This window comes from Schistocerca gregaria, chromosome 2 (assembly GCF_023897955.1).
Source record: "Schistocerca gregaria isolate iqSchGreg1 chromosome 2, iqSchGreg1.2, whole genome shotgun sequence".
In the NCBI taxonomy this organism is placed as follows: domain Eukaryota; kingdom Metazoa; phylum Arthropoda; class Insecta; order Orthoptera; family Acrididae; genus Schistocerca; species Schistocerca gregaria.
In genome coordinates, this window is record NC_064921.1 from 734,915,266 (window position 1) to 735,491,981 (window position 576,716).

Below are 576,716 nucleotides of genomic sequence, written 5' to 3' on the forward strand. Positions count from 1 at the left end.
ACAGAGGTCAGACGAATGCTAAGCATCACACAACCATCTCCTGCCTGAGAAGCTCCCTTTACACACTGCCAGTTAAATACCTTATTGGATCATCAGGCACTTGACGTCTCTCATTATCTGAAAATATGCAAAATCGCGACTCGTTGGGGCTTATTACGTGCCTTGAGACAGCTGCTATCCAGTTCCTGTGTCTTCTGGTCCACCGAATACGTGCAGCTTCAAGTTCCACTGTGAACAATGGAATTTTGAGTTTCACCAAACTCCAAATTTTAGCTTAGAATCTGGTTGAGATGGGACTTCATTCGCAGACAGTAACGACTCCATTCAGGATTACTACCGACTGTTACTGACAAGACGTGACACGGGTCTCCGGTCCCTGTAGGTTGTTATCTTGTTACAAACGCTGTTCTTATACCGTGTTACGTGTCTGCGATGTCACATGACCACCTCGTACCAGTTCTGCACCAACTGCAATGCCTCAAAGCGGCCAATGTGCTCATTTGAAGAGGTGAGTAATTTTTATTGCGTTTAGTTTATTAGTTTCTTTTTCGTAGGAAATCGTCAGTTCAATCACATGCTGGCATTGCCTTGAAGAATTTCAACAATCTCTGCTGTGTACTTCCCTCTGAGCCAATTTTTTTCATATTTTTGGTGGCAGGGGAAGGCAGTGGGAAGGGAATTTTTACAACTCAGTACGTAGAGATTCCTTTCGAGTTCATTGAACGCTTTACGTATAGCTATCCTTACGCTTTATTTGACTTCGTTTCAAATTTCACATTCAGTTACAGTTAAGTTTCGTCTGAGTCGCCAATGCAGTCCTCACTGCTTTTGTAGTAAATTGAAACTGGTGGAGCCTTCCAAAACTTCATAGCACCAATTTGTACAGCTCATGACGTCTGAACGTATTTTGCTATGGGTTTATTTATAGATTGTTGATTTCTATTTGTAGTTCACTGTTGATACTGGCGTTTACATAGTGTCATTTTGTCATCTGGAGATACTGGCTGGAGCTGTAGACGCTAGAAAGTTGAGTGCCAAGTGGAGAAATCTGAACATTTCTGACATTCTTCTGTTTGAGTTCAATGGATGGGTCACAGCATATGGGGCAGCCAGAACATTTGCGCCGTCTTGAGGCGATCATGCCACTGGACAGCGCACGGAAAGAAAATAGTTTTCTCGTTTTAAGGAGGATCGTTTTGAAATTAGCGTCTCTCCAGGTTCAAGAAGAACTTTAGGGTTTCAAATAGATCGTTCAACAAGAACTTTGGGGTTTCATAAATATCGTTCAGACGCATTACTCCACAGTATACTCCACAGTATACTCGATAACTGGTAAATGGGATGGACCGTAATCATTCCACCATCGCGCGACACTGGCATGCAATGGGGAGAATTTAGAAATTGGATATATGAGTACTGCATGCTCCAAGCCAAAATCACAAAAATCAGCGTGTTTTCATCTCTGCTTACTCTTCATCAATTGTCTCGTGAGCAACACCGACAGTCCCTATCATGTAGTGACGAGTAACGGTGTCTTTATGCTAACATAAGGAAGAGAAAGAATGGTTCAGCACAAACAAAGCACCAACTGTCCGCAAAATAAACTTGTGCGCATCCACAAATATAATGTCATACATCTAGTGTGGTATACTAACCATTGCTTGCTCGAGGTGTAACCAACCCTGGTGACGTATTCACCAGATCTTCTGAAGACAGATTAAAACCTTTCCTGCAGTGTATCGAACAACCTTCAAGGAACTTCCTTACCGGAAGAAAATATGCTTCGAACAAGGCTTGATGCGTTCTTCGCCTCTAAACCACGTGATTTCTACAGTCGCAAAACCTAAAACTTAGCAGATTGTTGTAAGTAGTGAAGGGGAATGTATTATGTACGATTAAAGTCTGTGTCATGTTGTGTTTATTAAACTTATAGAAAACGGTACAAACTTAATGCACCATCCCAATACACCTGAGATCTTCCATATCACCTCCCCTGAGCTGAGTGTTTGATGTTCACATCTCAGATGATTTGTAACCTTTTTCTTCTCAAACAGGTTTGACATAAATATCTTTTTATATCCTTAACCATACCCCCCCCCCCCCCCCACAATGAGCAATGGTCCTTGGTGTTGGTGGGGAGGCTTGCGTACCTCAGCGATAGCCGGCCAGGGTAGCCGACCGGTCTAGGCGCTACAGTCTGGAACCGCACGACCGCTACGGAGCAGATTCGAATCCTGCCGCGGGCATGGATGTGTGAGATGTCCTTAGGATAGTTAGTTTTAAGTGGTTCTAAGTTCTAGGGGACTGATGACCTCAGAAGTTAAGTCCCATAGTTCTCAAAGCCATTTGAACCATTTGAGCCTGAGTGATACAACCGCACCGGAGGGATACCTGTTGAGAGGCCAGACAACAGTCTGCACGGGCAACAGTCTGGACGATTGACTGATCAGTCCTTGTAACATCAACCAAAACGGCTGAAAGCAAGGGGAAACTACAGGTGAGTACAGGGCTATGAATACAAACTCAAATAGGGGTAATGCAGGAGAAGGTTTAATAATGAATAAAAATAGGAGAGCGGGTAAGCTACTACGAACAGCATAGTTAAAGTATTATTGTAGCCAACATAGACACGAAGCCCACGCCTACCAGAGTAATACAAGTTTACATGCCAACTAGCTCTGCAGGTGACGAAGAGATTGAAGAAATATATGATGTGATGAAAGAAATTATGCAGATAGTGAAAGGAGACGAAAATTTAACTGTCATGGGGGACTGTAATTCGACAGTAGGAAAAGGAACAGAAGGTAAAGTAGTAGGTGAATATCGAATGGAGGTAAGGAATGAAAGAGGAAGCCACATGGTAGAATTCTGCATAGAGCATAACTTAATTATAGCAAACACTTGGTTCATGAAAGAAGGTTGTATACATGGAAGAACCCTGGAGATACTAAAAGGTTTCACATAGATTATATAATGGTAAGACAGAGATTTAGGAACCAAGTTTTAAATTGTAAGACCCAGGGGCAGATGTGGCCTCTGATCACAATCTGTTGGTTATGAACTGTAGATTAAAACTGAAGAAACTGCAAAAAAGTGGGAATTTAAGGAGATAAAAGCTGGGTAAACTGAAAGAACCAGAGCTTGTAGAGAGTTTCATGGAGAGCATTAGGGAACCATTCACAAGACTGGGGGAAAGAAATACAGCAGAAGAAGAATGGGTAGCTTTGAGAGATGAAATAGTGAAGACAGCAGAGGATCAATTAGATAAAAAGACGAGGGCTTGTAGAAATAATTAGGTAACAGAAGAAATATTGAATCTAATTGCTGGAAGGAGAAAATATAAGAATGCAGTAAATGAAGCAGGCAAAAAGGAATACTAAGTCTCAAAAATGAGATCGACAGGAAGTGCAAAATGGCTAGGCAGCGATGTTTAGAAGACAAATGTAAAGATATAGAGACATATCTCAGTAGGGGTAAGGTAGATAGTGCCTACAAGAAAATTAAGAGACTTTTGGAGAAAAGAGAACTACTTGTATGAATATCAAGAGCTCAGGTGGAAAACCGGTTATAAGCCAAGAGAGGAAAGCAGGAAGGTGAAAGGAGTATGTAGAGAGTCTATAAAAGGGCGATGTATTTGAGGACAATATTATGGAAATGGAAGGGAATGTAGATGAAATGGGAGATACGGTACTGCGTGAAGAGTCTGACAGAGCACTGAAAGACCTGAGTCGAAAGAAGGCCCCGGGAGTAGACAACATTCCATTAGAACTACTGATAGCCTTGGGAGAACCAGCCCTGACAAAACTCTACCATCTGGTGAGCAAGATGTATGAGCAGGCGAAATACCCTCAGACTTCAAGAAGAATATAATAATTCCAATCCCAAAGAAAGCAGGTGCTGACAGATGTGAAAATTACCGAACTATCAGTTTAATAAGTCACAGCTGCAAAATACTAACGCGAATTCTTTACAGACGAATGGAAAAACTGGTAGATGCGGACCTCGGGGAGGATCAGTTTGGATTCCGTCGAAATGTTGGAACACGTGAGGCAATACTGACCTTACGACTTATCTTAGAAGAAAGATTAAGGAAAGGCAAACCTACGTTTCTAGTATTTGTAGACTTAGAGAAAGCTTTTGACAATGCTGACTGAAATATTCTCTTTCAAATTCTGAAGGTGGCAGGGGTCAAATGCAGGGAGTGAAAGGCTAGTTACAATTTGTACAGAAATTAGATGGCACTTATAAGAGTCGAGGTCGATGAAAGGGATGCAGTGGTTGGGCAGGAAGTGAGACAGGGTTGTAGGCTATCCCCGATGTTATTCAATCTGTATTTTGAGCAAGCAGTAAAGGAAACAAAATAAAAATTCGGAGTAAGTATTAAAACCTATGGAGAAGAAAAAAAAAACTTTAAGGTTCGCCGATGACATTGTAATTCTGTCAGAGACAGCAAAGGACCTGGAAGAGCAGTTGAACGAAATGGACAGTGTCTTGAAAGGAGGATATAAGATGAACATCAACAAAAACAAAACGAGGATAATGGAAAGAAGTCGAATTAAATCGGGTGATGCAGAGGGAATTAGATTAGGAAATGAGACACTTAAAGTAGTAGATGAGTTGTGCTATTTGGGTAACGAAATAACTGATGATGGTCGAGGTAGAGAGGATATAAAATGTAGACTGGCAGTGCCAAGGAAATCGTTTCTGAAGAAGAGAAATTTGTTAACATCGAGTATAGATTTAAGTGTCAGGAAGTCATTTCTGAAATTATTTGTATGGAGTATGGCCATGTATGTAAGTGAAACATGGACAATAAATAGTTTAGACAAGAAGAGAATAGAAGCTTTCGAAATGTGGTGCTACAGAAGAAGGGGTCGGTTGGTTGTACATGTTCCGAGGCATCAAGGGATCACCAACTTAGTATTGGAGGGCAGCGTGGCGGCTAAAAATCATAGAGGGAGACCAGGAGAAGAATACACTAAGCAGATTAAGAAGGATGTAGGTTGCAGTAGTTACTGGGAGATGAAGAAGCTCGCACAGGATAGAGTAGCATGGAGAGCTGCCACAAACCAGCCTCTGGACTGAAAACGACAACAACAACATCTTCAACTTTACGTTCTGCAGCTTTTATCATTAATACTATAACGGCGCTGTGGTCTCTGTCTCTTATCTCTACATTCACTGAATTGGAAGGTTGTCGAACTAGATGCAGTGTGTTTACCCCAGAAAGGTTGCCCCACCGACTATTCGAGATAAATTTCGGGGGATCCATTTAGTACAGTGTCACAAGATTCTTTGTTTCTGCCTCCCGATCAAAGTGCGGATGTCTCTAAGTCTGTAGACGGCAGATTGAAATCTCCCTCTAAGACATGAGTGAGGATTTCGCGTTGTGACTGACAGTGGAAGCTTAACGGATGGTTAAGACGAAAACCAGTGGCGGCAAATAACCTGGTCGTTTCGAAAGCCAGAAAGGCAGCTGAAAATTTTAGCCCCTGCTTATGACGGACGGATCATCATCAGTGGTGTGTAAAGTGGAAATCATCTTAGACTGAGTAGATAGTGGAATGCCCACCTCAGAAAATATAGCGCACTCAGAGTCGTAGGTAGGACTCAAGGAATGAATATAGGTGGTGGCAAATGTAATCGTCCAACATGTACATATTACGAAAGAGTAATTCAGATAATGTTTGAAGCTTCGCTCTGAAAACATATTTGTCGCACATTGACATTTTTCAGCAGAGGTTAAACAGCAGGCTTCGAACTTTTGAATATCAGATTCTATAACAATACCTGCCGTTTAAAGTTACAGTTCGACTCCTGTAGCCAGCGCTAGACACCAGAACAAGAACGGTTGTTGGGTGTACTCGTAAAAATTCTCGGATGCATATTCCGTTCCGTTTGGTTCGTGTTGCACCTCACTATGATAATTCGTACATTGGCTCACTTCTATACTGCTCTATAAAATAAAACACTGCATTGAAACGTACTTTCAAAGAAAGGAATGACAGTGGATGATATATAATTTATATCTGCATTAAAACCTTCATGAAATGATGCTGTGAATCATTCCGTTGATCTTCACAAATAAATATGAAAACATGAGAAAGTATCGTATTTTAAAAACAAGTTCTGATAGAAAAATTAAATTGCTTTGTCATCAGTGTAATGCTACAGTATGCTTCTCAAAGTTAAATTTTACTCTTTATGATAGCAGAAAAAATCATACAGTCATTTGCATTATTAATAAACTTGGATAAAATTGTGAATTTGCAATTCATACCTGCTGTTACGACAGAGTTCAGTATTTTCACTGAAGCAGATGTGCTGATAAAAATCGGAACTGGTGCTACACAGTCCAGTCACATTAACGTGGCCATCTGTCATAAAGCTGAATTACCAGCTTTTGCAGTGCGGACCGCAGCGAGACGAGCAGGTAGAGTTAGTGGGGTTCTGGAAGGTACCGGCAGGCATGGGGAGCCATGACGACACCAATGCCGTGGCCAGGTTTGTCAGTTGAGGATGCATGGAGCAGGCAGGCCGATTGAGGTGGTCCCAAAGATTCTCAACTGTGTTTAAACTCGTGGCCAGGGGAGTGCGGCAAACTCATTCTGATTTTCGGACCACACACGTTCACTGCGAGCTGTGTGGCTCATTGCAATCTCCTGCTTGTAAATGCGATCGAACTGTAGAAAAACAAACTGCAGATAGGGGTGGACATGGTCCCCAAGGATGGAGCCATATTTATGTTGAGCCATTGTACCTTCTAGAATGACGAGATCACCCAGGAATACCACATAAACATTCACCAGACGAAAACGCTTCCTTCTCCGGCCTGCACCTTTTCCACGCCAGCGGCCATCTGTCCAATGGAGCATAAAATGTGAAACAACTGAAAAGGCCACATGTCGCAACTGATTATGAGAGGACGTTCAGTTTTGGTACTGGTGTTCTAATTCCAACTTTCGTCGCCGATGAAAAGCAGTCACCATGGGTGCAGGAACCAGGCACAAGCTACAGGGTCCCATGTGTAGTAACGTTCGCTGAACGGCCGTTGAGGAGAAACTGCTGGTAGCCCCTTGGTTCATCTGGGCGGTCAGCTGCTCAATAGTTGCACGTTAATGTGCCAGTATACATCTCTGTAGCTGTCACTTCGTTCACCCCTGTCATCTATAGCCACTGGTGCAAGCGAATAGTTTGCAGACTTAGCTGTTTCGGAAATGCCTCAACCTTTGACCCGAAAGAAAATGACCATGATCTTTTACATGACAGGTAAGTGGATCCATTCCCACTGTAGAGGACAAGGGGTTATTGTTACGAAATATGCTGTGAAATTGTGATTTAGTGTGTTTTAGTGCGTGATGCGCCAGCCTCATGGCAGACGGCGGGCAAAGGCTGGCCAGCGTGTTATGCAGGTGACACAGTTTTGCAACCAGCTTCGGTATGTGAATATGTGCAAAGCAGCCATCAACAGTCAGAACGGAGCATTAGCAGAATTGCGCAGGTGCGGGCTGCATGTGGCGCGGTTGTGTTAGCCAACTCATCGAGAACCTTCAAATAAACACGGCGCAGTGTAACAAGCAGATTCAGCAGCGGTCTGCACTATTTAAGGGCATCAGAGGTGGGCGTCAGCATTCGGTTCGACCGATTGGACGTTTGGTCGCTGTTACGCCATCGTCATGAGTGACGCTGTCCCAAAGTACCATCCGGCAGTGGGCATTGGCCGCTGCTGCACCGGCGACTCCCGGCGTCGTGACGAGCCGCGGCGTGTGCAGGACACGCGCTAAGCCGGGCCTCGTGCTGCTAACTTCCTACCGCCTGCACAGCCGCTGACCGATCATGGCGTCGCATTCCCCGGGCTGCGTGCATCGGTACGTCTCCATCACGATACGAACGGTTGGGCTGAGCTACCGGAAAATGTATTGGAAGAACCAACAATAAAGAGGAAAATTGCTAAAAACAGTCACTCTCTTCTACCCAGCCATGCCCTACAACCCCGACCACGTCATCTGCTCCAGTCGTCCTGAAACGTCCCCTTAGAAAAATTGTATACACGACTGTGCTTAGACTGACACACAATATTTTTGGCGCAACGCAATCTGACTTCCGAAAATCCCTTCGAAAGAATGGCCCTGATTAACATTAACCTATACGTTTCACAAATCACTTACCTCACAAAAATCTTCGTTACTCAAGCTACTGCAATACAGCGAGCGCCACTACTGCCAGCTAAATAAAAGATTCAAACTACTGAAGGCACTAACTACTGATAGGTATAGTTAGCAAATGAAAGATTTTAATAGAGAACAAACAGTGTATTTACCTTAACAGTCAAAATATATATGATAGTTCATGACATCCAGTCTTACAAATTACAAAACTCCGCCATCTCTCTCCCCACGTCCACCACTGCTGGCCGCTCACCTCCAACTGCGCAACGATACGCGCTGTTAGCATCCAGCTGCCGCTGCTCAACACTACAATGGCGAGTATTACAACAATGCCAAGCAGCCACAGACTGCACACGGCACAGCCAGTGATTTTCAAACAGAGCGCTACGTGGCGGCGGCGTTACCAATAAGAAAACCTAAACAGCCTACTTACATAGCCCCCATGCTCCCCACAAAAAAATTTTTACAAATTGTTTTGGGCAGTGGCCAATAATGATTTGATAAAATTTTTCATAATTACTATAACAAAGATATCAAATGCACACACTTATTGATACAATGTTAGTCAAAAGCTAAAATTCTCTCACAGTCCATAAAGACAGTCCTGATCGTTCATCATAGTAAAATTGCAGTGTTTTTTTCAAAATCTGAGCAATAAAAGAAATTTCACTTGGAAGCAGTGGATTTCTAAGCAGTCTTGAAGAAGTAGTGTTGTCCTTCCAACGAAAGACAGTGCTGACTCTTGACATGCAGACAGGTAATAGGCCACAGCAGAGTCAGTCGACATTGAAGACTATCGGTAGGTAGGTCATCACAGAGCAGACCCACTGTAGTCCTGGTAGAGATTACTATTGGTGGGCCACCAGAGGTGCAGACTCACTGCAGTCCTTGTAGAAATAATGGTATTGGTGGGTCATCAAAGGTGTAGACCCACTGTAGTCCTTGTAGAGATGGCCAGCAGCCATCTGTTTGACTGTGCAGGCGCACAATCACCATTGAAGAGTCTTGCGAATAATATAGCAAGTCCATAACCACCACTTGTGCACTCACAAAAATTGTTTTTGAAATGTCCTTGCAACCAGCAATGCTGTTATCCAGTCCCTTACTGAATTATGAACACATGTGCAAACACTATCAGTCCCTACTTCTTACATATTGTCCATATACTATGACCAACAGAAACGTGTGCAGTGAAATGTAATTTACAAGTTACTTAATCTGATGAACTGGTGTCAGTTACAATTTTATAACATAAGAATGCAATAACAAAGGTACAAAATACATCTTTAAAGAACATAACAATACAGATAACATTTGCAATAGTACAGGCTTTATAATAGAATCGAAATAGCAAATACATCAGTGTTACAAAATTTACGACACAAGTACATACATAAAAGATCAGAATAACTTTCGAAACATCAACTTCACACATGAGTATTAGAACAAAACAGAATAAATAATGTGTAATCATCTTTACGAAGTAAATAACATGTTAATAACGCAAATTATATTTGAGGATGACAGTATTCCTCATCATAGTGAATGTAGCTTAGTATTAGAAGAGAAAAAATTCTATGAAACAGCACACAGAGACAGGAAGAAAACAAATACACAAGGGTACACAAACACATAGTGGGATAACGCAAGGAAAGGGCAGGGTTTGTTTTACTGCAGTATTTTGCAAACAAAACTTTCTTTATGTCTCAGAGATCTCCCTTCGTTCTTCATTATTTCCAAAAAGTCCTATATATACCTGCTTTCGGTACTTTTCTCATATAACCTCTCAGTGCATTTCTTCAAATCCATCGCAACTCATTCTCTTATATAGGCTACCCCCTCTTAAGCTAACTTAAATCTACTGAGCTCAGATGCTTAACTAAGGGACGAGGCAATGCAGCAGCACAAAACAATTTACACAAACAACAATGATAAAAAAATGGAAATTGGCAAAAAAGGCAGCAATATTACAACTAATATAAGGCAATGCGCAGCAAACAAGAAAAGTAAATCAGTAATAAGATTGGCTTAACCTAGTAATACAAAGTGACATTCAGTATCACTATGAATGGCAAACAGCCTCAGCAAATGCTATAACTTATACCTAAACATGACAAAGCTCCAGCAGAAAAAATATTACACTAAAGACAACAATGTAGATAAGGGAAATGTATATTCACATATTGTTGTTGTTGTTGTCTTCAGTCCTGAGACTGGTTTGATGCAGCTCTCCATGCTACTCTATCCTGTGCTAGCTTCTTCATCTCCCAGTACCTACTGCAACCTACATCCTTCTGAATCTGCTTAGTGTACTCATCTCTCGGTCTCCCTCTACGATTTTTACCCTCCACACTGCCCTCCAATGCTAAATTTGTGATCCCTTGATGCCTCAAAACATGTCCTACCAACCGATCCCTTCTTCTAGTCAAGTTGTGCCACAAACTTCTCTTCTCCCCAATCCTATTCAATACCTCCTCATTAGTTACGTGATCTATCCACCTTATCTCCAGTATTCTTCTGTAGCACCACATTTCGAAAGCTTCTATTCTCTTCTTGTCCAAACTAGTTATCGTCCATGTTTCACTTCCATACATGGCTACACTCCAAACAAATATTTTCAGAAATGACTTCCTGACACTTAAATCTATATTCGATGTTAACAAATTTCTCTTCTTCAGAAACGCTTTCCTTGCCATTGCCAGTCTACATTTTATATCCTCTCTACTTCGACCATCATCAGTTATTTTACTTCCTAAATAGCAAAACTCCTTTACTACTTTAAGTGTCTCATTTCCTAATCTAATTCCCTCAGCATCACCCGATTTAATTGGACTACATTCCATTATCCTCGTTTTGCTTTTGTTGATGTTCATCTTATATCCTCCTTTCAAGACACTGTCCATTCCGTTCAACTGCTCTTCCAAGTCCTTTGCCGTCTCTGACAGAATTACAATGTCATCGGCGAACCTCAAAGTTTTTACTTCGTCTCCATGAATTTTAATACCTACTCCGAATTTTTCTTTTGTTTCCTTTACTGCTTGCTCAATATACAGATTGAATAACATCAGGGAGAGGCTACAACCCTGTCTCACTCCTTTCCCAACCACTGCTTCCCTTTCATGCCCCTCGACTCTTATAACTGCCATCTGGTTTCTGTACAAATTGTAAATAGCCTTTCGCTCCCTGTATTTTACCCCTGCCACCTTTAGAATTTGAAAAAGAGTATTCCAGTCAACATTGTCAAAAGCTTTCTGTAAGTCTACAATTGCTAGAAACGTAGGTTTGCCTTTTCTTAATCTTTCTTCTAAGATAAGCCGTAAGGTCAGTATTGCCTCACGTGTTCCAACATTTCGACGGAATCCAAACTGATCCTCCCCAAGGTCCGCATCTACCAGTTTTTCTATTCGTCTGTAAAGAATTCGCGTTAGTATTTTGCAGCTGTGACTTATTAAACTGATAGTTCGGTAGTTTTCACATCAGTCAGCACCTGCTTTCTTTGGGATTGGAATTATTATATTCTTCTTGAAGTCTGAGGGTATTTCGCCTGTCTCATACATCTTGCTCACCAGCTGGTAGAGTTTTGTCATGACTGGCTCTCCCAAGGCCGTCAGTAGTTCTAATGGAATGTTGTCTACTCCGGGGGCCTTGTTTCGACTCAGGTCTTTCAGTGCTTTGTCAAACTCTTCACGCGGTATCGTATCTCCCATTTCGTCTTCATCTACATCCTCTTCCATTTCCATAATATTGTCCTCAAGTACATCACCCTTGTATAAACCTTCTATATACTCCTTCCACCTTTCTGCCTTCCCTTCTTTGCTTAGAACTGGGTTGCCATCTGAGCTCTTGATATTCATACACGTGGTTCTCTTCTCTCCAAAGGTCTCTTTAATTTTCCTGTAGGCAGTATCTATCTTACCCCTAGTGAGATAAGCTTCTACATCCTTACATTTGTCCTCTAGCCATCCCTGTTTAGCCATTTTGCACTTCCTGTCGATCTCATTTTTGAGACGTTTGTATTCCTTTTTGCCTGCTTCATTTACTGCATTTTTATATTTTCTCCTTTCATCAATTAAATTCAATATTTCTTCTGTTACCCAAGGATTTCTAGCAGCCCTCGTCTTTTTACCTACTTTATCCTCTGCTGCCTTCACTACTTCATCCCTCAGAGCTACCCATTCTTCTTCTACTGTATTTCTTTCCCCTATTCCTGTCAATTGTTCCCTTATGCTCTCCCTGAAACTCTGTACAACCTCTGGTTCTTTCAGTTTATCCAGGTCCCATCTCCTTAATTTCCCACATTTTTGCAGTTTCTTCAGTTTTAATCTACAGGTCATAACCAATAGATTGTGGTCAGAGTCCACATCTGCCCCTGGAAATGTCTTACAACTTAAAACCTGGTTCCTAAATCTCTGTCTTACCATTATATAATCTATCTGATACCTTTTAGTATCTCCAGGGTTCTTCCACGTATACAACCTTCTTTCATGATTCTTAAACCAAGTGTTACCTATGACTAAGTTGCGCTCTGTACAAAATTCTACTAGGCGGCTTCCTCTTTCATTTCTTAGCCCCAATCCATATTCACCTACTATGTTTCCTTCTCTCCCTTTTCCTACACTCGAATTCCAGTCACCCATTACTATTAAATTTTCGTCTCCCTTCACTATCTGAATAATTTCTTTTATTTCATCGTACATTTCTTCAATTTCTTCGTCATCTGCAGAGCTAGTTGGCATATAAACTTGTACTACTGTAGTAGGCGTGGGCTTTGTGTCTACCTTGGCCAAAATAATGCATTCACTATGCTGTTTGTAGTAGCTTACTCGCACTCCTATTTTTTATTCATTATTAAACCTACTCCTGCATTGCCCCTATCTGATTTTGTATTTATAACCCTATATTCACCTGACCAAAAGTCTTGTTCCTCCTGCCACCGAACTTCACTAATTCCCACTATATCTAACTTTAACATATCCATTTCCCTTTTTAAATTTTCTAACCTACCTGCCCGATTAAGGGATCTGACATTCCACGCTCCGATCCGTAGAACGCCAGTTTTCTTTCTCCTGATAACGACATCCTCTTGAGTAGTCCCCGCCCGGAGATCCGAATGGGGGACTATTTTACCTCCGGAATATTTTACCCAAGAGGATGCCATCATCATTTAATCATACAGTAAAGCTGCATGTCCTCGGGAAAAATTACGGCTGTAGTTACCCCTTGCTTTCAGCCGTTCGCAGTACCAGCACAGCAACGCCAGTTTGGTTAATGTTGCAAGGCCAGATCAGTCAATCATCCAGACTGTTGCCCCTGCAACTACTGAAAAGGCTGCTGCCCCTCTTCAGGAACCACACGTTTGTCTGGCCTCTCAACAGATACCCCTCCGTTGTGGTTGCACCTACGGTACGGCCATCTGTATCGCTGAGGCACGCAAGCCTCCCCACCAACAGCAAGGTCCATGGTTCATGGGGGCGGATTCACATATTAATGTCTATATAATTAAAGTGGTGCACCACAACTTATTCTATGAAATAAATTACCAAGTACTTGAAAAGAAAATTATGTATGCAGTTCCTGTTACTAGTTCCTTCTTATTGTTCTTTCCTTTCCAAGTGCTCCTTTTTTTTGAAGAATGTGGATCATAAAATTATTATTTAACAGATCTGTTGACAGAAAGTTTTCACATTAGCAAATGCATTTACTTTTATTTTATAAAACCAATGTTGTAACACAGCTGGAAAACAGATATCAACTGAAATAAGCAATTATGCAAAGTAAAGAATAAAAACATCATTCAATAGCTATGTGGCATTTCATAAGTCAGAAGAAGTTCTCTCAACTCTCGTAGAAAGACACTTGTTAATCAGGTGTGCAGATGTAAGAATGTTTCCAAGTAATGAGCATGTCGTATTTGCGACGCTTTCAACAAAGAAATGTCAATAGCGAGGATAATGGCTTCCCTTTTTTTATTTTTTTCCTGTGCCTCTGAAAGGCACACACTAATGACTTGTTTCCTGGTGGCTGTCGCCCAGCTGGGTGCCCACGACGCATTACGCGCAGCTGGTCTGTTAACTTTCTTACCGAAATATTTACGACACCAGTTTCCGCTACAGTGGCAGTCTCATATAAAAAATTTCACAGGTCAAGAACTTGCGTTACAAATCTGTAGAAACAAAATCCTGTAAATATAACAGTGTCCAAAAAATTTTCGGCGGCATTATGGTACATTCACGCATTTACAAACATATCATCTCTTAAAGTACGATTCTTGGTTTCCAACCACCTTTTTCACAAACCAGAGTCCCTAACCACTACTCATTATTCCTTACCTTATTACACATATACATATTCGTCCACACTTCTTCAATATTTCATCATAACAAATACGTAGCATAATCAAATTCCTCATATAGCATCAGCTTATTGATCATAAACATACCGCAACAGCATAATACACATAGTCATCGTAATAATAACATCATAACACCTCAGTCAAATTCTCAAAATCGTCGTAGCTTCCTTCAATAATTTCAAAACCTAAAAAAATTCTCTGCTCATGTCAAAAGTGTCATCTACCTCAAACGTACTTTAAAAATCATGATCCCATACCAAATATGTCATTCAAAGCTCTCATAGTATCACAATGGTTCTGAAAAAATGTGAACAGTTCACAAAGTACAGACAAAATACAATTTCGTAAGTGTGAAGTTATCCAACTGTGTAATTACGTAAACATCTGTCACTGATGTAGTAAAATGAATGTTTGTCTCTCTCAGTTAAATGATCAGATAGCTGTGTAATTAATGTGTTAGAGAAATATGGTACCGATGTGTAAAGTTGTATAAGCAAATACCATATTAGCTAGGGTTCCTCGTGCTTGCCATACACATGGTACACAAAGTAGGCGTGTACCCCCCTGAGGATTAATGTGATTATATCCTCAGGTGTTACAGATTACAGCAATGGAATGAAATGTATCACAGAAAACCTTTGTATCATTGTACTTCAAATACCTTTAAAAATAAATGTTTAAAGTACAAAATTAATCACTCAAATACGTGTACTGTAGCGATAAACTGTGCGTCTTGTTGCAAGATAATTATGTGGAAGTGTCGTAGTTATCGTCCTCTGTAAGCAAAGTTCTACTGAAGTCAATGTACTTACCTCGTAATAAAGGAAGTGAATTGCTTTGCGTGTAAATATCTTAGTTATTACGCTTATTGCCGTGATGAAGACAGTACTATGCTGTAACGTATTGCTGTGCTATGGAAAAGGCTGTCTAATTGTAGCTATACCACAAAAGTTACCACTAAAACATGTTTTACTTTCCAGAAAAATTCAGAAAAACTGTGCTGATATAAAACAGATAAACTGCAAAAGCAACATTGTAAATTGTCACTCATTAGTAGCGTCGTGATAAAATCGTGTAGCTGTCACATAAGCTAACCACTGTGTCATCTGGTATCTCACAGAAAGCACTTTAAATCCAGAATGTATTTTCAAGTAAACCAAAACGTTGCATTAAAATCTCATTAGCAATACTGGTAAATGTTCTAAGTATGTGAGCCTTATAGTCATTACGTAAACGTGCAACTAACAAGCAAGAATGTACACACGCAATAACACAGTGATGTCTGTTCACTATAACAATGCACTCGTAAATACTGTCTAAATATGTTCCGTAGGTTCTAGACTGGATAGTAAACTTCAAACATTTTTGCATGTTAACAGTTTCTCAGTGTGACAAAGCATACTAGAAATGTGAAGTGAAATGTTTTATGTCAAAGACAAAGTTAAAAAGCAGATTATCTTTCAATAAACGGTTTTACATGTGAAATGTGGTGTAAACCTTTACCCTTCCTAGTACGCAGAGTTTCAACTTCAACGCAATTATCATGTGGTATACGTCGGATTCTGTAAGGTCCATTGTAAACTAGAAAGAATTTGTGACTCAAGTGTTTCTTCTTATGTGACAATGGATGAGCCTTAATGAGAACTTTCTGACCAATATATAATTTCTTTGCATTTGCTTTACCATGTAATTTTTTTCTTTTGTCTGCAGCAGAATTTATATTTTTAATAGCCAAATCAATTATGTCTTTGTGTCGAAGTTTACGTGTATTCGGAAAAGGTACAAGCTCTCTGATTCTGTTTGGTGGTTCTTTATTCTTCAGTACAAGAACAGGTGGTAAAGCAGTGGAGTCATGAGGCATTTCATTCAGCACGTTTTGAAATAAGTGTAAATATCTGTCCCAAGGCTGATGCTTTCTGTGACAATAAAGTCTGCAAAGCTTATTGATTTCTTTCATAATCCGTTCAGACGGGTTACAATGTGGTGAGTACAATGAAATAAAAACAGATTTGATTTTATGGTTACGAAGCATGCGTGACCAAACAGCAGATCTGAATTGCGGTCCGTTATCTGAAATTACTTTACTAACGTGTCCAACTTCACGTAAGAAATTTCTAACAAAGGCGTTGGATACAGACCGTCCAGTGGCTTTACGTAACGGAGTGAAAGAAACAAATTTTGAAGTATGTTCAACAGCGACTAGAACGTACGAAAATCCATTAGATGTTCTGACAAGCGGTCCCAAGAGATCAACAGCAGCAAATTCTTTTAATTTAGAAGGAATGATAGGAAACAATGGAGCACGATGAGAGACAGTAGATGGTTTCGCCTTTTGACAAAGGTTACAAATAGACAAGACTCTTCGAATTCTCTTTTCCATATTGTTAAAATAACAAGTCGTTCGAAGAATATGATAACATTTTCGAGGACCAAAATGTGCATAGCTGAAATCAATGTACCAAATGAGCTTATTAACAAAATCGTCTGGAATGCAAAGTACCCATAGCTTGTCATCAACAGTGCATCGTTTGAACAGTATGTTGCTTCTAACCAGATAATAATGCCGAATCTGTGTGTGTGTCTTTTCATGCCATTTACTTTTGATGTCTTTCCAAATCGGATCTTTATCTTGTTCATGAGCAATGTCCTTTAAAGATGTGGTGATGAAGTTTTCAAAGGCGACTTTCTGAATGTAAAGAATACTGAAATTTCTCTCGAGGTTGCTTTCTGTGTTACTTTTCTTAAGCCCAGCCGGTGCGCGTGACAGTGCGTCCGCAACGATGTTCTCCTTGCCGGGAATGTAGACTATTGTGAAGTGGAATTCTTGCAGAAACAATGCCCAACGTTTTAACCTGTCATGATTTAATTTTGAAGACATACGAAATTGTAATGCACGATGGTCACTGTATACTTTAACGTGCTTACCATAAAGAAAGAAACGGAATTTGTTAAATGCCCAAACGATAGCTAAAGCTTCTAATTCAGTAATGGAATAATTTTTTGCAGATTTTGTTAGCACTCGGCTAGCAAAAGCAATGGTTTTCTGAACAGTAATGTCATTTTCTGTGGCTTCTTGAAATAAATGGGCACCAAGACCGACTTTAGAAGAATCCGTGCTAAGGCAAAAATCTTGTGAGAGATCTGGATGAGCTAGTATTGGCGCGTTAAGTAACGATTCTTTCAAAGAATTGAATTCCAACTGTGCTTGGTCGTCCCAGTTCCAAATAGTATTTTTTCCAGTGAGAGAACAAAGTTTTGGTGTAACTAGAATTTGCATATTCAGAAAACGACGGTAAAAATTTACGAGACCTAGAAAACTGCGGACTTGTTTTTTTGTGGATGGAACTGGAGTGGCTCTGATTGCTACTAACTTTTCAGGATCCGGCTGGATGCCTTCAGAAGAAATAATATGTCCCAAAAACTTCACTTTTGTCCTACCGAATTCAGACTTTTCCAAGTTAACTGTAATTCCAGATTCTGCAAAAATATGTAACACGCTGTTGAGGATGCGATTATGTTGTTCCCATGAGGCTTCTGCTATCAGAATATCGTCCACATATAAGGTGATGTGACGTTTTAAGAGCTCAGGTAATATGGAATTTAGCCCGCGAATGAATACTGCCGAGGAAATGTTCAAACCAAAAGGAAGTTTCCGAAACTGATAACAAACGCCGAAACAAAGGAAAGCTGTGTATTTTCTACATTCTGGATGAAGTTCGATCTGATAAAAGCTGGATCTGAGATCAATGGAAGACTACACTTTTACACCATTAAAATTTTGAAGAAGTTCTTCCAACGTTTGCGGCCTGTCTGTTTCAGGAATAATGATAGTATTGATTTGTCTCGAATCTAAGACAAGCCTGATCGATCCATTTTTCTTCTCAACAACATGTAATGGATTGTTGTATGAGCTTACTGCAGGATCAATAATGCCCTCGTCAAGCATAGATTGTATTTCTGTTCTAACACGGTCCCTATAATGTGCTGGAATTACGTATGGTCTAACACAAAATTTTGTATGCTCACGAACACGAAATTGGTATTGAAATCCCTTGATTGTTCCTGTTTTGTGATTAAAAACTGTGGAATGTGCTTGTAAAATCTGAAAAAGGTCCTGCCTATCAGTGTCATTACAATTCTCAATTGTTTGAATTTTATTCTGAATTAACTCATTAGTTTCAAATGTGCCGTCGATATCATCCCTGTCAGTACTTGCAGAGCGACTGTTAGTGTCTAGTTCTGTAGAAAATTCCGAACTGTTGTCTATAACAGAAGGTAAAGCCGATTAATTTCCTCGTCATGGTTTGAGAGCCAATCTTTAAATTTCAAAGCTATTGACTTACCTTCTTTCTCTAAACTTATTTCAGCATCGTGAAAGTTTAAGATTGCTTTGTTTTCATTCAAAAAGTCTACTCCCAGTATAATTTCCGTCGACAATAATGGAACAATAAGAAAATTCATAGAGAAGCTGTGGCTTTGACAAAAGAATTCTAAGTTGGTTTGTTGGCGTACATCTACACTTTTTCCAATGACTGCACCTTGTAATTTAATCTTGCGTAACGGAAGTGTGGGGCAATCTTTCGATTTGCTGCATTTACTAAAAGCTGTTTCACTAATTACTGAAATGGGACTGCCTGAGTCAAGTACTGCCGTAAATTTTACATCATTTACTGTAATGTGAATCACAGGATATGCAATGTTGTTATGTTTTACGTCCTGTTCCTGGAGTAAGATGTCCCTAATGTCTTCCATTTTTACGTAATTACTAGCTACGGCAGCTGCGTCGTCAGTTTCATGCGTACGTTTTGTTGCTGCCAGCGGTGTGAGTCATTGCCTATTGTGTCTTTGTTGGCGCGAGTCGTTAATGGGATTTGGAGACCTAACTTCTACAAATTCACCTTGTCGAGAGGGCCCTGCTCTGTTTGAATCCCGCCAGTTCTGTTGCAATTCAGGTCTGACGTTACGATCATATCGTGTGTCGTCATGTCGGTAGATTCCATAGTTTCTTTCTTGTCGGTCACGTGGTGGAGAATTACTCCCTGAATCGTAACTGCGCGCTGGACCGTTGCGTCTTAAGTTATTACGTCTCCCTTGATAGTAATTATTTTGGTTTCCATATTGTATGTTTCTCTGATTGTCTCTATGATAGTCATTACCGCGGAGAGGTGATCTTTCCCTGTAATAATTACTACTCTGCCAACGGTTGTCATACGGGTGGTGTCTGTTTTGGTCACGATTTACGTTGTACGAATAGCCTTGTCGTGTATTATTTCTGTCATCGCGGAATTGTGACAGGTGTGACCTGTAATTGTTGTGCTCCTGCTTTCGCGTTCTGCGATTGTCAGTGTCAATTTCCAGTTCTTGTAACAGTCCCTGAAAAGCTTCAATGTCGTCTTTGCATCGTCCTGCTAAAATAATCTGTCGTAAATGTTCAGGTAATTTGATTAAGCAAATGCGGATGAGTTCTGAGGGGCTGTATGGGTTTGAAAGATACTGATTCTTATGTAACATGTCTTCAAAATATTTGACAAGACTGGAAAATTCAGATTGTTCGAAATGTTTCATCATTATGATGCTATGTTTTACTCGGTCTTGTGTAGGTTGAGACCAATATGCTGAGAGGAAGGCATGATAAAATTCTCCTTCACTATGACAACCGTGAATGACCGATCGCATTCTTACAGCTGGTTCATTCTCCAAGTAGCCACACATAAATTCTAATCTGTGCTCTAATGACCAGTTGGGAGGAAAACAATGAGAGAATTGATGGAGCCACGCTTGTGGATTAATGTCGTTGCCAGAATTCTTAAATGTTTTGAATTTACGTGCAGTAATGAACAGCTTATAGTCAAAATCATCGTGTCGGCGGGTAGCATATCGTTCATTGTTACGTCGTGTCGGCAGTTCCATCGCAAAATTCGGTGCACCTTGCCAATTTCTTTCACAATTTCCCAAATGCCCTGTGTTATTATTTTGTGGCTTTTCCGTATTTATAAGTCCCTCTTCCCGTGTTGGAGCGCGACTGTCCTCTGAAATACGTAATTCTTGTATTACCTGTGTCAGCTGATCTTGCACTTCCCGGATTTCTCTTTGGTGTTGTGTATTAATTTGATTCTGATTTTGTTTGAATTTCATAATTTGTTCGCACCCTTCTGTATCATTCAGATCATCATCTACCTTTGTAGATAAGTTAGTGAACTGATCTGAAAGTTCGGCTACTTTCTCCGATAGTGAACAAATTTCCTCAGTGTGTTTTTCTGAACCAAGTTTCAGAGTGTCCATTTGTGATGAAATCGAATCTACTGTGACCTTTAAGTTTTCCTGAGTTCTTGCAAGTTGCGTAACCGAATCGGTGGATGCAACTGAGTCCATTTTAGCTTGCAAGGTGTCGTGATTTTCACGAACAATAGTTTGCAGTTCTTTTATGGCTGCTTCATGATTCTGTAATGCATTTTCATGCCGCGAAAAAATAGGTTGAAAATGCTCACAAATTTGTGTTTTAACGTCATTACAGATTTTTTGGCATTTCGATTCAATGTTATGTAACTCAGTAGTTAAATCTTCACGTGTTTGTTCAAGTGTGGTGTCTAACTTTCGAAGATTTTGTTCCATTGTGTCTAACTTTTGAAGCTTTTGCTGTGTTTGTCTCTGATTTTGTTCCATTGTGTCTAACTTTTGAAGCTTTTGCTGTGTTTGTCTCTGATTTTGTTCCATTGTGTCTAACTTTTGAAGCTTTTGTTGTGTTTGTCTCTGATTTTGTTCCATTGTGTCTAACTTTTGAAGCTTTTGCTGTGTTTGTCTCTGATTTTGTTCCAAGGTGTCTAACTTTTGAAGATTTTGTTCCATTGTGTCTAACTTTTGAAGATTTTGTCCCATTTGTTTCTGATTTTGTTCAAGGGTTGTGTCTAACTTTTGTAGCCTTTGTCCCATTTGTTGCATTAACTGTAATAACAGTGCACTGGTGTCTGAAACATGTTCCTCAGTGCTATTCGGCAATGCATTTGAACCGGCAATATTCGCAGTTTGAAAAACAGAAAATGTGTCTTGACTTATTTGAGAAAACGGTGAGGACGCAAAATCTGAATCTACAGTATTTGCAAGATTGTGTCCTGTCATTTCGGAATCCTGAGGCGAGCTGTTGCCGACCGATCGATCGATAATGCTTCCCTGTTCACTAATTGTTTCACTGCCTACACCATTATTTGCAACTCGCTCCATTTCCCTATGCGCTATTACCAAATTACTACTTTGAACATTAGTGAATTCATTACATGGTGACGTTAACACACTGCTTTCGTCTTCACTGTCATTTCTCAGTTTACTTTGGAGCCTAGTGTTACGTTTTTCACACGCCATTATTGTCACAATTTTTCATACGACGACACAGAAAAACACAATTTGAAGAACAAAAATAAAAGAACACATTAACATAGCACTGAAAATAATATCTAATTAATTGCAAGCGCAGCTGCGAAATACTTCGTGCAAAACTACATGCATGCCACAACTATTTTACTGTACAACAATGAAAGACTGCAACTACAGAGGAAATTCTCTCTACAATTACGCGCTAGCAATAAACAAAAGCTACACTAATTACACAAACTACAAGGAAAAATTCAGAAGATTCCAGTGAGGTATCCTCGACTAAGGGTCGACATATGAAACATCCCCTTAGAAAAATTGTATACACGACTGTGCTTAGACTGACACACAATATTTTTGGCGCAACGCAATCTGACTTCCAAAAATCCCTACGAAAGAATGGCTCTGATTAACATTAACCTATACGTTTCACAAATCACTTACCTCACAAAAATCTTCGTTACTCAAGCTACTGCAATACAGCGAGCGCCACTACTGCCAGCTAAATAAAAGATTCAAACTACTGAAGGCACTAACTACTGATAGGTATAGTTAGCAAATGAAAGATTTTAATAGAGAACAAACAGTGTATTTACCTTAACAGTCAAAATATATATGATAGTTCATGACATCCAGTCTTACAAATTACAAAACTCCGCCATCTCTCTCCCCACGTCCACCACTGCTGGCGGCTCACCTCCAACTGCGCAACGCTACGCGCTGTTAGCATCCAGCTGCCGCTGCTCAACACTACAATGGCGAGTATTACAACAATGCCAAGCAGCCACAGACTGCACACGGCACAGCCAGTGATTTTCAAACAGAGCGCTACGTGGCGGCGGCGTTACCAATAAGAAAACCTAAACAGCCTACTTACAATCCTATTACACTACATTACTTCAACCACTTAACTGTTTTCTGTGTCCCCTCGCTACCTCCCCACCCTCCCCCAAGCTTCATACACCCTCCATTGCTATTTCTGCCACTTTCCGTCTGTGAGTGTGTATTGCACATTGACGTCGAACATGGGGGGTGACCACATTGATGTGGCTGGACCATCTATTAAGACCAACTGCAGTTGCATTCGCTCAGAACGTGGAATAACGAGTTTCTTCATTTTCTAAATTAGCAGCATTTCAACATTGCTTTTAGTACCACAATGTCTGTACTGAGAGTGGTGTTCCACTGAATGTGAGGATAATTGCTGCCGTTTTAACTAGTTCCAATACATTGCATTTACGATGTCAGTCAGTCATTCTAGTCCCCTTTTATCATTTAATTGCTCTTCCATTGTACAAAAACAACCTTGCTATACTTGTGCAGCTCAGTTTCTGTGGCATATTTTCCATGAGATTTAGATACTTAAGAGTCCGGGAACTCAACGTTTTTACGAGTAAGTTTCCATTTCTTAAGCCTTTAATTGATTTTAAAGTACCATCTTTTGCGCCTAGATCCAACTGAAATTATAGATGAGATAATTTTACTCAAAACTGGCTTACTCACTTTCATAAAAATGAAAGCTACGTCATAACTAACAGTTTTTGTTCTGTTACTATTAATACTTGTTTTCCTCCAGATTTCTCAGGATATGCGATTGCCCAAACTCTCTTTTTAGTTCGGATGTTGGCACGCGCAGACAGCACACCTCTTCCGCTGGCAGTTGGAGAAGAAGAGTTGGAACACTCCATCTTCTTTTCCTCGGGGAAAATAAAATTCAACCCAGACAGGGCCACCCCTTCTTTGCACAAGTGTAATTGAACTGCAGAATCGAATTCTCAGGTTGGATGTTACCTAATATTTCACTCCAACAACCATCTACATCTACATCTACATCCATACTCCGCAAGCCACCTGACGGTGTGTGGCGGAGGGTACCCTGAGTACCTCTATCGGTTCTCCCTTCTATTCCAGTCTCGTATTGTACGTGGAAAGGATTGTCGGTATGCTTCTGTGTGGGCTCTAATCTCTCTGATTTTATCCTCATGGTCTCTTCGCGAGATATACGTAGGAGGGAGCAATATACTGCTTGACTCTTCGGTGAAGGTATGTTCTCGAAACTTTAACAAAAGCCCGTACCGAGCTACTGAGCGTCTCTCCTGCAGAGTCTTCCACTGGAGTTTATCTATCATCTCCGTAACGTTTTCGCAATTACTAAATGATCCTGTAACAAAGCGCGCTGCTCTCCGTTGGATCTTCTCTATCTCTTCTATCAACCCTACCTGGTGCGGATCCCACACTGCTGAGCAGTATTCAAGCATTGGGCGAACAAGCGTACTGTAACCTACTTCCTTTGTTGTCGGATTGCATTTCCTTAGGATTCTTCCAATGAATCTCAGTCTGGCATCTGCTTTACCAACGATCAACTTTATATGATCATTCCATTTTAAATCACTCCTAATGCGTATAGATAATTTATGGAATTAACTGCTTCCAGTTGCTGACCTGCTATTTTATAGCTAAATGACAAGGGACCTATCTTTCTATGTATTCGCATCACATTACACTTGTCTACATTGAGATTCAATTGCCATTCCGTGCATCATGCGTCAATTCGCTGCAGATCCTCCTGCATTTCAGTACAATTTTCCATTGTTGCAACCTCTCGATACACCACAGCATCATCTGCAAAAAGCCTCAGTGAACTTCGGATGTCATCCACCAGGTCATTCATGTATATTGTGAATAGCAACGGTCCTATGACACTCCCCTGCGGCACACCTGAATTCACTCTTACTTCGGAAGACTTCTCTCCATTGAGAATGACATGCTCCGTTCTGTTATCTAGGAACTCCTCAATCCAATCACACAATTGATCTGATAGTCCGTATGCTCTTACTTTGTTCATTAAACGACTGTGGGGAACTGTGTCAAACGCTTTGCGGAAGTCAAGAAACACGGCATCTACCTGTGAACCCGTGTCTAAGGCCCTCTGAGTCTCGTGGACGAATAGCGCGAGCTGGGTTTCACACGACCGTCTTTTTCGAAACCCATGCTGATTCCTACAGAGTAGATTTCTAGTCTCCAGAAAAGACATTATACTCGAACATAATACGTGTTCCAAAATTCTACAACTGATCGACGTTAGAGATATAGGTCTATAGTTCTGCACATCTGTTCGACGTCCCTTCTTGAAAACGGGGATGACCTGTGCCCTTTTCCAATCCTTTGGAACGCTTCGCTCTTCTAGAGACCTACGGTACACCGCTGCAAGAAGGGGGGCAAGTTCCTTCGCGTACTCTGTGTAAAATCGAACTGGTATCCCATCAGGACCAGCGGCCTTTCCTCTTTTGAGCGATTTTAATTGTTTCTCTATCCCTCTGTCGTCTACTTCGATATCTACCATTTTGTCAACTGTGCGACAATCTAGAGAAGGAAGCACAGTGCAGTCTACCTCTGTGAAACAGCTTTGGAAGAAGACATTTAGTATTTCGGCCTTTAGTCTGTCATCCTCTGTTTCAGTACCGTTTTGGTCACAGAGTGTCTGGACATTTTGTTTTGATCCACCTACCGCTTTGACATAGGACCAAAATTTCTTAGGATTTTCTGCCAAGTCAGTACATAGAACTTTACTTTCGAATTCATTGAAAGCCTCTCGCATAGCCCTCCTCACACTACATTTCGCTTCGCGTAATTTTTGTTTGTCTGCAAGGCTTTGGCTATGTTTATGTTTGCTGTGAAGTTCCCTTTGCTTCCGCAGCAGTTTTCTAACTCGGTTGTTGTACCACGGTGGCTCTTTCCGATCTCTTACGATCTTGCTTGGCACATACTCATCTAACGCATATTGTACCATGGTTTTGAACTTTGTCCACTGATCCTCAACACTATTTGCACTTGAGACAAAACTTTTGTGTTGAGCCATCAGGTACTCTGTAATCAGCTTTTTGTCACTTTTGCTAAACAGAAAAATCTTCCTACCTTTTTTAATATTTCTATTTACGGCTGAAATCATCGATGCAGTAACCGCTTTATGATCGCTGATTCCCTGTTCTGCATTAACTGATACAAATAGTTCGGGTCTGTTTGTCACCAGAAGGTCTAATATGTTATCGCCACGAGTCGGTTTTCTGTTTAACTGCTCAAGGTAGTTTTCAGATAAAGCACTTAAAAATATTTCACTGGATTCTTTGTCCCTGCCACCCATTATGAACCATCCAACTCATCCCTACGTAGCACACCTTCAGGTTGACTTTCTTCATTTTTTTTCATTTTTATTGGCTTTTCTCATTTTGAGAAATAAAACGGAGTGACATGTTTCACTTGGTCAAACACTTTATGTAGCCAAGATCGCATAAATACTTATTTATTTTCAGCTGCCGGTTTCGACAGATTTTGTTGTCTTCTTATGGTCTTCACAAATTTTCGTTATCTTCCCTGCAATGCAGCATAAAGAGGATAATTCTAGATCTGCAAAGCATAAAATAGTGTCTTGTCGGAGAAGTCTAGCAAGGTTTGGACATTTTTAGAAATGTTGATTAAGCCTACAAAAATCACAAATGTTGATTGCACAATCGGTTTCAGTTATAGCCGCAACCGTCCTTAGATCACATAACTGCTACACCATCATGATTCTCGCTGTGATAGTCGAAACTGAGAAACTGAAAGAGACTGTCGGAGCCGTGAGCTAGAGTCCTTCAAAGTCTTTAATAGAACAATAACAGAATTGGAAACATTCACCAAACCATTTCGTCTTACTTCATTTACCTGTAAGAGTACGTTTTAAATTTAAGCTCAGTGTTTTATCTAGTAAAATCTGCTGCTTATTTCGGTCTCAAACATAGCAGAGCTTTTGATACAATGGAGCTTCTTTCAAGTTCCAGCTGAAGTCGCAGATGTGGAGCACTGACACAGCTACTCATTTGGGTATTTTGTAAGTTGTTTTTTCAATGTGTGTTTTAAGATATGCTTACCTAGCTTAGAGGACGCTTAAGGCAATTCTTCTGACTGCAGCATAAGTCTGCTTAAAGTCGAGTTTGGGTGAGAGCAGAACGTCAAATTTTGCTCTCATTTTAATAGACTACGACCCAGCTACTAAGTTTTACTTTAGTTACGTAAATCTAGGCAACGGTGAAAACGTAACTCGGATGAAATAAATGTTTGTTAACTCTATCGACTACGCTGATAAAGAAAACAATGGAAAACTTGAATTAGCTCCTGCTTCAGAGTTGAAGGGGGTGCATTTAAATATAGTTATATTAGCATTCTTTTCCAATCCCTTACCATAAAGGCTCCGAAAAACCACTGGTAGTAGACAGGATGGTGAAGTTTTAGGCAACAGTAGCTGTGTGTGTTTTATCATTGTTTCTAACCCGGGCTCGTATTAACAAGGGGACAGGCAAGAGGAAGGAAGGAGCAGAACATGTTCGATTTAAGCATACTTTCAGCCCGTTACAGGTTGTGTTCTGTTCATGTGCTGGAAGAACGTCTTTACTGAAGAGCAGTTAGTGTGTGTGGTCATTGTATTTCCTCTGATTCAATATACTTCGCAAATGCGATAACAGTGCAGGCAGTTTTTGCTACAAGTGCGGACAGGCTTCACTGACATCACGAAGGAGGCAACTAATGCCACATACACTGAAGCGCCAAAGAAACTTGCATATACATGTCTGTTCAAATACAGAGGTACACTATTTGATCAAAAGCATGCGGACACCTGGCGTAAAATGACTTACAAGTTCTTGGTGACCTCCATCGGTAATGCTAGTTTTCAATATGGTGTTGGCCCACCCTTAGCCTTGATTACGGCTGCCACTCTCGCAGGCATACGTTCAATCAGGTGCTGTAAGTTTTCTTGGGGAACGGCAGTAAATTCTTCACGGAGTGCTGCACTGGGGAGAGGTGTCGATGTCGGTCGTTGAGGCCCGGCCGAAGTAAGCGTTCCAAAACGTCACAAAGGTGTTCTATAGGATTCAGATAAGGACTCTGTGCAGGCCAGTCCATTACAGGGCTGTTATTGTTGCTTCTACTGTGTGCCAGGCATAGTGCTACTGAATTTCACTTTGTATTACTCTGTTAAGCCAGTTTTACTACGGATTTATTTTTCTTTTTTGCTGTGCATTGCCTTATATTAGTTTTAATATTGCTGCTTCTTTGACAACTTCCATTTTATTTCATTGTTGTTTGTATAAATTGTTTTGTGCTGCTGCATTGCCTCGTCCCTTAGTTTAGCATGAGCTCAGTAGATTTAAGTTAGCTTAAGAGGGGGTAGACTATATAAGAAACTAACTATGATGAATTGGAAGAAAAGCATTGAGAAGCTTTAAGAAAATGGTTTGGCCAAAAAAGTAGTGTACAGTGGAGAAAAACTATTTTTGAAAGAGGATGTGAACAGAATACAGAAAGCAGGTTTAGATAGGACTTTTTGGAAATAATGAAGAACGAAGGGAGATCTCCGAGAAGTAAAGAAAGTTTTGTTTGCAAAATACTGTAGTAAAATAAACCCTGCCCTTTCCTTGTGTCATCCCACTATGTGTTTGTATACCCTTGTGTATTTATGTTCTACCGGTCTTTATATGTTTATCTAATAAGACTTATGTTGCAGAATTTTTCTAATACTAAGCTACATTCACTATAATGAGGAATACTGATATCCTCAAATATAATTTGCATTAATAACATGTTATTTACTTTGTAAAGATGTTTACACATTGAAGTGTGTGAAGTTGATGTTTCAAAAGTTATTCTGATCTTTTATGTATGTACTTATGTCGTAATGTTTGTAACACTGATGTATTTGCTATTTCGATTCTTTTGTAAAGCCTGTACTACTGCAAATGTTATCTGTACTGTTATGTTCTTTAAAGATGTATTTTGTACCTTTGTTATTGTATTCTTATGTTATAAAATTGTAATTGACAACTGTTCATCAAATTAAGTAACTTGTAAATTACATTTCACTGCACACATTTCTGTTGGTCATAGTATATGGACAATATGTGAGAAGTAGGGACTGATAGTGTTTGCACGTGTGTTAATAACTCAGTAAGGGATTGGATAACAGCATTGCTGGTTCTAAGGACATTTCAAAAACAATTTTTGTGAGTGCACAAGTGGTGGTTATGGACTTGCTATATTATCCGCAAGACTCTTCAGTGGTGATTGTGCGCCTGCACAGTCAAACAGATGGCTGCTGGCCATCTCTACAAGGACTACAGTGGGTCTACACCTTTGATGACCCACCAATACCATTATTTCTACAAGGACTGCAGTTGGTCTGCACCTCTGGTGGCCCACCAATACCGTAATCTCTACCAGGACTACAATGGGTCTACTCTGTGACGACCTACCTGCCAATATTCTTTAAAACTTCGACTGACTCAGCTGTGGGTTTGCTCTGTTGTGGCGCATTACCTGTCCACATGTCAAGAGTCAGCACTGTCTTTCCGTTGAAAGGACAACACTACTTCTTCAAGACTGCATGGAAATCCACTACTTCCGTGTGCATTTTCTTTTACTGCTCGGACTTTGAGAAAAACACTGCAATTTTACTTTGATGAATGATTAGGACTGTCTTTAAGGACTGTGAGAAAATTTTGGCTTCTGACCAACATTGTATCAATAAGTGTGAGCATTTCATTTCTTTGTCATTGTAATAATGAAAAAATTTTTCAAATCTGTGTTGGCCACTGCCCAAAGCAATTTGTAAATTTTTTTGTGGGGAGCATGAGGGCTATGTAAGTAGGCTGTTTAGGTTTTTTTATTGGTAACGCCGCCGACACGTAGCGCTCTGTATAAAAATCACTGGCTGTGCCGTGTGCAGTCTGTGGCTAGTTTGCATTGTTGTCTGCCATTGTAGTGTCGGGCAGTGGCAGCTGGATGCTAAGAGCGCGTAACGTTGCGCAGTTGGAGGAGAGCCGCCAGCAGTGGTGGACGTGGGTGAGAGATGGCGGAGTTTTGAAATTTGTAAGAATTGGTGTCATGAACTGATATATATATATATATATATATATATATATATATATATATATATATATATATATATATATATATTTGACTATAAAGGTAAATACATTGTTTGTTCCGTATTAAAATCTTTCATTTGCTAACTGTGCCTATCAGTAGTTAGTGACTTCCGTAGTTTGAATCTTTTAGTTAGCTGGCAGTAGTGGCGCTTGATGTATTGCAGTAGTTCGAGTAACGAAGATTTTTGTGAGGTAAGTGATTTGTGAAACATATAGATTAATGTTAGTCAGGGCCATTCTTTTGTAGGGATTTTTGGAAGTCAGATTGCGTTGCGCTAAAAATATTGTGTGTCAGTTTAAGCACATTCGTGTATAATTGTTCAAAGAGGACGTTTCACATAGACCAGTCTTGTATAATTTTTCTAAGGGGACGTTTCAACCACTCCGCTACAGGCCGTACATTATGAACAGGTATTCCATCTTGTTGAAAGATGCTATCGCCGTCCCCGAATTGATCTTCAACAGTGAGAAGCAAGAAGATGCTTAAAACATCAATATAGGCCTGTGCTGTGATAGAGGCACGCAAAACAAGGGGCGCAAGCCTCCTCCATGAGAAACACAGCCACACCATAGCACCACCGTCTCGGGATTTTACTGCTGGCACTACACGCTGGCAGAAGACGTTCACCGGGCATTCGCCATACACGCACACTGCCATCGGATCACCACATTGTGTGCCGTGATTCGTCACTCCACACAACGTTTTTCCACTGCTCTATCGTCCAGTGTTAACGCTCCTTACACCAATCGAGGAGTCGTTTGGTATTTACCATCGTGATGTATGGCTTATGAGCAGCCGCTCGACAATGAAATCCAAATTTTCACACCTCCCGGCTGACTGTCATAGTATTTGCAGTGGATCCTGATGCAGTTTGGAATTCCTGTGTGATGGTCTGAATAAATGTCTCCCTATTACACGTTATGAGCCTCTTCAACTGTCGGCGGTCTCTATCAGTCAACAGACGAGGTCGGCCTGTACGCTTTTGTGCTGTACGTGTCCCTTCACGTTTCCACTTCACTGTCACATTGGAAACAGCAGACCTAGGGATGTTTAGCAGTGTGGAAATCTCGCGTAAAGACGTATGACACAAGTGATACCCAATCACCTGACCACGTTCGAAGTCCTTGAGTTCCGCGGAGCGCCCCATTCTGCACTCTCACGATGTCTAATGGCTACTGAGGTCGCTGATGTGGAGTACCTGGCAGCAGGTGGCAGCAAATTGTACCCAATATGAAAAACGTATTTTTTTGGGGTGTCCGGACACTTTTGATCACATAGTGTGTGTAAACAAGCAGAATACTGCCCTGTCGTCGGCAACGCCTATATAGGACAACAAGTGTCTGGTACAGTTGTTAGATACAATGGCAAGTTATCAAGATTTAAGTGAGTTTGGACGTGGTGTTATAGTCGGCGCACGAGCGGTGGGACACAGCATCTCCGAGGTACGATGAAGTGGGGATTTTCCCGAACGACCATTTCACGAGTGTACCGCGAATATCAGGAATCCGGTAATACTTCAAATCCCCGACGTCGATGCGGCCGAAAAAAGTACGTGCAAGAACGGGACCAACGACGGCTGAAGAGAATCGTTCAACGCGACAGAAGTGCAACCCTTCCGCAAATTGCTACAGATTTCAATGATGGGCCATCAGCAAGTGTCAGCGTGCGAACCATTCAACGAAACATCATTTATATGGGTTTTCGGAGCCGAATGCCCAGTCTTGTACTTTTGATCACTGCACAACAGAAAGCTTTACGTCTCGCCTGGGCCCGTCAACAGAGACATTAGACTGTTGATGACTGGAAACATTTTGCCTGGTCGGACGACTCTCGTTTCAGATTGTATCGAGTGGATGGACGTGTACAGGTACCGAGACAACCTCATGAATCCATAGACCCTGCATGTCAGCAGGGGACTGTGCAAGCTGTCGGAGGCTCTGTAATGGCGTGGGACATGTGCAGTTGGAGCGATGTGGGCCCTGATACGTATAGATACAACTCTGACAGGTGACACGTACTTAAGCATCCTGTCTATCCATTCATGTTCATTGTGCATTCCGACAGACTTGGGAAACTCCAGCAGGACAATGCGACATCCCTCACGTCCAGAATTGCTACAGAGTGGCTCCAGAAACACTCCTCTGAGTTTAAACACTTCCATTGGCCACCATACTCCCCAGACATGAACATTCTTGAGCTTATCTTGGATGTCTTGCGACGTGTTGTTCAGGAGATGTATCCACCCCCTTGTATTCTTACAGATTTAAGGACAGCCCTGCAGGATCCACGGTGTCAGTTCTCTCCAGCATTACTTCAGACATCAGTCGATACCATGCCACGTCGTGTTTCGGCAAATCTGCGTGCTCGCGGCAGGCGTACCAGTTTCTTTAGTTCTTCAACGTATTAAGTAAATATCACATCACCCCCAGCAACATGTGCAACTTTGTTTCCTAAATAATTGAGCACTACCTACCTACGTGACTTATAGTGGCTTCGTACACACCAACGATTACACTCTAGCAATTACACTCTTGGGCTAAGGGTCAAACACTTGTTCCACGGTCTCATAATGTTGTGCACAAAGCACTTGTCGAATCCAAGTACATTATGCTCATTTCTCTTCATATAAAATTAGGGCTAATGAAAAACTCGTTAAGGCTATGGACAATGGGGCGAACCATTTCTCGATTTTCGCGAAGAATTTCCCCGTCTTAGGGAGACGAAAGTAAAAGAGTGGATTTTCGTGGGTCCCCAGATACGCAAGCTGTACAAAGATGAACATTTCAACACCATCGTGACAGGTGATAAAAAGTTAGCTTGGAATGCTTTGTTCGAGTGTCAACAAACTTTCTACGAAATAAGAAAGCAGAAGAAAATTATGATCTTGTGGGAAATCTTCTACACTGCTGCAATGGGGTGGGATGCAACATGTCCTTAAAGTTACATTGCCTTGATTTCCACCTGGACTTCCTTCTTGATAACTCTGGTGCTCAACTGACTGGCACGGAGAGTACTTCTAGCAGCGAATTTAGGACATGAAAATGAGATACCAGAGAAAGTAGAGTGCATCAGTGGTAGCATTACTGCTGGACACTGGTTATGAAATTACCAGCAGAAAACTGCAGACGCCAGGCGAAGCGGTTGTGCATTCAGCAACCTTCCTCCGAGCTATAATACCATGGTAAATACATGCATACTCTTATATAGGCAATAGCGTAATGTTAGCACAAGTTCAAAAGGAGAGCTAAAACTAAGCTAAACTCTGTCCGAACAGGCCTTGGAAGGCCCAACGGTATCGATCGACCGCCGTGTCATTCACAGCCCACAGGCGTCACTGGATGCGGATATGGAGGGGGATGTGATCAGAAAATCGCTCTCTAAGCCGCATGTCAGTTTACGAGACTGCAGGCGCTACTTCTCAGTCAATTAGCTCCTCAGTTTGCCTCACAAGGGCTGAGTGCACCCCGCTTGGCAACAGCGCTCGGCAGAGAGGATGGTCACCAAGTGCTAGCCCAGCCCAACAGTGCTTAACTTCGGTGTCTGTTGGGAACCAGTGTTACCACTGCGGCAAGGCCGTTGGCAAAAGGAGAGCTGATCGTGCATTTCCATTAACATTTTCTCTATCGGTACACCATAAAACATAATGATTCCAAGATGCTACTCCAGGTGGGTGTAAAATGAATGTGTGCAATGGAAATACTGAACGCGAAAATGGCCTCCTGAAGGATCTCTTAGGATCTCTTAATGATGATTATCTCCTTCTTGCTCTTTAACGTGTAAATTACTACATAAATATAAATGAATGATTAAGGGAAATAGTGCCACCAAATAATAAATGCTGTTTCCGCTTGTACATTTATTTATTGTATATTAAAACCCCTTTACATTAAAAATGTTTATATATCAATGTCCAAAGAACTACAAATCAATTTCCTAACTGATACCATTGATCAGTTGCCCAAATCTGCCCATTTTTATGGCTTCATGATGTAATATAAATAACACGAGACGACTGACGTCATCTACGTACCAAACACTAGAAGACACTACTTTCAAATATGATCTACAGTGGTGTGCAACCTCAGTGTAAATAAAATTTACATCACTTAGTAATGTCACCGTATGTACTGCATCCGGTGCGTCGAGTGATGGTTTACACGTCTGCGATGATGGAAGGACGCCAGCCACAGAATAAAACTCTTTCCAACACTAGGACGGCCGAAGGCGGTCCTCTGACTACTATAACCTAATACTGTCTTCTCCTCTCTGTGTTCTACAGACAAGAAACGCAAACTCCCAGCCACAAGGAGGGAATTCAGATAACGTCTCTACGTGAGTATAGACAGAAGAAGTGCTATCAATCCCTGAACGCTGCGTACTCCACGACGACTCCCTACCCAGAGGCGAAGAAAATCGTATAAGTTCGCAACAGTACAGTACCTAACCGTTTTAGCTATAAAATCTCCTGAGAGGAAAGACAGCCAGTCCGTCTGTACCAACAAAAGCTGATACTGAGCGACCGTCAAACCCGGGCACTCAAAATGGAAGACCTCTTCTCTCCACCGCTGGCTTCCGGGCAAAGCTCGGCTCCTATCCCTTGTAACTCAGAACGCGAATCATATTCTTTAAACCACGGAATATTCTCCATCTCTACAGATTCTTCCGAACGCCGACCAACCATATTTTAGCCTTCTGTCGTCCAGTGCTGAAAGTTTGCGAGGAAATACAATGGTACGCTTCTCAGAGTAAAAATCCTCGGAAATAACTCAGTCTGCGTGATTTCCGAGGTAATGCTTCTTCATTCCTCTCTGCTGCTTCCAAGATTTCCAGAGTTTCCGAAGTATTATCTGGTTATCCTTCCGGCCCCATTACAATACCGTCTGGCCGCCGCTATATTGTGCTTCAGCGCTCAGGTGCCCCAGACCGTCTGCCTTGGCACTTCCTGTGTGAAGCAGAACCAACACACCTGTGTGGGCTTATCCACCCATGGCTTGAGTTACGTCTGCTGTTTCATTTCCACTGGCGTTCCAACCTCTACAAGTAGAGGCAGTCATTCATTACGCCATTTTGATGACGAAGACACAGTCACCTTTCATGCAATAAGCGTTAACAACTATTTACAAGGTGTACGTGACGATATCAGTCGTCTTTAAATATTTATATATACGATGTAGAGCCTACAAAATGATACCTAATTCGGTTGCAAATCATGGCAAAGTAAGTAGATGAGTGCTTGTAAGGTGCAAAATTATAGCCACCGTTAACATTAGCTGTTTTCATTCCAGTTACAGAAAAAAGTAAAATTTTGTTCGTTTGTGTAATCAGTGAGTTTGCTTCCCTCAAAGCAAGGGAATTGAAGGTAAATTTATAGCCCGTTTTAACTATACAGTATTTATTATTCGTAATTTGTGCATTATTCAATGTTTATGAAGAAGAAACAAAATCTGTACTTTATTAGACACGATACCGAATCCAACATACAGTAGCTGCCATGAATAAAAGTATATGCATTCTGTTTACTTCTCGATTTTTTAAACAAAATTATATAACTTGTTATTTACTATATTAATTCATTTAATTCGTCGTGTGCGTTATTTTATATCAGTATAGTTCCTTTAAGCAGTATTCTTCTAGATTCTCAACTTTTCATAATACTATCGATAAAAATATAAAATTTGCTATAACTCCGCAAAAAAAAAAACACAGTAACGTAGTTTTACCAGGAGGAGAAGTAGAGGTGTGGGGAAGGGTGGTGACAGACTTGGCAGCTGTAGCAGGGGCGCAAGGGTCACTTCGGTAGTGGTCGGTAGTAGCGCACTAGGCACTCGATGGTATAACTACAGTAGCAGTCTGACTCCTATACTTTACTTCACTATTCAGAAACTTGTAGTGTTTCTTTCTTAGCTCCTAGTTACGTGCTGTTGTGTACCTTCTTTTCCCACTCTCCGTTATCCACCAACATTGACAGGACTAGCTGTTTTACTTCCTTTGTTCTTCACAATCAGATCGACATCGTGCAAAGAATGAGTAGGAGGATTCTAAAATCTGCTGTAAACTAAACACAGAAACAAAAATTACTTAGCCACTTTTAATGTAAATTCACTCTTAAAAACAGGAAAACTTAAAACTTTAATAAAGTTTCTAAAGGAATAAATATAATCAAAACAGTACAGCAGGAAACAAGATTTACTGATGAACATCCTTTCGATGCAGAAAGATTCTGGATATTTAAAATGGAACCCGGAAAAGCAGTTATGAAACGCCTACCCTACTATGGAACAGGTTTAACTTGTAAGTAGGCTGTTTAGGTTCTTTTATTGGTAACGTCACATAGCGCTCTGTATGAAAAATCACTGGCTGTGCTGTGTGCAGTCAGGGGCTGGTTGGCATTGTTGTAATACTCGCCATTGTAGTGTTGGGCGGCTGGATGTTAACAGCGCGTAGCGTTGCGCAGTTGGAGGTGAGCCGCCAGCAGTGGTGGATGTGGGGAGAGAGATGGCGAGTTTTGAAATTTGTAAGACTGGATGTTATGAACTGATACATATATTATGACTCTTAAGGTAAATACATTGTTTGTTCTGTATTAAAATCTTTCATTCGCTAACTATGCCTATCAGTAGTTTGAATCTTTTATTTAGCTGGCAGTAGTGGCGCTCCCTGTATTGCAGTAGTTCGAATAACGAAGATTTTTGTGAGGTAAGTGATTTGTGAAACGTATAGGTTAATTTAGTCAGGGCCATTCTCTTGTAGGGATTATTGAAAGTCAGATTGCGTTGCGCCAAAAATATTGTGTTTCAGTTTAAGCACAGTCGTGTATAATTGTTGTAAGGGGACGTTTCAGACTGTAAACAAAACCACATTAAACTCAATAACAGAATTTAGATCAATCAATGAAAGACTTTCCACACTAACATTTAAATCATCAAACGAAGTTTACACTATTTTACATACACATGCACAACAAACGAGAAAAACAGAACACAGAAACAGCAAACAGAAAAGTTTTGGGAAAATATGTCAAACACCCAACATCACATTCCATTAAAAAATACAATATTACTATTTGGAGGCTTTAATGCACAAATTGGCAAAAAAGTCAGCATAGATCAATAGCAGGAAAATTCCCTGTACATAGAAGAACCAGTACAAACGGATAAAGATTCTTAAGTCCACGCAGACAGCCTAAGATAGTATTAAACCTATGCTCTTCAAGAAGCTTCCTAGGAAACAAACTATATGGGCATCACCAAATCCGATTTGTGATGAAAAACATCTCTATCACGTTGCTGCAAGCACACACTCAGCAATGGACTTACTCAATGTAAAAGTTGCCAAGAGCGCCGGTTTAGATTCAGACTACTAGTTATCTATCAACAAATTCAAAAATATTTTGAAAAAAAGTACGAATACCAACCCAGAGCCTTTGGCGTTTGACATACAAAAGTCACCTTGGGAAAATGATTACAAAATGCAGCAGAAAACAACTTCAAAAAGAAATTATTGAGACTGCAGGAGAATACATCTTAAAAATAAATGGAAACATGCTTGGTGCAATGATGATTGTGATGAGTTAATTATAAAGAGACAAGGAGCTTGTTATATCTGGAACGCAAATAAAAATGATGAGAAAAATAAAAATTTATAGAAGCAAGGAAACATCAAATGGAGTCAAAAAGGTAGGAAAAAAAACGTTCGAATGTGCGTGAATTCCTAAGGGACCAAACTGCAGAGGTCATCGGTCCCTAGACTTACACACTACTTAAACTAACTTATGCTAAGAACAACACACACACCCATGCCCGAGGGAGGACCCGAACCGCGCAGTCCGTGACATGGCGCCTCAAACCACGCGGCCACGCCCTGTGGCCAAAAAGGTAGGAGTACAGCATATAATATATCAGATGACCCCCACTGAGTCACATTTTACGCAGAACAAGACAAGGAACTTTCATCAAACAGATTAAAGAAATACACACCACCAAGTTTACAGTTTGTAGATTCAAAAACACAAAAGACTGCATGTACTAACTCGGAGAAATGCAGAACAGCTGTGGACTACTTCAAAGAACTACAAAATTGCGATCCATCGCAACATGAATTTCATTTTGATAATTTAACCCAAATACAACCAATCTCAAAGCTATCAACGATAGAGGAAATCAGGAAAATCATAAAACAACTTGAAAGTAACAGAGCATCAGGGAAAGACAATATAGTTGCTGAATTGTGGAAACACTCTACAGGCAACATTATTAAACAGCTTATCATCAGGATGGCTATCGGCATTAATGCATGCATTACACAAAAAAGAAAAGAAAACTGATCCTAACAATGATAGACGAATCTTGCTCAGTAACATACAAGATCTTGTGCATTGCACTTTTAAAGAGAACTGAAGGAATATTCGACCAACAACTAGGAGAGTATCAGGCATGGTTCAGTATGGAAAGGTACTGTAAAGAGCAAGTGCCAAATCAAAATAACGTATTGGAAATGAAGAAAATCAGAAACTTGATAACATTCGGAGATTTTAAAAAGGCATACTATCCAATTATTAGAAACGCACTAACCAACATTTTAATAATATAACAGAAATAATTAAAGGAACAAACGCGCAATCAAAAGTAAAATTTATGAGGGAACAGGCAGAACCATTACGAAATAAAATCAAGAGCAAGACACGGAGATGGTTTATCACCCCTACTTTTTAGCTGCGTGGTAGGGAAGGCAGCGAGAGAATGGAGAACATCAATCAATCCGAACGGTGTCCCACTAGGAAGAAACCCATGTAAAATGACTATTGATTGTATAGCTTTTGAAGAAGGTATGACATTAATTAAGGGCTCTCGAGATAAAACAAAGAACAAATCACATAGCTGCAGAAACAAATAGACAGAGTAGGACTAAAAATTTCATTTGAAAAAACACATTTCATGTCAAGTATCGATCGTGCCCCTCCAAATCTTAAAATTCATAACACTACCTAAAACAAACTGTTTTCAACACCTATGAGAATGGAGAACAATAAACACAACAGAAAACTTCGTCATAGAAAACAGAGTACACCAAATGGAAAGGGTATTCCAAATAACAAAAAACTTACATACAAAATTGTCCTGGAACACACAAGTAAGACACTATCAAGCGGTGGTAGGGCCTGAAACATTGTATGCAGCAGAAACACTGAAAATGACAAGATTTGTGGAGCTTGAAAAACTGGAAAAAGTTGAAATAAGCACTCTAAGCCAAATACTGGGATATAGAAGTAATAATAATGGTGAATAACAAAGTAAGATCAAACAGAGAGCTCTATTTAAAAATGGGAAAGTTATCTGATGTAATGAGGAAAGGCAGGCCCAGGTTGGCTGAAGTGTCGGAAGTTCCATGCGGCTTTTCGCGGATGATGCTGTAGTATACAGAGAAGTTGCCGCATTAGAAAATTGTAGCGAAATGCAGGAAGATCTGCAGGCACTTGGTGCAGAGAGTGGCAACTGACCCTTAACATAGACAAATGTAATGTATTGCGAATACATAGAAAGAAGGATCCTTTATTGTATGATTATATGGCAGCGGAACAAACACTGGTAGCAGTTACTTCTGTAAAATATGTACGAGTATGCGTGCGGAACGATTTGAAGTGGAATGATCATATAAAATTAATTGTTGGTAAGACGGGTACCAGGTTGAGATTCATTGGGAGAGTACTTAGAAAATGTAATCCATCAGCAAAGGAGGTGGCTTACAAAACACTCGTTCGACCTATACTTGAGTATTGCTCATCAGTGTGGGATCCGTACCAGATCGAGTTGACGGAGGAGATAGAGGAGATCCAAAGAAGAGCGGCGCTTTTCGTCACAGGGTTATTTGGTAACGGAGATGTTTAGCAAACTCAAGTGGCAGACTCTGCAAGAGAGGCGCTCTGCATCGCAGTGTAGCTTGCTCGCCAGGTTTCGAGAGGGTGCGTTTGTGGATGACGTATCGAATATATTGCTTCCCCCTACTTATACCTCCCGAGGAGATCACGAATGTAAAATTAGAGAGATTCGAGCGCGCACGGAGGCTTTCAAACAGTCGATCTTCCTGCGAAGCATAAGCGACTGGAACAGAAAAGGGAGGTAATGACAGTGGCACGTAAAGTGCCCTCCGCCACACACCGTTGGGTGGCTTGCGGAGTATAAATGTAGATGTAGATGTAGAAGTTTCATCATTTCATCCAGTAGCGTCCTCCTCTTGCAGCTGTGGCTCGTGCTACGTCCGTGCTCGTCTTCAGATCAGTGTCGTTGCTCCGACAGGGCAGCTTCGCTGTCGCTACGAACGTCTAGTTGCTACATCTACTGCCTGGCGCAGCCGCTGTCGAGTCACTCTCCCGTGTTTATTCCTTCCTGTACGAGCCTCTCTCGCAAGGTGGTGCAGAGAGCCAGTGCCTCTGCCCGGTCGTCTGCTGCCGCCTTCTTCCCTGGGGCCATCCAGTAGCTTCGTGCATTCCTGCAGGGTTTGACGTCTGCTTGGTAACGCCTTCCTATCCTTCCGTGGCTCTTGGGGCAAAAGCAGGTCGCGAGCAAGTAACGCACGCAGTTACTGCAGTTGGCGGCAGTAAGAGTAGAAGCTAGTGCTGCAGTTGCTTCGCCAGTTGCATATCGAATTGTGGCGCCCATGTCATCCGACGTCTGCTGCTGAGTCTTCTCAGGACAGGCCAGTTTCCTCCGCTATCGTGCTTGCGGCTGGTCTCCTCCGCCGAACTTGTTCAAATATGTGTTAACTCCTAAGGGACCAAACTGCTGAGGTCATCGGTCCCTAAACTTACTACTTAAACTAACTTGTGCTAAGAACAACACACACACCCATGCCCGAGGGAGGACTCAAACCTCCGGCGGGAGGGGCCGCGCAGTCCGTGACAAGCCGCCTCAAACCACGAGGCCACTCCACGCGGCACCGTTCTTCGTACGTTCCGGCCGCCTGCGGGTAGCGGAAGCTGCCGGTGGATCTTCTTTCAGCTACGACGGCTTCCGTTTTCTCGCCATCTGCTTCGCCGGTGCCTCCCTGCTGTAGCCCTCGTTACTTCTCCTAGGGCCTGGCTAAACTTGTGAAGGCCCGGCAATATCGCCAGTTGGCTACGTGTGGCCCCACCACAGCGGGCACGAGCCGACGTTTCCTCTGTCTCTGCCACAGGTGTGACTGCCATGCTCGCCTGAGCATTTGATACACCTCCCGGCGTTGCGACAGTGCTTCGCTGGCCGCCTCTGGTCTCCTCCCCAGCTTGATATACACTACTGGCTGGCATTCTGCTGAAATGCACGGTTTCCCAGGATCGAATGAAGGGTAGAGCCACGGGTCGTAACACATCTAAAATGTAACGTCCACTGTTCAATGTGCCGTCAATGCGAACAAGAGGTGACCGAGACGTGTAACCATTGGCACTCCATAACATCACGTCGGCTAATACGCCAGTATGGCGATGACGAATACACGCTTCCAATGTGCGTTCACCGCGATGTTGGCAAACACGGATGCGACCATCATGATGCTGCAAACATAATCTGGATTCATCCGAAAAAATGACGTTTTGCCATTCGTGTACCCAGGTTCGTCGTTGAGTACAGGCATCTGTGTTGCAGCGTTAAGGGTAACCGCAGCGATGGTCCATGCTGCAGCAAACGTCGTCGAACTGTTCGTGCAAATGGTTGTTGTCTTGCAAACGTCCCCATCTCTTGACTCAGGGATCGAGACGTGACTGCAAGATCCGTTACAGCCATGCGGATAAGATGCCTGTCATCTCGACTGCTAGTGATACGAGGCCGTTGGGATCCAGCACGGCGTTCCGCATTACCCTCCTGAACCCACCGATTCCATATTCTGCTAAGAGTCATTGGATCACGACCAACGCGAGCAGCAATGTCGCGATACGATAAACCGCAATCGCGATAGGCTACAATCCAACCTATATCAAAGTCGAAAACGTGATGGTGCGCATTTCTGCTCCTTACACGATGCATCACAAAACGTTTCACCAGGCAACGCCGGTCAACTGCTGTTTGTGTATGAGAAATCGGTTGGAAACTTTCCTCAGGTCAGCACGTTGTAGGTGTCGCCACCGGCGCCAACCTTGTGTGAATGTTCTCAAATGCTAATCATTTGCATATCGCAGCATTTTCTTCCTGTCGGTTAAATTTCGCGTCTGTAGCACGTCATCTTCATCGTCAATTTTAATGGCCAGTAGTGTATACATATTGTGCCTTAAACTGAGCCTTCTTGTGGACAACGCCACTGGCAGTGATACGAGCACCATGGGGTCGGCTCTGCGGCTCACAGCTATGTGGTCAAAACAGTTGATCCCATCACCTGCTGACGGCAGCGACGCAGCTTATCGTCATCGACTTTATTCTCTATACACGTAAACAAACGCAAACACTCTTACACATACACTTGGCTCTTTTTTTTTGTCATGGACGTATTGCCCCGAATTTAATTAAAAATAGTTACCACTCTGAAGTTCTGACCAAAGTTTTCGGGAGGTTTCCCTTCGTTGTAAGGCAAATGGCACGACTGTATACCCTCTCCCAAATATTTTCCTCTGACCCGCTATCGGTTCTTCTGGAATCCTGACCCTGTAATGGGTCAGAGCTCAAAGAGCCAGCTCTCTCTTTAAGAGCAGAGAATGGAAAAAAAAAAGTTCGCAGCCTGATCTGCGGTTTTACTATCGCTTGGGCTCTATTTAATTGTTTACTTGTAGCTCTGGTCACGGAACGTATGCTATGACCTGGTCTTGCCTGTGGTGTTCCCACACCAGATACAACTTTAGCCTATAACGAATGTTCTTGTCTTGGCTTAACTTTGTTTCTGTATCCGTTTCAGCCGTGCTGTAGTAATAAAGGAAGTTAGCACAAACAAAAATTTTCTTCTAAAATGATGCATTCAGTCTCGTAACGCAAATGATCGGAAGAAAATAAAGTTTCTCATAATATCAGTATATTTTCATTTCTGCCCATAGCTCGTAAATATTTGTAAAACTCCATAAGTTACAACTAAGAGCTGATGATAGAGTTTCTTCACTGAACATCCACTTTCCGTCCACGGACGAACGTGAGATTCATGAAAATTTTAAATGTGCTTTTATGAGCCTGATAATGGTCCGTGGACCGAAACTGGTTGTTCAATGAAGTAATATTATCAGTAGCTCTTGGAGGTAAGTCTTGACGTTCTTCTTAAAAATCCTTTCCAGTGGGGTTCGTTTGACAGTAAGGAAGGAGCGTGAGAGAAATACACATCAACATGGGATTCATGATGTTGGGGATACGCTGGAATGTGTTATAGTCCTTTGCTGCAATTGGAATGTCTTTCTGCTTAACGGAAGTCGACCGTTAGAATGCGTTTATTTGATGAGTTTGAGAACGTGTTATTGTTACTTCTAGCTCAATTTAATTTCATCCTCCATTCTTCAGCATGAGTTTACACCTAAGATTTCACTGTTCATCTGGTTTGCTTCTTTGGGTCTAGTGAAGCAGGGGATACAACCAACACCGACTCAAAGGAAGCTGTCGGCGCTTGTTCATGACGTCACGTCATCTAGGCACGGCGAACGCCAGGCTGTTGCAAGCAGAAACGCCTGGGCGCGCTTATCACTATTAATCTCTTATTTTTGGACAAACTGTTTGGTATTGTTTTGGATTCTGCAGTTTTATTTAGATGAAAGATTTTCTTACTATAGTAAAGCTACAAATGAAGATCATAGTTCTGTATTTTGAATCCTGTCGAAACAAACGTAGATCAATATGAGAAGATGCTTTGCCCCATTGCAAGCTTCGGAAATTTTACATTCAAGGAACTATATTTACTTGATCCATTTTGCTATCGAAACTTACCCCAACCCCCCTACAATGAACTCGTTTCTTTTATTTATTTGTTTATTTATTTTCGTTTGACATCGTCACTGGAAATGTGAACTAATTTACATGTGCAAATGTCCAACTGTTGCCAGTCATTAGATTACAGTCGTTTTCAAAGAAAGTAATTCTAAACAGGAAACAAAATAGCTTCATACATCGGAAATACTGCTGTGCTTAAACTTTTTTAAACATGTGCATTAGAAAAGATAAATATTCCCCTCTTGCAACTGAAAGGAGAAACTTTATAAGATAAAATTTTATTTGATAAAACAAGTATCTCTCTTTTGCCTGTTCTTCTGTCCCCCACCCCCTCCCCCAACGTGTACATCGCAAGATATTTAATTAACATTCAGTGATCCTCACCTCATAGTAAACCAAGATACTTAAAGAAGAGCACCAATATGTTCACAGTTTCTTGTAAAAGCAACCCAGAACAAACGTAACTTCCTCAGATTTACAAATAAGGTGAAGAAGCACGAATTCTGTTGCTGCTGGACCATGAATTTGTTTTTGTATGTCAATCGTTAAAACAGGTGGAAATTTAAGTTCAGGAATACACTATCTGTTGAGATGTAATGAATTGCACAATTAATTGATTGCAGAAATCTCTCTGAACAATGTGTGTTGGCCAACTACCGCCAATAGTTTCACATTTTCTTGTGTCAGAGAGGAAGACACCACCATTATGAGTATGCCTGCAACAGACCGGGCGTTCACAGTGCCTAGCTGACGTCACGTCACGAACAAGCGCCGAGGCCTTCCTCTGAGTCGATGTTGATACATCCCGTCGGCTTTGACCAATGACGTAATACATTACTCACAGATAGTAATGTCTTCACTTCAGGCCACATGTAATAAAACAGCTCTGTGTTCCGGATGAGCGGTATCATTGTACATTAAAATAACTTAATGTGATTTTAAAAGAGATCGCTTCATATTGCTGAAAATATTCTTCGTGTGATTTTATTAAATTAAATGGTTTCTCCTAATTCATTCGGTACTTAATTTCATTCGTAGTGATATTGAGGTAATTTCTTATTTTAGAACAATTTTTAGCATATGATTTTCGTTTGTAGGTATGGATTTGTCTGTTGTAATAAACCTTGATGATTTACGACAGACTATGGGCGAAGACATGTTGGCCACGATTTGCTTTTTGCAAATGTGTGGTCTCATTGCTGAGTATGCTCGATGTCGTGAGTGCGGCGAACATATGCTCCTCACCAGTGTATCTCGTCGCCGTACTCACGATTTATTCGTTGGCGCTGCAGCACAGATAGATTGTGGCGATCCATTAGAAGAGGGAAGCGGTTCGAAAAATCTAAGCTCAACCTTGAGAGACATTACGAAAATCACTTACTGTTGGTGTTTGAGATAGCATGTGTGGCTGTGTGTGCATGAATGTTGTGTGAGTAGGCGCACAGTTATGGATTGCTATTCTTTTTGTAGGGAAGTGGGTGAGGAGTACATGAAATATAGGGGGCCGTTGGTGGAGGGGGGGATGTTATGGTCGAAATTGACGAGTCGCATTTTGGCAAAAGAAAGTACAACAGGGGGAACCTCCGGTAGGATTATGGGTTTGGGGGGCACTAGTTTCAGGTCAGCAGTTCAAAAATGGTTCAAATGGCTCTGAGCACTATGGGACTTAACATCTATGGTCATCAGTCCCCTAGAACTTAGTACTATTTAAACCTAACTAACCTAAGGACATCACACAACACCCAGTCATCACGAGGCACACGAAATCCCTGACCCCGCCGGGAATAGAACCCGGGAACCAGGGCGCGGGAAGCGAGAACGCTACCGCACGACCACGAGCTGCGGACGGGTTTTCTTCCTATAGGGATTTAGGGGATAGGGGTTATCAGCATCTAGTAGTGAATCACAACACTGAGTTTAGATCATTATCCACAGGGGCTTGCATAAATAGCATAGAGGGTTATTGGTCATCTGTGAAATGTCTTGTAGGGAAAGGGAAACGCCAGATTTCCACACTTCAAAGTCACCTAGACGAGTATTCGTAGAGACATAGTATTCCCCGAACATATTGCCCGTTTAAATGTTTTATTAAAAGTGTTGGGCAAATGTACCGTCCGAAATATGTTAGCTAATTTCACATTAGGATGGGGGTGGGATGGTGAATGTGTGTGTGTGTGTGTAGTTGTTTTCGTATGTTGTGTTTGTTGTGAATGTGGGTATGTGATTTTTGTTGATGACTTTCTGGGCGAGCTTCGGTTATTTTACCAAGTTCTCATCTGGTAAGTTCACTTTTCGATTTCCTTCTTTTATTGCATTTGACTATTAGACGTGTTTCATTCCTCTATTACACCAATACGTATATTTTGATGTAGTCCAGTAAGTAATAGAGATTGCGCAGCTGTCGTTCTTCGTTCATTTCGCAGCACTAGTATAAGTACGATTTTTTCGAATCTGTACTAGCAATATTAAAGGCGAAACGCCCGACACAACTGAAATTTGTATCCCGTCCTTCAGTTGACCTTTTCACTGACAGCACCTATTCGAAAAGAGCGACATATGTAACATTGATGAGATTTACCTATATATGTCAACTGGAGAGCAGCATACAAATGTTGTGTATGGCTATATAGGTCAAGTAAAGAATGCGATACTGTTCGCGTCGGAGGCGAAAATAAACTGTACCCCATAGTGAAGTATGGTATACAAATGTTACGTACGTAGCTCGTTGTGCTATCGGTAGTACTAATATCTACGTAAGAACAGACTGTTAGTGACAGCGGAGGCGAAATAAACAACACATGTAAAATTTGTATCCCGTGGTTCATTTAGGGTTTAGTGAAGAAATCGACGTACACCAAACTTGTATCCCGTATTGCACTTACGCAATACAGTTCGAATGAGGTTCGAGATACAACTAATATATATGTGACGTGATATAGTTTATGCTACCAATATTTTCCATCCATTTTTTCCGTTTCATATTCCAGAGAAATAATACGATACAAACTCGCGATATCCTTAACGTGAAAATACTACTGGCCTTTATATGTGTCAACTGTATTTTTCGTCTCTCGTATTCCTTTGTTTCTGAACATTCTTGTCAGATCTTTCATCTGTATAAATAATGGTCTTTGGCCAATTCTGACGTCATTGGTCAAAGCCGACGGGTTGTATCCCCTGCTTCACTAGACCCGCTTCTTTTATAGTGTGCTGTGTGCGGGCGCAGAAGAGGCACAATTGGGTCTCTCAATTACTCGTAAAGATTAATTGGCGTATTTACTTCCACTCGATGATTAGCCGCTTGTGAGTTGGAGCTCAGTTTTAATTGTGGATGGAAGCCATATTGTTTTCTCCGCACGTGCCAGCATGTAATTTTCATCTCTACAGTCCGTTGTATAGTCTGTTTGCATTTAGTTTCCGAGCGGTGGCCAGATTTCCTATCTGTCAGCATACAATTTCTCAATGAATTTACTGTGTATCACCTAATATTTTGTTATTATTACACAAAAAAGAAGAATAGTAAGAGGAAGTGCAAATAATGAGAGAGCTTACACAACTCTCGAACACGGTTATGGACGAATTTACGTTGTTAGAATGTTCTGTTTTGTAATTTTAGTGGAACGTTTAGCCATATCAGTACATTATTACTAAATCTACTTAGTTTATGTAGTACAACCTAGTGCCCTCCCATTTGGAAATGAAATTTAAACTGATTACAAACAGGCTTGAAAACCCATTATTGTCTTATTTCACTATTGACGAATTAATACTGCAAATAATTGCAAATGTTACATGTCTAAGAGCAAATGTCGAGAGCTATTAAAGCTGGTGAGAAGAGAGATGCCAGATTCATTGGATGAATCTAAGGAAATGGAATTCACACACAAAGGTGGTAGCTTAAATATCGCCTCTTGGACCAATTCTTAACCATTTAACATCATTTGTCTCGAAAAACTCTAAATTTTATGTAGGTTTAGTGACAGTCATTTTTCCCTGGCTCGATTCGCGAAAAAAATAAGAAAAGAGTGAAACGACAATTTTTCCTTTAGTACCCTCTGCGGCACACAGTAAGATTGCTTGCAGAGCACATACTCAAATGTGGAATTTGATGCGTACGGTATGATCTCATATACACTCCCAATAAACTGATTTTCATTTGGTAGGAAGCCAAACTTCACAGACGTACGTGTGCGTATAAACTATGTTTTTCCAAGTACACATCTTGGCTGACTTTAATGTTGTTTTGTTATTTGTACTGATGCGTGGAACGTTATTCAAGGAGCAATGATATCCGCCAAGTGGAGTGATTTATTTCCTTTTGTGTAACGGAAATGGAATCAACTCTCAGTTGTATAATACGTTTGTATGCTCTTTGTAAACAGTTTTCGTTGTGCTTTTAGACAGTTATATTGCTGGTAACTCGTCGGATCTTTTTCGTCAGTAAATTTCACATCAGCAAAGAACTAGTTACCTTTATCACGAAATTTACTCACAAATTCGTCTCTAGTGTTCCAGGAAGCACTGTTAAAATACGACGTTAACAAATTGTGCAAGAAGCAGAGGAAATAACTGATGGTGCCTTTGCAGGCCATGACAGCTGCTTTCCAACCATCTTGCCCAGCTGATAAGGGACCACCCCTGCTCGTTGTCACCAATTTCGGCCAAATTTGTGGTATATGCAGGGCTTGGCTGAAAATGACAGTGACAGAATTGTGAGCCCCAGACTGCCAAACACCTAGACAAAAATCGTTTCTGGGCCGGATCGGATCAGGCATGAGCCACTTATGTGATAGAAGTTTTAGAGCCAAGGTTGGCGCAGCGGAAAGAGTACAGAACGGCAATCTGACAGTTCTGAGGTCGAGTCCCTACCTTTGTTTCGTTTCTTTATTTTCAGTTTTTACAGCATTTACACTGCAAGTAATTTCATGAAAGGCATGAAAATGAACGGAAAGGGAAAATCCAGGTTTGGAAATAAATTTCCAGGAGGGTATTCTAATGCGTACAGGAGAACGTCGTATTTAAAATTAGATACTTTTACTACACGTGCTGGGATGATATTCATCGTAAAAGCAGGAAGCAATTATTTCCTCTGCTTCTTGAGCAATTTATTAAGGTCGTATTTTAACAGTTATACGGTTGTTTAAAAGCGTCTGTTAAAAATCATACTTGGGGTTTACATTCAAAAAAGGTTCTCTCTTATCGCACAGTCTGACAGCAAACCATGCCTAACACATCATTTTGCCAAGTACGTGATGTTCAGTGAAATATATTTTGATGCATTATTATCATGATGTGATATCTTTTCTCTCTCGATTGGCTACGAGCAGCTTTTAAACTTTTTGATCAAATTCTTTACCTGATGATAAAAACAGGCATCGCATAGTTAGACTAGCGTAGTGCATTTGGGCGGAATCACTTTAGCATCCCATGATGTCAATCCTTCCTCATCTTGAAAAACCGCACCATATAGTTGTGGATTTGCTTATTATGCTCATGAGTGAGTTAACAGTCAGAGGAATTTTTGTATAAGTCTGTTGTAAGTTTGCCATATTTTGATAAAGTAATGTTTTGTCGTGCTCATCCACGGCTTTTTGTATCTTCGGGCCAAAAGCCAGTACTCACTTGTAGGCATACGTACAGTGCTGGCGGGAATTTTCTAGAAACTATTATAGCATACTGCGCTGTATAGAGTGCGCTACTTTGTTCATAGTCTCTCTTTCACCGTAACTGTCTCTCAGTAATCCATGATTCTATTATAAGTCTATTGGTATTGGCAACCTGGAAAGAGAAATATGAATAAAATATTTTGTTAGACGTGACGTTAAAAATAATATTTCGCTTGACGTCGACGACTGAGAATTCTCGACTTACATGTTTGGTCAGACTTTTTAATTACAATCCCTTCTGGGAAAGTTATTTGAAGAGTGCTCGTGGACGCTGTAAGTACAATCCTTTCTTGGAAATTTATTTGCAATCCAGGATTTTCCTTTTCCTGTCCTTTTTATGCCTTCTACGAAAATATTAATAAATACAATATACTAAGAATTTATTTTTTACAATGTAAGTCATCCTGAAAATAAAAAGAAGGTTGTCCCAGAGGGATTCGACACCACAAACCTCAGATTACGTTCTGTACTCTTTTCCCTGCCCCAACGACTGCCTCGAACTTACACTACCATTACTGACTCACGCCTCATACGACCTGCAACAAAAACGTTATTATTTTTTTCTAAACGCTTTACCATCTGGAGCATCCACTTCTATCGCTCTCATTACTGGCCAAGCCCTGCACATGGCACAAAGATTGACGGAAGCGGTGATGGCGAGTTGGCGCGCTCCCCTTGTGAGTTCATCCTCTATCTGTTAGATGAGCCTCCGCGTTCTAGACAACTTCAATTTCTCTTGTAGTCGTTGTGCCTTAGGATTTCAGCTGAGTGAGTTAGTTCTGAACTGTACTTTTATAAATGTGACTGAATTACATAACTGGCAGTCAAGTGAAACATACACTTTTGAACGTGAACGTGTATTTTATTTCGTCGCTCATGCGCTTTGCCCTGCATTGAACTTCTCTGACTGCGAGAATGTAAACTATCGATAACTTTAAACCAAACCAGAACTGCATGAATGTATGTAGCACAAAAACAGAATCTGATGGAACACTATTTATTTGAAATTGGCCCTGGTAATGAAACAAAACTTGATTAATTTGAAAATTAATGATCCCTGTGCTTAATGAATGCCATCCAAGAAATAATAAAATTTCTTACCTTTATCTGCGCCATGGTAACTCTCTTCGCACTGCTCTCTGTTAGTACTTTAAATTGTATAGTTAGCACACAGCTATTGTGCAAGGCTGCTGCTTAGCACACATTTAAATTAAATCGAATACGACTGAAACAGTAACTTCTTGAGCAAAATAGTTAATCAAAAACGATATCGGTCTGGGAACTGGTATTGATTTGTGGTAAGTAACAATATGACACTAACTTTAAAATTTGTTTTTTGACTCTTTGAAAATTAATAATGCTCACAACTAACACACAATAAACTGATTATACGTCAACAATTAGTTTTACAAAATTATTGAATGTGAGTGCTATACGTCACTTATCACAATCATCACTTATGAACACGCGCATTGCATTAGTAACAAATTAACGTTCCTTACCTTGCTTGTTTCTAGTATGGTATCTTGCGAATAAAAGTTATTACTACCCGTAGCGAATCAGTATATATGCAGCACGTATGAGATACAACATGTCTTTACACTTGATTGTCCTCCATACATCTCTCTATCGAAAGTTACTCTATCACATCACCCATAACATGTTGAACAAACGATCGCTGTTGAGCAGCTACTACACAATCGATACCACATTTGATCATCTCTGGTTCAACTTAAATTAGTTTACTCTGTGTATACACAGTACCTTTCAGTTAGTTTCACATTCCAGTGGACCATTTGTACAATTAATCGTAATTATGTCATTTTATATTCGTATTGCACAGTCCCACGAAAATATGGCTACATGCTGACAATTTACAAGCATTTTTTTTAAATTGCTAATTAAAAATTCTTACCCACCTCCTTTTCCGTATTACAGAACTCGAAATTCTCCTACGAAACAGAAGGGATTGTCAAGAAGACACTTTTTGAGCTATTTTCCAAATTTAACCTTTCTGTCTGTTATGCATTTTACATCATTGGGTAACTGACCCAGTTTTTGGTGGCAGCACTGTGCAGTCCTTTCTGTGCTAATCAGCAGCTCATGCCCTACCGGTTAGTGTTGATGGGACTCGATCACGGAGCCCGGATTCGATTTCTGGATGGGTCGCGGATTTTCTCCACTTAAGACTGGGTGCTTTTGCTGTCCTCGTCATCACAGACACGCAGTTCGTCGAAGTGGCGTGGAAATAAAAAAAAAAATAGAAAGGCTTGCACCAGGCAACCAAACATCTCAAACTGGGCCTCGCAGCCAGTAATGTCATTTATTTATTTATTTTTTGTTCTAAGAGCAACCTTACTATGGAATAATGGTATCTTTGATATTCTGTTACAGACATTATTGATGGATTTGAATTTAAGGGGTTATTCACATCAAATGCAATGTGACATACGGCGGGACAGTAATGTAAATGCATAATTCATTAAACAGATATCAACAAGATGACCATGGGTGACCACATATTATTCGTACAGCACGTTTCAGACCAATTCAAACTTTCTGTCTTAAGGGGACATCCCCTGAACTACAGTAGCTGCACTTTTAGCCTTATCTTCACCATCATAGTGCAACTGATCTATAAATGAGAGATAGCTCAAAATTCTTACACACAATTAGGGTCATTAGTCAAAGCATTTCCCAAAAAATCATTGATAAATTTAATATATTTTGGTACTGACAACAATATTTATAATAGTATAAAAAACTGAACATTATTTCACTGGCTAAAACACATAAGTGTTTTATGCCTCCGATTTCCTTGCCCGATGCTGATATCTGAAAAAGATAAGTAATTTATTTTACTACAACAAAAATATTTAAAAATGTTGCTGAAATATCACCGGCGTCATCATCATCTTATACATTTTTCGGGAAATAGTAGGCAAGGGAGGTAGAGCGGGTCATTCTAAATATCTATACCAATTTTTGTGAGTTTAACTTCAGTCATTTAGGAGAAAAGTGTACCTGAATGAAGAAAATTCGAGTTTTCGGTAAATCTCAAAAGAATATTTACAGATTAAGAACTTATCACTTTGCTCGTTTAGGCAATTCCAGCTGTATACTCCAGTTGTCTTCCTGTTTCCTCATCCTCTATAATCTTGCTCTTCATTCGATTATTTATACTTGAGTCCTTGGTAGCAGCTTCTGCAGCTGCCTCTGCTTTGGTTATCCGCAGCTTATCAATAGCAGTTAGAGCTGAAGCCATATTGCTTCCCGTTTGGATGTTCAATTTCTTCTTAACATTGATCCTTGAAATTGCACCGTCATTGAATGTTATTATTGCATTCATTACGCTACTCTTCAACACTGTCAGTCCAACAAATACAGTTTTGGGTATTCTCCCCCATATATATCTGTTGAATCTCTCATTTGCATTCTGCGAGAGACCATGCATACATTTCCTAAGTTGATTTTTATTTTCCAGATCCCTATATATAGGCCTACTTGCCTCCATTATAGCAAGAAGTAAGGAAAGCTTGTGGGTATATTGTATGGCTGTAGCATTGCTCAACCAGTACTTGCACCACGGATCTTCTCCTTTTGGACACAAACCATGCAGTGGGATTTCATCTTTTGACACTCTGTGAAACCATATTGCCCAAACAGCTCGTCTCATGTTCTCCATATCTCCTACGTTTCTCCTTATTGCTAGTCCATAATATTGATTCAAAGAACCAGTTTCACTTCTTGTAAGACGACCTGGACCACCAACGTGTTTCCGTCCCACAGTTTCTTTCCACTGAAGTCTTTACATAATTTTCTCAGCCAAGCTCCCATTCTTTTTTGTAAATGCCCACAACATTCAAGCTTGTCTATCAGAGTGTCCCCATATGGTCTGACATTAACAACAGAAGTGGGTCCTTTACAGTCTCCATCCCCAAGGTAGCCTACATACCTCACATAAACAGTGACCTCTGATCTTCTAAAAATGTTTAGAACTCCTTTCATTTCCATATTTCCACTTGGGCCATCAAAGTTCTTTACACAAACGTGGGTGCCAATAAATTTGCTTGGACAGCCCTGGCAGTGCTTCGTTAGCCATTCATAATCTAGCATCGTACCAGTTTCAATGAATGTGGCAGTTACCACCCCATTCAGAGAAGTATGACCTCTCTTCTGTCAAGATCCTTCAAATGCTGCTACAGTGCCTGTATTCTCAAAGAAGGCTACTTCTTCTTCTGCTGCTCATTTCGTTGAATGTTCACTTACACCACATAAATCATTATGTATTAATTTATTGTATCTGTCACACCTCAGTGGAGGTGGAGGCAAATCCATCACTGCACAAAAAGACTGGGCAGCTCTCCTTCCCCTCCCAATCCATCGCACGGCATAAGCAAGTTGAATATTTACACTGTAACGTCACTACCAATTATTGGCGATGTCATAGTATCACTGTGTATCTTACACGCGTTACAGCCAATCACTAACCGACTTGAAAGGCCCTTCCTTGCTGAAATGTCCTCAGAAACGTCAACACTATCTTCACCATTGCAGTACGTACATCTCACAGCACTCTTCAAAAGTATTGACATAAATTTAGGTTCAAATAATATTTCTGTCATTATTGCTTCTCACAATACTACTAGGCTTGTTCTTATCACATTCAGAAAGCAAAAGTTTACGTGTAGAAGCACTGCCTATAGACACAGTTTCCGCGGGCGACTTTTGAAGTAACTGATGTATATTATTCAGTTGTGTTTGGAACTTACGTTTGCGGCTAAATTTCTTTACTCTCAGCAATTGTAGCACAGGAAAGAGGAAAGTATCCAAGAATGTTTGCCTATTGAAGCCGCGGGCTCCAAACGATAGATTTCCACCGTGCGCTTCTAAATCGATCACGCTACTGTAGTGGCGGGCGTTATGATAAATTATTTGTGAGACGCTAGGAGAACCCAAACGATTTATGACGGTAGTGATTGTGATGTTTGGTATTGTAGACATTTCCTCAGCCGATTGCCTCACTAGGAAGAAACTACTTCCATGCTTATGCAATGTAGAAAATTGTTTGAATATTTGTCGGAAATATGACACACTGCTCATATTTTGCGTGACATTGCCAGAGTCTACCCAGGTTACAGCAAAAAGGGAATGCTTCCCGTAGCATACACATCAAATGGACTTTCTCATAACGACAACATCGACGACGAGTGAGGTAAGTCGTTTCCTTTGTAATTACAAATATTTTAGTAACACTCTTCTTTTGTCGTTGCTGCAGTGGCCGCTAAATGTGCTCATTACGCCCGCCACCACAGTCGCGTGATAGATTTAGAATCGCTCGTTCGATATCTGTCATTTGGAGCCCGCGGTTCAGACGGCAAACATTCTTGGAAATTACCCAGTAAACATACACCCAGAAACAAAACGACACACAATAACTACAGAACCACACGCGTATGAAATTCCGAAATCATATATTCTCAGATATTTGTTTACATTCGAACCATAGCCTTCTAGACATGCTTGTACTTTGGTTCCAGGAGTCAGTGCCTTCTAGAATACACCTGTGTTAACAATCCGAAACCAATAACGGAAAAAAACGGAATGTCAAAATAGTGCAACACGTATTTTGACGCATTTCAAAATGACAGATGGGCGTGGCCCCTGTGCTAAATTACGTTCAATCTCAATTTTAGAACGAACGGAAAATGATAATGCCTGTAAACTACACATTTTCGAAATCAGCAAGAAATGAATGCTGTTTTCTACAGACCAAGAAATTTTTCTTCAAATTTTTGGTCATGTCCCCTTAAGAATGAATAACCCTAGAACATCATCCTGTATGTTATTATTGAATGAAGCTACGCAAACTATGTTAACCTGTTGATTTGTTTCGCCCCAACAGTCAAATGTGCGAATGTTGGTGGACTAAGTTGTGTTAGCAATTCAAAAATGTGTTTTTTTCCAGCTTAAGTTCTCTCCAATACGGACATTTAAAATTTTTCAAGTTTCCTCCCTAGTTATTATTTTTTCACCTTCTGTCTCACCATTGGTACAGTACCTTTCGGTGTACAGAATCGAATAAGTCGTGTCTTTTTGAAATTGGTAGTGCGACCATTTGCAGGAAATCGCTCAATAATACTTGTAAGAAAGTCATTTACCATTTTTACAGTAGCTGGATGTGTGTTTGAACTGATTGCAATACTAGTGCCATCTGCAAAAATAATTGATTCTGTTTGTTTCATATAAGAGAGAAGGCAGTTTGTGTATGGGAAACAACACTGGAACTAAGATTGAATGTTTTGGAACCCTGTAAGCGATTTCTCCCCAGTCATAAGAATACGCACTGTTTGAATTGGTTGAATAATTAATTAACACTTTTTGGATTCATTTGGTTAGATATGACATTACCCATTGGTTGGCTATAGCATTACTTCCTTAAAACTTCAGTTTATGTAGGAAAATTTTCTGATCACACAGCCAGATGCTGTAGATACGTGACAGAAAATACCAACCGGTACTGTTTTGTTATGAATGGTTGTACAATTTGTCTGAGTGAATGTGTGAATGGTACTGTCAGCTGAGCAAATCTCCATCGCTCCTATCACTTTTGTTACAAGGAGTTCGACAATGGTACATTTCAATCTTTCCAGGAAAATGACTGATACTACGTATTTCAGAAAAGACAGCACTTTTTATATAGAAGCAAGTCCTTAGCAATCTTTTGTGTCTGTATTTTTGAGAGAATATATATTTCTCTTACTTTCAGAAGGAGAAGTGGGTGAATAATGTATCTGTTCTTTTTTTTGAAAATATTGCCATTACTTTTCTCTTCAACTGCTTGTCCGCTATTTTCTACCAAATTTAAGAAGTTATTACTAAACATATCTCAATACTGTGACTGATCATTTATATCCCTTCACTTTAAATCAGTAGTACTGTTATCCTGTTTTGTGACTTGTTGACCTGTCTCTCGCTCACTATCTTCCATATAAACTTAAGCCCACCACGTTCTCTCCCTTAGTTATAAACTCAAGTCTGTTGTCAGCATTATTGTTTTCTGACCTAACTACATAGTCCTTTTTAATAATTTTTCTAAGCAGTTTCGAGTAGTTCATGTACTGTACATTTAGTATAGAATCTTTACTTGTTCTTGACAAGAGATACATTATTTTCTTTTTTCCTTTCACGAGATGCTTTATTCCCTCAGCTGATCCATGGCTTTTCACATGGCTGTTTAAAGTCCTTTCTGATTAGCTTATGCAGAAAACTATTTTCAAATAATGATATGAATTTATCATAGAATAATTTAAATTTTATGTTAGCGTTTTGTTCATTATAAATTTCATCCCAAGTGATATCTTGTAAACTATCCTTAAAAATGTTTATCTTGGAGTCATTAATTATCCTAATCGATTTCCATTGAGGAGTATCAACACCATAGTGCAGTTTCTTATTTATCCTAACAAACTTTGTGTAGAGGCACCACCATTTAAGATAGGAAAACTTAGTTTTGTGAGATATTCGGAGCACGAGTTACAGCCAGGTGCTGGCCGGACTCCAGTGAGTTACACATACCAGCAATTGCGAAGGCAAATAGAAGCCACAGGGGCGTAGAACTGCCGTAAAGGGTGCACATAAAGTTTTCCATTGCGCAAGTCACAGGCAGAGGAGGGCCACTGGCCAACGTAAGTGCTATGCATACGTGAGGCGAAGCGGCAATCTTGACAAAACAGAGGTGTACAACCGAGTATAAATAGGTGTTGTTTTGTAACGAGAGTCAATCAAGTGTGGTAGCTCTCCTGGACGGTGAGGCGTATTACACCACTGGGCTACATGCAGCAACAGATGGGGAGCCATCGTCCTAGTCCACGGCTGGTCTTTGGTTCGATCCTCTGAGGCCGGCGCGGGGTCCACAGCCAGCCAGCGGCGGGCCACTCTTTGGCTCGCTACCGCGTGCAGTTCTCTCGGCTCCCGACACACGCCGGAGACTTCCGAAGCGAGGGCCGCAGATTCGGACGCCGGATAGCGGGCGCTTGTGTGGTCCAGTGACTTGGGCCACTCTGGCGAGGACGTGCGGCTGCTGGCGCAGCCACTCTGACGTAATCGGAATTCTGCAGCTGGCCGGCCAAGGCTGGCATGACACAGCGTTGCGTCGCACAGGACGCTGGAGTGCTTCCCCAGCACTGCAGGGCCCTGTGACGCAGACCGAGGTGAAAGGAGCACTGTAGTGAAAACAAGTAAATCATTTGGAAAGTTGTCGCCGAGATTTAATACGGCACCACCTGGCTGCACCCATTACATTTGCTTCATAATCAGAAAGAGTGTTTGTCACTGGGTTTACAATTATTTTCTTGCTTTGAGTTATACCAAAGAAAATGTTATCAATTAAGAGTCCTACTCTCTTTATCCATCTGTGTTGGATAGTTACCTGAAAGCTTTGAATATCAACAAAAGTAAAGTTGTGGTAATGTACGCAGTCGCACAAAAGCAACCATTGTTGATGGAATTAGATTAGGAAATGAGACACTAATGAAGGTTAGTTTTGCGAATTGCACAGTAAAATAACTGACGACGGCCAAAGCAGATAGAATATAAAATGCAGGCTGGTATAAAAAAAATATGTGTTTCGGAGAAAGAGGAAGTTCTCAACATCGAATACAAGTTTAAATGTTAGTAAGTCGTTTCTGAAAGCATTTGGCCAGAGTGTAACTTCGTTTACAAGTGAAACGCTCAGTACAGATAAAAACAGATTTCTCTCCAAGGGGAACTACCTTAACACAGCGATATGCATGTGGGTGGGTGTGATATGATCAGTGAGCGTACTGGCCAGAAAATCGCTAACATCAGCATCAGCATTCCTGGACTTGATGACATCAACATCAGCATTGCCTAAATACCCCCCCCCCCCTTTTCTCCCCTTACGCTGTGGCCAATGGCGTCACGCGTTTTGCGAAAATGCCAAGGGGGCCTAGGGAAGCAATGGCGTGCAAGCTCAGTCCCCACCGTTCAAGCATATTTAATTTTTATAATTCGACTGTGTGTACGCTGCCATTTACCGTTTGCACTTAGTCCAGCACGAAGCGCCGCTGATAGCACGAACTATCAGACTGGGAGAAGAAGTGTAACAGTAACTATTTCCAATTGTATTTGTTTTAACCAGAAGGTTATTATTGCCAAAAGCTACCAGTTTGCACAGGCATCACAGAGCTCCAACATGACACAATGGCGGCAGCTAACGTTGTACTACTTACAAGCAAGACTTAGATAAGGACAGCATGCGCATTTTTACAGGTATGCTGACGCATCGTCATAAATTAATAACTTCTGAAATTCTCTCATTTGAGTTGTTTATACATTACAGCACCAGATGGCATGTTTGTACAGTCATAACAGTTTACTGATTTTGAGCCATTACCAGAGAGGTGAACAGTGGTACATATCCTACAAGATACTCACTTTGTAATCTAGATGACCATCATGCCCTCGAGAGCCATCAATATGCGCTGGGAGTGGTTCGCACTACATATAGGAGGCAAGGCCACCTGACAAGTGATTGCCATGTTGCCGGCTCTGTGAACACCAAAGAAGTAATAGCTGAAAGGAGTTGGCGATGTCTGTGTATATACATGGTGAGTCACCTAACGTTACCGCTGCATATATTTCGTAAACCACATCAAATACTGACGAACCAATTCCACAGACCGAACGCGAGGAGAGGGGCTAGTGTAATTTTTTAATACAAACCATACAAAAATGCACGGAAGTATGTTTTTTAACACAACCCTACGTTTTTTTAAATGGAACCACGTTAGTTTTGTTAGCACATCTGAACATATATATCAAATACGTAATCAGTGCCGTTTATTGCATGGTAAAATGTTAAATTCATTCGGAGATACTGTAACCTAAAGTTGACGCTTGAAACCTCCGACGTGCAGTTGCGTGTTGTAACAAACACGGGCCACGGACGTTTCATAGGACGTGGAGGACGCATAAATTGGCCAGCCCGTTCTCCTGATCTTACACCTCTGGACTTCTTTCTGTGGGGTACGTTGAAGCAGAATGTGTACCATGATGTGCCTACAACTCCAGAGGATATGAAACAACATATTGTGGCAGCCTGCGGCGACATTACACTAGATGTACTGCGGCGTGTACGACATTCATCACGCCAGAGATTGCAATTGTGTGCAGCAAATGATTGCCGCCACATTGAACATCTATTGGCCTGACATGTCGGGACACACTCTATTCCACTCCGTCATTGGAAACGGAAACCACGTGTGTACGTGTACCTGACCCCTCATGCTAATGTACACGTGCGTCAGTGATAAAGACCAATAAAAAGGTGTTAGCATGTGGACGTAATGTGCTGTTCCAGCATCTTTTGTACCTAAGGTCTATCACCGTTCCCTTTGGATCCCTACGTAATTCGGTGCTCTCCGATACACACGATCGAACAGCGGAGGAGTGGTACTCAAGCGTCAACTTTAGGTTACAATATCTCCGGATGTAGTTAAAATTTTACAATGCAACAAACGGCATTGGTTACGTATTTGTTTATATATTCAGATGTGCTAACAAAACTAACGGGATTCCATTAAAAAAAGGTTGGGTTGTGTTAAAAAACATACTTCCCTGCATTTTTTTATGGTTTGTATTAACCAATTACACTAGCCTCTCTCCTCGCGTTTGGTCTGTGGAATCGATTCGTCAGTATTTGATGTGGTTTACGAAATATATCCAGCGGTAATGTGAGGTGACTCACCCTGTATATAGGGTGTTCACTTTAACTGAAGCACTGAAATATCTCGAAAACTACACATCCAATCAAAAAGCTATAAATCCAATTTGTTTGTCTCGGAGGCGGACATCCAGTGATACCACACCCGAACCCCAAACGCACCCCTTGCATGGGTGGCAGGGGCAACTCTGAAATCTTCAATGGGAACCCCCGTTTTTTATTGGAGATTACGATTCTATGGCTAAATCTACATGCGATTTGTCTGAAACAGTTTCTTCGTTTCGCCGCAGTTGGCGCTGTAAACGGAGGAATAGCAATGGGTACACAGTCGTAGTTTACAACATGCTACTCAGTCGTCCTTGAATATCTAACGGCGCGTGGGACCCCACATCTGTGCTGCAAGGGTGGGACAGCCCACTGTTTCATAATTTCCAATTGGAAACCCCTTTCGCAGCGTAGTACTCCTCCGACATACCAAGGAAGAGGGCTACTCGACGCGCCGCCCTGGCCGTGTAGCGAACTGCGACGTATCACAACAAGCAGCACACTGAGACCAGAGCTCACGTAACGTGCAGACGTGGAACAGACAGCGGCTCTAAACATTAAAACATTCGCGCAGTGTTTATTGTCTGCACACCCGGTTATCATTTGGAGAGTAGACGTGCAAATGGGCGGTGAATGTTGCAATAACAGAAGAAAAAATAGGAAGGTTTCTGATTTTCTTCCTGTTGCCTTATATTTCGAGCGTTTTCCAGAGACAGCTCGCTCTCGTTCGTTCTCTTACAAGTTTGTGATCGCCTTTATGTCTGATGGCAGCGTACAGACCGGTAAAAGAAAACGAAGCAGACGTGTTACAGGAGACACTAATGAAATAGCTGTACTAACGGCAGTGCACTACAACCGACGGGTAAGATCCCGGCAATTACATCACGATTCCGGTATGTCTGTAGGTAGTACTGTCACAATACTGCATCATCGTAAGTACCATCCATACCGCGCGTCACTGCATAAATAACTTCATGGCGCAGATTTCAATAACCTGATTGTGTTCTGTGAAAGGGCACGTCAACAAATGCAAACGACCTCCACGTTCTTTGCTGAGGTACTGTTTTCCAATGAGTTTAGATTCACAAACCATGTTGTAGTTGGCCGGCCGCGGTGGTCTAGTGGTTCTAGGCGTGCAATCCGGAACCGCGTGACTCCCACGGTTGCAGGTTCGAAACCTGCCTCGGGCATGGATGTGTGTGATGTCCTTAGGTTAGTTAGGTTTAAGTATTTCTAAGTTCTAGGGGGACTGATGACCACAGCAGTTAAGTCCCATAGTGCTCAGAGCCATTATTTTGAACCATGTTGTTGTTGTTGTGGGCTTCAGTCCAAAGACTGGTTTGATGCAGCTCTCCATGCTACTCTATCCTGTGCAAGCTTCTTCATCTCCCAGTACCTACTGCAACCTACATCCTTCTGAATCTATTTAGTGTATACATCTCTTGGTCTCCCTCTACGATTTTTACCCTCCATGCTGCCCTCCAATACTAAATTGGCGAACCCTTGATGCCTCAGAACATGTTCTACCAACCGATCCCTTCTTCTAGTCAAGTATTGCCACAAACTTCTCTTCTCCCCAATTCTATTCAATAGCTCCTCGTTAGTTATGTGATTTACCCATCTAATCTTCAGCTTTCTTCTGTAGCACCTCATTTCAAAAGCTTCTATTCTCTTCTTGTCCAAACTATTTATCGTTCATACATGGCCATACTCCACACAAATACTTTCAGAAACGCTTCCTGACACTTAAATCTATACTCGATGTTAACAAATTTTTCTTCTTCAGAAACTCTTTGTTTGCCATTGTCAGTCTACATTTTATATCCTCTCTACTTCGACCATCATCAGTTATTTTGCTCCCCAAATGGCGAAACTCATTTACTACTTTAAGTGTCTCATTTCCTCATCTAATACCCTCAGCATCACCATATTTAATTAGACTACATTCCATTATCCTCGTTTTGCTTTTGTTGATTTTCATCTTACATCCTCCTTTCAACACACTGTCCATTCCGTTCAACTGCTCTTCCAGATCCTTTGCTGTCTCTGACTGAATTACAATGTCATCGGCGAACTTCAAAGTTTTTATTTCTTCTCCGTGGATTTTAATTCCTACTCTGAATTTTTCTTTTGTTTCCTTTACTGCTTGCTCAATATACAGATTGAATAACGTTGGCGATAGGCTACAACCCTGTCTCACTGCTTGCTATTCATGCCACTCGAGTCTTATAACTGCCATCTGGTTTCTGTACAAATTGTAAATAGACTTTCGCTCCCTGTACTTTACCCCTGGCGGCATAACGTGCGTTACTGGAGTCTAGACCATCCCCATTGGTTACGGGAAGTTGACCATCAGTATCATTGGTCGGTTAATATACGTATAACTTAGAATCACAGCATACAAACACATTGGTCCGTATTTTATCCACGGCACGTTGAATGGACGCAAATATACAAAGTTTTTGGAACAGAAATTACAGGTACTACTGCAAGATGTCCTGGTCGTTTGACAATGTATGTGGTTTCAGTGGGCGGTTGCCCAGCGCTTTACGCAAGTGAAGCATGGGAGGTACTGGACCATGTTTACACTGGTCGTTTGATTAGCAAAGGTGGCCCTATTAATTGGGCCGCTAGGTTGCCGGATTTGACGTCGCTGGATATCTTCCTGTGGGGATATTTAAAAAATTTGGTGTATCTACAAGTGCCAACAGGCCGTGAAGACACGGTCGAGTGCATCAAAAACTTCTGTGCTGTAATTCCCTTGGATATGCTTCTGTCTTGTGTACGGTCATTTGAAAAGCGTATTACTAAGTGTATTTTAGTTGGAGGTATTACGTTGGAACAGGTACTATATTTGGAAATGTAGAGCAGCGTTGCCTCGAGCCATGGCCACAGTGGTGCATTGAGTAGTTCCTGATACGTCGTCCTACCCTCACAGCATGGACGTGGTGTCCCACATGCCATTGGATACCCAAGGACCATTAAGTAGCATGTCGTAAATTAAGATTGTGTACCCATTTCAGTTCTTCCGATTACATCGCCATCTGTGCCGAAATGAAGGAACTGCTTCAGGCAGATACTGCAATAGGATCGTAATCTGCAACAAAAAAAAGGGGTTTCATCGGGAGATTTCAAAGTTGCCTCCTGCCAGTCACGCATTGGGGGTGGATCGAGTGTAGGTATCTTTGGATGTCCTCCTCCGAGACAAATCGGAACTATGGTTGTTTTTTTTAATCCTAAGTGTAGTTTTCGAGATATTTCAAGTCTTCGTTTAAAATCCCATTAAAGTTGTTTCTTCTTTTTAATTCTGTCAGTCTATGACAAGTCACACAATTGCAGTTTACAATGTGCTAGCAATTAAATTTTCAGCAGCAGCATTATCTTGTAACTGTCAGCTCCATGATACTTTTAAAACGCTAAGAAATTGGTAATATTGGTGGTACAGTTGGCAAATTGGTAGCACACCAAATGTGGAAATTGAGAGTTTGATAGGACAACAAGTCTGGAAATTTATATGAAGATGCTATCTGTTCTTTCAGATATGTCCGAAAGAACAGATACCATCTTCATATACATAAGGCTTACGGACGCACTCACATTGCTCAAACACTTACGTGAATCGGTAAACTGACTGCCGCGAGTAATGGGTATAGTGAACCGAGACGCTCCAAATGTAATATGTGGACAGTAAGCTGGAAATGTTGGTCTCACTGGCAGCGTGCCAGAGATACGTTCCTGCAGTCGCATTATCCACTGTGTCCTAGATGGCTCAGTCGGATAAAGCATCTGCCATACAAGCAGGAGATCCCGGTTTCGAGTCCCGGTCGGGACACACGTTTTCAACTGTCCCCCTTGATATTTATCAACGTCTGGGAGCGGATAAAGGGGCTGTATTTCATTGTAATTTCGATCTGGAAATTGCTAAACTGGCTGCAAAATTGATAAATTGGTAGTACGACAAATCTGGAAAGTGGTAAAATTGATAATATGCATCAAAACATTAACATTTAATGAGAATATATGTATGCCTACTGTCTAAATGCATCTGTCCTTGCAGAAACAGAAGCATGCAACATAAATAATGAGTTTCCTGACCTTAAGTGTCGGTTTTCAACGAACGACACTGGAGCAAAGGCTAATCACACTGCCACAGTGTAGCCTGTACGAAAAAGTCTCTGAATGATATGAATTATTTTTCGTTATACTTTATGTGATATGTGTATCATCACTAATTTATATCAAGAGCGCAGTGTGGCAAGACGTGTGCGAGCTAAGCATGATATCTGACACTCGTCTGCCTGTGTGTGTGTGTGTGTGTGTGTGTGTGTGTGTGTGTGTCTGTCTGTGTGCGTGCGTGTGTGGGCGTGGCTGGCGAATTGAGAGGCAGACGGAAGATGCAGAGCAATATGAAATGCATTCAGTATAGATTAACCTATCTGCATGACGTCCTGTTGCTGTACAGTCTCTCTCTATATGTTAATTTATAGGTGTACTTTAATACGAAGTGCTGAGACGTACATGAATGCAAGATGCACGTTATTCTAACATTCTGAAGAAAGAAAAAGACATTCCTGTTACCCATCTGGAGGGCCGTCTACAGTGGGTACCTGAGTTGGCAGTTTTTGCTGGTGAGAAGATAAAGACGTCGACAGCGTATGTTCCGTGCACTTGGTGGATGTCTCACTTGACAGGGTGCATCATGTCGCAGTTTCTTGAAACTTTGCTTTATGTTGTAGATATTACTTTACTGTGGGAGGATGTAAAGGACATGAGGTTGTCATGCCTTGTTGAGCTTGCAAGCAATGCATCGATACTGTGGCGGTTAGTAAAGTGTTTTAGTTCTTTATAGTGAAGGCAGTGCCTCTAATCATGTTAAAGGCACCTAACCAGTTACTCAAAAGGAGATGTGTCATCTTAATATCAAACAACTAACATTACCAATTTTTTACACTTCCATTTTATTGTCCTCTACCACATTTTGTGGCTGGTCACATTTGACAATGGACATGCTAACGTCATTTTTGATCCACTCACATTGCAGTAGTACAATATTTTCTTCCTCATATGTAAAGGGTAAATATTGTTGTCATAAATCAAGCCTAACACACAATAATGAGTCAACCGTATACTGCAGGAAGTGATACAACAGTGTCTCGACTTCCTTATTAAATAATTAAAACGACAGACAAGTAGGTCATACTTTGTGTTTAACACAATGTGGTTCTTTTTTCTTAAGACCTACGAAATACCATTGCTTGATCGTACTGTGGTAAAAAAAAAATTATGTTTCTCCTGCTGTGTTAATATAACATCTGCGTTGTGGCGTAGGTGCTGGTTCACACACACACACACACACACACACACACGCACACACACACAGCAGCAGCAGCAGAAAGAATGTTTGTCTTGACAAGCTAAGACTTATGAGAGTACCTAGCCAATACTTATTGTATTAAATCTAGGTGAAATGCATGGGTGTGTGTTGTTGAGGTCTTCAGTCCAAAGACTGATTTGATGCAGATCTCCATGCTACTCTATCCTGTGCAAGCCTCTTCATCTCTGAGTTACTACTGCTACCTACATCCTTCTGAATCTGCGTAATTTATTCATCTCTTGGTCTCCCTCTACATTTTTACTCTCCACTCTACTCTCCAATACTAAATTGGTGATCCCCTGATGCCTCAGAATGTCTCCTACCAACTGATCCCTTCTACTAGTCAAGTTGTGCGGCAAATTCTTCTTCTCCCCAATTCTATTCAGTATCTCCTCATTAGTAACACGATGTATCCCTCTAATCTTCAGCATTCTTCTGTAGCACCACATTTCAAAAGCTTCTGTTCCCTTCTTCTCTAAACTGTTTCTCGTCCATGTTTCACTTCCATACATGGATACACTCCATACAAAAGCTTTCAGAAAAGACTTCCAGACACTTAATGCTATAATCAATGTTAACAAATTTCTCTTCTTCAGAAACGCCTTCCCTTCCACTGCCAGTCTACATTTTATGCCCTCACTACGTTGACGATCATCAGCAGTTTTGCTGTCCACATAACAAAAATTATCTATTACTTTAACTGTCCCATTTCATAATCTAATTTCCCCAGCATCACCCGACTTAATTCGACTACATTCCATTATCCTCGTTTTGCTTTTGTTGACGTTCATCTTATATCCTCCTTTCAAGACACTGTCCATTCCGGTGAGCTGCTCTTCCAAGTTCTTTGCTGTCTCTGACAGGATTAGAATATCATCGGCAGACCACAAGGTTTTTATTTCTTCTTCTTGGTTTTTAATTCCTACTCCAAATTTTTTTCTTTCATCCTACAGATGAATAACATTGGGGATGGGCTACAATCCTGTCTCACTCCCTTCTCAGACACTATTTCCTTTTTGTGCCTCTCGACTCATAACTGATATCTGGTTTCTGTACAAAAGCATTTAGCTCTCTGTGTTTCACACCTACCGTCTTCAGAATTTGAAAGAAAGTGTTCCAGTCAACACTGTCAAAAGATTTTCCTTAGTCTACAAGTGCTATAAACGAAGGTTTGCCTTTTTTTAACGTACCTTCTAAGATAAATCGTAGGGTCAATATTGCCTACCATGTTCCTACATTTCTACAAAATTCTAACTAATCTTTCTCGAGGTAGGCTTCTACCAGTTTTTCCATTCGTGTGTAAAGAATTCGTGTTGGTATTTTGCAAATGCATCTTAGTGAACTGACAGTTCGTTAATTTTCACACCTGTCAGCACCTGCTTTATGTGGAATTGTAATTACTATATTCTTCTTGAAGTCTGACGGTATTTCGCCTGCCTCATACATCGTGCTCACCAGATAGAAGAGTTTTGTTATGGCTGGCCCTTCCAAGGCTATCAATAATTCTAACGGAATGATGTTTACTCCCGGGGCCTTGTTTTGAATTAGGACTTTCAGTGCTGTATCAGATTCTTCACGCAGTATCATATCTCCCGTCTCATCTTCATCTACGTCTTCTTCCATTTCCATGTTGCCTTCAAGTTCATCGCCCTTGTATAGACCTTCTATATACTCCTTCCAGCTTTCCCCTTCCCTTTCTTTGCTTAGGATTCATCTTCCATTTGAGCTCGATATACTCATACAGGTGGTTCTGCTTTCTCAAAAGGTCTCTCTAATTTTCCTGTAGGCGGCATTTATCTTATCTCAAGTGATATATACCTCTACATCCTTACATTTGTCGGCTAGCCATCCTATTTTGCCCTTTTGCACTTCCTGTCCATCTCATTTTTGAGACGTTTGTATTCCTTTTCGCATGCTTCATTTAATGCATTTTTGTATTATTCCCTTTCATCAGTTAAATTCAATATCTCTTGTGTGCCCAAGGATTTCTACTAGTCCTCGTCTTTTTACCTACTTGATCTGCCTTCATTACTTCATCTCTCAAAATTGCTCATTCTTGTTCTACTGTATTCCTTTCCTCCATTCTTGTCAATCGTTCCCTAATGCTCCTTTCTGAAGCTCCCTACAACCTTCGGTTCTTTCATCTTAACCAGGTCCCATCTCCTTAAATTAATTTTCAGTTATTTCAGTTTTAATCTACCGTTCATCAACGAATAATTGTGTTCAGAGTCCACATCTGCCCCTGGAAATGTCTTACTATTTAAAATCTTGTTCCTAAATCTCTGCCTTGCCATTATATAATCAATCTGTAACCTTTCAATGTCTTCGGGTCTGCTCTAGATATACAGCCTTCTTTCATGATTCTTAAACCAAGTGTCAGCTGTGCTTGTTACGCTTTGTGCAAAATTCTACCAGGCGGCTTCCTCTTGCATTCCTTACCCCCAGTCCATTTTCACCTAATACTTTTCTTTTCGTACCTTTTCTTAAAATAGAATTCCAGTCCCCAATGACTTTTACATTTTCATCTACCTAAACTATCTGAATAATTTCTTTTGTCACATCAATATTTCTTCAATCTATTCGTCATCTACGAAGGGAGTTGACATGTAAACTTGTCCTGCTGTGGTAGGCGTGGGCTTTGAGTCCATCTTGGCTACAATGATGCGTTCACTGAGCTGTTCGTAATAGCTTACCCAGCTTCCTATTTTTTCTTCATTATTAAACCTACTCCTGCATTACGCTGTTTGATTTTGTATTTATAACCCTGTATTCGCCTGCCCAGAAGTCGTGCCACCGAACTTCACTAATTCCCACTATATCTAACTTTAACCTATGCATTCCCCTTTTCATATTTTCTAACCCCTCGATTAAGGGATCTCACCATCCAAGCATCAATTCGTAGAACGCCAATTTTGTTCCTCCCGGTTATGACGTCCTCCTGAGAAGTCCCGATTAGGCAGCTCGCATTTTTGCAGGGTTTTACAGGAAAGAAATAATGCGAGCTGCCTAATCGACATGTTCGTCGAAAACGTACTTCAACGTATGCGATCGCTAATGCATAGTCACAATGCCCAAATATTTAATGTAAACGTGTTGCACAGTGTCAATATTTGTGGAGCGCTTACAGAAAAGGTCCATTATTTTGCTGCTAGATACAAAGGACATTAATTACGCTAATATTGGCTACCATTTATTAGTTTCAGTAACACTCACAATTCTCCCAGAGGACTAATATTTTTGTAGAATTCGCACACACATTGTAATGTCAAAGTACCTTACGTTAATACTTATCACGAATTGCAGAATATGCTATGGCATAAAACACACTGCAGTGTCAAAGTATCTCACCTTATCGTATTTTTTAACTCTACTTCTCACTAGAGTGAATGGCAAAAACTCATGTAATTGGGAAGGTAACAAAAAAATTCCCGGCCGGTGTGGCTGAGCGGTTCTAGGCCCTTCAGTCTGGAGCCACGAGACCGCTGAGATCGCAGGTTGGAATCCTGCCTCGGACATGGATGTGTGTGATGTCCTTAGGTTTAAGTAGTTCTAAGTTCTAGGGGACTAATGACCTCAGATGTTAAGTCCCATAGAGCTCAGTGCCATTTGAACCATTTAAAAAAAATTAATTTCTTGTAACAGATACTCACACCCTAATCCTCTCAGTACTGATCACAAACCTAGAATGGAGGGCAAATTCCCTAAGTGAATTGTACCCCTGCTCCTACTGGAAGAGAGCAACAGCGCATGGTTGATAAATAATTCAGATTGCTCGGTACAGCTGCAAAATACTAACACGAATTCTTTACAGACGAATGGAAAAACTAGTAGAAGCCGACCTCGGGCAAGATCAGTTTGGATTCCGTAGAAATACTGGAACACGTAAGGCAATAATGACCTTACGACTTATCTTAGAAGAAAGATTAAAGAAAGGCAAACCTACGTTCCTAGCATTTGTAGAGTTAGAGAAAGCTTTTGACAATGTTGACTGGAATACTCTCTTTCAAATTCTGAAGGTGGCAGGGGTAAAATACAGGGAGCGAAAGGCTATTTACAATTTGTACAGAAACCAGATGGCAGTTATTAGAGTCGAGGGTCATGAAAGGGAAGCAGTGGTTGGGAAAGGAGTGAGACAGGGTTGTAGCCTCTCCCCGATGTTATTCAATCTCTATATTGAGCAAGCAGTGAAGGAAACAAAAGAAAAATTTGGAGTAGGTATTAAAATCCATGGAGAAGAAATAAAAACTTTGAGGTTCGCCGATGACATAGTAATTCTGTCAGAGACAGCAAAGGACTTGGAAGAGCAGTTGAATGGAATGGACAGTGTCTTGAATGGAGGATATAACATGAACATCAACGAAAGCAAAACGAGGATAATGGAATGTAGTCGAATTAAGTCGAGTGATGCTGAGGGAATTAGATTAGAAAATGAGACACTTAAAGTAGTAAAGGAGTTTTGCTATTTGGGGAGCAAAATAACTGATGATGGTCGAAGTAGAGAGGATATAAAATGTAGACTGGCAATGGCAAGCGTTTCTGAAGAAGAGAAATTTGTTAACATCGAGTATAGATTTAAGTATCAGGAAGTCATTTCTGAAAGTATTTGTATGGAGTGTAGCCATGTATGGAAGTGAAACGTGGACGATAAATAGTTTGGACAAGAAGAGAATAGAAGCTTTCGAAATGTGGTGCTACAGAAGAATGCTGAAGATTAGATGGGTAGATCACACAACTAATGAGGAAGTGTTGAACAGGGTTGGGGAGAAGAGAAGTTTGTGGCACAACTTGACCAGAAGAAGGGATCGGTTGGTAGGACATGTTCTGAGGCATCAAGGGATCACCAATTTAGTAGTGGAGGGCAGTGTGGAGGGCAAAAATCGTAGAGGGAGACCAAGAGATGAATACACTAAGCAGATTCAGAAGGATGTAGGTTGCAGTAGGTAGTGGGAGATGAAGAAGCTTGCACAGGATAGAGTAGCATGGAGAGCTGCATCAAACCAGTCTCTGGACTGAAGACCCCAACAACAACAACAACAACAACAACAACGGTACTTTTGAATACAGGCTACATCGTGATTAGCTCTTGCTTGAGCGAGGTTAGTTGAAGATCTACACTTAACGCCAGACAGCTAAATATTTACACTGAATGCTTCTTTTTCTGTGAGGTGGATGCATTTACACAGCAGCCAGTTACAGATTTACATTAGGTGTTCTTTTTCTGGTGCATCCTACAAATTGTAGTAGTTTTCAGATTTACCGTCCTACCAGTTTATCAATTATACAGTCAGTTTTACCGATATTCAGATTTGGCATTGTTGATTTATCAATTTCCACATTTGGCATCACCCAGCTAGCATCTTTACGGACTAACCTCGACTTCTTTACTTCATAAGGTTGAAGTACAGACTTACCGCAGCGTATGTATGGTGTATATGCAATGTATGTATGACATAGGTATAGGGTGCAAGCGTGGCGTATTTGTGTCGTAGCTGAGGTGTATGTATGGCGTAATTGTGGCGTGATTATGGCGTACTTGTGTTGTATGTGGCGTTGTAGTGGAGTATGTATGCCATTTCGAAGCGAGTTTACCAATTAAATAGCCATTTTTACAATTTCTACATTTCCTGCCCTGCTAACTTGCTAATTTGTTAACAATTTCCAGATTTGGTGACCCACTGATTTGTCACTTGTCGAACCAGCACTATCATTTTTCTACGAACTTAAAAGCGTAATGCTGCTGACAGTTACAAGACTCTGCTATTACTGCAAGTTTAACTGCTAACACTTTGTAAGCTGTTGGTTTGTGTGTTGTTAGTGATTGAATGATTGATAGGGTTGAAAAGTAAAACCCGTTTCTTCGGATGTATTTATTTACCTGCACACACACAAACTATCATGAACTCTCTCCAGCTATTACTTCTTTTTTCTTCCCAGAGCCATCCACATAAATTCATAGCAATCACTCACCTAGTGGCCTTGCCATCTACATATCACAAAAACTGTCTCTCGTAGATATCGATGGTACTCCAGGCCACGGTGGCCATCCGTATTACATAGCGTTCATCTTATGCCGTACAGATCACTGTACAGCTCTCTTGTATCGCCTTTAAATTCAATAGACTGTTTTGATTGTAGCAACAATCAGATTGGAAGCTGTAATAATAACAACCAAACCTAAGCATTAATTTATCACAAAAGGTCAGCGCTCCCATAAAAATACACATGCAATAGTTCTCTAAGTCTTCCTTGGAAGCAGTACATCTTCAGCTGCAGCCATTGTGCCCGTAGAAGTGCTCTGACACTTGTGCAAACTGGCAGCTTTTGCTAATAATAACGACGTTGTTATGACAAAAAGAACTCAGTGTTGCGCTTCGTCTCCTAGGCTGATCACTGATGCTGCTGGTGGTTCCTCATACTGGACAAAGAACAGATGGTAATTCAGACTGCACACGGAATCGAATCATAAAAATTAAAATTCTTCGATGTGCGGGGGGCCGAGCCTGCACACGGCATTTTCGCAAAACGCGTAACGCCATTAGAGCCACAGTGGCCCGGGGAGGGAAGGAGGGGGGGGGGGGGGGGGGTGGAGGGTAAGAGAGAGGGAATTCTGGTTATGCTGATGTTGGTAACATTAGTACATTTGCCTGAATACTCCATGCTAATAGCGATACATATAGTGAATGCCCCTATTAAAGATGCGCCCTTGAAGATCAAAGATTTGCATCAGTTTACTTGGTGTAATCATACAGGAGGGCTGACATCAATTATTAATCACATAACATTGAGGCAAAGGTCTGCTTAAAAATTCAGGGTGCCAGGGTTAAAAAGTGCAGATTGTGGAAGTGAGCAACGTCTGGTGGCTTGTAAAATTTACATTGCCTATTTTCTCAGGGATAGCGCCGACCAGAAGAACATGCAGTGTGCTGGCCAGCCGGAGATCATAAAACATAACTCGGACAATCTAAGGAAAGATAGTACTAAACACTTGCATGAACAGCGATTACCGAAAATTTGGAGAGCGCAGAGAGAACAGCATATATAGAACGCCAAAGATGAAACAACAAAAGAAACACTTGGAGGAAGGAAGAAGAAACTAGTTTGGTGAGATGTAGAAATAGCAGAGATGGTTCAAAGGAAAAAAGAATATTATTTGACGTTTTTGAATGCGAATGACAGTCAAAGAAGAGATAAATAAACGACTCTAAGTAGAGAAGATGAAAGAAAAATGTTAAAAAGAAAAGACAAGGCATGGGAAGAAAGATGTGACTGTGTAGAGAGCATAACTGATGGGGCACTATTGCTGAGGGATGGAAAAAAAATCAAGCCAATGCAAGTGTCAACTGGTGACAAGTTGCATCATAATAATACCAGTCATTGTCAATGGACAAAGTATTTTAAGGATTTATTTTAGAAAAATCGGGCCGGAAATCTCAACTGAATTTGCAACTGGAAGAGTGAATAAATATATCAACAGCTAGTGAAGTTTGGGCCACCGACATTTTTTGAGATGTTAAGGAAGCTGTTTGAAACAGTACCAAATGGAGAAAATGTTTTGTCGGAATGGACAACGCATTACATAATAGCGGCGTATACGAAATGGTCAAATAACGTCCCAAACAATTATAAGGGAAGGGACTCACAGTGCTTCCTTTCGCTGGAAGAAAGTATCCGCAGGTACTTAGAGATTTGATGAAGAGAGAAACAAGACACCAGCAGCAAGAAGGGCAAACATGATTCCGAGCACGAAATCCGTTAGTGGACATCACCTTCACAGTGAACCTAATATGTGAGGAACACACAAAAATTGGATTGCAGATGCATGTTGAACTGAATGTCCGAAGAAAATCATATGATAATGTATTCACCAACATTCAGAAATAGATAAAAAGAGATAGAGTTTGATTAAAGATTCATAAGGGCATTTATGAAATTATATGAAAGTACACAGTGCTCATACGGCAAAGACTACCAAATCCACCGGTTAATCCTTCAGCCGTTAGGGGTAAAACTCAATGGGACTCGGGGCAAGTAAGGCTAGCAACCTGCTTCACTGGTACTTTAAATATGATGCTGGCAACAATCAGATCAAAATGCCTCTGACCTTTGGAGGTGACGGAGTCCCACCTCTAACTGACAAACCAGGGACTCCTAAGATATGACTTGGCAAACAAATGGTAATGAGATGGGAAGCTATTAATATCAATGGGGGCTACTCTGGGAAGAAGGTAGAGCTGGCAGAGGCTGCAAGTAAGATGGGGCTGGACGTTTTAGCTGTTAGGGACATTCGGGTAAGGGGTGAGAAAGAAGAGGAAGTGGGAGAATACAAGGTCTATCGGTCAGGAGTCAAAGCAGGAATAGCACAATGGGGTGTAGGGCTTTACATCAGGAAAGAAATGGAACCCAGCGTAGTTGCAATAAGGTACGTAAACGAACGACTGATGTGGATAGATTTGACAGTGCCTAGCAAGAAAATTAGGATGTGTCAGTATATTCGCATTGTGAAGGGACAGATCAAGATAAGATGGATAGTTTTTATGAGGCACTCAGTGATGTAGTTGTTAGAGTAAAGGACAAGGACAGTATTCTGCTCATGGGTGATTTTAACGCCAGGATTGGAAATCGCACAGAAGGATATCCTCTCCAAGGATATGGAGACCAACAGGAACGGGAAACATCTCTTGGATTTCTGTGCCAGTATGGGCTTACTAATCACAAACTCCTTTTTTAAACATAAGAACATTCACCGGTATACTTGGGAAAGAAGGGGAACCAGATCTGTCATTGACTATATAATAACAGATCAGGAATTCAGGAAGGCTGTGGGGGACACACGTCTATTCAGGGGATTCTTTGATGACACTGATCATTATTTAATCTGTAGTGAAATTGGGATTGTGAGGCCGAAAGTGCAGGAGGTCAGCTCCATACGTAGGAGGATAAGAGTGGAGGAACTTCAGGATAAGGAAATCAGGCACAAGTACATAACAGCGATCTCAGAAAGGTACCAGTTAGTTGAATGTAGTCAATTACAGTCATTGGAAAAGAAATGGACAAAGTACAGGGGCACAGTACAAGAAGTGGTTAAAGAATGTCTTGGAACAGTAGTGTGTAAAAGTAGTATGAAGCAAACAGCTTGGTGGAATGACACAGTGAAGGCAGCCTGTAAAAGGAAAAAGAAGGCGTATCAAAAATGGCTACATACTAGAACTCAGATAGACAGAGAAAGTTATGATGAAGCAAGAAACAAAGCCAAACAGATAAATGCAGCGTCCAAGAAGAAATCTTGGGAAGACTTTGGAAACAGGTTGGAGACTATGGGTCAAGCTGCTGGAAAACCATTCTGGAGTGTAATTAGCAGTCTTCGAAAGGGAGGTAAGAAGGAAATGACAAGTATTTTGGACAGGTCAGGAAAACTGCTGCTGAATCCTGTGGATGTCTTGGGCAGATGGAGGGAATATTTTGAAGAGTTGCTCAATGTAGCTGAAAATATGATCAGTAATGTTTCAGATTTCGAGGTAGAATGGGATAGGAATGATGATGGAAATAGGATCACATTTGAGGAAGTGGAGAAAATGGTCAATAGCTTGCAGTGCAATAAAGCAGCTGGGGTGGATAAAATTAAGTCGGAACTCATCAAATACAGTGGAATGTCAGGTCTTAAGTGCCTACACAGGATAACTGAAATGGCATGGGAGTCGGGACAGGTACCATCAGACTGGAAAAAAGCAGTAATCACACCAATCTTTAAACATGGAAACAGAAAAGATTGTAACAACTACAAGGGTATCTCTTTAATCAGTGTTGTGGGTAAAATCTTCTCAGGCATTGTTGAAAGGAAAATGCGAGTATTAGTTGAGGACCAATTGAATGAAAATCAGTGTGGGTTTAGGCCTCTTAGAGGTTGTCAGGACCAGATCTTTAACTTACGGCAAATAATGGAGAAGTGTTATGAGTGGAACAGGGAATTGTATCTACGCTTTATACACTCCTGGAAATGGAAAAAAGAACACATTGACACCGGTGTGTCAGACCCACCATACTTGCTCTGGACACTGCGAGAGGGCTGTACAAGCAATGATCACATGCACGGCACAGCGGACACACCAGGAACTGAGGTGTGTGCCGTCGAATGGCGTTAGCTGCGAAGCATTTGTGCACCGCCGCCGTCAGTGTCAGCCAGTTTGCCGTGGCATCGGAGCTCCATCGCAGTCTTTAACACTGGTAGCATGCCGCGACAGCGTGGACGTGAACCGTATGTGCAGTTGACGGACTGAGCGAGGGCGTATAGTGGGCATGCGGGAGGCCGGTTGAACATACCGCCGAATTGCTCAACACGTGGGGCGTGAGGTCTCCACAGTATATCGATGTTGTCGCCAGTGGTCGGCGGAAGGTACACGTGCCCGTCGACCTGCGAACGGATGCACGCCAAGACCGTAGGATCCTACGCAGTGCCGTAGGGGACCGCACAGCCACTTCCCAGCAAATTAGGGACACTGTTGCTCCTGGGGTATCGGCGAGGACCATTCGCAACCGTCTCCATGAAGCTGGGCTACGGTCCCGCACACCGTTAGGCCGTCTTCCGCTCATGCCCCAACATCGTGCAGCCCGCCTCCAGTGGTGTCGCGACAGGCGTGAATAGAGGGACGAATGGAGAATTGTGGTCTTCAGCGATGAGAGTCGCTTCTGCCTTGGTGCCAACGATGGTCGTATGCGTGTTTGGCGCCGTGCAGGTGAGCGCCACAATCAGGACTGCATACGACCGAGGCACACAGGGCCAACACCCGGCATCATGGTGTGGGGAGCGATCTCCTTCACTGGCCGTACACCTCTGGTGATCGTCGAGCGGACACTGAATAGTGCACGGTACATCCAAACCGTCATCGAACCCATCGTTCTACCATTCCTAGACCGGCAAGGGAACTTGCTGTTCCAACAGGACAATGCACATCCGCATGTATCCTGTGCCACCCAACGTGTTCTAGAAGGTGTAAGTCAATTACCCTGGCCCCCATTGAGCATGTTTGGGACTGGATGAAGCGTCGTCTCACGCGGTCTGCACGTCCAGCACGAACGCTGGTCCAACTGAGGGGCCAGGTGGAAATGGCATGGCAAGCCGTTCCACAGGACTACATCCAGCATCTCTACGATCGTCTCCATGGGAGAATGCAGCCTGCATTGCTGCGAAAGGTGGATATACACTGTACTAGTGCCGAAATTGTGCATGCTCTGTTGCCTGTGTCTATGTGCCTTTGGTTCTGTCAGTGTGATCATGTGATGTATCTGACCCCAGGAATGTATCAATAAAGTTTCCCCTTCCTGGGACAATGATTTCACGGTGTCCTTATTCCAATTTCCAGGAATGTATATCTATAAAAGGCATATGACCGGGTTCCTAGGAGGGAGTTATTGTCTGTTCTAGGAGATTATGGAATAGGAGGCAAACTTTTGCAAGCAATTAAAGGTATTTACATGGATAGTCAGGCAGCAGTTAGAGTTGACGGTAAATTGAGTTCATGGTTCAGAGAAGTTTCAGGGGTAAGAAAAGGCTGCTACCTGTCTCCACTATTGTTCATATTATTTATGGATCATATGTTGAAAACAATAGACTGGCTGCGTGAGATTAAGATATGTGAACACAAAATAAGCAGTCTTGCATATGCGGATGACTTAGTTATGATGGCAGATTCGATTGAAAGTTTACAAAGTAATATTTTAGAGGTTGATCAGAAATGTAAGGACTATGGTATGAAGATTAGGATCTCCAAAACAAAAGTAATGTCAATGGGAAGAAATATAAACGTATTGAGTGCCAAATAGGAGGAACAAAGTTAGAGCAGGTGGACGGTTTCAAGTACTTAGGATGTATAATCTCACAGGATGGCAACATAGTGAAAGAACTGGAAGCGAGGTGTAGCAAAGCTAATGCATTGAGCGCTCAGCTACGATGTATTCTCTTCTGCAAGAAGGAAGTCAGTACCAAGACTAAGTTATCTGTGCACCGTTCAATCTTTCGACCAACTTTGTTGTATGGGAGCGAAAGCTGGGTGGATTAAGGTTACCTTATCAACAAGGTTGAGGTTACGGATATGAAAGTAGCTAGGATGATTGCAGGTACTAGTAGATGGGAACAATGGCAGGAGGGTGTCCACAATGAAGAAATCAAAGAAAAACTGGGAATGAACTCTACAGATGTAGCGGTCAGGGCGAACAGGCTTAGATGGTGGGGTCATGTTACACGCATGGGAGAAGCAAGGTTACCTAAGAGACTCATGAGTTCAGCAGTAGAGGGTAGGAGGAGTCGGGGCAGACCAAGGAGAAGGTACCGGGATACGGTTAAGAATGATTTTGAAGAATAGGTTTAACATCAGATGAGGCACCAATGTTAGCACTGAATAGGGGATCATGGAGGAATTTTATAAGGGGGGCTATGCTCCAGACTGAACGCTGAAAGGCATAATCAGTCTTAAATGATGATGATGATGATGACACAATACGAGTAAGGATTCAGAATAGTTGGGCAGAAGAATTCCAGGTACCGGCAGGAATGTGGACGGTCACCGGCCTCTTTGACCTGCTTCTATCAGCAATTCTGCAGATTTGGCATGGAAAATACCAGATTATGGGAGCGACAGTATATGCCAAGATATTTACTCTGTCAACTTTTGTAGTCCCGTCTTCCTCAGTTGCGTGTAATATTACGGTACATTGATAAATTTTACTTTATGGGCCGTCTGACTACAACTGAATGAAACACAATTTTCCTGCCATACGCGTTTCGCTCTTTATTCTCTGCAAGGCGTCTTCAGTTGCCTGGAATATGTACATATTTGTACTACCTAGTTTACCACAGAACCCCCCGCCAAGCACATAATTATGAATTGCAGAGTATTCATTTAGATGTAGATGCAGATGTCAGGGAATGGGTTATAGGGTTATAGGGTAGGGGAGGTCAAAGAATACGGTTTCATAGGTGGTGAGAGGAATGATAGAGAGTAAAGACAGCAGCAATTAATAGAGAAAATGTTGCGTCAATGGAAACCGCTAGATTTTGTTTGAGAAATTTTGGGGGAATGGAGTAGAAGGGCATTTGCGGCGATAGTGTCAGAGAGAAATAGTGTGAGAGAGAAAAGAGGAGATATTAACAAGGAGTAAACATAATATGAAATCGTTTGCGTATCGTGTGGAGGACGGAGGGTGTATTCATGGATGGAGGGGAAGAGAGAGATGTATTTCAAATAACAAAAACTACTGTGACAGAGTCCATCTACGCTGATTAGTTTGTAAGTATCTCGACAGGGTATACATGAATCCAAAATAGAATATTTAACAAACTGTATATTCAGAAGAAACCCACTTGAATTAAAAAGGCAACTAAAAGGAAAACTAACCCATATTGTATCTTTCCTGCTGCCATGCGATCTTCCACTAGCTCCCAATGAGGAAAAATGAGGAAAAAGAATACATAACAACACATTTTAAGAACTCTAATATTTTATCCAGAATCCTTCATTATTTTGTACTTCTATCACGCGTCTTGATAGAATGTATAAGCCGTCGGAAGTAACAGCCTGAAGAAGTAACTTCCTCCCAGGCTTGCAGGACGCAGTCCCAAAGAGCGTCCGCAGTAGTTGGTTGGTTTCGTGGAGAGTTCTCTGTTAATGCTCTGGCGACCTCAGCCGACATGTTTTCCACGAGTTCATATCAGCCGCCCGTGGCGGCCAGTCCATGACGTTGACGCCAATCGTAGAGAGCCGCTGCTGAACAAATGCAGACTTGTGAATGGGAGAAAGGTCCTCTTGCAATGTGACGTCCCCTTCTGCGTACAGCATTCGCACTAACGGAAGCATCACATTTTCCAGTATGTAGGCATATTGCACGTTGTCCATAATTCCTTCTATCCTGTGAAGAATTCCCGCCCCTCTCGCAGAATTCCAACCCCAGCAGGTAATAGATAGCTGGCCACTTCTTCTCGTCGTGGTTACATATTCGCGTCGATGGCGAGTCCCTTGCGGCAGGTAAACGATTCGTGGACCGTCGTTACTGGTGGAAAACACCTTCTGATCAGTGAAAATGACGTTGTCCCACGACGCCCTCAGATGGAGCTCCGCAAATGCTAGCCGGTATAAAACGTAGTTTTCGCTGAGCTCTTGTTTCACGGCGGATCGTCGTGCATGCAGTCCAGCGTACCTCAGCCTTCGGCGAATCGTGTCACTGGAGCCGGGGAAGTTGGTCTCCCGCCACAACTGCTTCGCGTTCAGAAAGGGATTTTCTCTGCTCCTAGACACTAGGTCCCTGTCTTCCTGCTGTGAGCTCACTCTCTTCCCGCCTGAGCCAGCAGCCATGTTGGTGGTGCCTCTTTCAAGGCAGATCCTCCACCATCTCGTTGCAGTGGTATATGGTACGCCATACCGTCTGCCAGCTTCTCTGATGGAACATCCTCCTTCCTCAATGAGAGCGACGACTCTATCTCGAATAGACCTCTCCCAGTGAGCCATTACTTCAGACAGCCTGATGTGTATTTCTGCTTGCCGCTTTTATGCTGATGTCAGGAGAAGAGGTAAGCATATTTACGTCAGACGGAGCGGCAGAGGGAGCGGCATGCGGCGCAGCCGTGTTGGCTAGTCCCGGACTGTTGGCCCACCAACGCCACCGCCAGCTAGTACAGACCCGGGCCGCAAAGCCACGATCACCCCTTGAAGGATCAAATGTTACACCTAACCTACCCAAGTCTGTAGTATAAACGGACGCAGCTACAGCTATTATGCTGTTACATGTGCAGGCACACCTACAGTTGACGATTCATTCAAATATTTGACTTACAATACGTTCAAAAATACATTCATTTTAAACACAGCTACCACAAAATATTTCACCTAGCTAGCAGTAGCATGACGCAGGAAACTATTCTTTCTTGTAAGCGCTCTGCATTAGATGTTGCCTTAAGAAAACGTGAATTCAACCACGATAACTAAGCGGAACGTAAAAGTAAACACGTTTGGTGGCAGCTTCTCCAAACAATAGTATATAAGTAGTATATAATACACGTTTTGTGCACTTATAACATGTACTGAGTGTCTCTGAAACAATACGTGCTGCACGACGGAAATTACTTTCTGCTAAGGCACTTCATTTACATCTCAATGATACACGACTACTAGAGAACATAGCTCTTTACGGCAGTGAATCCACTTCTAAATAAACACCATGATATAGCAACACGTTACTAGGGATGAGAAAGGCCTTAAGATTTGCAACTAAACATGCTACTCCTAGCTACTAATAAATAAGAATTTGATTATTAAAGTGTCTTCATAACCGTGTGTGCAGCGTTCGTCTCTTGTCAGCACAGACGTTTTCGTCGCCTTATTTCTAGTTAAACGTGCGCACATCTCGCTAATGGTGGACCAACATTGTACATTTCTCGTCTGTTCCTGCTTAGACAACGGCGGCGGTAGGTGCCGGGCACGAATCACGGTCAGGCAATACAACTTCAGTCGTCATTTAAGGTTCTAACCTCACTACTGGTGACAAACTGTGATATCTACATTCTGATTTTACGTACTTATTCAACAATCCGATTAGGTGCTGGGTTCACATCCTTGTCATCAGCATTACATGATGGCATTTCATTTTTAAACATGTGCATCCTTTGTTCCTTGACAATGCAACAATATACAACGTCTTTCAGCCGCGAGGGATAAGCCGAGCAGTCTAGGGGGCTGCAGACATGGACTGTACGGCTGGTCCCGGCGGAGCTTCGAGTCCTCCCTCGGGCATGGGCGTGTGTGTTTGTCCTTCGGATAATTTAGGTTAAGTAGTGTGTAAGCTTACGGACTGATGACCTTAGCAGTTAAGTCCCGTAAGATTGCACACACATTTTTGAACAACGTCTTTAGAGGTTAATTCCCAAGAAGGTAATTGTCATGTTAGGGGTCCTAGCTTCGTACAGACATTACCGTCATTTACGTTCAAGTTCAGAAATGATAACTAATACTGGTGCAAACGTCAATATTTGACGTCTCTTTCTGCCTAGTGATCGAGTCTCGACAAGGCACAAAGCTTTGCTTGGTTAACAATGGCTTTACATTCTGCGTTTGCATCATATCCAACACGAAGACGTTGTTCATGTCATTTAAGCTACAACTTTGTGTACAAGTAACAGTTGATGAATAATGTGTACAATGATATTACTTGTGATTCGCTGTTAATGTTGAGATTTCCGTAAAGTGCTTGCCGCCGTTAATCACGTTTTCTTTTAACTGCTTAGTATTACATAAAGTTGATGTAAAACCACTCCCCCTTGAACGTTGAACGACGTTCAGCATATGAAGGGTAAATCTTTTAGACAGCAAATAACCTGTTTCCAATTGCCTTACAACTTTATAAATCCATATACTGTCTGAAATATTTAATTGTGCCTAAGGATTACTGAACGATTTATGTGACAAAATTAGTTGTCCCACAACGTCTGAAATGTCACTTATTGTAATTAAGTTTAGTTTATAAACGTTAAGGACTGTCTGATCTCTTCTGTACTATCGTGGTTTTACTTTACACTTGGACGGACTGTCATAAAGACCGGTGTTCTCTAGTAGTCTCTAGCGGTAACCATTGTGTATCTTACAGTGACTGTACTGTGAAAGGTTGCGACGATGTGCAGTACAGATATGCTATGTTGGTAGGATACATTCAGGTGCAGCCTACACGTTGGAATTCAGGCGTAACCCACTTTTTTTGCTGTCGAGTGTACATGTTTCAGGCCACTGAAGATTCCTTGCAGAGAATAAAGGCAAAACGTGTAAGGCACGAAAGTTGTGTTTCATTCAGTGGTAGTCAGACGGCCCAAAAAGTAAAAATTATCTGTATACTTCAATATTTACTCTGTATTTTGCAGATGACCAGATTGTGTTAGCAGAAGATGAAGGTGATCTGAGGTATTGGAAGAGAAAGCTTAAAGAGGAAAACAATAAGGCTGGCCTGAAGATCAACATAAAGAAGTGCGAATACTTGGCTATTGTAAAAAGAAAAGTAATTAATATGGAGATAGATGGAGATGTGTTTGTAGGTATGGACAAGGCAAAATTCCTTGGTGCATAAGTAATGATGAAATCACCATAGTGTAGGCAAATTAAGCTTTTGCTGGCCGATAAATAAGCACAAGCTGGAAATTATTTTAATCTATGTTTGGCGGCCCAAATACGAGATAAATGAGTTTGCTACTGTTTCTGATTGACACTAAACTTTTGAAGGAAGAAAAACCACGAAATTTTTAGATTTTTTTCTGTTTTATATTTAGAACTGGAAACCGACACTCCCTACAGAATATTTCCGAAGCACCAGAATGAAAGAGTATAAAATTTCACAAATAATGACATACTTAAAAGTTAAAATCGGTTCAGTCGTTTAGTCACAATCGATCATCAAAAATCTGAAACTTTTAACAAGTCGGAGGAAAAGTGAGTAATGTTCATATTCCAACGCCTATCCTAAATACGACTATGACAAATGAAAACTGTAGAGCGTCAAATTCCACGTAGAAAGAGTTCCTAAATTTTCAGATTCACTCACTCCTTTGCAAATATGCGGATAAAAAGGTGAACGTATTCATAGAGCTACAGTCATGCTAAGACATTCTCGTGAAGCCAAATCACCTGTGAAAGCCAAATCATCTACACTGGTCCTAAAATCAGATTTGAGTGCAATTTCGTTAGGTACTTTAGGTGAAATTTAGCGTTTCATATGCGATAAATAGTTTTCACAATGTAGCTTTAGCAAGAAGAACAGAAAAACTGCTGTGAGTATAGAACAATGAAACTGGAAATCTGAGGTGACTAATTGACACAGAATAATTAATGGGAAGACTCTGGAAGCGTTTACCTTTATTGCCACTCGGGCTGTCAGCTCTTGGCCAGTTCGAATCACTGCTTGGCGCTCGGACATGAACGAGACGTCTGGCTTACATATTGATCGGTGCTTTCCCTGAGTAGCTACCTGTGCCTCAGGAGTAAACAGCCTGGGAGATCAGCCTGCGCATTCTTCCCCCGTGGCTCTTACCTGCTGCCGCCTCCCTGACTGCGACTTCACAGCGTTTCGTCTCCGTCCAATAATATCTTAACACGCTTTCGTGTTAGATTATCGAATGGCGATAGTTTCAGTAAATGCAAATGTTTATATACATCGCTGATGTTATCCTAATTTTGATTTTGTTCACTGAAAGTGGGGAGCAGAAGGCCACTACTCCCCAGTGGTACAGTTTTTCTGGGATACATGAGGTTCAGAACAAACATTAAAGACTGAAAACATATAGATGATGCCTTTCAAAGACGCCTTTTTGTCGAGGCGACGATTTCCAAGATGAAAATTGTGGTCCTGATATTAAACTAAATGATGATGTTAATGCTTCTCTAAGGCGGCTGGAGGCTGTCGACCGAAGGCTTGATGACCGCTGAAAGTGGACAGTTGAATAGAGTGAGATCAAGAGGAGGAACCTGGAAGAGGGTCATACATGGGGAGCTGGTGTGGGGGGTTGGCAAAAGTAATTTATCAGGTTTTATTGAAAAGTGAAATGGATAGGTTAGAGTTAGATACAGTGGGAATTAGTGAAGTTCGGTGGCTGGAGGAACAAGACTTCTGGTCAGGTGAATACAGGGTTATAAATACAAAACCAAATAGGGGCAATGCAGGAGCAGGTTTAATAATGAATAAAAAATTAGGAATTCGGGTAAGCTACTACAAACAGCATAATGAACGCATTATTAAGGCCAAGATATATACGAAGCCCACGCTTACTACAGTAGTACAAGTTTATATGGCAATTAGAACAGCAGATGACGAAAACATTGATCAAATGTATGATGAGATAACAGAAATTATTCAGATAGTGAAGGGAGACGAAAATTTAATAGTCATGGGTAACTGGAATTCGATAGTAGGAAAAGGAAGAGAAGGAAACGTAGTAGATGAATATGGAATAAGAGTAAGGAATGAAAGAGGAAGCCGCCTGGTAGAATTTTGTACAGAGCATAACAATCATAGCTAACACTTGGTTCAATACTCACGAGATAAGGCTGTATACATAGAAGAGGCCTGGAGATACTGGAAGATTTCAGATAGATTAAATAATAGTAAGACAGAGATTTAGGAACCAGGTTTTAAATTGTAAGATATTTCCAGAGGCAGATGTGGACTCTGGCCACAATCTCTTGCTTATGAAATTTAGATTAAAACTGAAGAAGCTGCAAAAAGGTGGAAATTTAAGGAGATGAGACCAGGATAAATTGACAGAACCAGAGATTGTAGAGAGTTAAAGTGAGAGCATTAGCGAACGATTGACAATAATGAGGGAAATAAATACAGTAGAAGAAGAATGGGTAGCTTTGAGAGATGAAATAGTGAAGGCAGCAGAGGATCAAGTAGGTAAAAAGACGAGGGCTGCTAGAAATCCTTGGGTAACAGAAGAGATTTTGAATTTACTTGATGAAAGGAGAAAATACTAAAATGCACTAAATGAAGCAGGCAAAAAGGAATACAAACGTCTCAAAAATGAGATCGACAGGAAGTGCAAAATGGCTAAGCAGGGACGGCTAGAGGACATATGTAAGGATGTAGAGGCTTATCTCACTAGGGGCAAGATAGACACAGCCTACAGGAAAATTAAAGAGAGCTTTGGAGAAAGAGAACCACTTGCATGATTGTCAAGAGCTCGATGGGAATCCAGTTCAGAACAAATAAAGGGAAGCAGAAAAGTGGAAGGAGTATATAGAGGGTCTATACAAGGGCGATGTTCTTGAGTACAATATTATGGAAATTGAAGTGGATGCAGATGAAGATGAAATGGCCTGACGAGTTTGACACAGCACTGAAAGGCCTAAGCAAAAACAAGGCCCCGGGAGTAGACAACATTCCATTAGTACTACTGACAGCCTTGGGAGAGCCACACCTAACAAAACTCTACCTTATGGTGAGCAAGATGTATGAGACAGGCGAAATACCCTCAGACTTCAAGAAGAATATAATAATTCCCATCCCAAATAATGCAGGTGTTGACAGATGTGAAAATTATCGGACTATCAGTTTAATAAGCCACGGCTGCAAAATACTAACACGAATTCTATGCAGACGAATGGAAAAACTGGTAGAAGCCGACCTCGGGGAAGATCAGTTTGGATTCCGTAGAAATGTTGGAGCACGTGAGGCAATACTGTGCCTTCGACGTATCTTAGAAAATAGATTAAGGAAAGGCAAACGTACGTTTATATCATGCGTAGACGTAGAGAAAGCTTTTGACAATGTTGACTGGAATACTCTCTTTCAAATTCTGAAGGTGGAATGGGTAAAATACAGGGAGCGCAAGGCTATTTACAATTTTCACAGAAACCAGATGGCAGTTGTAAGAGGGAAGCAGTGGTTGGGAATAGGTGAGACAGGGTTGTAGCCTACCCCGATGTTATTCAATCTATACACTGAGCAAGCAGTATAGGAAACAAAGAAAAATTCGGAGTAGGAATTAAAATCCATGGAGAAGAAATAAAAACTTAGAGGTTCGCCGATGACATTGTAATTCTGTCAGAGACAGCAAAGGACCTGGAAGAGCAGCTGAACGGAATCGACAGTGTCTTGAAAAGAGCAAAAGCAAAACGAGGATGTTGTCGAATTAAATCGTGTGATGCTCAGGGAATTATATTAGGAAATAAGACGTTTAACGTAGTAAATGAGTTTTGCTATTTGGGGAGTAAAATAACCGACGACGGTCGAAGTAGGTAGGATATAAAATGTAGACTGGCAATGGCAAGGAAAGCGTTTCTGATGAAGAGAAATTTGTTAACATCGAGTATAGATTTAAGTATCGGGAAGTCGTTTTTGAAAGTATTTGTATGGAGTGTAGCCATGTAGCTTTTGAAGTGGGGTGCTACAGAACTACAGAAGAAGTCTGAAGATTAGATGGGTAGATTACATAACTAATGAAGAGGTATTGAATAGAATTGGGGAGAAGAGAAATTTGTGGCACAACTTGACTAGAAGAAGGAATCGGTTGGTAGGACATATTCTGAGGCGGCAAAGGATTACGAATTTAGTATTGGAGGGCAGCGTGGAGAGTAAGAATCGTAGAGGGAGATCAAGAGATGAATACACTAAACAGATTCAGAAGGATGTAGGTTGCAGTAGGTACTCGGAGATGATGAATCTTGCATAGCATAGAGCAGGATGGAGAGCTGCATCAAACCAGTCTCTGGACTGACGGCCACAACAACATCAACAACATATTCCGCTGGTTGCGGTAATGGAACAGCTTATGTGTATGTTTGCAATGTGGTTTTGGTTCACTAGAACTGGAAATACTGAGCAAGGTAGTGGATTCTGACAAGGTTATGTAGGTGGGAAAAATGAAGTACTAGGGGTTCTGGAAACGTGTAAGGAGGAGTACTTACATGAAATGCGGAACTGTCAACCATTGTGATTTGTTCGAGGATATTAAGTGGCTCAAAGGCGTAGATATCTTGGGGAACAGTTGTGGCAAAACGTATGTTTTCTGTGGTTGGGTAGGATGTAGGGAGTTGTAAGAATGGAGGAGTACTGTATCTGTAGGACATATGGATGCAGATTGTTCAGTTTCACCTGATTAATCCCAGATGGGCCAATGACTTGCGTTGTACCAGGGTAGATTTGTGGCAGTAAAATTATACAGTGAAATTAATCGTCAAATGAAACTACTTAGTTACTATGTGGCTATTCTTATTCCATCGTCTAATAACTCACCCCCCAAACCATCTGCTACCACTATTACAAGAGGGTTTGCATCAGGTAGATTGTGTAATGGCTCTTCATTAATTATTGGTTTGCTGTGAAACTCGGTCATAACCATCAAAATTTCCACCTTTGCACTTCATATAGGCAGAAGTTAAACTCTCTAAAGATCCTGTCGTGAAACGACAGTTACAAAGGCGCTAAGCTTCGCCACACTGGGCCTCAGAGTATTAATGCATTGCATGGTCATTATCGAATTTTAAGAGCAGTTAATAATCGAGATTTCCACTGAATACTCATTTATAGATAATGTCGCTTCTCTCTAGAGGCACTCTTGCACTTTCTATTGTGCTTGCTTTCCGAGTTCCCTCACTTGCTATTCGAAAGTATTTTTATCCTTACGTTATTTAATATACTGATTTGGAGCCCCAGGTTCCCGCACTTGCCAGCTCAATGAATTGTTGTTCCTTTCCCTTATGTTTCCTGTTCCTGTCGGTTCCCGTTCGTCAGCAGTAGCACAACTCCCAAAGTAAAAGCGGTGCAAATAAGTCAAGAATGGTTCCAATGGCTCTGAGCACTATGGGACTTAGCTTCTGAGCTCGTTAGTCCCCTAGAACTTAGAACTACTTGGACCTAACTAACCTAAGCACATCACACACATCCATGCGCCAGGCAGGATTCAAACCTGCGACCGTAGCGGTAGCGCGGTTCCAGACTGTAGTGTCTAGAACCGCTCTGCCACCCCGGCCGGCTAAGTCAAGAATGTCATGATAGTTTGAACTACTGCTGTGAAGGTCGCGCCGCTCTGCACCGGTACTCGTTGCTGCAGGCATGTCTCTTCCCCTACTCCTCAAGCCTACCGGTCTCCCACCCCTAACCGAGGACACCCGCAGCCACTGACTGGCTAAGCTAGTCGGTGGACCTAATTCTCCCACTGACTTCTCCTGCATGCCACCAACGCCAACCCTGAAGTCTACTTTCTGCATTCCGTTTATGTTCACTAAGTGGATCTCCCCTACCTGTTTGCAAAATTGGGATCACAGACCTTGCAGTCTCTGGCTGCCCTGCACCGAGACACTGCTTTGTTTAAAAGAGTCATGTGAAATATGATCACTGTCCTACCCCACACTGTTGCCACAATGGCTGCTACTCGATTGCCTGTTGCGTGCATTTAGTGCATGGTGGCGTCCGCGTATGAGATGCTTCGTCCTTCCCTCACACTGACAACACTGCTGCACATTCGGCTGCCGGCCATATTGGCCGTGTAAGTGTTAAACTCTTTTCAGGAATTGCGCTTAAATCTTGTAACTATCGTGCTGAGCTGCATCCAACTCCTCCGGAATACAGAATGGTAACCTACATTCTATACAGGCAGACAACAATACTATAGCCATGCTTGCATCAAGGTACCTAATTCGTTCCCACGAGTAATCGCAGCATCTATTCTTTATGCCGCTGCCTTGTTGATACCTATTGCTGCTCTAAAAGTCTAAGAGCAATTTTCTCTGAATTTCCGAAGACCAATTCTCTTCTAAAAAAATTGTCCTCGAACTCCTGTAAACCCTTACAGTCATTAGCTACATCATTTTTCCTCACCTCTAAGATGTCCCTCTACAAAAGAAATCTGTTCCTGTGAGGACCGGGATTCTGCTAACACATGCATAAAAGCCCTGTATGCATTTCGGAAGTACATTTACGTGCGGACCCTTATCAAACTTTCAACCACAAATAAATGCAACTTCATCTGAAGTACGGTAATACATTTCCTGACAACTTGAGATCTCCTAATCGGTTTTGATCACTTGGCCGTTTCTACTCCATCATGTGCCAGCTGCTCTGCTCATGTCTATTTGCTGAGCACACAGTATCCGACTCTTCTTGGTTACATATTCCTTAAAATTAGTGCTCTGATCACGCTTTATCTTATCACTTATCTTACTTAATTCTTGGAATACTGTCTTCTCATGTTTTGATGTTCTGGATACCTTAGCCCTATTTGGTCACTGAAAGTGCTATAGGCAGCTCTGTTAGCTTCCAACCTTTTACCGATCTTTCCTTCAGTTTCCATAGCTGGTGCATCACAATTTTTGCACGCATTGCTAAGATATGAATCTACTTTTGAAAACATTATTTTCCTCTTCGTAGAAATCTGCTGCTCTTATTATACTCAATAATGAGCAAAGTATTCTTCAGTGTAACACTTCACGTCAGATTTTAACTTGGTAATTTCGGTTGGCATATGGGCATTGATCTTGTCAACCTCTGGTTCTCAAAAAATGTGTGTGAAATCTTATGAGACTTAACTGCTAAGGTCGTCAGTCCCTAAGCGTACACACTACTTAACCTAAATTATCCTAAGGACAAACACACACACCCATGCCTGTGGGAGGACTCGAACCCCCAATGGGACCAGCCGCACAGTCCAGGACTGCAGCGCCTCGGACCGCTCGGCTAATCCCGCTCAGCAATCTCTGGTTTTACATTAGAATGGATGTTACTTTATCATTACCCTTCCTGATTTCATTCATCAAATCCATCTTGAGATTACTAATGTTGTAATTAATGACAGTAGTAAAACATTTTACTTATTTGTCTTTCCTTCGGAAGCTAACTGCTCTGCTAATTCATCTGTCATTTTTAGAGTGTCATCAGTACTTGCAGGCACTGTAGCGGTTTAACTTTTAGTCGTTCTAATGATACAGTACTTGTTGATGTTAGCCGCCCTTGTGGCCGAGCAGTTCTAGGCGCTTCAGCCCGAAACCGCGCTGCTGCTATGGTCGCACGTTCGAATCCTGCCTCAGGCGTGGATGTGTGTGATGTCCTTAGGTTAGTTACGTTTAAGTAGTTTTAATTCTAGTGGACTGATGACCTCAGATGTTAAGTCCCATAGTGCTTAGAGCCATTTTGTTCATGTTAACCCTATGTGCTCTTCATACACTACTCGTGTCAAGTATATAACAGCACTGAAAACTTCCATACTACTTTGCTCTCTTTTAATTTTATTCATGTCAATTATACCATCCATTTCACTTTGTGACGTGGAATCCACTGGGTCAGTGCTAGCCACGCTGTTACGTAATGTTACTAGTACACCCAACCGCTGATAAAGAATACGAAGAGCTTAGCTTTTGAAGAGTTCGGAGTCGCATTGTCTGCAATCACTACAGATGTGTCCATTGCTGAGTTAAAGAACGGCGTTTCTGTTCTGTGACCCGTGCAACTGGTACCAACGTGTCCTCTGTCCTCAGCTGGGACCACCCTTAGCCACGTGTTTATTTCCACCTCGGCGATGTTATCGCCCTCAGCTAAATTGCAGCAGATGGCAACCAGGGTGGTCCAGCTATGAAAATAAATCGCACAGCAAATCATCGCTCCTGGTTGTCGGGTCGTATGGCACCCAACGGTCAAGTTGGTATCCCACGGCTGTCCGGGATGTTTCCAGACACGTCTGTGGTTTAGAATATCATTGACTGGTGCAGAATAGTCCTCAGTGATGAGTTCGCTTCGAACTGACCCCGAGACCAGAGAAGATGTATCTCTGCTCGACAATCATTAGTGATGGTCTGGGGATGGTCTGGTTTACAATTTCTTTTCGTAGCTGAACTCTTTGGTTGTCACCCGCAGCACCCTTACAACGCAGCGATACGTCGACGATATTCGACGCCCCCTTTTGTTTCCCTCATGGCAAGCCATTCTGGGCTTACATTTCAGCCCGCCTGGACATAGCGAGAGTTTCAGCTGATTGTCCTTGTGCTTGCCAAACCCCACCCTCACCTGCAAGGTCGCCAGATATCTCCCCAATTGAGAAAATATGCCCAAAATGGCCAGGGCTCTCCAGTCAGCTCTGGATTATGACGATCAAACATGGCAATTGGACAGAATTTGGAATGATATCCCTCAGGAGGATGTCCAACTCTGTCGATCAATACCAAGACGAATAAGTGCTTGCATAAGGGCCAGTGTTGGACCAATACGTTGTTTAAATGCTCAGGTTGTAAAGGATTTTCTCTTGAATAAATCACTCATTTTTCTGAAATTGTAATCATCTGCCTATCTGTACATGTAAACCACATCTATCGATTTCCGTCCCATTCGGATAACTCGTTCATGAGGTGTATGTTTTTTGGTTTGGTGTCAAAATCCTCACCAGCAACGTGCCATAAGCGAAGTCCCTTTATCAGTCAGTGGAAATCTAACAAATGTGCATGGCTGTATTTGATAGCGAAAGGCCAGTTGAAACTGAGCCATAGAAATCCAACTACATATTTTCGACCTTTTAACCTTACCTGATCTTGCTTAGCACGCAATTGATAGTAAATTGCACTTCCGAATACGAACTCTGATAATGAATGATTCTAACATGAAACACTTTGTGTGAGATTGGTAGACTCTGAAATAAACAGCAGACAAATCTGATAAAATTTTAAGATATTGTTGGGGACCAGTATCTGCCAGTTCTGAAGATTTTCGAGAGTTACATCAGTTGCATATGATTAGCAGTTACTTTTATTAGAACTGAAGGGGCCCATCTGACAGTATCTCCTACTCGATACGGCAGTATTCATAGAAACGGAAAAGGTAGTCGTGGTTGAAGTTAAAATTTTAAGCTACGTGGAACTGCGGACTAAACTATAAAGACAGCTTAGGATATGTTGGAAATTAATAAAACAATCTTTTCCAAGATATGCAAATAAAATAACCCTAGCATCATAACAAGCTGGCAATTAGCAACGATAAAATCACTACACTGCGACAGAAAAAAATGAAATAGTCAATGGACCTTCTGGCTAGAGTTGGAGTGATGGCGTCCCGCCTGCAACAAACATTGCTCATTGTCTATCACCGTCTAATTCTTCACGTTTTCACAAATCAAAATATATTTTGTCAACACGAAACATATACACTCTTACGCGACTTTACTTGATTAGCCGTTATTGACACAATATCAGCGAAAGCAAAGCTTACAAGTATTGGGCCAAACCTGTGGAGCTGAAGTTCACTGTACGTCTGAGCTCCTCTGACACCAGACGCGTTCTCTGATAAAAATGGCATGTGACATCCACATGCTGCTTGTCCTGGGCATCAGTGACATAATGCCAGATACCGTTAAGAATTACTAATCCTTCTAATATTATACTAGCTTAAACTGATGGTTGCATTGAAGACACTTTCACATTAATACATGCCAGAATTTCTCCTACCTACTAACTATGCCAGTCCATAACCTTATCATATACTATTTTCCCTCTTCCCTTTTATCTCTTTCCTGGACTTTTCCACCCGTTCGTTGTGAATGGTTGTCCATCCTTGAACAATACGCAGTATTTTTTTGTAAGTCACAGTTAGCAATCCCCCACCAGCCTTCGAAACTCCTCAGCCCAAAATCTGTCTTTATATCCCGCTGTCTTTAGTATCTGTGGGCATGAGCGTCTCTTCACCCACTCCCCCACCCCCCGCCCACTATATGAAACAGGCTCCTGCTGTTGGTGGGGAGGCTTGCGTGCCTCAGAGACACAGATAGCAATACCGTAGGTGCAGCTGGAACGAAGCGGTATCTGTTGAGAGGCCAGACAAACATGTGGTTCCTGAAGAGGGTTAGAAGCCTTCTCAGTCTGGATGACTGACTGATATGTCCTTGTAACATTAACCAAAACGTCCTTGCTGTGCTCATATTGTGACCGGCTGGAAGTAAGGAGAAACTGCAGCCGTAATTTTTACCGAGGCCATACAGCTTTACTGTATGTGTAGCGATGATGTCTTCCGCGTGGGTAAAATATTCCAGAGGTAAAATAGTCCCCCATTCGGACCTCCAGACGGGAACTACTCAGGAGGCCGTTGTTATCAGCAGAAAGAACACGGGCTTTGTTCGGATTGGAGTTTGCAGTGACAGATCCCTTAATCAGTCAGGTAGACTCGAAAATTTAAAAAGGGAAATGAATAGTTCAAAGCTAGATATGGTGGGAATTAGTGAAGTTTGGTGGCTGGTCAGGTGGATACGGGGCTATAAATACAAAATCAAATACATCGAAGAGGCATGAAGAAGCTGGAAGGTTCCAGGTAGATTATGTAATGGAAAGGCAGAGATTTACTAACCATGTTTTGAATTTTAAGGAATTTCCAGAGGCAAATGTGGACTCTAATCACAATTTATTGGTCGTGAACTGTAGATTAAAACTAAAGAACCTCTAAGAAATTAGTAAAATTTAAGGACATGGGACCTGGATAAACTGAAAGAACTCTTGTAAAGAGTTTCAGAGAACGCATAAGGAAACGATTAACAAGAATAGGGGAAAGGAACACGATAGAAGAAGAGTGGATAGCTATGAGAGATGAAATAGTGAAGACAGCAGAGGATCACGTAGGTAAAAAGACGAGGGCTAGTAGAAACCCTTGCGTAACATAAAAGATATTGAATTTAATTGATGAAATGAGCAAACATAAAAATACATTAAATGAGGCAGGCGGAAAGGAATAAAAAGTTCCAAAAATGAGATCGACAGCAAACGCAAAATGGCTAAGCATGAACTGCTAGAGGTCAAATGTAAGGACGTAGAGGTATATATCACTAGCGACAAGATAGATATTGCCTACAGGAAAATTAAAGAGATCATCGGAGAAAAGAGAACCACATCTATGAATATCAAGAGCTCAAATGGAAAATCAGTCCTAAGCAAAGAAGGAAAAGCAAAAAGGTGTAACTATTATATAGAGGGTCTATACAAGGGTGATATAAGTGAGGGCAATATTATGAGGATGGAAGAGAACGTAGATGAAGATGAAATGGGAGATGTGATACTGCGTGAAGAACTTGTCAGAGCCCTTACAGACCTAGGTCGTGGAAAGGCCCCGAGCGTAGACAACATTCCATTAGAACTACTGATAGCCCTGGAAGAGCCAGCCACGGGAAACCTCTACCACCTTGTAAGCAAAATGTATGAGACAGGCGAAATACCGTCAGACTACGAGAAGAATATAATAAATCCAGTCTCTAAGAAAGCAGGTGTTGACAGGTGTGAAAATTACGTAACTATCAGTTTAATAAGTGACGGCTGCAAAACACTAACACAAATTCCTTACAGACGAATAGAAAAACTTGTAACAGCCGTCCTCAGGAAAGATCTGTGTGGATTCCATAGAAATGTTGGGACATGTGAGGTATTACTGACTCTACGACTTATGTTAGAAGATAGATTAAAGAAAGGCAAACATAGTCTCTACTATTTGTAAACATAGAGAAAGTTTTTGACAATGTTGACTGGAATACTGTCTTTCAAATTTTGAAGGTGTCAGGGATAAAATACTGGGAGCAAAAGGCTATTTTCAATTTGTACAGAAACCAGATGGCAGTTATAAAATTTACGGGGCACGAAAGGAAAGCAGTGGTTTGAGAAGAGAGTGAGACAGGATTGTAGCCTATCCCCTATGTTATTCAGTCTGTATATCGAGTATACAATAAAGAAAAGAAAAGAAATATTCTAGTAGGAATTAAAATCCATGGAGAAGAAATAAAAACTTTGAGGTTTGACAATGACATTGTAATTCTGTCAGAGACAGCAAAGAACCTGGAAGAGCAGTTGAACGGAATGGACAGTGTCTTGAAAGGAGGATATAAGGTGAACATAATCAAAAGCAAAACGAGGATAATGGAATGTACTCGAATTAAATCAGGCGATGATGAGGGAATTGGATTTGGAAATGAGACACTTGAAGTAGTAGGTGAATTTTGCTATTTGGGGATCAAAATAACTGATAATGATCGAAGTAGAGAGAATATAAAATGTAGACTGACTATGGCAAGAAAAGCGTTTCTGTCGAAGAGAAATTTGTTAACATTGAGTATACATTTAAGTTTCAGGAAGTCTCTTCTGAAGGTATTGGCGTGGAGTGTAGCCATTTATGGAAGTTAAATGTGTATGATAAATAGTTTAGACAAGAAGAGAATTAATTTAGTACTGTAGGGAAGCGTGAAAGGTAAAAATTTTAGAGGGAGTGCAAGAGATGAATACACTAGTCAAGGATGTAGGTTGCAATAGTTACTCAGAGATGAAGAAGCTTGCACAGGATTGAGTAACATGGAGAGCTGCTTCAAACCAGTCTGTGGATTTAAGACCACAACAACAACAGAGTTTCTTCTCCTCGACAATGGCTGGCTGTGCTCAGCACTAACTTACCTGAATTCGGATCATCAAGCAAAATTAAAATCTCAACATTCCACATCGAGCTCATTATGTGGTTTTCACCAAACTCAGTCTACAAAATTCTACATGTTATTCCTCTTGATTACTTCTCTCCTTCATTATTGTACTATAACAATTAACTGCCACTGGCATGACTCTGCGTAGTGGGGTGAGATATCATTGTTACGTATCAGGCTGCTGAGTGTGACTGAGGAGGTGATGTAATTCATCTTAGGTTGGTATTTTGACAGACGGCGTTTAACTTAGTAAGCAAATGAGTAGACTTCATTTTCAAAACTTCTGGGAATATTTCAAATGTTAAGTTAAGGTATAAACTAGCCACAGGCAATGTGCCCTTGTTTCTTAACATCTGTCACGAAGCAAAAAGCTGAAGTACTGAAGGTTGTGTACCTCTGTATGTTTCTTCTTGTGCACCCTCACTTACTACAGGGTGTTTCAAAAAGGACCAGTATATTTGAAACGGCAATAAAAACTAAACGAGCCGCGATAGAAATACACCGTTTGTTGCAATATGCTTGGGACAACAGTACATTTTCAGGGGGACAAACTTTCGAAATTACAGTAGTTACAATTTTCAACAACAGATGGCGCTGCAAGTGATGTGAAAGATATGAAAGACAACGCAGTCTGTGAGTGCGCCATTCTGTACGTCGTCTTTCTGCTGTAAGCGTGGGCTGTTCAGAACGTGCAAGTGTGCTGTGGACAACATGGTTTATTCCTTAGAACAGAGGATTTTTCTGGTGTTCGAATTCCACCGCCTAGAACACAGTGTTGTTGCAACAAGACGAAGTTTTCAACGGAGGTTTAATGTAACCAAAGGACCGAAAAGCGATACAATAAAGGATCTGTTTGAAAAATTTCAACAGACTGGGAACGTGACAGATGAACATGCTGGAAAGCTAGGGCGACCGCATACGGCAACTACAGAGGGCAACACGCAGCTACTGCAGCAGGTGATCCAACAGCGGCCTCGAGTTTCCGTTCGCCGTGTTGCAGCTGCCGTCCAAATGACGCCAACGTCCACGTATCGTCTCATGCGCCAGAGTTTACACCTCTATCCATAAAAAATTCAAACGCGGCAACCCCTCAGCGCCGCTACCATTGCTGCACGAGAGACATTTGCTAACGATATAGTGCACAGGATTGATGACGGCGATATGCATGTGGGCAGCATTTGGTTTACTGACGAAGCTTATTTTTACCTGGACGGCTTCGTCAATAAACAGAACTGGCGCATATGGGGAACCGAAAAGCCCCATGTTGCAGTCCCCTCGAAAAGTACTGGTCTGGGCCGCCATTTCTTCCAAAGGAATCATTGGCCCATTTTTCAGATCCGAAACGATTACTGCATCACGCTATCTGGACATTATTCGTGAATTTGTGGCGGTACAAACTGCCTGAGACGACACTGCGAACACCTCGTGGTTTATGCAAGATGGTGCCCAGCCACATTGCACGGCCGACGTCTTTAATTTCCTGAATGAATATTTCGATGATCGTGTGATTGCTTTGTGCTATCCGAAACATACAGGAGGTGGCGTGGATTGGCCTCCCTATTCGCCAGACATGAACCCCTGTGACTTCTTTCTGTGGGGACACTTGAAAGACCAGGTGTACCGCCATAATCCAGAAAAAATTGAACAGCTGAAACAGTACATCTCATCTGCATGTGAAGCCATTCCGCCAGACACGTTGTCAAAGGTTTTGGGTAATTTCATTCAGATACTACACCATATTATTGCTACGCATGGTGGATATGTGGAAAATATCGTACTATAGAGTTTCCCAGACCGCAGCGCCATCTGTTGTTGACAATTGTAACTACTGTAATTTCGAAAGTTTGTCGGCCTGAAAATGTACTATTGTCCCAAGCATATTGCAACAAACGGTGTATTTCTATCGCTGCTCGTTTAGTTTGTATTGCCGTTTCAAATATATCGGTCATTTTTGAAACACCCTGTATGAGTACATTTTCTGGACAGCCACCAAGTGAGAATCAGATTCAGCCTATAATGGTAAAGCCCTTACTTTTACTAGACAGAAAGGTAGTTTTCTGTGGAAATGTAGCTTATTGTTTCTGTACACAAACCCACTCTGTTTAAAAGTGAGCCTACACTTGAATTACTTTTTGTTAGCATTTAAATTGATACCAATTTTGATGATCATTCCTTTCGACCAATGTTTAAGCAGAACCTAAAATATGGTAATATCGCTGATTCCAGACACTATTTTCATTTTGGTTTTAAAAAATTTAATAAAAACGAAATTAAACATTAAAAACTTATTTTTCTTTAGGAACTAGATACCTTAGTGAACTATGTTTCTATGGTTAATTCTTTAATAATTAACCTAAACTTAAATAGTAAAAAGATGCTAAAATTTTGATAAACACTGATACAAATGCTACAATAAATAAAATCAACTACATAAAACTTAAAACAGTTATTTCATCGTCCTCTTCTGTGGATTAATTAAACCACTGAATCAGGTAGCAGGGTTATAGAATTTAAAATCAGAATGTTCAGGCTGGTATTAGATATAATGGGAATTAGGGTAGAGTGAAGGTGAAAGTGGAGAATGGCTGAAGTCTGTTTGATCTATTTCTTGATAGTGCTTAATGTGACTGATTTTCCATTCCAATTTGGTTAAATTGCGTCTCACTATAAAGCGGTGTGTCAGTAATTTATTTTTTTAGTCTTCTTTGATCAAGACTGCATCTTCATTTTTATAGAACTAACAATCGATTGTTTGATTTATGTAAATTCTTTAAATTTTACACATTTTACAATTGTGCACAACAATATCTTTGTCAGCATTGAGAGACACTAGGGTGATAACCCAAAACTTATTCCATAAAACGAAAAAATTGTTAAACATTGGGAAATAAAAGTGCTTTCTACTTAACAATGTTTTACATATTGTTTACAGTACAATCAAGGTAAATTAAGCTTTTTTTACTATTCAAGTACAACATATTTCATGAAGAGTTACAACAGTCAAAGCTATGAATATTATGCAGAAATACATTATGTGAATCAACAAGGGACACACAGAAAATTCAGTGTGTGATTAGAGATCAGTTATCTTCCCTGATAGAATGCAGACAGAGTTTAGCTGGACAACAGCAGGGATACTGAGAGTATTCTTCCTGTAGGCAGATTTACGTGGTGTCTGTCAAAGAGACAGAATGCTATGTATGGAAAAAATTATGTGTTACTGCAATAATACAGTTATTTGAGGAGAAGGTGTAGGACTGCAGATGGATTGAAGATCACATTCTCAGTTACTGTCAGACGAATATGGCGAAAATCGTAGATACATAGCACTGTGAAACAGTTAAGTATGAAGATTAACTACCGACAGTCTTGAGCTTTTGCAACAAAATATTTTTATGTATTGATTTGTTTAATATAACTACAACTGTGCTTTTAGTGCAGTCTGATGTTCATTCTGCACCTAAAGTAGTATCCCATATGTACATTTGACATTAACATCTACCTCCTCTACGTTCCAAACACTGCATTTAACCCTGTTCAAGTCAGCTCTTAGCAGAAGCATTCTTTTGCCCATTCTTAGCTATAGTGATTCTGACTCTTTGAACTTCTCACTGGTTTTATTTCCATGCTCCTTGCTTAGTCTGCACACTGTCATTTTTTATCTTTCGTTTTTTCACTGAAACTGTTCAGTATTTCATCAATTAATCTTTGGTTTAAATAACTCCCTTCCTTGTGTCCACAGCAGTTTTGGTCAGTTAATTATTTCCTTTTTCATTATCTCAGCTTTCACAAAGGTCAGCAGTAACTACCCCAAACAATTACTGAATTGCTTCGTAAGTCTTTAAAAAGTGCATCTGTGATCCCAGTTAGTGTTCCACTATTTTCATTGTTTTGAAGCAGAAATCATTTGTCCTAATAACTATGCTGGAGTCATGTAAGGCCATAGAGGATGCAAGAATTCTACTACCTAGGCAGCAAAATCATCAGTAATGGACAGAGAAAGGAGGTCATCAAAAGCATAATACCATTGACAAAATGGTCATTACTGCCCAAGAGAAATCTACTAGTATCAAACATAGGCCTTAACTTCAGGAAGAAATATTTGAGAATGTAGGTTTGGAGCGTGGTAGCGAAATATGGACTATGGGAAAACGGGCACAGAACAGAATCGAAGTATTTGAGATGTGGTGCCATAGACGAATGTTTAAAATTAGGTAGATTGATAAGGTAAGGAATAAGGAGGTCCTGTGCAGAATCGGAAAGGAATCTGTCGAAACCACTGACAGGGAGAAGGGACAGTATGATAGGACGTCTGTCAAGACATTAGGGAATGACATGGTAAGAGAGGGAGCTGTAGAGGGCAAAAACTGTAGAGTAAGACAGAGATTGGAATACATCCAGAAAATAACTAAGGATGTAGGTGGCTACTGTGAAATGAAGAGGGTGGCACAGAAGGGGATTTCATGGCGGGTCGCATCAAACCAGTCAGAAGACTGATGACTCAGAAAATGAATAACACTTTACTCCAGACATAAAATTTAACAAACCTCTTCCTCAGCTCCACCGGAATACTGCTTCACTCTTTTCCGTAGATATGTTTCTCCTTCTTTCATCTGTACTGTTTCCAATCCATGTCATTAAACTCCCCAGATACAGGAAGAATTTTACATGTACTACATCTTTTCTGTTTAGGAATACGTTAACTGGAGCTGCCTTCATGCTTATTTTCATCACTTTGGTCTTTCTAGTATTTGTCGTGGGTCATCGTGGAATACTCCCGCTTCAGCCTCTATAGTTTCAATAAGTTCTGTTAGGCGGCAGCGCTATACGCAGCCTTCAAATTGGAGTCTGCAACAAAGATGTGTTCCGCGCGAAGCTGTCATTGATTTTCTTTTGGCGGAAAACCGGAGCATCGAGCTTACAGAAGGAGACTTAGTGAACAAAACCACAGCCGATCGTTAGGCGTGACTTCTTTCATCACAGTGACAAGGTCATGCCCACCTGCCCCATCTCCCAACTACCAGCCAGCCGCACACGGATGTGCCTCCTGCAATGCTGGAATGTGTGAACACTCATTTGAGCTAATCGACGGATCGCCATCAAACACCTCGCTACACAACTGGGCGTCTCGGGTGGTTGTGCTGAAACACTCGTTCACCAGTTGGGGTACTCAAAGGTGTGTGCCCGGTGGATTACTCGCCGCCTAAACGAAGACCATAACGAAGAACCATCTGTGCGGAATTGCTTGTGTTTGCTTATTACAAGGCTCACCATAAAAGCTTTTTGTCTAGCATTGTGACCGGCGGTGAAACGTAGGTTCATCACATCGAACTGGAAACTAAACGACAATCCATGGAGTAAATTTTTTGTCGAACATCGTCACAGGCTGTCAGACGTTGGTTCATCACATAGGACCAGAAACAAAACAGCAATCCATGGAGTGGAGCTGCACCATCTCTCCTTCAAAGAAAATGTTCAAAGCCGCACCCTCAGCACGTGAATTCATGGTGATCGTCTTCTGGGACTCTGAAGGGGCTATTCTATGCGTGATGTCCTACCTTGTGGTGCAATGATCATCTCTGAGGTGTACTGTGATATCCTCAGGAAACTGAAGAAACGATTTCGGTGTGTTTGTCTCCACAAAAATTTAACGAACTTCTCCTTCTCCATGACAAGGCACAGCCTGACACATCTGCGCAACCGAGAGGAGCACCCCAAACTTCCTTGGACTGTTATTCATCATCTACCTGACAGTGGATCTTGCAGCTTCTTAGTTTCAATTGTTTGGCCCAATGAAGGATTCATTCCACAGGAAGCTGTACATGGGTGATGAGGAGCTTGTTGATGCAGAATCCTAATAAAACTAACCTGCTGCCAGAAGAAAGGTTTCTAATTGAAGGCGCCATGTAAGTAGGCTGAGTCCATCTATTCACTGCCAGAGCCTATCTGTTTATGTCCGCAGCTCGTGGTCGTGCGGTAGCGTTCTCTCTTCCCGCGCCCGGTTTCCCGGGTTCGATTCCCGGCGGGGTCAGGGATTTTCTCTGCCTCGTGATGACTGGGTGTTGTGTGATGTCCTTAGGTTAGTTAGGTTTAAGTAGTTCTCAGTTCTAGGGGACTGATGACCATAGATCTTAAGTCCCATAGTGCTCAGAGCCTATCTGTTTAAATTTCTTAACCTGACACTGGTCAGAATTTAGTTTCACTGCTGCCACCAGTTATTGTTACAGTACATCATAATGAAATAAGTACAGAAGTTGACAACTGCTCTATATCAAGTCACAAAATCTATGGCTATGACCTTACAGATGATCCCATTAATCTAACAACATTCAAATATATGAAAATTTTCCTTAGTTGGACCACTTCTGTCTTGTTGTATCTGTTTCATCATTGCACAGATTAACTCCATATGTTGGAGAACTTACAGAAGTTTCACATTGCTTAAATTTTTATTAATTAATGGTAACATAAGTTATTAATTAGAATATTTAAAAGTTGTTATTTATTCCAATATTAATATTTGTAAGATTAGTAGCTGTCCCAGCTGTCAGTAATAGTACTAGTGATTTGTGATGCCACGATATCAATTTTGTGTTAATTTTTACTTTTTAAAACTCTGTTTTGAACAGATTTAATATTGTGGCACTTAAGAAAAGAAGTTCAGTTTAGAAGTTTTTTAACACAGCTGATGAGAGTAAATCAAAAGGTATACCATGCCAAAAGTATATGCCATCTAACAGAAATACATATTGGGTATATTAGAAATGTTCATGATACTGTCAACAATGGAATTTTTCCAAAACAGGACAGTACATCGAAAACAGAGAAAAATTACGATTTCAGTCTCAGGGCCAACTCATTTAAGTCCAAGAAAGCCACCCAACATTGGTGAACTTCAGTCTGATTGCATCATGTCCATTACAGTATTATTCAAATTTTCTCCTAGTAGAAGATTAAAATTGTAAATGAGACTGTTGTCCTGATTCAGACATAGTCCTTGTAAAGCACCAACAAAGAATAATCTTGTTTTCAAGGTATCTCTGCATATTTAAAATCTGGGATAGACAAAGAAACCTAAAAATGGTACATAATATACGATTTCTAAAGACACCAGTTTTTTTCATTGTTGATAATGTCTTTTAAAACCTACAGAAGACAATTGCTCCTGCTTATGAGATCCCTAGTAGGACAGTTCTCATTCTGCATGGACAAAAGATATTAAGATATTTCATGAACTTTTGAAACAAAGCCATCCACTAAAGAAGCCTTCATAACAGATGATTTATCAGTACCCTAAATATGATAAGCTTTTTAGGTAGACTGTGTATTTCAGAACAGGCATTCGACTATTTTCTGTTACTTTTGGCATGTACGAATTAGACCAAAAACAAACATCACAATACATCACTAAAACGTTCTCAAGGAGCTGCCAAGAGCTGTGTACAGCCAATGAGAGTGTAGTGGCTGTTGCTGCCGATAATGCAATCAATATGGCTGAAGCAGTAGAATTAACATGTAGTCATGATTTTTGTTTTGTGTGATTCTGAATATATGTGAATAGTTATGAGCTTGTAGAAAATAAAATAGTTTGCTCATCATGAATTCATATTAAATACTGTTATTGATGAGAAGGAAACGTGTGTAGGAACATAAAAAGAAGTTACACTTTCAATTATAGTAACAAGTTTTATTAACTATTATATTACATAAACAAGTACAACAAAATAATTCCATCAATATTACACTTTACAATATTTCAGTATTAAATACATATTAACATTCTGAAACGTCTACTATAAATCCATCAACTGGAGCACAGTCATGTACAACAAGCAGATCTCACACACCTCAATTGAATTTGATGTACACTGCAAAAATGTCTTACTTTTTCATAATTCCAAAAGCTATTATATTGGCAGTAAACATTCTGTAGATTGTTAGTTGCACAACAATGACAATACACGTGCTTTAACTGCCATATTAACTCATAATATTCACTGAGAAAACTATGGAACTAATATCAGGAAATGATAACTTCAGAATTTTCATGATTACTTAGGGAATGTAAGGCTATCAGAGAATTTTTTAATATTTTTCTTTTGGTTGTAACATGAAAATAAAAAAACTGTATTACTGATTGACATCAGGTGCCACGTATTATGATGTGTGGAAAGAATTATTAAACCGAAGGCTGTTCACAGAAGATATAAACCTTTTTTTAAAAGTGAATGTCTAAAAAATGGGAGTCATCACTTTTGAATTACTTTTCATTGGAAATGTAAATAGTTTTTTGATACATCAATAAAAGCAAAAAATCTTCCTGCACCTATCAAGGAAATGCACATTTTGCTTCAGATAGATATGTTTCAAGATTTCTTTTACTGTTGCACTGTATGTGACCTGTCATTTACTGACTGTTTCACAAGCACCATACCAAAGGTAAAAGTGTACTATTAATCTGCATGGTTTTCCTGACTAGCATTTGGTGAATCCACATGACATAACTAATTAACTCCCTGTTTTCATACAACTTATATAACATATTTGTATGTGTCTTATGGTATCTAGAGATGACACTGATCTGTGATGATAGCTATTATATGAACTCAGGCAACATTTGGATCATGTGAAATTTCAAAGCATATGTTTCACTATTCTTAAATTCATTGTATGCTGCCAGCCAAAAGGAAAATGATAAGAGCTATTACACACACACACACATACACACACACACACACACACAATAAATGTAAAATAGGAAAAGCCGATATGTTTCAGGAACAATCATTGTACTCTGCTTTCTCACATACTAGAAAGAAACAATATTCTTTTAGATGTTTACTCTGGAAAAAATTGTATTTGGTTAAGCCTAATAAAACATGAAAAACATTAGAACTGAATCAAGGACTTTTAGGGAGCCAGTTAACTTCTGCAGCTACATTCTAATGTTTCCTTTAACGTAGATTCACTTCTTTATAATTTGATAATCTTAAACTGAACATGTAATTTTGAATCTGCCACACGATTATCTGAAACAATTAATTCCTATTAGATTTTGTGATATTTGTTCATGTACTTCATAGCAGTGGTACAGAATTACATAATTACTTCACAGAGCAATCTAAATTATTACTTGTAATGAGAATAGATTTTTAGTTGGTATGAAACCTCCAGTCAAGTTTTGAAGTTCACACAACTCAAAGAAGAATGATTAAGGTGAAAATATGAAGAAAGATGAAGGAAAGATGATATAATGTATTCCCATACCTGACACCTATTTTCAAGTTGGCCTACTGGTCTGTGGTATACTATTTCTGGTCACTTTAATCGTACTATTACAATGAGTTGGGAAATTAAATAAAATTTTGTTCACACATGGAAAAATATTGCCCTTGTAATGTCAATTTTTTCCAGACAATACACAAACACTTCCTAGGACTTTGCTTTAGCTATAGATTGCTGATACAAAAATAGCACTCATAATTATAATTTGCATTTACAGCTGAATTTCAGCTCACAATCAGAGACTCATGACAAGGAAAACAAAATCTAATTTTATTTCCAACACTCTGCTCTGCAGTATCTCCTCAACCATCTCTTTCATGCACAATTACAATAACTATTAAAAATCTAGACCATTTACTTCAGCAGTTCATTTTCTCAGGAAGAGTATTACAATGTGATACAAATATTACCATTAACATACACTCTGAAATTTACATTTACATGTATAAAAAACTAAGTTTTCTTTCAATTTCTCTATCTGTTAAATTAAGACACTAATTTTCTCCTTCTGTAACAGTGCATTACTTAAACATCCATATGAAGTTATAGATAAATTATCTTTTAATACTCATGTTTTTGCTACATGAAAACTACTTGCTTCACAGCTCTGTATTAAAAGGGTGAACAATCTCTGAAAAGCATATTCTCTCAGTAAATAACTATTTATTAAAACAGTTTCACAACTAATCCATTCATGTGCGCACAACAACATGTATTTATGATATAAGGACGGAAGGTAACATCAAAAATCGCTTGTTACCTCTGATTTTTTTAAATTGATATAAGATACATTCAAGTACAAATCTAAATGTTATATTTTTCACATACAAAAATTGTGCATTTAAGCATTTCCCTTTTAATTAGATAATAATGTAGAATAGTTACAATAATTTTGGAACAACACTCTTTTTCTTTGAGCAGGTAACAAACTAAAATAAAGATCTCCAATTTCAGTCTCAAGCGAACTTCCTTTCATTAATGATTTAACATTGCTATATATCATATGATAACTGGATCAAAATATGACAAATCTTTACTTTGGAATTTAGAACTATAAGGCTTTTGCACTTCTCACTTATTGAGTATTGAATTTTAACTGTGAAATCAAAACTAACAAAACCATCTTATGCACTATTAAATTCAAAATATAATAAATGTATGTTATGGTAATTAAAATGCTGGTTTCAGTGCATACTACTGGTACTTCATTACTTGCATGTTTCTATTAAAAATGTTTCCCAAACATTGATAATCAGGCATATATGAGTGCTCTTTCATCTTGTCCAAGTCAGTTGTAAATGATGTATTGGCTTGTTCAGTTATTGTATGGTACGGTGTCTATATGTTTGTTCTTAATTCTTTCTAAGTATGGACAAAAGTTCTTATTAGTAAACATACAGATGGTCTCCAAAAATAAAAATAAAATATGAGTAATTGTTAGAACAAAATTACACATAATGTTCCTATCTTTAATACTTTTCCATTAATAATAGTTTCTATAAACTGTTATGCAAAATAAGCGTTGCAACTTACAGATATATTTCCCACATGGATCTTTCTGATGACTGTCACAAATTACTAATAATGAAGAATTTAAAACATACACAATATCTAAAACCTTGATATACTAATTCAGTACTGCCAATAAAGTGAATGTGTTGTGAACTGTATATCATTACAGATGCAATGTTAGTATTTTTTCTTCATTCTGTGGTTGTAGTAGTTGCAGTTGCTTACCACTTGGCATATATTATCAGTACACAGCCTCTGCAGTAACTTAAATTCTCTATTAATGGAAGTGGTTTTTCAATTTGTTTATTCCATTTCATCATATATATAGCATTACCTCTGGCCAGGCACAGACTATAAATAAGGTGTTTTGTGTTTGGGAAAAGGTCAAAAGGTTAGCCCATATAATACCTACAATTGAATGAAGATATTCTGAAATCAGTGGCATAGAGGTATTTCACAAAGATGCTGTATTGGTAGCATACTCCACAATGAAGGTTCTGCTTAAAGATTTCCAGTAGTGATAATAACAATAAGAGCCTTGACAGCATTTATCTGTTATTACATTTTATAATCATTAAAATCGTACTTATCAGACAAAGATAACATGTTCAGAGTCTGCTTCACAGCCATACACCATCTACAGCTAATTTAATCAATTCTCTGGCAATTCTACAAAGTAACTACGAAAAAGCTGGATGAGTATTGTAGCAAAATCCATAATGTCTTCAAGACCACAAGATATTAAATATTAGAATATTGTTAACTGTAGTGAAAAGACCTGTCATCACACTGCAGAATACTAACTCATGTCTACAGAGCTACCTCCATCCTTGTCTCTGATAGTTTTGAAGTTTTGACAGCACAAACAAAGTAACGAATCATTATAGTAATGAGAGGTGCATTATGGAAGAAATGTAGCTGCTTATAAATTTAATAACTATGATTCAGCTTCCCTTTTTGGTATCTGTCTCTACAAAACAGAATTAACTGGCGTCAAAGTATAGAGCTAGAGTGATGATAACATCAGAATTATGACATTTCTTTGACAGTGTCAGTAGAGACCAATGATGGTGTGAGCTCAAAATTAATGAACTCGCTGCTCAGACTAAGGATGTGATTGCTATTGTGTGTCAAAATCTGAAGCAGATCAGTTCCTAAAATGTCGCATTCCCTTTATAGATAAATTGTGCATTTTTCTGGTGCCAGTTCTTAATTATTACTGGCAGATATTTTCCTTACAATTGAAATAATATACAAAAATTAATTATGCAGATTTTCTACTGAGAGAAGATAACAAAGAAAGGTAAATATTTTAATTTAAATGATGTTTCGTGGATACAAAGTGCCATTATTTTTGTGAAACAACAGACATATGATGAATAATATGACGCCAAAACATGGTGTCCTGAATGGTTTTCATTGACAGATGTGTAGCAATATAACTGGATCTTTACTTTGCAGATGCAGCCAGGCATTGATGAATGGTCATGTAATCTTGGTTTTTATGATTCCAGACACCCCTAAGTCGATGGCTTGCTCCAGAAAGCTAGAGGTGCCTATGTTGGTGTAACAATCTTCATTGACAGAGGCTGGAGATTGGAGGAATGGGTCATATCTGGAGAAACATAATATTGACATATATTGTTTACAGCACAGTGGCAGATAGATACCAGGAGTCTAAGTGCAAGTGGGCAATCCTCCTTGAAGTAACAACAATGCTACATAGGATACAGTTCAAGTTCTTACAAATTTATAATTCTCATTTACTTTTTGGCAGGCTGACTGCAGACCTGACTGGAAATGAGATCAGGGTCCATTGATGAAGAAGTATCTAGTGTGTCACGCTCCAGTGTGTTATATCAGTTTCATGTCTTTGGCCAAATACACATGCTATCAACAGAGACTATTGTTCAGAGGTTCATCTCCTACAGATTGCACCTTCGAGAAGCAGGTCTCAGTGTGCTGCTCCCAGAGGTGTGGTTACTTTAGTTTCAATTCTTTGGCCGAACACTGGACCTGCAAACAGAGATGATCATTCAGAAGTTTGTGTTGTGCAGGTCTCCCTCGGGTGGCGAGCATGAGGTGGACGGGCGGGTGGGCTCGCCTCTGGCGAACCATCACATGAGGCAGCAGCTCTTGGCGCGGCCCTTGAGCTCAGCACGGAGGTCCAGCTTGCTCTTGCAGGGGTGCCCCTTGGCACGCTGCTGCAGCATCAGTGCATGGTTCTTGTTCAGCTTGCCTAGGGCCGCCAGAGCTGCAACTTCAAAGGCATCTCGCACTGCCTTGATTGCGCCTTTTGCAGATGTCTCCACATAGGTCGTCGCACCGATTGTCCGGCTAACCGACACTGCCTGTTGGAGAAAATAGCTGACTTATCATCAGGTGGTTACAAACACATATACTCATTTAATATCTGTCTCTATCTCTCTCTATCTCTCTCATAGATGCCCACACACACACACACACACACACACACACACACACACACACACACACACACACACACACACACACACACATAGTGTGTAAAAAATACTACATATGCAAATTTGTAATTACCAGGGGAGAAAAGGATATAAACAGAAACACTTTTCCTATGTGACACAAATATCACAATGCACCATTTTCCCTCTAAGAGCCATTGAAGGTCTGATGCTGGACAACGTTCACAGTTGTTTTGACTGCTTCATGTTCAACAAGACATGGCAACAATGAAATCTAGTTTGCAGCACAGTTACATCTTACTGTTAGGTGGGTAAGTTCCCTTTACTGTTAGTAGTGTCCATATTCCTGGACAAACAATTACATTATTATTGATTATGATATGCTTGCACAGAATTTTCTACTGATGTCTAAAGCTTCATGAAGGCTGATTATACTCAAACCCAATTAGCTGTCATGCAGCTCATTGATGGGGAGGCTCGATGCAACTGTTGAAGAGCAAGGTGCCTGTAAGCAGAACAGTTTCCAGGGAACAGGTTATCAAATCATGTCACATTTCAAAGACTTGATGGCCATCTTAATGAAATAAGATCACTAGACCACGTAGTGTGTGAACCAGTTTGAGGAAGCTGTGTTTCAGTGAAGTGAGGACAAGCCCAACATCAGCAGAAGATCTTTGGCCAATGAACTAAATATATGGAGCTTCAATGTGTGAAAATTCCTGTAAAAGACGGGCTTGTATCCACCTAAGTATTAGCCTAATACTTCCAAAGATTTGTTAGGTTTAGTGATGAGGCTAAATTCACAAGGGAAGAAATATTCAACAGACCTTAGAGTCATTCCAGTGAGTTGGAAAATCCTTAGGCAACTCATGGGTTCCACCAACTATAGAGATTTACCATAAATGTGTGACTTATTATTCACAACCATGTGACTTGGCTGTATCTTCTGCCTCAAACACTCAGTGGAGAAAATTAATGTAACATCCTCCGTGAAGTAATACCAAAAATGTCAGAGCATATCTCACTAGCAGTCACACATTGATTATGTTGGGAGCATAGCAAGGCTTTATCGCATTTTGATGCTAATATCAGAGAACATAATTTCCCGGATTGCTGGTTGGTTCAAATGGGTCTAAGCACTATGGGACTTAACATCTGAGGTCATCAGTACCCTAGACTTAGAACTAAGTAAAAGCTAACTGTCCTAAGGACATCACATACATCCATGCCCTAGGCAGGATTCGAACCTGCAACCACAGCAGCATCTCGGTTCCGGACTGAAGCGCCTAGAACAGCTCGGCCACAGCGGCTGGCTCCTGAATTGCTGGATTGGGAAGAGTGCAGTCATACAAAGCCTTCAATGTATGAGAGACCACTAGACATTACAGGAGAGCTGCTTGCTTGTTGGCTGGAGATGCAGCCATTCTTCATGAAACAGCTGGCTGTGTTGTATGTGTTCAACAACTATTAGTGCTCGGATCCCACCAGCTCATTACTCTAAAAAAATGGCTTTCACAGCAACATCTCAAAACTATATCATGTGGCTGTATGAACATTGTCTCAGAACACACCATCCACACAGTCAGTAACTACAAGCTACTACTACAAGCTACAACTATGAGCCACTGATACCACTACCACTTTCAACATGCAATATTGTCCTACTTATTACACATGTACGTTCAAGGAAAGTGCAGATAATCTGCAGCCGAAAAAGTCCTTTAGTAATGAGTTCATTAGAGATGGAACACTAGCTTACGCCATCTGATCACAAATGTGCAGACACCCTCTGTAATGTAGAACTCATCACTACATGCCACAAGAGGTGGACATGCCAATATAAAAAGAGGTGGGAAGTATTGTGTTGTTAATAGGGAAGCAGTAACAATACAATGCGCTGGTTAGGCGTAGCTCAGTAACTCGGAATATGGACATGGCGGTGGATGTCACGTAACTGATAAATCCATCACGGGCATTTCAATCCTTCTGAACTTGCCCATATTGGTTATTGCTGATGTAACTGTTAAGAGGAAACATGAATCAACAATCAACACTGAATGAAGACCATCTAGACCTGATACACTGATGGGCAGAGGATAACTGTAAAAAATTGGATGAAAACAGTAGACTGAATAAGTCTTGAGTTCCACAGTTCTACGAGCAATCCAGTTAGCACAGTGATTGTACATAGGGAGTTAAAACGAATGGGGCATAATAGTTGAGCAGCTCCTCATAACTAAGAATTTATGTAGTCAATAGTTAGTGATGCTTGAATGGGTGTAAAGAGTGACGCCACTGGACAGTGATTTCGAGTGCTAAATCACGCTACACCCTGCGGCAATCTCATGGAAACGTTTGGGCTTTGTGAATGCATGGGGAACGTTACCTGCCACCACGTGTGGTCCCAACAGATAAGTACACAATTCGTGGTGTTTTGGACGGAATTTTTTTGTGGTTGGTGTGGTTGGAGTGTAGTCCCCCAACGATGGTTACGACAATGCTAGATGTGGGAGGACATGAACTCATTTTACAGCATTATGTAATATGTACAATAGAGAAACAGTTGAGAGACATTGATTGCTTGTATGAGCATATAATTAATCACCCTCCTCTAAGACTACCTTCTTTATAGAGATAAGCGATACCATGTATACTATCAGTTATTGCATTCATTAAAATTATCTCAGCTGTTTCATTAAAGGAATTCGTATGATTTTGTATATGATATATTATATTTCAGGCGAAAATGTATAAAAAAGAAATTAATGTGTTACAATCGATATGTACTAACAATTAAAATTACTCTTCTTTTAAAGTTAATTAAAATTACAAAATTTGTGGCATACATAAAATTCATATCATTAATTGCACAATGGCAGTTATTAAATTTATTTCTAGTTTGATTTATAAAATAATTATGTATTTTGGCGAAGATTCTTCTTTGGCAAAGAAAGTTTGTAAACTCTTTTGTTTTGTAAACTCTTTGGAATAATGTGAGTATTGCAGAATGTAAGGAGTGGTGGGTTGCCTCTAATGGAAGTAGATGTTTTCTAAGTTTGTCACCAACATTGTAATTATTGGTTTTTTGAATGTGGAAAATATAAAACCAGTGTGATGTATAAAGATGTGACAAAGAGTAAAATTCAAAAAAAAAAAAAATACAGGCAAATCTTCATCAGTTATTTAGTCATCAAGAACCTACAAAATCGAAATTTCAGCTGCAAGAGTGTACCCTTAGACAAGACTTTCAGCCATCAACAACAACAATGAGATAATGGAGATAAGTAAAAAGTTATTCTTTTGTATATCTTACGCCTCTCGAAGCTTTCAAAATTTGTGCAGACAGAGAATTTTAATAGTGACATGTGGTAGGGTAAGATTACCAGTATGACTATGTAACCTATTACAAAAGCATCTTCTGCAGTAAGACAATGGCCAAAGTTCATATGTGAACCCAACAGAATACCTTCAGGATAAGTTCAAAAGTCAACTTTGTTTCAGAATTCAACAACCAAAATCACTACATTTCCTGGAACAATGGTCTACCATTCCTCCAGAGACATTCTAACACTTCATAGAAGGTGTCTTGAGCAGAGTTCAAGGTATCACGACGACGAAGGGTGGAGATAACACAGGCACATACTTTTGACTGTGTGGTGTATTCTGAGAAGTATGAGACAGGGAAATAGTCACAGGCGCATTGCAGGAGCCAACCTAGTGTCATTCTTCATGAACTTAAAGACATCACACCATTGTAAATCAGGTTGGTTTTCCTCCCCTAGAATATGTGGCTAGTAGCTTAGCCGTGCACAATTTAAAAAAATTACATAGATTAAGCCTACATCCTAACTGGGCTTCAGTCAAAGTAGTAAGTTAGGGAATTTCTTTAAGCAATCTGCAGTATAATATATGCTTGCCTGGGAAAAATTCTTTAAGCAGGCATGTGAGGAGGACCTGTTTTGTCATGTATTTCCTGGTACTTTTTGGTGGGGACCACATGTGGCATGTTAAGATACCACTGGCTTGAAGAACGATGGGGATGCAAAACTGTTTCCTCCTTAGATCCATATACGACAAAAAAATTGTATGTCATAATAACCAGAATTACAACATTGCTTCAGGCAATTAGATAACTGTACAGCATTTAACCAGCCATGCCTGACATGCAACATATTGATTGGTACAGGCAACAGTGGTAAAGTACAAATAGGAATCAATAAGTATGTTTGTCAGCATCAGCTCTAATATAAAACCAAATCTGCAATGTCCAATACAGTATCGCCAGAGGGCGACAACTTGTGGTCCTCACCTGTTCAGAGGAGACAGGTGTGCGCCTCTGCTTGGCGAGGCTGGAGACGGTGGTAGGGTCTGTGCGGAGGTCACTCTGGCAGCCACACAGGATCACCGGTGTATTATCGCAGTGTTGCCGGATCTCAGGGTACCACTGCAAGAAAAATAAGGCAACACTGTTACTGGAAAACTAGCAGGGCCACAGCTGAGTTGGCACAATGCTGCCAGATTTATAGGTGTCATTACAAAATACACAATCTTGTTACTGATAGCTAAATACTTTCACCATTGCCAAGCTGGTCACCACTACGAGAGCACACACTACAGCTATTAGCCTTCACAAAGGAGTACAATGTGCTGATGTAGTGCTGTCACATCTACTGGTAACAGTACAGAGTCAACGCTGTTAGAAGAAGCTCACATAAACAGTCACACATCTTCACATGGCACCGCTAAACACACAAAGAACGCATTTTTTGACAGCCACACTAGCTTCTCATCGCAGTGCTGCCATTCTCTGCATCCAATTACAAGCATAAAACACTGTCACTGGCAGACAGTTGGGACCATCAGGGTACTTCCCCAGCACTTCCATCTCTGTCACGAACAGATACAAGAATCTCATTGTACTGTAAAAGTTCTGTTAACACTTGTTCAGATTACTGCTATTTGTTGTGATGTTCTGTTGACACTGTCCTATACAGGGTGGATAGGTATTTTACCGATCATATTACGCATTTTCTTTACAGTGAGTTCCTCAGAGCGAGTGTTTTGATGTACAGAACTCATTATTATGTTTCTGAATGTATCTGTGCAATGTATATGAAATACACTCCTGGAAATTGAAATAAGAACACCGTGAATTCATTGTCCCAGGAAGGGGAAACTTTATTGACACATTCCTGGGGTCAGATACATCACATGATCACACTGACAGAACCACAGGCACATAGACACAGGCAACAGAGCATGCACAATGTCGGCACTAGTACAGTGTATATCCACCTTTCGCAGCAATGCAGGCTGCTATTCTCCCATGGAGACGATCGTAGAGATGCTGGATGTAGTCCTGTGGAACGGCTTGCCATGCCATTTCCACCTGGCGCCTCAGTTGGACCAGCGTTCGTGCTGGACGTGCAGACCGCGTGAGACGACGCTTCATCCAGTCCCAAACATGCTCAATGGGGGACAGATCCGGAGATCTTGCTGGCCAGGGTAGTTGACTTACACCTTCTAGAGCACGTTGGGTGGCACGGGGTACATGCGGACGTGTATTGTCCTGTTGGAAGAGCAAGTTCCCTTGCCGGTCTAGGAATGGTAGAACGATGGGTTCGATGACGGTTTGGATGTACCGTGCACTATTCAGTGTCCCGTCGACGATCACCAGAGGTGTACGGCCAGTGTAGGAGATCGCTCCCCACAGCATGATGCCTGGAGTTGGCCCTGTGTGTCTCGGTCGTATGCAGTCCTGATTGTGGCGCTCACCTGCACGGCGCCAAACACGCATACGACCATCATTAGCACCAAGGCAGAAGCGACTCTCATCGCTGAAGACGACACGTCTCCATTCGTCCCTCCATTCACGCCTGCCGCGACACCACTGGAGGCGGGCTGCACGATGTTGGGGCGTGAGCGGAAGACGGCCTAACGGTGTGCGGGACCGTAGCCCAGCTTCATGGAGACGGTTGCGAATGGTCCTCGCCGATACCCCAGGAGCAACAGTGTCCCTAATTTGCTGGGAAGTGGCGGTGCGGTCCCCTACGGCAATGCGTAGGATCCTACGGTCTTGGCGTGCATCCGTGCGTCGCTGCGGTCCGGTCCCAGGTCGACGGGCACGTGCACCTTCCGCCGACCACTGGCGACAACATCGATGTACTGTGGAGACCTCACGCCCCACGTGTTGAGCAATTCGGCGGTACGTCCACCCGGCCTCCCGCATGCCCACTATACGCCCTCGTTCAAAGTCCGTTAACTGCACATACGGTTCACGTCCACGCTGTCGCGGCATGCTACCAGTGTTAAAGACTGCGATGGGGCTCCGTATGCCACGGCAAACTGGCTGACACTGACGGCGGCGGTGCACAAATGCTGCGCAGCTAGCGCCATTCGACGGCCAACACCGCGGTTCCTGGTGTGTCCGCTGTGCCGTGCGTGTGATCATTGCTTGTACAGCCCTCTCGCAGTGTCCGGAGCAAGTATGGTGGGTCTGACACACCGGTGTCAATGTGTTCTTTTTTCCATTTCCAGGAGTGTATTTACAGATGGGTTTTGACGCGAAAAGTAAACAAGTGACCTCCTGATTAATACCTTGTGTATAGGAACAAAGATGTAAAACTTATAAAACAAGATACATAAGGAATGCAGAGCCCTCGGGTAAAATATGTGCACCCTCACTATGAAATAAAATCACCGTATGGCATTACAGGCTGGGCGATCCCTTCTCAGGTTGTTCTGCCGCCTTGTGCAAGCCCTTCTATTTGCCATTACTTAGACAAGTTGCACATCGATGAAGATAAGGCAAAAAACCAAGACATTGTGGTGAACTGATTGCCTAATTGATTTCATTGCATTATTTAATCATGATGCATATTTCGCCTAATGCAATGCATCTTCAGATTGACCAGTATAGTGTTGGTAAGTGAGTTTTAGGTGGCATGATTAGGGCACCATGTATGGTAAAATAAATTGAAGCAAGTATGATCTCATGCCATATGTTAACAGCACTAACACCAGATACCCTTGCGGGTCTCTGTAGCATAGACCAGTGGAGACAAGGCAGGATCAAGCTTGTAAATAGCCGTGGTAAATACGTGGCAGCCGCCGTTGTTTTTTCTCCAGTTTGATACAATATACAGGAGGTTTCTCAATCCAAGTTACATATTTCCAGAGGTCATAGAAGGGACTTAGTCGAACAAGTTTTACATAGGAACACATATCCAGAAACGTATCCGACGATGCTAAAGAGCTTTAAAGTTGTAGGCGCCAGCGCCTGTAAGAATATATATATATATATATATATATATATATATATATATATATATATATATATATATATATAACTCTGATGATATTACAGGCTTTCAGGAATGTTGGAGGCGAATAAATGTATCAGTATGGGGTAAGGGTCTCTGGCCGAAAATTTACAAACAACAGTGGAATACATATACCGAAACTGCTGTTGCTAAGAATCTTGTGTGTGCAACTTTCAGACGTGAAAGAATTGTCCAAAAGAAGAAAAAGTGTTTACTAAACTTGGTCTCCAATATTCATACCTTAAGAGCTACGAGCACTTATTCAATAGAAGAGATGTGCTTCACACTAGTTAACATGAACAAGTGTTCACAGCTCCTTAGGTATGCATTTTTGAGCCCAAGTTTACTAGGCATTTCTCTTGTCTTGGTCCTTTCTACCGCATCTGAAGCTTTCATGCCCCACATTCTTAGCAACAACAGTACCACTGTCAGAGGTATCAAATGGGTTTTCGCTTACAACATTCGACTCGTTCGTTTCCGATACAGAGATCCTCACCTCAAATTGATACATCTATCCTTGTATGTCATCCTCGAAGGTTTGTCACATCATCACGGAATCACACTGCATATACCTACATTTACAGGCGCCGACGCCGATAATTTGAAGCTCTGTAGCGCCCTTGAAGGACATCTTCATCTACATCTACATGGCTACTCTGCAAATCACATTTGAGCAGGTGGCAGAGGTTTAATCGAACCACTATCACAATAATTCTGTTATTCCACTCTCTAACAGCGTGTGGAGAAACGAGCACCTACATCCTTCCGTGTGAGCTTTGATTTATTATGATGATCGTTTCTCCCTGTGAAGGTCGGCACCAACAAGATATTTTCACAATCGGAGGAGAAAGTGGGTGGTTGAAATTTGTGAGAAGATCCTGACTCTACGAAGAACGCCTTTGTTTCAGTGATGTCCACCCCATATTTACTATCATGTCCGTGACACTCGCTCCCCTATTTCTCTATAATACGAAACATGCTAACCTTCTCTGAACTTTCTCGATGTATTCCGTTAATCCTATATGGTAAGGATCCCACATCGCGCAGTAGCACACCAAAAGGTGACAGACAAGCGTATCGTAGGCAGTGTCTTTAGCGCATCTGTTCCATCTTCTAAGTGTTCTGCCAGTAAAACGCAGTCTTTGGTTCGCCGTCCCCACGATAATTTTTGTGTGTTCTTTTCAATTTAAGTTGTTCGTAACTGTATTTGCTAGGTATTTGGTCGAATTTACGAACATGGATTCCCAAGTAAAACTTGATCTATTAGGTCCCCTCTACAACCTCCAGAGGCGTGTAACATGAATTGTGAAACACTCTGTGAGTGAGTTTATGAAACCAGATGTTCTATGTAAAACAACGTATCTCCATGTGTGATCTTCAGTTTCCACAGAGCCACTTTGCAATGTACTTAATCTCGTTCTTCTCTTTGTGATAAGAAGCCAATAACTCGAAGAATTGCATCTGTACATGAGTAGGCCTGCCGTGTGACAACAATAAAACTTTTTTCTCTTTTTGCCGTTGATGTTCAGACCTGGATTACTGCCGAAATCTCCTACTGCGTTTACGAGCTATTGTAGATCATCTAATGTAACTACAATCAATACTGTACACTGAGGTGACGATATCGTGACAGACCTCTTCTTGCCCTACGTGATGCACCAATTCGACGTGGCATGGGCTCAACTTGTCGTTGGAAGTCTCCGGCAAACATATTGAGCCATGCTCGCTCTATAGCCGTGCATAATGGCAAAAGTGTTACCGGTGCAGGACTTTGTGCACGAATACCCTCTCGAGTATGCCTGATAAGTGTTCACGTCGGGCGATCTGGGTGGCCAAATCATTCGTTCCAACTGCCCAAAATATTCTTCAAACAAATTGCGAACAATTGTGGCCCAGTGAGAGGCCGCATTGTCATCCATAAAAATTCCACCGTTGTTTCGGAACATGAAGCCCACCAATGCCTGCAAATGATCTCAGAGTAGTCGAACATAACCATTTCCAGACAATGATCAGCTCAGTTGGGCTACAGGACCCAGACTGTTCGATGTAAACACAGCCCACACCATTATAGGGTCATCACCAGTTAGCGCAGCGCCTAGTTGACAACTTGAGTCGATGGCTTCGTGGGGCCTGCGCCACTATTTAATCCTAGTATCAGCCCTTACCAACTGAAATCAGAACTCATCTTACCGCGGTTTCCCAGTCGTCTAGGATCCAACAGACATGGCCACATGCCCAGGACAGGCGCTGCAGGCGATGTCGTGCTATTAGGAAAGGGACCCGCATCGGCTGTCTGCTTCCATAGCCCACTAACGCCAAATTTCGTCGCACTGTCCGAACGGATATGTCCGTCGTACGTCCCAGATTGATCTGTGTGGTTATTTCACGCATTGTTGCTTGTCTGTTGGCACTGACTACTGTAGGCATACGCCGCTGCTCTCTGTCGCTAAGAGAAGGCCCTCGGCCACTGCATTGTTCGTGGTGAGAGGTAATGCCTGAAATTTGGTATTTTGAACACACGCGTGATACTGTAAGATTGAATTCCCTAGCGGAACAACTTCCGAAATAGAATGTCCACGTTCAGTATGTGTCAAATCATAATCACATCGGAATCCATTCACACGAATCACTTATGTACAAATGACAGCTCCGACAATGCACTGCCCTCTTATACCTTGTATACACGGTGGTCCACTGATAGTGACCGGGCCAAATATCTCACGAAATAAGCATCAAACGAGAAAACTACAAAGAACGAAATTCGTCTAGCTTGAAGGGGGTAAACCAGATGGCGCTATGGTTGGTCCGCTAGGTGGCACTGGCATAGGTCTAACGAATATCAACTGTGTCTTTTTAAATAGGAACTCTCATTTTTATTACATATTCGTGTAGTACGTAAAGAAACATGAATGTTTTAGTTGGACCACTTTTTTCGCTTTGTCATAGATGGCGCTGTAATAGTCACAAACATATAAGTACGTGGTATCACGTAACATTACGCCAGTGCGGAAGGTATTTGCTTCGTGATACATTACCCGTGTTAAAATGGATCGTCTACCAATTGTGGAAAAGGTCGATACCGTGTTGATGTATGGCTGTTGTGATCAAAATGCCCAACGGGTGTGTGCTATGTATGTTGCTCGGTATCCTGGACGAAATCATCCAAGTGTCCGGACCGTTCGCCGGATAGTTACGTTATTTAAGGAAACAGGAAGTGTTCAGCCACATGTGAAACGTCAACCACGACCTGCAACAAATGATGATGCCCAAGTAGGTGTTTTAGCTGCTGTCGCGGCTAATCCGCACATCTGCAGCAGACAAATTGCGCGAGAATCGGGAATCTCAAAAATGTCGGTGTTGAGAATGCTACATCAACATCCATTGCACCCGTACCATATTTCTATGAACTAGAAATTGCATGGCGACGACTGTGAACGTCGTATACAGGTCTGCCACTGGGTAGAAGAGGAATTACGGGTCGATGACAGATTTTTTCACGCGTTCTATTTAGCAACGAATCGTCACTCACCAACAGCGGTACCGTAAACCGGCATAATATGCACTATTGGGCAACGGAAAACCCACGATGGTTGCGACAAGTGGAATATCAGCGACCTTGGCTGGTTAATGTATGATGCGGCATTATTGGAGGAAGGATAATTGGCCCCCATTTTATCGATGGCAATCTAAATGGTATACTGATTTCCTGCGTAATGTTCTACCGATGTTACCTCAATATGTTACACTGCATCACAGAATGGCGATGTACTTCCAACATGGTATACGTCTGGAACATAGCTCGCGTGCGGTTGAAGCGGTTTTGAATAGCAATTTTATGACCGGTGGATTGGTCGTCGAAGCACGTTCACCGGATCTGATAACTCCGGATTTCTTTCTGTGGGGAAAGTTGAAGGATGTTTGCTTTAGTAATCCACCGACAACGCCTGACAACATGCGTCAGCGCATTGTCAATGCATGTGCGAACATTACGGAAGGCGAACAACTCGCTGTTGAGAGAAATGTCGTTACACGTATTGCCAAATGCATTGAGGTTGACGGAGATCATTTTTAGCATTTATTGTATTAATGTGGTATTTACAGGTAATCACGCGTTCTCAGAAATGACAAGTTCACAAAGGTACATGTATCACAATGGAACAACCGAAATAAAATATTCAAACGTACCCACGTTCTGTATTTCAAGTTAAAAAACCTAATTGCTGCTAACTGTTCGTCTAAAATTGTGAGCCATATGTTTGTGACTATTGCAGCGCCATCTATCACAAGGCGAGAAAAGTGGTCCAACTAAAACATTCATATTCCTTTACGTACTACACGAATATGTAGTAAAAAATGGGGGTTTCTATTTTAAAAAAAACACAGTTGATATCCGTAGGACCTATGGCGGCGCCATCTAGCCGGCCACCCATAGCGCCATCTGGTTTCCCTCTTCAGGCTAGACAAGTTTCGATCTTTGTAGTTTTTTCGTTTGACGCTTATTTCGTGAGATATTTGGCCCTGTCAATATCAACGGACCAACCTGTATACATGCAAATCGCTATGCTATGACTTTTGCCACCTCAGTGTACCATGATCATAGCAAATGTTGTTGAAGAAGACTCCATTAACCTTTCCGCCATTTTATGTCTCTCCAGTGTTTCCCGAAAGACACTCTCCGAGCACAAATTGAATAACACGGGGTTCGCTCCATTACCACACTGATAATTCCTTGATTGTCCGCCCCGGGTAGCTGATTGGTGCCGGCACGGTAACTCAGCGTGTCCGGTCAGAGGGTTAGCTACCTTCTGTAATAAAAGAAAACTGAGTTAATGGATCAACGACGAGCTGAAACGGGTGTCTTGCGACGTCCGCCCCGAGCACATACAACGAACGGAAACGAACAAAATGAGAGTTAAAAAAAAAAAAATGTGGTCAGCGCGCAGAATGTCAATCCTAAGGACCCGGGTTCGATTACCGGCTGGGTCGGAGATTTTCTTCCGCTCAGGAAGTGGGTGTTGTGTTGTCCTAATCACCATCATTTCATCCCCATCGACGCGCAGGTCGCTGAAGTGGCCTCAACTTGAACGACCTGCACACGGTGAACGGTCTACTCGTCGGGAAGCCCTACTCACACGACATTTTTTTTAAACTTCCTTGATTACTTAAAATGTTTTCACCCAAGTGATCCCTTCCGTTACTCCAATTGTGACATAATTTTCTTATCATTTATACGATCGACCTATCTAAACTGTGTACCATTACATTTAAGAATATTCTGCCGTCTTGTTGTCTGTACTGTTTACCATCCACCTCAGTTAAATACTTTCAGAAAAGATTAACTAAGACCTAAATTTATGTTAGATATTATAACAGTTCTCTCCTTGAGAAACACTGCACTGTCCTCCGTCCGCTGCATGGCAACCGACAGATGAGGTGCCGCGCCACGGTGGCGCATGGGTACCAGAGCTGAGGATCTGACGACGCCGCGGCCCGGCCGTGCCCACTGGCTGCCTTGCTCGTTGTGGGTCAGAGAAGGGGACGCGCCCCAGTGAAAGTGGGCCCATAAAAGGAGCGACGAGCGCCTCCTGTCGGCGCCGCCTCAGCGGGCAATTTTCGCTGCGTGCGCGCCTTTCTTAATCAACCGCATGAGCTCCGTACATGCCACAGTACACAAACACCCACACACGTGTTAACATTTTGCGGAGTACACACGCCTTTACAACACTACTGAGCTATTTTAGAGCGCGTAGCACACGTCGGACCAAAATTTCACAAGTATGTAAAATTTTTGCCTTTATTAAAACACAATCACTGCCATTTGATAATGTTTATTTCAACAGGTGCGTTGTACGACTTTACTTCTGAGATACATACACTGAACCGCCAAAGAAGCTGGTATAGGCATGTGCATTCAAATACACAGATATCTAAACAGGAAGAATACGGCGCTCCGGTCGGCAAGGCCTACATAAGACAGGTGTCTGGCGCAGTTGTTAGACTGTTTACTGCTGCTGTTATGGTAGGTTATCTAGATACAAGTGAGTTACAACGTGGTGTTATAGTCGGCGCACGAGTGATGGGAATAGCATCTTCTAGGTAGCAGTGAAATGGGGATTTTCCTTGACGACCATTTCACGAGTGTACCGTGAACATCAGGAATCCGGTAAAACATCAAATCTCCGACATCGCTGCGGCCAGTAAAAGATCCTCCATGAACGGGACCAACGACGACTAAAGAGAATCGTTCAACGTGACAGAAGTGCAACACTTTCGCAAATTTCAATGCTGGGCCATCAACAAGTGTCAGCGTGCGAACCATTCAGCGAGACATCATCGATATGGGCTTTCGGAGCCGAAGGCCCACCCGTGTACCCTTAATGACTGCACGACACAAAGCTCTACTCCTCGCCTGGACCCGTCAGCACCGCCATTGTACTGTTGATGACAGGAAACAAGCTGCCTGATCGGACGAGTCTCGTTTCAAATTGTATTGAGTGGATGGTCGTGTATGGGTATGGAGACAACCTCATGAATCCATGGACCCCGCATATCAGCAGGGGACTGTTCAAGCTGATGGAGGTTCTGTAACGGTGAGGGGCGTGTGAAGTTGGAGTCATACATGACCCATGATCAGTGTAGATACGACTCTTGACAGGTGATAGGTGCGTAATCATCCTGTATGGTCACCTGAAACTACTAATGTCCATTGAGCATTCCGATGGACTTGGCCAACTCTATGAGGACAATGCGACACCCTATACGTCCAGAATTGCTAAAGAGTGGCTTCAGGAACACTCTTCTGAGTTTAAACACTTCCGCTGGCCACCGAACTCCCCAGACATGAACATTATTGGGCATATCTGGGATGCCTTGCAACGTTCTGTTCAGAAGAGATCTCCACCCCCTCGTACTCTTACGGATTTACGGACAGCCCTGCAGAATTCATGGTGACAGTTCCCTCCAGCAATACTTCAGACATTAGTCGAGTGCATGTCACGTCATGTTGCGGCACTTTTTCCGTGCTTGCGGGGCCCCTACACGATATTCGACAGGTGAACCTGTTTCTTTGGCTCCTCATTGTATGTTTACTCTGTCTTGATAAATTCCACACAAACACGACACATTATTTCCTGCCCCTCCAAAGAGCTTCATTTCATTCATCATCATCATATCCTCATCATCATCACGCTCACCCATTGGGCATGTAATGTTGGATAAAAGCCTCCTCCAGATTCTCCACGCAAACGGTCTTAAACAACAAGCATCCATTCATGCAGATCGCGATATTTATTTGTGTTAGTATGTGGGAGCTCTCGCTCTGCTATCGTTGATGTGTGAAATACAGTTCTTCATAACGATCGTCAGGACACAGTACCTAGATTCCACTCTTGCTGCTTGGGCAATTCTACACCTAGAACACACTATTTCATCAACAGCATCCGGAAACCCATTACTCGATATTTATATGGGGTATGTCCATCCTTCACTTTTATGAGAGCTTGATCTCTGCTGGGGACACATTCAGTGACGTAATTGAATATTTGTGGAGGAATGGCCGCCCTTTCCTCCTCTAAAGCCGGAACCAGGGAAGGTAGAAAACAAGGAAAATTTACTCACTATTCACTCTGTGCAACACATGTGTGCGTGATTTTATTAACCAACGTGGAACCATGTTCTCAATGTAAATAAAGAACGTGCTGAAAGCATGTGTTCAGTATTAGACTGAGAACGAAACGCTACTCCGAAGTCCACGTTGTACTAACAAACACATAGAATAAAAATGTGGTCTTTCCTGAATAACAATTTTGAATTTTAATTCGAATAAAACGCGATACGTATCTCCATTGCCCATTGAACATTTAAATAATTCCGAACAACCTGCAATTTTCGATAAAGTTTTTTCCGAGGAACAAGAATACTAATGATGGCGTCCCCTGGCAACTACTACTACCAGCAGTACTAAATTAGTTAATCTAATATGTAAATCTCCGACAAACAAAAGCTCAAAAATAAAATTTATTGATTAAAAATCGAATGTCCTAAGAAATGAATTCAGTTCGTGAGGCAAGACGATGGCTTATCTCTAATTCTTTTCAATTGCATTCTTGAGAACATGTAAGAATCTGAAATGAAAAATTGTAGGCACATAAGCTTTTTCGTCAATAATACTGGGGAAAAGGAACAGAATTAACAAGTAAATTAAGTAGTGCTGGAGAGAAAAAACAAAGATGTTGAAGCACATTGTCTGGCGTCTGCTGATCATTTTGCTAAACTTTCAGACAGTTTAAATATGCTGTGATACAACTAAGTCTACTGAAAACGGCAGCCAAAAAACAAGCTTAAGAATTTCTGAGGAAAAGCAAAGTATCTCATACATTTTTAAGAAATCTCCAAAGTTTTGAGGAACAGATATTGGTCAAATAGAAAAAGTAAGGAAATTCAAAAATATTTGGGAGAAATAATCCAAGTAAATGATTTGGAGATATCTGTGACGTAGGAAATGTTCCACAGGACGGAAAGAGCTAGAACATGTCCCGAAGAAGGTTTGCAACAAAAGAACGCTTATCTATAAACTTTAATATAAAGCACTACAATACAGCGCTGAAACAAGAATGCCTGTATACCAGTGAACGCCTGACACAGAATTATATGTTGTATAAACTGAATTGCAGGGAAAACTCTGAGACCACTAAAAAATGACAGACAACTAGAAGTATAGATGTCACGCTGAAATATATTAGAATGTATTAATTATAAGACTCAGTAAGAAAGAATATAACAGACTAAGTAAGAAAGAAGAGACTGATATTCTTTGGTCGTTCATACGGAATAAATGACAGGTTAGTTGAACAGATCCTCAAATAACTTTGTCAAAGGAAGTCAGTAATTATTTAAGAGGTGAAGAAAGATTTACAGAGAAATAAAACAAGAGGAGACGAAATAACTTGTACGATTAGTTTAGATTAATTTTGTTACAGATATAAGAATTCCAAGTCTGGATGTACAAGAAAATAAGTTAAAAATGGGACGAGGAGAGGAAAAAACACAGTGAACGTATGAAGGTATAGTGGAGGGAAAGGAAGAGAAAAGAACACAATATGGATAAATGCAGTTGGCATGTGGATCTCTGAAAGGTCGCATAAATGTAAAAACAAAAGAAAAAGTAAAATAAGGAAAATAAAACATATTTAACTGACCTTGTTGACGGCATTGTCGAGGGAGTCTGGGTCACTGACCCTGAAGCAGAGTAGGAACACCTTGGCATCTTGGTAGGCCAGCGGTCGCACCGTGTCGTAAGCCGGTGAGCCTGTGGACACATAGAGAGGGCGGTGTTAAAGCTGCTACCAAAGCAAAGGAAAAGCGACGCCGTTTCTGCGGCAGGCTTGCGAGTACCAGACAGAAAGGTAAAACTTTTAAGATGCCTGAATGGGTTACTGCGATTCAGCAACCCACTCTTACAAAATCTGTTGAAAAAATTACCCTACTGCTTTTTTTCTTTAGGCTACAACAAAGCCTCCTATCGATATGCCGTTGGCAGCACAATATCTACAGTAACCTTCTGAGTTATACTATTGTTGATATCGTTCCGTTCCATAGGTGTTTTTACATTGCCTGACAAAAAAATTAAGCACTCAGAAATGGAAGATGAAACGAAATGAAGCTTCATGGATTGAGAGACCATGAGTTGTAATTTCAGTGATTACAAAATAGATGCCGGCCGCGGTGGCCGTGCGGTTCTAGGCGCTCCAGCCCGGAAACGCGCTGCTGCTACGGTCGCAGGTTCTAATCCTGCCTCGGGCATGGGTGTGTGTGATGTCCTTAGGTTACTTAGGTTTAATTAGTTCTAAGTTCTAGGGGACTGATGACCACAGCAGTTGAGTCCCATAGTGCTCAGAGCCATTTGAACAAAATAGATCAAAATTTACAAATAACTTAGCTCTTTGACATGCTTATCGGTATGGCGTTGCAGCACATCTGACATGGCTGCAAGCACTGATTCGGTCGGGAAAGGTGTCATGAAGTCGTTTTATGCTCTCGTTTGGGAAGCTGACCAGCAGCTGTTGTAAATGGTCCTCGAAAACTTTGATATTGGCACTCGGGATGGAGGTGACGACCGAGCTGGTCTACCACATCTTCTATCAGGGATCTTGTGGACCAAGGGAGTACCTAATAATCATGCAAACATTTCATAGAGACGTGTGTCCTGAGTGAACGAGCATCGTCTTGTTGAGAAATGGCTGCACGATACTGCCACATGAAAGGTAACACCTGAAGATGCTGGATGTCCGTGACTTACCATTGTGGCTCTCGAAACCAATGGAAGTTTGGACCTCTCCCCATATCGCCGCCATATTCACCAGCAATGATCATCCGACCCTGTGCAGAACCACAAGACATCGTTGAACGCAGTGAGACGTCATTCGTCGCCAGGGCATTCTTCCCGGTAATGGCACCCCTCCAAACGCAATAGTTTGTGTTGTGGTGTTAACGGCAGGCTACACATGGGACCATAAATCCTAAGTCGGGCTGTTGCCATTCTCTGACCAACACTGCAGGATGACACAGAATGTCCTTTCATTTCTTGGATGGCAGGTGCAGATGTGAATGGGTTCTATATACTTTATGGACAATACGGTGATCCTCCCTTATCGTAGTCAGATGTGGTCGACCGGAACCTTGATGATGAGTGTAGCTGCCAACCCGTTTCCACGAAGTCCAACATGGGATCACTGTCACATTCGAATGCCCCACCAGTCTGGATATTTGACGATTCGACCAGTCAGCCAAACGGAAACACAATGACGCCCCTTTCAAATTCTGCCAGGTGCTGTACCGCAGTCTTACACGAGCAGACGCCATCTCCGTGTCCTTCACGGTAAGCACTCAACATCTGATGCTCTTCAAGCCCCTTGTATACCCTGCCAGGTCTCCTAATAACCCTAAACACGAACAGTGCTATCGCGCTTTGGTGACCGTTGTACCTGTAACCGTGAACTGCATCTCTGATCATTTATATATCGGCCGAAAGTGTGCACGTCTGCAAAAGTTACACTGATATCCGACTATGTATTCTCGGGGCCTTAGTCTTTTTTCACGCAGTGTATTTTGCAATGCCTGATTTACTGCATGGTTCTTCCAGCTCAAAAGTTGTCGTCAATCATATAAAGATGACACTGAACATGGAAAACCTTCGACCTGAGTTACTGGCGCACACATTCACAAAGTCAAGCATCTGGTGCGCGGTACCCGCCCTCTATCAGACGACTTGGAGAAAATATTGGAATGTGTAAGTTGAACTGTATCGTAAGCTTTCAATCGTGAAAGTAGACATGTTGCAGGGAAGTTTGTTCGTCGTTTGCTGACGGAGACTCAGATGAAACAAGGAAATTGCTTGAAATTCCTGTTAATAAGCTGTTGATGGCGAAACTCTCATGCAAAGCATCGTTACAGGAGAGAAGTGTTAGATGAAGTTCATCCATTACGGATACTGTACAACCCCGTTAGTGTATCTTAAATTAAATGTAACTGCAGTCTTAGGTGACAAAGTGAGTGTTCACTGAGTGCGAAAGACAGTGGCTGGAATTGGCCGACAATAAGCTGCAGGCAGTCGAACAGACTAGTCGACCACGGGTGGTTCCTTTCGATCACCGAGACGGGACAAAGAGGTCCTCACTCGCCTTCGCATCGGACACTGCATAATGACGCGTGCCTATCTCTTTCAGCATGAAGATCCACCAGAATGCAATGTTCGGCTACCGACTTGCGGTACACCACGTTTAAACGTCGTGTGTTTTGTGTGCTGATAGGAGGGATGCCACTCAATCTACCGGAGAATTTCCCTTCAGTTCTAGACGATGGCGAAATACAGCAAGTAAATCATTAAAGTTTTGCTTGACGTTAGGACTCATGACCAGTTTACCTGGACGAAAGTTTTAAAGTGCTTTACTTGTAGCATGATTTTGGGCATGCAGCAGTTAGGGTGGCATTGATGTGGACAATCAACAGGCAGATTCAGTTGCACAGCAAATGCTGCGTTCTGGCCAATTTATGGTGGCACTCAGAGATTACAAAATAACAGTAACAAAGTTTGAATGATAGTGATTAGTGTCTGCCTTCCCGGTTGATAGGCAATCAAAATGGAAGCTACGAGTTGGATATTAACACCGGTACCTCCCATACTGCCGGCCGGAGTGGCCAAGCGGTTCTAGGCGCTTCAGTCTGGAACCGCGCAACCGCTACGGTCGCAGGTTCGAATCCTGCCTCGGGCATGGATGTGTGTGATGTCCTTAGGTTAGTTAGGTTTAATTAGTTATAAGTTCTAGGCGACTAATGACCTCAGAAGTTAAGTCGCATAGTGTTCAGACCCATTTGAACCAACCTCCCACACTCCCGCATCTAGGAAGTTCCAGTACCCAGGACCACGGTACAAACACAAATATGTAAAATTCTGTTTGCCTCATCTGCGGATAAGCATGAAAAGGCACGAAACCAAGTTCACGAAAATCAAGAAATATTTAGTATGAGTCCAGTCTCAGCTAATTGTAGTTATATTTCCTACAATTTTTGGATTTGAGACTATGACGTACAGTCATGACGGCGGATTAGCAAATGGTCTCTGTGCCCTAATAAAGCATGGCAGTCTCAGTCCAGCATGAAAGTGATTCTCATAGTTTTCTTCGATGCCAGTGCAACTGTTTACGTAAAGGTCAGTCAATCGTCATTACGTAAAGAACCTGTTTCTTCCCGCCTGGTACCAGTAGTACCATCACCTTGAGTCTGGCCTCACGAAACAAGCAAATCATCCAACGATTATCTGGCTCTTTCCATGTCTCATACATTGTGAATATTTGCCTCAAAACCGCGTGAAATAAGCGACTGTCATCCTACTAAACTTACTAAACCTAATAAATTTTCTTCCCACAACCCCCGACTATTTCCAGATCGAAGACCTGCTGCTCATTCGTTGGATCGGAGAAAAAAGGGAACATCATAAACAAAATATTTCGGCAACAACAAAACATGCAAAACATTTATGGAAATCAAAATTATACAATAACTACAGAGCAGGAAACACATTAATGAAAAATGTATTTACTTTAACACCTTTGATCTGAGACCAGTTAGCAATGTCTGACGGCATTTTGAGATAAAGTCAGACTAGCGACCTACCATATAGAACGTATGGAAAGAACCACATAGGATGATTTGCTAGTTTAGTGGTATTGGAAATTGGAAATTTGTGCTAAGTTCCTATGGGACCAAACTGCTGAGATCATCGGTCCCTAGGTTTTCACATTACTTAATCCAACTTACGCTAAGGACAACATACATACACCCGTGCCCGAGGGAGGACTCTAACCTCCGACGGGGGAGCCACGCGAACCGTGACATGGCGTCTTAAACTGCGTGGCAACCCCGGGTGACGAGGTGGTATTGTTTAAAAATAATACGAGGCAGAAAAAAAGATGCCCCTTACAGTACATTAATATCCAAGCGTTTCGAAAAGGATAGATGAGAAAATTCGCAAAAGGAACTCACAACTCTGACATACATGTTCTGCTATATTCCTTCCACAGGCGTTCATATATTTAAATTTTTAATTAAAAGTATACTCGTGGAACATAAAATGCCTCTGTCTTAACGTAAAACCCTTAATTGTACTCGTTGAGCACAGTAAAAACTAATATTATACTTAACGGAGACGGTTAAAATTTCACATCTGTATCATTAACAGTATTTGTGATAACACGTCATAAATATCAGAAATTTAATGTTTTGACGATAGGTGACGAGAAGGTCATCAAACCACCCTCTACCGCTAACATTGTCAAATCTGAATAAGATGCCAACTCCGTGTACCACGGCCAGGAAGAAGAAAAATTCCGAACTAGCCAATACATCACTATGCCGGAAATGGCTCCGATCAATTCCTCACAGCTATGATTGACTCTGACGGTAACGAGGCAGTCTGCCTTTCATGATACAGTTCGAAATTTGTTTATAAATCTAAAATGACTTGTAATGTTTCTATTGCAGTTTATTGTTGCATTTCTCTTAATAATTATTAGCGGTTTATTTCGAATGTCTAACATCCTCAGTTCAGTTGTCGCTGCAGAGCAACCTGCCAATTCTATGTAGTAAGTGCACCTTCTCCAAGTCACTAAATAACATGGAAGCTTTGCTCAGCACGTAACACTGACGGGCTGCTCAGCAACTATAACTGATCTGAAGATGTTCGAAATTTTCACCAAACCGTTAATCGTTTTTAAGGCAAATATGACAACAGACTGCAGTAAAAATATCAGAATAATAACCAGTGATCGTGACAGACGATCACTGATGAAGTGTGTCCCCAAAAATAAGAGGACGACAGCTGGAAGAGTCTCTGCACAACTGAGTGTCGCGCTCGTGAATCTTGTCAGCACCAAAACAACACAAAGGGCGCTCCATAAGAAGCGAATTTCAGAAATATCTGGAATTCTAAACCAAAATTCGTAAGAACTCGCCTGTGATGCAAATGCTCATGACACGAAAGTATGGCGCCCACGCCATAAATCTTGAACTACTGAGGAATGAGAGAAAATCATTTGGTCGGATGAGTCTTGTTTCGCACTGTTTCCAGCTGCTGACTAACAAGGGGAGACCACGACGTTTGGAACGCGGATTTACTTCAAACTTCGTACACTCGTGGTACTCCATTAGGACAACAAAATGTGTAAGCAGTAGCGCGTACTTCTCAAGCACTATTGAGAAAATCGCAAGATAATTTCGGTCGTCAAATATACACCTGTGAGTGGCCGTTTTTGCCATGAAGCGGATGCAGCCGAGTGGGTAGCGTTCAATCCCCGTAATCGCTGGATCGAGTCCCGTTCGTCAGGTTTAAAGTTTCAAGTTTCGTAGCCTCCCCTTGTAAGTTTACGTCGCAAGGATGATGATTTCTGCAGTCATGTCGTGGTATTGTCTTTGTGGTGTCACCGCCAGACACCACACTTGCTAGGTGGAAGCCTTTAAATCGGCCGCGTTCCGTTAGTATACGTCGGACCCGCGTGTCGCCACCATCAGTGACTGCAGAGCGAGCGCCGCCACACGGCAGGTCAAGACTCCCTAGTAGAGATGGGCAAACTGAAACACGTAACTGTTTCGAAACAAATGAAACAGTACAATGTAATGTTTCGATACGCTGTTTCGAAACAGTGAAACAGTTAGTGTTTTGTAATCTAATAAACCTACACATTTTATCAAATGGCTCTGAGCACTATGGGACTTAACATCTGTGATCATCAGTCCCCTAGAACTTAGAACTACTTAAACCTAACTAACCTAAGGAAATGACACACATCCATGCCCGAGGCAGGATTCGAACCTGCGACCGTAGCAGTCACGCGGTTCCGGACTGAACGCCTTAACCGCGAGACCACCGCGACCGGCCACTTTATCATCTTGAATGTCTTTCAAGGTGTTTCGAACCGATACTATCAATTCACCATGCTTCCCAGCCCTTCCCGTTCACCATTACACTATCAGTGATATGTCAAACAGATTGCTTGCAATTATACCCACATCAAATATATGTACATGTCTAATAACTGTCACTCTACGCCTTTTTTTATTCGAAACGTTGTAGGTTTACTTGCGTTTCTTAATATGATTACTGTACATGAACAGGGAAGAATATGTTATAAAAAAAGTATAATTTAACTGAATGATTTTCTCATATTTATTATTTTAAATATGAATGGTATGCGTTGTTTTATTGTTTGATTAGTGTTTATAAAACAGATGTTACGCCATTTCGGAATAGGACAGTCAGCTAGAAACGAAGCTTTATTTTCGGATATCTTAAGCTTCATGCTATTGCTTGTCAAAGACTTTGACACTCTTGAAAGTGTTTCATGAAGTGGTATGTTGTGTTTCAGTACATGTACCGAGCCCGAATCTGCCCGACACAGAGCGGAATGAAACATCACTGTTTCGATACAATTAGTACGTTCCAAGTACAGGTGGACTGAAACAGTCTTATTTTGTAACAACGATACAGTTTGTTTGTCTGGCTCGAGATCGAATCTGGTCCGGTTATCCGAGACAACGGCGGAATGAAACACCACTGTTTCGAAACAGTGAATCACAGCCGTTCCGAAACACTCAAACAGTTCCACGTATCGATACACTGTATCGAAACATAGAAACAGTGGCCAAGTCTACTCCCTAGCACTCGCCCCAGTTGTACAGCCGACTTTGCTCGCGATGGTACACTGTCTACATACGCTCTCATTTGCAGAGACGACAGTTTAGCATAGTCTTCAGATACGTCAGTTGTTACGACCTAGAAAGGCGCCATATTCAGTTACTATAAGTAATAACATCAAGAATGTATACTGAACAGATAATATGGTGAATCATGTACCGTCAAGAGCGACGTTCATCATTCATGGATTAAAGTTAAGTATCAAGTAATTACGTCCGCTTTTGAATTCTAATTCTTTGTCATGTTCTAGACCTCACGTCAGTATAGTTCTTCCCATCTCACGCCAGCCTGCGTGAGCTAAAACGCGTGCATTTCGGCCTCCAATCGTAACACGGTATTGGCTCTTCTGCTAACAAAAGTCCTCACGATTGCTCTAGGCAGTCGTATTACTGCCAAGCATTAAGTGTCCGTTTTGGCTGATAAAGTCCATCCCATGCTACATTGTTTGTCGCCCATTGGTCGTGCTGTGTACCGAGACGAGAGATCCCGCATTCTCACAGCTCGATGGTTCAAATGGCTCTGAGCACTATGAGACTCAACGTCTGTGGTCATAAGTCCCCTAGAACTTAGAACTACTTAAACCTAACTAACCTAAGGACATCACACACATCCACGGCCCGAGGCAGGATTCGAACCTGCGATCGCAGCAGTCGCGTGGTTCTTGACTGCGCGCCTAGAACCGCTAGACCACCGCGGCCGGCCTCACAGCTCGCATCGTCCGGAACTAGTTTTGTGGACACTAGGATGAACTGTGGCATGTGCCCTGTCCACCACAGTCATCAGATCGCTATATTATTGAGCCTTTGTGGTCTATTTCGTAAATAGGGTGTATGATCGCTATTCAACTCCATCATCGTAACCTGAGCTTGCCACTGTTTTGCAGGAAGAATGGTAGCTTTACACAACCTGGATTTTCCCATTCGGAGACGTCTAAAAACTGTTTTGAACTCCAACGGATTTTGTGCAGCGTATTAAGCATGGTAATGTGTTGTGTTTTTCGTGTTTACTTATTCTTGTCTACCCCCTGAATATCTATCCGACAAAATGGCTCTGAGCACTATGAGACCAAACATCGGAGGTCATCAGTCCCCTAGAACTTAGAACTACTTAAACCTAACCAACCTAAGGACATCAAACACATCCATGCTCGAGGCAGGATTCTAACCGGCGACCATAGCGGTAGAGCAGTTTCAGACTGAAGCGCCTAGAACCACTCGTCCACACCGGCCGGCTCTCTATCCGACACAATATCAAGCTTTCGTTAACTGACTTGTCAGATACTGCTGGTTTTAGTCATGTTTTTTTTTGTTTATAAGCAATATTAATTGTGACGATAAAATGTAAAATATTCCTACTCCATTGCCAGAAATAGACACAGCGGAAGAAACGACTGAAAGATCTTTCCTCTGCTGCGTTGTGTTCATTGGCGGGAAAAGATATACAGAATCACTAGCGCATCGCAGCTGTGGGGCACGTTGGGTGACAGCTGCGGCAGTTTCATTAACAGGAATTGCCTGCATACAGCGCGTCCGCTTCTCTGACTGATTGGCTTTCCAAAAGCAAACAGAATTGGTAGCGTGGATGACAAAGTACCCCGCTTTTCAGCACAGAGTATAATCGTCCAAAAATAGCGGCCTGATAAATTCACTTCTGCCGTGACCCCGCCAGGATTTATATGCGTTGGCGTTGGCGGAGCGCTCTATTCCGCTTATCGCTACTGGCTCTGCATCCGAAAATATTTCCGCAGCAATACGCTTCCACGGAAATGTCAAATTCGTTGGGGTAATTAGGTGCGCACGCTTTCGTACGGCAAAATCAGCTATCAAGATTATGGTTAAGATTTTCCTGTGACTGACTGTTCTTTTCCGGAGATTAGTCTCTTACGTTTGAATTTTTCTCTGAATACACGATGTGAAGTATCAATTTTTCAATGCTTCGTATAAAATGACTTAACATAAAGGCAGCGTAAATTTGAAGTATGGAATTTACTCAATCAGAAAAATTTTTAAATTGATTTTACAATTATTCGTAGACTACAGAGAGTTTGCAAGTTCTATACGTTTATTACCCTCTCGATTACCGAAATTCTAGATGAATCTCAATTCTCAAGGACTGCAGTTTGAGTTATAGCAACAGCTCCACAGCTTTACTATGAAAATTTTAAAACAAGTCAGCATTTAATTGTACAAGAATAGCGCATCAGGAGGATACAGGGTGACGAAGACTGAAAATTTCTTCTATCTATAGATTATTTTCCGTCTGAATCTGTGAGCATTCAGCAACTGAGCTTAAGGCTTTTGTGACATCACATTATAAACAAGTACTGAAGAACTCAAACACATGCTCATCAGGTAACATGATAATAACATAACACCAATGAGGTACGGAATCATATCAGTACACACTGGTAAAGAGTGACCATCAGTTTACGTGATATCAACATAGCAGCAATGAACTATGGAATTACGAGGGTGAGTCAAATGAAAACCTTAATTTTTTTTAAAATATTATTTATTGTGCAGAATTGGTGCAAAGCTGTATCACTTTTCAACATAATCTGCCCCACGCTCAATGCAAGTCCTCCAGCGCTTACAAAGTGCATAAATTCCTTTAGAAAAAAATTCTTTTGGTAGTCCCCGCAACCACTTATGCACCGCGTGCCGTACCTCTTCATCAGAACGGAACTTCTTTCCTCCCGTTGCACCTTTGAGTGGTCCAAACATATGGAAATCCCTTGGGGCAAGGTCTGGTGAGTACAGTGTATGAGAAAGACACTCAAAATGCAGGTCTGTGGTTGTTGCAACTGTTGTAACGGGCAGTGTGGGGCCTTGCATTGTCATGTTGCAAAAGGACACCTGCTGACAGCAATCACGTCGCTTTGATTTGATTGCAGGCCGCAGATGATTTTTTAGGAGATCTGTGTACGATGCACTGGTGACAGGCATGTAATGCTCCAAAATGATGCCTTTTTCGTCCCAAAAGTGAGTCAGCATAACCTGCCCTGCTGATGGTTCTGTTCAACTGCTGCAATGTTTTGTGGAGTCAAAACTCGTTGTGCCTGACATGGAAGGAGCATCTTCCATTGAAGTCACACCATTTGTGAAGTTACTACTCCATTTGCAGACTTGCTGCTGTGACAAACATGCATCACCGTACTGAACCTTCATTCATCGATGAATTTCAGTAAGTTTCACAACTTCACTACGCAAAAACCGAATGTCAGAACGCTGTTCTTCCCTGGTGCAACTCTCAATTGGGGTGGCCATCTTTATACTGATACTGCGACGGTATGTGTGCATCTGCAGTATGCTGCCACCTACAGGCCATTCTGCACGCTGTTTGTAGCACGCTTACCAACTTACAGGATAACGGCACGAAATTTCGATTTGTTACTACAAATTTAAGATTTTCATTTTACTCACCCTGTTAGATCAATACAATCTGGCAGTAATGAGCAACAGAGACATTTAAGATCTCTTTCATTCGATGTGTTACCATTTATTTCAGTACACAAACTCATCATAAAAATTATTGTATGACAGTGTCTTGATTGTACTGCTCAGAGTCTCCTGTCGTTTACTTGTCAGCTATTTGATAGTACATACATGCATACGTATAATACATTAATACATCGGTGGGTCGAAACATTGCGACCACCTGCTCAGTACTGTCTTGACCCCCTATTGAAAAAAAAATACAGCGGCAATTCAGCATGGAATGGATTCAGCAAGACCTTGGTAAGTTTCTGGGGGTATGGGGCACCAGATGTTTATGTAGACAACAGCGGCGATTCTGCATGGAATGGATTCGGCCAGACCTTGATAGATAATTCTATAATCACGTCGGAAGTATTTTCAAAAGAATCGTCTGAGTACAAACGACAGCTCCGCCTATGCACTGATCTTCTATACTTTTGGTAAGCGAGACTACCGCCATCTACATATGTGCATACCGCGACTTTTGTCACCTCTGTGGATATTAGCGTGGCGAATGTCGCTGGAGAATGCCAACCTACACTACCCGACAAAAAAAAAAGTGAAGCACCCAGGATATATCAGTTTAGCTTCATAGACATTCACCCCATCGATGGGTATATAAATGATTAGTGTTCCATTTCTCTGTGACATGTAGACCACTACAGTACATTAGTACTGTTCGTGTTTAGTGTTGTTCCCAGGCGTTGCAGGGTATACAAGGAACGCGAACAGAGTGAGATGCCACGTACTTGGGTGAACAGCGTTATCAGCACTTGGCAGAGTTTGACACGGATTTCATTCTGGATCTCCATCTGGCCAGATGGTCGAATCGTGCAATATGCAGATTTGTTGGGCATTCATATGTGACATTGGCCCAATGTTGGAGATAAAGGGCATCGAACCGTGTTCACCGATAAACCATGGTTCTCCACAATCTCGGATGACCATCAGCGGGCTCGACAGCGATCTGGCGATAGCTCCCATTGTTTCAACGTTTTGGAGAGGCATAGCGCATTTAGTCCTGACATCTTACTGTGGGGAGCGGAGTTCACGACAGATGGATGAGCTAGCATGGGTAGAACAGCGGAGTAGTTCAGAAACTCGCCATGGGAAGCGCACCCGTCGCATCACATGGATAGACCCGCTGACGGAAGTGTTTATTTGCGAGCGGCAGCAAACGAAGCAGGCCAGTGCTCGTGCTGAGTTAAGCCGCCGCAGACCGAGCCTTGCACTTCGTCCTGAGAGTCGTCGTCTTCTCAGTCGTTAGCGACCTGCACCAGCCGCCTACCGAGTGTACTGCCGTGGGCGTATCTGAGTGGGGTCGGACTAGAGTTGCGCTCTACCAAAACTATCGTTCGGTATTTTTGATACATTACATAAATGACATAGTAAATGGTAGCATTACCGGCAATATTGGTAGCAGGAACATAAATGAATGTGTAAGAGAGAAACTGTGGCCGACTACATCTCTTTGTTTGTTTCTTTTTGTTTTTTTTTAAATCTTTTGCACACATAATTAAAACCGCACGTCATTCATTGTTAGAACACTGTGTGTTTTACATCCTTGTGGAACATAATTGCATTTTGTAAGTAATAAAAATTAGATGATCTCATAACTTCTGTGATTTACGTAATGAAAGCAGTTGCTTTTGATGCACGTAACAGCTTACACACACAGCCGTTGTACTGTAGATTTGTAGCACGAAACAGAGCGATGCTGTAGTAAAAATAAAGAAAACAGTACAGATTTGTCATATAGCGCTAAATAACGCAAATTCCTAAACAAAAAGGAATAATTTAAAAATGTGCTAAACAAAATATATCGATCATCGCTTCTGTACTTCGTTGAAATTATATAAATATGTTTCTGTTATTCATAAACAACTTTCACATTTGGCAGTAATAACAGATGTTGCCTTTGATTATGATGATATATATGAGTTGTTATTTTGTACTAGGTAAGGCAAACCTACGTTTATACCATTTGTAGCCTTAGAGAAAGTATTTGACAACGCTGAGTGGAAAAACTCTCTTTTAATTTCTGAAGATGGAAGGGGTAAAATACAGGCAGCGAAAGGCTAGTTATAATTTGTACAGAAACCAGATGGCAGTTATAAGAAGCGAAGGGCACGAAAGGAAATCAGTGGTTGGGAAGGGAGTGAGGCAGGGTTGTAGCCTGTCCTCCGATGTTATTCAATCTGTATATTGAGCAAGTAGTAGAGGAAAGAAAAGAAAAATATTATTGAGTACGAATTAAAATCCAGCGAGAAGAAATAAAAACCTTGAGGTTTGCCTATTACAATGTAATTCTGTAAACGACAGCAAAGGACATGGATGAGCACCTGAACGGAATGGACAGCGCCTTGAAAGGACAATATAAGATGAACATCTGCAAAAGCAAAATATGGATAATGGAATGCAATCGAATTAAATCAGGTGATGCTGAGGCAATTAAATTAGGAAGTTAGACAGTTGAAGTAGTAGATGAGTTTTGCTACTTGGGCAGCAAAGTAACTGATGACGGTGGAAGCAGACAGGGTATAAAATGTAGACTGGCTATGGCAGGGGAAGCATATCTGAAGAAGGGAAATTTGTTACCATCGAGTATAGATTTAAGTGTCAGGAAGTCTTTTCTGCATGGAGTGTAGCCATGTATGGTACTGAAGCATGGATGATAAACAGTTCAGACAAGAAGAGAATAGAGCTTTTGAAATGTGGTGCTACAGAAGAATGCTGTAGATTAGACGTGTAGGTCACGTAACTAATGAGGAGGTACTGAATAGAATTGGGGAGAAGAGAAATTTGTGGCATAACTTGACTTGAAGAAGGAATCGGTTGATCGGACACGTTCTGAGACATCAAGGGATCACCAATTTAGTATTTGAGGGAACAACAACAATTTCACACATAGCTTTCTATTACAGCAGGAGGATCCCCCGTTGTGTGATGCTTGTGGTGTGCACATCACTCTCCGCCTCATTTTAACAGACTGCATTTTATACTGTGATGCAAGGGCTGAAGCACAAGTTGATGGGGATCTGCCCTGTGTTTTAGCTAATGATGAGACTTGTGTGTCTAGGGTTTTAAAGTGTTGTTATGTGCCTGGACTCGGGTCTAAACTTTTAGGCTGGAGGTTTTAGTGTATTGCAAAGTGGCTGGCTCCTCCCTTTTTCCCTTACGGTCAGCCAGCAACTTCCATCTGCAATATTGTTTTAGCTCCCTCTACCACTTTCTTCCTGTGGCGACATGCTTCGTCCCACGCTTCGGTATAGGTAGGCACATATTTTTCCAAGCTTGTTACCTGTGTTTTACGTTCTGTTTTATCTTACTGTTCTGAGTCTTTTCTTGATACCCGCCTCAATCTGTTACTGAACGGGCGCTGAAGACCTTGCCGTCGTGCGCTCATACAGCCCTCTCTATCCATCCATCAACAACAAAAACAACAACAGTTATACGTAGCTTTTTCACTAGTTCATACATTTAGTAATATTTATGATTGTGCCAAAGACACATACGTCGATGATCACACTACAAGTGCTAACATTGCTGTCCAAGATGTTTTGTAAAATAAAGAAGTTTTAAAAAATAAAATTTATCTGGCAAGGACCATGTCTGTATTTCGTATGTTTTACAATTAGCCACATTATATTATAATGATATTTGTTACTACTGAGCATAAGGCCTTCTATTAACAAACATTTACATTTACTCAGTCGTCCAGAACTATATTACCCATGAGGACGAATTATTTGCAGAGGTCAGTTACAATAACGCTAATTATTTTAGGACTATACACTGAAAAAAGGAACGGAAAGGAAATATAGAATGTGAAAAGACTTGACGAACATCTCTGGACCATGAAGGCGCCACTCGCAAAACCGAAGAACGACGCATTCAGAATGCAAGAACTTTGCTTCGCAAACCTCAGCACTCTTAAGTACTCCGCCAAGGAGAACTTGGAGTACGTCCAGCGAACTAGGAAGAAGTCGTGTCCGCTCGCATAAAGAACACTTTAGCGAAGAGTCTGACGACGGCCGTGGCCGAGACCAATGAAATGGCTCTCATTCGGCAGTGGGTTCTGCCTTGAATACGGCCCTCAGTCACGAGTCGAAAATGTGTGCGGTACCAGAAATCGAAACGGGCTCTTACCGCAATATCCTTTCTCGCCAGAGGCCAGCAGCGCAACCTCTTAAGAGATTGAAGTCGGCGGGGAAAGGCGGCGCCGCAGATGGATGCTGTGCCCCGGGCTGCAGCGCGCCGTAGCTCACCGCTCACTGTGCCCCTAGCGGCCCACATCGCTACCAGACAGTTCATGGCGCGTGGCACACGCGTTTAATCCGACGAAACTTCCTCCAATGCCGCGATTCCGAAGAAGATTCAATCTGCTAAACTGAGGCGAGAGGCGACCACACGGCACCACTGTCAGCATAAATTTTGTACGTCTGTTAACTGCCGATTCATGAATAAGGCATGGGAATAATATATTGCCACATGCAAGCCCTGCGGCGTTTTTTGCGCGATAGGATCTCAGTCAACACAACCATAACTTTAGCGCAAAGAGACACGCTGGGCTTTCACCCGCAATTTATAGACAGATCAAAACATGAGTAACGGAACCGTCCTCTCTTCCGACAAAAAAAGGTTTTCCTCCTTTTCATAGTAGACACCGTGTTTTGTTCACTGCCTGATTCACTGCGAACTAAACGTATTATTAATGAAAACATTTTTTACTTAGATTAGGTTTGACAACACCGTGTCTACTACACAGTGTTACGGCGATTTCAAATTTAAATAACACATAATCTAATCGCCAAACGAAATTCAAAATTTTACACAAGATGCAACATTTATTAAATTTTGTTTACGAAATACTTCATCGGACTAATTACGGGCATTCGCGGCTACACAATACTCCAGACGTCTCACCGAGTTTTTGACAACATCTTTCGTAACTGCTGAAGGACTTCTGGAAATTTCCATGTGAAATCTACATTTTAACTGTCGCAACCTAGAGGCACGTATTCGTAACGAACGTCTAGGGCCTGCTTGCCTGTGTACGCCTGTGTATTCTCGGGAGTTCGTACTGTTTTCCAGAGTCAGTTGATTCGATGTACTGTCAGTTGCACGGAAATTTCTTATTCAGTTTAGTATTTTTTCACGAGCAGCAACCGGATATCGCGCCTAATCTCTAAATGCTTACGAGACACACGTTGCACGTGCTTTTGCTTCGACAAGTACGACATGATTACTGACTAGCATATGGAATGAAACCTAATATTCCGTACTACCAACAGATGGCGTCACCGTCGCTGTACCTGGTTTTTAGAGCGCGATATGCAAACTTGAAACCGTCAGAAGATTGTGAAATATCCTGTACATCACGATTTCTTTTTTCTTTTTTTTTTTTTTTTGTATTCCATATAAAATCTGCTTGTAACAATGAACTGAGTGCACCGCGCAACTGTTATGTGAGCTATAAACACAGCCCTCTCGAAGCGGTCAGAGTAAATAACTGTTGTGGAATATATTATCATGCTTACTGAGAAGCAGATATTGATGCTTGTAAAATTTTTCTGAAACTGGTACTATCTTTTTTATGTCGAATATTATTAGGAGAAGGCTTAGCGAAAATTGTTAAAACGAATTACTGCAAACATTTATGTATACATTTCCAAAGTGAGCTACCGGCTACGGCTGGCAACTACATCTACATCTACGTGATTAGTCAGCTAATCACAGTAAAGTGCATGGCAGAGGGTTCAATGAACCACCTTCAAGCTGTCTACCGTTCCACTCTCGAAAGGCACGCGGGAAAAACGAGCACTTAAAATTTTTATGTGCGAGCCCTGATTTATTTTATCGTGATAATCATTTCTCCCTATGTAGGTGGATGCCAACAGAATGTTTTCGCAATCGGAGGAGACAACTGGTGACTGAAATTTCGTGAGACGATCCCGCCGCAACGAAAAACGCCTTTGTTTTAAAGATTGCCACTCCAATTCACGTATAATGTCTGTGACACTATCTCCCCTATTTCGCGATAATACAAAACGAGCTGCCCTTCTTTGTATTTTTTCGATGTCATCCGTCAGTCCCACCTGATGCGGATCCCACACCGCACAGCAATACTTCAGAATAGGGCGGACAGTCGTTGTGTAAGCAGCCTCTTTGGTAGACGTGTTGCACCTTCCAAGTGTTCTACCAATGAATCGCAGTCTTTGGTTTGCTCTACCCACAATATTATCTATGTGATCGTTCCAATTTAGGTTATTTGTAATTGTAATCCCTAAGTATTTAGTTGAATTTACAGCCTTCAGATTTGTGTGACTTATCGTGTAATCGAAATCTAGCTGATTTCTTTTAGTACTCGTGTGAATAACTTCACACTTTTCCTTATTCAGGGTCAATAAAATGGTTCAAATGGCTCTGAACACTATGGGAGTTAACATCTATGGTCATCAGTCCCCTAGAACTTAGAACTACTTAAACCTAACTAACCTAAGGACAACACACAACACCCAGCCATCACGAGGCAGAGAAAATCCCTGACCCCGCCGGGAATCGAACCCGGGAACGCGAGCGCGGGAAGCGAGAACGCTACCGCACGATTCAGGGTCAATTGCCACTTTTCGCACAATACAGATATCTTATCTAAATCATTTTGCAAGTCGTTTTGATCATCTGATGACTTTACAAGACGGTAAATGACAGCATCATCTGCAAACAATCTAAGACGGCTACTCAGATTGTCTCCTATGTCGTTAATATAGATCAGGAGCAATAGAGGGACTATAACACTTCCTTGGGGAATGCCGTATATTACTTCTGTTTTACTCGATGACTTTCCGTCTATTACTACGAACTGTGACCTTTCTGACAGGAAGTCACGAATCCAGTCGCACAATTGAGGCGACAGTCCGTAGGCACGCAGTTTGGTTAGAAGACGCTTGTGAGGAACGGTGTCGAAAGCCTTCTGGAAATCTAAAAATATGGAATCAATTTGACATCCCCTGTCGATAGCACTTATTACTTCATGAGTATAGAGAGCTAGTTGGGTTTCACAAGAGCGATATTTTCTGAAACCGTGCTGACTATGTGTCAATAAATCGTTTTCTTCGAGATACTTCATTTCGAATACGGTGTATGTTCTAAAACCCTACTGCAAATCGACGTTAGTGATTTAAGCCTGTAACTCAGCGGATTACTCTTACTTCCCTTTTTGGGTATTGGTGTGACTTGAGCAATTTTCCAGTCTTTAGGTGCGGATCTTTCTGTGAGCGAGTGGTTGTACAGAACTGCTAAATATGGAGCTATTTTATCATCATACTCTGAGAGGAACCTGACTGGTATACAATCTGGACCGGAGGCCTTGCCTTTATTAAGTGATTTAAGCAGCTTCTTTACTCCGAGGATATCTACTTCTATGTTTCTCATCTTGGCACTTGTTCTTGATTGGAATTCAGGAATATTTACTTCGTCTTCTTTGGTAAAGGAGTTTCGGAAAACCGTGTTTAATAACTCTGCTTTAGTGGCTCTGTCATCAGTGACTTCACGGCTGTTATCACGCAGTGAAGGTACTGACTGCGTCTTGCCACTGGTGTGCTTTATGTATGACCAGAATCTTTTTGGGTTTTCTGCCAGATTTCGAGTCAAAATTTCGTTGTGGAAATTATTAAAAGTCCACAGCTCGTGGTCGTGCGGTAGCGTTCTCGCTTCCCACGCCCGGGTTCGATTCCCAGCAGGGTCAGGGATTTTCTCTGTCTCGTGATGACTGGGTGTTGTGTGATGTCCTTAGGTTAGTTAGGTTTACGTAGTTCTAAGTTCTAGGGGACTGATGACCATAGATGTTAAGTCTCATAGTGCTCATAGACATTTGAATTATTAAAAGCATCTTGCATTGAAGTCCGCGCTGTACTTCGAACTTCTGTAAAACTTTGCCAATCTTGGGGATTTTGCGTTCTTTTAAATTTGGCATGCTTTTTTGTTGCCTCTGTATCGCTAGGTGATGTTAAAACGACTGAATATAAATATCCACGGAGTGAGCCTAGCGTAATGTACATGTGGCCAACATAAGGCAGGTACTGCCACGTCATGCTAGTCTAGTGTGTACCATTTTATTATTATTATTATTATGATAATAATAATTATTATTATTATTATCATTACATTTCGCGCGAAGACAAACTTTTATGTTAATGATAAATGAAAACCACCTCAGCTATATTATAACATATTTGTTTTACTACCAGTTTCTTTCGTTGTACATCATCAGGTTGCCGATCTGTGTTCTCATGATACGAATGATCTAGCTGTCGAATGTAACGTAATATTAAGCTCAATATTTTTGGATTTACTTTTTATCATTACGTACGAGGAGAAGACCATTCGTGTCGTGACAAGCACATCTCGGGAACAAAACGATGTTCAAGGACTGAACCCGGCCGTAACACGATAAATGTGTTTATAATACGGCTGAGCTGGGGTTCATTAATCATTAACTTCAGTGACTACTGTGATATTTAACATGATGAAGGAAAGTTCTAATAGTCCACGTGTTTAATCGGTTTCCGAACGTTTATTTATTAGAAACAGTAATGATGCTGAATAACTGCCGCTACGGATGCAACTCGAAATTCACCAAAAGAAGAAAAAAATGCTTTCCATAGGTAAGTACTACAAAAGTCCAATAACTACTATAGTTATCATGGTAATCAGAAGCGCTATGTGTTGATTAATATCGAGACACTGTAATGAAGGCATAAAATCTTAGAGAGTAATTTATACACCTGTATAGCCATATATTTAAGGGGCAAACGCTAGATAAATTCTGTAGTTCGGGAATGTCCTACACCTTTCGAGCAATTTTTACCTGCATATGAAATGTATATCAGAAAGAGCTTGAGTCATTAATTCCAGTTTATACAGATCTCCGAACCATTGTGCTTGAATGAAGTAATCACTACACGCAACTATAGAAGCTGCAACGTCTACAGATGACATGGGGAATGAGTATGGTTGAATGATATTTCATTTTCCGTAAGAATGATGAAGGAAGGTTTTAAACATACAGAAAGTGAAACATACAGAAAGTAAAAACCGAACAATTTGTTGCACGTCGTAACTTCAAATTCAATAGATTTCGGGGCACCTTCACTTTTACGTACTAGGAAACCATTTCACAAAGCTGCCGCAGCATAAAAATAGCGTTTGCCATACCTTTGCTTCTTATAAGGAAAAATGGCGACATCTATGCTGTGACACTTACCAAAAACGATGGAAATGGCCTATATATTAATGGTTTTGAGCTAAGTCCATTCCAGATGCCGAATACAAATTATTACGATGCTTATTGAACGCTTGTACAAAGCACTCGATATTTCCACGGGATCTGCCAGGACTAGTCATGCAATTAAATTTGAAATCTGTAGAGCTCTTACAGACAAGCCATTATGTTGCAGAATACTCAGGTGACTGTTGCAGTAGTCGTATGTTAGCGACAAAAATTCCGTTCTGCACAGCTAAAAGCCGACTCCATAGATACTCCTACTCTACGGTTGAAACCAGAGATCATCTGACAATGAGGAGCAACGTCTGTGTGAGGAGCACATACAAGACCAAAGGCTTTATTTAAGAAAACTGTGTTGTTGACTGTGTCTGAGAAGCACAAGTTGTACAAGAGCGCTTTTGGAGAAGAATGGAAAGTGATGTTTTTGTGTTTAAGGTATGCAGAACGATTCTGCAAGTGATCTGTTACTGAAGAACGGTTTTATCCGATGTAGGCCGCCGAGTTTGGTTGCACGTTACTCCAGTGAGGTACGTAGCTATACAGTTTTAGAAATGTATTGCGAACTCTCTATTTCAATCCAGTCAATATTCTGAAGTTAAAATGTAGAGTGGAACTTATTAACCAAATCGTCTTATTTCACTTTACTGAAACGACTGTCTCTGAACCATATCCAACAATTACCATCCTTACAAATTACCATAAACACGCAACAGCTTGTTACTTACGGTGATTATTGAACTCAATGACCGTGTTTCCAAAGTACAGTGATTATTAAAATACACACTGGAGATTGAATATGGGGCAGAGAGGGTGCCACTTTTTTACCATAAATTGTGTTGTGATTCCTGTGTGCTGTATATAAAGGTAAAATATTATTTCTACGTAAAACAATGCACTTCAAGAAGTTAATCAATGATTAGTGCTTCACCTTTTGTTCAGTCTAGTTCAGTTGACAAAAATAAACAGTCTGGGCAAATCAGTATCCCAGATTTAGTCAGTAATCATTTTACTTGAATTAATCGATGAAACTGATAAATACAATGGAATGTTTCGTTGTCAGTGAATAACTACCTGTAATGTATGCCCCCATTAAGGTTTCCAGAATTCTGTTGCAATTGGTTCGAATGTTATAGTGTGTTATTATCTGTGTACGGTTTGTGCGTGTGGAACTGTTTGTGCAGCAGTGATTACTGCAGCGTCGTTGCGATGTAGAGCTGTTTGAACATTGTCAGAAATACAATACAATTCATTCGCTAACCGTATTATGTGTCAAGTATTCCACATAACTACATTAAAGTCTTCGTACTTAAATTTATTAATAGTTATCTGGTTCTCATGTGCAAATAGTGGCTTCAATTCACATGCTTGCCACCTAACCAAGATCACTGTAAACGTTTCGTGATAAGTCAGACTAGCATTATATGAATTATATTTCTAGTTACGTAAAATACTACGAGCGCGTTGCACTAGGAATAACTTTTATGTTATCTAATACACTAGAGGAAACACCTCAGTCCAATAAATTTTATAATTATAGGGCACGTTTCTGAGAATTACTTCTCCATGATCACGAGAATTACATTTATTTCAAGACGTAAGTCATTTTCATCTTATGATGTATTTTTGAAAATAATTTATTATACAGGGTGTTCCATTTACCTTGACCATCCTAAATAACTGTTTTTCCAGCTGCAAATTACAAAATGTTTCGAGCGAATGTTCTTTAGCCGCCAGGGGGACATCAGTCAGCATGACTGACTTCGTTGTAGCTTTGTTTTTCACAAAGATATGAACAGCGGTATGACTTTCTTAAATGGCACTCTGTATTTTTTATTCGCTAATTCATGTCCTCTCCTAAACACCTATTCAAAAATGTATCACAGAGTACCATTCTCAGAAACACAACGTTATTAATTACATACCACAACAATGACTTTGAGCCCAGGATCACAAACTCGTCCATTTGCTGGAGTTGTCAGAAAACAAATGAAAACCAAGTAAAAACATAACACAAAATTGACTTTGTCTCTCCTGTACCATTTCCCAGGAGTAGAACATTCAAAAGTGCTCAGGGTGGTGACCCTGGACACCGATACACTGGTGCACTCGTTCAATGAAAGAATTATTTACTGCTTCCAGTGCTTCCTGCTGAAGAAAATTACAAGCAAGTACAATACGTTCCTGCATTTCCTCTGGAGTTGTTGGAATGTCGCGATAGACAACATTTTTAACGCATCACCAAAGAAAAAAGTCCAGAGGATTTAAATCGGGAGACCTAGCAAGCCAAGTAACTATTCCTCCCCGACCAGTCCATCTGGCAGGATAGCTTCGGTTCAGAACACGACGTGCACGCAAGGCATTATGTGCTGGACATCCATCGTGTTGATACTACATAAGCATTTTGGTTCTTAGCGGCACTTCATCCAGAAAAGGAGGAAGAATTCGCCTGAGGAAGTTGGCATACGCTGTGCCGATTAGACTACCATTGATGAAATAAGGGCCAATAACTCTAGTGCCACGCATCCCACACCAGAAATTAACTCTCCATTGACGCTGATGTTCCACCTGTCTATGCCATCGTGGGTTGTGGCTGGCCCAATAATGCATGTTCCTTGTATTTACCTGTCATTTGTTTGAGAAGGAACATTCATCGGTAAATAGAATATTGGAGAAGAAATCCGGATTGGCGAGAATTTGCTGCTGTGCCCACTGACAGAGCTATACGCGATTCTGGAAATCATTCCCATGCAATTCTTGATGTAGGTGTACATCGTATGGATGGAATCGGTGACGTGTAAGAATACTGTGTACACTGGTTTTAGCAAATGCCAACCTCGTGTTCAAAAAATGGTTCAAATGGCTCTGAGCACTATGGGACTGAACATCTGTGGTCATCAGTCCCCTAGAACTTAGAACTACTTCAACCTAACTAACCTAAGGACAACATACACATCCATGCCTGAGGCAGGATTCGAACCTGCGACCTTGTGTTCAAGCTGTCGTGTGCTCACATGTGGATTCATAGCAACGGAAGCGATAACAGTAACTTCGGCAGCTTCGTCTGTGCGAGTGCTACGACGATTGCGTTGTCGTGGGTTAAACTTCCCGTATCCCGAAGCGTCGCAACAAGACGAGAAAACATCCGTCGGGAAGGTGAGTTCTTGACACGATATCGCTTTCCGTACAGTTCCGCTGCCTGAGTAATATTTCGCCTGCCTTCAGCAACAACAGTAAAAGAACAAAAGGACAACCTTTATTGTATGTCTACTCTACACAACAGTATTTAAAAGGACTAAACTACTGTACTAAATGCACCCGTACATAAGAAAACAGTATTGCAATTACTGTTCTGCTAACTTAACATTCCCCATAGACGAGTAGCATTTCTATCTTCTCTTCGTTGGTGTACATTCTACACACACAACTCTTCGACTGACGATGGTTGACGGAATTACGGGTGTGCAACGTCAACGTCAGCACGTGGATGGGTTCCATTACCCCGAGAACATGCACTAAGCGCTGGGAGCGTCAACGTGAGTGTTGTGTTATGTAATTAATAACGTTGTGTTTTAGTGAATGATATTTAAAAAAGTCATACCGCTGTTCATAGTTTTGTAAAAAACAAAGCTACAACGAAGGCAATCATGCTGACTGGTGTCTCTCTGACGGTTAAAGAACGTTTGTTTGAAACATTTTGTAATTTTCATCTGGACAAACAGTTATTTAGGGTAGTCAAGATAAATGATACACCTTGCATTCAGACAGCGTCACAATGATACAAAGTCTGATTCGACTAATTACATCAGAATGGTGGACGTAGGTCATCCAGAAAATACGATATGCAAGAAATAAGCGTCATAACAAGAAACAGCCATTCTCATGGCATCACATGCCTTTGTGAACTCACTACCAAACTGCCAAGTTCAGACCTTACCACAGCTTCGGGCTACACTACAAATCAGTCTATTACACAAACTAAGCGCCAAAAAACATTATAAAAGTTAAAGAAATACCATCGGTTCTCTGTTCTATCGCGGCCTGTGTACGTATGACCTCACTTTGCACATTATCGTTAAGTCAAAGCTACGTCTGATATCGGTAAGTTCAACTCACCCCATAGCTCAATGTTAGTGGTTCCAACAGCCATCTTCGGATCAACGTACAGTACTGATGACCATACACTGTGTTTAATGCGTTAGTGGTAATGCACAAGCTGCACATTGATCTGAAGATGAGCGTTTGTGACTGCTGGAACCGACGCTATAAAAATAACGCTGTGGCTATGCCTGCAAATAAAAACTTTGTTGAACTATTGTTAGTACATAGTTCAGAAATAAACTTGCGTCACTACAGAGTTACAGCGTAAGTTTGGATTTCTTCGTTTATTTGAAACCACGCATAGTTTCACGTGACTGTCGTGGCTTACGCGCCACTGATATGATTAAGGACGTAGTGAGTCATTTTCACGAGCGTTCGAAGAACGTATGGAAATACTGAGTGTTTCCGCTTCTTTCTTCAAAGAATAATGTCTACCGCACAGATTAATCTCGGGAATTCTTGTAGAAAGTAATATTGTGTTTATGTTTCTTTAATGATTCCTGTTACGAAAGGAAAGCAGATGGCATAACGACGTGCCAGAACATATTATGCATATCTCGAATAGCAGTATGATGGCTCTAGAGGTTACTATAGTCTCCATGAAGGAATCCACATAATGTCTGGCCTGCCGTCACATCAGGCACTGCTGAACTCCCGAGACTGACACAGGAGAATCGGCCACACAGTTGCCCTCACGAACAGGAAACTAACACCTCTACTTCTTCAGAGTACTTACTGCTACCACCAAGATTTAAGACTGAACCTATGGATGGAAGGTTAACAAATTACCCACGTTAGTGGCTTACGTTACAGTGCCAGACAAATGAGAATGATGAAAATTCTTTAGATGTCCATTGCACAAACCGAATAGTGTTTAGAGGTTAGGCTGTGCATGCAAGACTAATGTCTGGGTTATCACACTCACCAGACGTGTCCCACACGGCAAAGTGTATCCTATAGTCCGCCACGTTGTACGTCGAGCCATACTTCTCGAAGCCAGTCGGTGTGTACACCTGCAACAAAAGACAGGCAGATTATCTATGAGCATTGCTTACATGTTTATTAGACTTAACACCACCTTCATTTTGGCCACTCGATGAGTGCAAAATGTAGCGCGGGCTACTCCCAACATTTCACCGTTCTGCACCGCAGCGATGTAACAGTGGACCAGCTTTCATTAGTTAGGAATGTACACAGATTCACTGCTTAGTGACGTCTAGCGAAGAAATCTCCCTGGTGATCCAAATTCCGATTACAGTATTAATTTGTGAATATAAATTGATCAATTGCTACATTTGCCGTCCTAAGGGCCCGGATTCGATTCCCGGCTGGGTCAGGGATGTTCTCCGCTCAGGATTGGGTACTGTGCTGTCTCCATCATCATTTCATCCCCATCCGGCGCGCAGGTCGCCCGTCGAAAGTAATAAGACCTGCACCAAGGCGGCCGAACCTGCCCCGCAAGGGGCCTCCCGGCCAATGACGACAAACGCTCATTTCCATTATTGCTACATTTATACATGTTATGTACAATGTCAGTATTAGTGTCTTACTGTCTTATTACTTTGGTGCTAGAAGCTAGGCTAGAAGTAATGTCAGTGTGCTTCACTATACGGACTAGTCGCTGTACCTTACCATTCTGGTCCCCATACTATATCTAGACTACAATGCGGACAGCAGAATTACCTCACAATCTTTCTTTAATTCCGGTTCTCTAAATTTACCCAGAGAGATTTAAGGAGAATAGAGTTGCTATTTTTCCAGATTACCGTTCAAGTTTCTTGACAATATCCTTCACAATATCAGATGGCCTATACTGACATCTTACAGTCCTGTTTCTTCCTGCACACCTACTGGTTATGAGGTTGCATTTACGGACGCTCTTGGTTTTTCAAGAACTTTTGCAACAATCTCACTAATAATAAACGTGTCTTCCCTAACACTAATATTACATGTTCTTCCCGTTTCATACTTCAAGATATTTAAGCGGCGTAACAAGTAATCGGTCACTACGTTTTTTTTTTTTTTTTTTCATGGTGATTATCCAGCATTTCTCCACAATTAAAGAGAGCTGCCATTCACTACATCAAGCGGAAACACTAGGTAGATCAGCAGTTCGTTAGAATCATCCAGTGATGATGCCCTCCGAAAGAAATCAGTGTCGCCCACGAACAATTTGAGAGTGCTGCTGACCCTTTCGGTTAGACGGTTTATGTATAAGAGGCCATCAGAAAGTTTTCGTTTGAGGGCGTTGCTGCCGCGTATATGCAATGTAGCGCGACTCCGATGCAGCTGTATAACCATCCACATGTAGGCAAGGGATTAGTTAGTGTGACATTAGTGTATTTCCGACGTGCGTGCGGTAGATGTGGAAACGTAGACTGCCGCTACGTTATTGCCAAATGCGTCCATACAGGACCAACGTGCTGTTATTATTTTCTTGGGTGCCAAAGGGCAAACACCAGTACACATCAAATGTAGGAGACGAGGTATTGGAGGAAGTAAAGCTGAGAGAAGGGGGCGTGAGTCGTGCTTGGGTAGCTCAGTCGGTAGAACACTTGCCCGCGGAAGGCAAAGGTCCCGAGTTCGAGTATCGGTCCGGCATACAGTTTTAATCGGACAGGAAGTTTGGTACCAGCGCACCCTCCGCTGCAGAGTGAAAATTTCATTCCGGATACCAGTAGACATCCATCGGAGAATTAAGAATGTGCATGAGGCAACAAGTCTGTCGAAAATTACCGTTGTGGAATGGTGCGCCAAGTTTCATAAAATGCGCGTTCCCATACCGCAAATATCGTAACGCTGAAGTCAAGCCAACTCAAGTTGGAGAGCACCTGACCTATAGCCCTGATCTCTCCCCAGTGGATTATCGCGCCTTTGGTCCCTAACAAAAGGCCTTGAAGGATCGACGACTCCTGTCAGACGAGGGAGTACAACAAGCAGTCACAGACTTCTTCACGCAGCAGAACACGGTGTTTTACCAAACGAGCGTTTTCATCTACATCTACATAGATACTCTATAAATCACATTTAAGTGTCTGGCAGAGGGTTCATCGAACCACCTTCACAGTTCTCTATTTCTTTCCGTACGAGCTCTGATTTGCCTTATTTCATCGTGGTGATCGTTCCTCCCAATGTACGATGGTGTCAACAAAATATTTTCGTATTCGGAGAAGAAAGTCTGTAACTGGAATCCCGTGAGAAGATTCCGCTGCAGGGCAAAACGCCTTTCTTTTAATTATTTCCAGCCCAAATCCTGTATCATTTCTGTGACACTCCCTCCCATATTTCGCGATAATACAAAACGTGCTGCGTTTCTTTGAACTTTTTCGATGTATTCCGTCAGGCCCATCTGGTAAGGATCCTACACCGCACAGCAGTATTCTAAAAGAGTCCGGACAAGCGTAGTGTAGGCACTCTCCTTAGTAAGTCTGTTACATTTTCTAAGTGTCCTGCCAATGAAACGCAGTCTTTGGTTAGCCTTCCCCACACATTTTCTATGTGTTCTTTCCAATTTAAGTTGTTCGTAATTGTAATACCTAGGTATTTAGTTGAATTTACGGCATTTAGATTATGCTGATTTATCGTGTAACCGAAGTTTAACGAGTTCCTTTTAGTACTCATGTGGATGACCTCACACTTTTCGTTATTTAGGGTCAACTGCCACTTTTCGCACCATTCAGATATCTTTTCTAAATCGTTGTGCAGTTTGTTTTGATTTTCTGATGACTTTATTAGTCGATAAACGACAGCGTCATCTGCAAACAACCGAAGACGGCTGCTCAGATTGTCTCCCAAATCGTTTATATAGATAACGAACAGCAAAGGGCCTGTAACACTACCTTGGGGAACGCCAGAAATCACTTCTGTTTTAGTCGATGACTTTCCGTCAGTTACTACGAACTGTCACCTCTCTGACAGGAAATCACAAATTCAGTCACATAACTGAGACGACATTCCATGAGCACGCAATTCCAATACGAGCTACTTGTGTGGTACCGTGTCAAAAGACTTCCGGAAGTCCAGAAATACGGAATCGATCTGAAATCCCCTGTCAATAGCACTCAACACTTCATGTGAATAAAGAGCTAGTTGTGTTTCACAAGAACGATGTTTTCTAAACCCATGTTGACTGTGTGTCAATAGGCCGTTTTCTTCGAGGTAATTTGTAATATTCCATTATTATTACTACCTTACTTGAATATTGGTGTGCCTGGTTCAACTTTCCAGTGTCTGGGTACGGATCATTCGTCGAGCGAACGGTTGTACATGATTGTTAACTATGGAGCTATTGCATCAGCATACTTTGAAAGACTGTTATACAGTCTGGACCAGACGACTTGCTCTTATTAAGTGATTTATGTTGCTTCAACACTCCGATGATATCTACTTCTACGTCGGTGACCCCCTTAATGGATCAAATACGAACTTGAACAAGCGTTATTAGACGTCCAACCCGAACAAAATGAGATAAAAGAAAGTGGTCAGCGCTGCCGAATGCTGTGCCAAGGAGCCCGGGTCCGATTCCCGGCCGGGTTGGAGATTTTATCCGCTCAGGGACCGGGTGTTGTGTTGTTTTCATATCATCCCTATCGACACGCAAGACGCCGAAGTGGCGTCTACTCAAAAGACTTGCACCAGGCGAACGGTCTACCAGACGGAAGGCCCTAGTCACACGACATTTCATTTTTTCTACGTCGGTGGGATGACTGCTTCAGTGCACACGACGATTTTGTCTGATTGACATACCCCTTCTGGACTGTACGACCTCCGAACGGAAACATTTTTGGTAACCCCTTTTATATGGAAAGATCAGTCATCGTACAACAACCGCGCTAGGATAACTTTCCATGAGGCTGAAATATCATATGTTGTCCCAGCTAAAACACGGTACATCAGACATTCGGAACTCTTTCCATGTGTACAGATCCATCACGTAGCAGAAAAGAGGTACATCCTGTCACCCTGCGTTTAACACAAAGATAAAACAGTACGTTGTCCGAAATGGATACTAGAAGATAAGCTTTCCGTAAGAGACAACTAAGAGGGATGGCAGCGTTACCAGCATTATGTAGAGGAATGGGGAGGGGGCGGGAATTTGTAAGCAGCCTAAACGTGGATTAGCTAATTGAAGTCCACACATTTACTATGACAAAACTGTAACACGAGAAGGACGTACCGCCATCGTGGAAGTGGTGTGCCAGCTCCCTTGTGGGTAGGAACTGGATATCCAGATGCCGCTAACGTAATGAAGCCCCTGACAGAACAGCAGAGGTGGTGCCTGATACGGTGTGGCAGGTTGCCAACAGCGCCTGTTCTCCGAACAACGAACGCCTAAATACCCCCTCTGTTCCACACGCCGGAGAGACAAACCGAGGAACTAAATTGTCAGAGCCCTGCTCTGTGAATGGAATGAAAGGAAATGGCGTCAATGAGCATCTGTATTCTGCTTAGGAGTGCCACACCGCGGCGCTAGACCGCAGCACTGGTGCAAAACGGAAGTAGCGCTCTAGGACATGCGACATCAGCTGCACAACCCGTTCCGCGGCATCTGTCAAGCAGCCTTTGCTTGGAGACGGGAGGCTAAGTGCGTTTGCTATGTAGCTCAGAAACACGGAGGAAAGAATACAACAAACTCATAAATTATTCTTCCATTAACACACGCTTTTCAACCCCTATCTTTTAACGCCATTATCAAGGGATCACCAATTTAGTACTGGAGGCCAGCATGGAGGGTAAAAATCGTAGAGGGAGACCAAGAGGTGAATACACTAAGCAGATTCAGAAGGATGTAGGCTGCAGAAGGTACTGGGAGATGAAGAGGCTTGCACAGGATAGAGTAGCATGGAGAGCTGCATCAAACCAGTCTCAGGACTGAAGACCACAACAACAACAACATCATTAATTTCGTTTGCATTTGCACGACACAATGCTGGGCACGAAACTCAGAGTGATCCTTGAGAAAGGAAGTATGAAAAAAGTGGCTATCAATATGTTGAAGGAGCCATCCCGTCATGCACGTAAATGTACACAGAGAAAACTTTAGCATTTCGCCCGAACTGGTTTACGAAACTGACTACTACTCTCTGTGAAACCAATATTTTTTGGCCATTCCACTTGCTCAGTGTAGATCCGGTTTTAGATGCATGTGGTATTTTTTCTCTTTTTTTTCCACTTTTATAACTTAGTGACGTAGTGCAATGGTTGAGACATTGGACGCGCCTTTGGGAGAAGCGGTGTTCGTATTTCCATCCTGCCACTTTGATAGGGGTTTCTCCTACGATACGGTCTCGGCTAATTCTTTCTCTCATAGTATTCCAACTCAACTTGTGTTAATTATATTGATATCGACAGCGTGTAAGACATCCGTCCCTTAAAATGGTTCAAATGGCTATGAGCACTATCGAACATCCGAGGTCATCACTCCCCTAGAACTTAGAACTACTTAAACCTAACTAACCTAAGGACATCACACACATCCATGCCCGAGTCAGGATTCGAACCTGCGACCGTAGCAGTAGCATGGTTTCGGACTGAATTGTCTAGAACCGAGATCCGCTCGGCCACCACGGTCGGCTTTCGTCCCTTCCTTCCATGGCAGTTATTATATGTGTAACACGAAATAACGAACGCAGTATACTACCGAACTGTAGCTAACGGTAACTGGATACAACTAGCGTCATGCAGAAAAATAAACGAGTGACTGATGGCCGATATACATTTCAGTCAACTGTGGAAAGGAGTCATTAAACACTGTCTATTGGTGCTGACTATTTTGACATATATCAACGTATGTTAGAAAGGGGATTTTACTAATGGGAATATGTAAGTGTGTTTAACGTGAAACGGAGTTCCAGTGTGTAGGTCGATTACTTGCAATGCTGTTACTGAACCGTTGATTCCTGTGTGATGAGTAGTCTATTATGGGTACATCCACATGTGATGTGCTATACTGCGTACATATGGGAGACCCAAAACTTAAGGGTCCAAATTATACAATCGGTAGAGAATCGTAAACTGTGTACTTTGTAATAAGGAACTAATGGCTGAAATCAATATTCCGTTCACGCATATTGACATAAACAGCTTACCGCAAGTAGCAACAACATACACTCATAGCAACTGTTCCAAGTGACGACCGTCAGTCTCCATAAATGCGTTACAAATGTCATACTGCGGTGGATAATCACTTCACAAAATTGAAATTCTGATATTAAAACCATTCCACCTCATTAGCTTCACATGTTGCTTACGGTAGGGGAGTAACTGCTCCACCACCAGTCCTCTCAACAGTGCATATTTCGAAGTGATGGTTTCATGGGCAAGCTGACATACGTTTATTAGTGAATTTTCTCTCTCACGTTCATCCCCACCTCTTAATATTCTGCTGCGCAAACATTAACTGTACAGAACCTTCACTTCCTTCTGTTGGAAGAGCGACAGTTTCTCGTACTTTTCATCAGAGGCGACAAGCTTCGTCCAGTTATGGTGACACCTATTAGCTAGTTTGTTATTTGTTCCATAAATCATATACACAATAAATGTTACGATGTGTACGATGTGGAACATGTGAACAGCCCCACAGACACACACACACGAAAGAGTATTTAGGGGACATAAAAAGAAACTCTTATTTTATATGACAAAAAGCAACAGGTTACCGTTTCGCCGCTAGGGATTCATGAATTGTTTTGATGTTAGTGATGTTATTTACAGATATTTTTCTGTAAAAAATGATTAATTACACTATTTAAGCATTCCTCTATGGTATTTAAGCAGTTGGTAAGGAGAAACATCTGTAATCAACATTTGAAAACACTTCTGCTATTTGTCAGGCATTTCGTTTCTCTGGTCACTACCCGACCACGATATTATTGAACTTTGGCCTGTCCTGGCCGTTATAGGAAACACGCGGTGATGCTACAGCAAACAAGTACAGTGAGGGTAAGAGGGTAAGGAAAACAAATCGCACTGCGAATGCTTTCAGGACACTTGTGCGTATAATATTAAGTGGTTCAGCGTGTCCTCATAAAATACAACTATACTCACGATAAGCCGACAGAAGCGCCTCATTCTCCGAATGTCGATTAATACATTCTCAAATAGTTTTATAGCTGCCGAGTTTAGATTCATTGAAAGATAATGCACATCATTTTTGCTTTTAATACTGTATTTGCAAATATCTCTGTTGCTCTCGAACTCAGACGGACTGTTGATGACAATTTCATAAGGAGTAAATGCTCTATGGTACAGAGGTTAACATTCCCAGCTACTTAAATAGATGCCTGCAAGATGTACGTATGTGAGTCTAACCCATAATTATAATTATTTTTATGTGCAATGAATATTTTTTGTCGAGCGTAGTGAAGAAAAATATGCAAAATATATTACCTTACTGACTTTTGTATCTCCAAAGCTGGGAGCTATTCTTAATAGCAAAAGTAGCCGAACCTAAATGTTTTAGCAGGCCTATTACTTGAATTTCCTAGTTTAAGTTTCCTACTTAGAATTTTCTACCCTGTTTATTACTTCTTTTTGGTATATTAAGTTAGTAGAGGTAAGATACTTTTTAGTTATAATTAGTGCACAATATTTTCTATATGCCTTACCATAGTCCTGTTACTCTGCGATGAGCTGTTTGTTTAAACAGTAATCATTAATCATTGCATTTTAGGTGACTTAACGTTACTGAATGAGAGAAAGCAAATACATTATTTGAATTCCGCTGTAGTTGCACTGCACTTCAGCAGCTTGCTGTCAGCTGTTTGATCGTAATTAATGCTGTCTCACAATGCAATAGCGTCATTATTTCAAACGTTCTTGTTCCTACGATATCTGCCTATCGCTTGCTCATACACTCGTGTGCATAAATGAGCAATGTGTGTGCTGGTATGATTGCGTGAGTGAACGTGTAATTTCCATGGATATGTTGAGAGTTTTGTGTCTTTCATTAGCTGTGATTATAGGCTTGTGAGGCCTGTGCAATGTTACTTTGCTGCCTTTTTATTCCGTGAGTGGGCTATCTGAAGACCACGTTCAAATTTCAGCTCTTCATTCTTTGTTCTTTTCTTTTCTTCCAGTATGCTTTCATCTGTTCATACCAGTCTTTTTAGCTACACTGCCTTGGAATCTTTCCATTTTAAATACTTTTCCCGAAAGCTTTCTCTGCTGTCTACATCTTTTGTTTTTATATTGTTTCTTTATAAAACCTTTTTTACTTTTTTGACCCAGCATGTTGTGGACTTCTTACCCCACAAATATCTGAAAATCTTCCATTCGATATAAATGTCCAAAAAAACAAGGGTCTTCATTTTCTCATTACGTTTGAAATATTTTCTATATTTTGCTGTATTCTTGTAATTTGTAATCGTCTGCTGTGTTTTGTGATCCTAATATTTTGCATATAATTCGTATTTCTACTACTTCTGATTTATCTAAATTATAGTTTAATGCCAGGCATTCTCTTGCATATAGGCATTCTGGATTCGCTACTCTGTTGTAATATCCTATATCTGCATTTTTGGATAGGCACTTTTTACTGTAGAGCTCTCTGGTGATACCTTATGCTCTCCCCACTTTATGCAACCTTTCCTCTATTACAGATTTTTCCAGGTCATTTTCTTTGATTATCTCCCGTAGATTTTTGAATTTTTGTTACCTTCTCTATTTGACAAATATATGTTATCAGGAATTTTAGAGCATCTTTAACTTTTATTAGACTTTTTTTTTTTTTTTTTTTAGAAAGTCTTAAGCCAGTTATGCTGGCTATTTCTTCCTGGAGATTTATTTGTGTTGTAGCAGATGCCACACTTTCGGAAAGTGTAGCAAAAACATCTGCAAACGCAAGACAGTTGATTTCAATTTTTGGCTTCCTCTTCCTGACCTTATCGGCGAAATGTTGAGTTCAATAACTTTTTGTGTCAAATTCTCACTGTTTTTTAACACACTATGAAAAATTACAAGTGTAAACTTCCATGGACAATATATAGCAAACTTGGTTTGCTTTTACTGTGTTTAATCACTCTTGGTTCCACACGGAAAGTTTGCTTCCCAGTTGTTCTAATGTCGATCTCAGACCTACAGCGGTCAGGTTAAGCTATTAGGCACATTTAGCGGTGCAGCAGATGTACTTGGGTGTGTCTGTTCTGCTGCTCAGTTCAAAAGGTACACAAGTATCTGACACGGTTACGGTAAAATAAAATTATTGAGAAGAGTATTTGAGTTCAAAAGATCGCAACAGCAGTTGATTAAATTAGACGCCTGTGCTTCGTTGCAGAACGTAACTGTTGTGTTACAGCTTCACCTTCTGTCGCGTATTCAACGTGCTACGTAACAAATAACTAATTCACTGAGATAAGATTTTCAAGTAATTGTCTTTTCCACTATACGAGCCACACACAAGAATGCTTTAAATGTTTTTTGTAGTATCAGACTTAACATGAAATTTTCAGTTTTTGGCAAATGTTGAGTTGTGTAAGAAAATTAAAGCTTGCACTCGCGTGAACGATGACGAAAGACAAGTAAGGTCAAGCTTGCGTTTTTGTCGTAAAATTTTGTAACGCGGCGTCTCTGATAAACATCATTCAAACACGACGCTGTCAGTATGGCCCACTTACTTTCCTACGGCGGTCTCAAGGGACAAGTTTTATTCTTTAGCAATGTGGCATTTATTCAGTAGCGAAACGCTCTCGTCGCTAGTCGAGTAATGCGCCTTTGCAAAAAGTCGCAGCAGTCTGCAACCCAGACGGTAAGTATCTTAGCGGAAAGATCAGATTAGCACGACTCAACGAAAGAGAGCAATTCCACGGCTTACTTCGCTGCAGTGCACGCGAAAGTCCACCTGCAAAACTGCACGCTGAGCGAGAGACACTTGGACGACCGCTTTGCCTCAGTCTAAGAGCATGCTGATCGAAACGAATTAGACACGGTGCTGACTCAAAGAGAAACCTAGCTTACCTGGCAACGTGTAACAAATCAGAAATTTGATTCATTACGCAATCCACTGACATTCTGATGTGAACCCAGATGCTATTCGTGGGTAAAGATTCAGAAATATCTGTCACAGTACTGTAAGGCCAAAAAATTCCAACTAATTGAAATTTAGTACTTTATCCATCCTCGGTAACTCTGTGCGTAGTTGTTGGAAAAATCAGCAACAAGTTGTACAAAAAGAATTTTTTAACCAGTTTCAGGCACGTAGTGCCTAGTGCCCTTCTTCAGAAGATTAGAATTATTGCATTATTATCGAGAGTCAAAAACAAACAGGTGTGTGCAGCTTATTTTAATAGTTGTGACTATTGTAATGTGCTGCACATACCTGTTTATTTTTTATGCTCGCTAATAATGTGATAATTGTAATCTTTTGAAGAGGGGCACTAGCTGCTTGAAATCGGTTAAGGAGTAAAGTTTATTTTGGACAACTCGTTGCTGATTTTTACCAACAAAGACTTGTAATTTGCCAACTGTTCCAGCCTTCACTGTTCTCGTTTATACCACTACGTAATATTACCACACAAACAGAAAGGATTCCTTTCGCCCCTGCATAAGAGTACGCAGTCACTTAGGAGTAGTAATGGTATCAGGCGGTCACGTGACCCTCCACCGCTGACGTGAGTGAAGTGATACGTAACAGTCGATCACACGGCATCAGCGCAGTGAAGTGATCCGTCGATGCAGAGACGTGACAGCATGGCAGGAAGTAATCATCATGTTCCGACGTGCTCGGTACCACACCGTCCAAGAAGCTGCCAGAGTTTTAGGTGTACCCACACGTACTGCCCTACATGAATACAAGACGGTGGAGGGGGCGGCGTGGGGGGAGAGGGGGGGGGTGTGACGTCCAGTAAAATCTCACCGTATGTCATTTAACGAGAAGGGGGCGTGTTCAATGAAAATCTCGCGTTAACTTTTTGATTCAGAGAATGTACATTATTCTAACGGATAACATTTTGTTCTATAAAATTAATCCCGAACACCGAACACAGACAGTATTAAAGCGCCGACCAGTATTTATGGGCCCACTGAACTGAAGCGAATGGTTTACACGGGCGCATGCCCGGGATTATCCGATTTGGGGCAAGTGCCGCACAAGTGTCAGATTTCATACGGTGAGTTCCCTAGCGAAATCACTGCATGCCCGTTAGTCATTCAGTCGCGATATTCTGCAACGCCGTTATTTTGTTCAACGTGAATCTATATCACAACTTTTTCAATGCGTATATCAAGCAGCAAGACGACAAATCGAAACACACTTGAGAACGAGAAGTTAATCGTCTGTGGAAGGAAGCTAAGCTAAAGTTCGCCGACAAGAATTCTCTTAGTGATCATGTAAATGAAGAAACCGAAATGCTGCGTACTCATACGGCTCAGAGGAAGGCACAAAGAACGTCGTCTTTCATCTGCAAAGTGAGTAAAGGTTCAGTATATAATATATCTATAAAAAGTCAATTTTTTAGTGATCCGTCATAACGGTTAGTCAGAGGTAATCAACCTTATTTATCTACCGCGCATTTTTTCGACTGTTAGCAGTGTTGAGTGCCACCGGTTCGTCGGTAACAGTGCTTTATAAAGCAGGAAAGTAGCTATATAAATTTTGTACAGCTGAGTTACAGCTAGTTAAACCAAGTAATAATATTACTTACCAAATTCCTTATGTCAAAATAGTATGAAAACTGAATCGAAATGTTTTTGAAATCCCTACCTTCTAGCGCCCATTATGAAAGCTGAAGCGCCCGCTAGTCGGCGGTAGGGTTGGGTTGGGTTGTTTGGGGGAAGAGACCAAAGAGCGAGGTCATCGGTCTCTTCGGATTAGGGAAGGTCGGGGAAGGAAGTCGGCCGTGCCCTTTTAAAGGAACCATCCCGGCAATTTCCTGGAGCGATTTAGGGAAATCACGGAAAACCTAAATCAGGATGGTCGGACGCGGGATTGAACCGTCGTCCTCCCGGATGCGAGTCCAGTGGGCGCTGGGGACCAGGTTGACTACCAGTGGGTTAATACTATTTTCGCGGAGCCTTTTTGTCCATTTCTCTGTCTATCTCTATCTGTCTATGTTTTTGAATACTGCACGGCGGTGCCATGTTTAAAACAAAAGGTTTTTAACCCCATATTAAAAACACTGTTTAATACACTATCTGAATCTATGTATTACAGTTTTTTTCTGAGATTAGAGGTGAAAATGATAACTACTTCAAGATGCACTACAAAGAGATTAAGTTAATCGTCTTGAAAGTTGACAAGTGGCAGAGAATATCAGTTATTATAACGGATAACATTTTGTTTTCTAAAATCAATGCCGAACAACCTATTACGTATTTTTAGTGGTATGAAGCAAAAAACACGAAAATATCAAAAAATTCATTATTTAAAAATTATAGGGTAAAACTTACATTACGGGCAAGCGGGGGATCCTGCCACATGTCACCAAATCACAAATGGTGAAGGGGGGAGGGGGAGAAAGGAGATGAAAGTTTAACAAAGATCCTCGTGTAATTAATGGATGTCAGCTAATACTGCGTAAGAAAAGTGGTCACTAAAAGATCTTCACTGACAGAAACCGAAGAGCCAGCCGCTGTGACCGAGCGGTTCTAGGCGCTTCAGTCCGGAACCGCGCTACTGCTACGGTTGCAGGTTCGAATCCTGCCTCGGGCATGAACGTGTGTGATGTCCTTAGGTTAGTTAGCTTTAAGTAGTTTTAAGTCTAGGCGACTGATGACCTTAGATATTAATTCCCATAATGCTCAGATCGATTTGAACCATTTTTGAAGCTGAAAGAGTTTTCACATAAAAACTGGACAAGACAATAACATCTCCACTATACTACTGTCTTTACAGGGAAAAATACATACGCAAGAAAACATACCGCGTATTGAATAAATCCTTTGGCCAGTAAGCTCGTACCATTATGGAGATCAGAACACTTTTTTTTTAAGGCTACTTTGTAAAGAGATTGGTAATGGGGGACCAGTTGCATATAACTAGCAAAAGAATACGAGTCGATTACTGACTCACTTGACACTGCCGCGGAGCAAATCACAGAACTACAGAAACAAGTGGGTAAGATATGACTAAAACATCATTTGAAAGAAACACAGTTCATTACAAACATCAATGAGGACCTCCAAAATCTTAAAATTCAAAACAACACTATCTCTAAAAAAAGCTGTGTAGATACGTAGGGGAATGGATTACGAGGAATAAAAAAGTAGCTATAGAAAATAGAGTTCCGAAAATGGCGTTCGACATGACATAAAAACTACAACAAGAAATTTTTGTCTTGGGACACAAAACTAAAACACAAAACCTGAAACATTGTATGCACCAGAAAAAAACTTCAAATAACAAAAGTATCTTGGAAAACTGGGAAAAAGTTGAAAGAAGAATTCTGGGACAGAAAAACAATAATAGATACGAATATAAAATAACATCACACGAAGTGTTCTTTTCTAAGACGGAAGAACTAACTGATGTAATAAGGGAAAGACGGCTGCACTTTCAACGACACATATATCGAAAGGGTAGTAACAGACTAATCTAGCAGATCATTAACTTACTAAACAGCTACAAATACAAACTCACATGGTTCAGTGAAAAACGTTGGAATCCGGTTGGACATAATACATAACGGAATACATTTTAGAGAAATAACACAAAAGGTGGGATTTCAGGAAAGAAAGAAGTCTGCAGATGGAACGAAATGGACCCAGGAAGTAAAGGAACGTTCTCAAAGGATAAAGGAACATTAGATACAATGAAGCAAAACCTACGTTGGTTTCTTGTACCCTCCGAAAGGATTATTCGAATGTAAAGAAATTCGGGAGAAGAATTTACGCAAGAATACCCGCTTAACAAGAGATTAAAAGTAACTAAGAAATATCATAACTGTAAAAACAGTCGCCATTCGTATTATCATAGCATGTATAGGTGTATAGTGTGCTTCTAGAGGCATATCATAATTATCATTTACTGTATTAACGAGCCTGTAAGGTCTGCAGTCGAAAAACAAATTAACAACAACACTGCACAGCACCCTATAAAAGATTTATAAGCTAACACACTACAAAAAGCACAATAAAGAAGGTCAGTCAGTCACAACAGAAAGGATATCCACTGCAGATGGTGGTCCATCGGTTCCGGTCTCTAGCTTCATCCGTGTTCGCATGGCGCAGTGATTAACGCAACTGCTTAGTAAGCAGGAGGCCCCGGGTTCGTATCCCGATCTGGCACACATATTCAATCCCGCTGCCAATTCCGTTGTCGGCTGCACTTCTTTACGGACTTTTAATACTCGGTCCTTTCATCGCGCGCTTGGACGTTCCCTTGGGCATTTTCCAAAAAAATTGGTTCAAATGGCTCTGAGCACTATGGGACTTAACTTCTGAGATCATCAGTCCCCAATAACTTAGAACTAGTTAAACCTAATTATCCTAAGGACATCACACACATCCATGCCCGTGGCAGGTTTCGAACTTGCGAGCGTAGCAGCAGCGCGGTTCCGGACTGAAGCGCCTAGAACCGCTCGGCCGCAAAGGCCGGCGAAGAGCGAAAAGGTCAAAAGTTTATAGAAGATTATTGCAACAAGGAGAAGCTAAAATGTTGAGTTAGCAAGAGGAAAGTAAATCGTGACGGGAAACAAAACGAACTTCTTGTTCTTCGCTTGTGGTTTTTCCATGATTGCGGCCGGTATTGCAGAAAACAGGAGCGTGACTTATTTTGCTTACCACGTTTTCCTGTGTCCTGATGTTTAGTATTGTTGACTATAGCGAAAGTCCAGTGGTCAACAACTGAGAAACTGTTTGAATATGTATTTACCGGCAATGATACGTAAGTCGCCGACTCTATTTCGCTCGTGATTACGTTCCCTTGTTTCATACCATGGTACAGTATACGAAAATCACTTTTCATTTATGAAACGTGTTTCCTGCAGTATAAAAGGAAAATAGAATCAATTATTCAAAATGACAGTCACAATAGCATTATTTATTTTGCCGTATTTTGCCGCCAACCGGTTTCAACCCGCGATGGGTCATCAAATGGTTCAAATTGCTCTGAGCACTATGGGACTTAACTTCTGAGGACGTCAGTCACCTAGAACTTAGAACTACTTAAATCTAACTAACCTAAGGACATCACTTACATCCATGCCCGAGGCAGGATTCGAATCTGCGACCTTAGCGGTCGCGCGGTTGCAGATTGTAGCGCCTAGAACCGTTCGGCCACCCCGGCCGGTGATGGGGTCATCTTCAGGGCAATTTACACCATTTGGTCGCCCACTGGAGTCGTCACCCTGCCTGCGCACCGTTGGCATAGTTACCAACCGTACACAGCCAGGGTGACGACTCCAGTGGGCGACCAAATGGTGTAAATTGCCCTGAAGATGACCCCATCGCGGGTTGAAACCGGTTGGCGGCAAAATAAATAATGCGATTGTGAATGTCATTTTGAATAATTGATTATAAGTAAATTAATCGCTGTTTTACACAACTACGTTGTCTAAAAATTTAGGAAGACAGAAATCGCGTGGGAGCCCGATGATAACGTTGGGAAAGTTATGACGCTATTTCCGGTAACGGTCTTCCTAATACACTGATCATGCGTATGGTAATTTCGTCTGTGATTTGTACAGTTACTTTGTAAAAGATAATTCTCCCTCCATTTTTCATTTTTCCGGCCGGGGTGGAAGAGCGGTTCTAGGCGCTACAGTCTGGAACCACGCTACCGCTACGGTCGCAGGTTCGAATCCTGCCTCTGGTACGGATGTGTGTGATGTCCTTAGGTTAGTTAGGTTTAAGTTGTTCTAAGTTCTAGAGGACTGATCACCTCAGAAGTTAAGTCCCATAGTGCTCAGAGCCATTTTTTTCATTTTGTTATTGGTTAAACGATTCTTTACAGTTCTTATACCTTTTCCGTAGGGTCGGGTATCATAAATGGCTTGTGGCGGAACAGGCCGCAAGGCCCGGTTGTCGAACTTCCTGGTTCCCGCCGACGCTGGTCTTTAAATACAACAACGATCGGTTTGCATATTACGTTCCTGTAACTACAAGCTTGCATCTTAAGGACGTATTGAGTAAGAAATAACTAGGAAGCAATTATCCTCAAATTAAACAGTGTCTTATTTAAGTTGCTGGTGGAAGGGGGAGAAAGCAAAGGAACGGAAAGCGATGAACTGATGATATCAGCTGCGTTGGGTTTTATGCGGAATCGGCAGCGAGAAGTGAAAATGTGTGCCAGACCGGGACACGAACCTGGGACCTGCCGGTCACCAGGTAGTTGCGTTAACCACTGCACCATGCGGACACAGTGTTTACCGCAAATGTAACCCGGTCGACCCACCTGTCGGTGTCGTATCTAGACGTATCAGGGGTCATATCACTCCAACTGCACGCGCCGCACACAATTAAAGAGCCTCCACATGCTTGAACAGTCCCCTGCTGACATGCGGGGTCAATGGATGCATGAGGTTTGCCTCCATACCCGTACAGGTCCCTCTGCTCGATATAATATTTTAAACGAGATTCGTCTGACCAGGCAACATGTTTCCAGTCATCAACAGTCGACTGTCGGTGTTGATGGCCCCAGGCGATACGTAAAGCGTTCAGCCTCACTTAAATCTTGATAAAGTGGCATTGTAGCAGCAGTAACCGACGTTAAACAACTGCGCCAGACACTTGTTTTATATAGGCGTTGCCGACTGCGGCGCTGGGAAGCGTGCCGAGATAGTCCGTGCATATGCCATAAGCACTGTGTTCGCGTGGCATAGGAATTAACGCAACTGCCTAGGAAGCAGGAAGTCACGGTTTCGTGTCCTGGTCCGGCTCATATTTTCACTCATCGCCTACGATTCTGCATAAAATCCCAACGCAGCTGAACATCAGTTGCTTGCCTTTCCTTTCATTTCTCGCCTCTCCACCTTAGAGTTACGTATAAAGTATCACAGCTGTCCTACATCTACATCTATATTCATACTCCGCACGCCACCCAACGGTGTGTGGCGGAGGGCACTTTACGTGCCACTGTCATTACCTCCCTTTTCTGTTCCAGTCGCTTATGGTTCGCGGGAAGAACGACTGTCTGAAAGCCTCCGTGCGCGCTCGAATCTCTCTAATTTTACATTCGCGATCTCCTCGGGAGGTATAAGAAGGAGGAACCAGTATATTCGATACCTCATCCAGAAACGCACCCTCTCGAAACCTGGCGAGCAAGCTACCCCGCGATGCAGAGCGCCTCTCTTGCAGAGTCTGCCACTTGAGTTTGCTAAATATCTCCGTAACGCTATCACGGTTACCAAATAACCCTGTGACGAAACGCGCCGCTCTTCTTTGGATCTTCTCTATCTCCTCCGTCAACCCGATCTGGTACGGATCCCACACTGGTGAGCAATACTCAAGTATACGTCGAACGAGTGTTTTGTAAGCCACCTCCTTTGTTGATGGACTACATTTTCTAAGGACTCTCCCAATGAATCTCAACCTGGTACCCGCCTTACCAACAATTAATTTTATATGATCATTCCACTTCAAATCGTTCCGCACGCATATTCCCAGATATTTTACAGAAGTAACTGCTACCAGTTTTTGTTCCGCTATCATATAATCATACAATAAAGGATCCTTCTTTCTATGTATTCGCAATACATTACATTTGTCTATGTTAAGGGTCAGTTGCCACTCCCTACACCAAGTGCCTATCCGCTGCAGATCTTCCTGCATTTCGCTACAATTTTCTAATGCTGCAACTTCTCTGTATTCTACAGCATCATCCGCGAAAAGCCGCATGGAACTTTCGACACTATCTACTAGGTCATTTATATATATTGTGAAAAGCAATGGTCCCATAACACTCCCCTGTGGCACGCCAGACGTTACTTTAACGTCTGTAGACGTCTCTCCATTGATAACAACATGCTGTGTTCTGTTTGCTAAAAACTCTTCAATCCAGACACACAGCTGGTCTGATTTTCCGTAGGCTGTTACTTTGTTTATCAGGCGACAGTGCGGAACTGTATCGAACGCCTTCCGGAAGTCTAGGAAAATAGCATCTACCTGGGAGCCTGTATCTAATAATTTCTGGGTCTCATGAACAAATAAAGCGAGTTGGGTCTCACACGATCGCTGTTTCCGGAATCCATGTTGATTCCTGCAGAGTAGATTCTGGGTTTCCAAAAACGACATGATACTCGAGCAAAAAACATGGTCTAAAATTCTACAACAGATCGACGTCAGAGGTATAGGTCTATAGTTTTGCGCATCTGCTCGACGACCCTTTTTGAAGACTGGGACTACCTGTGCTCTTTTCCAATCATTTGGAACCTTCCATTCGTCTAGAGACTTGCGGTACACGGCTGTTAGAAGGGGAGCAAGTTCTTTCGCCTAAAGAATAGACACTACGTATTTTTACCAACAATATTTGTTGCATAGTTTCTGTCACTTTATTCTTTTTAATTTTTTGGCCTCATTACCACTCATCATTCCTATTATCTAAGTACTTATCGATATGTAGTGTACAGGGGGGCCGGCCGCGGTGGTCTCGCGGTTCTGGGCGCGCAGTCCGGAACCGTGCGACTGCTACGGTCGCAGGTTCGAATTCTGCCTCGGGCATGGATGTGTGTGATGTCCTTAGGTTAGTTAGGTTTAAGTAGTTCTAAGTTCTAGGGGACTAATGACCACAGCAGTTGAGTACCATAATGCTCAGAGCCATTTGAACCATTTTTTTGTAGAGGGGGGGGGGGGGGGGGGGGAGGAGGAGGTGAAGGAGGAGGAGCAGCTTATGGGCGGTCAATATCGCGGTCATGAGCGATGTAGGGTGTTCCGCAATTCATGTTACACACTTCCAGAGGTTGTAGAGAGAACTTAGTAGATCCAATTTTACACGTGTCCAAAAAACGTCATCCAACGACGCTACAGAGCGTCAAAGTTACGGGCGATGGCGCCTGTAAATGTGCGTACACACGGGATAACTCCGTGATGATGCTACAAACTCTCAAGGATGATGGAGAAGGGTAAATGTCTGAATTTGAGGTAAGGCTTCCCGGTTCGGAAACGAACGATTCGAAACTTGTGAGAGTGCAGTCCATGTACTGGTACTGTTGTTGCTAACATTCCAAGGCAGTCACCTTTCAGAGGAGGTAGTATGAACCAAAGCAAGAAAAAAATGTCCTGTAAACATTGTCTCTAAAATGCATACTGTAAGAGCTATGAGCACTTGATCAACAGACGCGATATGTTTCGTATCAGCGAGCATGCCGTGTCCTGTTATTGGAGTGTTTACGTTTGCAGTTTGAGGCAAATGGTGTCCACATTTGTTGCCTGTGAAAAAAGATGTCTTTACATTGGAATTTCCAAACAATATAGTAGTTTCTTGTGATGTGACACAATTTTTTCAGCAATTTCAAAAGTTTATGTAAGAAAAAAATGGCTCTGAGCACTATGGGACCTAACTGCTGAGGTCATCAGTACCCTAGAACTTAGAACTACTTAAACCTAACTAACCTAAGGACAGCACACACAACCATGCCCGAGGCAGGATTCGAACCTACGACCGTAGCGGTCGCGTGGCTCCAGACTGTAGCGCCTAGAACTGCTCGGCCACTCCGGCCGGCTGTTTATGTAAGAGTTTGTATAAGAGTTGCAACAGTTTCATAACAGAAGCACGCCTAATGTCTGCACGAATAATTTGTAAGTAGGCTGTTTAGGTTTTCATATTGGTAACGCCACGTAGCGCTCTATATGATTTTTATGTAAGTAGGCTGTTTAGGTTTTCATATTGGTAACGCCACGTAGCGGTCTATATGAAAATCACTTGCTGTGCTGTGTGCAGTCAGTGGCTGGTTGGCATTGTTGTAATACTCGCCATTGTAGTGTTGGGCAGCTGGATGTTAACAGCGCGTAGCGTTGCGCAGTTGGAGGTGAGCCGCCAGCATCGGTGGATGTGGGGAGAGAGATGGCGAAGTTTTCAAATTTGTAAGATTGGATATCATGGACTTATATATATAATGACTTATGAACACTTTTAAGGTAATTACATTGTTTGTTCTCTATTAAAATCTTTCATTCGCTAACTCTTTCATTCGCTAACTATGCCTATCAGAAGTTAGTGCCTTCCGTAGTTTGAATCTTTTATTTAGCTCGCAGTAGTGGCGCTCGCTGTATTGCAGTAGTTCGAGTAATCAAGATTTTTGTGAGGTAAGTGATTTGTGAAACGTATAGGTTAATGGCAGTCAGGGCCATTCTTTTGTAGGGATTTTTGAAAGTCAGATTGCGTTGCGCTATAAATATTGTGTGTCATTTTAAGCACAGTCATGATGCATAATTTTTCTAAGGGGACGTTTCAAATTATTTTGGAAATAATGTCTGCATATATCTGTCTATCAAACCCAACACTCGTCATAGTCATCCACACGAGACAGCTACACACTTTACACTTCATAACAGGTTGGAGAAAGGTAACGACAAATAATATCCCCTAGACCTCGGCATATCATGAGTATGGCACAAGGTATTATAACCGTGTGTATGAGGAAATGTAAAATCTTTATATAGGAATATTTTTTGAGTTGTCTGAGTTTTCTGTACAAATGTGCTGAGAGACGAAAGGTACAGTATGTATGAGTATATAAATATGTCTGCTCACACTGTGCTACCTTGTGATATTTCTACGTACTCTTAACAGGACCAGTAGTACCTAATCTTAACTTCAAAAAAGATATAAACTGACCCAACACCTGAAGATGCAGTCCCAGGTCTCGAAATACATCGTGTATTGAAATGTGTCAGGTAGTTATAAGTAGAGTGCACTTTCAAACATCCAGTGTGGTCTTGTAATTGTCGTATAGCTGCGAAACTTTGTATGTATTCCAATGCATTAAAAGGGAACCGATTTAAGCGTGAAAAAAATTAGCTCCAGTTTTGGCCACCAAGTGCATATCTGGTGCTGTGAATGCAAGAAAGATTTTTTTTTCATATGTAATGGGTTAGGAACGGGACGGGAACAGCAAGGGTGAAATATGTGAGAATGGCACAACGTTGATTTTATTGTTAGCCGCTGCTTACACAATTTGCTCAACACGAACACCGGAGACGTCGATGAGATGCGGTACAGTGCTAGATTTGCGCCTTGTAGCCAAAACTGGAACTAATTTTTTCCAATGTAATTCGCTTCCAGATTGATGTATTAGCATTTCAATCAAGTTTCGCTACCATACGATAATTACAGCCCACCCGGTATTTAACACCCCTACTTGGGAAGCGAGTGACAGGCGTACAGGTCGAGTCACGAAGTTTCCCCCGGTTGCTGGAGATTATTCCTTAGGCTCTTTCCTTTTCTACCGTCGTCCTTACTATTAGCACTAAAGGTAAAGATGTGTCATACGCCATGAATTCTATAAAAGCGGCGTCGGTATTCCGTCGTACGAACAGAGTTTACCGAATAAGAAAAACAACAGAAATGGTGCACAGTGAAATTCACAGGCACGACTGTTTTGCAGTTATAAGAACAAAAACAAATAAACCGTTACCTTCATCAGAAAGCCTTGTACATTAACTAGCATGGAAGCGAAGTTGATGAGGTTAAACCAACGTTGCATGGTTCATTGATTACCAGACATTCAGAATAGCCCAGAGAAGAGATGGTGATGTCGCTAGACACTAACGCGAACGAAACAGCTTTCAGTGTCTCCTTGCCCTTACTGTAGTCACGACCGCCACTGGTACTTCGCTGTACTACCAGAACGCATAGTCTGTAATCCAGCGAATGCTGCACCTGGTGGGCGTGTCCTCTCTCTCCCCCGCGTCACACACACACACACACACACACACAACTGCATGTACTACGTTGTCTGAGCACTAACAGCTATCAATCACAATGCAGTGGCGTCTGATACAGATGTAGAAGACATCGACACTAATAATGGTGGCAAAAAAAGGCAAGAATCAAAACACAAAGAACAACGGTTCGAATAGAGTCTGTAGTTTCTAAATGTGTTACTACTATTTGAATAGATGACAACGATTGTGTTTACCAGTAGATCATACGACGAAAGCGCCTTGAGCCTGCCACAATTCATTTGTACTCTCGCCGGCCGCGGTGGTCTAGCGGTTCAGGCGCTCAGTCCGGAACCGCGCGACTGCTACGGTCGCTGGTTCGAATCCTGCCTCGGGCATGGATGTGTGTGATGTCCTTAGGTTAGTTAGGTTTAAGTAGTTTTAAGTTCTAGGGGACTGATGACCACAGATGTTAAGTGCCATAGTGCTCAGAGCCATTTTTTTTGTACTCTCGGTTAATTCACTTGTCCCAATACTCCTGAACGCCTCTGCCAGAACAACTTACATCATGGGCAATGAAGCACCTCATTCGCGAGGTAGAGGACGTGCCCATCACACAACCCCGCCACACACAAGTCGCCGCTGAGTGCTTTCTATAAGCCACGGGTGGTAGCACATTTACGGCCTCTGGAAGCGAAACCATAGCGCTCTACATTGGACTGCACTTATCAGGTGAGTATCCGCCTGCCGTAATAATCTGTTCATCGATTGTGACAGATAACCAGTCCGTGATTTTCTTTGTCACAAAGTATGGCTCTAAGATAATGCTCAAAACAGTCGATAACGAAGCTCTTCTCCTGCCTGAAAAGAAGGAAGCCCTGATCCATGATAGTACTATCGAATCTTCTACAATTACTGATTGACTGGAGATTATTGCCTTTCCATTTCTCTGTCACACACGCTACACTTCATAGATACTCTGAAAAGCAATGCAAAGTGTACCAAACCTTTAGTGTCAAAATTATAGACTTGGTAAGGGGTCCCAAACTGATTATCTAATATGTAAGGAACTAACTGTCCAAAACGAATCCTTGGTTTTGATTGTCAGAAATAGCTTACACCTAAGCAGTTAAGGTGACAGCAACTGTTCAAAGTGCAGGCTACCAGTCTTGGCGCATGCATTGCAATTATGCGCAACTGTTCACTAGACACTCTCATACGTCCCTGTTGTCTGTTGTTCAAGCAGATCGACTGCTAAGACCCTACCAAGCAATTCCTCTTCAGTGCGGTTTCATACACAAATGACTTCATATGGAACCATGGGACAAATCTATCGTGGACACATCAAAGATGGGTGCATAGTTTTTTCAAGGCAGAACCAGTTACTTCCATGCAGAAAAAGCGAATAGTAGACAGACAATTGTTTCATATGCTCATCCGTGCTCTGCAAACCACTGTGAACTGCACAGCAGGAAGTACTTACTTTTTTTTTTTTTTTGGCAACCTCCGGTTGGTAGTTAAAATCCGGTGAGGCTCTATACAGATGTGTTCTACAAAGTCGATACTATTCCCGTCTATCGCGTCACGTCGCACTTTCCAGTTCTGAGTGCATAGTGAGCATGTAAAGATGTCTAGAAAATAGTATCACCCGCCAAGTACGACTGCCTACTGAGAGATTTCGCCTGATCTCATACAGCAAACATAAACAACTGTCATGCGTTTCCTTCTTCATGAGAATTCTTGGCCGCACACTGCAGCGGCAATGAAGACGCTCCTGCAGCTTTTTCGATAGGAAGTATTTTATCAACTAACCATACAGCCCGGACTTGGCTTCCTCTGATTTTCGTCTCTTCGCTCACATTAACCACTGATCATGAGGACAGCATTTCGTTACAGACAACGAGCTGCGGACCAGCGCAGGGAATTGACGGAATTCCCAGACGACTGCCTTCTATGAGGAGGGTACTCGAAAGCTAAAAACGTGTAACGACAAATGTCTAACTCGGCGTGGCGACAATTCGGAGAAGTAGTTGGAAAGTGTAGCTAAATGTTACAAGGTATAACATTTTTGATTGTCGCTGTGGTTTCCCTTTCGAAACCATTCGCAGACTGAAAAAAAAATTGTCCTCTTGCGTGTGTATTGGTATTTGTTCCAGTTCTAATCCCTTATGGAGCGTTGGAAGAATGACTGATTAAATACCATTCTGCGCGCTGTAATTAATTTACTCTTGTCCTTGCGTCCTTACGGGAGCGGTCCTTACGGGAGCGATACTTACAGGTTTCAGGTATATCCCGGCTTTGATAACTTAAAACTGATTCAGCAAACTTTTTAAATAGGTTTTAAGGGGGTAGTTGTCCTTTGTCTTCAAACGTCTTCCACTTCCGTTTTTCCAGCACCGATGACACATAAAGGTTTCAAAGTCCGTTGTCACTGTAATTTCATACGAGTCTCGCACAGTTGAGCAATAATCTAGGGATGGTCGCATAGATGATTTGTTGCCGCTCCCATTGCAGAGCGGTTCTATTTTGCCAATGTGCTTCCAGTGAACTGAAGTCTTCACCTGCTGTATCTACGACTGAGCTTACACGCATAACCATTTTTTATCACTACACATCGATACATATACATACTTGCTTATTCCTGCCGTGTATCGCTTGAGATATTCAATTACGATCAATGATTATATATCTCAAAATTCTGAGTATCTGGCCATCTACAGTCCGCAAAACTTGAATCTAAAGCGCTGGGACAATCTGCATATGGATTTTCAACTGAGAAACTGAGAGGGTAAGAATATGTTGACACTTGACTGTGTTAGCTTATGTCAACATGCAACGATATGACCAAAGTCATGAGATACCTTCCTTTTCCTGGCGTAGTGCAAAGTGTTGCCGGTGCAGGATTTTGTGCACGAACTGACCTCTCGATTATGTACCATAAACATTCGACAGGATTAATGTCGGGAAGTCTGGATGGCCAAGCCACTCGTTCGAACTGTCCAGAATGTTCTGAAACCAATCACCTGTGGCCCGATGACATGTTTGGATACATGAAGCCCATAAATGACTTCAAATGGTCACCAGGTAGCCGAACATAACCTTTTCCTATGAATGATAGGTTCAGTTGAACCAGAGAACCAACTCCATTCCATTTAAACACAGTCCACACCATTATGGAAACACCACCAGCTTGCACCGTGTCTTGTTGACAACTCGGGTCCATGGTTTCGTGGGGTCTGCGCCACACTCTAATCCTACCAACAGCTCTTACCAACTAAGTCGGGACTCAACTCACAAGGTCACGGTTTTCCAGTTCTCTAGGGTCCAATCGATATGATCACGAGCCCAGGAGAGGTGCTGTAGGCGTTGTCGAGCTCGTAACAAAGACACTAGTGTAGATCCTCTGCTGGATCAAATTTCGTCGCACTGTCCAAACGCATACGTTCGTAGCACGTCCCACACTGATTTCTGCTGTTGTTTCCCTCAGTACGCTTGTCTGTTAGCACTGACAACAATAAGAAAACGCCGCTGCTGTCGACCACTGCGTTGACCGTGGTGAGAAGTAATAAAATCAAATGGTTCAAATGGCTCTGAGCACTATGGGACTTAACTTCTGAGGTCATCTGTCCCCTAGAACGTAGAACTATTTAAACCTAACCAACCTAAGGACATCACACACATCCGTGCCCGACGCAGGATTCGAACCTGCGACAGTAGCGGCCGCGCGGCTCCAGACTGTAGCGCCTAGAACCGCTCGGCCACTCCGGCCGGCTGAGAAGTAATACCTAAAATATGGTATTGCCGACAAACTCTTGACACTATGGATCTCGGAATACAGAATTCCTTAACGGTTTTTGAAATACGCTGTCCTATGCGTCTAGCTCCAACTATCAATCCGCATTCAAAGTCTTTTGATTCCCGTCGTGTGGCCATAATCACACCGGAAATCTTTTCACGTGAATCACCGGGATACAGTGTGGTCCCGTTAGCTGAGTGATCAGCGCGGCGGAATGCCACGCCAAGGGGCCCTGGTTCGATTCCCGGGTGGGGCAGGAGATTTTCTCCGCTCAGGAACAGGGTGTTTTGTTGTCCCTCATCATCATTCCATCCCCATCTCCAACACGCAAGTCGCCCGATGTGGCGTCGAATGCAATAAATACTTGTCCTCGGTGGCCGATCTTCCCCGAATGCGGGACTCCCGGCCCACAATGTCGTACGCTCAGTTTCATTACCGGAATACAAATGACAGCTGTGCCAATGCACTCCACCTTTACACCTTATTTATGAGATATTACCACCATCTGTAAATGTGTACGTCGCTATCCCATGATTTCTGTCACTTCAGTGTATTCCTAACATACACAATTCTATTTTCACATATTTAAGAAAAAATAAGAGAAAGAATCAGGTGAGCATGCCACAACTGTGTGAAATTTGTTGTCCTGCCGACTGACGAGTCGAACGTCAGATAGCGACGTAAATACTGTGTAAAGTGGGCGTGGGCGAGTATACATGTGATCAATAGAAATAATCTTCGTCAGAGATAACCTATCGATTGTCGCCTGTCAAGGATAAAAACTTATCTATTGATAATGCCCAGCTACTGTCTTTGTATCATTGAGTTTCAAAAATGGTTCAAATGGCTCTGAGCACTATGGGGCTGGACATCTGTGGTCATCAGCCCCCTAGACTTAGAACTACTTAAACCTAACTAACCTAAGGACATCACACACATCCATGCCCGAGGCAGGATTCGAACCTGCGACCATTGCGACCGCGCGGTTCCAGACTGTAGCGCCTAGAACCGCTCGGCCACGCCTGCCGGCCTATCAATGAGTTTCATGGTCTCTTCTTTTCTGTTAAAATTATCACTATGCTTCTGTATTCCGATGACTTTTCTATACTGCTTGTATAACAATTTGTCATAGTAGATAAAATTTCTGTTTTGGAAAACTTCAGTTCATGATTTCCTGATTGAAGAGAATGCTATGCTGTAGCTAACGTTTCTGTTCTCTTAGTCTTGTATTAACGGTTCTCTCAGTAATTTCAGTTTCTACAATTGCAGGGAATCTTATATACTCCACTTGCTGAGAGAGGAGGGCGTTTGTCCTTTACAGACCGGAGTGCTTGACATTTTTTCTTAACTGGTATAAAAACCGGTCGGATGTCACTTTTCTGTAAAATTTTGCCGATCTGATCAGTTACTTTTTTGAGGGTTGCAAATTCTTTTGGGTGTGTCAATAAGACTTTTAATGGCACCTCTCTTTTGTTGCGGATGATGTTTGGAGTTCTTGTGCAAATCTTCGACCACGGCCATACAGGTCCAAAGATTGATCAGCAACTACGACATACGACCGCGAAAGCCTTCACTGTACGGCTGTGATTAATGTTCTCGTTTTAAGTGCTCTTTCGTCCGAAAGTGGATGGGTAAGACATCAACAATCAGAATATCGTGCACAGAAGCTCAGCGGGAGCGGCACGCATTCCACGCTCCGAACCGCGACGGCAGAATCGTGCCGCGGACGACTGCCTCCAGTTTGACGGATGTGGCGGAACAGGCGCAGAGCTGCATCCGCTGACACACAGGCCCACATTCACAACAGGCCGCGCCGCCGGCGTTTTTGCCTTCCGGATGGTCGGACAGAGCGGCCACTGTGCAGGGGGGCGCTGCGGGGGAACCCGCTACTGGCCGCACACGCTGTGCTCGCAGCCTCATCTCTCGGCACAAGTCTTCCTTCCGTGTCCCATCAGCTCTCAAAGGAAACAGGGAGGCAGGTTAAAGTGTAAACGCCTCTCGTCATCGGAAACTGTGCGGGGTCAGATACATCACATGATCACACTGACAGAACCACAGGCACATAGAGACAGACAACAGAGCATGCACAATGTCGGCACTAGTACAGTGTATATGCACCTTTCGCAGCAATGCAGGCTGCTATTCTCCCATGGAGACGATCGTACAGATGCTGGATGTAGTCCTGTGCAACGGCTTGCCATGCCATTTCCACCTGGCGCCTCAGTTGGACCAGCGTTCGTGCTGGACGTGCAGACCGCGTGAGACGACGCTTCATCCAGTCCCAAACATGCTCAATGGGGGACAGATCCGGAGATCTTGCTGGCCAGGGTAGTTGACTTACACCTTCTAGAGCACGTTGCGTGGCACGGGATACATGCGGACGTACATTGTCCTGTTGGAACAGCAAGTTCCCTTGCCGGTCTAGGAATGGTAGAACGATGGGTTCGATGACGGTTTGGATGTACCGTGCACTATTCAGTGTCCCCTCGACGATCAACAGAGGTGTACGGCCAGTGTAGGAGATCGCTCCCCACACCATGATGCCGGGTGTTGGCCCTGTGTGCCTCAGTCGTATGCAGTCCTGATTGTGGCGCTCACCTGCACTGCGCCAAACACGCATACGACCATCATTGGCACCAAGGCAGAAGCGACTCTCATCGCTGAAGACGATACGTCTCCATTCGTCCCTCCATTCACGCCTGTCGCGACACCACTGGAGGCGGGCTGCACGATGTTGGGGCGTGAGCGGAAGACGGCCTAACGGTGTGCGGGACCGTAGCCCAGCTTCATGGAGACGGTTGCGAATGGTCCTCGCCGATACCCCAGGAGCAACAGTGTCCCTAATTTGCGGTGTGGTAAACTACGGCACTGCGTAGGATCCTACGGTCTTGGCGTGCATCCGTTCGTCGCTGCGGTCCGGCCCCAGGTCGACGGGCACGTGCACCTTCCGCCGACCACTGGCGACAACATCGATGTACTGTGGAGACCTCACGCCCCACGTGTTGAGCAATTCGCATTCGACGGCCAACACCGTGGTTCCTGGTGTGTCCGCTGTGCCGTGCGTGTGATCATTGCTTGTACAGCCCTCTCGCAGTGTCCGGAGCAAATATGGTGGGTCTGACACACCGGTGTCAATGTGTTCTTTTTTCCATTTCCAGGAGTGTATTACTATACGACGAAAGGTGTGGAATCGGGGCAGCAACTTGAAAGGAAAATGGTCTACAAGTCACTCCCCCGTCTTGTCGTTATTAGGCGGGTCGTTACAGTCGATATCACTGTATTTTCTTTTGGTATGATTTTGAATATACAGGGTGCTCAGAAACAGTCTGGAAAGCTTGCAAGGATGTTGCAAGGTCGGTTGTGCTGAGAAATAATTGTCAAGAAAAAAATTCGATACGTTGGGCCATTTCCGAGTTGATTAGTATTTAATTTAACCAATAAGGCCTTTAAGGGCGTACATTAAAGCGGTGCGCCAGAGACGGTGTTGCCAAACGTGTTCTCCATTTGGTTTTCCAAAATCGAACAAGAAAGCGTTACAAAAATTTTACATGGGCGGTAGTAAAGATCAAAGCAGACCCAAAGGCGAAGCAGCTGACACAAACTGAAGCAGCTGACACAAACTGGGCCGTGCGGTTCTAGGCGCCACAGTCTGGAACAGAGCGACCGCTACGGTGGCAGGTTCGAATCCTGTCTCAGGCAAGGATGTGTGTGATGTCCTTAGGTTAGTTGGGTTTAATTAGTTCTAAGTTCTAGGAGACTGATGACCTCAGAAGTTAACTCGCATAGTGCTCATAGCCATTTGAACCATTTGACACAAATTGTTTCTGAGGGGCAGCTTGAATTTGCGAGCGCAATGGCCGGTTTGGCTAACTGCAATGCTAGTTGACCCGGAAACGGCACAACGTATCGATTTTTTTTTCGTAACAGTTATACCTTACAACATCCTTACAAGCTTTCCAGACTGATCTTGACCACCATGCACAGAGGACAGTGCCCAAAGCTTGTTTTTTTTTTTTTATTTTGTAAAAACTGCAAGTAGTAAAATATACGTTTTAAGAGCATGTAACATTTCACCACTTACATTTTACTTTTAGAAAATAACATTAAAAGTTATTGCACAAAATTATTTTCAGAAACCTTACACTTATTCAGTTTGAAATATAGTTGTCAAAATAGGACCCCTTCTAAAAATAAGCAAAACGGCACTAAAAATTGTAAAAAGGTATTAAAATAAAGAATATATTATAATACTTTATGTATTTTCTTTAATGTATGTAGCCCTCTAATTAAAGTTTTGTATACGACTTGTTGGTCTGAAGATGACCACAGTAGTAGTCGAAACCGGTCACCGTAATAAATAAATTGTGATCAAGTCCGTTTTTGATAGTAAATATTTGTAACACATTGATCACTGTCACTTCAATAATGTATTCAAAAGTAATATTAATTTAGTTTCAAAGTAGATACAACATAACATCTTCCATAAAGTTATGAATTTCTCTGTGGTTTCTTTCCTAGGCTATAGATCCCTGTTATAGGATATTCCTGTAGGCTTCTTTTCTGATCGTTTGGTTTCGCGACGTTTAAGAAAAAGACTGACCCACTTTTCACAAGCAGTTTCGTCTTTGAAAGGGTATTGTTCAATTTTATTTCTCTCTGTAAGTAGTACGGCGATTTTTCACAAGTCACTACGAGTAAGCCCAAAGAATGAAACTTCTGTACCAATAGACCCTTGCAACATTAAACTGTTTACTGGCCTTCTTCTAAGCCATCTCCTTTTTCTGAAGAGCATCAATAGCTTTATTCATTTTAGATGAATTCTAACTGTCTTTGATCAACCTTCCCCATCATACTCTTCGAGTCTGCGATAGAATTCCAAGAAAACGGGTGTGTACTAATAGAAGTAGACTTCAAACACGAAAAAGGCGTCTGATTTAAGAAATTTAAGAAGGTCCAGTTTATGCAACTACAGCTGTTGTTGTGGTCTGCAGTCCGAAGACTGGTTTATGCGTCTCCCCATGCTACTTCAGCCTGTGCAAGCCTCTTCATCTCTGAGTAACTACTGCAGCCTACATCGTTTAGAATCTGCTTAATGTATTCATCTCTTGATTTCCATCTAGAATTTTTACCCTCCAAAATTCCCACTATTACTAAACTGGCGATCCCTTATTGTCTCAGACATGTCCTATGAACCAATCCCTCCTTTTAGTCAAGTTGTACCATTAATTTCTTTCCTCCCCAATTCTGTTCGGTACCTCGTTATTACTTACATGACCTAGCCAACTAATCTTCTGCATTCTTCACTTCGAAAGCTTCTATTCTCTTCTTATCTGAACTGTTTATCGTCCACGTTTCACTTCCACTCCAGACAAATAGCTTCAGGAAAAACTTCCTAACACTTAAATTTATATTCTATGCCAACTACTTTCACGTCTCCAGAAACGCTTTTCTAGCCACTGCCAGTCTACAATCTATATCCTCTCTAATTCATCCATCATCAGTTTTTTATTACCCAAAGAGCGAAACTCATCTGCTAATTTTAGTGTCTCGTTTCCTAACCTCATTCCTTTAGTATCGCCTAACTTAATACGACTACAATCCCTTAACCTTATTTTTCTTTTTTTGATGATCGTCTTGTATCCTCCTTTCAAGACACTGTCCATTCCATTCAACTGCTTTTCCAAGTCTTTTGCTGTCTCTAACACACTGACAATACTATAGGCAACACATCAAAGTTATTATTTATTCTCCCAGAACTTTAATTCCTGCTTCAGTTTTATCTTTGAGTTCCTTTACTACTTGTTCAATACACGGATTGAATGGCATCGAGAATAGGCAACAACGCTATCCTGCTCCCTTCTCGGTTGCAGCTTCCCCTTCGTGTCCCTCTACTCTTACTACGTTCATCTGGTTTTTATACAAGTTGTAAATAGCCTTCTGCCCTACGTATTTTAACCCTGCCACATTCAGTATTTCAGAGAGTGTGTGCCATTCAGCATTGTCAAAAGCTTTCTCTAAGTTTCAAATGCAATAAATGTAAGTTTGCTTTTCCTTAACCTACCTTCTAAGACAAGTCGTAGCGTCAGTACAGCTTCACTCGTCCCTATATTTTTTTCGGAGGCCAAACTGAAGAACCCGGAAGTCGGATTCTACCTGTTTTGCCATTCTTCTATAAAGAATTCGTGTTATTATTCTGGAACCATGACTTATTAAACTAATATATCGGTAATTTTCACATCTATCAGCCCCACTTTCTTTGGAACTGGAATTATTACATTATTGTTGAGTTTGAGGGTATTTCGCCTGTCTCATAGATGTTGCACAACAGGTGGAATAGTTTTGGTTCTCCCACGGATATCAGAATGTCGCGCACTCCTAGGGCCCTGTTTCGACTCAGATCTTTCAGTGCTCTGTCTCACAGTATCACATCTCCTATCTCATCTTTTTAGTACTTGTTTTCCATCTGAGCTATATATATATAATCATACAGCTGTTTTTTCTTTTGTCCAAAGACCTCTTTAATTTTCCTGTTGATGTATTATTTTATATTCTTACATTTGTGTGTAGCCGTTCCTGCATAGCCATTTTGCACTTCCTGTCAACATCATTTTTTGGAAATTTGATTCCCTTAGCGCATTTCATTTGCTGCACTTTTATATTTTCTCCTTTCATCAGTTAAATTCTACAACTTCAGTGACATCCAACAACTTCTACTAGCCCTCGTCTGTTTACCTTTGATCGTCTGCTGTCTTCACTATTTCATCTTTGAAAGTTACTCTTCATCGCTTACTGCATTCTTTTACCCTGTCGAGTGAATCGTTGCCTAATGCTCCCTCTGAAACTTTTAACAATCTTTGGTTCTTTCAACTTATGCAGGTCCAACCTCCTTAATTTCTTACCTTTTTGCAATTTCTTGGGTTTTAAATTACAGTTAATAACCAATAAATTGTGGTCGGAGTTCACATCTGCCCCTGGAAATGCCTTACAATTTACAATCTGGTTCTGAAATCTAAGTTTTACGATTATACAGGGTGAACAATAATAAAACCGACAAATTGTGGTGACAGATTCCTGACTGGAAATGGAGGAAAAAAGGTCCGATAAACACGTGTCCGGAAATGCATCGCCACGGTAGATGGCGCTGATGGATGAAAGTTCCTCTGTGACCACGTGCCGTGTGTTCCTTGTGCATTGCAGGCTGTGTGATTGACGCAGCATATTGTAAGCAACAGAATTTTTCGGTATTCACGTCGGAGAGCAGCCGAGATGGTGTTTGTGTACGGCCAAGAAGATGAAACAGTCGAGAGGCAGCACGGCTATACCAAAACAAATACCCTCACAGACACTAACCACATCACACAACATTTAAAGCCCTTGTAAGCAAGCTGTTTAGGTTTTTATGTTGGTAACGCCACATAGCGCTCTGTATGAAAATCACTGGCTGTGCTGTGTGCAGTCTGTGGCTGATTGGCATTGTTGGAATATTCGCCATTGTAGTGTTGGGTAGTTGGATGTGAACAGCGCGTAGTGTTGCGCAGTTGTAGGTGAGCCGCCAGATGTGGTGGAAGTGGAGAGGGAGATGGCAGAGTTTTGAGAGCGGACGATCTGGACGTGTGTCCGCCAGAAAGAGTAAATTTGTACATGAACTGATTATATATATATATATATATATATATATATATATATATATATATATATATATATATATATATATATATATAAAAAAATTACTTTAGAACATTATTAAGGTAAATACATCGTTTGTTCTCTATCAAAATCTTTCATTTGCTGACTATGCTTATCAGTACATACTGCCTTCAGTAGTTAGAATCTTTTAATTAGCCGGCAGTATTGGCGCTCGCTGTATTGCAGTAGTTCGAGTAACGAAGATTTTTGTGAGGTAAGTGCTTCATGAAAGCTATAGGTTATTGTTAGTCAGGCCCATTCTTTTGTAGAGATTTTTGAAAGTCAGATTGCGTTGCGCTAAAAATATTGTGTGTTAGTTTACTGTTGATCAGAATAAATGAAGAGAGTAATGTCTGAGTACGTTCAATTTTGCTCATCTGTTTGAAAATCAAATAACGTAGAGGTTTATCAGCACAGTAAGTCATTAATTCTTCTAAGGGGGGGATTTCATATGTCGACCCCTAGCCGAGGATACCTCACTGGAATCTTCTGACTTTTCTTGTAGTTTGTGTAATTAGTGTAGCTATTGTTTATTGCTAGAGCGTAATTGTAGAGAGAATTTTCTTTGTAGTTGTAGTTATTTATTGTTGTACAGTAAAACAGTTGTGGCATGCATGTAGATTTGCACCAAGTATTTAGCAGCTGCGCTTGCAATTAACTAGATATTATTTTCAGTGCTATGTTAATGAGTTTTCTTATTTTTGCTCTTCAAATTGTGCTTTTCTTGTTATCGTGTGAAATACGTGATAATTATGGCGTGTGAAAAACGTAACACTAGGCTCCAAAGTAAATTGAGAAATGATAGTGACGACGAGCGTAGCTTATCAGCACCACCGTGTAAAGAATTAACAAACATTCAAAGCAGTAATTTGGTAATTGTGCATAGGGAAATAGAGCGGGCGGCAAATAATGGTGTAGACAGTGAAACAATTAGTGAACAGGGAAGCATTATCGATCGATCGGTCAGCAACAGCTCGCCTCAGGAATCCGAAATGACAGTACACAATCTTGCAAATATTGTAGATTCAGGTTTTGCGTCCTCGCCGTTTTCTCAAATAAGTCAAGTCACATTTTCTGCTTTTCAAAACGCGAATATTGCCAGTTCAAATGCACTGCCGAATAGCACTGAGGAACATGTTTCAGATGCCAGTGTATTGTTATTACAATTAATGCAACAAATGGGACAAAAGCTTCAAAAGTTAGACACAATGGAACAAAATCAGAGATAAACACAGCAAAAGTTAAACACAATGCAACAAAATCTTCAAACGTTAGACACAATGGAACAAAATGAGAGACAAACACAGCACACCCAGTGATTTTCATACAGAGCGCTAGGTGACGTTACCAACATAAAAACCTAAACAGCCTACTTACACCCTTTTTGGGCGTCTGTGTACTTGCTGCAACACACGGCACCTGGTCAGAGGGTCTTTCATTCGTCAGCGCCGTGTACCGTGGCAACGATACATCTACCTGTGACTTCCTCTGTTATTCCTTTTCCCCTACTATTTCTCCTCCTCTTTCTTTTCCTACTACCCCGAGTTCCAGTCCGCCATCACAATTAAATTTTCGTCTGCCTTAACTACCAGAATAATTTCTTTTATCTGATTATGTATTTCCTCACTCTCTTCATTATCCGTGGAGCTAGTTGGCTTATAAACTTACACTGCTGTGATGGGTGTGGGCTTCGTGTTTATCTTGGCTACGCTAATGCGTTCAATATACTGTTTATAACCAGGCCTTACCCTCATTCCTATTCTTTTATTCATTATTAGACCTCCTCCTGCATTACTAATCCTGTACTCACTTAACCAGAAATCATGTTCATCTTGCTACCGATCTACTTTGGTTCCCACTATATCTAACTTCAATCTATCCATTTTCCTCTTTAAATTTTGTAAGCGACCTACCAGATTAAGGAATCTGACATTCCACGCTCCGACCACTTGTAGAATGCCAGTTTTGTTTCTCCTGACGACGACATCATCCCGAGTAGTTCCCACAAGGAGACCTGATTGGGGGATTATTTCACCTCCGAAATATTTTGCCAGCCGTGGTGGTCTCGCGGTTCTGGCCACTCAGTCCGGAACAGCGCGACTGCTACGGTCGCAGGTTCGAATCCTGCCTCAGGCATGGATGAGTGTGGTGTCCTTAGGTTTAAGTAGTTCTAAGTTCTAGGGGACTGATGACCATAGATGTTAAGTCCCATAGTGCTCAGAGCCATTTTTGAAATATTTTAACAAAGAGGATGCAATCATCTTTTAACCATACAGTATAACTGCATGCCATCGGGAAAAATTACGGCTGCAGTTTTCCCTAGCTTTCAGCCATTCGCAGTACCAGCACAGCATGAGCATGTTAGCAGATGTTAAGAGGCCAGATCGATCAATCAAACGTCCATACTGCCGCCCCTGCAACACAAACCACACCTTTGTTTGGCCTCTCAAAATATACCCTTCCATTGCGCTTGCACCTACAGTACGGCTGTCTGTATCACTGTGACACGCAAGCCACCCCACCACAGCAAAGCCCCTGGTTTATGGGTTGGTTAATCAAATTTTTGAGCAAACATCTAAATGAATTGTTAACACTGATCTTAAACCTTAATACTCAATAACACATGCATGTCGAAAGTTCTTGAGAATACGTGGAAGAAACAACGAAAAAATTTAGCACAAAGTAATAATTTTTCCGTTGTCATAACGTGTAATGACGAAATAATAAGTAACATGTGAAGCGGACGACTTGTCCACGTAGCTACAGACTGGTGGAAGCCTAAACTGCTATTTATACCTGGTTTCACTGGAGTTCAGGAGAATGTAGAGCAAAGAACTAGGAGTTCCACTTTAGGAGGGGGGGGGGGGGGGGGCGAGTCCAGTGTTGGGCACTTTCCTTCAATATTAAACATTTACAGCTATATTAAAAGAAATTGAAAAAAGAAAGATGAGTAAAAGAGACGTAAACGTAAAAGTCATCAACGGAGACACTCTGTCCTCGTCCTGATGCGATGGAAGTCACCAACCTTGACTTTGCTCAAGACTTCTGGTTATGTACTTGTCTACATCTATGTTTATACCTAAACTAAACTACTGCCAAATAGTCCTGTGTGGCTTCACAGCACTCTACCCTATTCTCTGCGATTTAGTTCCTGAGTCCACACTTTTGTTGATGTACTACACATGTAACAGATGCATTCAAATACATCATTCCGTTCTCGAGTTAAAATGCAGTATCCTCAGAAAGCAATGTTGAATATTCTTCTTCAGACAACAAAAATTCTCAATCACTACTTTCACTTAACCACTGGTATCAACAAATTGAGTCACGAGTTCCAATAGGGACCATGTCCCAGAAAGTAAATTTTTCAGGAGACACAAGAAATTGTTTTGCTACACAGCGGGTTTAAGAATGATGTCGTGGACTTGCTATGTAGCAGTTGGCCCCAGAGTGAAACATTATACACCATTACAACATTCTTTACTCATCGAGTGTGGGCACTAATACAGTCTGAATGTACTGAAGACTACCCTTTTTCGAACCTGATGTTGACGAGGAAACTAGCGTTCTTTTTACAGCGAAAAGATTGTGTTACGCAAGTTTATATTATTCATATTCATTATGGCAAAAAGAGAGTGTTTTATAGTCACACAAGTTTATTCATAATGTAACCGAAATACAACCACAATCAAAATAGAGAAAAGCAGGCAAATGGTGGATATGTTTCACCTTTAACTGTTCCTGACCACTAGTAGATACCGTTAGAAAATGGTTTCTGTTCATCAAGTACGTATTGTAAAATTTTCTTCACATCGTCTAATCTCTTTTTTTATTTTTAACAGCTTCTGAAGGTTCAGTATATGGTTATTATTTTGTAGAAGGTATCTTCTTTACTTCAATCCCCATCTAACGAGCACTTCTGTTGATGGGACATGACCCCTTGTGATACCAAATTATGCATACAGATATAGACATCAGAAAGATCAGTTATCTCTGGTACGTCAGTTGAAAAAAAAGTAGAAATGATCACTTTTCCAACTCACCTACTCATTAGGCGTTACATAACTGTGTACTCACTTGTCCCATTTATTCCCTATCTTAAACATATTCTGGAATTCTCCAGATATTATATTGTTAGTACCGTTCATGCTTCGTTATCCTGATAAATCTGGTCGAGATTCAAGTTGTCCAGTCCAATCCCCGTTCTATTGGGCGTAAATTGCACTGAAGATCCATATGTTCGGGCTTCCCTATTTACAAGCAGTCAAAGAGAGTTGTTAGCTGCCTTCCTATTCTATGCAGATGGACGATACAGGAACTATGTCCAATAATTCAGTGCACCATTTCCTTAATAGGGTCATCCAAGACGGCTCGTAATCTGCTTTTAACACTTGGGGAAAAGTTACGTACACGTCACTCTTATCGCGCTCTCATTCGTCCGTTCCACAGAAACCGAGTTGGAAATTGGAAAGCACAGGAAACCAGAATCATAAAGGCTGAACGGGGATTTACAACAACTCTCTCTCCTAAAACAGGTCCTATGTCATAAACACAACGCCTATTCCCTCTGCCGTACAAGTCGCTCAGTGGCAACAAAATGTTATTTTCTATTTCATGAAATCTGCCCTGTATCCTGTTTAATTTTTCGATGTTGTAAATCTTTCATCCACGTCTTTCATCCATCATTGTACCACCATGGTACATAGTAATTTGACGTATACAATCTCACTTACACTTTACAGTTTCCTGACGGCCAGTATCCTACAAAAATACAAAATCTAACGTTACATATACTAATATTCGGTTGTTACAAGAAACCAAACTATGTAAGTGGATGTAGATTTTCATTTTTTCAATAGTGGAGGACTGTTATTTCGCTAGGGAGGCTTCTTTATACAAGCGCCGGTGCATCTAACAGCAGAATAAGAGCTAAACAGATTTGTAATGAGTCATGCTTCCTTTTCGTCGTGTCGTTTTGAACGAGTGTCATTGCAAAAAAGCAAAAGGTTTTCATACATACTGTCGTCTGTGCGTCAGAGCTGCAGTTTTCACCAGACAGTACCCACCTGAAACAAAAGAACGGTCCCACTGTTACATCTTATCTCATATAATTTTACTCCCTCAGCATCTTTCTTTGCTGAGGACTAAAAACAAAGGTTCACAAAACAAACTTTGAGGATAACAGAAAAAAGCTGGTCTTGAGAGTTACACTGCAGTAATCCGTAGACGTGAATCTCCAATGTCCAGGTGCTACTCCAATTTCTGGGTGCTAATGTGTCTGATATAACGGCGTCAAACCTATTTGATCGGAGAGGCATTTTTCAGAAGCATGGGAACCGTGTGTAATGTGCAATAGCTATAGCTGCTCATATTCATTCTCGGATATAACTTTTGATTATTGCTCTTAATAAGTATTAAAATCATTAAATCTAAAGAAATGCTGGAAAATGTAAAGAAAAGTTGAAAAGTGGAAGAACAAGCAGGGAAATATACATGAAAATAATGAAAAATTCATTTTTATTTAAAATTTACTGACATGTTGCTAAATGAGTTTTTGACGTCCCGTAGTTGACGTCCTTGAAGATATGCTCTGACGGGGGAAGCATCAGCCGCCTCCTTTTCAAAGCATAATTCCGGAACTTGGCTTAACTGATTTAGGAGAAGCATCGAAATACCAAATCTGGATGAATGGACAGAACTGGAACCATAGTTACATGTTCCAAAAACCGAGCACCCAATAAAGTAAAAGAAAGTTGATCCCAGCTGTTTATAAATGCAAGTTGTGTGTCTTTAAACGTTTCTCCATCTCGCTGGGTATAACTACAATAATGAGTATTGTTGTGCTGGAGGGGGCAAATTTTTGTAGATACCAGGGGGGAGGGGTGGGGGTGGCGGTTGGGAAATTGAACGAAATGTCAGGTGTGTGTGTGTGTGTGTGTGTGTGTGTGTGTGTGTGTTTGTGTTTGTGTCGAAGCTTGTGATAAATGCTTGTACAGTATTGTGTTGCTATGAAGGAAATGAATAGACATGCTGAATTTCGGTTTCGTCATATAGCCTGCTCCTATCTAAGAGAATTAAGAGGGTCGGTCCAATTAAGACTGAAGGTTCACTTCGAACAGTGCTACTGCGCGAAACACACAAAACCATTTATCCCAGTTAAATACCAATACGGAGTATTGCCAACAGAATATACTAAGAGCGATTCTGTGTAGAAGCTGTTTATCGTGTTATAACAGTTGAATGCGTAATATTTTCAGATATGTAACTGAGTTAGGAAACGCTTTGTTATATGAATGAGAGATGAAATAGAAACGGCATCCTTATTTTAAAACCCATCATAAGCTGGATTTGTTAGAATGGTTAGAATGCATGTTATGATGAAACAGCACCTGAATGATCTGAGATAAAACCAAAGTTCTTCCTTTGCATAAGCTATGGCCAATTTACTTTGTCATTATTGTTATGATTACTTGACACAGTCAGCTGTATTGGAGGCGGTCTCAGAATCTAAACACTGTTGCTCTTCTTATTACAGAAATTTATTCGCCCAGATCGCATAAAAATACAGCATGATTAGACAAGTTTCAGCGAAATTAAATTGCCATCTTCAGATAATATGTATAGAAAAAATTTTACAGGGCCAATCCATTTCGTCGGCTGTTCACATAAAATGCATACAAATTTAAAGGAAATGTACTTTACAGAGAAGACATTCCGAAGTACTGTCTCCCGTAATAGAATAAGAGAATAGCTGTGCGAACAACGCACAATTGTTACAAATAAAATACAAAAGACGTGTATAAAATGTTTTCATGTTGTGTCCTTGTTAACAGCTGACAGGAAACTTATGAAGCAATCAACGAAATACATCGTGTTTCGAGGCGCCACCAGATTACAACAGTCTTGTGAAGATCGTAAAGCTTTTCTTTATGTGTTGCATTGACTTATTTTGGGGACTGACGTCATCAGTACCCTAGACTTAGAACTACTTAAACCTAACGAACCTAAGGACATCACACACATTCATGCCCGAGGCAGGATTCGAACCTGCGACCGTAGCAGCAGCGCGGTTCCGAACTGAGGCGCCTAGAACCGCTCAGCCACAACGTCCGGCTGTGTAAAAGGGTGCATAGGTTTACAGTATACATTCAGTGATGGACTAGTTAATTTGGTAATGAAGGGACGTGTTGGAGTTAAGAATTGAACAAGGTGATGAAGATGTGAATAAAGTAAGTAAGTTCAAATAGTTGCAGGTTGCAATAGTTACAGTCAGATGAAGAGACTTGCACAGAATAGAGAAGCGTGCAGAGCTGCATGAAGACATTCATCGATCTGAAGACTCAAACAAGAACGAGACTGCATCAGGATGAGCAACTACAACAAAAACAAGACGTGCACCTAGCAGCTTGGGCATAAAAATACTCGAATTACGATCGGAGTGAAAAGTACAGACATTGAGAAGCGAGAAAAGAAATGTGCTTTGCAGACGGCTATCTTATATGACCAGTATTTTTCGCAAAACGCGTTAATAAAGAGCTTAAGCATTCATTAAGATGATGGATTCCTTCATCCTTGTTTGTGTGGTACGCACCAGTTGTTCCCTCTTACGTGCGCTGTAATAAGAAGAAAGCGTTATCGGTCGATACTTTGTAAGACCTCTGAGGCGTCTAATGACCTCGATGTCGGGCAAACAACAGAGCGACAAAAAGCAGCGGCCACTTCCTCTCGCCACGACGACAACAGTGTGTGTGTGTGTGTGTGTGTGTATGTGTGTGTGTGTGTGTGTGTGTGTGTGTGCGCCTGGCCTTGCCTCGGTCGCACTGGCCAGATCGCACGCTACTCGCGTCTCGTATCTTCCGCGCTGGGGCTGAGGTCATCCTGTGGCGGCCCGTTTATCGTTCGGCAAGCACGTACAGGGAAAAAAAGGAAATGAAACCGAGATTACGCTATCTTCAGATACCGAACAAAGGCGTTCAAACACCGCCTGCTCCGGATGTACACTCACCAACATCCACACGAAGTTTAATGAGCTAGCTGGAACAAGATTGATCCGAATACAGAGAGCATTGAATACACGCTATGTAAAGACGCAGTTCTTCCACGGCGCTGGCATGCGAGACCGTTTTACTGCTCTTTTTTTGACTGTGTGGCTCTTCATCCACGTCTACCCTGATATGACACGTTAAAACTAAATAAATACACGAATAAATAAACCTTATTAGTAACATGTTCCACGTATCTTTTCCAATGTTTCTTTCGAAATGATTTGGCACGAGGAAGTTTGCAGAATATGTGTACATAATTCACAAGGGCGAGTCCCGCCACAAGAATGCCTCGTTCGTGTCAAGTCCATAGATATCAGTATATTTTGAGTATTTAGTCCTGTGCTAGCAGATGCACCACTTAATACGACGATCTTACAACTTATTGCTACTTTGTTCCGGCAACTGCGGAACAGTTGCACAAGGCTGTTCTTCCTAAAACACACATCACGATAGAATTATGCGAAAGGGACAGATCAGAAAGTCAGTATAAATTTGAAAACTGAATAAATCACGGAACAATGTACATAGATAGGTACAAATTGACACACATGCTTGACATGACATGGGGTTTTATTAGAACCGAAAAAATACAATAGTTCAAAAAATGCCCGACAGATTGCGCTTCAGCTAATCAGAATAGTAATAATTAGCGTAACAAAGTAAGACAAAGCAAAGGTGATGTTCTTTACAGGAAATGCTCAATATGTCCAACATCATTCCTCAACAATAGCTGTAGTCGAGGTGTAATGTTGTGAACAGCACTGTAAAGCATGCCCGGAGTTATGGTGAGGCATTGGCGTCGGATGTTGTCTTTCAGCATCCCTAGAGATGTTGGTCGATTACGATACACTTGCGACTTAAGGTACCCCAAAGCCAATAATCGCACGGACTGAGGTCTGGGAACCTGGGAGGCCAAGCACGACAAAAGTGGCGGCTGAGCATAAGATCATCACCAACCGACGCGCGCAAGAGATCTTTCACGCGTCTAGCAATATGGGGTAGAGCGCCATCCTGCATAAACATCGTACGTTCCAGCAGGTGTTTATCAGCCAGGCTGGGGATGATGCGATTCTGTAACATATCGGCGTACCTCTCACCCGTCACGGTAGCAGTTAAAAAACCAGAATCACACATTTCCTTGAAGAAAAAAAGCTCTATAACGGTAGATGTGGTAAATCCAACCCATACCGTGACTTTCTCGTCGTGCAATGGAGTTTCCACGACAGTTCTAGGATTTTCGTTAGCCCAAATTCTGCAGTTGTGGGCGTTGACAGACCCTCGGAGCGTGAAATGAGCTTCGTCGGTCCACAACACGTTACTCACCCAATCGTAATCTTCCGCCATCTTTTGAAACGCCCACACCGCAAATGCCCTCCGCTTCGCTAAATCGTCAGGTAACAGTTCATGATGCCGATGGATTTTGTACGGATAGCATCGGAGGGTACGCCAAAGGGCCAACCAAACAGTAGTGTATGGAATGCCGGTGCGACGTGCGACTGCACGAGCGCTGACTTCCCCGTGCATAGACGAACCCACCACAGTCTCCATTTCTTCCTGAACTGTCTCAGCAGCGTTACGCCTTGTGCTTGGTCGGCCACAACGGTGTCTGTCGTCTAAACAACCCGTGACTTCGAACTTCGAAATCATTCTCGCCACAGCTGCATTTGTCAACGAACCTTTACCCGCTCGAATCTCCTTCCTATGGCGATAGGATCGTCACACTGAACTAGCACATTCCCCATTCCGATAATACAGCTTCGCTAAAAGCTGCGACTGCTGGCGCATCTGATTCTCTCTCTCATTGCAGCTCCTTTTATACACGATTGTCATGCGCAGTCACAGACGTTTTGCTGTCCAGCACCATGTGTCGGACATTTTGTGAGCGTTGTTTTTTGTTTTTTTTGTTCTAGTAAAACTCCATATCATTCCAAGCATGTGTGTCAATTTTTACCTCTCTATCTACATTATTCCGTGGTTTATTAAGTTTTCAATTTTATACTGACTTCTTGATCACCCGGCAAATATACAGACGAAGAAATGGACTACGATTTCAGAAACAGAAGAGGTTCACAAATTGAGCAAGTCAAAAACGATTTGTCCGCCTCTGGATCTTACGCAACTTGTTATCCGGCTTGTCATTGGTTGACCCAGTTGTTGGCTGTGCTCCCGAAGGATATAGTCTCAAATTCTGTGCGATGAGGGTGCTAGATCGTCAAAATCGCTAGCTGGTTGGAGGGCCCAGCCCATAATGTTCCAAACGTTCTCAATTAGGGAGATATCCGGCAACCTCACTCGTCAAGGTACGGTTTGGCGAGCACGAAGACATGCAGCACAAACTCTCGTCGTATGCGGGCGGACATTATCTTGCTGAAGTTTAAGCTCAGGATGGTTAGCCATAAAGGGCAACAACATGGGGTGTAGAATATCGTCGATGCATCGCTGTGCTGCAAGGGTGCAGCGGATGACAACCAAAGGGCTCCTGCTGTGAAATGAAATGCCACCTCGGACCATGACTCCTGTTTATCGGGCCGCTTGGCGGGCTATCATCAGTTGGCATCCCACGTTGTCCAAGGCGTCTGCAGCCCAGTTTGTCGCAAATAGAGAATATATGGAACTATCTGGCTGACCACAACCAACAACCTCGTTCTTTTCTCGATCAATGGTCTATCTCCAGCAAGTATAAATTGAGATACGTATAAACGGTCATTTCGGCACGTATCGTTTCCTTTGCACAACGTACATTCCTCCTAACATGGCACCAAAGCCGCACTCGACCAACTTTCAGAAAGGTAGCGGTATGGACCAAAACAAGAAAGAAGATCTATTAAACATTGCGTCTACAGTGCATACTTTAAGAACTAAGAGCACTTGTTCATCTTCTCTATTGTGAAGCACATATCTTCCACTAAAGAAGTGTTCATAGCTCTTATCTCTGTCAGTGGAGTTCAGGTCCACCCTACAAATGAATCGTCCATTTATTGCTATACTGTAATCATTTACTTATACTCGAAGTCCATGTAACATCCGTAAGTATTCAGTTAACACACCAAACTAGTCTTTCTCACTACTTACGTTAAAAATGAAGAACATGTGCAACATTTTAAACGTCTCTGTCTACAGGATAGCATTAGGCGGTATTGCCATTGGTGCAATGCCATTTGTACGAATCTATATCCAAGGTTCCTTGAAATATTTTAATATCAACTGCCCCGTCTTTTGTTTTGGATCCTTCAGTTGTTCAAATGCTTAGATATCGTAGTCCATTAATACGTATCTTCAGCTAATAATTTCATTGTACATACGTAGTGCACCCAAAATGTTGAATAGTTAATTTAGAATATTCTGATCTTGGCTTAACCTGCTAATGCATATCTGTGCAGCAGCATCCATCTCTGAGTTAGGTAGTTCAAAACGTGGTGGTGGAAGAAATACTTTTGCCAGACGTATTACCAGAAGAATATCCTGCCAGTGTTGATATCAATGACGGGCAAAAGATGTTGAGACTTACGATTCCTAGTATGAATGAACTATTCATAGCGGCCCGGTGGCCGAGCGGTTCTAGGCGCTTCAGTCCGGAGCCGCGCGACCGCTACGGTCGCAGGTTCGAATCCTACGTCGGGCATGGATGTGTGTGTGTCCTTAGATTAGTTAGGTTTAAGTAGTTCTAAGTTCTAGGAAACGGATGATCTCAGATGTTAAAGTCCCACAGTGCTCAGAACCATTTTGAATTATACATATTCACAATTTTGTTCGGAACCCTCAGTGCGTGAGTCCTACTCGCACTTCACCAATTTTTTTTTTTTTTTACATAATTTTGCAGTTCATGCATCTCATTCTTTGGCTGCTAAGCTGTCTGAGATGTTTCTTTTCCTTTTTTAGCTTCTCTATAATTCTACATTTAAGGAGGGTTCAGTAGGTAATGTGACGTCTTTGAAAAAAACGCTGAAAACGTAAACTGTGTTGTGCGCGTTTCTGTGGCAGAAAAACTGAAGAGGCAGGCGGCCAGGCGCCACTTCAGGGTAGACAGCGGTAGATAAACAAACTGCACAGAATTTCCAAGCACGCTGGTCTGAAAAAGTACAGTCCGCCGTCCCGTTCAAACCGAATTATGCTGGGCCTCGAAGACCGCAACACAATGCGCGTGGCAGCTACACAGGGTTGCTGTCCGAGTAGTTGGCAGAGGCAATTACGTAATTATCTAATAGCAGTCTGAACGAACAGTAACGAGCGGCAAAGTCTGGAAGTTCCCACACATACTTAGCGGAGAAAGATCTTAGTGCACGGCTACGTAGCACAGCACGTGGGGAGTTGAAAGTCCCGATGACGCGCAGAACGTTGCTGTTGGTCTGACGCTTTCAGCTGCTTGCCGCGTGGTTCGGCCGCGTTCCCTGCAGTGATGCTGCGTGTCTGGACCTGCCTGGGGATACTCGACGGAGGCAGCGGTCACAGCAGGCCTCTAGCCGCGCTGCAGTCACTCAGCACTCCACGTCACATATTCACTAACAGCTGCACGTCGGAACGCTTTCTTACATACTATACTGATCAAATATCTCGCTAACAGGTGCCTGTAAGATTCTGATGCAGCTTTTCTTACCTTATTTCTTTGAAACAGCCCACTCATGAAGAAGTGAACGTGATTGCAGTGTCTTCCATACAATACGCAGAGAACTTTACGGCGAACTCTGCTGCACGCAGTCGGTTAACCTGCGCAGCGACAACGTCCGTTACCTTTTCTTCGAAAATGGGAGAGAGGGAAATCCTCCCGCTGTTCTAGCCTCCTATTTCGAACCAACCCTACTTCAGTGACTCAAATGGCTCTTAGCACTGCGGGACTTAACAGATGTCATCAGTCCCCTAGGACTTAGAACTACTTAAACCTAACTAACCTAAGGACATCACACACATCCATGCCCGAGGCAGGATTCGAACCTGCGACCGTAGCAGTCGCGCGGTTCCAGACTGAAGCGCCTAGAGCCGCTCGGCCACCGTGGCCGGCCCCTACTTCAGTCCTGGCTGCTGTTCGCTAAGATAAACAGGAAGCAACATATGTTTCTATACGAGGATTACAAGCGACCCTTCATATAAGTTGTTAACTTTTTATTTTCCAAGAGTTTTTGTTAAATTTTAATGCTTAATAATAATAATTTAACGTACCATAGTTGGTGAAAAGTAGCCTAATAAAGAGGTTTTTTATAACTAATTACTTCCACCTGCCCGCAGAAGAGCAGTGTAATACAAAGGTTCTTTATGGTTATGTCCTTCCACGCTTTACAGTAGCTACACGATATCTTATCACGATCAGAGCCACAAAAGATAACAGCATGTCAAGTACACAAACTGGCCGAAACTAAGACTTTATCTCCCACTTCTCAATATAAGGCGTGCAAAAAAGAAATACCTCACACTATCTGCTTACTTCTTTTAAAACTCACGTAATATATACCGTATCTCACAGTGATCATAATTCCTCAGAGAGAAAACCACAGTATTCATCAATAAAAACATCAACTCATTTTCGGTTAAAAAAACTGCAAATGTGATAATCACGTTGAGTCGACAAGAGTTATCAGCCCCTTAACTCTAAGCACAAGATGAAAGTCAGAGTAAACAAATGTAATATATTAGAACTCATTACTGTATGACCATACAATTGCGGAACAGTCTATAAGCAGATCCTTCGATAAAATATCTAGGAGTAAGTGTATGGAGTGGCCGGCCGGTGTGACCGATCGTTTCTAGGCGCTTCAGTCTGGAACCGCGCGACCGCTACGGTCGCAGGTTCGAATCCAGTCTAGGGCATGAATGTGTGTGTTGTCTTTAGGTTAGTTAGGTTTAAGTAGTTCTAAGTTCTAGGGGACTGATGACCTCAGATGTTAAGTCCCATAGTGCTTGGAGCCATTTGAACCATTTTTTTAGCTAATGTGCAATGACTACATAAACTTAATCGCGATTTAGGCAAGTGCCAGACTGAGAGTCATTGGAAGAATCCTCAGGAAATGTAGTCCATCAACAAAGGAGTTAGCTTACGAGCCACTAATTCGACCAATACTTGCATACTACTCGTCAGTATGGGACCCGTACCAGAAAGAGCTGATATATAGAGAAGGTCCAAAGAAGAGCAGCACGTTTCATGACAGGTACGTTTCAGAAGCCCGAAAGTGTCACGGACCCGCCCAGCCGACACCAGTGGCAGACGCTGGAAGGGAGGCGTTCTGTATCACGATGTAGTTCACTATCAAAGTTTCGAAAGCGTGCATTCCTAGAAGAGTCAGCCGGCATACCGTTTCCTCCCACGTAGGCCCTGCAGACGTCAGTGAAGGTAGAGTTAGATTCGAGCTCACATAGTGACTTACTACCAATCGTTCTTCCTGCGGATAATTCTCGAACGAGAAAGAGGGAGGAAGGGGAGCACAGTTCTAAACAAAGTACCCTCCTCCACACACCATTAGGTGGCTTGTGAGGTTTATATGTAGAACTCCTTGTAGGTACCATGCTCACAACAAAGCAACTTCGCCCTCCGCTGCTGACGAAACGAAAGCCCACGGGCCAGAAACGTCGGGTCAGCTGTGCGTGCCAGCGACCAGTGGGGCACTCTTTTTGCGTCCCGCCAGTCATTTCCCGTCGCGCCCTGGCTTCCGGACGACGCTTTCTCGTCAAGACACCGCCTGCAATTTCCGCGGCTCACACCGCTTCGCCTGCAAAAACGCCCTCGCAGCTCGCTCGCTATGTCCAATGAGCACTTCCGTCCGCTGCATACGAAATGGCTCCTGCTTTCTCTCTATGTGTGTGTGCGACACATTACGTTAAATGCGTAACAGTTTTTTCCCAGTGTATCTTTATGCACAGCGTTCAAAGAGAGCCATTGTACTGCAAACTTGTAATAGTATTTCAAATTATCACACTGCTCTGACAAAGACACTCGCGTACTAGCCTTATCAGGCATATCTGAAATGTAGCAGTAGTGGGACTTCATGCCCATGCCTACCCAACTAACTAGTAGGCAAATATCTACCGTGACTGGACTGTCAAATAACATCCCAAATTATGGCCGCCAAATGTTATCTGACTGTCCATCTATGGAAGATGTTTGCCTACTAGCTGGATGGGCGGGGGCATGACGTCTTACTATGGTTGGACTTCAGCTACAGCTGAAGATGCGGTTGAGATGCCGAAACCGTTGTAGTGTATTACGACTTCTCTCGTGAAGGACTTCGTTCAACAAAAGCATTTTACAACAGTGGCGGATTTGTTCACAATCAAGTTGCAGAACGGTTGTGGAAGTCTCACAGATAAAAATTTATAAAAAAGAAATGCTCCCAGATCTTAAACATGAATCTATGCAAGAAAGGCGACGCAGTTATCGCGAAACATTGTTGGGCAAATTTAGAGAACTCGTATTCGACGAAGACTCGGCGACTGTTATGTTACCGCGATCGTAAATCTCGTGTAGGGACCATAAGAACAAGATGAGAGAGATTATACCACGTACAGAGGCATACGGACAGTCAGTTCTCCCTCACTCACTAAGCTAATGGAATAGGATAGACAATCGATAATATTGGTACGATATATCCTCCACCGCATAAGCCGGCCGCGGTGACAGAGCGGCTGTAGGTGCTTCAGCCCGGAACCATGCGACTGCTACGGTCACAGGTTCGAATCCAGCCTCGGGCATGGATGTGTGTGATGTCCTTAGGTTAGTTAGGTTAAAGTAATTCTAAGTTCTAGGGGACTGATGACCTCAGATTTTAAGTCCCATAGTGCTCAGAGCCATTTGAACCACTGTATAATGGCTTGCGGAGAACCTACAGAGTGATTTAACTGCCCCTATCGATGTCGTTTCATGCAACCCCCAGTTAGATACCTGCTCTGCAAAAACCACGCGTAAGATTTTCATGTTCTCTAGCTCACTACGCGATAACTAGGAGTCCTTCGGAAAAAACTAACAGGACCTTTTGTACGAAATTTCATACAGTTAAATTTTGTGCTGTGATATGTTTACGTTAGAGGCCGCAGTTTTCGAGTTATTCAAAAAAACATGCAAAGGTGAATTTCAGACGCACCCTCACTCCCACACCTAGCCCCCACCGGTCAAGATTCCTATAATGTTGTTCGGGGGCACTCCCGCCTCCAACTGTACAAAACTTTGCGACGGCACAAGTAATTTCCACACTCGATCTTTTTTGGTCTTCATTGGCTGGCCTTATTACGCCACCGGCTTAATCGAGCACTTAAAAATCGTAAAATTGACGTTTTTATAAATATTACCTAACAATTTTGTGAATTTTTCACAGTGTAAAATGAACAATTACATCTTTGTATTCGTCAGGTCTTCTGACTACGAAACTTGTGAAGGTTAAGTTAGGATCGAACTGTTAACGTAATTGGTTTTATCTTAACGTTTACAAAAGTTTTTCTTTCATTACCCTCACGGGTAAATTAATAATTTTAACGAAATAGCCGAGTATCCTAGTAGCGTAATAGCCCATTTGAACAGACACCAAAAAAGGTAGAAAAGCGGGAACAGTTGGTGTAGTAAGAAATTTTTGAACAGTGATAGGAGGAAGCGCCACGTACAACATACTAGAAACCCGGACTGGTGAGGGATAAGTACGGGAGTGGAGGTGTGTTTGGTCACTTGTTTAAGTTTTTCTTGAATAACTCGAAAACTGTGGCCTCCAGCGAAAACGTATTCCAGTACAAAATTTAACTACATTAAATTTCCTACAAAAAGACCCCAATAATTTTTTTCTGTAGAACTAATAGTTCTCACGCGTGGTTTATGAAGACTACATATAACATCGCAGGTTGTATAAAACGACATCGATAGGGGCAGTTCAAATGCCCTGTCTGTAGAAGTAGACGCAGATGAGGAAATTATTTTGGTTGTTCCGAGAGTAATGCAACAATGCTTTTATCTGTCTTATTAACTGACGGAAATCTTTCGGATCACTGATACTTCTAAACCTACTGCCTCATCAAATCCCCTAAGTTTCCTTATTTCACTAGACAGTTGGAGGTGGCAAATCTAGGCTCTACAGTGGTGGGAGGACTACGGACCAGTTAGTCGATCGCTTGATTTATAGCCAACCAGATGTGCAGTTGTACAGTCCAGGTGAATCTCGGATCATTTTTGGATACTTGTCTACATCTACATGACTACTCTGCAATTCACATTTAAGTGCTTGGCAGAGGGTTCATCGAACCACAATCATACTATCTCTCTACTCTTCCATTCCCGAACAGCGAGCGGGAAAAACGAACACCTAAACCTTTCTGTTCGAGCTCTGATTTCTCTTATTTTATTTTGATGATCATTCCTACCTATGTAGGTTGGGCTCAACAAAATATTTTCGCATTCGGAAGAGAAAGTTGGTGACTGAAATTTCGTAAAAAGGTCTCGCCGCGACGAAAAACGTCTATGCTGTAATGACTTCCATCCCAACTCGTGTATCATATCTGCCACACTCTCTCCCCTATTACGTGATAATACAAAACGAGCTGCCCTTTTTTGCACCCTTTCGATGTCCTCCGTCAATCCCAGCTGGTAAGGATCCCACACCGCGCAGCAATATTGTAACAGAGGACGAACGAGTGTAGTGTAAGCTGTCTCTTTAGTGGACTTGTTGCATCTTCTAAGTGTCCTGCCAATGAAACGCAACCTTTGGCTCGCCTTCCCGACAATATTATCTATGTGATCCTTCCAATTGAAGTTGTTCGTAATTTTAACACCCAGGTACTTAGTTGAATTGACAGCCTTGAGAATTGTACTATTTATCGAGTAATCGAATTCCAACGGATTTCTTTTCGAACTCATGTGGATCATCTCACACTTTTCGTTATTTAGCGTCAACTGCCACCTGACACACCATACAGCAATCTTTTCTAAATCGCTTTGCAACTGATACTGGTCTTCGGATGACCTTACTAGACGGTAAATTACAGCATCATCTGCGAACAGTCTAAGAGAACTGCTCAGATTGTCACCCAGGTCATTTATATAGATCAGGAACAGTAGAGGTCCCAGGACGCTTCCCTGGGGAACACCTGATATCACTTCAGTTTTACTCGATGATTTGCCGTCTATTACTACGAACTGCGACCTTCCTGACAGGAAATCACGAATCCAGTCGCACAACTGAGACGATACCCCATAGCTCCGCACCTTGATTAGAAGTCGCTTGTGTGGAACGGTGTCAAAAGCTTTCCGGAAATCTAGAAATACGGAATCAACTTGAGATCCCCTGTCGATAGCGGCCATTACTTCGTGCGAATAAAGAGCTAGCTGCGTTGCACAAGAGCGATGTTTTCTGAAGCCATGCTGATTACGTGTCAATAGATCGTTCCCTTCGAGGTGATTCATAATGTTTGAATACAGTATATGCTCCAAAACCCTACTGCAAACCGACGTCAATGATATAGGTCTGTAGTTAAATGGATTACTCCTACTACCCTTCTTGAACACTGGTGCGACCTGCGCAATTTTCCAATCTGTAGGTACAGATCTATCGGTGAGCGAGCGGTTGTATATGAGTGCTAAGTAGGGAGCTATAGTATCAGCGTAATCTGAAAGGAACCTAATCGGTATACAATATGGACCTGAAGACTTGCCCGTATCAAGCGATTTGAGTTGCTTCGCAACCCATAAGGTATCTACTTCTAAGAAACTCATGCTAGCAGATGTTCGTGTTTCAAATTCTGGAATATTCCATTCGTCTTCCCTGGTGAAGGAATTTCGGAAAACTGCGTTCAATAACTCCGCTTTAGCGGCACAGTCGTCGATAACAGTACCATCGGCACTGCGCAGCGAAGGTATTGACTGCGTCTTGCCGCTTGTGTACTTTACATACGACCAGAATTTCTTCGGATTTTCTACCAAATTTCGAGACAATGTTTCGTTGTGGAACCTATTAAAGGCATCTCGCATCGAAGTACGTGCCGTCATTCGCTGTGGCTTCTCATAAGATTTGAGAATGAGTCTATGTGCTACTCGCTGTTGATGTTTCGGACGTGTTACAAAGAAGAATATGCGTGCTAACTGCTTCTCTCGGACTTCTTTTTCCTTAGAAACTATATCGTGGACTGATTATTTTCATTTCCTTATTATAAAGATGAGCCTACATTGCATCTCCTATCACAAGAGCAGAAAGAATACATTGTCTTATTGTGATCAGAGTCGACTTCAGCCCTTAGGCCTGTCGAAATCTTTGACAAAATCACCCTGTTTCTAATTTGGCAAGGTCATGCCAAAAAATATTCCAGACGATGTGGACCACATTGTGATTTCCTTTTATTAGGTTGCAAACCAGCCTTCAATTAACTGATCGCGCTGTACATCTGTTTGCTTAAGTCTACAATCGAGAAATAAGTTAAGTAGGCCATGTTAGACGGAAAACAGACGCTACTGAAGTAAAAAAACATTATATTTGAAGCATAGAAGCTGTATCGAGAATTTGAAGAATCTGGGAATATGCACTTTGGCCTGATTTAAAGAGCGCAGCGTCCGGTTCAACAGATTTACGGGACTCATGAATAGCTTATTTCATAAAGTTATATTAACTCTGCTCCTCCCAAGTGGGAAGCGAGGGAATATGATAGAGCTTAACGCTTTGTCAACGTCGAGATTATTCAAGACGGAACGCCTCAGACGGACAAGGATAGGGGAGGCAAACGTCCTCGGCTTATCCCGTCAGATCGCCTGAAGAGGTTTGAGGGAAACACCGAGACTAAAAATGAATAATTGGACGTGAATCTGAAGTCTGTTGTGTTAAGAGTTCGGTGTCTCAACTTCGTGTCACTGATAGGGGTAACTAGGTGATTAAAGTCTGGAACTGATGAAGGGTAATACACTACTGGGCGTTACAATTGCTACACCGCGAAGATGACGTGCTACAGACGCGAAATTTAACCGACAGGAAGAAGATGCTGTGATATGCAAACGATTAGCTTTTCAGAGCATTCACACAAGGTTGGCGCCGGTGGAGGCACCTACAATGTCCTGACATGAAGAAAGTTTCCAACCGATTTCTCATACATAAACTGCAGTTGACCGGCGTTGCCTGGTGAAACGTTGTTGTGATGCCTCGTGTAAGGAGGAAATGCGTACCATCACGTTTCCGACTTTGATAAAGGACGGATTGTAGCCTATCGCGATTGCGATTTATCGTATCGCGACACTGCTGCTCGTGTTGGTCGAGATCCAATGATTGTTAGCAGAATATGGGATCGGTGGGTTCAGGAGGGTAATACGGAATGCCGTGCTGGATCCCAACGGTCTCGTATCACTAACAGTCGAGATGACAGGCATCTCATCCGCATGGCAGTAACGGATCGTGCAGCCACGTCTCGATCCCTCAGTCAACAGATGGGGACGTTTGCAAGACAACAACCATTTGCACGAACAGTTCGACGACGTTTGCAGCAGCATGGACTATCAGCTCGGAGACCATGGCTGCGGGGACCCTTGACGCTGGATCACAGACAGGAGCGACTGCGGTGGTGTACTCAACGACGAACCTGGGTGCACGAATGGCAAAACGTCATTTCTTGGATGAATCTAGGATCTGTTTACAGCATCATGATGGTCGCGTCCGTGTTTGGCGGCATCGCGGTGAACGCACATTGGAAGCGTGTATTCGTCAACGCCATACTGGCGTATCACCCGGTGTGATGGTATGGGGTGCCATTGGTTACACGTCTCGGTCACCTCTTGTTCTCGTTGACGGCACTTTGAACAGTGGACGTTACATTTCAGATGTGTTACGAACCGTAGGTCTACCCTTCATTCGATCCCTGTGAAACCCTTCATTTCAGCAAGATAATGCACGACCGCATGTTGCAGGTCGTATAAGGGGTTTTCTGGATACTGAAAATGTTCTATAGCTGCTCTGACCAGCATATTCTCCAGATCTCTCACCAACTGAAAACGTCTGGTCAATGGTGGCCGAGCAACTGGTTCTTCACAATACGCCAGTCGCTACTCTTGATGAACTGCGATATCGTGTTGAAGCTGCATGGGCAGCTGTACCTGTACACGTCATCCAAGCTCTGTTTGACTCAATGCCCAGGCGTATCACGGCCGTTATTACGGCCAGAGGTGGTTGTTCTGAGTACTGATTTCTCAGGATCTATGCATCCAAACTGCGTGAAAATGTACTCAGTTCTAGTGTAATATATGTGTCCAATGAGTACCTGTTTATCATTCTTCTTGGTGCAGCAATTTTAATGGCCAGTAGTGTATTATTGTATTTGTCACACGCATACCAAAATATCTAAAATGGATTTACGTCACGTTGGTAAGGCGTGATCCATTTGTATCTTGCTCACATGTGTATGAGGCAGCACTTCTTTAGAGTGAATGCTGAGTAAGTGACCTTATCTCGCACTATCTCGTAACTGCAACAAAGCTATGAGGGCGGCAGAGAGCCGCTTTTGGAATCTACGGACTTTCTTGGAATTCAGGCGCCAGCTTTCTGCGACATCAGTGAGTTTCGAAACGTTATGCAAACGGCTGACGCACCCAGCTGTGCGCAGGTGTTGAGCTCAGCGTCCTGCTATGTGGTTAACGTTCCCGCGGAGAGCAGCAAGCCCTGTTCACTCTCCTTGCATACCGATCGGTCCACACTATCCACTTACGTCTCCTGATTAAAAAACACTTCTCACAGCTTTAGCCGGAATTAAGTGTTGAGGCTGTGCGCCATAAAATCGTCGGTAATATTTGTCAGCCATCCAAAAGCGTAGGCGCTAACTGAGCTCGCTTTCTCCCCGGAAACCGGTCACTCTACGAGAAATGCTCTCATATAATTCAGAAGTGTTGTGTGGTTAAGAACGACCAATTTTCAAATTATTTACACCCTAGTAAACCTGGTTATGGTCTACTGAATCTGCCGCATTATGGACTGTTTTACGACGTCGGCGTTTCCCGTATAAAAAACAACGCTAGTATAGGCATGGAAATTACATCCCGTTCTTCCTTGCTGCCTTTTCTTACGCTAATGAGGATCACAGACGGTGTTACAGACGTCGTTTTAACGGCAAAATACGCATAAAACCACTGTCTCTGTGTCATAATATTGCGTTCGGAATTTCATGAAATGGAATAACATGGATTCCCGTTAACGTTTCATCCCTTCATAAAAAAGGACAAGAGAAAAAGTTGGTGCCTCATTCGTGTTGATTCATAGATGATGCTTCTTGTCCCTCATGGATGTCTTTACAGTAGATGCTAGGACGTGTGTAGCATATGCTTTACCATTTCATCACATGTATCGCCAATTTCTGGTTGCATCCGAATCCGACAACTACTACCGGACCCCGTAAAAAATACGATCAGAAATAACCTTTGCTGTGCTCTTTCTAGCGATTTTCCGGATCTTCGGAGGTTTTGTGTCCTATCGCTCCTCAAAGGTCGAAGATAAGGTCTTCAAAGATGTCCCTTTTGTTGTTGTTGCGAATATATTCTTATCAACCCATCTTTTATACATTATTTATACATGCGCTTGAAACGTTGGTAAAGTTCTGAGAACAAGTAACGAACATATACAAATAGACTTTTTTATAGTCTTGTTCAAATAAATTTACTACAGGTGTTGAAGCAGTCTGCCTTGAGCTTCACTACCTCCGCACTAATAAACTTATTACTGCAATCACCACGGTAGGACCCGCCATGAAACATATAACTGAATCCGGAAATAAGATCAGTTATGGAGGTAATTGCAAGAATAGACACTAGAAAGTCAATATGCCTCCAAAAAAAATAAATCATACGAACTCAGCAAAAGCTATGGACTTCGGGGAAGAATGAGTAGATCAATCTGAACGCTTTGCACGAACAGCGCAATTTTCTGACTTTCAGACCCTTTTATGTTTTCTTTTGGAAAAAATGAAAATTACGAAGAAAATTGCTTCAGCTGTCACTAGAATAATGAAGATTTCCCGAACCAGTTATGCGTTTTACAACGTGGGATTAGCTCTGACATGCGCTACAGAGTATTACGGTCGTTACGTCGTATGGTACCAAGCATGTAGGGAGGCTCAAGGTCATGCCGTCTGAGCACTCATTGTAGCTTCTGAGTGCGACGTCGAAGGCGTGAAACACTCTATGCATGTGGATATGGATGTAGATGTAGCGGTGGACTGGGAATAATATAAGGCGCCTTTCTACATATAGTCCAACCGACATTCATCGCTGGCTATGATAAAAAGAACCTAGTTCAAGCAAAAATAAATCAAGACTACCAGTTTAATTAAGTTAAACGGCCTACATCCACGATAACAACCTATAGGAAAAAAACCATAACATAGTGACTTAAAAACAGTTGACATAGATCATGCTACATTTAAAAAAAAGAACTATTTCGCTGATTACTTTCAATTAAAGCGACAGACACTCTCTGCAGATACTGCTGATGCAGTTTCTCAAGAATAAAATCGATTATTTTAACTTACTTACCTCCATTATTGCTGTGTAGACACTGCAGGGATCAATGTATTTACAAATAAATTATAATTGCTTTATTACTGTTTTCATCACGACTTTTATTTTGGCTTGCAAATCCTGACACGTCTGGTGAAAGAAACACAGCGATTGGTACCGTTTGTTAGAAATTTCAGTAGTCTTAATCGCAGTTCAACCCAATAACAATTAGATAACCAATTTCGGTTGATTCAGAAGCAATTTCGGATCATACTTCCACTGCAATCGTACCTGGAACATTAAACAGGGTTGACTCCCGCAAAATTTTATGTCTCATGCAACAATTACAGTTAAAGCATGATCTGATGTTGATTCTTCGTCAACCGAAATTGATTATGAAGTTTTTATTGGGCTGGACTGCGATGAAGGCAAAATTTTGAGTAATTCTGATATTGTCTATTTTGTTCAGCGCAATATCTTGGCCCGGCCGGTGTGGCCGAACGGTTCTAGGCGCTTCAGTCCGAAACCGCGCTGCTGCTACGATCGCAGGTTCGAATCCTGCCTTGGGCATGGATGTCTGTGATGACATCGCGCTGCTGCTACGGTTACAGGTGTGGTGACCTTCGGTCAACTTAGGTTTAAGTAGTTCTAAGTCTAGGGGACTGATGAGCTCAATGTTAAGTCCCATAGTGCTTAGAGCCATTTGAGCAACATCTTGCCATTTACAAAAGAATTTGCACTCAGGGAGAAAAATCGCAACTCCAGATAATGATTAATGTAGAGTAATGAAATTTTAGGAATACATTAAAACTGAAGAAACTGCAAAAAGGTGGGAATTTAAGGAGATGGGACTTGGATAAACTGAAAGAACTAGAGGTTGTACAGAGTTTCAGGGAGAGCATAAGGGAACAATTGACAGGAATGGGGGAAAGAAATACAGTAGAAGAAGAATGGGTAGCTTTGAGGGATGAAGTAGTGAAGGCAGCAGAGGGTCCAGTAGGTAAAAAGACGAGGGCTAGTAGAAATCCGTGGGTAACAGAAGAAATATTGAATTTAACTGATGAAAGGAGAAAATATAAAAATGCAGTAAATGAAGCAGGCAAAAAGGAATACAAACGTCTCAAAAATGAGATCGACAGGAAGTGCAAAATGGCTAAGCAGGGATGGCTAGAGGACAAATGTAAGGATGTAGAGGCTTATCTCACTAGGGGTAAGATAGATACTGCCTACAGGAAAATTAAAGAGACCTTTGGAGATAAGAGAACCACTTGTATGAACATCAAGATCTCAGGTGGAAACCCAGTTCTAAGCAAAGAAGGGAAAGCAGAAAGGTGGAAGGAGTATATAGAGGGTCTATACAAGGGCGATGTACTTGAGGACAATATTATGGAAATGGAAGAGGATGTAGGTGAAGATGAAATGGGAGATACGATATGCGTGAAGCGTTTGACAGAGCACTGAAAGACCTGAGTCGAAACAAGGCCCCGGGAGTAGACAACATTCCATTGGAACTACTGACAGCCTTGGGAGTGCCAGTCCTGACAAAACTCTACCATCTGGTGAGCAAGATGTATGAGACAGGCGAAATTCCCTCAGACTTCAAGAAGAATATAATAATTCCAATCCCAAAGAAAACAGGTGTTGACAGATGTGAAAATTACCGAACTATCAGTTTAATAAGTCACAGCTGCAAAATACTAACGCGAATTCTTTACAGACGAATGAAAAAACTAGTAGAAGCCGACCTCGGGGAAGATCAGTTTGGATTCCGTAGAAATGTTGCAACACGTGAGGCAACAGCCAAAATGTGGAACGTAACCATGTACTGTGTTGTTAAGATGCCGCTGTAACTTTGTGAGATGGAGTTCCATGCCTGCGGCAATTGATTGGGCAGTGCAGGGCCGCATTTGTCGCCCGTTGATGCCCCTGATGTGCTCGATTGGAAATGGATATGGTGACCGAACAGGCCAAGCCAACATGTCGAGGCTCCGTAGAGCACTTTGAATTACAACAGCGATATGGGGGCAAGCATCATCCCGTTGGAAAACACAGCCTGGAATGCTGTTGATGAATGGCAGCACAACAGTTCGAGTCACCAGGCTGTCGTACAGTTTCGCAGTCAGGGCGAGTGGGATAACCACGAGACTGCTACCGCTGTCATACGAAATCGCACCCCAGGCTTCAACTCCAGGTGTAGGTCCGATGCGTCTACAGGTTGGGTGCAAGTCGTCAACTGGTCTTCTGCTAACTAATACACGTCCGTCACTGGCACCTAGGCAGAACCACTTTTCATCGGAAAACACAGAAGATCTCCACCCTGCCCTCCAGTGAGCTCTCGCTTGACACCACTGAAGTCGCAAATGGTGGTGGTTAGTGGAAAGCACGTTACAGGGCATCTGGCTCGGGGCTTGCCTTGCAGTAACCGATTAGTAACAATTCTTTGTGTCACTGTGATGCCATCTGTTAGTCATTTTGCTGCTACAGATGCAGTACGAAGCGACAGAGTGAAACACCACCGTTTTGTCCTTTACTGGATTTAGTGTGATTTACCGAAGCCGCCAAACAGTTAAATTATGACCGTGTGCTTAATGGAGGAAAGGCTATCGGTTTTTCTGCTGTGGTTTCGGGGGTATTTCAGCCGAGTGCGGCTGTTCTCAGACGGAATAGTTAATGACTGAAACTTTGTCTATTATTAAAAACCAGAAAGGTTGCGATATACAGACTGATAAGTATTTTCTACTAACACACTAATTCTGAGGCAGTTGCTACCTTCGCCTTACACGTCTAGTTGCGGTTTTATCTCTTATTGGTTGCTCATTTTAGGTACTTCGTCACACACAATGATGATGGTAAACATTCTCAACAATCCTCACTGCAATCCATGGTTATTGCTGGCCGACGCGGTTGACTGTTGCTGGACGACGCAGTTGATGCGAAACACGTAATTTGGCACTTGTCCCTTTTGGTTTTATATCACTCGCGAATCGGTATCCAAGAGGGTCAACCCCACGACGATCAGCGGGACGCGCTCATTTGCCACACTACGGTGAATTTACCATCTTACTACTCAGTCGGCACATCCGCCATTCTTGCCCGTCTCTCTAGTACTACTGCTCACTCGACGCTCTCATCTCACTGCCTCCTGCAGCGCTCGACAATCGACTTCTGCCTGGTATCGACCTGGGTATCTGATTCTAGCATCTATGTTCGTGGGATCATGGATCCCTTACAAGAGTCATAAGCCGAAGACGACGGTCTTCCCTCTCGATAGTGCCACATGGGTGCCCTGAACTCGGTATTCTTCCGATGGTTGACCACTGTTGCCAGCAGTCATGAACAGTGGTTACAATTCTGCCAAGTATTTCTGCAATATCTACATCTACATCTACATCCATACTCCGCGAGCCACCTGACGGTGTGTGGTGGAGGGTACCCTGAGTACCTCTATCGGTTCTCCCTTCTATTCCAGTCACTTATTGTACGTGGAAAGAAGGATTGTCGGTATGCTTCTGTGTGGGCTCTAATCTCTCTGATTTTATCCTCATGGTCTCTTCGCGAGATATACGTAGGAGGGAGCAATATAGTGCTTGACTCTTCGGTGAAGGTATGTTCTCGGAGCTTTAACAAAAGCCCGTACCGAGCTACTGAGCGTCTCTCCTGCAGAGTCTTCCACTGGAGTTTATCTATCATCTCCGTAACGCTTTCGCGATTACTAAATGATCCTGTAACGAAGCACGCTGCTCTCCGTTGGATCTTTTCTATCTCTTCTATCAACCCTATCTGATGCGGATCCCACACTGCTGAGCAGTATTCAAGCAGTGGGCGAACAAGCGTACTGTAACCTACTTCCTTTGTTATCGGATTGCATTTCCTTAGGATTCTTCCAATGAATCTCAGTCTGGCATCTGCTTTACCGACAATCAACTTTATATGATCATTCCATATCGCAGAAGCAACATCCATCTTCTAGTAGCCGTATTACACGACCCCGTTGAAACTCAGTCAGATGTTGATAATGGCGTCTTTGTGGACTTGAAGACCAACATCAGCTCACCACGTCCCATTTGAAAGATAACAACGCTCACCACCGTTACAGCGTGTATTGAAATCAAACCTGGCTTGCATCCTCATAATGGCGCTACTAGCGCAACACTTGTGCAACTGGCGGGATGAGTGAATAGGCGTCATGTTTCAGATGTCGCAACATGCCTAACAACTTTCATTTATATCGCACAACTCCTTAGCGTTACGATTGTTTTACCGTCAGCGTAGTTTCATTTTATTTTTTTCAGTTTTTGACACAGTTCTTGTGGTTATGGCAATAACGGAAGTCAGTCACGACATCAGCTGACAGAATGTGTTATCTACAAGTAAGATGTTCGTGAAGTTATGTGAAACTTTTGGTCTCGAAAAAGTTCTGAAGAAGAAAAAAAAAGCGCATTTCGTACTTGGGTACTCGGTTTTGTTCTCCTAAAATGTGAGGTTCTAGTTAGAACTTAGGTTCCCATTAGCGCTGACCACCTCTCTCTCTCTCTCTCTCTCTCTCTCTCTCTCTCTCTATCTCTCTCTCTTTTCCTCTCCGCCAGAGACACGACGGTTTGATCAGTTGGCTTGTTCACTGCTGAGGGTCGGTCAGCGAGTAGCGTGTGTGCATACTGATCCGCCCACAGTATCCGCATTCGGCTGCGGCGGATACAGGCGCTCCATCACGGCAGCAGGTGCGAGACGGCGCGGGAGCGTGGGAGTGTGTGTGTGTGTGTGTGTGTGTGTGTGTGTGTGTGTGGGCGCCGGCGACTGGTCCTCGATAAGCGAGTCGGGCGTTCGTGCGCCGCCATGCAGCGCCTAGATAAGCGCAGAGTTCCTCGCTAAACCCCGCTGCCGGAGCTCTGCAGAGATTTAGTAGTCTCGCAGGCGTAAGCTTTCCCAGACAAGTGCACCCCAATAGCACTGCACCCTCTGTATAACCAGGATACGATCGACTTCAGAGCTGTGACTAATGGACTCAGATCGAGATATTTTTTATCAGTCGCAGTTCACATCTGATCACGGTGGAGTCTTTCTTCGGCATTCCTGATTCAGTTTTTGCACGGTTTCCTTAAATCGGTTAAGGCGAATATCGGGATGGTTTCTTCGGAAAGGACGCGATCGATTTCCTTCACAACACTTGTGCATTTCGAGCGTGTGCTCAGGCTGTAAAGACTTCAATGACGTGACATTAATTCTAATTTGCTTCCTTTTTTAATCGCAATAAATCCATATTATCGCGCAACAAAAACTTTTGGACAGATTCTAATATTTATTGCTTTATTTTATAGAGACACCAGTTATGCTACACACAGCTCAGGCAGGACCGGAAAAATAAAAAAAGAATTTTGAAATCCACAGAAATGAAAATTCTGCGAAGGTTTACAGGGAAGACACTGCGAGATGGAGACAGCAGTGAAACCATTAGAAAAGAGTGTGAACTGGACTCCATTAATGAGTGGCTACATAAGAGAAGGCATGAATGGAACGAACAAACAGACAAGACGGATGAACGGAAGATTGTGAAAATCGCAAGAAATAAATTACCATCTGATAGAAGAAACATTGGCCGTCTAAGGAAAAGATGGAGCGACAGCCTCAGGCTAAACTGACGGGTATTAACTGAAACAAGCTTCAGCATAGGAAGATAGGAATAAGAATAAGATGATTTGTTAAAATATTCTTTAGAGTTTCAGCCTATTATCTACATAGCTAAAACATACTGTATGTCCCACGTACACGTATGTAATAAAAGGTACATATAATATGCGGTCCAGTCACATTCATGTGACCACCTGTCAAAAGCCTAAATAACCACCTTTTGCAGCGCGGATGTAGAGGAAGAGTGTCAGTGAGGTTCTTGAAGGTGCCGAGAGAGATGTGGAGGCATACCGACTCCACTGCCTTGACTAGATGCGCTGGGTTTCTCGGTTGGGGACACATACATCGAAAAGTCCGACCGAGGTGGTCACGTAGATTCTTGATGGGGTTTAAATCTGAGGTGTGTGGTGGCCAGGAATGCACGGTAAAGTCATTCTGGTGCTCTTATAAGCACGCACGTACATTGCGCAGAGTGCGACACGTTGCATTGTCCTGTTCGTAAATGTCATCATGCTGCGGGTGATAGAAACGAATGGTTTTGAAACTTAGTCGTTTCGGAAATGGTTCGACCCTTGGCCTGAAAGTGAATGATCATGCTCGTTTGGACATCACGTAAATCGCTCCGTTTCTACATGACTACCACGAGTGCATTGTTTTCCGCGTCCCCCCCCCCCCACCCCCCCTCCGCGACATGCTTTATGTACCCTCCTCATCTAGTGCTGCGACCTGCCGCCAGTAAGTGTTTTCCGCACACTGACGTCGAGTATAGGCGGTGGTCATATTAATGTGACTGTACCACATAATTATTACTCCTTAATAATTCCACACAAACAGTTCTACTAAAATAACAGAAAAGGAAAGATAAATCTAATTTCCATCACGATACAGAAACGCCGCAACCAATTGCAGAGCTGCTAGTGCTATTCTTTGTACCGCTGCTTCTAGGACTACTATCGCTATTCCTGTCTCATTGTTCGTACGTTAGGTACATCTTTTACATGCGGAACTAGTACGTCTACACTATTTAAGGTTATTTCCGGTAATGGATCCGACCTAAAACAACTCTGATCAGCAGCCATTGTCAACTGGATTTCTTGGACATATGGCCGTATGTGAGCAGTGTTTCCGTTATGGAATCGATTACAATATACACTGTAACATCTTGGATCCTAATTTCTGTCATCACTACGACTGTCATACCGTAGTTCGATAAGAAACCTTTTTAAGGAACTCGGTTAACGTTGACCGAATAGCTTGTAACTGGGGGAAAAGCCACACCCAAACTTTACATGTGTTGTGAAAGGCTGTCTGTTTAAGTTAAAAGAGCAAACGTGAATTGCAGGACGCACACTTAAGCTTGTTTAGCTCGAACTGCTTTCTGGTCAAGATCGACTGCTCGTGATGGGTGCTCCTGAGGTGTCTCCCTACAAATAAGCAGTCACCCTAGGTCGTTCATGTCAGAAGTTAACTGACTGTACCGACTCCAGAGTTCTAAGGTCCTGAGCATTCGGCGGACCTCATACGCGTAAAAACAGGGGACTCTATTATCGTGTGCTAACGTCGGTAATTAACCTTTCCTCACTCAGGCCACTCGTGGTTTATTAATGTATTTTTTGAGTTTGAGACATAACATAATGGTGTGCATCCTGAATTTGTGTCTCAGAAGCCTAATCGAAGATGGACGTGGTTGACTAGCCCTGAGAGGTGACAGAAGAAGTGATGGACATGAGCGCGAGAGCCAGCACTGACAAGGTGTGCTCCGCGCCAGCGTGTATGGAGAGACGTCTACAGACGTTAGAGTAACCTCTGGCGTGCCACAGGGGAGTGTTATGCGACCATTGCTTTTCACAATATATAAAAATGACCTAGTAGATAGTGCCGGAAGTTCCATGCAGCTGTTCGCGGATGATTCTGTAGTATACAGAGAAGTTGCAGCATTAGAAAATTGCAGGGAAATGCAGGAAGGTCTGCAGTGGATAGGCACTTGGTGCAGGGAGTGGCAACTGTCCCTTAACATAGACAAATGTAATGTATTGCGAATACATAGAAAGAAGGATCCTTTATTGTATGGTTATATGATAGCGGAACAAACACTGGTAGCAATTACTTCTGTAAAATATCTGGGAGTATGCGTACGGAACGGTTTGAAATGGAATGATCATATGAAATTAATTGTTGGTAAGGCGGGTGGTAGGTTGAGATTCATTGGGAGAGTCCTTAGAAAATGTAGTCCGTTACCAAAGGAGGTGGCTTACAAAACGTTCGACTTATACTTGTGGGATCCGTACCAGGTCGGGTTGACAGAGCAGATAGAGAAGATCCAAAGAAGAGCGGCGCGTTTCGTCACAGGGTTATTTGGTAAGCGTGATAGCGTTATGGAGATGTTTAGCAAACTCAAGTGGCAGACTCTGCAACAGAGGCGCTCTGCATCGCGATGTAGCTTCCAGTCCAGGTTTCGAGAGGGTGCGTTTCTGGATGAGGTATCGAATGTATTGCTTCCCCCTACTTATACCTCCCGAGGAGATCACGAATGTAAAATAAGAGAGATTCGAGCGCGCACGGAGGATTTCCGGCAGTCGTTCTTCCCGCGAACCATGCGCGACTGTAACAGGAAAGGGAGGTAATGGCAGTGGTACGTAAAGTGCCCTCCGCCACAAACCGTTGGGTGGCTTGCGGAGTATAAATGTACATGTATATGTATGGTGGAATTACCGGAAGTTACCGTCCAAGAGCTTATCTGAGGGCTTTGACCGCTGTAGTTAGTACATAGCATACGGAAACACTGGTCGACTCAGAGAAATAAAAAATAAAAATAAAAATCTTATGGATCTTAACTGCTAAGGTCATCAGTCCCTAAGCTTACACACTACTTAACCTAAATTATCCTAAGGACAAACACGCACACCCATGCTCGAGGGAGGACTCGAACCACCGCCGAGACCACTTGCACAGTCAGAAAAATACACAAATTGTTTAAAACAGGAGCGCTTCCCGTTCATAATACGCGGTCGAGTCGTGATAAAAGTAAAGAGAGACGCAAAGGAATTAGAGTCATTAGCTGCCAGTGGGGATTGATTTACATCAATGAGGCAAGTTGAAGGTTTGTGCTGGACCAGGTTTCGAACCCAAGTTATTCCTTACTGGATAGATGCACTGACCATTACGCCATCCGGGCACAGTGGTCACACAAATTCTAAATTTATATCACACGCCACTGATGTTGTTCCTCTCCTCATAAGCTCGTGGCATCTAGCCGGTTCATAGTGGCTGCAGGATGAAAATGGTGTCTGTCCTTTTGGACGTGTCCGAAAGAAGAGACGCCACTATATACAGAGAATATTTTAACATTTAATTCCTAAATTAATAACTTTTAAAGAAAAAAAGGTACATCAGTAAACAAGGTGTCATTCGACGACTTCTTCACGCGCCAGGGAATGATATGTGAAAAGTCTGAGCAATATACAAAATTCAAGCGTTTATCTGACATAATTATAATTATAGTTAAATAATCCAAATTAGAGTAAATTAACAATAAATAAAAACAGAAAACTACAAAATACTGTAGTGAATACCGTAGTAATATTAAATTCGAGTATTTAACAAGGAACCGGGTGATTCCAAGTTTCTAAAATTAATAATATTTTGACTCATAGATACAATTAATTTGAACATTCGGTGTGAACTATTAAAGTTAGGGACAAATGGCCAGCATATATGTAAAAATCAGGAAAAATTCTATTGAAAATGAATGAGCTCATCCTTAGTTTTAATGATTTATTTCAAATTAAAGAGCAGTAACTTACTATAAGAAGAAATTTAATAAACGATTGCTGAGTTTTAATGATTTATTTCAAATTAAAGTGCAGTAACTTACTATAAGAAGAAATTTAATAAACGATTGCTGAAGCCAAAGAATAAATACAAACACAGCTGTTGGGTGTCGGTGGACGCAGCTTTGAAAGCGGCAGTGTGGCGACAATACTTTTACTGTGGATTAGAAGATGTAGTTTTTACTATAATTTTTCTGTAGTTGGGTAGTGAAAATAAAGGACTAGGAGAGCGTGTGGGGACGTGGATATACTGTATAGGCGCGCAAAGTGAGGGACACATTCTCCCAATAAACCGAAGCCGACCTGACGTGATTGTTCCGTTTCAAACAGCTTTGCAGCGCTACGCCTATATATTTAATCGATCTGACTGTGTCAATCAGGGTACCATTTATACTGCATTCGAACATTAAATTGTTTTCCTTCTCTTTTTCATTAATTTACTTTTTTCCATGTAGTGCGTTCATCACACTAAATAGTAGTGGGATTCGCAGTTATTTGAGCCGTAAAGTTTAGAAGAAGCTACAGAGACAGATGCTGGGCGGCTTGAAAGCCACAGTGTGGTACTTTGTACAAATCGGTGTAGAAGCGCAAGTTTCGAACGCAGCAGAATTTTAATACAGTGCCTTCTAACTTCAGCAATTTACAGTGAACAGATAGAACTGTCGGTTTTTACTATTTATTTGGTGATTGTCTTCAGTATTACAGTGCTGGAATCTGCGGAATTATTTGAAAAAAAAATTACTGCTTAAATCTGTAAAGTAACCTCACTTTCGCATAATCTTACGCTGTATTAGTTACTCGTGTACCCATACCGTGCAATATACTGCCGATATTTATTACCGAATTTTGTTAATTAAACGTAACATCAAACAAGTTCTCGTGTGCCGCCTAGAAGTATTCATTACTCATCTCCCAAATTTTAGTCATCACTGATGTTACAGGCAAGAGCCAGACAGTTTAGCGACAACACGTCGTTCTAGCAACCTTGGTGCAGAAAGGAAACATTTCTACTTTGTTTTGTTTTCGTGACAAATTTCAAAAGGTTGCGCAAGAAACTAATATTTTTTTTTTCTAATCGTGTTCTCACACAAAAAATTGCAAATACCGGAAAGTGAAACGTTGTTTAGCTTTTACAATACGTCCACAAAGAGGGAGCCTACATTTTGCATAAAAAAACGTAAACAGATGCAAAAGTTTTTTAATAAAAATTATTTCACTAGTGAAAAGTCAGTTCTATTGAAGATGAGAAATGGGTTTCGATGTCATTTAGCACATAGAAAGAAACCGATAATTACCGCTTCTAAATATAGTTTGACGTATTTGTATGTACACAGGCTGAACCAGAACGCCACCGATAAAATTGCAGAGCTGGTAGTAAGGATCAGAACAAAAAAAAAGCCTAATAAACATGGGCTGTAAAATGCAAATCTTAAGAGTTACAAGCACTTCATCATCTTTGATATGTAAAACACATCTGATTTACTGAAGTAGTCTTACTGAAGTCGTTCCTCATAACTCTCAAGGTAATGTATTTTAGAGCCCATGTTTACCGGAATTTTTTTCTTGTTCTGATCCACACTACCTTCTCCAAAAACATGTAAAGCAAAGAGCTTGTAGAAAAAGAGATGTCTTCCAAAGTATCGAAGTTGAACAAGTACTCATAGCTCTTAAGGTTTTCATTTTAGGACCCATGTTTACTACACGTTTCTTTTCTTGATTTGGTCCATACTAACACCTCTGAAACTTCGTCGGTGGAGTTCCGATTCACTCTGTACATTTTCTAGAGCAAATAAATGTTGATGTTGTGAAATGTTTGGATGATGTTAGTCGACCACAATATTACTGCACCTGTCGAACGTTAACGCTGAGCGCGCCAAGCTCAACGTGCTGCTGAACGCTCAGGAACGATGCGACTTGTGCATACGGTACGTGGGCCCCAACGTGGTATACGCGATCGCAGCGCACTCCAGCGGCAATTGAGGGATGTTTCTAGTTCGTAAATCACATTGTTTAATCAACGGACGCGCGTAAAATTCTCACGTTACCTCTATTAAAACGCACATTTCCTCCATCGTCCACGAAAAGGAAAGTACCATGTGCAATCAATAAGGACACAGGCTTATAAAACTTCCATTACAAACAGTGCGGTACAAATTTGGAATACTTCTCCGCATAACATAAACATTGTTTCATCATTCTCACATTTTAGTAAAACCCCAAGATCAGTCTTACTTGATCAGTGTTCCTACCCAGTAGCAGAATCTTTGAAACATGTGAATTACGAAGCGTAAATGAAAAATGAGCAAAATATGTTTATACAAGTCCTGTCCTGTAGATTAAGCTAATCGAACCAAGTCACCCCTCAAAAAAAAGGTGAACTTATATTTACGTAATATCAAATATTATAGTATATACATATGTAAAACTAATAATAAAGTATCAGAACCCAATAAAAACGCGAATGTTAGGAAAAAAGATTGGAAGTGGTAAAACGCGAACCACCGCCCCCAACAAAGACCTCTCCAGCGAGCAGTGACGCTAGTCTTTTTTTCCCCTTGAATCTCATTTTGTTCGCTTTTGTTCGTTGCATCTGCTCGGGGCGGACGTCGAAAGACATCCATTGAAGTTCGATGTTGATCGATTAACTCAGTTTCTTTTATTACAGAGGGCACGTAATCCTCCGACCGAAAACGCTGAGCTACTGTGCCGGCCTAGTCGTTACGCTACACCAATATCAGCCCACATTTGTCTAATCACAGTTTGTTACGTCCTGCATAAAACCTTAATCGTAGATATGTTACTTATTGAAATTTAATTATAACAAATTGTACCAAGAACAGTGCGTTTTGGGTGGACCTTCAGTGTGTCGCTGGCTTCAAATAACCTACTCTCGTAATACGCAAGTTACAATAATTCTTTTGCCACGAATATGATGTTTCTCATTATTTTATTGGAACGAATCACACAGTTAACAACGGGTTTAGTACTGATTCTCAATGTACTGGTGCTCAGAAACGGCATATACACATACAGACTTGAAATAAATGCCAGTATAGCGCATCACAACTCCTTACTGAAGGGAGACGGCGTGCGTGTGACGTAGGTGGCGTTGTGCCATCTCATGGGTCAACGCTCAGGCGCACGCTCAGATTATCGGACATGCCAGATATTTCTCTGCACGTTCGGAAAGACTCCACGCTATGACGTCAGAAACTCGGCACGCTCAACGCTGAACGTTCGGATGCACGGTCCGTGTGCCGACGGCTTTAAGCCGCACTCATCGAAGCGGAACAGACGAGAGCTTCCAACGTGGTGGGCAGGAGCGAGGCCGGAAGCACGGGCCGCCAGCCCTCGGAGGAATGCAGGGGCGGCTGCCGGTCCCGGCAGCCGTTACAGAAGCGCCCGCCACAGTCACACATCTGCTGCGGGCCTCGCGGGGACACCGCCGGAAGTGCTTCAAATTCCCACCAAAAGCCGCGTTTATATACTGAAGAATCAAAGAAACTTGTACAACTGCGTAATATTGTGTAGGGCCTCGCCAGCACGCAGAAGTGCCGCAACACGACGTGACATCATAACGACTAATGTCTGTAGTAACGCTGGAGGAAATTGACACCACGAATCCTGCAGGGCTGTCCATAAATTTGTGCGAGTGAAAGGGGGTGGAGAGCTCTTTTTGACCAGCACGTTGCAAGACATGCAAGATATGCTCAATAATGTTCATGTCTGAGGAGTATGGTCTGGCTTTTCCCTCAGTTACAAGCTATTCGGTCAATGTTAACTAAGTTCCTTAAGGGGGGTAGGACGTCAAACGGACCGACTTGGAGCAGGAGACGCACCACAGGACATTTTAATTTCCACTGTCTATACTTTTACAAGTAAGTTCATAAAACTTTGTCAGCATGACCAGGAAGGATTCAGGATTCACACTCGTAGCAGCGGAAGTTCAAAAACATAACAAAATAATTTTTTTTTACATGTGACATTTCAACATTTTGTTCACTTACTGTTGGCTGCATTTGTTGCTATAGGTACACTATTTTTCATAAGTAAGAGAGACTGTTCGATGAATTTTGCACAGCATACAAACCATATTTACAGGTGTCTGAAACTCTAGAATCTATTAAATTTATGAAAAACCTGTTACGTTTTAAACTTTATGGAAAGGAAAAAATCAAATTTTGTAGTTAATTATCTCAATTTTTACCACAGTTTTTAATAGATTTGGAAAATTCTAGAGTTTCATACACCTGTAAGTATGGTTTGTAAGCTGTGCAAAATTCATCAAAGAATCTCTCTTGCTTGTGAAGAAAAATGTACAGTCGTGGACAAAACGAGCGAGACCCCCCGCCTTTTCGTTATGCTGATCCGCACAGCTTTAAAGTCTGCTACACAGTATAATAGGCAAGGCGACGAAGTGCTACCAACATACCATGCACAGGCGTAGAATTGACGAACTATCCAAACTTTGTCAGACTGTTTTCAATCAAATGTAAGACTATACGAGGGTTGGAATTTACATAGTGGCAACTATTTATTCACAACCGACACAAAAGAGTTACATGTTTGCACTTGTTACTGTCCTTCAAAGCAGTCACCAGCGTTGTGTAGAACCCGTTGCCGTTACTCGCTAATAACAGTATGTTATTATTTCGATAAACATCCCGAATGATTGATAGTCACATAAGAGGTGACATGAAGGTAGAGTCCAGAAAGCTCTATGCAACAGAAACTGCAGATAATTTTGCCATTTTCATTGCGAAATTGCCGCCTTATTCATGTCTGGGGTAAATAATAGAGGGCTGTTTGCCTGGGTTGTCTGCTAGCATAGTGAAAGGTATTTGCTACTACAAGGGAGATCTGGTTTCTTTTCGGTTCTAATCTCGGTGGAGGCAGATAGACTATCAGTAGAGCAATTTTAAGAAATTCTCGAGCCCCCAATACGTTTTATTGCTACATTTATTCTGTACTGGCGCCCTGTGGATGTCAATATGAAAGTCTTGTAGAAATTCATACTTGTTACTGCCTTCCTTTTACCGCTTTTGTCAATAATTGAATTGACTTACGTGTGGCACTGAATGATTTTTTAACTGAATGTCGTTATGAATCTTCACACATTGCTAAATTTGCACACTTTCATGGTAGGTCAGCAACGGTAATCCACTATGACTGGTCTGAAAGTTCACACAAACCGTTTCGCGGCCGAATGCGCACAATATTTTGCTAATTCGTAACGATATGGGCTACTTTCTCTTACTAGAACAGTTGTGTTATCTCGATAAGCTGAAATCCATTTTTATTAGTACACTTCATACTAATTAGTGTTTCTTCTTTCATTTATATCTTATATTTACTTGTTGTGTTTAACACACTAATCAACATTAATATAGCCTTACACATGATTGAAAACAGTCTGACAAAGTTCGGATAGTTTGTGAATTTCACGTCTGTGCATGTTATGTTGGTAGCACTTCGTCGCCTTGCCTGTTATGCTGGGTAGCAGATTTCAGACAGCATAATGAAAAGGCGAGGTGTCTCGCTTCTTTTGTCCACGACTGTAACTATAGCGACAAATGCAGCCAACAGTAAATGAAAAAATGATGAAATTTCGTATCTAAAAAAAAGTTATTTTGTTATGTTTTTGCACTTCCACTGCTATGAGAGTGAATCCTGAATCCATCCTGGTCATTCTGACAAAGTTTTATGAATTTATTTGTAAAAGTATAGACAGTAGAAAATAAAATTACCTGTGGTGCCTCTCCTGCTCCAAGTCGGCCCGTTTGATGTCCTAACCCCCTTAAAAAGGTTTCTAAACGAACTAAGGTATGAGAGTCGTAGTGATTACACAAATTATGATCCAAGATGTTACACTGCGTTTGTGCGTAATACGAAATGGTTTAGCAGTGGAGCCACCAACTGTCGTTTCTAATAGGGCATGCAGTGTAGTGCATTCAACCACTCAGAGAAGTGACCCAGCTGCCACCAGCGTGTAGCTGCCTGCCTAGCTGCTGTGCCGCCTCCCCCGCCTTCACGCACAGACCTGCACCCAAGGTCACACGGAGCTGCCCCTCGCACTCCCATTGTATAAGAAATCACGAACAGGAGAGGGTGGCGGGAGATGGCCCTGTCAGGTTATTCTTCTCCTCTTGCCAAAGAAATACCGGTGACACTGCAAATACGTCCTTCAGAATACAGTACCGGTTTTATGTAACCACATGTCTCTGTGCCTTACCGGCCAGTTTCTCTGGCTGAGCGACAGGTGATCACGGTTCAGTCCCTTGCATCACCAACACCTTTTCCTTGCAGATCATTCCGTCAGTCTCGTTCAGGAGTTAACTTGAAGGAAATGTAGCGGCACCTTTTCGGAAGTCTGTATTAACGACCGGGATGATGGTTTCACGAACAGTTTTATTAATAACCACGCACTTACGCCTGATACCGATCAAATTCATTAGGCATTCCGACTGGAATTCGTCAGTAGGAAAAGGGAGAGAAGGAAACATAGTAAGTGAATATGGATTGGGGGGAAGAAATGAAACAGGAAGCCGTCTGGTGGAATTTTGCACAGAGCATAACTTAATCATAGCTAATAATTGGTTCAAGAATCATAAAAGAAGGTTGTATACATGGAAGAATCCTGGAGATACTAAAAGGTATCAGATTGATTATATAATGGTAAGACAGAGATTTAGGAATCAGGTTTTAAATTGTAAGAAATTTCCAGGGGCAGATGTGGACTCTGACCACAATCTATTGGTTATGAACTGTAGATTAAAACTGAAGAAATTACAAAAAGGTGCTAATTTAAGGAGATGGGACCTGGATAAACTGAAAGAACAAGATGTTGTAGAGAGTTTCAGGGAGAGCATAAGGGAACAATTGACAGGAATGGAGGAAAGAAATACAGTAGAAGAAGAATGGGTAACTCTGAGGGATGAAGTAGTGAAGGCAGCAGAAGATAAAGTAGGTAAAAAGACGAGGGCTAATAGAAATCCGGGGGTAACAGAAGAAATACTGAATTTAATTGATGAAAGGAGAAAATATAAAAATGCAGTAAATGAAGCAGGCAAAAAGGAATACAAACGTCTCAAAAATGAGATCGACAGAAGTGCAAAATGGCTAAGCAGGGATGGCTAGAGGACAAATGTCAGGATGTAGAGGCTTATCTCACTAGGGGTAAGATAGATACTGCCTACAGGAAAATTAAAGAGACCTTTGGAGATAAGAGAACCACTTGTATGAACATCAAGATCTCAGGTGGAAACCCAGTTCTAAGCAAAGAAGGGAAAGCAGAAAGGTGGAAGGAGTATATAGAGGGTCTATACAAGGGCGATGTACTTGAGGACAATATTATGGAAATGGAAGAGGATGTAGGTGAAGATGAAATGGGAGATACGATATGCGTGAAGCGTTTGACAGAGCACTGAAAGACCTGAGTCGAAACAAGGCCCCGGGAGTAGACAACATTCCATTGGAACTACTGACAGCCTTGGGAGTGCCAGTCCTGACAAAACTCTACCATCTGGTGAGCAAGATGTATGAGACAGGTGAAGTACCCTCAGACTTCAAGAAGAATATAATAATTCCAATACCAAAGAAAGCAGGTGTTGACAGATGTGAAAATTACCGAACTATCAGTTTAATAAGTCACAGCTGCAAAATACTAACGCGAATTCTTTACAGACGAATGGAAAAACTGGTAGAAGCGGACCTTGGGGAAGATCAGTTTGGATTCCGTAGAAATGTTGGAACACGTGAGGCAATCCTAACCTTACGACTTATCTTAGAAGAAAGATTAAGAAAAGGCAAATCTACGTTTCTAGCATTTGTAGAGTTGGAGAAAGCTTTTGACAATGTTGACTGGAATACTCTCTTTCAAGTTCTAAAGGTGCCAGGGGTAAAATACAGGGAGCGTAAGGCTATTTACAATTTGTACAGAAACCAGATGGCAATTATAAGAGTCGAGGGGCATGAAAGGGAAGCAGTGGTTGGGAAGGGAGTGACACAGGGTTGTAGCCTCTCCCCGATGTTATTCAATCTGTATATTGAGCAGGCAGTAAAGGAAACAAAAGAAAAATTTGGAGTAGGTATTAAAATTCATGGAGAAGAAATAAAAACTTTGAGGTACGCCAATGACATTGTAATTGTGTCAGAGACAGCAAAGGACTTGGAAGAGCAGTTGAACGGAATGGACAGTGTCTTGAGAGGAGTATATAAGATGAACATCAACAAAAGCAAAACGAGGATAATGGAATGTAGTCAAATTAAATCGGGTGATGCTGAGGGAATTAGATTAGGAAATGAGACACTTAAAGTAGTAAAGGAGTTTTGCTATTAGGGGAGCAAAATAACTGATGATGGTCGAAGTAGAGAGGATATAAAATGTAGACTGGCAATGGCAAGGAAAGCGTTTCTGAAGAAGAGAAATTTGTTAACATCGAGTATAGATTTAAATGTCAGGAAGTCGTTTCTGAAAGTATTTGTATGGAGTGCAGCCATGTATGGAAATGAAACTGGACGTTAACTAGTTTGGACAAGAAGAGAATAGAAGCTTTCGAAATGTGGTGCTACAGAAAAATGCTGAAGATTAGATGGGTAGATCACATAACTAATGAGGAGGTATTGAATAGAATTGGGAAGAAGAGGAGTTTGTGGCACAACTTGACAAAAAGAAGGGACCGGTTGGTAGGACATGTTTTGAGGCATCAAGGGATCACAAATTTAGCATTGGAGGGCAGCGTGGAGGGTAAAAATCGTAGAGGGAGACCAAGAGATGAATACACGAAGCAGATTCAGAAGGATGTAGGTTGCAGTAGGTACTGGGAGATGAAGAAGCTTGCACAGGATAGAGTAGCATGGAGAGCTGCATCAAACCAGTCTGAGGACTGAAGACCACAACAACAACAACAACAAGGTTAAGATTCAGTTGTTTTTGGCAAAGAAATACTAGGAGTTTCACTTCTTCTTCACGGTCATCACGATTTATTCGTACAGGTTACAGTCAATTGTTCTTACAAATCATTTTTTCGTGATATCACAAAGTTTCTCGGCGTGATGGAAATTAAAATAAAATTATAAAATATGCAACAACCAGTCGCAAAATCATGTTTTATTTATTCACTTTTGCAAATCAATAATTCTGTCTTAAGACAGCGTTACTACTCAGGACACATATTGGTTGAAAGCGCCGATGATGGCTGTTAATCAGTTAAAATCGATTTGCAAAAGTGAATAAATAAAACATGATTTTGCCACTGGTTGCTGCGTATTTGGTAATTCTATGGTTTACGGTTGCTGCACGACTTGGGAATCACATGGAGCCCACCATTCATCGGAATTCAAAATGACAATAGAAAAGTGTACATTGTAGGGATTCGGATTAGACTTGCTGTCCGTCAAATAACCGTAACCTGTTAAATCTGTCTGTGGTTGCTAGTACGTTAACGATAACATTTTACAATTTCCTGATTATTTTTATTTTATACGGAAAAAGGAAATGAAGACGTAGCAATTTCCAATTTGTTATGTAAATGTGGTAGAGTAGTGATAACAATCGGAACAGGTATCTGTTGATAGTGTCAGTGTGTCTGTTTCTGCAAATTACAGTTTCCCACGTTTCCTTCTGTGACTGTGAACCGTTACTGCCTGGATCTCGAAAACAAATTTGTGAAGTAATAAATGTTTACAGAGCTTGAATACGATTTAATTCATGCTTGCTGTTTAAAGATAAGAGAGGTCGGGGGGAGGTGGGGAGAAATTACAACCCGCTTATTTTGTAATATTTGTGATGGGATATTACCTTAAAATGTGTTGTGCTTTAACAAGGTCAAGAAAATATCTTGGAAAGTTACCTACTCGAATCAATGCGTTAAGCTACTGGTAAACGGAAGCACACGTAAAACGTGGAGTTAAAAATCGCAGGAATGTTATGTGTACTGGGTTTATATTGATTTAAATCTATTGATATATTCAATGAAGGAAGACCTTTTATTGAAACTGGTATCCACTGAAACAAGCGAATATCGGTTTGACGGTTAATACAGTCTTCCGACTTCTATCGAAACAGCTATTCCCGTCAGTCACAGGGCCGGGAGTCCTCTTAAAGTGAACGATGTAGACACTGTTGGCATCAAACAACTTGTAAATTAATCTTTTCTCTACACCAAATGAACTTTTGCGGAAACCCAAAGGTACCTTAGTACCAACTGCTGGTGAATATTGCGGGATGTATGGTTGTGGTCCAGGAAACGTTTTTTCATTCTTGACTCTTTGCTCCGAGGTGCACTGGATATCTTCAGACGTGCTTCTACGTTCGTTTAGTCTTGCTGATGAAATGAGACTACATCGGCCCCTAGACTGTCAAAAATATTGGGCGATAATATTGTACAATATACTGACCGTTGTCTCCTGACACCGAAATGATATTGCGCAAATTTCATGTCAAATGTCGGAGGTACAAACATGGCGAATATGGGCACCAGCTGTTATCTGACCGTTGGGCTAACTTTTCGGTCGCGGAAAGAAAATAAGAAGCGCAGATGCAAAAAGAAGTCGTAGTAGTATAAGAAAAGAGGAAGACTGACTCATGCAAATTTACTGAACGACTTGAGGGTAAGCGAGCCAAACGGTTAACTATCGAAACTTTCTGAGGACAGGCGCTCGTTTATTTGACGTATTTTTGGAAATGGCTACACCTAAAGTTATCTGAAAGAACACTCATTTTTGAGACACTGCTCCCTGCAGCTCGGTGCCTGTCAATTAACTTACGTTATTTGGCTACAGGCCATTCATTTAAAGGCCTAAAATTCGTAAGTGCAGTATCACCACAGTCAATAAACCTAATCGTGATGGAAACGTGCCCAGCTATTATAGATAGTTTGAAACATTACGTGAAGGTAAGGCTAGATACATTCAATAATTTCTAAAATGGAAGTGCATATTTCAAAGCCATATCTACATTTCTGTTTACATATCACAACAAATAAAATAAAATAAAACAAATACTTAGACATACGGGACTGAGTAACGAAAATATACGCACAATATTAGCCAGTGACTATACAGTGCAACTAGTTCGCACAAAAAAAAAATCGTTTCAGTAGATCCGTGAACATATTGTACAACATACAGCACGACCTTCACTCTTATTCATAGACGGTGGGTAATATTGTACAACACGAAATACTGTACAACACGGAAATTGCAATATACTATTGACAGAGCGGAAATTTCGTATAAACGGTATTTATGATACCATGCAGAGAAAATATGAAGATTTAGTCTACAATGAAACAGCAAAAAATTACAACAATCGACAGATAGGATTCAGTGTCCTGTACATCAAGAATCACTTCGTGCTAAATCTGCAGGCATGCGGCATGTGAAGAAATGGTGGATTGAATAGTAATAGTTCTGAAGTCTCACGTGTTGTTACACTGTCAGTGCAAATGTCTTCTATGCAAATGAACGAATAGTATGGTGACTTTACATATTAGTGTAAAGAACGTTGGTTAAGACAAGAGGCATGCCTGGAGCGATTTTTCTATTTAAAACTCGCTATCGTTTAATTTATGAAGGACCGACCAATCAGTGGAGGAACGAAAATTAGAACATCACGAATGGATTGCAGATCTCGCATTTTAAGTGGAGTTAAAGTGCATACTTCTCACAGTAAGACACTGCAAGGTGAGAAACAACTTCCTCCTGATTTGATTGGTTGGATTTAAAAAGAAAATCGCGTTATAGAGGGGACACATTCTTACCCTGAAAGAATTACAAGGATCGTTTCCTCAATGTTTTGAGGACTTTGCGAATCTTATATCTGTTTCCGAGCTGGTTTTGAAACCTTTTACCGTTATAGGTGAAAGCGCCCTTGTGGATTGCAGTTGTAGCTGATTAACTTGCATGGTAATTCACGTTTTAATGGCAGATCCGTTCACGTTGAAACTGTCCGGGGCGTCTACACAGTTTGCCTCAGGCACAGTTTCCTTGTCTTCATAATGTGGTTGCAAAAGTGCTACGATATTTCAATCGACATATTTGTGTGAAAGATCTTTCCTTCGATTGTGAAACTAAATAAGACACGATTACGCGGCAACCTAAGTGTAAATGTCTGCAACCGTCCGTAAGCGGACAGTTTGTAGCAGATAACACTTACGTGTACCAGCTAAAAATTATATTATGTCTTCAGTGCACCAAAAATAAGTAAATAATACTGAATATCTGTTTCGTTTGTGATCGATGTTGTTGAGAAATGTGAAATGTAAAACCAAGTCATATGCACTGCAATTGCACTGATGCAGTGCGTGCGCAGATTCTCCCTCTACCCTGCCCTTGCGTGGTGGGGGATGTGTGCACTGAGGCTAAGTGCTATGGCACTCCTGCCAGGGCACGGCTCGTAGAGCGAATTCTTGGCCACCCGTGTCCAATATGTTCAATACAGCTCTGGACGAAAAAGTTTCAAGACTTACATCGTAATAGCTGAAATTCCACCAGCATCTGAGACAACCGGTTATGAAACCTTTGATGGCACTTTTGTGCTGCTAATTTTATTTTTCCTTCCACTGAGAATTCACCCCTATAGTCAAGACAAGCGTCAAACAAGGAACTCTTGATAATACAAGTGAAACGTAATACAACGATTAAATACTGTAATATAAGAGCAGAGAAGTAAAGCGCCAGGTGTCCATGAATGGCCCAATAATTCACAGTGTTAATGAAACCGTCAACAGTAACAACAGCACGGAGACAGGAGGTGTGTGGGCAAATGAAACGAAAAGCAACGTCACTGTGGTTAGTGTGCGCCTTAATGGCAGGTGGATTTAACGGCGGTTTCCACCCCCTCTGTGGTGTAAATTCGAGATGAATGGAGCGGGAAGTTGAGGCCGGCGCCCGATAAGACCTCCCCTCGCCTTTACAATTCCCTGGCGGACAATGCGCCGCCGCCGGCCCTGCTTCTGAAAAGGAGAGCCTCCGGCATTGAAGACGGGCCGCTGAGCGCTGATGGCGGCGGCCACTCTTCCTCCAAAGACCAGAGAGTCTATTTACAAACCAGAGACAGATCACCGCGGCCGCAAAAGGACGAGGCCTGCGGGAGGCGTCCGCCTACGACGCCTCTATTCCGCGGATCTGTCAGTGCTGTCTCGCGGTAACCGACGGAGCAAAACAGTATCAATTCTAAAATTGTTCTTGCGACGACAAAGTCTGAATGAATGACTAGCGTCTCTTTTTTCTCTGCCGCATCAGATGTATTTGTATAGGAGGATAGTCATAAGGTTTTAACTACACTACTGGACATTAAAATTGCTACACCACGAAGATGACGTGCTACAGAAGCCAAATTTAACGGACAGGAACAAGAAGCTTTCATATGCAAATGATTAGCTTTTCAGAGCATTCATATAAGGTTGGCGCCGGTGGTGACACCTACAACGTGCTGACATGAGGAAAGTTTCCAACCGATTTCCCATACACAAACAGCAGTTGACCGGGGTTTCCTGGTGAAAGGTTGTTGTGATGCCTCGTGTAAGGAGGAGAAATGCGTACCATCACGTTTCCGACTTTGATAAAGATTGGATTGTAGCGTATCGCGATTGCGGTTTACCGTACCGCGACACTGCTGCTCGCGTTGGTCGAGATCTAATGACTGTTAGCAGAAGACAGAATCGGTGGGTTCAGGAGGTTAATAAGGAACGTCGTGCTGGATCCCAACGGCCTCGTATTACTAGCAGTCAAGATGACAGGCATCTCATTCGCATGGCTGTAACGGATCGTGCAGCCACGTCTCGATGCCTGAGTCCAGGTTCTGTTTACAGCATCATTATGGTCGCACCCGTGTTTGGCGGCATCGCGATGAACACACGTTGGAAGCGTGTATTCGTCATCGCCATACTGGCGTATCACCCGGCGTGATGGTATGGGGTGCCATTGGTTACACGTCTCGGTCACCTCTTGTTCGCATTGACGGCACTTTCAACAGTGGGCGTTACATTTCAGATGTGTTACGACCCGTGGCTCTACCTTTCATTCGATCCCTGCGAAACGCTACATTTCAGCATAATAATGCACGACCGCATGTTGCATGTCCTGTACGGGCCTTTCTGGATACAGAAAATGTTCGATTGCTGCCCTGACCAGCACATTCTCTCAGACTGAAAACGTCTGGTCAATGGTGGCCGAGCAACTTGCTCGTCACAACACGCCAGTCACTACTCTTGATGAACTGTGGTATCTTGCTGAAGCTGCATGGGCTGCTGTACCTGTACACGCCATCCAACCTCTGTTTGACGCAATGCCCAGGCGTATCAAGGCCGTTATTACTGCCAGAGGTGGTTGTTCTGGGTACTGATTTCTCAGGGTCTATGCACCCAAATTGCGTGAAAATGTAATCACACGTCAGTTCTCGTATAATATATTTGTCCAATGAATACCCGCTTATCATCTGCATTTCTTCTTGGTGTAGACATTTTAATGGCCAGTAGTATATTACCTAGTGTATTTTTCCCAAACTGTAAGTCTGTAGACCTGCTACACAATGAAATCCCTCATCCACAGTTCCGTAGCACGCCGGAAGAGGAGGTACTGCATACTGGTACAGCCCGTCGATATATCTGTGGAGGTATAACGAGGGGAGTTGTCATGACGTCACAAATTTGAAGCCGTCATTCGGCATGCTAGTACGGCCAAATATTGGCTTCCGGTGGAAGTATTTTGATAAAGAATGCTAGCTTGCACCATTTGCACTCGTACTAGTTTGTTTATGGTTTAATGTGTAAAGGAATCACATTTCATTACTAAGTGGATTCGTTCAATCGATGTTTTCTTATATGTACGTCAATTTTAGTTATCTGGTTACTTTTACTGTAGTGGTTTTATTTCTGTCATTTAACTTTAGATTTCCTGACAGTCCAACTCGAAACTCTCTTGTGAACGCTGTGTGAATGAAAGACTAGAAACCAACCGGAAATGGCAAAATCTGTTCTCAGTATTTTCGGGAGGAGGACATTGACCAGGTCGGCTGGGGTGGCCGAGCGGTTCTGGGCGCTTCAGTCCAGAACCGCGCGACCGCTACGGTGGCAGGTTCGAATCCTGTCTCGGGGATGGATGTGTGTGATGTCCTTAGGTTAGTTAGGTTTAAGTAGTTCTATGTTCTAGGGGACTGATGACCTCAGATGTTAAGTCCTATAGTGCTCCGAACCATTTGATTTGACACAGACCAAATATCAGTTTAGTCAGTCCCTATCAAGAAAAATGTTGGATTATGAAAGCACGATTTTCATATCACATACTTCTCTCCTTGGTTATTCGAGACGAAAGCAAAGTTAAATTAAAGAGGGGAAATGTATTTTGTTACTGGATCAAATAGGCACTTAAGATTAGAAAATCGTTTGAAAATGCCTCCTTAATGCTTTTTTTACTAACAAAAGCACTGTATCATTAGCTAGCTATTTAACACAACTGTTGCGTACACGAAAGAAATGAAGAAGAAGAAGCAATCGCCTGCTGATGTTTCGGGTTAATTAGCATGGCGGCGCTGGCTTCAAATCAACGAACAGGTTACAGCGGTGGCGCCATCTCTCCTCATTACACCTCCATGGATATATCGCTGCGCCATTTTGTTTTCACTCACCTACCGGCGTCGTACGGAATACTGGCTCGGGGATTTCATTGCGTACCAGGACAACAGACATGCACCTGCAAACTAAAATGAACTGCATATGTAATTATATTCTCTCGAGCTGATAGTTAAAACTTGATACTCCTTTCTCCTGGCGTCGTACTCAGTAGTTAACCGTACTACTACAAGGCCGTGTGGTACTTTCCTATGCACAAATATAGAATGGTTATAATTAAACTTTCACTACTTGAGCGAGTGTAGACGGAAGAATATTTCTAGTGATGTTGCTCTTCGCGAGTATCGATGCATTAAATGAACACGGAGACGTTGTCTTCCCGCACCAGGCTTGGCGAACATTGTTCAGAAGCTCGAATTAACTGGCGGTTTGCGAATTTTCCTGGGAGGGGACGACGGCCAGTTGCGCCACAAGATGATGAAGAGTTACCGTTGCTGTGTCTGAAAATACTGGACACAATATTCGATCTTCAAGCAGTGCACGAGCTGTGTCACAAACAGCTGAAAATTCTTTGATCCATCGTTGGAAAAGCTTTTCGAATAATTGTGAAATGATATCTCTAGTCTGGTTTCCGGCTGTCGTGGACGCAGGGTCGTCGCATTGAGCAATATTTGTAACCTGGAATGTAAACATAGTACGCAATTAATAAATGTTACTCTCTCAACTGGAAATTAAAATGGTTTATTCTTTATTTCTCTTACAAACGTTTCCACAAAGTTGCAGGCTATTACGATCACTCGATTTTCATGCGGGGCCTCTCAAGTAGCGAAAGATTTACAACTACCCTGTTGTTGGCCAAAGTCTGCCATGGAGAGGCCAAAAGTTCGTGAAACTTCCAGATGCTACTAGAGATTATGTCTATGTCTCTGATGGAGGAGCAATAGTAACGATGCTGATTCCGATACAAGGTTGGAACCACAGCTTATTTCTCTGTGCCGCCTACGCACGTATCACCCATTTCCGGTACAGCCACCATCTTGATGAAAGATGTGTTGCACGATCGGATTTCAAACACTTCTTTCACAACAGAATCCCAGAGTTAGATACACGGTAAAAGGTTTCCGTTTCATCGCACATAATCATATTTTTGTTTATGAGACTTCGTTCGGAAACGGCAGATTTGTCAAAAAAGTGATGCTTAATATGGTCCTCCGTGCAGTGCAGACTGACCAACGTAATGGTTATCACATTTACAATGAATTCTATAATTCCCGTAACACAGAGACCACCGTTGTCTTTAAATGGTCGCAGCATCTCTTTAATTTTCTTTGATGGTAGGAAAACGGACTGAGTACTTTTGTCTTAGAGCACTTTGCCTATATTATTTAATGTACGTCCGCATCTCGTTCACTACTGCCGGAACACCGGGTTGATATGTCTGATCTCGGAATGCAGGTGTTCCTTACCAGAAACTGTTTTAGCTATACAGGGTGCTACAAAAAGATACGGCCAAACTTTCAGGAAACATTCGTCACACAAAAAGAAAGAAAATGTGTTATGTGGACATGTGTCCGGAAAAGCTTACTTTCCATGTTAGAGCTCATTTTATTACTTCTCTTCAAATCACATTAATCATGGAATGGAAACACACAGCAACAGAACGTACCAGCGTGACTTCAAACACTTTGTTACAGGGAATGTTCAAAATGTCCTCCGTTAGCGAGGATACATGCATCCACCCTCCGTCGCATGGAATCCCTGATGCGCTGATGCAGCCTTGGAGAATGGCGTATTGTATCACAGCCGTCCACAATACGAGCACGAAGAGTCTCTACATTCGGTACCGGGGCTGCGTAGACAAGAGCTTTCAAATTCCCCCATAAATGAAAGTCAAGAGGGTTGAGGTCAGGAGAGCGTGGAGGCCATGGAATTGGTCCGCCTCTACCAATCCATCGGTCACCGCATCTGTTGATGAGAAGCACTCCATCGTGCATGAACCACATGTTGTGTCGTACTTGTAAAGACACATGTTCTAGCAGCACAGGTAGAGTATCGCGTATGATATCTTGATAACGTGCTCCGTTGAGCGTAGGTGGAAGAACGAAACTAAAATGAGCTCTAACTCGGAAATTAAGCATTTCCGGGCACATGTCCACATAACATATTTTCTTTATTTGTGTGTGAGGAATGTTTCCTGAAAGTTTGGCCGTACCTTTTTGTAAGACCCTGTATTTGACAAACATTGACTCACAACACAAGAAAACACAGCGAATAATATGACAGCAGTGAGTTAACAAAAACTTCCAGAACCAGTGCGTCGTTATGGGGCTCTAACCACAAAATAGAGCAACCAGTCCCGCGCAGGAACATCCGCAACTGAGCATTGTAGCAGAGGTTTAAAATACCGCTTCAGTTGTAAGGTTCTTTTTATTTTTCAGTTGTTCAAACACGAGCCGGAGACCGGGCTCTTACATGCCCATCATCAGGCCTTGTAACTTCGTGCTGTGGCCCTGAATGCCGAAGTGGACGTGTGCAGGACGCGAGCATAGAACATGGAGTCCGGTATTTTCAACCTCTGCCACAAAACAGAAGTCAATCAGTGACCAATGTACGCAAAAATTTCATTTCGAGGTCGCAACAGGCATTCGTAATGCCCGAGGAGCTCCCCACTGTGTAAGTCAATAAATCATTCGAGGATTTAAACTTTTAAGCGATCTTGGAATCCAAAATTCTGAGCACTAACTGAAAAAAATATGTTAGAGAAAAGAAGTTTTCAAAGTTAATTTCTGTTCGCTTTTTCGTTTGTGCCTTAATTATAAGTTACTGATCTAATTGTTAGAATAAAAGATTATATCATCTCTATGTACATTAGCATACATTTAACTACGTGGCCTTTAAATTTCGCGAACGAAAACGTTGCATCTTACAGCACTACGTGTCGGCTACCTTACGCGAGAAGTGGCGCAGCGGTAAGAAAGTAGACATGCAGATTTAGGTTTCCTTGCTCTCCGGAAGTAACTTAAATCAGAAGCCGGGATGGTTGCTTTCCGCACCATTTTGCAGTGGAGACTTCCGTTCCGTCAGTAATGACCTCGTCATCGATGCGACGTTAAACCCGATCTTTCTTTCACTATCTTACAGCAGCGCTGAGTCTGCTGTGCAGCTTAACAGTGGAGTTTGAAGTACTTCTAGCGTACACGACTTAATGGTCATACTTTATGCAGTGGAAAACACAGGAAAACCGCGACTAACGAAACCAGCCTTGGAAAGACAATTTAACGAACTTTAGCTTCCTGTGTTGAGCTTAAACAATTACTTCGTGTTCTCTTGAGAAGGAAAGGTATTAACTGGGGCAAGTTAGGTTAAATGCACGCACTGTCGCTTGCTCGTCACTGATTGGCTTCTGTCCTATCACCGTAACTTCAACGAAACTGTTTTGCACCTTGTGTAGAGCCAAAGTCCTAGCTGCAGTCTGGAGCCTCATAGTTCAGCATATTATTCAGACATCTGTACTCTTACTAGCTGTTACCCTCAGAGAGGGTAGGAGTCACTCCCTTTCCACGTGGTTGCAATACATCCTCGTGCTCGTGTACGGTGGGATCACAAGCCACACAGGCATTCAGGAAGGGTTTCGACTTTAAGGCAGGACACCGGGACACAGTTTGGCAATCAAAAATTCAGAAGCACACCTCCGCCACCGTTGGCAGTCGAAATGTGGTGATCTGTGCATTAGCGACTTCGGCTGTGGAGGGGAGTTAACACAGTCCCCGACGACTGAGGGCACCACACACAGCGTCAGCATCAGAGCTTCAGTACTACGACGCAGGATGCAAAAAACCCGCTGCTGACAGAGCCGACGCAGGTGGGGGTACTGTGTATAATACATGTGGCGCCGCTAGTCTCTCTCTCTCTCTCTCTCTCTCACACACACACACACACACACACACACACACACACACACACTACAAGATGGCAAGCACACGCCACAATGAATGACGCATCTCCTCGAAGAACCGTAATTCCTCTCCGCTGGACAGATACATCGTTCAGATAAAAGACAGACATCTGTTGGAATCGTTTTGGCAAAGCTTGCAGTACATATGTGAAAAAAAATGCACACAACACGCTAAAGTGACTGACTAAACGATAGCGTTTGAAGTCTTCCCCACCTCTCGCTTTCTGTCATTGGGATTCAATGGAATCGTGAAGTTCCATACATCAATTCCGTGTAAGTCTTCCTTGTTTTTCTTCCTAGAGGTAAACACTCCACTATCTTCTCGGGAAATATGTCCAAGTACATTAAAGACCCCAAACCCCCTGCACCGCTTCCTTTCAGTTGCTCCTGTAATATCTCTGCTAATACCAATTCTATCTCTTATTTTTGATTTCTTACTCGATTCCCTCTTGTTACTCTACGTCAGTGCGTCTTGTACTTAGTTTGCGTTCCTCTTAATTTCTTTTTATTCTTCTTCGTGATTTCCAACATTCGGCTCCATGTACACGTAAATTTTCAACTACTTTACGAGCTATACTGTGGACTGATTCCAGTTCAAGTGGCTTTCCATCGACAGATAGGCCAAAGTATTACATACTTGCAGTTGTAATGTGGAGTTAAAGTGCACCCCATAAATGAAGGAAAAAATAAAGCGTAAGTATTTATCGAACACCCCTTGTTCAAAATGGTTCAAATGGCTCTGAGCACTGTGGGACTCAACAGCTGAGGTCATCTCCTAGAACTTAGAACTACTTAAACCTAACTAATCTAAGGACATCACACACAGCCATGCCCGAGGCAGGATTCGAACCTGCGACCGTAGCGGTCGCGCTGTTCCAGACTGAAGAGCCTAGAACAGCTTTTTTTTTTTTTTTTTTTTTTTGAGGATCACTTTACAAAATATAATTTTTCTGGGGAAACGTAAATAACTGAACTTGTTTTTTTTTTTTTTTAAGACGCTCTATCCATCTTTTTACGCTCGGCCACCACGGCCGGCTCGACACCCTTTGTATTATAGTCTGTACACACAATAAAGAGAATTTTGTTATTTGGTGTCCTCCTTCGTGTTGCAAATTTAATGGCTAGCAGTGCAGTATGAAGCTAAGGACTCGGAAAATTTGGAAAAGCATGCAGATGTTCTGTTTGCATTCGTTACCAGAACTCAAACCTCAAGCACTACTAATTATGGAAATACGCAGGTTGTATCCACTGATGCTGTCAGCCGGCGTGAGCAAAGTGTGTGTTCCTCCGGTGAGGACACGTGCGGCGTCGCACGCACGGGACGTCCTTTTATAGAAGCGCCTCAGCTGGGGACGCGCCACGTGTGTCTGAGTGAGTTTGCAGTTCGTCGAGCAGCTCGCCTGGTGAGAGCTAAGTCGGGAGACAATGCTACCACAAACAATCTCTCCAAATAGACCTAGCAGCACCGGGCTATTTTAATTTCTCGAGAAGTCCTAGGTAGCGAAACAGAGGATAAAAGTGGAGGACACTGCAGCTGCACAATTACAGCCATAGAAATTAATTGCTTCTATGATATCAGGAATATTTGTCAAGATGACCACTTTCTTTTTTGAAATGATAATGAAATCAAGATCCTTAAACTTCCGACAGTCGTTGATATTGATCAACGGGGACAGTTGGAAATGTTTGCCCCAACAGGGACTCGAACCCGGGATCTCCTGCTTACAAGGCATACGTGCTATCCATCTGAGCCACCGAGGGCACAGAGGATAGTGTGACTGCAGGGATTTATCCCTTGCACGCTCCCCCTGAGACCCACATTCCGAAGATCTGTTCTTTCGGACATGCTGTCTAGAATGTAATGATAATAAAATCCAGACCCTTAAGCTGCCGACAGGCGTTGATATACAGGGTGTCCGAAAAGTCATTGCCTGATTACATAAACTGATAACTCAGGCTAGAAGTAAGATACAAATATTAAAATTGTGTCGAATTGTTTACAATTATCAAAGTTTTTTTTCTGTTTTAGGTTCACAGAACGTAAGTAGTGGATGAGGTGCAGTGCCCAAGAAGCCATGTTAACCAATCAGGAGAAGGCACAGTGCGTCCTGTGGTACCATGCGACACGATCACCAATCACAGTTCAGAGACACTTCTAGACAACATTTGGAAGGAATCCACCTGATGTCAAGAGCATTAAAGCCTGGTATGAGAAGTTCAAGAACACAGGATCGGTTGCTGACCTTCTGAGGTCTGGTCGACCAAGAACCTCAGCAGACAGGGTGGAAGCTGCAAGGCAGTCTTTTCTGCGAAGTCCGAAGAAATCGGTACGCAGGGCCTCACGTGAATTACAGGTGCCAAAAAGCTCTCTCCATGACATTTTACACAAACGTTTATTGTTTCGTGCATACAAAGTGCAAATCGTTCAGGCCTTGTTGCCCAGTGACAGTACACATCGATATGACTTTGCGGTCGAAATGCTATCACGTATTGAGGACGATGATGGTTATCTCAGACGAATTGCCTTTTCCGACGAAGCGACCTTTTCGTCAGTGGAGTAGTGAATCGCCATAATATGCGCATTTGGGATTCACAACCCCCTGGCGAGGTCATGGAGTGCACCAGAGGCAGTGAAAAGGTGAATGTTTGGTGCGCGCTATTGCACGATCGAATTATCGGGCCAGTCTTCTTCGCTGAGGCTAACATCACATCTGCAATGTATCTGGACATGTATCAACTGTTTGCTGTCCGCCCCCGGTAGCTGAGTGGTCAGCGCGACAGACTGTCAATCCAAAGGGCCCGGGTTCGATTCCCGGCTGGGTCGGAGATTTTCTCCGCTGAGGGACTGAGTGTTGTGTTGTCCTAATCATCATCATTTCATCCCCATCGACGCGCAAGTCGCCGTAGTGGCGTCAAATCTAAAGACTTGCACCAGGCGAACGGTCTACCCGACGGGAGGCCCTCGTCACACGACATTTCATTTCAACTGTTTGCTGTTCCTCAGCTGCTTCAGTATCACCCCGATGTCTTGTTTCAGCAAGATGGTGCACCGCCTCATTGGAGTTTGGACGTCCGTACCTATCTCGACCTTTCCTGGGCAATGGATTGGTCGTGATGGGCCAACGGTTTGGCCACCACGCCCTCATGACATAACCCCATTAGACTTCTTTATATGGGGTTATGTCAAGGACGAGGTCTACCGAACACGTGTACCAGATCTTGAAACCCTGCGGCAACGGATAACCACAGTCGTTGAATCGATCCCTCCAGTGATGTTGGCTAATGTGTTGCCTGAAATTAAATATCGCCTAGATGTGCTACGTGCTACCAAGGATGCTCATGTGGAAGACTACTCATGTGTGAAAAAAACTTTGATAGTTTGTAAACAATTAGACACCAGTTTCATATTTGTATCTTACTTCTAGCCTGAGAAATCAATTTATGTAGTCAGGGAAAGACTTTTCGGACACGCTGTACATCTTACGAGACTCGGTAGGCTTGTGTGCCGCGAGTAATGAGTGTAATGGGCAGGGGCACTACGAATGTAGTGCGTGGACATTAAGTTGGGAATGTGGGACTCACGGGGAGCGGCAATGGATAAATGGCTGCTGTCGCACTATCCTCTGTGCCCTCGGTGGCTCTGATGCATAGCGTGTCTGCCATGTAAGCAGGAGATAACGGATTCGAGTCCTGGTCGGGGCACACATTTTTAACATGTCCGAAAGAACAGATACCGTCTTCATATCATACTTTCTTTTATGTTGGAATATCTGTTATTCTATTTTATTTTCGTACAAATAATGCTATGAATGGCGTCACTACTAGAGCTGTAAACAAGTAAATGATTTCATAGGCAAGATTAAAGAAGGTTAAACAAGAAGCTCACAAGTGAATCGGTTACTGTGAACAATCGTGGACACATCTAAACAGGAAAAGCACTGGCATAATGTAATTCATCAAGAAAAGGAGTAGCGCACGAAATTCTTGTAAGATTGGTTCTTGAGCACTGTTTATCAGTTTGGTACCTTTGCTAGGTTGGATTATTAGCAGAGCTGGAGAGAGGAAACAAAGAACATTACATGGTTTAACGTCCCGTCGACATCGAGGTCATTGGAGATGAAGAAAAAGCTGCGACTCTTTCAAGGAGGGGAAGGAAATCGGCTATGCCCTTTTCAAAGCAACCATCCCGGAATTTGCCTGGAGCGATTTGGGAAAATCACTGAAAACCCAATCTGGGTGCCCGGACGGGGATTTGAACCGTCATTCTCCCTAATGCGGAATCTATCGTGCTAACCACTGTGCTTTCTCGCTCGGTGAGGTCGAGGAGATGTAACGAAGAGCGCCACGTTTCAACACGGGATCGTTTACTAAATGAGAGAGCGTTACGCAGATCCTCAACAAACTCCAGTGGCAGACTCTGCTCAAATGGTTCAAATGGCTCTGAGCACTATGGGACTCAACTGCTGTGGTCATTAGTCCCCTAGAACTTAGAACTACTTAAACCTAACTGACCTAAGGACATCACACACATCCATGCCCGAGGCAGGATTCGAACCTGCGACCGTAGCAGTCGCACGGTTCCGGACTGCGCGCCTAGAACCGCGAGACCACCGCGGCCGGCGCACACTCTGCAAGTCAGGTGTTGTTTATCACAGAGTGATTTACGATTGAAACAACGAAAGCTTACGTTCGCAGGAAAAGTCGCACAACATATTACTTCATCCCTCCTAAGTCTCACAGAATGAGCACGACCATAAGCTCCCAGGAATTGGAGTTCACACGGCGGTTTGCGATCAGTCGTTCTTTCCAAGCTCTGTTTGAGGGTTGCACATGTAAGGGCAGGGGAGCGGGCAGAGGACACCTTAAGTACCCTTCGTCACACATAGTAAAGTGGCTTGCAGAAAATGGACGCAGGTGATGACGTAGACGCCGATGATGTACGCCAAGTTTTCACCGTGTTGAGTATGGGAGAAGGTATAGAAACGAGTTTGTTTGTGTGGCCATCCTCCGTAGCAAGCATATAAATATTTGTTTTGTAAAAAAAAAAAAACTGTCTTTTCCTGCTGCTAGTTACTTTATTTATCCCATACGCATTTCGCCTTCTCCTGTTCTAAGGCATCATCATTGGGATGATTTGCTGATCTGCGTTTCCTCACATCTGGTCTGGAGGTCGCACTATCACTTTTATCGCTGCCGTATAATCACATCTTTGTGTGTGTGGAGCTGGCCGGTGTGGCCGTCCGGTTACACACACCTCAGTTTGGAACCGCGTGAGGTTTGAATCCTGCCAAGGGCATGGATGTGTGTAATGTCAGGTAAGTTAGGTTTACGTAGTTATAAGTTCTAGGGCATTGATGATCTCAGAAGTTAAGTCCCATAGTGCTCAGAACCATTTTGATTTGTGTATGTGAAAGGCGAAAACACAAAGCTGTGATGATATGGCAGTGATAAAAGTGGTAGTGCGACCTCCAGACCAGATGTGAGGAAACGCAGATCAGCAAATCATTCCACTGATGATGCTTTAGAACAGGAGAAGGCTAAACGCGTATGGGATAAATAAAGTGACTAGCAGCAGGAAAAGGCAGTTTTATTTACAAAACAAAGGTAGAGAAATTTCGACACTCGAGAAAACGAAAGGTAGCAATGTCATGGTACGAAGGGAAGAAGAAGCTGTGTTCCCTCACTGTGACATACTTCATTTCGAGCGTGACGATCTCGCCCTCCTGACATCGTCACGCAGTTGTCATGCTCTGGTAAATAAATATGGCGTCTCCTACACAGCCTAATGCTCTTTTTGTTGCCAGTTTTGCGACTTGGAATATCAGTTTCACCACTTATTTACTAAAGTTGGTCCACTTCTGACCTCATGAGTCTGAGTGAATCCCATGAGCTTCTCATCAAATTATCTGAGATGGTTGCTGGGAATCAGACTAGCGCCAGCCAATGACATAGACATTAAACCACAGAATCAGTGCTAGCACCGTTATTGTGTATTTAAGGTAGCAACACCAGTAGTTAGTTCTGTTCCTGATGGATAGCACGGCAGTGACAGGAAAGATAATGAGTAAATAAATATTCACGACCGATGCAGACAGAACAGCAAATGAATTTTACCCAATGAGGCCAGTGCGAACTGGGCATGTCAAGGTTTCTGTTATCCTGTAAATCATTTGAAGCGGCAAAGTACGAAATGAAAAAGGCACACAGCAAGAACGGTTACCGATTATGAAGAATTAAATGCGGAAACAGTACTGATATATCAACAGAACGCTCTGATATAATCTTGTACCCCACGTACCGTGGACGAGTCCGATGTTACATCAGTGCCTCATTTTGCTAAGTTCTAGCTCAGAGGTGACGGTACCGGCGCAGAGAGAGAGAGAGAGTGTAATATTTCTGGCTTATTCAGCCATCATATTAGGCTCCAGGAACCTATTCCCAGGGCAGTGGAGATGCAAGAAGCATAGAGATGACGCAATGTGGGATGAGGTACCGGTGACAGATGTTAGATTCGGTACCATTCCCGTGAGAAAGACCGCCTGCATGATGCTGCTGCTCTGTGATTGGCTGCTGTGTTCGGCGGTAGGGGCTCCAAAACTTTAGTTGCTATTATTAATTAAACCTGTCATCCAAATTACTTCATTTTTTAAAATAAACATTTCTCAACAGCGAGCTATTAATCAGTCATTTCAAAATTATTAAACTCAAAGTATTACTAAAACAAAAGACTGAAGATATTACTGTCGATGCACTTCGGTGGCGTTCGGGTAACGCCTTGCTGGTTTGGGGCGCGAAGTGTCTCGGTCAGTCCGACTCTCCAGTTCTGACCGTTCCAGTAGACAGACATGTTGTCTGTTATAGCGGTATTTGTTTCATGCAATTTTATTTGCTACAGTTCCGACCGTCGCTAGGTACAGACATGTTGTCTATAATAGTAGTAATTGATTCAAGTAATTTTACTGTCCAGTTCTGACGGTTCCAGTAGACAGACATGTTGTCTGTGACAGGATTCATTTCATATTATTTTCAAATGGTTCAAATGGCTCTGAGCACTACGGCACTCAACTGCTGTGGTCATTAGACCCCTAGAACTTAGAACTACTTAAACCTAACTAACCTAAGGACATCACACACATCCATGCCCGAGGCAGGATTCGAACCTGCGACCGTAGCAGTCGCACGGTTCCGGACTGCGCGCCTCATGTTATTTTAGCCAGATATAATGAATGTGGAAAGATATGTTCAATACGTTGTGATCAAGAATAGTTTCTCGTGTATATATCAATAAAAACGCGAGTGGCATCCCAAATGAGTTATAGTTTATTCGTAGCAGCAGTTCCTTGCGAAGTTAATTTCAACCTCAAGAAAAAGAATCCACGACCTGCGTGCTGTTTTCTGCCCTGGAGACATCATCATCATCATAATCATGAAGACAGCAGGTTAGTGAAGTGTACAAGAACTTATGTATTCCACACAGGGCAGTGGAAACAACTAGGCACCTCGCGTCTACTGCATGCACAGTACAAATGTGCTCAGTGACACGTCATCTGCAGTAATGCAGAGGAGGTAAGTATTAACACTACCTCACTTTTATTCCTTTTTTCTTGCCGTAAGAGAAAGAGGGAGAGAGAGTTACCTTACAATGGGCCGATGACAAGCTACCGGAGACCCAACGCCGCTCCGACTGTGAGCGGGCGTGTGACGTAACGTCAACAAGCCGCCTCAGGTGTCAGCTGACGACTATCCGGCGCGAAACACAACACTCTACTGCCCACCACGTCACTCCTTGGTTCGTGCGTGCACTGATGCTGACGTAAACAGGCATACTAGCGGCCCCTTTTTCCGTTTTTCTTTTTCCACTTCAGTTCGTGACCGTGTCACATGTCCGAAGAAGGCAACCCTTCCATGAAGCCTTGTACTCAAAAGACAAGGAAGGAGCTTGAAATCATTGTTTCCTCGAGAAATTATTACGGGTAATAGTTGAAGCTGGTCGTCCGGTTACAGTATTTTTTTACCACAATTTTTTCTTCCATTTACAGTATTTTTCCTACATTTGTTTTCTCCATATTCACTTCGTAGGATGCAATATAATGTTGATGGTCGCTACAATCCGAAATGGATAGTCACTAGAAGAAGAAGAAGAAGAATAACAATAAGAAAACATAGAGCAATGACACATGCTAAGATTATTTCAAACTTTGGATAGGACCTCATACAGTTGCTGATCACCAGCTTCGTGTCGCTATGCGCCAACGGCCATGACCGAAGGAAAAAAGGAAGATTACACTGAGGTGACAAAAAGCCTGGGATACCTTCTAATACCGTGTCGGACATCCTTTTGCCAGGCGTGATGCAGCAGTTCGACGTGCCATCCACTCAACAAGTCGTTGAAAGTCCCCAGCAAAAATACTGTGCCAAGCTGCCTCTATAACCGTCCATAATCACGTAAGTGCAGGATTATGTCCCATACATGTTCAAAGGGATTCATGTCGGGCGATATGGGTGATCAAATCGTTCGCCCGAATTGTCCAGATTGTTTTTCGAACCAATCGCGAACAATCGTGACCCGGTTACATGGCGCATTGTGATGGTCTATGGTTGTTTGGCAACATGAAGTCCATGAATAGCTGCCAATAGTTTGGTTGAGTTCATGTAAACATAGTCCACACTATTATGGGGCCACCATCAGCTTGCGCAGTGCCTTGTTGACAACTTGGGTCCATGGCTCATCTGACCAGGTCATGGTTTACCAATCGTCTAGGCTCCAACCGGTATGGTGAAGAGCTCAGGAGAGGTGCTGCAGGCGATGTGTCCCGTTAGCAAAGGCACTTGCATCTGTCGCCTGCTGCAGTAACCCATTAATGTCAACTTTCGCCGCACTGTCGTAAAGGATAAGTTCCTCGATCGTCCCACATTACTTTGTGCTGTTATTTCACGCAGTGTCACTTGTCTGTTAGCACTGACAACTCTATGCAAACGCCGTTGCTCTCGGTCGTTAAGTGAAGGCCGTCGGCCACTCCTTTGTCCGTGGTGAGAGGTAATGCCTGAAGTTTGATATTCTCGGCACACTCTTGACAGTGTGGGCCACAGAATACGGAATTCCTTAACGATTTCCAAATTGGACTCTCCCATGTGTCCAACTACAATTCCGCATTTAAAATTCGTTAATTACCACTGTCGGGTCACAACCACGTCAGTAACCTTTTCACATGAGTCGACTCAGTACAAATGATAGTTCCGCCAAAGCGTACGTTGTAATATCGCCACCCGTGTATGTACATATCGGTATCCCATGACTTTCATCACCTCAGTGTATAGTGTTTAACGTCCCGTCGTCGACGAAGTCATTAGATAGGGAGAACAGTCTCGGACTGGGAAAGAAGAAGGAAGGATATAGGCCTTGCCCTTTGAAAGGAATCATCCCAGCATTTGCTCTCGCAGGAGAGCTTCTGTAAAGTTTTGAAGGTAGGAGACGAGATACTGGCAGAGGTAAAGCTGTGTGTACCAGTAGTGTCGTGCTTCGGTAGCTCAGATGGTTTGCCGGCACGGTAGCTCAGCGTGTTCGGTCAGAGGGTTAGCTGCCCTCTGTAATAAAAAAAAACTGAGTCAATGGATCAATAACGAACTTCAACGGGCGTCGGGTGACGTCCGCCACGAACAATTGAAACGAACAATAACGAACAAAATGAGATTTAAAAAAAAAAAAAAAGATGGTAGAGCACTTGCCCGCGAAAGGCAACGGTCCCGAGTTCGGGTCTCGGTCGGGCACACAGTTTTAATCTGCCAGGAAGTTTCATATCAGCGCACACTCCGCTGCAGAGTGAAAATCTCTTACTGGAATCATCGAGCAGTTATCTGGCTAGCCAAACTGGCCTAAAATAGTTTAATTACCAAAGCAAAACACGTTGAGCATTTAGTTCCAGACACTGCCTTTGAATTTATATACGAAAAAGTGTGAAAGGCAGAATAAAGTAGACTGTATCGCGTGGTTAGTGAAAATTTCACCAATCCTCAAATAGTTCAGTTAGTAAAGATATGGACATCCAAGTGTTTTCAAATGTTAATGTATAGTCCGAAGTTTCTAACTATAAACAAACCAAACTACAGACTAGCGAAAGCATGTGACCGAAGATATAGTCACACTGCTAGCATTACTCACGTTGAGCATTTTTTGTTGCCTAATTTTTCTTGTACATGACCTTCACCTCTTTTTTAGTCCTTCGTCAAATATAAACTGAAGAGTAGATCACAGAAGACTCACCACTGGCACTATTATGCAAGATAACAGATTTACAAACAGAATGCGATACCTGTCAAGTTCCTGTCAAGCAGCTGGCATTGAATGTTGCAGTTCGGTAATCTGTCGTGCACTGTTGTAGCGCTGTGGCATATCAGTCTGTGTACATTCTTCCACAGCATTACAGTCGGTCGACTGCAGTGCAAGTATACAAATATAGGGTCATCAGAAACAGCCTGCAAAGTTTGTGAGGGTGTTGTAAGGCTGGACGTGCTGAGAAACAATTGTTAAGAAAAAAACTTCGTACGCTGCGCCATTTCCGAGTTAATTAGCACTGGAGTTAGCCAATCAGGCTGTTACGCGTTTTTTAGGTTAAGGTGGTATGGCGTCAGGTATCTGGTCACGTGAAGAACTGCCAAAGAATCATCTGACGCGGACCATGCAAAGTCGAATAACACAAGAACATAAAAAGAAATAATTTTCTGCTACTAGCTATATTTTAATGGCTAATTAACAGCATATGTAATAATTTCAGCATTTTCCCTTTGTCATTTGGTGAAACAATGCAAAACCTAATGGTCAAAACGTTCACAGCAATGTTGTATCTCCATCTCACGATGTTTTTTCTTACTCCCAGCAGTTGTAAAAAACTATGAAAAAGTGAATATAAAATTATTCGCCCGTATCTGAACGCTACCTTGCAGCACTAGTATACCTGCTAAGTAATAAGCAAAGTTTTTCAAGAATTCTTGTTCTTTTTTGTAAGAAACTGATCTTCGCTTCCTCTAACACTTCTTGTTCTATGAAACTAATATTAAGCGTTCCAGCATAATCTCTCCCCGCCCCTCCCTTTTTACCTCAAACCCAGGATACGTTGTTGAATCTAAACAACCACGGGTCATGAATAAAGGTAATTAAGTGCATACCCACGTATAACTTACAGAGATACTTCTAGGAGCGGTGACGAATTTGAATTATTTTGTCTGTGGTGTCACCGCCAGACACCACACTTGCTAGGTGGGTAGCCTTTAAATCGGCCGCGATCCTTTAGTATGCGTCGGACCCGTGTGTCGCCACTATCAGTGATTGCAGACCGAGCGCCGCCACACGGCAGGTCTGGTCTAGAGAGCCTCCCTAGCCCTCGCCCCAGTTATACAGCCGACTTTGCTAGCGATGATCCACTGTCTACAGACGCCCTCATTTGCAGAGACGACAGTTTAACATAGCCTTCAGCTACGTCATTTGCTACGACCTAGCAAGGTGCCATATTCAGTTACTATGTCTTCTGAACAGATAATATTGTGACTCATGTGCCGTCAAGAGCGACGTTCATCATTAATGGATTAAAGTTAAGTATCAAACTAATTACGTCCGCTTTCTGAATTCTAATTCCTTGTCGTGTTCCAGACCTCACGTCTGTATAGCCCTTCCCTTATCACGCCGGCCTGCGTGAGCTAAAACGCGTGCATTTCGGCCTCCATTAGTAACACGGTGTTGCCTCTTCTGCCAACACAACATTGTCCATCATTTTTTATGTATTCAGCTGTCAGTTGTTTGAGATACTCGTGTTATCGCGCTCGGACATGAACATTTCTTACTGAAAAAGAACCCACTTCTTTGTGCTGCCGCGTAGGACGGCGACAGGTGAGTACTCTTACGTCCAGCTTCGAAGCACGTGTGTAGGCGTTACGTGTGGGCCTGGATTGCGTCAATCTGGCGACCACTTAAGATGATGCGTCGCACCAGGGCCCCACACGTGGCCATCACAAACTTTCTCCCGCCCACGCTTCAACAACGAGTTTCCTCCGAGAGCATTATCGCCGATGTCAAACTCCAGCCAACGGCTGAATCGCGACGTCGTACGTCATCTCCACGGACACCTGGCGTCCGCTGGAAATTTGCCTCTGTGAGATGAAATTTCTGGCTCTTTACCAGAATATTGGCCACGTTGAACGAATGTGGCGAATTGAAAGTGTATACCACATTGCAATCCCTAACCAACATACCTGCCTTGATCTGAATTGGTGGAGTACTACCTGCGAAACATCACAGTCTAGGTCCAGCAGTTCCACCTACTGAAATACTTCAATGCTCTATTTTGCACAAGACCAGGTAAGGCGATTGGTTGTTGTCGATCAAATGGCTCTGAGCACTATGGGGCTTAACATCTTTGGTCATCAGTCCCCTAGAACTTAGAACTACTTAATCCTAACTAACCTAAGGACACGACACACATCCATGCCCGAGGCAGGATTCGAACCTGCGACCGTAGCAGTCGCGCGGTTCCGGACTGAGCGCCTTAACCGCGAGACCACCGCGGCCGGCTGTTGTCGATCCCTTTTATGCTTTTATTGCAGTCTGTTACTGTTACTTCACTTCCTCGCTTCTCTCTTTACTAAGATTTTAACAGATGTTACATTTTGCACAATTTTTTTTGTGACAAGCTTTCCTGCTATAGTACCTGCATGATTGTAATTATGAAGGTTTCTGTTTGGATGTTGTATAGTACAGTTCTTTTTACTTGATCTTATTATACGCCATCTTCTCGAACCTCTTTATTATATTACGTATCTCTGCTGCAATTCTTTCCATTGTTTCTAAAAGTTTTTTATTTAACTGTACCACTTTCGCATACTTGAATCTCCTGCCCCTATTCTTGGGCAACAGTGTGTGATAATATTCATCTAATTTATTTCCTGTTTTTACGTATATGAAGCTCGCTTTATGAGAATTTCTTTCTCTCTGTCATAATCATTTTTTACTGGCGGCTTAGTCTCTATGGTGTCTCTCAGTGCTCATTTTTCATTCCATCATTACACTATGAGCGCGGATCAGTATCTTGCACTTTTTTCTGGGTCATGTTTACAGTTTATAAGCATGGTCTAATTCTACGCTGCTATGGATGACCTATATCGCGCGAGGTAAATCGACGGTTATATTTTTTAAGTAATCTTCTGTAGGTTTATTCTCGGTGGTTTGACAGGTACGAACTATATGCAGAAATAGTGACTGACAGCTTTGGTGAAGAACTGAAAATACAAAACGGTAAGTCACTATTTCTGTTCAGTTCCGTGAATGCGGCCACTGTAACAGTTTTCGATCTGTGCTAGTTTGTCACTATGGCAACCACACACTTGGTTAATAAACTTAAGTTTTGAAACTGATTATTTAGGTAACTGTGATGCCATATGTAATTCACATTCAATTTCTGAACACATTCGATTACCGACTGTTTTAGGCGTATTTGATGAATACTTTTTTTGAGTAATTATAATATTTTACACGTGCTTTCCCATGCTTTTCGTCTTGTATATTTACGTTTTAATTTTCACTTTTGAGTGTAGTAGTTCAGTATAGGACCATGCCAGGTTATTTATTACTCTCGTTTTCCGTCGTACTTTCAGTTAACCTGCTGATGACCTACCCAAGTGAAACGCGCCGTTTTTGAAAGAATAAAGAACATTATGCAACTTGGAACTGGTTTTTTAAAAACATTAATCACGTTATAAGTATACTGTGCACAATAGATTGGAATAAATTTTACTTTGAATGGGTTAATTTTGGGTCTTATGCATTGTCATTTCGAAAGTAAAAACAACCATTAAAAAAACAGTACCAGGTGCCGGCCGGGGTGGCCGAGCGGTTCTAGGCGCTACAGTCTGGAACTGCGCGACCGCTACGGTCGGAGGTTCGAATCCTGCCTCGGGCATGGATGTGTGTGATATCTTTAGGTTGTTAGGTTTAAGTAGTTATAAGTTCTAGGCGACTGATGACCTCAGAAGTTAAGTCCCGTAGTGCTCAGAGCCATTTGAACCATTTGAAACCTCTAATATTGTTTTCACTTCTCTACCCCATAGTTGAGAACTGTCCTTTTCTCGGATTCAGTTCGTAATACGAACCCATTTTATAGTATTCCTTGAAATGCGGCTTATTTTAATATTTATTTAATAACAGTGAATAATTTCGTTTTCTGTTTTATGCACAAAGTTATTGCTCATGAATACACTTCTTTCTCTCGCGTGGTCCAAGGCGCCTTGAAACGGTCCGCGCTGGTCCCCCTGTCGAAGGTTCGAGTCCTCCCTCGGGCATGGGTGTGTGTTGTGCTTAGCGTAAGGTAGTTAAAGTTAGAGTAGTGTGTAAACCTAGGGACCGATGACATAAGCAGTTTGGTCTCATAGGAACTTACCATCACCACTACCACTTGTTTCTCTATTCTTTCAATTCCTTTAGTGCTGTCCTTGCTAGATGGTTGATTACGTTCGTGCTTGCTGCCTGGTGTCGTAAGAATACCTCTTTTCTAGATGATAATATGATTCTCACTTCTGGCAGCTCTTTGTGTACAAGCAGATTAGAAAATTGGCTAGTTTTGTGGAGGAGCGTATTTCAGATTCCTGTCTGATTATTTTGATTTAGGTGCTTCAAGGTTTCTTTGAACCTCTTCAAGAGACTGTCGAGGCCAGTTCCCTGCTCTATCCTTGTCCTATCTCTCTAACGACGGTCTCGACGGAACACTGAAGTCTACCATCCGCGCTTTCCTTGCTTCTATGTAGGGCCACATTTTGCCCTGCGCATTCTAACTGGCAAAACATGCCCTGTTATTTCAGCAACGTTAACGGAACACATAACAGGTGATAGTCCATTCACAGGTGTACAAAGAGGAGCTGAGAGGCATAGTGGTAAGGCTATTAGGGCAAGATACAAACACCTTGTTCCGCTTTCGCCACAGCACACACAATTTGGAACTGTTGTGAGCGCTAACAGCTTGACACACTTTCTGCTGCGTAAGGCGAAAGCAAACTGAGTCACGCAAGTTTGCGTAATGGAGTTATTGTGGGCGTCCAGAACGCGCTCATCTGAACGTTTTTGGTAAACGAGTCGCAAGCTGCGTGAATCACGTGGTCTCTCCGCCGCGGGATGCTGGTGGCTCGCTCTGTAAGTACAGTGACCACGTGTGTGTGTGTGTGTGTGTGTGTGTGTGTGTGTGTGTGTGTGTGTGCTGTCTGACTGTAAGCGACAACAACCCTCTTACTCACCGTCTTGCAAAGGGAAGCTGGGTGAGTGTGTCTCTGCTAATACATTTAGTATCCCTCTGTGTTTCCTGCTCGTAATGAACTGAAACATTGGGCAATCATAAAGCGTTCATCCCACTTCACTTCAGCGCTGATTAAATAGCACACTTACATACTCTGACTCATCAACCACGTCACCACCATAGGTATCAAACGTTCTTGTCTTCGCTATACAGGAAAGCGCTGCCTTACTGTGCTAGTCTTTTTACTCGAAAACAGGGCATCTGTGTTCGTCCAAATGAAAAAAGATTTTAGGTAAACCATTTACGGACAATCTAAATGACGGACTTCACACCGCCTGAAATCTAATGGAAACTGGAATAAACTGTCGTAAGATTTTCGAATTTGACGATGGTAGAAAAATACATTTCTGGAAACCCGCACATTTTTGTTTGGAAGTTTGTTGGCATGTTCTTCCGATTTGATAGAGATTTTTTTCTTCGTCGTAAGAGGTTGCCCAATTTTTTTCCAGGTTGATGAATTAGGAGAGGGTGGCGATGCAACTCCCCTTGTTTCTTTTTAGCACATAAAAAGACAATGTAAGATCGATTCGGAAAGCATGATTATCGGTGCCAGCTGCAAAGCCTCGGAAACACCTAAGTTCGCGAACAAGCAGAAAACTATATTCACTAGCTACAGAGTAAAAACCTTTTCCGTTTTCAATTATTGCAGAACTTCAAGGGTTCCTGTTTTAGCTCACTTAATAGATATTACAGAAAGCTAAGACAGGAACCCTTAAAGTTCTGCAAGGTCCTGTTTTAGTTTACTATAATAGATATTACAGTAAGCTGAAACAGGAACCTTTAAAGTTCTGCAACTTTTAAACAAGGAGATTTTTTTCTAGGTTTTAAAGAAAACATTTATTTAACTCTCGTGACAGACAAAATTTAGTTTATATTCAAAATGGAAGTTAAAAGTTTTGGAACACATTCACTATCACATAAATTCATCTATATTTCGTGAGTATTGCTCAACTCGTTACTGTAAAGAACATAGCAAGAAGCGTACTACATAATGTCCATTCGGGTGCTTCATTCAGTGGTACTAATTTTGACTGTCTACCCATTTCAAATACTGAAACAGAGTTCGTTTCATTAAATTTCCAGTAAGTTTCTAGAAATGTGGGGTTCACAGTTCTTGAAAATCTGTCTACCCTGTATTTCACCCAAAAAAAATCTTACGCGCCGTTTTCATATAGTCCCCCTTCTTGATTCCCTGTTCGGTATTTGTTTTTATGTAAAACACCAATCGTACTTGGTCGTGCCTTCCTTTGAACCAGTTTTTGTGTGTATAAAACACAACCAAAAATGCACGTCTTGTGATAAGAGTATAATTCCGATAGTACCAGGTAATAGGCTAGCATTTAGGTATTCCCCTTTTCCAGCTGCATATAATGCCCGTAAAAAACCAAAAACTTCACAGAAATTCACCTGCGCACTTTGCGAGACTGGCACTTCTCGAAAAAAAAAAAAAAATGGGACATTGCAGAGAAATGTTACGAATGTATTGCAGAGAAATGTTACGAATGTCATGTCAATTAAATAGATAGTTAACGGGAAAATAACAAAATATAGATTATTATTCTTACACCTCTACCTTAGATTTGTAGTGCACACTCTGACCAAGTTCTTCGACTTTCAGGTTGTCATACAATTCTTACTAAACATCAAGTAATGAGCGTGGGAGAATGTTCCTGCAATCAAAAAAGGCTGGGTCGTTTCAGAAAGAAATCGATACCAGATGCTCTGTATCTCACGCAGGAAACTTGAATAAGAAAACTCAGAGTACTCCAGGAGGCCGAAAGATATGTTACTGTTTGGTTACACGTATTGGCGTTAAATCACTGGAAATAGCAATGTCCATAAAACACCAAGGAATAAGCGTGCTGTATAACCTAAAGTGTAACGACCGCAGGAAATTGATTGGAAAAAGAACAGATGACGAAAGTCGCAATTCACAAAAAGATTGATTTAACCACTTCTTGTGAATTTCTCGTTTAACAGGTAAGATTAAAAGAGAAAATCCAAAGAAGAGCGGCAAGCTTTGCCACGGATTCGTTTTCTAAGTGCAAGAGTGTCCCGAAAATGTTCATCAAATTACAGTGGTAGACACAGCAAGAGGGACGTTGTGCCTCATCGTGTAGTTCACAGTTAAAATTCTGTCAGAGATAAGGGAGGCAATATATTACTTCCTCCCTCACACATCTCGCGAAATGGCCACGCCGGTATCAGGGTAAAACTTAGAGGTTATGTGGAGACACATCGACAGTCACACTTCCTAAGCAGCTTCTCCTTGGAACAGGAGAGAAAATGATCGTGGTACGAGAGGTGCCCTCCATCACACATCGTAAGGCGGTTTGCGGAACGTGAATGTAGCTGAGAAAGAAACATAAAATGTTCACATTGCCGCGTTAAGTGGATGCGACCATGGAACGAATACCGATACAGATGCTAACGTCACCGCCGAGGCTCGTACAAACACATTGCAGCCAAGTGTCAACGCAGGGTGGTGCCAGATATAAAAATAGGCTGTTTACAGACTTCATCTGATCTAGCCGAGCGAAGTACAACAGTACTGAGTCTCTAGTGTCGTATCTGGGATGGCCGGATTTCAAACCTTTGTCCGACCACCCATATTTCAGTTTCAAGTAAGACCCTTTGCTGTATGATTACAAAATTGCAGAACAGTCACTGTAAGGAGTTAATTCCATAAAATATCTAGGAGTATGTATACGGAGCCATCTAAAGTGGAACAAGCACATACAATGGCGAGTAAGGCAGATGCCACACAGATTCGTTGGAAGACTGGAGTCCATCAACAATGCAGGTAGCTTACAAAACACCCGTTCGAACAATACTTGAATAGTGCTCGTCAGTATGGCATACGTACCGCATAGCGCTGACAGAGGAACTAGAGAACATCCAGAGAAGAGCAGTACGTCTGCTCATTTAGTACGTGCTAAAGCGTCACGGATATGCTCAGCCAATTCCAGTTGCAGACGCTGTAATAGAGGTGTTGTGCATCACGTTATGGTCTACTGTTAAAGGTCCTAAAGCATAAATTCCTAGAACAGTCAACCAATTTACTGCTTCCTCCTACATACATATCGTGACAAAACCATAGAGATAAAATTAGTCAGATTCGAGCCCACACGAAGGTTTACCAACAATCGCGATGGAACAGGAAAACACAGTACCCTCCACCATCCAACATGCGACGGCTTGCGGAGTATAGATGTAGATGTAGACATGTTCCTGTGGTTTACCTACATCGATGAAGGTGAAAAGGCTCGCTGGATTTTCGCCCTTATTCTTGTTTCCGAGCTTGCGCTGTCTGCCGGCTGCTGTGGCCGAGCGGTTCCATGCGCTTCAGTCCGGAGCCGCGCTGCTGCTACGGTCGCAGGTTCGAATCCTGCCTCGGGCATGGATGTGTGTGATGTCCTTAGGTTAGTTAGGTTTAAGTAGTTCTAAGTCTAGGGGACTGATGACCTCAGAGGTTAAGCCCCATAGTGCTTGGAGCCATTTGAACCATTTTCTGCGCTGTCTTCAATGATCTCGCAGTCGAAGCGACGTTGAAGCCAAATCTTCCTTCCTCTGCTCTTCTCCTCGTATTTCATTACTTCATCAATAGATAAATGATACTTGTATTACTTTATAGCCATGACGCTACCTCATTCGTTCGTAGGCGATGTCTAGTCATCATATATATTCCTTTGCAAACTGTAAATAGTTCATCATGTCTAGTCCAGGCTGAGCTCGAGCTGAAATGTCAGCTGTGACTGGACACACAGTTACAACATTTATAATGAGTTTTGGCAAACGAGAAGTGTTATTTACAAAAGAAGGGCTGAAAAACAGGTGTAGTATTTGTTTATGGTTCTCAATGACTCATGGGAACGCAGATAAAAATGGATTTCCGAAAGCTAAACGTGCGGATGACAGGCTACCAGTACCTGATAATATACAGAGGGTCCTGCATAACCCAATAACGTAAAAATTTAGACTGTAGCACAAATGTGCTGAAATGTATTTCGGTTATATGAAAAAACAGTGATCAACATAACAAACGGATCTTATATCCAGTTACCAGTTACTGTATATGTTTACAATTCAACATAATTGCGTCTAGACGAAGGTTCAAAATATCCCGTGACTGCTTCGCCCTCGGAGAGTCAACTTATTTTTACAATATCTTTGCCAAACAACGTCACGGTTTTCAATGCAAAGACTACTTTTTAGTAGTCTCTCCAGTATTGACCTCACCGAGCTGAGTACAGGAATAAACGTCACCGCTAGTTGTCTAAGCAATGTAGGAAATCAACACCTGCGTTACGGAAAATTATGCGTAATTTACACCAAAAAGACTTCATATGTTGGCGCCCCAATTTTCTGATGACTCTAGAACCTACATTAAAATAAATAACTCGTAAAACAAATAGATAAATATTGTGTCCACGTAGCTGCATACGATCGACGAAGACATGTAAAAGAAGTTTGTTTGAGTAGGAACGAGGTCTCAAAGCTACGTGTCATAAGTCACGGTCATTTACAGATGCCAGAACGCACGTCGTCAAAGCCTTTATGACAGTTACGAAAGGCGTATAGGACGATAGGAGCTGTCCTATATGGTGCAACGACTTTCTAAGACGTCTTTCGAAGGCTGCTCGGAAGCTGTACCGCTTTTCGCCGTTAAAACTGTTGTGCCACCTGCCACAGTCCCAGCAACGGACCCGAGCCTATGCGATGACCGGAGCTTGCCTATTGTAGTGCAAGGTTAAAAAATTATTGAAGCGATTTCAAATTTTTGCTGTAGCTACATTATATGAAATATTGTCACAAGGCTTACCATACAAAGAGAAAAACTCAAAAAAAAAAATTATGACATATTAGACATGCGCCATATGTGACCCATTACTGATTCTGCACATATCAAGTCGATAATCAGGTTCTTCCCCGTTCGGCGCAGCATGTGTCTATCGACCTGTTCAAAAGCACTACTGATGCGAGCTTGCAGTACTGGAAAACACTGAATCCTTCCCATAACCCCACAAAAAAAAAAAAAATCTCATGGAGCTATGGTGGGAGAACGTGGAAGCCATGACATGAATTAGTGATCATCAACCTAACCGCGAGAAATCCATCGGTTTCCGAATTTCCTGATTCGTAATCCATGAACATCAAGACGGAAGTGGGGCGTAGCACAATCTTGTTGGTAGATGATGTTGACACTGTCAGTCTACAGCTGTGACATGGGCAATTTCTCCAGCATATCGAGATACACGTGTCCTGTAACAGTCTTTTCGCAGAAGAAAAAGGGACCACAAACTTTAAACAGTGAGACTGTACAGAACACATTAACTTTCGGTGAATTTCAAATGAACTGCTCGATAGCGTGGAGAGTGTCTGTTCCCCCAGATTCCCACACAGTGTCACTTCACTGTGCCATTCACTAAAAGATGTTGCGTCATCACTGAAGATGAAGGTCTCCTAATAGCTATCATCTGCCGTAAGTTGTTGAAACTGGGCCGAAAATCCAATGCGCCTGACGTTATCCTCTGGTCAAGGCTTGTCGCAATTGCTAGCGGTAGGGCTTCAGCTTCAGTCGTTTCATTAAGAGCTTCCAAATGGTCGGTTGTGGTATGTTGAGCTCTCTGCTTGTTCTGTTCGTCGACTTCAGAGAGCTACGTGCGAAACTCGCCCGCAAGCGGTCACTTATTGCAGGCCGACCAGTTGATTTCCTCTTGCAGAGAGATCCTATAGGTTTAAATTGAGCATCGTGCATTGAAGTTGGCAGTTGGTGGATCCCTGTTAAACTTCTTTCTGAAGTGTTGCATTATACGGCCTGCTGATCAGAATGTATTTCAGGCACAACACACACTTTCTTGGCACCTGTCGTCATCTTATAGAACACCTCAATGCTGCGCGCTCATGGCAGAAATCTGAAGTGTGGTTGCAACAATACGAAAATTCGACTTTTTTCTATATGTGTTTTGAGTTTTGTGGCAATATGTCAACTAATGCGGCTACAGTGAATTTATGAAATCGCTTCACTCATTTGCACTGAGGTGACGAAAGTCATGGTACTGCGAGATTCACATAAACAGATGGCGGAAGTCTCGCGTACACTGTGTATAAAAGGGCAGTGCACTGGCGAAGCTATCATTTGTACTCTCGTGATTCATGTGAAAATGTTTCCGACGTGATTATGGCTGCACGGCGGCAATTAACAGACTCTGAACGCAGAATTGTAATTGGGGACACTACATTTCAGAAATCATTAGGGAAATCATTATTCGGAGATCCACAGCGTCAAGAATGTGCCGATAACTGTGCTGGTTCAAATGGCTCCTAGCACAATGGGACTTGAAATCTGCGGTCATCAGCTCCTAGACTTAGAACTACTTAAACCTAACTAACCTAAGAACATCACACACATCCATGCCCGAGGCAGGTTTCGAACCTGCGACCGAAGCTGCAGCGCGGTTCCGGACTAAAGCGCCTAGAACCGCTCGGCCACAGCGGCCGGCCAGAGAACTGTGCCGAAAATACCACATTGCAGGCATTACCTCCCACCACGGACTAATGGAGTATGCAGTGGCCAACGACCTTCTCTTAACGACCGAGAGCAGCGGCGTTTGCGTGGAGCAACACTGCTTCAAATAACCGCAGAAATCAATGTGGAACGCACGGCGAACGCATCCGTTAGGCCAGTAAGGCGAAATCTGACGTTAATGGGATCTGGTAGCAGACGACCGGTGCGAATGCCTTTACTAACAGCACGACATCGCCAGCAGCTCCTCTCCTGGGCTCGTGACCGTAGCAGTTGGACCCTGGACGACTGGGAAACCGTGGCTTGGTCGGATAAATCCCGATTTAAATTGGTAAGAGTTGGTGGTAGGGTTCGAGTGAGGCGCAGATCCCACGAAGTTGTAGATCCACGTTGTCAACAAGGCACTGCGCTAGCTGGTGCTGGCCCTCTAGTGATCTGGGTCGGAGTGACGGGACATGGACTAGGTCCAACTAAACCGATTATTGACTGGAAATGCTTATGTTTGGCTGCTTGGAGACACTTGAGCCATTTATGGATTTCATGGTGGAATTTTTATGGATGACAACGCGCTAGGTCATCGGGCCACAGTTGTTCGCAGTTGCTTCTAGAAACATTTTGGACAGTTCGAGTGAAAGATTGCTAGAATCCATCCCATGGAACATTTATTGGACATAATCGAGAGGTCCCTTCGAGCACAAAATCCTGCATCGGAAACACTTTCGCAATTATGGACTGCTACACAGGCAACTTGGCGTAGGATTTGTGCAGGTGAGTTGCAACATTTGTGGAGTCAATGGCACGTATAGTTGCTGCACTACTCCACGCAAAAGGAGATGCGACGCGGTATTAGGAGATATCCCGTGACTTTTGTCACCTCAGTGTATGATAGCCTTGGACTAGTTTTATCACAAAGCGTGACGCAGTGCTTGCGTCGTATGTGAAACATGAGGTGTGTAAGTTTGCTAGTGAGCTGCATTTCCTAATTGGTATCTCCGGTACGCGTGAAGAGCCGCTTTCAAGAATTGCCTGCAAGGTAGAGTGTGTGCGGCGTCCTTTGTGGACCCTCAGCCAGTTCCGCAAGCGTACTCTGGCAGCGCGCGCGAATGGGGAAGAGTTGCCACTGAGGAAGCAGGGAGCGCAACAACCTCGTCAGGGAGGCGGTGTGCTGCACTTGACGTCGCGGGGCAAGGGCGGGGTGGCACGTGAGGAGCCGTGACTCAGCCGCGCGCACTCGGCCGTGTGATTGGATGATGCGCCTCTCAGCGCCCCGCAGCAGGCAGCAGGCAGCTGCTACCGTGCGGCGCGCCGCCTGACTCACGCCCTCGCGTTGCCTGGCAACCGTGCACATCTCCAGCAACAGTAACCTCGCCCTCCCCTTCGTCTCTTTCGTCGCTTTGTTACTGGCCAATCAGTGCAATGCTATGTCCGCCGCTCGTGGGCTTGCGGTAGCATTCTCGCTTCCCGCGCATGGGGTCCCGGGTTCCATTACCGGCGGGCTCAGGGATTTTCTCTGCCTCGAAATCACTGGGTGCTGTGTGTCTTTCATCATCATTTCATCCATATTCATTTGCAAGTCGCCGTTGTGGCGTTAAAGAACTTGTGGAGCGGCGGCCGAACCGCCCCGCGTGGGGTCTCCCGGCCACCAATGCCATACGCTCATTATTATTAGTGCAATGCTATAACGAAGAGCGTGCTGCATTCGCCTGAACGTGTAGAATTTTCTGATACATGCATTCATCTTCCATATTCATTAATGTATGGTTTCTTTGGTCGACAGAATGTTTTCCGTATGGAACAATGGTCTTTTCCGACTCTGTCTCGTCTTGCTTTGATCAAATCCATTTTACTTTACACTGATGTTACAAACATCATGGCATACAGCCTAATACCATGTCGGACCTCCTATAGCCCGGCGTACTGCATCAACTCTACGTCGGCAATATGGGTGGCCACATCATTTGCTCGAATTGTCCAGAATCTTCTTCAAACCAGGCACTAACAACTGTGGCCCAGTGACACGGTGCTATGTTGGCTCAAGTGGCTCTGAGCACTATGGGATAATATGCTGCACTCCTACAAGCCGTTAATTTTGTACCATTTGTGTTATGGCAAGCAGATGTGTTGAACTATGTATTTGTCATAATGCACTGTGAACCGACAATTAGGGCGGTTCACAAACAACAACTCAAGTACACATGTTATTCCAAAACGTTATCGTCGAAGTAGGGGCCAGGAGGTGCTGGTGAAATAACAAAAAAATGGTTCAAATGGCTCTGAGCACTATGGAACTCAACTGCTGTGGTCATCAGTCCCCTAGAACTTAGAACTACTAAAGCTAACTAACCTAAGGACATCACACACATCCATGTCCGAGGCATGATTCGAACCTGCGACCGTAGCGGTCGCGTGGTTCGAGACTGAAGCGCCTAGAACCGCTCGTCCACAGCGGCCGGTTCAAGTGTATTTGCTGAGTGTAGTTGACTAATGGATAAACCGCTCGGCCACACATGGCGCTATGTCATCCATAAAAATTCCATCGCAGTCCATGAATGGTTGAAAATGGTCTCCAAGTTCCGGGGCATAGCCATTTCCAGTGAATGATAGGTGCAGCTGGACCAGAGGGCTCAGTCCATTCCATGTAAACACCGCTCACACCATTATGCAGCCACCACCAATTTCCAGAATGCCTCATCAACAATCTGGGCCCACGGCTTCGTCGGGTCTGGGACCAAGGCTTCTTGTGGTCTGCGCCGCACTCGAACTTTGGCTTCAGATCTTACCAACTTAGATTGGGACTCATCTGACCAGGCCACGGTTTTTTTCAACAGCCTAGGGTACAACAGAAATGATCGTGAGACCAGGAGGGGCGTTGCAGGTGATATGCTGTCAGCATGGGCACTCGCGTCGGTCGTCTGCTGCCATAGCCAATTAACGCCAAATTTCGCCGAACTGTCCTCATTTCTGACGCTATTTCACGAAGTGTTGCTTGTCCATTAGCACTGACATCTCTACGCAAACGCCGTAGCGCTCTGTCGTTAAGTGAATGGCGTCGATCACTGCGTTGTGTGACCTGGTTACATGACGTCCATGAACGGCTGCAAACAGTTTGGTTGATTTCATGTAAACATTATCCACACTATTATGGAGCCGCCATTAGCTTCCACAGTGCCTTGTTGACAACTTGGGTCCATGGCTTCGAAGGGTCTGCGCCACATTCGGAGCCTACCACCAACTCTTTTCAACTGAAACCATGACTCATCTGACCGGGTCACGGTTTTCCAATTGTCTAGGGTCCAGCCGGTATGGTCAAGAGCTAAGGAGAGGTGCTGCAGGCGATGTGTGTTGTAAGCAAAGGCAATCGCGTCTGTCGCCTTCTGCAGTAACCTATTAATGTCAACTTTCGTTGCACTGTCCTAAAGGACACGTTCCTCGTACGTCCCACATTAATTTCTGCTCTTATTTCACGCAATGTCGCTTGTCTGTTAGCACTGACAACTCTATGCAAATGGCGCTGCTCTCGGTTGTTAAGTGAAGGGTGTCGGCTACTGCGTTAGCCGTGGTGCGCCGTTATGCCTGAAATTAGGTATTCTCAGCATATTCTTGACACTGTGGGTCTAGGAATACTGAAGTCCCTAACAATTTTGGAAATGGAATGTCTCATGCGTCCAGGTCCAACTACTCATCCACGTTCAAAGTCTCTTCATTCCCGTGCGCGGGATGAATCATTTGAGTACAAACGAGAACTCCGCCAGTGCGCTGCCCTTTCATACCTTGTGTACCTGGTACTACCGTCATCTGTATATGTGCATACCATGAATTCTGTTACCTCAGTTTTTTTAATGCATCTTCAGTGTATAAAAGTACGTACGGAAACATTGTAGCCGGCCGAAGTGGCCGTGCGGTTCTAGGCGCTGCAGTCTGGAACCGCGAGACCGCTATGGTCGCAGGTTCGAATCCTGCCTCGGGCATGCGTGTTTGTGATGTCCTTAGGTTAGTTAGGTTTAACTAGTTCTAAGTTCTAGGGGACTAATGACCTCAGAAGTTGAGTCCCATTGTGCTCAGAGCCATTTGAACCATTTTTGAAACAATGTAGGATCCAAACAATTGGCCGGCTTTGTAATTTATAATATTGCCCCTCTCGAGAACCGGTGACAACGGTTGTTATGGTAATCGTTATAAATATCTTACCACGCAGCCACTAATATTAGGAATGTAAACCACAGCAAAGCGTTTCCAGTGTCAGGCTCCCATCACCTGGATGTCTGCTTCAAAAGCACTCAATTTTAAAATATAATAACAAATAAAATTATTCTAGATGAAATCTTCGTCTTATTTTCGAACTGCAACACGATATTTCCTGCAACGCTTATCCATGTTACCGCACATCCTGCAAAGCGTTGCTTCCGACACCGGTCATATCAGCCGCCTCTCCGTGTGCAACTAGTTCGTCAACATAAGAAGGCCTACGGGTCTGACAGACTGAACTGAGCCATCAGCCGTTCCACAATATGCATTCCAAGGATGTTACAAAGAGCGTGGTAAAAGACCATATTAATGGTTATCTGTGCCAAGGCGTTCACATTGGTCGTACAAACGCCAGCCTTGAAAAAGATGTAAAAAACCATTGAAGAAGGCGTTAAGATTCTCGCCTGTTTGTATATGAAGTACAATAACAAACTTAATCCAACTGATTATTTTTTCAAGTTCCGCATGCAGGTTGAGGTTCTATCCTTTCTTATCCAAATGTATCGCCTCTAAGGCAGAGAAGAGGACCGGCTTGAGTGATCATGGTTTGGTTGGCTTGGCTTGGTTTGGCTAGACTGGGTCTATCCAAACCAAAATGTTAAACGTAACTGATGGATTAATAATATCTAGGTTCTATCCCAGCTAGGTCATTGGATTTCTTTCCTACAAGCCAGTGGCACACGCTAACGTTGCTTTGTGGGTGTAAAAAGTTCAAGTTCCACGTTGAACTGTTGATACCCTTGTGACTGGATGAGCAATTTCACATATATTTTGGAGACAAGGCCATACCATCATCAATACAGCCATTCCTAGTTGAGCTGTGTGTCTTTGACAGGAATTCTTAAGAATAATGAATAATTTATCGATGGAAATTGAAAAACAGTATCACCGGACAAGGGCTTATTTCACAGGGAAAGCTTAGTAACATTATTACAGTCACTGTCTGTAAGCGATCATACCATCTCAGATTCTCCCTCCCTACCGTATCTAAGTGGCTTACTGCGAAAATATCGTACGATGGTCCCTTTATTGTCTACTGTTAGCATTAATAAGCCAGAAGTCTAAGGCACACTACTGGCCATTAAAATTGCTACACCAAGAAGAAATGCAGACCATAAACGGGTATTCATTGGGCAAATATATTGTACTAGAACTGAGATGTGATTACATTTTCACGCAATTTGGGTGCATAGATCCTGAGAAATCAATACTCAGAACAACCACCTCTGGCCGTAACAACGGTCTTGATACGCCTGGGCAGAGCTTGGGTGGCGTGTACAGGTACAGTTGCCCATGCAGCTTCAACATGATGCCACAGTTCATCAAGAGTAGTGACTGGCGTATTGTGACAAGCAAGTTGCTCGGCCACCATTGACCAGACGTTCTCAATTGGTGAAAGATCTGGAAAATGTGCTGGCCAGGGCAGCAGTCGAACATTTTCTGCATCCAGAAAGGGCCCGTACAGGACCTGCAACATGCGGTCGCGATTTATCCTCCTGAAATGTGGGGATTCGCGGGGATCGAATAAAGGGTAGAGCCACGGGTCGTAACACATCTGAAATGTAACGTCCACTGTTGAAAGTGCCGTCAATGCGAACAAGAGGTGACCGAGACGTGTAACCAATGGCACCCCACACCATTACGCCAGATGATACGCCAGTATGGCGATGACGAATACACGCTTCCAATGTTCATTCACCGCGATGTCGCCAAACACGGATGCGACCTTCATGATTCTGTAAACAGAACCTGGATTCATCCGAAAAAAAATTACGTTTTGCCATTCGTGCACCGAGGTTCGTCGTTGAGTACACCATCGTAGGCGCTCCTGTCTGTGATGAAGCGTCAAGGGTAACCGCAGACATGTTCTCCGAGGTGATAGTCCATGCTGCTGCAAACGTCGTCGAACTATTCGTGCAGATGGTTGTTGTCTTGCAAACGTCCCCATCTGTTGACTCAGGGATCGAGACGTGGGTGCACGATCCGTTACGGCCATGCGGATAAGATGACTGTCATCTCGACTGCTAGCGATACGAGGCCGTTGGAAACCAGCACGGCGTTCCGTATTACCCTCCTGGACCCACTGATTCCATATTCTGCTAAGTCACTGGATTTCGACCAACGCGAGCAGCAGTGTTGCGATACGATAAACCGCAATCGCGATGAGCTACAACCCGACCTTTATCAAAGTCGGAAACGTGATGGTACGCATTTCTCCTCCTTACACGAGGCATCACAACAACGTTTCGCCAGGCAACGCCGGTCAACTGCTGTTTGTGTATGAGAATCGGTTGGAAACGTTCCTCATATCAGCACGTTGTTGGTGTCGCCAGCCTTGTGTGAATGTTCTGAAATGCTAATCATTTGCATATCACAGCATCTTCTTCCTGTCGGTTAAATTTCGCGTCTGTAGCACGTCATCTTCGTGGTGTAGCAATTTTGATGGCCAGTAGTGTATAAAAGCTGCAACTTTTCCTGCGTGAGCTAATTCCACTTGGCGGACTTTTATGGAAATAAAAGCTAGCCTTAGTGTGAGAACATTAAGCTAACGGCTGCTGCCCCGTGGTGCAACACGCCAGCTGCAGCAATGCGTGGGCGGTGGTCGCCACGCCCACTTTCTGGGTAGCTGACGCAAAACACGCGCCGCTCCGTGTACCGATAGCGCTCCGTCCTTTGTTCTGCAGTAGTTTTATCGCAGTAGTCACGCTGTTGCCGGCAAAGGAGCGATGCAGTACCTGGTTACCTTACTACAGCGAAATCCACTCGTTGCTCAGCTAATCAAAAGTTGAACCGTCTCCTTAACATAAGTTTCACTTTTGTCAACAGTCGCACGTCTCTCCGTTTAGCAGTTTCATACTGTTGAACTGTCACTGTGTGAGAACGATGGTGTATCGCAAAAGATATAGTAATCTTTTGTTTGAAAGGTAACTCATTCCAATCACTGTCAAATTAATACGGGTAGCATAGGTGATCAACTACTCGTCTCAAAAACAATGGGCCGGTATAAGATTACAGGTATTTTTCGCATCTTCACAAAGACGTTCCCTCACTCTGACCAACCGAGCGATTCAGGCACTTGACTAGCATTCTACAGGAGCTGAGATCGGTTCCAACTCTGGCCATCCACATTTAGATTTCCCCTGAGTTCACTAAAAAGATTATGGTGTAAGCCAGGATGGTTTCTTTGAAACGGACGCAGCCGACTTTCTTTCCAATGCTATCCACAGAGGAGTCTGTGCTTCGTTCGCGCCGAGCAGTACAGCAATTGCAGCGATTCTGGAAAGGCGCGAAAAAATAGTCCAATCAAACGCTAACGGTTTTCACTTAGAAGAGGAAGAACGTACGGATTGCTTCGGACTTGCAAGGTTTGAAAGTCAGTGTGCAGATATTAGTTTCTTAAAAGCAGCACGACGAAATTCTCGAAGAACTGATACAGTGACGGAATCGTAAAATCGTTGGTTGATTTATACCTGTACTTTAATTCCACATTTGTTATCAAATAGAAATGCTACTTAAGAAATAATGAATCATAATTCTTAGCAAAAACTTTTCATTTTTAATCCCTGTTCTGATTAAATTGTGGGCTTCATAATAACGTTTTATAAGGCAATAAGTGCGCTTCAAAATTTTAGGACAGCAAAAGCGACACATAGCTTTTTAATTTCTAAAGACTGAATTTCGTTATTAATGTATGTATTTGTCAAATTTTCATTTTCATATGACCGTTAGTAAAAAAAAGATCATTATGTATTAAAAAATAAGATTCAGTATTTGTTAATTAACATTTCCATTTTTTAATATAAAACTTAAATAGCAGTAAAAAAACGCGGCACTAGCTAGAATGGAATACTGACTTTACCATTAAAAGTCTGTTATGCAATACACACAGCTATCACCGAATTCGTTAATTACCTAGAAAGGTTATGTACTCGTAATTAAGCGCTTGGGTATCTTTCAATCTACAACGCAGTTCCTCAAGGTCTCTAACGAGTACAATATGTGGAAACCACTAATGGTCATGTAGAAGATATCGTTACCTTCTGCTGATTTTGTCACACTTTCGTTTCAGAAGGTTGAGTTAAGAAATAAATTAACACTGTCGATTGTACGTCTTAGTTATGAAAAGCAAGAGGCTTTCCACGACTTTTGTGTCCTTCAGTGCACTACGTCAAATCTCCTCTGTACGCTAAGAAAGCTTTTAGACGTACGCTTGAACTATCTTCTGCATTATACAACACATCGAGTGTTGCAGCTTAAGACGAGGAAGGAAACGGTATGAAATTTTTATAAGGCAATAAGTGCGCTTCAGAATTGTAGGATGGCAAACGTTGGATTCCCTCACAAAAGCAAATGAGGACGTCAGACGTACAGGCCACCGAAACGATGGCAAAATGTAAGGCCGCAATCTACTACGCAAATTCCACTAACGAGCAAATCTTTTGTAGATAAGAGACCGTCGTGAAAGACGTGGCACTCAACCGTGATGTCTACAGATCCTGTACTGGCAGCCTCAAAGGCAGTAACACACGAGATGAAATCTCACTTACCACAAGTGCAGGTGTAAGGCAGAATACCACCCCCGCAGTCATAAGGAACTTTGCCGCTCAGAGGCCATTTTTTCAATGCTCGAACATGCGTAACGTTAATTGGAATTGCACGATTGTCAACAGCGCTAAACCGAGCGAGGTGGCGCAGTGGTTAGCACACTGGGCTCGCATTCGGAAGGACGATGGTTCAGTCCCACGTCCGGCCATCCTGATTTAGGTTTTCCGTGATTTTCCTAAATCGCTCCAGGCAAATGCCGGGGTGGTTCCTTTGAAAGGGCACGGCCGACTTCCTCATCCTTCCCTAATCTGATGAGACCGATGACCTCGCAGTTTGGTCTCTTCCCCCGAAAACAACCCAACCAACCAAACAGCGACAAGTGAATGTAAAGCTACAGAGACAGGATTGAGCTAGTTCGAATAAAACGGCCACCCTGAACTAAGTACTTCATATATCGCTTTAGGTACTATACAATGCTAAGAGCAACATTTGTACTTCAGTTTGTGTTGGGCTCTTTGTGACAGTTCGAAAGTATACACACAACTGACAGACACGGGTAGATGTGCCTACTGCGCTATCCCGAACATCTCAGTCTGTGACTGCCTCCGTAAGGGATGGGCACCGCAATCACGCAGGTCTAAAGTAAATTTGATTTTCAGGAGGCATCAAATTTTGAATTTGAATTTCAGGAGACGCAAAAATTCGGAAATTTGTGGGGGAAGTCGCGTGAACCGTGACAAGGCGCCTAAGACCGCACGTCTATCCCGAGCAGCTCAGGAGACGACCTCAAATTTTGAACGTCTTTTGTAATTTATTTTGGTGACTCCGCCGTTTTGTCCAGAATACACCAAACCAAATGGACTTTCCCTCTAACTTCGCCTGATATTAACAGGGACAACTGTTTCAGTTTTAAATCGTTATTAATGATACAGAAATAAATTCCGATTAATAATTTTCACGTGCACCTTCTGACTACAGACCATCTGGAACTGTTCCTCTTTTAAAGTTTCTGATGTTTGCAGCATTTTATACTTTCTGTCCAGTTAATAGGGCGCCCAAATATCAAGTTCTTTACGTAGGGGTTTAACCCAACAGCGTACAGGTTTCAGCATCCAGTGTTCACAAGAGAGAGTAGTTCACTGGACATGCAAATTCAAGAATTTATGCACCACCTGTAATCCAACTGTCAGCCAAAATTCCCGATCACCAGTCTTTGCGCCAGTCGGTTAAATCTACACCTTTTGCAGTGTCTGATGGGGTGAGGCCATGCGACACTGCTGATGGTAAAAGTAAGAAACGTCACTCTTTCTGTAGATGTATGAATGTAAGTTATTTTATTATTATAGAATAAGTTAGAGCAACGAGCTATAATTTGTTTTAATAGACGATTATTTTTTCTGTTATGTAACTGATCACTTAAACCAACTATGTACAAATTAATTTAAACCGAAGTTCTGTCAATTTTCGTTAGGGAGCTAGAAACGTTAAAAGTTTTACATAAAGTTGATGGTGTCACGGTGTGACAAGTTTCCTTGATGCGGTGTTTGAAATCAGTTGGGGATGTGGGGCCAGTGACACGAACACGATTCTTTAGATATCCCCATAAAAAGAAATTTATTGGTGTTCAATTCGGACAACAGGTTGGGCCGTACGTGAGGACCACGGCGCTCTAGGAAATCTGTTGTCAAGTGCTTGCACAAGGTCACGCACAAAATTGGTTTGGTGTCCAATATGCTACATCTACATACCGCCTCTAAACGTCTACACCGACATTTTAGAGGATATCACCTAAAGCGTCTACTATAAAAGCTGAAACGTCCCGCCTATTGGATTACCTTTGAAGCAATGTGAGCCCATGTGTACATCTCCAAGGATTTCACATCAGATGTCAGTGGACCGCTTCCTCTGAAAATCGACATAACACGACAACTTAAGACTTTCTGTAGACCAGTATTGTATATTGTGACAGTTCTCTCCACCACAAAGGGAACGGCTTTGCCGCAGTGGATCCACCGGTTCCCGTGGGATCACCGAAGTTAAGCGCTGTCGGGCGTGACCTGCACTTTGATGGGTGACCATCCAGGCCGCCACGCGATGTTCGGGGTGCACTCAGTCTCGTGATGCCAACTGAGGAGCTACTTGACCGAATAGTAGCGTCTCCGGTCACAGAAAACCATCATAACGACCGGGAGAGCGGTGTGTGGTGTTAAACTTGTGACCGCGTCTATTCACCACACAAGTTACGCTGCATCTCCTATCCGCATCCTCAACTGAGGATGACACAGCGGTCGGATGGTCCCGATGGGCTACTTATGGCCTGACGACGGAGTGCTCTCCACCACAAACTGTAAAGATGCGTTCGCTAGGGAACACAACACATTGTAAGAAGGCCTAGAGTGAAATTACTGATGGCCCATGTTCCCATGCAACTTCTGTGTGAGTGACAAGTGATACGTGCTAAACTTGTGACCGTGTCTATTCACCACACAAATTACGATGCATTTCCTCAAACTACTTCTTCTCTAAGTCGGTGTTCAGCACGTGATGGTGCGTTTATGGTGCCGCCTCGATGCACCCTACTCGCCGCAGTGGTGAAACAAGCCCACGGAGTCATATCGGAGCATTAACCTGCGCCGTCGCTGCTCGCTACGAACCTCGGCAAGCGATGGTATCAAGCGACCGTCGTCGCGTGTCCTGGAACTTGCTCCGTGGTTGGCTGCTTCAAGGTCACTCTAGAAGTTAGATTGATCTTATCTTCGAGATCACTGAAAAATCGATACGTAAAGAGCTGTAGTATATTCCTTAATACTGCTACTTGAAGCGTTGTAAGTACTCTTTCGAGAGTTAGTGTGCGTCTACCTTCAAGTATCTTCCAGATCGGATTTTCATCCACTTCCTGACGCCCTCTGAATGATCAAACAAACACGTGACCACTGGTGCTGCCATTCTTCGTACACTTTTTGTCTCGGCTGTTAATCTTACTTGGTATGGATCCCACACAGTTAAGCTGTATTCTAGGATGGGTGGCGTGAGTGTTCTGTAAGTAATTTTCTTTATAGACTAATTGCATTTTCCCAGCATCCTACCAATGAAACCACCATACTCAGACAGTAATGTTGTCATAACTACAAATGAATATTTTACACAGGCAGTTTCTTCAGCCGTTTTTGGACGCAAAACTATCTGGAAACAGACGCATACAGATTATCGTAACCGTTTCGTGATGAATATCGCTAGGCGTAATAATTTTTTGAAATTAGTTCCTTTCTTTTTCTTTTTTGTTAGAATATCAGCATAAAAATCTACAAGTGGCAAATGTAGTATATGAAGTAGATGTGGATAAAAAGTGACGAAATATTCCCTCGGAGTGATTGTGCGAACGAATTACTTATCAACAATAATTACGTTAATAATTTCAGATCGAATCTTCATACCATAACTATTTTGATTCTATAACATTTAAAATAAAATGAATGATTTGTAATGACACAAGTAACTACTGGAAAAGTGCTGTGCACAATTTTTGGGCTGTTGCTAGAACTGGCGAAAATATCTGCAGTGTGGACGGTCTACATTCAAAGGATGCATCCATACCTCCTATTCTTTCTCGTTATCTATAACCTCTTTTTTGGAACGAACGGGCCAGTATTATTGTAGTCAGGTGAGGCGTAGGGACATAGTTTGTGCTTCGTACACTGCAAGTAATTCACTCAACTAGCTGTATGAACAGTGACGTCGTAAAGGTTTCCGGCGAGAAGTGAGACGCCTGCGCGAACAATGAGCAGCAAAGGTGCAGCGTAAACGTACCCTACGAACGTAACACGCGACAGAGCTCTTCGACCAGGATATCGCTTAAGCTGTGGCTGCATCATTGGCTTCATATCGGCATTCCCCGACCACCAGTGTCTACGTTCTCGTTAGACATGTGTTTATTACATGTCAACAAGCAGACCGAACCTCGTCTCTGGTTGCATTCCGACCTGCTTTGTATACGGCAGCGATGTAGAATGTAACTGAGCACGACTTTAAACAGAGCATCGAGGAAGCTTGTCATTCCATCACACGTCCGCAGCTCGTGGTCAAGTGGCTAGCGTTGCTGCCTTCTGATCACGGGCTCCCGGGTTCGATTCCCGGCCGAGTTGGGCATTTTCTCTGCCCGGGGACTGGGTGTCTGTGTGGTCCTTATCCTTTCACCATCGTCATTTGTGAGAGTGACTAGATTGAATTGTGAAAAGAAAATGGACTTTGTAAAAACTGGGACTTCGTACGGGCGCTGCTGACAGCGCAGTTGAGCACCCTCAAACCAAACATCATCAAACTCCGCAGCTCGTGGTCAAGTGGCTAGCGTTGCTGCCTTCTGATCACGGGCTCCCGGGTTCGATTCCCGGCCGAGTTGGGCATTTTCTCTGCCCGGGGACTGGGTGTCTGTGTGGTCCTCATTCTTTCGTCATCGTCATTTGTGAGAGTGACTAGATTGAATTGTGAAAAGAAAATGGACTTTGTAAAAACTGGGATTTCGTACGGGCGCTGCTGACAGCGCAGTTGAGCACCCTCAAACCAAACATCATCAAACTCCATGACACAGCTTGTCACACCTATCCTTTCATAAGTCCCTAACTAAAATTGATAAAAATTTTAAACTGATTACACAATTAGTTTAAGTAATCTGTTACTCGTGGTAAAAAATAATATTCTATTTAGAAAATTGTAACTCGTTGCTGTACCTCTCTGGAAAATAACTAAATAAATTGCGGGTGTTGGAGAGAAGTATGGAAACACCACGAGAAATGTATGCTTGTACATAAATGCAGGTGGTAGCCAAGGCTGCAGGTTGCACTATTCTACTTGACCACTAACTGGACCCGTGCAATGTCCTCAGTGCGTTGCAAGTGTCACTCGTGGTCGTAACAGTGTTCTACTTGGCTGTGTGTGAGTTTTGTTGGAGCCAAGTGACTCGGAACGTGACCAAATTCTTGGTGCTCATATGGTGGATGGTTCTGTAACCAAGGTAGTGGAAGTGTTTGGCGCTCCAAGAGGCGCCGTATCGAAGATAAACCGCATTAGAAGAAAGCGGAAAAACATCAACCACGAAGTCACAATGCGGAAGAAAATGTGTGTTGAGTGATCGTGACGATCAGTCAAAGAAGAAGATTGTGACGAAAAATAATAAGAGGACAGCAGTCAGCAAAATGTCGCACTCGCAACCCTGTCAGCAACAAAACAACACGAAGGGAGCTCCATAAGCTGGGAATTCGAACATTGTACACAAGTAATGCTAAAGCCGGTAACAGGGAAACTTGGCGCCGAAGCAATAAAATCTGGACAGTGAAGAAAGTCATTTGGTCGGATGAGTCTTGTTTCACACTGTTTCCAACTTCTGGTCGAGTTTGCATCCCAAAAGCGAAACATGGTGGGGTTTCGGCATTGATTTGGGCAGCCATATCGTAGTGTTCCGTGAGTCCCATAGATACTGTGCAAGGTCGTATTTCTGACTATTTTGGCTGATCAGGAGCATCCCATGGTCAAACGTTTCTTTTCCACACACGGTTTCGCACCGATCAGAACAGATTTTGGGAGCACTAGCTTGAACTGTCGCTTCTCCCCTCATCAACACAATCACCAGATGTCAATATTATTCAGCCTTTGTGGTCTCCTTTAGAGGGAAGAGTGCCTGATCCTTATCTACGTCAGTCACAATAGTTACCTGAACTTAGCCACAACTTTGGTGGAAGAATGGTATCAGATTTCTTTGAATGCACACAGAAACTGTATTTATGCATTCCGAGACTACTAGAAGATGTTTTGAATGCCAACGGTTTCAATTGGCTCAATTGGCTCTGAGCACTATGAGACTTAACATCTGCGGTCATCAGTCCCCTAGAACTTAGAACCACTTAAACCTAACTAACCTAAGGACATCACACACATCAATGCCCGAGGCAGGATTCGAACCTGCGACCAACGGTTTCCTACAAAAATTGTGCATGTTAATGTGTTGTGTTTGTAATGTTTCCTTATTTTTGTCCACCCCCTGCACGTTCACGGCTTCGCAGAAAGAGCAACGTTTCGGTTTACCTATGTAAAAAAAATATTCATTTCATTTATTATTTTGTAATTTACACAGAAAACCCCCTTATCTGAAACACCCTATACTACGCAAACACTGCACACGCATCCATTAGTCAACAACACTCAGGAAATACACTGACACATCGCGAGCAGAGGAACCACATTGTGTGCAGTGGAAGAATTCCGTTACCGATTAGACAGCTAACAGCACCGCAGCCAACAGTGACACACGACTCGTTTCTCTCTTCTGTGAAATATCGCTGACTGTTGCTATATGCTGTGTGAAGCTAGCTGTCAAACTCTAGGGGTGTCTTGTGCAGTTCATTCCTCGCTATGCCGTCGAGGTCATCAAGACGTAAGGGAGGGAGAAGCGGTAAAAATAGGGAAACAAGGAACGGCGGAGGGGTAGCATGGAACATATCAGAAGGCTGTCTAATTAAACAATTTATTGCCGGTAGACTCGCGTGTGCACGACGTTAAGTGATCATGTACGTTCTGAAATGAGCGACTTCGAGATAAGAGAACTAAAGGGAGGTCGCGCGAACAATTGCTGGAAGTGTGAGCGCTTTCCAAGTCTGGCCAGTAGAGACGTCGGTAACCAGTGCCGGTTTCCGTCCAGACCGTCTGGTTAGAATTTTAAAGGCGCAGTCCGCGGCCCGACTCCGCTTTGAAGTGCGTTGCAAGCTGTATATGTGGCTGAGGATTGCAGCCTCTTGCTGTTCCCCGGAATTATGTGGTATTTACACCTCAACAGACAGATCGTCCTCGCATTCCTTACCTCTCGCGTGCTCGCGTTACAGTTCCACACAGCAACGCCTGATTAACCTAAACACTGTCATTTTACCCACGTTAGATTAACGATTGTGGGTGTGTAAAGCAATCAGCCACAATACTTTTAAAATGCTTTAATCTAATGCCATCACCGGTTTCGAGCTATTGCATCTGCCTTCACATGGCTACCATTTCTGGGCACAATGATGTTTTCGTCAGCAGCAGTCATCTTCTCCTGAGATGTTCCAGTGGACGGCACTTTGTCACCCTATGGTCCTTATGTTTTTCCGCGGTATCCATATATTCTAAATAAACTACAGTGGCACATTAATACTTCATAATACTTTTTGTCTCTGTTTGAGCTTGACACACGTGCATTATATTTGATGATTTTTTTAGTGCATTGATTCACCAACGATCTACATACTGTTTAGATTTCCTTTATTCCTACATCAGAGAATTTCTGCACAGTCGAGATGTACTTCTCCTATGAAGAATCAAAATAACTGATATGTATAACGGGGAGTCAAATGAAAACGAATCAAATGGAAAAAAGTCAGTAAACAGGTTATTATTTTAAAAGTAATCACCGTCCAGGTGGTCCCAAGGTTTTTATACCACTGTGAAACAAGACGATCAGTGCCTTAATGGAAAAATGTTTGCGACTGACTACGGGACCATGATTGTATCCACTAACGTGCACTTGTTTGTTCGAAGCAAACCGACGGCAATGAATGTCTTTCTTCAGGGCTCCAAAAATATGGAAATCGCGTAGGGAGAGAAGTGCTTCCCTGCGAAACGTCTAAACCGTAGTGGAAATAACCTTGGCAACATGTGGGTGTGTATTATCCGGAAACAGCATGATGCTGTCCATCAACCTGCTGCTGACAGTCTTTCTGGAACACAGAGCCACAATTAATGCACAGTGGTACGTGGACACTTGTCAAAAATTGATGCTCACTTCAATCCAAAATGCCCAAGAACGTTCACATCATTCTGTTGCAGGATAATACCCGCCCACATTTTGCAAAGATCGTTTCGAGTACGCTGCAGAAGTTTCGCTGGGAAGCTCTTACACATCCTCCGTACAGTCCCTATCTCTCCCCGTGCGATTTCCATATTTTTGGAGTCCTTAAGAAAGACGTTCGTGGCCGTCGATTTGCTTCGGACCAAGGTGAGCACGTCTGGGTACAATCATGGTTCAGTAGGCGACGGTAAACATTTGTCCATGAGGGCACCGACCGTCTCGTCTCACAGTGGGATAAATGTATTGACAGTTATAGGAAGTATTTACGAAATAGTAAACATTTACTTACTTTCTTCCCTCCTGTCTTGTTTTCTTTTGACTTTCCTTTACACTATCGTCCATTGGTCAGTTTTGAAAATACCAAAAAGTGATTCCATTGGCAGGTTCAGTCGCCGCAAAGTTGCCTGTGGCTTTCTCAACACATCTATTATTGCCTTTTAATAGCCTGGACGCCATTTTAATCGACCAGTGCTCAAATTCCTCTTTCTTCACTCACAGTCATAAACTGCCGAAAACTAAGAACGCTCCCTCAGGAAGAGCATCCGGGCAACCTCAACCACTAACCAAATCCAGATTAACATGACGATCCCGTGAAAAAATCCGGGAAAAAATAACAAGAGATGTAGGCACCAACAAAAGTATTCTGACGACCGTATATTTCCTGCACGCGAGTTGAAGAGGAAAGGGACGAAGCATACTTTTTTACGCACCGTAGAATGCATTGTGGGGCTTAAATGTACATGTGGAATTGAAACGACAGTTTCATGTTTACAGATTTCCCTCTGTCAACATATTACACCAAAAGTAAGAAGAAAGTTTTCTTCAGTTGTATCTTCCTCTCTTGATATTTTTTTTTTTAATAACTGAGCGAGGTGGCACTTTGATAAGACAATGGACTCGTATTCGGAACTATAGCGGTTAAATGCCCATTCCGTCCTCCATAATGTGAAGAGAATACTGCGATGATTCCATCGACAAAGCACAGTCTGTTTCCTTCCTCACTCTTCCCCAAACCGAGCTTGTGCTGAGACTCTGCTGACCACATCGTCGACGGGACGTCACACTCTATTCTTCCTTCCATCGTTCCTTCTTTATCTCATTGACCAAAAAACACATCGCATTACAGCCGTCCGGAGTGGCAGAGCGGTTCTAGACGCTACAGTCTGGAACCGCGCGACCGCTACGGTCGCAGGTTCGAATCCTGCCTCGGGCATGGATGTGTGTGATGTCCTTAGGTTAGTTAGGTTTAAGTAGTTCTAAGTTCAAGGGGAATGATGACCTCAGATGTTAAGTCCCATAGTGCTCAGAGCCATTTGAACAATTTTGAATATCGCATAACAAATTAATGTGATCAGACGCCGTAAGTAAAATGGTTGATGCATGAGTACGGACCATGTTTGAACTTCAGAACTTATCTATATTTCGGAATTCAGAACATTTTCTGCCTCAGTTCTGTGTAAAGTAAGAAAACGTGTACGCTCATTATTTCCGAAAACCTAAGCTAACGAGATTAGCAAAGGTGTAAGACATAAACAAAAACAGCTAACTCCACGATTTCTGAAGAAACATTTGAACTTGTTTTGAATATCCACATCACGACCTTTATTGCACCACAAGCAATCTGCAATCTCTAATCAGGTAGGACATATATGACGACAGATAATTTCCGTCCCTCTCTGGCGAGATTCCACTGTGCCTTAATTTATGACGTTCGAGGACAAATCGAATGGCGCGATAGGCGTAATTAATGGCATGTCATCAACGGCTGCAATCGCGATTTCCTGATGAGCTTGTCACATCAGAAGGCTGGATGGCTGACAACGCTGGCAGCCATTCGGTGTTCATTGTTTCTGTGACTATACCACCAAGAATGTTGTTTCTGGATTCACGAGATGGCCCATAAAAAGTATGTGCTTGATAAACTTTCCTTGCATTTTGCTTTCGGAGGAACAACTAATCACATTCTGCATTACTTATATACACAAAGAGTGGAGTACACCATTATCTGCAACCCAAATACAGTTAATGGTTGAATATATCGTCATCTGCAGTCTAATTATTAGTGTTGGTCAAAAAAGTGTATCAATTATTGGCGTTTAGGACGGAGTGAAAGAACATCCACAGCTTGGTTAACTTAATAGTGATGTAACTTCAAAAACAGTTAAACTGAAAGATAATAGATGAAAACGAATAATTTAATTAGAACTTGAGTTTCTTCAGGCAGGTAAAATGCGTATTTCAAACTGAATGTGCATGTCTGCTGGTAATGTTCTGCTTTGTCTCATTCTGTTGTTCAGCGGCTCACTGTGTCGTCTGACGTCATAAGCACGCTATATCAACACTACACTGTTAGCTCGTCGGCCTTCGTTATCTCTAGAGGCTTTGTGTCGTGACAACATACTTCAGTCATATCATAGTATTCAACTCTCACCGTCTCCCTCTCTCCTCCCCCCTCCCCCCCTCTCTCTCTCTCTCTTTCTCTCTCTCTCTCTCTCTCTCTCTCTCTCTCTCTCTCTCTCTCTCTCTCTCTCTCTCGCGCGCGCGCGCTCCGTGCATCGGTCATGTTCTATAACACCTAGAGCATTTGCTCTCGGGCACGTCGTAAGTTCAATACGTGAAATATAACTAACGATAATGTCACATAATAGCCAAACCGATTTTGAGAGATACAAATAATAATAATGGTAACTTATAACCGAAGTACACCTGATTATATAAATATTATACGTTGTCATCTCACTACCACGTGCAATTGTAATATGCCATATAATAAAATTCGTGGCAGACACATTATTTAATGGACAGTACCTGAAATAGCGCGTGGCGCTAGAAGTTCTGTGACTGTTACAAATTCTATGCGATTATTCTTGTCTCTTGCTCTTGTTTGTTATGGGAAGAAGATAGACCTAAGGGAGACCTTACTTCATAAAAAGTAATAACTCTCCGTATTTCGACGGTATTTAACAAGAATAACAGTACGATGATGTACAACGAGATAACTGTGACTCATATCTGAAATAACAGAAGGTGAGAGAAACTTTAAACGATGATTTTTCCTTGTGATGAAATACATGTTCTAACGTGGACGATAGCTCAGGAGAATTGCTAACTGGTGACTGTGCAATTAGAATCTGCAATACGGACTTAAAACACAATCGACGGCTACTCATTACTCGTCAGTCAATAATAGCTCCTGACCTCACGAGCTATTTCATCCCAGCTATAGTTAGCAGGCTCTTTCTTTTTTGTGTGTGTGTGAACTCTTTCATTAAAAGTATCTTAAGTTTATTTCAGCACAAACGTTAAGTGGAGGAATAACAAACCAGAAAAGTCCGAAATTACATTAACAATGATTATGAAATTCACAATATAGAGAACAAAGATATTCTGTATTTGAGTTTTGATACTTGAAAGAATATTAAACTAGCATCAAATGTGCCAACTCCTGGATGCTCTAGACACTATGCAGAGTGATTCAAACAGAACGAACATATTTCAGTTGTTTATTACGGACCAACTATGAAAGACGCAAACACATAGCGCATGCTACTGGATAGAGGAAGGTTCAGAGTTTTAAGTTCGCACAGACACCATACCATATAGTCTACAAGAGCACAATGCACTGCTCGAGAAACATCGAAACGGTAGTCCGTTTCATACCACACATGAATCAACAGGTCCTTGTTTATTGAATCGACGGCTTCAACAATTTGATTTCGCAGCTGTTAAAGAGCAGCTGCCATGGGTGTAAAAAAAGGCTCTGCCTTTTATGTACCCCGATAGAAAAAAAAAATCCCAAGGTACGAGGTTGAGTGACCTGGGGAGCCAAAAGCAATGAACAAGATCTCGTTATCCACCTCTTCCAATGCAACGTTGTGAGGTGATAATGTAAAGATAACGCCGCACCTCTAGGTGAAAGTCTGCCGTCATGGACAAAAGTCACTGGAATCTTCGGGAAGTTGGGGAAACAAACCATTTTGCACATTCAGTTTCCGTGAGTCTCTTTAATGTTCGACAACAGCGCCCGGTTTTTCTGACCCACAAGTTCGTACATTATAGCGGTGTACTTTACCCAATGCGTGAAACCTCGAATCTTCCGAAAAGATGAGTCGTCCGGAAAAAGTGTCCTCTACTATATCCTGGAGAACTGAATGCAAAATTCGTACCTTCTGTAAGTGGCGCTGGGACGCAGTTGTTGCAGTAACTGCAAGTTGTAATGCTTGAAATGCAGGCGTCATTTCAGAACACGGTACAACGTTGTCTGAGCAAGTTTAAGTTCCTGACCTGCCCGTCTTGTGGACTTCCGAGGGTCCCGTGTGAACGCATCTCGGATACACTCCATATTTTCATCAGGCGTGCGTGGCAGACCACTGGTCTCTGTACATGCAAACAACTTCCAAGAAGTTTGTATGCCAGTCATAAGTCTATGCGCATAGGCGGTTTCTTACTGAATCGACGGCGGAATGCACGTTGCACTTCAACAATCGATTGACTTCGCGCAGATTCCAACACAGAAAATGATGATATCTCTAGTGGTATAATGGCCATGGTGCTGCAAACAAAGAACAACGCAGCTGTGATAAAACTTTGAACTTTCCCCTGTCCAGTGATACATTTAACGTGTTTCTGCCTTTTATACACTGAAGAGCCAAAAAACTTGTACAGCTTCCTATTATCGTGCAGCGCCCACGCAAGCACAGAGAAGTGCCCCAACACGACGTGACATGGACTCAAATAATGGCTAAAATAGTTCCGAAGAGAACTGACACAATGAATTTTGCAGGGCAGTCCATAAATCCGTATGAGTACGACGGGTTGGAGATCCCTTCTGAACAGCACGTTGCAAGGCATCCCAGATACGCTCAATAATGTTCATGTCTGGGGCGTTTGGTGGCCATCGGAAGTGTTTAAACTCAGAAGAGTATTCATGCGGACACTCTGTAGCAGTTATGGACTTCGGGCGTGTCGCATTGTCCTGCTAGAATAGCCCAAGTCCATCGGAGTACACGACGGATATGAATGGATGCATGAGATCAGACAGGATTCTTACGTAAGTGTCACCTATGAGAGTCGTATATAGGGTCCCATAATCACTCAAAGTGCACACGTCTTACACCATTACAGAGTCTCGTCCAGCTTGAACAGTCCCCTGCTGACATGTAGGGTTCATGGATTCATGAGGTTGTCTCCATACCCGTACACGTCCATCCACTCGATACGATTTGCAACGAGACTCGTCCGACCAGGCAACATGTTTCCGGTCACCATGTTTCCATCCACTGGAAACAATTTGAAACGAGACTCGTCCGATGAGGCAGCTTGTTTCCAGTCAGCAACAGTCCGGTGTTAGTGTTGACGAGCCCACGTGAGGCGGAAAGCTTTGTGTCGTGTAGTCATCAAGGGTACACAAGTGGGCCTTCGAATCCGAAAGCTCTTATCGATGATGTTTCGTTGAATGGTTCACACGCTGACCGTTGTTGATGGTCCAGCACTGAAATCTGCACCAATTTGCGGAAGGGTTGCACTTCTGTCTTGCGCTTCTGTCACGTTGAACGATTCTTCTAGTCATTGTTGGTCCGGTTCTTGCATGATATTTTCCAGCCGCACCAATGTCGGAGATTTGAGTTTTACCAGGCTCCTGATATTCACGCTGCACACTCGTCAAATGGTCGTACGGGGAAATCCCCACTTGTTCGCCACCTCGGAGATGCTGTGTCCCATCGCTCGTGCGCCGACTATAACACCACATTCAAACTCACTTAAATCTTGATAACCTGCCAATGTAGCAGCATTAACCGATCTACCAACTGCGCGAGACACTTGTCTTATATAGACGTTGCCGACCGCAGCGCCGTATTCTATTTACATATCTCTGTATTTGAATACGAATGCTACACCAGTTTCCTTCGCGCATCAGTGTAGTTTGTCTGCAATACACAACTGAAATCTGTTCTTTCTTTCTGAATCACCCGGTAGATATTAACCGAACAAATCATTTAAATTTCGTCGGGGACACGAACATAAATGAGTTGTTGGGTTGTTTTTGGGGAGGAGACCAGACAGCGAGGTCATCGGTCTCATCGGATTAGGGAAGGACGGGGAACTAAGTCGGCCGTGCCCTTTCAAAGGAACCATCCCGGCATCTGCCTGGAGCGATTTAGGGATTTCACGGAAAGCCGAAATCAGGATGGCCGTACACGGGATTGAACCGTCGTCCTCCCGAATGTGAGTCCAGTGTGCTAGCCACTGCGCGACCTCGCTCGGTACGAACATAAACGAAGCTTCGACACAGGACAGAGCACTCCTTTTGATCGCTTAACTTTACTGTCTGTGAGAGTGTTTCATTACTCTACAGTAAAATATTTACCCGTAACAGAGACGGGAGAATTTACATTATATCTCTTACAACCGGTGAAGAGAAGGAAAGAAGTTTCTTGAAATACACTGTGCTACGGCTATCGACGAGTACGTGGCCGGGGTATAACACGGGCTAACAGCTGTCCGCGCACAGACAGAAAAACGCCCGCTTATTGCGGCGCTTCGGCACGTGTCGACCGGAAAGACAGCGCAATTAGTGGCGATCGATGGCAGAGGTGAGCCACGTGTGTGCCGTCTGCCGGTCCAGACACACACACAGGCCGCGGTCTCGCAGGCTGCGACGTGTTGACACACTGGCAGCCCACCCCACACAAAACGTCACTCCGCGCTGCAGCGCAAGGGGCGTGGCCGTGGCAGTGCACAGGTGCCGACAGTCGCCAAGTTTTAACTGACACCTCGAAAACATAAAGTTGCGTTGTACATTTTTTTGGTTGGCAGTAGGCGCATGTTTGCAGTCGTGGTACATACTGAAATCCCCGATCTACAGAAACCCTATCACGCCGTCAGAGAAGGCAGCCTGTTGATAAAGTTTGTGAAATCACAGTTCCACACAACAGTCACGACACTGTGACAGCATCGCCCCAATCCACCAGCAAGCTACACTTCTGAATGCTATATCGGATGAGTGCGAGCAGTACGGTTTATATTGATCTGAAACATAGTTTTAGAATAGGGATAGCCATAAACATGGGCAAAAAATTAAAAAAAATGGCACCCTAAGGACCCTGCAACGTATGAAACGCTACATTGCAGGGCAGTTCTTTTACGATTCTCTTGTAGCCTACAGATTTTCACTGAAGAATGTCGTTTTGCTTTAAGAACAAAAAATAGCTACGAGATAGCAGAAGACTTGGCCTTTTCCAGAAAGACAACGTATACCTACCCAGTGTAACATTTTCTCCCTGTTAATACTGCTTAACAAATGTAAGGAGACATAAGAGACTAAGACGTTAGCACGCCATAGACGTGCGATATGTTATATGAATATATGTGAATGTAATTACGTGATGTAAGTATATGTGAATGTATTTATGTGTATGAATTTGTAATGGACAAGGAAACGAGCTTTGTAGATATACTTGTAGTAGCGTAAGGGCATTAAAACTCCATTGACGTGCACCAAGTGACTAAACTAAGAGCCCCAAGGTAAATAAGGCTACTGTATACTGTATCCCTAAATAAAGAGACTTATTTGCGACAGTATACAGTAGGAGGGCATTTGTGATAAACCTTTTGAATTTCTTTTATGTTTTCTTCTTCTTGAAAGGCAAAGAGAAAAGATGAAGCGGTAGCCCATCATAGAGCCTATGCCTACCGTCATGTATTTTTGACTTTCAGTTGTTAAAAAACAGAGTATTTGTTCTGGTACCAGTAGGAGGAAGGAAGGATTCGCGCTCAGCTAGTGAACGAGTGAGAAGCACGCCATTTTTAGCGAGTAATTGTAGACCGCCATTTTGGGGTCGCTATGAATAAGTGAGGAGTATGTATTTCATATGTGCACCGTTTAGAAAAATACAGTATTGTTTTATTAACAGAAAGGTCGTGTGAGTTATTATTTCAAATGGTACGATAATTACAAAAACTGAAGTCCACCTGTGTACTTTGGAAAATTACGAAGATCCGATAAGCATAATGGGAACACGGTCAAAACTTCAAAGGTGAACACGGCGACCAAACGTAGCATTATAAAGAATGGTAAGCACGAATCTACAGCAGAGAAACAAACTAGTTCGCCCTGCAAAATAATATGAACTAATACGAAATTATTTTCAGGCATAGCTTAGCTTATTGCGCTTGTCATTCATGCCGAAAAATTAATCTCATTAATTCAATACATTTTGAAAAGCCACGCATTTCAACATTTTATTATCATCTATTCCATCATCTATTATACTTGCAACGGGAAATTTGGTTCACTATACTTCTAGCCAAATCAGTGAATCTGCAACGTAGTAAACTTGTATGGAATGCAATTTAACATACTGGACAAGCCACCGAAACTGTATCTAAAGTGAAAACCTTACTGAAATGATAATAAATCGTCAAAAGTAGTGAAACTGTTTCCCAACACAAGAGAAACTAATTCCACAATTGTTTCCACATCTGAGCCACAAACGGCAAGAATCTACTGCCACATCTGAGCCGCAAACAACAGGAAAATACAACACATTTCCTTTTGAAGCAACAGTAATTACATTCACAAAAATATTAGGGTATCTGAAAGTCGAGTGAAGTGTAATACAGAGCGAATCATTAGGCGCCAAACAAAAAATTTGCGCGTCAAGTAAAGTACTTATCATAACAAGAACAGACAATGACAGAGATATATGGTTCTCATGGATGGAATATGTGTTTAGACAGGCCGTTGTGACCGAGCGGTTCTAGGGGCTACAGTCTGGAACCGCGCGACCGCTACGGTCGCAGGTTCGAATCCTGCCTCGGGCATGGATGTGTGTGATGTCCTTAGGTTAGTTAGGTTTAATTAGTTCTAACTTCAAGGGGAATGATGACCTCAGATTTTAAGTCCCATAGTGCTCAGAGCCATTTGAGTGTTTATGCTTTATTACTTTCAGCGGAGTAAGCTGCAATTATGCACTTGTTCGAAAGTACTTCTTCATGTTCAGGAAGGAGTAATTTCGATCGCTGCGGTATTCGGGCAATGAAAGAATTCATTGATCACAAGCGAAAATTTGTACCAAAGCCCGGTTCGAGCCCAGGTTTCCTACATACTAGGCAGATACGTTAACCGCCTACGCCACATTGATACAGTGGTCGAACAGCACTGCACGAACTACCCAAGCACACCTCTCCCCTTAATCTAAATTCCCACTTGCCGTACAGTACCTACGTAACGCCCCCTATCTCCTTTTCCTCTCCCTGCTCGCCGCATAACGCGAAGTCCCGCACGAGGTCGGGGAAAGAGTGCTATGCACTGAATATATATATATATATATATATATATATATATATATATATATATATATATATATATATATATGCACTGAATATATATATACAAGCGTCTGTTAGGGCATGTCCGAAAGAGCATACAGTACTTAAATACATATAAGCCTTCATAAATAAATTGTCGCTTATGTCACTCACCGAGATCCGGCTGTTCTTACGTATTTTATGATAATTCACGCCTCTTGATAAGAAGAAGCGACAGAAACGTTGCACTTGTGTCAGAACAATCTTCATGACTTTTTTTTAGTCGCCAAATCGTGGACGAGTGCTGGATGTAACACTGTCTCTTTCGGAAAAAGGTGCAAAACAAAATGGAATCTTGTAGATTCACCACCGCCGGCAAAAGCGAATATTCAACATCAACGGGATTGCCATAATGTGCAGCTAAGAGATGATGCTTGTAAGAGGACACACCGTCGCAGGCGCATACTACTAAAATCAACTGCGATGTTCAGAGGGCTGTCGAGACGAAGCGAAGCTGTTCAAAGCGGTGTCTGTGCTCCACGACAACACCCCAGCTCATTTGGCACAGAACAGTCACACATCTACGACTACATTTACAGCTACGTGATTACTCTGCATTTTACAGTTAAGTGCCTAGCAGAAGGTTCATCAAACCATCTTCAAGCTATTTCTCTACCGTTCCACTCTTGATTAGCTCGCGGGAAAACGACCGCGAGCTCTAATTTCTCTTCTTTCATTATGACGATCATTTCTCCCTGTGTAGGTAGGCGCCAACAAAATATTTTCACACTGTGAGGAGAAAGTGGATCACTGAAATTTCGTGGAAAGATCTCCTCGCAAAGATAAATGCCTTCGTTTATTATATCCGTGGCAGTCTCTTCCCTACCTCGCGATGACTGAAAACGAGCTGCCCTTCTTTGAGCTTGTTTATGTCCTCTGCCAATCCTATCCGATGTGGATCCCACACAGTACGGCACTACTTTAGAAGAGGGCGAACAAGAGTATCGTAAGCAGTCTCTTTGGTACACCTGTTCCGTTTTCTAAGTGTTCTGCGAATAAATCGCAGTATCTGCTTCGCTTTTCCCACATTATCTATGTCATCGTTCCAGTTTAAGTTATTTGTAACTGTAAGCCTTAAGTATTTAGTTGAGCTGATAGAATTTACATTTGTGTGATTTATCATGTACCCGAAATTTAGGTGTTCATTTTGGTAGACTACTGATGTGGATGTCTTCGCACTTTTCACTATTAATAGTCAATTAGCACTTTTCGCGCCATACAGATATCTTAGTTCTGAGCCTCTGATGACTTTACAGATGGCAAATGACAACATCGTTTGCAAACAATCTAAGACGGCTGTTCAGATTGTTTCCTAAATCATTAAAGTGAATTAAGAACAGCAAAGAGCATATAATACCTTCTTGGGAAGCGCCATATATTACTTCTGTTCCACTCGATGACATTTCGTCAGTTACTACGAATTGTGACCTGCCTGATCGGAAATCACGAATCCATTCATACAGCTTTGATGATACTTCATAGGTTCACAATTCGATAAGAAGTCGCTCGTTAAGAACAGTGTCAAATTCCATTTGGAAATCTAAAAATCATATGGAATCACGCACGCTGCTTCTTTGGGCAGATCGCCTACGAGTTTCTAATTCTGTCGTCGTGTAGTCCGCAGCTCGTGGTCGTGCGGTAGCGTTCTCGCTTCCCGCGCCCGGGTTGACGGGTTCGATTCCCGGCGGGGCAAGGGATTTTCTCTGCCTCGTGATGACTGGGTGTTGTGTGCTGTCCTTAGCTTAGTTAGTGTAAGTAGTTCTAAGTTCTAGGAGACTGATGACCACAGATGCCAAGTCCTATAGTGCTCAGGGCCATTTGTCGTCGTCTGATGTTATCTTCGCACACTCAGAAAATCAACGCATCTTTCGTCGCGTGAATTGGAGTTCCTCAGTCAACTGTTTCGAAAAGGATTGCACCTGCAGCCATACAGACTAACATTGTTGCATGACCTCACAGACGCAAATAAATATGCATGTAACACAAGTCCAACATTTGGGCAGAGTAAAGCCAAACCAGTACGCAGAACTACGTAGAACATACTCATAATAGCCAAAGAATGAAAGTTTTTTGTATCTGAAGCTAACCTAAGGTGTACAGACCCTTCCTTTTTCATAAGAAAACACTAAACAGTATTATGTATCTGGATATCCCCACGGTTACATGCCAGTAATCAAGTTGGAGGCATTCACTTCCAGCAAGGTGGAACTCACAACCTCAGGCAACTGCGAAATGCTCTCTATAATGACTTTAGAAGAAGTTGGATTGGTCGAGGGGAGGGGGCTACTGCATCGTTCTCCCGACTCAAGTAGCCTCAATTTTTATCTTTTAGGTTTCATTAAAGTCCGGGCGTGTGTTTCCCACCATTACCAGTAGATCTCCAAGAGGTAAGAGACAGAATTATCACCGCAGCTGAATGGTTCAAATGGCTCTGAGCACTAAGGGACACCCGCGCGTGGGAAGCGAGAACGCTACCACACGACCACGAGCTGCGGACACCGCAGCTGAAGAATGACGCCAGATATGCTAAATAAAGTGTGACAAGTAACTGACTTCGGATGGGACGTTTCCTGTGTGACTAATGGCAGGCACAGTCAGCCAAAGTCAAAATCAGAGTGGAAGTTAAAGTGAAAGGGAATGTGTGGGATGAAACTTGCACTATTTTGCTACAAGATGACACCTCTACAACCTGTATAAAACGTCTCAATAAAATTCTGTGTGTAAATAAAATTGAAAGTGATTTTAGAACCACTCATATGAATCACACTAAGAGCTAAACTATATTCAGTGGCGCTATCATTCTATAGGATGTTCGGAAGTCGGACGACCGTCGCATCAACCGCAGCCCACGGTGTCATCGGATGCTGGTAGGAGGGTGTTGTGAGCACACTATTCTCCCAGCAGATAATGTCAGCTACATTAAGTTAGTAGATCACAGATGCGAATAACAACACAACACTGCACAGGGCAAACACGCTGTCATCACGTACCTAGATGGGAACGGATCAGTCTACCACAATTAATATCGTCTCCCCATATCAGTACAGAAGTCTAACAAATATTTACAACTGCTCTTTTCTCTAAGTAATTTGTTTCTCAGTAACCTCCAAATATAAGCTATCTTCTTCCTACTGCTAAGTTTTCATGGGTAACTGTCATAACGTCGTTAGATCGCCAGTGCGTGTTTCTCGCATACTTATCATTTCAGATTAACACACGTAATGGATATTCCTTACAGATACAGCCAAAGATTTACCGTCGTCGCCAAACGACATATAGGTTCCCGTCTCTACGTCGTAATGAAGTCTAGTAACTTCCCAGCTGTACGGGAGAGCTTAGTCCCCAGCGACTGAATCCATTCAGCAGCGGGAATTTTCTTGTACCAACTTTTATGAAGACTCGTTCCGCTTACGGCGTCCCAGATAGTCCGCTAATAAAATTTCTTCCTTCCCTCTCTCTCTCTCTCTCTCTCTCTCTCTCTCTCTCTCTCTCTCTCTCTCTCTCTGTGGAATTGCCAGACTAAGTTCCCTCCGCTAATGGAGGTAATGAAATAAAAGAAATCCACAGTCTATCCTGGGCAATAAATCAAATTTCTTTTAGAAACTGCGAAAAGCCTTCGCAGCGATTTGTAGCAGAGGAAAGGCGGCCCTGTCGCTGTCGTTAACCAGTTTCATAAATTCTGGTCACTGCCGTCGAAGTTGTCAGATTCATATGGAGAACTTACTCGCAGTGTTGCACTGGGGTATCAGCCAAATTGACGTGCCCGGAACAGCAACTGCTGCCACATGTGCAACTTTAAAGTGGCTGCCATAATTCTGAAGCATCTTCCTCCAGTACCGTCCATCGACATGTACACTCCGTTTACCTCTCGCTTATATCCTAGTAGGAAGAATATAAATCACACGTGACAGTAGATACGGTAAAGGAGGAACACGAAAATGCAGGAATTTTCATATTTTCTGTCTCAAAATATTTCTTCCATCTTTCTGGAGTTTATGAAGAAAACAGAAAGCTATTTTTGCAAGTCGGAATGGAGACGAAATGTAAGAACCGCCCGCACAATTATTACGTTTAACTTACAGTTTGTCTTTCGCTGTGCTCTGATCCATTACGAATGCATCACATACAATGGACTGTCACGTGAGGCTGACTTTGCATTACACAGCTGTACTGAACCATATGGAGCCAAACTAAAGACGACGCAATACATCATTGTCTTTTTCAGAGCGATACGCTGAGCTGAACATTCGTATTAGTCTACGAATGGCTTCTTCACAGAACTGGAATATGAATTATACCGTCAGTGAATGACTGCGTTTGTCGTAGCGGGACGCGAAATTTTGAGTAGGTGCTGGTTTTCATTCGAAGCAAATGCTCGTAAGCCCATCAGTTTCTTCTTTTTTAATTTTTTTGCTGGGTATCTCGAAACATAAACTTCACGCGAGCACAATAAAGAATTGACAAGAAATTGTGTAAATAAATTAACTCATTTACGAGGTCTACTGGGGAAGCAAGGTCCGATAGGTCGCAAAATGGATACTACAGTGAAAATGTTTGCACAGATGTATTGTACAGTGTATCAAGTATGCCTGTCGATCGCGTCACGTCGCATTTCTGAGCACACCGTGAGCGCGTAAAGATGTCTAGAAGAATACTGCCTCCCGTCAAAGTACGGGTAGTCGATGTGAGGTTTGCCTGATTTCGCGAAACCCTACGTGACGTACATGTCGTGCATTTCCTTCTTAACGACAATTCTTTGTCGCACACGCAGGGGCGATAAGGACGACCCTGTAGCGCTTTGGATTGGAAGTATTTAATCACCCAACATACAGCCCGTACTTGGCTCCCTCTGTTGTTCATCTTTGCTCACGCGAACCGCTGCCTACATATACACATATAACGAACCACAGATCGGTGTAGAGAAGTAGCGGGAAAGCAAATGCGGCTAACTACTACGACGAGGGTATTGGAAAGTTTGTACAAAGCTACGACAAACGTCTAAGTCGGAGCGACCACTGTGTACAGAGGTAGCTGGAAGGTGTAGCAAACTGTTGCAAAAACATTTCTGACTTTCACTGCTTAATAAATACTTTACGTCGACCTATTTGTTAACTTACTAAGCAGAATGAACTGCTGTGATTCAGTTATAGTATTACTAGTGTATACCATTGGATTAAACGCCGGCCGCGGTGGTCTCGCGGTTCTAGGCGCGCAGTCCGGAACCGTGCGACTGGTACAAATGGCTCTGAGCACTATGGGACTCAACTGCTGTGGTCATCAGTCCCCTAGAACTTAGAACTACTTAAACCTAACTAACCTAAAGATATCACACACGTCCATGCCCGAGGCAGGATTCGAACCTGCGACCGTAGCAGTCGCACTTCTCTGGACTGCGCGCCTAGAACCGCGAGACCACCGCGGCCGGCCCGTGCGACTGCTACGGTCGCAGGTTCGAATCCTGCCTCGGGCATGAATGTGTGTTATGTCCTTAGGTTAGTTAGGTTTAAGTAGTTCTAAGTTCTAGGGGACTAATGACCACAGCAGTTGAGTCCCATAGTGCTCAGAGCCATTTTTTGGATTAAATGTATAGAAATGGGAAGGGAAGACCAGAATTCTCCGTCAAGATGATACCGAGGTGAGTGAAGATGGCTAAAAGTATAGTACTCATCAACAGGTATAACACAGCCCAACGCTAGAAACGCTCAGTTGCTTGTAATACATTGTTACTTTTCCGCGACGAAAGATTCTGGCTGGCTCTCAGCACTATGGGACTTATCATCTGAGGTCATCAGTCCCCTAGACGTAGAACTAGTTAAACCTAACTAACCTAAGGACATCACACACATCCATACCTGGGGCAGGATTCGAACCTGCGACCGTAGCAGCAGCGCGGTTCCGGACTGTAGCGCCTAGAACCGCTCGGTCACAGCGGCCGGCAAAAATTCTCGATCACCCAGCAAGTTATAGATAGATCTGCAGCTTAAAAGGAATCCCATTCGGGAGGCATTTTCCTTTTCTTCTTGCATGAATACAGAGCATTGCTTCGGGAGGAGCGGCAGTGGAAGCAGTAAACCTTTGTTTATCTAAACACATCAGTCTGCTAAAGTAATAGGAGCAACAATATATGCAAACAAATGTCGTCAACATTTTCTTTTATGGTAAATAGTAGAGCAATACGAATTTAGTGCACATATAGCATACGCCTTTCACTCTTATAGATGAATTATCAACAGTGACTTAGCTTCTGTCTATGCCTCTGAACAGGTGTATGTTAGGATTCATCGTGCATTTCCGTTGTCGACACTGGCTGTGGACAGGACTTGATCCACTATCGGGAGCCACTATCATTCCTTGTGTAGTGCTTTTTAAGGATGATGTTCGTAGCTACAAGCGTTGACTGGCTTGCCACCCTGGCCTTGTAGCACTTTGTAAACAGTCACTTAATTTTTGGCCTCCCATCACCTCCTTTCTCTCGATGTCAGGTGCTTCATCTGTCGTGCGACCGCGACGCTTTCGGACTGACACCGTACTGGTAGGACGTTTTTCGGTTTCAGTGCAAATGCCTGTCGACCTGCAAGAGGCTCTCTCTTTGCAAGTGTGCAGGGAAGCAATTAGAGATGACAGGTAGATAATGCTGCCACAATCTCAAATAAAAACGCTTGTTTGCCATTATATTGGAATGCGGTAAGAAATTGAATAAGGAAATCTATAGATCGTGTACTTATTTCCAGTGTTGATGAAAATACAGTTTAAAGAAATCATTCAATAATTCACAATCACTCCGCAAAGTAACGCTGGACACAAGAATTTAAAAATAATTCCGAAAATAAACACTAACCTGACGACAAAAACAGGTGCCATACGACTAACGGAAGCAAGAGTGAAGTTAGAAATGGTACAAGAAAACTGGGAAACTAAATAAATAAATAAATAAAATAAAAATAGGCTAGTAAGAATATTTTGAATATCAGATCATCTCTACAGTGAACGAATTCCACGGCTTCTTTTGTCGGCAGTGGGAAAATAGCTGGGTTGCAAGAGGCTGGACTTTAACGACTACACTATAGTGGAAATAACGATATGTAAGGCTCCGTTTTAGAGGCATTAACTTGTTCCGCTCCCGTAAGAGTCCACGGGGATGTGTGAGAGGGTTTATGAGCGGGCCTGCTCGGTATTCCTGTGTCACGGCGGTCTGAGAGCCATTTCATGTCGCCAGAGATTAGCCGACGGAAACGGCCATCTTCTTATAGCTGGGTCACCCACCGGGAAAGATGGGGCGCGATTTGAGATCCCACCTCACGATCCCTAGACAGTGTTTTTTGGTGGCGGTGGTGTTGCTCCGGTCATCAACCCAAAAGCTAGTTTAATGCAGTCCTCCCAATTCTGCCGCTTGGCAGCTTTCCTCTTGAACTCAGTGTAACTTCAGAATTACAAATCATCGACACTCTTCATTATAGGCTCATATATAGGCCGTCTCCTGATGTTCTCTCCTTACACCATCCTTCAACGACAGTTTTCAGCACTGACTCCGGTCGTAATATATGCCGAACCCAACTTTTCTCTTACTATCATCGTGTTACCTCTTTGGTACTTTTCTTCTAGTTACTTCTTGCAGGATGTCTTCATTCCTTATTTGATCAATCTGTCTGATCTCCAGCAAGGAAGTAGGTTACAGTACGCTTGTTCGCCCACTGCTTGAATACTGCTCAGCAGTGTGGGATCCGTACCAGATAAGGTTGATAGAAGAGATAGAGAAGATCCAACGGAGAGCAGCGCGCTTCGTTACATGATCATTTAGTAATCGCGTAAGCGTTACGGAGATGATAGATAAACTCCAATGGAAGACTCTGCAGGAGAGACGCTCAGTAGCTCGGTACGGGCTTTTGTTGAAGTTTCGAGAACATACCTTCACCGAAGAGTCAAGCAATATATTGCCCCCTCCTACGTATATCTCGCGAAGAGACCATGAGGATACTACCAGGTAGATTAGAGCCCACACAGAGGTATACCGACAATCCTTCTTTCCAGGAACAATACGAGACTTGAATAGAAGAGAGAACCGATAGAGGTACTCAAGGTACCCTCCGCCACACACCGTCAGGTGGCTTGCGGAGTATGGATGTAGATGTAGATGCGAAATTCATCCGATTTTTCAAGTCTATTGTCAAGTACGATAATTATCCATCCAGTATGCCCACCTGTTGTGCACAATATTATCTTAGTATCGTTTATCTTTATGTGCGTTTTGCAGCCATTATCCACCGATTCACATTACAGTTAATTAGGCCCTAAATAAATTTTTGGCCATTTTCGACGAACCCTACTATGTTATCAGCGTGCAGTGTCATGCTCATTTCGTGAGAAATGCAAAACAATTCCCACAGCGAGATAGTCCGTTGGTCCTCATCTCCTCTTCGATGTACTAATTAAATGTAAGTTGTGAGAATGAGAAACCCTGCAATTGTGCCTTACACCAATCTTATCATGATTTTTGTATTTTGCACCATTCCGTCTGTGTTGATTACCAGCGTACCGTTTGCATAAGGAGAATGCATTCTTTTTCTTCAAAAATTGTATAATTTTTGACTTTTTCTAAGCTTGTTCGTGAAAGTAGTCGGTTGTTCCGTTTTCGAAATGATTTATAGCTGAAGTGATAAAAATAATGCTATTTGCTTTCATATATTTTAAAATAACAGTTATGCTATATGAATGTGATGATGGCACTTGCTTTCCTCAGCTCTTAGTTACTATGTTAGGTTAATAATGTAATATACAATATCTTAATATATACGCTAATTAACTGATCGTATTCAGACAGGAAACTTTAATAAATTATATATCTAAATGTTTGTTGACCATGGGTTCATGATAGTGTAGATACACATATCAAAAGTTTTGCATCATCCCGGTTCCCAGAACTCCTGAAGGCAGACGTTGACTGTGGATATTGTATCACAGACACAGTCCCTTCGACTGTTCAGAGATGTCACTAAACCTGCCCAAAGATGTAAACAACCATGCATGAGCAGCGTCTATTACATGGAGGGTGTCCGACAGCTGATCAGTTCCAGTCATTCCACCAGGAAGAGGGTACACGGTCCGTATTGTCTGCAGATCAAACAATCCTAGTCGGTCGATACTGCGGTTCGACCACGTCTGCATTACTTTGTGCCAGGAAGGACTCTCAACAAGGGAAGTGTCGACGCGTCTCGGAGTGAATCAAAGCGATGTTGTTCGGACATGGAGGAGATACAAAGGGACAGGGTCGATGACATGCCTCGCTCAGGCCGCCCAAGGGCTACTACTGCAGTGTATGACCGCTACCTACGGATTATGGATCGGAGAAGCCCTGTCAGCAACGCCACCATGTAGAATAATGCTTTTCGTGGAGCCACAGGACGTCGTGTTAAGCCTCAAAGTGCGCGCAACAGGCTACATGATGCCCAATTTCACTCCCGACGTCCATGGCGAGGTCCATCTTTGCAACCACGACACCACACCATGCAGTGTGGTACAGATGGGCCCAACAACATGGACCGCTCAGGATTGGCATCACGTTCTCTTCACCGACGACAGTCGCATATGCCTTCAACCAGACAGTCGTCGGAGACGTATTTGGAAGCAACCAGGTCAGGCTGAACGCCTTTGACACACTGTCCAGCGAATGCAGCAACGTGGAGGTTCCCTGCTGTTTTGTGGTGGCATTATGTGGGACCGACGTACGCCGCTGGTGGTCATGGAAGGCGCAGTAACGGCTGTACGATACGTGAATGCCATCCTCCGACCGATGGTGCAGCCATATCGACAGCATATTGGCGAGGCATTCGTCTTCATGGAAGACGATTCGCACTCCCATCGTGCACATCTTGTGAATGACTTCCTTCAGGATGATGACATCTCTCGACTAGAGTGGTTAGCATGTTCTCCAGACATGAACTCTATCGAGCATGCCTGGGATAGATTGAAAAGGGCTGTCTTGAACGATGTGACCCACCAACCACTCTGAGGGATCTACGCCAAATCGCCATTGAGGAGTGGGACAATCTGGACCAACCGTGCCTTGATGAGCCTGGGGATAGTATGTCACGACGAATACAGGCATGCATCAATGCAAGAGGACGTGCTACTGGGTATTAGAGGTACCAGTGTGTACAGCAATCTGGACCACCACCTCTGAAAGTCTCGCTGTATGGTGGTACAACATGAAGTGTGTGGTTTTCATGAGCAGGAAAAAGGGCAGAAATGCTGTTTATGTTGATCTCTATTCCAATTTTCTGTACAGGTTCCGGAACTTTCGGAACCGAGGTGATGGAAAACTTTTTTGATGCATGTATATTTCAGGCTGCTTCTGTCTGTTAACTAAGCTGATTTGGTCTTCATGAAATGCCCTGTTTAATAAATTTAAGCCTCGGTATTGAGCGCTTTATGCGCGTTCGAGTTCGAGTGTTCTGTAAAGTTGGGAAGTGTCGAGATGTCAGCTTTAGCTTAATCTGATGCATGGAAGAAATGAGCCACTTACTGCCGCATGGATTACAGATAGGTGTCTAAAAATTTCAGAGGCGTTACGTCTGTCATATTCATCATCTGTCGTAAAACAGTCGTCAATATATTCTCGGTTAAGTGGAAGAGAATAGAAATAACGCGATTATTTTTAATATTACCTATCCTGCAACCACTGAATCTTTGTTTACTCCACTTCTCCGCAAACACGTGGGGCTACGTCGCGGAGTTATTCTCTGTTGAATACGGCCAGTAATTTTCGTATGTATGCTGATCTATTTCGTTGACTAGCGGGGATACATTAACTTCGTCGTCTAGGCAAATTAGTGAAGACCAGAACAGTGCGGTTACATGGCGACTGCTGGCAGATGCTTGAGTTGAAATTTACGTACATGGTCGGTTGATATGTCAGTGTGTGTGCAGGGCCATGCGGAGCTTCTAGCTTCTCTCTTCTGTCCCATGTTATTTCATGCGTGTGTTTCAGTTTCTTTTTTCAGGCACTTGAAGTTGCTGTAACACTATCAATCTCATGTGCCGTTCAGATCTTGTCTAAGCAATACGTGGCTAGTTATAGTGTGTGTTAAGAGTAATGACTCAGAATGGACCTTCCATTATGTATTATTTAATCAAAACTGTCACTGATAGAATTTCACAAGGCCAGTAAAGTATTTCCCCCTTTCCCTCAACCGCTCCTAAGATCGCAGTTACTTCTTTTTTCTGGCGCATTATGTTGAATCGATTTCATACCTTAATTTTCAGGTTCTAAGATGAGTTTTGCTGTTGGCAGAATCTACGACTTCCAGGGCGGGGCTACTAATCGTGTTTATTCATGTCGGGGTTTCACGCGTTAAGATTGACTCTCAAAGTGATTGTAACGGATTGGTAATTTTTGAATTTTTAGTTAATTTAACATTAATTTTTTAAATTTAAAGCCAGGTTTAGTGTGAGATGAAGTGGAATTCACCCACCGGTAAGGAAAGTGTCAAGTTTCAGTGGGATTACTATTGTCAGACTACAACAGTTATTCTTATCGTGTCGTGAATCGTAAATGACAAGAAACCCTTGAGGGTGACGTCGCAAAAAGCCAATGTTGTTCACGGCGCCGGCCGCTGTATCCGAACGGTTCTAGGCGCTTCAGTCTGGAACCGCGCTGCTGCTACGGTCGCAGGTTCGAATCCTGCCTCGGGCATCGATGTGTGTGATGTCCTTAGGTCAGTTAGGTTTAAGTAGTTCTAAGTCTTGGGAACTGATGACCTCAGATGTTAAGTCCCATAGTGCTTAGAGCCATTTGAAACATTTGGTCTGCTTAGTTGACGAGTAACTTACTACAGTCCTACGGTGCTAGTGGTGTTGATACAAAGCAGTGGAATGGCAACGAAAAAACAAAGCAAACATTTAAGTCCCATAGTGCTTAGAGCCATTTGAAACATTTGGTCTGTTTAGTTGACGAGTAACTCACTACAGTCCTACGGTGCTAGTGGTGTTGATACAAAGCAGAGGAATGGCAACGATAACCAAAGCAAACATTGCATTATTTTTACAACATTTGCCGAAGTTGACATCCGGTCATGAAGGAACCCAAGGATATCTCAGCAGAGTGAGAAAGAAGTCGCAGATGAAACATTAGCGTTTCTGCAAGATGAGTCAGTGGAATGTGTGGTGACGTATACGCTCGACGGCGTGGACAATGTGCGTGAGGAGTACAGTGATGGCGATGCGTGCTTAACTAGTGAACTATTGAAAAAGTTGTCGAGCCATGTAGTACATCATCCTTTTCGGACAGGGAGCCACAAAGGCCGCCTCGAGTGAAGCAGAGAATAGGACAATCTTTGTCCAAGAGTGGGTACTAAACATAATTACGTACAAGGAAGAGCATCCGCAGCATAGTAAAAAAAATTATGAACAGATTTGGAATAAGTCTGCAGCAATATAACCGGGTACTGCATAAGAAAAGCTACGGATATTCAACGGAAGACAAGCCTCACGTGTCACAAAATCTGGTGTTTGCGCGTTCAGGGATGCTCGATACAATTTACAAGATGTCTATCATAGTGACCTACTACGTTATGCACATCAAACTGCGCGTGGCAAAGATTACAGTGATCTCATGGGAAGCAATGGGTGGTTGTATAACTTCAGTCCTACAGAACTGGAAGACCTAAAGTAATGAATTTTCGAACAAAGACTCCACTTGACGATGCGCAGCATCTGCGGAATCGGCCCGAAAGTTTGTAATAGAGAGAAACAGACTTATCCCGTCGTTCAGTGAGGAATTTGTTTTCAACTCCGACCAGTCGGGATTTGAAGAGGAAATGCATAGAAAAGGAACCCTGGAAGTCAGAGGTACGAAGAGAGTCGTATGAAGATCAACCAACATCAACGTCTAAACGCATTCGTATACAATTACACCGACTGTTAATCTGGATGGTAAATTGGCTGGAAAGTTATTCACTGGCTGTGGAAGTTGGAGGTGCTCTGCCCGTTATGAGTCTTTCTCGTGTAGGTGATTTGCAAAGACAGTAGGGAATATTTACCTCACAGCAAGCAGGAGTGGGAAAATGGGCGCAAGAGAACTACAACTAAGGTATGAGCACTGCTTTTGGCCAATAGCTGGTCTAAGTAACTTGCTTTTGCTTGGTTCCTGACCTGCTATATACTTCTTTAGAGCAAACTTTTACTCCTGGAAAGTGCAATTCATACCACCTGGAGTGTAAAGCGTAATATCGCACTACCTCCCGCTACACCTTAAAGGACAGCCAGTTTCACGATAAGCTCCACGACAGACCGTTTCGTGTTCGGTTGCATGAAATCACATTCCATCAATTCTCATCACCCCGTTACAACAAAATGATTCCTTAAGAGTGGTTACCTAGCTGAACGTCCCGCATGGTTTGTAGCTCCCAAGTAGTTCGTCTTCGCTCCTGAAGATGGGAACCTTTCCGGCAACTTTGGTGCGCCATTCTTCACTCAGTATTCATGCTGCAAGTTAAGGGTTTGTTTTGAAGATTTTTTGAATGTCGACGATGTCCGTTTTGTGAGGTGTAATACATACATCCTGAGCCGTGCTAAAAATTGCTGCTTTGAAGAGCGCGCCGCAGCGCGTAGTGTGAAGCAGTCGCCCTCCGTTTCTGGAGGTGGCGCCGCTGTGGCAATCGCAGCTTTGGTGTCTCCCTCTGGTGGGAAAGGGTAAAGGTTGCCTGTTCACGTGCATTTAAGGGGCGCTATGAGCTCGCCAGTCGGTCAGTCTGGGTCAGTCTCTCGTCCGCAATTGTTAGGCAGTTAGTGTCTGTCTGTCGTTCGGAGTACTAGTATGTCAGTCGTTCGGATCAACCTTTAAAGCCGGGAAAATGACAGTCTTTCCACTCCGCCAGTAAGAGAACTCAGCGAGTGGTTGCCCGGTCGGGGCTTAGTTCCTGCATCTGAGTTTGCGCGTTAAGCCGGCAGTCTGTTCGAGTTTGCTCAGGCAATGGTCATTGGCGGTTGGATCGATCGGTTGGACGGTCGTGCCCTGAGACACAAGATGACTTGTCCGCCTTGAGCGTCGGCGCATGTGAGGTCGCCACGTGAGTCCAGTGGGCCGCGGCGTATAGCGAGAGGTAGTGACTTCGCGGTCGACACGAGAGCAACAGGAGTCAACCCACGACATCGGTCTGGCCGGTGCGAACTGCGACGCCGTGAGACGGGAGATCGGCGCGCCTTCCAGCGTCCGTTGAAGCGGCTGGCAGCGGACGGTTCGAGAGAGCGATTTGGGGGCGCTGCGCCAGGTCTTCTCGAAAAATCGCAGTTTATTAGAAGTTAAGTGATTGGTGAGATCTTGTTTAATTTACTCTTGTTAAGTTCTACTTGTTTTCTTGGTGAGGTCACCAGCCGTTTTGGTTTGGGGTCGTCCCATCATTCTTCTCCGTTTGCCCACCCGCGGGAAGGTGGTTGTTTATAAATTGGGTGGTCCGTTTTTCCATTGTGGAGTAAGGGCGGGTTAGAGCAACCTGCGGTTCTGGTTGTTCGGTAATCTCCCTATTAGTCTACCGTACCTTAGTAGCTGCCTCTGTCATGTTTGTCGGATCTCGTGTGTTAACGAATTTATTGCTTGGAGTGTACCTGAAATATGTTTTGATCTTTGGAAACTTTGATATTATTGCGTATGATCATGAAAGGCGGTATCTATGCACTGTAGAGCATCTTAACTACTGTTTGCCCAACCTTGTAGAATTTTATATAAGATTGCATTTCATGGGCTTTTATTTAAATGATCATTTTAGTATATAAAGTTGCCACTCTTTCACTGTAAGACTTTTCTTAGAAGTTAAAATCAAATTGCACCTTCGGTGGCAAGGTTAATATTTTAATTGTTAGTGTTTTGTACCATTTCCATCCCTCCTACGGGGGGGGGGGCATAGTTTGTGTGCTTGTGTAAATTGTTAAAACTCTTAGTTTAAAGTTATCTCGTGTGCTGCAGATTTGCACCAGTGTAGTCTTTCAGAGGCTGTTGTGTGCGGTCGTAACTACGGCCGTGTCAAAAGGAAGCGGCAAGGTTCTCTGCCCGAAAGCTCATGCAGTCAAAGCTTGTTTCTTTCTGCCTCTGAATAAATTGTAACTTGATATTTAGAGGGTGTTTCTTTTAAAGAAAGGCATTAAGCACAATTAAAGTGAATAAATCACCATTTGTTAAAAATGAAATTGATTATGATTTCATCAGTTACTCTCTGGCAACTACTTCCACGCTTACATAATGTGATTAAATGTGTTAACGTTCTTGATGAATCGCGAGTAAATAAAATAAATTCTTAAGAATATTCTTTGAAGATAAATCACGGTTCACATCCCATAGAAGGATGATCTCTGCACCTCCCGGACACTCATTTTCTGTCACCCTCCTGATGCACATGGTGAGCCACCACAAGCTAATATGTTTCCTGTCTTAACACAACACTTTCAAACAAATGAGCCTCACTAAAGGTTGAACTCGCGACCTCGCACTCGAGGGGTTCCTTGTGAGTGCGCACATCACACAGTCTCGTGCGTAGACGGAGTACTAGAGCGTTAGTTGCCAGCCTGGCCGTGCCGGCTCCCGCGGAGCGAGCCGGGCCGCGTCGCTGACCCCTGGCAGGGCAGCGCTATTTATCTCGCGGCCCCGGGAGGCGTGGCCAGCGACGTGTAGCAGAGGTGCCCGTAGCCTCCCCTGCTGGCGCCTCCCGCGGCAGAACAACAGAGCGCCGCCCTCGAAGCTGCCGTCCATTGATGGTTAGATTTTTTTTCACATTGCGGCATCAGTTTCATTCCCTGATTGGCGATCGATTGTGCCCTTTCCTTAAAACTGATAGAAGCCGACCACGGGGAAGATCAGTTTGGATTCCGTAGAAATGTTGGAACACGTGAGGCGATACTGACCCTACGACTTATCTTAGAGGAAAGATTAAGGAAAGGCAAACCTACGTTTCTACCATTTGTAGACTTAGAGAAAGCTTTTGACAATGTTGATTGGAATACCCTCTTTCAAATTCTGAAGGTGGCAGGGCTAAAATACAGAGAGCGAAAGGCTATTTACAATTTGTACAGAAACCATATGGCAGTTATAAGAGTCGAGGGGCATGAAACGGAAGCAGTGGTTGGGAAGGGAGTGAGACAGGGTTGTAGCCGATCCCCAATGCTATTCAATCTGTATATTGAGCAAGCAGTAAAGGAAACAAAAGAAAAATTCGGAGTAGGAATTAACATCCAAGGAGAAGAAGTAAAAACTTTGAGGTTCGCCGATGACATTGTAATTCTGTCAGAGACAGCAAAGGACTTGGAAGAGCAGCTGAACGGAATGGACAGTGTCTTGAACGGAGGATATAAGATGAACATCAACAAAAGCAAAACGAGGATAACGGAATGTAGTCAAATTAAATCAGATGATGATGAGGGAATTAGATTAGGAAATAAGAAACTTAAAGTAATAAAGGAGTTTTGCTATTTGGGGAGCAAAATAACTGATGATGGTCGAAGTAGAGAGTATATAAAATGAAGACTGACAATGGCAAGGAAAGAGTTTCTGAAGAAGAGAAATTTCTTAACGTCGACTATAGATTTAAGTGTCAGGAAGTCGTTTCTGAAAGTATTTGTATGGAGTGTAGCCATGTATGGAAGTGAAACATGGGCGATAAATAGTTTAGACAAGACAGACAGGACTTTGCACACATATGAAAACATTCCAAAGGTTTTATTTTTTTCAACGTCCGGCGCAACATGTCCCTGTCAATTTCAAAAGCACTGCTGATGCGAGCTCGCAGTTCTGGTAGGTTTGTAGGCAGAGGAGGGGTAATCGCACAAACCCAACTATCACATAAACCTGCAATAAAAAAAATTGCGTGTGGTTATGTCTGGAGAGTGTGGAGGACATGATACTACGAATTGAAGCTTCCTGGCAGATTAAAACAGTGTGCCGGACCGAGACTCGAACTCGGGATCTTTGCCTTTCGCGGGCAAGTGCTCTACCAAATGAGCTACCCAAGCACGACTCACGCCCCGTCCTCACAGCTTTACTTCTGCCAGTACCTCGTCTCCCTCCTTCCAAAGTTCACAGAAGCTCTCCTGCGAACCTTGCAGAACTAGCACTCCTGAAAGAAAGGATATTGCGGAGACATGGCTTAGCCACAGCCTGGGGGAGTGCTAGTTCTGCTAGGTTCGTAGGAGACCTTCTGTAAAATTTGGAAGGTAGGAGACGAGATACTGGCAGAAGTAAAGCTGTGAGGAAGGGGCGTGGGTCTTGCTTGGGTAGCTCAGTTAGTAGAGCACTTGCCCGCGAAAGGCAAAGTTCCCGAGTTCGAGTCTCGGTCTGGCACACAGTTTTAATCTGCAGGAAGTTTCATATCAGCGCACACTCCGCTGCAGAGTGAAAATCTCATTCTGGAAGCATGATACGAATTGCTGATCATCAACACCGCGACGACCTTTCTATCGGTTTCTCAGATTCGTGTTTAAGCATTCACACTAGTAAACAATGCCTACCGCACTGTCGGTCTCCATCTTCCTACTTCCCATGATGTCCAGATACACGTGTCCTGAAACGGTCTTTTCGCAGAAAAAAAGGACTGCAAACTTTAAACTGCGAGGCTGTACAGAAAACGTTAACTTTTGCTGAATCTCGAATGTGCTGCACGATAGCGTGGGGATTCTCCGTGCCCTTGGTTTAGCGCATAGCGCCTGTTCACTGTGCCATCAAAGGAAAAAAAAGTTGCTTCATCACTGAAGATGAGTTTCTCACTAAACTATAAGCTGTTCCAAGTGTACCGAAAATTCAAAGAGTCTGACTTTGTCACCGCAAGTCACGGCTAGTAGCAATTGCAAGCAGCAAGGCTTCGGTTTCAGTAGTTTCCTTAAGATCTTCCAAACAGTCGACTGTGATATGTTCATCTTTCTGCTTGCTCTGTTAGTCGATTTCCGTGGGCTACGTGCGAAACTCGCCCGCACGCGGTCAACTGTCTCTTCACCCACTGCAGGTAGACCCCTTTATTTCCCCTTGCAGAGGCATCCTGAAGCTTAAAAATGCGCATATCATCGCTGAATGCAGTTGGAAGTTGGTGGATCTTTGTTGAATTTTGTTCTGAAATGGCGTCTCAATGTTACAGCAGTCCCACGAGACTGCATTTGAAGCACAACGTAAGCTTTCTCGGTGCCTCCCGCCATCTTGCCTAACTGCTCACTGCTCCGCTCTCGCTCTCGTGGCATAAATCTATAGTCTGTCTGCAACAAAAATATGTCAATTACAGTAGATACGGTGAATTTATGAAACGGCTTCAATCATTTGTAATAACCGTGTATGATTTGTGCTGCCTCGGCATTCGACAGCCAGTTGCAGTCGTACCGGTATGTCTCCAACCTTGTCTGCCTTCAGCCTCCAATCCTGCATGTTACCTACTTGATAACGAACTCCTGCTTTGGATTACGATGTGGATTGGCAGGGGTCGGCCGGTGTGGCCGTACGTTTCTAGGCGCTTCAGTCTGGAACCGCGTGACCGCTGCGGTCGCAGGTTCGAATCCTGCCTCGGGCACGGGTGTGTGTGATGTCCTTAGGCTAGTTAGTTTTAAGTAGTTCTAAGTTCTAGGGGACTGATGACCTCAGATGTTAAGTCCCATAGTGCTCAGAGCCATTTGAACCATTTTTTGGATTGGCAGGAGCCACCATGGTGAGTGACAAAATGGCAATCAACGCCACCAGAGGGCATCCACAAGGAAGGATTTTGCCCCCACTATTGAGGAACCTAGTGGTGAAAAATTGTTCAAATGGCTCTGAGCACTATGGGACTCAACATCTGAGGTCATCAGTCCCCTAGACTTAGAACTACTGTAACCTAAGGACAGCATACACATCCATGCCTGAGGCAGGATTCGAACCTGCGACCGTAGCAGCAGTGCGGTTCCGTACTGCAGCGCCTAGAACCGCTCGGCCACCGCGGCCGGCCTTAGTGGTGAATGAACTAATGCACGAATAATATATTAGATGCGGCTTTTGCCAAGGATACGCAAATTTCGAAGTACCATTAGACCAATGGCAGGATATGCAGTAGACAATATGGAAAACTGAATCCGAAATCTCTTATCAGCCCCTGCAACGAGATCAAAGATCGTCGCAGAATGCCATGAAGTGCTAGGCCGACTAGTGGAAAGCGACAGGGCAAACCTGCTGTGAGTCCATCGTCACTCAAGAATTCGTGGCAATGAACAGGCTGATTAGACTGGCCAAGACAGGCACGACTAGTCCATTTACTGCAACAGAACCTCTTCTAACTGTTATCAAGGCGATAGTAAAATCGAAACTGCGTTGCTGGATATGTTACGAGAGAAGCTCTGTAATCCCAAACCTGAACAGGAAACAGATTAAACTCATGGTAGGATTCACGACTGGTCGTCGACCTTTAAGAAACATATACACACGAGGTGTAGAGAGGAAGAAGCAGCAAAGTGTAGATTATGTAGTAAGGAGTTGAAACCACATTACATCCAGACTTCCAATGCGAACCTTCGGTGGGCAAAAGACGCAGAATAGTCGTACCATTAGAGCCTGAAGATATCGCGTCAAATAAAGAACTAGCAAAAGGTCTCCCACTACTTCCTAAGGCTACTGGTTGGCTTTACTAGAATCACACGCAGCACGGGCAACAGTCGTCTAAGACCACTGTCATTTTTGCCTCCCTGCATTAATGAAATCAAATCATTTGATTTAGACTTATTTTGCTCGCCGTTGACGTCCTTGCTTATTATTGTGAGTTATTGACTGAAAAGGGTAATTTCGTTGACTTCCCTACTTAGTTTATATATATTCGGCTGGCGCCCGCACCACATCGCTTCGTCCAGTGTTACTATAGCTTGTAGAGCTATCATTTATTGCAGCTTGCACTTTGCTGTGGCTAAGTAGGGACAACTGAATCGCAACACCACAGTTCAGCTTTTTTTAGTATTAGTCTTACAACGGTAGCCATTGTGAGTTCAATGCAGGCTTGTAGAACGTACGGGAAACAAGAGTCCCCCAGGGCATCGATTCTGCGAACTTCCAGACTCCTATCGATTCTGCGAAATCCCAGGGGTCCATAAAAGCAACTCAGTGAAACTGCTTCTGCAAAACCAGAGTCTATGATGGCAAGGATACGAAAAAAACTACGTTGTGGGTAATTACTGACTACTAAAATCGCAGTTTTGATTTAAAATTTTAAAAAGGCACGAGCTATGTTGCAAAAGCGTTCAGTGGCTGGAAAGTCTGGAGACTGCTGACATAAATGGAGCTCCACAAGGCTCCTAGAAACGAACACGTTACGGACATCACGCAACAATTTAAATCAGCAAACTGAACTCACTGAAACATATGGAACAACCAATTACTGACTGATCTAGTACTCAAAAAATGGCCCAAATAGCTCTGAGGACTATGGGACTTAACATCTGAGGTCATCAGTCCCCTAGAACTTGGAACTACTTAAAACTAACTAACCTAGGGACATCACACACATCCATGCCCGAGGCAAACCTAGTACTGTCGAACTCGTTTTCAATAAGTTATAAAGAAACGCGTACATGAGACAATCTTATTTGCGTCAGTTAAAAACGCGAATAAAATTAACAATAACCATGAAATGAAAGACATCTACACAATACAGGATGTAGCATAATGAACAATAAAAACTGACATGGTTTAAAACATATGATAGCAAAGGTAAAATCGTTGCAGCAGGCATGGTGATAATTACGAGTCACCACAGACTTCAGAAGGATATATTGTCCTACTTAGTACAACTGCACACTCATGTTCAGATACAACAGAACATCTTGAGCAACTAGAGATAGAACGTTCATATTCACAGGACATGTACATTTTATGTTCTGCAGAAATGATTAGTATTTGAACAATGTTGGCCTGCAGGTTCACTGAGCAAGGTGGCGCAGTGGCTAGCACACTGGACTCGCATTCGGGAGGACGACGGTTCAATCCCGCGTCCAGCCATCCTGGTTTAGGTTTTCCGTGATTTCTCTGGATCGTTCTAGGCAAATGCCGGGATGGTTCCTTTGAAAGGGAACGGCCGACTTCCTTCCCCGTCCTTCCCTAATCCGATGAGACCGATGACCTCGCTGTCTGGCCTTCTCCCTGAAACAACCCCACCCCACCCCTGCAGATTCAAGGTCAACATCGATATTGCGGCACAACACCTACTAACAGTAAAATGTGCCTGTGGCTCTCATTGTCGCTAAAACTGAAGATAATGGATCAGTGTGAATTGAGCACACGTGCAGGATGCCTCGCAGACGTGTGCGTGAAACACACCGTAAAATCAGAAGGTTTGAAGGAGCGCGCGTTATTGGCATGAGAGAATGTGATGCAGCCATCCGGGAAATTACTCCTATCGCGGGACGAAGTGTTTGGGCAGTGCAACGGGTGTGTGGAGGACCGTTCACGGAAGGCCGTAGAACACGACAGGATAGGTCAGGTCGTACCACCCAGACCACCCTCCCCGAGAAAATCGACCCCTCATCCGAATGGCATTGCAAAACAGATCCACGTCCTTCTCGGCTCTGGCGCAACAGTGGAACAGTGTAGCACATCGTTCACGATCACGGGGGGCCATTCCGTCGCCGTTTTACGGCAAGGCTTACAAGCGCGTCGTCCACTTCTCCGCCTATCTTTGACGAATGTACAGAAACATTCTAGACGGCAATGGTGTACGGATCAACGTCACTGGGACAGGAATGGCACCAGATAGTGTTTTAGGACGAATCCAAGTTCTGTTTGTTTGAAAATGACTGCCACAGACAGGGGAGCGGCAGCTCTGTGACTGCTTTCGCACAATTCATACAGCGCCGTTTTAAGGCCTCCTGGTGTGGAGTGCTATTGGGTGCAACCACAAATAGCGGTTGGTGCGTGTCCAGGACACTGTGACCACTGTGACCTACGTGAATGACGTACTGCGACCCGTAGCCATACACTTTCAGCAGAACACCCCAGACGCCATTTTTCAGCAATACACTGCACGACCACACGTTGCTGCAAGAACACATGCCTTCTTGGTGCCACAGAATTTCAGCCTTTTGCCCTGGCCCGCCAGATCACCGGACCTGTTGCCAATCGAAAATGTGTGCAATATGGTGAAACGACAGATGCAGTACTGTGAGCTAATGCTCAACCATGACATACATGAACTTTGGAACCAGATGAATTCAAAATGGATAGCTGTACCACAGGACGCCATTGCCGCCTTATACGCGTGTATTCCATCACGCATGGAACAAGTTATCAGGAACCACTGCGGATCCTGTTCCTACTAATTATCTGGAAACATGTTGAACTGAGGTGACTGAAATGCTAATAACTTCTGTAGAACATACTAACGTAGATGTCCAGTGAATATGAGCGCCGTATCTCTATAAGTTCAAAGCGTTCTGTTTTTTTTTTCTGATCATGCGTGATTTCAAATGTAAACTTTACGATCCCTCCACTAACACGGACCAAATGTTGCAGTGCATTCATAATGGAGCATTGGCACATCTTGTTGGTGATGTAAAACGTCTAAAGCACCAATCTGGTCTAGTATGGATAGGTCGAACAAGGACTGTTTCTTGGCCTCTGACGTCATCTGATCCCAATCCTCTGGCTTTATCTGTATGGGGTCATCTCAAAAGTCAAGCGTGTAACACTTCCGTTGATAAGGTTAAATAACTGGAGCAGCGAATTTTATAATCTTGTCAAGATATACGACATGATCTGTGGGTTTTTGAAAGAATTCATAACTCACTGCAGAGACGAGGGTATTAATGTATCCAAATGCGACGACGATATGTGTTTCACGTCCGTTAACAGATATCAATTTACAGCAATTTAATACATGGAACGTGATGAAGTAGTTTCGTATTTCTTACCAACTTCGGTCATGGGTTAAATTGGAGCCCAATAAGATGGGGACTTAAAAGTTTAGATTTCAAATATTTCTTAGTTTTTCCATTACTTCTGTGACCATATTACTTTCTTTAAGAAAAAGAAAGCAAACCACCTTCATTGACCCATCATTATTTTTATTTCAATCCACAGTGCATTTCGTGCCCAGGGGGCTCATCTTCTGGTGCTTGATTATCCTATGTCACTTTTTTTTTTAATTTAGGTCACTACTGGTCCTGTTAAGAATACATACATCTGTTACAAGGTGGCACATCATGATTACAATATTTACAACAGACAAAACCGAACAATTACTGTTTCCAGCAGTGGTTACATAGTTTTTAAGCACGGTGTGAGTGTACGCACTTTTCGTCTCACAGCACATTGTAAAATAAAAAAAATTAAAAAAAACTGAAATAAATCAAAGAATATCAACTGCACAGTTGTTATATTTCCACATATGCACAGGTGTTGTTACTTCTATGATACAAAGATGTTACATTATTATTTACAGATAGATGTCACTAGTAAAATAATTCAAAAAAAATGGTTCAAATGGCTCTGAGCACTATGGGACTCAACTGCTGAGGTCATAAGTCCCCTAGAACTTAGAACTACTTAAACCTAACTAACCTGCCCGAGGCAGGATTCGAACCTGCGATCGTAGCGGTCGCGCGGTTCCAGACTGTAGCGCCAGTACCGCTCGGCCACCAACGGTCGGCAGTAAAATAATTATATGTGCAGATACAAGATGTGACCTTATGTTATGAATTAAATACTTATTTTTTAGGAAAAATAAATTTTTGAAATTGCTGAAAAACTGTGGCTTTTAAATTCTATTTTTTCATTGAATGTGTTTCCAGAAAATTGTTCTCTGCGTAACAATAGTTCTAGTTTATCTATTAACTCGATCAGCTACAGCTGAAGCCTTGTTTTTCGAAAACACTGTTTGACGATGTTACGTTTCAAATAAAGGTATTGTTGCTGTAGATTTCCCTATGTTGCCTAAGCCTCAGCTTCCACTGTAGTCCCTCTAGAAGGGATATTGATGATTGCCATGAAACTATGAAGGAGGGTGGGACTGAACAATTTTCAAGTGAAGGAATGAATGCACTGCTTCTGTGTTACCGGAAGTCTATACCTTCATTTTGGCGAAGCTCTTGTATGCAGAGTCCCGTACATTTTTGAAAGTGTATTTACTCATGACAGTACTGTGTGTGGCAAAAAGGTTAGCAGTGCCATTCATTCTACCAAGTAATATGTTGATGGATACTCTAAAAAAAATTATTTAAATAAACACTAATTTTTATACAACACTTTTAAATCGAACTGAAAAGTATAGAGTAATGTCACCTCTCTCCAGTTAGATTCCTAAAGCACACATAGGTAATCCTGAAAATTCGTGATTGTGAATTTTTAATAGCTATAAAAATATTTGTAGCATTTAAAACGAGAGACGTGGGGCTGATGCAACAGATGATAGTGACGAAATGGACGATTAACGCGTCAATCTTATGTACTGCATGCGCTCCATGTTTTTCGTTTTAATTCTTATAGCTATTTTCAAAGCCATTAAAAGTTCACGACTATTTGTATGGGATTACGAATTTTTATAGGCATAGGAAAACTTATTTTGTACTTTGTAGTCCGATACAAACATAAGATATATTAAAAACTGATTTTTAATTTAAAAAATCTTTTCTGCATTTTAGTCTTGTGCGTGTGGAATTTTTCAGTCGTTTTCAAACATTTTGATAAGGTTACAACAGAGAAAAGACGTAAATTTCAAATTTCTCTTCACCTCTCACGAGAGATAACTTTATTAATTCTGATAATACATTGTAAAATCAGCTACAATTTCTAATTTCACATAACAACTGTCATCTTTAAAACCAGACAAAAATAGACTCAGTCTCATTAGTCTTACGAAGATTGCGAGTCCTTAGAAGAAGAGGCATACTAGAAATGAAGTATGATTATCCGATGTCCCTAGTAAAAACTTCTGATATCTGAAGTGTGCGATTAGCTATAAGGTCACAACCGTTCAAAGATTCGAGAACCAGCTTATCCTTAACATTACTGCAACGTACAATTGCAGCTGTTATCCACCCACATCTATGTTGGGCAATATCATTCTTCGTAAACGTGAAGTTCAAAACTCTTCCAATAAACACAGACAGCTCGTGAAGAATAGGTTGATTGACCCAACGTAGAAATTGATATGTTGTCAGCAGACTTATAAACAGTACCATGCGACGAATAAATTTTTCCCTCCTATGTATGTCTCGCGAAAAGGTTTGAAGGTAAAAATGTGAGAAATTAGAGCTTACTTGTAGGCTTACCAGCAATTGTTCTTTTCGCGAACCATTCGAGAGTGGAGCAGGAAAGGGGGAAAAATGCAGTGGAACACAAAGTACCCTCCGCCACAAACCAAACAAGAACGGGAGTTAATACTGCACTGCCGTCCAGTTTGAAGTTTTGGTGAAAGTTTCAAGTCTCTAGCTCCAGGCGAAGTGACACTGGTACACCATCTGCCACACAACAGACAAGAAAACGAGTTAACATTACATTGCCATTCAGCTCTGAGCTTTGTTGAAAGCTTCTAGTCTGCAGCTAATCGAAAAATCAATTGCAAAATGCGTGCCGAACAGAGAGACAGACAAGAAAGCGGCCGAGTAAAAACGTATAACTTCCAGGCAGTTTAAAAAAGTGTGCCGGGCTGAGACTCGAACTCGGGACCTGGAAGTTTCATATCAGCGCACACTCCGCTGCAGAGTGAAAATTTCATTCTGGGTAAAAGCGTGTTTAAAATCGATTACCTCGGTATGACCGCGAATATCTTTAACTTTACTGTTGTATGTGGCTAAGGTTTTTGATAATACTTCTCAGTTCTCTGATTTCTTTTTTTGCAATGCTTAACGAACTTCCTTAATCTTCTCCCATTGATGTTTGTTGAGCATTTCATCAAGTCAGAAAAGTTGATTATACGAAACCATGACAAATCACGCAGCTCTTCTCCGAATCTTCTTCTCTGTGTTGTTCCTGTTTCGTTGGGACCGAGAAGAAACGGCAATAATCAGCTCGGATTAGGACAAGACTTTTCATCTGGGATCCTATAAATCTGTGTGGCGTTTGCTTATTAATCCGAATGCGATTTATGTGGACGTTTCATGTCGCAGAGACTCCTACATTTTAGAACAGTGTGAATACCTCTAGCAATTTATCACACACGATTTTCATAAACAACAGTGGACCGTTCTTCCTGTTTAGAAGCATTCCTTGATAGCAAGGACCATTCTTTAACGAGAATGAATGGAGTCTTCCCAAGAGGCACATTGTTGGTATACCTTAAAAACAGCTGAAATAGATCTGTGAAGGCAGACTTGGAGAAATAAGTCGCACATTTCCGCCTGGTCTTTGTGCGGGATGTTTCGCTACAAACCATTGCAACCGTCGTGTCAGTAAATTCTACTTTTCATCGGCTTTGAATTCTCGTACAAGAAGTACTATTTCATACAGTACTTTCGAGGCTTGTGTCAAATGTTCAAATGTGTGTGAGTTCTTAACGGACCAAACTGCAGAGATCATCGGTCCCTAGACTTACACACTACTTAAACTAACTTAAAGTAACCTACGCCAAGAACAACACATACCCATGCCCGAGGGAGGACTCGAAACTCCGGCGGGAGGGGAGACTTGTGTCCTGTTCCCCGGTAACATTCTTTTTTTTAGTTTAGGCCCTAATGTTGGGCATTTTTTCTAAGTAACGTTTCATTTCCTGTTTAGATCGACAGCGTCAGAGGATAAGTCGATAAGTATTTAAAATATCCCACGTTACATGCTTCGGAAAACGAGTGTTAGAACTGGTAGCGATAGAAAGAGCAGACTATCCGTTTCTTTGCAGCCGCCCTAGGGTCACTGCGCTGGATCGCCATCTGAACGCTGTGAGAAATCGCCAGGTATATCCAAGTGGCCAGAGGAGAACGCAGCGTCTGTGACCACAATAGCCTTCTTAGAGGCTAACAGTGCCAAGAGGTGAACACCATCATGCGTCCCGACCTCTCAGTGCCAAGATATGTTAACTGCGAGAAGAATCTCCAACTTGAAGAACATTTTGTGTGGCCACAGTCAGTCACAAATAATCCCACTTTTTGTATGCTACGATGACAGTGGAAAGAAATACTATAGCTTGTAGTGTTAACTCTTGCAATACTAAAAGAAGGATGTTCTTTATGCCCACCTTTCGAAAATAGTGTAATCTGGTCACATAGTTTGTAATTTCGATTTTTGAAAAAAAAATACTTATTGTTTTTAATCAATTCTTCTACTAGATTCCATATTTTCAGTTAAACTTAACCCACAGTTTAAGTCTCAGCAGTGGATGTCATTTCCCCAATGAACATCACATTCAATATTTCCACCGATTCATGGCTTTACTTACAAATCAAGAACTCTTTAAAAAGTATGTTGAGAGTAAATGTCAACAAAACTAAACGAAATCTGCTTATTTAATTTTTTAGCGGTGGTCAGAAAGTCGATACTACACGTTATTGAAAGTGTGTTGATATTCCTAAGAGTGTATTAAAAGGTGTTTTCGGGCTCTGGATACCATTTGAACATCAGTAACTCTTTAAAAATATGTTGTTACATAATTAAACAACAACTTTTTAATTTATTTTGGTGGGCATAAAGTACAACCCCCTCTTGGTAATGGAAAATGCCTTGGAACTGCCAGGGTTAAGGCAATGCATTTGCATTGTGAGAACATCTACATTTGGTGGGAAAAAATGTATTCGGATGGCAAATAAACGACACCCGGGTTCTGAGAGACATTTCAGGAAGACAAAGCCCAGGATTCAAAAGGCCAACACACGCAGGAGAGAGCGATTATGTCCTATTATAATTTGGCCACAATACCCTGTCGATTTTACCTAGATATACTGTTTATGAGACATCACTTGCCCTAAACCGACTGCAAATTTAAGGGGAAAAATTCTGTTTTCGCGGCACGGAATTCTGGCAGCATTTCCACGTCCACCATAGTCATTCTCTTGTCGCCAAAAAGTAACCCGTCAATCCTCGTACGACGAATTTCACTGAATTACAAGCAAAATCCTAAAACCACGTCCAACATATTTTTGTAAATTCCAGTCATCCTGTTCAAGAGCACCGCAAGTGATAGCTTATCACTTCTTTTGCCTATCTACTACAAAAACGCAAGCAATGCTTTGCAGATTACCTGAACTAGAAGGCCTAGCCAATTTCAGTCGCTCATAGAAGCTTTGGATTGAGTGTGTTGTTCATATACTGAAGCTTTCAGCAATATAAAAACGTTGATTACTAGGAGCAGAATATCCTGTCCTAAAACATCAAAAGCATAATTATCTACATATTTTATTTAAAATTTCAGATACCCAACGTGTAATACTTCTTCATACCAAAAGCTAAATGCTTCAGAAACTTGGTATATTAAAAATTACCGTTACTACGTAATACATAATACTTGCCCCTCTTTATACTATCGCTTATGAGAAATCATCTTTCGCAGTCTTTAATGCTTGCATAAATATTGGAGATTTCTAGCGTAGGTGACTTGCCCGTAATTGATCACCGCTAATGATACTGCTGCACCACCTGAAGGCACAATGGGATGATCTTGATGTAACCATGTGATTTTGCTCTTCATAACAGTACGGTGTCGACAAAGGATGCCCCTGTCGCGGTCCAGACGCTCCAGGTCTTTGTGACACGCGCTATGGCGCCCTACCACGTCGTTGCTCAACTGTCCACATCCGGCTATATTAATCGCTTGACGTGGGTTACCTCTATGCAGTGTTATTTTACTAAAATAGTTTTCCGGTAAGGATCGCCAGCCTTGCATTGACCGGCGAGACAAAGATAATAAGCCTCAACCATGAGACAAATCATAAAATGCCTTTTAGCGGTACGATTGCACGCAGCTAAATTTGATGATTCGACATCTGGGATGGAAACAAACAACGCTAACGACTTCTTTCTAACTTCCAGCTAGCTCCTCTAACTTCCAGCTAGCTCTTTGCAACGCTTTCGACAATTTCACCGAAGAAAAAGATGCAGGACAACAGTTCAAAAGTGTGAAGATTAGTAAGTCGCTCCAAAACCACATTTCAGTTTCCCTCTTTACGAAAAGCCGCCATGTCGGTCTCTTCCACCATCATCTTCTCCGGGCCGGCCGGTGTGGCCGAGCGGTTCTAGGCGCTTCAGTCTGGAACCGAGCGACTGCTACGGCCGCAGGTTCGAATCCTGCCTCGGGCATGGATGTGTGTGATGTCCTTAGGTCAGTTAGGTTTAAATAGTTCTAAGTTCTAGGGGACTGATGACCTCAGATGTTAAGTCCCATAGTGCTCAGAGGCATTTGAGCCATTTTATTCGGAGATAAACAGGCTCGCACAGGATATAGAAGCATAGAGAGCTGTATCAAACCAGTCTTCGGACTGAAGACCACACAACAACAAATTCGCAAGAACTCAAAAGGAATTCGAGCTCCATCTACCAGGACCACTTTTTGGTCAGAAGTCCAAGGAAACGCACGGGAAGCGACCATTTCGCCTAGAAAGTGTTGGTAGGCGGATTCCAGGATTTGTGATCTCTGGATGGGTATTTCCGGTACTGAAAAAGAAGGCTATGAAAGATCGAAGACAGCGAACGAACTTACATCGACAGATCGACACTGAGTGCCTTTCGCTGGCAATGTTCTTACAAACTGAGCAATCCAAGCAAGACTCAGGACTCGCTGCCACAGCTTCACCTCTGTCAGTATCTGTCTCCTACACGCCAAACTTTACGCAAAGCCTGTTGCATATGTTTCGGTAGCTTTTGCATGCCGCATAGGGAAACTTTTTCTCTGAGAATATTGTTGTGTTCCTAATCGAGAAGGAGATGAAATTACTGACAGTTTATTTGTTTGCCTTTTTTTTTACCAAAAGACCGAAGACCTTTTTTTTCTAAGCGGTAATTACAACTCTTTATGAGCCACTTAGATTGTACCGTAATTAAAATATGAAGAGTCCTTGTTAATTCCATTTTTATAATGGTAACAAAATCTTTGACAAATAACAGAGAACCTGAAGAAGATAGATTGATTTTTGAAATCAGGAATTTACACGTGCAATACATAGAATCATCGAGAACGTTACGCTCAAAATACACAGAATCATTGAAAACATCTGGTAGACAGGAAAGGCACCTGAAGGATGGAACAGGGCCCTAACAGACGTCCTCTACAAGAAGGGAAACAAAACAGGCCCTAATAACTATTGAGTAATTTCACTACTAACAGTCACATACAAAATTCTATCCCATGACCTGTTGATACATCCACAGATAGAATGCGGAGGACGGTTCTGGAAGACATCGAGAAACTAAACTCCTCCATAGAAGAAATGACAGACAGAAAGAAATAGGGAAAAAATATCAAAAAACAAACATTTTTGCAAACGTTCAAAAGAAAAAAAAGTAACAAGGAAAGAAGTGAATAAAAGAGGGGAAAAGCAAACACCCCGAATATATGAGAGGTTTTGGAGAAGAAACAAGAAACAGAAGAAAGGAGGAATTACCGATACTAACAATAACAATAATAATAATAACAATAAAGGTATTTAAAATTCGTCTCTGTAACTGCCAGAGACTCTGCGTTTATATCACGGTATCCGCTTAGTTTAATTTATCATAAAATCCCATCAGTGATGTTTTAATTCAGTAAATCGAAACACGTTAGTTGATGTAAATAAACACAGACGGATTTTAAATACCTTTAATGTTTGCTTTACCGTCTATCATTGAATTAAATTTTTCCCGTCCTCCACGTCGAAGCTAGGAATGTTGCTGGTAATTTAAATTCAATCGCGACTGAGAGACTTTTCCAAACGCTTATGGAACGATCAGCCTACGAGACGTCATACAAAACGTCAAATCAGTATTACGCAGAAGTCACTATTTTAACTTTGGACGCATTCAGAAACATAACAAAAGACTTCAGATATGTCTCCTCTGCCTTTCTCATCCCTTCGTAGCGCATATAAAAAGGAAACACTTCTACTGTTTTTAGGTTTCAGCACATCAGTCAATAAAAACGGATTCTTTCCAGATCACTTTGTTGTCTGTCTGTCTGTCTTTCTGTCTAGACCGGTTTTTCTCAGGAACAGGCAAACAAATGAATTTGAAATTGATGTCACATACTAAGGTCTATGGTCCGTTCGGGGCGTAAAATACTTAAGCTTCTAAGTCAAAGCAATAAAAAGAGACAGTCACTTATGTCACATGCAGTTCACAGTAGTTTGCAGAAAGTAGACGTAGATGTAGTTGTAGATGTTTTGATGCTCGCAAGCTTACTCAGCAAAACCATCAGGAAACCTATAGTCACGAAATTTGGCAAGAAGAACGAGTAAGTAAAACAATTAATAATTTTAATTGGTAATTACATTGCATAAAAATATTTCTTTGTCTTTTGTTATCCGACTGTCTGCCCGTGCGTCTGTTAAGATCCCTCTTTCCAGGGATAGAGTGGACGCATCAACTTGGAATTCATGTCACGTACTAATAAGGTCTATGGTTCCTTGCCACTGTAAAATATCTAAGTTTGTAAGTCAATACAGTCAAAAGATACGACCATTTATGGCAGATGTTTCGATATCTTACCAATATCGATATGATTAACAGGCAAACATCGTTTAAGTCTCGATTTCCGGCATGTGCACAATTATGTCTGTGTGGACCTCGGTGCACGAATCCCACTAGTACATACCCGGATTATCTTGTATTACGCATTTATCAAATTTTCTGACGGAAACCATAGTTTGGAGTTCCCTCAGTTCCTGTTCATTCGGATAGTTTCACAGACTTCAGTTGCAATAGTGCAAAATCTCCTATAGTCTGTTCAGTATTACTTCATGACTGATTCTCTTGGTCAGAAACACGCGGAGGTTGCCAGGTCCCGCATGGAACACAAGCGCAATCTTACATTTCAATCAACTGGATCAAATTCGAAATGTATTGGGCGCAAACGATGGAAATCACGCCAATCTCTTCTGAGACAGCTGCCAGTTTCTGAGACAATAATTAGAAAGTTTACGAAAACGCATTACCTGATGACGTTGCCGAATTTTCGACATCTGCGCCAATTTGTTTGCTGTTCAGTATTGGTTAAAAACAGCCTTGGTTGCAATTTTAGTTTTTTTTAGTTTTAAACGACGCGTTTCACCTTATTTAGACATCTTCAGGTTATCTACATAGAAAACAGAGAACAAATACATCTATTTCAGAATCGCGATAGCGTTGTGCAGACTTGGATAACCTATACGCCTGTATAACCAGATCAAATATTGAAAGAGCAAATACTTTAATTTGGTATTTCTTAGAAGAATCCTTTAGTCAGTGTAGCCAAAGGTCATAGTCGAATATATCGGGCCAACATCGCATTCGTTAAACTCAGGTCTGAAAAGGTAATGATTTTACTATTTTATATTTCTAGTTTTTGCTGAGTTTAACGTAGCCGATGTTGGCCTGATATATTCGACGATGCCCTTTGGCTACACTGACTAAAGGATTCTTCTAAGAAATACCAAATTAAGGTATTTGCTCTTTCAATATTTGAGCTGTTTATACATGCTTATCCAAGTCTGCACAAAGCGATCGCGATTCTTAAGTAGATGTATTTGTTCTCTGTTTTCTATGTAGATAACCTGAAGATGCCTAAATAAGGCGAAACGCGTCGTTGAAAAACAAAAAACTAAAATTGCAACCAAGGCTGTTTTTAACCAATACTGTTGAGCACTGGTTTGCTGTATGCCACCCACATACGGATTGGAAGAATTTCTGTTTGTTGTTCAGTTTGAGTGAACACATTAGGCAGAGGAAAGACATCACATTTCTATTTGCTCCAAAGCGGAAGGGTATCGGATATCTGATTTGAGTTAAATGTAATGTCTAACACTGCACTCACGCGAAACAACCTCAATGATCAGCTGTCTGGTTTCATTGCGAGACACACAGCGCCCGGTTTATAATTAAACCGTTATTACAATTTCTGATGAGACTTCGGTTTATTTGTAATATGACAAAAATTATTGCTGTTAATCGAAGCGAAGAAAGGTATACAGTTGGAAGGTATGCGAACGGTGATACAAACAATAGTAGAGCTCAGTATTGCAACACATATGATGGAATCAGTTACAGGAACTTCTTTAGTGCGGGTTTCTGAGATCAGTCGAATTCAGCTGCTGATAACAGCCTTCTTACTAGTTGCCAACACTTACGAAAAGCATTGGATAAAGGCCAGCCAAATGAAAAGGGGGCAACGGTCTTGCCGTAGTGGGTACACCGGTTACCGTCAGATCACCGAAGCGCTGTCGGGAATGGCCGGATCTTGGATGGGTGATCATCCGGGCCGCCATGCGCTGTTGCCATTTTTTCGGGGTGCACTCAACCTCGTGGTGCCAATTGAGGAGCTACTCGACCGAATAGTAGCGGCTCCGGTCAAAGAAAACCATCGTAACGACGGGGAGGGCGGTGTGCTGACCACACGCCCCTCCTATCCGCATCCTCAGCTGAGGATGACACGGTGGTCGTGTGGCCCCGATGGGCCACTTGTGGCCTGAAGACGGAGTGCAAATGAAAAGGGGACAGATAGAAAAAAATATTCGAGTGCGAGTAGGACTCGCGCTCCAAGAGGTCTCTAAAACCTTAATGAAGTATAAAGACAGTTCGTCCGTCCCGGGAATCGGCAGTCTCGACGATTTTTGCGAGTTATCGATATCGATACTGGCAAGATATCGGTCCTAGGAGACTGACAGTCGAATAAGAAATGACCGATTTTTTTTTTTTTTTTCATGTGGCGTGATTACAGATTATCAAGATTCGGCTTTTTCCCTTTACTTGTTGGGCGAAACCTTGCTGCCTGCCAAATTGAATGATTCTAGGTCAGAGGGAAGTACCCTATAAGTTTTGAGGAGTGAGTTTGTACCTGATACATCTAACTGTTCCTGAGAAAAAGGGATTTTAGGAGTCCGATAGACAAACGGAGGTGCAGGCAGACGGACAACAAAGCGATCCTAATAAGGGTTCCGTTTTCACGGGGCCAACGACATATACAGGCCCTGCAACGCACTTGTGACGTCACACTAGTAGGCTTGTCCGTCACACTACGCGAACGCTCGGCTCATTGCAGGGCCCATGAGAAAGCAGTATGTAATTGAAAACGTACTCACTAAAGATCTAAGTTCTGTCGTGTGCTGTCGAGAAGTTGCATGCACTTGAACACATAGTCAAGAATTATTAAACTCATCTGAAATAGTTACCTGTTCCGCGCCGGAGACGGCTGCTTTGCCGTGCGGAGTGGCCTCGCGGTTTGCGGGCTGCTGTGTAAGTGTACGGACCGTTGACCTCAGCAGTTCGGTCCCTTAGGAAATCACACACATTTGAACATTTTGAACGGCTGCTGGCACTCGTAAGACCTGCAGGGTCACGTGGTGTGACATACGTGCCATGGCTTGTCTTTCTCCTGGGCCTCGGTTTTTAGCTATTGAGACACGGAACCATACAAAATAAGTAAGTTGTTCTTTATTTCAAAATTAATCGTCGTAGTTGTTAACACATTCGTCGCACTGTGACACAAAGGCGGTCAATGCCATCATGGAAAAATGTTTGCGGTGGACAATTAACACACAGCTTGTACGTGGTGCGGTAGCGTTCTCGCTTCCCACGCCCGGGTTCCCGGGTTCGATTCCCGGTGGGGTTAGGGATTTTCTCTGCGTCGTGAGGGCTGGGTGTTGTGTGATGTCCTTAAGTTAGTTAGGTTTAAGTAGTTCTAAGTTCTAGGGGACTGATGACCATAGCTGTTAAGTCCCATAGTGCTGAGAGCCATTTGAACCTTTCAGAACTTGTACGTGGACACTTGCGAAGGACTGAAGTCCGCCTTCAAGTCCAAATGACGAAGAATGTTGTCGGACGGCATCAATTTGTTACAGGATAAAGCCCACCGACATATTGGCGAGGTTGTTTCGACTACGTTTGAGAAGTTTCGCTGGAAAACGCTTACATGTCCTCCATACAGTCCCGATCTCTTTTCAAGTGATTTCCATATTTTGGTGCCCTGGAGACGGACGTTGGTGGCCGCCGATTCGCTTTGGACGAAGAGGTGGAGGTGTGCGTACAATGGTGGTTGCATAGGCAACCGCAAACTTTTTATTTTTATTTTTTCAAGGCGTTTACCGTTTTAGCCACAATGAGATAAATATATTAACAGTTACGACCATAAGTTTTGAAATAATGAGCAGTGTAGTTATTTTTTTTTTACCATCTATCTTGTTCTCATTTGACTACTTCCTGCAATTTCTAGCGGGTAGTGCCCCACAGCTCTTATTGATTACAAAAATGTCATATTACCGCCTTGACCTGCTGATAAAATAGTTTACGTAAACAGTCAGTTTCGTTCGTCTGACCATCATCAGGTTCATAAAAGTATTCACAGCACTACGTTAGGCGATAAACCCACCAACAATACTCTGTCATCTTTTGTTATATACATCACGTCGTCAATTTATAAAAACTGTGCTATGGAGTGTACACATTCATGTTAAAACCGTAATCTGCTTTAAATGACCTTGTGGATAACATCGGAAGTTCACTGACGCTTTTTGCGGATGATGCTGTAGTATATCGAGAGGTTGTAGCAATGGAAAGCTGTACTGAAATGCAGGAGGATCTGCAACGAACTGACGCATGGTGCAGGAAATGGCAATTGAATCTCCATGTAGACACGTGTAGCGTGCTGCGAATACATAGAAAGAAAGATCCTTTATTATTTATCTACAATATAGTAGGTCAGCAACCGGAAGCAGTTAATTCCATAAATTATCTGGGAGTAGGCATTGGGAGCGATTTAAAATAGAATGACCATATAAAGCTGGTCGTCGGTGAAGCAGATACCAGACTGAGATTCATTGGAAGAATCCTAAGGATATGCAGTCCGAAAACGAAGGAAGTAGATTACAGTACACTAGTTCGCCCACTGCTTGAATATTGTTCAGCAGTGTGGGATCGGCACCAGATGGGGTTGATAGAAGAGATAGAGAAGATCCAACGGAGAGCAGCGCGCTTCGTTACAGGATCATTTAGTAATCGCGAAAGCGTTACGGAGATGATACATAAACTCCAGTGGAAGACTCTGCAGGAGAGACGCTCAGTAGCTCGGTACGGGCTTTTGTGGAAGTTTCGAGAACATACCTTCACCGAGGAGTCAAGCAGTATATTACTCCCTCCTACGAATATCTCGCGAGGAGACCATGAGGATAAAATCAGAGAGATTAGAGCCGACACAGAGGCATACCGACAATCTTTCTTTCCACGAACAATACGAGACTGGAATAGAAGGGAGAACCGATAGAGGCACTCAAGGAACCCTCCGCCACACACCGTCAGGTGGCTTACGGAGTATGGATGTAGATGTAGAACGTAGTGAACAGCTTCATATAGCGTAGAAGCGACCATACGTTTCGATAAAGATGATACTGTGAGTACGTTTGCGAACTGAAGATGGTGAGATGACTGAAACTGGCTGAATGAATAAAGCATTTTATCAGCAGTTTAAGGCGGTAATACTGCATTTATAATTTTGCAGAGCAGGTACTTTAAAACATGGTGGAAGCGCTGCTGCTTTCAGGGGGCCAGACGCCAGCAGCCAGACGGCGGCCGCCCACGGTGGCGGAGCAACGGCCGGGCGGCAGAGCGCGGTGTTTGCAGAGCGCTCGCCGCGCGGCTGGCTGGCCGGGCCCCGGTGGAAGCGCCGCATTCCTGGCCGCGGCTGCAGGTGACGCCGCGCATTCCTGCACCGCCGGCCAGCAGCCGCCAGCAGCAGCGGCCGCCGCCGCCGGCAGCCAAGGACGGCGCGGCACGGCCTGCTCCGGCGCTCCGCCTTTACTACACCTCACTGCCAAGGCCGCGCTCCCAGTCTGCGGGCGGACCACGTGGTCCGCGGGGCGCCGGCCGACCTGTCCCGACGCGGCACACCGCGTCACCTTCCCTCAGTGTCGTCAACGAATAGACACTGCAGGTAACGGTGCAACTGTTACTACAGTCACTCAAAGAGGACGACGCCAAACTAAAAAGGTTGCTGCTGTCTTTTTTAGTCGGAAGGTTGCTTTGATGTATTTCTCAATGCCCTCCATGCTGGTTTGATGTATTTCTCAATGCCCTCCATGCTGGTTTGATGTAGTTCTCAATGCTCTCCATGCTGGTTTGATGTAGTTCTCAATGCTCTCCATGCTAGTTTGATGTTCTCAATGCTCTCCATGCTAATTTGATGAAGCTCTCAATGCTCTCCATGCTAGTTTGATGTAGTTCTCAATGCTGGTTTGATGTAGTTCTCAATGCTCTCCATGCTAGTTTGATGTAGTTCTCAATGCTGGTTTGATGTAGTTGTCAATGCTCTCCATGCTAGTTTGATGAAGCTCTCAATGCTCTCCATGCTAGTTTGATGTAGTTCTCAATGCTGGTTTGATGTAGTTGTCAATGCTCTCCATGCTGGTTTGATGTAGTTCTCAATGCTGGTTTGATGTAGTTGTCAATGCTCTCCATGCTGGTTTGATGTAGTTCTCAATGCTCTCCATACTGATTCGATGTAGTTCTCAATGCTCTCCATGCTAGTATGTCCCGTGCAAGTATCATCTCTGCATAACGGCAGCAACTTATTGAACCTGGTCAGGGACCGTCCATTAACACTCGCAGTACCAAAGGGGGCGGGGGGGTGGGGGGGGGGGGAGGAGACGACGACTTTGTGCCCACTTTTTATTGCTCTTAATGATTTCTTCTACCAGATTCCGTAATTGATTTAAATTTTTCAATGGAACTACACGCAAAACTTATTTCTTACTATTGGAGGTGACTTTTGATAACAAATGCCATATTCATATTAGACATCATTCGTATTAAACATCATTCATATTAGACATCAACATGCCTTTCAAATTCAAATTCAAATGGCTCTGAGCACTGTGGGACTTAACAGCTGAGGTCATCAGTCCCCTAGAACGACTTACACATAACTAACCTAAAGACATCACACACATCCATGCCCGAGGCAGGATTCGAACCGCCTACAACGGTTCGACCACTGCTGCCGGCAAAATGCCTTTAAAATGTCTGTTGTTAATCAAAGTCTAGGACAGTTAAAGAAATTTATATTTTTTTTAAATACAAGCCTCTTAGTTACGGAAAATACTTTAGTATAGTTAAGATTGTTCCAAAATATATTTTCACATTGTGAATCCTACGTACGTATCGGTAGCTATTTTTTAAAAAAAGTCGTTGTTAACAAAACTGAACAAATAATAACGGCATTTATTTTTTTCTTAATTTCTCTGGTAGGCATTAATTACCGCCCCCTCTCCCGTATAGTAGACGTTACGTGTAGTACGTTGGTGTTGATGGGGTTAATCTCATGAAGACTACTTTTTAAAATTTGGATTCCCCTCCCACCATAAACAAGATTTGGTAAGATGTGGTCCGACTCTCCTAACCCTCAAGTGTGGTTTACTCCGTAGGCGAGTAAAAATACTTAAAAATGCAGATTTATTTGTTTTAAACGTGTTGAACAGAGCCGGCCTTTGTGGCCGAGCGGTTCTAGGCACTTAAGTCCGGAATCGCGCTTCTGCACGCTAGCACGCTAGCGCGCTACACTACACGGGTAGGTGATCGTTTCTTATAGGAGGACTAGGCCGGTATCCAACACAGCAGAACTTTTGTGAAGTTTGGAACACAGAGGAGAAGCGCAGGCGGAACTGAAGTCGTGAGTCGTGGCCGTGTCACTCCCTCGCTAAGAGCAGTGCCCGCCACAGGGAGAGCCCGGGTTCGAATCCCAGTCCTGCGCATAATTCTAAATGTGCCAGCAACTTTCGAAACAGGTGATAGTCCGCTGCGTAGTGAAAGAGTCATTCTGAACTAAAATAATGACATTTTACAAGCACTGCCAGCATAACTGTTCTCTAAACGAAATGAAAGTGATTGCTACAGTTGAGAAACATCGATACACCAAAAAGTTAACCTAGTTAGATACGTCTTTCCAAATAGAGTCTCAAAATAGTGGAAATAGCCCACTGTGATCCCCCTCCATCCACCCCTTTGTCCTTCTTTAAAGGGAGAATGAGTGTAATTCGGGTAAAGTCATTCGTCAGTATGAAAACACAAAAAAATCGTCGGCTATCAGTTGCAGATATAAAACGTTAAATGACAGATAAGACTTTTGTATGTAACGTTATGTCTAAAACGGAAGCTGGGGACATTGCAAAAATGATTACTTGTGGAGAGGTCGTAAAGTAAGAATACTTTAAATTAATCGAGACGTGTGGGCGATTAGACGAGGAAGTCACTTTGATGGCACAATCAAAATTTGTGCTCGTAACTCCGGTGCAATCGATGTCACAAGAAATTTAGGATAAATATTTTCAGTCTGGATAATGTATAGTCATAATTCTTGATTGCAATCCTTGGTAAGATGAAAACTAAAGTTACATCAAAAAACTACGAGTACATAAGACTACTTCAAGGAAAGAAAATTCAACGAGGCTGTTGGTCTTCATGACTGCTTCTTGCACCCTCAGTGAATATTATGAGAACGTGTACCCACAGAAGTATGGTTTGGTGATGATCAATTGCTTCTCTGGCTTATTAGCGGACATATTTATCAAAATGGAGAGACGGTGGCGTTTAAGAATAACCCACTGTTGCCATAGGAGACCGTTATATACAAACGCTATGTAGACGATACATTTATTGTAATAAAGGGAGGGAAGAAGGATCTTGCCGGCCGGTGTGGCAGAGCGGTTCTAGGCGCTACAGTTTGGAACCGCGCGACCGCTACGGTCGCAGGTTCCTCGGGCATGGATGTGTGTGATGTCCTTAGGTTAGTTAGATTTAAGTAGTTCTAAGTTCTAGGGGACTGATGACCTCAGAAGTTAAGTCCTGTAGTGCTCAGAGCCATTTTCTTGGAGAAGGATCTGCATGCCCTCCACATGACTTTTGACCGTAAACCGACACCCTGAGAGTCAATATCAAGCGATGACTCAACCACTTACCACAACATAAAAAGACGTATTTCTTTGTTACGGTAGCTCGCCTATATAAGCTTCCATTATATGAAACGGAATTATGTATCTCAAACAAGTCAATGGTTTTAAGAGAAGTTTAATTACACGAATTCTCATAAAATACAAAAGCGAGAAAACCACATACAAATAAGAATACAAGTTTGTTACTATGAAATATTGTGGCCGTATCACGGAAAAGTTAGCGCACGTTTTCTCTAAGCAATACAAAACAGCATCTCAACTTAAATTAAGACGTATTATGCTCAAAAATGAATCAAATGGCTCTGAGCACTATGCGATCTAACATCTGAGGTTATCAGTCCTCTGGAACTTAGCATTACTTAAACCTAACTAACCTAAGGACATCACACACATCCATGCCCGAGGCAGGATTCTGAACTGTAAAGCTGACCACTCAGCTACCGGGAGCAGACGGCGAACTGCTGTAATTTGTGCACACAAAATGTTTGAAAATGTTGTGTTTCGTGCTTTATTAATGACTGTACGTTCTACTATAGATAATGATTTGAAAATGAACTAAAATGTTCGAAAATAGTCACCAACAAAAATATTATTTGTAACTCTGGCAGAAACCTTAGTTAATAAATTACAGGTATACTGTGTTGCTGAATCCTGATCTTCGAATTACATAAAATAAACATCAACTGTGGCAACAACATAATAGCGCATACAAAAATTCCACATTCGATTACAGTACAGGCTTTGTGAACCAAAGAGATATAGTACAAGATTGCACTTCATAAATCTACAAGACGTACAGCCTTAGTCAAGTATGGTTAAATTTTGAAGAGAAAAAGGGAGCCAGTCGAAAGAATGTGACCCTACATGAATTAAAAGCAAAGATGATTATACACAGTTCTAAGGTTTCAGTGCATCTGTATTTACCGTCGGACCATTAATTTGAGAGGCACTGTCTTTAACTCCGTTGGGATGAAAGTGGTTGTGGGAGTACCCTGCTCTTACCACTAGAACAATAGCTTGCTTCTCATCAGCTTGTCGCTACGGTCGCGGGTTCGAATCCTGCCTCGGGCATGGATGTGTATGATGTCCTTAGGTTAGTTAAGTTTACGTAGTTCTAAGTTCTAGGGGACTGATGACCACAGAAGTTAAGCCCCATAGTGCTCAGAGCCATTTGACCCATTTGAATCATCAGCTTGTCAGTAAACATACGTGGTCTGGTTGCTAGCAGTGAGGATAGTACACCGCCTTTGTACAACGCAGGTCTCATACACCAGCAGTGGCTCTTTCTCCTTTGCAGCGTCACAAAGTATGTTTAATTGCACAGGGCTTCCCTGTCATTAAGCCCTCGTTTGGATTCCAAACCTCTTCGCAGTGCCCCGTGATGAGAGACCGTGCGGCACTGTTGATGGAGATCCCTCCGAGGCTCCTCTTGTTGTTACTCGATATAAGGAAGATACGCGCTGCGACAGAGTTACATGCATTGAGAAAAACTATATTACATTCTACAACCATTTGTTCTAGTCATTGACACTACACAGGCTCACTTCAAACATATCACGCGCTTGTCGCAAAGATATGCCAATGTTTGATGACGAATAGGACTCGACCGCTGAAACCGCAGACACTTCCAGTTCGTAATGTCCTAAGGTTTTCTTTGGCGAACTTAGTTAAGTAGCCTTGGTTGTACAGCAGATCTTGACGTATTTTCTTATAATTGCTAGCTACATCATGTGAGATGTACGTATGCTGCACTGCGCTAAACACGGCTGAGTCAAATGACATACTTGTTGCTATGATCAACCATTAAACATCGTATCTCTCTTTTATTGAGTTCCTCGCGACCTACGGAGTTACGATTTGGAGGGAAGGATAGAGAGAGGGAGAGAAAGACAGACAGACACACACACACACACACACACACACACACACACACACACACACACAGAGAGAGAGAGAGAGAGAGAGAGAGAGGTAGCAACAGAGAGACAGAGAGAGAGAGAGAGAGAGAGAGAGAGAGAGGGGGGGGGGAGTCAATTCTTAGGTGGCCACCATGTTTTTATCAGATTGCGAGCAGGACATATATTTACGTAGCGTCGCAACGTATTATGCAGTTACAAGACATATCCATAGCATCATTTCTATGGTTTGGTAACATTTTAAAGTGAACGCCATTCCTATATAACCATGTATTGAATCGGTAAGCTGGGAAACTGTATATATTGTCCGCGAACGGTAGAATTAATTAACGATAAGTTGCATAATTCGATGCTCCGCAAATAACGAGAACTGCCCAGAAAAATTATCATCTGCTTTAGTTCAGAAAGACGGAAGCGGTTCCCTTAAGTTAGTATCCCCAAAGCTTTGAAGGTCTCCACACAATCGTTTCTGACGAATTACTATGACTCATATATATTTTTGTTATATTGGTTGGCTACACGTAACGTTTTCCCAAACATTTCGAATCATTGAAACGTAAAAATCTTGATGTACTTAATATATTACATGGATGCACAGCCACAGGCGATAAAGAGCAATAGAAATACATACAAGTAAAAAAATTAAATAAATTTTGTTATTACGCTTATAGACTCGCCAAGATTGAACTTTGAAGAAATTTTTCTGCGACAAAGCATTGAGTAGCACGAGCTGCTATGTGTTATGAATTAAATAAGAAACGACAGTATGACACATGACATTATTACGACTGTGCTACGGTCGCAGGTTCGAATCCTGCCTCGGGCATGGATGTGTGTGATGTCCTTAGGTTAGTTCGGTTTAAGTATTGGGACTGCTGACCACAGATGTTAAGTCCCATAGTGCTCAGAGCCATTGAACCATTACGACTGTTTGGCAGTAAAAATATGGAACTTTTACTTCTGTTAACAACATACAGACAGTACACTGGAACCGTAACAAGGTCTTGAATAACAGATACTACGAAATATTATTGGTTGGAAATTACTAATCCCATATTAGGGGACAAAATATTTACTTCACGCCAGATTGGAATTTTTAGTATGCTCCCACAAGACAAGTTTAAGATTTCCGTCTTACCGATTAACTACCATTGTCCACTGTTATCTCCTAGAAATATTTGCATTATGGAGTCATCTTCATTCCTGATTTTACAGTGGACAGTGGAAGAACAATGCATGGCTTTAGACTGCCGCTCATAATTTTGGAGGCTGTATTAATTATTACCTGCAGTTAAAATTTAGCCTGCAAAAACTGCTCTGAAAAATCTAATTCGCTAACTAGCGTCATAAATTTGAATTACGACCTGAATGATGATCGATGTCACACAACATAAAATGAACCTACAGGAGACATTCAACAGTACGGTGAGATGTACCACACGTATATCGATATTACACGACGGTATTCCTACCGCGAGAGGTAAGACAGTATACAACAGCACCGCGCATTGCAGTAATCGAAGAAAATACAAAATGGGCAAAACATGCCATCCCGAGCTCTCAGCCAATTAAGGACGACATCATCACCATCATCACTGGCCACTCCGTCTATACAGACGTCTGTGTAGGAGGAATGGTCAGTATTCCGTGATGTAACAGGATCGCTCATTAGAAGCAAAAAACGTCAGATGGACATATGCCCTACACCGAGTCTTTCCCGAGACAGGATACATTTAAAGTAAATTTACTTTTTGGGCTAGTGATGCGCACGTATGTATCTTAACTACCAGAGTTCTCCCACCTATATCGCTGCTTTCAGCCTCTTTGCTCAGAATGTCTTTCTGCCATACGAACAGGAGCGGATCCAGAACTGAACCCTGTGGAACTTCCTTTGTGGTTTCCCCTCAGTCATTAAATTTTTTTACGTGTCCTACATTCTTTGAAATATTCAACACAACTTTTTGCAATCTTTTTGTTAACTATGATTCACACTAGATTTGTTGCAAAGCCATCATTTCCAGTAACAATATACATTAAATGTGTTTTAGTGCAGAAAGCTTTCGGAATAAGGCATACGTCCATATTAAGTTTTTTCTTTCAAATGAGACACCCTATATAATAAACTTTTTTCTGCATGCTGTCGTAAATTAACTGTATGTGTATCGTATTTTTTGAGGGGCAGGGTTGGGTCCCAGCCTAGTATTTGCCTAAACAACAGTGGGAAATCATTTAAAAACCACACAAAGGTTGGCCGGCGTAGGTGATCAACGGTCATTATACCGACGTGCAGATTCGGATCAGGAGAATGGATCACCACCCCGTGTCGCCGAATGGCACGTTGCGCGTCATAGAGACTTAATGAAGTGGAAGCGGGATTAAACGGTTTAAGCAAGACTGGTAGCTATCAAGTGTCTGGTGGATCACGTGCCTTTGGTCGCGGAGCTATGTAAATTTAGAGTGGAGTGGCCCAGTGCGTCCTTCGCCGTTCACCCGGCGAGGCCGATAACAGGACCCGCAGTGATCCGGTTCGTGCTGTCTGCTCCCTGGCCTGCCGGTCCCGTTATACGGCCGGGTCGGCTGCAGCGCCCACTAATACGTGTCATTACATATTCACTCGCTTGGCCGCTGTGCTACGCGTAGCTGCTTACAAATGTGGAACTAAACGTCGAAGCTCTGCGAAAGTGTGTGTCTGTCGCGAAGTTGTTGGAGCATAGGAGTGGTACGGTATGGCCTGGTGATATTCGGAGAAAGTCGCTCTGCAGCATTTCGCCAGAAATGAATGTATCGCCATGTTCGACAGCTTCACTGTCGGTTTTATGGGACTTATCGTTCATCAGTCAATGGGTAATGTCATACCTAAGCAAAAGAATGCAGAAACCTGTAGGCAGTAATGCACCCAACCAAGTCTGTTGACATTATTCTGACTAGGGAGAAGTTACGTATGGAGTTCCCAAGGTTCAATTGTTCCTCATTGTTGCTATTGTTCCACATACACGGGCTGACTTGGCTGCCCCTATGTATGGGTTTTATGTTACACCCTATAAACCATGTTGAAGATTTTCATATTCCCTCACTCGCTACATGGAAACATTAAGTCCTACAGGAAAAGCGAACAGGGCCTTTTTATAGGAAACGTAATGTAGTTAAATTTTGTACTGGGATATGTTTTCCTTAGAGGCTGTAGTTTTGGAATTAGTCAAGGAAAATCCACAAAAATGACCTTCAAACGCGTTTTTCTTGAATATCTCGAAAACTGTGGCCAGTAGTGTGAACATACTGCAGTACTGAAATTTAACTACATTAAAGGTGGTGTTCATTTTCTCTGTTGAACTAATAGTTTGCTTATAGCGAGCGAGATAATATGAAAATCTCGCACCTTGTTGCGGGTTCCTTAAAACGCATTGCTACAGGCAGTTGAGTTACCCTTTATAGAGAAGCCAGAAGTCTAAAAAGCTGTTACAAAACGCAGTAAGACCTGCAGGGTATCACCGCTTGGTGGAGGGTTTGCTAGTTGACTCTGAAAGTTAAAGAATGTAACGTATTGCCCATAAACAGGTGCAAATATCCGGTATTGTATGAGCACACTGTTTCCGAACAGTCACTGGGAGCAATGATACCCGTTAAATATCTGTCTGTGTGTGTGTGTGTGTGTGTGTGTGTGTGTGTGTGTGTGTGTGTGTGTGTGTGTGTGTGTGTGTGTGTGTGTGCAGAGTGCTTCAAAGTGCCATGAGCATGTAACAGGACAGGCAAATACAAGACAGATTCGTGGGAAGAATCCTCAGTAAGGGAAGTCCACCCATGAAGGAAGCAGTGACCAATATCCTAGTTCGACCGATACTTGCGTAATGCCTGTCAATCTGTGACGCATATCAGACAAGAGAACTTAGAGACGATCCAGAGAAGAGCGGAGCGTTTCTTCATAAGTTCGTTTAGTCACCGTGGATGTGTCACGTAGATGTTCATCCAACACCAGTGATACACACATCTTCGTGTAGCGAAAAGCTACGAAAGCGTTCGTCCCTAAAAGAGTCAGCCAGTATGTAGCTCCCTCCTGCGTACATTTTGCGGAAAGAATGCGAAGAGATTCGAGTTCACACAGATTCATATCAACAACCGCTTTTTCCACGCACCATTTGCTACTGGAACAGGAAAGGACCGAAAGTGAGATAAACTACTCTCCGCCACATATAATAAAGTGGCTTGTGAAGTATACCTATTCATAGCGAGGTTTATTTCTGATTTATTATTAATCACAAGTGGTTAAGATGTCAGACAGGGATGCGGCACAGTCGTACTGTCGAGCTACCGCAACGGAGGCTCAATCAGTGTGAATACACGTGATGATGTGACTAAAATTGAAAGGGAAAGGAGGGTTTGACGTACCATCAATGACGTCGTTAGGGTCAGAGCACAAGTTCGGGTGAGACAAGGATACGGAAATGACGGTGTTCGTTTTAACGGAAAGACCTCGGCAACCTCCACATCGATTCATTAAAAGCAAAGAACACCTAAACCAAGATTTCCAGCCGGGGATATGAGCCTCGGTCTTCGATTCACGGCTCAGCCTGTTAACCACAGCAGCGGCTACTCACATCTTGCCTTCTCTCAGCTTTCTCACCCAGTTCTGCTCTTCACTGAGGAAGAACTCATTCACACTTACTAAGCTCCGCTCTTTATGACAATCTCGCTAACTGCTAGCAGAATCCGTGGCGCGACGTAAGGCAGCTCTCTCTAGCGCAGCACGCTACTCTGCACTGGTAAACACAGGAGTCGCGGACATTTAATGTTATTAGGCTCGTACTGCAGATGGGTGGGCTCTCCATTCACTTCCTGCCAGCGGAACTTAAAAATTTTCATTGTCTTGGAAGTCACTTCAGGCAAAATGCCTTCAATAGTGCCAGTGGCGCTTTTTTTCTCCTGTTATACAAGTGACCTAGATATCATCGATGCAGTCTCTGTGTTCTTATTTCAACAATGAACTATTCTGGAACAAGACAATGAACTCTTCTGGAGCAAGACTGCATTACTTTCATCACCTTCTTATTGCAGATAATAAATGATAAAATTGGTCGAAGAAGTCAAAACGAACACTCTCGTGTTTTTTTTAGCTGGATTTGTCAAAACAGCTATATGTTACTTTATTAAATGTAGAGCATTCGATCAAACAACAGACCGTCCTCGTGTACAAAAAGAATTAAATATAATTACAGGTCATGAGCATTTGAATCTATTTCAAGCCTTGTGCTTAGCACTGGCAACATGTTGCCTAATGTATAAACAGGTACTTTCCTGCATTCTGCAGTTTCGAAGCAGTTAACATATAACCTTCATCGAGTTACAGATGATCATGATTGGACACATTTGCTGTTATTAAAGCCTTTAACACGTTTTTATTACCTCGCTTTCTTGTCTGTCTGTCTAGTACAGATTTTTCAGTTGGTTTTAGATTAACTCCCCGATGAGTTACTGGTTTGAAATTTTAAACATCGCTCCGAAATGGATACCAAAGCAATATAAACTCGCTTTCTTGTCGGTCTCTTCGGTAGGGATGTGGGTGAAAAATGTTAGTAATGCCTATCTCGGTGGCCTACGGGAGTGGCCTGTAGTGCACGTATATCGGTATTCCAGGCGGAATGCGAGCACAATGTATGGGCAGAGAAGGTTGAGAAGAAGTGATGGACAGAAAGAGGAGGAAGAGGAAATGTGTGCAATAATGTGACACAGGCGCACGCATCGACTAATAAGGTAAGGAATGAGGAGGTTCTATGCAGTATCGGAGAGGAAAGGAATTCACTATGTGATCAAAAGTATCCGGCACCTCCAAAAACATACGTTTTTCATATTAGAGGCATTGTGCTGCCACCTACTGCCAGGTACTCCACATCAGCGACCTCAGTAGTCATTAGACATCGTGAGAGAGCAGAATGGGGCGCTCCGCGGAACTCACGGACTTCGAACGTGGTCAGGTGATCGGGTGTCGCTTGTGTCATACGTCCGTACGCGAGATTTTCAAACTACTAAACATCCCTAGGTCCACTGTTTCGATGTGATAGTGAAATGGACACATAGAGCACAAAAGCGTACAGGCCGACCTCATCTCTTGACTGACAGAGACCGCCGACAGTTAAAGAGGGTCGTAATGTGTAATACGCAGACATCTATCCAGACCATCACACAGGAATTGCAAACTGCATAAGGATCCATTGCAAATATTATGACAGTTAGACGGAAGGTGAGAAAGCTTGGATTTCATGGCCGAGCGGCTGCTCATAAGCCACATATCTCGCCGGTAAATGCCAAACGACGCCTCGCTTGGTGTAAGGAGGGTAAACAATGGATGACTGAACAGTGGAAAAAGGTTCTGTGAAGCGACGAATCACGGTACACAATGTGGCGATCCGATGGCGAATGCCCGGTGAACGTCATCTGCCAGCGTGTGTAGTGCCAACAGTAGAATTCGGAGGCGATGGTGTTCTGGTGTGGTCGTGTTTTTCATGTAGGGGGCTTGCACTCCTTGTTTTCTTGCATGACACTATCACAGCACAGGGATCCATTGAGGTTTTAAGCACCTTCTTGGTTCCCACTGTTGAAGAACAATTCGGGGATGGGGACTGCATCTTTCAACACTATCGAGCACCTGTTCATAATGCACAGCCTATGGCGGAGCGGTTACACGGCAATAACATCCCTGTAATGGACTGGCCTGCACAGAGTCCTGACCTGAATCCTACAGAACACCTTTGGGATGTTTTGGAACGCCGACTTCGTGCCAGGCCTCACCGACCGACATCGATACCTCTCCTCAGTACAGCACTCCGGGAGAGAATGGGCTGTCATTCCCCAAGAAACCCTCCAGAACGTGAGTGAACGCATGCCTGCGAGAGTGGAAGCTGTCATCAGGGCTAAGGGTGGGCCAAAACCATACTGAATTTCAGCATTACCGATGGAGGGCACCACGAACTTGTAAGCCATTTTCAGCCAGGTGTCCGGATACTTTTGATCACATTGTGTATGTGGAAAACACTGACAAGGAGAAGGGACAGGATGATAGGACATCTGTTAAGACATCAGGGAATTACTTCCACGATACTAGAGGGAGTTGTAGAGGGCAAAAACGGTAGAGGAAGAGAGAAATTAGAATACAGCCAGCAAATAATTGAGGACGTAGGTAGCAAGTGCTACTCTGGGATGAAGAGGTTAGCACAGGAGAAGAATTCGTGGCGAGCCGCATCAAACCAGTCAGAAGGCTGATGGCCAAGTAAATAACTAGGCGTACGCAGGTGAAGAGCTAGTATTGTTGTTTATTGGCGCGGACCGTCACTGCAGGTAAGAGTTTCTACCTGGCCTTCCACACAATGGGACGGCCGGACCGCGGCAGAGTTAGGGCAGACTGGCCGTGACTGCCAGGTTGCTCGGGCGCGCCTGTAACTGTGTCTCACACTGTCGTGTTAGACACACTGTCCACTTTTACGAGCCATGTACTTTTACTTGCTGCCGACTTTCCTTTGCAACAAATGTAAGCATTCACCTGCATCTGGACTGTGAAGAAAGTGAGGCAGCCCAGAATTTTGCCGCTCAATCCACTGAGAAATTTCTCACTCAAGACTAATCGAAAAAAATTACTTAAATCAAAATAAACTTCTGATGCAGCACATTTTTAAATCAGATTAAAAAGTGTAAAGTAACTCCTCCTGACCCAACAAAGATTCCCAATCACATACAGATAGTAGTGAAAATGTGTGATTTTGAATTGTTAATAGTTTACATAGAAGATTTAAGAGGAAAAACTTGGGACGCATGGAATAGATAATAATTAGAATGTGAAATTTCCATGCATCAACTATGTATTGAAAGTGACCCATTTTTTTCGTTATTGGTTCCAAGTATTGACTTAGCTATTACAAATTCACAAGCACAGATTTTCAGGACTATTTCTGTGGAGCTAAGAATCTGATGCAGCTAGGAGAAATGAAATTACTTTATACTTTCGAGTTCGATATAAAAACGCGTGCCGGCCGTTGCGGCTGCTACGGTGTCACGTTCGAATCCTGCCTCTGGCAGGATGTGTCTGATGTCCTTAGGTTAGTTAGGTTTAAGTAGTTCTAAGTTCTAGGGGACTGATGACCACAGATGTTAAGTCCCATAGTGCTCAGAGCCATTTGAGCCATTAAAAATGCGTTGAAACTTCGTGGCAGAGACTCGAAATCGGGCAAGTGCGTTTCGCGGGCTAGTGCTCTACCAACTGAGCTACCCAAGCACGACTCACGCCCTGTCCTCACAGCTTTACTTCCGCCAGTACCTCGTCTCCTACTGGCGGAAGTACAGCTGTGAGGACGGGGCGTGAGTCGTGCGTGAGCAACTCAGTTGGTAGAGAACTTGCCCGCGGAAGGCAAAGGTCCCGAGTTCGAGTCTCGGTCCTGCACATAGCTTTAATCTGCCACGAAGTTTCATATCAGCCCACACTCCGCTGCAGAGTGAAAATCTTATTAAAAAAACGAGTTGTATTAAACGTTATTATTATTTAAGTAACTATTTACACGCAAGGTTAGTCTGTTTTATGACCAAAACTCTTAGTTTAACAAAGTTACATACAGCTATTTTGTTGAATCACGATTTTTCAGAGCTGTTTAAAAGGTGTAAACCATCGCCTCCTTAAAATGTCTCTCTTTTCTCAGTCTATGTGCATTTGTTTCAACAGTAGACGCCGTTGTAGTCTATGGTTCGCACTCAGTCAGCTGGGCGAGAAAATACTCATAAAATCGTTATTTGTTCAACACTCATCAAAAAAAGTTTTGTATCATCCCGGTTCCCAGAACTCTTGAAGATAGACAAAAAATGGCTCTAAGTACAGTGGGACTTAACATCTGAGGTCACCAGCCCCCTAGAACTTAGAACTACTTAAACCTAACTAACCTAAGGACAACACACACATCCCTGCCCGAGGCAGGATTCGAAGCTGCGACCGTAGCAGCCGCGTGGTTCTGCACTGAAGCGCCTACAACCGCTCGGCCACAGCGGCTGAGGAGTGGGACAACCTGGACCAACAGTGAGTGCCTTGTTGAACATCTGGGTCGCATGCCACGACGAATATAGGCGTGCATCAATGCAAGGGGACGTGCTACTGGGTATTAGAGGTACCGGTGTGTACAGCAGTCTGGACCTCTACCTATGAAGGTCGCAGGTTCGAATCCTGCCTCGGGCATTGGTGTTTGTGATGTCCTTAGGTTAGTTAGGTTTAAGTAGTTCTAAGTTCTAGGGGACTGATGACCTCAGATGTAATGTCCCATAGTGCTCAGAGCCATTTCAATCATTTCTTTTTTTTATATAATAAGTTGGGCTGAATGAGTGCGTGAGGATGAGCGAACGGGAGTGGATGGGAATGAGGGACTTACAGTGGTGGACTAATGAGTGTGTGCGAGCTACAGTTAGCGGAAGGTGAGATGCTAACAAAGAGCGCGAATAGGTTCTCATGCCGAAACTTTTGGGGAAATGTTTAAAGTGCTGATGAAGGCAGGATGTGGTTGCTGGTACCCCTCGTTTTCAGTCAAAGTCTTTTGAACAGGGACATAATCGTCCATTCCGTGCTCCGAAAGGTGCATTTCTCCGTTGGTGTCCACCTTACTTCATCCCGAAACTTGACGCTTCACCGGCAACTACTTGCTATGTACACTAGAGTCTCCTTGATTGCTGTGTACACTAGATTCTCTTTGACTGCTATGTACACTAGGTTCTCGTTGATTACATCGCCTCTTGGGTGCCTGCCGGCCTACACCCAGAGGGAGGAGGCGTGTACAAACAGGAGTAAACTAGCAACTCCCACCGAGGCACCTGTAGCTCTGGGACTGCAAGCAGAGCAGGTTCCCGTTGCACAAGAACGGAAGCGGGTCGCGCCAGAGTTATCAGTCGCGCGCGCTGCGGACTGCTAATCTGCTTAGCGTCTTATCTGCGGGGGCGGAGGGACAGCCGGCGCAGCGGTAACCAAGTAGCGGCCTCAGACGAGAGGAGCAGTCGCGGCCGGCTCTGGCAGCTCCACCGCACTTCAGTGGTAAATAGGCTATCGACCCGTTCGTGGCACGTAGAGAGATATCTTGCCAGGCGAGGAGTGCAACCAGACAAGGCTGGAATCCGCACGACCATTGACGACTTTTCGTCAAGGAGCAAGCCGAGACCTCGCAGAATGAATTTTTACACTCTGCAGCGAAGTATGCGCTGATACTAAACTTCCTGGCTGACTGAAACTGTGTGCCCGAGCGAGACTCTAACTCGGGATCTTTCCCTTTCATATCGTCGCACATTCCGCTGTGAAGTGAAAACATCAGTCCAGAAACATCTGCCGTGCTGTGACTAAGCCATGTCTCCACAATACCCTTTCTTCCAAGAGTGCTCGTCCTGCAAGTGACCTTCCGTGTAATTTGGAAGCTGGCGGATGAGGTACTGGCGGAAGTGCAGCTGCCGCGGTGGGTCCTGAGATGTGCCTGTGTCGCTCAGTCGATAGAGCACTTGCCCGCGAAAGGTAAAGGTCCCGAGTCGGAGTCTTGGGAAGACACACAGTTGCAATCTACCGGGAAGCTTTATACAGAGAGTTATTCCAAGGCTCTTTCTCACACTTTCTAACATTTCACGCGAACACTAAAACAAAATCCAGAAATGAAACGCGCATGCGGTATTCCTGGCAGGAAATCCCCTTCTGGGAAGTTCTGCCACCTGATGCAAGTCTTTTTATTTTACGCCAGTTGAGCGACTTGCGCGTCGATGAACATGAAATAACGACAAGGACAATGCACACTGAGTCCCCGAGCGAAGAAAATCACCAACCTGGCCAGGATTCGAACGCGGAGCCCCGTGATCGAGAGCCAACAATGCTACCCACAGGACCACGAACTGCTGACCCAAAATCCAGAATGAATATTTCGCTCTGAAGGGATATTTGTGCTGATTTGAAAACTCGTTGCAGATCAGAATTGTGGTTCCGACCGGCAAGCGTATCCCGAACTCTGCCTTTCGCTGGCAATGCTAAGCCGTTTTTTCCGTGCAATATTCTTTCTTTCAGGAGTGCTAGTCTTGTAAGATATTCAGACCTTTCGTGAAGTATGGAAGCGGGCTTGGAAGTAAGACTGTGAGCTTAGGTTGTGACTCACGGGTCGTGAGAGGTAAAGAAATAGCACAGTCGGTGCGCGCTGTACAGCAAAAGGCAAGGTTCCAGAATACAGTTTCACTCTGCCAGGCATTTCATTACAATAATTATTTAGTTCGAAACAGATATCATGATTTCTCACTAGGAAAGCATCTAATGTGCTATCAGTCATCATTTAGTACCAGACTTATGCATAATTGTCTCCAAGTACACATATCAAAAAAGTTTTGCGTCACCTCGGTTCCGAGAGTTTCGGAACCTGTACAGAAAATTGAAATAGAGATCAACATAAACACCATTTTCGCCCTTTTTATTGCTCATGAAAACCACACATTGCATGTTGTACCACCATACAGGGAGACCTTCAGAGATAGTTGCCAAGATTGCTGTAACACCGGTACCTAATACGCAGTAGCACGTCCTCTTGCACTGATACATACCTGTATTTGTCGTGGCATACTATCCCCAGGCTCAACAAGGCACTGTTGGTCCAGATTGTCCCACTCCTCAAAGGCGATTCGGCTTAGATCCATCAGAATTGTTGGTGGATCACGTCGTCCGTAACAGCCCTTTTCAGTTTGTCCCAGGCATGTTCGATAGGGTTCATGTCTGGAGAACATGCTGGCCATTCTAATGGAACGATGTCGTTACCATGAATGAAGTCATTCACAACATTGCACGATAGGCCGCGAATTGTCGTCCATCAAGACGAATGCCTCTCGAATGTGCTGCCTATATGGTTGCGCTATCGGTCGGAGGATGGCATTCACGAATTGTACAGCTGTTATGGCGCCTTCCATGACCGCCAGCGGCATACGTCGGCCCCACATAATGCCACCCCAAAGCAGCAGGGTACCTTCACCTCCCTGCACTCGCTGGACAGTGTGTCTAAGGCGTTCAGCCTCGTCGGGTTGCCTCCAAACACGACTTCGACGTCTGGTTGAAGGCATATGCGTCACTCATCGGTGAAAAGAACGTGATGCCGGTCCTGAGCGGTCCATTAGGCATGTTGTTGGGCTCATCTGTGCTGCGCTACATGGTGTCGTGGTTGCAAATATGGACCTCGCCATGGACGTTGGGAGAGAAGTCGCATCATGCAGCCTATTGCACACCTTAACTTCTCATGGTTGGGATTCACAATCATATAATATTTCTTAAAAGACATCGTGGTCGCCGTTGGCTGTATAAAATATTTATTATTATTTAATAATAAATATATTATTATTGCACACAGTTCGAGTCGTAACAGGACGTCCTGTGGCTGCACAAAAAGCATTATTCAATTTCATGGCGTTGCTGTCAGGGTTCCTCCGAGCCATAATCCGGAGGTAGCGGCCATACACTGCAGTAGTAGCCCTTGGGTGGCCTGAGCGAGGCATGTCATCGACAGTTCGTGTCTCTCCGTATCTCCTCCATGTCCGGACATCATCGCTTTGGTTCACTACGAGACGCCTGGACACTTCCCTTGTTGAGAGCCCTTCCTGGCACGAAGTAACAATGCGGACGCAGTCGAACAGCGATATTGACCGTCTAGGCATGGTTGAACTACAGACAACACGAGCCGTGTACCTCCTTCCTGGTGGAATGACTGGAACTGATCGGCTGTCGGACCCCCTCCGTCTAATAGGCGCTGCTCATGCATGGTTGTTTACATCTCTGGGCGGAATTAGTGACATCTCTACTAGTCAAAAGGACTGTGTCTGTGATACAGCCGGCCGTTGTGGCCGAGCGATTCTAGGCGCTTCAGTCTGAAACCGCGCCATCGCTACGGTCGCAGGTTCGAATCCTGCCTCGGGCATGGACGTGTGTGATGTCCTTAGTTTAGTTAGGTTTAAGTAGTTCTAAGTTGTAGGGGACTGAAGACCTCAGATGTTAAGTCCCATGCTGCTCATAGCCATTAGAACCATTTTTTTATGTGATACAGTATCTACAGTCAACGTCTATCTTCTGGAGTTCTGGGAACGGGGGTGATGCAAAACTTGTTTTGATGTGTGCATTAAGAAACTGATGTGGTGCCGAGCCGCCGTACACTTGCTGCGTTCACAGCCGGCTTTCACTCTCAACCTACAGGAAGCGCTTAAATAAAACCCGAACGCTCACCACCCGCCACAATGGGAACATGTGGTCTTCGAGGTCTTTCAAGACGGAGCACAAGCTTCGAATCTTTCAAGGATGGGGGAGGTAACCGGCAGTGCGCTTTCAAAGGACCCGTCCCGGCATTTTCCTGGAGCATTTTAAGGGAACCACCGAAAACCTAACTCTGGATGATTCGAAGCGGATTTGAACCGTCGTCTTCCCAAATGGAATTATAGCGTGATAACCACTGCACCTCCCCACTCTGTCCCATGCACCAACATATTTCATCTGCGTGGCAGAGGCCAGAGTCTGTAGTGAACGCTGCAATCGGACTCTGAAGGATGTTTTCTCTAGTTTTTACGCAATATCCTCTATTATTTCCAAATTTTACATGCGTTGGAATTCACTAATCTAAATGGAAACGCTGCCAAAGCTATAATCTTTAATAATGTTCTCAGTTAGTGTGCCTGTCCCCACGATACTCGCAGCACTTCAAACGTAAATGTGGTAAATTAACACTTCTGGGAACTTAAGTAAATAAAAGTATGGTACTTTACAAGGCATGGTCCCATTGGAGGTTCTATGTCGTCGTCTTCTCCGACGTCGGAAGTGACTTGCTCAACCAGTTCTATGGCGACTTACAGTTTTACGCGGACTTCGAGCCTTGGTACAATGTGGTTTTTTTTCCGCATTAACAAACATTGGCAGAAGTGAAAGGAGTGATAAGCGACCGATAAAACTCCTAGGACTGACCGGTGATCAAACCTTTGATTTAGTCGTCTGGCACGTAATCACTAGGTCATCAAGTCACACTATCTAACCAGAATGAGTTTAAACGGTACTCTCTGTGTTTGAGTAGCGTTGCTTATCATGTATTAGCTTTCGTAGTGTGTGGCGACTGGGGTGTGGGGAGGGGAGGGGGGGGGGGGGAGGGAGGAGGACAGCTCAGATTTCGGTTAATTATCTCCTAGGAAGTTGCTCAAGAGAACCACTCAACGTGAAAGGCGGAGAAAAAGCCCAGTCATTAACCCGCTACGTGTGCAGTTGCCCGGTTTATCTCGGAAGCGAGCACTCAACGTTACGCTAATCGTGCATATCCAGTGTATGAATTATGGTATATGTGCTTATTTATTGCAGGAAGCAACCAGCCGGCCTCATGACGATGTCAAAACCTGAACGATATTCTTGACGCGCACGAAACGTTTTCCTAGTAACAGAAACCAGATCCTCTGGAGACAGGATTACTGACACAAGATTGTTTGAATTAGAAACTCTCTCTTACGTAAATAAAACTGTCTCATAGCCGTTTGCTATTATTGATAATTATGAGTTATCTGTTTTGCATATTCATCAATAGTAAAGAGAAGAGAATATTCTGAAATTCGGCCGCATCTCCGGCTGAGTGATGTTAGCACAAGAGGATTTGAAATGAGTTCCTCATTAGTGTAACGGTATAAATTATGAGGTACTCAAGGTTGTTATTCGCTCGAACCAGATCAATTCTAATAACTATTAGTTGGAAATACTGAAATACTATATACAGGTTCCTCTTCAGCGTTCTGTATGTAACTTTACGTCCGCCGATGGATGGGCGCCGTTGTGTTACATACTATCACATCTCGAAACATTGCGAAGAGGTTAGCGGTTTCATCCAAAACGGTCTCGATACGTGTAGCTGTATAACCCAAGTCTCTTCATTTGTCGACACCACAGAAAGTGTAATTGTGCCTGGCCGTAGCAAAATTTGAAGCGCCGTTCTCCCGAGTACGAGTCAACTCGTTACTTTGTACATGTCACGGTCCATTTCCTTCCTCATCCTTCTCCAATTCCAGCTTCCCCTCCGTCCGTAAGCGACGTTCTCAAGAGACATTAGACTCTAGTCTTCTTTTCCACTCATTGCAAGCGACCCCATTGCTTTAAACTTAGCTTGTGTGATCATTCCAGTTCATATCCAGATACAATTTCACTGCCAAATATTTGTGTGATAGAAGTTATGAATCACAAATACTGGAGACCTCTTTACATTTTTTTTTTTCTTTTCACCTTCCGCGAAGTTCACAGCTTTACATTTCTCCACGTTACGAACTCTGCTTGTTACTCCCGCATCAGGTGTGTATGTGTGTTTTTTTCTTTTTCTTTTATCTTTTTTTTCACTGCTGCGTTATTTGCTGTCATTAGTTAACCCGCTGTAGTCAACGACCCTTGTCTTCTAACTTTCTTATCAGTGGCACGGTCTTGAGTCTGGTTGTAGTCAGCGGTACACAGTTCATGTTCTTTTGGAATCGATGAAAGCTTTGATACCATACGGCTTCTAATGTTCGTAAAAAGACAATGAAGTTACGTGTTCGTTACGATCGTGATAGTTACTTACTCTACACGGAATGGAACTACCACTGCTGGATCTCATTCCATGTGATAATTTTGTCGAGAAAACAACTGATCAGTCACACGTCTCAGGGAAATACGGAGTAGTTTCAGTCGTTGATGCCTTCTGTTCGTCATTCAGTTGCAGCGACAGCCTCCAAATTTGTAGTGACACTATATGTGTCTGTGCGCATTCCTTTTCTTATAATATGTGGCAAAAATTAATTTCTTAGCACTCATCATTACGTTCCGCTGAGCACAATAAAAAAATTATTTTCATCTTATCGTGCTCGATGTCTGCCAGCATTCTTATACATTCTTTTTTAGTATGCGTTACTATTTGGGGCCAAGACAACTTACAAAGCTATTGTATACGACTTGTATACGATTTTCAAATACACGAGACAACTTCTGGCTAGACATTACATGGACAATAGGCGAAAGAATTTGTTTCCTCATTAAAGATTTGTCATAGGTGGGAAAGAAGTACAAATACACTGACCGTCGGACACTAATAGTAATTTATGTCGACGGCGTAATGAAAAATTCCTCGCAGGTGTTGGCTACGTTGCGTCCGCGATGGAACTGCCAAGCATTCTATTTCATTAACTGAGCAATCAAAAACGGAATTCTGAGTAGCATCCAATTAAACGCCATGAAATCGGCCGTGAGTAGTGGACAGTTCGAAATGTTGGCTCATTCGTCAACGCATAGCCGTACGTAATCACAAATTTGCTCCTAAACTTCTGGTGATACTTTTGTTACGTCCAAAAACGGAAATCATAGTTATATTCTTTGTTTGGGTCATACAGTAACATAGACGCTTAACATAATTCTCCAGCTAGCAAAACTTTCAGGTGGGCTATGGCTAGTTGTAAGAGTATTGTAACTCATAACTCGCCTCTGTTATCGAAGTCACTGACCAGCGGTGCTCCTCAGGAACATCACACACATCCATACCCGAGGCAGGATTCGAACCTGCGACCGTAGCGGTCGCGCGGTTACAGACTGAAGCGCCTAGAAACGCTCGCCACACCGGCCGACCTAGCTTCGAGAATGGGGAAGGAAATTGGCCGCGCCCTTTCAAAGGTACCGTCCTGGCATTTGTCTGAATCTATTTAGGGAAATCAAGGAAAACCTGAATCTGGATGAGCCGATCCGGATCTAAAACATCGTCCTCCCAAATGCGAGGTTAGTGTGGCAACCCTGTGCCACTTCCATTAGTTATAACTATGCAATTTGTCTCTCGGAAAAACAAAAGTAATATGAAAAAAACCAGACAACTTGGAAGGAGTTAAAAAACTTTTAAAAAGCCGGTCTAACTTTTTTTTTGCAAATGATTTGTCTGAAATTAAGAAATAAACAGATTAGAAAAACATTTGACGCAACTTTGAATGATGTACAACAGCTGGAATGCTTATTGTTAGCCATGTGAAGAGACGACTTGGTAAAATTCCACCAGACAAATATGTTCCAGTATTCTATAAAATTGTAAGATAGTAAGTTAAGATTTGAGTTTTAAATTTTTAGTTGGCAATTCATTTATTGGGCAACGGCAGTGGATACACCGGTTCCCGTGAGATCACCGAAGTTAAGCGCTGTCGGAAGTGGTCGGCACTTGGATAGGTGACCATCCAGGCCGCCATGCGCTGTTGCCATTTTTCGGGGTGCACTCGGCCTCGTGATGCCATTTGAGGAGCTATTCGACTGAATAGTAGCGGCTTCGGTCAAGAATACCATCATAACTACCGGGAGAGCGCTGTGCTGACCCCACGCCCCTCCATCTGCTTCCTCCACTGAGAATGACACGGCGGTCGGATGGTCCCGACGGGCCGCTTGCGGCCTGTAGACGGCGTTAAACGCATTTATTGTATATGATTTTGAGGATAACTGAAAGGAGTGTCCAATCTTCCTTTAATCTGCTTAATTGCTTACTTTTAGGCGAATCATTTCACAAAGCGTTATTCTTTTTTTTCTTAAATTTTCTTGTTTATTCCCAAACTTTGTTTGGAAAGCACGAAATATAACAAATAATATCGATCGGCAGTCCATTGCTATTAAGACTACACAGGTGAAAGCAAGCAGAGAAACTTGAATTTATGCTCTTACTTGACACTTTTTGACACTTAGTTTACATAGCTGACAGCAGCTGTTCGTGATGTATTGTAGTTTTGATGTACATCTGCAGAATGAAGCGACAAATGAAAATTTGTAGCGTAATCGATCTAGGTCTCGAGCTCACTAAGCACGTGTGCAAACGACTATGTCAACATCACACGGTGGCACAGTGGCTCTGGAACCACGTCGTTTCGTTCGGTGCTGAGCTGCTACTCCAATACAGTTGGAGAACCTCTATAATACTGTTCGAGTTTAGGGGGCTGAGGTGTAAATGGGAATTAGGACCGAGGAAAAAGGTGTGCTACGCTAGTCCACACATTTGTGTGCAGCCACTGTGCCAGGCTGGTGCAGTGGTTACTACACCTGTCTACTGATCGGAAGAGCTGGATTCGAATCCTGCCGGTCAAAAATTTTTTATTCATCGCTTCTGACTGCATATACAGGGTGTTACAAAAAGACACGGCCAAACTTTCAGGAAACATTCCTCACACAAAAAGAAAGAAAATATGTTATGTGGACATGTGTCCGGAAACGCTTACTTTCCATGTTAGAGCTCATTTTATTACTTCTCTTCAAATCACATTAATCATGTAATGGAAACAAACAGCAACAGAACGTACCAGCGTGACTTCAAACACTTTGTTACAGGAAATGTTCAAAATGTCCTCCGTTAGCGAGGATACATGCATCCACCCTCCGTCGCATGGAATCCCTGATGCGCTGATGCAGCCCTGGAGAATGGCGTATCGTATCACAGCCGTCCACATTACGAGCACGAAGAGTCTCTACATTTGGTACCGGGGCTGCGTAGACAAGAGCTTTCAAATTCCCCCATAAATGAAAGTCAAGAGGGTTGAGGTCAGGAGAGCGTGGAGGCCATGGAATTGGTCCGCCTCTACCAGTCCATCGGTCACCGAATCTGTTGTTGAGAAGCGTATGAACACTTCGACTGAAATGTGCGGGAGCTTCATCGTGCTTGAACCACATGTTGTATCGTACTTGTAAAGGCATATGTTCTAGCAGCACAGGTAGAGTATCCCGTATGAAATCATGATAACGTGCTCCATTGAGCGTAGGTGGAAGAACAATGGGGCCCAATCAAGACATCACCAACAATGCCTGCCCAAACGTTCACAGAAAATCTGTGTTGATGACGTGATTGCACAATTGCGTGCGGAGTCTCGTCAGCCCGCACATGTTGATTGCGAAAATTTACAATTTGATCACGTTGGCACGAAGCCTCATCCGTAAAGAGAACATTTGCACTGAAATGAGGATTTACACACTGTTGGATGAACCATTCGCAAGAGTGTACCCGTGGAAGCCAATCAGCTGCTGATAGTGCCTGCACACGCTGTACGTGGTACGGAAGCAACTGGTTCTCCCGTAGCACTCTTCATACAGTGACGTGGTCAATGTTACCTTGTACAGCAGCAACTTCCTCTGACGCTTACATTAGGGTTATCGTCAACTGCACGAAGAATTGCCTCGTCCATTGCAAGTGTCCTCGTCGTTCTAGGTCTTCCCCAGTCGCGAGTCATTGGCTGGAATGTTCCGTGCTCCCTAAGACGCCGATCAATTATTTCGAACGATTTCCTGTAGGGAAACCTTCGTTCTGGAAATCTGTCTCGATACAAACGTACCGCGCCACGGCTATTGTCCCGTGTTAATCCATACATCAAATGGGTGTCTGTCAACTCCGCATTTGTGAACATTGCACTGACTGCAAAACCACGTTCGTGATGAACACTAACCTGTTGATGCTACGTGCTAATGTGCTTGATCCTAGTACTGTAGAGCAATGAGTCGCATGTCAACGCAAGCACCGAAGTCAACATTACCTTCCTTCAATTGGGCCAACTGGCGGAGAATCGAGGAAGTACATTACATACTGACGAAACAAAAATGAGCTCCAACATGGAAATTAAGCGTTTCCGGACACATGTCCACATAACATCTTTTCTTTCTTTGTGTGTGAGGAATGTTACCTGAAAGTTTGGCCGTACCTTTTTGTAACACCCTGTATACATGGTAGATGTTTGAGACTTGGAAATGTCTCTGAAACCTTGTAATATCATTTATTTTAGACTTCCGTTTACTCACTAATTAATTGTTTCTTTACCCTGATTACTTTCAGGCAACTAAATCTTGTCGGCAAAACTATATCTCACGCTGGTCAATGTTGTACCTAATCTGTCCATCTGTCACTGAGAATTCTGATAAAAACTGCGTTATGAAATTTTTTAGTCTTGTTTTCGCTTCGCTTAATCATTTGATCTACTATTTGAGCATTAGTTAGAAATTATGGTGAATGTTCCGCCGTAGGTTGGTCCATACATTCGAAATAAAACTCGTAGAAGTGTGTGGGTGATTATTAGAAAATTGCAGCGAAATGCAAAAAGATCTGCAGCGGATAGGCACTTGGAGCAGGGAGTGGCAACTGTCCCTTAACATAGACAAATGTAATGTATTGCGAATACATAAAAAGAAGGATCCTTCATTGTATGATTATATGATAGCAGAACAAACACTGGTAGCAGTTACTTCTGTAAAATATCTGGGAGCATGCGTACGGAACGATTTTAAGTGGAATAATCATATAAAATTATTTGTTGGTAAGGCGGGTGCCAGGTTGAGATTCATTGGGAGAGTCCTTAGAAAATGTAGTCCGTCAACAAAGGAGGTGGCTTAGGACACTCGTTCGACCTGTACTTGAATATTGCTCATCAGTGTGGGATCCGTACCAGTTCAAAATGGTTCATATGGCTCTGAGCACAATGGGACTTAACGTCTGAGGCCATCAGTCCCCTAGAACTTAAAACTACATAAAACTAACTAACCTAAGGAGATCACACACATCCATGCCCGAGGCAGGAATAGAACCTGCGACCGCAGCGCTCGCGCGGATCTAGACTGTAGTGCCTAGAACCGCTCGGCACCCCGACCGGCGATCCGTACCAGGTCGGGTTGACGGAGGAGATAGAGAAGATCCAAAGAAGAGCGGCGCGTTTCGTCACAGGGTTATTTGGTAAGCATGATGGAGTTACGGAGATGTTTAGCAAACTCAGGTGGCAGACTCTGCAAGAGAGGCGCTGTGCATCGCGGTGTAGCTTGCTCGCCAGGTTTCGAGAGGGTGCGTTTCTGGATGAGGTATCGAATATACTGCTTACCCCTCCTTATACCTCCGGAGGAGATCACGAATGTAAAATTAGAGAGATTCGAGCGCGCACGGAGGCTGTCCGGCAGTCGTTCTTCCCGCGAACCATACGCGACTGGATCAGGAAAGGGAGGTAATAATAGTGGCACGTAAAGTGCCCTCCGCCACACAGTGTTGGGTGGCTTGCGGAGTATAAATGTAGATGTAGATTCAGTTCAATCTTCCCGACTTGACTGATGAGGCTGTAACTTCCCTTCTCCCGTCTGCTCGAATAGTAGGAGACCGGTAGTGCATCGCGCTGTTTGCCAGACACCCGAAATTCGTCTCGGAGACGTTGAATGTAGGCCCGCAAGAGCCCAGGGATTGTCAGCAGAAGGAATAACGCAGCGGGAAACAAAGTGCCCCGCATTTGTTTGGCGCACGGCGGAGGCACGGAACAAACGTGGCGGCACAATGGAGGCTCGTGTGTGGCCGGCCCGGCCGCTGCCCGCCTGCCGCCCTTATCTCCATTAATTTCTCGCGCGCCGCGCTTTGCTCGCTGCCTCACGGCTCCCACCGCTCTGACAACACGTGTAAGACACCGGCGGGAGGGACTGCCAGGTACCCCACATACTGCATTCCTCACGAAAATGGCGAAATGCGGCAGGCACTGCACGCACGCATTCTCTCTGTGTAGTTTATCTATCTTATTTCTCTTTCTCTCTCTCTCTCTCTCTCTCTCTTTCACACACACACACACATACACACACACACACACACACACACACACACACACACACACAGACTTCTCGCACGCCCCTGCACCTCGCAACACTGTTTCATAAATTTTAGTTTCACAAACAACTGCAAAAAGCATGGCAGAGGGAACTAAGCAATGTAACAGATGTTAGGTATCCAACCCTACACAATGGGCTATACCTAGCGAGAGAAATGCTTCAAGACCGCTATGCTCCCTGCAATAATTACCATGATGAAGTATGAGTGGCATTTGAAATGTTCGTGCAAAACTAAAAACTACTAGCGTGTTTGGGGTAAACGTATTTTTTTTATTTTTAGAAATAGTCTCTTTTTAGACTTATACACTTCCTCCAACGCTGTTCTAATTTGTTGATCCCTTCCGAGTAATAGGAATTGTCCAAATGTGCAAAATAGCTATTAGTTTCCAGAATGAGATTTTCACTCTGCAGCGGAGTGTGCGCTGATATGAAACTTCCTGGCAGATTAAAACTGTGTGTCCGACCGAGACTCGAACTCGGGACCTTTGCTTTTCGGGGACAAGTGCTCTACCAACTCAGCTACCCAAGCACGACTCAGGCCCCGTCCTCACAGCTTCACTTCAGCCAGTACCTCGTCTCCTACCTTCCCGCGGTTCGCAGGAGAGCTTCTGTAAAGTTTGGAAGGTAGGAGACGAGATACTGCCAGAAGTAAAGCTGTGAGGACCGGGCGTGAGTCGTGCTTCCTTAGCTCAGATGGTAGAGACTTGCCCGCGAAAGGCAAAGGTCCCGAGTTCGAGTCTCAGTCGGGCACACAACTTTAATCTGCCAGGAATTTTCATAGCTATTAGTTGCTGCAATAACGCCCTCGTTTGAATAATATCTTTGTCCTGCCAGCCATTTCTTCAAATTGGGGAACAAATAGTATTCCGAAGGAGCCAAGTCTGGAGAATAGGGCGGATGTGAAACGAGTTGGAATCCTATTTCCATTAAATTTCGGATCACAACTGCTGAGGTGTGTGCTGGTACATTGTCGTGATGGAAAATGACTTTTTTTGCGGTCCAGTCGCCGGAGTTTTTCTTGCAGCTCGATTTTCAAACGGTCCAACAACGATGAATAATATGCACCTGTAATAGCTTTACCCTTTTCCAGATAGTCGATGAGGATTATCCCTTGCGAATCCCAAAAGACAGTCGCCATGACCTTTCCGGACGAAGGAATGGTCTTTGCCTTTTTTGGTGCAGATTCTCCCTTGGTAACCCATTGTTTAGATTGTTGTTTGGTCTCAGGAGTATACTACTGTACCCATGTTTCCTCCACAGTGACGAAACGACGCTTAAAGTCCAGCGAATTCTTCCTGAACAACTGCAAACTATTCTTGCAACATTTCTCATGATTCCGTTTTTGGCCAAGCGTGATCAGCAATAGGGGAATCCATCTTGCGGATAGCTTTCTCATGTCCAACTGTTTACGCAAAATATTACGTACCCGTTCATTCGAGATGCCTACAGCACTACCAATCTCAGGCACCTTAACTCTTCTGTCATCCATCACCATATCATGGATTTTATCAATGATTTCTGGAGTCGTAAGCTCCACAGGGTGTCCAGAACGTTCAACATTACTTGTGCCCATATGGCCACTCTGAAAATTTTGAAACCGCTTATAAACTGTTCTGATCGAAGGTGCAGAGTCACCGTAATGTTTATAAAGCTTGTCTTTAGTTTCTTGAGGCGTTTCGCCTTTCATAACGTAATGTTTAATCACCACACGAAATTCTTTTTCGTCCATATTTTGATAATCACTCGACTTCCTTGATTCACACGAATTCCAAGCACAAAGAAATAGACCAATGTGACTGAAACTTGGTGTGCGTTCTTTCCAAAGATACTACTAACTGAACATGACCTCGATACGCGCCGGTGTGCCATCTCTCGGACTTTGAACGGACTTTTCAAACGCCCTCGTACATGCACAAGAAAACAGCGCCCCACGAAGGAAATACAAATGGGACGGAGAGAGGTGGGTGTGATAAACGTGTACAGAAATTTCAGGAAAAAAGTAGATGATCTGTTCAAAAGAAAGAGTTTCACACATCAGTCTGGTCAGTAACGTGTTGATCCACGTCTGGTCCCTAAGCAAATAGTTATGGTAATGATTGACAGAGATATTGGATGTCCTCCTGAGGGATAGAGTGCCAAATTCTGCCCAACTGGTGCATTAGATCGTGAGAACCCCGAGATCGTTGGTGGTTCCTCCCCGTAATGCTCCAAACGTTTTCATTTGGGGAGAAACGCGGCAACCTTGCTGGCCCAGGTAGCGTTCGGCAAGCACAAAGACACGCAGTGCTGTGCGCAGGCGGCATTGTATTTCTGAAATATACCGTAAGGCCAGGATGGTTTGCCATGAAGGGCAACAAAACGGGGCGTAGAGTATCGAAGACGTACCGCCGTGCTGCAAGGGTGCCGCCGATGATAACCAAAGAGGTCCTCTTACGGAACGAATTGGCACCCCTGATGACGACTGGCGGGGCCGTATTGCGAGCGACAGTCAGGTTCGGATCCCACTGCTGTCCGAGGTGTCTCAGTGTTTATGACGTCGAACCTACTGAACTATGGGTGGTACAATGATACGATTTTGTTGGTGCATTTAGTGGCATATGAGGATACTGTACGAATGCATGCTTTCGCGGTGATATCCGTTAATAAAACATTCTCGGGTTTCAAGCCGCGTCAAGTGGTTTACTGCCCACGAGCATTCGGCAGAGATCTGCTCTGCCATTGTCAAGTGGATGACTATCGTGTGGTTGTCATAGCCGTGCTTATATAGCCGCGCCGTCGCTCGTGACGTCACTGGTGCTCGGTCCCCGTTTCAACTCCCTCAACACCGGATCCCACGCTGTACGCAGCTGCAATCCACCGTCTCTATTGAAGGTGTTGTCAGAAATTCTGATCTCTATGGCCTCGTTTATTCCTATCCCAGAAGCCAGCGTGATAAACGAGGCCATAGAGATTAGAATTTCTGACAACACCTTCAATAGAGACGGTGGTTTGCAGCTGAGTACAGCGTCGGATCCGGTGTTCAGGGAGTTGAAGAGGGTTCGGCGGTCTCGCGGCCAAAACATTACCATGTATGGTGTGGGACCGAGCACCAGTGACGTCACGAGCGACGGCGCGGCTATATAAGCACGGCTATGACAACCACACGATAGTCATCCACTAGACAATGGCAGAGCAGATCTCTGCCGAATGCTCGTGGGCAGTAAACCACTTGACGCGGCTTGAAACCCGAGAATGTTTTATTAATATTTGGATACTGCCTCCGAAATTTATTGCGAATAGAATTAGTAGCGCAGAAGTAATAAATTTAAACGCCATGCATGATGCTTCAGTTTTTCACGCATCTCGTTACTTATGACGTTATATTTTCTGAACTAAGTTAGGTAGATAATTCTTACCTGAACAGTGATTGTTGCTTCGCAGTGAGAGACATATATATCAAGTTTGGCTGATATTGACCCAGTGATTTATGAGGAGATGTGGAACATACACACATATATTTATGTAATATGTATAGACACTGAATGGTGTATTCCCGATACGCCTCCGTACTTGTGTTTTTGTTATCTGTAATTCAGAATATTTATCATCTCCTACTGCAAACATTACTGTTGTTCTGTGCATTTCACGAGAGCGTGATAATGGCGAAATTCTGATCACTATTTGCATATTTCACTCGAAGTACGGAAAGCCTGCATGGCGCTCGACAAAAACCGAACAGCAGGTGGATTGGCCCTACCACTCGATTCGCAGAAGCGTCAGTCAGATATTTTTGTTGTATTACGATGTGTGACAGAGAAGTTTGCAAAGATGTGCTTAAAGAAACGTGAGCTGGCTGTGAGCACATTCAGAAAGGTGGGAGAGGCGGAAGATGAGAAAAGAGAACGGAAGAGAAAGAGGAGTACTCATCGCAGCCGTACTGGAGCAGTAGGGTAGGCCAGCCTAGGTGGCGGAGAGCACAGGCAGGGGCTGCGGGGTCGAGTTGCCTGCAGCGGCGGCGGCTGGCGTGACCCGGCCAGCACACAGCTGCTTGTGCAAGCCACGCGGCGCAGCGCGGAGCGGAGCGCTTAGCCAACTGCTGCCTCGCTGACTGTGTCTGTCTGTCTGTCTGTGTGTGTGCCTACCGCTCTGAGCGCTGCGCAAACCACACCTGCGGCTCGCCTTACTGTTCACCTGTCAAATGGGCGGCCTCTTTACCTCTGCACTAGCTGGCGCTCGTTCCCGTACACCATCAAACAGTTTGTCAAACCGTACTACGGTCTGCAACATTTTGACCGTGTACGGTGCTGTTTCACGTGTTTTTTCAATCATATACTGCGTTTGCGCGAAATTTTGACTGACGAAAAGTTTGACGAAACGGCGGACGTTGTTTGTGTCAATGATTCGGCGAACAGTCTAGTAAAAAAAAAAAGTTTTATTACAATTTAACTTATTGTATCGTGAATCTCTACAACTATGGAAACTACGATTAAGGATGAAAAGAAAGTTGCCTTACAATCATCAAAATGGTAGAGGTACCATATCTTTAGCAATAGGCCTATGTTATGCAAGGAGAGGTTACGAATAAAATCAATATTTTACGCATAACATGCAAGCTGGGGTGCAACTCTTCCAAGAACGATGTGGGCTACATGTTCCCACGTTGTGGTAAACAACTGGCCATTAAAATTGCTACACCAAGCAGAAATGCAGATGATAAACGGATATTCATTGAACAAATATATTATACTAGAACAGATATTTGATTACCAAAAATGGTTCAAATGGCTCTGACCACTATGAGACTTAACTGCTGTGCCGGGATGGTTCCTCTGGAAGGCCACGGGCGATGTCCTTCCCCATCATTCCCTAATCCGATGAGACCGATGACGTCGCTGTCTGGTTTCCTTCCCAGAAAACAAACCCAACTGCTGAGGTCATCAGTCCCCTAGAATTTAGAACTACTTAAACCTAACTAACCTAAGAACATCACACACATCCATGCCCGAGGCAGGATTCGAACCTGCGACCGCAGCAGTCACGCGGTTCCAGACTGTAGCGCCTAGAACCACTCGGCCACTCCGGCCGACTGTGATTACATTTTCACGCAATTTGGATGCATAGATTCTGAGAAATCAGTATGCGGAACAACCACCTCTGGCCGTAATAACGGCCTTGATACGCCTGGGCATTGAGTCAAACAGAGCTTGGATGGCGTGTACAGGTACAGCTGCCCATGCAGCTTCAACACGATACCACAGTTCATCAAGAGTAGTGGCTGGCGTATTGTGACGAGCCAGTTGATCGGCCACCATAGACCAGATTTTTTCAATTGGTGAGAGATCTGGAGAATGTGCTAGCCAGGGCAGCAGTCGAACATTTTCTGTATCCAGAAAGGCCCGTACCGGACCTGCACATGCGGTCGTGCATTATCCTGCTGAAATGTAGGGTTTCGCAGGGATCGAATGAAGGGTAGAGCCACGGGTCGTAACACATCTGAAATGTAACGTCCACTGTTCAAAGTGCCGTCAATGCGAACAAGAGGTGACCGAGACATGTAACCACGCCGGCTGACAAATGCACGCTTCCAATGTGCGTTCACCGCGATGCCGCCAAACACGGATCCGACCATCATGATGCTGTAAACAAGAACCTGGATTCATCCGAAAAAATGACGTTTTGCCATTCGTGCACCCAGGTTCGTCGTTGGGTATACCATCGCAGGTGCTCCTGTTTGTGATGCAACGTCAAGGGTAACCTCAGCCATGGTCTCTGAGCTGATAGACCATTCTGCTGAAAACGTCGTCGAACTTTTCGTGCAGGTGGTTGTTGTCTTGGAAACGTCCCCATGTGTTGACTCAGGGATCGAGACGTGGCTCCACGATCCGTTACAGCCATGCGGATAAGATGCCTGTCATCTCGACTGCTAGTGATACGAGGCCGTTGGGATCCAACACGGCGTTCCGTATTACTCTCCTGAACCCACCGATTCCATATTCTGCTAACAGTCATTGGATCTCGACCAACGCGAGCAGCAATGCGCGATACGATAAACCGCAATCGCGATAAGCTACAATCCGAGCTTTATCAAAGTCGGAAACGTGATGGTATGCATTTCTCCTCCTTACACGAGGCATCACAACAACGTTTCACTAGGCAACGACGGTCAACTGCTGTTTGTGTATGAGAAATCGGTTGGAAACTTTCCTCATGTCAGTACGTTGTAGGTGTCAAAAGCTAATCATTTGCATATCACAGCTTCTTCTTCCTGTTGGTTAAATTTCGTGTCTGTTGTATGTCATCTTCGTGGTGTAGCAATTTTAATGGCCAGTAGTGTATTTTAATGAACTGTCATTAGAGGAGCCAGTAGTAGAGAATAAATTTCCGCATACTTGTGTCTTCTTTTTCAGTGTGAGAGCGAAATAAGTCTGCGCAGGTTATTATACGCTTCAGTGTCCACCAGCAGACAATTGATGAAATCATCAGTCTCTGAGTGTAACATTTCATTAACAGGTTTTCGTGTGTATATTTCTCCCTCATTTTAAGCAATCCTCTGGACCAGCGTCTGATTTTCGTGTGCTTCTTTAAACACAGTCCCAGAGTCAATGTTAGAAATGCTTTATTTGCATTTGTAGCCATTCCCGCTTGTGCCAAAGTAAAGCATGCACGAAAAGCTTCTGCTTCAAAAGCAAGATTAATTGACAGTATTTCTTGGTACGTGTGACGGCCTATTTGACACATCCTTTGCTAGATAAGAGCGAATTTGACAGAGAAGTTGTAAGAAAATGAAAGGCCTAAGCCGTCCTTATCGTTAGGATGGCTGAAGTGCTGACATCACTGTTACAGATAGCCTGCGTAAACCAGTTATGTTGGTCACTGATGCCGCGTGTATATGGATCGTGATAACCCCTTTAACATCAACTAAGAGCCTGAAGACGGCGCAGTGAAGTGCCGAAACTGGTAGCTACCCAGTAACCAAGATCATAAGGACCCCTGTAGGCGTTTCATTTTCTTACAACAGTAAACGGCTGTAGTCCGCAAGACCTCCAGTCAAAAGGATGGACATACAAAAAATTGACAGAGCGCCTTAAGGGGATTTTAAATGTTTCATTGTCCAGTTGAAGAAAGCTGATATAGTCATTGGGTTCTGAGAGTAATATTTCCTTCAGCAGATTTTCATGGACAAATCTCTCTCTCATTTTAAGCCACTTGCTGGAAGAGCGTCTTGTTTTCTTCTTATTTAAACGCAGTACCAAAGTCAGTGGCAGGACTGCTTTGTCTTCATTTGCTGGCATTCTCACGACCGCCAAAATACGAACACGAACAGCGTCTCCTTCGAAGCGAGGTGGAGCTGACTAACTTCGTTTGTACGTAAATATTTGACAAATCCGCGGCTGGACAAGAGCACCTTTGACAGACAAGTTTGTTCGTTTACGGGGCTCTTAAAGCTGATAGCCACACTGTTGCTCGTCAAACAAAAAGAAAACTCAATTTTACGAGGTGTACTCATAAATTTATAGCTATGACCTCGAAAATTACCCGGAACCACGAAACTTCTCTACATATTCACTTTTCAACGCGACACATTTCTGCAGACAATCGATACTTTTAAAGTATGAGGGTTCGAACTTAAATAGTGGCAACTATCTATTTAGAACTTATACAGAATAGACTTATGTTTCAAAGTTTACTGTTCTTCAGAGCAGTCACTAGCACTGTGTATAACCCATTCCAGCGTTGGGGAAGTCGTAGGACATCCTTGGCAGCGCTAGTTGTGTGGTCATCAGTTCCCTCGAGTTAGTAGTTAAACCTAACTAACCCAAGGCCATCACACATATATATCCATACCCGAGGCAGGATTCGAACCTGTGACCGTAGCAATGAGTGCTTCCTTCAATTTAAAAATCAAATTAAAGTCACAGGGGCTTAAGTCTGGGGAGTGTGGTGGGTGGTACAACACCTCCCAGATCCAGTTGATCAGTAGCAACTTGCATGGTGTGCGCCCGGGCATTGTCGTACAAAATGATGGGTGGGTCTTGCAGAAAGTGTCGCCGTTTTTTTCTGTGTGCTCTTCATTTATGGAAAACAGTCTGAGATCAGCTTAGGGAAAGAAGCGGCGACAATTTCCCTAAGACGAAGGAAGCACTTGATGGCATTCGCTTGAGATCTGTTACAGAGATTCGCCGGGCAACAGACTGTTCCACTGGAACTACCAACAAAACTGGCGCTGCTAAGGGTATCCTATGACTTCCAAAATCGCTGGCAACGAGTTGTACACAAGGTTGGTGACTAGCCTGAAGGACAGGAGAACTTTGGAATATATCTCTGTTTTGTATAAGTTGTAAATAAATAGTTGCCACTATTAAAGTTCCATTTCTTGTAATAGCGCTAGGTAGAGGCGTGAAGATACAAGTTGGGGATGAAATTAGGAAAGCAAACGGAGGACAGTCGTTGTATTAAAGTTATCGCAAAACTATTTCATGTGAGCAACGTGCCGGCGAGCAGTACTTCAACACCTCAGCAGTCGAAGAACCTGATCGGACACGGCGCTAGCGGTGACGGGCAACTTGACAACAGCTCGGATAGCAAAGAGAAACTACTGCTGATCAAAAATAAGACACGAAATATATTTTAATCCCTGCCGTAGTACTCTATTCTTTCGACACTAATGCAAATCACTTATTGCTCCGGGGTGGATTTATTAACATTGAAATTAACTTAATATTGTTCGATTTACATGGGAGTAAGTAATTTTTCATGAGGAGCAGGCAGTAATCGTAAATGGATTTTCCAGTATATTATGAAATTGTTTTATTCAAGTAACTCCTCGTTTTTATTCATACTCTGGCAAGGTACGTGAGCTTTCATTTCTACTTGAGCGTAGTGCAAGTCATCTTCTGATTTGATGAATATTACGGGAAATTAGTGAGAAATAATTGTTCCTTGCTTGAAGCGTTTTGCTCTTTGGACCTTATGCCATTGTAACAATTACGCGTGTATAGAAAGTCAGATGCGTGTTCAGGGACAGAAAAACACATGAAGTATTTACCCGTTACGCATTATAGGGGGTTATGTTTGTTAGGCTCTTTCCTTAATGTACAGTTCACCTGAGCCAATTATTATGAGGGCGGGCTGAAAAGTAATGGCTCAGAATTTATGTAAAAACTTCTAAGGCTTTTTAAATAAAACAAATGTTAGTAATATTCGATATCTTTGTTCTTCAAGTCTATGCACGCTCTAGGGGGAAAAAAAAGGAAGACACGCCAAGAATGAATTATCCGAAAGGGACGGAAATCGGTGGATGTGGCATACTTGTAGACAAGCTAATGATTGCAATTTCAGAAAAATTGGACGATTTATTCAAGAGAATTAGCTTCACAAATAGAGCAACTCAACGACGCGCTCGTCCATCTTTGGCCCCTTTGCAAGCAGGTATTCGGCTTTGCATTGATTGACAAGAGTTGTTGGACATCCTCCTGAGGTATATCGTGCCGAATTCTGTCGAGTTTGCGTCTTACATAGACAAAATCCCGAGCTAAATGGAGGGCCCTGGCCATAATGTTCCACACGTTCCCAACTGGGGAGAGATCCGGCGACCTTTCTGGCCAAGGTGGGGTCCGACAAGCTCGAGGACAAGCAGTAGAAACTCTCGCCGTCTGCGGGCGAGCATTATCTTGCTGTTATGTAAGCCGAGAATGGCATGCCATGAAAGGCAACAAACGGGGGCGTAAAATATCGTCAACGTACCGCTGTGTTGTAAGGATGCCTCACACAACTAAAGGGCTCCTAAGGGGTCCTACCCCAGATTATCACTCCTGATCATTGGGACGTATGGTAGGTGACAGTCAAACTGATATTCCATTGCTGTCTGGGGTGTCTCCAGATACGTCTTCGCCGGTCACTGGCGCTGTTTGAGGCGAGTCTTATGAATGAAGACAATTCTACTCCAGTCAATCAGTTTCCAGGACGAAGACGTGTGCGAAGACGCCCTGGTCAGTGGTGGCATACCATCTCGGAGTTTTGACAACCGCCGGCCGGAGTGGCAGAGCGGTTCTGGGCGGTACAGTCTGGAACCGCGCGACCGCTACGGTCGCAGGTTCGAATCCTGCCTCGGGCATGGATGTGTGTGATGTCCTTAGGTTAGATAGGTTTAAGTAGTTCTAAGTTCTAGGGGACCGATGACCTCAGCTGTTAAGTCCCATAGTGCTCACACCCTTTTTTTTTTTTTCTTGGGAAATTGTACGAGAGGGGGGCGTCTGGACTATGGAGCGCAGTGGAGCCAGGAGCCCTTGTCCTTTTGCCATCCAACTCTCTTACCGATCAGGCGTTCCTCTCCTATCCTCTTGGACAGTAGATCCACTTAGTCAGTCGGTGGCTTCCCTAGGCACTGATGTGTCCCCTAATTATTAGAAATAATGCTGGAAAAATGATCAGTTTTACAAATGGAATATTTCTCTTTTGTCCCAATCATCCTTACAAACCCGATGCTCAGTAGACCCTGTCCGCCTTTCCATCCAGCAACCTTCAAACAGAAAAACGAATTACTACTCGAGACTTTACTACATCGATGAGCAGGGCATTTTGCTTTGGCTCCCCTAGCGGCGTGCAACGGTACTGTGACACTGGGATTTCTGTGTTTACCGCGACTGTAGATATGTAACGGTGGAAAACAATAAATTAATTAAGTAACTTCTTATTTTCGCTGCGATTATTAAATCTTTGAGTCTCCCTCGTAAAAGCAAAATGAGTGCGAAAACGAGAATACGCTATTTGCGGAAGGGTCTACGACAGTGGCTCACTCCTCATGTCGTCGTACATGGAGAAGTATACTTCGTACAACATCGTCTCTTCTTATTTTCGTGTATGGGGCAACAAAAATGATACTACATATGGCTCGGGAAGCTCCATAATTTCTCTTATTCTCTTCTCGCTCTTCCTACTGAATATACGTTGCATGAAATATAATTGACGCCCAAATGCGACTTCCTCACACTTTCCTGCGTTATGACGTTCTGCGCTGTCTGCTATTATCATTATCTGACAGATTTGTTTTGTTGAACTCTGTGGTAAGATGCTCTTGCTGTCGCGACATCCGTCATTTATCTTGAGAAAGTCGTGTGCACCATCTGTCTGTGAATCCAGTAAACTTTGTTCTCTGTGTTATCGTATTTTAACAATTTATATGTCGTATTTTCTGCGATTGAGGTTGGGGATCAGACCAGCGTTAGCCTAACGTCCGACTGGCCGGTGTAACAGATGAACGGGCGTTAATCCGCAGTGTGGTTTCGATCCAGGTCTCACTCATCTGCCTGTCTTGAAAGCTAGCGCACTGAGCGGTAAGCTATACGAGTCAATAATAAATAGGAAACACTTCCCAATATTATTATGTCACGAAACTGCTTCTGGCTTGTTAAGCCACCGTCAGGCGACAATTTACTGTCTCAAACACGGATAAAGTGACGTGCAGTGTACGCATATAGTAAGTGTACAGACGAAACAAAACATACAGAGTACTATGAACACAGATTTCATACAGTTATCCACCAGGGGTTTGCGAGAACAACGCTTGTGTCATAACGATTGCCATTTTCAGTTACATGTGCTTCTCCGTTAAAAGGCGTCCATCCGGCTGCTCACCCTACTTGCGGGTTTACCATCCTGCAGCCACATATATATTTCTGAATAGATAGTTCCGGGACCTCGGCTGTTCAGGAAAACCTAAATCAGGGTGACCGAACGCGGGATTGAACCGTCGTCCTCCCGAATGCGAGTCCATTGTGCTAACCACTACACCACCTCGCAAGGTAAAAATAGGCAGCAACATCCATACTGTATGATTATACAATCTGAGACCAATTTAATGAAGCAGTCACAGCCACTAATTATCTAATAGTGCCCGTACCGAGCGATTTAAGATTGCATGACCACATAAAACCAATCGCAGGTAAGGCAGATACCAGACTGAGATTCACTGGAAAAGTCCTCAAGAAATGAAGTCCACCCACTAAGGAGGTAACTCAAAACACTGTCATCCTACCGGTACTTCGGTATTGCCCATCAGTTTGGGACCCTTAACAGTTACTATTGATAGAGGAAATAAAGAAGATCCAAAGAAGAGCCGCGCGTTTCGTTATACGGTGTTTCAGTAGGCGCGAAAGTATCACGGACATGCTCAGCCAACTCCAGTGGCATGTATTTCATGAGAGGCGTTCTGCTTCGTAGTGTGGGTTACTGTTTAAATTCCGAGAGCTTACGGTCCTACAATGTCTACCTAGTGCATTGCATCCTTCTATGTGTATCCCACGAAAATACCGTGGACATAAAATTTGAGAGATTCAATCTCCTACGGAAGATTACCACCAGTCATATTTTCTTCAAACTATTCGCCCTGGAAGGGGAGGGGTACGTAAAGTACCCTCCGCCAAACGCCCTAAGTACAGATACGGATGTAGAAATATTTTGACGGTCACTTTGATGAAGTAGGTTTCCCAATAAGCTAAAGCTTATGAACTATTAGTGAGGCATTAATCCACAAAAGAAAGAAAGAAAACATAAGAGCTCAGGAACCAAAATGCCAAAATGGGATTTCTCATTGCGGTCAGGATACAATTGACGAGACAACTAAAATGAATAGAATGTGTTTATGTTAGGAAACCAAATCCAAGAAAACAGGAAGAAACTGAGCGAATACCTAAGAGAGTGAATAGAAAAAAATCTCTCTCCTTAATATACACTCCTGAAGTAAATAGGATGTCATTAGAAACATGAGATGAAAGAATCATCTTTTGTACTGTTGATCTGAAATCAACGTGACAATGAGAAATGCTTGTGCTCAACAGTAAAAAAATAGTGTACACATATTAAAGTCCTGATCCCCTTGCCAGACTAAAAGTTTAGCACGCCGCCATTCAAACCCGAACCGAACTATATGGTATAATGGTTACAACACTGTCTTCTTAATAGAAAGGGCAGATCCCATAGCCGTGCTCCACCACTGTCCACCACACCTGGTCACTTAAAAGGGATGTTTTTACTAGTGGTCCCACGACAACTCTTCTACCTTTCTCCTTTTAAGCATTCCGCAGTAGTTTTAGGCCATATCGGCGCGAGGCTGGGCTCTAACCTTCCTTCGGGCACCTGTACAGCTCTGATGCTAATACCAGAAAACATTTTTCTGATGAGAGCAAATCCTGATTTACAAGTCATCGTTGCATAAATCTTACTCTCTTCACTACCTTAGTTCTGAGCTGGATTGTATTAGATACGAATAAAGGAATTGTGGGCACAGTCTGAGAACAGTTTTTAAATAAGAACCTCGCCGTTCCTAAACAATCACTTTTACAATTAATTCTTGAGTCTGAATCGCTGATTGTATGAGAGCAATGGGATCGGGCATGTACCAGCAGAAAAACACAACGAAATGTGTCTGCACATTGTGAACCCGAAGTTCGATTATAAAATCGATTTCACAGAGTCCATTATAGAGGATAAGTGTCACACCCATCAATATTCAGCTGATCCATTAATCTAAAAATCACACTCGACTACGCTCTACACCTCGGTCTGTGCATAGTACTATTTAACCTATACACCAATGATCAACCAACACCGGAACGTACTACCCATTTCTTGTATGCCGATGATCTGGCCATTACAGCGCAAGGAAACAGCTTCGAGGAAGTAGAAGAGAAATTAGAAAGCTCGATACACATAATGTCTGAATACTATAAAGAGAACTCCCTCAAACCAAATCCATCTAACACGCAGCTTAGCGCTTTCCACCTCCGCACGAAACAGGCAAACAGGAAAGCTGAACGTCACCTGAATGGCAACGAACTGGACCATACGGACAAACCAACATACCTTGGTGTCGTGCTGGATAGATCACTGACGTACAGATATCACTGTGAAGAAACCTGCCAAAAAGTTGCTGCCCGGGACAATATTTTAAGAAAACTGACAAATAGTAAATGGGGAGCTAGTCCGACTGTATTACGAACAACTGCTCAAGCACTTTACTTCTACGCGGCAGAGTCACTACAGTCCTTAATGAAACATGCAGGCTAACAACAGGATGCATGAAACCCACTCCACTTGGGAAAATATACAAAGCAGCTGGATTCTTATCTCCTGAATCCCGAAGAATTGCGCACGAACATAGAGAAAAATTTAAACAGATTTTTGACGAGCCCCTCCCGCTGCATGGTTCTTCATGTGGACGTGTTTGTTATTGTTGTTGTTGTCTTCAGTCCTGAGACTGGTTTGGTGCAGCTCTCCACGCTACTCCATCCTGTGCAAGCTGCTTCATCTCCCAGTACCTACTGCAATCTACATCCTTCTGAATGTGCTTAGTGTATTCATCTCTTGGTCTCCCTCTACGATTTTTACCCTCCACGCTGCCCTCCAATACTAAATTGGTGACCCCTTGATGCCACAGAACACGTCCTACAAACCGATCCCTTCTTCTAGTCAAGTATTGCCACAAACTTCTCTTCTCCACAATTCTATTCAATACCTCCTCATTAGTTATGTGATTTACCCATCTAATCTTAAGCTTTCTTCTGTAGCACCACATTTCAAAACCTTCTATTCTCTTCTTGTCCAAACTATATATCGTTCATACATGGCCATACTCCACACAAATACTTTCAGAAACGCTTCCTGACACTTAAATCTATACTCGATGTTAACAAATTTTTCTTCTCTACTTCGATCATCGTCAGTTATTTTGCTTCCCAAATAACAAAACTCATTTACTACTTTAAGCGTCTCATTCCCTAATCTAAATCCCGCAGCATCACCCGATTTAATTCGACTACATTCCATTATCCTCGTTTTGCTTTTGTTGATATTATCTTACATCCTCCTTTCAAGACCCTATCCATTCCGTTCAACTGCTCTTCCAAGTCCTATGCTGTCTCTGACAAAATTACAATGTCATCGGCGAACGTCGAAGCTTTTATTTCTTTTCCGTATATTTTAATTCCTACTCCGAATTTTTCTTTTGTTTCCTTTACTGATTGCTCAATATACAGATCGAATAACATCGGGGAGAGACTACAACCCTGTCTCACTGTAGCAGACTTAAATCCCGCAAGAGATTTCTCACTAGCGAATTGAACGAGCCTCCGAAGGGCTACCCTCCCTCACGAGAAATACCCAGCGGCAGTTCATCAAGCTGGAAGATTTGGAGAACACTGAACCGCATCAGAACAGGCGTAGCACCAGTTAAAGCAAACCTAGTCAAATGGGGCTTCAAGGACGAATGAGACAACAAATGCGACTGTGGTGAAGTTCAGGATATGGAACACCTTCTACAGTGTTCCATCTGCCCCACAAGGTGTACCCTTGACGAACTATGGCTTGAGAAGAGAGAAACATTGGACTTGGGCTGAAAGGCTATGAAACAAATCTCCGGACACGAAAAAGTAAAAGTAAGTACAAACGTCATCGGCGTTTACAGATACGCTAAACTTCGCGAGCAGAGGCGACTGTAAGGAATGTGAATGCTGCCAACGAGCAACGCCCAGGGGCACGTTCTTAGCAAGATTGTATCATGATGTAATTCACATTTCAGTTTCACGGTTAATAGCTAGCTCTACCTGTCAGGAAACTCAGCACAGCCTGTTCTCTGTTAAGCCCGAAATAGCTATTTGAGTCCCGTCTTGCATCAGCACTGGAGTTTACCGTTTGCGCACAAGAACTCGCATTCCACCGCACCTCGGAACGTCTGGCGCGAATGGAATCTGGACTGACGCTGTCTGGTGGCGCCAGTGACTCAAGAACTGAGCTGTCCAAACAGTCGCCGGCAGTTGCATCATCGCTTCAGCACTACACGAGGGTCTTCTTCTACTACAGTTTTGTCACACTGTCTGTCGACCTTTCGAGCTGGTGTGTATCCAGGATACCAAAACCATTCTAAAAAGGAATACCTGCTCGGATCGTATTTCTTGATTAAACAATCAGGGATGCAAACGTTACAAAATGCTCGTCAGTCGTCGAACTCACTGACACAGCACATCAACGACTAGAAAAGAATACCAAAAATCGAAAGCAGGGAGGACGCTCAATACTAGCGTGCCACAGTGCAGAATGGCAGTCTTTTTGAAAGTACAAATGGTTCGAATGGCTCTGAGCACTATGAGGTCATCAGTCCCCTAGAACTTAGAACTAAAACCTAACCAACCTAAGGACATCACAGACATCCATGCCCGAGGCAGGATTTGAACCTGCGACCGTAGCAACAGCGCGGTTCCGTAATGAAGCGCCTAGAACCGCTCGGTCACAGAAGCCGACTTGAAAGAACAGGTTGCCTTCAAGCTGCCAAGATCTGTCCTTACTTAGCAATTGGAACTACATTACTAAGAATCGGTGGTGACTAGTTGTTCCGATAGAGCATTGAAATGACACGTCAGAGTCAAAAATTCACAATTCAGTACGCCTTACTCCATGCAAATTGCTTAATTACGCTCCTCTGGACCAGTAAGTTAGTGCTGTTGTGAACATAGAAGATTTTCTTTCCATGGAAAATATCGATGGCTCCTGCCATATCTTCCGCAGATAGCCTTCAGTAAAAAGAAAAAAAAAGAATAAAAAATCGCAGACTGCGTACGTTTCTAATACAACACCTAAATTTTCTTAGGGTCATCAATTCTGTGTGATTGCGAGGTTAGGGGAGGGACTTTGTTCAGTGGGTACATGTGTGTACCCACAAATGGTACATTTGAGCGAATATCACCTTAGTCTCTGATGGTATTCATCGTACGACATTACTTAGTTCCTCTGTGTCTGATGATGTGTTTTGTTAAACTGTAGGAAGCAAACACACGCAACGTGAACTGCTCTCCAGAAAGTTTTAAGCGAAATAATATGGTAAACGATTCGCATTTTTTGGGAAGTTCTGCTTCAGAGTACGAAGCTGATCGTAACCATTGTCTAATAACTGGACCAATACACTTAAAAGGCCAACAATTACCTGCTGCAGCGTAGAAAGGTAAAAAAGATACAAGAAACGCGTACACTCCAACAGTAATGCCACACAGTCTATGAACTTCAGAGAAATCAGAAGTTTCTAAGATTTTCAGTGTACTTACTTCTCAGATAAAAAAGAGTGCTTAAAGCCGATTTACGCGCAGCTGTGTTCCAATAACTTTGATAGCAGGCTGGGCAAAACGGTTAGTACATAATCCAGTGGGCATCTCCACACAACAAACAGGCACCACCTCCTCTGGATATAGAGACAGGCTTGGTCAAGAAGTTTCAATGTCAACTCTATAGAAAGTGACGCTTGTGTCTCTTCTACGGTGAAAAGTTACTTAACCAAGCTGCGGTCTGTGTATTGGAATCAGGTGACTATAGGTGTCAGCAGGTGCTAGAATCTGGGACTGTCGTTGAGTGTGTTATGTCCGTGAACACACCACACGCTCAAACATCAGGTTTACTGCTCTTCACAGCATGAGCAGAAAAAAAATGTTCTTACAACTCACTTTTAAAATTGTTATTACCTCGCAAATAAACAAGCGTCTGTGTGCTGTTGAGAAACGAAACAAAAAAGACCTGCATCACTGTGTACTAAATGCATTTATGTTGATAAACCAACACTATATCGATGTTTTCCTTTGACAAAGCGTTAACGGCAGGACGCGGTAAAAATGTGACAGCTTCTACGGCTCTCGTGCAGTAGTTTCCACAGTTGCCAACAATAACAGATGGACGCACCTGGAATGCGCCCCACGTGTGCTAAAGAGGGCCTAGCGCCCGAAAACACACAGAACAGTGCTTCCACACCGTCGCGTCTTCGGAATTCCGTGCCGGCATGGACTCACCTCGACAAACTTGTCCGAGACGAATCTCTCGACGAGCGCCGTCTTGCCACACTTGGAGTCACCCACGAGCACGATCTTGCAGTCGATATCCTCGAGCGCGGCCCCGCCGCCGTTATCCATTGTCTGGTAGAGCGCACCACACGATCGCGACCGCACCGTACAGACACAGCGCACCGACAACACGGCGACACACGCACGCTCCCCTGTGACCTGCTGCCGCTGCGGCAGCCTTGCTACTGACCGTCCATTCAGCCCGCCGCGAGCTGCGCCGGGCGCCGGAGGTGGGAGGGTCGCGGCGGGCCGAGTGCGCATGCGCGGCCGGGCTCCCGATTCACAGACTACCGCCGCGCCGCGGAAAGCAATAGCGGGCCGCCGGCGCGTTTGTCTCTCGTCTCGCCTTCAGCCGCGGCCACCCGCCGCCACCCACGTTCGCCACCCTGGCGGCTCTGCTCTTCGGCGGGTCCAGACACGCGATGCGACGAAACCGGCCGTAGGCGTCAATCGTATGACCGTGCGTGGGCAAAATAACGATCCCGACCTGTTGCTCGTCGGAAGGTATATTTACAACATACACTGACGGAAATGGAAAGTGTTGCAACACTGTTTATCATCAACATCACTGCGACGTATACATATGTGCAATAATGGTAACTTCAGCTGTATCTACACTCCTGGAAATTGAAATAAGAACACCGTGAATTCATTGTCCCAGGAAGGGGAAACTTTATTGACACATTCCTGGGGTCAGATACATCACATGATCACACTGACAGAACCACAGGCACATAGACACAGGCAACAGAGCATGCACAACGTCGGCACTAGTATAGTGTATATCCACCTTTCGCAGCAATGCAGGCTGCTATTCTCCCATGGAGACGATCGTAGAGATGCTGGATGTAGTCCTGTGGAACGGCTTGCCATGCCATTTCCACCTGGCGCCTCAGTTGGACCAGCTTTCGTGCTGGACGTGCAGACCGCGTGAGACGACGCTTCATCCAGTCCCAAACATGCTCAATGGGGGACAGATCCGGAGATCTTGCTGGCCAGGGTAGTTGACTTACACCTTCTAGAGCACGTTGGGTGGCACGGGATACATGCGGACGTGCATTGTCCTGTTGGAACAGCAAGTTCCCTTGCCGGTCTAGGAATGGTAGAACGATGGGTTCGATGACGGTTTGGATGTACCGTGCACTATTCAGTGTCCCCTCGACGATCACCAGAGGTGTACGGCCAGTGTAGGAGATCGCTCCCCATACCATGATGCCGGGTGTTGGCCCTGTGTGCCTCGGTCGTATGCAGTCCTGATTGTGGCGCTCACCTGCACGGCGCCAAACACGCATACGACCATCATTGGCACCAAGGCAGAAGCGACTCTCATCGCTGAAGACGACACGTCTCCATTCGTCCCTCCATTCACGCCTGTCGCGACACCACTGGAGGCGGGCTGCACGATGTTGGGGCGTGAGCGGAAGACGGCCTAACGGTGTGCGGGACCGTAGCCCAGCTTCATGGAGACGGTTGCGAATGGTCCTCGCCGATACCCCAGGAGCACCAGTGTCCCTAATTTGCTGGTAAGGGGGGTGCGGTCCCCTACGGCACTGCGTAGGATCCTACGGTCTTGGCGTGCATCCGTGCGTCGCTGCGGTCCGGTCCCAGGTCGACGGGCACGTGCACCTTCCGCCGACCACTGGCGACAACATCGATGTACTGTGGAGACCTCACGCCCCACGTGTTGAGCAATTAGGCGGTACGTCCACCTGGCCTCCCGCATGCCCACTATACGCCCTCCCTCAAAGTCCGTTAACTGCACATACGGTTCACGTCCACGCTGTCGCGGCATGCTACCAGTGTTAAAGACTGCGATGGAGCTCCGTATGCCACGGCAAACTGGCTGACACTGACGGCGGCGGTGCACAAATGCTGCGCAGCTAGCGCCATTCGACGGCCAACACCGCGGTTGCTGGTGTGTCCGCTGTGCCGTGCGTGTGATCATTGCTTGTACAGCCCTCTCGCAGTGTCCGGAGCAAGTATGGTGGGTCTGACACACCGGTGTCAATGTGTTCTTTTTTCCATTTCCAGGAGTGTATTAGGACCGGCGTCGGTGATACAATATCCCGTCTTCAAAGCAAAGAAATTAATTGACAATTCCGTATGGAATCAAGATTCAATTTTAGAGTAATAATGGAATCAAATAAAGTCTTCGATGAGAATAAGCCACAGTCAAACAGTATTTTTTGAAAGAATGCACCATCATTTGACTGTATACTTCTTGTGTGCAATATAGATTTCGGCTTTCACGCCGTTATCTAAGGATGGAAGAATAACTAACGAAATTAATAAGAGGTTACAGAAGGGAGGCAATTTCTACCAAACAGTAAAACACCTGATTTGGAATAATGAAGTTTCAGAAAGAGCAAAACTCCTTATGTATAAGAATTATTACATCCCTGTTGTCATCTATGGTGGAGAAACATGGACAACGACAGAAAGGGACTGGAGCAGACTGCAAGCAGGGGAAATGAAATTTCTCAGAGCAGTTAAGGGAAAAACAAGAATGGACAGAGTAAGGAATGTAGAGATTAGAAAGGACCTTAAACAAGAAAGTATGAGAGAAGAAATTGAAAGCAAGAGATTAAGATGGTATGGGCATGTTAAGAGGATGCATGGGCAGAGACTCCCCAAAATTATGGATGAACTAAGGATGGATGGGAAAAGACGTAGAGGGCGCCCAAGAACACGGTGGAAAATGGGAGTGAGAATATCTGTAGAATGGAGTGGTGTGACATGGCAGCAAATGGAGGAAGAAAAGTGGTGGGAGGACCGATCCAAATGGAGAGGACTCGTCAACACCCAGACCCGGCAGTAGCTGGAGCGGGATCCGGAATATATAAGTTTAAAATCTTATTATTGGGAAGCTGTTAACGCCATACCTTGCAATCTCCTTTTCATAAAGAAAATTTGTCAGCTATTGGAATTGCTTTAAATTGTTTTTAAAAAAAATGCCAGACTTAAAAACTTATTATTGAGAAACTCTTTTAAAATAAAAAGTTATCTTTAGCAGTTTGTGTTATTTCACGCCGGCTGTGGTGGTCTCGCGGTTCTAGGCGCGCAGTCCGGAACCGTGCGACTGCTACGGTTGCAGGTTCGAATCCTGCCTCGGGCATGGATGTGTGTGATGTCCTTAGGTTAGTTAGGTTTAAGTAGTTCTAAGTTCTAGGGGACCGATGACCACAGAGGTTAAGTCCCATAGTGCTCAGAGCCATTTGAACCATTTTTTTGTAACTCGCTCACGCCCACTACTCCATCGCTGTTAAGTTGCTCTTACCCATACACTTCTACTTGCCGACTCTGATTCAATCATTCAGACCAGCTAATTGTCCTTATCTCTTGACGTCTCTATGTCACTGTCTCCCGTCTCACAGCCACAACAACAGTTTCCTTCGTTCTGTCGTACTACTACTCTCTTACTCTCATTTTCTCCCTTTTACTCTCTCGTACAGTTGCTGTCTCATTCATTCCTTCCGACTGCTGCTGTTAGTTCTCACTGTCGCTATCTCTCTCTTCCTGTCATTGTCATAGACTTGGTCTCTCATTATCACTGGCTCTCACCCTCTTTCTCTTTATTCCTCTACCACTGCCACTGTCTCCTTCACCCTTTTCCTAGCACTGTAAACTATGTCCCACTGCCACTGTGTCCCTCTCTTTCCCTCACACTCCCAGTGCTCCTTCCCTCTTTGTATGCCACAACTGTCTACCACCTTCCAGTATTTATTACTTTACAGTCTCTTTCTCAGTGCCAAAGTCATCTTCTCTCAGGATAAAAAAGCGCCAATATGTTCGAATACCAAAAGTTGGGAATATTTTTAAAGGTACTGAGGAAGTCAGAATGAGAGAGCTGATACACACTTTTCAGTCAGAAGCATATTAGCCTTCTTTGTGCTCTGATAAAAAGCATTTTTCCGCTGCTTCCATTCTTTTCCGTGCAAAAGCAAGGAATGTCACTCGTATGAAAAGAAATTTATGGCACAGTAAAATATTGATCGTTCACTTATGAAAAACTGATATAACGCAAAACTTTTACATAGCAGACCGGATTTTATGGGCACAAAAATTCTGCATGTGCTTCAGTACGACAACAACATAGGGTTTCCAAAAACCTTCTGATGATAATAGAAACACTTTATTGCATATTTCTCGGTGTTATGTCACTTTATAAGCTATGTTTTTGCCTCGCACCAGATTTCACATGTGTGTTTTAGATGTACAAGTAGGCTAACTTTGAACCTCCGTATCTCAGAAATGGATAAAATACCAAGAAAAGTTTCAAGGCTGTTAGACATTGGGATCTTTATCGTGCATATTTCATCCATTTGCTGTGCGTACTGTCTTGGAACCCACGGGTCGGTTTTGATGTCCAAACACTATGTTTCTCGGTTTTCTCAGAAATCGCCCATGAATTAGTTGGTGCATTCATAAGTCCCTTAAGATAGCCCTTACACCACTCCTAATTGAAAAAGAACGAATCGATTTGCTCCATTTGCTTAAACTGGAGGAAGTGTGTAACATTCATACTTTGACCCTGTACTGTAGGATTGTTGCACCAAGACTATCCCTTTGTTGGGTATACAAATGGTTCCTAGCTCAAGTGCTCTGCAATACACTTGGCCCTACCTTCCTGTCACCAACGGAACCCAAGATATGAGCCCCAAAAACTCCCCGTTTTATGCGCTGCTGCACTGCATTTTGGAACATGCTAGTTAGCGCATGCTGCCTCATCCCGTACAGATTAAAATTTGTCTGTGCAGTCCACGGTGCCTTCGTCCCGTGTCAAAACCCAAAACATGGCTATAAACTGTAAGCTATTCCCTGCTTGTTCATTTGTTACGAGGACCACCTCAAAAGTTCCAGTAACGTCAGACACACCCAGTACCCATCACGTCATGACAGCATTCTTCAACTCTAGAAATAGGTACTTTCTGTACTGAAAGTAAATACAAATAAAAATGAAATTTAGTTCAGTAAATCCCACAAGCATGGATATAGTGGAGTGTGTTTGGTAGGAAATTTGGAAGTTTGTGGTAAGGTCTTATGGGACTAAACTGCTGAGGTCATCGGTCCCTAAGTTTACACACTACTTAATCTAACTTAAACTAACTTACGCTAAGGACGACACACACACACCCATGCCCAGGGGAATACTCGAACCTCCGACGGGGTGAGCCACGCAGACCGTGACAAGAAGCACCAGACCGTGCGGCTACCCCGCGTGGCTGTGTTTGGCAGTATTCGGTCGAGGTGTTCGTGGTGTCACTGTTTTCATTTCCATCACTGTAGATTTCATTCTTTGTCCATCGGTTCCAGAGTGTATTTATTTTCTAAAATGTTCTTTTTTTCCCTCGATATTTCCTGTAATACTGCACGGCAGCAGACGGTATGACAATAAGCAAATATAATTGCTGATTTATCTGGTAATAAATATGCGACCACAAGCTGTTTTTAGTTTCTTGGTTTGATTTATCCGACCATAAACATTTTTCGAGTCACTGCAGGCTCATCATCAGATGGAGTTGTTACAAGAACATTATATTGTGGACCAAGTGTAGCTACTTGCAGTGCTGATGAATATCAAAAATATTTTATTAACGTCAGTTCGCTACACGTCCCAGCTACTTCTCTACATAGTCGTAGCGATGTACCAAATTTCCAGTACCCTCGTTATAGAAGGCAGCCGCCAAGAGAGAACATAATGCTTTTTTTTTTTTTTTTTTTTTTTTTTTAAATATGAGACACTGCATTACAGCAGTGGATGCAGATATCCATGCAAACAGCAAATGACCAAGTGGAGCGAAGCAGATCTCCCTTAGGCCAAGAGCGTATTACATAAAATAAATTATTATATAAAAACAAACAACAAAACTGATGCAACAGCATTCTTTTGTAGGAATTCCCCACTGACGCCGAGATTTGAGTAATAACAATGGATTGATATCTTTAGGTGGCGTGTTCTTAGGGACCTCACATAGTGACATCAACAATTTGTAACTGAAGTGGAACGCCGAAGAAGCTAATCAGATGAGTTAATGTTGCTTCTAACAGCCAGCATATGTCCTTAGGAAACATTATCTTCGCGTTTTTTTCAGTATATTCGTTGTAGACGGCGAACTGCGTTTGTCATTTAAATTGGAAATTTATCTGGTAATAAATATGCAACCAGTCGCTTTCTTCATACGATTTATTCAACCATGAACATGTTTTCGAGCCACTGCAGGCTCATAATCAGATGGACTTGTCACTAGAACATTATATTGTGGACCAAGTGTAGCTACATGCAGTGCTGATGCTGCTGGAGGAAATCACGGAAATTTAGTGATCTACGACGGAACGTTTACGAAACCGAAAGTTTCTTATGTTTAAGGTACTTACAGTGCACTGCCATGTGGTATCCATATCAGATCTCTTCCTATAATGCACAATATTAAGCTTGTACTAAAATCTACACAGTATTTAGCTGCACCTCGTTTTACACTGATTCACAGACGGACCTCCTACAACAATTAGAGAGTTACATCCACAAACTAAAATCACCTCAGAAAATCCTAAATAAACAAAGTCAACACAAAACGTTTTCTTCCAGATTTTCCAGGACATCCTGGAACAAAAACAACAAAAATGACAATAATAACACAAATTCATTTTCCTGCATAAATGTTGTTCTCCATGTCGTGTAACAACTACAGCATTTTGTAATTTATGAAAATTTTTAAATTATGTAGTAAATATCCACTATATTTGTTTACCTTTGTGTAACCCATATTAAAAGTATGTTGCCAATATAAAAACACTCCTGCGGCTACCAAATATACTGAAATATAACATCTCTACTAGCAATATTTGTACTACAATACAATATACCTCATGTCAAACACCATTATGTAGGAAAATGTAATATCTATCATATCCATATTCTTTGCAAAAACATCCAGTGTTTACTTAATGTGAATCAATTTAAAATCAAATGCAGCTAAATACTGTGTATATTTGAGTACATAGCTTAATAATGTACGTTATAGGAAGAGATTTGATATGGATGCCACATGGCAGTGCACTGTAAGTACCTTAAACATAAGAAACTTTCGGTTTCGTAAACGTTTCGTCATCGATCACTAAATTTCCATCATTTCCGCCAGTAGCACCGGTACTGCATGTAGCTACACTTGGTCCACAATATAATGTTCTAGTGACAAGTCCATCTGATTATGAGCCTGCAGTGACTCGAAAACATGTTCATGGTTGAATAAATCGTATGAAGAAAGCGACTGGTTGCTTATTTATTACCAGATAAATTTCCAATTTAAATGACAAACGCAGTTCGCCGTCTACAACGGATGTACTGAAAAAAACCCGAAGATAATGTTTCCTAAGGACATATGCTGGCTTTTAGAAGTAACATTAACTCATCTGATTAGCTTCTTCGGCGTAGCACTTCAGTTACAAATTGTTGATGTCACTATGTGAGGTCCCTAAGAACACGCCACCTAAAGATGTCAATCCATTGCTATTACTCAAATCTCGGCGTCAGTGGGGAATTCCTACAAAAGAATGCTGTTGCATCAGTTTTGTTGTTTGTTTTTATATAATAATTTATTTTATGTAATACGCTCTTGGCCTAAGGGAGATCTGCTTCGCTCCACTTGGTCATTTGCTGTTTGCATGGATATCTGCAGCCACTGCTGTAATGCCCAGCATGTCTCATATTTAGAAAAAAACATTATGTTCTCTCTTGGCGGGTGTACTGGAAACCACTATGGATCATTCTGTGCAAGCAGACAGCTCTTCTTTAGTTAGTGGCAGCTAAACTCAGTTTGTGATTGCGCCTTGCATCTCTCGCTAACTAAATGAAAAGTTTATTTGAACTGACTCTGTGAGATTAACCATCTCACATCCTAACTCACACGGTTCATGATATCTTTCCTTTCCTTTGATTCATCAGTCTTCTGACTGGTTTGATGCGGCTCACCACAAATTCCGATCCTGTTCCAAGCTCTTCGTAGCACTTATAACCTACGTCCTCAAATTACTTGCTGGATGTATTCCAATCTCTGTCTTCTTCCACAGTTTGTACTATCTACAGCTCCCTCTATTACGATGGAAGCTATTCCCTTATTTCTTAACAGATGTCCTGCCATCCTGTTTCTCCTTCTCGTCACTGTTTTCCATAGATTTCTTTCCTCGCCGATTATCCTGAGAACTTCCTCAATCTCTACCTTACCAGTCCACCTAATTTTCAACCCTCTTCTGTAGCACCACATCTCAAATGCTTCGATTCTCTTCTGTTCCGGTTGTCGCACAGTCTGTGCTTCACTACCATACAATGCTGTGTTCGAAACGTACTGGCTCGGAAACTTCTTCCGGAAATTAAGGCCTATGTTTGATGCCAGTAGACTTCTCTTGGCTAGGAGTGTCCTTTTTGCCAGTGGTTTTGATGTCCTCCTTGCTCCGTTTTCCACCGGTCATTTTGCTGCGTAGGTAGTAGAATTCCTTAACTTCGTGTTCACCGGTTCTTATGTTACGTTTCTCACTGTTCTCATTTCTGCTACTTAATAATATGCTGCACCTAAATTACTTATTGGCTAGTGAGTGAGTGTTTCATGCTGCAGTGGTATGTATGGAAGTACACTCCGCACATGGCTAGAGTCTTCTAGTAGCAGACGGCATGGGCTAGATGACTGAACGTGCACTCAACAACTGCTGGGGGCTCAGTGACCAAACTAAGAAAATTCACGGGCAACTCTCGTATGACCTACGAACCTGAGACGAAGTTTCCGCATATCCACCAAAACGCTGTCGTGGCGTGCTTTGCCAGCCCCTCGCTAGGCCCAATTTATGTTGTGACCCACTTGTCATATCAACCATTTTATTAATTTATTGGGGCCAGGCTGCTGAGGGTAAACTGACAATGATCAAATTCAGAATAAATTCAGATTGCACGAAGCAAAAACGGCCAATAAAGAATAACATACACTAAAAAAAGACAATGGAAAGCAAACAGTTGCCCATTTCTCTTTAGATCGGTTGGCATCGGTGGAGGTTCAATTATTATTCAATGTGGGGTCCTAAATAAAGCTCTGTGGATACGTCTGTTGATCAAGAAAGTAAATAAAGTGTCGGCTGCTATTAAAAGTGAGAGTTGTGCCCATGCGGTGCTATCATTATTTGCCTCCTTGCACTGTAATAAGGCAGTGTCCCTCTTGCCGTACTACGCGTGTCTGTTTGCGAATGGCCATCACGGGTTTAAGACATCCTGGCAGATCAGCAATGAGCAACATATCGTAAATAATCAGCTCACTTCAGAAGCATATGAGTGGGCATCTGGTAACATATAACGATCTCGTCTTAGAGTAATGCCCACTCCTCTCATGGACTTGCATGACGTACATTCAGGTGTCCCCTCCAAGGTCACCCACCCACGGTACCGATTCTGGCTCGAAAGTCATGGTCACGTTGCCCTTCCCCGCTCCCACTGTAGTTCCCCTTCTCTCTCTGACCCATAGGAACCCTCCATTTATTATTGTTCTGCTTGTGTGAGTTTCACAATTCAATGTCTGTGGGCCTTGCTGCAAAGATCATGAAGCACCAGCAGCAGAGATAAGCTATCGCCTCTGGCAAGAAAAGAAAATAGGGTCTGTCATATTCGAAAGTAAGTACTAGACCACCCTCCTCTCTCTCATTATTATTATTATTATTATTATTATTATTATTATTATTATTCATTTATTGACGTATTCTCTGTGTTTGTAGCTACGATTTTTTTTTCAATTAGTGCAACGTCCCTTATGCAATGGATCGAGAATCAACAGCACTACCAGATATGTTGGATCAGCACACACAGGTATTCAAGTTTCTATTGTATGCACCACTGCAGCAGTAACATCCCAGGTTCAGCGTATCGAATCTTTCGTTCGAGTATCCTACGCCACCACAACAGCAGCAGCAGATGCCTGAATTATAGAATCAGAAATCGGAGACGGCATTTGCACCCTAGCATCTGTAGCAGCACAGTGATGGGCTATGTACAACAATTGTTCCTGGACACTGACTACCTGTTACCGCCATCACTGGTATCGCTTGTCAGACCACTAGCAAGGCATACCTCACGTATAGAAGTGATATTATTCTCTAAAACGTACAGTCTAAATGTGTTTTGAGGTAAACATTTGGTTGTAGGTTTGTCCTCAAATGTTCAAATGTGTGTCATTTCCTAAGGGACCAAACTGCTGAGGCCATCGATCCCTAGACTTACACCCTACTTAAACTAACTTATGCTAGGAACAACACACACACCCATGCGCTAGGGAGGTCTCGAACTTCCGGCGGGAGAGACCGCACAATCCGTGACATGGCGCCTCAAACCGCGCGGCCAGTGTGGTCGGTTTGTCCTTAGACCGTGGGTTGCACATAATGGTAAAGATTGAAAATCCCCAATATAGTGGCATGAATGAAATGATTTCACTCTGTCAATGGCCTGTATTATGTCGAAATGTTTCAGATATATCTGCAGTGGTGATAGCTCAAGCGGCTCCTATTACCACACAGTATGTGTTGGTTGATTACCTGAGAATAGATGTAGTGGCAGCAGTCGCCTACGCCAGAAGCTCCCGCCCCATCACGCTCCTGAATGAATGACAAGGAGCTCTATCTTTGTTGCTCACCTGCATACGTATCTGATGTGGGCAACGGCCGTGAGCATCGCGTAAACACACTGCAGAGAGGGTGAGCGAGGAGGAGAAAGCTCTCTATGTACCGGGCACCAAATGTCAAAAATTCGCCCACATATGAAAGATAGCAAACAGTAGGAAGCAGTCAGTAGAGCCACAGCAATAGTGAGACACAGCTCACGCCGGGGAATGTGGGCCCAGTATCAATAAGCTGCAACTCGCCGCTCTAATACGAGGATTGTTCGTTTATTAAGGGCCGACGGTCGTGAAAAGGAAACCACAGTGAAGATACGATGAAGCTTTGCACACATGTGTTGGCCAGTGTCTGTAGTACGCCCTTCGATCGCGTCGTGTCGCTCTCTTCAGTTCTGGACACACAGTGAGCACGCTTAGAAAATAGTATATCCCACGACGTAGGAGTGTCTGTCTAGAGATTGCACGTGACTTCATGCAGCTCACATAACTGGCATGCACTTCCTTCTTCATGACAATTCTCGGCCGTACACTGCGGGAAATGAAGAGGCTCCTACAACGTTTTCGATGCAAGTGTTCGATCATCCACCATACAGCCCGGACTTGGCTCTCTCTGTTTCATCTCCGCTCACATGAACCGCTGGCTACAAGACAACATTTTGGCTCAGACAACGAGCTGCAGACCAGCATGGAGAATTGGTGGAAAGCACAGGAGGCTGCCTTCCATAACGAGTGTATTGGAAATTTGGTACAACGCTACGACTGTATAGAGAAGTAGCTGGGAAGTGTAGCGAACTGACATAAATAAAATATTTTTGATATTCACTGTCGTTTCCTTCTCACAACCGGTCAGCATAGACCAGCATAGAGAACTGGTGGAAAGCACAGGCGGCTGCCTTCTATAACGAGGGTACTGGAAATTTGGTACATCGCTACGACTATGTAGAGAAGTAGCTGGGACGTGTAGCGAACTGACGTTAATAAAATATTTTTGATATTCACCGTCGTTTCCTTTTCGCAACCGATCGGACCTTAACAAACGAATAGCCCACGTATCTTTCTGTTTGATGTCTCTTTAAATCCCGAGAATATTTCCGGTAATTAGTCGTTACTACAATCATCACATTCCAAGGGGATCCTGTTAGATTCATTCCAGAACTACGAAATTGGTGGGTCCTTTGATACCGGATGTAAACTATTATTCATACATATCGCAAGAAGAAATCCAGCAGTGACCTTCTACAGTATCGCTGGAATCGGTAGTTACCATAAAATACCTTGGAGTAACCAACCTAAAAAAGTGGAAACAGGTGTAAGCCTGAGGGAAATGTAAATCATCCGCAAAAAATGTCGTTTCCAAGAAAACACTACTACTGTTAAAAATCGCATTACGTGATTGGTTGTGGATAATCTGCAAAGCGGCCACATCGTGTTGATGTTAGGGTCTTACACTCTATTTCACTATGTAACAGAATAAAGCTGATGGAAACTATGGAGAGGCAGCATGTCCTGCCGTACCCAGTCCTCCAAATCTGGTGTAAGAACTGTCCACTGCCTCCTTAACGTTCGTCTATCTGAAGCGAACCATAATCACACAAAGGCCCAAAAAGGATTAGATGTCTTATGTGGGTAGTGTCTGTGCGGGTACATGTTATGGTACAGTCTTGCTGCCTCTAGACCGTTTCTGTTTGCTTGGCCGTAAACAAACACCATCTAGGCTTGTCCCCGATATGAATAACACAGCTTGCAACACACAAGGAACACACACCAAGTGGTTCATTCGTCAGCCCCATCTACCGTGACAACGATACCTTTACGGACACGTGTTCATAGGACCTTTTTTCCTCCATTTCCAACCAGGAATCCATTCCTGCAATTTGTCGATTTTTTTAATGTTTACCCTGTATAGACAATTATTCGATCATTCTGTGAGGATGGAATAGAAAGTAACCTAATATGCCACTGCTACTATTAACCCTCCACCACGTACTGTGCAGTTGTAAGTTTGTTCAGGTGCAGGATACTCGCAGTAGATGCAGTTGTCCAAGAAGACAGTAGCGAATTGCAGGAATGCCTGTGAGGGAGCGATTACTGCTGCTGCAGCTGACCTGAATGCGAATAAATATAACTATTTCAAATAAAAAAGTATAGAAATCCTCTACAGTACAATTAAACTATTTCGGGAAACAGCAGCTACCGTAAAATACCTAAGAGCAAGCATCTGGAACTAGCTAAAGCGTAATTCTACTTTGGATTTATTTTCAGCAATATTAAGGGAATATACATACATTAAAAAAAAGTATTGCATCACCTCGATTCCGAAAATTGGAATAAAGATCAACATAAACATCATTTTCGCCCTTTTTATTGCTCATAAAAACCACACATTTCATGTTGTACCACCATACAGCGAGACCTTTAGAGGTGGTGGTCCAGATTGCTGTACACACCGGTACCTCTAACACCCAGTAGCATGTCCTCTACATTGATGCATGCCTGTATTCGTCGTGCCATACTACCCACAAGTTCATCAAGGCACTGTTTGTCCCATTGCTCAACGGCGATTCGGCGTACATCCCTCGGAGTGGTTGGTGGCTCACGTCGTATATAAACAGCCCTTTTCAGTCTGCTCCAGGTATGTTCGATGGAATTCATGTCTGGAGAACATGCTGGCGACTCTAATCGAGAGATGATGTTATCCTACAGGAAGTCATTCACAATATGAACACGATGCGGGCGCGAGTTGTTGTCCATCAAACGAATGTCTCGCCAATATAGTGCCGATTTGATTGCATTATCTGTCGGAGGATTGCATTCACGTATCGTACAGCCATCACGGCACCTTCTGTGACCACCAGCGGCTTACGTCAGCCCCACACGATGCCACCCCAAAACAGCAGGGAACATCCACCTTGCTGCACTCGCTGGACAGTCTGTCTAAGGCGTTCAGCCTGACCGGGTTGCCTCCACTTCATAGGTGAACAGAACGTGTTGCCAATTCTGAGCGCTCTATTCGTTGTTGGGCCCCTCTCTATCGCGCTGCAAGGTGTCCTAGTTGCAAAGATGGACCTCGCCATGGATGTCGCGAGTGAAATTGCGCATCTTGCAGCCTATTGCGGACAGCTGGAGTCGTAACACGACGTCCTGTGCCTGCACGAAAAGCATTATTCAACATGGTGGCGTTGCTTTCAGGGTTCCCCCGAGCCATAATGCGTAGGTAGCGGTCATCCACTGCAGTAGTAGCCCTTGGGTGGCCTGAGCGAGGCATGTCATCGACCCTGTCTCTCAGTATTTCCTCCATATCCGGACAATATCGCTTTGGTTCACTCCTAGATGCCTGGACACTTTCCTTGTTGAGAGCCCTTCCTGGCACAAAGTAACAATGCGGACGCGATCGAACCGCGGTATTGACCGTGTAGGCACGGCTGAACTACAGACGACACGAGCCGTCTACCTCTTTCCTAGAGAAATGGCTGTAACTGATCGGCTGTCGGGCCCCCTCCGTCTAATAGGCGCTGCTCATGCATGGCTGTTGATATCTATGGGAGGGGTTTAGTTACATCTCTGAACAGTCAAAGGAACTTTGTCTGTGTACGATACCCACTGTCAACGATTATCTTCAGGAGTTCTGGGAATCGAGGTGATGCAAAACTTTTCTTGATGTGTCTATTTAATCATCCATGAAAGAAGTGAGATATAAAACACTTGCTAGACTGATATTTGTCTGTCAGCCTGAGACCCTTAGAACGTTGGTTTTCTAAAAAAAGCTGAGCTTTTTGTCATAGGATCGCGAGAACAATACGGGGATGGCCAACAACAACAGTGATCTTCTGTGGTAGATACTATGAGAGACGCATTATGGATCATGGAGATATATTTAGTTTTGAAAAAAAAGTCTAGAAGATTATGGTGCGTGCGACATATTACTTTCTCGCTCACGAGTGAATGGAGGACAGGTGTCAGTAATGTGACTACTACACACCGCATGGTGGTAAGTGGTAGTTACCAATCTTATTTCTCAGTACAGTCCCCATGTGGACACTAGGACCGTCTCGTAAAACTGTTTTATTTCAAATTCTGTTAAAGTTCCTAAAAATGGATGCACACTGAAGCTCCAAATAAACTGGTATAGGCATGCGTATTCAAATACAGAGATATGTAAACAGGTAGAACACGGCGCTGCGTTCGGCAACGTCTATATAACACAACAAGTGTCTGACGCAATTGATAGATCGATTACTGCTGCTAGAATCGCAGGTTATCAAGTTTTAAGTGAATTTGAATGTGGTGTTATAGTCGGCGATCGAGCGTTGGGACACAGCATTTCCGAGGTAGTGATGAAGTGGATATTTTCCCGTACGACTATTTCACGAGTGTACCGTGAATACCAGGAATCTGGTAAAACACGAAATCTCCGACATCGCTGCCGCCGGAAAAAGATCCTGCGAGAAAGGGACCTACAAAGACGATAGTCCAGCGTGACAGATGTGTAACCCTTCCGGAAATTGCTGCAGATATCAATGCTGAGCCATCAACAAGTGTCAGGGTGCGAACAATTCAACAAAACACCGTCGGTGTGGTGTATCCTGGATGACTGCACGACACAAAGCCTTACACCTCTCCTGCGCCCGTTAACACCGACATCGGAATGTTGATGTCTGGAAACACGTCGCCTGGTCTGACGATTCACGTCTCAAATTGTATCGAGCGGATGGACGCGTACGGGAGGAGCTCCAGGAGGCTCTGTAATGGTGTGGGGCGTGTGCAGTTGTGGTGATATGGGACCCCTGATAAATCTATATACGACTCTGACAGGTGACACGTACATAAGCATCCTGTTTGATAACCTGCATCAGTTCATGTTCATTGCGCATTTCGACGAACTCGGGCAATTCCAGCAGAACAATGTGGCACCCCACAGTCCAGAATTGCTACAGAGTGGCTCCAGGAACACTCTTCGAGTCCATGCCACATCGTGTTGCGGCACTTCTGTGTGCTCGCGGGGGTTCTTCACGACATTAGGCAGGTATACCAGTTTCTTTGGCTCTTCAGAGTGGATCACACAGGAATTTAAAGCAGGTGTTCGTATATTGTCCATGTGTGGAGGAGAGAGGGGTGGTATGCACTCTATTCTAGGCAAAATCTGATATCTTGCAGACACCATACGTAGCACAGTATAATTAAAGGTTCAGTAACAATCTTTCTTTGATCATCACTCTGGAGAGCTATAAACCTACTTCTTGCCGTTTCCTCACCATTAAAAAGCTGAAACTAGTGCGGCGAGCATAAAAAAGATTGCAATTCACACAGAGGTATACAGACTACCATTTTTTTAATCGGTTAGTGCATGAAAGTAGAATGGAAGTGAAATCGATAATACTGCTATGACTATAATGTATTGCGGAATTCGAGTTTAGATACTGGTAGTTCTTCCTCTACTGGGGGATGCAACATTAGTAAGCTGTAGCGATGTTCATTGTGTCTAAATATGCTTTTTCTTATTCCATAGGTCTCAAGCAAAAAGCGTAATAAAATGCTACTGTTATTCCGCAGTTCTTAAGAAATGTATACAGTGTACCGAACAGGCGTAAGTAGACCAAAAAAATCGAACTTTATCAAACGAAATGGATGTTTACCAGTTACTCTACAATCGAAGCATATACTAATAGGTATTTTGAAAAAAAAAATGCATCGTACAACCTCTGCATGATGCTTGCATCGTGTAAACTATCGAACACAGTTTCATCTCTTCCCCCTATATATAAACTCAAGCTCTCTGCTCGCTTCCATCTGTATGTAAAGGCTAATATCTGGAACTACTGTAGGGATTTGGACGGGGTTTTAACTAACAAATAGAGTCATTCACGAGAAAGGTTCATGTATATCTACGTGAATAAAAATCAGTTTCCGCGTGTGTGAAAGATCATCGGCTGAGAACGACTTGACATATCTAGTTGATTTTTTTTTAACTGATGAGTTCGTTATTGTCAGGACAGGGTTTGTATGAAAGAAAATTTTCCGAAAATCCAACAGAAAAATCGGAAATAAACTACTGTTAACGCATGTATGAAATGTGATCAATTATGGACGGCTCGCCAGATATGGTTGATTTTTGACTTTATTGTGTTTGTAAGTGTCAGAAAAAGGTCCGTACAAAATAAAATTTTTGGAAAATCCACGAAAAAGTCGGAAATTAAAAGCAGTTTTAAAAGATAATCACCTGATAATAGACCGATATTTCTTTCGTTTCCGATAATGGTATTTTTGGTATGAAAAACAAAATAAAAGAATTTTTGCGCTCAGTTTAACAGTGCTGCTGTCTCATGATTTCATAAAAAATCTAGTTTTACAGTTGTTACATAACATATGAATACATATGGAACGTATTAAGGAGATACCGAAAACCTGAAAAAGTTCTTGAGCGACTTACCGCAAATTTTTACACTAAACTCTAATGAACGTTCGGACGGACATAGGCTATATATATATATAATTGTGTGTGTGTGTGTGTGTGTGTGTAATATATGAAGGGGATGCGTAGTTACAACAAATCCCGAAAAATCCTTGATCAATTTACTTCAAATTTTTACACTATACTCAAACATTCTGACCGACGTAGGCAGGCAGGCTATATACACTACTGGTCATTAAAATTGCTACACCGAGAAGAAATGTATTATACTAAATATATTATACTAGAACTGACATGTGATTACATTTTCACGCAATTTGGGCGCATAGATCCTGAGAAATCAGTACCCAGAACAAACACCTCTGGCCATAATAACGGCCTTGATACGCCTGGGCATTGAGTCAAACAGAGCTTGGATGGCGTGTACAGGTACAGCTGCCCATGCAGCTTCAACACGATACCACAGTTCATCAAGAGCAGTGACTGGCGTATTGTGACGAGCCAGTTCCTCGGCCACCATTAACCAGACGTTTTGAATTGGTGGGAGATCTGGAGAATGTGCTGGCCAGGGCATCAGTCGAACATTTTATGTATCCAGAAAGGCCCGTACAGGACCTGCAACACGTGGTCGTGCATTATCCTGCTGAAATGTAGGGTTTCGCAGCGATCGAATGAAGGGTAGAGCCACAGGTCGTAACACATCTGAAATGTAACGTCCACTGTTCAAAGTGCCGTCAATGAGAACAAGAGGTGACCGAGACGTGTAACCAGTGGCACCCCATACCATCACGCCGGGTGATATGCCAGTATGGCGAAGACGAATACACGCTTAAAATGTGTGTTCACCTCGATGTCGCCAAACACGGATGCGACCACCATGATGCTGTGAACAGGTCCTGGATTCATCCAAAAAAATGAGGTTTTGCCATTCGTGCACCCAGGTTCGTCGTTGAGTACACCATCGCAGTCGCTCCTGCCTGTGATGCAGCGTCAAGGGTAACCGCAGCCATGGTCTCCGAGCTGATAGTGCATGCTGCCGCAAACGTCATCGAACTGTTCGTGCAGATGGTTGTTGTCTTACAAACGTCCTCATCTGTTGACTCAGGGATGGAGACGTGGCTGCACGATCCGTTACAGCCTTGCGGATAAGATGCCCATCATCTCGCCTGCTAGTGATACGAGGTCGTTGGGATCCAGCACGGCGTTCCGTATTACCCTCCTGAACCCACCGATTCCATATTCTGTCAACAGTCATTGGGTCTCGACCAACTCGAGCAGCAATGCCGCGATACGATAAACCGCAATCGCGACAGTCTACAATCCGACCTTTATCAAAGTCGGAAACGTGATGGTACGCATTTCTCCTCCTTACACCAGGCATCACAACAACGTTTCACCAGGAAACGCCGGTCAACTGCTGTTTGTGTATGAGAAATCGGTTGAAAACTTTCCTGATGTCAGAACGTTGTAGGTGTCACCACCGGCGCCAACCTTGTGTGAATGCTCTGAAAAGCTAATCATTTGCATATTACAGCATCTTCTTCCTGTCGGTTAAATTTCGCGTCTGTAGCACGTCATCTTCATGGTGTAGCAATTTTAATGACCAGTAGTGTATTTTTTAACGTACATAATCTCTACATACAAAAAGCAACATACCGGCTGACTGACTCACTCACCGAGTCATTATCGCCCAGCCCAAACCACTAAGGAAAGAAATTTGAAATTTGCAGAAGGTGTTGATCTTATACTGTAGCCGTCTTTTAAGATGGCATTTTTAGAAATTCTGCCCCTATGTGGGTGCGATAGGGGATGAAATGTTTTTTGAAAACATGTCACTGTTAAGGCAATTTCGAAGCTAGACTACGAAAATCTGCATTTGTTTCCTCGGTCAGAAATAAAGAAATACGTTTTTCAGCATTTTTTGAAATTTGGCCCCTACAGGAGTTACACAGTGGGTGAAAGCTTTTTTTATAATAATTGATTATTAAATACCTACTAAAGTGTTTTTGAAGCTAGCTCTATGAAAACTGGTATCAAATTTCTCGGTTGGAAATAAAAAAAGTTGTCAATTGCTTTTGGAACTTCAACGTCTAAGAGGATGTTTTATGAAATACTTCTTTATCAAAGTATTTTTTAAAATAAATCTACTGAAATTTGAATTTGGCTTCTTGGTTAGAAATAAAAAGTACTTGTTGCAATGTTTTTGAAAATTGAGCCCCTATGGGGGTGAAGTAGGAGATGCAAGTTCTTGCCGAATTATTTTATTGTGAAAGCATTTTTGTATGTAAATTTATGAAAATTTGTATTTGACTTCTGTGTTAGAATTTAAAAAAAAAACTATTTCATGGAGACTCAACTCCGAAGAAGTTGAAGTTGAGTGTGATATATTTTATGAAAATATTTAATTGTGAAAACATTTTTTGAAGCTGTATCTACGATAACTGGTATTTGGCTTCTCAGCTGTAAATGGAAAAATATATGTTTCACTGTTTTTGGAAATTCAGCCGATAAGGGGATAAGATAGGGGATAAAAATGTTAAGGAAATATTTCGTTACGTTACAAAATTTTCAGAGGTAAATCTACAGAAACTGGTATTACACTTCTCTGTTCGATATAAAGTAATGTATGTTAGGTGGTGAAATTTCTATGGAAATACTACCACAAAAACGCTAACAGTATGATTAACAGAAATACTGGACACCAGCTACCACAACTGCTTTTTGGTCAGAAGTACATTCGGCGAAAACCATGTTTCTATGATCTTATTTAGGATGAAAAGCTTAGATGGCGTTGCAATTCGTGAACAATATAAAAAATCCATTGAATGAAAACAAAAAAAAATAAATAAATCTGTGCAGGCCGTAGGTTCTACACGAGCAAAGTAACGAGCGCTAAACTAGTTACTTACAAATATTCGCTGAACTATGATGAATGACAATATCCCGGCATGTTTTTTTTCTGTCTGTATTAGAAGGCTACTCTTAGAACCCACTGCAGTGGTTCTGGTACTCGCGCCGAATAGCGCGATCGGCCCGCTGGCAAATGAGTGGCTGTAGAGACGCGTCGTTTTTGGAGGGCTCGCAGTGCTGCCGGATTGTAGTCAGACACAGCCTGGCTCATGCCTTTAGGAGCTGGAAAGTGGCGTATGCTGCTAAAATAGTCGCTGTCTGATTTTTAATCGGAACTTGTGTAGTGCCTCATATCGTCCACCACGGATACCCATACGAATAAAATGTGAGTCATTAGTAGATACTCAATTAAAAATATAGGCAGACATAGAACAACTTATAACCTTTCCCCGGTCTTCATTCTCAGGAAGGCACGAGGCGTGACAGTAAAATAATGAGACTGATGTGAAAAACAATTTTGCTTACCGTTTTAGTCAAGTTTAGTGTTGTCTCCTTCAAAGTAGTTCCCTTCTGATTGCACACCCTTTTTACGGCGCTTCTGCCATTTCTGGAACTCGTCTTTTGTATTATCCTCTACGACCCTCTTCACAGCTTTTTGGACATCTTGTGTTGTTTGAAAATGGTGTCCCTTGAGCACCGTTTTGACTCTCGGAAATAGAAAAAAGTCGCACGGAGTGATATCTGGTGAATAAGGTGGCTATGGGAATACTGAAATTCGGTTTGGTGTTTTTTCTCTGTTTCTCGCTGTTGTGGTGTGAGATTATTGGGGACCATTTTGGCACAGATCTTTCTCATACCAAGATCTTCAGTTATTATTAGACAAACCGTTGATTGCTGTTCAGTTCTTCTGCAATCATTTTCACGAATAATCGTCGACATCTTACGAGTTCACGCACCCTGTCCAAGAGTTCACGCACCATGACCAAGTTGACATCCTTCTGTGAGGTTGATGGTCGTCCACTGCGGCCTTCATCTTCAACATTCGTTCTGCCTTCACTAAACATTTTATGCCAACGAAAAATTGGAGCTCTTGACATAAGCTCCACTCCAAAAGCCTTCTGGAGCTTACCATAAGTTGTCGTCGCGTTTTGACCCAATTTAACGCAAAAAGAAATGGCATACCATTGTGCAATATTATGCAGTTCCATTTACGTGACGCGAGACACAAACACTTGTAACTTATTACAGCACAACTCACGACTGAGCAGTTGAATCGATGTCCGCTTGGACTAGAAGCGGCTTATAGACCAAGGTCAAAGATATTGTCCCCACGTAAGCCTGCATGGTTGCCAAATCTTGCAAAGGAAATCAGTCTCATTACGTTATTGTCGCACCTCGTATACTTCTGCATCACACAAGTTTCATGTGTCGTTATCATATCAAACGACAAATTGCAGAACGACATTAGAGCTACATATATGTTTTACAATGGAATTTTTTAGTACAGAATGTTTTAAGTCAGCTAGGCACATTCATCCTTTTTTTTAGGTATTATCTGGTTTGAGGATCGTTAGATCACCTTAACCAGGTCCTGGATCTAGAAAAAATATGTTCCAGAGCTAAAAGCCCTTAGGTATAATACCTGTGTTATTTTTGTTAACAGTCGCCTCCTCGTTCATAGTTATATGGCTCTGAGCACTATGGGACGTAACTGCTGTGGTCATCAGTCCCCTAGAACTTAGAACTACTTAAACCTAACTAACCTAAGGACATCACACACATCCATGCCCGAGGCAGGATTAGAACTGCGACCGTAGCAGTCCCGCGGTTCCGGACTGCGCGCCTAGAACCACTAGACCACCGCGGCCCGCATAGTTATATCATTAAAACTATAGGCGAAAGAGAATTACACCAGTAAACAAATTTCAGAATGACAGTAGAGCCACAGATATGCTTCATCCTGGAAACTTATAAAAGAGAACTGCTTAAGTCTGTTCAGTACACTGATTCTTTTTATGTACATATATTATCCTACTCGAAAGAAAATTTCGAAGAATGTTTTTCACTTTAACAGTGCCCAGTGATGTGAAAAAAATACCTCGCTTCAATATAACGTATATGTAGAGTGTGACGGAGTCTACACTTGGCCTGTAAACCACTTTTTAGTAGCTTATGCTACAAGTTATGTTACATACATCGTTCAGTTCTCTTCGAGCAGCAATGCCGCGATACGATAAACCGCAATCGCGATAGGCTACAATCCGACCTTCATCAAAGTGGGAAACGTGATGGTACGCATTTCTCCTCCTTCCACGAGGCATCGCAACAACGTTTCACCAGACAACGCCAGTCAACTGCTGTTTGTGTATGAGAAATCAGTAGGAAAGTTTCCTCATGTCAGCACGTTGTAGGTGTCGCCACCGGCGCCAACCTTGAGTGAATACTCTGAAAAGCTAATTACATGCATAACACAGCATTTACATCCTGTCGGTTAAATTTCGCGTCTGTAGCAAGTCATCTTCGTGGTGTAGCAATTTTAACGGCCAGCAGTGTATTTGCAATGAACAGTCAGTAGTGCACGAAAACAATGGAAGTGGAGGTGTAGCTAAGACTTCCACGTATTTTACATGCAAATAATTAAAAACAATAGGCAACAATGTATGCTTTATAACCTTGCATCGCTCTTCATTGTCTGGAATGTGTATTTCTACACCAACCAACTTTCACCATTACCACAGTAGACAAATTGCCGAACGCCAGTCGTGCCTTTAATATGCTTTATACTTGAAAGGAACTAATCCCAGCCGGCCGCGGTGGTCTCGCGGTTCTAGGCGCGCAGTCTGGAACCGTGCGACTGCTGCGGTCGCAGGTTCGAATCCTGCCTCGGGCATGGATGTGTGTGATGTCCCTAGGTTAGTTCGGTTTAAGTAGTTCTAAGTTCTAGGGGACTGATGACCACAGCAGTTGAGTCCCATAGTGCTCAGAGCCATTTGAACCATTTTTTGAACTAATCCTAACCTGGTATTCTCTATATGTTTATTGGTATTGCGGATAACAAACTACTGGTTCGAGAAAAAAGTGTGTTTTTTTTTCAGTTTTAATTATATGAAACGTGTAGTCCATACGGCTGATCCATTAGGACACCTAGTTTAATAATGCTGGCCAGTTTTGTTCGTTTGAGTAATGCACTGCTGTAATTGTTAAACCATGGGACGGGGAAGGATGCGTAATCGCTGTGGCTTTGTGGCAGCCATCAACAAGTTTTGGCAGGTCAAGCCGGTGACAATATCTTATTCAGCCAGTGACAGAGGCCATGCGATCAAATCGCAGTGGCCTTACTCCCCCCACCCCCCTCACCACTCGTACTGCCAGAGAGAAGAACTGAAAAATGGATAAAATTATGTAAACTGACTTATAGTTTGCAAATGCTGAGTAATAGTATCATTTGCTAACCTACATCATGGAGATGAAATGTGTGCAGTCTTTAGAACCCAGCTTGTTGGAGCAGGGGGGAGGAATGGTAAACCATTTTTTGTATGGATTAGTTCCAATATATTACTGTCAGATGCGGTATTGTGGTGTGGAGGTAACATATTTTTTTACTTTATACTCTAGTACCTTGGCAGCTGAGCTGTAACTTCTACACATCTTTACAGTCCTTATGGATCCATTTTATCTCTCAACAAGTGGAAAGTGGTGTAAGAGGAAAGCGACTTTAGTGTGGTTATCAACATCATATTTATTTATTTCGTCATCAACTATATTTTCCATACGTTTACATTTTTCCACATGTAATATGTAAACGTACAAGAATATCTGTGCCCATATTGCTTACCTTACCACGTTTTCTTTAGCATCTAATAGTGTTTCATATTCCTCCACCACACCAGAAGGAAATTACGAAAATATCTGCGAAGTTTCTTGTTCCTTTTCTTTTTCATAGTGACAACCCAGAAAAAAAATCACATCAATACACATCACTATCAGCCAAAGACACCCCTGATGTAGACTACAACCCAAATGGACTGTGGTAGAGGTGGGCTCCTGACTTCAGCTAACTAAATACAGCTCTACGTTGACTGATTCTTACAAAATCTGCTTCCATAACCTTGCTAACCATCTAACAACGATGAAATCCATTTGTGTTTTCTTGTTTGATCGAACTAAGGCTGTCAGAGCTTCATATACAGGGTGGTTACAATTAAAGTTAAACTTTCAAAACGCAGTAGAAGTAACACCACTGGTCAGAATGACGTCAAATTGCAACGGAATATTATCGGAGAAGGGCGAAAACGTATGGCAGAAGAAAAACAGTAGTGTGAAAATTAATCAATAGAGGACGCTGTATGTGTCAGAATACGTAAATGAAAACGCCTGTCATTGGCACGACCCATTGCAGTTGGTATAAATAAATAATATACACGGGTTTTCTTCCTTTCGCGGCTGTGACGTTCACCATGACTGTCTCAATGCAGGATCGCGCTCTGCTTGAAAAGCTGTATTACAAGAATGATGACTGTGCACACGTCGCTCTGCAGAAGTTCCGGATACTGAAGGATTTGAAAAAAAAAGGCATTGGTCCGATGACTGTCAAGGGTGTGGACAAAATGATCGGAAATTCGAAATACAGGTTCTTTTGGTTTGAAACCTGGTAGAGGGAGGAAACGAATTGATTCGAGGTCATGGAAGCAGTGGCCACAGCAATGCAGGAGACGAGTGGTCCTGTTACCTGTACCGTCACAGATAAGCGCCATGAGTGTTTTTTGCGCAACCACGTCATTCCAGCTCTCCAACAGCGTGGACGTGTGGATGGGATCATTGTTATGCAAGATGGCGCACCTCCGCACATCGCAAATCCAGTTATGCAGCTGCTGAAGCGCCATTTCGGAAATGCTTAAATTATCAGTCGCCATTTACCAAGAGCCTGGCCGTCCCGATTACCTGGTCCTTACCTCTGTGCCTTCTGGCTGTGGGGCTATATCAAAAATGTTGTGTTCAGTGTTCCGATTGCAAACGTAGCTGCATTGAAGGTGCGCACTGCGCAACGCATTCTGAATGTGTCTCCGGAAACATTGCGATCAGTTGTGGAACATGCTGTTTCTCGATTTCAGTTTGTTGCAGTAGACCGTGGACAGCATATTGAACATTTTTTTGCGCCAGACACACGGAAGTCAATAATCCGATCTGATTCTGATTGATGCTGTTTATGTGGTTTTTGGCCTCAGGACAACTAAAAACCGATGTGGTTGATGCTTTTTATGCAGCTTTTGGCCTAAGGACAATTAAAAACCGATTTTTCCCATCGGATGTGATATGACCTTGCCGTGGTGGATGGGCTTGCGTAACTAACGGGGTCACACCTATATACTCATGCACAGTGAGTAGTACAATTTTTTAGCATCAGACGTGCACCTTAGGCATTGTTGTAAGATTCATTTGTCATTTGTAATGGATCACTATTAAATCATGATGCTTACAGCGCCATGTATTGCTACATTTTATAACTATTTATTTTTCTTCTGCCATACGTTTTGCCCCTTCTTCAATAATATTCTGTTGTAATTTGACGTCATTCTGACCAGTGGTGTTATTTGTACAGCGGTTTGAAAGTTTAACTTTAATTATAGTCACCCTTTATAAACTCTAAATATAAAACATGTATGTAAAAATGCAATTATATTCTGAATTCTGATCAAGTGCAGTTATCAAATATAGGGTATATAGGGTGATTCGAAAAGAACGAACAAATTTCAATTGTTTGTTACAGACAAACTGTAAAAAATAGAAATACGTTGTGTATGTCACTGGATAGAGGAAGATTCAATAGGTTTGACACGGTTGCGTTGTTGTTTATTTGTAACAACATGGCGATTACGCCACAAGAGAAATGATTTTGTATGTTGGAATTTGCACCAAGTCAATCCGTTGTTCACGTGCAATGTGTGTTCTGTCGTCGATTCAGCAAGGAGCCACCTCTGCTGAAGTATATTTATGGCCGGCGTGCAAAATTCTTGGAAGTTCGTTGCATATGCAAAGGGAGGAGCACTGGTCAGCTATGCATGTCTGATGAAAATGTCCAGCGTAGCCGAGATGCATCCACATGGAGCCCTTGCAAGCCTACACGGCGGGCAGGCCAGGAACTTTAGCTTCCTCAAACGACGGTGTGGCGTGTTCTCAAACGACACCTGCATATCAATCAGTTGCTGCAGCAATTGCATTCCGGCGTCTATAACAGAGTGTACGAATTTAGCATTTCAGTTCGCCAAGACATGACAGAGGTCACTTTTTCCGAACGACTCATCGTACGGACGAATCGACGTTTCATCTTTCGGGTAAAGTAAACCGCCATAATATAAGAATTTGAGGTCGCAAGATCCTGGCGTGGTCGTCAAGCATGAAAGACACTTACCTAATTGAGTGTGTTTTGTGCCGTTTCTGTTCTCAAAGTTTATGGGCCTTCCTTTTTCGCAGAGGAAGTTGTGACAGGTATATCACACCCGGACATGCTGCTAAATGCCGGCCGGGGTGGCCGTGCGGTTCTAGGCCCTACAATCTGGAACCACGCGACCGCTTCGGTCGCAGGTTCGAATCCTGCCTCGAGCATGGATGTGTGTGACGTCCTTAGGTTAGTTAGGTTTAAGTAGTTCTAAGTTCTAGGGAACTGATGAGCTCAGAAGTCCCATAGTGCTCAGAGCCATTTGAACCATTTTTTCTTCACCGACGACGATGTCATCAATCAGCAGTATGATTGGTCATATCTCCGAGCCAGAGCCGTGCTATAGTGGTTTGAGGTGCAATATAGTGAACTCACGTTGGTGGCTCGGTGACCGAATTCTCCCGATACAAATCCTATGGAAACCATCTGGGTCGCTATCGGGTGCCATCACTGCGTACTCAATTCAGCGGCATGTTATTTACGTGAATTACATGACCAGTGCGTAGACATCTAATGCCATATACCTTCATGGATCCCTGATATGCAGATTCGGTGATGTATTTCATTCCAAAGACGGAAAACAAGCTATTAAGAGGGTGGTCATAACGTTTTGGCCGATCAGTGTAAATTGGACTTGGAGTGTACGCTCTAATGGATCAAGTGCGTAGACTATTGCGTTATCATTGGGTAGATGGCTGTCACCTTATGGATGTGGACGAAATGCAAGAATTTACTGGATTTTTTTTTTTTTTAAACAAAGTGGAAATGTATGAGTACCTAATGTCAAACCACAACTGCTGTGTGCAAGAGGAAGACTATGAGGGGAGTGCTGATGTTATTCACAACCAATGTGTGTGTTTTAGTTTATATAAGGGTTGACTTAGACTGTTAGTACTGGGTGTTTTTAGAAGTTTTCTATTACGGTCGACATTTGGAAGAAGAGGAGCCATCTTGCAGATGGTTTGTAAATTCCCTGGCTCGGTGAGGGAATCCAGATGACTGCTGGATTTTAAGGAAACCTAGTAGGGTAAGCAATAAAGGCACGAACGTAATTGTACATTTACATACAGAAAATAGAATGAATATGCAAAGAGTGGAAAATGGCTGATCAGAAAATAACAAAATTTGATGCTGGTAACGCACTGAAATCACCAGCTGTGGAGAGATAATACCCATCCATATGGGTAATGACGTGCAGAGGTTATATCTCAACTGGTAAGATGTTGGAGAATAAAGAAAAAGTAGATTGTTTCCATCACAATGCCGCATTTGACAGTAACAGATTAAAATTAATTCACACAAAAGTATACTACCTCGTCCCTCGTGCAGCAAGCAGGTTTGTTGTGACTGCACACATTTCGTCTACATTTATCTCCACGACTTAGACCAGCAACTAATATTATTGCTTCGTATTTACCTAACTGTAAGTGAACTAACAAAATTTTTCCATGTTCAGTTGTACTCACTAGCAGTATCACTGGTGGAAAGATCAGGCCATTGCAGTTTAATCAGGTGACGCTGAGTGGCGCTAGCACGTGGTGTCACTGCAAGAACAACATACCGTCACGGGTGTGACCCGCCGAAACGTTGGTGGCTGGCACACAGCTGCAGCCATAATGCACCTTCGGCGTCCCACGTTTAACAGTTGCAGCAGTGTACTACAAAGAAACAGAACTAATCAACTTTAAACTGAATGTTCTACTAGACAACTACCTAGACAACACGCTCTACATCATCAAAGCAGGAGGAAAACACATTTTTTTCTCGATCTACAATGTCGTTGTACTGCATAAATAAAAAATATGGATATAACCGAATTAGAATTGACCCCTTCATGAGTAAAACATGTATATGGCACACTGTCATTCCACATTTTGTCTACTGCGGTAATAAGAACACATAAAAGTTCACTGGCAGGGAAGCACATCTTTCAGACAATCAAGACACTAAGTTATAAAGCATGCTCTGTGTGCCTACAGTGTTTAGTTATTTTCATGTAAACTATGTGAAAATCTTAGTTACACATCCAGTTCCATGGTCCTGCTGGGGTACTGGCTGTTCATTGTAATAAAATTACATTTCAGTATCAGGAAACGGTGTAGTTAACGTAGAAGACTGCGGCATTAATGGAATGTTTTTTAATATCGGTAGGCAGTACCACACAGCAATACTCTACTTAAGAAACAGGAGAGAAAGTTGTATTCAGACTGTGTCTTGGTGGAAACATGCGTTATGCATCTGACTTCCTCGCTCCGCGACAATACTGGCTATTCTTTGTAAGCAAACTGCATTTCGAAATCAGGAGGGAAGTATATGCCATAGAAAATTGCAGTTTTCAATAGAACATTTGTTAACGGTGTGAGATATTCCAGACAGCAATGATCTACGAAAAGGGAGAACTGATCGATGTGCATAACACAACCTGGACAAAAATTCACTAAAAAGGGGGTTTGCAGGCCAAGTGTAGACCTTGTCACACCCAACATACGTGTCATATCGAAGCGAGAGACACTTTATTTTTCGCAATCCAGGACTCTCTGACATGCATCGAAATTCTATTTCGAAATCGATAATGTATGTACCTAAAAAGAATCAACTCTCTGTTGCAGATTTCGAGGATAAAGCATATTTGTGGCTCTACTGTCCTTCTGAAATTTGTATACTGGGGTAATTCTCCGTCGCCTATGATATACCTATAAACTAATAAGCGACTGTTAACAAAGATGACACAGGTATTACACCTGTCTGCTATATTCCAACTGGGGAGTATATTTTTCCTCAATTCAGGACCTGGCTGAAGTGATGTAATACTCCTGAAGACAGGTAATACCTAGAAAAGGGCAAATTTTCTAGAGGACTTAAACTATTCCATATTAAATAATTCAAATATAGAACATACATGTAGGAATACTAAAGTTCTGTAATTTGTCTGCTGAGATAAAAAAAAAAACATGAAACTTGTCTGATATAGAAGTGCACCTTCCTGAGAATGAAGACCATGAAAAGGCTAAAAAATATTCCCTGTCAGTCTCAGGGAACCCACTGTGATCACACATGTCACCCAACAATTATCCCTTCCTCTATCCTGTCAACCGCCTCCTAATTCATATCCTTAATTCATCTCCCACGAACTGCTAGAAAGGTGCGAGTCCATATACATCTGTCACCTCTCCCTCCCACATTCCTAGCCATCAAACTGTCCGGCTCCCTCCAAGCTCCTAGCTTAGGACTTCAAACTGATTCCGTATTTCTAAATTTCCGGAAGGCTTTTGGCACTGTACCTCACAAGCGGCTTGTAATCAAATTGCGTGCTTATGGAATATCGTCTCAGTTATGTCACTGACTTTGCGATTTCCTGTCTGAGAGATCACAGTTCGTAGTAATTGATGGAAAGTCATCGAGTAAAATAGAAGTGATTTCTGGCGTTCACCAAGGTAGTGTCATAGGCCCTTTGCCGTTCCTTATGTGTATAAACGATTTGGGATACAATCTGAGCAGCCGTCTTAGGTTGTTTGCACATGACGCTGTCGTTTATGGAATAGGAAAGTCATCAGAAGATCAAAACAAATTGCAAAACGACTTAGAAAGATATCTGCAAGGTGCTAAAACTGGCAGTTGAGCCTAAATAATGAAAAATGTTGGATGATTCACATCACTTCTAGAAGGAACCCGTTAAATTTCGGTTACACGATAAGTCAGTCAAATCTAAACGCTGTAAATTCACCTAAGTATCTAGGAATTACTGTTACGAACAACTCAAATTGGAAGGAGTTCATAGAAAATGTTTTGGGAAAGGCGAAGCAAAGACTGCGTTTTATTGGTAGAAGCTGCAACAAATCTGCTTAAGAGGCCTACGCTACCCTTATTCGTCCTCTTTTTCGAGTAGTGCTGCGCGGCATGGGGTCCTCACCAGGTACGATTAACTGAGTACGTCTACAAAGTTCAAAGAAGAACAGCACGTTTTGTATTATCGCGAAATAGGGGAGAGAGTGTAGTTGGTATGATACAGGATTTGGGGTGGACATCACTAAAACAAAGGTGATTCTCTTTGCGATGGGATCTTCTCACGTAATTTCAATAACTAACGTTGTCCTCCGAGTGCGAAACTATTTGGTTGACGTCGACATGCACAGGGAGCAAGATCATGATAGTAAAATAAGGAAAATCAGAGCTCTCACGGAAAGATACAGGTGTTCGTTTTTTCAGCGCGCTATTCAGTAATGGAATACGAGAGAATTAATGTGAAGGTGGTTCGATGAAGCCTCTGCCGGGCACTTCCGTGTGATTTGCAGAGTATCCAATAGTATAGATGCTGATGTAGATGTAGCCAGAAAACCCAGTCTCTTTCCCTGGTTCCCTCCCGCTCTACCCACCTCACCCGATACTGTCCCCAACACAACCAGTGCACCTTCCGATAAATAGCATCGGCACTTTTAATATAGCTGGCATGATGTAAGGGTGTAGACTTGTGTGTGTGTGTGTGTGTGTGTGTGTGTGTGTGTGTGCACGCGCGCGCGTATTGTACTCTTGTTATTCAAAGGACAATTCCAAAATCTGGCACTTTTTCCTTTTTTTTATGTGTGCTTATCGGCCACTCAATGCGTTTCGTTTTTGGTATCCTGTCTACTTTAATCCGAAAGTACTTAGATGCTCCAACAACTTTCCTACAACATTCACGTCTGTATTTCTCGATACCAGTAAAACTGGAGGAGATTGCTAAAACAATTCAAATATTATACAGAACCTGTACTATGAACTTTTTTCAAATTACGTAGCACTATTTACAATACATTTCCTGTTATGTCTGTCTATTGTGGTTTTAACTTACATGTGCAATTTGCAGTTTAAATTCTTAAATTTGTTAACTGTTTGTGTATTTACCAGACACTATCACGGTACATGAGAAACGAGCAGCCACAGCTTCCAAAGCTTTGAAATAAAGTTGTAAATGTCTGTAGTATAAGTAGAACGTGTGTAATCTTTTCGTTATGAATTTGTTTTAAAAACAATTAATGGAAGTGGCTCAGTTTCAGGTACCTTTTTGTTTCTGGCAGTTCTCCGTCCTTCACAGAAAGTCACAGGTGATTTTGATTAATCTCTGCGTAACTTAGATTAATTACATCTGATTCAAAGCTACATTAACTTTACCTAATATTATCATTATTCCTTCTTCTAACCTGATTCTAAACGATTTTACAGCTTTGTAACACTGAGAGATGAACAAATTTGGGAGTTAATAATATAGTGATACTATGAATCGGGTACCATTGCTGCAGCGATTAATGCATATTTCATGATCAATAAAAGAACCTGCATTTATTCTCAGTAAATGTTGCGAAGTCTGATACATTTTAAAGAATCATTGCACTGCAACGCAAATTTTAACATTGAAATGTGGATATTTCTTCGTACAGTCAGACATCACTCTGAACCAACAATCACTGATTACACTGATTCATGCCTTTTCTCATTAAAATATATTCCATTTCCTCTTGTTGTTAGCAATTTTTTTTTAAAATCAATATTTTGCTAAAGAGAAGGAGGAATTCTAATGGCGAGACCACAACTGGAGTGACATTGACATCTTTGGGATAAAAATTAAAAATTTTCTAACTTCATATAAGATAACTTTTATAATTCAGTAATTTTTTCTCGCAAGATGCCTGTTCTTGTGGAGTCTAATGTATTGGCGAAGTCATGTCACATTGTTGTATGCATTCTTGATGCAGGTAATCGTAAACGTTATGTGCTATTACCAAGTAGATGTTTTTTCGGGTCATATGTTGTTTAAAATTCTTTTAAACATTTTTTCTTTCATTTTGTGTTATGGTAAAAATTGGAAAGGACATAAAACGGCTACAGAAGAAAAATTGTGACATGGAACTTGACGCAAAACAAAGCAAATTCGCTTATGCAGAAGTCGAAAATTCATACTTTTCAGAATGCAATCTAGACTCGTCCTGTGATTGTGATAAAGGTACTGGAACTGATGATGATTTATGTGTAGTTGAATACACTCAACAAATCCTACAAATAATGTAATTATTGAATTTGAGAATGTTTCGTTTGTAGTAAATGTTCTAACAAGTGATACTTCACATGAATTGAATGTTAAAATAATTAATCAGTCCTTTGATCAAATCATGCAACTGTTGCAAAGTTTTAAAACAATGGAAGGGAATATAAAAGTCTTAAAACTGAATAACAAACTAACTGTAACAAGCTATCAGGGCAGTTAGAAAAACAATCCAATGGATGACAAAATCGATTAGTAATTTTAAAAATTTGTGACTGCAGTTTAACACTTCAACAGATGAAGTTTCACAAGTAATGATGGCTTTTCATGGAGTTACGGAAGCCACATGACCTTTTAGTAGAGAATATAAACAGTTAAGAGACAACACAAAAATTATAAAATAAAATTGATACATTTGTGAAAGAGCAGGGAGCTAAGGCACAAAAACAATTTGATGAACTGTGAAAGCACATTGTTGATGGCATTTTGCAGTGGCTTGCACACAAGGACATAGAGATTAATAGCACATTAGATTCAGAATTGGGGTGAATGATAAGTAAATCGGTCACAACAACGATGTGGGATAGGCCAATCAATAAAGTCAGAATTAGCACAGATAAAATCTACTTTAAACAAAGATCTGCCAGAATGACATGACTGAGTCACAGTGTAAATCACAACTGTGCAAGTTGTATGAGGTTAGAGAAATAGTTCAAGGCACCCCACAAACTGTTAATAGAACGTATGATAGTTACAATAGGCCTGCTTTACATTCCGTGAAGTATGGAAACGAACTGAATTATGGTGATTTATTACTGGATTGTGTACGATATAAGGTAGGTGTTGCACCTTTACTATCCCCTGCCCTACATGAAGAAAGTTTACTTAAGCATAGACAGTTTCAAGTATTTTCGTGGGGCAAACGTATCTCACATCCAGTTGTGTCCATAAAGGCTTTCGATAGCGTGCTACCTTGATCCTGGCGTGAACAGAAAAAGATTCGCTTCACAACAGACTTTGTTCGAAGTGATAATATCATCCGGGCATTTCAGACCTAAGAATCTACCCCAACATGTGAACATTTTGAAAGAGCATTTTTGTCTACATACTGGTCAGGATGCGACTAGTAAAGGCTTAGCAAACATATGTTAAATTCTGAACCATATCATGATAAACAGGAAGTTTAGAAAAGTACTTAAACAAAACTTGGTATTGGGATGAGCCAGTTTCTCATAAAAATCTACTGAGCATTCTAAAGGAGAATTTGCCTTTAGACATTTGCGAGAAATTGATACATCTACCAGAAAATAACGTAGAACATATTATGTCCATACCTGAGTCCTTAGATCTTTTCTATAAAGACGTAGATTCAGTCATAATAACAAAAGTGACCACAATAGCGTGCCACATTCAATTCAGCTATGTGTGCAGAATCACAATCCAGGCTGGCAAAATGGCTATTGCACTTCCCAAGCGAAATCATCCTTTTACGTCGCTCATATGATGAACGTCGTACTAACCATCGCCTGCTGAATCTAATAAAGACAGAAGAAGGTACAATTAGCGGTATTATTCTGGTTATCAGAAGAATGGGGGCGGACATTTTTATACAAATAACAACAACAGTTACTGGAATTCACACGTAGTAAACCAGAACCAAGGGCATATGAATAACACTCACTCACAGAATAATTAAATTAAGGGCGGTTCACCTACCACCACCTGGCAGAGTCAAGGCCTGTCGGTTAATATTACTGAAGTGGCCAATGAGCCACAGCCAGCTACCAATAATCAAACTTCATCAAACTAATTCTAGTAAATATATTAGTCGTCGAGATGTATTGTGCGTAATGAATGGTTATTTGACCATGACATTGAAATTAGCGGAATTAATATGAGCTCTCAAGAAGGGCACTGAAAACGATATGTAAATGTTTCTGATATAATTAATTGTTTGGGTATAGCTGTACCATTCACTAATAGTTTATATTTGTGAAATGAAAGTTCCTGAGCTTGAATGAAGCAAATTTCTAGTCCATTAACTGTAAGTAGATAAGTAAATGTAGTCAGGTGATGGGTGAATATCTTATTGTTGAAGTTGTGTGTATAATAAGAAATGGCACTCATTTGATTGAGCACAGCTTTATAATTTTCAGTTGGATTTGCGTGCATTTTTCGCTGTCGTGTGGTCATTATTCCGCTGAGAGCATATGAGCTGTTTTTGAAGAATAGGTAAAGATTTGTTGTTCAAGTTTTAGGTGGAATTGAGTACATATAACGCCAGAATCGACTCAATATTTATCTAAACAGTTGTTCATAGACAACTGGGTTCTGTTAAACAGAGTAATACTTTAATAAATAACAGGAGAAGAATGTAACGACAGATGTGAAACTAATAAAATTTGTGTAAAGATTTTGAGTTCCATTAAAAGTAGCGAGATCTGCAGGGACGAATTTGAAATATACCCATGTAATATAACTCACAGAACTCAAATGTGAAAACCAGTGTCAAAGCTATTGTAAAATCTGTTCATGTACGTGAAAACAATTAAACATTTGCGAGTGGAATAAGGGAACTAGTAGACAGGGTACGCTGGCGTGTCTGCCGTGAGTCGCATAGCGCAACCAGACAATTTCACCGACGCAGATGCTTCAAGGAAGTGAATAATTGAGTTACCTGGGTTCAGTCACAACGTGAGCCACTGGTTGTCTGTGGTGCGACGTGTGGAAGAGGGGTGTCCTTGAGCCAAGTATGTAGCCAGGATTTTCACGTAGAGGTGTCCAATTTGTTAAGGAGAACCTTGAAAAGCTCATGTTTTTCATTTTATGTTGAAACTACATATTTTTATTTATTAATTTAATGTACATAATTTACTTTCGGAATTCGTTCATATAAATCGTATTTGGTCTATCAAATTAAGCAAGAAAACGTTTCATTAAAAGGTGTAACATATATTATCAACAATATATATATATATACAGAAGAAATACCCAAATGCATAAATAAATATTTCTGTATTTGGGACTATGATAACTGAACTCTATTGGCGAATGAATTAAAATACGAATATAATGCATTGCCTCTTTTCTAACAAAAGACAGCTCTGTCTTCTAACATAAGGTTCACTTTGGCGGAGCAGAAGAATCTTAAAGTTGGCTTGCATAACTTATAAAGTTAAATGTGTTCTAATCTCTTGACAATAGCTATCTTTCTCCTACTAAGATCTTATATTTAAATTTCCCACTTCTCCGAAACCAACTCATTATTTCTTCAGCTCATCAAAGCACCCGAAGTGCTTCAACTCAGTCTCAAATTTTATTAAAGTAATTTTCATTTCATTAAGATTCCTCAGTTTCCTAGAATGATCAAATTTTTTTATTAATGTATTATTTCAACAGTCTACTGGAAACTATAACAACCAAATTTGTTTATAAATCAATCTGGAATATACAGATTCTACAAGCAACAGTTTTAGGATCTTGATTCGTGTATTAATCTGAACTAGACTTCTAGTGTATGCGACCTGATTTAGAATACGTATTCAGGCAAACTTGAAGAAAAGATTCAACACCGTTCCAGAAGTGAGCCATCTTTGTGGACAGACACATAGTATAGAATAACTATCGCTAGCAGTCTTTCGAAGTAAATATGGCTTTTAGTGCCAGGAATCTGTCAAGGGATGTACGGCTCGTTTTTGATGCACCTTCTTGCATTTAAGCAGAGATGATATAATGAACTGAATTTAGAAGGAACTGGCCGTGGAATGTAGAAGGTACCAACCCTGGTATTTGCTTAAGCTGATCATGAAAAACCAAATAAAACCATTCTCATGGTTGCCAGTGGATGGGTTCGAGGAGGTGCTGGTTCAAACCACCCTGCATTCCAAGTCCAGCTAGCTCAGTTCCTCAAGGTGCAGAACCACCCTACTCAGAGGAAAATTTGGCAAATTTGGTTGTTGTACATTGTTACCGAATAAAATGAAATGCATCACAACAAAAGTGGAATTCCGATATTGCATATTTTTCCTTTAACTGTACATGTTTCTTCATTTCGTAGTGGGTGAATGAATGCATATTTTAAAATTCAATTATGCAGTGAATCCGTGGGTTCAGTTATATTAAGATTAAAAGAGCATAAATATGTTTTGGGCCAAAGAGGAGGAGGGGAGACACAGGATGCAGTCGGCTCTGACGAATTCAAGACGCCCGCTGAAAAAATCTCTTAGAAAGGAACGAACAATAGAATGTGCTGACATCACGTATCCCTTCCGCTCTCCACAAACTCCTCATCATCATTTCATATCGGAACGGGTCTCGTAGCACCACCTGCGTGGACTGAGAGACATTTGGGCTAATAATGATAGAAATGTGAGCAAATTTTTTAAAGAAATACAACCATCGCCGTTTTGGCAATATTTATGTTGGTCAACGCAATTTTTGGGTGACATGGGAAATCCAGGTGTATTTTTATGCACTGATTTTAATTTGATGTTATTTGTAAAGATGTATACCGCTCCACTGCATCGTGAAATACTGAAATATTGCAACCTAAAAGTTCTATCCGTCTCCAAATAATGACTCAATTGTCATCAATCTTCTGACTGGTTTGATGCAGCCCGCCACGGATTCCTCTCCTGTGCTAACCTCTTCATCTCAGAGCAGCACTTGCAACTTACGTCCTCAATTATTTGCTGGGTGTATTCCAATCTCTGTCTTCCTCTACAGTTTTTGCCCTCTGAAGCTCCCTCTAGTACCATAGAAGTCATTCCCTGATGTGTTAACAGATGCCCTATCATCCTGTCCCTTCTCCTTATCAGTGTTTTCCACATGTTCCTTTCCTCTCCGATTCTGTGCAGGATCTCCTCATTCCTTACCTTATCAGTCCACCTTATTTTCAACATTCGTCTGTAGCACCAAATCTCAAATGCTTCGATTCTCTTCTTTTCCGGTTTTCCCACAGACCATGTTTCACAAAAATACATTGCTGTATTCCAGACGTACATTCTCAGAAATTTCTTTCTCAAATTAAGGCCGGTATTTGATATTAGTAGACTTCTCTTGGCCAGGAGTGCCCTTTCTGCCACTGCTAGTCTGCTGTTGATGTCCTTGCTTCGTCCGTCATTGGTTATTTTACTGCCTAGGTGGCAGAATTCCTTAGTTTCATCTACTTCGTTACCATCAATTCTGGTGTTAAGTTTCTCGCTGTTCTCATTTCTACTCCTTTGCATTACCTTCGTCTTTCATTGATTTACATGAAACTGCTATAGATACATAATTTCGCTACTACAGTCGTGCGTACATATTTTAAGTTTGATAATTAGTTTTCCTCTTCTCTTTTGTTACAAACTTATTCATAGTTAGAGACTACCGGAACATCACATGACACAGGCAGCAGAATCAGCCGAGGCACAATCGGCAACAGAGAAGTAAAGGATTTTGTGACGTTTTACGAGTTCCAAATCCAGCGCGAATTGTATAGTTTGATTGTGTGCTTTGATAGTTTAGTTCCTCGTGTTTCTGCGTGTTAGTTTAATATTTAATGGACACCGTGGAATGTGTCCTTCCGGGTGCAGCCAACTGCAGGTAGTCACTCAGATAGTTACCAATGATGTGTATCGCTTTGGATCGGCTAGCGGATGTAGTAAATGTCGCCCATCTTGCTTGTGAGAATGAAGCACAGCACACCATTTGCAGCATGGTCGACAGGACCAATTGCAGATCTCTGGTACAGAGCCGAGTGGAGGATCTGATTCAGAGGCTCAGATGGTTCTGCGACCGTGTAGGCTGCAGATTCCTCGAGGTGCGCTATAGTGTGGTTGATTTTCAGGTTCCGCTTAATAGGTCAGGAATCCACTACACGCAGAGGTGACTATATGGGTAGCAGGGGTTGTGTTGTGTGGGCTGGCCGGTTTTTTAGGTTAGAGTGTCTAGAGAAGCACATAAAGGCCTTCAGTCTCAAAGGGTGTAGATGGATCACAGGAAGATCGTAGCTCTAGCAACCATCATTATAGCAGTTGTAAATTGTCTTAGCTCTGTTCGGAAAGTACCAGAGTTCCAAGCGCTAATAGAAAGCACTGATGCTCAAATCGTTATAGGCACTGAAAGTTGGCTAAAGCCGGATATAAGGTCAAACGAAATTTTTGCGAAAAATCTAACGGGCTTCCGAAAGGATAGGCGAAACATAGTTGGCGGTGGCCTGTTTGTTGCTATTAGAAGTAGTTTATCCTCTATCGAAATTGAAATAGATAATTACTTTGAGTTATTATGGGCAGAGGTTATTCTTGACAGCTGGAATAAAATAATAATTGGATTGTTTTACCTATCTCCCAACTCAGATGATACGTTCGCTGAAGCTTCAAAGAAAACTTGAGTTCAGTTTCAAACAAGTACTAGACTCCTACAATTATAGTTGGTGGTGACTTTAATTTATCCGCGATATGTTGGAACAAATACATGTTTATATCCGGAAGTACGCATAAAACAGCATTCGAAATTGTGCTAAACGCATTCTCTGAAAATTATTTCGAGCAGTTAGTTCATGAGACCACACGTATAATTAACGGTTCTGCAAACATACTTGGCTTCCTAGCAACAAATAATCCTGAGGTAATAACCAGCACCAAAAGGGATACAGGGATTAGTAAACACAGAGTTGTCGTAGCAAGATTGTATACTGTAATCCTCAGATCCTGCAAAAATAAATGAACAGTATACCTATTCAAAAATTCTGATAAAAATTCACTTGAATCCTTGCTGAGAGACAATCTCCACTCCTTCCAAATTAATAATATAAATGTAGATCAGATGTAGCTTAAATTGAAAGAAATGATATCTACATCAATTGAGAGATTTATACCAAATGAATTAACAAATGACGGACCTGATACCGCTAGGTACATCAGAATACTGTTGCAGAAACAACGAAAATAGCTCACCAATTTTAAAACTAACGCAAAATTTCCAAGACTGGCGATCTTTTACAGAAACTCTAAGTTTAGGGAGGACTGCAATGCGAGTTGCTTTAACATTTACACGATGAATCTTTGTCTCGAAACCTGGCAGAAAATCCAAAGAGATTCGGGTCACATGTAAAGTATGCTAGAGACAAGACACAATCAATTCCTACTCTGTGCGATAGCAATGGAAATGCTGTCGACGACAGTGTTTCTAAGGCAGAGTTGCTAAACACAGCCTTCCGAAATTTCCTCACCAAAGAAGTCGACGTAAATATTCCAGAATTCGAATCAAGAGCAGCTGCCAACATAAGTAGATATAACTCGCACAGGACACGGTAGCCGATGTGCAGTGATCGGTTATCGTTTAAAGCGCTGTACGAGTTCATTTGTTTGTTCGGAAGGGGGGGCCGAAAAGTGTTTCCCACCTTTCAGCCGGTCAGCGATAACAGAATCGAGACGCGAACCCTACTATTTTTCCCAAACGACTTCACAGCGGTAAAAAAAAACTTAATTTTTGCTACACTTCTAGCTTTATATGTCAGGTTCATGATGATGTGCCCATCATTTCGTTTGTAGTTGCAGTTACTGTGATACGTGAATGTAAGACACTGCGCGAAATTCGGAAAAGTATGAACGAAAAATAGAAATCGCTATGATTTTGCGTTTTGTGCATATTACATAATATGTTGTCGCATATGATATTTAGCTAACATATTGAATTTTTCACTAGACTTGGGTAGAGGTATTTCAATTGAAACTATGCAATCCACATAACATAACTGTCATGCTGTTCGTTCTACACGACAATTCTCGGCCGCACTCTGCAGGGGCAACGAAGATGCTCCTGCAGCTTTTTCGATGGGACGTGTTTGATCACCCATAGGTACAGTCCGTAATTGGCTGCCCCTGAGGTTCATGTCTGCTCAGATGAACCGCTGGCTATGAAGACAATATTTTGACACAGACAACGAGCTGCAGTCAAGAGTAAAAAATTGTCGAAAAGCAATGGCGGCTGTCTTCTATAAGGAGGGAATTGAAAAGTTGGCACAACGCTACGACAGATGTCTAAGTCTGAGTGACGACTGTGTAGAGAAGTAGCTGGAAGATGTAGCTAACCGTTGCAAACAAATCAGTTTTGATTTTCACTGTGTTTTCCATTTCGCGACCTATCGTTCCTTGCTTTCCGAACAGCCCTCGTATAAGGGGTCATAAAAACGTTTCCAGTCAAAGGCCATACAGTCCAGAACTAATACGCAAATCAGGCAAAATCGCCGTGGGCAAAGAGACACTAATCCCACTGAGGCATCATGTTGAAGATAACCTTTTGATAAAACACCTTGTCGTGCTGCGTGAAAAAGTCCGTAAGTGCCTCTTGCAAATCCTTGTCAGACGGGTATAGTCGTCGCTATGAGACGTTTTATAAGGGACAGAGGGCACAATAATCTCATGGAGAGAGATCAGGACTACAGGGTGGGTGTTCGAGTGTGTTCCACTGGAGTTGGCGTAACTTCTACGACTTTTGTGATATGGGGACACGCGTTATCGTGATGCAGCAGCCCTTGTCGCACCATGGCACGAAAGAAGGTTTTCACAGACATGATGCCAAATATACAGGGTGTAAACGGTATAAGGCGCCAAAATAGAGCAGATGGCACATCTTGCAATGCTTGACAAAAAAGTCTAGTAACATGTTTGCGTATTTCCTACGGTTGTCCCAGAAAACAACAATTCGTCTCAGGATAATGGTTTTGGAAAAGTAGATTGTTGGCCGTGCACGTACGTAAGCAATCGGTTCCTCTTGTTGCGCCGGCCGCGGTGGTCTCGCGGTTCTAGGCGCGCAGTCCGGAACCGTGGGACTGCTACGGTCGCAGGTTCGAATCCTGCTTCGGGCATGGATGTGTGTGATGTCCTTAGGTTAGTTAGGTTTAAGTAGTTCTAAGTTCTAGGGGACTAATGACCACAGCAGTTGAGTCCCATGGTGCTCAGAGCCATTTGAGCCTCTTGTTGCCCGCTACGCGTATTGACATCGCGAGCGTAAATCGTAAACACACAGGCAACTGCAGTCTGAGTGGCTGCGTCATTGTAATACACTGAGCGACGACAGTAGGCGAGTAACCTGTGCAGATGTTACTGCAACTCCGTTAACTGTTAGAATGGATTGGAGATTTACTATAACTGAACTATGCGATATGCATTTAATTTATGGCGAGGCAAAAGGTGTTGCGAGGGCAGCTGTACGAATTTATCGAGAACGCTTCCCACAACGACGACTTCCTGCACGGAATACATTTGCTTCTGTGCACCAAAGGTTTGTGTCATTGCACTTCTCTACTTGTATGCGATTATTATGCATTTACATCTTAATTAAGTGCAGTAGTTATCAGCACCTTTGTAAATTTTCGTCCGTATGCGAAACGTATCTTCTGATATGCTTACCGTTTTTGTTACATCATGACAGAATACAACTGACGAGTATGTATTTAATTTCCTTAGATTGTGAGATACTGGCTCTTTACTGCCCCGCGCAGAAGGCAGAGGCCCACAACGCGCCGATCGTACATAGAAAGCCGAGGAAAGAATTCTGGACCGCCTTCAGGACGATCCTTCTCAGAGTACTAGAAGCGTCGCCAGGCCACGTGGGTATGTCGCACACTGTCGTTCATCGCACTTTGCAAGAGCAGCGTCTGCGGCCTTACCACATTCAACGCGTACAAGCACTGGAAGAACAAGATTTCCCTCCACGACGTGAATTCTCAGATTGGTTTTTGTTACACAGTGCGCAGCATGATTTTGTCAACAAAATACTCGTCACAGGTGAAGCGTGTTTCACTCGCGACGGAATAACTAATTTCCATAACATGCACACGTGGAGTGTACACAATCCTCGCCACGTAGTGGCAATACATTTTCAGCGACGATTTTCCGTAAATGTGTGGGCGGCTATGCTCGATAATTCCATTATTGGGCCCTATGTTTTACCTGCACGTTTGACTGGTTACTATTACCGAACGTTTCTAGAGGAAACATTGTTACCAACGTTGTTAGAAGACATTCCGTTAGGCATACGTCATAACATGTGGTTCCTCCATGATGGTGCTCCACCCCACATTGGTCACAGAATACGCAGATTTTTGGATAGTCGGTTTCCAAGAAGATGGATCGGGCGTTGAGGTCCACGTCGATGGCCAGCACGCAGCCCTGATTTAAATCCACTGGATTTTTACTTTTGGGGCCGCATGAAGGAACCTGTTTATGCTGAGCCAGTAAATAATGTGGACGAATTGGCGCAGAAGATTTTAGATGCTGCCAATACCATAAAGGCCAATGTGCATGTGTGTGAACGAGTGCGACGAAACTGGGTTCGCCGTCATGAAGCATATGTAGAAGCGAATGGTGGTCATTTCGAACATTTATTGTAGTATTGGTGTAAGAGGAAACGAAGTAATGCGTTTTCTTTTCGTTACGATGTTGTTGTACAGAAGGAAAATAATGTGAATTTAGTATTCGTTATGGCATCGGCGTAAAAAGGTGAAACAGTTGATTGTAATTAATGCACAACTATCTACTTCGTGACTGATTGAATTTGTACTAATGGAAATACATTGTGTTTGATATTAGCTTGTCATTACTACTACGACCTTCGTTATTATCGACTTGTTGAGAAGTAGACTGGTTGTATTCAATTTACGTAAAGCGAATTACACATTCTTGACAACCCAAAAACCGTTTACATTCCTTCGTTTCGATACCACCTGATTATCACACAACGTCGTTGTACACGTCTAATGATTTCAATCCCCTGGTCTGCTCGTTGCCTTTCTCTGGCCGCCCTGTCATTGTAGGCAATAAGCTCGGTACGCCGTGTACAGTCGGTTGACTACGTAAACAGAAATGCGTATACTATCTATCCTACGAACATTAGGTTTTAATAATACAAAAATAAAGCACATAATACAGGAAAATGTCATTAGAATTTTTTGTCAAGCACACCGAGATGTACCACCTGTATAATTTTGGCGCCTTATACCGTTTACACCCTGTATATTCTTCATTCTCCGATGTTGGAGGTGAGTTGGAGGTGAGCCGCCAGCAGTGGTGGATGTGGGGAGTGAGATGGCGGAGTTTTGAGAGCGGATGATCTGGACAGAGACAGTAAATTTGTAAGACTGGATGTCATGAACTGATATATATATATATATATATATATATATATATATATATATATATATATATATATATATATATATATATAATGACTTTTGAACATTATTAAGGTAAATACATTGTTTGTTCTCTATCAAAGTCTTTCATTTGCTAACTATGCCTATCAGTAGTTAGTGCCTTCAGTAGTTTGAATTGAATCTTTTATTTAGTTCGCAGTAGTGGCGCTCGCTGTATTGCAGTAGCTTGAGTAACGAAGATTTTTGTGAGGTAAGTGATTTGTGAAAGGTATAGGTTAATCTTAGTCAGGGCCATTCTTTTGTAGGGATTTTTGAAAGTCAGATTGCGTTGCGCTAAAAAATATTGTGTCAGCTTAAGCACAGTCTTGTACAATTTTTCTAAGGGGACGTTTCAATTCTATATATATTATGCGGAAGAACCTGCTCCTCTTCTAACAATAGTTTATCGTAGATTGTTTGAGCAGCGAAAGGTACCCAAAGACTAGAAAAAAGCGCAAGTTATTCCGGTTTTTAAGAAAGGCCGTAAGACAGATCCACTCAATTATAGACCTAAATAGTCGATGTCAGTATGTTGTAGAACTATGGAACATGTTTTATGTTAATGAATTGTGACGTTCTTGGAAAATAAACAGCTCCTCTATAAAAATCAACATGGATTCCGCAACAGAGATCCTGCGGAACTCAGCTCGCTCTGTTCCTCCATGAGATCAATAGCGCAGTAGACAACGGCGCTCGGGTTGATGCCGTGTTCCTTGATTGCAGTAAGTCATTTGACTCCGTCCCGCGTTGCCGTTTAGTGAAAAAAAAATACGAGCTTACGGAATATCGGCGCAGACCTGCTATTGGATTCAAGACTTTTTACAGATAGAAATCAACACGTCGCTCTTAACTGAACTAAATCGACACATGTAATGCTAATATCAGGAGTACCACAGGGAAGTGTGATAGGACCGTTGCTATTCACAATATACATAAATGATCTAGTAGAAAGCATCGGACGCTCTCTAAGGCTATTCGCAGATGATGCAGTTGTTTATACCAAAGTAGAAACGCCAGAAGATAGAAAGAATCTGCAGAACGACCTGCAGAGAATTGATGGATGGTGCAGACTCTGGCAGTTGACCCTGACCGTTAATAAGTGTAGCATATTGCGCATACATAGGAAAAGAAATCCACTACTATGACAAACAGCTGGAGACAGCGTCTGCTGTAAAATATATAGGCGTAACTACTCAGAGCGATCTTAAGTGGAATGACCATATAAAAGAGATAGTGGGGAAAACAGACACCAGATTCAGGTTCATAGAAAGAATCTTAAGGAAGTGTAACTCATCCACAAAAGAAGTGGTTTATAAGGCGCTTGTTCGCCCGATTCTTCAGTATTGTTCATCTATCTGGGATCCCTATAAGGAAGGACTGATAGAGGAGATAGAGAAGATCCAACGAAGAGCCGCGCGTTCCGTCACGGGATCGTTTTGAGAGAACGTTACGGCGATGCTAAACAAACTCCAGAGAGACGTTGTGCCTCACTGAGAGATTTACTATTGAAATTTCGTGACAGCACTTTTCAGGAGGACTCTGACAACATATTACTTCACCCCAAATACATCTCGCGTATTGACCACGAGGAGAAAATTCGAGAAATTAGAGCCAATACAGAGGCTTACTGACAATCATTCTTCCCACGCATTATTCGCGAGTGGAACAGGGTTGGAGGGATCAGATAGTGGTACCGAAAGCACCCTCTGCCACACACCCTTATATGGCTTGCGGAGTATGATGTAGATGTAGGGGTCTGAGTTTTATTTCTCTGCTAGACAGTGACATGGATTACCCCAAACTCGTAACACAGCACACACTTGTGATATTAATGCAAATAAATGCATCAGATGAAGGATGTTTAAGACTATGAAACGCGTTGTGCAAATAAACAGTGGCTGGTAACATAAACTTCTTGTTTCAATGTTCGCATTTAAATATTTTACATGTAATACAGTTCCTTCGGCTACCTCATATTATTCCCTTGTAATATACGTCCCGTTTTCTCAGCAACATACAAAACTTGAACAAAATTTTTTTCTAACACAATTTACAATTTTATTATATTTTTAAAGTCGCTTCTCGAGTAACTAAAAACATGTTTGGGGGATAAAATATATTAAAACGAAATTTAAAGTCGCTTTGTTGATTAGCTTATGAGCTACAAAATAAATGGGAGCCACACAAATCGATCAAAGCTCTGAAGTTTCGGCCGTGATACACAGTGACGCGTTGGGTCGGGCTGCCGTCGGGACGCCTTTTGTGTTGGCAGCCCTGCAGCAACAGGCAACTTTTTTGGCTGCAGTCCCGCGCTATTATGTTGTCAGACACAATAGAGGACAGTTTCGTGTAAGTGTGCGTAAAATTATTCAAAACTTCCAACAAGTCCCTAGACAATGGAAAACAACGAGCAGTCGGACATCTAAGTATTCGTGGAAACACACAATACTAAATTTGTATCAGAGTGAAATTGCGAAAAAAAGACTTATTTTCTGCTTCTACCACTTTTATACCAAATGATTGCGGGCAATGCATTTCGGCAACACTTTGTTATCTTCAGGTGTTAGTATGTTATTAATACCGAGTACATTAATCTGTGCGGTATATATCTCATTGTTGCTGAGTGAGTCAGTTGGACAGTGGCTTACTTAGAAACTATATAGTGCCTCAGTGAAGCATGAACCAAGCACATTACTGTATTCATAATACGCAAACCTGAAAATGATAGAGTGCTGTCAAAAAGCATACCAAATAGTTCTCACAGTAAAAAAGAAACAGAAAGTGAATGAAGTTCTTTTGAAATCATACTTGTACTTGGGAAACATTATCCATACGTTTGTACTGTGCAAACAATATTATCACAGGCACCTACAATGTAATCTGCAGGTTTACTTCGTTTGCCAATCTCGCCAAACTTTAATGTCTTAACGGCAGACAGACAAACCAAATAATGTGTAATCAAAATTACAGAATTTTAACAGGACTTTCTCGATATTTCTTCTGTATCTAACTTAGTTTTTCTGTTATTTATGGTCAAGTATTACACCTTTCAATTCTTATAAGTTTTCGTTAGTTTTTGATGGTATAGAAATATCCACAAATCTCACAATTGTCACCTGTCCTCATTTATACTTCGCTTTGCTCTTACTTTCGTTTTTACTTAACTTTTCTTTTCATTCTGCCATTACCTTTAAAACAATCAAATGACAGAGTTTATTATAAAGGTTCAAGTAGAGCCATACCGAGGTGATCCTACGCCCCTGGCAGAAATGTCAAAGCCGCGGCCCCCCTCTCTCCCCCCCCCCCCCCCCCCAGAAAAACTTTCGTTCAGCAATTTTTTCTACACGAAAACTAGGAAATTTTGTAATTTATAAGCGTTATTATTACCTACATGAGCTATATTGAGGAAAAAGATGGCACACAACAAATTAAATGCATGATTGTAGTAAGTAAATACAAATGTCGATCTTTACGGAAGAAAAACGACAGGTAATTTCTGAAGCAGCCCAGTAAACGCAGTATGATCTACTAGAAAGCGTTGAAGGCGCTTTAACACGGCTTGTAGATGATGCGGTTGTCGATAAGAAAGGAGCAACGCCAGAAGACAGTACTGATTTGGAAAATGGCCTGCAGAGGATTGATGAAAGGTACAGGCTCTGAGAATGAGATTTTCACTCTGCAGCGAAGTGTGCGCTGATATGAAACTTCCTGACGGATTAAAACTGTGTGCTGGACCGAGACTCTAACTCGGGACGTTTGCCTTTCGGGGCAAGTGCTCTACCAACTCAGCTACCCAAGCACGACTCAGCCCCGTCCTCACAGCTTCACTTCTGCCAGTACCTCGTTTCCTACCTTCCCAGGGTTCGCAGGAAAGCTTCTGTAAAGTTTGGAAGGTAGGAGAAGAGGTGCCGCCAGACGTAAAGCTGTGAAGACGGAGCGTGAGTCGTGCTTGGGTAGCTCAGTTGGTAGAGCACTTGCCCGCGAAAGGCAAAGGTCCCGAGTTGCAGTCTCGGTCCGGTACACAGTTTTAATCTGCCGGGAAGTTTCGGTACAGGCTCTGACAGTGGTCCCTCAACATAAATAAATGTAATATATAATACAGGAAAAGGAAATAACTTCTGTATAAATACACTAATGATGAGAAATTGCTGGAAACAGTGTCTACCATAAAATATCTAGAAGTGGAATGATCACATAAAACAAATTTTAGGGAGAACAGGTGCCAAACTGAGATTCGTAGGGGGAGAATTTTAAGGAAATGTAACTTATCCACGAAGGAAGTGGCTCACAAGGCGCTTGTTCGAACGCTGCTTGAGTATTGGTCATCATATGGGATCCTTATGAGGTAGGACTGATAGAAGAGGTAGGGGAGATCCAAACAAGAGGGGCGCGTTACGTTACGGGATCGTTTAGTCGGGGCGAGAGCGTTACAGAGTTGCTCAACAACACAGGCGCAGTTCTTGACGAAGAGGTTTATTACTGAAAATTCCAGAGTCTAATTTCAGAGAAGAATCGGACAACATATTCCTCCCACATATAACTCGAGAAATGATCAAGACGAGAAAATTTCAGAAATTAGAGCAAATACAGAAGATTACCAACAATCATGCTTCTCACGTGTCATTTCGAGTGGAACAGAGAAAGGGGGGGGGGGGATATCAGTTTGTGATGCCAAACGTACGCTCCGTTATACACCTGGAGGTGACTTGCTGAGTATGTTGTAGATGTAGACCTGTACAAACTTCCCAAAAGGGTTGAAAATGATATGAAATTTAGGTCTTATTGTTTGTGGCAGCCGCTGTACATTGATTTTATCATGATTTATAATAATTAACACGTTTTATTTGCTTCTATTAAATTATTAACAGTGTTTGGGCCAATAATGGGACATAAAAGGTAGATAGTTAGAAGTAAGTGTTGATAACAGTTCTTTTTCAAGGACTGTGCCCTTACTGTCATTTTACTTTCCATTTCCTTGCTTTGAGCGCACCAAGCTGACTGGTAATCTCATTGAAGTCAAATTTAGCAGATGTGACGTATTCTATCTTACAAGATAGCCAAATTTGGTAGCCTACTACTCGGCCTTAAGTAGTTTTTTATCATCTTTAATTTGCTGACACTGTGTTAAAATTGTAATAATTCCCTCAAAGCTATTTCGATACGTCGATAAGCATCTCCTAACCAATACTTGGAAAAAAATTATGGTTCCCGAATGGAAATCAGCCTGCATGCTCTTCATCAGCTCTTTCACTAGAATTTGAAAGCAGGTATTTCGTTAAGTAGTTCTGCTGTATCGATACAGCTGTTATATTTGGCACCAAAATTGGATGTATATTTTTAAAAATAAGCTATATATCGCTCATTTAATGCTTTCCTGTCAAGAAATTAAATTGAGATAACATGGCGTGTTGTACGTGAGATCTTTTTCCGATTTCACTTATTTTTCTCTCAAGTATTTTTGAAGCATTCAAGTTTAATCAGTTTCGCTACAGTCCTCGGCAGAAATTAAAAATAGGTAGTGATCGGTTAAACATAGGGTTGCTAGATTGTCCGTTTTTGCCGGATTTATCCAGTTTTTTTCTAATTTTAGTACTCCGTTTTTTTCTTTCTCCGGAGTCCCTTGTAATCCGTTCTTTTTTCTTCTACTATTTTTTTGAAGGTTCATGTTCATATAAATGCTTTTCTGAATTTCACAAGGAAGTACGACAAACTCATCCTGATGCTTTTCGAGCACACATGTACACTGAGAGCTATGTGTCGTATTGCAATGTCTTGCTGGTAGATGCCATCGCCACGAGGATAATTAATTGCATTTAGGGATGGAAATCTTTGCCGAGGATACATGCGTACTTCTGTTTATCCATTGTGCCCTCCAGAATGAGGAGACGACCCAGGGAATGTCACGGAAGCACTCTCCGAATAATAGCGCTAGGCCTCCGGCCTGGGCCCATTCGATGATCACCTTCGGTCTTACGGAGCATAAAACGTCATTTATCTGACTAGACTATCACCAGTCAGTGGAAGTCCAGATGCGATATTGGCGTGCAGATTTCAGCCTTCGTCGCCAATGAACAGCAGTCAGCATCGGTGCATGAACCAGTCATTTGCTGCAGAGGCCTGTACGCTGCAACGTTCACTGAACTCTCGTCGAGGAAATTCTGTTTGTGAGCCCCTTGGTTCCTCTAAGCGGTCGTTTGCTCAACAGTTGCTGCAATACTATTCGTCGGTACACATCTCCGCAATCGTCGTTCAACTGCGTCGTCTATGGCCCATGCTGCACAACAGTTGCCTTGGCGCCCGTTTTGGATAGCACCATTTTGCCATGCGTGGTGTGCTTAAACCAAGACGGTACGCGAACGGTTTACAGACTCTGCCGTTTCGAAAATGCTTCCACCCTTGGCCCGGAAGCCAATGATCATGAACTTTCGGACGTCAGAAAAATCGCTCCGTTTGAGCAATAAAACGGCTGCACGGTTTTCCGCCTCCCCCTGATACGCTTCATATACCCTCCACTTCTGGGCTTGCCGCCTGCCGTCTTTGAATAGGCAGTGGTCAGATTACTGTGACTGCTGTGGTAGTGTTCTTCATTACAAGATGTCTCAGAAACAACAGCTCTGTAACTTAACACGGGAGATGATCATCGAGAAACTGGAAGAAGAACGAAGTGCGACGAATGTAACCCGGATCTTGATATTATTCACAGCGTTGTTTCACGTGTGAGCCGTGGCGCGCCAGGCGCCAATGTCCTCGCACTTAGAATGGTTCAAATGGCTCTGAGCACTATGGGACTTAACATCGGAGGTCATCAGTCCCCTAGAACTTAGAACTACTTAAAACTAACTAACCTAAGGAGATCACACACATCCATGCCCGAGACAGGAATAGAACCTGCGACCGTAGCGGTCGCGCGGTTCCAGACTGTAGCGCCTAGAACCGCTCGGCCACTCCGGCCGGCACTTAGAATGGCATCGCTGCCATCAATTATAGGGTCACCATTCAGGTCGGTGGTCGGGTGGTTAAGGGAGAGAGAAAAGGGACAGCGGGGTGGAGATTCGGAGGGTCGGAGTTGACGATTCCCGTGAGGCCTACGATACGACGCCTGTACGCTATGGGAAGGGTCAGCGAGAGGTCGAGGCAGTGACTTGATGGGACCTCGGGTTTGGTATCCCGGTGGTGCACTGTTGTGTTTTGGGGCTTTTCTGCTGCGAGGGCATGTGTAGGTTCTTGTTACTGGCCATTGAAATTGAGACGTGTCTATGACGTGACGGAGGAAATGTGTGATGCTCGCCGCTGTTGCATGTGAAAACGCTTCGTCTGCCCTGTGTCTGTGCAGCAAATTATCTGAAGTAAATAGCTAATACCACGGCAACGTCTCGCTCTCACGCGTTGTTCAATATATTTCAGAATTCTAAATGGTGAAGATATCGCACGTGTAAAGCAAATGAAGCCAAGTGCGCCATACTAAGGTGCTGTTTTATTCTGCTTAAATCTGTGTCAGCTATATGTGCATTTATATGCCCTTGTTTGGTTGTAGAAGTTATAGAAGTGTGTAAATAGAGAGGCATGTGGAAAGGGATGTAAAGTTGAAACCCTTGCAATAAGTGAATACACTCGAACTCTGTATTACTAAAGGTGCCTTTCGATACCAGCACCTACCTTGGGCAATAAGTGTTACTCGGAGGTTGTCATGGTACTGTAAGTAATTATTAACACAAAAATTTTTATTCTGATTATACTAAATTGGAGATGAAAGGTCGGTCGTGTGCCGCTGTAAATTACTATTGTCTGCTGTGTGTGGGTGCCTAGCATTGTCAGTGGCTTCAATTATTATTACTGTCATATTTCGAGTTTTGTATTCCAGGGTTTGCTTAAGCTGACACTGTTGAGTTGTAAGACATATAAACAGGCAAGTCAAGCTTTCTATGAGCTCAAGACGATATTCTATTACGTGGTACCTAAGTTTGTTATAGGTTAGGAGTATTTTACGTGTTATTAATATTCTGCTGTTTGCTTTGTCTAAAGAGGAGCTAGTTCTGTGAAGTAGTCGTTTATATTTTATTAGTGTGTTACGCGTTGTGCCTTTTCATGTTAATTGTTTTTAAAAAGCTACAAATGACTTTGTATGTTGCAGGTAGTTGAAACTGACGTGTTCACGGGGGTCGCGTCCTGGCGGGGTTGATAGTGGCCCTTTTTACTACGACACATCCGGCTATCCTCCTTCAGTACATTTGTCTCACTTATATCGCTACTACGTTTGTCGAGTGGAATTAGGGCTTACTGTAATCACCTTATATGTTGAAGTTAAGTATCTCTCTTGCAAGGGCGCAAACCTTCGTGAATATAGTCGTATTCTCATCTGTAAAGATTGACAGTGTTATTCATTTGTTCTTGTCACATGTATGATTATTTATCTTGTTATATTTAATGTCAGTAACATTTTAGTGTTAGCGAGGTCCGAATTGGGCCGCTGTATTCTCCTCTTATGGAAACAAATTTAAGTGTTTTTATTCCTTTTTTAAGTAGCCTTAGATGCGTACATTTTGCCTCCATGTTTGGTGCTTCTATGGCTTCCACGTTAATTAAAATTACAATAAAGATAAATGTGGCAACGGAGAGTTTCGGTATTTATTAGTTGCTAAGTGGATCCTCAGTTAAGTGCAGGAACCCTGCCAATGTGTATAAGGAGCATTCAGAGCCACACGCTCCGCTGTCCGAAGGAGAGGAAATGGTCGACCACAGTCAACTGCAGTGGCCGCTACAATAAGCAACAGGCAAGAAGGAACCCATATGAAAAACCGCACATTCAACAGGACTACAACGCACGCCATCTCACGCTCCAGAATAGCACAGCGACTACATTGGGGTGGTCTTTCGTTTCGTTGACACCTGCACATCGGCAGCACCGTTTTTCGATGGTGCCAAGAGCGTAGAGTTTGTGCAGCATGGGGTGGGGTCGCGTGACCTTCTTGGATGAGAGCAGATTCAGTCTGTGTGATGATTCTGGACATATCCTCATATGGCGAGAGGTGGTACCATGTACATGCAACCATGAACATTGTCAAACATGATTGCTTTGGTGGTACCGTTGTTATGGTTTGAGGAGGCGTCAGGCTGCCTGGGAGAACCGACATCCCAGTCTCTGAACACTGTACACATACCGCTCAACGTGATTATGGCGCTACACTCATTCCCCATGCGCGTCTCTTCAGGGGTTCATCTAGCACGTATGGGTTGCGTTGGCAGACTTACCGCAGCACGTCCACAGGTACCAACATCCATCCAGCGGTTGTGAACCACGCCGCTGGAGGAACAGAACGCCCTACGACAAGAACTCCGACCCAGCCTTGTGGCTAGCAAGAGCCACGTGCACTTTGCGGAGCATGCATTGACGTCCGTGGCGACCACACACACCATTAAAAACCGCGTCTCGTTTTTTAGATGTCCAGGGGACCATCACAAATCGCCGTGACCTCAGTGCAGATATTGTGTCTGGATGAAAGTGTCATTCCTGTTAGTCCCATTTGACAAGCCCGCTAAACCCGCTGGGCAGAACATGTAATAGGACTGTGGAAAGGGCCAAAGGTTGAGGTCAGTTTCTCCTAATTATCATTTATTGTAATTTAATAACCTTTACAACCAAAGCGGCACATAGCCGGACCTCTACCGAATGCAACTCTTTCACGACTGAAGACCTCCAAACAAGAAATCTTAACAAATCAACAAGATAAAAATCCAATTAAGATAGCAGTAAAATAATTTAAAAAACGTCAAACGTATGCAATGTGCAATACAAATGGCCGAGGGCCACAATTAAATTTCAAAATTTTAGGATATATTACCATAGACTTTTAAAGGCAGAAGGCCAGAATGTTAACAAGAAACCTTAAAAACCAACAAGATTAAAATGCAATTAAAGAGGCAAATCAAATAAAATAAAAAAGGTATCACGGGTACGTGGAAAGCCTTAAGGCTAAGCAGATAGAACACACGTATGCAAGGTGCAATACCAAATGCTGAAGGCCACAATTAAGTTTCAAAATTTTAAAATATGTTACCATAATCTTTTAAAGTCAGAAGGCCGCATTGTTTATGCTTGAAAGATAAATTTAAAACTTAATTTTTCAAATTTTTTTACGAAAATAAAAACAATTAGCCATAAGCCTTAAATTTAAAGTAGCTGACAACAGATAATTAAATACCGGTGGCACCCAGAACCCTGCAGGGAGGTCGGTCTGCCCTCGTTCACTTAGGCGAGACAGGTGGTGAGCCCATGTATACTTGATCAGTCGGAAGCCAACCAGGGGACAGTCGCGGACCGACCGAAACAACGACTTGCTTCCTGTCAATCAGCACATGAGAACTCAAACCGGAAATGTTACAAACGTGATAATCGACAGTGGAGAATGTATTACCTGTCGAAATTACTATGTTGGGCAGCGACAACAGGTGAGGAAAGGACGCTGCCTGAAATTACGTTAGTGGCCAGGCAGGTAACCAGAACACTAACGGCCACTAGGCAGAAAATTCCGCAGGTACACTCGAATTTGAAACACGGTAATATAGTTAACTTCACTCCAAAGAACACTGCCTGAATTTACGTCAGTGCCCAGGGCAGGTTACCAGAACACTAACGGCCACTAGACAGAAAATTCCACTGGTGCACTCAAATGTAGTCGACCAAAATAGTTAATTGCACCGCATTGTGGCTAAATTTCAACAGTAGAAACGGTGTTGCTCACAGGAAAACCTTCTCAGCAGCAAACCGAAACGAACCGCCACAACATGAATGGACGTGTCATGGGTAGTTGAAACACTATTCAACTTTGACGTCCTGGGTCGGTGAACCACGAAGGTCGTAGCGATCGGACAGCTCCACACACGTTCCGACACTACGCAGGGGCTGCCAGCGGACCCAACCGACTACACCGCGCGGAGATAGCTTCCCTCGTCCGCAACAACCGACCGACTGCCTCCAGAATGCCGGCAATATCTGAAATAGTCATCATTGGAAATAACACCAACTACACACAAAACCTGAGAAACACTGCACGAAGACCTGAACGATACCCAACAGTTACTAAGCACACACGAAGACAAATCGGGAGCCGATGCACACAAACACAGCCAACTCATGAACGATCGGCGAGCCAAAACTCGACGTCCGGTAGGACGACCGACCGACGATCCACCAAGACTGTGGCCCGTGGCGAGCCACGTCGACGCAGACCTAACTGCTGCTCCATCCCAACTGCACTAGTGCCGCATTGCAACTCCCAGACTGGCAGGTCCGGACTGTGCTCCAGACGCGTTCCAACTGACTAGCTGCCTCAACTCGCGGCCCGAACTCGCGACCGGAACTGTTTGACGACAGACAACGACCGGGAAGTAACAGCAGTTGAGCAAAGATACTACGAGAGGGAATATATCGATACACACTGCTAACGCCGTTCTCGGTCAGGCACAGCAGGAGCTCAGTGACAGTAATTTAAACTAACGTAGTACCTGTGGTCTAGGGGACAATGCGGCTCTCGCAGCCGAGCGAAGCGGACGTGCGGTGTGTGCTCTCCGCTGGCAGAGAGGGCCCGCGCGCCTTGTTTACTTTCTTCGGCCGACACTGACGTGACGCCGTAGCGCTCCAAGACCATGGCAAACCAGTACAGAGGATCAACCTTGAAATTCACATTTCGGAACGACTTTACCCGACCAAAGGCGCTCGAAGTCGAACGTTTTTTAAAAGAGGAAGCCAAGATCCCGGCTGCCGACATTGTCGGCATTCACTTTTCGATCGTCAGTAGCACGGTCTATGTAAAGCTCATAAACGAAACTACTTGCGACAAGGTGCTTCGAGAGATGAAACAAGAACTCCGCTTCTGCCACGCAGATGGAAATGTTGGCAACGTCGAGGTCGGCCATGCCGCAATGGGACTGCGGACTATACGCATCTTCGAACTTCCGTTTGAACTCCCGGCGGCAGAAGTTGTAGCGGCGCTCCGCCCCTAAGGCACGGTACACGAACACGTGGCTGAAAAATGGACCCAGTTTAAGACGTATCCAGTACTCAATGGAGTACGCCAAGTGCGCATAGATCTCCAACGACACGTGCCATCCTATCTACAGATAGGTGGATGCCGGGCCATAGTTATTTATGACGGCCAACCGAAGACGTGCTCCGGATGCGGTAAGGAAGGTCACCTTCGTTCCGAGTGCCTCCAGCGTCGGATCACACAACTACCACCGAAGGACGTTGCACCACCAGCGGCGAAGACTATTCTACCCGTTACTTACGCGGCGGCGCTCACGACGTTCTCCACACAACAGACACGGCCGACCGCTTCAGCGCTACAAGAATCACTTTCCACGGACAAAGACCTGGATGATCCGCCACCTGGCCAGTGGTGGAAAATAGCACTACGACTCTGGAGCTACCGAACGCGACAGACATTGACGCCAGTAAGATGGCAATTGATTCCCTTATTGTACCGACCGAAGCGTTTGTTCCGGCGGAGCATGAGTAAGTGCCGTCTTCTGACAATGAAGGCCATGTACGGAAACAGCGATCACCGAAACGCCGAAAGCGGCGTCGTCGGACCGTGTCGGAACACAGCGGTTCGCATTCGGCCGGGGAAGAACGACTGACCACTCAAGAAGCCAGCCGCGAAGCTGAAGCTGTTACCACTGACTCCAACCTTGCAGAACAGACAGAAAAACGTGCAGCTTTCGACCATCGGCCCATTGACAGAAACAGTGAGCAGCGGGAAGGTACCAGTGCAGGTAGCGAAGTCGCCCGGTCCCTTACTATCAAACATTCTGAGGCTATGGACCATGAACAGACATCCGCGCCCGCTTCATGGGCCGAGGACGTTGAGACACAAGATCACGACCCGCGGCCAGCTGAGGCGCCGCCGGATCATGCAGCACAAGCAGCACAAGGAGGACCGCGTTCGGCGGGGGAGGGGGGGGGGGGTGACATCACTTCCGATGTTCGCTTCTCTCCACTTTCACCATGGATAACCTCGCCCAAACAACACGTTGCCAGGCTTACCGCCTGGCGACAATGAATATCAACATGATCAGTTCTCCTGTCAAGATCCAACTTTTGAAAGAAACCATACGAGCCATGGGGGTTGACTTTGCTTTCCTACAAGAAGCGAAAACGACGGCACTCCCGCACTTTTACGGGTACACCACACATGTGACACCCGGTAGCCCTGCAGATACCGGAGTGGCAATATTAGTGCGTGAAGGTATTGAAGTTACCGACGTCACGTTTCTTCACTCCGCTCGAGGAATAGCATTTACGGCACTCAACACCCGATTTATTAATGTTTACGCGCCGTCGGGTACCACAAGACGTCACGACCGCGCCAGATTCTACTCCACAGATGTCGCTCCCCTTTTCCTAGGACGATACGACCACAGCGTCTTCGCCGGCGATTTTAATTGCGTACTTCACCCCAAGGACCAAATCCCACATTACACGCCTTGTCCGGAACTGGGTGCGATGATCCAAGAACTTCACTTGTGCGACACGTGGGAAAAAGTCCACGGTAACCGCTCTGGCCACACTCATCTTACCAGTCATTCGGCCAGCCGACTCGACCGCATATATGTGTCACAAGATCTCACACAAGGTGTGGTGGACGCCGAACTATGGCCTCAAGCCTATTCTGATCACAGTGCCTATATCTGCACTATACACCTACACCACCAACAAGTATGGCGCAGCAATGGCTTTTGGAAGCTCAACATAACTCATCTCCAGGACCTGGATTGCCGTCGGCAAGTTGCAGCGACGTGGACTGACTGTGAACGCCGCCACCCTCGATACGCCTCGACCCTGGAGTGGTGGCTCCTCTGTGCCAAACCAGCAATCCGTAGGACACTTATGCAATATGGCAAGGACGTGACTGCGTGGCATCGACAGACCCTCGATTTTTACTACGCGACTCTCAGGGACCTCGACGCCTTACCCCCTTCCCCGGAGAGACAACATGATCAAAGCAGAATCAAGGCTCACATACTATCATTGATGAAGCGCCGACTAGAAGGTGCAGTCGTCCGCTCGCGACGGCACGACCGAACGTTTGCTGAGGAACCCACTATGCACCACGTTGTGGCGGATAAGCGCCGACAACGCCAACACTTAATGACACAACTCAGGACACACGACGGTCGCTTATGTACGACCCAAGCAACCATAGTAAAGGCGGTGGAGGATCATTTTCGTCATCTTTACAAGGAAAGAATCGTCGATGACGAGGCCACTACTGAAGTGTTACAGCAGGTAACACGTACTACCGACGAGGCTACCGTGAATGCACTAACAGAGGAAATCTCAATCGAAGAAGTCGGACGCCGTGGACAAAGGTGCGGCCAATAAGTCTCCTGGACCTGATGGATTGCCCATCGAATTCTACCGGACTTTCCGTGACATCATGATGCCTCGCTGGGTTATAATGTTCCGCGAACTTACGTCTCCAGACTGTGTTGTGCCGCCAGCGTTTGTAGAAGGACTTCTCATACCGGTACACAAGCCAGGTGGAGGGCTATCGATTAACGACTATCGGCCGCTTACAATGCTGAACGCCGATTACAAGATTTTCGCCAGGATTATGGCGAGCCGTATTAAGACGACTTTGCCGATGATCCTCGCTCCTGAACAGACGTCGCAGGGGGGAGAAGCCAACATACACATGGCCACCGGTGACTGCAGGGATTTAATAGCAATCGCTTCTGCGTGCCGTCTGAGAGCGGCGATCGTCTCCGTAGATTTCAACCGCGCCTTTGATAGAGTGCACCACAACTTCCTCCTACGAGTGATGGACTGTATGGGATTCCCCCCGGGCCTCATCGACACCCTACGGCGTCTTTGGACCGCAGCCAGCTCACACGTCCAGGTCAATGGAAGGACGGTAGGACCAGTACCCATTAAGAGGTCTCTACGACAGGGTTGTCCCCTTTCTACCTACCTTTATGCCATCGCACTCGAGCCACTCCTAGGGGGCCTTAACCACCGCCTATCTGGCATCACGCTGCGGGACGTCACCTTTCGCTATAGGACATACGCTGACGACCTGCTACTGCTGGTTCGTTCCAATGACGAAGTTCAAAGCGTACTAACCTGGATTGAGCGATACGGACAGGCCGCCAGCAGTCTTCTGAACAACAAGTCGGCGGCGTTGGATATTGAGCGAGGTCTCGGACCGGAAGCCCTCGCTCCCCTCCCACCAGTTTCTGATCTGCGATATTTGGGAATCACGTTCAAGAAAGATGTACGTAAAACAGCTGCAGCAAACTACCGACGGTTATTACAGATCATACGCGCAATGGTGCGACAGAACCTGCTCCGGGACTTGAAGCAGCTACAACGTGTTGAATACCTGAACCTCTACGTGGCATCAAAACTCAATAACGTGGCACAAGTCCTCCCACTACCGCTGCAGATAGGTCGCCGGCTTCAAGCGGCCTTCAGTTACTACGTTTCCGCAGGTCATATCTTTAAAGTACGATACGACACTCTTACCCTCCCAGTGCACAAAGGAGGGCTGGGATTGGTCAACGTCAGGGCGAGAGCAGCTAGCCTTTACATGAGCAACATGAGGAAACGATGGAAAAGTCAATATACCTCTCTCACGGGTCGTTTACTACAGGTTCTGATGCCAGTCTCTAACGTCCCGCCGGTGTCGGTTGCGCACGTCGTACCACAGCTCTCCCGTGTGTCGACCTTCATTCTTGATTACAGCTATGTCAGCTCGAACCTCTCCGCCACGCGTCCACCAAAGGCGAAAGATTTTTACACCAACCTTCTGCGTGCTGTCCTTCTGCTCATTCTGCCAACGGCCTTGACAAAGAGGGCGGAGGAGCGGATAGAGGTTCAGGGCACTCTCTTGTCCTAGGGGTGGGAAATTGCCCCTAAAGGCGGAAGAATCAGCAATGATCAACGACAGGAGGATGCAGAAGGCAATGGAAACCACTGCATTAAAGACACGTAACGTGTATCCACAGGACATGTGTCATGATGATCTCTCCAATGGCAAAAGATTCCGGAATAGTCCCCCATTCGGATCTCCGGGAGGGGACTGCCAAGGGGGAGGTTACCATGAGAAAAAGATTGAATAATCAACGAAAGGATAATGTTCTACGAGTCGGGGCGTGGAATGTCAGAAGCTTGAACGTGGTAGGGAAACTAGAAAATCTGAAAAGGGAAATGCGAAGGCTCAGTCTAGATATAGTAGGGGTCAGTGAAGTGAAGTGGAAGGAAGACAAGGATTTCTGGTCAGATGAGTATCGGGTAATATCAACAGCAGCAGAAAATGGTATAACAGGTGTAGGATTCATTATGAATAGGAAGGTAGGGCAGTGACCGGGTTGTTCTAATCAGAAGCGACAGCAGACCAACACTGACAACGATAGTTCAGGTATACATGCCGACGTCGCAAGCTGAAGATGAACAGATACAGAAAGTTGTAAGTAGGCTGTTTAGGTTTTCTTATTGGTAACGCCACATAGCGCTCGGTATGAAAAAATCACTGGCTGTGCCGTGTGCAGTCTGTGTTTAGTCTGCATTGTTGTCTGCCATTGTAGTGTTGGGCAGCGGCAGCTGGATGCTAACAGCGCGTAGCGTTGCGTAGTTGGAGGTGAGCCGCCAGCAGTGGTGGACGTGGGGAGAGATATGGCGGAGTTTTGAAATTTGTAAGAATTGGTGTCATGAACTGCTATATATATTATGACTAGTGAGGTAAATACATTGTTTGTTCTCTATTAAAATCTTTCATTTGCTAACTATGCATATCAGTAGTTAGTGCCTTCAGTAGTTTGAATCTTTTATTTAGCTGGCAGTAGTGGCGCTCGCTGTATTGCAGTAGCTTGAGTAACGAAGATTTTTGTGAGGTAAGTGATTTTTGAAACGTATAGCTTAATGCTAGTCAGGGCCATTCTTTTGTAGGGACTTTTGGAAGTCAGATTGCGTTGGGCTAAAAACTATTGTGTGTCAGTTTAAGCACAGTCATGAAAAAATTTTTCTAAGGGGACGTTTCATATGTCGGCCCTTAGCCAAGGATACCTCATTGGAATCTTCTGATTTTTTCTTGTAGTTTGTGTAGTTAGTGTAGCCTTTGTTTATTGCTAGCGCCTTATCATAGAGAGAATTTCCTTTGTAGTTGCAGTCTTTCATTGTTGTACAGTAAAACAGTTGTGGCATGCATGTAGAGTTGCACCAAGTATTTCGCAGCTGCGCTTGCAATTAACTAGATATTATTTTCTATGTTAATGTATTCTCTTATTTTTGCTCTTCAAATTGTGTTTTTTTCTGTGTTGTCGTGTGAAATATTGTGACAATAATGGCGTGTGAAAAACGTAATACTAGGCTCCAAAGTAAACTGAGAAATGACAGTGAAGACGAAAGCAGTGTGTTAGCGCCACCATGTAATGAATTAACTAATGTTCAAAGTAGTAATTTGGTAATTGTACATAGGGAAATGGAGCGGCCTGCAAACAATGGTTTAGACAGTGAAACAATTAGTGAACAGGGAAGCATTATCGATCGATCGGTTTGCAACCGCTCGCCTCAGGAGTCCGAAATGACAGGACACATTCTTGCAAATACTGTAGATTCAAGTTTTGCGTCCTCACCGGTTTCTCAAATAAGTCAAGACACATTTTCTGTTTTTCAAACTGCGAATATTTCCGGTTCAAATACATTTCCGAATAGCACTAAGGAACATGTTTCGGACACCAGTGCACTGTTATTACAATTAATGCAACAAATGGGACAAAAGCTTCAAAAGTTAGACACAATGGAACAAAATCAGAGACAAACACAACAAAAGCTTCAAAAGTTAGACACAATGGAACAAAATCTTCAAAAGTTAGACACAATGGAACAAAATCTTCAAAAGTTAGACACAACGCTTGAACAAAATCAGAAACAAATGGGACAGAATCTTCAAAAGTTAGACACAATGGAACAAAATCTTCGGAAGTTAGACACCACACTTGAACAAACACGTGAAGATTTAACTACTGAGTTACATAACATTGAATCGAAATGTCAAAAAATCTGTAATGACGTAAAAACACAAATTTGTGAGCATTTCCAACCCATTTTTTCGCGGCATGAAAATGCATTACAGAATCACAAAGCAGCCATAAAAGAATTGCAAACTATTGTTCGTGAAAATCACGACACCTTGCAAGCTAAAATGGACTCAGTTGCATCCACCGATTCGGTTACGCAACTTGCAAGAACTCAGGAAAACTTAAAGGACACAGTAGATTCGATTTCAACACAAATGGACACTCTGAAACTTGGTTCAGAAAAACACACTGAGGAAATGTGTTCACTATCGGAGAAAGTAGCCGAACTTTCGGATCAGTTCACTAATTTATCTACGAAGGTAGATGATAATCTGAATGACACAAAACCGGTAGTCTTTAATGACACAGAAGAGTACGAACAAATTAGGAAATTCAAACAAAGTCTGAATCAAATTAGTACGCAACACCAAAGAGAAATCCGGGAAGTACAAGATCAGCTGTCACAGGTAATACAGCAATTACGTATTTCAGAGGACACTCGCGCTCCAATACGGGAAGAGGGACATAGAAATACAGAACAGCCACAAAATAATAACACAGGGCACTTCGAAAATTATGAAAGAAATTGGCAAGGTGCACCGAATTTTGAGATGGAACTGCCGACACGACGTAACAATGAACGATATGCTACCCGCCGACACGATGATTTTGACTATAAGCTGTTCATTACTACACGTAAATTCAAAACATTTAAGAATTCTGGCAACGACATTCATCCACAAGCGTGGCTCCATCAATTCTCTCATTGTTTTCCTCCCAACTGGTCACTAGAGCACAGATTAGAATTTATGTGTGGCTACTTAGAGAATGAACCAGCTGTAAGAATGCGATCGGTCATTCACGATTGCCACAGTGAAGGAGAATTTCACCATGCCTTCCTCTCAGCATATTGGTCCCAAGCCACACAAGACCGAGTAAAACATGGTATCATGATGATGAAACATTTCGAACAATCTGAATTTTCCGGTCTTGTCAAATATTTTGAAGACATGTTACATAAGAATCAGTATCTTTCAAACCCATACAGCCCCTCAGAACTCATCCGCATTTGCTTAATCAAATTACCTGAACATTTACGACAGATTATTTTAGCAGGACGATGCAAAGACGACATTGAAGCTTTTCAGGGACTGTTACAAGAACTGGAAATTGACACTGACAATCGCGGAACGCGGAAACAGGAGCACAACAATTACAGGTCACACCTGTCACAATTCCGCGATGACAGAAATAATACACGACAAGGCTATTCGTACAACGTAAATCGTGACCAAAACAGACACCACCCATATGACAACCGTTGGCAGAGTAGTAATTATTACAGGGAAAGATCACCTCTCCGCGGTAATGACTATCACAGAGACAATCAGAGAAACAGACAATATGGAAACCAACCGGGATTCAAACAGAGCAGGGCCGTCTCGACAAGGTGAATTTGTAGAAGTTAGGTCTCCAAATCCCATTAACGACTCGCGCCAACAAAGACACAATAGGCAATGACTCACACCGCTGGCAGCCACAAAACGTACGCATGAAACTGACGACGCACCTGCCGTAGCTAGTAATTACGTAAAAATGGAAGACATTAGGGACATCTTACTCCAGGAACAGGACGTAAAACATAACAACATTGCATATCCTGTGATTCACATTACAGTAAATGACGTAAAATTTACGGCAGTACTTGAGTCAGGCAGTTCCATTTCAGTAATTAGTGAAACAGCTTTTAGCAAATGCAGCAAATCGAAGGATTGTCCCACACTTCCGTTACGCAAGATTAAATTACAAGGTGCAGTCATTGGAAAAAGTGTAGATGTACGCCAACAAACCAACTTAGAATTCTTTTGTCAAAGCCACAGCTTCTCTATGAATTTTCTTATTGTTCCATTATTGTCGACGGAAATTATACTGGGAGTAGACTTTTTGAATGAATACAAAGCAATCTTAAACTTTCACGATGCTGAAATAAGTTTAGAGAAAGAAGGTAAGTCAATAGCTTTGAAATTTGAAGATTGGCTCTCAAACCATGACGAGGAAATTAATCGGCTTTACCTTCTGTTAGACAACAGTTCGGAATTTTCTACGGAACTAGACACTAACAGTCGCTCTGCAAGTACTAACAGGGATGATATCGACGGCATATTTGAAACTAATGTGTTAATTCAGAATAAAATTCAAAAAATTGAGAATTGTAATGACACTGATAGGCAGGACCTTTTTGAGATTTTACAAGCACATTCCACAGTTTTTACTCACAAAACAGGAACAATCAAGGGATTTCAATACCAATTTCGTGTTCGTGAGCATACTAAATTTTGTGTTAGACCATACGTAATTCCAGCACATTACAGGGACCGTTAGAACAGAAATACAATCTATGCTTGACGACGGCATTATTGAGCCTGCAGTAAGCTCATACAACAATCCATTACATGTTGTTGAGAAGAAAAATGGATCGATCAGGCTTGTCTTAGATTCGAGACAAATCAATACTATAATTATTCCTGAAACAGACAGGCCGCAAACGTTGGAAGAACTTCTTCAAAATTTTAATGGTGTAAAAGTGTTGTCTTCCATTGATCTCAGATCCAGCTTTTATTAGATCGAACTTCATCCAGAATGTAGAAAATACACAGCTTTCCTTTGTTTCGGCGTTTGTTATCAGTTTCGGAAACTTCCTTTTGGCTTGAACATTTCTTCGGCGGCATTCATTCGCGGGCTAAATTCCATATTACCTGAGTTCTTAAAACGTCACATCACCTTATATGTGGACGATATTCTGATAGCAGAAGCCTCATGGGAACAACATAATCGCATCCTCAACAGCGTGTTACGTATTTTTGCATAATCTGGAATTACAGTTAACTTGGAAAAGTCTGAATTCGGTAGGACAAAGGTGAAGTTTTTGGGACATATTATTTCTTCTGAAGGCATTCAGCCGGATCCTGAAAAGTTAGAAGCAATCAGAGCCATTCCAGTTCCATCCACAAAAAAACAAGTCCGCAGTTTTCTAGGTCTCGTAAACTTTTACCGTCGTTTTCTGAATATGCAAATTCTAGTCACACCAAAACTTTGTTCTCTCACTGGAAAAAATACTATTTGGAACTGGGACGAACAAGCACAGTTGGAATTCAATTCTTTGAAAGAATCGTTACTTAACGCGCCAATAATAGCTCATCCAGATCTGTCACAAGATTTCTGCCTTAGCACGGATTCTTCTAAAGTCGGTCTTGGTGCCCATTTATTTCAAGAAACCATAGAAAATGACACTACCGTTCAGAAAACCGTTGCTTTTGCTAGCCGAGTGCTAACAAAATCTGAAAAAAATTATTCCGTTACTGAATTAGAAGCTTTAGCTATCGTTTGGGCATTTAACAAGTTCCATTTCTTTCTTTATGGTAAGCACGTAAAAGTATACAGTGATCATCGTGCATTACAATTTCTTATGTCTTCAAAATTAAATCATGACAGGTTAAAACGTTGGGCATTGTTTCTGCAAGAATTCCACTTCACAATAGTCTACATTCCCGGCAAGGAGAACATTGTTGCGGACGCATTGTCACGCGCACCGGCTGGGCTTGAGAAAAGTAACACAGAAAGCAACCTCGAGAGAAATTTCAGTATTCTTTACATCCAGAAAGTCGCCTTTGAAAACTTCATCACCACATCTTTAAAGGACATTGCTCATGAACAAGATAAAGATCCGATTTGGAAAGACATCAAAAGTAAATGGCATGAAAAGACACACACATAGATTCGGCATTATTATCTGGTTAGAAACAACATACTGTTCAAACGATGCACTGTTGATGACAAGCTATGGGTACTTTGCATTCCAGACGATTTTGTTAATAAGCTCATTTGGTACATTCATTTCAGCTATGCACATTTTGGTCCACGAAAATGTTATCATATTCTTCGAACGACTTGTTATTTTAACAATATGGAAAAGAGAATTCGAAGAGTCGTGTCTGTTTGTAAACTTTGTCAAAAGGCGAAACCATCTACTGTCTCGCATCGTGCTCCATTGTTTCCTATCATTCCTACTAAATTAAAAGAATTTGCTGCTGTTGATCTCTTGGGACCGCTTGTTAGAACATCTAATGGATTTTCGTACGTTCTAGTCGCTGTTGAACTTACTTCAAAATTTGTTTCTTTCACTCCGTTACGTAAAGCCACTGGACGGTCTGTATCCAATGCCTTTGTTAGAAATTTCTTACGTGAAGTTGGACACGTTAGTAAAGTAATTTCAGATAACGGACCGCAATTCAGATCTGCTGTTTGGTCACGCATGCTTCGTAACCATAAAATCAAATCTGTTTTTATTTCATTGTACTCACCACATTGTAACCCGTCTGAACGGATTATGAAAGAAATCAATAAGCTTTGCAGACTTTATTGTCACAGAAAACATCAGCATTGGGACAGATATTTACACTTATTTCAAAACGTGCTGAAAGAAATGCCTCATGACTCCACTGCTTTACCACCTGTTCTTGTACTGAAGAATAAAGAACCACCAAACAGAATCAGAGAGCTTGTACCTTTTCCGAATACACGTAAACTTCGACACAAAGACATAATTGATTTGGCTATTAAAAATATAAATTCTGCTGCAGACAAAAGGAAAAAATTACACGGTAAAGCAAATGCAAAGAAATTATATATTGGTCAGAAAGTTCTCATTAAAGCTCATCCATTGTCACATAAGAAGAAACACTTGAGTCACAAATTCTTTCTAGTTTACAATGGACCTTACAGAATCCGACGTGTACCACATGATAATTGCGTTGAAGTTGAAACTCTGCGTACTAGGAAGAGTAAAGGTTTACACCACATTTCACATGTAAAACCGTTTATTGAAAGATAATCTGCTTTTTAACTTTGTATTTGCCATATAACTTTTCACTTCACATTACTAGTATGCTTTGTCAGACTTATAATCTCTTAACATGCAGCAATATTTAAGTTAAATATCCAATCAAGAACCAAGAGAACTTATCTAAACAGAAATTACGAATGCATTGTTACAGTGAACAGATGACACAGTGTCATTGTGTGTGTGTACATTCTTGCTTGTTAGTGTCACGATTATGTAACGACCATAAGGCTGACATACTTAGAACATTTACCAGTACTACTAATGAGATTTTAATGCAACATTTTGGTTTACTTGCAAATACATTCTGGATTTAAAGTACTTTCTGTGAGATACCAGATGACACAGTGGTTAGTATATGTGACAGCTACACGATTATATCACGACGCTACTAATGAGTGACAATTTACAATGTTGCTTTTGCGGTGTATCTGTTTTATATCTGCAGTTTTTCTGAATAACTCTGGAAAGTAAAACATGTTTTACTAGAAACTTTTGTGGTATAGCTACAATGAGACAGCCTTTTCTGTAGCACAACAATACGTTACAGTACAGTACTGTCTTCATCACGGCAATAAGCGTAATAACTAAGATATTTATACACAAAGCAATTCACTTCCTTTATTACGAGGTAAGTACATTGACTTCAGCAGAACTTTGCTTACAGAGGACGATAACTACGACACTTCCACATAATTATCTTACAACAAGACGCACAGTTTATCGCTACAGTACACGTATTTGAGTGATTAATTTTGTACTTAAACATTTATTCTTAAAGATATTTGAAGTACAATGATACAAAGGTTTTCCATGATACATTTCATTCCATTGCTGTAATCTGCAACACCTGAGGATATAATTACATTAATCCTCAGGGGGGTACACGCTTACTTTGTGTACCATGTGTTTGGCAAGCACAAGGAGCCCTAGCTAATATGGTATTTGTTTATACAACTTTACACATCGGTACCATATTTCTCTAACACATAAATTACACAGCTATCTGACCATTTAACTGAGAGAGACAAACATTTACTTTACTACATCAGTGACAGATGTTTACATAATTACACCATTGGATAACTTCACACTTACGAAGTTGTATTTTGTGAACTGTTCATATTTTTTCGGAACCATTGTGATACTATGAGAGCTTTGAATGACATATTTGGTATGGGATCACGATTTTTAAAGTACGTTTGAGGCAGATGACACTTTTGACATGAGCAGATAATTTTTTTTTAGGTTTTGAAATTATTGGAGGAAGCTACGGAGATTTTGAGAATTTGACTGTGGTGTTATGATGTTATTATTACGACGACGATGTGAATTATGCTGCTGAGGTATGTTTAAGCTGATGCTATATGAGTTATTTGGTTATGTTACGTATCTGTTATGATGAAATATTGAAGAAGTGTCGACGAATAATAAGGTAAGAAATAATGAGTAGTGGTTAGGGACTCTGATTTGTGAAAAAGGATGTTGGAAACCGAGAATCGTACTTTAAGAGTTATGAAATGAGTGTATATGCGTGAATGTATCACTATGCTGGCGAAAATTTTTTGGACACAATTATGTTTAAATGATTTTATTTCTACAGATTTGTAACGCAAATTCGTGACCTGTGAATTTTTTTTATATGAGACTGCCACTGTAGCGGAAACTGGTGTCGTAAATATTTCGATAAGACAGTTAAGTGACCACCTGCATGTAATGCGTCGTGGGCACCCAGCTGCGCGACAACCACCTGACAAAAGAAAGCCATTAGTGTGTGCCTGTCAGAGGCACAGGTGGAAAAAAAAGAGGCCATTATCCTCGCTATTGAGATTCCTTTGTAGAAAGCATCGCAAATACTACACGCCCAAACTTGAAAACATATGATTACACTGTGGAGCTCTTAATTTATGATATTTACTAAAATGCCTAATGAAACGACGAGAAACATTTCATGGCTATTGTCCTGCTAGTTGAGAGAAATGCCATGTGGCATGCTTTATGCATTTATTTACTCATTTTGTTTAATATCTAGTTTCTAACTGCACTGAAGCATTGGTTAAAATAAATTTTATGGATGTACTAATAAAAATATTTTATGCCTACAGATCCAGTAAATAATAACTTTATGATGTACTTAAAAAAAAAACGAAGTAGCACAAAAAGACATTTCCCTTCACAGAAATTGCATACAGAATTGTCTTTTCAAGTACATGGTAATATTATTTTACAATAAATTTTTGTGGTGTACCACTTTAATTGCATAGACATTAAGATGTGAATAGACATTGTCCTTATCTGCATTGTTGTCTTTAGTGTAACATTTTTTCTGATTGAGCTTTGTCATGTTTAGGTATAAGTTATTACACTTATTGCTGCTTGCTTTGCTTACTTGCATTTTTTTTGTCATTGCTGTTTGTATTAATTGTTTTGTGCTGCTGCATTGCCTCGTCCCTTAGTTAAGCATCTGAGCTCAGTAGATTTAAGGTAGCTTAAGAGGGGGTAGCCTATATAGGAGAATGAGTTGCGATGAATTTGAAGAAATGCACTGAGAGGTTATATGAGAAAAGCACAGAAAGCAGGTATAGATAGGACTTTTTGGAAATAATGAAGAACGAAGGGAGATCTCCGAGAAGTAAAGAAAGTTTTGTTTGCAAAATACTGCAGTAAAACAAACCCTGTCCTTTCCTTGTGTTATCCCACTATGTGTTTGTGTACCCTTGTGTATTTATGTTCTTCCTGTCTTTATATGTTCATCTGATAAGACTTATGTTGTAGAATTTTCTAATATTCAGCTACATTCACTATGATGAGGAATACTGTTATCCTCAAATATAATTTGCGTTAATAATATGTCGTTTTCTTTGTAAATATGTTTAGAAATTATTTATTCTGTTCTGTTTTAATGCTCATGTGTGAAGTTGATGTTTCAAAAGTTATTCTAATCTTTTATGTATGTACTTATGTCGTAATTTTTGTAACACTGATGTATTTGCTATTTCGATACTTTTGTAAAGCCTGTACTACTACAAATGTTATCTGTGTTGTTATGTTCTTTAATGATATATTTTGTACCTTTGTTATTGTATTCTTATGTTATAAAATTGTAATTGACACCAGTTAATCAAATTAAGTAACTTGTAAATTACATTTCACTGCACACGTTTCTGTTGGTCATAGTATATGGACAATATGTGAGAAGTAGGGACTGATAGTATTTGCACGTGTGTTAATAATTCAGCAAGGGACTGGATAACAGCATTGCTGGTTGTAAGGACATTTCAAAAACAATTTTTGTGAGTGCACAAGTGGTGGTTATGGACTTGCTATATTATCCGCAAGACTCTTCAATGGTGATTGTGCACCTGCACAGTCAAACAGATGGCTGCTGGCCATCTCTACAAGGACTACAGTGGGTCTACACCTTTGATGACCCACCAATACCATTATTTCTACAAGGACTGCAGTGGGTCTGCACCTCTGGTGGCCCACCAATAGTAATCTCTACCAGAACTACAAGGGGTCTACTCTGTGATGACCTACCTACCAATATTCTTCAAAACTTTGACTGACTCTGCTGTGGGTTTGCTCTGTTGTGGCCCATTACCTGTCTGCATGTCAAGAGTCAGCACTGTCTTTCGTTGGAAGGACAACACTACTTCTTCAAGACTGCTTAGAAATCCACTACTTCCAAGTGCAATTTCTTTTATTGCTCAGACTTTGAAAAAAACACTGCAATTTTACTGTGATGAACGATCAGGACTGTCTTTATGGACTGTGAGAAAATTTTAGCTTCTGACCAACATTGTATCAATAAGTGTGTGTATTTGATATCTTTGTTATAGTAATTATGAAAAATTTTATCAAATCATTATTGGCCACTGCCCAAAACAATTTGCAAAAATTTTTTGTGGGGAGCATGGGGGCTATGTAAGTAGGCTGTTTAGGTTTTCTTATTGGTAACGCCACATAGCGCTGGGTATGAAAAAATCACTGGCTGTGCCGTGTGCAGTCTGTGTTTAGTCTGCATTGTTGTCTGCCATTGTAGTGTTGGGCAGCGGCAGCTGGATGCTAACAGCGCGTAGCGTTGCGTAGTTGGAGGTGAGCCGCCAGCAGTGGTGGACACGGGGAGAGAGATGGCGGAGTTTTGAAATTTGTAAGAATTGGTGTCATGAACTGCTATATATATTATGACTAGTGAGTTAAATACATTGTTTGTTCTCTATTAAAATCTTTCATTTGCTAACTATGCATATCAGTAGTTAGTGCCTTCAGTAGTTTGAATCTTTTATTTAGCTGGCAGTAGTGGCGCTCGCTGTATTGCAGTAGCTTGAGTAACGAAGATTTTTGTGAGGTAAGTGATTTGTGAAACGTATAGCTTAATGCTAGTCAGGGCCATTCTTTCGTAGGGACTTTTGGAAGTCAGATTGCGTTGCGCTAAAAACTATTGTGTGTCAGTTTAAGCACAGTCATGAAAAAATTTTTCTAAGGGGACGTTTCATAAAGTGTACGAGGATGTTGAAAGGGTAATGCAATATGTAAAGGGGGACGAAAATCCAATAGTCATGGGCGACTGGAATGCAGTTGTAGGGGAAGGAGTAGAAGAAAAGGTTACAGGAGAATATGGGCTTGGAACAAGGAATGAAAGAGGAGAGAGACTAATTGAGATCTGTAACAAGTTTCAGCTAGTAATAGCGAATACCCTGTTCAATAATCACAAGAAGAGGAGGTATACTTGGAAAAGGCCGGGAGATACGGGAAAATTTCAATTAGATTACATCATGGTCAGACAGAGATTCCGAAATCAGATACTGGATTGTAAGGCGTACCCAGGAGCGGATATAGTAGTGATGAAGAGTAGGCTGAAGTTCAAGACATTAGTCAGGAAGAATCAATACGCAAAGAAGTGGGATACGGAAGTTCTAAGGAATGACGAGATACGTTTGAAGTTCTCTAACGCTATAGATACAGCAATAAGGAATAGCGCAGTAGGCAGCACAGTTGAAGAGGAATGGACATCTCTAAAAAGGGCCATCACAAAAGTTGGGAAGGAAAACTTAGGTACAAAGAAGGTAGCTGCGAAGAAACCATGGGTAACAGAAGAAATACTTCAGTTGATTGATGAAAGGAGGAAGTACAAACATGTTCCGGGAAAATCAGGAATACAGAAATACAAGTCGCTGAGAAATGAAATAAATAGGAAGTGCAGGGAAGCTAAGACGAAATGGCTGCAGGAAAATGTGAAGACATCGAAAAAGATATGATTGTCGGAAGGACAGACTCAGCATACAGGAAAGTCAAAACAACATTTGGTGACATTAAAAGCAACGGTGGTAACATTAAGAGTGCAACGGGAATTCCACTGTTAAATGCAGAGGAGAGAGCAGATAGGTGGAAAGAATACTTTGAAAGCCTCTATGATGGTGAAGATTTGTCTGATGTGATAGAAGAAGAAACAGGAGTCGATTTAGAAGAGATAGGGGATCCAGTATTAGAATCGGAATTTAAAAGAGTTTTGGAGGACTTACGGTCAAATAAGGCAGAAGGGATAGATAACATTCCATCAGAATTTCTTAAATCATTAGGGGAAGTGGCAACAAAACGACTATTCACGTTGTTGTGTAGAATATATGAGTCTGGCGACATACCATCTGACTTTCGGAAAAGCATCATACACACAATTCCGAAGACGGAAAGAGCTGACAAGTGCGAAAATTATCGCACAATCATCTTAACAGCTCATTCATCGAAGCTGCTTATAAGAATAATATACAGAAGAATGGAAAAGAAAATTGAGAATGCAATAGGTGACGATCAGTTTGGCTTTAGGAAAAGTAAAGGCACGAGAGAGGCAATTCTGACATTACGGCAAATAATGGAAGCAAGGCTGAAGAAAAATCAAGACACGTTCATAGGATTTGTCGATCTGGAAAAAGCGTTCGACAATATAAAATGGTGCAAGCTGTTCGAGGTTCTGAAAAAAGTAGGGGTACGCTATAGGGAGAGACGGGTCATATACAATATGTACAACAACCAAGAGGGAATAATAAGAGTGGACGATCAAGAACGAAGTGCTCGTATTAAGAAGGGTGTAAGCCAAGGCTGTAGCCTTTCGCCCCTACTCTTCAATTTGTACATCGAGGAGGCAATGATGGAAATAAAAGAAAGGTTCAGGAGTGGAATTAAAATACAAGGTGAAAGGATATCAATGATACGATTCGCTGATGACATTGCTATCCTGAGTGAAAGTGAAGAAGAATTAAATGATCTGGTGAACGGAATGAACAGTCAAATAAGTACACAGTATGGTTTGAGAGTAAATCGGAGAAAGACGAAGGTAATGAGAAGTAGTAGAAATGAGAACTGCGAGAAACTTAACACCAGAATTGATGGTAACGAAGTAGATGAAGTTAAGGAATTCTGCTACCTAGGCAGTAAAATAACCAATGACGGACGGAGCAAGGAGGACATCAAAAGCAGACTCGCTATGGCAAAAAAGGCATTTCTGGCCAAGAGTACTAATATCAAATACCGGCCTTAATTTGAGGAAGAAATTTCTGAGGATGTACGTCTGGAGTACAGCATTGTATGGTAGTGAAACATGGACTGTGGGAAAACCGGAACAGAAGAGAATCGAAGCATTTGATATGTGGTGCTATAGACGAATGTTGAAAATTAGGTGGACTGATAAGGTAAGGAATGAGGAGGTTCTACGCAGAATCGGAGAGGAAAGGAATATGTGGAAAACACTGATAAGGAGAAGGGACAGGATGACAGGACATCTGCTAAGACATGAGGGAATGACTTCCATGGTACTAGAGGGAGCTGTAGAGGGCAAAAACTGTAGAGGAAGACAGAGATTGGAATACGTCAAGCAAATAATTGAGGAGGTAGGTTGCAAGTGCTACTCTGAGATGAAGAGGTTAGCACAGGGGAGGAATTCGTGGCGGGCCGCTTCAAACCAGTCAGTAGACTGATTACCCAAAAAAAAAAAAAGTACATGATGGCGGGAAGACGAACCACACACGACTCACCGTTGTGTATTTGTTTCGGTTAGATTCTGCACTGTTCTGAAACAGGTCTTTCTATATATGGTCCATGTTTCATCAAACTATGTTACTTGACAATGAAAAGTGAAGTGAATGTTACTTCTGTCTTTAAATTTTGGGCATCAGTGTATTTAAAAACATGCAGTCTAGATGACCATTTGCAGTTTAACTGGCTATAAGCCACGGTTTTTGAGAATGAAAACATGGTCTAAATAGGCTGCATTCTTTTTATTACCCACGAAATTGGCCAATTTCAACAGTGGGTCATTTTGAAGCACAAACCTCAAGCTTGCAGCTTTATTTCACGTTCTAATACATCGCTGACTTAGACTGTGAAACGAAGTTAAAAGCTTAAGATTGTGCTTGGAAATGATCCACGGTTCAAACTGGCCAATTTCAGTGATAAAATCGAACACTTCGCTGGCATTAGAACGTGAAATGAAGCTGGAAGCTTAACATATGTTTTTGAAAACGACCCACGGTTGAGAGTGGCTAATTATAGTGATAGTAAAAGGAATACAGGCTACTTGGAACATGTTTTCATTCTCAAAACACTTTGAGGCGGCGCACATCCACAAAAATATAATTTCAGTAAGCAACGTTGCTTGAGCACTATTGTTCTTGAGCTATCAGATACGATTGCTCACGTTCATTTAAATTCAATTTTCCTTTTGCTATGTCATCGTTTAAAAGTTGTGCTAATAAACTAAGTGTTCGGTAAGTGTTCGCTGCTTGGGTAATTTCGTATAAGCTCTTCGTAGTCGTATCGCTTTACTTAATTTGATTTGTGTCTCGAATGTTAGTATTTCAGAGCGTTTTTCTTCTCACAGCTGGAACTATCCTCATTTTCTGTCACAAGTAATCTTTTTCTGAAACCTAGTAGGGACCTTACAAGACGATGATGGATTCTGGGAATAGTACTGGTAGCATAAAAAAACCTCGTCAGTTGCCAGTGATTATTTATTGTACGACTATGGAAACATAAATATGTGGCGGTCGTGCCAGTCAGTCATGGGAGGTCAACCGTGCCGTGTTGCGGTTTCCAATCCGAAGCTCCCATGCGTTTGTTTGATGTGAGTATGACTGACTGCACCGACCACCATACATTTATGTCTCCATAATTATTTGGTGACACCTGAAGATGAAGCTTTAAGCTTCTAAACTGGTCGTGCAATAAATAAGAAATTATTGGCAAGCGAAGCGGATTTTTTATTCTGTCAGTATGTTCCTCATTTGAGGATATTCATCTGATCAAATATTTTGTTTGCGAATAGTTTTGTAAGCGATTGTCATCTTCTTGCCGAATATGCACAGTAAAGATAAAACGCACACCAATTATTTCTGAAGCACTAAATTTTTGTATTACCATGTGCAGGAATAAGACCGGGAAAGATATTTTAAGCTTCTTAGCTTTGCTGAAGAATGGAATAATCTAATGAAATAAGTATTGCAACGTCGAACTGATCTCGTAATTCCAGGCTACAGTCACAGCTATAGTCCAAGACGTAAGGTTTATGATATGAAATTAATAAATAATACTAATAACGTGATGGTCGGCTGAAACTTTCTAACCAACTGCTATACGCCGGGCAATGCAGATTACAGGATTGAGCAGGGCCGCTGCAGCTCTGTACTCAGAGGCCAGATTTCTCCAGGCAGAAAGTACAGTGGTTACACTTCCAGAACAATCCCGCAATACTGTTTCATGTAGTCCTAGGAAAATTCAAACTCCTGATCTTAAGCTCATCTCCGGCCGCTGTGGCCGAGCGGTATAGGCGCTGCCGCGGTCGCAGGTTCGAATCCTGCCTCGGGCATGGATGGGTGTGCTGTCCTTAGGTTAGTTAGTTCTAAGTCTAGGGGACTGATGACTTCAGATGTTAAGTCCCATAGTGCTTAGAGCCATTTGAAACATTTTTTTAATCTCGTCCTCTGTGACTCCAGTACAGATCTCGGTGTTGTGCCGTCGACACACTGTTCGCAACCGCTCCTTTTCTCGTGACAGGCCGCATGGGCGTTCGGTTTCCGGAACTTCCTAAATAACGGAAGGTGACATGTTCTTCCACTAACTCTTTCTTCGTCCCCCCAGCGCTCATATTTAATGCAGCCGCCCTGTTTGCAGCGTGGAGAGCGCTGTGGCAGATCTGGGTCGCCGAGCAAACGAGATGCGCGCGGCAAATCTACGACCGCGCGCGCATTCAATAACGCCACACCGAGAGCTGCTGCCCAAGTCCGGCTTTGCTGTGCAGCATCCGATTGCTCGCAACGGGATTCGGTAGAAAGGGTCCAGGTACAAGCAACCTCTCTTTTCCGCCGCACATATAGCGTGGTCCAGGAGCGTGGGTCGGTACTCAGGGATATTACAAGAAAGCTCATGTAAATAAAATGATTCATATGGAGTTAAGGCATATTCTGAATGGTTTCCAAGATACGAGGGGCGTTTGAAAAGTCCGCGCAAATTAAAAACTACTTACGGGTTTGGGGTAAACCTTTTTTATTTTTCAACATAGTCTCCTTTTAGACTTATACACTTCGTCCAACGCTCTTCTAATTTGTTGATCCCTTCCGAATAATAGGAATTGTCCAAGTCTGAAAAACAGCTACTAGTTGCCTCCTTCTTGAATAAAATCCATGTCCCACCTGCCATTTCTTCAAATTGGGGAACAAATAGTAGTATGAGTAGCCAAGTCTGGAGAATAGGAGGGATGTGAAACGAGTTGGGACCATATTTCCATTAATTTTGCGACCACAACTGCCGAGGTGTGTGCTGGTGCATTTTTGTGATGCGAAAGGACTTTTTTGCGGCCCAATCGCCGCCGTTTTTCTTGCAGCTCGGTTTTCAAACGGTTCAATAACGATGAATAATCTTCACCTGTAATAGTTTTACCCTTTTCCAGATAGTTGGTGATTATCCCTTGCGAATCCCAAAAGACCATCGCCATAACCTTTCCGGCCGAGGGAATGGTCTTCGCCTTCTTTGGTGCAGATTCTCCCTTGGTAACCCATTATTTAGATTGTTGTTTGGTCTCAGGAGTATAGTAATGTATCCATGTTTCATCCAAATTGACGAAACGACGCTTAAAGTCCTGCGCATTCTTCCTGAACGGCTGCAAACCATCCTGGCAACACTTCACACGATTCCGTTTTTGGTGAAGCGTGAGCAATCGCGGAACGCATCTTGCGGATAGATTTCTCATCTCCAAATGTTCATGCAAAATATAATGTACCTATTCATTCGAGATGCCCACAGCACTAGCAATCTCACGCACCTTAATTCCTCTGTCCTACATCATCATACCATGGATTTTATCAAAGATCTCTGGGGTCTTAACCTCCACAGGGTGTCCAGAACGTTCAGCATCACTTGTGCCCCTATGGCCACTCCGAAAATTTTGAAACAACTAATAAACTGTTCTAATCGAAGGCGCAGAGTCAACGAAATGTTTATCAAGCTTCTCTTTAGTCTCCCGGGGCGTTTTGCCTTTCATAAAGTAACGTTTAATCACCACACGAAATTCTTTCTCGTCCATTTTTTGACAATTACTCGACTTCCTTGATTCACACGAATGCCAAACAGAAAGAAGTAGACCAATATGGCTGAAACTTGGTGTGCGTTCTTCCCAAAGATGCTACTAACTAAACATCAATATGGCTGAAACTTGGTGTGCGTTCTTCCCAAAGATGCTACTAACTAAACATCAATATGGCTGAAACTTGGTGTGCGTTCTTCCCAAAGATGCTACTAACTAAACATGGCCCTGATACGCGCCGGTTGTGCCATCTCTCGGACTTTGCACGGACTTTTCAAACGCGCCTCTTATAAGACGTTTCATGTACGTTAATTCCATTAACGCTATTCACTGATGAAACCATTTTTACATGGAATGTAATGAATACCGCCGGCCGCGGTGGTCCAGCGGTTCTAGGCGCTCAGTCAGGAATCGCGCGACTGCTGCGGTCGCAGGTTCGAATCCTGCCTCGGGCATGGATGTGTGTGATGTCCTTAGGTTAGTTAGGTTTAAGTTGTTCTAAGTTCTAGGGGACTTATGACCACAGATGTTGAGTCCCCGAGCCATTTGAACCAGTTTTTTGTAATCAACACCACACGTAGTATAAGGGCAGTCAAATCAAAACGAGACAGGTGGACAAAAATTAGGTAAACTGCTTATTATTCCAAAAGTAATCGCCATAACTGTTAATACGTTTGTCCCATGTGAGACAAATCAGTCAGTGCCTTGATGGACAAATGTTTGCGGTTGCCTACGGAATGCTGACTCTACCCAGATCTGCACCTCTTCGTCCGAAGCAAATCGACGGCCATGTATATCCTTCTTCAGGACTTGTGATGTAATGAAATAAAAGTGATGTTGTTATTCAACGGAGAAGTTAGAATTTGAGATTTCGTTTACTGTTTTATCAATCACTATTGGCGTATGAATCATGGATTGGCCATTGTCATAAGATATTGCATTATGAAATGTGAATAGTCTTTATTCGCAGTTTCTCGTGGCTTGAAGCGGTCACAGCTAGCGTGCTATTGATTAAGAAATTGCATCGTCGTCTTTCTAATTACTTCGTGATCGTAGATACGGTCATACCCGGTTGTGAAGCTATTGTTATGACGAAACAATTTCCTACGGGACCAGAAAGTTCTTAAGTGCACAAAAACAACTGAACATCACACAAAAAGGGAATTCAATATTAAAGCTGATGGAAGAAGACGATAAAACAGGGTTTTTTTTTTCAGCGTAACACGCACATTGGGCTGCTGATCTTGGTGTGTGTAATCTTAGCAAAATACATAATTAAAATGAAAGTAATACTGAGGAGATAATAGGAATGAGCACTGCTAAATGATTCAATATTCCCAGAACAAATATTTATTATAACTAGAACATTTATCGTACTTTATGCTTAGTACAACAATGACGGTAGATTTTTATGTCCGTTTCATGTCCTTTGCGCCCTCTTTTGAATAGCCATTGTCCTCTTGAGTCGCCTGTGCGTCGTCACGATAAGTTATAACAGTTCTTCCTTTTACACTTCACTCAGACTTAGACGGAACACGTTTTTATACATTTAGTAAAAATTAGATCAGGCCGCCACAAATCTGCGTCCGTCTTACTTAAGAAAAACAGTACAAGTGTTTAGCGCTCAAGGCGTCATTTGCTCTTCAGCGAACAAAATAGAGAAGGATCGCATATCGACCCATATGCTTCTCAGTTTATATTGCCGCCCAAAGACGACGAATAATATAATGCAGGAAATTCCACCGTCGCTATGCTACGACTTATTATACATTAATCATTTCTTATAAACAAGTACTCGCCTTCTGGCTCAAAGTGTTAACTGTTTGTTGTTTTAATGAAGCCAAAAATAACGAATATCACAGACTCCAAAAAAATGAAAATCGCGCACAGATTTGTTAACGCCACACCGTTTCGAGAAAGCTGAAGAAGTTTCGCTGGGAAGCCCTTACACATCCTCCATATTGTCCCAATCTCTCTCCATACGAGTTCCATATTTTTCGAACTCTGAAGAAAAACGTTCGTGGCCGTCGATTTGCTGCGTACGAAGAGGTGCGTGCTTGGATGCAATCATGATTCCGCAGGCACTGAGCGTCCTCTCTCACACTGGGGTAAATATATCAACAGTTACGGTGATTACTTTTGAAACAATATACAATTTAGTTACTTTTCTCCATTTGCCTCTTATTCGTTTGACTGTTCGTATAGTCATCGATGGACTCAGGAAAATCAATACGCTACAGTGGAAACGAATTCCCAAATTCGTTTTTCGATCAATGTTTGGTGCGACATGATCGATAACATGCTGATACGTCCAGTAATTTTAGAAGAGCAAAATACGGGACAGAATCACGTTCATTTTTTGGAAAATTAGTTTGTTGAATACCTTGAGATCGTTCCTTTTTCATTGGGGGCTGCAACGTGCTTCAAACATTTGGAGAGCCCGTCCATATTTTACCAGACGTGTGGGAGAACATCTCAACCGCTCTTAACCTAATCGCTGGTTTGGTTGTGGTAGTACAATTAGCTGGCGACTTGGATCAGATGGTTCAAATGGCTCTGAGCACTATGGGACTTAACATCTGACGTCATAAGTGCCCTAGAACTTAGAACTACTTAAACCTAACTAGCCTAAGGACATCACACCCATCCATGCCCGAAGCAGGATTAGACATCTACATCGCTACTCTTAAAATCACACATAAGTGCCTGCCAGAAGATTCATCGAATCTCCTTCACAACAATTCTCTATTATTTCACTCTAGAACAGCAGACGCAAAACAGAAATACCTATATCTTTCTGTCGAGCTGTGATTTCCCTTATTTTATTATAATGATCGTCTCTCACTATGTATGTAGGCGTCAGTATTTTCGCTTTTGGAGGAGAAAGTTGGGTACTGAAATTTCGTGAGAACATCTCGCTGCAACGAGAAACACCATTTTTTTAATGATGTCACCCCAAAGTTTGTATCATTTCCGTGATACTCTCTTCCCTATTTCGCGATAGTACAAAACGTACTGCCCTTCTTTGAACTTGCTCGATGTACTCCGTTAATACTGTCAGGTAAGAAAACCACACAGAGCAGCGTACTCCAAAAGAGGACGGACAAGGGCAGTGTAGGCAGTCTCTTTAGTAGATCTGTTGCATCTTGTAAGTGTTCTGCCAATAAAACGTAGTCTTTGGTTCACCTTCCTCACAATATTTTCTGTGTGTTCCTTCCAATTTAAGTTGCTCGTAATTGTAATTCCTAAGTATTTTTTTGAATTTACGGCCTTTAGGTTGATTGATTTATTGTTGGACCGACGTTTAACGGCTTCATTTTGGCGCTCATGTGGATGACCTTGCACTCTCCATTACTTAAGATCAAGTGCCAATGTTCACACCATACAAATATCTCACCTAAATCGTTTTGCAATTGGTTTTGATCTTCTGGTGACAGCATAGTCCGCAAACAACATAAGACGGCTGCCCAGATTGTCCCCTGAATCGTTTAAATAGACAAGAAACAGCGGAGGGCCTGTAACTCTACCTAGAGGAGGGCCAGAAATAATTTCCGTTTTACTCCATGACTTTTCGTCAATTACTACGAACTGTGACCTCTCTGACAGCGAATCACGAATCCAGTCGCTCAATTGAGAGGATTCATGAGCACGCAATTTGATTACAAGCCTGTTGTGAGGTACAGTGTCAAAAGCCTTCTGAAAATCTAAAAATACGGAATCAATTTGAGACCTCTTGTCGGTTGCACTCAACACTTCATGTGGGTAACGAGCTAATTGTTTTTTACAAGAACGATGTTCTCTATAACGGTTTGGACTATGTGTCAACAGAACGTTCTCTTCGAAGTAATTCATAATGTTCGAACACGACATATTTTCCAAAATCTTTCTCCATATTGATATTACTAATATGGACCTGTAACTTAGTAAATTACTCCTATTGCCTTTTTTGAATATTGGTGTGGCCTGTGCAACTTTCCAGTCTTTGGGTAAGGATCTTTCGCTGAAAGAGCGGTTGTATATCATTATTAAGTATGGAATAATTGCATCAGCATACTCTGAAAGTAACCTAATTGGTATAGAGTCTGAACCGAAAGAGTTCATTTTATTAAGTGATTTAAGTTGCATCGCTACTTCGAGGATATCTACTTCTAAGTTACTTATGTTGACAGCTGTTCTTGATTCGAATTCGGAAATACTTACGTCGTCTTCTTTTGTGAAGGAATTTTGGTAGGTTGTGTTCAGTAACTCTGCTTTAGCAGCATTGTCATCGATAGTATTTCTATTTCTGTCACGCAGAAAAGGCATTGATCGTCTTGTCGCTAGTATACTTAACATAGTACCTGAATCTCTTTGGATTTTCTGCTTTGATTCTAAACAAAGATTTGTTGTGGAAACTGTTAAAAGCATCTCGCATTGAAGTCCACGCTACTTTTTGATCTTCTGTTAAAGAGCGCTAATATTGGGGATTTTACATTCGTTTAAATTGGGCATGCTTTTGTCGTTGTTTCTGCAACAGTGTACTGACCTGTTTTGTGTGCCATGAGGGATCAGTTCCGTCGTTTGTTAATTTATTTGGTATAAATCTCCCAGTTACTGCCTGTACTGTTTCTTTGAATTAAAGCACCATCTGCAATTACACTGTTAATATGGAAGGACTGGAGACTGTCTCTCAGGAAGACGTAAAGCGAATTCTTATCTCCTTCTTTAAATAGATATATTTTTCGTTTATTTTTGGTGGATTTGGTAGTTACGGTATTCAGTCTCGCTACGTTGTGTTTATTAATCACTACATCCGTTTTGATGCTCGTTATTATTTGTTGTTAAGAGATCAAGTGTGTTTTCACAACCGCTTGCAATTCGAATGGGCTCATGAATTAATTGCTTGAAATAATTGTCAGAGAATTCGTTTGGCTCAATTTCGGATGATGTATTACGCGTACCTCCGGATTTAAACATCTATTTTCGCCAACATATCGAGGATAAATTAAAGTCACCACCAACCTGTTTTAAACAAGAGTTTTCTTCGAAATTTTCTGGTATTGTGTCATCTGCGTTGGGAGGTCGGTAAAAGGATCCAGTTTTATTCCGGCTGCCAAGAATGATCATACGCCATTAGAGTTTTGTTTATGGGGTTGGGCAGGTCTTAGCCGTACAGATGAAAGAGCGAATCCGCGAGATGAACTGCTCGGTCGCACGATGCACACTGCTGCCCTCGTTATGGAACGTACCGAGGCACTCAGACAAGCAACACAACATGTTCTCCCAAGACTGCACAAATGCACTGAAGTTGATTGTAGGATGTTAGATCATTTATTCTGACACTTTTTAAAAGCAAGTTGTAATGTTTAATAACTGAAGAGCACATATGTAAACCTGAAAGTGTATTGAATAATACAGAAAATAAATAACAATATACATTAGGTATGTTCCAGGCTTCAAGACTTTGCAACTAAAGGTCCAAGAAGCCGACCTTGTCTAGGTTACTGGACGGGTCGCGGGTGGTGTATAGTGAATATTCCATCAGATATGGTGAACAGCGGCGAATACAAAATAATCAGTCCAGGATCAAGGTAAAATAAAACCAAATCCACTTTGCGGCTGCCTCGTAGCAAGCAGCAGAGTAGTCACGATTACTGCGGGTGAAATTTATATTCTGGAACTAAGCAAAAGAATGGTTCAAATGGCTCTGAGCACTATGGGACTCAACTGCTGTGGTCATCAGTCCCCTAGAACTTAGAACTACTTAAACCTAACTAACCTAAGGACATCAGACACACCCATGCCCGAGGCAGAATTCGAACCTGCTACCGTAGCAGCAGCGCGGCTCCGGACTGGAGCGCCTAGAACCGCACGACCACGGCGGCCGGCTCTGGAACTAAGCCTTCCAGTCTTAACACATCGAGTTCACTCAGTGAGTCTACTCAACCCCACCTGATTCCAGATACAGTCATCATGAATCATTTTGATAATCACAATATTACCCCAGATGGTCAACTCGTAGCCAGTATTACTGGCGCAACTGGTCTTTCGGATTCTGGGGAGGCCAGGTTAAAATGCAGTGTGATTCAACAGAGGAAGTTCGAGTCGTCTGGCCAACTTAAAACCAAAACAAATACATTTTTTGCAACATTTAACATACTAACACTTCTGCAACCAAGTAAGCTTCATAAATTGGGAGGCACATTAAAAGAACAGAAGATTCAAAATTTGGCACTTCAAGAAATATGAATGATGGACAATGACACCATGGATTTCAGCGATTATAGGCTTTTTAAAAGTAAAACTGATAAAGAAATACCTAATAATACACACCATCTGGTAGTTGCTTTTGCAGTTTCCAAAAGAATTTTAAATTCAATAACGGAGGTAAAAACCATTAACAACAGACTAATGACAATTTTTCTATAATGCGCAAATAAAGCATATATTTTAATTTATGCCTATTAGCCAGTCAAAAACCCGAAGAAGTTAATCAAGCTTTGGAAACGTTAAAAAGCGCCATCTCGGAAATTGCCACATACCATGTTAAAATTTTAATGGGTGATCTTAATGCTCTATTAGATAAAGTGAAAAAAAATATAAGAAAAGGGTGGTTGGTTTTACTGGGTATAAATTGACAAAACAAAATGGCCAAAGACTTATTGAAACGTGCAAAAATTTTAACCTTAAAATCACGTCAACGCTTTGAAAAAGAACCCTCCTAAACAAGAAACCTGGCGGGCGCCCAATATAATTATTGGGAAATTTCAAATCCACGATGTAGCAATTTCATAGCCTAACTACAAAGAAACTTCAAATGTCCAAGTTAGTAAATTGGCTAATATTGATTCTGACCATTATTTAACGCGAATAAAAGTGAAACTTCAGCCTCAAAAACTCTTCAAAACAAAAAATGTTATTTCAAAATTTGACATTGCTAAAATAACCCCAACTCAAAGAAACAAACTTAAAAAGAGACAAAAATACCGTCGGTGGAACGTGAATTGTGAAATCTAGGCATGAGGCATACAAAAATTGAAATATTAACAAAACTGAAAAATACGAACAACGTCTTTCTAACTGTAACAAAAGATTCGTCTAAATTAATCCGACAGACTAAAAGAAACTATGAAAATGCCCATCTTTTGGAACTCGAAAAAGACTTCCAAAAGAACAGTACAAGAAACTTTTTTTATAAAACAATCAAAAACACCCAACCGGTTACCAACATCAATGTATTTGCATCATAAATGAAAATGGTAGTCTGGCCCTTAATAACCAGGAAAATTGTAAGGTACCTGCCAATTATTTAGAAAAATTATTGAACCATCCAGAACCAGTGAATGAATTCCAATCACAGGAAACTAATAACACCAACCTTAACTCTAAAGTATCTGACGAAATCGAAATAATAAAACAAATTAAAAGACTTAAAAACCGTAAAGCATCCGGAGGGAACGATACAACTGCAGAACTACTAAACTCAGCTGGCCCTAACACTACAAAAATTATCACTGAACTGTTAGGACATATCTGGCCAACTGACAAAATATCTGAGGATTGGAAAACTGCTCTAATTCACCCATCGCCCAAAGAAAATGGACAGAACCGATGTTAATAATTACCGAGGGATCTCTCTTCTCCCGGTCACATGCAAAATTACCTCGCAGTGTTTACCTGATCGCGCCCAAGAACTGTTAGAAGCTAAAATTGGTGAATACCAAGCAGGCTTTAGGCCAATCAGCTCCTGCCCAGCACAAATTCTGTATTTAAAACTAATCGTTAGGCGCCAAAGGATTTCTGGGAACAATATTCTATGTACATTTGTGGATTTTAAAAAGGTCTACGACTCAGTTGATCGTGAATCTCTTTTCCAATTTGAAAGGAACAAAGGCTAGATAATAAAACTCTAACATTGACTACGGAAACGTTAACTGACACTAGCTCTAAAGTTAAGTTCACGGGAGAAATTTCTGAACCATTTGATATAAACACTGGTGTTATACACGGAGACAGACGCTCCCCATTACTGTTTAACTGTGTTTTAGAAAAGGTAATTACATAATGGCGAGAGGAAAAGTCGAGTCAAAATGTAGAACAATCAATCAAATTAAGTGGAAGTGATATTAGAGTAGATTGCCTCGCCTTTGCAGATGATTTGGCAAGTTTAACTAGGGATATTTTCACAACTCAAAAACAAATAGAAATCCATAAAGAAGTTGCGGAAAAAGTAGGACTACAAATATCATTCCAGAAAATGGAATATATGATATGCCACAAACAAGCACCAAAGTTTTTGAACACGAAATATGGGAACATAAGAATGATTTCTCAGTTTAAATACTTTGGGGAAATCATGCAACAAAACGGTGTGAAAAAGGTGTGAACAAAGCAGCAAACAAAGATAGCTGTTAGAAAATGGTAACTGTAAACAAACCTGATAGTCTTTATGGAGTATAAGCTGTAATTTGAAATAGAAAGAGGAACATTGAAGAAATCCAAAAGAAAGAAAGAAAGCTTATTAGGAAAATATTAGGCCCCAAAATTACTGATGGAGAAACTTACAGGCCGAGAAGTGACAAGAAAAAAACGAAGACTTAAATTTTTTGGGCAGATTAAAAGAATGGCACCTACTAGGTTGACGAAACAAACAGCAGAATTCTATGAAAATAGAAGCAAGGCCAAAGTTGAGCTAATTAAATGGATCGCTGATATTAAGGAGGATCTTAAAATAGCAGGTATAACTCAGGCAGACGTTACATTGAGAAAAAAATTAAGACAAAATATATTTGATTGGAAAGTTGGTCAGAGGAAAGTTAGGAAACGGACTGGAACACTGTGATCTGATGAAAGAGAAAGACTTCATCTCGAAAGGATGAAAGAAACACAAAGGAAGGCCAACCATCAAAAGCGACGTTGATGGATTGTACCTCGCATGGTGCTGTTGGGCCCGTACGTGCATAACAAATAATAATAAAGGAGTTCTATCTGGAAAATCGTTCGGAATAGCGCATATGTCGACAAGTAGTTTCTTGCTTCAGATGGCCCTGCCTGTCGTCTCCCTGAATATTAACCATGCCTTTTGTGACACCTTGTATATTTCATCATGAATCACGGCGTTCATGGAGAACACATTCTCCCCACAAAAAATTACTGTTGCAAGTACTCGAATCTCTCATGCAGTGAACACTAGTAAATATTTTCCCCGTACTGTAGAGCGAATTTTGTTCCAACATGTCACTTGTCAGCTGATACTCTTTTTACACTGCTAATCATTAAAACTGCAATACTTGGGAGAATAGCAAATAAGGACGTTTTATGTACGGTAGAAGGAACACAGTATTTAAGTTGCAGGTAATTCTAGTGAGATACAGGGTGCGAAATTTAGTATACAGAGCTGTCACTCCTGGCAACAGCTGTAACCCGGTAAGGCGTGGAGTCTGAGCTTGGATGATAGGTACGGATACGTAATTGCACCCTGCTTCATCTCTGTTCCTGAAAGCGTCAGCTGTAGTGTCTGTTTAGTGGTGGCAGGCCAGCAGAGCGGTAACTGGTCATCAGATGTTTCCGTTAGGTGAGAGCTCTGCAGCACATGTTGGCCAGGGAAGGAAGCGAACACTCAGGGCAGCATGGACAAGGTGCAAGCTTGCATTATCTTGTTGAGAGGTAACATCACGGAGGAGTCGAGGGTGGGCGACATCCAACGGCCCTGACACGTCCCAGTTGTAGCGGCTACTGTCCAAAGTATCAGCCACGCGGAACAGTCGCAAATGCATTGTGCATCGACTGGTACCAAAATCACCGTGATAGGTGCTGCGCCTGAATGATGATGACGAATGCAGTCTGGCAGCTTTCTTTCTCTCCGGAGTGCCCATACAATCCTGCTTCTGTGTCCAGAGTCGGGACTCGTTTGGAAAGACGACGCTGTGCCACAACAGTGTCCAGTTTAGTCAAGCGTACAGCTCTCTGCGCGCCCTCTCGTGTACTGCGTCAAGCGAAGCCACAGCAATGGTCGCTGTACTGAGAGTCCACACTGTAACAGTCATCATTGCACTGTCAGTGTGAATACCCTCAAACAGTCCTATTTCCTGGCTCACGGTACGCGACGTGGCTGTACGAACCTGTAGTGCCGAACGAAGACAATGTCCTGTCCTCTCGGGTGCTACTATGTTGAGGCCTTTGATATACTGCACGGCTTCAGTATTGTCCTCCTAAACCCCTGATTCCTCATTTGAAGGACAGTTGTGGAATCCCGAAAAAACACGAAAAGCAATATGGCGGATCAGTATGCTTCACTCCCAGTGGATACCAGTCCTATCACGGCAGAATTCCGATTCATACTTCCTAAATGAATTATAATACCTTCTCCACACAATCAACGAACATTCTAGTGAGATTTATGAATGCAAACCCACTGTCACATCGTTCCCTGTGCACAGGCTCCATACGGTCTTATTCCTTACGACTTCGTGCAGTTTTGCTGAAATGCTAATAATACACATGTCCAAGCATTTGGTACACTTTATGCCTGTTTACCATCCGTTCTTGTGCTGCGCCTTCATGTAGTAACAGTTTTCATAGTTTAGATATTTCATGAGCTCTTCCTATCGTCTGTTCGTCTCGAGATTTAACAGTCACTGTAATTCAGTCGGTGATAGATTATTATTGGCTGCCCATAAAGACTCACACGAGTCGTCGTTTCTGGAACATCCTCCCATTCCCTTATCACGTGCTTAATTTTGCACTGCGTAGGAAGGAATGGAGTCCAAATAATCAACCAGCCATACCCATTTAAATGCCTAACAACAAAATGTGAAGCAACCCGGGGGTCATGATGGGATGTCAATGTAACTTCGCACATGTACACGTCATTGGTGCAATGCTCTGTGGCAAGTAGAACGGCTGCCAGGCTGCATTACTGTTGTTCGTGTTTAGTGTTGTTACCAGGGCTGGTAGAGTGTGCGAGGGCCTCAAACAGGTGAGATGTTGAATGGTCGCTGTGGAGAGGCCTTGAACTCGTGTGAAACAGCGCTTTCACCAGCTATCATTGTTTCAAAGGGCCTCACTGTGGATCTCCATTTGGTCGGCTGCTCAGATCGTGGGGCGTTCACATGTTACAGTGGTCCGATTGGACTGAATTGGAACTTGAGCGTAGATATATTTTTCGTTAAGGTTCCGATCGAACATGTCTGACCATCGGAAAAAGAGGATCGTCGTATTGTGCAAGAGACACATCGTAATCCTTCACATCTGCACCCGCCATCCGAGAGCTGATAACAACGTTCTTTACCATCCGGCACCACTGGTCTGAGACTAGCAACAGCCACACTAGTGAGCTGCCCCCCTTTGCGTAGGCTGCTGTGAACACCGTAACAAAAACGACTTCGTCTGCAGTGGCACCGTGACCGGGAAGCATTGACTACTGATGGATATCACCACAGGGTGTTCAGCGATGAGTCGCTTTTCTGCACTACCCCGTCGACCAGTCTGGATGCCACCTGGGGACAGGCCCCATTCCTCCAATGTTTTCGAGAGGCACAGTGGTGTTACTGCTGGCCTCATGGATTGGAGAGCCATCGTGCATGACTTCAAGAAACGGCTGGTAGTGGTTGACAACGCTATGACCGCACAACAATACGTTTACATCTCATGCTATTGTATCATGGTGCGATTTTTCAACAGAAGATTTCTCGTCCGCATATGGCAGGCTCCTCTATTAACTGTATGTGTGGTGCTGAGGTACTCCCATGGCCAGCAAGGTCCTCAGATGGATCCCCTATTGAACATATATGGGACCAGCTTGGACATCAGCTCTATCCCAGTATTAGAGTATCGACTTTATCAAGAACCAGTTAGAAAAGACTGCCTTAGGAAAGGATACAAGGGCTTTATGAGATCCCTCCTAAGGGAGTGAATGCACACATCTGGGCAGAGAGGGTGCAGCGTCATATTAACAACTGGGCTCACGCTGACTCGATTTTATAATCAGTGAAATACCATCACATTCCCTCTCAAGCTGTGAATTCTCATTTTGTTTCGTCCTCCACTTCTGGGTGCTTCACTTTTTTGTCAGATGGTGTACATTTGTTCGTCATTTCCAAACTGCATGTGGAACATTTAGGGATAATATTATCGTAAGATCGTTGCCGATTCCTACCGCAATGTTTTCCAGTTTAGCCATTGCTTGACGCCGATGTGAACGAGACGTTGTACTGACACATTATTTCTTCCTATTTCTTTTCTGCTGCTACACTGGTGTCTTGTCTCAGTTCAGAGCTAGCTGTAACTAATGGCCAGTCTCTCTTCTTACATCATTAAAAAAATATTGATGTACTCAAGTGCTGTCATCCATCTGTGTAGTAATGTGATACTTGAGTCAATCAGATATAGTTTGGTCGGCCGGGGTGGCCGAGCGGTTCTAGTCGCTACAGTCTGGATCCCCGCGACCGCTACGGTCGCAGGTTCGAATCCTGCCTCGGGCATGGGTGTGTGTGATTTCCTTAGGTTAGTTAGGTTTAAGTAGTTCTAAGTTCTAGGGGACTGATGACCTTAGAAGTTAAGTCCCATAGTGCTCAGAGCCATTTGAACCATTTAGATATAGTTTGGAGTTCAGAAGGAGTATTCTACGGAGGCAGCTAATTATGCATTCTCTGAGAACATAATAAATGGTAAACGCTAAAATGGCACCAGTTGGGCTTTTCTGCAACTTATCGAAGTTAATTGATTATGTCTGTAGTAATTTTTTATTAGAGAATATACAATTTTATGGGGTTCATGATTCAGCGCATGCCTGATTTACATTGTACTTGAGAAACAGGAGGCACAAATTCACATCGCGATGTTCAAATAAGAAAAAAGGGAGGGGGATATACCATCACTTACATGAGTTCAAATCACAATAGGCGTCCTAAGGGTTCAATCATAGGATCAGTACTGTTCTTGTTCTACGTTAATGATACATCTCGTTATGTAAATCAGGCGGCAGAAAAAGTTCTTTTTGGGGTTCTGAAACTGAGTTGGTAAAACTGGAACCACTGTAGGGTCACTTTGTTGTCTGTCTGTCGTTCCCACTGTTAAGAACCTTCTTTTCTCAGGAAGGGATAGAAGTACCAAGTTGAAACTTTTGTCACATACTAAGGCCTATTGTCGCTTAGTGGCTTGAAACATTTATACTTCTAAGTCAATGCAATCAAAAGATACGGTCATTTATTTCATGTATTTCGATAATGCAAACTCACCCATCAAAATCTATACCGTACTTTCTCTTAACTTAGAGTCATGAAATTAGACAAGAAACAACGTTTCACAGTACTAGTAAAGGAAAAAGTCCGAAAATCATTAGTATGTAATCATATCACAAAAAAGTCTTTCTTGGGCGTTAATCATCCATCTGTCTATATCCGTCTGACAGGATGTCTTTTTCTTAGGAACAGGTAGAGGCATCAAGTTGAAATTTATGTCAGTTACTAAGGTATACAGTTTCTTCTTGGGACCAAGTCAATACAGCAAAAGATACAGCCATATATCTCACGTACTTTGACATTTGCCGTAAGCTCACTGATCAAAAACTTAAGATGTGTAATCCTCCGACAATATGTGCAACTGTATGAAATGTAGCCCAAATTTACGTCCTACTCTATAAAAATCTACGTATTAGTAAAACGATGCACCCACAAACTGTTACCCAACTTAAACTCGTAAGCAGATCTTTGACTAAACAGAACCTAATTTGAATCGAATTGTAACTAATCTCATAACAGTTCGTTTTATCTTCCCCTAATCAAATTTTGTACTTACTTCGTATCTTGACAACATTATTGCAGATTTCTCGAAAACACAGTAGCAGACAGCAAGCAGGCAACGACTAAGCTGGATTTCTATTTCTAAGTAAATATTCAATCTGTTGCATACCACATGGTGCAATGTGGTAATGTATAATGATAAACAGTGGGATGGGGAGAGTAATTATTCCTATGAAATGATATTGCAAGACAATGATTTTAGAATGAAATATATATTCAGACACAAGATTGGTATTAACGACACTATGCTTAACAAAGTGAACAATGATTTTAAAAAGGCGCCATGTTAACAGAGAATTTCTAAAAAAATCAAACAGCTTAATCAGTTGAAATCTTACTGTATGATTGAGGGAAGTGTGCTGTCTTTCTTTCAGCTCTGAGAACGTAAAAGAAGTTAACTAGCTGCTAATAATCGTTTCTTCAAATTAGGTGCGAAATGGTGAGATCTTATCTCAAACTTCTCCTCATCAAAAATAATAACTTAAAAAAAATGTATTCCTTTCGCCTTTCAATATAATCGTCATTTTCATCCATGCTGTCACTTAGAATAAATCTTTCTTCATCTAACAAATACAATCAGAAGTCAACACAGCACTACTAAATACGTCCATCACCTACCTCACTTCAACTAAGAATGTATCAGACTACGGAGAGTCAAAGTCTGTACCACAAAAAGACCAAAGCTTGTTTAATAGTGACGTAACTTGTTCTCTGTCTGACGTGCCCATCGATAACTTACAAAACTCGAAATGACATGTTTACCTTACGCGTGAACTGTTTGAATAGATGTCCGGCTTGGTGGTTTAGCAGTTAAGTCAATGTCTGGAAATCGAAAGGTCGCGGAATACAATACCTGTCATATCACGGGTTTTTCTGTCTTCTTTTTAACCTAGTCTACTTCTCAGCTTGTGAGGAACCGTCAGAAATAACACGTGGTTCGTATTCGACGTTAACTGTAGGTCCCCTTCACCCCGGTTGGATAACTGAGTAGACTGGATGATAAACACTAACTAACTGACTAACTTATGAGTTAGTTAGGGACACGCTTGTCCACGAAGTGACGCTCAATAGAAAGACCTGCGCCAGTCCATTGAACCACAAGAAATTGTTATTGTTATCTAAGCACATCATTACGTTTGTACGGAACCCTCACAGCGTGAATCCCGTTCACATCTGATCGGCTTTTATTGGACGAAAGATCATTATTTTCAAGTGGGGAAAAATATATTAGAAATGAAATAGAGAAATTTGTTTATGTTAGTGTGAATAACTTATTTAAACATAAGAACCAGTGTTAATCTTTCAAAAAACAGAGCTCATCCAGCTCTGTGTTGTTTCTCATCTCTCCTTAACGGACTGTACAAACAGAAAATAATGAAAAAGGTAGAGAGGTCTGTTCTTGAGAGTACACACTAATAAAAATTAAAATGAAAATGAATATGCTTCGTAAGCCGCGATGGCAGTGTAGACAGTTTTATTGTTCCAAGAGGACTGGTTTTAACAGCCTTACGCTGCCATCTTCCGATCTTATGGAACTTGCTATAAAACTGCCATGTTAAATTACATGAAGGCAAAGCATAAAACGCGCTTCCCACGTATAAACGTGTTGGTAAAAATCTAGTTGATAAAATGCACACAGGTGATGTGTGGCGTGCTGCAGGCATCGCAGTGCTGGCCGGCAAGCTTGTGAGAGTCGCATTAGCCACCAGCATGCATGGACGATACGAGGATTTTATCAACTGTGCTCATTTTATCCACTAGATTTTTTTAACAAGGCATGTATACATTGGGAGCACATTTTATGCTTTGACTTCATGTAATGTAACGGGGCAATTTTACAGCAAGTACCATAATAAATGAAAAGCATGGTCAGCTTTTGTTCTACAATATTACTTTATTGTGTTAACCGATTTTCGGCTTACAAGGCCATCTTCAGACATTTTAAATGACTAGCGCTTTTCATTTATTATTATTATGTTGTTCTACCTACAACCGACGGAAGATTCAGTTAACAAGTACCATAAGATAAGATTCTAGCAAGTTCTGCAAGATCAGATGATGGCAGCATAAGACTGTTGAAACTTCTCATTTTGGGATGATAAAAATGTCAACATCACAGTATTAGATAAGGAACAACCAAGTCCAAAGTGGTGAATGGGTCACAGTACTGCAGGACTGAACTAACGTATCAGTGGCTGTAGTTTCTGAGCAGGCAGACCTAAGCCCTGTTCGTAGCTGGTTTGTCACAGGAGACCTGTATCACTGTTGAAACTGCAAACTAAAATTTTAACGGGGACTTTTCCATTAGATTGTCAACTTTATTTGTCCGGTTTCACTCTATATTGTTGATCAACGTAATGGACAAACGCGGCAATAGTGACAGAACTAGGCAAACAAGTGGCAAAGACCAACGAAGCAGAAGATACACGATGGAACATCACCGTTGTTTCGGAGAATATCACAGCGCCATTCCAGATGTTGTTTTTACGAGTTTTATGTTCTTCCAAGATGAGGAAGCAGACACATTCTACCACCAGCTGAAGAGTGTCCACAACCTGGAGAAACGATCCTTTTATATGATTCATCTTTCTTCTGTTTTGCCCGTGATCTCTTCTACAATATTCAAGCTTCCGTACTTAAAAAAATGGTTCAAATGGCTCTGAGCACTATGAGACTTAACTTCTGAGGTCATCAGTCCCCTAGAACTTAGAACTACTTAAACCTAAACTAACCTAAGGACATCACACACATCCATGCCCGAGGTAGGATTCGAACCTGCGACTGTAGCGATCGCGCGGTTGCAGACTGTAGCGCCTAGAACCGTTCGGCCACTCCGGCCGGCCTTCCGTAGTAAGCTGGTATGTCATTATAGTATTTTAGAGCCAGAGGAGTGAGATACAATCTACATCCACTTGTATATGCCACAAGCGAATAGGTCACAAGCTGTATAAAATACTTCGTCCCCAGATTGTGGAGCGGAGGGGGCGGCGTGGGTGCCAGAAGTAGAGGAGGAAGGGACGGTTGAAGGGGAGGGTTGGATGGGGAAGAGGTTCTCCGTCCTCTACGAAGTCTCTGTTGCAGAGAGAGTAAGTAACATTTTAACGGGGATTTCTCCATTATATTATCAAGTTCATCGGACCGATTGGTCCTCATTAGAAGTAGACTATGTATCGACAAAGGGCTTCGCTCTCTCTTTCTTCATAAATAACTTACACGCGCTCATCACAGTCAATAGGCACCTTGAAGACAGCGCACAAACACTGGGAAGGAACTTGCAAAAGTGCGCAAAGGAACTAATGCTTCACTATTAAGTCACCCAACAACCCACCACGGTACTCCAGGAAATAACATCACTTGTTTCGATTTTAATTGTTCTCTGTCGATGCTTGAGATAACACGACAAATGTAGCAGAAAGGAGAGATTTTCATGATATTCTGCAGCAGTTATTCATTTAACCACAATCCTGTTTTCAGCTCCTTAATTCATCGTCAGATAACAACTGATATTTAGTTAAAATCGGCAGATGGGCTAAGACTCAAAAAACAGTTTTGTGATTAAGTAAATAGTAAGTGTAGGAGATCAATAAAGTGTTTTCTTTCTGTTCTTAGCTCGCATTTGTTAATGTAGAATACTTCAGTAGTTATTATAATCAACATACTGTAAGCAATGCGTAGGTTTATAATTTAATTTACAGTACTTGTCTCCATCTACACAGCAAACATTCATTACAGTTGAACAAGTGTAATTAAATTATTTTGTGCAAATATTGCTGACTAGAAAGTTATACACTGAAGCACCCAAGGAAGTGGTATAGACATGTGTATTCAAATACAGAGATATCTAAGCAGGCAGAATACGGCGCTGCGGTCGGTGGGCTGTGGGATCCGCATCAGGTGGGACTGACGGATGACATCGAAAAAGGACAAAGAAGGGCAGCTCGTTTTGTATTATCGCGAAATAGGGGAGACAGTGTCACAGACATGATACGTGAATTGGAGTGACAATCATTAAAACAAAGGCGTTTGTCGTTGGGACGGGATCTTCTCATGAAATTTCAATCACCAGTTTTCTCCTCCGATTGCGAAAACATTCTGTTGGCACCCACCTACATAGTGAGAAATGATCATCACGATAAAATAAGAGAAATCAGGGCTCGCAGGGAAAAATTTAAGTACTCGTTTTTCCCGCGTGTCGTTCGCGAGTGGAACGGTAGAGAGATGCCATGAAGGTGGTTCATTGAACCCTCTGCCAGGCACTTGATTGTGAATAGCAGAGTAATCATGTAGATGTAATACAACCGTCTGGCACAGTTGTTAGATTGGTTACTGCTGCTACAATGTCATGTTATGAAGATGTAAAGGAGTTTGAACGTGGTGTTATAGTCGGAATGCGATGCGGCAGAGCATCTCCGCGGTTGCGCCGCGAGGGGTAACCACGCGGTCGTGAGCGCCTTGACACGGCTAGCGCGGCTCCCCCCGTCGGAGGAACGAGTCCTCCCTCGGGCATGGGTGTGTGTGTGTGTTGTCTTTAGCGTAAGTTAGTTCAAGTTAGGTTAAGTAGCATGTAAGCTTAGGGACCGATGACCTCAGCAGTTTGGTCCTATAGAACTTAACACAAATTCCCAATCACCAGTTAGCGATGACGTGGATTTTCCCGTACGACCATTTCACGAGTGTACCGTGAATATCAGCAATCCGGTAAAACGTCAGACCTCCGACCTCGCTGCAGCCGCGAAAAGATCCAGCAAGAACGGGATCAACGACGACTGAAGACAATTGTTCTACGTGACAGAACTGCAAATCTTCCGCAAATAGTTGCATATTTCAATGCTGGGCTATCAAAAAGTGTCAGAGTGCGAACCATTCAACGAAACATTATCGGCATGGGCTTTCGGAGCCGATGGCGCACTCGTGCACCCTTAAGGACTGGAATGCACAACGCCTCGTCTGGGCCCGTCAACACCGACATTGGACTGTTGATAATGGAAACATGTTGCCAGATCGGTAGAGTTTCACTTCAAACTGTATCGATCGGTTGGACGTGTACGGGTATGGAGACAACCTCATGAATCCATGGACCCTTCATATTAGCAGGGTACTGTTCAAGCTGGTGGGGGCTCTATAATGATGTGGGGCGTGTGCAGTTGGAGTGATACGTGTAGATACTACTCTCACAGGTGACATGTACGTAAACATCCTGTCTGATCACCTACATCCATTCATATCCCCTGTGCATTACAACGGACGTGAGCAATTCCAGCGGGACAATACGACACCCCACACGTCCAGAACTGCCACAGAGTGGTTCCAGGAACACTCTTCTGAGCTTAAACACTTCCACTGGCCACCATACTCCCCAGACATGAACATTATTGAGCATATCTGGGATGTCTTGCATCGTGATGTTCAGAAGAGATCTCCATCCCCTCGTACTCTTACGGATTTATGGACAACCCTGCAGGATTCTTTGTGTTAGCTCTCTCCAGCACTACTTCAGACATTAATCCATACCATGTGTTGAGTCACCTCTGCGTGCTCAGGGCGCTCTACATGATAGAAGGCAGGCTATACCAATTTCTTTGGCTCTTCGGTATACATAGTGCACTAAGTAATGCGTAGTAAATTCGCTTATTGTGTGGTTTAAATAGCGAACTCGTCATTCTCAGATTAATTATGAACGCCTTTCTGATCCGACGCTTGTGAGCGGTCGTCCCATTTGCAGGATATCAAACATACACTGGCCTAAGGATTTGATAGGAATTATACGGTTCTCGGCAGCGGTCGTTGTGTAGCGCTTGCCCCGAGCTTACCACAGGTGACCAAGAAGCATTTTATCTAGATGAACATTTATCGACAAGCGGTGACATGAAAGCCTTTATACTATCAGCGGCAGCTCCACGGCCAGCAACCGCCACCAAACAAACTGGCCAGTTGCCTTCCGCAAACACTTTGCGTCCGCCATAAGCGCTGACCGTCAATATGTGTTTCCGATGTTGACACGCCGAGATTCAGGTTACGTTGCGCCGGAAAATAGTTGCCTCGTAAGCTTATGTTGCAAACCTGATGGCGAGCGTTATCGAACATTGACCAATCAGCTTAATTAGCGCTGACGGCCTCTAGCCATAGTAGCCAGTCGCTGCGGTTTCTTCCTCGCCGCTTAGCTCTAGCTTCTGGCAAGAACTAGCAAGATTAAGTAATTTTTTTTGGCCTTTTAAATATTCCATTCGAAAGCTATGTGGAATGAAATATTCATAGTCGAAACTAAAGGAATCACTCTTACAACAGGCTTTGTTGGCAAATTCTTCTCTAGATATCAGCCGAATAAACTGGTTGGCGCATGGTGATTTTTCGGAAAGTTTCTAACTTTCATTCTTCTGGAGAAGGGGTTTGGATAATTCGTCAGAAATGGCAAGTAATAGTAATCTAGCCGTAACATCAATGCATATTGAGCAGTTTACTCGGGGAACATTCGTCAGTGACATTCACCGAGAAACCATTCCTTCCTATTTCTTTCAACAGCAGGTAAAGTCGTATCTCTCTGTTGGCTGGATCTCCCCGACGGACAGGTTCAGATATCTGATTCGAAAGGTTTCATTTTTCAAGCATATTAGCACCTTTCCTTCATGAAATTTGAGTGACCTGTCGTGTAAGGAAGGAACGGAGGAAGATTTGGGCTTAACGTCCCATCGATCATTAGAGACGCAGCACATGCTGGAATGGGGGAAAGACGGTGAAGGAAGTCGAAAACGACCTTTGCAAGGAACAATCTCACCTTTTGGCTCAATCGATTCAGGAAAGCCACGAAAAAAATAAATCCGGCTGGCTGGAGGGGAGGTGCACCGCTGGCCTCCCAAGTACGAGTCGAGTGTGTTACCTCTGCACGACCAGGCTTAGTTGTATCAGATGATTTTGATAATCCGAAGAGATGGTTGTAATCCGCAACGACGCAAAGACGGGCACACTCGGACTCAGGGACTTTTAATAACTACAATAAGGGTATTATGAAAGGGTCAGTTAATCACACGTTCCAACTCGGCAGCTCTGTACGCAGGTAACAGCACGGCATGAGTCATCCGGGGTAGTGTTCCTGGTCCAAACCGATCTGTCAGTACTGTGAACGACAGCAACGCTAACACGTGTGCAGAATCACATTGTAAAAGTCTTGAAGCTGTCCCTTAACAATCACACAGTGTTTCAAGTTAGTCACCGAAGGGGGAAACATGGAAGGAAGTCACGTTTTGCATCCATTTTTAGTGATTGTGGTAATACACATTTAAGCTGTTATGGTTATAAATTTAAATCCTACACAAGATTTCCAAGAACTGAAGATCTTGGCTGGAGATGCTGTGGTAAAAGTTCGCGTTGTTCTGTTCGGTTATTTACAGTAGGCAGGGAAAACTTACTTTCATGTTTGGAAGGCACTCATACCACAAACTGGTTCCAGAAACCTTACGAAAAAGAAGAGTCACCGGTTTCTGTTGAAACAAAAGGCGAAGTGTTGAATGAATGATCATCAGTGCTTACACGCAAATAAACAGCTGACAACCCGACAACCGTGAACACATTAATGAGCAAAGATGTGGGGTATATTCGCACAATATTACTCGCGCTCGTTTGAAGAGTATGTCGAAACTGCCAAAATATGCGATGGAAATTTAGGGTGCTTTGTCGCAAATGGAGATGACAACTACAAAAGGCGAAGTCTTTGTCCTTAATAATTATATGGAAAATGGTAATGTTGTCTTTTCAACTGAATCCAATCTACAATACTTAGCTTGGTGTGTACGAGTACAATTGTAACTGTTGTTTTAAGAAAACCATATTAGTGTTAAAAGATAAATTGCCATAATTAGTGAACACTATTATTTGTCTTTTCTAAAACACTAAAGAATACAGTTATTCAAAAAATTACGTTATTGCTAAAATTAGCAATACATCATTCGCGCTACGAAGGGCTGTGTACATTCCTTTAGACGCAGACCTTAAAAAAGTTTCGTCTTTTAAATTTCGACAAACATTAGTTTTTCTACATATTTCAGATAGCGGAAAGTACAAACCCTTGGTTTGGCTTAGCTGTAGAAGTAGCAGAACATTGGCAAAGAACAGCGCCTGCGTTATGTCTTTGGGCTCAAAAATCAGGAAGATGCAGGAAATCAGATTTGCGCAAAAATAGTGAACTTGGTAAATTAGAATTTGTAGTGTGCGTTTCATACAAAACAGCCGTGACCAGAAAACAATATAGAAGAAATGCAGTTGTATTCAGGAAATATTTTTATACATGAAATTTGTAATAATATCTTTGTGTATTATTTGTTTTCTTTTGTATCTTATTCGTTGGTCCAGCATGTACAATATTTTTTAAGAATGTTGTAAATAGATGCAGAGGTCGTGCACTTGCTCCGTTCCGATTTGGAAGCGTTTCCAAATTTTGCACAGCTGGTCGGCCGTTAGCAGGGAGAAGTTGCCGGGACCAGACGAGCCGGTCCTGAGTTTTAGGTTCAAAAATGGTTCAAATGGCTCTGAGCACTATGGGACTTAACTTCTGAGGTCATCAGTGCCCTAGAACTTAGAACTACTTACACGTAACTAACCTAAGGACATCAGACACATCCATTCCCGAGGCAGGATTCGAAACTGCGACCGTAGCAGTCCCGCGGTTCCAGACTGCAGCGCGTAGTACCGCACGGCCACTCCGGCCGGCTGAGTTTTAGGCTCTCACCCGACACACGGATAGCCATCAGCAGTCCCACATGCCGTCATTCCAGGAGGTACTGTGGAAACATTCGGAATTTAACCCACATCACTTGCCCAGAGTCCAGTAGTCAAAAACAACAATGAACATTATGACCACCTACCTGACTGCCACTGTTGTGGTTGGCAGGAGAGCCAACACCGTATTGCTAAAAGGAGGCCGAAGTGCACGCGTCTAAGCTCACGCAGGCTGGCGTGAGGTCTGGAACATGACAAGGGAATTAGAATTGAGAAAAACGGACGTAGCTGGTTGAATACTTATTAATCCATTAATGAAAAACGTCGCTCTTTATGGTACATGATTCACAATATCAATAGTATGGATAGTGGCGCCTTACTAGGTCGTAGCAAATAACGTAGCTGAAGGCTATGCTAACTATCGTCTCGGCAATTGAGAGCGTAGAAGTCAGTGAACCATAGCTAGCAAAGTCGGCTGTACAACTGGGGCGAGTGCTAGGAAGTCTCTCTAGACCTGCCGTGTGGCGGCGCTCGGTCTGCAATCACTGATGGTGGCGACACGCGGGTCTGACGTATACTACCGGACCGCGGCCGATTTAAAGGCTACCACCTAGCAAGTGTGGTGTCTGGCGCTGACACCACAGCCAGTATGTCCACCTTTGGCACGGATAACAGCGGCCACGCGTCATGGCATGGAAGCAATGAGACCTTGGTAGGTCACTGGAAGAAGTAGCACCACGTCTGCACACACAGGTCACTTAATTCCCGTAAATTCCGGGAAGGTAAGCGATGAGCTCAGTTCCCACGTTCAATACATCCCATATACGTTCGACCGAGTTCAGATCTGGCCACCTGGGGAGCCAGTATATCAACTGGAACTCGCCACGTGCGACCGCTACGGTCGCAGGTTCGAATCCCGCCTCGGACATGGATGTGTGTGATGTCCTTAGGCTAGTTAGGTTTAAGTAGTTCTAACTACTAGGGGACTGTTGACCTCAGAACTTAAGTCCCATAGTGCTCAGAGCCATTTGAACCATTTGAACTCGCCACTGTGTTCTTCCAACCACTCCATCATAATCCAGGTCTTGTGACATGGCGCATTGCCTTGTTGATAAATGCCACGCCCCTCGGGAAACATGATCGCCATGAAGGGGCGTACGTGACGTGCAACCAATATACGGTATTCCTTGACCTTGACGATGCCTTGCAGGAACTCCAGTGGACTCAGGGATGCCGACATGAATGGAGCCGCCAGCAGCTTGGCTCCGTCCCGCAGTGCAGGTGTCAAGGAGCTGTTCCCCTGGAAGAGGAAGACGCCGGATTCGCACGCTCTCATCGGCATGATGAAGAAGGTATCGGGATTCATCAGCCCAGAGAAAGCTCTGCCACTGCGCCAACGTCCAGTGCCGACGGTCTCGTGCTCATTTCAGTCGTATTTGCCGACATCGTGGTGTTAACATCGATGCTGGCATGGGTCGTCGGTTGCGGAGGCCCATCGTTAGGAGTTTTCGGTTCACTGGGGTTCAGACACAGGAGACGAGGTACTGGCAGAAGTAAAGCTGTGGGGACGGGGCGTGAGTCGTGCTTGGGTAGCTCATCTGGTAGAGCACTTGCCCGCGAAAGGCAAAGGTCCCGAGTTCGAGTCTCGGTTCGGCACAAAGTTTTAATCTGCAGGAAGTTTCATATCAGCACACACTCCATTGCAGAGTGAAAATCTCCTTCTGGACTCTTAACTAAATTGAACAACATTTAATATACATTCCTGGAAATGGAAAAAAGAACACATTGACACCGGTGTGTCAGACCCACCATACTTGCTTCGGACACTGCGAGAGGGCTGTACAAGCAATGATCACACGCACGGCACAGCGGACACACCAGGAACCGCGGTATTGGCCGTCGAATGGCGCTAGCTGCGCAGCATTTGTGCACCGCCCCCGTCAGTGTCAGCCAGTTTGGCGTGGCATACGGAGCTCCATCGCAGTCTTTAACACTGGTTGCATGCCGCGACAGCGTGGACGTGAACCGTATGTGCAATTGACGGACTTTGAGCGAGGGCGTATAGTGGGCATGCGGGAGGCCGCGTGGACGTACCGCCGAATTGCTCAACACGTGGGGCGTGAGGTCTCCACAGTACATCGATGTTGTCGCCAGTTGTCGGCGGGAGGTGCACGTGCCCATCGACCTGGGACCGGACCGCAGCGACGCACGGATGCACGCCAAGACCGTAGGATCCTACGCAGTGCAGTAGGGGACCGCACCGCCACTTCCCAGCAAATTAGGGACACTGTTGCTCCTGGGGTATCGGTGAGGTCCATTCGCAACCGTCTCCATGAAGCTGGGCTACGGTCCCGCACACCGTTAGGCCGTCTTCCGCTCACGCCCCAACATCGTGCAGCCCGCCTCCAGTGGTGTCGCGACAGGCGTGAATGGAGGGACGAATGGAGACGTGTCGTCTTCAGCGATGAGAGTCGCTTCTGCCTTGGTGCCAATGATGGTCGTATGCGTGTTTGGCGCCGTGCAGGTGAGCGCCACAATCAGGACTGCATACGACCGAGGCACACAGGGCCAACACCCGGCATCATGGTGTGGGAAGCGATCTCCTACACTGGCTGTACACCTCTGGTGATCGTCGAGCGGACACTGAATAGTGCACGGTACATCCAAACCGTCATCGAACCCATCGTTCTACCATTCCTAAACCGGCAAGGGAACTTGCTGTTCCAACAGGACAATGCACGTCCGCATGTATCCCGTGCCACCCAACGTGCTCTAGAAGGTGTAAGTCAACTACCCTGGCCAGCAAGATCTCCGGATCTGTCCCCCAATGAGCATGTTTGTGACTGGATGAAGCGTCGTCTCACGCGGTCTGCACGTCCAGTACGAACGCTGGTCCAACTGAGGCGCCAGGTGGAAATGGCATGGCAAGCCGTTCCAGACGACTACATCCAGCATCTCTACGATCGTCTCCATGGGAGAATAGCAGCCTGCATTGCTGCGAAAGGTGGATATACACTGTACTAGTGCCGACATTGTGCATGCTCTGTTGTCTGTGTCTATGTGCCTGTGGTTCTGTCAGTGTGATCATGTGATGTATCTGACCCCAGGAATGTGTCAATAAAGTTTCCACTTCCTGGGACAATGAATTCACGGTGTTCTTATTTCAATTTCCAGGAGTGTAGTTTATTTAGATTCTTAGGGGCTTGAATATTCTGTTGCTCGAATTGACACAAGTACCGCTTCCCATGGCTAGGTTAGCGACAGGTGCAAATGAGTCACGCTAAGATACAAGTGGCTGTTTCTATCACCGCCAATAGCTCCAAAGCTACGAGCCGTACTGCAAAGTAGTGCAATAAATGCTATTGCGTATTGACTCTCGACGTTACACGGGGCAGCAGCTTTTTCAGTAGTTTCAGGGGCAACAGACTGGATGATTAACTGACGTGGCCTGGTAACAACAACCAAAACGCCGTTGCTGTGCTGGTACTGCGAACGACCGAAAGCAAGTGGAAACTACACTCATAATTTTTGCCGAGGACATGCAGCTCTACTATATGGCTAAACAATGATGGAATCATCTTGAGTAAAATATTCTGGAGGTAAAACAGTCCCCCTTTCGGATCTCTTCGTTATCAGGAGAAACAAAACTGGCATTCTACGGATCAGAATGTGAAATAATAGATCCCTTAATCGCGAAGGTAGGTTAGAAAATTTTAATGAGAAAATGAATAGGTTGAAGTTAGATATTGTGGGACTCAGTGAAGTTCTATGGCAGGAAGAAGAGGACTGCTAGTCAGATGAATACACAGTTACAAACACAAAATGAAATGGGTGTAATGCAGGATTAGGTTTAATAACAAATAAGAAAACTGGAATGTGGCTAAGTCCCTATGAACAGCGTAGTGAACGCATTATCGTAGCAAAGACAGGCATAAAGCCAGCACCCACCAAGTAATACAAATTTATACGCCAACTAGCTTCGCAGATGATGAACATATTGAAGAAATGTGAGATGAAATACAAAAAAATTCTTCAGATAATAAAAGGAGACAAACATTTTACTGTGACAGATGAGTAGAATTCGACAGAGGGAAAAGGAAGAGAAGGAAAAAATGTAGGTAAGTATGGACTGGGGGAAAGGAGTAAAAGAGGAAGCTGCCTGGTAGAATTATGTACAGAGCATGATTTAATCATCACTAACTCCTGGTTTAAGAATCATAAAAGACGGCGGCATACGTGGAAGAGGCCTGAAGATACCAGAAGGTTTCATATTGATTATATAATGATAAGACAGAGATTTCAGAACCATATTTTAGTTGTAAGACATTCCTAGGGGCAGCTGTGGACTCCGACTACAATTTATGGATTATAAACTGTACATTTTTATGGATTATAAACTGTACTTAAATAAAGAAAATACAAAGATAGTAAGAAATTAAGATGGGACCTGTATAGAATGAAGGAACCAGAGATTGTGGAGAGTTCGAAAGCGTGCAATAGGCAACGACTGACCAGAATAGGGGACAGGAATACAGTAGCACATGAATAGGTAGCTTTAAGAGATGAAATAATGAAGACACCAAATATCAAATAGATAAAGGCATTTGAAAACAAGGGAGTTAATTGAATTTAACAGATGACAGATGAAAGCATACAAATGCAGCAAATGAAGCAGGCGAAAGGGAATACAAACGTCTAAAAAATGTACTAACAGGAAGTGCAGAATACCTAAGGAAGGATAGCTAGAAGACAACTATAAGGATGTAGAATCATATCTCACTTGGGGAAAGATAGATGCGGCCTACAGTGAAATTAAAGAGGCCCTTGGAGAGAAAACAAGCAACTGTATAAATATCAACAGCTCAGATGGAAAATGACTCGTAACCAAGGAAAGAAAAACTGAAAGGTTGAAAGAGTATATAGTTCTATGCGTGGTAGATGTACTTGAGATCAGTATTATAGAAATGGAAGAGGACATAGATGATGATGAAATGGGAGACATGATACTCCGAGAAGAATTTGACAGAGCACTGCACAATTTAAGTTGAAGCAAAGCCCCGGCCGTAGATCACATTCCGTCAGAACAACAGACAGCCTTGGGAGAGCCAGTCATGAAAAAACTTCCATTTGATGTACAAGACGTATGAGTCAGATGAAACATCCTCAGGCTTCGAAAAGAATATAATAATTCAAATTCCATAGGAAACAGGTGCTTACAAGCGTTGTAAGGTGTCAGGCAAATCCAACACCTTCCATGAAAACCCTGACATGATAAGCAAATCCAGTAGTATGTCAAATAGCTCCGAATAAATCGTGATATTAAATTAACCAAAGTAATACAAGTAACGAGTGAGCAAATGGGATACCACAGACTAACACCCCCCAGCCCATGTTAAAAGATAGAGCCCTCCAGAAGAACAGTATAGATCTTACGATAACGCTAAAAGGACCACACCAGCTGCAAGTTTTAGCGTGAGACTTTTTCGCGTCTCTGTTACGTTGCAAACTTTAAAAACATTGCCCCACCACGAAAGGTATAAAGTTTCTCATTGGATAGACAGAATTTTTGTAGGCGGACCTTAAGGTTAACATTGAGATCCTGATTGGTCAGATGAAAACACAGCCAGATAGTTTTTTTTAACCAACTTCGGTAAATGGTAGTAAGTAGAAGTTAGGAGAGGTTAGTTAGTTCCGAGACGGCGAGCTGGATGGCTGCTGCGCCGGCCGCCGCCCCCTGACGAACACCAACAAGGTAATGAACGCACGCGATGCCGCATAACAGCGCATAAAGCTTCACCCAGAACTGCAGTAGTCTCATCTGTTACACCCTCTTTTTGCGTAATACTAGTGTCGATTGTCAATTAAAGCTCATGGTGTTCACATTTGCCACTTGAAGTAAAAATCGGAAACGCGATGATTTTTCGGTTATATAGTTATTGAGAAGCCACATCAGCCACTGTAATTTACGAGAAGTTAGATGAGTAATTAAAGATAATTGAGGGTCACTGTAGACCATTTTGACAGGTTTTCTCTTTTGTGAAACTTAATTTAAACCTAGATTATACATGTGATATGGCATAGGTCATCCTTCGATCCATTGTAGAACTTGGAAACCCATTCAGGGTATATTCGTTCACATTTTTGTTGAATGCAGTTGGTTTTTACCATTCTGTATTAAAACATTACCTTTTATCAATAGTGCAATTTATAAACGATGTTTTTGTGAGTAGAATAAAATTTCCAATGGTAAACTTAACTGCTTTTTCGACGTTATTTTACCAGCTAACTAAAAATAGGAAAGCCTTGAACCCCTTCCACTAAATTTATTTAGTATTAAGATTCTTTTACAGGGAGTGCAGTGGAGCTGACGCTGTAATCATTAAGTATTTGGTTATATCAGCGCTAGTCTCACTAACTCTTCTGAATTCTACATGTCATGTGTGGTCTGGCGTCTCCTTACCAGCAACGGGTTCCAGGTTCAAACTAGTCAATTCCCCAAAAAACACGCTCAGAGCGTCGTTGCGCGAAAGTGGTAGGGAGACACGATATAGAACAAACAGACAACACCATGAATGTTAGAGCGTGAGTACTACCAAACTATCAGTTTAATAAGTCATGGCTGAAAAATATTAACACGAGTTCTTTACAGAAGAATGGAACATCAGATAGAAGTCGACCTCGGGGAAGATCAGTTTGGATTCTGGAGAAATGTAGGAACACGCGAAACAATAATGACTCTACGACTTCTCATAGAAGATTGGTTAAGGAAAGGCAAACCTACGTTTAAAGTATTTGTAAATTCAGAGAAACCTTTTTACAGTGTTGACTGGAATACTCTCTTTGGAATTCTGCAGGTTGCAGGGGTAGCATACAGGGAGCGAAAGACTATTTACAGCTTGTACGTAAACCAGACAGCAATTAGCCGTGGGCATGAAAGGAAAGCAGTGGTTGAGGAGGGAATGAAACAGGTTTGTAGCCTGTCTCGGATGTTACTCGATCTGCACATTGAAGAAACAGTAAAGTAAACCAAAGAAAAATTTGGGGTAGGAATTAAATTCAGGGAGAAGAAATAAAAACTTTGAGGTTTGCCGATGACATGGTATACTGTCAGAGACAGCAAAGAACATGGAAGAGCAGCTGAAAGGACTGGACATTGTCTTGAAAGGAGTATATCAAGAGAAGAAGAATAATGGAGTGCAGTCGAATTAAATCAAGTGATACGCAGGGGATCAGATCAGGAAACGAGACACTCAAAGTAGTAGATGAGTTTTGGTATTTGGGGAGAAAAATAACTGATGATGTGCCGAAGTAAAGAGGATATGTAATACGTACACTGGCAATGACAATAAAAGCGCTTTTGAAGAACCGAAACTTGTTAACATAGAATATAGATTTAAGTGTTAAGAAGTCCTATCTGAAAGTATTTGTAAGGATTGTATCGATGTATGGAAATGAAACATGGTCTATGAACAGTTTTGATAAGAAGAGAACAGAAACTTTTGAAAGATGGTGCTGCAGAGGAATGTTGAAGATTCGGTGGGTAGAACACGTAACTAATTAGGAGAAAACAAATTTGAGGGACAATCTGCCAAAAGAAGGGGCCGTTTGCAAGGACACATTCTGAAACATCAAGGGATCACCAGTTTAGTATTGGAAGAAAGTGGGGAGGGGAGGAGGGGGCGGGGAACGGTGGATGGAGACAAAGAGTAGAATATAGTAAGTTGACTGCCAGCAGGCTCAGAAGATTGTAGGTTGCAGTAGTTATTTGAAGATTAAGTGTCTTGCAGCGGATAGAGTAGCATGAAGAGCTGCATAAACCCCTCTTCGGACTGAAAACCACAATGAAAGCTACTCCTGCACAAGTACCACGATCTTGGGAAACGCCGGTGATGACCACGCTATTTAGTGCCTAACAATTTTGAATCCATGTGCCTGTCAACATCAGCCATAGCTGTGCGGATTTGTTAAAATCGTTGGCGCCATTTCACTACCGTTGAACACGACATTGCCCTTAGTCCATACACCACCAGAGTTCCACGGTGGATCTGTATGCAGTTTAGACGAATTGCTTACAAGGCCGGAGCTGTCCCACGTGCTTCAGCTTTGGAGGACGTTTCCAGCTGCCGCGCCATTTCACTCACGGACTGTGGTGCGCCTGTTAGCCGTACCGCAGTAGAGCTGTGCAGTGTCTGCAGGAAATCCGGAACATGCACCCTCTTCGCGCACTCTTGTCCGGCTCTCTCGGTGCGAAGCGAGCGCGTTCCCTCACTACAGGGGTTACCAGCTTGAGGGTAATTACCCCCTGCGAGATAAAATGAAATTGTCCGAGGGGTAAAGCGCAAAAGTTTCACCTGTGTTTCGGTCACAAAACTAAATTAGTTACTGTTAACACTATTTCGTAAGACTGTAATACTGATTATATAACTTACCAATAGTCATCTTTTTTGAATAGTGGCATTAAGACATGACACAGTGTGGTGGACGTTAGAAACGAATGTACGAATAACGTCCTCAGTTGTTCCTTGCGTATCCACCCAGTATACAAATGCTTTATACTTTGTACCATGATTTATGGCAGAAAAATTTAAATATTTATGCTTAAACATCTCGTGAAAATGACATCTCCGAGCGAGTTGCAAGAAATTTCCGCAATGGACCAGAAATTGCTTCATTATTCACTTTACGAGGAATAAACGAACTGACTGACAGCGCTAACTATGTAGTGACTACTACACTATTGTAGGACCTACACTGCACTGTCATTATTAACGTTATTATTATTATTATTGTTATTGTTATTAATAGTGGCAGTGTTCCGACACAAGTCATTCTCAGCTCGAAGTCCTCCAATTCCTACCAGTTCGGAAGTAAAGAGTCCCGGCAATTACGTTATTTACAAACAATTAGTACCCGCATTTTAACTTGGCTAATTTTTTGTGGGGATGCAGGTTGTGGTTGAAGCAAGAGGAGTGGTGTAATCATGTCTTATAACAAGCATCTGACCTCAATGTGGATAGATAGCTTCCTTTTCTGAGAAAGAGTTGTAGCTAGCACTTACTATGTACTGAGAACTGCTTTATCATTCTATAAAAAATACAAATTTCATTTTTTTTCACGACGACTCTAGTCACTACATTGCCTGTTCCTTTGGTTATCCATGTAGTAGTTAACAACACAGGCACTGCGGTGTCATATAAAAACGGTTGTTAGATAGAGATAGTACGAATTATCTCACTGACTCTTTAGCACGACCTTTAATGAAGCGCCTGCAAAAAGTAAATATCATTTATCTTCCGTAATTTTAAAAAGACAGATGTTCAGAGAAAATATTCCATTCTAAAGTTTGGTTAGGCTCTAATGTTGATGATGGTGGGGAAGAGAGGAGGGGATAGTACTATGCAATATCTAAAGTTTGGTTAGGGTCTAATGTTGATGATGGTGGGGAAGAGAGGAGGGGATAGTACTATGCAATATCTAAAGTTTGGTTAGGGTCTAATGTTGATGATGGTGGGGAAGAGAGGAGGGGATAGTACTGTGCAATATCTAAAGTTTGGTTAGGGTCTAATGTTGATGATGGTGGGGAAGAGAGGAGGGGATAGTACTGTGCAATATCTAAAGTTTGGTTAGGGTCTAATGTTGATGATGATGGGGTAGAGGGGAGGGGGAGGGGTATTACTATGCAATATCTGATTACGCTCAGGAGTAATGGTCTCAGAAAGGTTGGGGACGACTGCCTTACTGAGATCACGGTCCCCCACGATTAATACAAGAGAATGGGCCCTGCTCTGCCGCTCAGGTGTTAAAGGGGAAGTGCGGTAGCGGGACACGAGCAGCAGAAATGGCACTCTGTGGGCGAGAAGTGGTCGCTGAGGTGGCTGTATTGTTCTGAAGCGTCCACCAAAATATGCGAACTGTGCGGTCTGGCGTTCTGGTTATAAGAACGTGGGAAACTTCCCTATCAGAGCCCTAAAAAACCGTCAGAGATCCGTGTGAGGTGCACCCATTTGCTGGTCTGGCCAAACCAATTTGACTCACAGCCACGATGGTGCATGCTGGAATTATCAAACGTCAGACAGCCGACTCAGGACGTGTAAGTACATCCTCGTGACACACCATATGTCCGAGATGATATGCTGTTACACTGTTGGTACAGTAGGAATCTGGCACAGGCTCTTAGTCCACTACAAGATACAGACCTGGATGGACTTGGTTTTAAAAAATGTAAATTAAATGTTACGATAAATTATATAAATAATCGACAAGTACACCAATGAAGAAGAGATAGAGCTGCAATGGACATGTTATTCCATGCGCTTATATGCAGGAACTATCTTTCCTTTGTCTTTCACTTATCTTATCTGCTTGGATTTGGACCCAAGAGGACGTTCTTGTGTAAAGCTCATCTTGCTGTACCAGCTGATAATGTAAGTTGTACTTAAAACCCTAAAAATATAATGGCTATTTTGTCAAAAGAATTTCTGTATGTGATCAATCAATTGGTAGTCTGATACCTGGATTGCCCTAAGTAGATATGGGACTTAACAAAGAATTTTCATTGTTAGGCGCCATCTTAAAAAAATCTTTAACCTTTCTCTTTTAGCTCATCTACGAGACGTGCCATCGGTTAGGACAATTAACCTTACTTCAGATCCCACGAGATAGGAGGCAGCTATTAATAATTTAACAATTTCACTTACAGGATTTTCTTTATATCATAGCTAACACTTGGTTTAAGAATCATGAAAGAAGGCTGTATACATGGAAGAACCCTGGAGATACTAAAAGGTATCAGATAGATTATATAATGGTAAGACAGAGATTTAGGAACCAGGTTTTAAATTTTAAGACATTTCCAGGGGCAGATGTGGACTCTGACCACAATCTATTGGTTATGACCTGTAGATTAAAACTGAAGAAACGGCAAAAAAGTGAAAATTTAAGGAGATGGGACCTGGATAAACTAAAAGAACGAGAGGTTGTACAGAGTTTCAGGGAGAGCATAAGGGAAAAATTGAGAGGAATGGGAGAAAGAAATACAGTAGAAGAAGAATGGGTAGCTTTGAGGGATGAAGTAGTGAAGGCAGCAGAGGATCAAGTAGGTAAAAAGACGAGGGCTAGTAGAAATATTTGGGTGACAGAAGAAATATTGAATTTAATTGATGAAAGGAGAAAATATAAAAATGCAGTAAATGAAGCAGGCAAAAAGGAATACAAACGTCTCAAAAATGAGATCGACAGGACAAATTTAAGGATGTAGAGGCTTATCTCACTAGGGGTAAGATAGATACTGCCTACAGGAAAATTGAAGAGACCTTTGGAGAAAAGAGAACCACTTGTATGAACATCAAGAGCTCAGATGGAAACCCAGTTCTAAGCAAAGAAGGGAAAGCAGAAAGGCGGAAGGAGTATATAGAGGGTCTAAACAAGGGCGATGTACTTGAGGACAATATTATGGAAATGGAAGAGGATGTAGATGAATATGAAATGGGAGATACGACACTGGGTGAAGAATTTGACAGAGCACTGAAAGACCTGAGTCGAAACAAGGCCCCGGGAGTAGACAACATTCCATTGGAACTACTGACGGCCTTGGGAGAGCCAGTCCTGACAAAACTCTACCGTCTGGTGAGCAAGATATATGAAACAGGCGAAATACCCTCAGACCTCAAGAAGAATATAATAATTCCAATCCCAAAGAAAGCAGATGTTGACAGATGTGAAAATTACCGAACAATCAGTTTAATAAGCCACAGCTGCAAAATACTAACATAAATTCTTTACAGACGAATTGAAAAACTAGTAGAAGCCGACCTCGGGGAAGATGAGTTTGGATTCCGTAGAAATACTGGAACACGTGAGGCAATACTGACCTTACGACTTATCTTAGAAGATAGATTAAGGAAAGGCAAAAACCTACGTTTCTAACATTTGTAGACTTAGAGAAAGCTTTTGACAATGTTGACTAGAATACTCTCTTTCAAATTATAAAGGTGGCAGGGAGCGAAAGGCTATTTACAATTTGTACAGAAACCAGATGGCAGTTATAAGGGTCGAGGGGTATGAAAAGGAAGCAGTGGTTGGGAAGGGTGTGAGACAGGGTTGAAGCCTCTCCCCGATGTTGTTCAATCTGTATATTGAGCAAGCAATAAAGGAAACAAAAGAAAAATTTGGAGTAGGTATTAAAGTCCATGGAGAAGAAATAAAAACTTTGAGGTTCGCCGATTACATTGTAATTCTGTCAGAGAGAGCAAAGGACTTGGAAGAGCAGTTGAATGGAATGGACAGTGTCTTGAAAGGAGGATATAAGATGAACAGCAACAAAAGCAAAACGAGGATAATGGAATGTAGTCGAATTAAGTCGGGTGATACTGAGGGAATTAGATTAGGAAATGAGACACTTAAAGTAGTAAACGAGTTTTGCTATTTGGGGAGCAAAATAACTGATGATGGTCGAAGTAGAGAGGATATAAAATGTAGACTGGCAATGGCAAGGAAAGTGTTTCTGAAGAATAGAAATTTGTTAACATCGAGTATTGATTTAAGTGTGAGGAAGTCATTTCTGAAAGTATTTGTATGAAGTGTAGCCATGTATGGAAGTGAAACACGGACGATAAATAGTTTGGACAAGAAGAGAATAGAAGCTTTTAAAATGTGGTGCTACAGAAGGATGCTGAAGATCAGATGGGTAGATCACATACCTAATGAGGAAGTATTGAATAGGATTGGGGAGAAGAGAAGTGTCTCTTAAATGTCTTGCTCCACCCGCATTCAGCAATCTGACCATCTTCCACGATAGACTGGCGCCTGGCCAAGGTAAATTGTTTTGTGAACCGGCACACTTCTATCCAAACCCAAGCGGAAGGAAAAAAATGGTTCAAAGGGCTCTGAGCACTATGGAACTCAACTGCTGAGGTCATAAGTCTCCTAGAACTTAGAACTACTTAAACCTAACCAACCTAAGGAACTCACACACATCCATGCCCGAGGCAGGATTCGAACCTGCAAGCGGAAGGAGGAGAGAGCATTGGCCAGAAGTTCCTCTGCAGGTAAGAACCACTGAACACTATTTCCTAGAATCACTCGCATAGTCAGGTCGCTGCACTTAGTATTCATGGTCCTCAGTTCACGGTTGACTCCACTACGGCCACCAGATACAAGATCTCCACAGGTTACATGTGCAGTCACAGAACATTTTGCTCACAATTTCCTCATGTAGAAAAAGTCATTAACCACGCATGGAAAATGTACTGCCAGGTAACACTGAGGTCATGTCCCAAAATGTTCAAATGCTTCAAATGCTCTGAGCACTATGGGACTTAACATCTATGGTCATCAGTCCCATAGAACTTATAACTAGTTAAACCTAACTAACCTAAGGACAACACACAACACCCAACACCCACCCATCACGAGGCAGACGAGGCAGAGAAAATCCCTGACCCGGCCGGGAATCGAACCAGGGAGCTCGAGCGCGGGAAGCGAGAACGCTACCGCACGACCACGAGTTGCGGGCTCCTAAAATGTGAATGTTAATCTGGCTGACAATGTTTTCAAAGTGGCATGCCACCTCTCAACATATCGCAGAAAACAAGGAAGTACAAATAGAGCACAGCACTACCAATAATATTGCGATAGAGCAGCTGCGAAGTTCCGACCTACTACTGCCTGCGCAGTGTCGTTACAACATGTAGCCGCCAGTGATGTAATTTTGTATGAAAACATGGTACATGTAACCCTCCGTGCTGTATTCTTCACGTATAGGTTGTGTGTGCTCGCTGTTTAATAGGATGCCATCCACCATACGCCGAGGCATGCAGACACATCTACATAAGCACACCAGCCAAAAGTTAATCTGTTCCTGGAGATATACAAGGTAACATATACTCTTGTTGTAGTAATTTTCAGGTCCAAGACTAGTTTCATGCAGCACCCCCCGACGCTCTACCCCGTGCAAGCCTCTTCATTCCTGAATAACTACTACAGCCTACATCCTGCTGAAATTGCTAATTTTATTCATCTCTTGGTCTCCGTCTACAGTTTTAGCCCTTCCACTCCAGCACTAAATTGGAGTCGCTTGATGTCTCAGAATGTGTCTTACTAACCGATCCCTTCTTCTAGTCAAATTGTGCCACAAATTTCTCCGTCTCCTCATACCTTTTCAGCACTTTTTCAGGGCCACAAGTCATACCGTCCACCCACCTACTGTTTAGCATTCTTCTGTAGCACCACATTTCCAAAGCTTCTACTCTTTTCTTGTCTGAAATGTGTGTGCACGACATCGCCTCCAGCGACTCTCCTGGGCTCGTGACAGTATCGGTTACACCCTAGGCGACTGAAAAACGTTTGTCAGATCAGATAAGTCTCGATTTTTAGCTAGTAAGAGCTGATGGTGGGGTTCTAATGTGACGCAGCCTCCCCCCCCCCCCTTTTCCCGAAGTCATGGACCCAGATTGTCAACAAGTTATTACAGAAGAGGAGACGAGGTACTGGCAGAAGTAAAGCTGTGAGAACGGGGCGTGAGTCGTGCTTGGGTAGCTCAGTTGGTAGAGCACTTGCCCGCGAAAGCCAAAGGTCCCGAGTTCGAGTCTCGGTCCGGCACACAGTTTCAATCTGCCACGAAGTTTCAGGCATTACAGAAGTTGGTGGGGGCTCCATAATGGTGTGGGCTGTTTTTACATGCACTGGGTCCTGTTATGTTCGGCTACTTGGAGTTCATTTACAGCTATTCATGGACTTCATGTACCCAAACAATGATGAAACTTTTGTGGATTGCAATGCACCGTCCCAATGAGCCGTAACTGTTCGCGATTGGTTTTGCTGACAATCCGGACAATTTGAGCGAAATATTTGGCAAGCCATATCTCCCGACATGAATTCCATCGAACATTTATGGGACATAATCGAGAGGTCAGTTCGTGCACAAAATCCTGCACCAGCAATGCTTTCGGAATTATGGATTGTTGTAGAGGCAGCGTGGCTCAATATTTCTCCAGGGTACTTCCAGTGGCTTGTTGAGTCCGCGACACGTCGAGTTGCTGCTCGACGCCGGGCAAAAGAAGGTCCGACACGATATTAGGAGGCATCGCATGGTTTTTGTCACCTCAATTTAGGATGTACCTATAAAGTTTTTTGTGACAAGTGTATCTCATGTTCAGTAATTAACGAAAACAGGGCATCGAATCTGATGATCAACGCATACGGATAAAATATAGATAGTTAAAATAAGATTCTTTGTAGTTTTGTACACCGAAAACGTTTCGCTGTGGTTTCGTATACCAAAGTTGGTTCAAATGGTTCTGAGCACTATGGGACTTAACATCTATGGTCATCAGTCCCCTAGAACTTAGAACTACTTAAACCTAACTAACCTAAGGACAACACACAACACCCAACCATCACGAGGCAGAGAAAATCCCGGACCCCGCCGGGAAACGAACCCGGGAACCCGGGCGCGGGAAGCGAGTACGCTACCGCACGACCACGAGATGCGGGCATACCAAAGTTGTTTGAATGAATCGAGATTGCAGAGTGAAACGGTCACCAGCTCCAAAATAAGGAAAAGTTACATTTTGCAAGTGGGTGTAATGACTTCGTGATGAAGCATATACTGGACAACTGAACAAAATGCACTTGCGCGATATAATATGTAGAAAATGGACGCTGAAGACATTAATCTGGAATGCAGTTCTTCTTTCTTTCTTCGTTTGGATCATCTAAGGACCACACCCCAATTTCAGTGCTTCCTTCTCTGTTGATCTTTCTTTTTACTCCAGTACTATTTCATCTTTTCAGCCGTCCGGGGTGGCCGAGCGGTTCTAGACGCTACAGTCTGGAACCGCGCGACTGCTACGGTCGCAGGTTCGAATCCTGCCTCGGGCATGGATGTATGTGATGTCCTTAGGTTAGTTAGGGTTAAGTAGTTCTAAGTTCTAGGAGATTGATGACCTCAGAAGTTAAGTCCCACAGTGATCAGAGCCATTTGAACCATATTTTTTTCATCTTTTCACTATGTATCCTTTTTATCTCATCGCACCATTTCGACCCTGTCTGCTTCTCCCTCTTACCTTGGAATCTTTCCATTTTTAACAATTTACTCTTGAAAATCTCTCTTTCTATTGCATCTTTCCAAATCTTTCCTAGCTTCTTGAATCCAGGCTACTGTTGACTTCTTGTCCCAAAGATATTTAATAATCTGTTTGATTAACCTGTTGCTGTTCATTCTGTATAAGTGTCCAAAACATAGCAGTCGCCTCTTTCGTAGTGTTTCATTTATGTTTTATGTGTTGCTTCTTAATTTCCATACCTATGTATTTTATGGTGGTCCAAGTATTTTTCGGATGATTTTCCTTTCTAGGACCTCAAGTTTGTATAGTTTATAGTTCAGTAGTAAACATTCACTTGCATAAAGACATTCTGGTTTTACTACTGTGTTGTAGTGTTGTATTTTCAAAATTTTAGACAGACGCCTTTTCTCCCTAGTTATCCCATAAGCTCTCTCCATTTTATGTACTCTTTCTTCTATAGCTAATTTTTATAAGCCATTTTCTTGGATAATTTCTCCCTGATATTTAAATTTATTTACCCTCTTTATCTGGCCATTATCTGTTGCTAGGAATTCGGAGCATTTCATATTTGTCATAAATTTTGTTTCTTGTAGAGATATTCTTAAACCTGCTTTGTTGGCTATTTCGTCCAAGAGACTGACTTGTATTCCAGCATTTGTTAGGTTTCCAGAAAGAATAGCAAAATCATCCGCAAATGATAAACAGTGAATGTCAATACCTTTGTTTTTAGTTCCCAGTCTGATAGGTGATAGCTTCTCTTCTTTAAGTTTTGTTTCCATTCTCTTACTATTTTCTCTAGTATGCAGTTAGAGAGGAGTGGACATAGGCCATCACCTTACCTTACACCTGTTTTTATGTTGAATGCCTTCGATATTTCACCCTGAAACTTTACTTTTGATTTGGTGTCTGTGAGAGTTTCAAGAATAAGGTTTGCTAATTTAGATTAGATACCAAATTCTCTGATCACTTTATCTAGTGTTTCCCTATCTACTGAGTCAAATGCCTTCTTAAAAGCTATAGATGTTACAACTATAGCTTTGGACTTTGTAAGTGTGAGATGAATTATGGACTTTAGGTTGAAATGCAACTATTTTAATTATAATTATGAAAACCAATAATAAGCAATATATAGGAACACGTCAAGGAAACATTACTCTATTACGTAACTCACGGTAATGCTATCTGTTTGGATGTTTGCATAATCGTGACCAAGTTTAATAACTGCTCTTTACTGATTACTTTTCAGATGATACCGTAAAAGTTTTATTCATGCCAACAACTGTTTGCCAGTAATAACATTACGTAAACATATCCACATGATATCACTTACAGAACACAACATAAAATCATAAAAGTAGTTTGACTAGAAGAGACTCTTGTCAAGAATTATGAACTGAGTTTAAATAACTTTCAGTTTGATTTGGTTGTTTGCAGTAGTAGTGCAACACTATATGAACGACTATAATTCCTACCGCTTTTTATTACAATAATTAATTGATTGAAAATCAGCTGTAAATTTAACTGAATCTGTTTTATTTTAGCTATTTCCTTCATTACGTCTTTCTTGGAAATTACAGTGAGTATCATAGTAGCCTGTTGATGGTTAACGACTTAGATCAATAAACCTTCACAGGAAAAGTTTATGCTTTGAATAAATGCACTCTAATGTTACGAGAAAATTGCTATAGCCTGTTATAGAGCTATAAAAATACTCACTGGGTCTTACTTTGCGATGAGCTGATTGTGATGCAATGAAGTCTTATTATGAAATTCAATATTGGCAATAGGCTCTCCATTATTAGCGAGCAGCTTAAATAAATTTGGGCCACACAGTATTCCTCATTAACTCCATCATCTTCTTATGACCTTGTGCTATGCCAATATACGTGCTTCTGTTTTGCCTTCTGACATATTGTAACACCATTTCCAGCAAAATCTCCATTTGGTATTTGGGCACCAACACACACGTCTGTACCAAACCACAGACGTTTCGCCACTGAACTCTACCTTCGCTTCCACGACTGCACGCGCTCGTGGCAGCGATGTTAAATACACACTGAGGTGACAAAAGTCATGGGATACGTCCTAATATCGTGTCGGACTTCCTACTGCTCAGTGAAGAGCAGTAACTCTACGTGGCATGGACTCAACAAGAAATATTACAGAAATATTGAGCAATGCAGTCTCTATAGCCACCCGTAATTGCGGAAGTGTTGCCGATGCAGGATTTTGTGCACCAACTGACCTCTCGATTACGTCCTATAAATGTTCGATGGGATTCATATCGGACGATCTGGTTGGCCTGATCATTCGCTCCAATCGTCCAGAATGTCCCTCAAACCAGTCGCGAACAATTGTGGCCTTATGACATGTCATCGTGTTTTGGGAACACAAGGTCCAAGAATGGTTGCAAATGGTCTCCAAGTGGCCGAACAACCATTTACAGTCAGTAATCTCTTCAGTTTGACCAGAGAACCCAGTACATTCCATGTAAACACAGCTCATAAACACAGCTCACACCATTATGGAGCCATCACCAGCTTGCACTTTGCCATGTGGACAACTTTGGTCCATGGCTTCGTGGGGTCTGTGCCACACTCGAACGCTACCATTTCTTCCCAACTGTAATCGATCCTCACCTGACCACTTATCTAGGGTACAACATATATGGTCACGAGCCCAGGAAAGGTACTGCAGGTGATGTCGTGCTGTTAGCAAAGGCAAACGCGTCACTCGTCTGCTGCCTAACCCATTAACGTCACATTTCGCCTCTCTGTCCTACCGGATACACTCATCGTACGTCCCACATTGATTTCAGCCGTTATTTCACGCACCGTCGCTTGTCTGTTATTACCGACAACTCTACGCAAACGTCGAAGCTCTCGGTCATTAAATGAAGGCCGTCGGCCACCGCGTTGTTCCTGGTACTAGGTAATGGCTGAAATTGGGTATTGTCGGCGCACTCTTTTCACTGCAGATCTCGGAATATTGAATTTCCCAACGATTTCCGAAATGGAATGCCCCATGCATCTAGTTCCAACAAACTTTCTGCGTTCAGCTTCAGAGTCTTTTAATTCTCGTCGTGCGGCCATAATCACATCGGAAATCTCTTCACATGAATCACCGGAGTACAAATGCCAGCTCCGCCAACGCACTGCCTTTTTATACATTGTGTACGAGATACTACTTTCATCCGTAAATGTGCACATTGCTATCTCATGACTTCTGTCACCTCACTCTCTATTCTTTGTGTTTCGTACAACATAAATTTTCCTGACGCTGCCAGCGTGTTTACAATAACGATTTAACATAACTGTTTCTTACACATTCCTTCAACATAGCCGGCCAGGGTGACCGAGCGCTTCTAGGCGCAACGGTATGGAACCGCGCAATAGCTACAGTCGCAGGTTCGAATCCTGCCTCGGGCATGGATGTTTGTGATGTCCTTAGGTTAGTTAGGTTTAAGTAGTTCTAAGTTCTAGGGGACTGATGACCTCAGAAGTTAAGTCCAATAGTGCTTAGAGCCATTTGAAGCATTTGAACCATCCTTCATCATATGTTACATTTTGATGAACACTAATTACTCAAATGGTTCAAATGGCTCTGAGCACTATTGGACTTAACTTCTGAGGTCATCAGTCCCCTAGAACTTAGAACTACTTAAACCTAACTAACCTAATGACATCACAAACATCCATGCCCGTGGCAAGATTCGAACCTGCGACCGTAGCGGTCGCGCGGTTCCAGATTGAAGCGCCTGGAACCGTTCGGCCACACCTGTCAGCCACTAATTAGTGACAAAATTCATAAATACATTTAGTTACAAAATATTGCTTTAATCCCATGAAATAAAATAGCTGGAATGTACTCGTGGTACTGGGTTGTTGTGTTCCAACACTATTTCAGTCCCAGCCTTGGTGGATTGCATGAGTGTCTGATACTAGTCCTGTGCCATTTACAGCACTACAAGACAAGAAATGTGCGTTTTTAAGGGGGGACTAATATTACATGAATGTTAAATGCAACGTTGCTGGAATGCAGAAGTGTCAGTAAGAACAGTTACTGTTGTAACCGGAAGAATAAAGTGTTTATATCGGCCTGTGTGGGTCCGTATGCTTTGTAATCATACAACTAACAAATAATTGGTACAGACTCCTGTATATGCGGCGTACACCTTGTAGAATTTACTTGTCTTCTTCCACACGACGCCATCTGAAAATGCAGTCTTAGGTCAAGAATCTGATGCTATTATTGTGTATATCATCATGTTAGTCTTCCTGGTACGGTTTTCCTGTACCAAGTGTTGTCAAAACGGATGTGGCTTGCGGCTGCCTTTGTTTGTGCTCTGTTCCGAGCAGCTTTTCCTTTCTCGCATTGCGGGAACTCAGCCACATTGTGTTTCAGATCTGTAATAAAACTAGTGCAAGTGAAACTACGATTTCGTCTGAGATGTCTACGTTAATGCTATTTGCTTGGTGGAAAGGAACAGCAGCAAATAAACAAAATATAGTACTCAGAATGTAGTCTGATTGATACACTGCAGTTAACTGAATACCAGTTTCCGATGGCAAGCATCAGTTCAAAAATGGTTCCTATGGCTCTGAGCACTATGGGACTCAACTGCTGTGGTCATCAATCGCCTACAACTTAGAACTAATTATACCTAACTAACCTAAGGACATCGCACACATCCATGTCCGAGGCAGGATTCGAAACTGCGACCGTAGCGGTCGCTCGGTTCCAGACTGTAGCGCCTAGAACCGCATGGCCACGAGCATCAGTTGTCAAGATTCCAACCAAAATGAAAAATCTAAGATTACTGGGATTAATTTTCGAACTCTAAAAGATATCTACTTATATATTCGATTTTGTGAATTGCAACGAAATAATGAGAGTTAACGGAGGTTTTACAAAAACGGAGGTTTACGGAGGTTTTACAAAAACTGTACAAAGTTGGAGAAAAATTCAGCCCTATGCAATACGCTTTCTAAGCTATCTTCAGTGGTTTTTATTTATTTTTTTCTGAAAATTATTGCCTCAGTTCGGAACCGTACTGCTACCGCGGTCGCGGGTTCGTATCCTGCCTCGGGCTTGGATCTTAGTGATGCCCGTCGGTTAAATTAGATTTATGTAGTTCTAAGTTATAGGGGACTGATGACCATAGATGTTAAGTCCCATAGTACTCAGAGCCATTTGAACAGAGTTGAGGCATTAAATGTTCTACACTCATGCTATGCTAAGAAATAGTCTTAGGATACTAACTCGCAAAATAAGGTTATTATGCAGCTGCTCACATACGTCAACCTGCGGCCTTGCCGCAGTGGTAACGCTGGTTTCCCGTTAGAACACCAAAGTTAGGCGCTGTCGGATTTGTCTAGCTCTTGGACAGGTCGGCCGCGCGCTGTTGGCGACAGAGATACCCTCAGCCCTTATGCGGCCAATTGAGGAGCTACCTCATGGAGACGTAGCGGCTGCGGCCACGAAAGCTGGCAACATCCGGGAGAGCGTTGTGCTGACCACATGCCACTCCATATTTGCATTCAGTGACTGCTATCGGCTGATCGGCTGAGGACGACACGGTGGTTTGTCGGTACCGTTCGGCCTTCCGAGGCCTCTTCGGACAAAGAGTTCTCTTATCTCTCATGACGCTATCAGTTAGTATGCATTGTACAGTCTGTCGCCTACAAGCAACAAAACGTTTTCTATTTTTCTGTTTTCCGCACACTTCAGGATAAACTGTCTGAAATGACTTTTCCACCATCAGCTACAACAATTTGTCTGTCACACTCCAGTTTTACACACCGTGGTGACTTGTCCTCATGAATGAGGGTACCGCTTTACAATGGCGTTATAGATGAACCTGATCAATAGCGGAACATAATCGATAATTGTAGTCGATAGCGAAAGTGCTGTGATTTCTGGAATTTTGTACCTCTGTGGTACATGTCAGAAAGTTCAAATGGTTCAAATGGCTCTGAGCACTATGGGACTCAACTGCTGTGGTTATCAGTCCCCTAGAATTTAGAACTGCTTAAACCTAACTAACCTAAGGACATCACACACATCCATGCCCGAGGCAGGATTCGAACCTGCGACCGTAGCAGTCGCACGGTTCCGGACTGCGCGCCTAGAACCGCGAGACCACCGCGGCCGGCTGTCCGAAAGTGGTGAACGAAATGTTTACACCGTACATTGAATCTATAGGATCTCTGAAGAGTATATAGTGATGCATTTGTATTGTTGATAACGATATCAGAAATGGGAGTGGGCAAGAATTCGTGCCGTCACATAGCCTCTTTCCCTAGAATAGCATGAAGGATCGTATAGAGTTTAATGTCCTCATACGATGGACAAATCCCTATGAGTAGTGTCACATGCCCTCATTTCTCGAGAGATTGATGAGAGGCTTGCATCTGAGAACATTGGCAGACAATCAAGAGGCCACAAGTTTTACACAGCCACATATTTTCGCCTTTCGTCAAATACTGGTGATTCACATTTCACAAGTGGCATTCAAAACAGATCTCTTAAAGCCTAGCGTCAACAGACTAGTTGTCCGGCTCCGTAGCGTAGCGGTAGCGTTACCGCCTACCACGCAGGGGCCCCGGGTTCGATTCCCAGCAGGGGACTGCGTGTTGTGTGTCCATCATCATTGACGCGCAAGTTGCCCATGTGGCGTCACCTAAAAAGGACTTACAATACGGCGGCCGAACTGCCCCGAATGGGGCCTCCCGGCCAACAATTCCACACGATCATTTCACTTCAACAGACTAGCTTATGTTGGCGGTCACCGCTAAGACGATCGCTGAAAACAGTAAATGCGAGAAAGAAATGAGATGCGCTGAAAACCACAGACGTGCATTGTGTTTGGGCGTAAGTGATTCGTTCTTGAGTCTTCCCATGGTTTGTAATCTGTAGCATTAAATATAACACACTTATTTTATAGAAGCAATAATCATATTGCTGGGGATGGAAGTTCCTGCGACGCTTTTCCATGTTTACCAATGAAATTCGAGATTTTAAACTTCGGCTTTTGCACTTCAATGTATTTCTTCCTCCTGTTTCTCCAAATACGTTTCGGTACCTATGTGGCATCATTTCTGTGTCTCATTTTCTTCTGTGTATGGTACAAGGTAAGAGTGATGTTTAAATGGCGTGCCTTTAATGTAATTACAATCAAAACAGAAAACTCTCCCCCAAGACATACAACAGGACGGTAAACGCAAGTACGGACTATACACCACTACTGCTCTAGAAAATCCCACCGGGGGAGATGAAGCCGTGGTTAGAACGTAGTACTCGCATTCGAGGGGACAACGGTTCAAACTCGAATCCGGCCATCCAGGTTTAGGTTTTCTGTGATTTCCCTAAATCGCTTCAGGCAAATGCCTGGAGGTTCCTTTGAAAGCGCACAGCCGATTTTCTTTCTGATCCTTCTTTAATCCGGGCTACACCAGTCAGGAGACAAAATATAAAAATATTACGGTCTTCGTAGACGTTTGAATGTTAGTTAATGGTTTGTTCATCCCGATCGTTCGAGTTGCAATTTGTGTGCAGAAAAAGTAATGTGTTTTCTGTGGCACACTCGCAGCGAGCCCACCTTTTACATCTAACGCACTGCGCCCATTCTTAGTTTCTGTTTGATTGGTTGTGTCGTCTCAAGCAATAAATACAAAGGCGGTTTTCACCTCTACCTCCGACTGGTGTAGGTTATAAGAGAAAGGAAGACGAACTGGACGGGACATTCATTGAGAAGGGGCTTCTTCCTAACATACGATTGGAAGGACTAGGTTGTGAGAGGATATTGAGAGAAAGGAATAAATGCAAAATGATAGACGACATAAAGGGAAGCGGAAATTATGCAGGCCTGAAGAGGATGGCCCAGGACAGGAGAGCGTATGTGTGGACTTGCCATTTGGCAGAACACTAATGATGACATCTGTAGTACGCCTGTTCACATGTTTCCTTGTTCATGCTCTGTGCAGTTTCTTGCCTTATCAGTCCTTCCTCTCAAAGAATATATATATATATATATATATATATATATATATATATATATATATATATATATATATATATATATATATATATAATCCTGGAAATTGAAATAAGAACACCGTGAATTCATTGTCCCAGGAAGGGGAAACTTTATTGACACATTCCTGGGGTCAGATACATCACATGATCACACTGACAGAACCACAGGCACATAGACACAGGCAACAGAACATGCACAATGTCGGCACTAGTATAGTGTATATCCACCTTTCGCAGCAATGCACGCTGCTATTCTCCCATGGAGACGATCGTAGAGATGCTGGATGTAGTCCTCTGGAACGGCTTGCCATGCCATTTCCACCTGGCGCCTCAGTTGGACCAGCGTTCGTGCTGGACGTGCAGACCGCGTGAGACGACGCTTCATCCAGTCCCAAACATGCTCAATGGGGGACAGATCCGGAGATCTTGCTGGCCAGGGTAGTTGACTTACACCTTCTAGAGCAAGTTGGGTGGCACGGGATACATGCGGACGTGCATTGTCCTGTTGGAACAGCAAGTTCCCTTGCCGGTCTAGGAATGATAGAACGATGGGTTCGATGACGGTTTGGATGTACCGTGCACTATTCAGTGTCCCCTCGACGATCACCAGAGGTGTACGGCCAGTGTAGGAGATCGCTCCCCACACCATGATGCCGGGTGTTGGCCCTGTGTGCCTCGGTCGTATGCGGTCCTGCTTGTGGCGCTCACCTGCACGGCGCCAAACACGCATACGACCATCATTGGCACCAAGGCAGAAGCGACTCTCATCGCTGAAGAGGACACGTCTCCATTCGTCCCTCCATTCACGCCTGTCGCGACACCACTGGAGGCGGGCTGCACGATGTTGGGGCGTGAGTGGAAGACGGCCTAACGGTGTGCGGGACCGTAGCCCAGCTTCATGGAGACGGTTGCGAATGGTCCTCGCCGATACCCCAGGAGCAACAGTGTCCCTGATTTGCTGGGAAGTGGCGGTGCGGTCCCCTACGGCACTGCGTAGGATCCTACGGTCTTGGCGTGCATCCGTGCGTCACTGCGGTCCGGTCCCAGGTCGACGGGCACGTGCACCTTCCGCCGACCACTGGCGACATCGATGTACTGTGGAGACCTCACGCCCCACGTGTTGAGCAATTCGGCGGTACGTCCACCCGGCCTCCCGCATGCCCACTATACGCCCTCGCTCAAAGTCCGTCAGCTGCACATACGGTTCACGTCCACGCTGTCGCGGCATGCTACCAGTGTTAAAGACTGCGATGGAGCTCCGTCTGCCATGGCAAACTGGCTGACACTGACGGCGGCGGTGCACAAATGCTGCGCAGCTAGCGCCATTCGACGGCCAACACCGCGGTTCCTGGTGTGTCCGCTGTGCCGTGCGTGTGATCATTGCTTGTACAGCCCTCTCGCAGTGTCCGGAGCAAGTATGGTGGGTCTGACACACCGGTGTCAATGTGTTCTTGGTATGGCCCCCAGGATTTTCGATATCGAATTATAACAAAATTTACTCACCATGCACAAAATCGCAAACATGTTATTCAGGTTAAGACGTTGACTCTGCTGGTACAGTGGAGTTTGTGAGAGCCCTCAATAATTGACAGTTGTAATTTTCCACTGTCGGTAGAGCTCTAGCAAGAATGGTTCCAGAAAAAAGTGCTCTGCGTAAGGGTGAGCCCTGCTTAAATGGGTCACCGTCTGCTATAGCTGTACCATAGACGCTACCGCAACCGAGGGATATCTGAGGAGAGGCAACACTAACTCGTGGTTTCTGAAGAGAGGCAGCAGCCTTTCCGGTAGTTTGAAGGATAGCAGTGAGGAAGATTGCCTGATGTGGCCTTGTAACGTTAGTCAACATGGTCTTGCCGTGCTAGTACTACGAATGGCTGAAAGCAAGTGGAAAATACAACCATAATTTTTCCTCTAGAGCATTCATCTTTACTGTATGACTTAATGAAGACGGCACTCTCTTTGCTAAAATATTCCAGATATGAAATAATACTTCACTCAGATGTCTGGACAGGAACTACGCAGGAAAAACAAAACTGGCATTATACGGGACGGATTCTAGACTATTAAACCCGTTAATCGGATGGGAAGGTTAGAGAATTTAAAAAGAAAAATGGATGGGTTTAAGATAGAAATTGTGGAAATTTTTGAAGTGTGGTGACTAGAAGAACAGGAATTCTAATCAGGCCAGTAAGGGCTTGTCAGTAGAAAATGAAATACGGGTAATGGAAGACTAGGCCTAATAAGGAATAAGACTATTGCACTACGGCTAAGATTGTACTAACGGCACAGAGAGAGGATTGTCGCAGCCAAGATAGATATGAAGCAAACATCCATCACAGTAGTAGAAGTTAACTTGCCATCTAGCTCAGCAGGCGAAAAAGAGACTGAAAGAATGTATGATTGAGATTATTCAGATAGTTAAGGGATACGAAAATTTAATTGTGATAGCGGAATTTGTTAGTAGAAGAAGGAAGTGAAGAAAACGCAGTAGGATGATATGGACGGGGGGGGGGGGGGGGATGAAAGAGGTAGTCGCCCGGTAGAATTTTGCACAGAGCGTAATTTAATCATCGCTAACACTTGGTTTAAGGAACTTTAAAGAAGATTTGTACCATCATTCCTCCACACCCATTAATAGCTAGTACGTTGACTTAGAGCGGAGAGGAGAAAGACGAGAAGAACAACCAAGCAACGCGTTTTAGAACGAACTATCTGCAGTCGTGAGCGGCGGATAACTAGGATGCACGATCGAGTGATAGCAGAGACCTATCTGCTGGTTCAGTTCGCTCGTTGTCGACCCGCGCAGCTTTCACTTGTTAAAACCTACCTGCGCTTACCTGGTCTGCGTTCGTACTGAAGCTGCGCTCCAACTGGTCTGGCATAACTGCTCGCTGCATTGTCAGTAAAATGCAGGGAGACGTTCGTATATCATCAAATAAGTAACACACTACACTGCTGAAACCACGCTATATTGTCGAGGCCCTATGTCCTATTAAGTTGGGATACAGTAACAATAATACAAACGCAAAGATAAAGGCGCAATTCACCACAATTCATGGAGCTTGTTCTGTAGCCACAAATTCTTACTAATAGGCCTACTAATTTTCCGTAATTTTGACACTCTAGCGATTCCAGTTTGAGATCACGCAATGATACTGGTGCTACGCTCGACTTTACAGATGAAACGCCAGGATATTTCTGTACTTGCTTGGCACTGAGACAAGCAATTTTCTCCAAGACGATGTAATCTGACAGTCACAATCGTGACCACAAGGCCATCAGCGACTATTTAACACAACACTCAGAAAGTTCACAGCAGCATAATAACGCGACACTAACTTCATTCATCTGATCTAACCACGTCTAAATCTGTAGTTAATGTCTCTGCGAATGGTCTCACCCACAATTTTAAACTCACACAACATATTCAGTCCTACACATCGAAGTGTAGGCTACTACACCAGTGATAAGTATAATTAATGGTGAGGCAATAGCAGTTCGGGTGGAGACTTCAGAATTCTTAGGTGTCCATACTGATGAGAATGTAAACTAGAAAAGAACATTTTGGAACTCCTAAAACAACTTAGTTCCGCCACCATTGCACTTAGAATCTTTGTTATTCTTAGGGAGAGACAAATCAGTAAGTTGACATATTTTTCATATTTTCATTCGATAATGTCATATGGAATAATGTTCTGGGGTAATTCATCTTGAAGAACGAAAATCTTCATAGCTAAAAAACGTGCCGTTAGGATAATATATGGTGCTCACGTACGATCGTCTCATAGACACCCGTTTAAGGAGTTGTGCATTCTCGCTACTGCTTCACAGTATATTTACTCACTCATGAAGTTTGTTGTAAATAATGTACTGTAGCACAGAAGGAAACATGATGTACGTAATTTCAGTACCAGAAGGAAAAATGACATTCATTACACCACATAAAGGTTATCTATAACACAAAACAGGCTGCAACTAAAATTTTTGATCACTCACTCAGTGATATGAAACGCCTGACAGACAGGAAAGTAAAATTTGAAAACAAACTATAGAAATTGCTCCTTGACAACTAGTATTCCGTAGAAGAATTTCTATTAACGTAATGTGGGCAAAGTGGTTGGTAGTATTTACTTACTCATATCTGTATATTTAATAAATATTCAGCACGTAGCCATATTTACGAAATAATTTGCGATATATCGTGCAAAATTATTCACGGAACATGAAACTAGAGGATAGAGTCAAAAATAAAGTTGTAAACACCAATTACAGTCACTTCCCACGCAACTGCACATATTTTGACGTTGAAACATCAGATGACCTACCAAAAAGTTTATTACACCACTGAAGTGGAGCTGCCTTTAGCTGCAGGTCCGTCCGCAATCAACATCCGCCGTGTTCTGCCTTGAACATGGGCCTTCGACCTCTATTTATAACCATTTAGCTGCCTGTGACGTCACGCACGTCACTTTTCAAGCAACTGTTGCCAACTGTGTCTTAGTTACAGTTTTTTCCAACCAGTTCCTTGCTACGTATCAGTCTATTTTCACCTGAGAGCTGGAACTGAATCGCACAGTTAAAATGGATGTCTCACATGTCTGTAAATTGCTATTTCCGAAGTAAGGTTTTGTATTAGAATGTTCATCGAATATTCTTCTTCTTCAGGGTACAAAACACAACCGGAATCCTGATCCATCTCTATTTTACAATCTGGTGCTGAAGTAGAACTGCTGGAGACAGTTAAGTAGTCTAATTAGTCATATAAATAATTATAAATAGTGGGGTAACCATCTACGAAATATATTAAAATCAATGTTGGCAGTCTACGATGGGTTTCTGTGAATTCCTCTTTTAAAAGTGCCTGAATAGCCAATCACGATGGATTTAAGAATCCCAAACAATTTCTTGCTGTATGTTTCCCTGTTTTCACCAACAGAGTGCGAGGGATGAATCGGCAACTTCAGATAAACGTCTCAGTTGCTGTAAACCTCACTTCTCAACTCATGTGCGTTTATGGAAATGTATATGAACACCAAGAACGAGTCTCCATCGCTGTCTGACAACGTTAGTAAATGGTATCCAACCAATATTAGAGGCTGAATTTCGCAAAAAAATAAAACTAGAAACTGTCGGAGTTCTTGTCTACAATGGAAAGACAGTGCAAAAAATGTGCTGTCATAAATGTTGATTCAAAGAATGATGATTATTGCTTCAAATGGTCAATTGTAGCTGCTTTATATCAAGCAAATACTAACGTGAGCCACGCACATAATTATCGTCCAAATTCACATGCATTAAACCCTGTGAACATGTAATTTACAACTGAATTGAACCATGTGGAAATATCTGACACCAACAATGAAAATGTATGTGTTAAGGTGTACGGTATACAGTACAATGGGCATGAGTGAATGGTCATGGGAGGGTCAGAAGAATACAAAGGAAAAAAGTTTCAAACGGTTCTTTTACGTGTCACAATAGGATACGAACATGAGAATCGCGTGAGTCTTTAATGTCGCTAGTCGAAAATATAGAAATGCGACATTTCTCTTAGATATAAAACCTTTTGAGGCTAGCGCGGAGCACTGTTACTGCTTATAAACATTCAAATGTCTAAATATGTGTGAATTCCTATGGGAGCAAACTGCTGAGGTCACCGGTCGCTAGACTTAAACTAACTTACGCTAAGAACAACACACACACCCATGCCCGAGGGAGGACTCGAACCTCCGGCGGGAGGGGCCGCGCAGTCCGTGACATGGCGCCTCTAATCACGCGGCCACGCCGTGCGGGCTTACAAACATTCAGCGGAAGTATGTCAGCGCTGTTTGTGCTATTTTCATTTTAAAGAGAAGTTGGCTGTGAATTCAGTTGATTGTTTGCAAGTATCAGGCCAGAAACATTTCAACTCATTTGACAAGCAAATAAAACTACCATTTGTCGTATACACAAACATCGAATGCTTGCCGCAACTGGGACTAGTAACGTAATTAATGTACACAAACGACATAGTGTTGCTTTCTATGTGCACTGCAGAGACTGCTGAATGTCGAAGTGTTGCTTTATGCAAATGCTTTATTTTTGTGTACTATTAGATAGGAACCTGTCTCTCGCTCGTATGTGCATTTTATTTTCGTTGAATACATGAAATTTTTCGTAAGCCTTTGTAAGTTAACGATTATCTAATGTAAGTCAAGGATCATCTAATGTGAAACTAAATCAGCCTCTGGCTGAAACAAAACACTTGCATGAACTTGTTTTTCTCTTGTCTTTTGGCAAGAGCGTACCTCTGCTTATTTTTTACATGTCTTCATTTTCGATCTGCCTTAGAGAACAGACGCATATTGGTAGTGTATAGACGTTTGTTGGTTTTGTTCTTAGAATTAAATATGAAACAAATGTAAACAAATCCTCATGTTATTATTCTAATCATAAGTTTTCCTAGTGTAGATATTTACATGTTTGCATTTAATTAACACTGTTTCAGACTATTTTGGCTGAAACAATGATTTCGGCGGCTCATTGCGAACAGACGTAACGGCGGAACGTGCATAGCGTTGGGTCATTAATTTGCTACTGCTCTTAGTAAATCGAGGGCCTGTGGTTAGATGCCTATAACTTTAATGCTTCTTGCACTCATTACAGGTACGTGCAGGAAATTGATGTAAATGATTCGATCATTCGTCTCGACCCCTTTAGATACAGGCACCACTGCATTAGTGGGGCGATAGAAAATGAATGTTCCGGAGGTGCAGAGGTCATCCTGTTGTGGGATATACTCGTACGTATTACACTTCACAACATGGACACCGTCGACTTTCAAGAAATATTGAAAACAAACCATTAACTTGCATCATGAACACCGAATGAAAAATGGCGTGCCGCAGTGATCGTTAAGGTTCGCACCATCAAAATAGGGAGCAAATTTCTTGAGAGTTACGAAGGGCACAAGACGTTCAGCTAGGTTTCCACTCTTAAAGAATGCATATAAAATCATAATGGTGTAGCGAGGTGATGAGAACTGATGGCATGCAACCAAATGCAAAACAGTCTACCGTGGAACTTATCGTGAAACTGGCTATCTTTTAAGGCGTAGCTGCGGACAGTGCGATAATATGTTTTATAGGAAGGGAAACAGCAAACATCTAGAGTCTGAATTTTCCCAGTGGTTCCAGATGCTAGGAATTGGAATACCGCACACTTATCAGGAGGGATAGTTCGGGCTAGAAGAGTATGATTTTTATACGCAGAGCAGGAATCAAGCAATAGCAAGTCACTTTGAGCAGCTGTTGACCAGAAGCCCTGCTCACACCACAGCTGTAGTTCTCTTACGCCCATTTCCCCACTCTTGCTTGCTGTGACGCTAATATTGCCTTCTGCGTTTGCAAGACCACGCACTCGAGAAAGATGAGTGGAGCAACGCGCCACCAACTTCTCGCTGGACAATAAATAGCTTTCCAGCCAATTTATCATCCGGATTGACAGTCGGCTTAATTGTACACCAATGCTTTAATGCATTGATGTTAGTTTATGTGGACACAACTCTCTTGGTTCCTCTAATATCCTTAGTTTCGCTTATGCACTGCTCGGTGTTACTGCTGCCACTTTTATTTGAAATCTGCTCATGTTCCTTTTTTTTACTGTGAAGGGGATGATCTTCTATGTACGTAATTTTGTTCACCACCCACTCCTTGGACAACGCCGGCCGGTGTGGCGTTGCGGTTCTAGGCGCTTCAGTCTGGAACCGCGTGACTGCTACGGTCGCAGGTTCGAATCCTGCCTGGGGCATGGATGTGTGTGATGTCCTTAGGTTAGTTAGGTTTAAGTAGTTCTAAGTTCTAGGGGACTGATGACCACGGAAGTTAAGTCCCATAGTGCTCAGAACCAACCACCTTGGACAACGATTGTCCTTCACTACGCTTCGCTGGAGACGGGATTTGTGGCTCCCCGTCCGATAAAGATGATGAACTACATGGCTAAACACCTGTTTCACTATCATTTTTTAAGCGCGTACCGTCGTCATTGTACTCCTTTTGTACATTGGCCGCACAGTCGAGAGTATACGACACCACACATTCTATTGACTCATCTTGCACAATTTCTTTCTTACTCTGCGACATTCCTTGGTTCCTTTTTGACGAAATATGAACTTTTCCTTTGCAGACGAGAATCGAAGCATTTGAGATGTGGTCCTAGAGACGACTGTTGAAAATTAGATGGACTGATAAGGTAAGGAATGAGGAAGTTCTGCGCAAAATCGGAAAGGAAGGGAATATGCCTCAAAACACTGAAAGGAGAACGGACAGGATGATAGGACATCTGTTAGGAGATCTGGGACTGACTACCATGGAGCCAGAGGGAGCTGTAGGGGGCAAAAACTGTAGAGGAAGACATACACTCCTGGAATTGGAAAAAAGAACGCATTGACACCGGTGTGTCAGACCCACCATACTTGCTCCGGACACTTCGAGAGGGCTGTACAAGCAATGATCACACGCACGGCACAGCGGACACACCAGGAACCGCGGTGTTGGCCGTCGAATGGCGCTAGCTGCGCAGCATTTGGGCACCGCCGCCGTCAGTGTCAGCCAATTTGCCGTGGCATACGGAGCTCCATTGCAGTCATTAACACTGGTAGCATGCCGCGACAGCGTGGACGTGAACCGTATGTGCAGTTGACGGACTTTGAGCGAGGGCGTATAGTGGGCATGCGGGAGGCCGGGTGGACGTACCGCCGAATTGCTCAACACGTGGGGCGTGAGGTCTCCACAGTACATCGATGTTGTCGCCAGTGGTCGGCGGAAGGTGCACGTGCCCGTCGACCTGGGACCGGACCGCAGCGACGCACGGATGCACGCCAAGACCGTAGGATCCTACGCAGTGCCGTAGGGCACCGCGCCGCCACTTCCCAGCAAATTAGGGACACTGTTGCTCCTGGGGTATCGGCGAGGTCCATTCGCAACCGTCTCCATGAAGCTGGGCTACGGTCCCGCACACCGTTAGGCCGTCTTCCGCTCACGCCCCAACATCGTGCAGCCCGCCTCCAGTGGTGTCGCGACATGCATGAATGGAGGGACGAATAGAGACGTGTCGTCTTCAGCGATGAGAGTCGCTTCTGCCTTGGTGCCAATGATGGTCGTATGCGTGTTTGGCACCGTGCAGGTGAGCGCCACAATCAGGACTGCATACGACCGAGGCACACAGGGCCAACACCCGGCATCATGGTGTGGGGAGCGATCTCCTACACTGGCCGTACACGTCTGGTGATCGTCGAGGGGACACTGAATAGTGCACGGTACATCCAAACCGTCATCTAACCCATCGTTCTACCATTCCTAGACCGGCAAGGGAACTTGTTGTTCCAACAGGACAATGGACGTCCTCATGTATCCCGTGCCACCCAACGTGCTCTAGAAGGTGTAAGTCAACTATCCTGGCCAGCAAGATCTCCGGATCTGTCCCCCATTGAGCATGTTTGGGACTGGATGAAGCGTCGTCTCACGCGGTCTGCACGTCCAGCACGAACGCTGGTCCAACTGAGGCGCCAGGTGGAAATGGCATGGCAAGCCGATCCACAGGACTACATCCAGCATCTCTACGATCGTCTCCATGGGAGAATAGCAGCGTGCATTGCTGCGAAAGGTGGATATACACTGTACTAGTGCCGACATTGTGCATGCTCTGTTGCCTGTGTCTATGTGCCTGTGGCTCTGTCAGTGTGATCATGTGATGTATCTGCCCCAGGAATGTGTCAATAAAGTTTCCCCTTCCTGGGACAATGAATTCACGGTGTTCTTATTTCAATTTCCAGGAGTGTATTTGATTGCTATTGGTACGGTGAGTTCCCGCAATCTTTCAGCACATACTTCGCTGAAAAACCAACAATACCGCAGAGGGTTCAACGAGAATCAGACACGGACTGAGAATAGTTTTGGTGCACATTTGAAAATGGCGAAAACGTTTTACACACTTGGATGGCTTATTCGCTTCATTGTCTCGCTTTTGATGTCGTTTGTTTCAGAACACATATTCACGGGACACACTGAAGTTTTATTTCTCCGACGAGTTTAATACTTGGTGAAAACTGAACTAAGTCGACAACCATGAATGAAGTGCTGCAAAACCAAAATTTTTGGAAATCGAAGGATTTGGAAACAAGGCTTCAAAGTGGATAGACTATTGTTAAAAAAGAGCAAGAAGTCTTGGCAAAACAAATAAAAATTTTGAATGGAATTGTAACCAGAAAATTGTATGTAATAACATGGCTGTAAAAAGAAAATGTGGCGTCATGAGGCCACGAGGAAGATGGCTCCAGTGCCAACAGAGGCCATTTTTTTGGGAATTGGTGCTTCTACCGGCAAACTACGATCCTGTTTTCCGAGAGCATTTAGTAAGAATAAAAATTTCTTTTACCTACGTTACCAGAAATGAAGAACGAGTTTATAGAAATTTTAGGAAATAAAGTTTTCCAAAAAATTATAGTCCAGGTGCAAAAGGCAAGCATTTTTCTGCGATATTTGACAATACACCGCATATTCCCAATAAAGACTAAACGGTGAAGTATTACGACATGTGATGATAGAGAATAGGGAAGGAGAAGTGGTGGAATCTTTATAGACTTCAATGAAATGTATAAAAAAAATGGATGAAGGTCTCAGCTGGCCGAGCGGTTCTAGGCCTTTCAGTCCGGAACCGCGCTGCTGCTATGGTCGCAGGTTCGAATCCTCCCTCGGACATGGATGTGTGTGATGTCATTACGTTAGTTAGATTTAAGTAGTTCTAAATTCTACGGGACTGATGACCTCATATGTTAAGTCCCATAGTGCTCAGAGCCATTTGAACCAAAGATACATGAGAGGAATTCGTGGATGAGATTTGATGGAGTTGGCATTTCTGCTGAACTTTCCAAGTCGATTTAGTAGGAGGCTATTTGTGGCGACGAAAATACACATGCCAGCTTATTGCACAAAGCTGATTTAACATGAAAAAGTGTTTCCTTTCCGATTTAAAATGAAAAAATGTTGTCTTCATTAGATTTAGTAACTGCTGAAATTCAAAAAAGTCTGCAGCAGCTTTCAGAATTTGGCCGAAAACTATGCCTTTCAAAGGCGTGTAACAATATATTGACAGAGAAGAGAGTAACATTGAGTGTGTACATCTAAGGGATTTCGTAGCTACAACAGACTCTAAGAAAGAACTTTTTGACTCTGGCGCAGTGTGTTTATTAAAATTTATTTATGAGTCCAAACTTGAAGGAGGTTACCTAACATGATCTGATAATGCTGAGAATATATCTCACAGCTGCCTTAACTTAATGCTAGCTGTCAAAGAAGCTTCTCTAAGTTGAAACAGAAAAAAAAAATTATGATCAACAATGTCCAAGTCGAGATTAACAAATCTAGCTATGTTGGCAATTGAACAAGAGGCAGAAATTTTCACGAATATACTAAAGAGATTGCTTCGCTAAAATCACGCAGAATATAATCTCAACTTAAGGAAGACATTTTATATAGAATCCATTTGAAATAGTCACATAAGGCTTCCGTGAACTTCGAGACTTCATGTTGATCCTGAATATGCCTGGAGCGACTACCGTGTTTTAGGTTGTAAGTGAGAACACAAAGACACAGATTTTGCTAGGAAATTGGAAGGTATGAGTATGGTGTCGCATTCAGATAATTATATGTTTGAAGGTCCCCTCAAAGTTTTCGTGGCGCTATGAAAACGCATCCCACTTCTGAATGTATCAATCAAATCGAAGTTCGACCATGTTAAAAAACACGAGCCATCACGAAGAAATTACCCGAAAGTTGCATTAAGAGCAGGGCCCTCCATCAGCTCAGGATTTTGACTATCTAACGCGTCAATTGTACGGAATTTGGCACGATATGCCTCAGGAGGTCATCCAACTACTTAATCAATCAATGCCAAGCCAAATAACCGCTCGCGTAAGAGTTGAGATGGACGCGTTTATTAAATTGTTCAGTTTGTGGAGCTCTTTCCCTTGATTCAGTATTTCTAAAATTGTAGTCATTTGCTTGTCTGTACATGTAGATCGCATCTACAGAATTCCGTCCTGTTCGGATAATTCCTTCGTGGTACGTTGATTTTCTTTTCCTTTACAGTGTATTCGCGAAATACAGACTGGAAAGATGTACACAACACACTTCGTGTCACACAAAAATGTAATTTAGTCTGTAAGATAACCTGTTAAAGTGTTCCCAAACAAGTATAGTAATTCACATTCCCTTTCTTTTGCGCGTATTAGTCAACATACGGAGATCAGTGCTGTCGATCCTGAACACAGCAGTTCATTGTACATGTCAGAATTTCAAGACGCACTGTTGTTCGAAATAATAGTTGAAACAGCCTGCTAAATCGCTCACGTTGGATAGGGTCTAGAAAAGAGATCGACACCAAGCAGTGTCGCTGGCCTGTGTCAAGGGCCCTAACAAACTGTTTGTATAAATCAGAAATGTGTTATTAGTTATAAAATAATATTATTGGATACTTACGTATAGAATGTTCTTAATTCTAATGTTGATAGTGTAGCTTTATTTGAATTCGCTGATTTCTATTTGGCAAAATACCTAGGACATTAGAGGCGATCGAATCAAAAACGTAGTGAAGTTGTGACTTTCCTTCACTTGTTTTCGTGACGTCCTTGAGAACGTCCGCTGCCCTCGTACGCGTGATCCAGCTGACGTGAATGACACCCTTAATTCGTTACGCGAAGTATTCTTAACAACATCACGTTCGCTAAAAGAAACGTTAGTTCAATTTTTATCGATGGTTCTAGAAATACTTAAAGACTCGCTTTGATTCTATAGATGAAAGCCACCGTTTTTAGTCCTAGTTTTTGACAATGTCATTCTCTAAATCAAAAGCCTTCAACTAACTATTAGTTCTACAGTCTAGCGCATGGCTACCACCAAGAGATAACGCACATGCTTAAGTTAATATAAAAGCACTCGACCTCGCAAATTAGATCTACCAAAAAATAAAAAACCTACCACTTCGTTTCCCATATCCTGCAGGACGTCTACGTGATCTCTAGACTCTGCAGGAGTTTCTTATTAGCTCCTCTAAAAATGTTTCAACCAACAGAGCTGTGGTAATTAACGGGCTTCAATCCCAGGACAAGCCTTCCCAATGGCTCGTCTCTCTTCTCTGCGACTAATACTTTCCTCCTAGGTGTTGGTTCCCGGTATGACTACTCATTACTATTCTTTTCATGCCAACGTTACAAAAAGTTGAAAAGTCAAGGTAAGCTCTTGTGAGTAATGGGATTCACGTGAACAAAATATAGCATCTATCAAATGAACCATCCACGTAAGCAACAGGTATGGTGTGTGCCTGGCCACAAACAGACTGGATGAATCTCGTATAGTGTGCAGTGGAAATACCTACAGAGCGCCCGCTAACAATGAATTATTATAGGCTTAATGCACGTAAAAGTACTCTCCCAATGTAAATCAGAAAAGCATAATTTGTTGCTCTGAAAGCTGTTCGCTACAGGCTCAGAAATTATTTACTTCCCAGTGTATCAATGCACAGCTTTTATTTCTTGAAATTACCTTCAATATATTAAATGTTCCTTTGTGCTATGGACAAGCCACACAAATACTCGTACGTCATTCAAATAATCTTCAAAACGATCTTTTTAACATAAAGGAAAGCGCAGAAGAGAGCCAAAACGTTATGCAGGAAAAATAAATGGCAACGTCTCTATCTATTTTTGATAAGCCTTAACCAAATACTGCATTGTCAAAGTTCTGTATTATTTTTTCTCAATTACAAAAAATGAGTGGCGGCAAATTTAGGGTTCGTACCGGGTGGCAGATACCCACGCTACGCCACTGTGCTCAGGGCTGTAGCTACCATCCCTGAAAGACTCATCCATACATATTTTACTTATTGAATTATTGTGTTTTATGTACTTTTATTATGTAAATGTGTCAGATTATAGTATTATTTACACATACACAGCAAATGAAAGCAGCATGGCAATTCTCAGTCATACGTGATCATGTTACAATTATCTCAAATATTGTTTTCGGATTATCACTACAAGTTGTGCTCGCCAGTATTAAAACCTTAGTAACTTAAAAACGGTAAATGATCCATAATATTTAGTATCATAAACAGATAGAGCGTCTCAAACGAATCAGATGAGAAGGCCAAACTTGTTATTTGTTATGATTACAAATGCGCTAGATCATGTCTATACTTTTATATGTAGAATAATACGTTTAGTCTCTACAGAAGAGGGAAAAAACGCCTTTTAATTTAAATCATATAAGTAACCTGTAGCTCTACTGTTATACAAATGATTATTCATCTTAAAGGTTTTAGTAATTCATGCCGTTTGATGGGAAAGAGTGTTTCTTATTGGCGGACATTCTGATTCATGGAGTGGCTCTTGGAAGCCAGGTGGGATTTCTGGGAGGGGCAGGCACTTGATGTGGACATGCGACATGGCGAGATACTTCGTATCGAGACAGGATAGAGGGAAGACTTGACGTTGAGACGGTAGAGAGGACTTGATGTTGTAGAGTAGTTAGTGCGATAAAGTGGTAGTTTCTGGACAGCTAGCGGCCACAAATAAAATACAATTTACTCAGAGAAATTCCGAGTCTAGTGGCACTTTGAATCAGTGAGTTAATTTGAACTGTGAACGATCATCATAAGATGCGCTTCAAGCACTTTTGTAGTGATTTACTTGCTGTTCTGGATTCATTTGTGCCTAGTTAAAAGCATCGAACTGTTACTTGGTGAACTAGTGATGATTTATTTATTTCTCAGGAATCTATTGCCAGTCTGGCTACGCAGATTTACGCAAGCTTAACTGAAATTGAATAGGCAACAATTTGTATCTTTTAAACTGAATTATTGTAGGACCAACACTTCGATATATTCTTTCATGTGACTGAATGAATATTATCATCACTTTATTCAACATCGATTCTTCTTTTTTTTTCACTTACGCCATAGCCCTTCAGCTATCGCAGGGTCGGCGAGGTTAGAACGGATTTGGCTAGGTTAGATTTAGAGGTGGCCAGATGCCCTTCCTGCCACCACCCCGAACCCCTAGGGATGGAATCAATGTAGCCCCGCTGTCTGCATCTAGTGTAAATCGTGAAATAGTTCGAACGTGTTTCAAATGTCTGCGACGCGTGTAACTGAGGCTGAACGTGGGGACCAACCCAATATTCGCCTAGCAGGATGTGGAAAACCGCCTAAAAACCATATCCGGGCTGGCCAGCACACCAGCCCTCGTCGTTAATCCAAATGGTTCAAATGGCTCTGAGCACTATGGGAATCAACTGCTGTGGTCATTAGTCCCCTAGAACTTAGAACTACTTAAACCTAAATAACCTAAGGACATCACACACATCCATGCCCGAGGCAGCGTTAATCCGGTGGACAGATTCCATCCGGGGCCGGTGCGCCTACCCGAGTCCAGGAAGCAGCACGTCACCGCTCGCGGCTAGCCTGGCAGGTTATTCAACATAGATTATCAGCAGATAATAATATTTCAATGTATTATTACTCATTTAATTGCAATTTCTGTTTCTTTAAAAAGTTTATGTTGTCTCGTTGCCTCTGTAGAACTGCAATACGGAAAGCAAGGAGAGGATGTTTTTTGGCAGGCGGTAGCCTCTTTCTATAACACAAACTTCAAGCATATATTAACTAGGTTCTTTTTTCATAAGAATATTATGTTTACTTATCTCCAGATCGTTGTTATGGTACAAGCTCTCCTGTGTAGTCCAAGGTAGCTTCACTGCTGGTGAAATACAAAGTCCGATATGTTCACAATTATGGTTGCTGTTTCTGAGTTAGTGGCGGAGCTAACTGCTACCGCGATTACCGCTGGGCTGCGACTGACGACACTGGAACTTACTCGGTGCAGCAGATTGCAACAGACTTGAACAGACTCGCCCTCTGGTCCACGGCGGCGATCCTAAATACTGGCGCCCGAGAGGGCGTTGGCGGCTCGTTTCCCGCAAGTCTGTTTTTAGCCTATATGCTTCTTGCAACCTCTTTATCGAATGGTGTGTTGACGCCAGGTTAAGCCAGAAAAAAATGTTGCCAGTGCTTTAGCTGTTCGGCAGGAATATCATAATCTGTTACTGTTACTTCAGCTATTTTTGCTAATGGACATGGGAAGAGATGTGCATGGTTCCACCCTATGAAAACGTCGTTCCATATTTTCTGAACAGAGTTGTGCATAGCTCAAATACTGACAACCACCAATCCATTAGTTCGGTACTTTACAACTGTGGCTTGACACCAGGGAATCTAATTAGAAAATCTACCTATATTGATTGTATAAGTTGATACATCACAAGTGGATCTTGCATGTATCGGAAATTTACCTGAACTTGTCTCTGACCTACTATTGTGTCCAGAGGAAATTGTACCACCACCTATTATCCAAACCATGCATTCCAAAGAAGTTGATTTCCACATTATATGACAAGAAAAATTATTTAATTCGCTACAGATATTTAAAGCAGTGCTTGAACGATAATCTTATTCTGAGCAAAACACATCATATATTGTCATTTAGTCAAACTCCTGGAATGAAATCGTATATAGTTATTAATGCTGAGAAACGTATGACTCGCGGGCCGTAGTGGCCGAGCGGTTCTAGGCCCTTCAGTCTGGAACTGCGCGACCGCTACGGTCGCAGGTTCGAATCTTGCCTCGCCCATGGATGTGTGTGATGTCCTTAGGTTAGTTAGGTTTAAGTAGTTCTATGTTCTAGGGGACTGATGACCTCAGATGTTAAGTCCCATAGTGCTCAGAGCCATTTGAAGCCAAACATATGACTGCAAAACACGATTATGAAAATAATTTCTTTAAACTTATGAATAACTGTGTTTTTGGCAAAACTATGCAGAATATGTGAAAAATGAGAACTGTGAAGCTAATAAGAAATCGGGAAGGTAGTTAGAAAACTGCTGCTCTGATTGCAAGGCCCAACTTCAAACGTAGTGTCATACTGAAATCTAAATTTGGTTGCTTGCGAATCAAGAAGACTTAACATCGTTTTTGACAAACCAATAGCTGTAGAGTAGCTATTTTTCATATTTCTGGGACTATGTCTGGAGATTTTTTAATATGGCTAAATGTAGAAGAAATCTGTGCCAAAAATGTTAATCTGTATTACACAGACACAGATAGCTTGGTTTGTCATGTAATTAACTCAAATAATTATGATGGTTGCAAAATGATATGCACAGGTCGTTATTACACTACAGCTTACCCCAAAGTAACAATTATAGGATTCTATATGTTAGTAAAAAGAAAGTAGGTTCATTGAAATCTGAGTTATCAGAGGAAATTGTTACAGAATTCATGGAACTGAGAGCAAAAATGTACACTCTCAAAACTGAGGCACAATGACTAATGCGCTCATCAAAAGGTGTTAAACACTCTTTGGGGAAGAAATTAAGCATTGATGGTTACTAGGAATGTGTGTTAAATGAGGTTGATAAATGAATGGAGCAGAGTGTAATTGGAGTATAATTCAACGCAAGGTAGATAGAATTTTTACTATAAAGCAACGCAAATTAGTACTTTCTGCTAAAAATGATAAGCCTTCCGTACTAGATGATAAAGGGAGCGCTGTTGTGTGGGATCATTGCAGTGTGTGCAACAGTTGATTGATTTAGTAGTAAGCTAGTGTAACTTATATGATGTAAGATGTAAACTGGGAATGCAAACTAAATGTGGTATTGGTAAAATGTAACGCTTCACGGCCAGAATTGTCACAATTAATAAAATATTCAAAACCCGACGTTTCGTCCCCATCAGCGGAGGACATTTTCAAGGAGGATAGCAGCTTTGTAGAACGTCTGATTCACACCCTGGCTCACTACTGACTACAGCAAAATTACGCTTCCGTGAGCTTCCGCGCACTGGTGTAAATCACACACTTTGAATAGCGAACGCAACTGGCCGTTGTCGACTGCCGTCGTCCGCTGTTACTATCATCCCATTGTGGAAGACTGATGCACACATTCTTCAGCGCCGGAGTACAAATTTCATTCAATTTCACGCCCTCCTCCTTCCTATTAAAATTCCTGGGGTGTTGCACAATCTCTGTGGTCTCTCTGTATAGTCTTTCGCCGTATCCGTTTGTGGCTGTCAGTACTTGAGTCTGGTCTTAATGAATGAGGTGGTCTCCTGACTGTAAAGCATGTTTCGTAATAGCTGACCTGTCGATCTCCCCTCTCGTGCAGTTGCCCTTATGCTCTTCGAGTCGTTTTTGACAGTTTTTTTTAGTACCCACGTACCCTCCCTACAACTACACGGACTCCTACACATTCCAGCTTTGTCCAGCGGTCGGCGAGCATCCTTGGTCAGTTTCAGATGGGTTTGTATCTTCCTTGTGGGTGTGTAAATTACAGCCCCGTTCCGCTTTCTCAAGACTTTTCCTGGTGCATTACGTCGTTAATGAATATCAGAAAAACTTTCCATTTCACCGGCGTCTGAGCATCACTATGATTCCTACCCGGTGGTCTTGACGCTCTTTTCACCTCAGCGAACGAATAACCATTCTTGAGCAGTGCAGTGGCGAGATGTTTTAATTCTGCGTCAAACAGCTCTGGTTCACAGATTTTCCTTGCTCTGTCCGCCAACGTTTTTATGATGTTAGAGAGAAGGTCAGCGCTGGCCGTTATATTGATGGTTTATTGACCGCAAAATCGATTCTCAATCACATGGTGATCATCTTCAGTGTTGTGGTGTATAAATTAAACTCATGGGCTCTGGTGTCAAGATATTAACAGTTACCAAAGCTTATGAAACGATCACTATAACTCACTATCACGATGTCTCGCTTTTGTTGTGGGTGGTGGTTCGAAGCCTGGTGTAGGTAACATTCTGTGTTCGTGGGATTTCAGTAAACAGTGTGACTCACTCTGCCGTCCTCTTTCTTGAAAACTATAACATCAAAAAAATTTAGTCTTCCGCCTTCGCTGCGCGGGATTAGCCGATCGGTCTTGGGCGCTGCAGTCATGGACTGTGAGGCTGATCCCGTTGGAGATTCGAGTCCTCCCTGGGGCATGGTTGTGCGTGTTTGTCCTTAGGATAATTTAGGTTACGTAGTGTGTAAACTTAGGGACCGATGACCTTAGCAGTGAAGTCCCATAAGATTTCACATACATTTGAACGTTTTTTCTTCCGCCTTCCTCCTCCTGCTTGGTAAACTGAATCTTAGGATTGATACCGTTCAGGTTTTTGTGAAAACGATCCAGTTCCTCCCTGCCATACCGTCACAAAACAAACGTCTCATCCACGTAACGGAATCAAATGTTCGGCTTCTAGTTCACATTTTCCAATGCTTGCTCCTCGAATTTTTCAATTAAGACGTTCTCTGTAACCGGGCTTAAGGGGCTCCCCATAGCGACACCATCCGTCTGTTCATAGAACTCTTCGTTCCATTTGAAATACGTGGTTATGAGGCAATATTTAAACAGTTCCGCAACGTCGGGAGGAAAAATCCGATTCGGCTGTTGCAACACTTCATTGAGTGGAACTATAGTGAATGGAGACACCACGTCAAAACTAGATAATATGTGCTCCTGCTGTGCCATTATGCCATTTAATTTACTAATAAAATGTGATGAATTCTTGTTATAAGAATCCGAGCGGCCTACATACGGCCGTAATAATGTTGTCAAGAACTTGGCAATCGGATAGGTGGGCGAACCAATAGCACTCACTATAGCGCTTAGTGGAACATGTTCTTTGTGCATCTTCGGGCAATCCATAAAGTCTCGGTGCGAGCGCAACTGGATTGAACAGACTTTTCTGAACGCTGTGTTCGACAGAGAACTTCTTTATCAATCACGTAACAGTTCTAAAAATTTTGTCAGTGGGTTCTTTACTTAGTTTCCTACATGTTAGCGGAACTAATAAGTCGTTAATCTTACTATGACGATCACATTCATTTTGACCGGACTCAAGTACTGACAGTCACAAACGGATACCAAGAAAGGCTATACAGAGAGGCCACAGAAATTGTGAAATACCCCAGGAATTTCAGTAGGAAGGAGGAGGGCGTGAAACTGAATGAAATTTGGATTCAGGTGCTGAACAAAATGCGTACCAGTCTTGCACCACGATCAGTTGCGTTCGCGCATTCAAAACATGTGCCTCAAGCCACTGCACGGAACCTCGCGGAAGCGGAATTTTGTTGTCAGTAGCGAGCCAGTGTCTGAAACAGACGTTCAGCAAAGCTACGATCCCCGTTTAAAATGTCCTTCGCAGATGGGGACGAAACGTCGGGTGTTGAAATGAAATCTCTGAGACCACTGCATAAAAGCCCGGAACATTTTATTGTGTTTTAAACATAGAAAAGATGGAAACTGTGAATGTAAGTTGAATGTTGTAAATCTATTACGAACTGACATTGACATCAGTATATTGTAAATGTATTACGAGACTGAATTTGTAATTTGTATTCATTGTGCCAATGTAATGACTGAAACAGGGAAAAGGAATAGGTTATAAGCCGAAGGAGTAGCTCTGAGAGGTGAAATAGTCAAGGCAGCCGAGGATCAAAGAGGTAAGAAAGTAAAGGTCTAGTAGAAATCATTGGTTAACACAGGAGATACAGCTACAACTTAAACGGCTCTCAATGTCTGTTCCGGGAATGATATGAAGTCTTTTTGTAGTTATTATGCGCTTTTTTAAAACAAAAATAAACTGATAAACTCGTTCCTGATGTATTAACCAGACAGACAAGTAATTACTAGGCAGAACGTAGGTGCACGTCAGTTAAGTAACGTAAGCTGCAGTGTTTAAATTTTAACTAAAGTCTTTTATTGCCTTTCAAATTCACACATGAATTCGTAGGCTGGCGAAAGCCTAATGATTTGAAAATGACTCGAGTCCCCAATATAGTGGTCAGCGAACACACTATATATAACAATAAATACAAATGGCTGCAAAACACCGACAGTGTCTAGAGCTAAAAGTTAACAGAAGCTAAACACGACACAAACTCGCATTCACTGTCCAGTCGCATGAACGTGACAACGTTTCGAAAGCCTGAATAACCATCTTCTGAGGCGCGGACCGCTGCGAGTCGTGCAGAAGAAAGTCAGTGAGATTCTGGAAGGTATCTATAAGGATGTGGAGCCACGAACTCACCAGTGTTATGGCCAGCTGTGATTGGATTCTCCGTCGAGGATCCATGTCGCGGACAGTCCGGTAGAGGTAGTCCCTCACATTCTCGATTGAGTTTAAACCCGGGAAGTTGTTGGCCAGTGGAGCTGGATAAACTCATCCTGGTGCTCTTCGAACCAACTACGTACACTGTGAGGTGTTTGCTGGCATGTGCCATTGTGCCGAGGAAAGAAAGACTGCATTAGGGGTGCACATGGTCTCCATGCATACTAGAGTAGATCCATTGCGCCTTCCAGAATGGCGAGATCACACAGCGAATACGGCGAAAACTTTGCACAGACAGTAACACTGGTGACGTCCGGAGTTAATGCGCGATAACAATTACTGCAGTAAGCTACGTTGCAGTACAGCCCGCAGTATTGGAGCGGAGGCTGTAAAGGAGACCGCAAGTTGTGTTCTATCTGAGTCATATACACCTGCTGCTACTGCAGCGTGAGAACGGCTCCTGTGTCACTTCGAGCGACTGTATATTCGTGCCACCTATGAACCTAAAGAAATGATATTAAATATTATTCAATCATTTTCAAAATCGGTACACTGCCTTTTGTTATTCAGGAGACGATTGTATAAAAAATTCAACATTCTAACTATCATAGTTTCAGAGATAAAAAAATTGCCAAAAATTCAAAAACCGAGACTTTAGGGAACTAGATTCAGTTAGGAAATATAATAGTTTATCTTTTGGTATAACTGGAAAAGATAAACAGACTTCTCAGTGAGCAGAATTAATTAATTGAGATTTTCATATTATAACTAATTATTTTTCGCTTTCATAATAGAAAAATCAGACAAAATTATTATTTGTGTCGAATTTTGTTGTGGGAATAAATGTGAGTAAACGAGAGTATGTACATGGGACATTCATCACAGTTAAATGTTGCATGATATACCATATTAAGTAACGTGCAAGAGTTACACAAGCGTGGGAAAATGATCCAAAGGAATTTACCCACTTTGATGATGTATATCTAGGTATGACTGCTATTGTAACAAAGCAGCCAGAAATTCAGCTGGAGTAAAATCAGTACCTAATGAATATTTACAGAATTATTGTCTTTTCATTTTCGTATCTTAACAGTATTTTAATATTTGCATGTCACGTTGACGAAAATGCGTCTGTGTATAAGGATTGGTGCAGGCCAGTTTTGGCGCGAGTATGATCCCGAGCGATCATTCTGATTCGTAGCGAGTATGGGCAGCCAATCAGAATAGAGACGGTTCCAGTTCGTTACCTGATAGTTATACTGGACCTGGGGCTGCGAGTCAAAATAACGTGCAAAATGAAGAAATATTTGGCTTCTCGCGTCCAGATTTTGTGTCAGTAATAGCGATTGCACTTACGGATGGTTTTGAGAAGTTTGAAAATTTTGGAATTGTTTTGTTGGAAAGATATTCGCGTGTGAAAATTTGGCCTTCATAGTATCCGCATGGCACTTTTCCGTATTCAACCACTGATCTTTTTTTCGTGAGCAGTTTATTTTTTAGAAATCCACAAGAAGGACCAAATGTAATAACTCAAGTTAGTGGGGAAATTAATGACTGTGGAAACGTTTTTTGCTCGGGTTGTGTCTGGACAGATTTCTGGCTGTTGTGCAAATGAAATGTGTGTATGTATTGTGAACTGGGAGAAAATAGCCAATAGTTTAAATGTGGACTGAATAGTACCATTTCTATGGCTATAAGGACAAAATAAACATTTTTGTGAGGAAATTTTGGACATTAATTTCTAGAAACAAATCCATTTTCTTTGTTGTTGTTGTGGTGGTCTTCAGTCCTGAGACTGGTTTGACGCAGCTCTTTGTGCTACTATATCCTGTGCAAGCTTCTTCATCTCCCAGTACCTACTGCAACCTTCATCCTTCTGAATCTGTTTAGTGTATTCATCTCTTGGTTTCCCTCTACAATTTTTACCCTCCACGCTGCCCTCCAATACTAAATTGGTGATCCCTCGATGTCTCAGAACATGTCCTAACAACCGATCCCTTCTTCTAGTCAAGTTGTGCCACAAGCTTCTTTTCTCCCCAATTCTATTCAATACTTCCTCATTAGTTATGTGATCAACCCATCTAATCTTCAGCATTCTTCTGTAGCACCACATTTCTAAAGCTTCTATTCTCATCTTGTCTAAGCTATTTATCGTCCACGTTTCACTTCCATACGTGGCTACACTCCATACAAATACTTTGAGAAACGACGTTCTGACACTTAAATCAATACTAAATGTTAACAAATTTCTCTTCTTAAGAAACGCTTTCCTTGCCGTTGCCAGTCTACATTTTATATCTTCTCTACTTCGACCATCATCAGTTATTTTTCTCCTTTACGACTGTAAGTGACTCATTTCCTAATCTAATTCCCTCAGCATCACCGGACTTAATTCGACTACATTTCATTATCTTCGTTTTGCTTTTGTTGATCTTCATCTTATATCCTCCATTCAAGACACTGCCCATTCCGTTCAACTGCTCTTCCAAGTTCTTTGCTGTCTGACAGAATTACAATGTCATCGGCAAACCGCAAAGTTTTTATTTCTACTCCATGGATTTTAATACCTACTCCGAACTTTTCTTTTGTTTCCTTTATTGCTTGCTCAATATACAGATTGAATAACATCGGGGATATACTACAACCCTGTCTCACTCCATTCCCTACCACTGCTTCCCTTTCATGTCCCTCGACTCTTATAACTGCCATCTGCTTTCTCTACAAATTGTAAATAGCCTTCGCTCTCTGGGTTTTATCCCTGCCACCTTCAGAATTTAAAAGAGAGTATTCCAATCAACATTCTCAAAAGCTTTCTCTACATATACAAGTGCTAGAAACGTAGGTTTGTCCTTCCTTAATCTAGCTTCTAAGATAAGTCGTAGGGTCAGTATTGCCTCACGTGTTCGAACATTCCTACGGGATCGAAACTGATCTTCCCCGAGGTCGGCTTCCATCAGTTTTTCCATTCGTCTGTAAAGAATTCGCGTTAGTATTTAGCAGCTGTGACTTATTAAACTGATAGTTCGGTAGTTTTCACATCTGTCAACACCTGCTTTCTTTGGGATTGGGATTATTATAATCCTCTTGAAGTCTGAGGATATTTCGCCTGTCTCATACATCTTGCTCACCAGATGGTAGATTTTTGTCAGAACTGGCTCCCCCAAGGTTGTCAGTAGTTCTAATGGAATGTTGTCTACTCCGGGGGCCATTTTCTTACTGCTCGATAAAACTGAATGACAGTGTTTCTACATATCTTTCTTTCATTGTGCGGCCTTAGCAATTGCAGATATTAGATGGTGTTTTGTATCAATGCTGCTTTTACATCATCTTATAAGCATCTACGTGGCTGGGTGAAGGGACATCGAGCAGACGCCGTTCTGAGGTAGGTGAATTTTAATGTCCAGCCTGCACAGTGAACAAAATCCCGCCCCGCTGCACACTCCTTCCTTGTTTGCTTTCTTATGTTTCACGCCGTACAAGCCAATGACCATCTGTCCGATGGAGCATAAAATGTGACTCATCCAGAAAGGTTACTTGTCGCCATTCAGTGGACGTCCAGTTGCGGTACTGGGATGCAAATTCCAGCCTTCGTCGCCGACGAACAGCAGTCAGTATGGATGCATGGATCAGGCCTGCTGTGGAGGCACATGCGCAGCAACTTCCGCTGAATAATCGTTGACGAGACACTGTTGCTAGCTCCTTGGTTCATCTGGGCGGTCGATTGCTCAACTGTTGCACGTCTGTACGTCCGTACACATCTCTGCGCTTTCGTTCAGCCCTGTCGTTTATGGCCCGTTGTGTACCTCGGTTGCTGCGGCTTTGCTTTTGGGTAGCGCCATTTTGCCAAGCGGGATATACATTAATCTCGGTGACAAGCAAACTGTTTACGGGCTTAGCAGTTTCAGAAATGCTTCCACTCTTGGCCCAAAAACCAACGATGGTACCCTTTTGGAGTCAGATAAAACGCTCCATTCTAACATTGGGACAACGATTGTACTATGATTCTACACGGAGTTCGCGAAAGAATTTGCCCCCCTTCTAACAGCCGTGTACCGCAAGTCTCTAGAGGAACGGAAGGTTACAAATGATTGGAAAAGAGAACAAGTAGTCTCAGTCTTCAAGAAGGGTCGTCGAGCAGATGCGGAAAACTTTAGACCTATATCTCCGACGTCGATCAGTTGTAGAAGTTTAGAACATGTTTTTTGCTCGAGTATCATGTCGTTTTTGGAAACTCAGAATCTACTCTGTAGGAATCAGCATGGATTCCGGAAAAAGTGATCGTGTGAGACCCAACTCGCTTTATTTGTTCATGAGACCCAGAAAATATTAGATACAGGCTCCCAGGTAGATGCTATTTTCCTTGACTTCCGGAAGGCGTTCGATACAGTTCCACACTGTCGCCTGATAAAGTAAGAGCCTACGGAAGATCAGACCAGCTGTGTGGCTGGATTGAAGAGTTTTTAGCAAACAGAACACAGCATGTTGTTACCAATGGAGAGATGTCTACAGACGTTAAAGTAACCTCTGGCGTGCCACAGGGGAGTGTTACGGGACCATTGCTTTTCACAATATATATAAATGACCTAGTAGATAGTGTCGGAAGTTCCATGCGGCTTTTCGTGGATGATGCTGTAGTATACAGAGAAGTTGCAGCATTAGAAAATTGTAGCGAAATGCAGGAAGATCTGTAGCGGACAGGCACTTGGTGCAGGGAGTGGCAACTGACCCTTAACATAGACAAATGTAATGTATTGCGAATACATAGAAAGAAGGATCCTTTATTGTATGATTATATGATAGCGGAACAAACACTGGTAGCAGTTACTTCTGTAAAATACACTCCTGGAAATGGAAAAAAGAACACATTGACACCGGTGTGTCAGACCCACCATACTTGCTCCAGACACTGCGAGAGGGCTGTACAAGCAATGATCGCACGCACGGCACAGCGGACACACCAGGAAAAGCGGTGTTGGCCGTCGAATGGCGCTAGCTGCGCAGCATTTGTGCACCGCCGCCGTCAGTGTCAGCCAGTTTGCCGTGGCATACGGAGCTCCATCGCAGTCTTTAACACTGGTAGCATGCCGCGACAGCGTGGACGTGAACCGTATGTGCAGTTGACGGACTTTGAGCGAGGGCGTATAGTGGGCATGCGGGAGGCCGGGTGGACGTACCGCCGAATTGCTTAACACGTGGGGCGTGAGGTCTCCACAGTACATCGATGTTGTCGCCAGTGGTCGGCGGAAGGTGCACGTGCCCGTCGACCTGGGACAGGACCGCAGTGACGCACGGATGCACGCCAAGACCGTAGGATCCTACGCAGTGCCGTAGGGGACCGCACCGCCACTTCCCAGCAAATTAGGGACACTGTTGCTCCTGGGGTATCGGCGAGGCCATTCGCAACCGTCTCCATGAAGCTGGGCTACGGTCCCGCACACCGTTAGGCCGTCTTCCGCTCACGCCCCAACATCGTGCAGCCCGCCTCCAGTGGTGTCGCGACAGGCGTGAATGGAGGGACGAATGGAGACGTGTCGTCTTCAGCGATGAGAGTCGCTTCTGCCTTGGTGCCAATGATGGTCGTATGCGTGTTTGGCGCCGTGCAGGTGAGCGCCACAATCAGGACTGCATACGACCGAGGCACACAGGGCCAACACCCGGCATCATGGTGTGGGGAGCGATCTCCTACACTGGCCGTACACCTCTGGTGATCGTCGAGGGGACACTGAATAGTGCACGGTACATCCAAACCGTCATCGAACCCATCGTTCTACCATTCCTAGACCGGCAATGGAACTTGCTGTTCCTACAGGACAATGCACGTCCGCATGTATCTCGTGCCACCCAACGTGCTCTAGAAGGTGTAAGTCAACTACCCTGGCCAGCAAGATCTCCGGATCTGTCCCCCATTGAGCATGTTTGGGACTGGATGAAGCGTCGTCTCACGCGGTCTGCACGTCCAGCACGAACGCTGGTCCAACTGAGGCGCCAGGTGGAAATGGCATGGCAAGCCGTTCCACAGGACTACATCCAGCATCTCTACGATCGTCTCCATGGGAGAATAGCAGCGTGCATTGCTGCGAAAGGTGGATATACACTGTACTAGTGCCGACATTGTGCATGCTCTGTCGCCTGTGTCTATGTGCCTGTGGTTCTGTCAGTGTGATCATGTGATGTATCTGACCCCAGGAATGTGTCAATAAAGTTTCCCCTTCCTGGGACAATGAATTCACGGTGTTCTTATTTCAGTTTCCAGGAGCATATCTGGAAATATGCGTGCGGAACGATTTGAAGTGGAATGATTACATAAAATTAATTGTCGTTAAGGCGGTTACCAGGTTGAGATTCATTGGGAGAGCCCTTAGAAATTGTAGTCCATCAACAAAGGAAGTGGCTTACAAAACACTCGTTCGACCTATACTTGAGTATTGTTCATCAGTGTAGGATCCGTACCAGATCGGATTGACGGAGGAGATAGAGAAGATACAAAGAAGAGCGGCGCGTATCGTCACAGGGTTATTTGGTAACCGTGATAGCGTTACGGAGATGTTTACCAAACTCATGTGGCAGACTTTGCAAGAGAGGCGCTCTGCATCGCGGTGTAGCTTGCTCGCCAGGTTTCGAGAGGGTGCGTTTCTGGATGAGGTATCGAATATATTGCTTACCTCTACTTATACCTCCCGAGGACATCACGAATGTAAAATTAGAGAGGTTCGAGAGCGCAAGGAGCCTTTCCGGCAGTCGTTCTTCCCGCGAACCATACGCGACTGGAACAGGAAAGGGAGGTAATGACAGTGGCACGTAAAGTGCCCTCCGCCACACACCGTTGGGTGGCTTGCGGAGTATAAATGTAGATGTAGATGTAGATGTAGATGTACTGTTTTCCATATCACCCAGCACACTTTTTATATCCTACACTGCAAGTGGTGCCACCTACCGTCTGTGAATGGTTTTTGCACGCTGACATGGTACATAGGCGGTGGTGACATTAATATTACTGGGAGGTGTATAGTAAGCCTAACTGACAGACAGCAAAATTAACCTAAATATCGATCAGTAGTAGAAAATATTCAAAGTTCGTCGCTGAGAAAAGTTAAAATCTAGACTCAGTGCACAAATTCAGAGTCGAAATTAATCTCACATGACAAAATACAAGTGCTGCTGAACTGCTGGAAGAAATAAATCAGAGTACTGACTATTTCAGAAAAACTCTAAGTTCCAACGAATTCGCTTGAAACACATTTCTTAGTGTTGCGAGCGAAAACGCGAAACTTGCTCGGCTGGGCCACTGCTCAGACCAGCATAGACCTACACCAAACTGTGACAAAGTGCAAGATGGCCGCTGCGCTTTTAAGGTTTAGGACCTCACCTCCATAGAAACGCCCTACATCTACGTCAGTTATTGACTTTCTGCTTTCACCAACCTGATCGTCCGCCCCCGGTAGCTGAGTGGTCATTGCCAGGGGGGCTCCGAAGAAGTCCCCAGGACAGGACGGCTTCCCAATTGAATTTTACCGTGCGTTTGCATACCTCATGGGACGGACCTGGATTCAGATGTACAACGAACTCCTGTTACCGCAGACTGTACCTGCCGAATTCACGGAGGGTATCATCATCCGAATACCCAAACCACGCGGTGGCCGAAGGCCACTAGATTATAGACCACTCACTCTCTTGAACTGCGACTATAAGAATTTCGCGCGCATCCTTGGGGGTCGCCTGCGGTCTTCAATTTCTGATAGACTCCTCATAGATCAAACGTGCCTCGGCCGTAAGAGTAACGTACATACGGCGTTCGGTGACTACCGAGATATCAACGCATTAGCAGCGGCATGCCGCGTGACATTAAAAATAAGGGTGATAACAGTAAGAGTGCAACGGGAAATCCGCTGTTAAATGCAGAGGAGAGAGCGGATAGGTGGAAAGAATACACTGAAAGCCTCTATGAGGGGGAAGATTTGTCTGATGTGATAGAAGAAGAAACAGGAATCGATTTATAAAAGATAGGAGATCCAGTATTAGAATCAGAATTTAAAAGAGCTTTGGACGACTTAAGATCAAATAAGGCAGAAGGGATAGATAACTTTCTATCAGAATTTCTAAAATCATTGGGGGAAGTGGAAACTATTCACGTTGGTGTGCAGAATGTTTGAGTCTGGTGACATACCATCTGACTTTCTGGAAAGCATCATCCAAAGCATTATCCACACAATTCCGAAGACGGCAAGAGCTGACAAGTGCGAGAATTACCGCACAATCAGCTTAACAGCTCATGAATTGAAGTTGCTTACAAGGATAATATACAGAAGAATGGAAAAGAAAATTGAGAATGCGCTAGGTGACGATCAGTTCGGCTTTAGGAAAAGTAAAGGCACGAGAGAGGCAATTCTGACGTTACGGCTAATAATGGAAGCAAGGCTAAAGAAAAATCAAGACACGTTCATAGCATTTGTCGATCTGGAAAAAGCGTTCGACAATATAAAATCGTGCAAGCTGTTCAAGATTCTGAAAAAAGCAGGGGTAAGCTATAGGGAGAGACGGGTCATATACAATATGTATAACAACCAAGAGGGAATAATAAGAGTGGACGATCAAGAACGAAGTGCTCGTATTAAGAAGGGAGTAAGACAAGGCTGTAGCCTTTCGCCCCTACTCTTCAATCTGTACATCGAGGAAGCAATGATGGAAATAAAAGAAAAGTTCAGGAGTGGAATTAAAATACAAGATGAAAGGATATCAATGATACGATTCGCTGATGACATTGCTATCCTGAGTGAAAGTGAAGAAGAATTAAATGATCTGCTGAACGGAATGAACAGTCGAATGAGTACACAGTATGGTTTGAGAGTAAATCGGAGAAAGACGAAGGTAATGAGAAGTAGTAGAAATGAGAACAGCGCGAAACTCAACATCAGGATTGATGGTCACGAAGTCAATGAAGTTAAGGAATTCTGCTACTTAGGTAGTAAAATAACCATTGTTGGACGGAGTATGGAGGACATCAAAAGCAGGCTAGCAATCGCAAAAAGGGCATTTCTGGCCAGGAGGAGTCTACTAATAGCAAATGTCGGCCTTAATTTGAGGAAGAAAGTTCTGATAATATACGGCTGGAGTACAGCATTGTGAAACATGGTGAAACATGGACTGTAGGAAAACTGGAACAGAAGAGAATCGAAGCATTTGAGATGTGGTGCTAGAGACGAATCTTGAAAATTAGGTGGACTGTTAAGGTAAGGATTGAGGAGGTTCTGCGCAGATTCGGAGAGGAAAGGAATATGTGGAAAACTCTGATAAGGAGAAGGACGGGATGACAGGACATCTGCTAAGACATGAGGGATTGACTTCCATGGTACTAGCGGGAGCTATAGAAGGCAAAAATTGTAGAGACAGGCAGAGATTGGAATAAACACGGCAAATAATTGAGGACGTAGGTTGCAAGTGCTACTCTGAGATGAAGAGGTTAGCACAGGGGAGGAATTCGTGGAGGGCCGTATCAAACCAGTTAGAAGACTGATGATCCGAATAATTAAATAAATAAACGGTCTGGTTAATATCTTCATGTCGCATCTGAGGACTGTCGGCGGGTGCTAATTGTGTGTAAGAGTGCCAGCTGTCGGTTTGTGAACCGGTGTAATCATTCTCTCGACAGAGCCTCAGGGAACGGCACCGCGGGGAATATAAGCGCCCGACAAATGTCCCTCAACTTGGGAGGCAGTAAGTAGTGAACAGTTCCATGAAACTTCACAGCGAGTCCGTCAGGGCCAGAAGATTCGTTCGACGCTCCTTTATGGCGTCCATAACTTTTTCTTCCATAATTTCGTACAATAGTTCAGTTTGTTAGTCCTATGGAAGAGCACCATTAACCAACCGGGAGAATTCTGTCACCGTCGTCGGGTCGGAATATTGAGCAGAGTAAAGTCGTCCATCCAGAATGAGATTTTCACTCTGCAACGGAGTGTGCGCTGATATGAAACTTCCCAGGCAGATTAAAACTGTGTGCCGGACCGAGACGAACTCGGGACCTTTGCCTTTCGCTCGCAAGTGCTCTACCATCTGAGCTACCCACGCATGACTCACGCCTCGTCCTTGCAGCTTTACTTCTGCCAGTACCTCGTCTCCTACCTTCCAAACTTTACAGAAGCTCTCCTTCGATTCTCGGTCTGGCACACAGTTTTAATCTGCCTGGAAGTTTCAAAGTCGTCCATAATGGCCGTAAAACGCTGCTCTAATACCGTGCTGCGCGGTGAGGCGACGGTGCTCAAAGTGGGGATGGCCTGTAGCAGCGCCCTTCGTCGTAGTATACGTTCTCGAACGAAATGGTACATGGTGGATCGTTCCGTTGCTATTCTGTCATGTATTTACGCTCGGACCATCGCCCCTTCGAGGTGTCGGCTCTTATGGGCTACAACGTGTTCCTTCGCTTGGTGTTCTGTCTTCTGTCTTTCCGGCGTGGGTGGCAAGGAGGCACATTCGCGAAAGATGATGAAATAAAAATCTAGGGTCTGTCGCCTCCAAGCCGCGGTCTCTCAATCGTACGTAATCAAGGTTCTTCGCAGAGCCGACTTGGCGCAGTTTAATCACCAATGGCGCAGTTTAGTCACCAACTGATCGATGTAGGATACGTTCGGATGCGGCGGACGCACGAAGTCTATGGGGCGCCTACAATCTGGAGAAGCGAGTTGTCGGCTGCACTACATCAGTTGGTGAGAAAAGATCATGGAAAAAGCTACAGGTCACAGTTCGCGAGAGAACGGGAGACGTAAATCCTATCGATGTGACTACGCGAGTGACTTGTAAAATGAGCGAATCCCGGACGATTTCCATGGGTATGCTCCCAGCTAGAGATCACTGATGAGTGTTCCAAGTACGGAGCTCTGTGAATGGAGTGGCAGTTGATCCTTAGGTGTCTGTGCTCTGTTGAAGTCGCCCGCTAACATCAAATCGTCGCGCCTGCCCTGAAAAAGCGGTGGTACTCCTTTCAAGTGACCGGTCGCGACGTTGACTCGTTCCGAAAGAGGCGTACATATTGATGAACTGGACGCCTAGCACCATTACGGCAATTCCTCTAGTGTCGGGGAGATATCGTACTTTGCCAGCCTCGAGGCTTCCCTGAGGAGAACTGCGATACCTTGAGGCGTGGGACACATGAGCCGTATAGCCAAACATAGCCAGGAAATCATTGGCGAAGACCTCTTGGAGAAAGACAATGTCGACGTCCGCTGCATTGAGCATGTGTTGGATCAACGACAACTTCTTATATGCCTAGATGGTGTTAAATTTGGTGGTCGCTAAGCAATAGGTTTGTAGACCGTCAGAATCGGCCTGAATGTTGTCGCCTGTCATCTGCAGTCCGTATCCCCACCTATCCCCACCGTGTCATCCACCTTTTTGTCTCATCGGCCGTCCGGTCGTCAACTGCAGAAGTGGTCTGCAGTAGGCAATAATCTGAGGGTGTATGGCAGCCTTTTTTATCTTCCCTTGATGAACCCGGACATGGATTTCCATGGCTGAATGAGTGTGTGGTTCCTGCACTGCTTCTCCTCAGGGAGAAAAGTGGAGGTCGGTACAACCTTAGTGTCGGGTTCCATTCTCTAGTCCGAATCTCTCTGTGGAATCGATGGGCGACCTCCTTCAATCTATGTCGACTCTGTCAGGGTGTCAGTCAATCCTGGAAGTGCTGCAGGGGTGCAGTCTGATGTTCCCTGACTTCTACGTGGTCCTCCATTTGCCGTGACCGTCTTTAGTGTTACTCCTACGTAATTGAGAGGGAGGATCATTATCGTCGGATGTGGCGCCGTTTCACCTAACGGAATTTGTGTAAGCCGTCGTTGAATACACACCAAACGTACATAACCCTTCTCGCCGCAACCAGAACATGTACCTTCCTGTCCATGGTACATCACGATTGCTCGACATCCATCTACGACTAGGTAGGATGGCACCTGTTTTGATAATTAAATTTTAACTTGTTGCACGCCGTAGAGGATCGACTATATCTCTAATGTGTTCCATTTTTGTGTCACATGGCTAATTACCGTCCCATACGGTTGGAAGGTCGCGGTGATTATGTCTGACAGTTCTTAATACGGGAGTTTGAAGACTCGTAGTGTGCGTAAACCTGATCCTGCATGGTCAATGGTAACTGCTCTGACGTGGCCAGTGCAATCTTTGAACTTGACAGTTTTAGTACATCTGGTCACAGCAGCGTAACATATCGCGTCATCGACCATCTTGACTCAGACGACACTACTTGTGATGGAGATTGGGATACCAACGACGCACTGTGGTTCTATTTGAACTTCGTCACGGATGAAGCATTCGATTCAAAGCCTCGTGATCCTGTATGGTCGGTCTGGAAGCTGATATTAATGGTGGGTTTTCTGTAGGAATGAGCCATAGCCACTCAATGTCAACGGACTCGGGTACTAGTTGCGGCGAGGAAGCAAACAAACTACGTCCACTCGCGACTGAGGGCGGGGCGAAACAAGACGTCCTCGCCGCTCACCTGCCGAAGGTGGACTGACTCTTAACGCTAATCGCAAGACCGCCGCCATTTCGTGCACAGATTCCCAGCTCTCTTGCGAGTCCCCTAAGCAGTAGGCCTTATTACTCGCACATTATGTTGTTCTCTTAGATTATTAAAAGAGTACCAAGTTTGAGTAAAATGAAGCGCCAAAGAAACTGGCATAGGCGTATGCAATCAAATACAGATATATGGAAACTGGCGGAATACGGCGCTGCGGTCTGGAACGCCTACATAAAACAAGTGTCTGCAGCAGTTGTTAGATTGTTTACTGCTGCTACAATGGCAGGTTATCAAGATTTAAGTGAATTTGAACCTGGTTCTATAGTCGGCGCACTAGTGATGGGACACAGCGTCTACGAGGTAACGATGGAGTGGAGAATGTCCGTACGACCGTTTCACGAATGTACTGTGAATATCAGTAAGCCGGTAAAATATCAAATTTCCGACCAAAGACTACTGAGGACAACCATTCAACGTGACAGAAGTGCAACCCTTACGAAAATTACTGCAGATTTCAATGTAGACGCGCGGGATTAGCCGGGAGGTCTGAGGCGCTGCAGTCATGAACTGTGCGGGTAGTCCCGGCGGAGGTTCGAGTCCTCCCTTGGGCATGGGTGTGTGCGTTTGTCCTTAGGATAATTTAGGTTCAGTAGTGTGTAAGCTTAGGGACTGATGACCTTAGTAGTTAAGTCCTATAACATTTCACACACGCATTTCAATGCTGGGCCATCAATAAATGTCAGTCTGCGAACCATTCAACGAAACATCATCGATATGGGCTTTCGGAGCCGAAGGCCCACTCGTAAGCCTTTGATGACTGTACGAGACAAAGCATTACGCCTCTCCTGGGCCCGTCAACTGCGACAATGGACTGCTGATGACTATACGTGGTGCCTGCTCGGACGAGTCTCGTTTCAAATTTTATCGAGCGGATGGACGTGTACGGGTATGGAGACAACCTCATGAATCCATGAACCCTACTTGTCAGCAGGGACTGTTCAGGCTGATGGAGGCTCTGTAACGGTGTGAGGCGTGTACAGTTGCAGTGATATGGGACCCCTGATACGTCTAGATACGACTCTGACAGGTGACACGTGCACAAACATCCTGTCTGATCACCTGGATCCATCCATACACCCATTGTGCTTTCTGACAAACTTGGCCAATTCCAGCAGGACAATGCAACTCCCCATACGTTCATAATTGCCACAGGGTAGCTCCAGGAACACTCTTCTAAGTTTAAACACTTCCAATGGCCATCACACTCCCCAGACATGAACATGGATGTCTTGCGTGCTGTTCAGAAGAGATCTCCAGCCCGTCGCACTTTTACGGATTTATGGACAGCTCTATGTTGTCAGCTACCTACAGCACTACTTCAGATATTAATCGAGACCATGTCACGTCGTGTTGCGGTACTTCTGCTTTTCCCTACACGATATTAGGCAGGTATGCCAGACTCTTTGGCTCTTCAGTGTAAATCCGTGATCCGAACGTCGAGGCCTCTTTTTTTGGTTGTTCGGCCGTCTCCATTACGTATATAGAGTTAACCATTCTGCCAACCGCCAGCCGTATATAGAAATCATAATGCGTGGGAGATATTTAAGCATAGTCGGCTGCTTGATGATCTTAAGCAAGAACAATTGTAATGGAGATGTCCAGAGATGCCCACAGAAATGGATAGGAAATCGGCTGCCTTCGCTTTAGTACCTTAGTGTATTCACTGCTGGGGCCGCGTAAGTTCGCTACAGACGTTCGGCTTTCGTCGTCGCGCCATACCTGCGAGCGACATTAACGTCGGTGCGTCGCGGCGTCGGGCAGGACATGGGGTGTGTCGGCGCATTGCGTGCTGTCTTCCTCAGCCCGCGTCGTAAACGAAGCCCTCGCTAACTTTTGATATCAGTCGTAAAACTTGCAGCTTTACGACGCGTTCACTTGCGACGTGACACTAATGAGTAATCCACCTCGTTACGTACCTCCTCAACAACGAAACGTAAGGTTCGTCCGACTCATAAATTCTTTTTAGAGGACGCACGACGGGAATTTTATTCTTTTGTGTGTAATACGGATTTTACAGTGCCGTGCAATCGAGTCAGATGAACCATCATCGCAAAATCTGCGACATTTCGCAAGCCAATAAAACCCACAGCCTAAATTTTAACCAATGAATTTTAATGTATGTCTTTGGGCACTAGCCATATATTTTGAGCCAACGTGTTAGCTTTGTTCAGAAAGGCAACAGCGTAAGACACTTTGCAGTTTCCCACACTCAGAGAAGTACTTAGACAAAGCATGGATTCATTCATGCTATGACTTTTACAGATATATTCATGACCCAGTAATAAATTTTTAATGCAATTTAACTTCGAAAATAAGAGAAGGAATTAATCACAGTAGATCTCTGACGTGAAGGTCGATGGCAGCATATCATGACCTCAGACAAATGCAGGATGCTTTTGTATCGGTACACCTGCCATTTACAGTGGGATGCCAGAGGTTAGCACCAGTGGGGTGGCTGAAGGAACCTGGAAGATTTTATAATAATTAGTACTGGAATACTTTAGTGAATAACTTTTACTTAACTTTGTCCTGCTGCTGCACTCCAGGAACATAACTAATAACAAATATCTTTCTTGAATACAAATGACTCATTAACAAACATTAACTGGATTATACAACAAGCAACATAACGCAATTCTGGTATTATGTGCGTAATACATGCGTGAACTAGAAGCTGCGAACCAGCGATCTGAAGGCTTTTCTAATCTGACTTCATTCACGGCCTGTAGCTGACGCCGGCCGGAGTGGCCGTGCCGTTCTAGGCGCTACAGTCTGGAACCGAGCGACCGCTCCGGTCGCAGGTTTGAATCCTGCCTCGGGCATGGATGTGTGTGATGTCTTTAGGTTGGTTAGGTTTAATTAGTTCTAAGTTCTAGGCGACTGATGACCTCAGAAGTTAAGTCGCATAGTGCTCAGAGCCATTTTTTTAGCTGACGCGGCCGTTGCGATGTGTAAGTCTCTGTCCGTGCCATACGGCGGCGCTGCAAGCGGCAACGAGTGCAGGCAGGTTGCAAGTGCTGGACTGCTACCTATTATTGCAACCTCTAGCGTCTAACGGTGACACCACAAATTTATTAACAAGATACAGCGCATTAGAAATTGGCCGGCCGCTGTGGTCGAGCGGTTCTAGGCGCTTAAGTCCGGAACCGCGCTGCTGCTACTATCGCAGGTTCGAATCCTGCCTCGGACATGGATGTTTGTGATGTCCTTACGTTGGTTAGGTTTAAGTAGTTGTAAGTCTAGGGGACTGATGACCTCAGATGTTAAGTCCCGTATGCCTAGAGCTATTTGAACCATTTGAAATTGGCAGGCAATGTCTGATTTCACGATCAGTGACAGCCACTGAAAGAGGTTACAACCTTAAAATTGAAAGGCTTCTGTCTCAACGAAATTATTATTTGTGACGTTTAGCTTGGTCTCATCTAGTTCGGCAGACGGATTTTCAGCTTTTTGCTTATTATATTGCTATGCCTGTGGGAAGGATTGTGTATGGTTCTAACTTTACTGATTTCGTTTCCTTTTATTTCATATCAGCATACTATGTTACCATTTATCCATAACCTGATCAGGGTTGGTTCTGTGTTGTATGAATGTGTGTTTGATTGAAAGTGCATACGCGATCGTATTATCAGAGTAGCCTTCTTGGTTCTTATTGTCGAAGCTTGGGAGCACAAGTCTAATTTTAACTTTTGAAGTTGGCTTGTGCATGACCGAACCGGAGATAAGAGTTTATCCTGCTCTTTTTAAAAGTTCGTCTCGTGATGGGTTAGTTGGACTAACGGGTGAACTCTTGTTCGAATTTTGTTAGGTGAACTGGTACGAGGCTTCAGTAACGAACGCTTGTACTTCTTTAGCATCCAAACAAGTGGGCAAAGCGACTCGTTTCCGCGGGGTCGTTTTTTCGTGTCTATTGGCCATCCGCCCGCCACCTACACTCACGGATGTAGCACCAGACAAGAGCATCCGCGAAGTTTTAGAAAGTTTCGTGTTCTCTTAGTCGCGATCTGACGGGGTGGCGAGTTACATGCGCTGCTTTTAGAACTGACTTACAATAAAACATTTTATTTGGAATTCCAGTTAGACGTTTCGTTTCATAATGTAGTTAATCCGTGCAATGATTAACTTCTTTGATCAAAGGAAGTCCTTGGAAAATTTTTGCATCTCTAAATTTCATCGATGTTCAACTTGGTTTTTAGAAGGGCGATTTGTTTGACCAGAAGAAATGGTCAAACACCAAGTTTGGTGGCAATCGTCCGCAATTTCTAGGAATTATTAGAATTTTTTATTTCATTGGTGATTTTACCTTCTAGTGACTTCATTTACCTGCTGTGGCGAGTGCTTGAGATTCAGTGCATTCGCAAGAGCAACCACGTCCCATCCATCTAATGACAATACCCTTTTGTTAGTCTCCATAAGAACTGAATATTAAAATTTGGAGAGCGAATATCTCATGTTAAGAAATATCGTTTTTGATTGAATATAGCTCGCTAGCTTTTTCTCCTACATGAGATGTACTCGCATTTACGAATATGGACAACCATTAACTGTATAATGGGATGACGACAATGAAAATTTGTGCCGGAGCAGGACTCGACCGCAAAGTTCCCGCTTATTGCGAGCGGTCACCTTACAATTAGGCTATCTGAGCATGACTCACGTCCACACTCAGACTTCCATATGCTGTCAACGGCAATGTACATAATGGACGTATGAGTACAGGTTTTAAACGCGTGGTTGACGACGTATAGACTGCGATTTGTGCACCAATAGATTAATGGTAAGGCGGGTGCTCGCGTTAAGCGGGAAATGTGGGTTCGAGTCCGGGTCAAGTATAAATCTTCTAGCTCGTCATTCCGTTATACAGCTGATGGTTGTCCATATTCGCAACTGCGAGTACATTTAATGTATTTCATGACGGCCGTCCTTTGGACATGCATGCATATGCAAAAATAGTCATTGCATCGTAATTCGGAATAACGCTGGCACCACGATATCGTCTTTACTACTACGAGCGTTCCACCACTCATTTCGGCCTCCCGTGATTAATAAGAATTACTGCCCTGTTTCAGAACTTTTTTCTTTAATTTATTAATGAAATTCATTCCTTGATCATTCATACTGAATTCGTTTATTCAGATTCCGTTGAGCTTTGTAAACAAATCATTGTAGCAAATGTCACCGTATGCTCTTACAAACTTCAGACGACATTACACTCAGTGGAACTTACCCATAGAGGGTCACTGGCTGAGCCTGATATAAAGCACAGTAGCTTCGTACAGTCCATTAGATATGGCGAAAGATGTATCCTGTATTTTCAATACTAAAAAAATTTCAAATTAAACAGGATCATTCGAACGATAGCTTCAGTTCATAAGGTTGAATCTAATTCAAAGAATAACAATTCTTTTTAAGTATCTGGGAGCTTCTGTCACGAGCGATTTAAGGTGGGACGCCTCGTAAATCTAGCCGTGAGGAAGACATGTCAGTCAGATTTATTAGAAGGATAATAAGGAAATTATCTTGCAAGGAGAACACCTCGCACTCGGATTTATATAATTTTTATATGTATGGTAAGTAAAGATCAGAACCCAAATATCGGTCTGCCAAAGAAAGTAGATAAAACGCTCAAAAGATATCGGGAAAATCGACTTCAAAATTTTCCGAGAAAATACAATTAAATTAAATTAAGAGGGTTTCTACCTGAGGGCTAGCCTGACTGACTCGGTAGCGTTGGATAATGGTAGTTGAACACTCAGTGGGTTGCTATTTTCTATCCCTCTATAGTTTTCTTTCGTTTTTTGTTCATTTCAAATAACTACATCATTTAAATACAGAATTTATCAGTATACGTTAACTAACACATATATAATTATTATTTTATGATAAATTCGCATTTTCTTGTTTCTAATTAAGTATCACATGCAAAATTCTAGCTTTCGCTACAAAATATGTATTCTTAACACTCGATATTTTAGAAAAGATCCTTAATAAATTTGTGATGTTTTTATTTATTTAAACAGACTTTACTAACTATCTGTTATAAAATATCAATAATAAGCATTTATATTTGCTGTGTGGGCAAATGTAAGAATATGACATACATTTTACATAAAAAATGATGGTTAGATATGTGTTAACTGGCATATAATTAATGAATTTTATGTATTAGTGATGTAGATATTCGAACTGAACGAAAAAATAAAATGCGAGAAAGATTATAAAAGAAACAAACTAATGGTCCATCGGCCACAGAGTCACCGGTGTCCCAAGCTACCGAGAGGGTTACAAGGACCGTCTTATCTTAGTGAATTAAGGTTCCTTGGGAATCTACAAAGTCGATTTTCTCTAGAATTTTTGAGGGTTTTATCAGGCACTATGGGCCTTGATGTTTCATTTCTGAGCTTCATATACGACAACTATAAAAAATTATAAAAATCCTATTGCCGTTCGGTCTCCTTGTCAGACACGAAACTTGTCGTTTACAAAACCTTCAACCCACCAAATTTTGACAAATGTCTATTGGTCTGGGACACTTACCATTTTGGATTAACAGAAGAGAAAAAAGGAAGACCTGAAGAAGAGATCGACAATTCGTTACGAATTTTCTCAGTAGGCGTGTGACTGCCACAGAGACACTCCAAAAACAGCAGTGGGAGACGTTTCAAGACAGACGTAGCGAATCGCACTGAACCTTCCTTCACCAAATTCCGAGGACCAATGTTCCAAAACACGCTATAGTATGTAACAGAAACCTCGCGTTATGAACACAACCAGGTCGTCTGCGAAGAGCGCTGTACGGCTGCAGTCGTTATCCGCCAGGTAAGTTGTTTGTAATGTGGACAGCAAAGGTGTCATCCTCAGATACGTCAAACGCTGTACACTGACGAGCCGAATCATTATGACCTGCTGCTCAATAGCGTGTTGGTCCACCTTTGAAACGCAATGCTGCAGTGATACTGCGTAGCACGGATGCAGACAGTCCATCGTAGGTTTCCGGAGGAATGTGGCATCGGATGTCTATGCACCAGTCACGCAGTTCCTGTACGTTTGTGGGCGAGCAGTTGGAGACGGTTAGGGTTCAAGGCATGATCCATCGTGATCATATAAAGTGAACTTGATGGCCAAGACATCAACGTGCATTCACGATTTTGCACCCCAAATAGGTGTAGCGTGATTATGGAGTAATGCCACGAACAGTTATCTTAATGGAAGATACCATCGCCATCTGGAAAGACATCAAGCGTGAATGGATGCGAGTGGCCCGTAATAATCTTCAGGTTGCCCAAACCCGTCATGACGCCTTCGATTGCTATGACTGGTCCCATAAAAGCCCACGTGACTGTGTCCCCTAGCATAATACTGCTTGCATCAGCCTACATCTGTCGTGCGGTGCTTGTTTTGAGCGCCTGTTCCCCAGGATGGCGCCCTATCCGGAAATAACTATCGATTTGATGTAACAAGAAACATGATGTTTTCCATTGATCCTCTGTTCAATCGCTTGGTCTGCTTACGACAGCAATCGGACACGTGGGGTTCGTTGCTGCTGTGTGACGCATTCAACAGTGTTCTCTGTACGGTGTGCTCCAAAACATATGTGCCAGCACCAGCGTTGTACTGTGTCGTCAAATCTGCCACAGATTGCCGCCTATTCTACTTTAGATAGCAGACCTCCACATTCAGTAATGAGCCTCGCGAGTCCAACGTCTTGTCGCCCACTTATGGTTTACGATCGTTCAACGACTTCCCATGCATGCATACGACAATAGCACTCGGATTCCGGCCAGTTTCGCCATTTCCGAGAGGCTCCTTTCCAGGCGCCGGGCCGTAACAATCTACCCTTTATCAAAGTCCCCTATGTCAGTGTAGCTCCTAATTTGCGGCCCGTATCGTGCTAGAACATTTCCTCGTTTGTCTCTGTTCCATGTCTACAATTCCTGTAGAGATTGTAAAGAGGATTTAACGGACAAAATTTTGGTAGAGAGCACGTGTCCGTTCATACCACCGAGCTGTGCCACGACCTATCGGTAAATCTTAACACGTCTTTGAAGGAAAGATTCTGCTGCGCAGAGCGGGTAAGCGAAAGGGCGCCCGTGTACTGCGTAGTACAGACAGTACGGCTTGAGGAGAGGCGCAGGGAGCTGGATGGCTGTTGCGCACTGAAGCACTGCGGTGTTAGCCCACGGTCTGCTGGCTTCCAAGGCCCCTGGATCACTTAGAAGTCGTGGTCACACAAGCCGTGGGGCGGGACAGTTTGACGTTGGTTGGTATGTCTGGTTGGAACGAGTAGAGCGGTCGGTAAGGTCCCGTCTATCTGCAGTAGGATCGGCTGTTGGAGGTGCGATCTGTTGGAATCACTTCCTCTGACCTTTCTGCTCTGCCACCCAGTTTTCAACGCCGACTAACAATCTGATCAGGACATAACTGGTGTGAAATTGTTTGAAATATGGTTTCGTGTGTGTTCTGAATTTAAGTGGTGGTCCATGTAGGTTAATTTGACAGCTAGTTCATAGCTCCTTAGTAACGGTTCCCGCCAGAATCATAAAGGTTGCTAGTTGTACTGTCGGTTGCCGATATTTGACCGAGTTCTATCGGGTGGTTCTGCTCAGCCTCCCTGTATTATATAAGTTCCCAGGCCTACTTGCTCGGGGGCCGCTCTGTTGTATAGCTTGCTTCCTTTTCCCGGGAAGATTAAAGTGCAAATCAGCCGTTAGAATAGTTACCCTTTCGCCGTGGGTGTGTTTGTTCAATTTTAAAAGCAGTGTGGGTGAACCTACTTAAATTTTCTGGCACTTTGTTACTTTTTCGCGCTCTTTTCTCTCGTGTTTTGTCATTAGTTTACCTGGCCTGTTTCTGGAGCTCCTCGGGAGAAATTTACTATTGAGGAGAAAGGAGAGGCAGGTAACATCTTAACACTAATCATTCATTGCGATCACAGCTCTCTCATCTGAAGATCTTTTATCATCGATCTATCCTAAGCTGAATCACATCCGATACTTCGACCGGAGCCTTGAATTGTTATTTAATTGTTTTGTGTATTTCTAAGAGAATAGTTTGTGTTTATTGACACGCTATGCTCCCGCGCTTAGCCTATAAGGGTCTGTGCGGCGGGTCGGTTGCCCAGTCGACGCTGGACATGATAGTATACTTCCGCCTGGGAGGCAAAGGCGGTTTGAACTAATTCTGATGATACCACTGTCATTCTGTAACTGCCCTTGTTAGTAAAATTTTATTGCAACTTTGGGGCGGCTGTTGGAGCACTTTATCTTTACCCTTTTGGGTTTCTGATTTGTAAGATTAATTATCATTCCTGTTAAGTCTAAAAACTGCTAAATAATCCTTGTTTAAACTACATAAATTTGGACGTTGATTTGCCACAAGCATTTCAGAAAAATTGTTCAACTGTTATTTCAAAGCTCTAGAGAAGTGTAAAGGCTCTTGTTCTGTATTAATCGAGTCATTGTTATCACTACTAAAATTGTTTTGAATATTCTCTGAAGATAGCGTTTCATTCTTGTTATGTAGTTTGAAATAAATTGTCTTATGTAGTTTACGAATGGTGCTTAATCTTCATTTGGGTCCAACCCTTAAAATCCCTTAAGCAATTAATAAATCACAGGAAGCATACCAGTACCATATGGATGTAAAATAAATTTGATGATCCGATCTTTTCAAATCTCCCGCCTCGTACAACGGAGCCTTTGACTCCTGACTTGTGTGGAGAACAGGAGCCATGACATGGGCAATATTTGAAGTACTTGTCTTCTGTTTCTCTTCTACGTAGTGAAAGAAATTTCTACAAAGCAGAGACCGCGGCGCGTCCATGGAGAACCACAGTCATTCCTCCTAATGGCGAAGGTTCCGATTTCCTGCAGCTGTTGTTTTAGTCGGATGAAATGGTAAGTGAAGTCATAATTATGAGAGGGGCCTTTTCTTAGTTTGTGTGCGTAGCTCAAAACGGGAGATCTGAAATTGATCCGATCTTCATACTTGTTTTAAATCCAGAGGGTACATTTCCTTTTTACCAAAACTTTTCCTACTAAGTCCCCTCTACAAAGCTGACAAGCTTGTAATACGAAATTTGAAAGATACACTTTCGTCACCGCGTCGTCCTCTATTGCGGAATAAGAAACTGGATGGTTTAGTATCCTATGACTGAGGACGACGTTGAGACGGTAGATTTCAGGTTCGTATTAACTTATTAGTAAATGCCCAACTCAAATAAAATACGCGACGGGTACAACTGACTGTTTGGTTAGGTTTTAATTCCAATAATCAGAATTACACAAAGACAGAGTTAAAAAACGACTATACGTCACTCCGAACCGACATAATACAAGACAGCTAAAAATAGGCACGCGGAAAAAGGGCTAAAAAAGACCACACAGAAACGGAGATCCAAAACTAAAAATTAAGTGGCCTTTGCCATATTGCTTTGGGGAATAAAAAGTAAAACACTGCCAACAGCCCGCACGTCATTTGCTAAAACGGCCGGTAACTCAGACAGCAAACCCAAACAGGAACGTAATAGGTTAAAAAATGGACAATCCATCAGGAAGTGGCGGACAGTTAGAACTTGGGCGCAATGTGTACAAAGTGGTGGGGGATGGCCAATTAGCAAATGACGATGGCTAAAAAGGCAGTGCCCAATACGCAGCCGAGTTAAAATAACCTCCTCCCAGTGAGAGGGCTGAGGGCAGTTGGTCAAAGCCACTGCGGGAGGCTTAATTACCGTGAAGGGAGGACCGTTGGCGATGCCAAAGGCATGGGTGCCAATGACAGACACACCCGACCCCACGTTCAGTCCAAGAGCCATCAATGTATACAAAGGTACTATCCTGAAGTTCCATGCAAAGGTCGTGAAACTGAAGGCGATAGAGCGAGGATGGAGTAGTGTCCTTAGGAAACGAATGAAGGCCAAGGTTGACATGGGCCACTTCATGAAGCCAAGGTGATGAAGGGGTTACACCCACAAGGAAAGGTGCGGGTAGTGGGAAGTTAAGCTGTTGTAGCAAGAGCCAAAAGCAGACTCCAGGAGGTAACAGAGAAGAAGGACGAGCCCCATATTGATGATCAACGGAATCATCAAAGAAAGAGACAAAGGATGGTGGCCACACATGGCGGACAAATGGCATGCATACCTGTTGAGGAGAAAGTGTCAGTGGCAGGACAGTGGTAGTTAAGCAGTTTTAGCACACAGACTCTCAACTGGGCTAGTGTACAAGGCGCCCGTGCCCAAATGGATGCCACGATGGAGGATAGTGTTGAGGCGGCGTAAGAGGTATGGGCGTGCAGACGTATAAACAAAGCACCCATAGTCGAGTTTAGAACAGACAGGGTACGGTACAAACGGAGGAGGGTGGTTCGATTTACTTCCCAGGGAGTACCATTGAGGACACATAGGACATTGAGGAACCATGTACAGTGGGCTGTCAAGTAAGACACATGGGAGGACCAAAAGTTTCCTATCGAGCATGAGCCCCAGAAGTTTCTTAGTTTCAATGAACGTAAGGGCAACAGGCCCAAGACGTAAAGATGCTGGGAGAAACCGCTTGCAGCGCGAGAAATTCATACAGGCGGTTTTGTCAGTGGAAAAGTGAGTAAAGACGATCAAGACATCGCTGAAGACGCCACTCATTGAGACAAGTCTGTGGAGAACTGCAATAAATGGCAAAATATCAACAAAAAGGGAGCTAGAGATTCCCAGTGGGAGGCCATGGTAGGGTTAATGGCTATAGCAAACAAGGCGACGCTCAGAAAGGAACCCTGAGGCACACCGTTTTCCTGGATAAAGGTGTCCAAGGCAGAACCCACATGCACCCTGAAAACTCGATCTTTTAAAAATACCTGAAGGAAATATGGCAGGCCGGCGCAGGAGCCTCACAAGTAAAGAGTACTGAGCATATCAGTTCTCCAGCAAGTGTCAGAGGCCTTCTCCAAATCGGAAACCATGGTCACAGTCTGGGATTTTCGCATAAAACCATTCATGACATAGATGGAAAAAGTAAAAGGATGCTCAACTGCAGAACACCGTGCTCTAAATCCACACCGTTCGTTCGTCAGTAAATTACGAGACTCGAGCTAACATACCAGCCGGGCATGAAACATACGTTCCATCACCTTGCAAACGCAACTGGTACGAGGGATGGGACGGTAGCTAGGATGCGCATGACAGTAGCTTCCGGGAAATGTGCCCTCAGTCCAGATGTAATTGTACGTGTTAAACAGAAAGTGCTTTCCCGTAGGAGAAAGATACTGCAGCATCTGAATGCGGATGGCGATTTCCCTGGGGCGGAGGATCGGCATGAACAGAGAGCATAATCGAGCTCCCTCATAGTAAAGACGGCATTTAGCACTCACGATTCGGAGAAGAGTAAGGTATCGCTCGGCCTCCTGTGCTCGTTTCCGATGGAGGAAGGCAGGATGATAGTGGAAAGAGCGCGAAATGTCCTCAGAATGGTGGCCCAGTGTGTTGCAGACAGCAACAGGGTCCACGCATCGGCTGCTACTGCGAGCCAGGGAATGGAGGACTGGATCTTGGTACCAGAGAGCCGTTGGAGGTTGGCCCACACGACAGAGGAAGGGGATGGAACTGTTAAAAGTACTAATGAATGAAATCCAGCTAGCTCGTTTGCTATTCCAAGAACGTGATGACACATTACATGCATTTTTTTGTAATGAATGCAGTTTTCCACCATAGGATGACGATAAAAAAACGTGGTGAGCACGTCTTCATGCGCGAACTGCATTGCGCCATGCCTCAGTCCACCAAGGTAAGGGGAGACGACATGGTGAAGAGGAAGTGCGAGGAATGGACCATCCTGCAGCAGTAAGGATAACGTTGGTGAGATAGTCGACCTGACTATCACAACTGGGGAAATATTGTTCTTCTAAAGTCGCCAGGGAGAAGTAAAGCTGCCATTCAGCCTTAGTAAGCTGCCATTTGGGTGTGCACGCAGATGGGGTAGGAGTCAGCAAACGGAGAGCACATGGGAAATGGTCGCTCGAGTAGGTGTCAGAAAGAACGTACCACTCAAGACGATGGGCAAGCCGGGCAGTGCAAAAGGATAGGTCCAAATGGGAATAGGTGTGTGAGGAGTCAGAAAGGAAAGGGAGTGTTCTAATGTTAATGCATAAGAGGTTAAGAAAGTCAGCCAAGAGTGCACCTCTCTGGCAGGTACTAGGAGAACCCCAAAAGGGATGATGAGCATTTAAGTCACCAAGTAGCAAAAATGTGGGAGGTAGCTGCCCAATAAGCTGAAGGTAGTCTGCCCTGGTGTCATCGAATGACGGAGGGACATAAATGGTACAGAGGGAAATAGTCAGGTGGGGAAGGAAAAGGTGAACTGCAACAACTTTAAGATGAGTAGTCAGGGAGATGGGAAGACTATGAAGGTCATCCTGTAGAAGCAGCATGACGACCCCATGAGATGGAATGCCGACCTCTGAGGAAGGTCAAAACGGATCGGTAAGTAATGCGAAAGCTCAAAGTGGTCGTGTGGGCGCAATTTCGTTTCCTGAAGGCAGAGTACAAGGGTATCCTGCAACGCTTTGTGGAACCGAAAGCTGAGAACGTTCCGTTGAAGGATAGTCGTGAGAAGGAAGAGTTGTAGGGGTGTCAACTCGGCGGCTGCCGAGTGACAGCCGGTGTAGAATCGCTAATATGGGGCACAGAAGCAGGAGGATCCTGCTCCAAGGGGTCCACAGAAGGCATACTTGTGTTGTCGATGTGTCCTGTCCAACGCTGAAAAACGACTGGTGGTGCGCACCAGCGATATACAGAGGCTGGCCGGGGCAGGGTACCACGTGGTAACACCGTCAAAGAGGACCTTTGTGTTGGCGAAGGTGAAGACCGTTTGCCTACTACTTCGAGCCTTCTGGTTAGAGGAAGACTCGGCTGTTGTTTGGCCGGAGGGACGGAGCAAGTCTTCACAGGAGTACTTCTTCTGTCCTTTCCAGCCTACTAGTTGTGTAGCTGGTGGCTTCACCCCTTGAGGCGAGAGTTTGACAGCTTGTCGCACAGCTGGACAGGGGGGATGGCGATGCTACCTTGACACTGGGCGATTTCACAACCTCAGATCTGAATTGGAGGTCGCATGTCTGCCTGGCCTTTATGGAGCGAGGGGTAACAAGAACAGAACTATAGGTACCATATGGGAGAATGCAGGGTTTGCGACTAACCAGTGACTTGCAAGCAACTGGGTAAGGCACCTTTTCCTTTACCCATATCATTTGAACAGCCTGCTCATCAAGATACATGGGACAATCCCGAGAGGAGGCGGCTTGGACGCCATTGCAATTGATACATCAGGGAGAAGGAGAGGGACAATCGCCATCGTGTGCATCCCTACCACAGCTGACACATTTGGCCGGGTGTCGAGAAGATATTCAAGTGTGGTTGAAATGATGAAATTGAGTTCGCAATGTACGGCTCGACTGTGATCATTTCATAGCCTGTTTTGAGCTTGGACGGAAGCACCACTCTATAAAAGATGAGAAAAAGAGTGCTGGTGGGCACTAAGGAGTTATCAACCTTTTTCATTATACGATGGACAGCAATGACACCCTGAACACAGAGGTAAGATTGGATTTTGGCCTCAGTTAGACTGTAGACCAGCCTAGTGCAAATTACATCATGGGAAGAATTCAAAGTTCTATGGGCCTTGACACGAACATGGTAACCATGGACAAGAGAGGCAGCAAGCAGTTACGCTTGGGAATGAGAAGTAGTCTCCAAAAAAGAAAAAGAAAAGTGCCTTTCTGTCATTCCATAAATGATATCCGGATTTCACAGGGCCAGCTATTGCATCAACACCTTTCTCAATAATAAATGGATCTACCATGATGAAGGACTGACCGTCTTCAGTATGCAAGACCACGAGGAACCATGGTGCAGTGGGAAGGGTCTTTGAATCATTAGACTCATTACGTTTACATTTTGTAGACGCTGATTATGAAGATGACTGACTCATCAGAAGGAAATCCCCCATAAATGCCAGTGTCTCCGATGGTGTGCTCCCTTCTTAGGTGACTGTTCACACCTCAGGTCACACCTCCTGAACGCCCGACAGAGGAACCAATCGGCAATCAGGGAAGATTGCAGCTTAGGCATTCACCCGTCCATGGGCCTGGCCTGTACCAGGGGTATGTACAAACCCTACTTGTCGAACTGGGGCTGGGAATTATGCTTTATCCAGTCACCTGTACTGTATGGGCCAGCCTTCAGGACCACACAGGGAGGAAGAAGAAAAAGAGGAACCTCAAACACTGAAGCAGAGGAACGAGAAGAGAAGGGAAGCGAAGAATGGAAAAGGGAGCGAAAAACAAAGGGGAGACTGCTCGTTCGTTAGCGACAGAATGAAGAACATTCCCAATAATACCCGAGACATGTTCCCCAAGGGAGGGGAAGAAGAATAGCAAGAGGATGGACATGCAGCACGGAAGGGAAAAAAAAGGCTGCAAAGGCTGGGGCTCCGTGATAGCTAAGCACGAACCCGCCAAAGAGTGGCGAGCCTCCTGGGGGGGGGGGGGGGGGGGGGTCAGTAAGTAGGTAATCAACATTTTTCCCATACTGTGTCTAACAACTAATGACCAAGTATTAGAAATAGGTGGAGGGTGCGTTTTGTCAATAATAGGTATTAAGCATTATGGCCATTTGTGGGAAAATTGATACAGTAAGTTCAGTGTTACCTACTTGAGGGACCTGAGAGGGATCGCTTTGGGTACCATTCATCTGTAGACACTGGCCGACGTCATGTCTGAAGAATTTGGATTAATATTTCAAACATAACTCTCTCTGACCGAATCTTCAATACTCACCAAAGAAAAATCACCAAACAGCCATATGTTTTCAGAAGTTATTATTTTATTTTCCGATCAGTTTTCTCATCTTATTAATTCCATCTTCAGGCCCCTATGCATTCCGAGTATAAATAATCAGATACATCGATGCATGGGTAACTGGAGCCAATGCATGCATCGATGTATCTGATTCTCTATACGCAGAGTGCATAAGGGCCTAATGGCATCAGTATGATGCCAAAAGTGGTCGAGGAAATAAAATAACAACGTGTGAAAATATACGGCTGGTTGATAATTTTTCTTTGGTAAATATCTGGTCAGCCGCTGTCCCACACCCACGACAGATCAACAGGGACTGAATTTTAACTAGGCCATTGCATCCATTTTTCTCCTTCACAACAAACAAGGAAACTACACCACATTTAGAGGTAAGGTTCTCCAAAACTGCAACACTCCAAAACACCTTGGTGTGACCTTAGACAGTCTTCGACATGCAAAATCCGTATCAGGAATGCGACAACGAAAGTCAAGACTTGGAACAATACGCTTCAGAAGTTAACAGGAAACGCCAGAGGTGGGATTGCAATGGTCTTTAGATCATCAGCTCTGACTCTTTCATACTCAGTTGCAGAATACTGCTGTTCCACCTGGCTAAACAGCTCTTATCGTAAAATAATTGACACACAGCTCAACTCATCAATGCGTCTCATCACAGTGTGAGTTCGTGTCACAAACACACCTTGGCTACCAGTTCTTAGTAATGTTCCACCACCATCTATAAGAAGGTCACAGTCATTACTGAACGTGTCGACAGGGATAAAAAACAATCAAAAATTACCAGTTAATTCAGAAATTCATTCTCAGAACCCCTGCGACATAGGTCTAAAACACTTCCTGGCGTTCAGAAATCAGTCTGCAGGAAAATAACTGCAACATACAAGGAGCCTGCAACAACCAATGGCAGGAGCAATCCTCCATGAACAATCACTGGTTAAGCAAATACCTTTTTTGTAATTAGACATGACTGTCTTAAGGACATACATCGGGTTGGTCAGTCATATGGTAACCTCAGCTGTATATGTGTTCTGCAAGCAAACGGTTGTTTGTCACAGTGCTATTGAGTGCTGTGTTCAAGATTACAAGGTGTGTATTTTCAGCTTTAAGACGTTGAGGTAAGACTATAACAACAACTGGCGTTAATTTATTAACATTTTATGGTTAGATTCTTAGTGATGTTCTTTTTATTTAGCAGATGTGAAGATTTTTGTCGCAGAGTTGACCAACTGGTTTAGAAGCAGCATATAGAGAGAAATATACAGAACTCCCTCCCCACGTGAACCATGGACCTTGCCGTTGGTGGGGAGGCTTGCGTGCCTCAGCGATACAGATAGCCATACCGTAGGTGCAACCACAATGGAGGGGTATCTATTGAGAGGCCAGACAAACGTGTGGTTCCTGAAGAGGGGCAGCAGCCTTTTCAGTAGTTGCAGGGGCAACAGTCTGGATGATTGACTGATCTGGCCTTGTAACAATAACCAAAACGGCCTTGCTGTGCTGGGACTGCGAACGGCTGAAAGCAAGGGGACACTACGGCCGTAATTTTTCCCGAGGGCATGCAGCTTTACTCTATGACTAAATGATGATGGCGTACTCTTGGGTAAAATATTCCGGAGATAAAATAGTCAACCATTCGGATCTCTGGGCGGGGACTACTCAGGAGGATGTCGTTATCAGGAGAAAGAAAACTGGCGTTCTACGGATCGGAGCGTGGAATGTCAGATCCCTTAATCGGGCAGGTAGGTTAGAAAATTTAAAAAGGGAAATGGATAGGTTAAAGTTAGATATAGTGGGAATTATTAAAGTTTGGTGGCAGGAGGAACAAGACTTCTGGTCAGGTGACTACAGGGTTATAAACACAAAATCAAATAGGGGTAATGCAGGGGTAGGTTTAATAATGAATAGGAAAATAGGAATGCGGGTAAGCTACTACAAACAGCATAGTGAACACATTATTGTAGCCAAGATAGATACGAAGCCCACACCTACTACAGTAGTATAAGTTTATATACCAACCAGCTCTGCAGATGACGAAGAAATTGAAGAAATGTATGATCAAATAAAAGAAATTATTCAGATAGTGAAGGCAGATTAAAATTTAATAGTCATGGGTGACTGGAATTCGGTAGTAGGAAAAGGGAGAGAAGGGAACGTAGTAGGTGAATATGGACTGGGGCAAAGAAATGAAAGAGGAAGCCGCCTGGTAGAATTTTGCACAGAGCACAACTTAATCATAGGTAACACTTGGTTCAAGAATCATAAAAACAGGCTGTATACATGGAAGAAGCCTAGAGATACTAAAAGGTATCAGATAGATTATATAATAGAAAGACAGAGATTTAGGAACCAGGTTTTAAATTGTAAGACATTTCCAGGGGCAGAACTCTGACCACAATCTATTGGTTATGACCTGTAGATTAAAACTGAAGAAACTGCAAAAAGGTGGGAATTTAAGGAGGTGGGACACGGATAAACTAATAGAACCAGAGGTTGTACAGAGTATCAGGGAGAGCAGAAGGGAGCAATTGACAGGAATGGGGGAAAGAAATACAGTAGAAGAAGAATGGGTAGCTTTGAGAGATGAAGTAGTGAAGGCAGCAGAGGATCAAGTAGGTAAAAAGACGAGAGCTAGTAGAAATCCTTGGGTAACTGAAGAAATATTGAATTTAATTGATGAAAGGAGAAAATATAAAAATGCAGTAAATGAAACAGGCAAAAGATACCAACGTCTCAAAAATGAGATCGACAGAAGTGCAAAATGGCTAAGCAGGCATGGCTAGAGGACAAATGTAAGGATGTAGAGGCTTATCTCACTAGGTGTAAAATAGATACTGCCTACAGGAAAATTAAAGATACCTTTGGAGATAAGAGAACCACTTGTATGAACATCAAGAGCTCAGATGGTAACCCAGTTCTAAGCAAAAAAGGGAAAGCAGAAAAGTGGAAGCAGTATATAGAGGGTCTATACAAGGGCAATGTATTTGAGGACAATATTATGGAAATGGAAGAGGATGTAGATGAAGATGAAATGGGAGATACGATACTGCGTGTAGAGTTTGACAGAGCACTGAAAGATCTGAGTCGAAACAAGGACCCCGGAGTAGACAACATTCCATTGGAACTACTGACATCCTTGGGAGAGCCAGTCCTGACAAAAGTCTACCATGTGGTGAGCAAGATGTATGAGACAGGCGAAATACCCTCAGACTTCAAGAAGAATACAATAATTCCAATCCCAAAGAAAGCATGTGTTGACAGATGTGAAAATTACCGAACAATCAGTTTAATAAGCCACAGCTGCAAAATACTAACACGAATTCTTTACAGACGAATGGAAAAAGTAGTAGAAGCAGACCTCGGGGAAGATCAGTTTGGATTCGGTAGAAATCTTGGAACACGTGAGGCAATACTGACCCTACGACTTGCTTTAGAAGCTAGATTAAGGAAGGGCAAACCTACGTTTCTAGCATTTGTAGACTTAGAGAAAGCTTTTGACAATGTTGACTGGAATACTCTCTTTCAAATTCTGATGGTGGCAGGGGTAAAATACAGGGAGCGAAAGGCTATTTACAATTTGTACAGAAACCAGATGGCAGTTATAAGGGTCGAGGGGTATGAAAAGGAAGCAGTGGTTGGGAAGGGTGTGAGACAGGGTTGAAGCCTCTCCCCGATGTTGTTCAATCTGTATATTGAGCAAGCAATAAAGGAAACAAAAGAAAATTTCGGAGTAGGTATTAAAGTCCATGGAGAAGAAATAAAAACTTTGAGGTTCACCGATTACATTGTAATTCTGTCAGAGACAGCAAAGGACTTGGAAGAGCAGTTGAATGGAATGGACAGTGTCTTGAAAGGAGGATATAAGATGAACATCAACAAAAGCAAAACGAGGATAATGGAATGTAGTCGAATTAAGTCGGGTGATGGTGAGGGAATTAGATTAGGAAATGAGACACTTAAAGTAGTAAAGGACTTTTGCTATTTGGGGAGCAAAATAACTGATCATGGTCGAAGTAGAGAAGATATAAAATGTAGACTGGCAATGGCAAGGAAAGTGTTTCTGCAGAAGAGAAATATGTTAACAACGAGTATAGATTTAAGTGTCAGCAAGTCATTTCTGAAAGTATTTTATGGAATGTAGCTATGTATGGAAGTGAAACATGGACGATAAATAGTTTGGACAAGAAGAGAATAGAAGCTTTCGAAATGTGGTGCTACAGAAGAATGTTGAAGATTAGATGGGTAGATCACATAACTAATGAGGAATTATTGAATAGGATTGGGGAGAAGAGACGTTTGTGGCACAACTTGACCAGAAGAAGGGATCGGTTGGTAGGACATGTTCTGAAGCATCAAGGGATCACCAATATAGTATTAGAGGGCAGCGTAGAGGGTAAAAATCGTAGAGGGAGACCAAGATATGACTATACTAAGCAGATTCAGAAGGATGTGGGTTGCAGTGTGTTCTGGGAGATGAAGAAGCTTGCACAGGATAGATTAGCATGGAGAGCTGCATCAAACCAGTCTCAGGACTGAAGACCACAACAACAACATTCATATATGGATATCGTTCTTTCATTAACTTCGGCAAGATGCAGATTTGTACGTTACTTAAGGAAATTTGTTTACCTCAAGACATATTTATCGTCTTATTAGGGAATGTTATTATTTTTATAAACTGATGAGTTAATTTTTTACAGGCGTATTCTGATACCTAAGTTAATTCTTCCATGTTATACTTGAGCGATGTTTCAGAAAGCAACAGAATTGCCAAGATTAAAAAGCCAAGAGTTTCACTTCTCAGGTTCGTTATACAAGTAGTTGGACAAAGCCAGTCCTAATCCAATATATACGATGATAAAATTTTAATGGTCTGCACAGAGAAAGGCTTCACAGCGATCAACTGGAATGATGTTGCTTATTTGCCATTACTGCATACAGAGGTCTAATTTGATACCATAATTTCACAGTATTGTTTCCTATGACAAAGATGTTACTTATATTTGAGGTTCTCATAATTAACAGCAGAGTTACTTCATACTTTTACATTTGATTAAGGTGACCGAGCTTCACCGAAAGTAGTCATGTAAACATACTGTAATTTACTGCAACTATGGCTTGAGTACTGTACTGGAGTCAAATAAATGTGAGTAATCAGGTACCCCTAGGAGCGACCATCAGGTTTCCATCTACCCCGGCGACACTGGTGCATACGACATCATAACTGATCGGGGCAGACATGTAATAGTGCTGTATCAATGATGACTGTAGTCCTTCACTGAATATGACAACGGCGAAGAACAGCTGATAGTATATCAAATGTAATTTGAATGGTATTTCATAGCATTCAAAGTGACAATGGAATATCTTTACAATTTGTTTGCAGAAATTTCTACTGGATTGTAAACCTGGATTTATAGCTATAAATCTGTTACGAACTTCTGATTATATATACAGCGTGTATCATAATGAATATATGGGCCTTAAGGCTTTATAGCACATACTACATTCAATGTACAGTTATAATTAACACACCAAATGAAAGAGAAACACGAACAGTTTTTCTTACTATTATTCAGTGTGAAACACCGATCACACATCGAGTCAATAGGCGAGTTGTTCCGAAACCTTGAGCAATGTGTCAGCAGTAACTGTTGCAATAACACTGTTTCTAAAGTCGGATACATCAACTGGTATCGGAGGCACATATACATAATTGCGTCTGATCGTGTGCGAACGTGTAGGTCATGCATAAAATGCTGCGTCAACAGGCCCCTTGCACCCAGTCCGCCGGTAGGATACAACATCGTTAAACCAGTCGCATACTGTGTTATGCCAGTGAGGTAGCACACCATCTTGCTCCCAAATAAAGATTTATTGCTCAGCTTCTTCCCACTGAGGCGCGGCCCATAGCTCTAGCACATCAAGATAAGAAACATCAGTTACAGTTGATTCAGCGAGAAAGATAAGCACATAAACTTTCAGCGCGGATATTTCTTAGTGCTCGCACCTGTTCAACATGTTTTTCAGTCGCTCTTTGTCATTCCATACTCTTCCCATTGCGCACAGGTATCCAAACAAAACTGTTTGAGTTGCTCTTTCATTTCGTGTATTATTTAAAATTGTAAGTTTAACGTGATAAATGCTACGTCTTCTTAAAACAGGCGTGTTCATTTTGAAACACCCAGTATATTAAGGTGACAAAAGTCATGAGATACATCCTAATATAGTGTCAAACCTCTTTTTGCCCGGAGTAGTGCAGAAAATCTATGTGGCATGGACTCAAGAGGTCGTTGGAAGTCCGGTGCAGAAATATTGAGCAATGCTGCCTCTGTAGTCGTCTCTAACTCGAGGTGTTGCTTATGCAGGACTTTGTGCACAAACTGACCTCTCGATTATGTCCCATAAATGTTCGATAGTATTCAAGTTGGGTTATCTGGATGACCAAACCATTCACTCGAACTATCCAGAAAGTTTTTCGAACTAATGACGAACAGTTGTGTACCACTGGCATGGCGCATTGCTATCCATAAAAATTTCATCGATATTTGGGAACATGAAAAGTCCACGAATAGCTACAAATGGTCTTCACGTAACCAAACATAGCCATTCCCAGTCAATGATCTGTGTAGTTGAACCAGAGGAGCCAGTTCATTTCATGTAAACACAGCCCACATCATCATGGAGCCTCCAGCAGCTTGCACAGTGCCTTGTTGACAACATGGATCCACAACTTCGAGGTGTCTGCGCCTCACTCGAAACCTACCATCAGCTCTCACCAATTGAAATCGGGGTTCGTCTGACTAAGCCACCTTTTTACTGTCGTCCATGGTGCAACTGATGTGGTCATGGGTCCAGAGAGTTGCAGTCGATGTCGTGGTGTTGGTAAAGGTACTCGTGTCTGTCGTCTGCCATTGCCGTGAAATTTAGCACTATACTAACGGATACTTTCATCGTACGCCCCTCGTTGATTTCAGCGGCTATTTCACGCACTATTGCTTGTCTGTTAACACTGACAACTATACGCAAACGCCGCAGTTCTCGGTCATTTAGTGAAGACCGTCGGCCACCACGTTGACCACTCTTGACAGTGTGGATCTAAGAATATTGAATTCCCAACGATTTCTGAAGTGGAATGTTCCATGCGGCTAGCTGCAACTACCATTACGCGTTCAGAGTCTGTTAACTCCTTACATGTGGCCATAATAACATGGGAAACATTTTCACATAAATCATCTGAGTACAAATGACAGCTCCGTCAATGGACTTCCCCTTTTATACCTTGTGTACGCGATACTACCGTCATCTGTATATGTACATGTCGCTATCCATGACTTTTGTCACCTCAGTGTATACACATTTGTTGTAAATAGTTGTCTAATATTCCTCCTGTAATCATACGATAAATAATAAAAGAAAATTATCATTTGTAAGGATGACAAGGTTGCACTTTCAATTTGTAAAATTCTTTAAGAAAACCTCCGAATCCATCATTTACGAGAAACAATAAATGTGGTCCCGGATAGAACATTAAATTGTAATATCAGGACACAAGCAAGCTAAAAGATAACAAAGGCTGGCAGCAGGTGCAAACACGGAGCTACTAATCGACAACGTTGCAAAGTATTTGGTTTTCGGCGTAAAACATAATTACCTGTCAAACCATCTCTTAATTTCAAAAAATAACACTGCGCATTGTCGTAATGAGAAAATTTAAATACTTCTTATCTACATTTGCAGCTGTACTCCGAAAGGCACAGAACGAAATGTGGCGGAGGGTATTTCTGGTACAACTTTTATCGTTTTCGCGCTTTCCTGCTCCATTCGCAAATAGCACGTGGAAGAATGGCAGTAAGTAAACCTCCATATGACACCTAATTTCTCCAATTTCCTCGAAATGCTCATTTCGCGAGAGGTGTTAGGTTGGAAGTAGTATCTTGCCCGACTCTTATTGAAACGTAAGATATCAAAATTCACACAACCCCGTCTGCCACTGGAGTTCGTTGATCATCTCCTTAACACTCTCAGGTTCACTGAACGATTCTATGACGAAAAACACCTTTCTTCGTTAGTTCTTCTCAACCTCTTATATGAATACAGCCTGATATAAACGCAAAACTGATGATCAGTTGTCAAGTTGGCTCCAAGCCCTTTGTGACATAACTTCTGAGGTCATCAGTCGCCTAGAACTTAGAACTAATTAAACCTAACTAACTTAAGGACATCACACACACCCATGTCCGTGGCAGGATTCGAACCTGCGACCGGAGTGGTCGCTCAGCTCCTGACTGTAGAGCCTAGAACCGCACGACCACTCCGGCCGGCAGCAACTGTCAAGACTCGGTCGCACGAGTGTTTTGTAAGCCATTTTTTTGTGGGTAAATTGATTTCCTTACAATTCTCCCAATGAATCTCAGCCCGACATATACTTTTCCTACAATTACTTTGAAGTGGTCCTTCCACTTTACGTTGGTCCGGACTGTTATTCCTAGATATTTTCGGGTTGTTAGTCTTCCCAGTGATTTATGCCCGAAAGTGTAATCGAAGGGTAAAGGGTTGCTTCGCCCGTTTACGCGCATTACGTAAATTATATTAAAATTCACGGTCGACTTCCAGTCCTGGCACAAATCGTCTACCAAAATTGATAAAACATATCAAATTTAAGAGCACCCCACAAATACACCACTGGCCATTAAAACTGCTGCACCACGAAGACGACGTGATATAGACGCGAAATTTAACCGTCAGGAAGAAGATGGTGTGATATGCAAATGATTCGTTTTTATCGTCATTGCTCCCCGCGTTGGTCGAGATCCAATGACTGTTAGCAGAATGTGGAATCGGTGGGTTCAGGAGGGTAATACGGAACGCCGTGCTGGATCCCAACAGCCTCGTATCACTAACAGTCGAGATGACAGGCATCTTATCCACATGCCTGTAACGGATCGTCCAACTACGTCTCGATCCCTGAGACAACAGATGGTGACGTTTCCAAGACAACAACCATCTGCACGAACAGTTCGACGACGTTTGGAGCAGCATGGACAATCAGCTCGGAGACCATGGCTGCGGTTACCCTTGACGCTGCATCAGAGACAGGAGCGCCTGCGATGGTGTACTCAACGGCGAACCTGGGTGCACTAATGGCAAAACGTCATGTTTTCGTATGAAACCAGGTTCTGTTTACAGCATCATGATCGTCAGTCACATCCGTGTTTGGTGACATCGCGGTGAACGCACATTGGAAGCGTATATTCGAAGCCGCCATACTGGCGTATCACCCGGCGTGATGGTATGTGGTGCCATTGGTTACACGTCTCGGTTACCTCTTGTTCGCATTGACGGCACTTTCAACAGTAGGCGTTACATTTCAGATGTGTTAAGACCCGTGGCTCTACCTTTCATTCGATCCCTGCGAAACGCTACATTTCAGCAGAATAATGCACGACAGCATGTTGCATGTCCTGTACGGGCCTTTCTGGATACAGAAAATGTTCGATTGCTGCCCTGACCAGCACATTCTCTCAGGTTGAAAACGTCTGGTCAATGGTGGCCGAGCAAATGGCTCGTCACAACACGCCAGTCACTACTCTTGATGAACTGTGGTATCATGTTGAAGCTGCATGGGCAGCTGTACCTGTACACGCCATCCAAGCTCTGTTTGACTCAATGCCCAGGCGTATCAAGGCCGTTATTACGGCCAGAGGTGGTTGTTGTGGGTACTGATTTCTCAGGATCTATGCACCCAAATTGCGTGAAAATGTAATCACATGTCAGTTCTAGTTTAACATATTTGTCCAATGAATACCCCTATATCATCTGCATTTCTTCTTGGTGTAGCAATTTTACTGGTCAGTAGTGTATTTATCCCTCACCCACAAACAAACGTTAAATTCTCCGATCCATATTAATACTACATTCCACATTGCATTAATCAATAAAGTACTGTTTTATACATACTACAGACCATTCAAATAATCATTATAATATTCTTTCCTATATCACGACACCAGTAGATAAAAAGGTTAGTCTATCTGTATTCGCTCGACTCTTCGAGCGATCCACAGGACCTACATTTTTCTTTCTTTTTTTTTATCACTCTTCTCACTGGTTTGATGCGTCCCTTCGCGAATTCTTCTCGTGTCACACCTTTTCATCTCCGAGTAGCAGTTGCAACCTAAATCTTCTATTTGCTGGACTTATTCCCGTCTCTGTCTTCTACTGTTTTTACCTTCTACAGTTGCCTCTACGACGGTGCAAGTTATTCTCTGACATCTTAAGATGTCCTATTATCCTGTTTCTTCTTTCTGTCACTATTTTCCATACATTTCTTTCCTCTCTGACTCTGCACAGAAACTCCTCATTTCTTAACTTACCGATTAGTCAGTTTTCAAGGTTCTCCTGCAGCACAGCATCTCAAATGCTTCGATTCACGTCTGTTCCGTTTTTTCCACAGTTCACGTTTCACTACCGTACAATGCTGTGCTCCAAATGTATGTTCTCAGAAATTTCTTCCTCAAATTAAGTCCTACTAACAGACTTCTCTTTTTCAGGTTTGTCAATCGCCACTGCTAGTCTACTTTTTGTGTCCTCCTTTCTCCGTCCATAGTGGTTCTTTTCCTACCTAGGTAGCAGAATTGCTTTTCGTCTACTTTGTGGTCTCCAATTTATATGTTAAGTTTCCCGTTGTTCTAATTTTTGCTACTTTTAATTAATTTGGTCTTTCTTCGACTCAGTTTAAATCCATATTCTGTACTCATATTCTGTGCTCACATTCTGTACTCCATTAACACATCCTGTTACTCTTCTCACTGAGGATAGCAATATCAGCAGCGATCATTCATATCCTTCCAGCTTGAATTTTAATCCCACTCTTGAACCTACATTTTATTCCTGTCATTGCTTCATTGATGTACAGATTGAATAGTTGTGGCGAAAGACTACATCCCCGTCTTACACCCTTTTATTCCAAGCACTTCGTCCTTGGTCTTCTAGTCTTACTGTTCTCTCTTGCTTTTTATCAGATTGTGTATTACCCCTTTTTTCCTACAGCTTACTCCTATTTTTATCAGAAATAAGAACATCTTGCACCATTTGACATAATCGTACGCTATTTCCAGGTCGAGAAATCCTATGGAATGGTTCAAATAGCTCTGACCACTATGGGACTTAACTTCTGAAGTCAGCAGTCCCCTAGAACTTGGAACTACTTAAACCTACCTAACCTAAGGACATCACACACATCCATGCCGGAGGCAGGATTTGAACCTGCGATCGCAGCGGCCGCGCGGTAAATCGTATGAACTTATCTTTATATATACATTTATGTTGTTGTTGTGCTCTTCAGTCCTGAGACTGTTTTGATGCAGCTCTCCATGCTAATCTATCCTGCGCAAGCTCCTTCATCTCCCAGTACGTTCTGCAACCTACATCCTTCTGAATCTGTTTAGTGTATTCATCTCTTGGTCTCCCTCTACGATTTTTACCCTCCACGCTGCCCTCCAATGCTAAATTTGTGATCCCTTGATGCCTCAGGACATGTCCTACCAACCGATCCCTTCTTCTAGTCAAGTTGTGCCACATACTTCTCTTCTCCCCAATCCTATTCAATACCTCCTCATTAGTTATGTGATCTATCCACCTAATCTTCAACATTCTTCTGTAGCACCACATTTCGAAAGCTTCTATTCTCTTCTTGTCCAAACTATTTATTGTCCATGTTTCACTTCCATACATGGCTACACTCCATACAAATACTTTCAGAAATGACTTCCTCGCACTTAAACCAATACTCGATGTTAACAAATTTCTATTCTTCAGAAACACTTTCCTTGCCATTGCCAGTCAACATTTTATATCTTCTCTACGTCTACCATCATCAGTTATTTTTCTCCCCAAATAGCAAAACTCCTTTACTACTTTAAGTGTCTCATTTTCTAATATAATTCCCTCAGCATCACCCCACTTAATTCGACTACATTCCATTATCCTCGTTTTGCTTTTGTTGATGTTCATCTTATATCCTCCTTTCAAGACACTATCCATTCCGTTCAACTGCTCTTCCAAGTTCTTTGCTGTCTCTGAGAGAATTACCATGTCATCGGTGAACCTCAAAGTTTTTATTTCTTCTCCATGGATTTTAATACCTACTCCGAACTTTTCTTTTCTTTCCTTTACTGGTTGCTCAATATACAGATTGAATAACATCGGGGAGAGGCTACAACCCTGTCTCACTCCCTTCCCAACCACTGCTTCCCTTTCATATCCCTCGACTCTTATGACTGCCATCTGCTTTCTGTACAAAGTGTAAATAGCCTTCCGCTCCCTGTATTTTACCCCTGCCACCTTTAGAATTTGAAAGAGAGTATTCCAGTCAACATTGTCACAAGCTTTCTCTAAGTCTACAAATGCTAGAAAGTCGTAAGGTCAGTATTGCCTCACGTGTTCCAACATTTCTACGGAATCCAAACTGATCTTCCCCGAGGTCAGCTTCTACCAGTTTTTCCATTCGTCTGTAAATAATTCGTGTTAGTATCTTGCAGCTGTGACTTATTAAACTGATAGTTCGGTAATTTTCACATCTGTCAACACCTGCTTTCTTTGGGATTGGAATTATTATATTCTTCTTGAAGTCTGAGGGTATTTCGCCTGTCTCATACATGTTGCTCACCAGATGGTAGAGTTTTGTCAGGACTGGCTCTCCCAAGGCCGTCAGTAGTTCTAATGGAATGTTGTCTACTCCCGGGGCCTTGTTTCGACTCAGGTCTTTCAGCGCTCTGTCAATCTCTTCACGCAGTATCGTATCTCCCATTTCATCTTCATCTACATCCTCTTCTATTTCCATAATACTGTCCTCAAGTACATCGCCCCTGCATAGACCCTCTATGTACTCCTTCCACCTTTCTGCTTTTCCCTCTTTGCTTAGAACTGGCTTTCCATCTGAGCTCTTGATATTCATACAAGTGGGTCTCTTTTCTCCAAAGGTCTCTTTAATTTTTCTGTAGGCTGTATCTATCTTACCCCTAGCGAGAAAAGCCTCTACGCCCTTACATTTGTCCTCTAGCCATGCCTACTTAGCCATTTTGCACTTCGTGTCGATCTCATTTTTGAGACGTTGGTATCCTCTTTGCCTGCTTCATTTACTGCATTTTATATTTTCTCCTTTCATCAATTAAATTCAATATTTCTTCTGTTACCCAACGATTTCTACTAGACCTCGCCTTTTTACCTACTTGCTCCTCTGCTGCCTTCACTACTTCATCCCTCAGAGCTACCCATTCTTCTTCTACTGTATTTCTTTCTCCCATTCCTCTCAATTTTTCCCTTATCCAGGTCCCATCTCCTTAAATTCCCACCTTTTTGCAATTTCTTCAGTATTGATCTACAGTTCATAGCCAATAGATTGTGGTCAGAGTCCACATCTGTCCCTGGAAATGTCCTAAAATTTAACTCTGGTTCCTAAATCTCTGTCTTACCATTATATAATCTATCTGATACCTTTTAGTATCTCCAGGATTCTTCCATGTATATAACCTTCTTTTATGGTTCTTGAACCAGGTGTTAGCTATGGTTACGTTTTGCTCTGTGCAAAATTCTAACAGATGGCTTCCTCTTTCATTTCTTAGCCCCAATCCATATTCACCTACTATGTTTCCTTCTCTCCCTTTTCCTAGTGTGGAATTCCAGTCACCCATGACTATTAAATTTTCGTCTTCCTTCACTACCTGAATAATGTCTTTTATCTCATCATACATTTCTTCAATTTCTTCGTCATCTGCAGAGCTAGTTGGCATATAAACTTGTACTACTGTACTACTGTAGTAGGCATGGGCTTCGTGTCTATCTTGACAACTATAATACGTTCACTATGCTGTTTGTAGTGGCTTACCCGCACTCCTATTTTCCTATTCATTATTAAACCTACTCCTGCATTACCCTTTTGTGTTTATAACCCTGTGGTCACCTGACCAGGAGTCTTGTTCCTCCTGCCACCGAACTTCACTAATTCCCACCATATCTAACTTTAACCTATCCATTTCCCTTTTTAAATTTTCTAACCTACCTACCCGATTAAGGGATCTGACATTCCACCCTCCGATCCGTAGAACGCCAGTTTTTTTTTCTCCTGATAACGACGTCCTCTCGAGTAGTCCCCGTCCGGACTATTTTACCTCCGGAATATTTTACCCAAGAGGACGCCATCATCATTTAACCATACAGTAAAGCTGCATGTACTCGGGAAAAATTACGACTGTAGTTTCCCCGTTCGCAGTACCACAACAGCAAGGCCGTTTTGGTTACTGTTACAAGGCCAGATCAGTCAATCATCCAGACTGTTGCCCCTGCAACTACTTAAAAGGCTGCTGCCCCTCTTCAGGAACCACACGTTTATCTGGCCTCTCAATAGATACCCCTCCGTTGTGGTTGCACCTACGGTACGGCTATCTGTATCGTTGAGGCAAGCAAGTCTCCCCATCAACGGCAATGTCCATGGTTCATGGGGATATATATATATGCGCTCCATTATCAACCGCAATGTCAGACCTGCCTCTTTGTCCCGTTTACTTTTCTTAAAGCCAAACAGATATAGTCCTCTAACAGATCCTCAGTTTTCTTTTCCATTCTTTTATATATAGTTCTTGTCAGCATCTAGGAAGCAAGGGCTGTTAAGCTGATCTTAAGATAATTCTCGCTCTTGTTGGCTCTAGCTATCTTCGGAATTATGTGGATGACGTTTTTCCAGAAGTTTTATCATATATCGCTAGTTTCATACATTCTACACAACAACGTGAATAGTCGTTTTGTTGTCATTTCTTCCAGTGATTTTAGAAATTCTTATGGAATGTTATGTGTACTCTGTGCCTTATCTGATCTTAATGCATCCTAAGTTCTTTTAAATTATTACTCCAATGCTGGATTCCCTACCTCTTCCCTGTTGACTCCTGTTCTCACACGTCTTCAGACAAGTCACCCCCTCATAGTGGGATTCAGCAAATTCTTTCCACCTATCCGCTCTTTCCTCTGCGTTTAACAGTGGAATCCCCATTGCACTCTTAATGTTATCGCCCTTGCTTTTAATTTCATTAAAGGTTGTTTTGACTCTATATGCTGAGACAGTCTTTCCGACAGTATTTCTTTTTCGATTTCTTCACTGTTTTCATGTAGCCATTTCGCCTTAGTTCCGTACACTTCCTGCTAAGTTAATTACTAAGTGACTTGTGTATCTGTACGGCTGTATATTACAGAACATTTTGATCCTTCCCGCTTTCGTCGATCAACTGAAATAATTGTTCTGTTACCGATGGATTTTTCCCAGTTATCTTCCTTGTATGTGTATTTTTCTTTCCGACTTCTGTAATTGCCCTTTTTAGGGCTGTTCATTCTCCTACCACTGATGTCTGTAGCAAGCCAAGTGGTATAGTGGTTGAGACACTGTACTCACCTTTCGAGAGACGGCGGTTCAGACTTTGATTTTTCGTGATTTTCTTCAGTCGATGAAGGTCGCTTTGGGAGGAATATAATCAATCCGAGCTTGTGCTGGGACTTTCCTCAACGGAACGTTAAGCTCTGATCTTCCTTCGAATTTCCAACGGCAGTCTGTTTTTGTGTTCTTATAAAGATAAAGTTAGGTTATGGGCAGCATGTTGTATAATGACGCGAATACTACCTCATAGACCAATATTTCCGGCTCTTTCAAGCTATTTTAAATATATGAACGGTTGAAGGTCTACTAGAACTTCTGATCTGAAACATTTGGGGAATAGTCAGTCACTTTTTTAGTTGCTTCTTTTAAACGCCAAAGCAATAATTAAAAATCAAAAGTGTATTGTTGATAGTGATGATTCATACTGTTGGAGTCGTATGACTACGTTTCTCATATCATTCCGGCACGGATTATGTAATTACTTATTACGTAATTACTTTGAATTATTCAAGAAAAGAGTAGAGTTATTGGAATATCCTCGTCTAATAATTATATCGTCCTTTTTCGTGTTCATTTAGATGTGGAATATCGTCCGTATACTGTTTTATTTATTTCTTTAACGTGTATTATTTCACCATACTTGTTACGGAATTGAACAAGAACTGTAAGACAACTGCTATTTGTCATATAAGAAAATTTATGGTATTAACTTTTGAAAATGTTGGGTATTACTAGGGAACACAAGGAAACAATGGGCCAGGGAGTAGAGAGCACTGAAAGACGTAACGAAAATGAAATCAGGGTAGACGTGATGAGTTCGTAGAACTGTAAATTATAGATGGGCCGATGAAATTCTTTATGACATAACAAGCGACCACACTCGCTAATGGAGAGTAGGGAGATGACAGAAAATATGCAGAACCTCTAGTGATACTCTTAGCTGATTACAGTAGAGATCTTCAGAGGAGGCCGATGATGAAAATGATGATGTTGATAAAATCTCGGACGTTACTTCTTTGCCTGAAAGGCAATATCGCAGTGATTGCGTGACACAGCAGAAATCCGAGCCACTGATTGATGGTGGTCTGCAGGAGCTTAAGGCCATCTGTCAGCGGCTCGCACGCTATCAGAAGGTTGGGGCTGAGCGGTGGCCATAAGCGACGTCACAAACACTGGAGCAAGTTAAACAGAGCACCGGGGAGCGTCAAAGAGCGCATCGAGGCTTCTGGTCACGGGAAGCAAACAACCTGCTCTCCGGCGCCGCCACCGGTAAATATACTCCCCGCTCGTCTCCCTCCAGTCAACACGCAGACAGCAGCGGGCTCCCGGCTGAATCAGGCGTACTACGGCTGTTTAACGCCCACGTGCTGTCCGATGAATCAACGTTCATAGCGTTATCTGAAATATTGTTTCCTATTTTTATAAAGACGGTTTTTGTTTTGAGACAAGTATATATCTCGAAAACGACATATCGTACTAAAAAAAAAAAATGTTGTAGGTGAAAAGTTAATATTTGTAAATGGGACATTTACAAACTCCTAGCCACCTGTCCAGTATAAGATAGGTCAGTTTTGTGTTCACGAATTGTAATCCCACATTTTTGTTGTATATTCGAGTACCATGTCCGAAGATGGATGCGGTTTACCAAACCATTGTCTTCCACTCGTGGTACATGGCTCTCCATTCGACAGCCGCGTGGGGTAGCCGCACGATCTGAGGCGTCTTACCACGGCTTGCATGGCTGTACAGCGTCGGACTGACCCTAGGCTCTGAGTGTCAGTTATAAAAAGGTATTATACACGATAATGACAATATAACTATTGTCCGTTGCTGACATGACATCCATCACAGCGCTGTCCCAACTGTACAGTTAAACATTCGAATGCATGTATTCAGTAAAGTGACGTCTGTTTTGTCACGTCTGCTCGAAGTACAACTCCCGACAAACACTTGTATCATCCGGCTGACTGCACTGGGTAGCCGCGCGGTCTGGGACGTCTTCTCACGCACGGCTCATCCCGTCGGAGGTTCGAGTCCTCCCTCGGGCATGGATGTGTGTGTCTTGTCCTTAGCGTCAGTTAGTTTATGTTAGATTATGTAGTGTGTAAGCCTAGACACCGATGATCTCAGCAGTTTGGTCCCATAGGAACTTACCACCACCACCACCATCCATTTGACGAATATGAGTGTCCCTGTTTTTACAATTCATAATTGACGCATTTGATACTTCATTTCATTTACGTTATAAATGTAAACCTTTGTGGTCTAATGGTTGAAAAGTACGTTCTAACTTTACTTTAGCACTGTAAATTTGATTATACCGTACAATATGGTTGGCCGTTTTAATGTAACGTTACATACTAGTTTTGGCGTGATCAAAGAACAATACGTGTATGCAGTAACTTTTCTATTCCTATCGGGATGCCTGATTTACGGTGAGCCCACTTGCTTCTCGCCATTGGAGTGCCTGATTTCCGTGAGTTCGCTTGCCGCTCATCATTGGGGGCATTATTTCGGTGAGTATCTGTGGCATGTGCGCCTATGCGTTTCGTGGATCTTTTACCTTATTACCATGGTAGCGGTTTGTATTCTGTTGGCAGGAGCATAGCAGCCACAGCGAGAGTTCGGTGGATGGATGGTAACACACACTCAACTGTCACCCACTTAGTGGTGGTCCAGGGCAGCCACTAAAATCAAGCATTCCGACGGTTTGGGTTCAAATGCTTCAAATGGCTCTGAGCACTATGGGACTTCGGAGGTCATCAGTCCCCTAGAACTTAGAACTACGTAAACGTTACTAACCTAAGGACATCACACACATCCATGGCCGAGGCAGGATTCGAACCTGCTACCGTAGCGGTCGCGCGGTTCCAGACGACGGTTTGGGGACTCACCGCAATCAACATTTACAACACGTAAGAAACGTTTGAATATCATTGTCAACTGTTAGATCACAAAGGTTTATATTTACATCGTAAATGAAATCTAGAATCAAATGCATCGTCTCTTAGTTACAAAACAGACACACTTGGTATTTGTCAATAGCAGCGTAATCTACAGGAGTGAGAAACTATGATTTGACTAAACCGTACGAATGTTTTGGCGTAGAATCCGAATACGCAATAGAAATGGGGCGTTTCAATCTCGAAACACAAAGGTGACCCTGCCCGCGCATTAGGGGTGGTTAATGTGTGGCGAGTTGTGGCACAGATAGATGTCCTCCTTACCAAAATTAACTTTTCATTGAGGTATTTTCCATCTATGTAACTACATGAAAGACAAAAAACAAACTGCCTTTCTTCTAGTTGCATAGACGGAGCATACCTCCCTGAATTTTGAAGCAACTAAAGAAAGACGGAAAATGGAAAAAAATGAAGATTAACTTTTCACCTAGAACCTTTTTCTTCGCACGATGCGTCGTTTCTGAGGTATTTAGTTGTCTCGTGATACGACAAACAACCTGCACAACGATAGCAGAAATTTATGTTTACATCAACATAAGGTGTATCCATAAAGTCTTACTGTCATCTCAAAAAAATCATTACCTGGGAACTATTAGAAACAAAGCATCGCAGTTTGTTGTAAAACGTATAGAAGGTCTCAAAGTCATTTTCTGTTATGCCAGAATTTCAGCGCGTGTCCCACTCATCGATGGTAGACCACCAAAGCGCTATTCAAGTTCCGCCCATGCACGGGTCAGCATTGCTGCATCAACAGTTCTGATAGATTCACTTATTCGTGAACGAAATGCGGCAGTTTCACTCTCTGGTGTTGTGTCCGCGCGATCCTTGATGTAACCTTACTAAAAGACATTTAGTGGCGTCACACCAGGAGGGCTTTGGGGGGGGGGGGGGGATATGCGATGAAACCATCACGGCCCATCTGCCTTTCGGGACACGTGCCATTCAGCACATCCCGCGAGCACAAACTCCAATGTGCGGGCTGTCTTCAAATGCAACTTGCAATCTGACAACACGTGCTTGAGACCATGGAATACATCCACTTCGAGGAAGGTCTTGGACACCGCCTATCTCTTTAAGGTTTATGAGCCACATCATTATGCTTTTTTCTTTTCCCCAGGTGGAGCCCTGCCACAGAGGCGTCGATGATTCCACAGTACTGTTGGCACAAATTTTTATTTTGCATACTAGGTGACACATTGAGTCTTCTCCTGGTCTGTTATCATTTTGATGCATTCCAAGTCAAATGTGAAACAAAGAACGAAGGAAAAGAGAAACGTTGAGAACTGCAAGACGTTTTGCAACACACCACGATTATCTAATAGTTCAGAAGTTTTCATTTTTTGAAATAATAGCGCGACTTTACGGGACAACCTGTGGTATAAAATAAAAGAAAAACAAATATATGACGTTTCCATTTTATATATTTTTTATTTTCAGAGAACTCATTTTAAGGAAATGTACTTAGAAGGTAACACTATATCTGTTCAGCGCCTCAGAAACCAGCTCAGTAAAATTACCCGAGACAAGCACCTCCAGCCACTGGCCAACAGTCAGAGGTGACATCTGCTTCCCAAGACCATATTGCAAGAGCATTCATATAGCGTATAAAAGTACGAGATGGTTTTAACAAGCTTTCACTTTGCATTATAAAATAACTATACGAACATCAGAACTCCACAAAAGCCTTCGAAAGGAGCTTTGGTAGTAACTACCGTACATTTGGTGATAACACTCAGGACTTGTAAATAACTGTCACTATTTTTACATGGGGTCCCAAAACCAATTTTCGTGAACCCAGTCCCGCTTCTGGGTGGTCATCTGAACACTCCAATATCGATTCTGGAAATGTGGTTCTAGCTGACGGATTTTATCCTTCAGAACCGATTTTCATCCCCATGTAAAGGTGAAACGTTTTGGAAACGTGCTTGTATTGTCAGGTTATGTCTTGTTTTTAAACATTTTCTGCTGTACTGCTGGTACGACAGAATAATGCTGAAGATTAGATGGGTAGGTCACGTAACTAATGAGCAAGTACTGAACAGAATTGCGGAGACTAGAAATTTGTGGCAAAACCTGAGTAGAGAAAGGGGTCGGCTGATAGGGGAAATTTAAGAACATAAAGGGATCACCAGTTAATTATTCGAAAGAAGATGCGGTAAAATTCGTAGAGGGAGACTAAGAGATGAATACAGTAAGTAGATTCAGAAGAATGTGCGTTGCAATAGCGACTAGGAGATGAACAGGCTTGCACGTGGTAGAAAAGCGTGAAGATCTGCATCAAATAAGTCTTTCGATTGAAGACCACAACAAGCAATGGAGTCAAAATCACTTTCTGAAGTGGATGAACACATTGCAGCAATAATCTCAACACCAAATAATTGAAACATAGCCATTCAACACAAAAAATGGCATTACATTAGAAACGCCAAAATAACAAGCTTTTAAGTCGTCTAGAATAGTTACTATATCAATAACAATAGTTCATTTATCTTTAACGAGGAGCCGCGCGGGATTTGCCGAGCGGTCTGAGGTGTTGCAGTCATGGACTGTGCGGCTGGTCCCGGTGGAGGTTCGAGTCTTCCTTCGGGCATGGGTGTGTGTGTTTGTCCTTAGGATGATTTAGGTTAAGTAGTGTGATGACCTAGCAGTTAAGTCCAATAAGATTTCACACACATTTGAAAATTTAAAAGAAGAATATCTAAACACAGATATCAGATTTTAAACGCAAAACAACATTCTGATGCACTACAAACGCTAGGTTTTAAGAAACTGAACTGCACATACGAAAACCAGCAGCGATGAAAGTGGACGAATTCGAAAGCTGGATATCTTCCCTTGTTCAAACTAACAAATGTTTCCAAGTACGATTAAGCCAGTAAATAAGTGGATTTTGTTCCTTTTTATAGCTCACAATGTATAACTATATGCTAACACATGTTTAGTAAAAAAACTAAAATCGATTTCTTGACAATTGTTCCCTTTTTCAAAATACCGATTCAATTATGGCCATGTTTCCACCATGCTTACAAGACATATACACGCTGTTCTGTAATTAACTTTATATTCACTGTTTCTCAGCTAATAGCCGGCCGGTGTGGCCGAGCGTTTCTAGGTGTTTCAGTCTGGAACCGCGCGACCGCTACGGTCGCAGATTCGAGTCTTGTCTAGGCATGTATGTGTGTGCTGTTCTTAGGTTAGTTAGGTTTAAGTAGTTCTAAGTTCTAGGGGACTGCTGATCTCAGATGTTAAGTCCCATAGTGCTCAGAGCCATTTTTTTCTCAGTTAACAACAGAAAATCTAACCTCAAATTGCTAGTGTCAGCTTTCGTATTTCTAAGGCGCACTAGGCAAGTTCACAGATAATTACCACTACGCAAGGGAAAAACCCTACAGACTGCTAGCGATAACCGACTTAATGGCTGGCTCTGAGCACTATGGGACTCAACTGCTGTGGTCATCAGTCCCCTAGAACTTACAACTACTTAAACCTAAGTAACCTAAGGACATCACACACATCCATGCCCGCGGCAGGATTCGAACCTGCGACCGTAGCAGTCGCACGGTTCCGGACTACGCGCCTAGAACCGCTCGGCCACCACGGCCGGCTTAACCGACTTAACCGACTTATGGTCCACACAATCTTTATTTTCCTGTCCACTTAGTCACCGTCTTCAGCTGCACTCACTCCGACATCAGGCCACAAGGGGCCCGTCGAGACCATCCGACCGCCGTGTCATCCTCCGCTGAGGATGCGCATAGGAAGGGAGTGTGGTCAGCACACCGCTCTCCCAGTCGTTACGGTGGTTTTCTTTGGCCGGAGCCGCTACTATTCGGTATATTAGCTCCTCAGTTGGCATCACGAGGCTGAGTGCATCCCGAAAGAAATGGCAACAGCACATGCCGGCCCAGATGGTCACCCATCCAAGTGCCGGCCACGCCCGACAGCGCTTATCTTCGGTGATCTGACGGGAACCGGTGTATCCACTGCGGCAAGGCCGTTGCCTTTTCTTCAGCTGCCCCTGTACAAAAGCTCATGTTCTGCCTTTAGGACTTCATTACTTACTTTTATTAGTTTCTTTCAATTGTGTTTACAACAGTGTCATCTGCGCCAAGATTCCTTAACACATTTTCCTTCGTTGTTTTCAATTTGAGGGTCTAAGTTACACCTTAAGGAAAGGTTGAGAACGGTTCTGGTAATAAAGAACATCCTTATCTGATTGCTCTTTCAATTCTGAACGTCTCTCTCTATCGAGACGATTTCTAATGATAGTCGTTGCAGTGACATACCTCAGTATGCTAAAATAAGTGCCAAAAATGATCTAGCACATAGTTATGTGACCCAAACGCGTATGTGGATGAGCTACCGGGCCCCCGGGTTGCTGACGCTGACGCTGGAATGACGAGCCTGTCCTTGGCTCGAGGTGGTGCAGTATAGACATACATTTGTCATTCCTGCAGTTCCTGTAGGGGAGAGAAATATTAATTAATAGTCTAGTCGGATGGTCCTGTCTGGTTTTACCTGAAAAAGAGAAAGACACACTCTGTTGAGGGATTAGTAAAAACTTAATCCCTCAGCAGGTCAGGCCAACGCGTGGTTGGCCTGTGATGTGGTTGTTGGCCCAGTCCACGGATGAGCCGGTTGCGGGAGTGTTCCGTCCTCTCGTAGAACTTCCTGGCGATGGCGCGGAACCTTTCTCGGAGAGTCAGGATTCCGGTGTCCTCGTGGAGTTGGCGCGTCGAAAAGCGCCTCGGACGATGCATAGCAGTCTTCAGGGCGCGGTTCTGTATCCGTTGCAGAGTCACAATGTGAGCATCTGCGGCTTTCCCCCAAACCACGGCCGCATACTCTAACAGTGGGCGAACCAATGTTAGGTAAAGCGTGATGCCGTGTTGCGGTGGCAATGTCGACTGCGGGTTTAGCAGTGGATACAGGGCGCGGAGGCGTCCAATTGCTCTCCTTTTCACATCACGGATGTGATGCTTCCAGGTGAGCCTGCGGTCTAGGGTAACCCCTAGGTATTTCGCCGTCCCACTCCATGGGATAGGTTCTCCCAGGATTTCGAGCAGCGTAAGCCCTGGCGACAGAAGTCTTCGAGTGAAGACGACTGCCTGGCTCGCCCCCGGGTTACTTGTGGTTCAGCCCTAGATATAGGCAGCGGCGTGCTGCGACGCAGAGCGCGAGGTCACCATTCGCCGGCCGCCAGCCTATCTGGAGAAGCGAAGCGGTCGTTGCCCACACGTCACGCGCAGACGCGTGCACAAGCACGCGCACCAAGGCAGGCACAGAGGGCGTTCGTGACCGACTTCATAGCGGCTACAGCAGCCGTAATCAGGGACCGCAAACACACACGCAACGAGCGTGCCCGATCGCCAAGGTTGTTTGACGTTGCTGACGTCACGACTGCGTCTCCGTGCTGTGAAATCGCAGATCCCACGCTGCGAGTTCGACACGCCGTAGGCACCGTTAAAAAATTATTAACAGTAACCGTGCAATTTATGAACATAAAACAGACATCTTGAAATGAAGTATCTGGCACATAAAAATTGATATCTTTCACAATCTTATCACAACCTGAAGTTGATGACCATCTTCTTCTTGATTGAGATTTTCACTCTGCAGCGGAGTGTGCGCTGATATGAAACTTCCTGGCAGATCAAAACTGTATGCCCGGCCGAGATTCGAACTTGGGTCCTTTGCCTTTCGTGGGCTAGTGCTCTACCATCTTTTTTTTAAAATCTCATTTTGTTCGTTTTTGTCCTTTGTATCTGCTGCTCGGGGCGGACGCCGTAAGACATCCGTTTAAGTTCGTTGTTGATCGATTAACTCAGGTTTTTTTTTTTTTTTTTTTTTTTTTTTTAATACAGAGTACAGTTAACCCTCTGGCCGAACACGCTGAGCTACCGTGTCAGTGACCATCTGAGCAATCCAAGCACGACTCACGCCCCCTCCTCACAGCTTTACTTCTGCCAGTATTTCATCTCGGTCCAGCACACAGTTTTAATCTGCCAGTAAGTTTCATATCAACGCACACTCCGCTACAGAGTGAAGATCTCATTCTGGAAACATCCCCCAGGCTGTGGCTAAGCCATGTCTCCGCAGTATCCTTTCTTTCAGAAGTGCTAGTTCTGCAATGTTCGCAGGAGAGCTTCTATGAAGTTTGGAAGATAGGCGACGAGATACTGGTAGAAGTAAAACTGTGAAGACGGGGCGTGAGTCGTGGCTGGGGAGTTCAGATTGTAGAGCACTTGCCCGCGAAAGGCAAAGGTCCCGAGTTCGAGTCTCAGTCCGGCACACAGTTTTAATCTGCCAGGAAGCATCTTCTCCTTTTTCGTCCTCGTCTTCTTGCACGTATGATGAGGTCATTATTTTTGTAATGTTGACGAAGTTTTCGGTAAATTTGACATATGTCGTGATTTTCTGGTGTTCCTTTTCAGAATATCATAGACAGCCGTTTGATGTTACTGTTCTGTGGTGTATTATATATGATGCAGTACACCCGAGCATCCAGACTACAGTGTTCCTCTTTATTCTCAGGCACCTAAGTTTCTCCGGTGGTACTATTTCACATGTAACCTGTGTGTCCACAAGAAAATGTAAGGATAAATGTAACAACGTATCTATATACACTACTGGCCATTAAAATTCCTACACCAAGAAGAAATGCATATGATAAACGGGTATTTATTGGACAAATACATTATACCAGAACGGACATGTGATTACATTTTCACGCAATTTGGCTGCATAGATCCTGAGAAATCAGTACCCAGAACAACCAACTCTGACCGTAGTCGCGGTCTTGATAAGCCTGGGCATTGAGTCAAACAGAGCTAGGACGGTGTGTACATGTACAGCTGCCCATGCAGCTTCAACACGATACCACAGTTCATCAAGAATAGTGACTAGCGTATTATTGACGAGCCAGTTCCTAGGCAACCATTGACTATACGAGATCTGGAGAATGTGCTGGCCAGGGTAGCAGTCGAACATTTGCTGTATCCAGAAAGGCCCGTACAGGACCTGCAACATGCGGTCGTGCATTATCCTGCTGATATGTAGGGTTTCGCAGGGATCCAATGAAGGGTAGAGCCACGGGTCGCAACACGTCTGAAATGTAACGTCCACTGTTGAAAGTGCCGTCAATGCGAACAAGAGGTGACCGAGACGTGTGACCAATGGCACCCCATACCATCACGCCGGGTGATACGCCAGTATGGCGATAATGAATACACGCTTCCAATGTGCGTTCATCGCGATGTCGCCAAACACGGATGTGACCATCATGATGCTGTAAACAGAACCTGCATTCATCCGAAAAAATGACGTTTTTCCATTCTTGCATCCAGGTTCGTCGTTGAGTGCACCATCGCACGCGCTCCTGTCTGTGACGCAGCGTCAAGGGTAACCGCAGCCACAGTCTCCGAGCTGATAGTCCATGCCTGCTACAAACGTCGTCGAACTGTTCGTGCAGATGGTTATTGTCTTGGAAACGTCCCCCTCTGTTAACTCAGGGATCGAGACGTGGCTGCACGATCCGTTGCACAGCGTTCCGTATTACCCTCCTGAACTCACCGATTCCATATTATGCTAACAGTCATTGGATATCGACCAAAGCGAGCAGCAATGTCGCGATACGATGAACCGTAATCGCGATAGGTTACAATCCGACCTTTATCAAAGTCGGAAACATGATGGTACGCATTTCTCCTCCTTACACGAGGTATCACAACAACGTTTCACCAGGCAACGCCGGTCAACTGCTGTATGTGTATGAGGAATCGGTTGGAAATTTTCCTGATGTCAGCACGTTGCATGTGTCGCCACCGGTCCCAACCTTGTGTGAATGCTCTTAAAAGCTAATCATTTGCATATCACAGCATCTTCTTCTTGTCGGTTAAATTTCGCGTCTGTAGCACGTCAACTTCGTGGTGTAGCAATTTTAATAGCCAGTAGTTTATAATGCAGCCGTCGGTCTGAATAAAATACTTTTTTGGAGCTTTTTTGTTGATCGAGGATTTGTCAATGACGATGATGTACCTTTCAGATTTTAAGGGCCAACATGATGCAAAAGCTGCGCACATTTCTCGAAATGATGTTCCATGTCGATCGAGGATATTTTTCTTCGACTCGCTTATAGTGGGCTTTACATTTGTTGGTAAGTAAGTTCGATTTGTCCGCTTGGCAGTTTATATGTGTAAACCCATGGTGCAGAGACGCTTTCGTGACGTCAGAAACTTCCATCAGTGGTCTAATGTGCACATATAAAATGTTGATTGCATTAGGTTATAGGTGTCGTGGAAATTACCGGCTTGTATTTGAATACTATACTTTGGATTAAGCAGGGATTTTGCTTTCTTATTTCTTTCTTTATATGATTTATTAAGCGTTAGTCAAGTTCCCTTTGTAGATGGAAACATCCAGATAAACGAAAACCAGGTTTCTCAGCAGTAAATAAAGAACACTCTGGACCGGCGTTTCTTAACCATTTTCAGCCATGACCTACTTTAATTACATTTTGTAATTCCGACCTCTGTATGTCTCAGTCTGTGATGCTATAGCACTGTGATTGTTGTCGCCTCCACCACACACGGTGAAGTATGTTACACACACCAACAAAAGTGTTGTATCACCACGATATGTCGTTCAGGTGTTGCTACTGTGACTTTTCCTGTACGAAACTAAAGGTTACTTTTGACGATGTTTGTAAAATACACATAGTTAGCATGGACGCTACATACGATAGAACATTGTAATGAAATGGATTTCAGCATTTCATCTGAAAGTAAAGTACCAGTTTTAACGTCTCTGGAAGACTAGAGAGAATATCCATCATGATGGGAAGGACGATCACTACCAATGATCGAGTCAGCATCATCACGTTAAATTCAGAACGCTTGTAATCAAGCGAAGTCATGATGATGTGGTGAGGACATGGAATCCCTTCCAAATGACAGGTGATGTTGAGGACTTACACCACACAGCCCGTCAACTTTCAGCAGGTGAACAGGATTATCGATATCTACTACCTTTTAGTCAAAGGAATCGTCAGTTGAGTTCTTCACGATTGAATCCTACCTTCGAAAAGGTTACCGGACCTCACCCCAAGATGTTAGGAGGCAACTACATGAAGCGTATCCCTATTCCTGACGACCACGGCGAGTATCACGTCGTACACAACAACACCATGGACACAGTTGCAGGTGGGCAAGAAATCATGCCGAACGTACGCAGCAGGATTCGGGTAGGGCACCATTTATGGACGAAACTCTGGTCTTCTTGGACCTCGAAAATCGCAAGCAGCGTGTTTGGAGACAACCAGGCCACATCGAACGTCTCCATCACTGTGTCCTACATGTGTGAGACTAGGACTGTTGTTCTGGGGTCTCATTACCTGGGACCAGCGACACCTTTCCTGGTTGTTCAGGGCAACTCACTGCTTGGCGGTGCAGAGACGAGATTCTGCGATGAGTAGTGCGACCGTATTTCCAACGTCCCTCATCTCGAGGGACTATTACTCACACGGTCATCGTTGTTTTCTCTTGTAACCGTTCGCTCACCACACTAGGCTCACCAGAACGAAGTGGCCTGCTTGTTTCCCGGAAGAGCGGTTCTACATTTGGAGATGCACTTTGCTGTCAAGAGTGTATAGAGGATCTATGCAAGGGAGATGAACTTGTAGGCAATATTATAGAAATGAAAGAGGAGATGCTCTTTGCTGGGCACCAGTATTACGACATCTCTAGTTCTCATAGCAGCACACAAAACAACAGCACAAATGCATACTTTGACATTTAGTGATAAAGACAAAATCAATTGTACATCTATTCTTTCTGACATTTTAGACGAACCTGCAATAACGTTTTTCGGAAATTAAGTGTAATACTGATTCTAAAGAAGCCAGAAAATTTCAGTTGTTCCAAGAATTGTAACACCTTATTCCTAGGAAGACTTTAAAACATTGCAGTCATCACTGATGATGTATCCGGAGTTCAGCCGGTTGCCGTTTACCACCCTGAACGATATTTCATCTGGACACTTGCCATACGTCCTTAAGTGAACCGTCGAAGTCTGACATCGGCTGCCCACTCAGTAACACTGTTAAGACCGACCATGCCTCTAAAGACCTGAGTAACGAAAATAGCGACAATCTTTTAAGTGTGGACTGCCAACAAGTGAGAGCTGTCATTCGGCAGTTGAATGTCAGATGGTACCGAAGAATAAGTATAGATACATTTCCATGCAAGTCTGCTGAACTATATGAAATAAATAAACGTTTCTCTCAGTACAGACTACTTATCAGTGAACTTATATATCCTATTATTTAGCACCTACACTACCCTATTGGTAAGGTACTTGGCTTCAGAAACAACGTTCACAGGATGGATTCTCATTCAGAGCAATTTTCTTCTCTTTTTCCTTCCTGTTCTCTTCGCGTCAAACTACTGTGCTCTTAAATTTTCTTTAACCGTAGTACAGTTATGTAAGAGCTTGAAATGAGCTGTACGATTTTGGCAACGAGAAAAACTTGGACGTCGCATGTGACCAACAAGAATATGTGGTAAGACCACAACACTACCAGAAAATAAAAGTTGATTCTACTTCAACACTTTTAAATCGTAATGCCTTAGCAGCAATTAAGTATGTAATACAATACCAAATGCTGTACGATTCTGTTGCGTCAGCTAAATATTTTATACCTATGATTTTCCACGGGTTTAAATCAGTGACCTGGACGAACAGAGAAACTGCGATTTGTAAAGCTGTTGGAGATAAATACGATGATGTACTGCAGTTCTGCATGACAATTACAACGCCCCTTGAAAATATGAAAAAGAGGTACCTGCGAAACAGTAGTAGTTCTAGTAACAACCACATCAATTATCAATCAGAATTAATTTATGAGTGAGAAATTTTTTCAGCGTGTTTTATTGCAGAGTCTTTCACAAAATGCCTTGAAAAAAGTTACTTCGTGGTTCGAGAAAATGATCCCATTTCCAGATTCCTTCAGTTTTAAGACAGTTCAGGGCCTTCATGCAGTGTCTTAGTATTTTTGCATCAGTCGCCATTGCAGCTATTGGACAGAACATGCTTGATTCCTCATTGACTATCTGGAACACAGGCCTACTTGTGTTGAGTCACAAAGCAACAACGCTGCAGCCGCGCCCTTAAGTGCAAATTTAGACAAGACGTAAATAAGATTTCAGCCGAGGAAGAACGGTTTCTGCATCATCTAGCCGGGACAACTGTAAAACAAGTTAAGTAGAAATACATGTTATGGGATGTGAATGAGTTAGAACATCAACCGAACTCAAAATTACACGACCGACGACAGCTTATAATGTGTATCGGAAGCAGCGTTAAACGTTCTTCAAATGGCATAAAACATTTTTCGTGTCAGTGAAAAACATAAATTTAGAATCGAAGTTTTTACTTCAAGTACTGGAGGGAGATGCATGTAAGGCAGCGAAGAAACCCTCTCATAGCATTCGTTTTGTCACAGTCACAGTGACACACTGTATACTGTAAGTGTATTTTTCACAAAAGAGTGTATATTGTTTTGAAGAAATTTAACCACAAGGCAGAGATGGACGCCACTGCAAAATATGACAATAAATATGTAGGCACGAGAAAAGCAGTAAGGTTACTTTAAGTAGCAGTAGTAGTAGTAGTAGTAGTAGTAGTAGCTTTATTCATCCACAGATCTCTTTTCTCAAGGATATAGGACATGCCAAAGTATTTACAAATTTAGACCAATTTAAAATAAGCTAATTCGCATACACATATATTTACAGACTTCTGTTTAGAGACAATCATTAGATTTACTACTGGTATCAATACTTTTTAACAAATAACTTATTAAATAATGTAATGCCACATGTCCACTCATATTTCACTATCAGTCACTGTACACACTATACACATATTGTTTTCTTAACACTTCACTCGCTACACACACACACACACACACACACACACACACACACACACACACTGGTGATCTCTGAGCCATTTTCTGTACCACCACATCCCATTTGCTATCCTGAAAACTGAGTCAGCATCCCTCTATAATGGGTGAGATGTTGAGTTCAGAAAGAGGAAGAGGTGTTAATATTGGACAGTGCATAGATTGGGGGTAAACTTCTCTAGAAAAGGAGAAAATAACAATAGTGTAAAGGTGTTATGTGGAATGTTGGATTTTTCATAATCATTATGATTCTTTATTTGTGTAACATTTTTTTCCCAAATCCCTACTGTTTTATCTAAGTAATCCTTCAATGTAGAAGATGTATTGCATAGCAGGTACTTTTTAGCTGACTTTTTAAGTAAGTGTATTTTGACAATTTCTTTAATGTTTTCGTAATTTGTTGTACAGTTTTATTTCTTGGTAGAAAATTCTGTTTTCAGTTTTATGTTTATTTTTTCTTCGTAAATATAAGTTGTGTCTAACTCCTGTTCCATGGTCATGGATATAACTGTTTGTGCAGTAATTACCAACGTTATTTTTTATGTGTGCAACTGAACGGTGAATATATTCACACGGAGCTGTTAAAATCCTCCAATGAGATCGATTACCATTTTTGGTTTTGATCCTTATTCCTCTTTTCTGGAGTATGAAAATTGTGTTCATATTTTGTGCATTTGCTCCCCAAAAAAGAATGCCATAGCTAAGAACTGAGTGTACATATGAATAGTATGTAACTAAAAGACACTGCATGTTACACACTGATGATAGGATTGTAAGAGCGTAACATGCTGACGAAATTCTGTTTGAAAGTACCTTTATGTGTTCACACCACTTCGACTGAGAATCAATATTCATCCCTACAAATTTTGCATTTGTTACAAAGTCTCTAGAGGTGCCATCAACATTTCATTTAACATCGTCATTTTTCCTCTTCAAACTGAAATTCATGGCACTAGTTTTCTTTATGTTCAATGTCACGTTATTGCTTATTGGCCAGTCCTTGATAGCTTCATTTGCTTTCTCTGCAAGGAGTTGTCTTGTTTTCTCAGTGACTATAACATTGCTGTCATCAGCGAAGAGAATTTTTTCACCATTAGGAACACTACTGGGAAAGTCATTGATGTATATCGGGAATAGTATTGGTCCTAACATGCTACCTTGCGGAACCCCTATATTTTGGTTCAGATAAGTGTTTTACTAAATATTTAGATCTATTTGTAGTATGTATTATCTCTACTCTTTGTACCCTATCTGATAGGTATGATCGAAACCAATAATTAGGTACCCCTCATATTCCTAATGCTTTAATTTATTAAATAGAATCCTGTGGTCAACTGTAACAAAGACCTTACAAAGATCCAAAAACATGCCAGTGACACACTCATCTTTGTAAAGAGCATCAAGTACAACGTTCTTGAATTCTACTATGGCTGACTCCGTATTTTTGCCACTTCGGAAATCAAACTGTGATTCGCTTAAAAGATTGTATTTATTCAGGTTATTCATTAATCTGTCTTTCATAATTGTTTCTATTACTTTTGAGAACGGTAACAGCAGGGAAATGGGCCAGTTATTTTCTGTGTGTTCTGCATTGCCTTTCTTAAGCAAAGGTACAACTCTTGCGTGTTTTAACTGCTCTTGAAAAGTCCCTGATGTGAAGGATTCATTTATTATATTTGTTAAGGGGCTTTGTATAATCCCTATCCATTGTTTCAGTACACACATTGGTACTTCATCTAAGCCTACTGACTTAATTTTTTTAGTTTTTGAACAGTTTATTTCCAGTATTTTTGGCTAATTATATTATTGAAGGAACATAGACATATTAGTAACTTGAATACAAAGTATTGATGTTCCACAATAATGTTTATTAGTTCGTTAGGAAGCGGCTTTCGGCTTCTTGGGCCATCGTCAAATAGCTTGATACCAAACATAGGCCTATCAACTTCAACGACAGTTCATTATCGGCACAAAACTCGAGCAAAATGTAATACATAAAGAGACTCTGAACAAATGAATCTTATATTAAAGTATATTCAGATATTGCCCGCCAGGTTGGCCGTGCGGTCTAACTCACGGCTTTCCGGGCGGAAAGGAGCGCCGATCCCCGGCACGAATGCGCCCGGTGGATCTGTGTCGAGGTCCGGTGAGCCGGCCAGTCTGTGGATGGTTTTTAGGCGGTTTTCCATTTGCCTCGGCCAGTGCGGGCTGGTTCCCCTTATTCCGCCTCAGCTACACTATGTCGGCGATTGCTGCGCAAACAAGTTCTCCACGTACGCGTACACCACCATTATTCTACCACGCAAACATAGGGGTTGCGCTCGTCTGGTGCGAGACGTTCCCTGGGGGGTCCACCGGGGGCCGAACCGCAGAATAACCATAGTCCGGTGTGGGGCGGCGGAGGGTGAAGTGGACTGCGGTAGTCGTCGCGGGGTTGCGGACCACTGCGGCTGTGGCGGGGACAGAGCCTCTCCGTCGTTTCTAGGTCCCCGGTTAATGTAACATAACATAACGTATTCAGATATTAAAACTATATGAATGTATAAGTCGAAAATGTTCTACAAGTGAGTAATGACACAGGACAAACTGGTGAATGTGAGGTATAGACCGAATAAAAGGAGAGGGAGAAAGAAGTCTGTGGAACGTGTTAATAGAACAGTTATAACAAGCTTATTATCTAATGGTGAGAGAAATACTAACTGGCTGCTACTTCAATAATGGTGAATAGTGATACTGTGTTCGGTCATTAATGATGACTCAGGATTGGTGTTTGTTAATGGTCAGAATTTCAAGTAAAGTTATTTTTCTGCCTTTAGCTCCTTTATGGATAACATCACTTTTCACGACATATTAATGACATTAATTCAGAGCATGTGCAGTAAACGTTAATGACACACTCTGCGAACTGTTGACGTTTAGTGGTTGTTGGGGCTCGTTACAGTTGAGAAAACTGTTCGAGTTAAGCCTTCTGGCGGAGGTACATGAGGCTTGTTATGGCCGGAATGCTTTATCAAATACGTCGAATTCACAGGGGTGTAGGGCTGACGTAATTACCACGTGAACAACTTTCAAATGTAAAAACATATTGTCACACGCCAGATACCGCTTTTTCGTTTCTTAATTCACACATGTCCTGTCGGCTACATTATCTACACCACAAACCAGAGTTTGAAAATGAATAAAAAATAATAAAAAATAGCATATAACAAAGGTGATAACTGTACACTAATTGACGACATGGAATGTCAGAAGCTTGAACTTGGTAGGGAAATGCAAAGGCTCAATATAGATATAGTAGGGGTCACTGAAGTGAAGTTGAAGGAAGACAAGGATTTCTGGTCAGATGAGTATCGGATAATATCAACAGCAGCAGAAAACGGTATAACAGGTGTAGGATTTGTTATGAATAGGAATGTAGGGCAGAGTGTCTGTTACTGTGAACAGTTCAGTGACCGGGTTGTTCTAATCAGAATCGACAGCAGACCAACACCGACAGCGATAGTCCAGGTATACATGCCAACGTCGCAAGCTGAAGATGAACAGATAGAGAAAGTGTATGAGGATATAGAAAGGGTAATGCAGTATGTAAAGGGGGACGAAAATCTAATAGTCATGGGCGACTGGAATGCAGTTGTAGGGGAAGGAGTAGAAGAAAAGGTTACAGGAGAATATGGGCTTGGGGCAAGGAATGAAAGAGGAGAAAGACTAATTGAGTTCTGTAACAAATGGTTCAAATGGCTCTGAGCACTATGGGACTAAACTGCTGTGGTCATCAGTCCCCTAGAACTTAGAACTACTTAAACCTAACTAACCTAAGGACATCACACACATCCATGCCCGAGGCAGGATTCGAACCTGTGACAGTAGCAGTCGCACGGTTCCGGACTGCGCGCCTAGAACCACGAGACCACCGCGGCCAGTTCTGTAACAAGTTTCAGCTAGTAATAGCGAATCCCCTGATCACACACATCCATGCCCGAGGCAGGATTCGAACCTGCGACAGTAGCAGTCGCACGGTTCCGGACTGCGCGCCTAGAACCACGAGACCACCGCGGCCAGTTCTGTAACAGGTTTCAGCTAGTAATAGCGAATCCCCTGATCAAGAATCACGAGAGGAGGAGGTATACTTGGAAAAGGCCGGGAGATACGGGAAGATTTCAATTAGATTACATCATGGTCAGACAGAGATTCCGAAATCAGATACTGGATTGTAAGGCGTACCCAGGAGCAGATATAGACTCAGATCACAATATAGCAATGATGAAGAGTAGGCTGGAGTTCAAAGATTAGTCAGGAAGAATCAATACGCAAAGAAGTGGGATACGAAAGTTCTAAGGAATGACGAGATACGTTTGAAGTTCTCTAACGCTATTGATACAGCAATAAGGAATAGCGCAGTAGGCAACACAGCTGAAAAGGAATGGACGTCTCTAAAAAGGGCCATCACAGAAGTTGGGAAGGAAAACATAGGAACAAAGAAAGTAGCTGCGAAGACACCATAGGTAACAGAAGAAATACTTCAGTTGATTGATGAAAGGAGGAAGCACAAACATGTTCCGGGAAAATCACGAATACAGAAATACAAGTCGCTGAGGAATGAAATAAATAGGACGTGCAGGGAAGCTAAGACGAAATGGCTGCAGGAAAAATGTAAAGACATCGAAAAAGATACGATTGTCGGAAGTACAAACTCAGCATACAGGAAAGTCAAAACAACCTTTGGTGACATTAAAAGCAACGGTGGTAACATTAAGAGTGCAACGGAAATTCCGCTGATAAATGCAGAGGAGAGAGCAGATAGGTGGAAAGAATACATTGAAAGCCTCTATGAGGGTGAAGATTTGTCTGATGTGATAGAAGAAGAAACAAGAGTCGATTTAGAAGAGATAGGGGATCAAATATTAAAATCGGAAGTTAAAAGAGCTTTGGAGGACTTACGGTCAAATAAGGCGGAAGGGATAGATAACATTCTATCAGAATTTCTAAAAACATTAGGGGAAGTGGCAACAAAACGACTATTCACGTTGGTGTGTAGAATATATGAGTCTGGAGACATACCATCTGACTTTCGGAAAAGCATCATCCACATAATTCCGAAGACGGCAAGAGCTGACAAGTGCGAGAATTATCACACAATCAGCTTAACAGCTCATGCATCGAAGCTGCTTACAGGAATAATATACAGAAGAATGGAAAAGAAAATTGAGAATGCGCTAGGTGACGATCAGTTCGGCTTTAGGAAAAGTAAAGAGACGAGAGAGGCAATTCTGACGTTGCGGCTAATAATGGAAGCAAGGCTAAAGAAAAATCAAGACACTTTCATAGGATTTGTCGAACTGGAAAAAGCGTTCGACAATATAAAATGGTGCAAGCTGTTCAAGATTCTGAAAAAGTAGGGGTAAGCTATAGGGAGAGACGGGTCTTATACAATATGTACAACAACCAAGAGGGAATAATAAGAGTGGACGATCAAGAACGAAGTGCTCGTATTAAGAAGGGTGTAAGACAAGGCTGTAGCCTTTCGCCCCTACTCTTCAATCTGTACATCGAGGAAGCAATGATGGAACTAAAAGAAAGGTTCAGGAGTGGAATTAAAATACAAGGTGAAAGGATATCAATGATACGATTCTCTCATGACATTGCTATCGTGAGTGAAAGTGAAGAAGAATTAAATGATCTGATGAACGAAATGAACAGTCTAATGAGTACACAGTATGGTTTGAGAGTACATCGGAGAAAGACGAAGGTAATGAGAAGTAGTAGAAATGAGAACAGCGAGAAACTCAACATCAGGATTGATGGTCACGAAGTCAAAGTTAAGGAATTCTGCTACCTAGGCAGTAAAATAACCAATGACGGACGGAGCAAGGAGGACATCAAAAGCAGACTCGCTATGGCAAAAAAGGCATTTCTGCCCAAGAGAAGTCTACTAATATCAAATACCGGCCTTAATTTGAGAAAGAAATTTCTGAGGATGTACGTCTGGAGTACAGCATTGTATGGTAGTGAAACATGGACTGTGGGAAAACCGGAACGGAAGAGAATCGAAGCATTTGAGATGTGGTGCTATAGACGAATGTTGAAAATTAGGTGGACTGATAAGGTAAGGAATGAGGAGGCTCTACGCAGAATCGGAGAGGAAAGGAATATGTGGAAAACACTGATAAGGAGAAGGGACAGGATGATAGGACATTTGCTAAGACATGAGGGAATGACTTCCAGGTTACTAGAGGGAGCTGTAGAGGGCAAAACCTGTAGAGGAAGACAGAGATTGGAATACGTCAAGCAAATAATTGAGGACGTAGGTTGCAAGTGCTACTCTGAGATGAAGAGGTTAGCACAGGGGAGGAATTCGTAGCGGGCCGCTTCAAACCAGTCAGTAGACTGACGACAAAAAAAAAAATTGACGACACACTCAGCAAAAAGAAGAGACGAACGGTAACAGCACAACAGCACTCTTTCATCCACCTCAGGCAGGACAAAACCCCACTGATAAGAAATGGGTCCCCATGCTATATGTTGGTAGGACTTCACAAGTTCTTTCCATGAAACTAAAATCCAGAAAATTTGCTCCAGGTTTTTACACTATGCATACTGTAGGCTAACTTCTGTTCAACAGTAAAGATAAGATTCTACGTTTAGAACAGAGTGGAATTTATGGAACTTCCTGCAATCTGTGTGCAAATTAGATGTAGGTCAGTCAGGTAGGGCTATAACTGGTGGACGGACTAAACAAGAAAGGAGCTGGAGACTGAAAGACTCCACCTTTTGCTGATTACTTGAAGTTCTGGCCTATAATAAACACCAATTGAAGAATGGTGACCTGGTCCTTAATAAATAAACACACGTCCATTATTCAAGCTTATTCAAGTAGCAACCAGTTAGTACTTATCTAACAATCACATAATAAAATTGTTATAATTGTTTCACTCCTGTGTTGCAGACTTCTTTCTCCCTTTCCTTTTATTCGGGCTGTCCCTCACATTCACCAGTTTGTCCATATGACACAGAAGCCTCTGTGTCATTACTCACTTGTAGAACATTTTTGGCTTATGCGTTTATATAGTTTTAATATCTGAATATACTGTGATATAAGATTCATTTGTTCAGAGTCTCTTTAGGTACTAGATTTTGCTTGTCGATTGGATTGGATTGTTTGGGGGAAGAAACCAAACAGCGAGGTCATCTGTCTCATCGGATTAGGGAAGGACGGGGAAGGAATTCGGCAGTGCCCTTTCAAGGGAACCATTCCGGGATTTGCCCGGAGCGATTTAGGGAAACCACGGAAAACCTAAATCAGGATGGCTGGACGCGGGATTGAATTGTCGCCCTCCCGAATGACAGTCCAGTGTGCTAACCACTACGCCACCTCGCTCGGTATTTTACTTGTGGTTTGTATTGATATAGTCATAAAATGGCAGATATCTTTGTACAGCAATAAATTGTCGTTGAAATTGTGTGGACTACCTGTTTAGTATTAAGTTATCTGACGACAGACTAAGATGCGGAAAGACAGTTCATAACGAACTAATAAATATTATTGTGCAACATTAATACTTTGTACTCAAGTTATTAAAAAGAGTTGTAATCTGCAAAGCAAACAATAACATTAAAAACATTAAGATGTAAACAGAAGTATGCGTCTGTGTTTTAATATGGTCTACAATTCACAGATATGTCCCTGAACCAAACTGAATGCACATCACATATAATGTTGTTACATGTATCAAAGAAGTATGTGCCAAGAAGTTTCATCCGTACTACGAGGAAAATAAAATACCATGACTTCCGTGACGGACTTACGAAAGTCGTAATTTTATTTGCTTTATATTTTCAGCAGAAACCAGGAAAAAATTAAAAACTGTAGTTCATTGTTTACGTCACGCACAAGGATATTACATGGACATACAACACCGTTTGCTTCTCCATAAATGAGAGTTTAACAGCGCTGCTGCAGCCACTTGGGTCCATAGTGAC

The 576,716-nt window shown here is 42.7% G+C and overlaps 1 protein-coding gene and 1 pseudogene across 1 annotated transcript; both read right to left on the reverse strand.

Moving 5' to 3' along the window:
* Positions 1-103,148: 103,148 nt before the first annotated feature.
* Positions 103,149-365,294, reverse strand: LOC126334881 (rho-related GTP-binding protein RhoE-like). Its single transcript, XM_049997580.1, has 5 exons — positions 365,041-365,294; positions 150,071-150,158; positions 125,237-125,346; positions 113,027-113,161; positions 103,149-108,624 (listed from the first exon to the last, which is right to left on the reverse strand). Exons 1-5 carry the CDS (start codon positions 365,158-365,160, stop codon positions 108,391-108,393), a joined length of 687 nt encoding a protein of 228 aa, XP_049853537.1. The 5' UTR covers positions 365,161-365,294; the 3' UTR covers positions 103,149-108,390.
* A 195,364-nt stretch (positions 365,295-560,658) lies between these two features.
* Positions 560,659-560,776, reverse strand: LOC126337400 (5S ribosomal RNA; annotated as a pseudogene).
* Positions 560,777-576,716: the final 15,940 nt, after the last annotated feature.

Bases quoted from the DNA above. Each gene is read 5' to 3' on its own strand.
- LOC126334881 (XM_049997580.1), bottom strand. From the start codon at position 365,160: ATGGATAACGGCGGCGGGGCCGCGCTCGAGGATATCGACTGCAAGATC. The intron at 150,159-365,040 runs GTGAGTCCATGC...CTTTTGTTGCAG, and splicing joins TCTCGGACAAGTTTGTCGAG to GTGTACACACCGACTGGCTT. The intron at 125,347-150,070 runs GTGAGTGTGATA...ATGTGTCCACAG, and splicing joins TGCCGTGTGGGACACGTCTG to GCTCACCGGCTTACGACACG.